The 516625-nt window shown below is 38.6% G+C and overlaps 2 protein-coding genes, 1 long non-coding RNA gene, 1 other non-coding gene and 1 pseudogene across 19 annotated transcripts; 3 read left to right on the top strand and 2 right to left on the bottom strand.

Moving 5' to 3' along the window:
* The first annotated feature begins 8118 nt into the window (after window positions 1-8118).
* Window positions 8119-11613, top strand: LOC114679661 (acyl-CoA-binding domain-containing protein 7 pseudogene; annotated as a pseudogene).
* Window positions 11614-55147: 43534 nt separating this feature from the next.
* On the bottom strand, window positions 55148-82925 carry LOC114679413 (uncharacterized). The gene is made up of 5 exons (XM_077938798.1): window positions 82635-82925; window positions 81251-82279; window positions 79209-79315; window positions 58546-58707; window positions 55148-55862 (listed from the first exon to the last, which is right to left on the bottom strand). The coding sequence occupies exons 1-2, from the start codon at window positions 82923-82925 to the stop codon at window positions 81710-81712; spliced, it is 861 nt and encodes a 286-aa protein (XP_077794924.1). The 3' UTR covers window positions 55148-55862; window positions 58546-58707; window positions 79209-79315; window positions 81251-81709.
* Window positions 82034-457393, top strand: TCF12 (transcription factor 12). 16 transcript variants are annotated; one of them, XM_077939464.1, is made up of 21 exons: window positions 82034-82135; window positions 83597-83693; window positions 84678-84750; window positions 227886-227959; window positions 255736-255838; window positions 329405-329469; window positions 354755-354890; window positions 360915-360967; window positions 395725-395830; window positions 396864-397003; window positions 397283-397427; window positions 398484-398548; window positions 407919-407997; window positions 416417-416490; window positions 417493-417564; window positions 418327-418533; window positions 427873-427987; window positions 428887-429049; window positions 438800-439032; window positions 448200-448353; window positions 452286-454654. In XM_077939464.1, exons 2-20 carry the CDS (start codon window positions 83619-83621, stop codon window positions 448340-448342), a joined length of 2121 nt encoding a protein of 706 aa, XP_077795590.1. In that variant the 5' UTR covers window positions 82034-82135; window positions 83597-83618; the 3' UTR covers window positions 448343-448353; window positions 452286-454654. The 16 variants fall into 16 exon arrangements, with proteins under 16 accessions (XP_077795590.1, XP_077795592.1, XP_028706801.1 ...); XM_028850968.2 differs by lacking the exons at window positions 82034-82135; window positions 452286-454654 and adding exons at window positions 82352-82614; window positions 456914-457393; XM_077939465.1 differs by lacking the exons at window positions 82034-82135; window positions 452286-454654 and adding exons at window positions 82352-82614; window positions 456914-457393 and having other exon boundaries at window positions 438803-439032.
* LOC114680040 (small nucleolar RNA U13) lies at window positions 444321-444424 on the bottom strand. Its single transcript, XR_003732115.1, has one exon. It is a non-coding gene; the product is annotated as a small nucleolar RNA U13 (small nucleolar RNA).
* A 28436-nt stretch (window positions 457394-485829) lies between the features above and the next one.
* LOC144329877 (uncharacterized) lies at window positions 485830-491806 on the top strand. Its single transcript, XR_013395606.1, has 5 exons — window positions 485830-486136; window positions 487484-487650; window positions 489727-489949; window positions 490639-490725; window positions 491620-491806. It is a non-coding gene; the product is annotated as an uncharacterized LOC144329877 (long non-coding RNA).
* Window positions 491807-516625: the final 24819 nt, after the last annotated feature.

The raw sequence follows: 516625 nt of genomic DNA on the forward strand, positions 1-516625 counted from the left end.
GTTGGTTCACAGAAATATGGGCCCCACCTTACATTCAAGAAATCAGTGAAGCTATAGAAAGGACAGTTCTGGAGACAGAGCCCAAAGAATGGGTAAAATTTCAACAGACTGAAATGGAGGGAAAGTCATTATACTATTAGTGGAGACAGCAAAGCAACTGTTTATTTGTTACCTGATTGTTCTGGGTACATTAATTTTTTCTCCTGAGATATATTACCTAAATTCTTCAAGGACGGGAATCACTTTTCCAACTTCTTTTTAATAATTCCAAGTAGCTAACACAGTTCTGGATACACAGTGGGTGTTCAGTCAGTTCTTAATAACTGCTTGGGGTGTGGCCAAAAAAGGGAAGAAAGAAAGAAGAAAAACCCTCATAATATTTGTTCATGACAGAAGCTCATTTTTATTCCTAAATCTGTTGCTAAGAATAAAAATTTATGTTTTAATAAATCCAAAATTTCATATTTGAAACAAAGACGGTGTATATAATTGGAAGCTTATGGTTGTCTAATAAAGGACAGAAGATTCCAATTAAAGCCAAAATTTCATCTCTAAGCAGGCTTTCTCACTGTGTGGGCATCCCAACTGCTAAGTTTGTTTAATAGATCAAATTAAATGGATGACTGCTTTTGAAGGGCATCTTAGGGACTTGGGACTTAGCTTTGCTTTGGTGCTAGTTTCCCTAAGCTCACTACTGAGGGGAATATTTGGTCTTATTATCAGAAAGTCAAATCACTTTTAAATATTGTGGCGAGTGATAATATCATATAAATACTTCATATATGTGTGTGTGTGCATGTGTGTGCACATGTGTGCTATTTTTTCTTAATGAGAAACAAAGAGCACTGGGTTTCACCAATTCTCTTTCCCTCCTCTACCTCTGATCAGACTCTGAAAAAATACCTTGCCTATTCAAAAACAAATGTTTTAAGTGCAAAGGGTAAATTCTGTTCCATAAAGATAAATGTCCTTTTTATGTGTTCCACAGTGCTCATATTGCATTACATATGTTATCTGTAACTCATAAGTAGTGAGATACTGTCACGCAGGAATGGTATTCTAAATAGTTAACAATGGTACGGCATAGACACCAGCCATTCAGAATGGACTCCTGAACAATCTGGAAGGATGCCAGCTGGTTCACTGGACCTGCACATCCCAGCTACGTCTCAGCTCTGGTGTAGTAGACTGTTAAACCTACATTCATCTGTCTCTACTTCCCTTCCAGTAACAGCCACACATTTTCCTTTGGAGAACTGCACTCCCTGAAAGGAAATGGCCAGCATGGGACTCTACCTTCCCTAGGCCACAAGGCCAGGGCATGCAATCCAGATTTAGCAAATAAAGACATAGTTTAGGCCAAGCAGAGTCCTCCCCCAGACTTTTCCTCTGAAGTTAATTGGGAAGATTTTCTCTACTTTGGAGATTACTTTGAAGGATGTGAGCCTGAGGCATTTGGAGGCCAGCCATCTTGCCTTTGTAGAGGATAAATCCTAACTGAAGACTGAAGTCAAGAAGAAATAAGTGAACCTGAGAAATAAAGATGGAAACAAAGTCGTGGCAACATGGTTTGAGTCTTTGGAACAGTTGTGCCTACAGCCAGATGCAATCTCCCGGACTTCCCAGTTACTCAGATACATTTTTTTCTTCCTTTTCTTTTTTGTTTTTGCTTAGCATTCAGATAAGAACTGAGTAATAATTATGCCCACATAATATGATTCTATGTAATTTCCATTACACAATGCTGATGAAATCTTGGACTTAATTGAAAACTCTGCTTTTTATTAGATTGTCCTAAGGCTCCAAACCAATACATCATGCACCTAGAAAGCATCATGGATCCTTAATCAGGGGAATAACAAAATGAAGAAAAGTTGGCCTGGCAAGAGATATGTGGAAATAATCAAAACAACATATGCTCATAGATGTATTCAGGAATATATATATATATATATATATATATATATATATATATATATCTCCTTAATTTTGAAAGATGCCAGATGTCATTTCTTTCCATGTTAGTATAACTGAAAAGAACTATTATTGCCCATACCTTAAAAATGTTTGGAAATTATTCTATACTCTTCACTTAATTATTTGCAACACTGGATCATAGATTTGCCTCATTCATTGATCCTATAAGCATATTTTAGGAAGTTGTTATATGCACGTTGCTGTTATAGGCTCTAGGGAAAAAAAGATGAATTAAGCAATTCCCCTGTTCTCCAGGAGCTCAGATTCTGGTGGGAAGCAGAAGTGTAAATAGATAAATGGTGTGAAAGTTGGCAAGGCGAGCACCTTGCCTGCTACTGGAGGCTTCTTCCTCCTCCACAGAGGCACAGCCAAGTGGACACAATGGAGTCTAGCGGGTGCACATGGCTCCATAAAAGTCGCTTTCCCAGTGTCCCAGGATAAGCTGTTCAGCAAATCATACGGTCCTGGATTTTCTGGCATGTCAGGCATTGAGATGCTTTACTATTGCTTTGATCTTTTTAAAGCAAAAAAACTTTTTCAATGGAAAAATAAAGAGTTAGTTTTCCTGTCATTGATCATTGTAGTTTTAACTTTCTTTGCAAGGCCAGATATGATCTTCAGGAAGTTACTTTGGTTGATTAACACTTCAAATTATAAATTAAATTTAAATTCTAAAAAGTGTAATTATGAACAAAATGCTTGAGAGCACAGAGAAAAGAACCATTAAATTTACATTTTCAGTCACTGTCAAGCCTCTATTTATTCAGAGCCATTCTTTCCTTTAAAAGGCACTGTAGCTAGATCTTTGGAGTGAATTCTGTTACAAGAAATTCCTTGAGGCTGTCCCATTTTCCTCAATTCCTCACTGGAATTTCATAATGATTTAACTCATAGCTGAATTCACTTAGAAATTCTCAGGAGCTAGAAGCCAAAAAGACACTAACAATAATTTCTTTCACTATTTTTCTTATTGTAGTTCATGGATCTATGAGTGTTGTTTCGTGTTGTTTAGTTTTGGTGGATGATTGCTACGTTTCACAAGTGAGGAGAAAAAGTAAGTCTTCCATTTCTTTTTCCTTTCCTATTCTAACTGGCTTTTAAATTATTGACATGGGCTTTCAGATTAGATGTTGTCCAAAATGGCTTAAGATTTTTGCTCTGCAAGTAACTCTTATAAGAGGAAAATAAAGCATTTATTTTGTTAGGTTACTTATTGTAAAGGATTTAGTGCCCGAGTTATAAATTAAATGATTTGCAGACTAGAGAGCACTTCAGAAATTACCTATTCCAAATTCTTTATTCTACAAATATTCAGACAAGATAAACGAGTTGCCTAATTTGCAGAGCTAGTCAGTGACACCGCCAAGACTAGAACTCAGATCTCAGCAAGGCATTCGGTATTGCTAAGTTCCCTGATCATTTCCCATAATAACTATTACAAATCTTCACCACTGCTTTCATGAACCTCATAATACTGTCTCCCTATCACTCTGGCCCTACTTCACAGAAAATTGGAAGCCACCAAGCATAAACTCCAGTTTCCACTTTTAAACTTCCTCATATCTCATCTCAAAAGAAGAATATCAGAATATTATTACCCTTCAGGGCAATCCTGCCATTTGTCATCTGTATCACACTAAGTCTCTGTTTTTATTTATTTATTTATCTATTTATTTATTTTGAGACATAGTATTGTTCTGTCACACAGGCTGAAGCACAGTGATGTGAACATGGCTCACTGTAGCCTCAACTTCCTGGGCTCAAACGATTCTCTTGCCTCAGCCTCCTTTGCAGCTGGGACCACAAGTGTGCGCCACTACACCTGGCTACTTTTTTTATTTTTCGTAGAGACAGGTTCTCATTTTGTTGCCTAGGCTGGTCTTGAACGCCTGGGCTGGCCTCCCAAAGTGCTAGGATTACACGCGTAAGCCACCATGCCTGGCCAGAGTCCCATCTCTTCTAAAATCTTATTCTGTTAATGTTAAACCTCATTCTTTCACCTATATATGGATTTTCTCGCCATCAGCCTGTTCTGTTCAACAAATAAACATGCTCAAACACTTGCATTCATAGTGACATTGTGCCCCATTCTGGAAGCATTCGTTGTTTTCACCATAGCCAAACTTAGGAAAGTTTCCACAGTCACACCTCCCATTCATTTCTTCAACTTCAAAAATTTGACTTTTGACACTACTATTCAATCAAAAATGTTTCGGCCAAGGCTATCTCTGTGCCTTTCAAGGATGTTTTTCAATTTTCTCCTTTTGAGAACTCTCTTCTCTTCTAGATTTCTTATTCTTCTCTTACCATTGGGTTTACTTTCAAGTTTTTCTCTCTCCCTTCGTTAATTCCTTAATTTCTGATACTTTCCAGGGTTCCATTCTTAGTACCTTTTTCTTCTTATTCTATATTGCAAATCATAAGTCCCATTGAAATTCATGCCTCAGTCCTTGCACAAAAATTTGTGTAATGTACAAATGTCATTTAAAGAAAAATATCTCTCCTAAGTTTTCAATATTGACTAAAATTTTTAAATTATATTATTATTTACTTACTTAAATATAAAACTAAATGTAAATTACTTGAGTTCACAGGGTTTTGTTTTTGGTTTTGTTTTTGGTTTGGGTTTTTTTTTTTTTTTTTTTAAGACAGAGCCTCGCTCTGTCACTTAACCTGAAGTGCAGTGGCATGGTATCATCTCACTGCAACCTCCACCTCCCAGGTTCAAGCAATTCTCCTGCCTCAGCCCCCTGAGTAGCTGGGATTATAGGCGCCCACCACCTAACCCAGCTAATTTTTGTATTTTTACTAAAGATAGGGTTTTGCCATGTTGTCCAGGCTGGTCTCGAACTCCTGACCACAAGTGATCCACCGCCATGTCCTCCCAAAGTGCTGGGATTACAGGCATGAGCCACCACACCCAGCCATGTTGATAGTTCTTATACAGTGATACAACTAAAAACTTTTTTAAGTTAATGCAAATAAAACTAAAATTGCAAAATACTCATAAAATGAAATGAACATTAATTTATGTGGTTATGTTGTTTTCTTGAAACTGAATTGTCAGCTTACAATGTGAATACAGGACTGGCTGCTAATAACATAGTTCCTTTTTAATTAAAATAGAACTGTGTGCCATGTGATGATTCAGCTCTCCCACCTCTTTTCTCTGTTCAAACTACTGTGAAACCTTCATTCCCATGGGCAAGCACACAGTGACACCATTGTGTCTGCACTTGACCTGTTTGCATCATTCACATATTAAGCCTAGCTTTGTGATATTTGGCACCAGCAAGATTATGAACATAAATATCAATTCAGACACCGAAGTAAGTTGGCAATATTCATTCATGAAGTGGTCATCCAAATAATTCAGATTATTATTGAAATGAAAGCATGAATGTAAGCATAAATGTAAAAATCAACCTAGTGAACACAGACCACTGAAAATATATCCAAGGAATCTCAGGGATCTGAGGATCCCAACTTTGTGAATCTCAGATCCGTATCTATGGCCTGAAACCCTCTCCTGAGCTTCTGCCCTGTATTTCCAACTGCCTACTAAAAATTTCTCTACCTACATGTCACCTCAGAGGCAACATGTCCAAACTGAACTTGTTATCATTCCCCACGCACACACCCACCTTAACCTGTATTCCCAATCTTAGTTAATGACATCATCATCTACCCAGTTACCGAAGCCAAAACCTTAAGTCTCATACTAGATTCCTTCCTCTGCCTCACCTCCTACACCCAAATCTTGTTGATCCTACTTCCTAAACTTCTTTTGCATCAATAGTCATTTTTCCTTTGACCCAGAAATCCTACTCAGAAATTATCTCAAGAAAACAATTTAAATATTAATGAAGCAACAAACATAAAAGCAAAGATGTTCACTCCACTATTGTACTTAATAAGGAAAAACTGAAACAACATGACCGCTTAAGAGTAGGAGAAAGATTAAACTAAGTAAGATAAAGATTATCCTTATCCAGGAGCAATATAAAATTATGGTTCTTGGCAGGCTAGCTCGCAAACAAAAAAAACTTTTTAATAAATTTTATTGTATATATTTAAAGTATACAACATGAGGTTATGGGATATATATAGATAGTGATATGGTTACTATAGTGAAGCAAATAACCGTATCCACATCTCACATAGTAACCCATTAATTTTGTTGTTACTGTTTTTGAGCAGCTGAAAACTACCCACTTTGCAGGAATCCGAAAAACAGTACAATTTTATTAACTATAGTCCTCATGTTGTGCATTAGATCTTCAGGCTTGTTCATCCTACACATCTGCTACTTTGCATCCCCTGACCTACATCTCCCCATTTCTTCCCCACCTTCCTCTTCCCCTATTCTGGTTATCACTGAACATTCAGAATGACAGACAAGAGACAGAACCTGCGCCCAAGGGAGGCAGGCCATCATACTGGACTTTGCATAAAGTAAGGAATCCCAAAAAAGCAATATTCTCAGTGAGTGAACTAGAAAACAATCTACTCATAGAGGAAAATGGTAAGGAAAATTGCCTGTCTCAGTCTTGGCCATAAATAAAGGTCAGAAATAAGTTATTCTTGATAATTCAAAACTACAAGCAAGCTCTCAAGTGGATTTAGTGACAGAATATACAGAATCTGAATGTCCCCCCCAAAACACAAGAAACAATTTGTATTTAAATAAGTCTTAGGTTGGTAGTGTCCCCAGGCATTTAGTAGAAACCGAAGCAAATTTCTCTCAAGAAATTAAATTTCAACTTGGACTTTCAAAAAACCCCACTAATAAAATCTCAAGGAACATAAATCCATAATAAAAGATAGTGAGACATGAAAAAATAAGTTATCAGGGACAAGTCTCAGCCTTTAAAAATTGCATTATCAGACTCACAAAAGCTTCAGATACAAAGTTGATATAGAATATAAAATAAACACATCTAATACATTTTTAAATAAAATAAAATATAGCCAAATAATGAGTCTATAATAAATGAGTAGAGTAGTAAAACCAACAAGAACTTTAAGAAATGTAAAATATATTTATTGAAAAAATTCAAACTATGGTATTGGGATTAAACAGCAGATTAGACAGAGATGAAGAAATAATTAGTAAACTGAAAGATAAATCTGAAAAAAATTGCATAGAGTACAACATAGAAAGTCAGAGAGATAAAATATACATAATAAAGATAAACAAAAAAATGGGTAGAGTGTGAAGCTCTAACAAATATATACTTGCAATACTGAAAGGGAATGAATGAAAAAATGAAGGAGAGTTACTAATATTTCCAACATAATTAAAGACATGAATCTTTAGATTCAAAAAGTCCAATATATTGCAAGTACAATAAATAAAACAGAAATATAGACCAAGACCATCACTGAAAAATTATGACATACCAAAGACAAAACAAGATTTTAAAGCTGCCAGAACAAAAAGAAGGAAGGTAGATGTGAAGTTTGCTAGCTTCTCAATTGCAACAAGTAGAAACCTAGAATATTAAAAATGTCACTTTAGAATTACATACCCAGTGAAAATATCTTTGAAGAATAATGACAAAATAAATACACTTTCCAATAAAGAACACCATGGAAGATGTATTACCAATAGACCCTTACCAGAGGGATCTATAAGCATGTACTTTAGAAAAATGAAAAATGATCCTATCAGGAGAGTTTGTAATGCAAAAGAAAGTTGATGAAGAAAATTTTAAACATGTTAAGATCTCTAAACAGGCACGAGTATATATGATCATATTTATTAATATATAATTTGTTTGTTTAATAAAATACAGAATTAAAGAATTGAGTAAAATTGCTTATAATCTAAGAGGAAGGTTATCAGAGTTAAAGTGTCCTAAAAATCTCTTAAGCAAATTATTTCTGTTGAAATATTTTGAGTAATCATTAAAAGAATAGAAACAGAATATATAACTTCTAAAGAGTGGAAAAAGTAAAATGAGGGGGAAAAACTTCAAGCTGAAAGAATGGGGGATATGAGAAAAAAGAAACAAGGAAACAGCAAGGACATTTTAAAAGCTGCAAAGAAGATTATATCAATCATAGTCCCAAAAGAAACACATGACACATTTGAAGTGCTTACATTAAAAGGGTTTAGTGAAGGAAACATTTAACGAGATGAGGGCAGGTTTAAGGGAACCAGTAAGGGGGAGTGAAAAATACTGAGATGAGCAAGAGTGGGAAACCAATACTAACCCAAAGCCTGGTAGAGAAAGAGATGAGGACTCTGTCAACGGAGCTCAGTAAGAGTTGGAACCAAGAAAGAGGCACCTCGCAACAGGAGCTAAAGTCATAACAGACTGCAGCCACTGACAGATGGTACCCAGGTAGGGAGGAACACCTTCCCAAACCTATGGGTCTGTCGTATTTATGAACTTAACCCAAAACCAGATGGCAAGGGAACCCAGATGATGCTGTAGAGGTCATCCTCATAGGCCACAGAGCAGCACATAGTATCAGTGACTTACAGGGAGTAGTGGGGGACAGAAGGGGGTCAAATAGGACATAATCCAGCACAAGGAAAACAGAGATAAATTCAAATATATCAATAATAACTAGTGTCCAAATGGACTAAACTCTAAGTTACAATCAAAGATTGTCAAATTGAGATTTTGTTTTATTTTATTTTTGAGATGGGGTCTTGCTCTGTCACCGAGGCTGGAATGCAGTGGCACGATCTCAGCTCACTGCAAGCTCTACCTCCCAGGTTCAAGCAATTCTCCTGCCTCAGCCTCCCAAATAGCTGGGATTACATCCATCCACCACCATGCCTGGCTAATTGTTGTTTTTTTTTTTTTTAGTAGAGATGGGGTTTCGCCATTTTGGCCAGGCTGGTCTTGAAATGTTGACCTCAGGTAATCCACTCACCTTGGCCTCCCAAAGTGCTGGGATTACAGGCGTGAGCCACCGCCCCCAGCCCAAACATATGCTGCCTTAAAGTGATTTATTTCAACTATAAAGACAAAGAAAGATTAAAAGTGGGGAAAAAAAGAAAAACAATGTACCAGGGAAATAAGATCCAGGAGATATATGATAGTATTAAGACAAATATTTAAGGAAAAAACCATTATCAGAAATAAAATGAATCCCTAGACATTGATAAAAAGCTATAGTACACTGGTAAATATTTAATAGGCACTCAGGGGAAAGGGAAGACTTATTTCTAGTGTTTTTCAGTTTCTGTGGTGAAAATATCCTTACCTTGGCCAATTTCAAGCCACCAATGCGAAGTTAACTGACTCACAAAATTCTAAAAATTTAACATCAGCTCTTATGGGTTGCAGCTCTTATGAGTGAAAGTTAGTTTCAGCATCTTCACTCAACAAAAGGTTCAATTCACTGGGAAAATAAAGCAATTAAAAACACATTTGCCACCATGCTTTGTGTGATACTTGAATAGGAATGGAGGGAAAAGCTATATTAGGACAACTGAGGAAAATTAATAATAGAATATATATTAGATAATAATATGGTATCAATGTTAAATGTCTTTGATGAGAGTATACCTATACACTTGTATTTTCCTAAGATATACTGTTTAAGTTTGGGGGAAGGAAGTGCTATGATATTTGCAATTTACTTTCAAATGGCTCATTAAAAAGGATATATGGTGACACTGATTAAAATGGTGCAAGAGGGAGCGTCTTTCTCTCTCTCTCCCTGGCCCTTTCCTCCTCTCCCCCACTCTCTTCTTCCACAGAAACACTGATAAATTGAGCAAAATTGTAGCAATCAACTTTATCAAAACTCTGGAAAACAGTCAAAGGTTTACAGCAAAAAACTGAACACCAAATCAAGAAACAAACATTAAAAATGCCAGAAAGCTTTGCTCAATTTTCACTTGCCTTTGCTCCACCTTTCTCCCAGACTAAGTGAAAATCTTGAAGACAGCAGCCAGTGTTGGACCCTTCACTCTGGCTCCAGAGATAAAAGAGCAGATCGTATTCACAAAGAATCATGTTTGTCTTTTCTAACCTGTCTGAAGGTTACCTGAAGGACTGACACAAGGAGCTTGCCTTTGTTTCACCTAACTCAGACTTACTCATGGAAGAAAAGTGGCTATGCAAAGAGCATTCCTTGCAAACATTATAAGACCAATAAACAACATGCTACACCTGGGACAAAAAATTACACTTGAGGCAAACTATAGATATGCTGAAAGCCTGGAAGGAAAAGACAGGGAGAGAGTTTCTTTGAAAAATTAGGCATTCAAAAGTGTCCACATATATTGGGGAACTTAGAAAGCCATGTGCATACCCAAGGTAGAACACACGCTGGAAAAGACCTGAGAAGATCTATGTGGAAGATTAGCTTCCACTCCTGGCTGATCTCTAGGTTCAGTGCAAGCAGGAAGCGAAGGCGAAGGCAGAGCTATAAACAGCTTGTCTAAACATTGAAGGAGCGCTCCAATACAAAGCCGACTAAGAGACATCTTTTCTTCCTTTTCTACCTTTTCTTTCTCCCTCCCTCTCTCTCTCCCTGGCCCTTTCCTCCTCTCCCCACTTCTCTTTTTCTTTTAGTAAACCAAGAATCCAGAAACACAAAACTGTCCTTCAAACAGGAGAGAGAAATTAAGACATTTCCAGATAAACAAAAGCTAAGAAAGTTTATTCCCAGTGAAACTGCTCTACAAAAATATACTAAATGAGATTCCTTTAGGCTGAAATGAAGACAGAAACTGGAAGCCATATCAAGAAGCCATATAAAGAACTCCAGTAAAGGTAAGTATATAAATAAATATAAAACTCAGTGTTCCTGTATTTTTAGTTTATAACTCCTTTTTTTATTTCCCACGTGATTTAAGAGATAAATACATAAAAATTCTTGTATCCTTGCTTCTCCTGTGCTTGGTGCTTAAATAACAAAACAAGTAAGAAAAAAATCTTATATATTTTTGTTAATGGACACACAACATATAAAGATATAATTTGTGACAATCACAACATAAAGTATGGGCAGAGCTGTATAGAGCAGAGATTTTTGTATGCTATTAAAGCTAAATTGGGATCAGTTTAAACTAGGTTGGTATAAATTTATGATGTTAATTGTAACCTCTGTGGTAACTACTTAAAAATTTTTTTAACATACTGATAAGAAAATTAGAGGAGTTTGAGGCTGCAGTAAGCCATGATCATGCCACTGCACTGCAGCCTGGGCAACAGAGCAAGACCCTGTCTCTAAAAAAGGTCAAGAAAATTAGAAGGGTATTAAATGGTACACTACAAAAAAAAAAAAAAAATCAATGCAAGACAAAAGAAGGCAGTAATGGAGGAAATGAGGAACAAAAAAGGCCTAAGACATACAGAAGGAGTGCCTGGAGAGCAGCAACAGCCCAGCCAGCTACCGTGTCCCTGCAGGCTGATTTTGGCATGATCACGGAAGATGTGAGGAAGCTGAAAACAAGACCAGATGATGAAGAACTGAAAGAACTCTATGGGTTTTAGAAACAAGCTGTAAATTGGAAACATTACTATTGAGTGTCCAGAAATGCTAGAATTAAAAGGCAAGGCCAAATGGGAAGCACAGAACCTCCAAAAAGGATTATTAAAGGAAGATACAATGAGTGCCTTCATTTCTAAAGCAGAAGAGCTGATAGAAAAATATGGAATTTAGAATAAAGCATATGATAAATTTTACTTTTTGAAGCCTTCATAATGGTATCATGACCAAACATTTAGAGTGAACACTGTTAACTCTAGGTATCGTGTATATTTTTGCTATTATTATGAATTATAATACTTAATTAGAAGTACGCTAAAACTGCATAGTTAACTAAATTGTACTTGATTAAACCAGGTGTCTTTAAAAGTTCTTTTAGAAAAGTATTTTTTTTTTAATTTTTGTAGATTTAGGGGGTACAAGTGCAGTTTTGTTTCATGAACGTACCATGTAGTGGTGAAGTCTGGGCTTTCAGTGTCCCCATCACCCAGATAGTCTACAATTGTCCCCGAAAGGTAGTTTCTCATTTCTCAGCCCCCTCAAACCCTCCCACCTTCCAAGTCTCCAGTGTCTATTGTTCCACACTTGATGTCCATGTGTACACATTGTTTGGCTCCCACTTATGGGTGAGAACATGAGGTATTTAACTTTCCATTTCAGAGTTATTTCACTTAAGATAATGGCCTCCAGTTCCAACCATGTTGCTACAAAAAACATGATTTCATTCTTTTTCTTAATGGCTGAGTAGTATTCCATGGTATACATATACCATATTTTCTTTGTCCAATCATCTGTGGATAGACACTTAGGTTGATTCCATATCTTTGCTATTGGGAATGGTGCAGTGATAAACATATGGGTGCAGGTGTCTCTTTGATACAATGACTTATTTGCCTTTGGGTAGATAACCAGTGGTGGGATTGCTGGATGGAATGATGGTTCTGCTTTTAGTTCTTTGAGAGCCTCCATATTGTTTTCCATGGAAGTTGTACTGGTTTGCATTCCCACCAGCAGTGTATGAGTTTCCCTTTTCTCTGCATCCTCACCAACATCTGTTGTTTTTTTGACATTTTAGAAAAGTCTTTACTCTGGTAGTATTTACACAAAGGTTAGGAATTTTTTTAAAAGACATACAGAAAACAAAGAGCAAAATGGCATAAGTAGTACTTTCTTATCAGTTATTACTTTATGTAAATAGATTAAACTTTCAAATCAAAAGGCAGAAAAATTAGCATGATGTGTTTTTGGTTTATTGTTTGTTTGTTTGTTTGTTAGTTTTGCGAGATGGAGGCTCGCTCTGTCACCAGGCTGGAGTGCAGTGGCACGATCTCGGCTCACTGCAACCTCTGCCTCCCGGGTTCAAGCAATTCTCCGGCCTCAGCCTCCTGAGTAGCTGGGACTACAGGAGCACACCACCGCACCCAGCTAATTGTTGTATATTTAGTAGAGATGGGGTTTCATCATGTTGGCCAAGATTGTTTCGATCTCTTGACCTCGTGATCCGCCCACTTCTACCTCCCAAAGTGCTGGGATTACAGGTGTAAGCCACTGTGCCCGGCCCCAGCACAGTGTGTTTTTAAAAACGATGCAACTGTATGCTATCCACAAGTGACTGATCCAAAGACACAAATCATTTGAGTGAAAGGATGGTATGTGGGTTAAATTATGTTCCTCTAAAAGATATATTAAAGTCCTAACAGCCAGCACCTGTCAATGTGACCTTATTTGGAAATAGGGTCTTTGCACACATAATCGAATTAAGATGAGGTCATTAGGATGGGCCCTAAATCAGTATGACTGGTGTGCTTATAACAGGAGGAGAAGGCTGGGCATAGTGCCTCACACTTGTGATCCCAGCACTTTGGGAGGCCACAGCAGGAGGATCACTTGAGGCCAGGAGTTCGAAACCAGCCTGGGCAACATAGTAAGACCCTGTCTCTACATGCACACAGACACACACACACACACACACACACAAAATTAGCCAAGTGTGGTGGCATGTACCTGTATTTCCAACTGCTTGGGAGGCTCAGGTGGGAGGATTGTTTGTGCCCAGGAGGTTGAGGCTGCAGTGAGCCATGATTGCATCACTGCACTCCAGCCTGGGCAACAGAGTGAGACCCTGTCTCTAAAAAAAAATAAAATAAAATAAAAACAAGATTTTAGAAAAAAGAAAAAGAGAGAGAGAGAGAGAAGAGGAGAAGAGACACAGGAAGAAAGACATGTGAAGAAGGAGGCAGAGATTGAAGTTATGTAGCTATCAGCCAAGGAATTCCTGGGACTACCAGAAGCTGGAAGAGGCAAGAAAGGATCCTGCCATAGAGGCTTCAGAAACAGCATAATCCTGTCAACACTTTGATTTATAATTTTAGGCATCCAGAACTGTAAGAGATATATTTGTGTTGTGTTCAGGCACCCTATTTGCAATACTTTGTTACAGTGCCCCTAGGAAATTAATACAGAGTGAAAAAGATATTCCATGCAAATAGTAATCAAAAAAGAGTAGGAATGGTTATACTTTAGACTTAAAGCCAAAAACTGCTACAAGAGAAAAAGAAGGTGATTATGTATTGATAAAAGGGCCAATTTATCAACAAGATATAAAAATTATACACATATTTGCACCAAACAAAACAACTCAAAAATATATGAAACAAATACTGACAGAATTGAAGAGAGAAATAGAGAACTCTACAATATTATTTGGAAACTTCAATACCCTACTCTCAATAAGGGTTAGAACATCCAGACAGAATATCGGTAAGAAAATAAAAGATCTGAACAACCTAGACCAAGCTTTTCCAACCTGCAGTCCCACAGGCTGTATGTAGCCCAGGATGACTTTGGATGTGGCCCAATACAAAATTGTAAACTTTCTTAAGACATGATTTTTTGTGTGTGATTTCTTTTTTTTTTTTTTTTTTAGCTCATCGGCTATGGTTAGTGTTAGCGTATTTCATGTGTGGCCCAAGACAATTGTTCTTCCTATGTGGCCCAGGAAAGCCAAAAGATTGAATAGCACTGACCTAGACCAACTAGACCTATATAAACCAGACCTGACAGATATAGATAAAACTCTCTATCCAACAACACAATAAACAATCTTCTCAAATGCACATAGAACATTCTACAGGAGAGATCATATATTAGGCCACATAACAGTCTCAATAAATTATTAAAAATTGAAATCAAAGGAAGTATATTCTCTGACCACAATGGGATGCACCTAAAAATCAATTAACAAAAGGAAAACTATTTTTATTCACAAATAACAAATTTGTGAAAATTCACCAATATGGGAAATTTAAAAACACTCTTAAACAATGAATAGATCAAAGGAGAAATCACAACGGAAGTTGGAGAATACTTAGATATAAATAAAAATGAAAACAACATACCAGAACCAATGGGATACAGCAAAAAGCAGGGGTCAGAGGGAACATCAAGCAACAACCATTTACATTTAAAAGGGCGCAGTGGCTCACACCTGTAATCCTAGCACTTTGGGAGGCTGAGGCAGAAGGAAAGCTTAAGACCAGCCTGGGTAACATGGTGAAGCCCTGCCTCTACAAAAAATTAGCTCGGCATGGTGGCATGCAGCTGTAGTCTCAGCTATTCAGGAGGCTGAGGCAGGAGGATTGCTTGAACCCAGGAGGCAAAGGTTGCAGTGAGCCAAGATTGTGCCACTGCACTTCAGCCTGGGTGACAGAGCAGGACTCAAAAAATAAAAGAGAGAGAGAGATTACATCAGTAATAATAATAATAAAACTCCCAACAAAGAAAACTCCAGGACCAGATGACTTCGCTGGTGAATTATACCAAACATATAAAGAATTAACATCAATCCTTCTCAAAGTCTTCCTAAAGAAGAGAAAGGAATGCTTTCTACTCATTCTATGAAACCAGCATTGCCCTGACACCTAAGCCAAATAAAGAAACCACAGGAGAATATGCAATATACTCAGCATATATGAATATAGTTGCAAAACTCCTCAACAAAATACTAGCAAATGAAATTCAACAGCATATTAAAAGATTACACAGTGTGACCACATGGGTTTTATATCAGGAATCTATAGAATGTAAGGATGATTCAACATACAAAAATCGATCAATGTAACATATCACATTAATAGAATGAAGGAAAAACGATATTATTATCTCAATTGATGCAGAAAAGCATTCGACAAAATTCAATACTATTTCATGAGCAAAAACACCCAGAAAACTAAAAATAGGAAGGATCTTCCTTAACATAATAAAGGGCATTTATGAATAACCCACAGCTAATACTGTACTCAATAGTGAAAGACTGAAAGCTTTTCTCCCAAGATCAGGAATAAGACAAGTATGTCCACTTTCACAGGTACAATTTAACATTTTACTGGAAGTTCTAGCTAGAGAAATTAGGCAAGAAAAAAGTAAAAGGAATATAGATTAAAAAGAAAAAGTAAAACTATTCCTTTTTGCAGATGACCTTATTATATGGAAAATATCAAAAAATCCACAGAAAAGGCTGGGTGCGGTGGCTCACGTCTGTAATCCCAGCACTTTGGGAGGCCAAGGCAGGCGGATCACAAGGTCAGGAGATCGAGACCATTCTGGCTGACATGGTGAAACCCCGTCTCTACAAAAATGCAAAAAATTAGCCAGGCGTGGTGGCAGGCACCTGTAGTCCCAGCTACTCGGGAGGCTGAGGCAGGAGAACGGCGTGAACCCAAGAGGCGGAGCTTGCAGTGAGCCGAGATCGTACCACTGCACTCCAGCCTGGGTGACAAGCAAGACCCAGTATCAAAAAAAAAAATCCACAGAAGAAATAATAGAGCTAATAAGTGAATTCATCCAAATTGCAGGTGTAATACAATACTCAAAAATCAGTTCCGTTGCTATACAGAAGCACTAAACAATCTGAAAAAGAAAGTGAGAATACAATTCCACTATAATAACATCCAAAAGACAAAAATACCTCATGATAAATTTAAACAAGGAAGTGAAAGGCATCTACACTGAAACATTGCTGAAAGAAATTAAAGAGGAGCTAAATAAATAGAAACACACCTTGTGTTGGCGGATTGGAAAACTAAAGATGGCAATACTATCCAAATCTACAGAGATAACATAGTTCCTGTCAAAATTCCAATGGCCTTTTCACAAAAATGTAAAAGCCAATTCTCAAATTCATATAGCTACAAGGGGCCAAAACAATCTTGAAAAAGAATTACAGGCCAGGCGTGGTGGCTCAGGCCTGTAATCCCAGCACTTTGGGAGGCCAAGGTGGGTAGATCGCTTGAGGTCAGGAGTTTGAGACTAGCCTGGCCAACATGGTGAAAACTCGTCTCTACTAAAATACAAAAATTAGCCAGCCTGGTGGCAGGCGCCTGTAATCTCAGCTACTGGGGAGGCTGAAGCAGGAGAATCACTTGAACCCAGGAGGCAGAGGTTGCAGTGAGCCAAGATCGTGCCACTGCACTTCAGCCTGGGCGATGAAGCGAGACTCCGTCTCAAAAAGAAAAAAGAATAACAAAGCTGGAAGTCACACACTTCCTGGTTTAAAACTTATACAAATCTAAAGTAATCAAAACAAGGTGATACTGGCATAAGGATAAACCTGTAGAACCATGGAGTAAAATTGAGAGTCCATAAGTAAATCCATACATCTATGGCCAATTGATTTTCAACAAGAATGCCAAGACCATTCAATGGGGAACGAATAGTCTCTTTAACAAATGGTTCTGGGACAACTGAATATCACATGCAAAAGAATAAACAGGCACCCCCTACATCACAGCACATAGAAAAATTAACTCAAAATGGATCAAAGACCTCAATGTAAGAATGAAAACTATAAAACTCTTAGCGGAAAATATAGGGGTAAATTTTCATGTCCTTGAACAGTGGATTCTTAGATATGCTATCAAAAGCGTGAGCAACAGACAACAAAATAGATAAACTTGATTTTATCAAAATGAAAAACATTCATACATCAAAGGCCATTATTAAATGAAAAGACAACTGATACAAGGGAGAAAATACTTGCAAATCATATATGTGATAAGAGTCTAGTGTCCAGAGGCCAGGTGTGGTGGCTCACGCCTGTAATTCCAGCACTTTGTGAGGCCGAGGCCAGCAAATCACAAGGTCAGGAGTTTGAGACCAGCCTGGCCAATATTTAGTAGAGACGGTGAAACCCCGTCTCTACTAAAAATTAGCTGGGCGTGGTGGCACATGCCTGTAATCCCAGCTACTCGGGAGGCTGAGGCAGAAGAATTGCTTGAACCCGGGAGGTGGAGGTTGCAGTGAGCCAAGATCGTGCCACTGTACTCCAGCCTGGGTAACAGAGCGAGACTCTGTCTCAAAAAAAAAAAAAAAAAAAAGAGAGAGTTTACTGTCCATAATATATTTAAAGAATTTTAACAATTCAATAACAAAAAAGACAACCCAATTTAAAAATGAGCAAAGTTCTTGATAGCTATTTCTCCGAAAAAGATTATACAAATTGTCAACAAGCACATGAAAAATTGTTCCCCATCATTAGTCACTAGAGAAACGCAAATCAAACCCACAATGAGATACTACTCCATACCTACTAGGTGAGCCATAATAGTAATAATCATCATTGTCATCACTGGAAAATAACAAGTATTGGTAAGATGTGGAGAAATTAGAACTCTCACAAATTGCTAGTGGGAATGTAAAATGATGCAGCCACAGTAGAAACAGATAACGATTTTTTCAAAAAGTTAAACATATAATTACCATATGGCCAGCAATTCCACTCCTAACTATATACCCAAAAGATCTGAAAACAGAAGGTCAAACAGATGCTTTTACACAAATGTTTATAGCAGCATTATTCACGATAGCCAAAAGGTATTAATAGAAATGGTCCAAATGTCCATTAACAGATGAATACATAAACAAAATGTACATACATATAATGGAATATTACTCAGTCTTACGAAGAGATGAAGTACTGATACATGCTACAACGTGCTTGAACTTCAAAAGATTATGCTAAATGAAGAAGCCAAATAGAAAGATCCCATATTACATGGACAACCTAGAATAGGTAAATCCATAGAGATATATTGATGGGTGGTTCCCAAGAGCTGGTTGGGGGAGTAGGAAGTGACTGCTCAGTAGATATAAGGCTTTTCCTGAGGTGATGAAAATGTTTTAGAAATAGAGGTGGTGGTTGCACAACATTGTGAATGTTCTAAATGCCACTGAATTGTGCACTCCAAATTGTTAATTTTATGTCAATTTCACCTCTATGTTAAAAAATATATACATATATATTCATCCATACACATATAGAAATAGAGAAAGCAATGTGGCAAAGGTTAGTGGTTCGTAAATCTAGGCAAAAGATATATAAATGTTCACTGAACTATTATTTCAAGTTTAATGTAGAGGTCAGTTTCATGTAGAAGTCAATAAAATGTTGAGAAAAACTTATTCAAATAGAAACTCACCTTTAGTATAAATCAAATATTGACAAAATCACAAGGAGAAATTGACAAATCTACCATCAAGATAACAGATTTTAAGAAACTCTCAATAATTAACAGTAAAACAGATTTTTAAAACTTGTAAGGATAAGGAATATATGAACAGTTTCATTTAATAGAAATATATAGAACATTGTACCCAGCAACTGCAAAAACTGTAACCTTCTAAATACACATGTAGTGTTTATGAAAATGGACCATGTGTTAGGAGATAAAGCAAGTCTTGATAAATGTTGATGCATCAGTATTATATACAGTATAATAGTCACAATAAATAAATTTTTAAAATATTCAAAAAGTTATATATTTAGCAATTATTCATGGAATAAAGAAAAATATGATGGAAGTTTAAAAAATTGACCTAAATTATAACAAAAATAGTACAGATCAAAACTTGTAGTGCTAGGAGAAAATATATAGCCAAATTTCAGAAAAAAGAAAAGGTTAAAAAGTAATAAGACTTAATTTTATTTATTTTGTACAGACAGGGGTCTCACTATGTTGGCCAGGCTGATCTCAAACTCCTGGCCTCAAACTATCCTCTCAACTTGGCTTCCAAAAATGCTCTTTTTCTAATGTTAAAAGTTAGGTCTGGCAGTGAGCCACTGTGCAGTGAACCACTGCATCCGGCCAGACTTTTAACATTAGACAAAGGGCAACAGAACAAGATATTAAAAGTGAGAAAATAATCAAAACATAAATTAAAGAAACGGAAAACAAATACACACCAAAGAGCATCAACAAAGAAAAAGGTTGTTTTTGAAATGCCAACAAGATTGGCAAACCTCTGGCAAGGTTGATCAATAAAAAGGGAGACACATATTAAAATATTGAAAATTTTTTAAAAACTACAGATCAAGCATAATTAAAAAGCTAACACAGGAATGTTAAGAAAATCTTTATGCCAATAGATTTGATAACTTGAGTAAGAAGGACAACTTCTTAGAAAATGGACTCCAGAAAAACAACAGAAAAAAAAATGAAATAAAAATAGGAAAACATGAATGGTCTTACAACCAATATTGAAATTGTTGCCCAGGCACTGTGGCTCAGGCCTGTAATCCTGGCACCGCCGAGGCAGGTGGATCACTTGAGGTCAGTAGTTCGAGACCAGCCTGGCCAACAAGGTGAAACCTCATCTCTACTAAAAATACACAAATTAGCCAGGCATGGTGGCGGGGGTCTATAGTTCCAGCTACTTGGGAGGCTGAGGCACGAGAATCACTTGAACCCAAAAGGTGGAGGTTGCAGTGAGCCGAGATGGCGACTCTGCACCCCAGCCTGGGTGACAGAATGAGACTCTGTCTCAAAAAAAAAAAGAAAAAGAAATTGTGTCAGTACCCTAAATCTTTTCACAGGCATGTGCATGCATGCACATACACGTGTGCGCATGCGCGCGCGCGCACACACACACACACACACACACACACACACACACACACGCACACACACACACACACACCCCATAGCAGGCCCAAAATGATTTTACCGATAAGTTCTACTGGAAAGAGTTAATTTCAGTTTTAATCAAACTTTTCCAGAGAATAGAAAGAAAGAAAGCAATTCCCAGTTAATTTACAATGATAGCACAATTTCCATTCAAAAGCCAAGCGAAAGTATTACAAGAAAAAAAATTTCAGATTAATCTCACTCATGAACATAGATGCAACAATCTATGCTAAATCTACCAAAATATTAGCAATTCAAATCTAGCATCTAGATTCTAGAATCTAGATTCTTTTTGCAAAAGCCATTCATCACGAACTAGCCAGCTTCCCAGCCAAAACAGCCTTGTTTGTAGTTGCCTGCTGATTTCCATGTGTAAATACTAAAACTTGCCTGCTTTCAAGGTACCAGTATGACTTCAGGGAATGCACAGTTGGGGAGAGATGCTAACACTTAGCTCTTACAAATCACTATTGTGCATGGCAGAGGTACCACCAAATACCAATAGATAAAAGTAACAAACCTGAGATAATTGGCTATCGTTTTTTGATGAAATAAGATGTCTACCTCATGCCATAAACAAAAATCAATTGAAGATGAACTATGGACTTAAATGCAAATTTTAAACATTTTTAGAAGAGAATATAGGCAAGCATCTTTATGACCTTGGGATAAGAAATTATTTTTACAATAAGACATAAAATCACTGACAATAATGAAAAATATTTTACATTAAAATTATGAAATTCTGTCCCTCAAAATACACCATTAAAGGAGCGAAAAACACCACTAAATGAAGTGATGAAAATTCTCACTGAAAGATTTTTTCCTACACAAATACAACTGGATACCATTTTCTTCTGCCTCTTTGGGACCCCTGCCCTAACTACTCTCTCTCCCATTCTGTAGCTTAAATCTCTTCTTTGCTGGATTTTTCCTGAAACACTCCCTCTCTTTCTTCTTCACAGTCCAGCTTATTGAAAGATTAATATACATTTACTTTTGCCATTTAGTCGTTTTTCAACTCCTTTCTTAATTGAGCATTTACTTCTCATTTTCACTGCACTCTGGTTTCTTAGTTAACACAGTTCTCTCTAAGGTAACCACTGGTCTCCGTAAGACGAAACTCAGTGAATGCTTTTCAATCTTTATCTGACTTGTCACTCTCCAGAAGCACTCCATAATGTTGATTACCCCTTTCCTAAAATCAGTTCCTCCCTTTGCTTCTGCAGCTGTTCTCACTCCCTATTCCTCACTCCTTCTGAATATTCTCTGCAGGTTTTTCCATTCTTTCTGCCTCTTCATACCACCCACCAAATTTAACTGCTTTAAAACATATATGTGTGTGTGTGTATATATATACATGTATGTGTATAATATATGCTTACTTTTAAAATTCCAGAACATTTAGAAAAATAAAAAGAACAGAATTAAAAGTATCAGTAATCCTAATACCCAAAGATAAGCATTATTATTAATAATACCTTAATTGGTATGCATTTCTAGAATTTTTCTAGGGATATATATTTATTTTTATAAAATGGTAACTGCTGTACATAATGATGCTTTCAGCACTTAATATTACATGTATACCCTCTATATCAGTATAGATTAATATTGTTACTTTATTAACAATAGTTAATACTGAGCTTCACTAAAGTCACTCTGCTAAACTCTCTATATATATACATAAAGATTTGTCACTGACATTAAAAACTTCCTTATAAGATAGAAACTATATTATTTCCATTTTACAGATGGGAAAACTAAGGCTTTGATAATTTATGTAAATAGTTCATGGTGTAATGGTGAGTAGCACTAGTAAGAGCTACCCATGATTTCAACATAAGCTAATTCCAGAGTTGTACATCTTTTCACTGCGTATAGAGCTTTATCAATCAGGTCAATTTTACTTGTAAGTAATGTTGATGCTCAACCAAAAAAAATTAATAATTAAAAAGTCTGGAATTAGACAGTTTCAAAACTGGTCATGACCATTCAACAGTGAAGGCTTTGGGTGGTTTCTCTGTGACTCATGGCTTTCTCTCAAGAGCCTCAGATAGCTACATAGCTCCAAGCATCACATTCTTACATCTTCACACAAAATATCCAAAGAAGGTGAAAATAAACAGTTTTCTCTTCATACACCTCTTAAATATAATGCATACTTCCAAAAAACTCCATAAATAACTACTTTGATGTCTCACTGACCGGAAATAGACCATCTGTCAACTCCTAAACCAAATACGTGGGTGTAAGGTGACCATCATCAATCACAATTCACTACCTGAACTGCACCCGTCTTCCTTGATCATCTTGCCACTCAATATCTTCAAAAAATGGCAATTCTGTTAGCAAGGGAGAAAAGGAAAATGACGGTTAGGGTGGCAACCGACATGCTGCCAACAGTCATTTTAAATTTTACGTTTGTACCATGATTTAATTAAGCAATCCCATGTTGAAGGATATTTAAGTTGTTGCCAATTTTACACTGTTATAAAGAAAGCTGCAATGAACATATTTGTAGATTTTTTCATACTTTTAAATTTTTCCCCAAGATAAATTCCTAGAAAATTTTTGTATCAAAGCAAATTTTTAAGGTTTTAAAAAATATATATTACCAAGTTGCAATCCAAAATGTATATGCAAATGAAAGCTCTCTAAAACAGAGTATAAGAGCATCCATTTCTTCACACTTTCAAGAATGTTAATTGGTTTTACCACTGCTTTAAATATTTGATAAAAATAGTATAACTGACTTCTTTTAAGGCTTAGTTTTTAAATTACAAAAGCAAAAGTTGCTTATTGACAAAAATGTAATAATCCAAATATGTAAATAAAGGAAAAAGTAAACATCCTTCCCCCTCTCACTTCTGTCATTTGCATTCCCCAGGGGTTAATGATTTTTAACCTATTGACAATTTTTTAACTCCACAATTGCCAGAACTTTTTCTATCTTGTTCTTTTCTGGATCACTAGTTAATGGCCCAGTTTCTGACATATACTACATTTAACAAATGTTTGTAAAAATAACATCATACCTTCCATTATTTTCTAGAACTTGACCTTTTTCACCCAATAGCATACTGTTGATACCTTTCTATTCTTGAAATATATATATATATGCTTAATTTTTAAAAAAATAGGAAGAGTGTTCCACCGTATAGATGTAACACAGCTTCTCAAAACCCTACTTAGATTATCCCATGCTTTTACTATTATAAGCAACATTCAAATGAATATCATTGGAAGTATATCTTTGTTTTATAGTGAAAATATTTCTGGGAAAATTTCTGTGTAAATATTTCAAATATTTCCTGTAACGTGTTCAAGGTCAAAAGATACGTGCCAGTTGCTTTCCAAATGATTGCACCAATTTTTTTTTTTTTTTTTTTTTTTTTTTTTTAGAGACAGAGTTTCACTCTTGTTGCCCAGGCTGGAGTGCAATGGTGGAATCTTGGTTCACTGCAACCTCTGCCTCCCGGGTTCAAGCGATTCTTCTGTCTCAGCCTCCCAAGTAGCTGGGATTACAGGCAAACCAGGCCTGGCTAATTTTGTATTTTTAGTAGAGATGGGGTTTCACCACGTTGACCAGGCTGGTCTTGGACTCCTGACTTCAGGTGATCCACCTGCCTCGGCTTCCCAAAGTGCTGGGATTATAGGCGTGAGCCATCATACTCGGCCATCCAATTTATATTTTAAACATGTGTTTCCCTATTCTCAAGCCAGCATTTGATATCATAAATATTCTTACCTTTTGCTACTCTGAGATGTAAATTTTTTCTCATTATTTTAATTTTAGACATAATCACTTAGGCAGTAGTTTAACATTTTCTCATGATTGTCCATTTGTATTTCATCTGTAGATTGCCCCTTTGTATTCCTTACCTATTTTCCTATTAGATTTTTTGCTCTTTTCTTATTTATCTTAGGGAATTATTAATATAGTTACAATTTGTCTACTATATATATTGAAATATTTTCTCCCTAGTTTATTATTTGTTCAGTAGCATTGTGTTATTTTTACCATACACAAATTTTACATTCAAATCTATCTTTTTTTTGGTAGACTACCATGGTGACTTAACTGTTGTAACTTTATAACATAATGTTTTGTTATCTGGTTTGGAAAGCCCCTCACCAAAACTTCCTAACAGGTCTCCCAGTCTCCAGTTCCACCCTTCTCCAATCCATTTTCCATGCTGTGATCAGAGATACTTTTATTGAAAGAAAATCTTACCATGTTTGAAATTCCTTGGGGTGAAGTTTGAGCTCTTTAATTTATCATAACAATGTCCACGTACCACTTTGGTCTCTTTTCTGCCTCCTTTCTTATAATTTATTACTGATTATCTTCCTTTTTGCTTATGACTCTTCTTCCTGTCTAGAAACCTCTCCTTTACTTTCCCATCAGTCACCTCTTATGCCCCTAAAAACTCAGCTCAAGCTTCACTTTCCCCAGAAACATCCATCTGCGCTCTCACAGCATCTAGTGCATAGTGCTGTCATATACCTATCAAACCACTCCTATGTAAATGTCCACGGCAATTTTATTCATAGTAACCCCAAACAATCTAAATGTCCATCAATAATAAAATTGGTAAATAAATGTAGTTTGTTTACATATTGGAATGTTAGATATCAATCAATAAGTAACAAACTACTGATACATAAAACAACACAAATAAATCTTACAGATACAATGTTGAGTGGAGAGAAGAGCAGACCAGACACAAAAGAATACATAATACACTATTCCCCCAGTCATACTGGAAACCCTAATAGAATTACATCAAACTAAAAAGCTGCTGCACAGCAAAAGAAACAATCAACAGAGTAAAAAGATGACCGACAGAGTGGGAGAAAATATGTGTAAACAACACTTCTGATACAGGGTCAATATCAAAAATATATAAGGAACTCAAACAAGTCAACAGTGAGAAGACAACCTGATTTTAAAATGAGCAAAGAACCTGGATAGACATTTCTCAAAAGAAGACATACAAATGGCCAACAGGTATATGGAAAAATAGTCAACCCACTCATCATCAGGGAATGTGAATTAAAACTACAATGAGGCTGGGCATGGTGGTTCACACCTGTAATCCCAACACTTTGGGAGGCTGAGGTGGGCTGATCACCTGAGGTCAGGAATTCAAGACCAGCCTGGCCAACATGATGAAACTCCATCTCTAAAACACTAAAAACACAAAAATTAGCTGGGCGTGGTGGTGCATGCCTGTAATCCCAGCTACTTGGGAGGCTGAGGCAGGACAATCACTTGAACCCAGGAGGCGGAGGTTGCAGTGAGCGCAGATCGCGCCGTTGCACTCCAGCCTAGGTGGCAAGAATGAAACTTCATTCCCCACCGCCAAAAAAAAAAAAAGAAAAAGAAAAATGGGGATAATAATAGTTCCTGTCTTGTTGGGTTATTATGGTGATTAAATGAGATGAAACAGAAAGATAAAAGAATGAACAACAGGACTGGGCGAAGTGGCTCACACCTGTAATTCCAGCACTTTGGGAGATCAAGGCAGGCAGATCACAAGGTCAGGAGATTGAGACCATCCTGGCTAATACAGTGAAACCCCGTCTCTACTAAAAATACAAAAAATTAGCCAGGCATGGTGGCACGCACCTGTAATGCCAGCTACTCTGGAGGCTGAGGCATGAGAATCACTTGAACCCAGGAGGCAGAGGTTGCAGTGAGCCAAGATCGCACCACTGTACTCCAGCCTGAGCAACAAAGCCAGACTCAGTCTCAAAAACTCAAAAACAAACAAACAAACAAAACCAAACAAACAAAACACTATAATGAGATACTTCTATTATCTCACACTTGTTAGAATAACTATTATCAAAAAAGAGAAAACATAGCAAGTCTTGGTAAGGATATGGAGAAAAAGAAAAGGAAACACTTGTGCCTGTTTGTGGGAACATAAATCAGTATAGTTATTATGGAAAACAGTATAGTGATTCCTCAAAAAATTAAAAAAATAACTATAGCATGATCCAATCCCACTGCTGTGTATATATCCAAAGGAAATGCAATCAATATATCAAAGAGCTATTGGCACTCCCATGTTCATTGCAACATTATTCACAATAGCCAAGATATGAAATCAAGCTAGGGAGCCGGGCGTAATGGCTCACACCTGTAATCCCAGCATTTTGAGAGGCAGAGGCAGGCAGATCACTTGAGGTCAGGAGTTCAAGACAGCCTTGCCCACATGGCGAAACCTTGTCTCTACTAAAGATACAACAATTAGCCAGGCATGGTGGCATGCACCTGTAATCCCAGCTAGTGAGGAGGCTGAGGTGGGAGAACTGCTTGAACCTGGGAGTCAGAGGTTGCAGTGAGCCGAGATCGTGCCTCTGCACTCCAGCCCAGGCAAGAGAGCAAGACTCCGTCTCAACTGAAAAAAAAAAAAAAAAAAAAAAAGAAATCAATCTAAGTGTCCCTCAACAGATAAATGGTTAAAGAAATTCAGCCTTAAAAAAAAAAAAAGAAGCAAATCTTGTCATCTACAACAACATGGATAAACCTAGAGGACGTTATCATTATGTTAAGTGAAATAAACAAGGCACAGAAAGACAAGTACTGTATGATCTCACTTATATGTAGAATCTAAAAAAGTCTGAACTCATAGAAGCAGAGATTAAAATGGTAGTTACTAGGGATTCAGGGTTGAAGGCTGATATTGGGAAAATGTTGATGAAAGGATACAAAATTTCATTTAGGAGGAACAGGTTCAAGAGATCTATTGTAGAACATGATGACTATATTTAATAACAACATATTGTATACTTGAGGATTTCTAAGAGAGTAGGTTTTAAGTTCTTATCACCCAAAAAAGATAACTAAAATCTAATGATCCTATTAAAAATGGGCAAAAGATTTGAATAGACATTTCTCAAAAGACATACAAATGGTAAACAAGCATATGTAAAGGTGCTCAACATCATTGATCATCAGAGAAATGCAAATAAAAACTACAATGATCAGCACCGTAGGAAAGGTTTTAAAAAAATACAATGAGATATCATCTCACCCTAGTTGAAATGGCTTTTATTTAAAAGTCAGGCAATAACAAATGCTGGATAGGATGTGGAGAAAAGGGATCCTTCATACACTGTTGGTGAGAATGTAAATTAATACAACCACTATAGAGAACAGTTTAACAGTTCCTCAGAAAACTAAAAAGAGAGCTACCATAGAATCTAGCAATCCCACTGCTGGGTATACACCCCAAAGAAAGGAAGTCAGTATATTTCTTCACTTCCAGGTTTGTTGCAGCTCTGTTCACAGTAGCCAAGATTGGGAAGTAACCTAAGTGTCCATCAATAGATGAATGGATAAAGAAAATGTGGTACCTATACATAATGGAGTACTATTTGGCCATAAAAAAGAATGAGATCCTAGTCATTTGCAACTGCATGGATGGGACTGGAAGGCATTATGTTAAGTGAAATAAGCCAGGCACAAAAAGACAAACATCACATATTCTCACTTACAAGTGAGATCTAAAAATAAAAATAATTGGATTCATGGAGTTAGAGAATACAAGAATGGTTACCAGAGGGTGGGGAGGGTAGTGAGTTGTGTTGGGGAGGTGGGTATGGTTAATGGGTACAAAAAAATAGTTAGAAAGAATGAATAAGACCTAATATTTGATAGAACAACATAGGGACTATAATCAAAACAATTTAATTGTACATTTAAAAATAACTAAAAGAGTATTATTGGATTGTTTGAAACACAAAGGATAAATGCTTGAGGGATGGACACCCCATTTTCCATGATGTGATTATTACACACTGCATGCCTACATCAAAACATCTAATGTAGCACATCAATATATACACCTACCCATGCATCCACAAAAATTTTTTAAAAATAAAAATTTTAAAAAGATAACTGTGAAATCATGCATATGTTAATAAGCTTGATTTAGCCACTCCACAATGTATACATGTTTCAAAACATGTTTTTCACCATAGATATATACAATTTTTATTTGTCAATAAAAGATATATAAATATGAAGAAAAAAATGTAAATGGTCCAAACACACCAAATTAAAAGACAGAAGTTATCAGATTGGATTAAAAAGCAAGAAAATATTATGCTATCTATAAAAAATATACTTTAAATATGAAAAACACCAATAGGTTAATTTTAAAAATGAAAAAGAAAGCTAACATTAACAAAAGAAAGAATAAATTGCTATATTAATGACCAACAAACTAGATTTCAGAGCAAAGATTGTTACTAGAGAGTTTGAAAGGTCATTTCATTCTAATAAAGGGGTCAATGAGCCGAAAGGATATGACATTCTAAAAACATTATTCACCTAATTAATACAAGAGCTTCAAAATACATGAAACAAACATTAATAGAACTAGAAGGAGAAATAGAAAATCAACAATTCTAATAAAACATTTCAATACCCCCTCTCAATAATTCATAGATCAAGTCAGCAGAAAATCAGTAATGATACAGGTTTTTCAAACATTATCAACCAAGATGACCTAATTGACATGTATAGACAGGTCCACTAAACAATAGCAGAATACACATTATTTTCAAGTGCAAATGGGATATTTTATCCAGATAAACAATATTTTGTGCCACAAAACAAGTTACAATAAACATAATAGGATTTAAGTCATACAGAAAGCAAATTAAACCCAAAATAAGCAAAAGGAAGGAATTAATAAATATCAGAGAAGAAATCAAAGAAATAAAACAAAATCAAAAACAGAAAAACCAGAGACACAATCAATGAAGCTAAAGGAAAGATGGCTGGTGCCTGGAATCCCAGCATTTTGGGCAGCCAAGGCAGGAGGATCCCTTGAGGCCAGGAGTTCGAGACCAGTCTGGGCAACATAGCTAGACCCTGTCTCTACTAAAAATTTTAAAATTAGCTGGATGGAATGATGCACACCTGTGTTCCCAGCTACTTGGGAGGCTGAGGTGGGAGGATCACTTGAGCCCCAGAGGCCGAGGCTGCAGTGATCTGTGATTACACCACTGCACTTCAGCCTGGGTGACAGAGTGAGACTCTGTCTCAAAAAAAAAAAAAAAGGTTGGGGGGAAGAAAAAGGAAACTAAAAGCTGGTACCCTGCAAAGATTAATAAAATTGATAAATTTCTAAATTGATCAGGAAAAAAGAGTGAGGACACAAATTACCAGTATCAGGAGTCAGAGAGATGACATCAATATAGATATCTACAGATACTAAAAGGATAATAAGGCAATATTATGAACAACCACAAACTAATATATTTAACAATTTCGATGAAGGACCAACACATGAAAGACACATACTACCAAAGCCCATTCAAGAAGAAAAAAGATAATATAAAGAGATAGGCCGGGCATCAGGTGGTTAACACCTGTAATCCCAGTACTTTGGGAGGCCGAGGTGGGTGGACCACTTGAGGCCAGGAGTTCGAGACCAGACTGGCCAACACAGTGAAACCCTGACTCTACTAAAAATAAACAAAAATTAGCAGGGCATGATGGTGAGTGCCAGATACTTGAGAGGTTGAGGCAGTAGCACCACTTGAACCCAAGAGGCAGAGGTTGCAGTGACCTGAGATTGTGTCTCGAAAATAAAACAACAAAACAAAAAAATATATATCTATTAAATAAATAAAATTTTCAGTTAAAAAACTTTCCCACAAAGCAAACTCTGATCCAGATGGCTTTATTCGTGAATTCCACCAAACATTTAATGAATGTTACATTCATGAATGAACAGTTAATGAATAATTCTAATTCTTCATAAATTTCCAAAAAATTGAAGAGGAAATACTTTCCAACTAATTCTGTGATTTCTCCACTACTCTGATATTACAACCAGACAGACACATAACGAAAAAAAAATTTACAAAGCAGTATCCCTCAGGAACATAGATGCAAAATGCTAAACGAAATTTAGCAAATCAATCAATATTTAAAAGGGATAAAACATCATGACTGAGTTAGCTTTATCCCAGGAATTCAAAGTTGTTTTACTTTCAAAAAAATGATATAAGACACCATATAAACACAAACTTAAAAAGAAAAGCGGCCGGGCGCAGTGTCTCAAGCTTGTAATCCCAGCACTTTGGGAGGCCGAGGCGGGTGGATCACGAGGTCAAGAGATGGAGACCATCCTGCCTAACACGGTGAAACCCCGTCTCTACTAATAAATTACAAAAAACTAGCCAGGCGTGGTGGCGGGCGCCTGTAGTCCCAGCTACTCGGGAGGCTGAGGCAAGAGAATGGCGTAAACCCGGGAGGCAGAGCTTGCAGTGAGCTGAAATACACCCGCTGCACTCCAGCCTGGGCCACAGAGCAAGACTCCGTCTCAAAAAAAAAAAAAAAAGAAAAAGAAAAGCATATAATTGTCTCAATAGACACGGATAAAGCCTTCAAAAAAAATCCAACGTCAGTTTCTGATTAAAAAAAAAAATCTCAGCAAACTACATATAAAAGGGAATCTTCAATCTAATAAACAGCATCTACTAAAAAAAAAAAAAAAAAAACCCAGCTAGCATCATACTTGTAAAAACAGAAAGCTTTCCTCTAAAATTGGGAAAAGACAATTATGTCTGCTCTCACCGCCTCTATTACACATTTAACTGGAGGTTGTAAGCAAGAAAAATAAATTAAAGTCACGCAGATTGAAAAGAAAGAAGTAGAACTGTCATTATTTGAAGACAACATGACCATCTATGTAGGAAATTCTACAGAATCTACAAAACAGGTACTAGAACTAATAATGAGTTTAGCAAGCATGCAGGATACAAAATTAATATATTAAAAAATCAATTGTATTTCTATTTACCATGAACGAACAAGTGAAAATTTAAAAAAATTAAAACAATATCATTTATAATAACATCAAAAACTAGAAAATATTTAGGGATAAATCTGACCAAAGATGTAAGAATCCTGCATACTGGAAATTACAAAACATTACTGACACTGATTAAAGAAAATCTGAATAAATGAAGAAATATACCTTTTTCATGCTTCAGGAGGCTCAATATGGTTAAGATATCAGTTCTTCCCAATTTGAGCTGTACATTCATTTCCATCTCAAGCAGGCCTTTTGGCAGAATTTGACAGGCTGATTATAAAATTCATATGGAAATGCAAAGGATCTACAATCGCCAAAACAATTTTGAAAAAGAACAAAAAATTTGGAGAGCTAATGCTACCTGATTTCAACACATATCGTAAAGCTACAGTAACCAATACAATGTGCAATTATTGATCATAAAGATTGACAACGAAATCGTTGGCACAGGATGGAGTCCAGAAATAAAACCATGCAAACATATATAGACAACAGATTTTTGACAAAGGTGAAAAGGCAATTCAGAGGAGAAAGTATACTGTTTTGAACACATGGTACTAGGACATGGAAGACATATATATAGCCTTGAATTGTAGAGAGTTTCACAGGGCATGTCAGATTTGGCAGATTGGGCTACATAAAACTTTAGAATTCATGTATGGAAAAGATAACGTAAACTAACTAAAAGATATGCAGTGTATCTTTTGAAGATAAGCTATATATTTAAAAGATATACCAACAGGCCAGATGCCATGGCTCACCCCTGTAATCCTAGCACTTTGGGAAGCAGAGGTGAGTGGATCACATGAGGTCAGGAGTTCCACATCAGCCTGGCCAACATGGTGAAATCCCATCTCTACTAAGAAATACAAAAAATTAGCCAGGCATGGTGGTGCATGCCCGTAGTCCCAGCTACTTGGGTGGCTGAGGCAGGAGAAAGGAGAACCACTTGAACCTGGGAGGCCTAAGGTTGCAGTGAGCCGAGATTGTGCCACTGCATTCTAGCCTGGGCGACAGAGCGAGACTCGGTATCAAAAAAAAAAAAAAAAATTACATTCCATAATCTATCAAGAGTTCCTGAAAATTACTAAGTAAGGGACAAAGAACATTAACAGACAAATCGCTGGAAAAAATATAAATTTCCAATAAACCAATAAAAAGTTGTTCAACATCATTAACAATTACAGAAGGTCAAATTATTTTCCCACAATCTTATTATTGAAACTATTAAATGTTGATAACAGTCCCCCAAATCCAGACCAGTTATTGAATATGTTTTAGGAGTAGGTTGTCACTTCCCGAGAAACAGAAACAGAAACATGATCAAACTTCTTCTGCTTACATTTGTCAATATGACCTTGAGAGAAGAGTATCAGTGCACTGGATTTCCATGCTCCACTCTGGGCAACAACGGAGGTAAACAAGATAGGCCTCCAATCCTTGTCAGCTGTAATGTATTGTCTCAGATTGACTTAAAGGCATATTTTATCTTAATTCAAGGGAAGATGACTCACCTTTCCAGAGTGGTCCGTCAGTGACATGCTATGCTAGAGACTTTGCATTAATTATTTCATTTAATCTCTACCACAACCCTGCAAGGTTTTTATAGATGAGGAAACTGAAGACGCTATGTTAGCATTCCCCACCCTTTTTGGGACCAGGGGCGGTTTCATGGAAGTTAATTTTTCCACAGATGGGGGAAAAGTTTGTCCATGGCCCGGGGATTGACGACCCCGGCTCTACATAACCAGTGATATACTTCAGTGTCCATGTTTCTTTACACTGCATCCTAAAGAAAGGAGTTTTTCTCTAGGTGAAGGGAAGACCAGAGTGTGAAAAAGGCCCTAAAAGACCCTCAATAGATCAAAAGTATAATAATAAGTAAACGTTCCACACAAAATGCTGAAAACAATTTTAACGTTGCCTATGTCTGTGATAAGCAATGATGTTTATGATGTTATTTTGTATTGCAATTTTAAAGTAAAAAGAATGCTGATGTTGGCGATCGGTAGCCCTGGTCTCAAACCCCAGCTCTGCTGCTTACCAGTGGTGTAATCTTGGTCAAGAACCTGATTCTCCACACTAAACTCTGACTTCACATTGTCCCTATTGAGTGCTATTTATAATCCTATGATAAAGTTAATCATCATTTGACTTGTTTGGGGGTTAGTTCCTGTGACTGTCTTTTCAACCAATATTGAAAATTGTGAGCAGCTATAAGATAATCATTTTGTGTCACTGACAACACCCAAAAAGTTACTTGTACGTTAAGAGTTTAACACACATATTTATTAGATGAATATTTTATTAAACCCAAGACAAGATAGGTTGACAATACTAAGAGCTGACAAAGATAGGGGAAGCAATCTGGGTAGGAGAACAATTTAACAGTGATTACTAAAAAAAGTGCTATAAAGAACAAGACCCAAATGTCTGCCCTACATCCTTTCACACTTTATTTCATGCCTCCCCAACCCAGTACCTTGATGCCTTGACTTTATTTCAATCCTTTAGATTGAGAGAAAACGACTTAAGAACAGTGTTTATGTTTTATTCGTCCTTGAATCCTCAGAAATAGCATTATAAGGTGCTCACTATACGACTGTTGAAGTGAATTGAATGGTAACTTAAGAAGCAAGAGATCAGTATATGCAGAATATTCATCTCAAGAGGGAAAGCTACAGTTTTATGTATTTTCCATTGTGATTCTTTTGTAAGTAGGGAAATTCTATGCCAAAGACTGAAAAAAGCACATCATAAATCATGGTTCAGTCCATCTGAGTACTGTTTTAATTTTAGCACAGCATGTGTTGAACTTCAGTGCTCTTGATTCACACATTCCTAATGCAAATATATCAAACTTTCAACTATTCAAGGGTGAATTATCAAATTTGTAGATTAGCTAGGCTTTTTGCTTATTCTACTCCCTTTAACTACACAGGCCTTTGGGCATCTTCTGCTTCTTCCTTGTGCTTGAATGGCAGTGGGATTAACTCATTAAGAATAAAGAAAACATCTGTGTTGCTTAAATGGCAGTGAGGATCTTGTAGAAATTCAGTACCACCTGTATGTAGTTCCATTCCTGGTCATAAGTTGAAATAAAACTGTTACAGTATTCAAAATTCAATGGATATTTCTTGAAGTAGTTCATCAGAGAACAATTTTTCCTCATGTCAAAGAAACAACTAACTAAATGAAGCATTTTATTCACAATAATAAAAAAAGTTATATTGATTCAAATCACCAGCAGTGTCTACAGACACATGACAGAAAGCGGACATATACATCGTGGAGGTATTTAGCCAATCACACTTATCACAGCTTGACTATGTCTTTTATTTAGTGACAGGAAATCTACTATCAGCCCCTATCACTTCAATGATCAATTAATTAAATATTTTGGTTCTATTCACATACTCTGCTTTGAGCCATTTGTAATCATCTCATAGAGGTAAGAAAAAGCAATCATGTTTATAAATTATGAGCATTTTCAACTCAGTGAAATGTAATTTATTCTTTACCTTCTTACATTTTTCTATCACTATTAATACTTCATGTAGGTGTGAATATAAACCTTGATGCACACAAACACATATAACTCCCAGTTGAATGTCAACACCTTTAGAAAGAAAAAAAAAAAGACTTGTATAAGGAAAACAATGGATAAGCTTTATGTGTGTGTGTCATATAGTGAGTGTATATAACTACACATACAGTCATGCATTAACAATGGGGATGCATTCTGAAAAATCCCTGATTAGGTGATTTCGTCATTGTGTGAACATCATGAATGTACTTACACAAACCTAGATGATATAACCCACTACACACCTAGGCTACATGTTATAGTCTATTGCTCTGAGGCTGCAAACCTGGACAGCATGTTATTGTACTGAATACTGTAGGCAATTATAACACAGTGTAAGTATTTGTGTTTCTAAACATAGCTAACCATAGAAAAGGCACAGTTAAAATGCTGTATTATAAGCTTATGGGACCACCACCCTAAACACAGTCCACAGTCCATCATTGACCGAAATGTCATTATGCACACATAACTTTACATGAAACAGAAAACAATGAATTGTGAGGAAAATAAACAAAGTAATTGAATGGTGGGATGCAGAGCTACCATGTATAGCTGCATGGATTGTCCACTGCACAATTTTAGGAACAGCAGTCACTCTGACTACCAAGTGGATGGTGCCCCCTGGAGTTGTGCAATATGGCAGTCTTCGTGAACATTTTTTTCTTTGGGATTTAAACATTTGGGTTTATCAAAACGATTAGACTGTGACTACAGCTTCAGGTCACACTTCCTAATCTCCTAGCATCCTTAGAAGTGACTTGTTCTCTCACAAGCTGATGTGGGAAGGAGAAAGAAAAGTAGAAAGGATAGGAAAATGTATCTATATAGAAGTAATTTTACAATAACAATAGCTAATATTTTTTGGAACTTTTATTACGTGCCAGGTGTGGTTCATTGCACTTTGTACACATTAACTCTTTACTTTTTTTTTTTTTTTTGAGATGGAGTCTCGCTCTGTCACCCAGGCTGGAGTGCCATGGCGCAATCTCAGCTCACTGCAAGCTCCGCCTCCCAGGTTGACGCCACTCTCCTGCCTCAGCCTCCGGAGTAGCTGGGACTACAGGTGCCTGCCACCACGCCCGGCCAATTTTTTTTTTTTTTTTTGTATTTTTAGTAGAGACAGGGTTTCACCATGTTATCCAGTATGGTCTGGATCTCCTGACCTCATGATCCGCCCACCTTGGCCTCCCAAAGTGCAGGGGTTACAGGCGTGAGCCACCGCACCCAGCCTGTACACATTAACTCTTAATCCTTATAAACATCCTAGTGGTAGGTACTATTCTTATCCACATTTCACAGATAAGGGAATTGAGGCTCAGCGATGTTAAGTAACTGGCCCAAGACCATGCTGCACTAAGTGGGGAAGATGTGAGGTAGGAACGAGAGAGCTGATAGAGTCCTCTCCTTTGCAAAATTGTGACTATCAGTTGAAGGTCAATTAGAGGCTCCTTTTATTTAAATTTTTATTTGTTCTTCCTAAAATAATTATTTTTGTGGGAAAAAGCAGTCTCTTAGGAAGATCTGTCTTCAATCATAAAGTCAGATTTGGGCCAGGTGCAGTGGTTCACACCTGTAATCCCAGCATTTTGCAAGGCCCAAGCAGGTGGATCACTTAATCCCAAGAGTTCAAGACCAGCCTGGGCAACATGGCAAAATCCCGTCTCTACCCCCACCAAAAATACAAAAATTAGCGGGGCGTAGTGGCGCACACCTGTAGTTTTACTAACTTGGGAGACTAAGCCAGGAGGATCGCTTGAGCCAGGAGGCGGAGGTGGAGGTTGCAGTGAGCCGAGATCACACCACTGCACTCCAGTATGGGCACCAAGTGAGACCTTGTCTCAAAAGAATATATAAATAATAAAAATAAAATCCGATTTAAGAATGAAAAAGTTCCAAATATAATTACTGACAAAATAATAATAAATCTCCAAAATAAGCCCCCAAATTAAAATATAAAATGCCTAGGATTACATTTACATTTAACACAAATACTAAAGGGATAAAGAATAATTCTTAACTGATTAGCTAGCACTTTCTGCAGACGTCTAGCTTCTAAAATGAATAAATAGAAATGTTAGGAGATGAGGAAACATCACAGAGGCACAGATTTAAAAAAAAGAGCAGTAAATAAACATAGGGATAAGCAGTCACAAGAGCTTCCACAACTAAAAGAAATGGGAATTGGGGTAGGCCATGGTTACTAACACACAACACAGTAGGCCAAGAATACTTCTATAGTGAGTCATCAGCTTTTGTATACCTAATTGGTTCCTTGTTTCATAACTTCTAGATATCCGAATTTCCACACATTAAACTTATCATACAGAATCATGTTGAAATGGCATCAACTTTGCATGAAATGTTAGTTGGAAAAAGCAAATTAATAAAACTATTACTTCAAATGCAGTAAGAAATTGCAACAATGGTCTCTGTGTTTTTGCTCCCACTGCCCACTCCAATGCTGCTGTGTTCAAATAAACTATTTGAGCAAATAAAATACTTAGAGTTATAAAGGAATACGATAAAGGCAAAGAGAAAATAGCATTTGTAATATGACTACTATTAAAGCTCTGGCTTGCAGACTGCTGGCAGATAGTCTATTTTCCAGCTTGTCAAAACAACCTCAAGATTCTTGAGGCCACCACTGTGTGTGTGAGCATGTTCAGAGCTTGCAGAGGTCTTCATTTATCCCAGAATGTCAGGAATTGGAGAAACAAAAACATTTTGCAAATGATCTGCGGTGTACATTGTTTTGTAAAATATCTAATGAAATGGGGGCAGCCTGTCAAAGTCAAGAAATGTTACTCGGCTACAATAGGTATGATGCAGACCTGGCCACCCACTCCCCAGCTGCAGAGAATGAATTTAAAGTAAGCTGGTCATTTGTCCTCGGACAAAGTACAACTGCCAAATATTTTATCCCAATTTGTCGGTCCTGCTCTATTCCAGTGAATTCCATCAATCCAAGGCCAGTCACAGTGTTTAGTCTCTCCAGAACAATAAGCTTAACCCAATAGGTTTATTTGTTTAAGTCATCTGGTGAATTCTTTTAAATTCTGCCTTGTTTGTAATACCGCTTGTATTTTGCATTCACATAAGCTTCTGCTGCAGCTGCTTGAGAAGAAAAGGAAAGGAGGCTCTTGCTGAGCAGTGAGAAGAGAATACATTTTTAAACTTTCCTTTCTTTCTCCTAAAATTAGCACCTGGCATATGGAATATTCAGCAGGTGGCTCAGCAGGGACAGAGTTACTGTTTTTCATACCTGCCATTGAGATGTTTGACATTTTGACTTCGTAAGGAACAAGATTCTTGAGGCCACCACTGTGTGTGTGTGTGTGTGTGTGTGTGTGTGTGTGTGTGCGCGCGCGCGCGCAGGCAGGTTGAGGGAAGTCCCATAGAGGTCTTCTGGAGGAGAGAGTGTAAGAGAAAGAAGCTACTAACAAAGTTATACAATTAAGAAACATTAAATATCAGAGAGCGGAGTACGTTTCATATTGTTGAAATTGAATAACTAATTCAATTCCCACTAGTATTAGAGAATAGGAAATTGCTTTGTAACTTAAAGAACTTCAGAAATTACACTTTATAATATAATAGGAATGTTCTTTGAATATTATTTGAAGACTCTGATGTAAAGTTCACTGACATAACTTCCCCCAGTTGTAGGAAAAGTAGCTATTGAATCAGAATTTTACAAACATTTATAAACATCAACAATCTCTGTCATGTACTATTCTAGGCAATAGAGCATCAAAGGAAAAACTGGAGTTCCAAATGCAAAAGATATTTAGAAAGTATAATAAACTAACCTTGGATATGGGCAGTGAGGGAGACAGAAGAGTCTCAGATAATCCCCAAGTCTCTGGCTTGATGACTAGGTGAATCGTAGGATCATTAAGGAAGTCTGACAAGAGATCACTAATTGCTTGCCTAATATTCATTCTACCCATTTTCTATGTAACTGACCCATATGGTATTAATATAAAAGATAGCAACGTGCCCAGCTAAAAACCACGTCTCTCTGTCTCCATTACAGATCGGATTGTCTAATAAGACATAAGCAGACATTTTGGGATGGGGCATCCGTGAGAGTTTGCTAAAGTATCTCGAAGAGCACGTGGCGGCACTTTTTCTTTACCTTTCTTCTTTCTGCCTGGAATGGCAAGGTTCGAGCACCCACAGCTGGTTTGTTTCCACGAAGTAACTTGAAGATAAAAGCTTAATGGTAAGGATTATAGAACAAAAAATAGGAAAGGCCTAAATTCCTGATAATTGGTGATTCATTATACTGGAATTAGCCCTGGGTTGCCTAACCCTAGAGTTTTATTTTGATAGAAAAATTAATCTTTACTTTGTTTAAGCTACTGTTATTTTAGGTCTCTGTTTAGCCATCAAAACTAATCCTAACTGATACTCTATGATAGAGAATCAAGTTGCTTGGCACTTTTTGGTAGGTGGGAGGGTTAGGATGAAGTTCAGTTTTGGATGTACTGCATACTAAGTGCTGGTAGAATGCCCGAAAGTCACTTGGAAACTTAAGCTGGAGATAGAGATTTGGGATTGATCCAAATGGGAGGCTAATATCTACAGCTAATCATCTCCAGTCAGTGGTTCTTCATTTTTTTCAGATCATGTCTATGGTAAGAACATTCTGTTTTTCATTTTTAAGCATTTAACTTGCACCTTCCCTTGAATGCAGAGAGTGCAGGCAGTGCAGAACCGTAAAAATGAGAGTGCAAGCTGAAACTGTGCGAAGTGATCTTAATAATTGATGGAGGCCGGGCACGGCGGCTCACGCTTGTAATCCCAGCACTTTGGGAGGCCAAGGCAGGTGGATCACGAGGTCAGGAGATGGAGACAATCTTGGTCAACATGGTGAAACCCCGTCTCTACCAAAATACAAAACATTAGCCGGGCATGGTGGCACGTGCCTGTAATCCCAGCAACTTGGGAGGCTGAGGCAGGGGAATTGCTTGAATCTGGGAGGCAGAGGTTGCAATGGGCTGAGATCACGCCACTGCACTCCAGCCTGGTGACAGAGCAAGACTCTGTCCTAAAAATAATAATAATAATAATCAATGGAACAATTATGACTATCCTGTGACCTTTCAATGTTTGTCAAAACATTAAAACTCTCTTACTGTTGATTACAAATGTACACAGAACTGGAAAAAATAGTAAAGCTATTATTTTGTAGTAGTAGTCCCTCCTTATCTGAGGGTGATACATTCCAAGGCCCCCAGTGGATGCCTGAGACCGTGGATAGTACCAAACCCCATATATACTATGTTTTTCCTAAATATATGTATCCATGATAAAATGTAATATATAAATTAGGCACAGCTAGGCACGGTGGCTCATGCCTGTAATCCCAATACTTTGGGTGGCCAAGGCGGGAAGATTGCTGGAACTCTGGCATTCAAGATCAGCCTGGGAAACATAGTGAGATCCCCTGACTCTAAAAAAATTAAAATAATGTTCTGTCATAAAGGACACAAATTCTCTGATCTACTAATCTGAATCATCATCTGTTCATTCATGCATTCAATAAATATGTGGTTGGCACTGTACACACATTTGGAAAATATTACATCCTTGAAAACAACAGGCAGACATCCTTGCCTCTGTGGTTTTTACCTTTTAGTTGGTAGTCGTGAGGGGCTGAAACAGGAGGCAATAAAAATGAAGCCTACTATATTATTTGAGGTGGATAATAATGATGAGATGATAAATGAGAAAAGTAGAGACATTTAAATGCACGTGTTAAAAAAAAGGAATAGCAATCTTGGCCAGATGATGAATTGATATTACAGACATAATGTATGAACCTGTAAATGTGACTCCCTAAGAAAGACACAGTATCACTTATGAAGCATTCTCACTAGATATGCAGAACTTGAATGTAATCATGAGGAAACATTAGACAAATCCTAAATAATAAACATTATATTTTTAAAAAGGAAATATTCTACAAAAATGTCAATGTCATACACGTAGCTGAAAGTGTTGTGTTTTTTTTTTTAATCTCAATTTTAGGGCTCCTATTGTCATGAATTCTCAATTTACTAAAGGAAAACTATTTATATTTCTATATTTACAGCCAATTTTTTTCTTAGTTTATTTATAAAATATCTTCTTAAGCACTTGCTATACTGTTTTGGGCATTGTCTTTGCCTGAGTTATCCAGAAAACAGAGTCTAAGCAAATTTAAGGACCAGCACTTTATTGAGAGGTGTAATCTGAGGACATTAAGAGTGCAGAACAGGCAAATGAGGCAGGAAAGGAGGGTAAATTAACATAAGAGTTCATTTCTAAGCTGGTCCCAGCTTCATTAAATAGTATGGTGGGGATCTCTTCAAGATCGCGTGAGGCCAGGAGTTCAAAACCAGCCTGGCCAACCTGGTGAAACCCCACATCTACTAAAAATGCAAAAAGTTAGCTGGGCATTACTCGTAGTCTGTAATTCCAGCTACTCAGGAGGCTGAGGCATAAGAATCACTAGAACCCCGGAGGCAAAGGTTGCCGTGAGCTGAGATCATACCACCGCACTCCAGCATGGGCCACAAACCAAGACTCCATCTCAAAAAGAAAAAAATTAGGCCAAATGTGGTGGCACATGCCTGTAATCCCCAGCACTTTGGGAGGCTGAGGCAGGAGAATCACTTGAGCCCAGGAGTTTGAGACCAGTCTGTGCACTGTCTCTACAAAAAAAAATTTTTTTAATTAGCCAGGCATGGTGGTATGTGCCTGCAGCCCTAGTTACTTGGGAGGCTGAGGTGAGAGAATCACTTGAGGCTAGGAGTTCAAAGTTGCAGCGAGCCTAGATCACACCACTGAACCAACCTGGGCAACAGAACAAGATCCTGTCTCTTAAAAAAAAAAAAAATTAAGACTGAGATTTTAAAAAAAAATTATATTCATTAATTTAATTTAAAAATAACAGTAACAACATTAATACATCTTAGAGACATTATGTTAAGTAAAACAAGCCAGACACAAAAAGACAAACATTGTATGATTGCACTTGAGGGAGGCATCTAGAGTAGTCAAATTCATAGAGATAGAAAATAGAATTGTAGTTGCTAGGGGCTCCGGAGAGAGAGGAATGGAGAGTTACTGTGTAATTGGTGTAATTGGTACAGTTTCAGTTTGGGAAGACGAAAATTTCTGGAGATAGGTAGATGGTGGTCATGGTGGCACAACAACGTGAATGCACTTAAGGCCACTCAACTGTACACCAAAAAATGGTTAAAATGGTAAATTGTATGTTATATATGTTTTACAAAACAAAAAAATAACAGTAATAAATCAGTACATTTTAACACATATATTTTTATGTACAACTATATATTCCACAAAAAAATTATTTTGCACTTTTGCAAATCTCTTTTTTTTTTTTTTTTGAGATGGAGTCTCGCTCTGTCGCCCAGGCTGGAGTGCAGTGGCCGGATCTCAGCTCACTGCAAGCTCCGCCTCCCAGGTTCACGCCATTCTCCTACCTCAGCCTCCCGAGTAGCTGGGACTACAGGCGCCCGCCACCTCGCCCGGCTAGTTTTTTTTGTATTTTTTTAGTAGAGACGGGGTTTCACCATGTTAGCCAGGATGGTCTCGATCTCCTGACCTCGGGATCTGCCTGTCTTGGCCTGCAAATCTCTTAAAGTTTGGTTTAATAGAATACAACTGAAGCCGGGCACAGTGGCTTGTGCCTGAAATCCCAGCACTTTGGGAGGCCGAGACAGGCAGATCACTTGAGGTCAGGAGTTCAAGACCAGCTTGGCCAACGTGGGGAAACCCTGTCTCTACTAAAAGTACAAAAATTAGCTGGGCATGGTGGCGGGCACCTGTAATCCCAGCTACTCGGGAGGCTGAGGCAGGAGAATCGCTTGAACCCAGGAGGCGGAGGTTGCAGTGAGCCGAGATTGTACCACTGCACTCCAGCCTGGGTGACAGAGCAAGACTCCATCTCAAAAAAAAAAAAAATTGGTTCACTAAATTATATAGATCTTCCAAATGTTGACATTTTTCTTTACATCAGAAAAATCACATTTGCTGATATCACCACCACAAAAAAGTCTTAAAGTACTGGGAAGATGTTAAGCCCCAGGATAGCGAAATACATTTTTCAAAATTCAAATTTTTGGTTTAAAATGCAAATGTTACAAATGTTAGCAAATATAGTCAGTTGTCTTCCTCATCTAACACAACCTTTTTTTTTTTCTTTTTTTCTTGAGAAAATATCTGCCAGATACTTAAGTCTACGTAGTCATAGTTTGTCCTTGGTTATTTTAAGTAAAAATAATGTTCCACAAAAAGAAGTAATCAGTTCACTTCACTACTCAATCACACAAGTGCTTTCTTGAGGCAATCGTCATACTTCTGTATGCAGCAATAGTACTTCACATGTACTTCCCATTTCGTCACATAGAATATTAAAGACATGTACTAATTTCAGCAACCTAGGAAGAGAAGGGAAATTCCCCAATCTCATGAAAGATGAAGCAAAACCTATTTTTAATATGATGATTAATGATGAAAGACTAAATGTTTTTCTTCCTATTGCCAAAAACAAGGCAAAGATGTCTTCATTCATTGCTTTTACTTGAGAATCTAGTATAATACAATAAGAAAAGAAAAAGAAATTTTAAAAAGGACAAGAAATAAAAGGCATGCAGATTGGACAAGAAGAAATAGGCCGGGCATGGTGGCTCACGCCTATAATCCTAGCACTTTGGGAGGCTGAGGTGTGCAGATCATGAGGTCAGGAGTTCAAGACCAGACTGGCCAACATGGTGAAACCCCATCTCTACTAAAAATACAAAAATTGACCAGGTATGGTGGTGGGCGTCTGTAATCCCAGCTACTCAGGAGGCTGAGGCAGGAGAATTGCTTGAACCAGGGAGATGGAGATTGCAATGAGCTAAGATCTCAACATTGCACTCCAGCCTGGGCAACAGAGCAAGACCCCATCTCAAAAAAAAAAAAGAAGAAATAAAACTGTGTTTATTCACAGGTAACATATCATGTACATTAAAATCCCAGAAATATCTACATGAAAGCTGCTAGATTTAATAAATGGGTTTAGAAAGTTCACAGGATATAATGTCAATATATAAAAATATATTAAACTAACAGCTAGAAACTGAAATGTAGACAACAGTACCATTTTTAATGCCACCAAAAATGTAAAATACTTAGGGATAAACCCAACAAACTTGTGCAAGATATGTATGCTAAAAACAGCAATACACTGACAAGAGAATTTGAAGAAGATATAAATAGATGGAGATACATACAATGTTCATGGATCTAAAGATGTAAAATTGTTAAGGTGGCAATTTCCACAAAACTAATCTACAGGCTAACTGCACTCTCAATCAAAATTGCAAACTATTTGTAGAAATTGACAAACTAATTGTTAAATTTATATGGAAAAGTTAAGCATCCAGAATAATCAGATGAATCTTGATTTTTTTCCCTCTTATTTTTAAAAGGTATAACATTTTAAATAAGAAGAGTTTGAGAAAGCTCTGTTTGTTTGTTTGTTTGTTTGTTTGGAGATAAGGTCTTACTTTGTCTTCCTGGATGGAGTGCAGTGGCACAATCATAGCTAACTACAGCCTCCACTTCCTGGGCTCCAGTAATTCTCTCACCTTGCCTGCCAAGTGCCTGGAACTACAGGAGCATGCCACCACACCCAGCTAATTTTAAAAACATTTTGTAGAGACAAGGTCTTGGTATGTTGCCCAGGCTGGACTCAAACTCCTGGCCTTAAGTGATCCTCCCACCCTGGCCTCCAACAGTGCTGGGATTACAGGTGTGAGCCACCATGCCCAGCAAGACATCAAATGCGTAATAAGAGAACAACATTAGGCCAACAAATTCAACAATACAATGGTTTTGTAGGTTTTAAACTATTAGCATGCACTATTACATTTAAACTATTACAATGCACCAAAATAGTCACAAGAAAAAAACAGAAAATCTGAATAAGCCTATATCTAATAAACAAATTGAGTATGTTATGAAAAACCTCCCCAAAAAGAAAACTTCAGGGCCAGATGGTTTCACTGGTAAAAACATCAAAGTTACACAAATGTTTTCCAGAAAAGAGAAGAGAGGAGGATATGTTTTTCAGAAAAGAGAGGAAGAGAAAACACCATCCACTTAATTTTACGAGATTAATTTTTACGGACTGAATTGTGCCTCCTCAAACTTTGTATGCTGAAGTTCCAACCTTTAGCACCTCGGATTGTAACCATATTTGGAGATAAGGTCTTTACGGAGCTGATTAAGTTAAAACGAGGCTGTTAGGGTAGGGCCCTAATTCAATATGACTAGCGTCCTTATAAGGGGAAGGACACCAGGGGCACATATGTACACAGAGAAGAGACCACATGAGGACACAGCAAAAAGGCAGCCATCTACACACCAAGGAGAGAGACGTCTGGAGAAACCAAACCTGCTAAGACCTTGATCTTGGACTGCTAGCCTCCTGAACTGTGAGAAAATTAATTTACATTGTTTAGACCACTCACTCTGTGGCATTTCTTTATAGTAGCCCTACAAACTAATACAGTAACACAAGCTTAATAGCAAAACCTGACAAAGATTGTATTTACATTTTACAGCTCAATATCATTTACTGACATAGAGGCAAAATCCTTAACAAAATACTAATAAATCAAATCAATAGAATATTAAAAGAGTAACACTTAAAGATTAAGTAGGGCTTATCTCAGGAATGAAAGGTTAGTTTAACATTTTAAAATTGATAAATGAAATTCATTATATTAACAAAAAAAGGAGAAAACCCATATGATCACTTCAATAGATACAGAAAATGCATTTCACAAAAATTCAACATTGATTCTTGATAAAAACTTATGGCAAATCAGAAATAGTAGGGAACTTCCTCAAATGAAGAGAGGGCATCTATAAAATAAGTACAATATAATTAATGATGAAAGGCTGAATTTTTTTCCCCCAGAATAGGAACAAGGCAAAGATACCATGATCACTATTCTAAAATTCTCTTCAACATCGTATTGGAGGTCTTAACCATTATAAGAAGGAAAGAAAAGTAAATGCAAAGAAGATCAAAAGGGAAGAAGTAAAACTGTCCCTATTTGCAAATTATATGATTTTTAATGCAAAAATCCCAGGGAATCTAGAAAACAATTACTAGAATCCATAAGTGAATTTCCCAAGGTCACAGGATACTGGGTTAATATATAAAAATCTATGTAAGGCAAACATTAAAATGTATATGCTTATATACTAACAGCAAACTACTGAAAAATTTAATTTAAGGAGCAATTCCCTTTACAATAATACCAAAAATATAAAATAATTTTAAATAAATCTAACAAAAGATATTTACATTGAAATAAAATAATATACAAATATGTTGAGATATATACCATGTTCATGGACCAAAAGATTCAATATTATTAACATAACAATTCTCCCCAAATTGTGCCATTGGCAAAAGGATAGATATACAGATTAATCATGCAGGCTGCAAAGTCTAGAAATAGACCCATATGTATGAGGTCAACTGAGTTTTGACACACGTGCCAAGGTAATTCAATGGTGAGAGGAAGAAACAGTAGCCTTTTTAGTAAGTCGTGCTGGAACAATTTTAGTGGACATCTCCTCCAAAATTTAAAAAAAAAAAGACTGTTTATACTCTAAAATCATACCATATGTAAAAATTAACTTGAAATGGATCATTGTCCTACATGTAAAACCTAAAACTATAAAACTTATAGAAAAAGAACATGGGAGTACATATTTGTGTCTTTGGGTTAGACAACGATATTCCAGAGAGGACACAAAAAGTATAAACCTAAGGAAAGAAAATATTTGTGCTAATATGCCAGCACTTTTAACCATCATTGCTTTTAGACCTCAATGCACTGAAAAAAGTAAATAAATAAAATCTGGCCAGGCGCAGTGGCTCACACCTGTAATCCCAACACTGGGAGGCCGAGGCTGGCAGATCACCTGAGGTCAGGAGTTCGAGATCGGCCTGACTAACATGGTCAAACCCCGTCTCTACTGAAAATACAAAAATTAGCCAGGCGTGGTAGTAGATGCCTGTAATCCAAGATAATCGGGAGGCCGAGGCAGGAGAATAGCTTGCACTTGGAAGATGGAGGTTGTGGTGAACTGAGATGGCACCACTGCACTCCAGCCTGGGCGACAGAGCAAAAAGTAAATAAAGTAAAATAAAATAAAATATAAATATAAATACATAAATAAAATCCTAAATTATTATCCAAATAATTTTTACTCATAGAGTCTCCCCTGAAAATTCTCATGAACCCTAAGAGGTCCATAGACCACTTTGAAAATAACATTTTTGCAACAATTAAAAATAATGAACTGCTAATGGATGCATCATACAGGTACAATGTTAAACAAAAGAAGCCAGGCACAAAGGAGAACATACTGTGTAGTTCCATTTATACAACTTTCAAGAACAGGCTACACTGCTCTATGGAGGAAGTCAGAATAATGGTTACCTATGGGGGTCGGGGGAAGAAGGGAATTAACTGAGAAAGGTCATGGGGGAAAGGACTTCTGGTTCTATATTTTTATTTGGGTAATGGTTTGTGCATTTTACTGTATGAATGTCAATGTCACACTTAAAATATAAAAAGAATATAAACCCTACAGAATATTTTCCTAATGAAACATTTCTATATTTAGAAGTATTTGATTAAACACCTTCTAACACTTTTATGCAACAAAACCGTAAGCAATGGGACAACTTTAGGAAAGAATTCACAGCACTGAGAATTTGGAAATTCTACTTTGAAGATGATGGAGTATAACATTTATTTCGCATTTAATACTTTAATTGTTAAGTACATTTGTATTTATATGTATCTCATTTCAATAGATGATTAGTTCCTCAAAGGTAGGAATGTATTTCATGTCTGTTATACTATAGAATCTGGTACACAGTAGGTGACTTATTGATTTATTTTCTCATTCACTCATGCAATAAAGATTTCTTTAGCATTTATGTGTAAGGTGCTTGCTAGTTCCTGGGTATATAATGATGGGTAGGTGTGGGGCTCAATAAATTCCTGTTGATAACTGATTGATAATTATCAGCTACATTTCAGAAAGAGTGTAACTCTCTTTTCTCCTGAATTCCAAGTACAGGGGCACTAGAGATTTTAACCTTGTAAAAATAAGAGCACAAAAACACAGAGATGAATTAACTGACTTCTTAGGGTGATGCACTTGGTCATAAGTGGGGCAACTGATTAAAATGGTTACAGCTTCTTTCGTGGACCAAGGTGCTAGGGGAATTCATTCAGATTGACTTGGGTTAATATTTCATTTAAATGCTCTCATTTCACTTCTACTACATGCACCTTCTCTGACTTACGTTTCAGAACCTGCAGTCCGAATTGGTTTACTTCCACTTCAGATGCTGTCCAGATAAATTAGACACCAAGGGTCCATGATACCATCTGAAGCAGAACGGCTATTAGTAGAAAATATATAAGCAGTTTTATATTTCAATATAGTGTAGCACTTTTTTGGAGAATGTACTTTCTACTAAAAATGAAAGTGGATGTAACAAACCTTGGTGAATTTTGAAACGTTAAAAAAATTCAAATTTTATTTTACTCTACATCCTCTGGCAAGTGTAGCCAAAGGAAGGTAGGTAACAGTAAATATTTTTATCTCCTTTCAATGCATCTACAAACCATTCTGCTGAATAAGATCTGACAGGTTCCTGACTGTGAGCAGAGATAGGGTAACAACTCGGATGATACATACACTTGCATCAGATACAGACTCCATTTCTGCTGTAATCATCCATCCATAGCCTCGCCTGCTCAGCTGACAAGCCATGTTATTAATAAAGCATATTGTACCACAAATGCATTGCCCTACATGGTGTTTATCTTGTTGGAAACTGTAATTGTTTGAAACAATGGCCTCAGTGAAAAGATATGAAACATTATGAGCTGTGTAAAAACCAAAATAATTTGTACTAATAATGGTAGTTGTTTGTGAAGGATTAAAACACAGGTTATGCTGCATAGAGTTAATGACTCAGTCTTGCTTTTAGGTTTACTTTTTATTCTAGTCCTGTGAGATAACGTGGAATTTCAAGCCAAGCCTGGTGGAGAAACAGAGTTCCCCCACCAGAAAGTAAACTCCACTTTGGCTTACTCACCAATGTCTCCCTAGCACACAGCACAGTACTTGGAAAACAGTCAATAGGTAATATTTGTTAAATGAAAGAAATGAATAAATATGAGTATAAGGAAAAAATGGAACACATTTCAGGTTCAAGCCAAGCCATTATCAGAGTTCTTCCAGGATGTGATTCAAAGAAATAGAGGTCGGACTCAATCTCCAGGGGACAAGGACTCCCATATTGCTTCCCTTTCACCCTCCCCCAATTCAGCCAATGGAACTCTCACATTGCTGAGCCAATGGAGAAGCCCCAGGTATAGAACCAAGGGAGAAAAGGATAAAGTATGCCCTTTCCCATCTCCCCGCATCCTCCCCAATCCCACCCAATAAGATCTGGATATGTTCTTGCAGTTTTCAATCTGAATTCTCTTGGAACAACCAAAGGGGCTTCAGCTCTCCTCTGATTCTTAATAACACAGTGCCAGGTAGAATAGCCTGCATGTATTTTAGCCCCTAACCACTGTGAGGGGCTAGGAGAAGAGTAAGATCTTAGGAAGACAGACAGATGGAAGGCCAGGTCTTGAAATGGAGCTGGTTCACCTCTCTATTGAGGTAGTAAAGAAAGAATATGGCTGGGTGTGGTGGCTCACACCTGTAATCCTAGTATTTTGGAAGGCCAAGGTGGGAGGATCGCTCGAGCCCAGGATTTCGAGACCAGTCTGAACAATATAAGGAGATCCTGTCTCTATGAAATTTTTTTTTTTTTTTTTTGAGATGGAGTCTTGCTCTGTCGCCCAGGCTGGAGTGCAGTGGCGCAATCTTGGCTCACTGCAACCTCTGCCACCCAGGTTCAAGCGACTCTCCTGCCTCAGCCTCCTGAGTAGCTGGGATTACAGATGTGTGCCACCACGCCTGGCTAATTTTTGTATTTTTAGTACAGGCGGGGTTTCAGCATCTTGGCCAGGCTGGTCTTGAACTCCTAACCTTGTGATCCACCTGTCTCGGCCTCCCAAAGTGCTAGGATTATAGGCATGAGCCACTGCACCCGGCCCCCCCCAAAAAAAGTGTTTTAAATCAGCTGAGCATAGTGGCTTGTGCCTATAGTCCCAGCTACTCAAGAGACTGAGATGAGAGGATCACTGGACACTAGGAGGTTGAAGCTGCAGTGAGCAGCGAGCCATGATCACACCACTGCACTCCAGCCTGAGCAACAGAGCCAGACCCTTTTGCCAAAAGAAAGAAAGAGAAGACAGGGGAGAGAGGGAGAGAGAAGGGAGAGAGAGAAGGGAGAGAAGGGAGGGAGAGAAGGGAAGGAGAGGGGAGGGGAAGGGAGGGGATGGATAAAGAGAACAATTTGGAGGTGATGAAGAACAGTAGATATAGAAACATTCTGAGGTAGAGGAAAGGAAAAATTAAGGAACTTGTTGGGGCTTAAGCCATAGCCACTTTTTTTCTGGCAAAATTTGATGTTCTGATTATATCCTTCCATGTGTTCACAAAGGGTGATTTCTCTCCCCAGCATGAGGAGTAGATTACGATTAGTGTCACCCCCCTTACAAATAATCAGTTTAGGATTCATGTGTGACACAATTCTGCCCAGTGGGACTCAGTTCTGCTAGAAGCCTCTAAAAAGGGTTTCCCTTCCTTTACTGTGAGAGGGAGGAAGGGAGGGAGGCAGAGAGAGAGAGAGAGGGAGAGAGAAATAGTATCCCTATACTTTGCTACTTTGCTGGATGCCCAACTGTATTTGACATCAAGACAAGCAAACGCTATCGTTTAGCCATAAAGCGACATGACAGGAGAAATTACTATCATGTGAAGATATGGACAACTTCCCTAAGTTATTTGACCGACCAATACTGGAACCACCTTTCTCCAAACTTATTTTATGAGATAATAAATTCCATATTTTTCATATTTCCACCTCTAGTCAGGTTTCCTGTTGTTTGCACTTTTGTTGACACCTTGATTTTTTTTTTCTACTAAAGGAGGAAGTGAGGGCATGTGTTATGAATGTGAAATCTGGAAGTTAAAAAGTTTGACACAGGTATTTCAGTTTTCACTTACAGCCTCCTTCCATCTTCTTCCTCCTCCCCAACTCCTACAGGATTCAGACAAGGGTCAGGACACAAGGCTGAATACAAAAGGACCTCTCCCTTCCCAAGACTTTGTCTTTGTTCCTAGCTCAAGCTCAGTGTGTCTGGCTCCTTCTTCCTCAAAGATTGTTCTGTCCCAGGAGGCTCCTCAATCGCTCCAGTCAAATGGCTTCTAGAGCCATCAGTTCCACAGATACATCACACGTCTGGACTACAGCCACAGTTTACACTCAACTGGGGAGCTCCCACCACAGCACCGTTCTGTACCTGTATCTAGCAATGCTTTGTAGCCTTTGAGCAGAAATAGGGAATTAAAATGGCCAGAATTTAGGGATGGAAACTGGCACAGACATGGGAAACCATCTGAGAATGCAGGAGTTACCTGGGTTTACTAGATTATAACTCTTATGAAGACCACATAGCACACAACTCAGCATATAGTCTTAACACATGTATATTGAATTTCTTTGAAATGACCAAATTGTAGGCAGATAAAATGGCTTCCTTTTACAGAATCTTCCCTTCAGAGAGTGCCTTTCAACGGCACCACCTTCCCTCCACCCGAAACAAAACCTTCAACATTTTCACCTTATTTTTATAACACACTGAAATAGTGAGCGTGGTGAAGACAGTTCTATTCAGTATGCTACGAAGAAGCAAGACACAAAGATCTGACTTGGCCACCAACCCCGAGGGCATCCGTTGCAGAACTGGGATGGTCCCTCATTCCCCAGTGGTCTCAAGCCTTTGTTCTGATGTCCCTGTATGTAATTGTTTTGATAGCAATTTCCCTGGTTCTTTCTCACTAGCTTGCTAAACACGCATGTCAATCACATTCAAGAACACCATGGGCCTAAGGGTCAGCCACATCTCAGGAGAATGTGATTCAAAAGAGGACACAAGGCATAATATAACATCTTCTCCTTCTAGCATGTATGTCAGTTGCGTTGCGGCCTGACAATGTGTAAAAAGTGTTTTTTTTTTCCTTCCCCCAGATGCAGAAAGGAAAGGATATATGAAGTACTCTGACCACAGCTTTAAAGCAAGCGAGAAACTCATCAGTCTAAGATCATCTTACTAGAGAACACTCAATGGTACTGAAAGAGTTCTTCACCTAAACTCTAAAGAACCCGAAGGGAGGTCCAGTTTTTTCCTCCCAAAGATCCATCTCTAGAGCTTCACTCCCCAGTCGGTTAGGGAAGCCGGGACGGTGGGAGAGCCACAGATACTAAGTCTCCTTCTCCTACGGAACCTCCTTGGACCTCCTGCCCCGTTTCCCTGTCACTTTAGGGAGCAGCACGCAAAAGCCCACAGGCCAGAGGCCAGGGTCCAGGCCCGCAGCCGGAGCAGGCCCGACGGAGAGAGGGGGCCGGAAGGGCAGCGTCGCGGGGCTGGAGGCTGTTGCTGGGAGGCGTGGATTCTGGAAAGTGCGTGTGCGCGTCCCTCGAGCACCGCCCGCGGAGCCGATTGGCCAGGACGCGCGGCGGGGGAAGCCCTTGGCTAATCTCCTGCCACTCAGCCCGGCCGACGTCGGCGCGGGGCTGCAGCGCCGCGGACCTCTCGCCGCGCCGTGCCGTGCCATGCCGCGCGCGGAAGGACAAATAGTCCCGGCGGCAGTGCCGCGCGCCCCTTCGTGGCTCTGCTCGCCCCACCCTGGTTGCCGAGCCTGAGGCTGGGGCGGCGGGAAGTGGGAGCGGGCGGAGCAGGGTCGGCCTCTGCGGCTCTCCGACCCCGGCTCCGCTCTTTGCGGCCAGACGGGTGGATTGCGCTCCCTAGGGAAGAGTAATTGGATTCTGGGCTCCCTCCACCCCGGATCAGCGGAAGTCGGCTGCCGAGCCTGCAGCCTGGGAGGGGCATGTGGGGAGGAGGGAAAGGTGGGGAGCCGCCGCCGGGAGGGACGCGGTGAAATCACTGTCCCCTTAAGTGCCTGCGTGCTTGTTTCTGTACAGGCCGCAGCGGGAAGCTGGGTATAGAGAAGGATTAGCAGAGACTGCACCCTGGTGCCCTTTCCCCTCAAGCACGTGACTCTTGCCCCTTCCAAGTTGTCTTACTCATTGTGAGATTCACCTGGTTGCTGATACTCAGGAGAGGAATACTTTGGAAGCCTTGAGTCTTCCAGCCATCACCCTTCTGTTTTTCTCTCAAAGCTCCACTTGGAGCTCAGCTGGAGAAGGAAGTGAAGTCTGTGAAGTCTGGAATTGCACATGTCTCTTACTAACGAAGTAATTTTGGAGAAAACAGCATTCTTACCACTATCATCCAGGAACGTATCCCAAGTCCCTGCGTTGGCAGTAGCAAACTTCCCTTAATTCCTTTCCCCTTGAGGAGATGCAGCCAGAGTGAGAGCCTTAAGCAGAGTTTTTGGGTGAAATGACAGGCATGTTCTAGGAATTGTGACTTAGACTCGGACCTCTTGTGATTTTTTTTCTTTTCATCTTAATTACCGCATTTCACTCATTCATCATGAAAGAAACTCTTATTGAAGGCTTTGTTTGTGCCAGGCTCTGTTCTACTTATCAGACATACATCAGTGAGTAAAACGAATGCACTCTTGGAACCTCATTACAGTTGCTCCAGTGGGGGAGATAGTACATTTACAATCATACACAATTGTATAATGTCATGTAGGGAAAAGCGCTATGAAGAAAAAGCAGAGCAGAAGGACAAAGAAGGATGCAGATGAGAGTTGGACACTATTTTATATTTTAGATAAGTTGATTGAAGAAGGCCTCTTTGCGGAAGTTATGTTTAAACAGAGGTCTGGATGAAATGAGGTAGAAAGCCAAGCAAACATTGGGGTTGTAGGGGGTGGGGAGAAGTTTCTGGGCAGAAGAAAGAGCAAGTGCAAAGGCTCTGCAGCCAGAGACAGTTTGGTGAGTTTGAATTAGTAGAAAGGAGGCCAGTGTGAATGCTGTGCAGTAAGCCAGAAAAACAATTGGAAATAAGGCTGGAGATGGGGTGATGAGTATGTGCGTGCTTGGTATTTACTTTTAACATAATTTGAAAGTTCTCTAAGTTTTATTTTTTATTTTTTTATTTTTTTATTTTTTTTTTTTTGAGACGGAGTCTCGCGCTGTCACCCAGGCTGGAGTGCAGTGGCCGGATCTCGGCTCACTGCAAGCTCCGCCTCCCGGGTTCACGCCATTCTCCTGCCTCAGCCTCCCGAGTAGCTGGGACTACAGGCGCCCGCCACCTCGCCCGGCTAGTTTTTTGTATTTTTTAGTAGAGACGGGGTTTCACCGTGTTAACCAGGATGGTCTCGATCTCCCGACCTCGTGATCCGCCCGTCTCGGCCTCCCAAAGTGCTGGGATTACAGGCTTGAGCCACCGCGCCCGGCCGCCTCTAAGTTTTGTATGCACTAAAGTGTCCTACATTCTTCCTGTGTCTCCACCAGACACTACATTTCATTTCATTCAGAGACACCATTTTTTTTCCTCCCGGTCTAGCAGTGTTTATTTCTGCTTTTCTCTCACCCTCTTGTACTCATCTACAACTATTGATTCAAGTGTTTCTTCTGTGCAAATCCTTATCTTTAATGTTACCTTTTTTGCCCCCAACTTGTATATTTGCCTCTTTATCTCATCAACGTATTTAATTGGACATCTTGCCATCTTCCGGTTTCGACAGGTCCAAAAACCAATCTCATAATCTCATCTTTCCAAAATCACTTCCCTTCTTTCTCATTGATACCACTGCTATCTCTGCCACCCAAGCTGAATACATAGATGTCATTTTTTACCCATTCCTTCCTTTATTTCTTTTAACCAGTCATCTCAGGGCCTTCAATTTATCCTTTAAAATACCTCATGTCAAATCCCTTCCTCTGTCTCTGCTTCAGGGTCTCTGTCTAAGCCCTTAAATGTTGCCAGCTAGGATTAGTTCAGCAGTTTCTACGTAACCTTTCTGACTTCCTTCTTGCTCTACTCCAATCTAACCTGCCAGAATAGTTCTTTTAAATCTTCACTCTTAGCACATCTCTTTGTGCTTCAGCACCTTTATGGCTAAATTTTCTATTTTGTTAAATTTAAACTCTTCTGACTGAATTTATTTTTCTTTTTTTTGAGACAGGGTCTCACTCTGTTGCCTACGTGCAAAGGCTGGAGTGCAATGGTGTGATCACAGCGCACTGCAGCCTCTACCTCTCAGTGTTCAAGTGAACCTCCCATCTCAGCCTCCTGAGTAACTGGGACCACAGGCATGTGCCACCACACCCGGCAATTTTTTTATTTTTTGTAGAGACAGGTTTTTGCCATGTTGCCCAGGCTAGTCTTGAACTCCTGGGCTCAAGTGATCAACCTGCCCCGGTTTCTCAGAGTGCTGGGATTACAGGCATGAGCCACTGTGCCCGGCCCTGACTGAATTTCAAGCTCTTTCCCTAGTCTATTTCCCTTCTACCCTGTGAACCACTCCTCAGTCTACCACTTCCATTTTAGTTAGGTTTTCCCCAGAAGTATATTTATATTCACTCATTCCTATATGTATTTGTTTATGGATCTATCCTCACATAACTTAGTATTTGATTCAGTAAGGATCCACTGGTTACAAGTGACATAAAATCCAACCCAAATTGGTGTAAAGTGAGAAGGGAATGTATTCTCACATACCTGAAAAGTTGAAGATAGTTCTGTTAGATATGGCTTGGCTGAAGAGTTCCAACTATATCATCAAGATTCACATTCTCCACTTGAACCTGTGCAGAGGTTGCAGTGAGCTTGAGATCGCACCATTGCACTCCAGCCTGGGTGACAGAGCAAGACTCTGTCTCAAAAAAAAAAAAAAAAAAAGAGAGAGAGAGATTCAGATTCTCCCCCACATGTTAGCACTCCCCTCTGCTGTTTGCTTCATTCATTCCACAAATGAGCAACCAGAAGCTCCAGACCATCCTCACTACCAACAAAGGTCAAGCGCCCATTCTTTTGTCAGCCAATCAGTGTTGCCAAAAGAATAAGATGCTCAGATTGGCCTGGACTGATTCACAAGCCCATCCCAGGAGTTGTGTCTATCAGTAACACATGAATGGCACAGATGATTTGACTTAAAATAGGGGTATGGTTATCAGAAAAAGAGCAGATGTGTCCTGGGTAATGGAAACAGCAGACACACACACATCCCTGGTATTTTATTGAGGTCTCCAAACATTCTTTCCCTACATATGCCTTCACTGATATCTATGGCTACTCAATGTAATGACATTTTTTTTTTACCACCCAAAATGTACTCACATCTAGGTCCTACAAATAACTCCCAAGTCCAGGATAGTAAGGTGATATGCATGCCTCTCTATCATAAAGCAATTTGATAAAGTTCTTCATGGCCTAGTAACCTAAGGATATATGATAAAATTAACTAGAAAATACTTAATATATAATGACAGAAAAAAAGAACAACTGCAATGAAAACTCTTATTTGGAAATATGAATAATGACAAACACAAAATGTCTCCAATTCATAGCATATGTCATATCTTACTAGACAGGGATAGCAAGGGCTTCGTAACATGAGAGGGGAGAAAGTTCTTTGATCAACCAATCTGGCTGCCATATGTTCTATTTTTGGAGGATCTCTCATTCATTATTTCCTCCATGGTTACGTCTGTAACGGACAATGGGGAGGAGAATCCTTTAGGGACTACACCTCTTCAGCATTCTCCTTCCTGATCTAGTGGGAATTGAAAAATCACTTCCTATGGCAAAGATAATTAGCTTTTACCATCCAAGAGTTGTGAAGCTCTTCTGTTGTATACAATTGTTGCTGAGAACTAGCTACCTAGCCAGGGGCTACATTTCCCAGCCTCCTTGTTAACGTTGCTGAAGTCACATGACTATCTCTGCTGGAATATGAGTGAAAGTAATGTGTACCACTTCTAGCCAATTTGGTTAAGTAGTAGGTATGCCTTTGCCAGTCTTTTTTCCCTCTTCTGGTTGCACCGAGAGGTCTCTAAGGACCTGGAGGACAGTAGAGCCATAAGATAGAAGGAGTCTGGGTAGTTGAATGATTTTGTAGAAGACCACCTGCTACTTAGGGGCACTGATGTTGGACTTTACAAAAGTGAAAAATAAATATCTATTGTGTTAAGCTTAAGTAACCGAGCCTTTCTTCTCCACACTTAGGGTTTCTCTCACAGTACAATTTTCTTTAATTCTTTTTTTTTCTTTTTTTTTTTTTTGAGACAAAGTCTTGCTCTTGTTGCCCAGGCTGGAGTGCAATGGTGTGATCTCGGTTCATGCAATGTCCACTTCCTGGGTTCAAGCAATTCTCCCACCTCAGCTTCCTGAGTAGCTGGGATTACAGGTATGTGCCACCACACCTGGCTAATTTTTGTATTTTTAATAGAGACGGGGTTTCACCATGTTGGCCAGGCTGGTCTTGAACTCCTGACCTCAGGTGATCTGCCTGCCTCGGCCTCCCAAAGTGCTGGGATTACAGGTGTAAGCCACTGCACCTGGCCCAGTTTTCTTTAATTCTTAGTAAACTTCTAGTCTATTTGCATCTGGCCAATTCCATGGGGGGGGGGGATTCCAAAGCCAGAGGATTTTTTTAAGCTTCAGTCTTTGAATCTAGATTTTCATCTGAGCATTTTTGTCTTTTAGTAATAGGCCCTGGTATTCTAACTTAAAGGCCTCTATTTTGGTTTCTGCCTGATAACAATTTGAAACAATAGCCACTGGGTTTGCAAGGGGAGGGAGTGATGCAAGGGGAGGGAGTGAGCTGGTGGTGGAGGGAGTAGAATTGAGTAACTATTACCTTTCTCAGCAGGCAGGAATTGCTTGAAAGAGGCCTGAGTGTATTAAGACTTCTCCCTAGTGCCAATCTTATCCATTCTTGCTTTCATTAACATTAACATTCTCTTGGGGCTTTTTCAACCCTTTATGGCTTCAGATTATTGATGTTTCTGTCATCTTTTATTGCAGCCTATAAGCAAAAATGTTCACTTGTAGCAAAGTGATATCTTTTCCTCTCTGCCTTAGATAAATCAATCTCAGTCCTAAGTTTGAGTCTTTCTTATAGGACATTACTAAAAACTAACAAGTAATAGTTGATATATTTTAGTATCTGACCTTTTAACAACAGGCCCTTTTACATTTTATCCTTGATAGGCACATGTTCTGAATCCCCCTATACAACAGGTGTCAGTTTAACCTACTGCTTTGCTATTAAAGTCCCAGCCTGATACCAATGAGGCCTCATCTGAATCAACTACTTCAACATTTCTGGATCTTTCTGTTACTAATCCCCACTCCTGGTACCAATTTATGAATTGTTAGAGCTATTTTAGTGAAAAACTAGTTATGTATTTAGCTTAAGGCATGGTTTGATCCAAGGGCTTAAGCAATGTCATTAGAATTCTATTTCTTTTCATCTCTTGACTCTGTCTTGTGTTGGCTTCATTTTTAGGCTCCATGTGGTGGCTGCTAACAGCTCAAGTTTACATAATCCTTACTGTTAGCAATCTCAGTGGAAGAGTGCATGCCTCCTTCTCACAGGTGCCAGCAATAGTCTTCTTACATTTCATTGGCTCTGATTGGGACATGTGGCTAGAGGAATCCAGTAGCTCAGAGCTGATTCATGTCATTAATGTTTTTGAAAATGAAGTTTACTCCACCTAAAAGACATTGAAGTAACAGAAGAGGAAAATCAGGCGATGGTTGTCAGAAGAAGGGTGAATGGTTAGTAAGAGGCAAACAAACGGAGTGTCTCATTAGATACCAATGTGTAGTGTTTCCTAATTGCTTCACATGTGTTGGTTTTATCTCCTTCACTGGGCTGACTGTAAGTGTCTCAAGAGCAAGATCATGTATTATATGTCTTAACAGTGCCAACTCAGCAGGCAGTCCTTAGATACTAGCTGATTTATGGCCTCTTCTTTTATTACTAAAGATGGCACACTCTACGAAGGTAACGAGAGCTTAATAAAGGGATAATTTATAGAGGGATGGAAGTGGTTAAGGGAACCAACAAGGAATGGTATAGCACTTAAGGACTGGCAACAATGGGAGAACTTAAGCTTGAAGGAACAGGCGAGGGGAGCTATTAGTGGAACCCTGTAAGAGCTGTAGCTCGGAAAGGGATGCCTGACAAAGGCTGTTACTATAAATAAAGAAATACAGTCACTGCCGAAATGTGGCCCAGCAAAGGACTGGGGAATAAACACTTGTCCTCTTTTCTTCCCATCCTCCAAACTTCTGTTGGTACCACCTATTGACCAATCCAGAAACCAGAGGGCTTGTGTGGCACAGTCTGTAGAGTTCAGCTTCCAGTAAAATGCAAGACAAATAGGGTAAAAAATGGACCTGTAGGTGTAAATGGTAAATTGCCAGGATACTCCTCTTATGTTCCTTGAACAACCCTAAGTACAAGCAATTCCTCTTCTGTGTTAACCATATCGATTGGATTTATCTGGAAAATATAACTTTACCCTTTTCAATAGACTTGCTAAATATATAACCAATGTGGTTTAATTTTAATAGCATTTTAAGACTTTAACATTCGTGAATTCATAAATCATAAAAAGCCTATCGTTAGCCCATGTAGTTGAAAAGGTATCGTCATTGTATTGATATGGAACTCCTCAAGAATATTGTACCTGGCAATTCATCAGAAAGTCCTGGCACAGCACTCATCACAGAGTGACAAATTTGATAAATGTTTGATGATTTGAAGAATGATTAAATGAATAAATTAAAGCATTTCAAGCTGGAACACTGTAAGTGGAAAACTAGATGGGTTTTCCTTGTTAGAGGTTGATAATAACTATACAACATCTAGCAATCCTGTCCCTTAAAGCCTGACATCAGCTTCTTAGTTGTTCATCAAGGTCTTATCTCTTACAGAAAATGGAACCGAATAAATTTTCTTTGTCAATCTTCAGAAGTTTCATAATTAACTGTCATGCTAATAAATTCACTATAAAGTCAATTTCAGTTAAGGGACTATTATATTTCCTATCAAAAACTGGGTTTCCTATGGAATTGTCACTCAGATATAAGAAAAATAAATATACTTGCTTCAATAAGTAAACTAGAACTGTAAGTGCCAGTCCAAACTTTCTCTAAAAGATTTTATAGTTAAGCCCAAAATAATCTATACTGCTGTTCTTTCACAATCCTGTGTACATAGGACTTAAAGTCCTATACTTAAAGTCCTGTGTATGTAAGACTTAAGTTTACACAATGCTTTCTTATGTGACACCATTCATTTATTCCAACAAAAAATACTACTGAGAACATGCTATGTGCCACACGTAATCCCTGCCCTCAAGGAACTTACAATATAACAGTGCTTCTCAAACTTTTATGAGACTGAATCACCTGAGGATCTTGTGAAACTACAGATTCTAATTCACTAAGTCTGGGATGGGCCCTGAGACTACATGTCTAACCAGCTCCCTGGTGATGCTGATACCACTTGGAGTAGCAAAAGTCTAATGGATTTATTTAATCTTCACCACAACCACCTCATAGGAAAAGTATCAGTGTTTTGTTTCTTATCTGGAGCACTTAACTATATACAAAACACTGTGCTATGCCTTTTGTAGATAAACAATTCAGTTAGATATAGAGACATAGGCTTTTAGGAAACTCACTATACAGATGCTCCTCCACTTATGAAGGGATTATATTCCAATAAGCCCATTTTAAGTTGAAAATATTGTAAATCACAAATGCATTTAATACACCTACTGAATGTCATAGCCTACCTTAAACACACTCAGAACACTTATACTAGCCTACCGTTGGGGGAAGTTGTCTAACACAATGTCTATTTTATAATAAAGTGCTAAGTATCTTGTGTAATTTATTGAATACTGTACTGAAAGTGAAAAATAGAATGGTTGTATGGGTACTCAACAGTAAAATTTCTACTGAATGTAAATCACTTTTGCACCATCATAAAGTCAAAAAATCCTAAGTGGAACCATTGTCAATCAGGGACTGTCTGTATAGCAGAAACAGCTAGTGTAAAAAGTAGTTATAATTGTATTATTCTGTTTATATAAAATGTCCAGAAAGGGAAAACATATAGAGACAGAAGGCAGATTGGTGTTTCCTGGGCCAGGGGTGAGAATGGTGATTAACTATAAATGATCATGAAGGATCTTTTGGGGGTGATGAAAATGCTTTTAAATTGGATTATAATAATAGCTGCACACCTCAATAAATTTACTAAAAGTATTTGAATTGTACACTTGAAATGAGTGAATTTTATGATATGTAAATTATACTTCAAAAAAATTGTAAAATAATCATGTATAATGTGAAAAAATCCAATAATAAAAACACGTCTTAACTCCCTTTCACAGCCAAGGAAATGGAGCTCATAGAGGCTAATTTGCCCAAACTCACATAACTAGTTGGTGACAGGGTTAGCATATAAATCTAGTCCTATTAAGCCAAAAGCAGTCATTGTCGGAAACCTCCTCTTCAGAGGAGGTATAGAAATGTATGCCAGGAAATAGGTACCCTTCCACCTAGAGGGCATTTGCCTCTCTCTGTGAACCCTCCTCACTCTGTGAGGCAAAGATCATGCTGTGTGGTGACCTAGGTGGCATTCCATAAACATACTGCCATCTGAAAGGGCTGTGCAAGCCAGCTAGTTTCTGGCAGACCCTTTGGCTTCACTGGGGTTTTTAGTTTCAAGCAACAAAAATCAATCCTGTACGATTTGGTAGCAAAGGAATTGGACAGCCCACAGAATCATTATGTGAGTTGAGAACCAAGCTCAAAGCGGTGCAGCCAAGACCAAAGTCCAAAATAATGCTGCAGAGGCAGTCCAGTGAGAAGATTACTATTACTAATGCTGCTGGACATGTTAGACTCTGCTCCTTTCTGCACCAACACCACTGCTTTGGGAACTCAATTTGGCCACAACTGCACCATTGCAAGAGAGAGAGAACTGACAGCTATCCTTGCTCCTTTGTGTTATTAGTTCCTGACTCAAAGTCATGCAGGTGCTTCTGATTAGAGGAGGGTAGCTCATGCACCTGAATCCAAGTTGCAGGGGAGGATGGTGAAGTGACTATGTTTCAACTTCTATCAGTTTCTAGAAAGTGAGAATCAGGCTTTACTTCCTTCTAAGACTCACATACCAGTGCATTCTCCAAGCTTAGACAGTTCAGATGCTGGGCTGGGAAAACATAAACAAAAACAAAAATTCCCCCCAAAACAGATATCCACTACAGCATTGCAGAGTGGTCCATGGAGCAGCAGCATCAATATCAAACGGAAGCTTGTTAGAAATGCAGAATCTCAGGCAGGGTGCAGTGGCTCACGCCTGTAATCCCAGCACTTTGGGAGGCCGAGATGGGTGGATCACGAGGTCAGGAGACCAATACCATCCTGGCTAACTTGGTGAAACCCCGTCTCTACTAAAAAATGCAAAAAATTAGCCAGGTGTGGTGGTGGGTGCCTGTAGTCCCAGCTACTCGGGAGGCTGAGGCAGGAAAATGACGTGAACGTGGGAGGCGGAGCTTGCAGTGAGCCAAGATCGTGCCACTGCACTCCAGCCTGGGCAACAGAGCAAGACTCTGTCTCAAAAAAAAAAAAAAAGAAAGAAAGAAATGCAGAATCTCAGATCCTTTCCAGAATCTCAGATCCTGGTTTGGTTGTGTCCCCACTGAATCTCATCTTGAGTTGTAGCTCCCATAATCCCCACATATCATGGGAGGGAACCAATGGGAGGTAACTGAATCATGGGGCAGGTTTTTCCTATGCTGTTCTTATGATAGTAAATAAGTCTCATGAGATCAAATGGTTTTATAAAGGGCAGTTCCCCTGCACACGCTGTCTTGCCTGCCACCACGTAAGACGTGCCTTTACTCCTCCTTTGCCTTCCGCCATGATTGTGAGGCCTCCCCAGCCACGTGGAACTGTGAGTCCATTAGACCTCTTTTTCTTTATAAATTACCCAGTCTTGGGTATGTCTTTATTAGTGGTGTGAGAATGGACTAATATAGCTTTCTAACAAGCAGTCAGGTGATTTGTATGAATATTACAGTTTGAGAAGTGTTACTCTATAAGACATACTGTTTTAAAAAAAATTTTCAAAGATCACTCATCATTCTGCTCTACTCATTCATAGGGTTACTAGATTTAATGCAGGACATGGCACTCAGTTAAATTTGAATTTTAGATAAACAAGGAATAATTTTTAAAATAAGTGTGTTCCATACAATATTTGTTATACTAAAAAATTATTCCTTGTTTATCTGAAATTCAAATTTAACTGGACATCCTGTATGTTATCCAGTAATCATCCTTACAATCATCCACACAACCCTCACCTTATAATTAAGAAAAATGAAATAAAAGAATGGGAAATTAACATAACTTCCTACTGAAATGCATTTATATCAGTTTTCTATTTTGGCATGGTAGACTATAAGTGTCATGGAAACTGCACAAATCCAAGCACACTCTGCATTCTGCTTAAGCATTTGATGCTTGAGGTCCTCTATAATTTGAAGGGTGAATGTTAACTGTTCTGTGAGGTAAGAGTTATTTTTTTAATATACCTATGAATTTTAACTAATTTCACTTAATGAGTTTTGACCAATAACACCTTTATCTCACAGAACCTGACCATATAGACTGAGTAAATAAAGAAAGTATGTGACGACTCGGTTATATCATTGCTGGGTTACTTCTGGAGACTGCTATTACAACTTCATTTTCTTCCTGAAGAGAAGAGTTGATCAAAAGCAAAACTTGACAAATGGGATCTAATTAAACTAAAGAGCTTCTGTACAGCAAAAGAAACTATCATCAGAGTAAACAGACAACCTACAGAATGGGAGAACATTTTTGCAATCTATCCACCTGACAAAGATCTAATATGCAAAATTTATAAGGAACTTAAATTTACAAGAAAAAAACAAACAACCCCATTAAAAAGTGGGTAAAGGACATGAATAGATACTTCTCAAAAGCAGATATTTATGTGACCAACAAACATATGAAGAAAAGCTCAACATCACTAATCATTAGAGAAATGCAAATCAAAACAACAATGAAATACTGTCTCACACCAGTTAGAGTGGTGATTAAAAAGTCAAGAAACAACAGATACTGACGAGGCTGTAGGAATGCTTTTACACTGTTGGTAGGAATGTAAATTAGTTCAACCATTGTGGAAGACAATATGGTGATTCCTCAGAGACCTAGAACCAGAAATACCATTTGACCCAGCAATCCCATTACTGGGTATATACCCAAAGGAATATAAATCATTCTATTATAAAGATACATGGCATGTGCATGGTCATTGTAGCACTATTCACAATAGCAAAGACATGGGATCAACCCAAGTGCCCATCAGTGATAGACTAGATAAAAAAAATATGGTACATATATAGCATGGACTACTATACACACATAAAAAGGAATGGGATCATGTCCTTTGCAGGGACATGGATGGAGCTGGAAGCCATTATCCTCAGCAAACTAATGCAGGAATAGAAAACCAAACACTACATGTTCTCACTTATAAGTGGGAGCTGAACAATGAGAACACGTAGACAAAGGGAGGGGAACAACACGACTGGGGCCAGTCGGGGGTAGGGGAGCGGGGGGAGGGAGAGCATCAGGATAAATAGCTAATGCATGTGGGGCTTAATACCTAGGAGATGGGTTGATATATGCAGCAAACCACCATGGCACAATTTTGCCTATGTATCAAACCTGCATGTCCTGTACTTATATCCCAGAACCTAAAATAAAATTAAACTTAAAAAAAAGAAAAGAGTTGCTGCCTATGCCCAGCAATTTTAGAAAAATAGTTTTCAAACGTTCTGGGAAAGAGGCAGATTGTATGATATGTCAATCAGAATTAGAAGTATCACATTCAGAAATTAAAGAAAACTTTTAGTACTTTAAAATGCAGTCAGTGGCTCATGCCTGTAATCCTAACACTTGGGGAGGCTGAGGCAGGCCAATCGCTTGAGCCCAGGAGACCAGCCTGGCCAATATGGTGAAACCCTGTCTCTACAAATAATACAATTAAATTAGTCAGACGTGGTGATGTGTGCCTATAGTCCCAGCTGCTTGGGGGGCTGAGGCAGGACCATCACTTGAGCCCGGGAGGTGGAGGCTGCAGTGAGCTGAGATCATACAACTGCACTCCAGCCTAGACGACAGACTGAGACTCTGTCTCCAAAGCAAAATAAAATAAATGTATGACAATTATATGTATTTGTAAGATGGCTTAATTCATTTTTAACATTTAGCTAGTCCAGTTATTTCCAACTGGCCAAACAGGCAATTTTGGGTGGTTGGGAGACACTGACTTTCCTTTTATTACCTTTTGTGTAGTTAAAAGTGGGCCACCTCCAATACAGTTTACCAATAAAAATTTTCCATTTATCATACTCCCACCAAGGCTTATCTTATCCTCTTGGTGAGCAATGAATTGTCCAGGGACTGTGAGAGGGATTACAGTTTCAAAAAGCAGAATATCCTCAGGGACTAATGAGTGTTGGGAACCTAAATATGTATTTGCCCCCATCTCCCAGAGTTTTTATATCACATTTGTTTCCACTTTTTAATTCATTGTTTGCAAGCCCCACCCTAGAGGCAGATATCTGTGATGACTGAATGATGTACCCTGGTCTATAGGCAAGACCACAAATAGACCAGTCAACTAGCCTTACCTTCTTTCTTTTTTTTTTGAGATGGAGTCTCGCTTTGTTAACCAGGCTAGAGTGCAGTGGCGTGATCTCGGCTCACTGCAACCTCCACCTCCCAGGTTCAAGCCTCCCAAGTAGCTGGATTACAGGCATGCACCACCATGCCTGGCTAATTTTTGTGTTTTTAGTAGAGATGAGGTTTCACCATCTTGGCCAGGGTGGTCTCAAACGCTTGACCTCACGTGATCCACCCGCCTCGGCCTCCCCAAGTGCTGGGATTACAGGCGTGAGCCACCGCACCCGGCTACCTTTCTTTAAACATTAAATAATAATACAGAAATATTAGAGAAAACAGAGAGAAATAATAGAGAAAACATTTATAAGTACATTATCAGTCACCTATGCACACTATTTCTATAAAATAGCTTAGTATAGTTATGTGTCACTTAACGATGGTATAAGTTCTGAGAAATGCATTATCAGGTGATTTTATCACTGTGCAATCATCATAGAGTGCACTTACACAAACCTAGATGATATAGCCTACTATACACCTAGGATATGTGTTATAGCCTTATAAACCTGTATAGGATGTTATTATGCTGAATACTATACGCAACTGGAATATAATGGTAATTATTTGTGTATCTAAACATGGAAAAGGTAATGCATTGTGCAAAGACATTACAACAGTTACTACATCACTAGATGATAGAAAATTTTCAGCTCCGTTATAATCTTATGGGACTACCATCTATATATAGATGGTGTATATACATATGTATATACACCATCATATATACCATCATATATACCCACCATTGACCAAAATGTCATTATTTGGTGCATCACTGTACTTATAGTAGAGAACCATTAGAAATTATATAAAGCCCCTTCCCCAAAACAGTGGACCTGTTAAATAAATAATAGTATATGCATACGATGCAGCCATTAAAAATAACATTTTTGGCTGGGCAAGGTGACTCACACCTGTAATCCAGCATTTTGGGAGGCCGAAACGGGAGGATAACTTGAGCCTAGGAAGTTGAGCCATGATGGCACCACTGCACTCCAGCCTGGGGGACAGAGTGAGACCCTGTCTCAAAAACAAACAAACAAACAAAATAACCTTTTGCTGGGTTCTCTGTCACATCAGAAAGTAAGTATAAAAGACTTCTAAGTCATGTCAAAAGGGACTCAGGAACAAACTTGGAGATGCTGCCATTGAACAAAGAGGTGAGGAACAGCTTGAGCATGAATTACATCCGTAATGGATAGATGCATGGTAAATATGTTTTAGTCAGCTCAGATTGATACTCGAAGACAAAAAAAAACCTCTGTTGGTACTTTTGGAAGATGCAAAGAAACCAACTTATTATTTTAAAAACTGGTAAATACAGAGAATGAGTTAAGCATCTAGTTCATTTCTCATGTATAAATTGTACCTCAGGGTAACCCAATAGTTGATGATAGGAACTTCCTCTTTACAGAATATTTCAGCTAATAATTGACACAGAAATGACAGTGTATCATCATATTGTAATCCCTAGTGAAATAATGCAGTTAGGGAATGATCACTAATGATGACTAACTTTTCAAAAAGATTAACAAGCAGATACTTGTCTCCTACATTATTACATATCAAATATTCTTGCCAAAAATCAAACTAGAATTTGATCAAGCCTATGTATCTAAATAATAAGAAAATAGAGAAGATAAAGAAACATGTTAAATTACACTAAAGGAGTTACAATTAGAAAATTCACACTATGGGCCAGGCGTGATGGCTTACACCTATAATCCCAGCACTTTGGGAGGCTGAGTTAGGAGGATTGCTTGCACCCAGAAGTTCAAGATCAGCCTGGAAAATATAATCAGACCTGATCTGTATGAGTTAAAAAAAAAACTTACCCAGGCGTGGTGACTTGTGTCTATAGTCCCAGCTACTCGGGAGGCTGAAGTGGCAGGATCGCTTGAGCCCAGGAGGTCAAGGCTACATTGAGCCCTGATTGCACTACTGCACTCCAGCCTGGGTGACAGAACAAGACCCTGTCTCAAAAACAGAAAAAGGAAGGAAGGAAGGGAGGGAGGGAGGGAGGGAAGGAGGAAGGAAGGAAGGAAGGAAGGAAGGAAGGAAGGAAGGAAGGAAGGAAGGAAGGAAGGAAGGAAGGAAGGAAGGAAGGTCCTATAGGACAAACAACTCAATTTTGCCTCAACAAATCAAATAGAAGAGAAGGAGGGAGAAGCAAAAGATTAAGAGGCTTAAGACACATATCAAATAATGCAACTTTATTTGGATCTCAATTTTGAACAAATTAACTATAAGAAACATGAGACAATTGGGAGAAATTTGAACACTGAATACTTGATGATATTAAAACATTTAAATGAAAACTGTGAGATGTTACAATGATATTGTCATTATATTTTTTAGAAGTGTCCTTATCTTTTAGATGTAAATGAAGAAATATTTGTGAATGAAATGATTTGATATTTGCTTCAAATTAATCTGGAGGTAGAAATGTTTCAATAAATGTTGAAGCTGGGTGGAGGTTCAAAGGGATTCATTTACTATTCTTCCTACTTTTTTATGTGTTTGAAAATTTTCATAAAATAATTAGTTTATAAACTTGTATTGAGAGCATAATCTTAAGTTTGTAATATATATTATGTATGTATACACATGAATGTACATAAACACAGATTAGAAAGGAGAGGAAACATACCAAAAAAATCTTTAGGCTATCTCGTTTTGATGAGATTATAAATGAAATATACATTCTTTCTTATTCTTATTTCTTTCTTATTTTTTGTTTAGGGAAAATAGAGTTTAAGAGGCACAAGATCCAGTTATTTTCAACTCTTTAACCTTGACAAATAATGAAGACCAGAAAAAAATTTTCTCAACTACTAAAAGTTGTCTTTATACGGTGGAACTATATGAGATTTTATTTCAGTTTTTTTACATTTCTGTATTTTTCCATTTTAATATAACAGGGCATCATTTTAGGATTCAGAAAACCAACAAATATTAAATCTAAAGGGACAATTAATTTATGAAGGATAAACAAAATTATTTATGTATACAAGATTTTTTAAAAATACAGGTATAGTTTTTAGGCTTGGTGTAGTGGCTCACGCCTCTAATCCCAGCACTTTGGGAGGCCGAGGCGGGTGGATCACCTGAGGTCAGGAATTTGAGACCTCTACAAAAAAAAAAAAAATACAAAAAATTAACTGGGTGTGGTGGCACATGCCTGTAATCCCAACTATTTAGGAGGCTGAGGCAGGAGACTTGCTTGAGCCCAGGAGGCAGAGGTTGCAGTGAGCCGAGATTGCGTCATTACACTTTAATGTGGGCAACAGAGTGAGACTCTGTCTCAAAACAAACAAACAAACAAGAAAAACAAGAAAAAAAATACAGATGTAAGAAACATTATTTATATTTTACATGCCTGTTTGGCAGATTAACACTAAGGCAAGGATGGAAAAAGAAATCAGATCACTTGTGATTCAACAAATGAATGCAATGAGGCTACATTTCTAAGAAAACTGTATTATTTGCCTAAAAGGGAAATTAAGCACTGGACTAAGAGTGTAGAGAAGGGCTGGCAAAGGAAACCAGGAATGGGAAAAACCAAAGGGTAAATTTCAGGGTGTTTCAGAGAATGTCACTGGTTGGTTAAATCAGAGAAACTGAATTTTACTATCAAATGTAAGAAAGAGTAAGTTCAGAAAGAGATTATGCTTTTATGGTTTCATAGCCTACTTTTTTTCTCCGTAACATTGATACAAGCCTTTTCCAACTGTAAGAAAAACTTTGTGAATTTCATTAAAAAAATACCATGGATAAAAAAAAAATGCCATAGATTTAAAAATTCTCTTGATCTACCATAATTTGTTATTAATTCCTCTTTACTGGATATCTACTTTTAAATCTTATAATGTTTTTCCTTACAAATAAAACTTTTACCCTATTTTCCTGAAAGTAGAAATTTTTTGTAAGTAGAATCACTAGGTCAGGAGTATGAGCATTTAGAAGGCTCTTGAGATATACTGAATAGTTGCTTTCCATAGTGGTTTTTACTATTAATTTATCAATTCCTAATCTACATTCTATCCAGCAGTGTTTATGGGTGCCTATCACTGCATATTCACCAGCATTGATCATCATGTTTTTTAAAATATCCATGCTAATTTGGCAGTTGTAACATGGGATCTCATTTTACTTGCATATCCTTGATAGGTACTCACATTAACTATTTTAAAGCCGTCTTTCATAAATATTCTGTTAGGTACTTCGTCTTAAAATGTAAATCTTTTGAACTGTCTACTGTGTCTAGATCTTTGTTTCTATTTAATTGACAGAATAAACAATGAAACCACTTAGACATATTTACTAAAAGAGTCAGGTTTTAAGAATATTGCACTGATATCTTTGAAATGCAGAGAACAAGTTCCCACTTGAGCATATGTGTTCCTCCCCACCCCCACTGTTTTACCTATTACTTGATGCTAATCATCCTAATGTTTCAGATAGTTATTTTAAGTTCCCTATGTGTGTACCTAGCTGTAAATCAGTTCAATTTACAGACGGAGAAAAAAAAAACACACACACATGGATGTTATTGATGGGTCAGCCACATTCTTGTGCTCTGTCCTTCTGGGACCAATACTTTTTGAGGTGGTCAGGAACAGAAGACTGATCTGTGTGAAGAGACCCTTGCTTCTCTGAGAGAAGTTAACAGATCCTTTGGGGATAAGCCTATGATTTTGATTTCTCATTAGCATCGTGAGCTTCATTCAAGTGTGACTGACAGTCACACAAGTCAATACAGGAGCACTTTGGGAGAGCCAAGTTAGAGTTTTTTTTTTTTTTTATAGATTAATGCTTCTGTTCTTACAGGGTTCATTGGAAAAACAAATCAGAGCACTTTTGATTCAATAAATGAATGTAACGAAGCTACATTTCTGAGAAAACTGTATTATTTGGCTAAAAGGGAAATAAAATACTAAATCCCTTGTTCAAATAAAAATGTTACTGAAGTAAATGAAAGTATATTCTAGATGATTATTAATGCTTTCATTTTCACTTTCTTTAATTCTATTTTAAGTCATATCTAAAGACTAAATGCAACTCAGATTTAGAAAGCAAAGAAAATTTATATATTTGGCAGTTTTAATCCCATCAACCATACTTTATGAAAACTTGAATAATGCCGAGATGGAAAATATCAGATCATTAGAAATAGAGTGGAAGAGGGTAGCCAAAGACCCAGGAAATAATGAGCAAATCTCATCTACGATTTTCCTCAGCTTTCGTTCCCAATTCCAGAGGAAGTAGATATCCCTCAATGTAAAAGATGTTTAAAATGTTCAATGGCATTCTTTTATTGTGCTACTGAATACAGTTTGAAAGCTTAAGGTGAACATTTGAGCTTAATGTTTAAAGATTAGAAACAATTAAAAGAAAAAAAACTCCAGTAGGCTTATAATGCAAATAGAATAGGAAAAATTATACTAAGACATCTCAAATTTAAAGAACAATGTCCCAATCACAAAAACTTAATGTGTAATTGCATAAAAAATGCCAGTGGAGTGAAATCAGAAATTCAACAGATGGTCCCCAAATAAAATATTTCTGCAGTATATAAGAACAATTGTTCCCTAACTCTTCTTAAATAAAAGTGTGAATAATTAAATGCAATTTAAATCATCTAATCCAAATCAATCAATTCGTTTTTATGAAATCACCCAGGGGAATCAAGACAAGGTAACTTTCACTGAAAATACAATTTCTCATTTAATTAATAAACAACTACTGAGGAATTATTGGCATTAGTAGGAAGACACATCTATTAATAAAAAAAAATAAATACAATATAAACCTTTACCGTTGAAGAACTCCTAGTTGAAGGAAACTGATCATATGCAACTAAGAATTTGAGAATACTGACCATGATTTTTTGATGAATGTTCAAATAAACAACAGATTGACTATTATAACAGACTGAATTTTCCTAAGATGCCAGTGACTTGTAAGAAAAGATTTACAAGATCTGACACGTGGTGAGAGCTGAACTTGGTGTCACATAGTGTCCTTTTTCTGGACTTTTCACCAGTAATAAGTTTTGCTTTTAGCAACCATTTAAACATGGTTAATTTAACCAGCCTGGGCAATATAGTGAGATCTCGCTACACAAAATACAAAAATTAGCTGGCGTGGTGGTGCATGCCTGTGGTTCCCTCTACTTGGGAGGCTGAAGCAGGAGGATTACTTGAGCCCAGGAGGTAGAAGCTGCAGTGAGCCGTGATTGCACCACTGTACTCCGGCCTGGGCAACAGAGCAAGTTCCCGTCTCAAAGAAAAAAAAGGTTTAAATGCATTTTTATTCTTTTTAGCGTTGCTGTATCTTGTTAAATACATCTCTCCAGTAGTCTTTATCTATTCAAGGTAAATGTACTCTGGCAGGCCAACTTATGTTCATCTTAATTTTCCTGAGCTGTTAAGGACCTCACAGGGCCACTATTCTAAAGACATTGTTTCTCAAACTTCAGTGGGCATAAGAATCACAGGAAGGGCTTGTTAAAAAAATGGGTTGCAGCTGGGTGTGGGGGGCTCACACCTCTAATCCCAGCACTTCGGGAAGCCTAGACGGGCGGATCACACGGTCAAGAAATTGAGACCATCCTGGCCAACATGGTGAAACCCCATCTCTACTAAAAATACAAAGATTAGCCAGGCATGGTGGCGTGCGTCTGTAGTCCCAGCTACTCGGGAGGCTGGAACAGGAAAATCGCTTGAATCCGGGAGGCGGAGGTCGCAGTGAGCCGAGATCGGATCACTGCACTCCAGCCTGAGTGACAAAGCGAGATTCTGTCTAGTCTCAAAAAACAAACAAACAAACAAACAAAAATAGATTGTTAGCCCAACCCTCAGAATTTCTGGAATGGGGTTCTACTCACTGAGTAGGTCTTGAATGGAGCCCCAAAATTTGGATTTCTAATTAGTTGCCAGGTGATAGTAATACTACTCATCCAGGAATCACAATATGAGAACCACCGTTCCAAGTGATATCTATTTGCTTGTTTTCAGGTAAGATAGTTGAGATCACAAGAAGAGTTGAAGAAACCAAGAAAGAATTTTCTTATTCCCTTGAAAATCTCAGGTCTGGTTCTGTGTATTCATGTATTCAACGTCAATCTTTTCCCTTCTGCAGGGTTCTGGTATTGGGTGTCTTTTTTTTTTTTTTTTTTTTGAGACGGAGTTTCGCTCTTGTCTCCCAGGCTGGAGTGCAATGGCGCAATCTCCGCTCACTGAAACCTCTGCCTCCCGGGTCCAAGTGATTCTCCTGCCTCAGCCTTCCGAGTAGCTGGGATTACAGGCACCCACCATCAGCATTTTGTTGCTCGATTCTTAAACATGACACACAACCAACAAATATCAGACATTTGAGGGAGGACTCTCTTGTGGGAGAGAGAAATTGAAATAACAAAAAGTGAACTGGTGAAAACAGAGACTAAAGAAAGAAAAGAAAACTATATATAGTTAGAAATATTTACTATTTCTAGAGTTACATGAGATATATATATATACAGACAGAGAGAGAGAGAGAGAGAGAGAGAGTCAGGAGAAAGTTGCAACCATGAAACAAAAGCAGACAGAATAATTTTTTTTTAAAGAAGAAATAGTGTTCAGGATATAAAAAAAAAGAGCCTTAGGATTGAAAATAGGAGGCTGGGCACGGTGGCTCATGCCTTTAATCCTAGCATTTTGGGAGGCAGAGGTGGATGGATTGCCTGAGCTCAGGAGTTTGAGACCAGCTTGGGCAAAACCAGTGAAACACTGTATCTACTTAAAAAATAAAAATAAAAATAAAAATAAAGGAAAAGGAAAAGAAAAGAAAATAGGAAAGTAGAAATGAAAAAAAAAAAAAAAGATTAGAAAAGAAAATGAAGGAAATTTCCTAGAAGGCAAAGCAGAAAGACAGAGAAGACCAGTTCAAGAAGTTCAGAATTCAAATAGTAAGAGCTCAAAAAAAAGAAGCAAATGAATAATCTAAGAAAAATTCTCTGAACTGAAGTATAAATTACCAAATTTAATGAATTCATCCAGTGGACACCACAATGGATTAAAAATACATCTACACCAAAGTCTGTGATCAGGAAATCTGAGTACACAGCAGACAAAAAGAAGAACTTTAAGCTTCCAGACAGGACACAAAAGAGGACAAATGGAAAGGACTGAAAGTAAAAAATGGCATCCATTGTTTTACAACAACATTGGAAGCAAGTGGGCAATGGAACAAGACTTTCAAATATTCTTTTATTTTTTTTGAGACAGAGTCTCACTCGGTCGCCCAGGTTGGAGTGCAGTGGCTGTTACACGTGCAGTCACAGCACACTACGGCCTCCAATTCCTGGGCTCAAGCAATCCCCTCACCTCAGCCTTCAGCATAACTGGGACAAGAAATGTGCCCCACTACGCCCAGCTTCTCATATGCATATTTCTAATAGTTAGATCTCAAGTTACTCACTAGAATGAGAGAAGCGTTCCAAACACCAAATACCTTTTTGGAATACATCCCTGCCATGTATTTGAAAAAGCAGGTGCAGGCTTGGCGTGGTGGCTCATGCCTGTAATCCCAGCACTTTGGGAGGCCGAGGTGGGCAGATCACCTGAGGTCAAGAGTTAGAGACCAGCCTGACCAACAACCCCATCTCTACTAAAAATACAAAAAAATTAGCCAGGCATGGTGGTGGGCGCCTGTAATCCCAGCTACTTCGGAGGTTGAGGCAAGAGAATCACTTGAACCTGGGAGTCAGAGGTTGCAGTGAGCCAAGACTGTGCCACTGCACTCCAGCCTCGGTGACAGAGTGGGACTCTGTGTCAAAAAAAAAAAAAAAAAAAGAAAAGGCAGGTGCTTAGGAACTAAGCCAACAAATAGAACTGTATTCAAAATCTGAAAAAAGACTAGATTACTTATTCTGCTTTGTTTGGAATTAAAACATTGTTTGGAATTTAAACCTGTCCTTGTTTGGAATTTAAAAGTTTGAAAATTGATGTTGAGTACCAACAGGGACTGAAGACAACCCATTAGAATGTAAGCTCCATGGAGCCAGGATTTTTTTTTTTCCTTTTTTTTCTAGTTTTTTCATTAGTATAGTCCAAGCATAGAAGACAGTTCTGGCACCAAGTATGTATTTAATATATATTTATTCAATTGATGAAAAACTGAAAGAATAAATGAATGCCGGAGACAGTTAAGAGTCTACAAAATAGCAGCTGAATTTATAAGTACTCAAGCTTTTGAAAAATTAAATTTTCATTCATAACTTTCTACTGATTACCTTTACAACCAAACCTGCAAAAGAATGGTAGTGGATATTTGTCATAGTCCAATATGATGAATGACCATCATCTTTTTAAACAATTTGTTTTTTCTTTTTTTGAGACAAAGTCTCACTCTGTCACCCAGGGTAGAATACAGTAGTGCAAACACGGCTCACTGCAGACTCAGCCTCCTAGGTTCAAGCAGTCCTCTCGCCTCAGCCTCCCAGGCACCTGGAACCACAGGTGCATGCTACCATATCCAGCTATTTTTTTTTATTTTTTGTAGAGATGGGGTCTTGCCATGTTGCCCAGGCTGGTTTCAAACTCATGGGCTCAAGCAATCCTCCCCTTAGCCTCCCAAAGTACTGGGATTACAGGTGTGGGCCACTATGTTAAACAACCATACTACATTAAAGGACATTTTTGTGGTATTAAATGACATTTTCATTTCAGCCTCGACCTGCTGGGCTCAAGCGATTCTCCTGCCTCAGTCTCCTGAGTAGCTGGGACTACAGGCATGTGCCATCATGCTCAGCTAATTTTTAAATTTTTTGTAGAGACAGGGTTTCCCTGTTTCTCAGTCTGGTCTTGAACTACTGGGCCCAAGCCATTCACCCACCTCGGCCTCCCAAAGTGCTGGAATCACAGGCATGAGCCATTGCATCCAACAACGATTCTTTTAACAACAGCTATCCCTTCCCTATTCTGATCATATGACTGGCAAATCACCAAATACTTAAGTTTTTAGTCTGTACAAGTTTTACTTTACTGGCAAAAGGGAGGATTTATTCACGTGCTTTGATATGGTATTCTTTGCTTTTTGATTTTTTTCTTAGTATCTATTTTGGAATAATTAATCCTTAATCTGTGGGAGTAGCCTACACAAATCTCTAAATATGTAAACTGACTTCCATCATGCTATTACAAGAACACATGAGTTAGGCCCTCCTTCCTTAAAAAGATACCCAATATGGCCGGGCACAGTGGCTTACGCCGGTAATCCCAGCACTGTGGGAAGCCAAGGCAGGCAGATCAACTGAGGTCAGGAGTTCGCGACCAACCTGGACAACATGGTGAAACCCTGTCTCTACTAAAAATACAAAAATTAGATGGGCATGGTGGCAGGTGCCTATAATCCCAGCTATTCAGGAGGCTGGGACATGAGAATCGCTTAAACTTGGGAGGTGGAGGTTGCAGTGAGCCGAGATTGCACCATTGTACTCCAGCCTGCAACAGAGCGTGACACCGTCTAAAACAAAACAAAACAAAACAAAAACCAACCAAACAAAAAATTGGGGGCACCAGGTGCGGTGGTTCACACCTGTAATTCCAGCACTTAGGGAGGCTGAGGCAGGCAGATCACTTGAGCCCAGGAGTTTCAGACTAGCCTGGGCAACATGGTGAAACTCTGTCTCTACAAAAATATACAAAAATTAGCCTGGCATGGTGGTGTGCGCCTGTGATCCTAGCTACTCGGGAGGCTGAGGCTGGAGGATTCCTTGAGCCCACGAGGTTGAGGCTGCAGTGAGCCATGATTGCACCACTGTACTCTAGCCTGGGCGACAGAGCAAAACCCTGTTTGAAAAAAAAAATTGTTTTGAAAATTTCATTACTGATGTCTTAATGTGGTTTTGGGAAGGAACAAAATTTGGACCATGTGTTCAACTGCCATCTCTACCTAGAAGTGAATAACGATTAATTTCTCAATACATGTTTTTCGAGCATTTACTACTTGCTAGGCACTGTGCCAAGATATACATAGAAATATGGAGAAAAGTTATTACTCATTTTGCTTGATTAACTCTACTAAGTTTAAAAAAATGGAAATCTCTCTCTAAGTTTGATGCCCTAGATTGTTTAACAGTTTTTTTTTCCTTTCTTGGCCTCTGAATTTGTCTTGATTTTGGTGTAAATGTGTGTTTTTTTAAAATATGAAAGAAGAGATTCTAAAGGGGAAAAAGATATTGAGTGTAAGATATTGAGTGACAATTGGGGGGGGCATGTCCTCAAATCTGAATATAGCATTTGTATAAGCCATCTAAGTGTCTTAAATAGTGGATAAAAATGATATTAGCAAAGAGTAGAGAACTATTTTATCTATCAACATTCAGAGAGAAAAAACGAAATCACTACCAGGAAATACCACAAAAGTGGGAGGTTCTTGCTGGTTGGTGGAAAAGAATGCTGAGAGTAGACATTCTCATTATCATTAATAGAATGATCTCATTGGTCATTAGTAGAATTTGGCTCATGAGAGAGTAAAAGGTCTTGGCTTTTCGTTCATCAGTGATGGTAGTGCCATGAATTGAGGATACTACTTCTTATTAAACTCACTGTTACAGAAATTGTCCCTGTTGATCACAAGGGGATAGTTATTCTCCTTTTCTCTTTTCTGAGACAGGGTTTCATTCCCATTGCCCAGGCTGGAGTGCAATGGTGCAATCTTGGCTCACTGCAGCCTCCGCCTCCCAGGCTCAAGCAATCCTCCTGCCTCAGCCTCCCAAATAGCTGGGACTACAGGCACACACCACCATGCCCAGCTAATTTTTGTATTTTTTGTAGACACAGGGTTTCGTCATATTGCCCAGGCTGGTCTGAAACTCCTGGGCTCAAGCAATCCACCAGCCTCAGCCTCCCAAAGTGTTGGGATTACAGGCGTAAGCCACTGCGCCTGGCCAGTTATTCTCCTATAGAGCAGGAAGCTACCAGACGGTCTATTAGCCATCAACCTTGGATCCTAGTGGATAACGTTAGGAGGCCAGTCACTTCATCCAGATAGCAATTTACTACTCCCACTTAACACCTGACTTGATTCTCTTCTCTCCTTCTCCTCTTAGCTTCCTAGAATACTTGTCTTCTAAAAAGGGGCCAAGGCTAAGTCAATCTGCCAAGGAAGCAAAAAGCCCATTGCTTTGGCTACTTTTCCTTTTGACTATAAAGGTTTCTCCGGGCAACTCAGGTGTCCTTGATAAAATATGCATAGGTGTGTTCAAGGATGAAGTGTGTGTGTTGTGTGCGTGGGGAGGCTGAAACCATGTTGACAGAATTCCTATGTCTGTCCAGTAGTGGATTACAGTGAATGGACAGTGAATTAAGCTCTATTAGATTGCTGGGCATGGTGGCTCATGCCTATAATCCCAGCACTTTGGAAGGCTGAGGTGAGACGAGCACTTGAGCCCAGGAGTTCGAGACCAGCCTGAGCCATATAGTGATACCTTGTCTCTACAAAGAAAAGTTTAAAAATTAGCCAGGCATGGTGGCATGTACCTGTAATCTCAGGTATTTCAGAGGCTGAGGTGGAAGGATCACCTGATCCCAAGAGGCAAACATGCAGTGAGCTGAGATTGTGTCACAACACTTTAATTTGTGCAATAGAGTGAGACCTTTTCTCAAAAAAAAAAAAAAAAAAAAAAAATCTATTAGATTGTAACTTCCTTGAGGGCAGTATGGGTTTTAGACTTTCTGTCCTGAAACATTTAACACCATGCCTGGCATGTAAGAAATGCACATTAAATACTTTTCAATATTAATTTATTGATAGTGATTAACTTATACTACAGAAATAGTACTATTAATTAATGCTGAATTTGTATTACTTAGTTGTTTCTCTCTGAACTTTTCAATAAAGGCTTCTGGATCTATCTAGATGGGTCAGCAAAGGCCCAGAAATGAGTTAAAAGTGATACAAAACTCCACTTTTTATATTCTTTTTGTCTTCTTTGTAAGTCAGAGCTATTATAGGAGATTCACTGGTGGGAATCATTTTCTCTTATTAAAAATGACACACGCGGCCGGGCGCGGTGGCTCAAGCCTGTAATCCCAGCACTTTGGGAGGCCGAGATGGGCAGATCACAAGGTCAGGAGATCGAGACCATCTTGGCTAACATGGTGAAACCCCGTCTCTACTAAAAAATACAAAAAGCTAGCCGGGCGAGGTGGCGGGCACCTGTAGTCCCAGCTACTCGGGAGGCTGAGGCAGAAGACTGGCGTAAACCCGTGAGACAGAGCTTGCAGTGAGCTGAGATCCAGCCACTGCAGTCCAGCCTGGGCGAAAGAGCGAGACTCCGTCTCAAAAAAAAAAAAAAAAAAGACACATGCAAAGGCTGTATTATGAAAAATAATTTCAAGTTATAACGTCAAATGAATGATACCTTTAATTCCAGCTCCTCCTTTTTGGGTCTGCTATGCTCTTGGCACTATGTTAGGTGCATGGTACTGGCAGATGCATGTCGGTCCGAACCCTCAAGGAGTTCACAATCTAATAAAGAAAATAAATTATAAAGTAAAGCTATATGGGCCATAATAGATATGAAAAACTTCACCAATCAGTCCCTAAGTAATGAGGGAGCCCCTATGACTAAAGGTTTGGGCAGACAGATATTCTTCCTCTGCGCTAGTTGTGTGAGAAGGATGAGAAGAAAATCTTGAAAACAGCATAAATCCTACATGTGGGATCACATACCTTCTCCTTCCCCAAGATTTCTCTCCAGTTTTACCATGGAGTCATAGAATCTTATCGCAGTGCGATGGTTTGAATGTGTCCCCCAAAAGTTCATGTGTTGAAAACTTAACCCCCAATGCAACAGTGTTGAGAACTGGGACCTTTAAGAGGGACGTCAAAGAGGGTAGAGTCCTCATGAATGGATTACTCTCTGTTGTGTGTGCTCACTTGCCCTTCTACATGGGATAACACAGCAAGAAGGCTCTCTAGAGATGCCAGTTCTTGGACTTACCAGGCTCCAGAACCATGAGCCAAATAAACTTCTTTATAAATCACTGAGTTTATGGTATTCTGTTAGTAGCAGGAGAGAATGAACTCAAACACATGGGAATGGGGCCTTAAGTTATCTAATCAGACTTCCTACCTGATGTTTATGTTTATGTCTTTGCTACTAAAAAAATGGTCATTGGGCTGGCACTGTGTAGACCATACTAGATTACAGACAACAGAAAATTCGAATCCGATTGGTCTAATCAGTGAAGAACTCAGAAGTTGCTTGATTCGGAGCCTCAAAAATGTCACCAAAGCCAGGTGTGGTGGCTCATGCCTGTAATCCCAGTGCTTTGGGAGCCTGAGGAGGGCAGATCACTTGAGGTCAGGAATTTGAGACCAGCCTGGCCAAAACATGACTGGTGTAAACACCTGGCCAAAACAGCCTGGTGAAAACATGACTCTACTAAAAAAAATAAAAAATTAGTTGGGCATGGTGGCACACGCCTGTAATCCCTGCTACTTGGGAGGTTGAGGCAGGAGAATCGCTTGAACCTGGGAGATGGAGGTTGCAGTGAACTGAGATCCTGCCACCGCCCTCCAGCCTGGGTGACAGAGCCAGACTACGTTTCAAAAAAAAAAAAAAGTCACCTAAGATCAGATCTCAATGTATGTTTTCTTGATGTCTGCTTTATTTTAACCTGACTAGACTTGTGTTTGGAAGATGGCTACCCACCATCCAGGGAACCCGATTTTTGGGGACATGTAGAAAAAAGCGCTCTCACAAAATGGAAGAAAAACTTTTCCCAAGACAGACCAGGAAATTGCTTCTCTCATTGGCCCAAATACGTTACGCCCATTGCCAACCAATAACTGTGGCAGGGAATGGGATTATGCTGTTTTAGGTTGGAATTGTGCTACGTTGCTTAGATTGGAACCACCTGCCCCTGTAAGTAGGCAGAGCAGGGATGTGACTAAGAACTGGGCTTGTTTACCCAGATAAGGAAGAGTGGATATTGGGGAGTCTAGGCCACCACAGGATCTGTCATAAATTTTAGGTACAGCCAATGCAGAGCCTTGGAAATCCACCTGACAGCTCCGGTTGTACCATCCGCCCTCTGTATCTGGGGTTTCCAAATTCTGGGGTTCAACCAATTGAAAACAAAAAAGGTAGTTAGGCTTATCAGGCCTGAAAATATACGAAAATACAGAACCTGAAATATAGCCTGAAAGTGTACTGAAAATATAGAGATTTCTTTGGATGATTATTCCCTAAATACACTTTAACAACTATTTACATAGCATTTGCATTGTATTAGGTTTTATAAGTAATCTAGAGATGATTTAAAGTATATGGGAAAACACACCATTTTTACGTAACAGACTTGAACATCTTAGAAAATCCAGAGTCCGGGAACCAATCCCACGGATACAGAGACAACTGTACTAAGTACAGTAATGGCATATGGTAGCTGAATCTACCTCTCTTTCCATGCCAGTCCGGAATCCAAAGGCTCCTTCTTGCCATGTTGTCCTCAGGCGTCGGTTGCTTCCTTCCATTTGTTACTTTGTGTCTTCTTTCCTCAGTGTTTCTTCTGCGTGGGCCTTACTGGTCTTTACCCACTCACTTACCTAAGAGTCAAAACACTGGCTGCCATTCAAGAAAATCTCACTTCCAGCCCAGAATCGAAGAACTGAGGTTTATTTTGTCTTCTTTCTACTCTGGGGCTTCTTTGAGGCCAAGTTCAGAACTTGCGCACAAGACAGTGGCTGTGTGACAGAGCCACCCTGGGCTGTCTCCGTTAGATGAAGAGACTGGCTTGATCCATTCCCAAGAACTCGTCCCACGTGCAATTCCTGTGGCTCCGAATGGGATTTGGGTGGGAGGAGGTGATTGGAGATGTGGGGTCTTGGTGAGTGGGGTATTTGAGAACCTGAAGCTCACACGGCTTTTTCTGGTTTGAGGGAGGTTTGCCCTTTCTCCTGCATTCGGCTCAGCATCGAATCTGAGCGGCCGCGCCTCCTCGCGGAACGGCCGAGGAGGCTGGGTCTCCCGTCCCCACGCGCGCGGTGTCTGCGCCCACTGCAGCCCTCCTGGGCGGGAGCCTCTGGGCCCAGCTTAGGGTGGCGTCCAGCGTGACCTGCTCGGGAATGGCAGCCTTCAGTGCTCTGCGGCCTCGCGTTGCGGGAAGTTCGGGGACCTGGGCTGTGGATCCAGATGCTCCCACAGTTGTGTCTCCGTCGCTCCGCTTCGGGGGCCGAGAACCAGCAAGACCAACGCGAGGAGGCGCCACAGTGCCTGCCGCCCCGCTCCCAGGGGGCCCGGACGAGGCTTCCTCGGCGAGCGGTCGGGGCCTCCTTCTCGAGGTGCCTGCGAGCGCCTCCTGCCCCTCCCTGCCGGCCCCAACTCCGTCCCGCCTCACCCGACCGCGGGCTTTGTCCACCCGCCGCGGTGCGGCTCCTCCCAGTGCCCCGCCGGCTCCTCCCCGCCCCCTCTGCCGGCCCCACTTCCTAGGCGGCGGAGCGGGCCGGGGAGGAAAGGGTTAACTCGCGGCTCTTCCCGGCGCGGAGGGATCCGGAGGCGAGCCGAGCGCGGTGGTGAGGCCGCCTCAGCGAAAAAAATGTCCGCCTGAGGAGACCCACAAGTTCTATTCGGGGGGACCCACAGCCCGCCCCGGGAGGAAAGGGCGGCCAGGCCCGAAAGCCGCCTCCCCCGCCCAGACCAGAGAGCTCGTGCGGGGCAAAGTGAACCGAGCCGCTGGGCGGTGCAAGGGGAAGCCCAAGCCCGCTTTCCCGGCCAAAGTGAACTTTAATCGGGGTGGTTGGATGCGGAGACGGGGCGGCAGGTAATTGCGGGCTAGCGAGCGGGAGGGGGCGGCGCGGCGGGGCTGGGGGCTGCGGGACGCCGCCGCGTCCCTGGTGGAGCGGGGGCGCCCCCGTCCCCCGCCTCAACTCCGCGCCCCTTTGTACAGCGCCAAACCCGGGGTCCCCTCCAAGTTGGGGAGCGGAGTGGAGGCGGAGGCTCGAGTCGCGGGCGCTCAGGCCCGCTGGCGGCGCGCTCGGCCTGTGCGCCCCGTTTGGCTCTCGACTCGGGCCGGCGCCCAGGCTCCGGGGCGCGCGGGAGATCGGGCGGCTTCGGCCGCGGAGCCAGGCTCATTGTTCGGCAGGTCCGGGGCAGGGCAGCAAAAGTGGGAGGAGGCCGAGCCTGGGGAGGAGGACGCCGGACGAGAGCGAGACTAGTTGTCGGCGTTTCTGTTTTCTGTTTAAAACGCCCTTGGATGCGCCGGGGGTGCTTTCCGACCCCCTGGGCCCGCCGGGGACGTCCGGGCGGCGGCGGCCGCAGACGCGGGCCTGCGAGCGGCGCGTTCCCTGCAACTTGTCAGTTCTATTGTTGCCGAGCGAGTGAGTCACTTCGCATCTCCGCTCGCCGCCGCTCCGCTCGCTGGACGCCGAATTGCCCCTCACCCGGCTCCTCGAGACCCCAGCCGCGGCCGGGCCCCGCGCGCTGAGCACCCGGCGGCGGCGCGGAGCAGGGGGCGCCGAGGAGGGGCCAGAGACTGGCTCGGAAACTTGCGGGAGAGGCGGCGAGTTGCGGGAGCCGCCGCGTCGGTCTCGGGCCGCGCCGAGGAACGCGTGGATTCCGGGACCCGGCGCGGGCACTGAGCCTTCCCGCCCCCTCCTCGCTCGGCGGTGGGAGCGAGTCGGGGTCCTGGAAGTCATCCCGGCGCCCCCAGCGCTCTTCCGTAATCTTCCCCAGTACGGCTCTGTGTCCCCTCACACACTTTGGGCCTCGGTGGTCTCTCGTTGAGCCCGTTTCCTCTGCCCTAGGACCTGCTAGACGTGGCCGAAGATGAATCCCCAGCAACAACGCATGGCCGCTATAGGGACCGACAAGGAGCTGAGCGACCTGCTGGACTTCAGTGCGGTATGAGAGCTTTCTACGACATCTTGGGGTTCTGCTGAGGATTAAAAAAAAAAAAAAAAAAAAAAAAGGTGGAGGGAAGCAACGTGGGGACTAGGCAGCGTGAACTCCATCTGCTTGAGCAGTAGTTCTCAGGGCCGGAGTCCAGCTCTCCCAAGTTGGACACCTGAACTTTGATGTAATGTCTAGACTTGCACATTTAAAACTTTAATGCCAGAGGGGTCATTTGATTTAACCAGTTAAAAGGAGAACAATGTAATTATGACCTTTGGTTGAGTCACCCTCCCACCCCGATGATTATTAGGAATCTTGGACTTTATATGAAAATTTGTTTTTCTTCAACACTCCTCACCATTTTCCTTTCCAATATCAGATGTAGTTTATGGTACCTGAAAGATGTCAGCGACAAGAAAAGTAGTCCAGAGCTAGAATTTCTAGCCTTCACACACACACACGTGTGTGTGTGTATTATGTTCTTAACATGGGAAATGACTTAAAACCATCAACTGAAACCGAAGGGCCCACTGCTTTTATTTTTAATGGGTCTAATTCCTTTATTAACTGCTGTTAGGAGGCAGCACCTATACCTGCTTTATACAATTCAGTTATAATCCTTACTGTATGTAGTAATTTCATTGGCCATAATTCTGACTGTATGTGTATATTAAGATGTAATGTAAACGTAATGAGATTCACTTAGTTCCACAGTAAAGATCATGGATAATAATATACTGTGTAAACTTAATAATCTTGGAATGTTCCATGTAAATGATCGGGTCTTCAGAACAAAATGTAGCCATTATTTCCAATTAATTAGGAAATAGTATCACTCAGTGTATTTGCCTCTCTGGATCTGAATGTATCTCCAATTTTATTTTAACTTTCCTCCGAAGTATAATGACTGATAAATGACTTTTGGTGGACTTTTGTTTGCAAGGAATCTAGAAGAATTTCAGGACTAACAGATATATTTGGGTTATTTCGCAGATGTTTTCCCCACCTGTTAATAGTGGGAAAACTAGACCAACTACACTGGGAAGCAGTCAATTCAGTGGATCAGGTAAGATGATGTCTTAAACTAAAGACTCATATTTTGGTGGTGTGATACATTTTAGTAGAAAAATAGAAAGCATGACATTTAAATATTATTGAATATATGTATATAAAAGGTGGAGTTGAGTCAAGTGATAATTAGTAAGATTTATTAATTTTAAAAGATGACAGTTCCCTCAGAAATCTGTAGGAAATCAGTAGTTTCGTTGACAATTATTTAAAATGTTAGTGGGTTAACTTTTCAAAATGAATAGAAACTTAGATTTATTTGTAAATACCTATTAGATGACTGAATTCTGTCCTATATCCAGATTACATTCTGGTAATGTTTAGAGTAAGTTAAAGTAGATCTACACACTAGTGCTCTTTAAGTTTACTTTCAGTACATTTATGACTACTGTGCTCCATTTTAAAACATTTATCCCATTTTTCTTAAAAGTGCATTTTTTCATTTTTTTAACTTTTAAAAACTCCTAATTTTAAAATATTTTAGAAGCAAGGTTCATTCCAGTGTACAAAAGCTATAACTTTATTTAATTTAAATTTATTTCTTTGTGCTCAGAGATGAAAAAAATAACTGAAGCTATGACAGCATCATCTTAAGAAAACCAACTGTCAGATCTCTGGGCTGAAACTCAGTAATTCCTCTTTGATGGGTGCTTTTTATTTCCCCTGGTAAAATAATAGTTGATTTCTTAAAATACTGTGAGAATAAAACATCAGAAAATAAGGTTAATTTCATAACCACCTAAACACTTCATACCACTTTACATTCTAAAAAGTTTGTTTTTGAAAATTGTATACTAATTTAATTTACTAAAATTCATTTTTAATTATGAAATTACAGCTTGTGGGGAAAGTATAGTATGTCCTTAATCATCTTAAGTGAGTGAAATGAAGGTGTTTTTTTGAATTTTAAGTAGGTTAAAGACTAATATTATTCTTGATCAAAAGGACATCATGAAATGATAGCCAAGTCCCAACTCTTCTCTCATCTCCTTCCTTTTACTGGTAATCATTTGAAAGTTGTTACTTTTTTGTGGTGGGGGGAGAAAATTTAATAATTTTAAAGTTGTAGAAGATGGCTGTATTTCTTTACTGGTGTTGATACATCTCATTTTTTGCAACTAATAATTCATTCTCAGGAACCTTCAAATTTACTTTGACGAATACATAGTAGATGATGCTTAGTATTTTTTAAAAATAAGTCATGATATTACTGTTGCCTACTGTTCCAGCTTAAATTTTGGTAAATATATATAATTGGACACTCACTGATACAAACATGAACTCCAGGAACTTGCTATTAGAAGTGCATTCTATTTTTAGAATAAAGGCAATTATATTTATTTCACTTTTTAAACTTAAGAAGGATTTATGTAGTCTGTGAAATTTAAAAGTATATATATATGAACCGGGATATGGATTACAAGCATGACATTGGAGCAATTTTTGGACTACTTTTAGTGTGTTGCGTTACACAAAGAAAAAATTATTTTTCTACATTACAAATGATCACCGTATTTGATTATTTGGAGTAGGAACTTTTAGTTTTAAAAGTTAGATTTGTTATCCATTGAAAGGTTTGAACTTATACACCTGTATGCAGTGAACTTAGCATTATTTATCTGTGTGTTTTGTTTTAAATGCTACAAAAAGTTGTAATAAGCTGTGACTTTTAATAAATTAGTGAATGAATTTGAATTTGGGGAAGAGAAAATGGCACGTGATTGTTTTTCAAATCAAGATGTACTGGTAGATATAATTTTTCTGTGGCCATTTCTTAAAGGGAATGTCTAAAAGAAATTGGTATAGTAACATTATTTTAGTTATATAATTTATATTTGTATACCTTATTGACATTTGAATAATCTTCTGCCCTGATTTCAAAGGATATTATGTAATACACCCTAATGCCTATGTATTTGCAGCTATTAAGGAGCTAAAGATCTGACTTTCCTTTTGAAGAGCTGCCGTAGTAAAGATTAGAGTTTTTTGTTTGTTTTCTGTTTTGTCTTTGGAGTAATATTTATAAAAACCTCATGCTGTTTGACTTATGAAAACTAGAGTTTATAGTTGGGTATTGTAATTTCCTTTCTTATTTGTCCTTTTTGAGGAAGACTCAATTTCACAGTGGGCTGTTTTTGAGAAACAATATATAATACCTTCAGAAACTTTTTAAACTGGAAGAATATATATATATACTATAGTATGTGATGTTATCTTTAATCTTATTCCTGAAGCAAAACAAATAACTCATGATAGCTGAGTTATTTGCGTGTCAGAAGTCACTATGGAAAAGATAAAGGTGTGTTTACTACTAATTTGTCTTGAGGATCTGTTATGTTATTCCTTCATCAAGGTGTTAAAATTTTCTTTGCATTATGGTGAGAGTGAATTTGTTCACTTGGTATGATGGGCTGTGTGAAGTGTTCCTAAAGTGACCTTGAGAGAAGCTTTTCTTTCTGTAGGAGTGAAAAGTGGGGTACTCTGATTAGGGCAGTGTTTAGAAAGAAAGGGCAGTGTGTAGAAAGTTTGTTAAAAGGATTGACAACATGGAAATGGTTCAGATGTTTAAATCCATGTCCTCAACTTTAGGGTTTGAGTGTGTATGTCTAAATTGTGATTTTGGGTTTAGTTTTTAGTAGATTTAAGTGTTTGTTATGATATCTGAAAATTTCCTTTGTTTTGGAATCCGGATAGTAAGGGATGTTGTCATTTTGTAAGCCATCTGTAGATATTGAGCATCTCTCTGATATTTCTATCTAGAATGTCATTTTGAGTATTAAGTAAAGCTTTACTTTTTCTTATTGAATTCAGACTTTTGTAACAGTATAGGTTTCTTTTTGCCCAAAATTTTCAGAGATAATTGTAGGAAGTATTTACTGGCTCTTAATTTTTAAAAAGGAATACAGATTTTCATTTTTCAGTTACTGATCTTTTTTGGTCGGGGGGGAAATTTTTAGATGTACTTATAGGCTTTTTGAAAATACTGACATAGGGCCAGAAAAATGAATTCTCATTAAATTACTCTTCAGTATTTTTATTTTTTGGTAGTTATAGATTCATATGCAGTTGTAAGAAACTATACAGAGATTCTATATGCCTTTTACCCAGTTTCCTGCAATAATAGCACCTTGCAAAATTAGTACAGTATCACAACTAGGTTATTGATAGTGATACAGTCAAGATACAGAAACTGTTCTGTCACCCCAGGGATTCTTGGTATTGGCCTTTTATAACTGCATCCACTTTTCAAGTAATTTTAAAAAATGGCAAGATTACTAAATGCCTTCTTACCCTGTTAAACGAGGAGTAAGCTTTTCAAGTTGCCATAGCATTACTTGAACATATCAAGAACAAAATCAAGAGAAAACCAAAATTGTACCACTGTGGGTTTTTACTGAACTATAATAGAAATAGAAGTGGTGATTTGAGAGAGGAAACCAGGTCTGACCTTTCACTTAAGGTATTTTAAGGTTAAGAGTAGGGTGTGGTTCATATGATGTACATATTAGTGTTGAAATTTATAATAGCTATAATTTGTAGTAATACATACTTGTTAATATTGAGCCATGTTAGACATTTGCTTCAGGTAAGCTGTAGTGATTAATGAGAGTAACCACAAGAGTTAGCAGGTGTGTGAGGAAAAATATATTTTAGGACAAATATGGTCTGGTATTAAGTGGCTCATTTAAGGTAAAAGGTAGCAAGGGAGTGTTTTAGAGAAAACCTGTATATGAAAATTCAAACTTGGAAAACATAAAAATTAGAGACAAGATTACAACCATGAGTATTGTATACTTTTCAGAACAATTCCTGAACAATTGAAAAACAAGGTCGGGTGCGGTGACTCATGCCTTTAATCCCAGCACTTTGGAGGCCGAGGTGGGTGGATCACCTGAGGTCAGGAGTTTGAGACCAGCCTGGCCAACATGGTGAAACCCTGTTTCTACTAATAATACAAAAACTTGCTGGGCGTGGTGGTGGGCACCTGCTACTCAGGAGGCTGGGGTGGGAGAATTGCTTGAACCCGGGAGGCAGAGGTTGCAGTGACCTGAGATGGCGCCACTGTACTCTAGTCTTGGCAACAGAGTGAGACTCTTGTCTCCAAAAACACAAACAAACAAACAAAAAATGGTGTTCTCCCTTCCCCACCAGCCGTACTCATTGCTTGTCATGGATTTGAAAAACAATTTGATTAGATCACAACATTTTAGGGGCTTGTTTATTGTATATAGTGAGGCATACCTACGATTAATATTTTTGTTTTCATTAGCCATTTAAACACAAATTCAAGTTTCTGTCTTCAAGATATCCTTTGCTATATCTTTGAGTTTTTAAACAAGCCTTTTGAAATGGGAAGATAAAGATGAAGATATCCAGCCTTGACTATAAACAACTTTCAAATTTTACACTTATTTGGGCAATAAATAATACTGTCTTACTAAAGCCATATAGTCTTTTCTGCTCTTAAACAATTGGTAATCTTTCCTGGAATGTCATTGCCTGCCTAGTGTTGTCAAAGACTTGGGTAATCTCACTGAAAGAAAGTAAAAGTAACACTATTAGAAAGGCTCTCCTGAAAAAGAAAAAAAAGTGGTATTTCTGGACAATGTGTGGAATGCCTTTTTTTTTTTTTTTGAGATGGAGTCTTGCTCTGTCCCCCGGGCTGGAGTGCAGTGGCCGGATCTCAGCTCACTGCAAACTCCGCCTCCTGGGTTTACGCCATTCTCCTGCCTCAGCCTCCCGAGTAGCTGGGACTACAGGCATCCGCCGCCTCGCCCGGCTGGGTTTTTTTTTGTATTTTTTAGTAGAGACGGGGTTTCACGGTGTTAGCCAGGATGGTCTCAATCTCCTGACCTCGTGATCCGCCCGTCTCGGCCTCCCAAAGTGCTGGGATTACAGGCTTGAGCCACTGCGCCCGGCCGGAATGCCTTTTTAAAAGATCATTTAATAAGACTGCTTTTGGGTATCACTTGAAAGTATGTTTATGGATGGGAATGTTGAAATTGCAAATCTAAAAGTGTTTGTGTTTAGGGAAGATAATGAGAAGACAAATATTTAAATGTATTGGTTCAAAAGACTAATGAATGACAGTTTCCTTTGTTAAATAGTTGTGCCATAAGTATCTCATTTTTATCAATAAACTATTTAGTATCTACCTATGCATTCTTCTAGCAGTTTTTGGGAAGATGGGAAATGGAGAAGGTCATTGCTCAGAAAAAGTGGAGACATTTCCCCGGGCGTGGTGGCTCACGCCTGTAATCACAGCATTTTGGGAGGCTGAGGCAGGCAGATCACTTGAGGCCAGGAGCTGGAGACCAGCCTGGCCAACGTAGCAAAACCCTGTCTCTACCAAAAATACAAAAAATTAGCCAGGTGTTGTGGCACGTGCCTGTAGTCCCAGCTACTGGGGAGGCTGAGGCAGGAGAACCGCTTGAACCCAGGAGGCAGAGGTTCCAGTGAGCCGAGATTGCGCCACGGCACTCCCTCTTGGGTGCACGGAGGGAGACTGTCAAAAAAAAAAGGTGGAGACATTTATTATTAGATGGGAAGTAAAATACTTCTCTTAACATAGAATATGTCAGCAAACACACATTATTGTAGTTCACATTGAGTCCATAAGAAAGAGGCTATGCTGAAGAGTCAGGGAACTGGCTTAAGGAAAACTCAAAAATATTGAGTTTAGAGTTAAGTTGTGATGGAGATATGGACAATGAATTAGGGAAGAGAAGAACTGGTCTTCCAGTTGAGGAATAGCATGAGGAGAGACCTGGAAATAAGAATTTAGCTTGATCCAAGGGCCTGTACAGTTCAGAGAGAGAGAAGCTGGTTTTTATTTGTCACCACTCCTTAATTCCTGGGGGAGCTCATATTTACATATTATCTGGAGCTGGACTACAGGTGTTCAGATCCAGAAATTACCAGTGAATATCTGGGTGATCTTGGGTATGTTACTTCTCTGCTTTTGTTTCTTAATCTGTAAAACAGGACTAATAATAGTAGTTATCCTTATAAGGTTGTTAGGAGTGTTCAATGAGTTAATACATGTAAAGTTCCAAGAATAGTGCCTAGCACATAGTTAGCTGTGGTGGAGTAAATTGTTAGTGGTGAGACACTAAAATAAGGAAGGCATTTATTTACTTTGGAGGCCTTTATGCCAATCTAGGATGAGCTGGTGAGGGATTGCATTTGGTGTTAGTGTAGGGAATAGAAAGGAAAAATATCAGAAGTAAAGGATTGATAGAATTTGAAGGATTGATAGAATTTGAAGGATTGGCTTTCTGTAGGTAAGAGAAATGACTCAAGATTGCAGTTCTGACATAATTGGAGGATAGCAATGCTGGAGGTGATAAAGATGCTGAATTGTTTTTTGCATTTTATATTTCACATGACCAGGGACTCTTCTGGCTAATTTGAAGATTTATGAGGGAAGTATGCTCAGTAAAGATGTTGGTTAAAAAGAAGACCATTTTTTTTCTGCATATAAAGTTATTACATAGTCATAATTGAAAAGAAAATTGGAGAACAGAAAAAGCAAAAGGGGAAAAATTACCTTTATTTCACTATCCAGAGAAAATTGTTTATTTCCTTTTTGTCTTTTTTTTCTTATAGTTCTGTTTACAAAGTTGGTAACTTAATGTTAGTTCATTTATGTCCTATTTTTTGTTTCACTTAATTTTCTACCATTAACATTTTCTCCTGTTATTAACTTGGCTTAAAATAGTTACATGCTCTTAAGTGGAATGAATATAGCATATCTTAACAAATCCATTTTCTTACTACTTGACATTTAGGGATTTTTGTTAATTTGCTTTTTGATATGATAAATAATGTAGTACTGACCACCTTTTTGTGTGTATGTTTTTGCCCACATTTTGATTTCTTTTGGTTAGGAGATGCAAATTTTGTTTTTTGTGCCTACAAGTTAATAATTAAAGCTAATGAATTCCCTTAGGGAAATGAACACAGAGGGAGATAATTTATCAGACCAGGGATTGATGTTAATGGTGGAGTTACATGCATAAAATTAGTGACTTTGGTTGATTATTTAATGTAACAATACAAAATTTTATTAGTATGTGAATGGATGCATTATGACATTTGGAGCACATTTGTGCTTGTATACAAATGTGTTGTGTGGTGACTGGAGGGAATTCCTGTCATTCTTTGACCTGTGCTTATTGAAGTGGAGTGGAATCTAATTGGAGTCTTGTCAGTGAGAGAGCCCTTGAATTCCTGACTTTTTGTGAGAGAGGCAGTATAGTGTAGTGGAAAGAATTGGGCTCAGGAGCCAGACAACTGGATTGGAATCGATGACTTGCAACTTACTAGGTTAGGATGGCCTTAGGCAAGACATTTAAGTAATCAGAGCTATAGTTTTTTCAGTTGTGAAAAGTGGGTAATAATGCCCACCTATGGAATCCTTGTGAAGATTAAATAAGGTTATCTATATATTTCCTCCTACAAAGCTGCTTCAGAAATGGTAGCTGCTATTATTTGTGGTACCTTCTAATTAGTATTCTTGGTAATACTAATGATTCTATTAGAAATCATTATATAGCCAGTATTATAGCTAGTGTTTATTGAATTCCTATTATATGCTAGGCATTGTGATAAGCAATTTATGGGCATTATCTCATTTTACTTTGGATAAAATGAAATGTTTTGTCTGTGGGGTTGGAAGTGAGGAAATACCCCTACAAGAGCAACAAATCAAAGTTGCTTTTAGTGCCATAAAATTGTGTATATGAAGTCTGAGAAGTTATCAGGCATATAAGTAGTTTTGAAAAGTCATGAAGTACCTAAGAACCTTAACTTTTCTTTTTTAGTTGATTTCTTCTTAATGTTATTATTTTGTAGACTCTACTTTGTAGAGTGCAGAATAATGAACAGAATGTGTACACCTTTTGAAACTCCTTTTCCATGCTTAGGTATCGCCACCACTTAAATGTAGTATTTTGTCCATATTATTTCTCCAGGTACTTGAAATTCTTTCTGGAGTAAGGCATAGTCTAAATAATTAAGTAAAATAAAAATTACCTGACTTGAAAGGATAGAACGCCTGGGAACAGGTTAGAGAGAATGTTAAGAGTCTCTAGGGTAGAGCGTCTTCACTTTTTTTCTTAATGGCAGAGAAGAAGGAACATAAACTCCCTTGGTAGCCTGAAGCAGCATGTCGCAAGTGAGTGGAAGAAATTGTATCTTAAAAATTCATGTACATTTTATTTTCTACTTGCTACCACAACTATTTGCAGTAATTTAAATATGTTTTCATTAATCACTGAGTAAAACTGAATTTCTAAAGTTGCATCATTTTCAGCTTATGGCATTACCTTCCTCTCGTTTTGGTTTGTATCTTTGAGGGTAAGGGTCAAGGTGGAATGGAATGCTGGCCAATCCTTAATGAGAAGCCCAACTCTAGAGCATATCTTTAGCTGTATTTTTTCATGCACCTTTTCTTGCTCCTATAGAAGCCTGTAAAAAGGGATCATTACATCAGGGGGAAACATGGTTTTGGTAGAAAGAAAACTGTTATTTTCATAAACTGAAGCACAGATAGTTTTGTTAATAACATGACTGTTACTTGAAACTTTTTTCTGTTTCCAGCCAGATCATCCTGTAGTTTTTAAAGATACCCTTGACTTGGAAAGAAAATGTAATTTTTATAGAGAGAGCTTTGGTTTTTTTGTTGCATGTTTAAAATGTGCTCTTATGTGTTCCAGGTTAAAAATGTGCTCTCATAAAGACTATGGTGAGTCATCTAAGCTACTGTAAGCTGCTTGGGGACTTAAAGATCACATTTAAAGATCACACAGAAAAGAAAACGGATTAGAGATTGGTTACTAATTTTTATTGCATTGGGTGGTGACTCAGGGATGAAACCTTCAACATAATGTAATAAAACAATTAGAGATAAGGTACAGGACAGAAAATACTACCTTTTTTTTTTCTTAAAAAAACACTACTACCATAACTTACTATATTTTGGTGATTAAAATTGGGAAGATTTGGCCCAAGATGTCATTTTGTCAGCTCTGTGGTATTAGGAAGGTGCCTGAATTTGAACTGAGGGGGTTTCTCTACATTTGTGGTAATCTATGGAAGATCATTCTAGTTGCCAAATGGAAGTCTTTGTGGAGGCAGCCTCCCTCAAAGGTTGTCAGTTTGTTTGCTTCGGGTAGTTTTGCCTGTGAGCTATTGTCAGGCTTTAAAAATGAGCAAGATAGACTCATAATTACTTTTTCATCACTTCATTGGTAGCTGATACATGAACACAGGTTGGACTTAATATAATCATGGCTGCTCCAGTCAGTGAGCGAATGCGCTGCTGCTGTCGGCCAGAGTTGTGAATGTTGGTTAGGCATGGCAGGTCTCCCTGCTGGGAGGGAATTACCGTTATCCAGCTTCTTGGTCCCAGAGGCATGTTGTTGTTCTGAGGTAGTTGGGGATAAGTAAGCGGTTTGTTTGTACCTTTGTAGAAGAAAAAATGCTAGGCTCACTTTGAACGGAAGTGTGGTTTGGCCACAGGTCAGTTTAGAGAATCTGAGCTTATATGGGCCCTTGTGCCAAGGGTAAGAATCTTTGAGTTCTCCTGCAGGATCCTTCTAGGTTTTTCCTATTTGGAAACCCCACTATATCTAGCCAACTTTGTCATGTGGTTCAGAGGCCCATTTACTTATCTGCTTGGTACTGACATACTCAGATTTTAGAAAATGTTTTTTAGTGTTAGTCCCAGTTGGGAATAAAGTTAAAGGGAAAAGTGTTTCATGTTGAATCTCTTGATAGGAACATATAACTTGAAATGATTATAACTTTCCAATTAGGTAGGTAATTAGAGCCATTTCAAGACGGTCCTAAATATCCTAAATATCTTTTATCTAAGCATCAGCAATTTTTTTTTATTCTAGGTGATAGCATATTTTATTATTTGTCAAGATCCCCTTTTCCCTATTAGAGATCCACAGCCCCTTATCTGCAATTTTGAAATCTAAAAAGATCTGAACCACAATTAATTTCAGCATGAAGTATTTTGATGGCAAAATCTGATGTTATCTGAAAGGAGGCCGTTGACATTCTCTATTTTCCTAGTTCCTGTGTGGTTGCCAGGAGCTGATTTGTAGCATATGACATATGTACCTATATACTATGTTTCCTTTCTAAAGTCTGAAAAACTCAGTTCTAAAACCCACCTGGCCCCATGGATTTTAGAAAAGGTATTATGGAGATCTGTCTATCTCTCCTCCTCTCCCTCCTTCCTTCACCCCCCACCCCAGGGATTGTTTTCAGCTCACAGTAAGAACTTTTTGTTCTCAAAAGTCTAAACTAAAGACTTCATTATTTTAAATACAGAACAGAAAAATTGTGGTGGACTTGTTTATATAAAGCAAATTCTTCTTGGAATATAAGCTTTTCAGGCTGAGTTTTATGCTTTGAGTAGTCCGTCCAATACATTGATTTAGGGAATCAAGATCTGTTTTGAGGAGAGAGAAGCTTTCTCATCTTTTGGGCCAACGAGTGTGCTGATACTTCTCTGATCAGTTAAAGCATGCGGAGAAATTTTCAGGGTACTATCAGGAGAGTAGAGTTCTTTTCATTTGGTCCCCATTTTGTATACATAAGAAGCATTATATGAGCTCTGCTACCAGGAAGCCTCAACTCTGACCATACTCTTTTGAATTCTGACTGAGAGCAAACAGTTAAGAAAATCCTAATAGTCATCTTCAAGAAGAAAAAGTAGAACCAAGATACTTTGCTGTAGGGAACACACAAAATCAGTCTTTGGTAAACTTTATTCTTTCCTTTTTATTGGTGAAAAGTTTTCATAGATTAGTAGCATGATGTTTATTCCTGAAATACACTCATTACAGGCATCTTAATTAAAAACAAGTTATGATTCTGTTGAGTGTGAAATTTTCCTCAGGAGCTTATTATTGGCTCAGACGCACTACTGTTTAATATAAACTATGAAAGTAGTAATGAAGTGTATAATAAACTAGTTTGCGGTAGTCTGTTTTGAGAGGTAGACCAGTAGGCCATTGACTTTTCTGGTGGCTTTGCAAGCCTGTTGCTTGTACTGTTGCTAGTGTTATGTCTTAAGAACCATGATACAATGTTGAGTAATTAAATCCATTTAAAGTTTGTAGGGGTTTGAGATGCTGTACTGCAGGAACACAAAACATGCCATAGTGCCAGGGTCTCTCTTGCCTTCATATTTGTATAATCCCTCTTCTCAAGCTTAAGAACAGTGCCTGTAGTGAGCAGACTCTATTCACATTGAGTTTGACTCCGGAGACTTGCGGAATACGTTATAATAGCAGTAGGACTTTGTCCACTGAATGATTGGGGGAAGGGGAGGAGTCTTACTGTTTTAAAGCAAAATCAGTGAAGATAACAGTACTTCATAAATATTTACTGATATGCTATTTGCTTCATAACTCTTGTAGGAAGTTGGTAACTGTTAATTTTACAGAGGAAATAGAGAAATCAACAGTGAAATACATTTGCCTGTGGTTTCTTATTGCCCCTCAGAAGTAGCAAACTCTAATCAGTTGTAGTTGCACCTGCACTGATACCAATCTACAAGAGCATGGTTTGTCTTGAGGAGGAATTTAGTATCTCTAGAAATCTTTGAAATTTGTTGTAATAAGAAGTCTTATCTGAAGCCAAGGTGACAAAAAGAAAAAAAGAAGTCTTAAATGGGGTACTGTTGATATTCTCCAAAAGTGCTTCAAGATTTATTTATTTAATTATTATTTGGGAGACAGCATGTAGCTGTGTCGCCCAGGCTGGAGTGCAGTGGTGCGATCTCAGCTTTCACTGCAACCTTTGCCTTCCGGGTTCAAGCGATTTTTGTGCCTCCGCCTTCTGAGTAGCTGGGATTACAGGCACCTGCCACCACACCTAGTTTTGTAATTTTTGGTAGAGATGGGGTTTCACCGTGCTGGCCAGGCTGTTCTTTAATTCCTGTCCTCAGGTGATCTGCCCACCTTTGCCTCCCAAAGTGCTGGAATTATAGGCGTGAGCCACTGTGCCTGGCTGATTTATTTTTATTAAGGAGAAAACAGTGTAATTAGAAGCCTCCATAAAATGGTTAATTAAGGACTTTAGTATTTCAAGACATTGAATATAAATAGCTACAACCTAAGATATCTTTATAAAAGCGTAATTCTTTTTTTGTGTGGTCTTATTGCTAAGCTGTCTTTAGACTTTGTGCGTTGGGAAGAATATGAAATTTGATAGTTGGAAGATACTGGAATATTCACAGCTATCATTTAGTTGAGGTCAGAGAAAAGAACGGTTGCTTCATAGTATGGACAATTTTAATTTTTTTATTTCCCTTTTTTCAAAGATTTAGTGTTTAGTTATAAAAACAAGTTAAAGTGGATGGAAAATGTTTATTCCAAAAGTAGTTTAAAAATGTTGTTAAACATACAGAAGATATTAGAACAGAACTTTTAATTCATTAAATGAAAGGTATTAATGCTAATATTGAAAGGGTTATGATTAGTTCATTTTGTATGTTTATTTAGAAATAGATTGGGCTGTTGTTAAAGAGCATTTGTAGGTATTTGAGTGAATATCTACTAATGCACTGTTTTTTATTCTGTGTAGAATGGTTTGTTTAAGGTAGTGGAGAATAGAGATACATTGTGATGGTATATTTGAAAGAGGAGCAGTTTGGAGATACAAAGTTTTGGTTTAGTGTTGGCTTTAGTATTTACTAGATATGTGATCCTAGGGCAGCATACTTTAACCTCTCTGAGTCTGTTTATCTTATGTCTAAGATGAGAACAATAAAAATACTGCCTTAGGGGGTTATGATAATGAGCAGATTAAAAATTTTTATGAAAATTCTAAAATGTGGAGGTTTGTGGTCTGTACAGATATTAGTTATTTTATTAGGTGGCGTAGAAAGTCTTGAAAGGGATTCCAAGCTTTTCATATACATATGGAGAAAGGGAATCTTCATGTAAAACTTAAACATTTCTGATGGTCAGTTATTGAAGATTAAATCAGGTGACTGAGAGGAACACTAGCCTATGGAACTCTTTATCATTTTAAATATGTAATTTACATATTTTATATATAAATATATATTTCATCAGAATGAAATATATATAATATTTGTATATAATTCATCAGAATCTCAGAATTGTTCGGATGAGTCTTTTTGGTTAAATGGGGGAAATTGAAGCAGTAAAGTAAAATAAATCCTCAGGCATATTCTTTTTGAGGATTTTGTTAATTATATTCCAAACCATAGAGCCCCCATATTAGTGCCCTTGAGTCCTTTATTCTCAGCTCAGTTTTTAAAATGCTTGTTGAGGATCTGCTGTAGTGACAAGGTTAACCCCAGGCTTAAGTATGAATGTGTGACAGCTGAATAGTTCTTAGGAAGAGTCTGCTTTTACTTTGTACTGATAAGCAGTAATCTCAACAAAATTTTAGTGACACTAAAGAGTTAACGAGTTAAAAGTTCAGATATACTTTTATACTCTTGAGTGATGAGGAGAGGATGCAGAGATGGGGTTACAAAACGCAAGAGGAACTCTTGTCTGCTGTATGCTTGTGCTTGAAGCAAGAAAGTCTGAGACTTAGTCATATCCTTGAATGACAGGACTTGGAGCTGTCTGCTGATGATGCTACTGTTTCCTGGTTCTTTGTGATTAGGACTTTGTGATGAGGATGTTCCTGCAGCATCCAGTATTGTCCCTTTCCATTTAGAGTGTTTGTCTGGGTATATAAAACACCTGTCTTACCTTATATTGGGAAATATTGGGATTTTCCATGACTTTCTAAGTATCTCTTTATGTGATTGTATTGTTCAGAAGTTTTCACATTACTTTGAAGAAGGGAATTGACAAATCAAAGTAAGGGGACTATTGGGTTCCTTTGGAACCCAGTGCCAGTAGGGCCATTGAGGTAGCTTTGATGGAGGCCAGCGTACTTGTGGCATTCATAGGAGCTATTTGCTGATTGTTCTTCAGAATAAGACATTAACTGGGTTTGGGAGAAAAGGGTTATGGGGTGATTTGACAGTTGCTTGACTGGACTCAAGAAAATTCTGGGGCCTCTGTCTCAGCTTCTCCCTTTGTAATAATTCCTAATGCTTTCTTGAAGGTCTACCTTAAATTGCAACGATGAGAATAGCTGGTAGGTGAAACAGCAAAACTAAAGACCTTGGAAATGGGTAGTGAGGGTTCTTGAATATAACTTCTGAAAATCCTGGGGCCAAGTGAGGTAGCTTATTTTTCTCTGTAGCTAATTGATTGCTCTGTAATCTGTTGCTTTGCTACTGGACATTGCAGTAGTCTCTTTAGAGCAGTCTTCTTGCTGCCAGTTGCTCTCTTTTTCCAGTCTGTCTTAGTCTGCTTGGGCTGCCATAACAAAATACCATAGATCTGGTGGCTTAAATGACAGAAATTTATTTTCTCACAGTTTTGGAAGCTAAAAGCCTAAGATAAGGGGAGATAAGGGTGCCAGCATGGTCGCCTTCTGGTGAGGGCTCTCTTTCTGGCTTGCAGAGGGATACCTTCGCACTGTGCCCTCAGTGTATGTGTGTGTGGGAGGGTCTCATGTGTGGTGTCTCTCTCTTTTTTTAAAAAAAAAAATTTGTTTCCATAGGTTTTTGGGGAACAGGTGGTATTTGGTTACATGAGTAAGTTCTTTAGTAGTGATTTGTGAGATTTTGGTGCACCCATCACCCAAGCGGTATACACTGAACCAAATATGTAGTCTTTTATCCCTCACCCCCCTCCCACCCTTTCCCCTGAATCCGCAAAGTCCAAGGTATCATTCTTAGACCTTTGTATCTCATAGCTTAGCTCCCGCTTATGAGTGAGAACATACGTTGTTTGGTTTTCCATTCCTGAGTTAAATTCTCTTAGGAGAATAGTCTCCAGTTCCATCCAGGTTGCTGTGAATGCCATTAATTCGTTCCTTTTTATGGCTGCACAGTATTTTATCATGTATATGTATACCACAATTTCTTTACCCACTAGTTGATAGATGAGCATTTGAACTGGTTCCGTATTTTTTGCTATAAACATGTGTGTGCAAGTATTTTTTTCATATAATGACTTCTTTTCCTGTGGGTAGATACCCAATAGGGATTGCTGGATCAAATGGTAGTTCTACTTTTAGTTCTTTAAGGAATCCCCTCACTGTTTTCCATAGTGGCTGTACTAGTTTACATTCCCACCAGCAATGTAGAAGTGTTCCCTTTTTACTGCATCCATGCCAACATCTATTCTTTTTTGATTTTTTTACTATAGCCATTCTTGTGAGAGTAAGGTGGTATTGCATTGTGGTTTGGATTTGCATTTCCCTGATCATTAGTGATGTTGAGCATTTTTTCATGTTTGTTGGCCATTTGTATATATTCTTTTGAGAATTGTCTATTCATGTCCTTAGCCCCCTTTTTGATGGGATTATTCGTTTTTTCTTGCTAATTTGTTTGAGTTCCTTGTAAATTTTGGATATTAGTCCTTTGTCGGATGTATAGATGGTGAAGATGTTCTTTCACTCTGTGTGTTGTCTGTTTACTCTGCTAACTGTTCTTTTGCTGTGCAGAAGCTCTTTAGTTTAATTAAGACCCACCTCTTTATCTTTGTTTTTGTCACATTTGCTTTTGGGTTCTTGGTCATGAAGTCTTTGCCTGAGCCAGTGTCTAGAAGGGTTTTTCTAATGTTATCTTCTGGAATTTTTGAAGTTTCAGATCTTAGATTTAAGTCTTTGATCTATCTTGGTTGATTTTTGTATAAGATATGAGATGAAGATCCAATTTTGTTCTCTTATACAGTGTGGTTTGCCAATTATTCCAGCACCATTTGTTGAATAGGGTGTCCTTTCCCCACTTTAGTTTTTGTTTGCTTTGTTGAAGATCGGCTTTAAAGTATTTGGGTTTATTTCTAGGTTCTCTATTCTGTTCCATTGGTCTGTGTGCTTATTTTTATACTAGTACCATGCTGTTTTGGTGATTATGGCCTTACAGTCTAGTTTGAAGTCAGGTAATGTGATGCCAGATTTGATCTTTTTGCTTAGTCTTATTTTAGCTGTGCTGGCTCTTTTCTGGTTCCATATGAATTTTAGGATTTTTTTTTTCTAGTTCTGTGAAGAATGATGGTGATATTTTGATGGGAATTGCATTGAATTTGTAGATTGCTTTTGGCAGTATGGTCATTTTCACAATGACAGTGTGAAATTTCACAATATTAATTCTACCCATCCATGAGCACGCAATGTGCTCCCGTTTGTGTCATCTGTGATTTATTTCAGCACTGTTTGGTAGTTTTCCTTGTAGACGTCTTTTACCTCTTTGGTTAGGTATATTCCTAAGTATTAAGTTTTTTTAGGCTGCTATTTTAAAAAGGGTTGAGTTCTTAATCTGATTCTCAGTTTGGTTGCTCTTGGCGTATAGTAGAGCTACTGATTTGTATACTTTAATTTTGTATACGTTAAATTTGTATATGTTAATTTTGCTGAATTCATTTATCAGTTCTAGGAACTTTTTTTTGAGAGAGAGTCTCGCTCTGTCTCCCTGGCTGGAGTGTAGTGGCGTGATCCTGGCTCACTGCAACCTTCTAGGAGCTTTTTGGAGGAGTCTTCAGGGTTTTCTAAGTGTACGATCATGTCATCAGCAAACAGCAACGGTTTGACTTCTTTACCGATTTCGGTGCCCTTTCTTTCTTTCTCTTGTCGGGTTTTCTGGCTAGGACTATGTTGAATAGAAGTGGTGAGAGTGGGCATCCTTGTCTTGTTCCAGTTCTTGGAGGGAATGCTTTCAGCTTTTCCCTGTTCAGTATTATGTTGGCTGTGGGTTTGTCATAGATGGCTTTTATTACATTGAGGTATGGCCCTTATAGGCCGATTTTGCTGAGGATTTGAATCATAAAAGGATGCTGTATTTTGTCAGATGCTTTTCCCACATCTACATCTATCAAGATGATCATGTAACTTTTGTTTTTAGTTCTGTTTGTGTGGCATATCACATTTATGTGTCTGTTAAGCCATTCCTGTATCCTGGTATGAAACTCGCTTGATCATGATGGATCATCTTTTTGATATGCTGTTGGATTCGGTTAGCTAGTATTTTGTTAAAGATTTTTGCATCTGTCTTCATCAGGGGTATTGGTCTGTAGTTTGCTCTTTTTTTCTCCTTCCTTCCTTCCTTCCTTCCTTCCTTCCCTCCCTCCCTCCCTCCCTCCCTTCCCTCCCTTCCCTCCCTTCCTTCCTTCCTAACTTCCTTCCTTCTTTCTTTTCTTTCTTTCTTTCTTTCTTTCTTCTCTTTTCTCGCTCTGTTGCCAGGCTGCAGTACAGTGGCACGATCTTGGCTCACCACAACTTCCGATTCCCTGGTTCAAGCGATTGTCCTGTCTCAGCCTCCGAAGTAGCTGGGATTACAGGCACGTGTCACCATGCTCAGCTAATTTTTGTATTTTTCATAGAGACAGGGTTTCACCATGTTGGCCAGGATGGTCTTGATCTCCTGACCTCGTGATCCACCCGCCTTGGCCTCCCAAAGTTTTGAGATTACAGGCGGGAGCCACCGTGCCCGGCCTGTAGTTTGCTTTTTCTGTTGTGTCCTTTCCTGGTTTTGGTATTACAGTGTTACTGGAGTCATAGAATGATTTAGGGAGGATTCCCTGTTTTTATGTCTTGTGGAATAGTGTGAATAGGATTGGTACAAATTCTTCTTTGAATGTCTGTTAAAATTCTGCTGTGCATCTGTCTGGTCCGAGCCTTTTTTTTTTTTTTTTTTTTTTTTTGGGGGGGTGGTAATTTTTTTATTACCATTTCAGTGTTGCTGCTTGTTTCTTTGATGTTCCCTGGCACTAAACCCATCATTAGGGCCCCACTTCATGACATCATCTAGACTAAACTAACTTTCAAAGGCCCTATCTCCATTGGGGCTCCATCACATTCAGGGTTAAAGCTTCCACACACGAATTTTGAGAGAGTGCAACCGTTCAGTCCATAACATAGTCCATTTCATACACTTAAAACCTCTTCTTCCTGTGATTTGTCTCAGGATCTACTTTGTTCCCTGTTGGCTATAAAAACAATTAAAAGCATCACCTTAGCATTTATGTTCTTCAATAATCTGATCGAGACTTACCTTAGCCAGTGTTATATTCACTGCTTTTCAGTCTGAATTGTGTGGTTCAGTTACACTGGTCTCTCCTCACTTGACTTCTTACTCCAGTTATTCTTTACTCCCAACCTGAACACTCTTTGCCATTCTTATGCCATTTGAATTCTCTTTCATTTATGAAATCTTCCCCAGCCTTTTCAGGTCATAATTTTGTAAAAATGTATACATTGTATACATCCATATACAGATATATACATGACAAATGTAGCATTCACATATTTTAAGGACTCTTGGGTAGAGGAAAGTACTAATTCCTTTTTTTAACCACTGAAGACAGAGCTAAGGTCAGTATGGCAGCTATAGTCAGTAGATTTTGAGTGCAACTAATTATTGTATAATAGCTGGTCAGCCTCCGGAGTTTTAACCCTATGATTAGAAAAAGTCTGATGCCTGCTTTTGATGAATATTGAACATAGTATTTCTGTTGGGAAATTCTGAGGTTTTACTTACCATGACATTTTTTAGAATACTGTCATTTGGATTTTTTTGTTGTTTACTGTATGTATATTAGATTATAAACTCTGTGGAAGCAAAGATAGTGCTTTACACTTGTGTTTCTGCACAGTACCATGTTTTGAGGTTAATAAACACTTGGTAACTGACTATTTGATTTAGGGTTGGAGATGTGTGATAGGTTGGTGGAAAGATATTAAATTCCCCAAATTGCGTTTTCTTTCCTAGCACAAGCTGCATGGTGAGGCTTTAAGGAAGCACTGAAACTTATGTTGATTAGCTGACTGGAGACGTGAGGTGTTCATTTTTGAGAATGTTCCACTTGTGTTCTTACTTACTCTGCTCAGGGATGAGCAAGAGGTGGCCAAGTAGTAAAGCCATGGAGGTTGTATGTGAAAACAGCTGGTTCTGTAGAACCACAGTCAGCTCTAACTCTGAAAAGCAAAAAGAAGTGAAACTTTCATAGTGCGTTTTTTGTTTTGTTTTGTTTTGTTTTTGTGACAGGTTATATAGCACTTTTGGTTTTTAGTAATGTGAGACTAAGGGGAGAATGGCTTGTGTGATTCTGGGATTCATTGGGTAGGGAGCTCTGTTTTATGAGGACTCTAGGAAGCCAGTAGCTGGCCAACACTTTAGAAACAATAGTTTTTCTAAAACAACCTTGATTTTTTTGTCCAGTTGGGCCAGGGAGGAGAGGTTATATAATCTAGTATTATAGTAGATGTGAAGAAACTGTCATAAAAGCAGAAAAAGATAGTCTTATTTAATGGAATTAAGAGTTCATTTTCCTGGTCAACTCGTGATAGAGGTGAACCTTTTATTTAATACTCTGTCGTCTTTGGTTTTAGAATTTGGGGCCAAAGCTGCTTTTGTTGATTGTAGGAACTATGTTGTCTTCATATTTTGAAGTTAGACTGCACATCTAGACATGATGTGTTTAGCAATTGTTTCTTCTTCTTCTTCTTCTTCTTTTTTTTTTTTTGGAGACGAGGTCTGATTCTGTTGCCCAGGCTGGGGTGCAGTGGTGTGATCATAGCCTACTGCATCTTTGAACTCCTGAACTCAAGGATCCGTCTGCCTTGGCCTCCTGAGGTTAACACGTGTGCATGACCATGCCCAGCTACTCTTTTTTTTTGTTTCTTTTTGGGTAGAGACAGTGTCTCACCATGTTGACCAGGCTGGTCTCACACTCCTGACGTCAAGCAGTCTTCTCACCTCGGCCTCCCAAAATGCTGGGATTACAGATGTGAGCCACCGTGCCAGGCCTTTAAATTATTTTTTATTATTTTAGGCCCAGTGCAGTCACTCACATCTATAATCCCAGCACTTTGGGAGGCTGAGGCGGGTGCATCACTTGAGCCCAGGAGTTTGAGACCAGCCTGGGTAACATGGTGAAACCTGTCTCTACAAAAACTAAAAAAATTAGCCAGGTGTGGTGGCATGTACCTGCAGTCCCAGCTATTCAGGAGGCTGAGGTGGGAGGATCACCTGAGGTCAGGAAAATTGAGGCTGCAGCGAACCATGATCGTGCTACTGCACTCCAACCTGGATGATAGCATGGGACCCTTTCTCAAAAAAGATTTTTTTTTTTTTTTTTTGAGATGGAGTTTCGCTCTTGTTGCCCAGGCTGGAGTGCAGTGGTGTCATCTTGGCTCACTACAACCTCTGCCTTCCAGGTTCAAGCAATTCTCCTGTCTCAGCTTCCCGAGTAGCTGGGATTACAGGCATGAGCCACCACACCCGGCTAATTTTTTGTATTTTTTAGTAGAGGCAGGGTTTCATTATATTGGCCAGGCTGGTCTTGAACTCCTGACCTCAGGTGATCTGCCTTGCCTCGGCCTCCCTAAGTGCTGGGATTACAGGTGTGAGTCATGCGCCCGGCCTTTGTTTTTGTTTCTTGTTTTTTTTTAAAACTAGGAATTGAGCTGACTGCCTTGATGTAATTTGGAGAGACACTGTTACTCTCGTATATGGAATTTGGAAAAATTCTGTTTTAGGAAAAACATCTCTCTCTTTGTTTTTTTGAGCCATTGTGCCCAGCCGGAAAAGCATCTCTTGAAGGTTAAGGCATTTTATGAGGAGAGCTCTAGGGCTATATCAATCTGGAGGTATGATCTCTGATAAACATAATAATTCTCATCTCAGTCATCTTGCTTAGAACAAAACATTCTTCATTTGTAAGCTTCTCATTAACTTAAGGCTACTTGATCTGAGATTTTGTCTCTTAGAATACTCTTTTCTGTGTCTCAATCCTCATATGATTTACCTCTGAAATATGTAGGATATATTTTCTTGTGTAGCCTGATAGAGTTGGTTTTGTTTTGTTTTTCAAATAGTAACTTTCATTGATTGTAAAACCTCCAGATTTCTGAGATGCCGCCTTGCCAGTCTTAAGGTTGATTTTTGGTTCTGTGAAAGTGCCCATTTGCTCTCTGTGAAAAGAGCAGGTTTGCATTTATTCAGTGATTCTAAGATGAGATAATTGGTATTTTTATGATTTGAATGGAGGCTTTGTATTTTTGAATTTTGTGAAACAAAGCTATGTTTGTAAACACATTTCAAAAAATATAAATGCCACTTTTTGGTGAAGATACTCACTGAATAGCAAGAAAGTTCAGAAAAAGGAGCTTTTGTTAACATTTAATAATAATCTGACTGTTTTCATTGACTATCTCATTGATGTTTAAAGAGTACCTGATGTTTAGAACTTTTTGTTTTAAAAATAATCCTCAGGCTGGGTTGTGTTAGGAAAATATTTTCTGGTATCAAATGCTTCTTTGCCAGTTTGGAGTTTTTCAACTATTGTCTTTGTTTATAAGAGGATATTATAAGCAATATATTTCAATGTAAAGATAGTCTTGGAAAACTGTAGGAAAGCGTTTGTTTAGTGCCTGATGTAAGATGAGCAAGTTGCTATGGTATCATATGGATAACATAGAACTGTTTTGATACGGCTCAACTGGTTTAGGTGTAAATAAATAGTATAAAAGCCTTGAGGCAAAATCTAAAGTAAGTCTTCAGTTTTTTAAAATTAAAGTGGTTTTAATTTTATATTCCTTTCCATTTCTTTTTTTAAAGACTTTGTTGGCTTTTTAATGAAATTGTCAGTTCAGATATGAACGTATTGTTTGCAGAGGAAGTGTGTTATATCTGTTTGCAGTGGCTTTCGCCAACCTTCTAGGTGACATAGAAAGAAAGTGTCAAATTTAAAAATTTTGAAAGCCTGTGTCATGTGACTGAAAATGTTTTAACTACTTCTGAAAAATTGCAAGAACTTAAGCCTAAGCTAAAAAATTTAAACAGTATGGAAGGATATTTGGTGAGAAACACAGTCGTTCCTTCCTATGCCTCATTCCCACTCCCTTGGCAGAGATCTTCCTCTGTTCAGTTTCTTCTTAGAGCTTTTCATGTATATGTAAATGATGCATAGCCTTTTATTTTTTACACAATAGGGAACAAATAGTTCTGCAACTTCACCTTTTCATTTAACAAGAGGATAGTAGGGGATCACTATGTGAAGGACATTATTGAGCCCATACTGATTTTAGTAGGATCTATAATTTTCTAAAATACGTCTAATGATTTGACCTGATTATACGTAATTCTACATACGTATGACTTAAGCTAAAAAAATAAAGAGCATTAGCATTTCTTGAGAATCATAAGATTGCAGTTTACTCTCCTTGTTTAGAAAACAAACAAGTCCTACTGTAATAAAAATCATTCAATAAAATAGTTCCTTATGTATAGGCCCTTGTACAAGGCACACTTGTATATGATTTATTTAACATACTCTGCATAATAACTCTTTGAAGCTGATTCAGTTTTACTCCCATTTTTGCAGAAAAGGAAACAGGCTTCAGGAGGTTGAGTAACAAAGCTAGTAAGTAGCAGAATTAGATTTCAAAGCTGATCCATAAAATAATGCAGGAATAGCTAGTTCAAATTGTTTAAAAGTGAGTCTCATGGACAGTGGTTTAATATCCTGTTATCAAATATCTCATTTAATATAAAAACTTGGTGAAGTCATTGTTATAATGTATTTGATGGTGGGATTGTTCTAGAAAGGGAACTGGCTCTTGCCTAATCCATACCTAACATTGTGTTAGTGTCACCTGGGGAGCTTTTAAAAAATTATTCCTGGATCTCCAACCCCAGGCATTCCAGTGTCATGAAACTGGTGTTGAACCTAGGAATCTTAATTTTTAACAAACTACCTACTTAATTTTTAGGCAGCCAGTCTGGCTGCAGTTTAGAACCACTAAAGTGTGTGTCTTTTATTTCAAATTTAGAATATGAGGTTTTCGTTTTCCACTTGTTTTCTTTCTGAAGATAATGAAGCATTACTTAGTGGAAACAAACATGAAAAACTTGAAATTTCATTTAATGTGTTCAAAACAAAAGTTTTCATTTGTTGAGCTATATATTGTATTGTGTTAAATAGATTTTATTATTTCCATAGGGCCATATTATAACAGACGGTGAATTAAACTGAAACCTTTATCTTGTCTCTTGCAGAAGCAAATACTGTGAAAACACTTTGTAAAACCACTTTGTAAAATGCATAGATTGGAATAGAATTAAGTGATGGAGACTCTGAAGGCTTTAGAAACAGGTTGTCAGTTTTATTTTCAGCCGAGAGCAAGATAATACTTATCCAAATAAATAATTGTGGATTAGATATGTTGCCTCGTAATTGCTTTAAACGTTGAGCCTAGATTACCAAGCTGCTAAGACAAGGGAATTAAAAAATAAATCACTTAGTGGCCTTTATTTTTCATATATATATATTTTTTTGCATTTTGGTAAACCTGTATAAAATAAGTAAAAAATTCTTTTCCCTTCTTTAGGGGTTCTACTTGCCAGGAGCCAGAGTAGAAAGACAGGCTGGCAGTATTCCTGGCATTGTAAATTTTAGTGTGCAAGATATTTTCTTAGAATATTGATTGTTCTGTGAACTTTCTTACCATGGGGACAGTGAAGTTAGCAAGTCACACTACATTAAACAAACACTGAGTAACATCAACTGCAAAATAGCATGAGAAATAGAGGAATATGATACAGACTGTGTAAAAAATGGTAAATAGAGGTGTTTGGAGGAAGGGCTTAATTCTTCCATTTGATATATTAAGAGAGTCTCTTTCCATATAAATTGTAATTACCTTGTCGATTTCTATTAAGCCTGCTGGGATTTGGGGAATATTGATATCTTAACAGTACTGAGTCCTCCAATACATGAACATATCTCTTATCTATTTAGATCTTCTGTAAATTTTCCTTGGTAATATTTTACACTTTCAGTTTAGAGGTCTTGCACTCATTTTGTTAAATTTATCCGTAAGAGTTTTTACATTCTTTGGTTCTATTACATGTGGCATTAAAACATTTCCAATTGTTTGTTGCTGATATATAAAAATTGTGGTTGATTTTTGTATATTGACTTATTGGTATGAAATTATTCACAATATTCCATTATTGTTTTATTGTGTTTAAGGTATGTAGTCATGTTTCTTCTTTTCTGCCTGATACCGGAAATTGTGTCTTTTTGCTTTTTTCTTAATCCGTCTTAAGAGAGAGTTTATATTAATCCATGTATTTTCAATTTCCAGTGGTCTTCATTTCTTTGTGTATATTCAGGTATTCATCTTGTCTCATTTTCCTTCTGCCCGAAGAATTTTCTTTACATTTTTTATAGTGCAGGACTGCAGGTAATAAATTCTCTTTATTTTTGCTTATCTGAGAAGTTTTAATTTTGCCTTTGCTTTTGAAGGATGTTTTTGCTAGATGTAGAATTCTAGATTGACCTTTTTTTTTTCTTTTGGCAATGAAACAGTGTCTTTCCATTGTATTTTGGCTTTCATTATTTTTCAAGTCTGCAATAATGATCTTTATTTTTTCTATGTAATATTTTCCTATAGTTGCTGTTAGATTTTCTAGTTTTCATTAATTGATTGAGGTTTGCCATGGTTTGAATGTCCCTTCCAAAGCTCACATTGAAATTTAATTGCCATTGTAATGGTGTTAATAGGTATTAATAGGTATATTGTTAAGAAGTGATTAGGCTGTGAGGGCTTCATCCTCATGAATTGATTAAAGTCATTATCTCAGGAGTGCATTTGTTTTCTCAAGAATGAGTTGTTATAAAAGTGGGTTTGGCCCTCTGTGTCTCTTTCTTGCATGGTGTTGCTTTTCCCTCTGCCTTTTGCCATAGTCTGAGATAGCCATAGCATGAAGGCCCTCACCAGATACTAGCACCTTGATACTGGACTTCCACCCTTCGGGACTGTGATAGCACATTTCTTTTCTTTATAAATTTCTCAGTCTCACATACTCTGTTGTAGCAGCATAAAACAGACTAAGGCAAGGTTTCTCTGTGTATGGGTATTTGAGATGTATGTTTATAGTGGGTCATCAAATTTGAGAACATTTTGGCCACTATATCTTTAAATATTTTTTGGTCCACTCTCTTACCTTTCCTTGTAGGACTTCAATTACACATATATTAGCACTCTTGATACCGTTCGACGGGTTCTCCTAATTTTTTTTTTAAATTTTCCTTCTCTTTACAATTCAGTTTTAATAGTTTCTCTTACTGTGTCTTCAGACTACTGATCTTTTCTTCTGCAGTATCTAATCTGTTTATTCCATCCAATAAACTTTTCATTTCAGAAAGTGTATTTTTTTTATTTCTAGAAACTCTTTTGTTTTTAGATTGTCTTGCATTTCTTTCCTCAAGATATTCCTGTTTTTCTTTAAGTCATTGAGCAATTTATAAGAGTTGTTTTCAAGTTTTTGCTAGTATCTCCTTTTTATTCTGAGTCTATTTCTATTGGCAGATTTTTCTTCTGGTTATGGGGCACATTTTTCTGCTGCTGCACATGCCTGGTAGATTTTGATTCAGTTCTAGACACAGTGAGCATTATATTATTGAGTGTTTGGATTTTGTCATTTTTTGTTTTTTAAAGATGTAAGGCTTTTTTTCGGGCAGGAAATTAAGTTATTAGAGATCAACTCAGACCGTTCAAGACTTGTTTTTAAGCTTTTGTGAGAGTGAGTCTGGAGGCCAGGCGCGGTGGCTCAAGCCTGTAATCCCAGTACTTTGGGAGGCCGAGGCGGGTGGATCACGAAGTCAGGAGATCGAGACCATCCTGGCTAACATGGTGAAACCCCGTCTCTACTAAAAATACAAAAAAAAACTAGCCGGGCGTGGTGGCGGGCGCCTGTAGTACCAGCTACTCGGAGGCTGAGGCAGGAGAATGGCGTAAACCCGGGAGGCGGAGCTTGCAGTGAGCCGAGATCGGGCCACTGCACTCCAGCCTGGGTGACACAGCGAGACTCCGTCTCAAAAAAAAAAAAAAAAAAAAAAGAGAGTGAGTCTGGAGTAACTTTATTTTTTTGAGACAGAGTCTTGCTCTGTCGCCCATGCTGGAGTGTAGTGGCACGATCTCGGCTCACTCCAACCTCTCTCTCCTGGGTTCAAACGATTCTCCTGCTTTAGCCTCCCAAGTTGCGGGGATTACCACCACACCCAGCTAATTTTTGTATTTTTAATAGAGACGGTTTCGCTGTGTTGGCCAGGCAGGTCTTGAACTCCGGACCTCAAGTGATCTGCCTTCCTTGGCTTCTCAAATTGCTAGGATTACAGGCATGCACCACTGTGTCCTGCCTTAGAGAAACTTTTTTGCTAGGAATAGTTTAGCTCTGTTACTAAGCATTCTGAGTTCTTTACTGAATGCTTTGGGCATTCGGCGTTTAGGCTGTATTCACACTGCTTCAAACGGAAAACATCTCCCAATCCTGTTTGAGCTCTGGGAATTGTTGAGTTTACAACTCTGGTTGTTTTTAGCCTGCAGTTGTGGAGTTTGTGTGTGTGTGTGTGTGTTTGTGTGTGTGTGTGTGTGATTTGCTATTAGTAGTATAGCGGGACTCCAAGGAGACTCCCTGCAGGTTTCTGGAAATCTTTCTCTGCCTGGCTTCCTCCTCTAGACCTCTGCTCTACAAATTCCGGCTGCCTTTTCCTCCCAGAACTCTTAATTTCTGTCCCCTCAATTCAGTGTGCCTGCTCTGTTCAAAAATCCCTTTTCTTCTGCACAGTAATCTACAAATTGTCTCCAGATAGGAAATCAGGATGATGGTAGAGTTCAAGTAGTTTCTCTTTTCTCAGGGATCACAGTCTTATTTGTTTTCCAGTGTTGGAAAGCAGTCTTTTGATGGGTGTTTTCTAATTTTTTAATTGTTTGCAGTAGAAGATTTCTCTAGTCCCAGTTACTGCATCATGGCTCAAATCAGAAATCCTCTTTCCTTTTTGGAAGGTAAATACGGTTAACAGAAAATGTGTAGTGGAAGAGTGGAGGCAGGGTACTTGAATGAGGGCAGTATTAATGAAGTCATGACAACCACATATATCCGGTCAGTTACTACAGTGCAATGTAAGTGATGCCCCTGGGGGTATTGGGTGTACAGTCTAAATGGTGGCCTTGCATGGAGCAGAGCTGGGTGAGAATACAAGTGAGAGCCTGCAGATGTAATTGACAGGAACTCATCTTAATTTAGTTGGCTCTAAGGCAGAGTATATCATCTGAGATGATGTCAGGGTTTTGATTTTGTGTGATTTATTTATCACTTTTGTAAGGGTTAATAAATGTCATATATAAGAATTTTGTGAAGTTTAAATGAGATGATGCATATGAAAATACTTTTTTTTTTTGAGGTGGGGTCTCACTCTGTTGCCCATGCTGGAATGCAGTGGCCTGATTATGGCTCACTGCGGCCTTGACCTCCTGGACTGAATTGATCCTCCCACCTCAGCCTCCTAAGTAGCTGGCACCTGAAAATGCTTTTTAAATGACAGTGCAGTATACAATGTGAAGTATTATTTATTGCTAAAGTCCATGCTTTGGATTTATACAGAAAAGCCTGCATAATGTTGCCCTGATGTCATGATAATTGGAAAAAATGATCTAAAATTACTGTAACTTCAGAACATTAGAGTTCATATTTAGGGAAAAGTTTTCTTTTTTTGAAGAATTTAGTATGTAAAGCTTACTTAGCTTCAGGGAAATCTTTGTATAAAACAGTCCTTGAAAAACAATACCTTGACTCTAGAAGAGTATGTTTAAACTGGAGTGAATACCAGTGAAATAACAAATACCAGTAAAGTTTTGTGTGAGTCGAAGAAAACAAACCAGTGATCTCAATGGTGCAATCTCCTCAGAATGAAGCTGGGGCCTGAAGTTTATAATGGAATAAGCTTAGAGGTTACAGCCAGAAGTACAGAGGTAACAACAGTCTTTAGACCTCTGTAGAAACATCAAAATGTATTGCAAGCATTACTTGCCTATTCACCTTCCTACCTCTTCCACTTGCACTCATCTTGCTGTATCACTAGAAAGAAGAAAATGCTCACTCGTTTCCCAGGTAAGGACACTAAAAGTCACATTCTTTCCCCAGAGATATTATAGCCTAGAAGAAATAGACAAGGCCAAATATCAAATTACCTTTAAGTTAACTGGTTTTTTGGCTTGGTTTCTCTTGATTCCAGGCAGATTTTTTTGGGTGACTATGCATGAGACAAAATATCCAATTTCATGACTTCCAAGAAAGGTCACTTTCGCAGACCTCTGAAAAGGCAAAATAGTTGTTAACCATAAAAAATATATTGAAATTTTGGATTTTGTCTTGATTACATTAAATTATTTTAAATGTTTATCTTCTAGGTGTTCTCACCTACTTATCGCATTGGCTTGTTGCATTACTCTGTACCCTAATTAAGCACAATTTGTGTATTTCTGCATTTGCTGGTATTATTAGGAATATGTCTTAATGTGCAGTTTTATCTCAGTAATTTAAAAAAATTACCAAAAGCATGACAGTCCACTGAATGTAAACTCCTTTTAAAAAAAACTTTGTTTTATTTAATATTTATTCTGAGTACATAGAACATTGTTACACGCAGACATTCAGTAATTTTATTATATGACAATTATGGATGTAAAACTCAGTCTGCAAAAAGGAAGAAGGCTTGAAACTCGGTTATGTATGAATTAAAAGCATTTCCTTTAGGCAAGGATGATTTAGTAGTTTTCTTATATACACCTAGCTAATTGTCACGGTGCTTCTTGGAAGAGAAAAACAATGCAAGAAGACTGGCTTATGAAAAACTTTTTTTAAAAAAGAGTTGAACTGTAAGCTTTATTTAACCGACATTTATTTAACATATACTTAACACATAATTTGTGCCAGTCTCTGTGCTTGGTTTCAGGGATAGAAGGGTGACATGGATATGACCCTTCTGGAAGAGCTAATTTGTTGGGGAAGGCATCATGTGAACAGATAAATAATAATACAACCTGGAAAGTGCTTTAACAGAAATGGTTAAAGTGTCATGGGGTTACAGAGGTTAAAGCAGCTACTTGTGTCTAGAGAATTGGTGCATTTTTTGCTAGTGTGCTAGGCAAAGGCATGTTTAGTGGGGAAGACAGGAAAAGGGAAAGAAAGGCTCTAGATTTACTTTATAGCAGGCCTGTGCTAGTAAGTACAGTAGCCATTAGCAATGTGTGGTTAAATTTTTAGCAACTATTTAGCATAAGTAGCACATATTTAGTGTGCTAATTTAAATGGGAAGCCATCACCACAATCAAGATGATCGAATGTACACATTATTCTCAAGAGCTTCTCCTGTGCATTTGTTAATTCCTCTTGTCTGTACTCCTTCATACTCCCGTCCCTACTCCCACATAACTGCTGATCTTTTCGTCATGGTAGGTTAGTTTGCATTTTCTATACTGTGTTTTTCTGTTTGTTTGTTTTTTTGAGATGGAATCTCGCTGTGTCGCCCAGGCTGGAGTGCAGTGGCATGATATCGGTTCACTGCAACCTCTGCCTACCGGGTTCAAGCGATTATCCTGCCTTAGCCTTCTGAGTAGCTGGGATTAAAGGTGCGCGCCACAATGCCCAGCTAATTTTTGCATTTTTAGTAGAGATGAGGTTTTACCATGTTGACTGGTCTTGAACTCCTGACCTCAGGTGATCTGCCTGCCTCGGCCTCCCAAAGTGCTGGGATTACAGGCGTGAGCTACCGTGCCTGGCTGCATTTTGTGTAGTTTTATAATAAGTAAATCACACAGAATGCTGTGTTTTGTCTGGCTTAACTTGGCATAATTATTTTGAGATTCATTTGTGTACCAGTAGTTTATTCTTTTTTCTTAATTGTAATTCATATATCACAATTTGTTTATTTCCTCTCCTGTTAATGAACCATTTGGGTTGTCTCCAATTTTGGGATATTACAAATAAAGCTATTATGACCATGCTTTTTTTCTTTTTCTTTTTCTTTCTTTTTACTTTTTCTTTTTTTTTTTTTTTGAGGCAGAGTTTTGCTCTTGTTTCCCAGGTTGGAGTGCAGTGGCGTGATCTCGGCTTACCGCAACGTCCTCCTCCCTGGTACAAACGATTCTCCTGCCTCAGCCTCCTGAGTAGCTGGGATTACAGGCATGCACCACTCCACCTGGCTAATTTTGTGTTTTTAGTAGAGATGGGGTTTCTCCATGTTGGTCAGGCTGGTCTTGAACTCCCGACTTCAGGCGATCCGTCTGCCTTGGCCTCCCAAAGTGCTGGGATTACAGGCATGAGCCACTGCGCCCGGCCATTATGACCATTCTTATGCAAGTCTTTGTGTGGACATTCATATGGTAGATATATCTTTAACTCACTAAGAAACTGCCAAAGCACTTGTATCATTTTACATTCCCACTTCTAGTGTATGAGAATTTCAGTTCCTCTCTGTACTTTCTAATGGTTTGTATGGTTATTCTTTTTAATTTTAGCCATTAGAATAGGTTTGCAGTGCTGTCTCACTGTGGTTTTCATTTGCGTTTTTCTAATTACTAATGATGTTGAGTATCTTTCATGTACTTACTTGCTATCTTTTATCTTGTTTGCGGAAATATCATCATATCTGTTGTCCATTTTAAAAATTAGGTTGTTTTTTGTTACTGAGTTTTGAGATTTCTTTGTGTATTCTGGGTACAAGTCCTTTATGAGATACATGATTTACAGATATTTTCTACAAGGTGGATTGTCTTTTCATTCTCTAAGAAGTGTCTTGTGAGGAGCAGAAGTTTCTAATTTTGGTGAAGTTCAGTTTATCAAGTTGTTCTTTTAAGGATTGTGCTTTTGGTGTTGTATCTAAGAAATCTTTCCTTAACTGGTCACAAACGTTTTTTCTTATGCCTACTTTTAGAACTTTTTTTGAGATTGGGTTTCGCTCTCTTGCTCAGGCTGGAGTGCAATGGCATGATCATGTCTCACTGCAGCCTCGACCTTCCAGGCTCAAGCGATCCTCCCACCTCAGCTTCCTCAGTAGCTGGGACTACAGGAATAAGCCTGGCTAATTTTTATTTTCTTATTTATTGTAGAGACGGGGTTTTGCCATGTTGCCGAGACTGGTCTTGAACTCTTGGGCTCAGAGGATTCTCCCACCATGGGCTCCCAAAGTGCTGGGGTTAAGAGTGCCAGCCACTGCACACGGCCTGACTTTTAGAACTTTTAAGATTTTGTTTTACATGTAGGTCTGTGATCCATTTTGAGTTTTTGTAATACGGCGTGACGTATGGATTGAAGTTTTTTTGTGTCTGTATATGATGAGCCACTGTTCCAACACCATTTGTTGAACACATTCCATAAATTACTTTCTCAAGTGAGTACCTTTACATGTTTGTGAACAAAAATAGTTTTTCATTTATAAAAAAGACTTTTTTTGTGTATATATATACACACACACAAATACATGTGTATGTTTTTTTGCATTCTGTAATTTAGTCCATTGATCTCTTGTTTTTATGTAATATTACACTTTCTTGATTCTTGAAGCTTTGTAATCTTGGCAATCAGTTTGTATAGTCTTCCATGTTTTTTTTTTTTGCTTTTGTTTTTTTCCAAAAGTTATTTTGGCTATTCTAGGTCCTCCACATTTCCATGTAAGTGTCAGTACTGTTGTGTCAGTTTCTACCAAAAGTCTCTGGAATTTTGATTGTAATTCCATTAAATTTATAGATCAATTTGGGGAGAATTGACATCTTAATAGTTTTCTGATCCATGTAGATGCTGTAGCATTCCATTTATTTAGGTCGTTTTTAGCCTTTCTCAGCAGTGTTTTGTAGTTTTCACTGTATAGATCTCTCACATGTATTGTCACATATATCTCTATTTCATACTTGATACTGTTATATATGGCATTGTTGTAAAAATTCAATTTCTCATTATTTTTAGAATATAGAAATACAGTTTTATGTAGTGACATTGTATACTGCGCAAACTAAACTCACTAATTCTGGTACTTTCTGTAGATTCCATTCCATGGGATAATCTTCATAAACGGTCATGTAGTCTGTGAATAAAGATAATTTTACTTCTTGCTTTCCAATCTGGATGCCTTTTTTAAATTGCCTGATTGTACTTTCCAGAAACTCTAGTACAATTTTAAATAGTGGTGAGAACAGATATCCTTGTCTTGTTTTAGATCTTAGAAAGCCTTAGTCTTTTACCTATGAATATGATGTTAATTGTGGCCTTTTTTTTTTTTATAGTACCCTTTATTAAATTGAGGGAGTTTCCTTCTATTCCTAGCTTCTAAGAGATTTTCCTAGAATAGAGGTTGGATTTTGCCAGATGTCTTTTCTCTGTCTGTTGAGATTGTCACACAGGTTTTCTTTGTTTATTTGTTAATATGGCTTATTACAGTGATTAATTTTTTTATTGTTAAACTAAGTTTGCATTCCTCAGATAAACCTTGTGTGGTTATGGGGCATTATTCTTTATATGTGTTGTTATATTAGATTTGTTAAATTTTATTTAGAATTTTTCATGTGTGTTTATGAAGAATATTGCTTTGTACTTTTCTTACAGTGTTTTTGTCTGGTTTTGACATGGATGTAATGCTAGATATGTAAAATACATGCAGAAATATTTATTTTCTACAATGTTTGCTTTAAAAAATTTTTCTAGAGGAGTTTTAATTTTCTAGAAGAGTTTTCTTATAGTTGGTGTGTTTCTTTTTTCTAGAAGAGTTTGATTATAATTGGTATTATTTTCCCCTTAAATCTACAACTGTTTGGTAGAATTCACCAGTGAAACCAACCAGCTGTAGAGATTTTCATTGGAGGTTTTTAAATACAAATTTAGTTTCTGGAATAGTTCCAGAGCCACGTTCTTTAGATAATCTATTTCTTCTTGATTAAGCTTTGATAATTTGTGTTTCTCAAAGATGGTTTATATCATCTAAGTTGTCAAATATATTAGTTATTTATAACATTAACTTATTATCCTTTTTAGTATCTGTAAAATACATAGTGATGTTCCTGCTCTTATTCCTGAAATGGATTGTTTCTTCTTTTCTGGATCACTCTGGCTAAATGTTTATCAGTTGGGTTTTTTTTTTTTTTTTGATGTTCTCAAAGAAGCAGCTTTTGAGTTGCTTGGCTTTTTTTTTTTCCTCTCTCTATTTTTTCCCCCATTTCTTTGAATTCTGCTGTGATTTCATTATTTGCATTCTCTTGCTTAGTTTGGATGTAATTTAGTTGTTTTCTGGTTTGAGGTGGATTATGAGGTCATCAATTTGAGACCTTTCTTTTTTTCTAACATAGACCTTTAGTGCTGTAAGTTTTCTCCTACGTTCAGCTTTAGTAGCATTACACCAATTTTGATACGTTGGGTTGTTATTTTCATTTAGCTTAAAATATTTTTCGTTTCATTTTTCTTTAACTTACCAGTTATTTAGAAGTGTGTTATTCATGCTCCAAATACTTTGGGGGAATATTCCTTCTAGAGATATTTCTTTTATTGATTTCTAGTTTAATTTGATTGTGGGTCACATCTACAAGCATCTGATCTTTGACAAACCTGACAGAAACAAGAAACGGGGAAAGGATTCCCTGTTTAATAAGTGGTGCTGGGAAAATTGGCTAGCCATATGTAGAAAGCTGAAACTGGATCCTTTCCTTACACCTTGTACAAAAATTAATTCAAGATGGATTAAAGACTTAAATGTTAGACCTAAAACCATAAAAACCCTAGAAGAAAACCTAGGCAATACTATTCAGGACATAGGCATGGGCAAAGACTTCATGACTAAAACACCAAAAGCAATGGCAACAAAAGCCTAAATAGAAAATGGGATCTAATTAAATAAAGAGCTTCTGCACAGCAAAAGAAACTACCATCAGAGTGAACAGGCAGCCTATAGAATGGGAGAAAATGTTTGCAATCTATCCATCAGACAAAGGGCTAATATCCAGAATCTACAAAGAACTCAAACAAACTTACAAGAAAAAAACAACCCCATCAAAAAGTGGGCAAAGGATATGAACACAGACACTTCTCAAAAGAAGACATCTGTGCAGCCAACAGACACATGAAAAAAATGCTCATCATCATTGGTCATCAGAGAAATGCAAATCAAAACCACAACAAGGTAACATCTCACGCCAGTTAGAATGGCAATCATTAAAAAGTCAGGAAACAACAGGTGCTGGAGAGGATGTGGAGAAATAGGAATGCTTTTATACTGTCGGTGGGAGTGTAAATTAGTTCAACCATTGGGGAAGACAGTGGTGGCAATTCCACAAGGATCTAGAACTAAAAATACCTTATGACCCAGCAATCCCATTACTGGGTATATACCCAAAGGATTATAAGTCATGCTACTATAAAGACACATACACACATATGTTTATTGTGGCACTATTCGCAATAGCAAAGACTTGGAACCGAGTCCATCAGTGATAGACTGGATTAAGAAAATGTGGCACATGCACACCATGGAATACTATGCAGCCATAAAAAAGGGTGAGTTCATGTCCTTTGTAGGGACATGTATGAAGCTGGAAACCATCATTCACAGCAAACTATCGCAAGAACAGAAAACCAAACACCACAGGTTCTCATTCATAGGTGGGAACTGAACAATGAGAACTCTTGGACACAGGGAGGGGAACATCACACCCGGGGCCTGTTGACGGGTGGGGGACTGGGGGAGGGATAGCATTAGGAGAAATAATGTAAATGATGAGTTGATGGGTGCAGCAAACCAACATGGCACATGTATACCTATGTATCAAACCTGCACGTTGTGCACATGGACCCTAGAACTTAAAGTATAATAAAAATAGTTAAATAAAAATTTAAAAAAAAGAATTTGATTGTGGTTAGAGAACATGCTTTGTGTGAATTGAGTCATTTTAAATATATTGAGCCTTGTTTTATGGTTTGAAATATGGTTTGCCTTGGCAAATGCTCTGTAGAAACTTGAAAATATGTGTGTCTTCTGCAAGGTTTTGTGGAGTGTTTTCTAAGTATCAAGTGATTTTAGTTTGTAGTGTTGTTCAAGTCTTTCATATTCTTTCTTGTTTTCTGTTTTGGAGATCTATCAATTATTAAAAGAGGGAAATTGTAATCTCTAATTTGAATTGTGAATTTTGTATTTATCCTGGCAGTTTCATCAGTTTGTCTTCACGTATTTTGAAGCTCTGTCCTTAAGTGCATTACTGCTTAGTGTTATTATTATATGTACTCTTCATCAGGTGACTGTTTTATCATTATAAAATGACCCCTTTTTTCTGATAATATTTGCTCAGAAATCCATATTGTGTGATGTTTATATATATACTTCAGGTTTCTTTTGATATGTTAGCATTGTACACTTTTTTCCTTGTTTTTATGTTTAACTGCGTTCTATCTAAAGTTTGTTTATTGTTACCGGCATAAAATTGGGTTCTGTGTTTTTTATCCAGTCTGAAATCTTTGCTTTTAATTTGAAGCTTTTAATGTAATTATTGATATGGCTCTGTTTAAATCCATTATCTTGCCATTTGTTTCTTTTTATCTCGTGTGTTCTTTGGTTCCCTTTTCCTCCTTTTTTGCCTCCTTTTGTATTAATAGAATATTTTTTATTCTGTTTTGTCACCTTGTTGCCTTATTAGATATAACCGTTATTATTTTAGTGGTTTTATGATTTACAGTATTCAGTTTCAATTTTTATCAGTGGACTTGAAGTGATATTATGTCATTTCCATATAGTTAATGGAGTTACCATCCCATTGCTCTTCATATTTCTGTAGATTCATATTTCTCTCTTTAATCGTTTTTCTTGTGCTTGAACAACTTTCTTTAACCTTTTCTGTAGTACTGATCTGCTGATAATGAATTCCTTTCAGCTTTTTCATGTCTGAAAATGCCTTTATTTTGTCTTAATTTTTAAGAAAATATTTTTCCTGGGTACAGAATTCTAGATGGACAGGTTTTTTCTTTCAGTATATTAAATTTTGCTTGTCTTGTTTTTATAATATCCAGTGAGAAATCTAATGATAGTCTTATGTTTATTCCTCCATATAAAGTATATATTTTTTCTTACTACTTTTAAGATTTTTTTTTAATTACAGATTTTGAGCAATTTTATTATGTGCCTTGTTATGATGTTTTCATGTTTCTTTTGCTTGGTATTTGCTCAACTTTCTGGAACTGTGAATGCTGTGATTTCAATGTTTGTACCATTGAAAATTCATGTTGCAGTTTTATTGCCATTCTGATGATGTTGGAAGGTGTGATGTTTAAGAGGTCATGAGGGCTCTGTCTTCGAGAATGGACTAATGCCATTATCGTGGCAGTTGGTTTGCCCCCTCTTGCTCTGTCTGTTGCCCTCTTTTTGCCCTTCTGTGTTGTGATGCTTCCATCATGTTATGATGCAACAAGAAGGCCCTCGCCAGATTCTGGCTCCTTGATCTTGGATGTCCAAGCCTCCAGAACTGTGAGCCAATTTCTATTCATTATGAATTACCCAGTCTTTGGTATTCTGTTATAGCAGCACAAAACAGACTAAAACATTGAGTTTACAGTTACCAAATTTTGAAAATTTTTGGAAGTTTTTTATTTTTCAGATAATTTACTGGGCCTCCCCCATCTTCAGAAACTCTAATTATATATATAGAAGAACACTTGAAGTTGTGCCACAGCTCACTTCATTAAAAAAATTCTCTTTTGTCTTTTGTATTTTTTACTGGATTGTTTCTTTTCCACGACTTCAAATTTACTGGTTTTTCTTCCGCAATGTTTAATTAGCCATTAATCCTGTTCAGTGTACTTTTCATCTCATACATTATAGTTTTCACCTCTGCAAGTTTGGTTTGTGTCTTTTCATATCTTCTATGTCTCTAAAATTTTTGAACATATAGAGCACATAATAACTAATTTAACATCCTTGTCTGTTGATTGTAACATCTCTGTCACTTGTGCTTAGATTTAATTGATTAATTTTGTCCCTCTGTATGGTTTGTACTTTTTTTCTTCTTTATCTGCCTGGTAATTTTTTATTGGATTCCCGACATTGTGGCTTTTATCTTGGTGAGTGCTGTATATTTTGTTTTTCTAGGAACTTCTAGAGGTTTGTTTTGGAATTTAGCTAAATTACTTTGAAACTACTTGATTTTTTCTGGTCTTGCTTTTAAAGATTTGTTAGGTAAGTCTAGAGCAGTGCTCAGTCTAGGGTTGATTATTCTCCACTACTGAGGAAATGTGTTCTATGTGCTCTTTCGGTGTCCCAGGATTCCTGAAATTTTCCAGTCTGGCTGTTGAGAACAGGCATTATTACTGGCCTTGTGTGAATGCTTGGCACTGGTACCTTTTATCTTTTAGATTTATTCAGTCTTCAGGTAGTTTCCTCACATGCACGTGCCAATTAGTACTCAAGTTGAACTTTTTGCAGGAGTTTTTACCTGCTCTCAGGTTCTCTGCCCTGCTGACTATGTGAGATCCATAGTCATGTTCTGATCTCAGTGAGTCTGTCAGTCTCCCATCTTCTTTCCTCTTCCTGCACCCTGGCCTGCAAACTTTCTTAGCTTTGTTAAGTTTGTGCGTTTGTGGAACTCATCTAATTGTTTCTTTTCCCTTAGAGATGACTGTCCTTTGTTGCCTGTTGTCCATTGTCTGGAAAATAGTTATTTCTTTTATTTTCTCCATTTTATCCTTTTTTCACATGAAGTGTAAATCTAATTCTGTTACTCTTATCTTTATGGCAGTCAGAGGTTCTAACTATTTACATTTAAATTAGTTAAAAAAAATTTATTCCTCTTTTGATATAGCCACATTCCAAATGCTTAAAAGCCCCAAGTATCTAGCGCCTACCATACTGGAGAGTACAAATATAGAACTTTTCCCATCACTGCAGAAAGTTTTGTTGGATTGTGCAGCGTTGGACAGTATATACAGTATGCATATATATGACAGACAGAGAGAGAGAGAGAGAGTGTGTGTGTGTGTGTGTGTGTGTGTGTATGTGTGAAGTGCAATAAGGCTGACAGGCATTCTGGCTCATGCCTCCCAGCACTTTGGGAGGCCTGGGATGCAGAGACAGGAGGATCACTTGAGGCCAGGGGTTTGAGACCAGCCTGAATAGTATAGTGAGACCCTGTCTCTACCAAAGAAATAAATAAGTAAAATAAAATAAATTCAGCTTTTAATTTTTGGGGTGCCTGGTTTATATTACTTATCTAGTGGATTGTGAAACCGGAAATGAGTTTCAACCTCAGTGCCCTTTATATATATATGTTATGCTGTCTTCTACAGCAGGTGAGAATGAGAAATCTCTGGCTTATTGGGTCATGTCTTATTTTGAATTTTTTTGTTTATTTCTGGTGGCAGGTATCATTTGGATGATAATATTGTTGTTTCTTTTTAAGTCTGAGACTTTGTCTATATTCTTGAAGTATTCTTAGGTCCAACACAATGTCTGGCACACAGTAGGTGCTCAAATATTAATACTTGTTTATTTAAAAATATTTGAGCATTTACTATGAGCTGGCATTCTTGTTGGTATATATGGATGAAAGATTGATTTCTGTTATGAATTTAATAGCCTGTGAGTATCCGTTGTTTCCATGGAGAGGCTACAACTTGCTAATGGTAGGATATATCTGCATCTCAAAAACTTAAACTAGATTTTCAGTCACTCTGTCACCTGAGATGTGAAATGGCACAGCTGAGCTACCTTAAAATCTTGAGAAAAAAATAGTGCTCTCCCTTCCCTAGTAGCTGTCAGCTGTTTCATGTAGGGAGAACAAAGTTTCTGTTTGATGACAACTTTTGAAGTTGCTAGGAATGTTAGTTAACCACCTAGGTTCATGAAAAGCTGAAGCAATAATTCAGTTTTTATAGGAGAAACACCTTACATATTAAACCTTTTTTTCTCGAGGAGTCTAATCCAATAAAAGTTGAGAAATTGGGGACAGTTTAATCAATATTTAAGTTTCTTGTTTTGACTTGGCTGTTTAATCTACTTACATTCGGGTATCATGCTTAGTTAAAATGGTTGTGTTATTTACAAATAAAAATAATAAAATTGTTTAGAAATTGGTCATGTATTGGTAATGGTGCAAGCAAAACTTCTTACATATTGAATTAGAAGTTCACAGGCATCTGTGTCAATTGCTTTGGTTTACAAAAAAAGTAGCAAGCTTATTGTTCCAGTGTTTTGACAACTTGAAAAAAATCAAAAGAAATAGTTGCTGTAGGCTGGGTGAGGGGCTCACGCCTGTAATCCCAGCACTTTGGAGGTCAAGGGCGGTGAATCACGAGGTCAGGAGATCGAGACCATCCTGGTCAACATGGTGAAACCCTGTCTCTACTAAAAATACAAAAAATTAGCCAGGCCTGATAGCGGACACCTGTAGTTCCCAGCTACTCCAGAGACTGAGGCAGGAGAATGGCATGAACCTGGGAGGTGGAGCTTGCAGTGAGCTGAGTTCGCGCCACTGTACTCCAGCCTGGGTGACAGTGAGACTCTGTCTCAAAAAAAAAAAGAAAAAAAACATAGCTGCTGTAAACTTAGGTTGGTACAAAAGTAAGTGCAGTTTTTGCCATTAAAAAAGGCAATTAAAAAAGGCAAAAACCACACTTACTTTTGCACCAACCCAATATTATATTTTACAGATAAAATCACTGTCTTCTGAGTTGTAACATTTGAAAATGCATTTGTCAAACAAGTAATTTATTTGTATTCTGACTTAGCTCCCAAATAATTTGAACTGGACATATTTACTCAGTATAGAAATGATTAAATTACAGTTTCCTAATGGTGAGATAAATTTCCTTTTTAGAATAGTGATTTCATTAATACCTTATGGGATTTGGTTTAGTTTGAGTCAGCTTTACAATAAAGTTCTATTTTTGTAAGTAATTTTTAAAGTCCCACGAAATACTTGCTGCAAAAGTTAGTCTTAAAGAGATTTGCTTTGATATTTCAGGTATTTTGATAGGTATATCCCAAAATGCTTTTGTCGACCAAAAGCTACTGTATTGTATGTTTTTTTTGTTTTTTTTTTTGTTTTTTTGAGATGGAGTCTCACTCGTGCCACCATGCACGGCTAATTTTTGTATTTTTAGTAGAGACGGGGTTTCACCATGTTGGCCTGGCTGGTGTCAAACTTCTGACCTCAGGTGATCTGCCTGCCTTGGCTTCCTAAAGTACTGGGATTACAGGCGTAAGCCACCGTGCCCGGCCTACTGTATTGTACTTTATCCCAATTCTTTGATATATAAACCCTTTCCCTCTCTTTAATCATGATTCTTTTAAAAATTAGTATTTCGATTCTCAACCTCGAAGAATTAGTTTAAAAAATTAATTTATTAGGCCGGGCACGGTGGCTCACACCTGTAATACCAGCACTCTGGGAGGCTGAGGTGGGTGGATCACCTGAGGTCAGGAGTTCGAGACCAGTCTGGCCAAGCTGGTGAAACCCTGTCTCTATTAAAGATACAAAAATTAGCTGGGCGTGGTGGCGGACACCTGTAATCCCTGCTACTGGGGAGACAGAGGCAGGAGAATCGCTTGAACCTGGGAGGCGGAGGTTGCAGTGAGCCGAGATCCCACCTGGGCAACAAGAGCAAAACTCCATCTCAAAAAAAAAAGAATCAATTCATTAAATAAGTACCTGCAGTATGCTAGCTAGGCACTGGGCTGATTGCTTTGAGGATAATGAAGGTGTATTGGATATGGTCATTATAGCTCCATACGTCTGATAGATGAGAGAAATCTTGTATGCTGTACTAATAATTGCAATAGAAACATACACCGTTTGGGATTCTTGTAAACATCTTAGAAAAAATACCTAGAAAAAGACTCTTAATGAGCAAGTGGATTAGCATGTCTGCATTCCATTTTTAAGTATCATGTATCCAACCATGTTTTTAAAATAAAAACCACCAGAGTACAGGCTCCATAGTTAGATTTGTGTAAGTAACCGCAAAACCATATAGTCCAGTATCTAGCACAGCATAGTCAAACACATAGTATTGTGCATGTGGTAAATGTTTATAAATGTTTGCAGAATGACTGCCTATGAAAACTTCTTTTTGGGGCTTGTATCAGTAATGTAATTTACAATAGATAACTTTCCTCATGTTTCAAACTACTGGTCATTACCAGTTAGTGGGTTGAGAAAACACTTCAGATCTCATACAGCATGGTAAAAAAGTAGAATAGAATGGAAGCTATGAGAGTGTATCACATGTAGTTACAGGATTGTTTTTTTATGACATTTTAGTTTGTTGTATAAATATGTTGTATATAAATGTATGTTACATGAGTATATGCTTGTGTATACTTGATGGTGGTATAAAATATATTTAATGGTGAATTGTGGTCAAATAACTTGGAAAGCCACAGCTTCAGTAGTTAATTTTAGCTACTTTTAAAGTGCGATTTCTCTTTACTACTTTGTAAGGTGTGAAAACGGTTGAATTTGTGTAACTGATGTTTGATGGGTTTAGTTGTTGTCAGTGCTGCTTAGCAAAGTGCTCTATGTTGCAGTTTAAACACCACTGATTGAAGTCACTGATCTTCAATTCATGTTGGACAGCTTCCTTTGAAGAAAGAAAACAGCTTTATTGGCAGTGGGGACAATCAGCATTACTATCCATGTTAAAGAAAAGATTCCAGAAACATGAAGAAAAAGACTAGAATGTAATTATGTAAAAAACAAATCAACAAAAAGCGAACCGGACCACCACAGTTCAAATAAGAGAAAATGCTTCCAATTAGTGATGTAACCTACCTAGGCCTCAGTTTTCCTATTGAAAAGAAAGAAGAGGTTGTTACTAGATCATCTCTTAGGTTACTTTCTGATACAAAATTGCAACTCTTGAGACATCTTTATGTCTCTTTAAGCTGTGGAATCCTACCAAATATTTGGAATGATAACGTGAACAGCTTGACTTTCAAGAACTCAGTTCAGTGAGAACACCTAATGAAGTGGAAATTAGCTGTGTTATGTGTGCATTTAATGACTTTACAGTAGCCTGTGTCTAGACTGTTGATTTGATGAAGTTTATACAGAAGAATTAAATGGTCATGATTTGTATATTTAAAAAATCTTAGAGTTTTCCTGGAAGTGTTTCTTTGAAGCAAATTTAATGTGTGTTAAGGCCAATTTTTTTTTTTTACCCTCTGTACAATCATCTTCTGAAATTGTAATAAAAATCAAGTACAAAAGATAATCCAGCATTTAAATACTCTTTATTCTAGCCTTTTCTATTATAGTACTTGTTTTTGTTTTTTATTGTCATGGTATTTTGTGTTAACTTGGGGACTAATTGAGCATACAGAAAACTTCAACTTGGGAATGTGGGGCAATATAACTTGAAAAGAGGTGAAAAAATTTCTTTGGGTCAGAAATATTTTACATCTGGAAACATACCTTTGAACTCTGGCTGTGGTTTTTCCACATGTGCCATTTATTAGCAGATATGTTCTTTATGAAATTTTGACAGTATATGCTGTTTTTCTCCTGAGGAAAGCTTTAGTTCTAGGCAGAATTTAGCTTTGTTGGTTTCGATTAAGGTGTTAAATCTTTAGTCAAGTGAAAATATAAGGATAGGGGACATTCTTAACTGAAGTGCCAGGCTTCTATGGTTTTTATCTTTGCTTTTTTTTTTTCTTTTTCAGAAAGAGTGTTTTGAGATATGTGAAAAGGGGGAACTCTGATTAAATTTGAGTTGGACTCAGTGTTTTATTTCATTGCCTTTGTACTTTAGAACATCTGCTTTGTAATATGAAAGGAGGTTCCTACCCACAACCTTCTCTCACCTTTTTGGATGCACCTACTTATTTTTAAGTAATCTTCGTTCTTTATGAACTGTCAAATACTGTTTGATACCCTGTGTTATAGCGAGTAGAAATTGGTACAGCTGTGCTAGGCTGTGCCCTGTGTCTCAAGGAGGAATTGGGGAGATTGGACAACGTTCATATATGTATCATAACTTGGTTCCTGGGAGAACATGAGATTGCTATGGCAACAAAGGTTCTTTGAAGGCAAAAATCTTGGCAGAGTAGTTGGGTCTTTTGAAATGCTGCTGTGTGTTGACAGGAAAGGAATACGCATACAACTGTAGGCTAGTAGTCAAGGAATAAAAGCATTTAGTATTAGCTTTAACTTGAGGTCAGATATATTTTGAGCTTTAACTTGATGGCAAATACATTTTGAGTTTCCCCCTCAATGCTAATTTTTCTTCAAAACATTTATTTATATGAGGTTTTGTCTTCTCAAGTCTGCTGTTTCAAGAACAAGTTTCCAAGCATGTACCATGTAATGTTTTAGCCGGCCTAAAATTGTCTGAAGTTTTGGTGAAATCATTGTGGTGTAATACATTCTGATATGAATTGCTTCTAATTTTAAGAGTAGATAAAAATCATTACAAATCACTCAGCTTAGAATTTGGTATTGCTTAAAAACTAGTGACAAAAATAAATTCCCAGACTGTGTGATCTGCCTGCTGTTTTCAAGATCCTTATCTTACCTCACCAACTTTCTCTCTCTCTCTTTTCCATTCTGAATCTCAGCTTTCGCTCATGGTTTTGTTCTTTGGCTGTTCATGCTTGCTTCCCAGCCATTACTCAAGATGTATCTCCTGCCTGGCATGTCTTCTCATTTTTCTGCCTCTCTAAACACTACTCAAGTTTTACCTTTGTCATTAAGTTTCCTCTGACTTTTGTAACCAACAGGGATTTCTTCCTTTTCTAACTTTTGATTAACATTTGTGTTTTAAATCATTTGGAGCTTAATAAGATTTTACACATTTTTGTTTATGTGTTGTGTGTTGAACTTATTTCCTTAGTAATAAGTTTGTGGTCAGAATTTTTGTACTCCACTCTTGTGCCTTATAATAAAGGACCAGGCACATAGTTAATACCTAGTAACAACTAGTTAATTGATAGTTTTAATTTTAAATGGGTCAGTGGCAAAAATCATATTCAAATAATAGATCATTTATTTAGCTTTTTGATAAGTTGTATAAGTAGTCACCATAGATAATGTCCTAGATCAGGGATACTCCTATTTTTAATGTTTGGTCCTAGAGCCAGTGATAATTTGTATAGATCTTTTTCAACCACTATTCTTCATTTAAACTGAAGAACCCAGAAAATGATTTAGAGAACTGTTTTTTCAGTTCTCTCAAGGATGACACTTAAGTAGTAGTATTGTAGATGCTTAGGAGATGCCTACAGTGGATGACTAAATGCACTAGCACTTAATTCTTATGTGAAACGGTTCTTGAGAATGGGACATATAGTATCATTTCTATTTTGTATTCAGTTTCCTCATATTTGAATGGCTTGACTGAATCTGTATATTAATTATATTTTTCTCTTCTATTTTTTTTTTCCAAGAAGTAAATATTGTTAAAAATGGCAAGGAAAGTAATTCTAGGGACCTGGTAGAAGTTTTGCTATTTTGATTTATTAGAAAATATTGAAACAGTAACCCAGTTTTAAGCAACACTACTGCATGCAGATGTAAAATACAGTTCTCACTTTTTAGACCCGTTTATTATAAACTTGGGAAGTTTTTAGTACTACAAAAACTTTTTGAGATTTTCTTCCTACAATCTGAATGAAGAGGAAGGTGAAACTAGCTGCTGAATCAAATATTTTTAGAATTTTTTTCATCCTGTTTGGGAAAGAATCATTAGTTATTTGCATGTATATTATATCTGGAAATGGTAATAAAAGTAATTATTCATTAAAGAAATAGTTAAAATACAGAATTAAGTTCAAAATCACCATTTGCTCTTTGCATTTGTTCGCTGAGCAGGTCTAGGGAAATGTATAGGACTTAGAGGAGTGCCAGGGTCTTTTGGGTCTGATAAAACTTTAGGGATATTCCCCCATTTGCGGGATAGTTATTCTCTTAGTGCAAGTCGAGTATAAAACAACTCAGTTGTCCATGATGGGAAATGGTTTGATGGTTAATAATTCACGTACAATTAGTCAGTGGCTCTGATAGTATAAGTTACATTTATGTGAATTTTCTTGAAGTAATATTTTGTGTTAGTGATTTTTTTATTGAAATCTTTAGAAAATGTATTACAATTATATTTTATTTTCTAAAAGCTTACCAAATATCTAGCTTTATCAGGGATACAGTCATGAATATTTGTTGTACTTTGCATCATGAGACCATATAGTGATAATTTATAGTCTTACGATGAAGGTTGAAAGGAATGTTTGGGCCGGGTGCGGTGGCTCACGCCTGTAATCCCAGCACTTTTGGGAGGCCGAGGCGGGCAGATCACGAGGTCAGAAGACCGAGACCATCCTGGCTAACACGGTGAAACCCCGTCTCTACTAAAAATACAAAAAGTTAGCCAGGCGTGGTGGTGGGTGCCTGTAGTCCTAGCTACTCGGGAGGCTGAGGCAGGAGAATGGTGTGAACCCGGGAGGCGGAGCTTGCAGTGAGCCGAGATGGCGCCACTGCACTCCAGCCTGGGTGACAGAGCGAGACTCCGTTTGAAAAACCAAAACCAAAAACAAAAACAAAAAACAAAAACAAAAAGAGAAAGGAATGTTTGATTATATGCTAATTTTTTATATTACTGTGTATTTATATATAGCATTTTAATTGTTTCCTTGTTATCTATAGTTATTTCTTAATTTGTGAATTTTTAGTTGCCCCCTTTTTTTTTTATGGCTTCTATTTAGGTTGGTGCAAACTTAAGTTTTGCCATTACTTTCAATGGCAAAAAAGCTAGGTTTTACCATTACTTTCAATGGCAAAAAAAACGCTAGGTTTTGCCATTATTTTCAATGGCAAAAACCATAATTACTTTTGTACCAGCCTAACATTGTGCTGTGTAATCTAACCTACTAAAAATGGACCCCCTGAGGTTAATAAGGTAGGTAAGCCTTGTTAAAATCATACATTGTGTTGATATGAGTCAAGAGACCTTGGGAATGGTTTTTGCTTTTCTTGTGGAGAAGAATGCATGAGCTTTGTTGAAGCTCTTTTTCTGTCTTATTTCTCTGTTAGTCTCTGGGTATAGTTGATTGATTGCAGTCACTTGATGTCCACCAACCAGATACCCGGACTGTTGTTATTTTTTCTTCAGGTGACTTTGATTCTAAAAAAAATTTCACTTATTTTTTTTATTTGCTCACCTAGCAAAATTTGAGAAGGTATAAAAGTAAATGGCTTATATATATTAAATGTGTTTCAGCCTGAACTGTAGTGTCAATGATTATAAATTGAGCTATCAAGGACTTCATAGCTATTGATAGTGATTACAAATATTTAAATGAACTGGATTAAATTATAATATACCTTGCTAGTGGACATTGTTTTGACTACCTGTGAGCCTGTCCTGGTGTGAAGTAATTTTTCTGTAACTACAAAGAAAAAAAAAAAAACGCTTGAGTCGGGATTTTGATGATTGAGAATAGAGACTGGATTTGCCAATTGAAAATACTTGTCAAGGACACTTTTTGGTACTGGATGGAACACAATTAGCTTACTGATTTGATGGTTCTATGTAGTTCCTGAAACTCTTGGCTCTTGTTTGCCTTTCTTTAAATCTGTCTCCTTCTCTTTCTTCTGTTTGTATATTTGTTTAATTCATTGAGTGAGGAGGACAGGTAGGACTGTGTCTGCCAAGGACCAGATGTGCTTCTTTTCTTGCTCTTGGTTTTTTGCTCACTTTTATATGTAAGGTATTAGTACAAACCCAAAGGAGAGAAAGTAGAGGATCAGATCATTGGGACTTGTTCTGGGTTCAAGAAAAATTAACAAGTTGACAAGGATGGAGGGGCTGGGGTTGTACAACTCAGCTGCACTAGGATACAAATTGAAGATCAAGTGTCAAGGCAGATGCTTTCTAGCCATTGGAGCTTTTCTTATTTGGGAAGAACTTAAACATGGTAACCATAGTGGAATTGCCAGAAAAGTATAAACGTTGTTTTATATTAAGCTAGTTATGTAGAGGAAATTGTCTTTTAGCTAGATAAAAAATATCATTTTAGCTTCTTATTGGTTGCTAATTATGTTTTTTTCTTTTTTCTTTCTTTTTTTTTTTTTTTTTGAGGCATAGCCTTGCTCTGTGGCTCAGGGTGGAGTGCAGTAGTGCAATCTTAGCTTCACTGCAACCTCTGCCTCCCGGGTTCAAATGATTCTTGTGCTTCAGCCTCCCGAGTAGCTGGGATTACAGGTGCGTGGCACGACGCCTGGCTAATTTTTGTATTTTTATTAGAGATGGGATTTTGCCATGTTTGCCAGGCTGGTCTCGAACTCCTGACCTCAGGTGATCCACCTGACTTGACCTCCCAAAATGCTGGGATTATAAGCGTGAGCCACCGCGTGCAGTCAAGAATGTAATTTTGATTTCTGTTTTGTGGCTTGGGTTTCATAAGAAAAAGTTGAAAAAGCTGGCTCTTGTTATTTTCCTTTGCATCCATTCATATTACCTTTTTTGTCTTTTTGAGATGGGGGTCTCACTGTGTTGCCCAGACTGGAGTGTAGTCGCTGTTCACAGGTACAGTCGTAGCTACTGCAGCCTTGAACTCCTGAACTCAAGCAGTCCTCCTGTAGCTGGAACTACAGGTGCATGCCACTGTGCCTGGCCTCATATCGCTTTTATAGCACTAACCTAAGAGGAATAAGATTGCTTTTCAGTCAATTTGAGAAACATGGCTATTTGGTTGTACAACATGGCTTTGGCTTTTATTCTGAGTGAAATGACAAGACTAACATTTAAGAGACAAGTCACTGACATCTGACTTGGATTTGTGAACCCCAAATATCTGAGACAGGTCTCAAGTCAATTTAGAAAGCATATTTTGCCAAGGTTAAGGACGTGCCAGTGACACAGCCTCAGGAGATCCTGATGACATGTGCCCAAGGTGGCTGGGGTACAGCTTGCTTTTACACATTTTAGGGAGACATGAGACATAGGTCAGTATGTGTAAGATGTACATTGGTTCAGTTTGGTTCAGTAAGGCGGGACAACTTGAGGTGTGGGCTTCCAGGTCATAAGTAGATAAGAGACGAAAGGTTGCATTCTTTTGAGTCCTTGATTAGTCTTCCACTAATAGACACTGTAGTCTGACTTAGTTAATCTGCATTTTTTCATAAACAGTAGGGCAGCGGAAGCAATCATATGCATTTGTCTCAGGTGAGCCTCAGAGGGGTGATTGTGTTCTGTTTGTCCTTTGTCCACAAGGAGTTTCCTTGTGGGCAAATTGTGAGGGAGGTATGTAGCTTTTTATCTTTGTAACTATCTTATTTAGAAATAAAATGGGAGGCAGGTTTACCTGACACAGCTCCCAGCCTGACTTTTCACTTGGCTTAGTGATTTTGGGGTCCTGAGATCTGTTTTCCTTTCATAAACTTCAGTAGGATCACTCTGGCTGCTGTGTAGAGAATAGGGTAGAAAGAAGAGACCAGTTAGGAGACTATAGAAAGTGTGATTAAAATTTGGATATATATTGAAGGTAGAACTGAGGATCTTGGGCCTGTGCTACAGAAAGAGAATAGAGTTATTATTAATTGAGAATGAAGAAAACTGGAGGAATAGGTTTTGGTTTCTTTTTTGAGACATATGATTAGGAAACCATGTTTAGATACACTATACTGTTAGACATTCAGTTGGAGAATTTTTTTGTTGTTGTTGTTGAGACAAGATTTCATTCTGTTACCCAGACTGGAAGGCAGTGATGCGATCTTGGCTCACTGCAGCCTCTACCTCCTGGTTTCAAGCAATCCTCCCACCTTGGCCTCCAAAAGTGTTGGGATTTCAGGTGTGAACCACTGCGCCTGGCCCAGTTGGAGGTATTAGTGGAGAATTGGTCTAGTCTTGATCTGTAGGTAGAGATGTGAGTAGGAGGTATCAATTTGGGAGTCATCTGAATATATATGCAATTTAAATCTGTGGGATTGGAGTGAGTGTTAGGAGCACAGGATGAAGATGACATCAGAAGACTGTGTATGCAGTTCAGCATTTAGAAGTTGGGGTGATCAGCAAAAGACACTTGAGAAGGCATATCCAGACATATAGGTGACATAATTAATGGCTGACTGTGTGTGTGGTTTAAGTTTCCTATTAAGAGTTAGATGGTTGGGAGGCCGAGGTGGGTGGATCACGAAGTCAGGAGATCGAGACTATGGTGAAACCCTGTCTCTACAAAAAAAAAAAAAATACAAAAAATTAGCCGGGCATGATGGCAGGCGCCTGTGGTCCCAGCTACTCGGGAGGCTGAGGCAGGAGAATGGCGTGATCCCGGGCGGTGGAGTTTGCAGTGAGCCCAGATCGCGCCACAGCACTCCAGCCTGAGCGACAGAGCAAGACTCCATCTCAAAAAAAAAAAAAGTTAGATGGAAGGAATCCTAAACTACATTTAGTCTGTCTCATTTTGTGAATTAGATTTTTTAAAAAATATCATGTGGACAGACCAGTGGAATAGAACTGAGGTATAGATCTAAGAGTATATTGAAACTTATTATATGGTAAACTTGACATCTCAGAGCACTGGGGTAAAGGTGGACTTTTTAACAAATGGTTAACCATTTGAAAAAAAGATTACAGGCGGGTGCGGTGGTTCACTCCTGTAATCCCAGCTTTGGGAGGCTGAGGTGGGCGGATCTTGAGTTCAGGATTTGAGACCAGCCTAGCCAATATAGTGAAACCCATCTGTGCTAAAAATACAATTAGTTGGGCGTGGTAGCACGTAGCTATAGTCCCACCTACTTGGGAGGCTGAGGCAGGAGAATTGCTTGAACCTGGGAGGCGGAGGTTGCAGTGAGCCGAGTTCACACCACCGCACTCCAGCCTGGGCAACAGAGTGAGACTCCGTCTCAAAAAAAAAAAAAAAAAAAAAAAGAGATTTCTGTCTTTGGCCCATTAAATGGAACAGTGGAACAGAGATCCCAAAGTAAAAGAATGAAACTACAAATATAGGAAGAATATATGGATGAATTCTTCCGTAACCTGGGTATAGGGAGAGTTTTTCTCTATGTCTCAAATCCCAATGTAAGAAGAGGAAAGACTGATAAATTTGACTTGTAAAAATTAAAGAGAAGACTTGTGCGTGGGAAAAAACAGTAATTGCAAAGTCAAAAGACAGATACAAAATTGGAAGAAAACAGCTGGGTGTGGTGGTTCATGCCTGTAATCTCAGCGCTTTGGGAACCTGACACAGAAGAATTGCTTGAGCCCAGGAATTTTGAGACTAGCCTGGGCAACATAGGGAGATCCTGTCTCTACAAAAAATATAAAAAAATTAGCTGGGCGTGGGTCCATGCCTTTTGTCCCAGCTGCTCAGGAGGCTGAGGTGGGAGGATTGCTTGGGCCTGAGAGGTTGAGGCTATAGTGTTTGTGCCACTGCACTCCAGTCTGGGCGACAGAGTTAGACCCTGTCTCAAAACACAAACAAACAAAAAAAATTGTAAGAAAAATGTTTACCACGGACTAAGGGCTATCCTTCATGTATAAAGAACCTTTAAAAATAGAGGGTGGCCTGGGAGCCATGGTGCCAAGGTGGGTAGATCACTTGAAGTCAGGAGTTCAAGACCGGCTTGGCCAACATCACGAAACCCCATCTCCACTAAAAATAAAAAAATTAGCTTGGCGTGGTAGTGGTCGCCTGTAATCCCAGCTACTAGGTAGGCTGAGGTAGAGAATTGCTTGAACCTAAAAGGTAGAGGTTGCAGTGAGCCGAGATCACGCCACTGCACTACAGCCTGGGCAACAGCAAGACTGTGTCTCAAAAAAGAAAAAAAAAATGGTGGAAAAAGAAAACAGCAAGACACCCAACAGAAAAATAGGTCAAAGTTATGGACAGTTTCCACCGTGGCCTGAACTACTGTTTCAGGTTTACTTTAGAATGCCCTTGGCTGAGAGGTGGGGTCCTCGCAGTTAGTTGCGGGGCTTAGAATTTTTATTTTTGGTTTATGCTGGACGAAGGGATAATTCATATTCTGTTGGAGTGGGAGAGTGTAAGATTTCATCATGCTACTCAGATGCTACTTAGAATGGCACACAATTTAAAACATATGAATTGTTTCTGGAATTTTCCATTTAATATTTCTGGACTCTGGGAAGTCTTCTCTTGTCCGTGGTTTCACCTTCTGGGGATTCAGTTACCCTTGGTCAATGAAGATCCATACATTTTAATGAAATGTCCAAAATAGGCAAATATATAAAGACAGAAAGTAGATTAGTGGTTACCTAGAGTTGGATAGCGGGAGTACATGGAAGAAGGAGGTGTGACCACTAAGGATATGGGGTTTTTGGAGGAAGGGGTAATGAAAATATTATAAAATTGCTTGTGGTAATTTGATGGTTGCACAGCTCTTATGAATATACTAAAAACCATTGAATTTTATATTTTAAATAGGTGAATTATATGGTCTCTGAATTTTATCTCAATAAAGCTGTTATAAAAGAAGTGAGTTACCTATGCTTAGTGATTTATGGCTCAAAAGGTTTTTCTCCATCACTAAAATATCTGTGATTCATTCCTGTACATTGTTAATGAGAATGCTAATTAGTACAGCCCTTTTGGAAGGAACTTTGGCAGCATCTAACAGAACTACATATGCATTTACTTTTGATCCAGCAATTCCACTTCTGGGCATTCACCCTGAAGATTTGCTTCCAGCAATAAAATAATACATATTATTTGTAATTGCAAAATACAGTTATATCTAGGAGACAGCCTAGTTGTCACTACATAGGAAAGTGATTGTATAAACTATGGTATAGCCACAAAACGCAGATGTGAAAAAGAAAAAGGAAACTTCTATGAATTGATAGTGATTTTAGGATTGTATGATTAAGTACAACAAAGTGTAAAAGAGCATCTATACCACACTTCCTTAGGTAGGAAAGAAGCCAAGATAAGATAATATACATCTGTCTGCAAATGAGATATAGAGAAGATAAACCAGGAACCACAGACACAGTTAGTAGGTTTAGGGTAGAAATAATGAAGGATGGGAATCTGATGAAAGGAAATGGAGGAGGTTGTGACAGTACTGAGTATACCTTTAGTGTATAGTTCTAACTTGGAACCATGTTAATGTTTCTCAAGTTTAAAAATAAATCACAGAGAAAAATCAAAATAGACTAAAGTAGAGACAAATGAACTCATCTGTATTTCAAATGAGTAACATAATTATGGGGAAAGGGTAACAGAACAACTTTTGAACACAGTGTTTGGACTATATAGCTTCAGGAAGGAAGACAAAAGTAACTTTAAAAAATATTGAACTCTAGTTTTTAGACTTTCCTTTTTCCTGCAGAGCTACAGGCTAGCAAACCAAAACTATGTTCTATGGTATACCAGGATTAAGCAAACAGATAAATATTTTATGGGTAATAGAAGCCAGGTTTTTTAGTGTTGGAGGAGGGAGTTTTAAAAGTAGAAAGGGAGAAGACTCAAAGGAAGAGATACTGTAATCTTCCACTAGAATTCAAAGTATCAATATAAACTCATTTCCCTCCCTTCTCCCTCCCTCCCATCTATCAGTCGATCATCAATCGAAATAGTTATAGATGAGACAGGTATGTACATATATGAATGTGTATGTATGACTATGTATGCATGTGTATACATTAATTTATTTCCAGACTTTATCTGGTAAGAGGTACATACAAAGCACTGACGTCTGAGAAATTCAGGAGTGCTCAAAGAATGATAGGGATGAGCAAAAGGACACAGGGCATTTGTAGGACTCTCACTGGCCTTATCTGTGCTACTGTCAGTATCAAAATAAATAATAATAGTGATGGCTTATAACTCATTAATAAAATAAGAATCTATGAGTACATACAGATGTAAATAGATGAAGAGGGCAATGTTGCTCTTTTGTAGTCGAATAACAACTAATGTATATAAAAGGAAAAATGGATTTAGGAAATCACCATTTGGCAACCATTATGGTAATAATTGATTCATACATTGATAAGTAATTTATTAATGGATGTTAAAAACTACCAAAGTGAAAGTTTGATGAGTAACAAGATCCATAGATTCAGGGTACTGCCTCACAAGATGCTATTTCCAGAGAGAAAGTTGTAACTTTACAGTGGAGAAATTTTGCTGACAGGATTGTAACCATGTGATTAAAGTTTTATCACCAGTAAAGGGACAAGTTGACAAGTGTCTCCTGATATAGAGCCCTGAGAAGATACCATCACTTTTGTGTTACTCCTGCCAAAAATCTAAAACCTGAATCTAATCATGAGAATGAGACAGACTCACATTAAAGGTCATTCTACAAGACAACTGAGAAGTACTCTTCAAATATGTCAGTATCACAAAAGACGAAAATTTAGGAATTACTCAGATTAAAGATGCCACAAATAAGTGCATTCAGTGTTCGTGGCTTTTCTTTTGCTGTGAAGGACATTGTTGGAACAATTGGTAAAATCTGAATAAGGCCTATATATTAAATGGTGGTATTGTTTCAGTGTTTTAAGTTTCCTGATTTTGAAAATTGTATTTTGATTTTAAGAAAATATTCTTTTTAGGAAACACACTGAAATATTCAGAGTAATAAAGTATCATGTCTGAAACTTCCTCTCCGATGGTTCAGAAAACATATGCAGGTAGACAGGAAAACAGAGAGGAAGAAATGGTTGTAGCAAATGTGATTCTTTGAAAAAGAACAGGATAAAGTAATTGTGGCAAAATGTTACCACATGTGGGATTTAGGTGAAGACTTGGGATTCTTTGTGCTAGTTTTGCGGCTTTTCTGTACTCTTTTGCAAATAATGTAAAATAAAATGTTAAAAATAAAAAGATACTTTACAGAAAGTTTAATGAAACTGCATATGTTTTTGAGAGAAGGAAGAATAACAAAATTATTAAATATCCACTTTGTTAGATTCCTTGAGAGAATACTATGCAAAGTACTTCTGTGTTGTGTTTACAACAATCCTAGAGGTTAGATAATAGTTTGTAAGTTTTTATATAGGAGGAAAATGAGAAACAAATGGGTTAAAAGACTGGTCTGAAGTTGGAAAAATAATGAGGCAGAGTTAGGATTCCAGCCCTAAATTGTTTAACAACTAATTTCGTATTTTTTTTTTCTATACCAACCTTTTACTTAGATCTGCTTTCTAAGTGATTTTTATGAAAAAGTTTTATCATTGGTTAAACTTGTGTCGTAAGGCATTACCAAAAAATTCATTTAGAAGCTATCTTTGCTTTTGTAGTTTAGCCATTTACAGAATGTATTTGTTTAATACATTTTAAAAAATCATTAGCCATATGGCTCTTTAGTTTTGAATAGTGGACCTCCTTAAAATATATTTGGTTTAATTTTATAAATGTTTTCCCATCATTTTCTTTAATAAAAACATTTGCAATATTCATAAAATGTTAGTAAGGGACAATATATAGCAAACATTTTTACCTTATGTACAAAGGGCAACAATGTGTTTATAATATCTTTTGTGATTAGTAGATTAAATTTTTTTTGACATTTGAATTTATGTACTGGCATTTGGCTTATGGCCATCTAATAAAGGTATGGTAACAGGTCTTTAAAATATTAGTAATCAAAATGCTTTTATCTGTAGTTGACAAAATGCAGTCTAAAGCAAGAATTAAAGCTGTATTAGAGTGACTGAATTTGCTATTAAACCTTGCATTTAAAATAGTTAATAATAAACTTTCTATATAATGGCATTACTGTACTTTGAGAAAGAAAATATCTGTGAATGATGGGTCTTTTAATGATTGTTAATAACTATCCACATAATGACTGAAATTTCTTTTAGCCATTTCAAATTAATAGAATCTCATTATTCTAAAAAAATGAATTTACCTAATAAAGCCGGCCTAGCTGTATTATCTGTGTGAATATGTTAAAAAATAAAATATGCCAGTAGCTAGGCATATGCTAAAAACTAGGGTTTTTTGTTTTGTTTTGTTTGTTTGTTTCCTACTATTTCATGTGAGGCACTTGTAAGTTTTATATCAGACAGGCAACAGATAGCCAATTACAAGTTATAATTTTAATAAAACTTTAGGTTTTAAAAGACAAATTTTCTTTGTATCTAAATTGAGAGCTTCCTGTGTATTTATCACTAAATATAATCAGATACTTGGGCAAATGGCTGGTTTTATATCTGAGGCAAGAAATGTACAAGAGAAACATGAAACATCTTGTCACACTAGATAATGGAAGCTTCAAACACTACTGGGCTTTTTCAGAAGGATCCAGGGTCCAATTTGAAAAATTAATAGCTGGCTAAAAATGGGACAACTTGAGCAGGAATGAAGATAATATTTGCAATGGATTGAGCCACACTGTCTATGTTTAAATGGATGAGTTCATAATGACTCTTTAAAAGATCACTAGTTACACTGGTGGAGGATACTAAGGAAACTTTTTTTTTTAAAGTGGAAAATGGAAAGAATTGAGCTTTCATTCTGTCTTTTCTATAAGAACTGTACCATTGGACAACTAAATAGTAGATAAAAGGAAGTTTCTTTTTATAGAACTATTACAGCTATTACATGAGGAAGGAATTACAAAATTAGAAAGTCACAATTTTGTATTTAAAGCCCTAATAAATCAAGGAATCTAGGCGTTGAGGATCATGAATACTAATATTCCCAGAAGAAAGACAACCAGACACATTTCCTTCCTGATGTAAGACAGTACCACCTGTGAAGGGGTCTCTCCCAGCCAAACAGTTGAATCTTAATCAGATCAAACATCTAAATTCACCTACTAACTTACGGGAAATACTGAAGAGGAAAATAGTAAATAATAGCAAGGAGATACAACCTTGCTGTTAGCAGCAAGAAAAATTGAGATTCTGGGACACTGTATAGCACAAACAACTGGTTTCTTCCTCCCTCCACAAAATCTCAAGGAAAAAATGTGAGGGGACATATTTTAAAATTTTAATTAATTAAAATAAAAATTTAGGTCCTCATTTGCACTAGCCACATTTCAAGCGCCCAATAGCTATATGTGTCTGGTGGCTACCATATTGGATGGTGCTGATTTAGAACATTTCCGTCTTTGCAGAAGGTTATATTGAGCAGTTCCATTAGTTTCTTAGGGCTGCCATAACAAATTACTACACAGTGGGTGACTTAAAATAACAAATTTGTTCCCTGACACTTTTGGAGGACAGAAGTTCAAAATTAAGATGTTGCAAGGTATTGGCAGGGCATATGGGGGAACTTTTTTTTTTTTTTTTAAGGCTAGGTGTGGTGGCTTACGCCTGTAATCCTAGCACTTTGGGAGGCCGAGGCAGGCGGATTGCTTGAGTCCAGCAGTTTGAGACCAGTCTTGGCAATGTGGCAAAATCCTGTCTCTACTAAAAATATAAATATTAGCCAGGAGTGGTGGCATGTGCCTGTAATCCCAGCTACTCGGAAGACTGAGGCAGAGGTTGAGGTTGCAGTGAGCTAGAGGTTGCTGTGAGCCAAGATCACACCACTGCACTCCAATCTGGGTGAACAGAATTAGAAAACAGTTAATTTAAAAATTCGATATTCTGTGTATGTGTGTGTGTGTGTGTGTGTAGAGAGAAACACAGAGAGAGAGACACACACACACACAGAGAGAGGTAGAGACAGATGGAGATGGCGTTTGTAGCTTTGTGTGTTTTGGCTGTTGAAAATTGTTTCGAATCCAATATTTTTGAGCTGAAGTTTGTAAAATTCAACAAAAGGAAAAAGTAATCTGTTTTTGGCAATTGGTTATTGGCTAAATGTTAGAAATTTGTTTGTTCAACTTTTTAATATCTTATGTATACTGATGTTAGGATGCTTCTGTAGAGCTTCTCAAATTGTAGCACACATCAAAATCACCTGGAGGACTTTTAAAACCAGACTGCTTGACTTCATCCCCAGAGTTTTCGACTTACTGGCTTGGAGATGGGGCAGACAATTAGAATTTGCATTTCTAACAGGTTCATCTGATCTGATGCTACTGGTTGCAGGATCACTCTTTGACAACTGCTGCTCAATAATTAAAAAAATAAAAAAAGATAAAATATGTATGGTAACAAAGATCTGTCTTCGATGCATGAAGCTATTCTCATTTTAGTTTATAATCAGTTAAATGTATATTAAAAAGCATGCATTTGTGTGATAGAGAATCATTTGGAACCTTAAGTCTTGTATTTGTAACTTGAACAGCTTCAATATTCGGATGATGATTTCTACTTTTTTCTGAACAAAACTGGGTTTTTTTGGTATTATATCAAGTAGTAGTAGTATTTATATGGATGAGAATGAAGTTCAGAGTTAGTGAAAATAGTGAAAAGAATACATAATATAAAGAAAAACCGTGATTCCACTAATAGTTATCCAGACAAAACAATACATTTTTAGGGAAACATATTTTACAGAATTGTTTTAAATTGTAGTAGTAGTATTTATATGAATGAGAATGAAGTTCAGAGTTAGTGAAAATAGTGAAAAGAATACCTAATATAAAGAAAAATCATGATTCCACTAATAGAGAGTTACCCAGACAAAATAGTACATTTTTAGGGAAACATATTTGCCAGAATTGTTTTAAAAAGCAGGGAATGATAAAAATTAAATTCAGCATTGTGGTTACTTCTCCAGGAGAGAATATTTTTATTCCATTATTTGTCTGTATCTCACATACATGATATAAATAATTCTTTTGTTTTTAGTAGTCAATAAGAATAGTTAAATACTAAAGCAAAATACTCTTATTTCCTTGATAGAAAAATGTGAAGAATGAAAGCTCTCTTTAGCTCTTTAGGCCAGATATTGCTGGCCTAAGTATTCAGCAGTCCCAACTAAAAAGCCCAAGGGAGCTTTATTCTTCATAAGAAATTCTAAAGATAGAATTTCTGCAACGATGGAAAGTTTTCTTTTTAATTTGTCCTGTCAAATGTGTCTGTGGCCGAGCAATTGAATTTTTAATTTTAATTATGTAGTTTTAATTATGTAAAATGTGCTGGTGGCTACCTCATTGGACAGCACAACTCTAGGCAGTTTAGAACATAGCTTATCACTTGAGTTGTTAGTCTGTTAATAATGCTTTTATAGAACATCCAGTGTTTGGATGGCTGACATTTTGCTTAGGTCACTCCTTTTTGTTTTCTTGTTTACTTTGACTCCTACTTTTGTTTCTTACGTTTAATAGGAAGTTTGATTTACTTTCTTACACTTTATATTCTGAAAATTGAGTCTTTAGGATAAGAAGCTACCGGACAAAGTTTATTGTCAACAGTAATATGTACCCATAAAGTTATTTGAAATTTTCAAAAAATCATGTTTTTTTGGTCAGTTTTTAAATTACTTTTCATCTTTTCATTGATTTTATTTAAAATATCTCTCCCATTGACTTTTCTGAGCCCCCAAACAAAATCATTTTTACTTAATTTAGTCTATACCTTGAGTCATTCAGTAAATATTACTTGCTTGTTGTGAACCATGCATTCCTGAGAGATGAGCAATGATAGAGGAAATAGATCCTGACTTATGATATGCTTATAAACTATGGAAGGCAAACATTCTATTGTAGCATGTTTGAAAGTGTTTTTAGGAAGCAGAATGTGTCTGAGAGAAACATGTTGAATGGTCATGTAATAGCTGAAGGAATAGAGTAAGAGAGTATGTGAATCAGAAGGGGCCAATGAAAAATGTTTATAGATTTTTAGTATTGCTTTCCTTAGAAGAAAAAAATTACAGATTTCTACTTAGTATGTTCTTTATTTGGTCACTTGATGGTCATGAAGATTAGGCATCAAAGTTCTTAGCAGTACTGTTCCTGCTATCTAAATGTTGTGAATTCTTAATGTATAACTTCTGTGACCTGTACCCTGAAAATCTTTGTTATTTGTATTCATTTGCAGAAGTTTTATTGGATACTCTGTGTAATGTAACTGAAAATTTCCTGTTAATCGTAACAGTGGATTTGTGTCTGTATTGTGTTTTCTTAGTATATCCAACTTTGAAGGCCAGGTCCAAAATGTAGAATAGATGAAGCTATTATAGATTTATATACTGATAGTTTACATATGTATCAGCCATTGTTCATTTGTAAGTCAAGATTTTTGTTTTGGCTGAGCGTAGTGGCTCATGCCTGTAATCCCAACATTTTGGGAGGCCGAGATGAGAGGATTTCTTGAGGTCAAGAATTGGAGACCAGCCTGGTCAACATAAAAGAGACTCTTTCTCTATGTAAAAAAAAAAAAAAAAAAAAAAAAAAATTTTTTTTTTAAAATTAGCTGGGGGTAGTGGCACGCCCCTCTGTCTCAGGCTCCCAGTTAGCTCGGATGTTGAAATTTAATTGCCATTGTAACGGTATTAATAGGTAGGACCTTGAAGATGTTATTAGGCCATGGGTGGGATTAATGCCATTACAAAAGGGTGAGTTTGGCCCGCTTTTGCTTCTTGCCTTTCTGTCCTCTGCCGTATAAGAATCCAGGCAGTGTACAGAGTGCCATCTCAGAAGAGGATGGTGCCACAATACATTGAAGCTGCTGGCGCCCTTACTTTAGACTTTTCAGTCTCCAGAACTGTGAGCTAGTAAATTTCTGTTTATAAATTACCCAGTCTCTGGTATTTTGATGTTGTAGTACAATACAGACTAAGACACTTTGCTCATGCTGTGCCTGCTGTTCATAAAGTCTTTATCTGACACCTTAGATTTAGCATTTCCTCATCTCCCATGTTTTACTCCCACTACTGTGACAGCCAGATCAGTTGTCATGTCATCTGTGCACACAGTCTCCAATTTCAGTTGTCTTCTCTTTTCCTGTAAGATTTTGTTCATTCTGCTAGTCACGTTTGGCTATTTCCTCATGTGGCTCTCTTCTCTCAGATTTGTGCTTTCCTTGAAGATAGATATTATTTATATGCTTATTTGGGATGCCTAGCATAATGCCAGACACACAGTACATAGTTGTTGGATAAATTATTGAATCACCTAAATTCTCAATACTCAAAACTAGAGGTTGGTATTTGACATTTATGGAAGATTAGGTCATCACTTTCATAGATTTATTTAGGTTTTAAGCAAGAAGCCTCATATTTCTGCATTTTCAATAATAAATTCCAGGCTAATGATGACTTATCTAACAATATGAACTTGTAGAAGTCATGTGGGGGATACTGCATTTATCAGAGGTTACTGAAATAATAAGCTTTCTTCAGGAGATTCTTTACTGAAAGTTTACTTTATATCTTGGTTTGTTTTGTGCTGCTGTAACAGAATACCTGAGACTAGGTAATTTATAAAGAACAGAAATGTATTATTTCACAGTTCTGGAGGCTGCCAAGTCCAAGATCAAGGTGTCAGTAGGTTTGATCTCTGGTTCTAAGAGATGTCTTGATGGAGCCATGCATTGATGCCTCTTTGCTGTGTCCTCTGGAGAGAAGGAATGTTGTGTCTTTACATGATGGAATAGCAGAAGCAAAACAAAACCACCTCTGCAAGCCCTTTTTATAGTGGTATTAATCTATTCATGAGGGTGGAATTCTTATGACATAAACATCTCCTGTTAGGCCTCACTTCTCAACACTGTGGCATTGGGGATTCAGTTTCAACATGAATTCTGGAGAGGCCAAAAACACTCAAACTATAACACTTATATACAATCAGTCTTGGAACAACATGGGGATTAGAGGCGCTGACTCCCCACACAACAAAAACTCTGCATATAACTTTTGACTCCTCCAAAACTTAACTACGATTAGCCTGTTGTTGACCAGAAGCCTTACTGATAGCATAATTAATGCATATTTTTATATGTTTTATATGCTGTATTCTTACAAGAAAGTAAGCTAGAGGAATGTAAACATTATTAAGAAAGTCCTAATTAAGAAGAGAAAATGTATTTACTAAGTGTAAGTGGATTATCATAAAGGTCTTCATCATTGTCTTCATGCTGAGGAAGAGGAGAGAGGTTGGTCTGGCTGTCTTGCAGAGGTGGGAGAGGCAGAAGAGGTGGGGAGGTGGAATGGTAGGCAGGAGAGGCAGGTACACTCGGTGTAACTTTTACTGGGGAGAGAAAGCCCAAATGTGAGTGGACCCATGCAGTTCAAACTTGTGTTGTTCAAGGGTCAACTGCAGCTTTTCTTGATTCTAAATTTAGATATAATTTACCAATTCATTCACTTAACAATTATTTTTTGACTATCTTCGAAGCTCCAGAGACTCAGGTAGGCTTTAGAAATAATAGTGGGGAGCAAGGCACACGTAAGCTCATGGGGCTTGTTTTAAAAAAGAATAAAGTAGGTAAAGAGTGACTATGATGAATAATTCAAAGCTCTAAGGTTTCTTTAGTTGATGTAACTGAATTTAATTTTAGACAATCACATTTTATATGTTTAATTAAGGTAATTAAAATGCTCCAAACAAGGTTTAAAATTTTTATGCTTTTTAAAAATACAGGCAAATTCAAAAATCTTTTGATTTTGATAGTGATTACATGTAATACAGATTTCCAGAAAAATCCATAATTAACTTGTTGAATTGGTGCTGACTCACTTTGCAGTGACCTAATAACTGTCTGCTTCATTTGCCAATGAATGAATTACCCAAGTCAGTTTTCAAACAAATTTGCAGAATTAACCTTAGTAACTATTGAACACATTGCTGCTTTAAACAACATATTATTACATTTTTAAAAAAAAATTTAAATTTATACCTTGATTCTGTAAACCATACATGAATCTTTCAAGGAGGAAGAATGCGTTCTCTGTAGAAAATAGATTAAATGGAATCTTCTCTCTAGTGATTTAAATTGGTTTATTTAAAAACAAATTCTGTATCTGCAAGAGAAACAGTTGCTCATCTAATTCAAAAAGTAACTGCTAATTGAGAAGTCATTTATAGTCTGTCTTAGCATACATTATCTGATTTTCTTGTAGTAGATATACATTCTGAATTGCTTTTGAAGTAGCTTTGGAGTAGATAGTAAATATATGGTAGGTGTTAGTTTGGGATTAAAATATGTAACAGTTCTACAAATGAATTATTATATGAAATGGTCATATTGAGGAACTACACAGTGTATGAAGGTCAAATGACATATTTGGAAGCACGTTGAGAGAAACAAAATATTCTTATACAAGGTAGTTATTAGAAATAGTAGTAGCGGTGAGAATATGGACAATCTTAATGATTCAAGATTGCTGGCATACCTATTTTCTGTGAACCTTGGTATGTATTCAGCTCTGTCCTGTTAACTTTGTCACCCATAGTCATTCTTTGGCTGCTGCTGCTGCCTGTAGTCCAGTGTAAGCCTTTCGTGGCAAAAGGGGGATTGGTAACTATTAGAGAGAGAAGTTAAAGACATGAGCCTTATTGTGGCTTGTTTGCTTCCTTCCTTCTTTCCTTCCTTCCTTTCTCTTTTTGTGAATGGAACTGATAGAAGGTTGCATTTCTTTTTGCAAGAAAGCTGTAGAGGGAAAATAATTGTATAAACCTGTTTTAAAATACAAAGATATTACTGCACAGTTCTTTAGCCTCAAACCATGAAATTGGATTTGCCTTGGAATCCAAAATATTCTGAATTTTAAAAACTGAATTAGTGGTAAATACTATATATTATGTAACGTTCCCTAGAGAGATCTATGGCAGAACCCTATAATCAAATATATCAGCATTTCTGAATTGAAAAATACTAATATGCATTTCAGTTCAGGTCAGATTTTACCATCAAATAAGTTATGTAAAACTTTTGTCTTTGAAACTTTGTAGATTTTAGAGTTTTGGACAAGGGGCTAGGCATGGTGGCTCAAACCTGTAATCCCAGCACTTTGGGAGGCCAAGGCGGGAGGATCAGTTGAGCCCAGGATTCAAGATCAGCCTGGGAAGCAAACTGAGACTCCGTTTCTACAAAAATAAAAATGAAATTAGCTGGGTAGGGTGGCACATGCCTGTCATCACTGTTACTTGGGAAGCTGAGGTGAGAGGATCACTTGAGTCCAGGTCAAGGCTGCTGTGAACTATGATTGTGCCACTGCACTTCAGCCTAGGCAACAGAGTGCGACCCTATCTCAAAAAAAAAAAAAAAAAAAAAAAAAGAATTTTGGATTATTGACCTATTTTTCTTTAGTGTTTCTTAGGATATGTAGAACCTATTCTTGTGAAGAGAGGAAGATACATTGTTCTTCTGTTTTCACCTTTATGAACCATATATGTTTCTGGTTGAAATTATGTAAATATATAAACACATGAACACATTTATACATTATACATATGTGTACATATAACTATATACAAATTTAGGAAAAGCATGTGCATGGTGTGTGTGAGTGTATGTGTGAGGAGTGGGGAAGGAGAGAGAGGTGGATGGTTGGGACAAGGGGAGTGGTTAACCGGGCCTGTTAGCATTGTTTCATCCTTGTGCTAGCTCAGGTTTGGTACCTAACATGGTGTGAAATAAGACCTTAATTGCAGTTTCACAGCTGTGTTTAGCACGTCAGCTGATCATGAACAAATTCTCTTGTCAGAGATGAAACCTTGAAATTCCAAGACTATGTAGAATCACAAACAATTAGAGTGTTCTGTGTACCATACAAAATAATGGTAAAAATATTCAAATAGTCATACCACAGTATAGCTTAAACTACTGTTTTACTAATTCTTACGGAGTAAGAAATATTTTCTGTAGTAGGTAGGCACCCAAAGAAGCCATTTTACCTTGCCTGTTTAAAAATGTGTGCAAGGACTGTGGTTCAAGATTGGGAATGAAGAATACGTGAGCCAATTGAATCAGTAATAGGAGTTTAGGTAAGCAGTTTAGGTAATGGTTTAAATTGGAGAAAGGCCAGACTATAGAGATTAACACCCTACCATTATGAAAAGTCCCCTCAGATCTCCAATGACCTCAAGAGGCTTGTACTTTTGTTAAGAACCTTTGTAAGACTGTGCTAAGACACCTTGAAAAATAGTGAGGCTCTAATATTGCTTAACCATCTTAGTACCAGTAAATGTGGTAGAAATTATCTTTCTACTCAAATTACAGCAACTAAAAGTCAGGCCCTGAATCAGAGGAAATGAACTCTCGGGTTGGAATGCACATAATTTCTTTTTATATATCAAAATGTTCAGTATTTCTTTAAGGTCCCAGATCTGTACAATTATTATTTCATGAGAAGATATACTTTTATTTCCTTCCAGTGCTTCTACAATGCTTTTTCTCTAATCCTGTGTTCTTTGCTGACAACAGCAAGTGTGTGTTCTTTGAGAGGTCAATAAATGCTGATTTCTGCAAGAAAACTCTTAGGAAGTGAGCCTAGACATTGTGAAGAGGAAGCACAAAGAATGAGGCAATTAAATGAAGAATATTGCAAAGGATTATTTTAAATTGTGAGTCAGAAGCCAACCTAATTTTGACTACTAAAATTGTGAGTCAGAAGCCAAACTAATTTTGGCTACTAAACTAATATAGTTACTTCCCTCGGGCCTACCGATCTTCATACCGTGGCTTATTTTGACTTAGCTGGTTAATTTGTCCAGATACGTAGATGGTACCAAATTGGCATTATCAAACTCTCCCTTTTCATACCAAAGAGCGAAGTAAGTGTGCTTATAACCATAGTTCTTGTCTTTATAAAAATGTATGAATGAATTTGAGCCATGTAAATTAAGGTTACAGAACAGATGGCATTTAGTGAAGAAAAGCTGGTCCTTAGAGGATATCATTATTTACCCCATAGTACCTACCTAATGAAATCTAGTTTTAATGATTCCTTTTAGGACACCAAAGCCCATGAAGCCTATTACAATAATGTGTTTAATTCTGAATAATTGTTTTTCCTATTTAAATGAAGAACTCAGTGACTAAAGATTTCCTGCAAGTTTTCTTAGATGATAGAAGTTATATGTAGTAAAACCAACAGGACCAACTGTGAGGCTGAAGGAATTTCAGTTATGAGGTTTTAATTTTTATCAGCTTAAACTGTATGTTTTGAGAAGTGGACAGAAAGGGAAGAGGGACATTTTGAGATCACCCAGCAGTTTTTGATCTTTTGTCAGTTCTTTTGTGATGCTATAGATGACTACAATTTGAAACTTGAAATACGAAATTTTGTGTATTGGGTGATTCACAAACTGTTGGGTTTTCTGAATGGCTGAAATCCTTTACAGAAACAGTTTTTAAAAGACATAGCATGAGAACAGGATCATAATTATTCTGTAACCAGCAGTCTGTGTTGGTTACAGAAAGTATGCTTTTGTTTAACATTATAAATGAATTACCTTATATTTCTGCTTACATTTCTGGTTTTTGGTGTGTATATTATCAATGTTGACCAAAATTAACTGAATGTGGTGACAAAACCAGAGAAAAAAGTTGAGCTTCTGTTGATAAATAAAATGTAAATGCTACTTTTTGAAATAAAAACTACGCTTATAGGCTTTTATGTATGATCTGTGCTTTCTTGAGGAAATGTTGATTAAGTAGTTTCCATTTTGGTATTACAGTATGTCCTGTTGTAAGTAGCTGACTGTGTAAAAATCTTTTAAGTCAAAAAATCAGCTCAGCTTAAACCCCTCCTTTTTATTATGGCAGAAACCAGAATTAGAAATCTACCAGAAGTTTTATAATGTATTATATTCTTGCATATCTTTTGGAGTAAATTATTTAAAGTTTTAAAAAGAGGCTGTTCACAACAGAAGTTACTTTATATATTCTTATGTATATCCTTATATACACAGTATCTTTTAAACTCAATTTACTAAATACATGTCTGCATTTTTAAAGAAAACCCTAGCCCAAAATGAATGACAAAATTATCTCTCATTAGTAGATTTGTAAGGTGTGTTGTTAACCTATAAAATATGTGAATTAAATATAATTCTGACAAAATTAGTGTACATGTAATACATAGCAGAATGTACTTTTTTGGGATGAAACAAAACTTCAAAGTATTCAATAGTGTTTTCTGTTAAGTAAGGAACTCATTTTTTGATTTATTGAAGATCTTGGGCTATTTTTTGATAATAAAAGGAATCTTGGTCTATAATATTACTAATTAATGAATAATATAAGTTTTTGAGGATAACGCCAATACTTGAATTTTGATATCTTCTTGCAACATGCAGTAATGCAATATTAAGTGAGCTTAATTAGTTACTTTTTTTTTTTTCCCTGAGACAAGAGTTTCGCTCTTGTTGCCCAGGCCTGGAGTTCAGTGGCGCGATCTAGGCTCACTGCAACCTCCACCTCCTGGGTTCAAGCGATTCTCCTGCCACAGCCCCTTCTGAGTAGCTGGGATTACAGGTGCCCTCCACCACACCTGGCTAATTTTTTGTGTTTTTAGTAAAGACGGAGTTTCATCATGTTGGCCAGGCTGGTTTCAAACTCCTGACCTCAGGTGATCCACCCGCCTTGGCCTCCCCAAGTGCAGGGATTACAGGCGTGAGCCACCAGTGCCTGGCCTAATTAGTTACTTTTAAATGTTACTAACAGAATCTGAGGAGTGTGGTTTGTGTCTTCAGAATAAATGCTTAAGCTTCGAGTGTCTGCTTCTGTCATGAGGAAAAGAGGGAGAGGAGAAAATTTCTTGTTGCTGCTATTTTATATGCGTTTAAGACTAGTCGTTGTTAAGTAACTGGAATCTTTACTGCTTTACAGTTTTGGTGCATGTCAGGTTCAATAATTTTTACTTTAAAAAGTTATTTTTACATTTTAATGAGATTAAATTGTTTACCAATTAACATTGTGCTGTAAGGGGAACAGAAATATGACTGACACTTGGAAAGAAAAGTTGTCATTTGTAGACTGATGTGTGGTATTCTAATTTAAATTCGTGGTTTGGCAGAATTAAATTTGGATTTTAACATCATCCAGAAGTAAAAGTTATGTGCATTTTCAAGATAAACTCAGGAAATAAACCATGTAGCAAACACTCGTTTTTGCTTCAGAACACAGTGAAGATGAAACTTTGAAAATGCTTTCTAATCATTCAGTGTAAACCTTCTATTTACCAAGTTAAAATTAAATTGGTCGTGTGGTTTTTCATATATCACTTATATTAGTATGTTGTCTTATGCTTATAAAGTTAATGTGCTTAAAAATAACAGCTAAAACATACAGGCAGTGATTATTAAACAAGAACATTAAAATACTATTCAGAATTGTTTAATTGTATCTTTTAGCAGAAATACCATTTTAAAAGATAGTAACATTTTATTTTCTGTCAGTAAAAATATAGTCATGTGTCACTTGACAGGGATAAGTTGTAAGCAATTAGTTATTAGGTGATTTTGTCATATGAACTTCATAGAATGTACTTACATAAATCTAGGGGGGTATATAGCCTACTATACAGTAGGCTATGTGGTATAGTCTGTTGCTCCTAGGCCACAAACCTGTGCAGCATATTGCTCATGTTAGTATGCCGAATACTGTAGACTTTTGTAACACAATGCGTATCCAAACATAGAAAAAGTGCAATAAAAATATTGTTATAATCTTATGGGACCTGTCATATATGTAGTCTGTTGTTGACCCAGATGTCACTATGTGGTGCATGGCTGTATTTTTGTTTGAACTGTTTAGTGACTGTCAATAAGAAATTGTACTGTCCAATATGACTTTAAATGTTAGGGTTTTGGTCAAAGTATTTGCACTGTGTTTTTTTTTTTTTTTTTTTTTTTGAGACAGAGTCTCGCTCTGTCGCCCAGGCTGGAGTGCAGTGGCCGGATCTCAGCTCACTGCAAGCTCCGCCTCCCGGGTTTACGCCATTCTCCTGCCTCAGCCTCCCGAGTAGCTGGGACTACAGGCGCCCGCCACCACGCCCGGCTAGTTTTTTGTATTTTTTTTAGTAGAGACGGGGTTTCACCGTGTTAGCCAGGATGGTCTCGATCTCCTGACCTCGTGATCCACCTGTCTCGGCCTCCCAAAGTGCTGGGATTACAGGCTTGAGCCACCACGCCCGGCCTTGCACTGTGTTTTCAAAGAAACATTGAAGCTAATGTGAATATAGTAGACAATTAGTATTTGAATTGAACTTTAAAGTGTATTATGTGTCTGAAATTAATTCCAGAGTGGTGACCTTGAAAGTCCAGATCAGCAAGTCTGACTGCACATATTCAAAACAAAGGGCCTTCTCTTATTTATAAATGGTAAAAGATGTAAAAATACCATCTTCATTCTTAACAGTGTGAGGTATAGGTAGTGGTGAATACCAAAGTGTTACTGAAGCTGTATCATATAACTAAATAGCTAAATTTAAGTAATTGATACTTCTGGTCTATATTTTCTTGTAAAAGTATACTATAATCTGTTTAAACTGTTTACTGGTTATAGCAATGATAATTTACTTTGGAAAGTACATAAAAAAATAAAGGTTTTAAAAATAACATTTTCCAAGAGATGGCTGTTTATTGACATTTTGATGTTGATTTCCTACCTATCTTTTTTCTCTGCATATATTACATATTATATATATTTATACCAACATTTAAATTGGGATCATACTGCTTCTGTAATGTATTAGATTTTAACATTAGAAAAAATATTTTAAGTCCTGCAAGCAGAGAATGATTTTTGCATTTTAAATGGTTATAGTTTAAATGGTTATGAGACCCTACATTATATCCTAATTTTTCCTCTTGACCTGCAAAGCCTGAGATATTTTCATATCTGACATTTTAAGAAAAAGTTTGCTGAACTCTTCTCTAAAGGAAAAACTGTGTTCTCCTACAAATTCTGTCTGTAGCATTCTCTGCTTGCAGGACTTAAAACAAAACAAACAAAACAAAACCAGGCAGCTGGGTGGATTTGGAATTCCTGGCTGTAGTTTGCAAACCTTTGCTTTAGAGGTTCGTTTGCTTGTATTGTATTTATATTTTACAGTGTGTGTGACTGTCTAAATCTTTCTTGACATTACTGCCTCAAAGGCACTGAGACAGTATGTGTTAAAACCCAAGGACCCAGACTGTAATTCTAGTCTTACTGCTGTAGGAGTCAATTTGCTGGTTTCTAGAGGGTGGGCTGACCTTGACTTAGTAAAGTATAGTACTTTTTGTCTCCCTAGTAAAAGTACTAACTGAGCTTCAAAGTGAACTTAATGCACCCTCTTCAGGAAACAGGAAACTGTTACATATGGGTGTGATACTAGGAGATGAGGATACTGTGTAGGAGGTGTTGGACCTGCCTAAAGTGTTTGGCCTTGAAATGTCAAGGTTGTTCTCCCAAACCTAGTTTTCCTTGACCTGGTTGTTTTTCTAACTTCAGAGATGGACTTAAACAATAGAGTTTATTAGATTATATGTCTATATGAACAAGTAAAGATTGAAAGGACAATAAAGTAGTTAAAAATGAAATGTCTTACTTGTTTTAGGATAAAAATTGTATTAATACCTTAAAATGTATTCAGCAGGCAAAAACTTCGGTAGTTTTGGTGTTACAGTGATACTGTTTATTTTTAAGCATAGTCTTTTTTTTATGTGGTAAATATTATACCATTTTCAATGTAATGTGCAAAGCTTTTCCAGTTTATCTTTATCGTGTATGTGTGTGTGTGTGTGTGCGTGTGTGTGTGTGTGTTAAAGAAAATGTGTTTTAGGCAACATCAGTAGAGCAAAATAAGATTTAATGTTGTTACTTCAAAACTGTATCCCTAACAAGTGATACAAAATTCAGAGTGTTTTGGCCCCTTTTCTAGGACAGATTTACAAACTTACAGACTTGTAGTTATAGGATAAATATATGCCAAAGCTTTATTCAAAGAAAACTCCATCATAAGATGGTTTTTTTTCATGGTGCTTATATTTTACAGGAACATTTAGAGGGACATGGTGTATCTATTTTTCTTTGCCCTTCTAATCAGCAGTTTAAAACATATTGGATCTACAGGTTTCTGGGGTAAATTCTATTGCAGATTTGTTATTAACACTTCTCTACATATCTGTAGGCCTGTAGCATCCTTACTGCAGAACTTGTAGCTTGATAGCCCAGTGTTCTTGGGTCATGATTCTGAAATACCGCTGAACTTTAAAAACGTCAGCAACTTTGACCAGAACACCTATGTTAAAATTTCTTCATAACTCTTGAGAATTTTTTTTCTTTTTCTTTTTTTTGAGACAGGGTTTTGCTGTACCACCTAGGCTGGAGAGTGAAGTGGCATGATCATGGCTCACTGCAGCCTTTACCTTCCAGGCTCAAGCAGTCCTCCTACCTCAGCCTCCACAGTAGCTGGGGCCACAGATATGCACCACTGCACTTGGCTAATCTTTAAATTTTTTTGTAGAGATGGGGTCTCACCATGTTGCCCAGACTGCTGTCAAACTCCTGGGCTTAATCAGTCCTCCCACCTCAGCCTCCCACAGTGCTGACATTACAGATGTGAGCCACTGTGCCTAGCCAGTCTTCAGATTTGTTAACAAATCTCAGGGGTGTGCTTTAATCTCCCAAGCTTCCCTTATGTAACTTCGTCATGTAATGAAAGATGATGTTTCCCACCCACCATCTCACGTATGCAGTTGATTTTCACTAATAGTGAAGGATTTGCACTGATTTATGCATCCAATTCTTTCCTGATTCCTTTACTTTTCCCCCTCTTTCCTCACCAATCTTCCGTTTCCATCTAATGACTAGTGTCCCACGTTGGACAAGATAAAATGGTTGATCAGATATAGAGGCATAGGAAAAAGTGGAATATTGAATTTGCATTGAAAGGGCTGAACTTGTGACCTTATGTTATTGTCCATATAATTCTAATTGCTACAATATAAGGTTTTAATTTACTCAATTCAAATATCTAATTGGTTGACAGTAAAGTTTGGACCTATTTATATAAAGTTTGGAGGAAATGTTATCTCATCAATATGCACTGTGGAAAATGTTCTTTTTAGTCTGTGAATGTAGAGATATACCTGCCTCTTGAATGAAGATGGTCTAAAGATTTAAAAGACATTTAGGGTAACTTTTCATGCAAGACATTTAACATTTTTAAACTAAAGTAAGATGAGCTACTACTCATTTTTTGTGTACCTTAATTCCTTTCAAATACTCTTCTGTCAGAAATAAAAAGTTAAATCTCAATTATAGTACCCTTTTTTATTTAGGGAAATAATTATCATAATTGATTAATACATTGTACAAGAGTTAACTGTCTTTTAACAATCAGGGTATAGAAAAAGTAAGTTGGTTAAAACAACTTTTAAGTTTATTATAGAGATAAACACTCTTGTCGTATGATTCTTCAGATTTCCTTAAAAATTGATCTCCTATGCCAGGCATGGTAGCTCATGCCTGTACTCTAGTACTTTAGGAGGCTGAGGTGGGAGGATCACTTGAGCCCGGGAGTTCCAGATCAATCTCGGCAATGCAGTGAGATCTTGTCTCTACTAAAAAAAAAAAAGCCAAAAAACAAAACAAAACAAAACAAAAAAAACCTAGCTGGGCACAGTGATGCATGCTTCTGGTCCCACCTACTCAGGAGGCTGAGGTGGGAGGATGATGTGAGCCCAGGAGGTTGAGGCTGCAGTGGGCTGTGATCATTACACTGTAGTCTAGCCTGGGTGACAGAGTGAGACCCTGTCTCAAAGTAAATAAATAAATAAAAATTTAAGCCTTGCTGCTAAATCCAGTCTCCTTTAATTAAGTTTTATTGCTACATTCTTTCTGCTGTTGATTTTTACTTGTAGTTATTAAAACTAAATTTTAAAACTTTTATTTCTCATGTAGCAGCCAAAGTTTAAAAGAGATTAAGGGCCATTCTTCTGAAATAAAACATGTCCTGAATAATTTTAATTTGGATCTACTATTGAAAGTCACATAACATTTTGTTAAATGGTGATTCGTGCCTAATTACCTGTAAATGGATCACAGACGTAAATACCCAGTGATGTGCCGTACATTATGCCATTGTGAATTTTATAAAGGCTAAAGAGTGAGGAAGTGGAGTTCTTCTTTTCTGATAATGCACTATAAAATTTTGAGGACCTTGCAGTGATCGTCTGTAGTCATAAAAGCTGTTTAGCCAAAACATGATCGGATTTTGTTAATAGTGTTGTGCTATCTTTTCATGAGTTAGTTACCATGTGAATTGGGGCAATTTTGCTGAATGGAAGGAGAATGCTTATGACTATTGTCTTATTTTAAATTACTGATATCTTTTTATAAGGATGTTTGAGGAGTTCATGTGTCAGTGAGAACTGAGCAACTGAGAAGAAGTTAGAGGTTAGTTCCATTTTGCAAGTATGATGGATTAATCACATACGCACTGTCTTTCTCACTGAATGCATCTGTAAAACCTGGGGAAAATGGATGGCACTCTCCTGGACTCTGCAGAATAAATAATACCAGGTGGGATTTGAAAGAAGACTAGCTTTCAGAGTACCATGTCACTGGCTGTGAGTTTACCTTTTTCTTTTCTTCCAGCATCCCCAGACAACTTAACACAGTCTAAAACCTAATAGTGGGGCAATCTGAAACAGAAAGCTCTAAAAGACGCCTGCTACTTCTGGTTCAAGGAAAAGGAAAGATAACTGCTAAGTTCAGAATGAAAATTTTGCCATTTTTTTCTCTTCTCCATCTCTCATGCCCTATTCCCAAGCAACCCTGTGGTAATGGCAGCAGAAGTTACAGCAGGAGCCCATGGTCAAAACTGAGGGATGAGAACTTTCCTCTCCAGTTGACAAATCCCATTGCTTTTTATTTTTCCTTCTTCATCTCTTTGTCCTTCCATTTCTTGTTTCCAAGTCAGATACGGTATCAGAAGTGTGACCCAAGCAGAGTACCAAAGATCCAGCATTCTGGATGAAGAAATAAAAAGGGATGCCTCAGGAATTGGAAAGTGCTGAGACCACATGTAAGGAGAAGCTTGGAAAAGCAATACCATAAAGTTCTTCATAGAGGAGTTCCGTGAGCTCTGCATACTTGGAAATAAAGACTGCCACCCAAGCTAACCATTCGATGATACAAAAGTGGGACAAATTCAGATGGCACAGCATAAGCCTTTGAAAGTTGAACTGATGCTGGAACCATGCCTATAGAAGCCATGTTGGAGCTCATGGCCTAAGCCTAACCAAATGAATCACTTGTTAAAACAAATATATTACCAGTGTCCACAGGATTTAAACAGGAACCAGAGTTTCATAGCAATATGTTAAAATGCCCAGGTTATAATCCAAAATTATCTAACATATGAAGAACCAGGAAAATTTCAACTCACATGAGAAGAGGCAATGAACATATACTTGTCATGATAATAACATCGGAATTATCTGACAGATTTTATAGTAGCTATTATAAAAATGTTTCAACAAACTAATTGTGAATACTCTTGAAATTTATGAAAAACTCTCAGCAGAGAAATAGAAGATATAAAGAAATGGAAATGTTAGAACTGAAAAATACAGTAAGTGGGGGGAAAAAGACCACTGGATGGCTCAATAGCAGAATGCAATGACAGGAAAAAAAATCAGTGAACTTGAAGATAAGTAAATAGAAATTTTTAAATCTGAATGTTAGAGAAGAAAGAATTTTAAAAAATTGAACAGAGTCTCAGGATATTATGGGAAAATAATAAAGTGTTAGACATTTAAACAAGAACCAGAATTTCATCACAATATTTTTAGACATCCAGGTTGTAATCCAAAATTATCTAACGCATGAAGAACCAGGAAGATTTCAACTCACAATGGAAGGGGTGATCAACATATAGAAAGAATGTGGTTCTGAGAAAATACTTGAAGAATTAAGTGGCTAAAGACGTCACAAATTTATTGAAAGACACAAACATACAGATTCAGAGAACCTGAAATGGAATAAATCCAAAGAAATTGATGCCCAGATGTGTCATAATTAATCTGAAAACTAAAAACAAGGAAAAAACTATTGAAAGCAGCCAGAGGAAAATGACATTGCTCCTTGGGGGAAGCAGTGATTCTGATGACTTCAGATTTTGCATCAGAAACCATGGGAGTAAGAATAAAGAAGAAAAAATAATTTGTTCAGTACTGAAAGAAAAGAAGTATTTATAACTAGCGAAAGTATTTTTTAGGAATGAAGGTGACATAAGGCCATTTTCAGGTAAAGGAAAAACTAAGAGTATTTGTTGTCAGCAGACTTGATCTAAAAGAATTGCTAAAAGATGTTCTTAAGACAGAAGGGAAATTTATATCAGAAGAAAACTTGACATTAGGAATGAAAGAAGATAAACAGAAATGGTAAATATTGTAGATGGTTTTTCTCCACACAAATTCTTTAAAATGCATTGGACAATTGAGAGGAAAAGTTATAACATTATCTGATGTGATTTTCAGTGGCTGTGGTATCATATATAACATCTGTGTTCCACTTGAAGAGTAAAATATTCCAAATAGATTCTGAAAAGTTAAATATGTATGTTATAATCCCTAGAGCCACTACTTACAAAATAAATAGGTAGGTTAGAATTACAATGGATAAATTAAAATGGAATACTAAAAAATACTCAAGTATCATGCTATTTTGGTTACTGTAGCCTTGTAGTGTAGTTTGAAGTCAGGTAATGTGATGATTGCAGCTTTTTCTTTTTTTTTTTTTGAGTGGGGTGGGGGGCTTAGGATTGCTTTGGCTATTTCGGCTCTTTTTGGGTTCAGTTTGAATTTTAGAATAGTTTTTTCTAGTTCTGTGAGAAATGACATTGGTAGTTTGATAGGAATAGTGTTGAATCTGTAATTTGCTTTGGGTACTTAGGTAGTATGGTCGTTTTAATGATGTTGATTCTTCCAGTCAATGAGCGTGGGATGTTTTTCCATTTATTTGTGTCATCTCTAATTTTCTTTCAGCAGTGTTTTAATTCTCTTTGTAGTGATCTTTTACATATTCGGTTAACTGTATTCCTAGATATTTTATTATTTTTGTGGCTACTGTAAATGGGAGTGTGTTCTTGTTTTGGGTCTTAGCTTGAATGTTACTGGTGTATATAAATGCTGACTTTTGTACATTGGTTTTGAACCTTGAAACTTTATTGTAGTTGCCTATCAGCTCTAGGAGCCTTGTGGTGTAGTCTTTAGCATTTTTTAGGTATAGAATCATATGGTCCATGAAGAGAGAGAGCTCATCTTTTCCTATTTGAATGGCTTTTATTTCTTACTGTTGCTTGATTGCCCTGGCTAGGACTTCCAGTACTATGTTGAATAGAAGTGGTAAGAGTAGGCATTCTTGTTCCAGTTCTCAAGGGGAATGCTTCCAACTTTTGCCCTGTATGATATTAGCTGTGGGTTTATCATGGATTACTCTTACTCTTTTGAGTTATGTTCCTTCAAGGCTTAGTTTGTTGAGGGTTTTTATCATGAAGAGATGTTGGATTTTATTGAAAGCTTTTTCTGCATCTATTGAGATGATCATTTGGTTTTTGTTTTTAATTCTATTTATGCGGTGAATCACATTTATTGATTTGTGTATGTTGAACCAGGCTTGCATCTCAGGAATAAAGCCTATTTGATCATGGTGAAGTACCATTCGATGTGCTGCTGGATTCAGTTTGGTAGTATTTTGTTGAGGATTGATTCAGTTTGGTAGTATTTGTTGAGGATTTTTGTGTCTGTATTCATCAGTGATATTGGCCTGAAGTTTTCTGTTTTTGTTGTGTGTCTGCCAGTTTTGGTATCAGCATGGTCTTGGCACAAAAAAGACAATGGAACAGAATAGAGAACCCAAAAGTAAAGTCACATACCTGCAACCATCTGATCATTGACAAAGTCAATAAAACTAAGCAATGGGGAAAAGACTTCCTATTCAATAAATGTTGCTTGTGATAACTGGCTATCCATATGTAGAAGAATGAAACTAGACGTCTACCTATCAGTGTATACAAAAATTAACTGAAGATGGATTAGGGACTTTAATGTAATACCTCAGACTTTACAAATCCTGTACGTAAACCTAGGAAATACCCTTCTCAACATCAGCCTTGGCAAGGAATTTATGACTAAGTCCTCAAAAGCGGTTGCAACTAGAAGAAAAATTGACCACTGAGACCTGATTAGAGAACTTTTGGACAGCAAGAGAAATTATCAAGGGAGTAAACATACAACCTACAGAATGAGAGAAAATATTCACAAACTATGCGTTCAACAAGATCTAACGTCCAAAATCTATAAGGAACTTAAATCAACAAGCAAATAACCCCATTAAAAATGGACAAAGGACATGAACAGACATTTCTCAAAAGAAGACTTACAGGTAGCCAACAAACATATGAAAAAATGCTCATAATCACTGATCATCAGAGTAATTCTTATCAAAACCACAATGAGATACCATTTTATATCAGTCAGGATGGCTTTGTTAAAAAGGCACAAAATAACAGATGTTGGCAATGCTATGGAAAAAGGGAACACATAACACTATTGGTGGGAGTGTGTAAATTATTTCAGCCGTTGTGGGAAGCAGTTTGGAGATTTCCCAAAGACCCGGGAGTTGAACTACCATTTGACCCAGCAGCCTCACTACTGGGTATATACTCAAAGGAAAATAAATTGTTCTGCCAAAAAGACACATATACCCGTATGTCCATTCCAATACTCTTCACAAGAGCAAAGACATGGAATCAACACGTATGCCTATCAGTGGTGGATTGGGTAGAGAAAATGTGGTACACATATACATGGAATACTATGTAGCCATAAAAAGAACAAAATCATGTCCTTTGCAGCAACATGGATGCAGTTGAAAATCATCCTGTGGGAACTAATGCAGGAAAAGAAAACTATACCACTTGTTCTCACTTATAAGTGAGAGCTAAATATTGGGTACACATGGTCATAAAAATGAGAACACTAGACACTGGGTAATATGAGACGGGGAGGGAGGGAAAGGAGTAAGGGTTGAAAAATAACTACTTATTAGATACTATGCTCACCACCTGGAGGAGGGATTCATTTGTACTCCAGACTTCAGCACCCAGTGTATCTGTGTAACAAACCTGCACATATACCCCCAGATTCTAAAATAAAAGTTAAAAAAAATTCAAATAACCCCAAAGAAGGCAGGAAAGGGGAAACAGGGATCAATGAGAAAACAAATAATAAAATGGTAGATGTAAGTTCTTATACATCAGTAATTACATTGAATTTTTAAATGCTGTAAACAAATCAATTAAAAGAGTTTGTCGAGTACATTAAAAAAAACTCACTTTATGCTGTCTGTTGGAAACTTACTTTAAATACGATGTAGGTGTGTTAAAAGTGAAAAGATGGAAAAAGATACAGCATGCAAACACTATTGGAAAGAAAATCCTAGTGGCTATATTAATAAATAAAGCAGACTTCAGAGCTAAGATAATACCCGAATAAAGAGGAACATTACATATTGATAAAAGAATTGATTTGCCAATCCTAAATGTGTAAGTAGCTAACAACAGAATTTAAAAATACGTGAAGCAAAATTTGATAGAACTTAAAGGAGAAATAGGGAACTCAATAATTATAATAGAAAATTTCAACATTCTTCTCTTACGAATAGAACTAGTAGAGAGAAATTACTAATGGTATAGAATGCTTGAAGGTGGTCTGGGCGTGGTGGCTCATGCCTGTAATCCCAGCACTTTGGGAGGCCTAGGCAGGTGGATCACTTGAGGTCAGGAGTTCGAGACCAACCCGGACAACATGGTGAAACCCCCTCTCTACTAAAAATACAAAAATTAGCTGGTTGTGGTATCACGTGCTTGTAGTCCCAGCTACTAGGGAAGCTGAGGCACGAGAATTGCTTGAACCCAGGAGGTGGAGGCTGCAGTGAGCCGAAATTGTGCCACTGCACTCCAGCCTTGGCGAGAGGGGCGAAACTCTGTCTCAAAAAAAAAAAAAGAATACTTGAAGGAGGCTATCAATCAGCTAAATCTAATTGACATTTGTAGTATGCCTTACCCAATAATAACAGAATATGCATTCTTTCCAAGTACACAAGGAACTCAGCATTTATAATTGAAGACTTCAACATTCTTTTCTTAGGAATAGATAGAACTAGTAGACAGAATCACCAGGGGGCACAGAATGTCTGAACAGCACTATCAACTAGCTAGATCTAATTGATCTTTATGGAATACTTTACCCAACAACAGCAGAATACACATTCTTTCCAAGTATACATGGAACATGCGCTAAGACAGACCGTATCTTGGTCTTAATACAAACCTTAACAAGTTGAAAAGAATTGAACTCGTAAAAAATACATTCTCAAATCATAATGGAAACATATTAGAAATCAGTAACAGAAAAATAACACAGAAATCTCCAAATACTTAGAAATTAGACAGCAGACTTCTAAATAATCCATTGGGTAGAAGAGAAAGCCTCATGGGAAATAAAAGAAAATTTTGAACTAAATATAAATGAAGATATTAATGTATCAAAATTTATGCTGCCAGGCAGTATTTAAAAGGAAAGTTAGTACATTCAGCGCTGTTAGAAAACATGAAATACCTCAAATCAATAATCTGTGTTTCCCGCTCAAAAAATCTAGGCTGCAGGCTCATGCCTGTAATCCCAGTGCTTTAAGAGTTTGAGATGAGAGGATTGTTTGAGACTGGGAGTTCAAGACCATCCTGGGCAACATAGCAAGATCGCCATCTATCTTTACAAAAAGTTTTTTAAAAAATTAGCTGGGCATGGGTGGCGTGTGCCTGTCATCCCAGCTCTTTGGACGTGTTAGGTAGGAGGATCTCTTGAGCCCAGGAGTTGAAGATTGCAGTGAGCCATGATCACGTGACTACATTCTAGCCTTGGTGACAGAGTGAGACTTGTCTCTGAAAAAAAATGGGGAAAAAGAGGCTGGGCACAGTGGCTCCTGCCTGTAATCCCAGCACTTTGGGAGGCCAAGGCGGGCGGATCACAAGGTCAAGAGATCGAGACCATCCTGGCTAACATGGTGAAACCCTGTCTCTACTACATATACAAAAAATTAGCCAGGCGAGGTGGCGGAAGCCTGTAGTTCCAGCTACTCCGGAGGCTGTGGCAGGAGAATGGCGTGAACCTGGGAGGCGGAACTTGGAGTGAGTCGAGATCGCGCCTCCAGCCTGGGTGACAGAGCGAGACTCCGTCTCAAAAAAAAAGCGAGCGTGGTGGGGGGAAGACACTAGTCAAAGAACAAAATAAACCTCAGTGACAGGAGAAGTCAGTGAATTAAAAGCAGTAAAACTAGCCAAAATCAGTGACATTGAAAGCTGAGTTTCCTTTTTTATAGATCAGTAAAATTGATCATCTTTAGCAATACAGCAGAAAACGGGAAGACATAAAAAACCAGTATCAGCAACCAAACAAGTGATATCATTACAAACTCCACAGGAATTCTAAGGGTAATAAGGAATACTAAAAATCTCTATGCATGTAATGACAACTTAGGTGAAATACACTAATTCCTTGGAACAGTAACTACCAAACTCACCTAGGATGAAGCAGATGATCTTGTATAGCCTTTTAACTATTAAGTTGAATTTGGCTGGGTGCAGTGGCTCGTGCCTGTAATCCCAGCACTTTGGGAGGGCAACATGAGAGGATCACTTGAGGTCAGGAGTTCCAGACCAGCCTGGCCAATGTGGTGAGACCCCATCTTTACTAAAAATACAAACATTAGCTGGGCATGGTAGTGCATGCCTGTAGTCCCAGCTCCTCAGGAGGCTGAGCCTCCCTTGAGAATCCTTTGAGTCTGGGAGGCAGAGGTTGCAATGAGCCAGGATGGAGCAACTGCATTTCAGCCTGGGTGACAGAATGAGACTGTCTCAATAAAAAAGTTGAATTCATAATTAATGAAAAATTCATAATTAATAAAAAATATTAAACTCCTGAGCTCAAGTGATCCACCCACCTCAGCGTCCCAAAGTGTTGGGATTGCAGGCATGAGCCACTGTGCCTGGCCTAAATTTCATTTCTTAATCAAATGCTAAACTTTCTCATTTTTCTCTTGTTCATAACTAGGAGTATTCATTCACTTGTGCACTAGTATTTGAAAGACAAAACATATTTCCTGTACTCAAAATCTGTGACCAACTTTCTTTTTGACCTTTTGTAATCTACTTCATTTCTTGAAATCTGTTTTGTTTAAATTTTAAAGACAGGATCTCTCTCTGTCACCAGGGATGGAATGCATTGCCACCATTATAGCTCATTGCAGCCTCCATCTCCTGGGCTGAAGCGATCCTCTCGCCTTGACTTCCCAAAGTGGTGGGATTACAGGCGTGAGCCACTGTACCTGGCCAGAAGTCAGAAGTCTGTTTTTTTTTAAACATATAAAATAAGGGATGATAATACATTTCTAAATAACACAGGGATCAATGAAGAAACCTCGAGAGAAAGTGTTTTAAACAAAATGAAAATAAAAACAGTTTATCAAAATTTGTGATACAGCAACAAAAGCAGTACTTGGAAGGAAGTTTGTAGCATTCAATGTAGAAACTAGATGAAAGATTGAAAATTAACCATCTGAGCTTCTGCCTTAGGAAACTAAAGAAGTACAATTAAATCCAGTATGAGCAAAATAAAACATGATAAAAATTAAAGCAGAAATCAATGAAATTAAAAATAAGAAATCAGTGAACACAAAAGCTGGTTCTTCAAAAACATAAAGGATGATTTTTTCCATTGCCACTTCTCAGAGTCTCACTTTGTTTTTATTATTTGTGCCTCCTTATTAATGATTTCTAGTTCTGCACACCAAGCCTGATAATTTTCGCCACTGAGGTGTGATCTGTGTCAAATTTACCATTACCAGCGCTTGGCTCCTATTTCTTTATTTTAGTTTTTCACTGCTGAAATTCTTTCTTAGTGCTTTATTTTGCAGGTGTCCTGTTTATTAGGACTCTACAACCATTTTTTTTTTCTAGAAATAAATTTTACCTTTTCTGTAATTCTAGTGCTTTTATTTTTAAATTTTTAAATTTTTAAAATTTATTTTTTATTTTTTATTTCTTTATTTATTTATTTCGAGACGGAGTCTTGCTCTGTCACCCAGGCTGGAATGGAGTGGTGCGATCTCAGCTCACTGCAACCTGTACCTCCCAGGTTCAAGCGATTCTCCTTCCTCAACCTGCTGAGTAGCTGGGATTATAGGCATGTGCCACCATGGCTGGTTAATTTTTGTGTTTTCAGTAGACAGGGTTTTGCTATGTTGGCCAGGCTGGTCTCGAATTCCTGACTTCAAGTAATCCGCCTGCCTTGGCCTCCTACAGTGCTGGGATTTCTAGTGCCTATTTATATTTCATTGTCCCGGAATTCCACAAATTGTATTGTTTTTTGTAGGTTTCACAGATTTGAATACCAGCCTGTAATATTTCAGTAAGCATTTCCACCAAAAAGGACATTCTCCTACTTACCCTGCGTTATTATAACAAAGAAAATTAACAGCAATTCTCTGACATGATTTCTATTTACATTCCCGATTGTTCCCAAAATGTCTTCCATAGATTTTAAAAATATTCATTGGATTTGATTGTTGCATATTTTAGTTTCTTTTCATTTAAAATAGTTTTCCTTATACCTGATGTTTCAGAAAGCAGAGCACCTGTCTAGGGATGTCTCACATTCTGGATTTGTCTGACTTTCCTTGAAGGGTCATTCATGTGTTCCATACTCTCCAATTTTTCCTGAAACATTAATTTTTTTGTCAATAAAATTTCTTAATTGCTGTTATATATAATCACATCAATAGGACATACTTTTGAGTTACTGGTTCTTAGTTCAACCTGCTTCCATTGTTTATTCTAGAGGTTGTCTTTTTTGTAAGAGTTCAAGGTGAAAGCCACCAGAGAAGGATTGCCACTGTCTTTGGAAAGCCATAGGAGTGAAAGAGTCCAGATATGGAAGGTGTTACAACAACCCTTACATAACTGTCTAGATTGAAGGAGAACATGAAACTTTCTAGAAAGAGAGAAATCAATAAGCCTTGAATTTGGATTTGAGATGATAGGTATTTTGAAGTTGAGAAGCTTATCTCTTTCCCTAGTTTTTTTAGTATAGCTTTCATTTTCCATGTTCAGAAGTCAGCGACTGGAGCACAAGTGGTGACCTGTGCTTAGTTGCTCTAAAAGAGTAAAACTGGGAGTTGTCTCAACAGGCAATGACATGATGGTGATTGTGTTGTGTGTGCCAGTTGAAGAGATGGGGTGGGAGTTGTTTTTGGTATAGTCACCTGTTCCACATGCCCCATGAGAAAACAAACACTTTTTGCACATTTTACTCTCCAGAAAATTGAGAACACAAAGGAATAACCAAATATGCTTTAAAAAAAAACCTTCTGTGTTTCCTCCCTAGGCGAGTGCCCTTAAAATCATACTCAGTCACAATGTTTACATTACTTACCATATAAAGTGTATTAAAACAAATACAATCCACCTAACACATATATCTTCATATTCATAAACCTGAGATTTCTTCCTGTGTAGTGACATCTACCCGTGTTGACTGACTGTAATTAATTGACTCCTTCATGTATTTTTTGACATAATACAGAGTACTGAGCTAGCAAAAGACAGTTATCAGTCAAGCATGTCATTTCTAGATTCCCACATAGATATATCCCAATTCAAAAAGAAAACTAAGTGACTTGAGAGAAGTTTCTAAAAGCTTTCCTTTTGACTGATGAGCTGTCAATCGAAAGGGAGACTTAGTTTTCATTCTGTATGTCTCTGTAAAGCTTCACGTTTAAACAGATAAAGCAGACAGTCTATGGCTGTTCTCATGCTGTAGTGCTGTAACAGTTTGCAGGCAATGATTGATTCAGATGAATCCTTTACATACTTGCACCGGGAAAACCAACAGATGATATGAATTCTGTATCTGAGAAAAGAGGATCACTTTTAAAATCAGTGAATTGAATTTACTGGTAAGCTGAGAGTTTACGGTTTAAAACTACTGTACATCTTTCATAGTATGCCACTACTAGGTTAACAGCAAACTTATAAAAATTCATTCTTCTACAAGAGGAACATGATCATTTCCTAAGGGCTTTTACATGAGAAATCTAACCAACATTTATTCATTTCTGAAAACTTTTTCTGCAAATGCCCACTTTCTGTGGGTTGAGGAAATCTGGAGGTAATGTAACACAGGGTAATGGGTAACTTTGGTGGCTTCTCAGTCAAGGTAGTATGGTCTACAAAGTTGTCATGGACACCAAATTAGTTAATACTGAACCACTGTTCCTAGGGGAAATACAGGGTTAGGTACCTGTGAGCATCTGGTCACAGCATTTTTGTTAACTGATCAATACATAAACATGTTTTATGTGTGTTTCTGTTTAAAGACATATATTGTTGATTCATTAACATTGAGCTCACAATCAACAAAACAATAACTCATTCCTGAACTAAGTTTGTCTAACACAGCTATTTTCTCCATAATGCACATTTTGGGCTTCTTGTGCTTGAGAACACTAGGCAGCACTTAAAATGACTTGGGGGCCATGAAATAGTGAAATAATCAACAGAAACACAAAAATGCAAAAAACGTGGCACACAATAGGCTGCAGAAAGGACTCTTGTTTACATTATAAGAGCTGAAGCAAGAAAGCCTACTCGATGTCTGCTGGGAATGTGCATATTTGGTGACTCAGATTTTTTGTTATCCCGTGTGTGTCTGCAAATGACTGGAAGGCCCAGCTACTGTACAAATAAATTTCATTAAATAGGCAAAGTTGCATATATTGAATCCATGAATAATAAAGATCAACTGAATCTAATGGTCCTTGGGTACCTGTGCAGACTGAAGAGGGAAGCTAGTGTTCTTATTTGTTTCCTGTGCTTTCAACTTCTTCTTTTCTCCTCAGTACTTGGTTGGTCTCATAGCAAATTTAAAATCAAATAGAACGTTTTCTTCAGATTCCATTTTGTAAAGGTTTGTTGGCTCAGGCTTCTTATATGGCAGTGCACCAGTCTGCTTTCATTTTGAGGGATAGATGGGCTGTTGACCTTAACTGAAGAAAATTGGTTTTGTTCTCAGTGATGTAATTTCTTTAAAGATCGACTCTCACTTTAAGTTAAGATAAACTTTTGCCTTTTTTCATATAATTAATTTTAGCTGTATAATTATTCTCTTCTCTCCTGAGAATATTGATAATTAAAAATTGAGCTAAAGAACCTAAACGTAGGTCTTAACATTTGTTCTTTTCTCTTTTTTCTTTTCTTTTCTTTTCAAGATGGAGTTTTGCTCTTGTTGCCCAGGCTGGAGTGCCATGGCACAATCTTGGCTCACTGCAACCTCCACCTCTCGGGTTCAAGCGATTCTCCTGTCTCAGCCTCCCGAGTAGCTGGGAATACAGGCATGCGCCACTGTGCCTAGCTAATTTTTTTATTTTTTATTTTTTTATTTTTTTGAGACGGAGTCGCTCTGTCGCCCAGGCTGGAGTGCAGTGGCATGATCTCGGCTCACTGGAAGCTCCGCCTCCCGGGTTCATGCCATTCTCCTGTCTCAGCCTCCTGAATACCTGGGATAACAGGTGCATGCCACCATGCCCAGCTAATTTTTTTGTATTTTTAGTAGAGGCAGGGTTTCACCACGTTAGCCAGGATGGTCTCTGTCTCCTGACCTTGTGATCCACCTGCCTTGGCTTCCCAAAGTGCTGGGATTACAGGTGTGAGCCTCCGCGCCTGGCCCCAGGCCCAGCTAATTTTTGTATTTTTAGTAGAGATGGGGTTTCAACATGTTGAACAGGCTGGTCTCAAACTCCTGATCTCAAATGATCTGCCCGCCTCGGCCCCCTAAAGTGCTGGGATTATAGGCGTGAGCCACCGCGCCCGGCCTGTTCATTTGTTAAATTGTGAGTTTACATTCAGTTCTCTAAGTTTTCAGGAAAATTTAGAAATTCATTCTGATCTTTAAAGTGTTAGCTATACTATATGTAGTTTTAGAGGACTGTTTTTTCTTCCATTCATTGAAATCATTTCATGTTCAAAACTTTGTGCCTGAGGGAGAGATACCAGCCAAACACTATGATACAAATACCTCTCTACTACTATTTTTAAGCATAGTCCTTCCTTCTAAGACTTATGATCAGGGTGTCATTATTTGAAAAGCATTATTAATTGACACTTCCTAGTATTTCTGGGTGTTCTTAGGTATTCTTTAAATAAAAATAGATAAAGCAACAAAAACTATGGTGAAATATTTGGAGAACACTTGATTAAACAAAATTAAATTGATTTCCTTAGCATACCTCTTTAATACTCATGTACCTTTTTTAATCTCCCAGAAGAACTCTAGTATTGCATGTATTATATAAACACTGCACGTGTTTCCTAGATTTGTATGATCATGGTATTTTTTGTGAGAGAGGTAAGGGATCAGTGATCTATGGAATAAACTTGAGGAAATGCAGACTTAGCCTTCCTTCAACTGTCTCCCATAGATCTCATTTCTGTTGTTTTATCAAAACAAAATGAACCTGTATCCTCCTCTATATAACAGCCTTTTGAGTATTTTATTTTTAAAAAATTTATTTTAATTTTTCGTTTTTGTTTTTGTTTGTAGACAGGGCCTTGGTCTGTCACCCAGGCTGGAGTGCAGTGGTGCAGTCATGGCTCATTTTAAGCCTTGGCTTCCTGGGCCCAAGCGGTCCTCTTACTTCAGCCTCCCCAGTAGCTAGGATTACAGGTGCACACCACCATGCCTGGCTAATTTTAATATATTTTTTTGTAGAGACAAGGTCTCACTATGCTGCCCAGGCTGGTCTCGAACTCCTGACCTCAACCCATTCTCCCACCTTAGCCTCCCAAAGTGCTGGGATTACAGATGTGAGCCACCACCCTCAGCCTGAGTATTTTACAGAAGCTAAATAGTACCCTAAGCCTTTTCTTTTCCAGGTGAAAAGTCTGTTGCCCTTCAGTGGATTATTATACTCTTATTTGATAGACCTTTTTGCCAAACTTACTGTATTTTATTGGATATACTGCTATTACTTTTATTAGACTGTAAGGTCACTTATGGCAAGGGATGTCTAATTTTTCTGTGGTTTGCAATGTCTGTCATAGCACCATTCATGTACTATGTGCTTAATAATAAATTGAGCTGAACACTTTTATGATTTTAATTTCAGTATATTATTGCCACAAAAAGTACAAGGAACCAGTGATGTATTAGATATTTGGAATTTCATGATGAGATTAGATAAGGATTTTATTCTCACAGACTATACTTATTTTTGCCAGAAATTATGACTTTGCCAGGACTGGCTTTGTTTTAAGATGGCTATTAATTTTTTTTTGAGATGGAGTTTCACTCTTGTCACCCAGGCTGGAGTCCAGTGGTGCTATCGTGGCTCACTGTAACCTCCACCTCCCGGGTTCAGTTGATTCTCCTGCCTCAGCCTCCCGAGTAGCTGGGTTTACTGGTGCCCACCACCACATCCAGCTAATTTTTGTATTTTTAGTAGAGACCGGGTTTCATCATGTTGGCCAGGGCATGGTGGCTCATGCCTGTAATCCCAGCAGCAGTTTGGAAGGTCGAGGTGGGTAGATCACTTGAGGTCAGGAGTTCGAGATAGCTCTTGATTTAAAATAGCTTTCCTTTTAAAAGTGATTGGCTGGGTGTGGTGGCTCATCCCTGTAATCCCAGCACTTTAGGAAGCTGAGGAGGGTGGATTGCTTGAGCTCAGGAGTTTAAGACCAGCCTGGCCAACACAGCGAAACCCCATCTCTACCAAAAATACAAAAAATTAGCGTGTGTGGTGGCATGCGCCTGTGGTCCCAGCTACTTGGGAAGCTGAGGTGGGAGGATTGCTTGAGTTAGGAGGCAGAGGTTGCACTGAGCCGAGATCGTACCACTGCACTTCAGCGTGGGTGACAGAGTGAGACCTCATCTCAAACAATAACAACAACAGCAACAACAACATAATGAGGTATGGCAATTAACAAGCTAGATAAAGCATATTTGGCACCATGTTAAGTAGATTTTTTTAGGTAAATACTTTGAGGAATTACTGTATAGTAATTGTGTCATTTATAAGGTTAATGAAATGTTTTAAATAGCTTCTCTTTCAGAGTCTATACATTGTATTCTACAAAGCATAGGTATTCACATCATATAATTATGTGAAACATTTCCTCCTCAGTTTCTTTTTAAATAAAATTAAGTATCCTAATATATACCTAAATATTCTTCTGCAAGAAACAGTAAATCATGTAGATGAAAATAAGGTTATTTCCTTATCTACCAAATTTAAAATGTTTTCAGAAAGGCAAGCATGGGTCAGTATTTTCTGTCTTTTCCCACAATTACCTGTAGGAAGATATTTCTAGCAAACCTACTTTGAGTAGATAAAAACGAAAAAGGTATGATGTGTTCTGTTTGACATGTATTCTGTCTGTTTGAGGAGGACAATCACTAAAAAAGATAAAATAAAGGATTTGTTTAAGAGAGTGTTTTGGAGTATGGTAAATGTTCTTCACGTTGTAATAAGAGAAAGAATTATGTATTGAGATCCCTCGCCCTGCCATAAACTGTTTGGATGAGTCACTTTGCCTTTTTGGTCCCAACTTTCTTCCTTTGTAAAATGAAGAGGTAGTAATAGATTATCTCTAAGGTCTTTTCCAGCTTTCCAGTGATTTTTTGTATAATGAAGACTGACTAATATAGTAAGTCTGAGATGCTGACAGATTGAGAAATACCTTCTGAAAAATCAAGGAAAACGATATAACAAATCTTCCTTCCTTCCCTCCCTCCCTCCCTTCCCTCTCTCTCTCTCCCTCCCTCTCTCTCTCTCTCTCACTGGAGTGTAGTGGCATGATCATAGCTGTTTTTCTCTTTCTGTTTCTCTTTCTCTCACTGCAGTGCAGTGGCATGATCATAGCTCACTGCAACCTTGAACTCCTGGGCTCAAGCCATCCTCATGCTTTTGCCTCTTGAGTAGCTGGGACTACAGGCACATGCCACCAGGCCTGGCTGATTTTTTTTTCCTCCCCCATAGAGATGAGGTCTCACTTTGTTGCCCACACTGGTCATGATCTCCTGGCCTCAAACATATCCTCCCAAAGTGTCGAGATTACAGGTGTGAGCCACTGTGCCTGGCTGTGTGTTCTTCTGGATACATTTTATTGTCTTAATTTTTTAAAAAATTGTTATTTGTGATTTGTGGTATATATGGTAACTCCACTCACATTAGCCATGTAAAAGTACTCTTTTTTTTGTTTGTTTTTTTAAGAGGGTTTTGCTCTGTCACCCGTGTTGGAGTACAGTGGTGCAGTCATAGCTGGGCTCATGTGATCCTCTTGCTTCAGCTCCCAAGTAACTAGGACTACAGGCACGCACCACCAGGCTTGGCTATATTAACTATTTTTACTCAATAGCTTTTTCTTGAAGCCATCAGGATTAATGAATGTTTATTTTTAAATTTTCTTAAATCCCTCAGGCATTAGTTTATTGAAGTCCTTATTGTACAAGTATTCATAATCCTAGGTTTTTACAGATAGAGATTACAGAGGGAAACAAAAGTTTTCATCTCTTCAGTCATTTCCATTCAAACATCCCACAGCTGTAGAGTCTAGCCACGTCCATTGAGTCAAAATCTTTATTGGTTGCTCTCTAGTGACAGTATAGTTTAAATTGAACATAAAGCAAAACTGTAGATAATGCAAAATTGCAATATTTCATGATGTCCATAAAAGGGCCTTTGGTATCTGAAGTGTTTAGATACCAAAGAATTAAGAGGTAACTTTGTGGAAAAATTACCTTTGTTTGGATAAGCAAAGTCAATTTGTGTTGATTCTCCTCAGAATTAGCACATGGTTTTAATAATGACCTAAATTTGTAAAATAAAATGGTATAAGTTCTTCTAAAAATAATTTTCATTTTGAAATTAAAATCCCAGTCAAACCTTCTTTTCAATACTTAAGTGCGACAGTTTGATCCTGCTTTTTTGTTGTTGTTATTTTGAGACACGGTCTTTCTCTGTCACTCAGGCTGTAGTGCAAACGTACAATCCTGGCTCACTGTGCCCTCTGCCTCCAGGGCTCAAGCGATCTTCCCACCTCAGCCTCCCAAGTAGCTGGGAGGACTACAGGCGCACTTCACCAAGCCTGGCTAATTTTGTATTTTTAGAGGAGACGGGTTTCACCATGTTGCCCAGGCTGGTCTCAGACTCCTGGGCTCGAGCAGTCTGCCCTCCTCAGCCTCCCAAAGTGCTGGGATTACGGTATGAACCACTGTGTATGGCCTAATAGTCCTGTTTTTATATGGATGAACTAGGTGGCTTTTAAAAAATCCAGTGCCAGTTATCTGTGAATACTAAGTATTCTGTAGATTTATAGCCAAAGATGAGAATGGCAAAATTTCCTGATACACAGTACTATTTTTGCTGTCACCATTAGAAAACATTCATTGAATATTTTTCTTTACTGTTCGTATCCTATAAGTGTGTTAAATTGATGCTCTTACTTTTACAGAAAGGGAGATGGGGAAAACAGAAGAAACACTGAAAAAATATCAGGATTATAGACAAGCAAAGATTAAGTTCACGTGGGACATTTCTTAATTTCTCGACTCACATTTATTCTGTGTTACATAAAGTTCTAGGTTCCACAGGTGATGTCCTTTTTGTCCCTGGACGGCTCGTATACTTAGCCCAAGTTGAAGTTAAACATTTTTCATAGAATTTCCCACATACAATTTGAAAATAACATAAAGCTCTGTGTGACTCTATGTAAAACTAATTGTTTTGTGGATGAAATAAGGTATTTGGATTTATATATTTGAGGGTAAATATAAGTAACCGGTTGGGGAAAGCACAGGGACTCTGTAAATGTGGAAGTCAGGTTTACAGCTAGTGCTTTCTTTATCCATTGTGGGTTTGTATGTTTAACATAGGTTTATTAGCAAGTTCTGACTCTTTACTCTGCATATAACTGATTTTATTTCCTTTTGCATGCAGAATATGTTTTACTTAATTGTCTCCAATCCCAAAGTCCCCTCCCTTTTTTAAAAAACTCCTTAACTGTAAGAGAAAGTCGGGGAATGTTCAGAGTCTGAAATTTGGACTCAAGTGGAGAACATGGATAACGTTGATTTTATTTGCTAGTGGGCAAGCAGAAGTCAGCCTGTAATTCCAACACTTTGGGAGGCCATGGCAAGAGGATCACTTGAGGCCAGGAGTTCAAGACCAGCCCCCACCTTTACCAGAAAAAGCCCAGAAAACAAAAATAACCAAGATATGCAGCCTATCTTTAAGTAAAAAATAAAATAAAATAAATTATTTATAAAAGTAAGATTTTAAAATAAGCCTGTCCATAGTACTGATATGACAAAGAGTAGAAAAAAGGAAAGACACATTAGAAGCAGTTCACTTTCTTTCACTGGAAGAGAATTTTTCGACTCTTAGGTGGTCAGAGCTGATCTCTTTTGTATGAGGTACTTCTTTATGAAGGGAAGCTTTTTTTCCTGCTCCTTAAAGCAAAAATAAGGAAAATCGTTACTGCCTAATTTGCTGAGTATTTAAAAACAGCTCCAGGGTGAGTGAGAAACATGTTTACTGAAGTTGATGGATAGTTTCTTATATGACTGATGTGGCCAGTCTACTTCTAGAAAAAGTTTGGAGACTCTTGATTTTGGAGGATGATTAAAAACTCTTCTTTCAGTAGGTTAAGTCCTCAGATGTTCTTGGTGTTATATAACTTAAAATATAATTTCTGGCAGTTCATGTGGCCCCATTTTTATTTAGTCATATTGCTGTGAGTCAGAGTTGGACAGGTAGAACTGAACTTTTAAAAATTTTTATGAGTTGGAAAATTCCCAGGTCCTTTTTAAGGTGAGGCAGGACTTTGAGTTTGTGCTGGCTTTCTACTGGACTCAACTTGACACCATCAATCTAAACTGTATAAAATGGTTAATAAGAATTTTGTTCACAGTAGCAATCATTTTTTTAAAAAAAATAAATGTTAAAGAAACAAACTAATGTGGTTTGGGTGTTTGTCCCCTCCAAACCTCTATTTGAAATGTGATTCCCAGTGTTGGAGGTGGGGCCCTGATAGGAGTAATTGAATCGTGGGGGCAGATCCTTCATGAATGGTTTAGAACCATCCCCTTGGTGGTAAGTAAGGTCTCATTCAGTTAGTTAATATGAGATTTGGTTGTTTATAAGTCAGGGATCCTCCCCCTCTTCTTCCTGCTCTCCCCATGTGAGACACCTGCCCCCGCTTTTCCTTCTACCATGATTGTAAGCCTCTTGAGGCCCTCATCAGGAGCACATTCTAGGTCTTTGCTCATACAGCCTGCAGCACCGTGAGCCAATTAAACCTCTGTTCTTTGTAAATTCCTCAGCCTCAGTTATTTCTTTATAGCAATGTAAGAATGGTTTAATACAAAAACTGTGTTTTACGAAAGCATCTGCACCCTCCACAATCAGCCAGAGACTACCTTCATTAACAAAGACCCTTGTTCTTACCCCTCAAGAAGAAACTCACCATAACCAGCCCACTGTCACCTCTAATTTACAGACACCAAAACTATCCTGGAAGTACTAATTACAGGACCCCCAAGTCTTCCTACCGTCTGCACCCTCAAGAAACCCCCAGTGCCTTGTATGCAAAAACTGATTTTCAGTCAGGTATTTACAGAGAGTCTGTGGGCAGACTTTCCATCAATTTTTAAACTATTTTATGATTTCAAGGGCTTGTAAGAGAAGTGATTACATTTTGAGAAACAGCTATGAAAATGGATTTGGATGTGTTTTTATACATTTCTTCATGTAATTAATTCATATTCTAACCTTGCTGCTTGTAATGGCATATATAGGAAATGATACTTTTACTGATAGGATCTCTAAATCATTTCTAAGTGTTTGCATTCTGCTGTTACATTTCAGGACAGGATTTTCTTCTTAAGCAGGGATCTTAATAGGAGAATATATTTCTGGTTTTTAATTTGCTTAGAGAAAATGGAATACTTACATGGGGAATTTCTGTTCTGATTAGAAATTAAAATATAAAAACTACATAAAACAGACCATGAATAATCTGACATTTAATATACTACATTAATATATATATTCAGTTACTGTTATTTGGGTTTAGAAAGAAGTGTTGTCCTAGCCTGCAAAATAATGGTAATAGGTATATACACTGAGATACTTAATATGTTCGTAACTTGGTATGTATTGATTTTTTTAAAGGAAAATATTTTGGTTCAATTAGAACTGTTTGAGAAGTAGTGGTAGCTTTTTCATTCTTCCGTATTGTTTCTTCACCTGTTAAGATACATAAGTAGAAACTATTATTCTAACTCTTGTATGCTGCATTGATCTACAAGTGTGGCTCTCAGTAATTATTGCAGGTTGGATTCCATGGGAAGCCTGAGATAGAGTTTAGTGTGCAGGATGTTCAGTGAGTACCCTTTGGATCAACATCTGTGAAACAGAGGGGAAGGAAGCAGGATTGGACAGAGGGAAAAGTTGAGTTGTGATTCGGTTCCAATGACATCCTCGACTAAGTCCTGAGCTGGACTTAGATTTCTAGGCCCTTGTAGCTTTGCATTGGTTGTGGACTGCCTTGGGAAAGGAACATAATCTTGGGCAGTCTGCTCAGGGACTCTGAGTCCTCCATTAAGGGGAACTTGGTGGTTTGTCAGAATACTCTCTACAGGAATATTCCATTGAATCTGGTTTGGTTTCTTTGCTTATTTTTCTTTCTAGTTTCCCTTATGCCTCAGGGATCAGTTATATTACTTTTCTTTCTTTTTCTCTGATTGAGAGTAAGAGGCTTTGATTTAACTGCTTTAAAGATTTACTAAAAGTCTCTAAGAGTTAGTACTTTTAGAAATTGTTTTGGGATCATTATATGTAAGATACCATAGATTTTTTTTTATGTGTGTGAAACTGTATGATAGTATGGTATTTCCATATACATAGTCTCTTCTCTAGGTTTCTTGAGATAATCTGCCTCACATGGCGTGGCAGTGTGTTAGGAAGGCAAAGAGAATAAAAATTAATATTTGACATCAGACTTTTCATTTATCCAGTGAATATTTATCGAGTGCCTACTATATTCCAGGTAATGTTATATAGACTTTGGGGAAAATAGAATTTTGCAGTAAGAAAATGAGCTTGACAAGCAGGTATTGCCACAGTTGAAGCATTTTTTCTTTTTAGATGGAGTCTTGCTCTTGTCACCCAGGCTGGAGTGCAATGCCATGATCTCCCCTAACTGCAGCCTCCACTTCCCAGGTTTAAGTAATCCTTCCGTCTCAACCTCCCAAGTGGCTGAGATTACAAGTGTGCACCACCATGCGAAAATTAGCCCAGCTAATTTTTGTATTTTCATTAGAGATGGGGTTTCACCATGTTGGCCAGGCTGATCTGAACTCCTGACCTCAAGTGATCTGCCTGCCTCGGCCTGCCAAAGTGTTGGAATTTTAAGTGTGAGCCACTGCATCTGGTCCAGTTGAAGCATTTCGAAAGTCCTGTGGCTCATTAAGATCCGATCCTGAAATAGTGAAATTAAAGGATTTCTTCCATAGTGTAGAGGAGATACTATAGTGTAGAGAAGTTCATCAGACTTTTTTTACCTGAAGAAACTACTTGTGCATTTTTAAGTTAAAACCTAAATTTCTAAATTATAAGTTGAATAATTGCAAAAGATATAATTTGGATGTTTGGTATTGACATTTAAAAATAAAGCGGTTGCATTGCTCTTTTAAATGTATCCAATGAAATCTAAATACCCTAGCAATTGGATACTTGCCTTCATCTCTTTTGAAAAATAAAAATGGTAAGGTGCAAGATGTTGGTGATATAAAGTACTCTGTGTTTTTGATGGAGAGGACACTACTGTATTTCAAACTTGTGGCTCCTCCCCAAAATTGACATTGTTATGTTGCAGTAATCTAGGTCATGTTGCATGGGTTCCTGTCTGCTGCTGACATCTTGACTACATTGGACCTTTGACTCCTTAGATCTATTGATACTACCTTACTGCTGTTGATACCTTTTCATATCATAGTGTTGATGCACCAGTCTGATAAGCCAACTTCTCCACACTTGTGAACTTTGAAACTAATTTATGTTATGTGTTACTCAGCCTGTGGGGCCATTTGCATCCTCATGATGGTATGCCTTCTATCCCAAAAGCCACTCTGCAGTGGGTTCTTAGGCAGGATATTCAGTGGGCCTTCCTCATTCCCTACCATCAGTGGAAATCCAGTATTTTTGAGTGTTGGAGTGGTCACAAAATTGACTCAAAAAAAAAAAAGAAGTCTGACCTTCTCTCATTTCCTCCTGGTCCTTAGTAAGCAATTTGGTCACTTGAATGTGGCTTATCCCCAGAGAGGGATAGGCTGCTTCCTGGTTAATGATCAGGATGAAAGAGGTTGGGAATTCATAGATCTTACTTTGAAAATTCCTGGGCATGATGTGTCTTTTTCTTTTTCTTTCTCTCAGAGGTTGCCACAGGCCAGCCTGCTAGGTACACCCTCTAGGTGGCAGCCTACCTAAAAGAGTATTAGAGGCTTAAAAATTATTTCTGGCTCAACAACTCAGATTCTTTTGCAGGGTTGACAGTCCTACGTCAGATGTATGATAACCATTTGGTGAATATACAGATAACTAAGTCTCCCTACAGTGGTCCTTGTGGGTCAACATATGGGGGTGGAGAGGTATAATGGTTCTCTGGACCTTTATTATTATTATTATTATTATTATTATTATTAATGCTCTTGTTTCGTTTGTACTGACTCCTCCAGATGAAGGGTTTGAGTCTGAGGAGGATATAATTATCAACAGTTCCAAGTGCCTTAAATAGGCCAGGTGTGGTGACTCACACCTGTAATCGCAGCTCTTTGGAATGCTGAGGCAGGCAGGTTGCTTGGGCTCAGGAGTTCAAGACCAGCCTGGATAACATGGCGAAACCCTGTCTCTACAAAAAATAAAAAATTAGCCGGATGTGGTGGTACACACTTGTAATCCTGGCTACTTGGGAGGCTGAGGTGGGAGGATCGCCTGAGCCCTGGAAGCAGAGGTTGCAGTAAGCCAAGATTGTGCCACTGCACTCCAGCCTAGGCGACAGAGCCAGACCTTGTCTTAATTGAAAAACCAAAACCAAAATTCAAACGCTTTAAATTTAACATAGTGCTAAGTCTACCACCCCTTTCCAGATGGCTCACCCCATGGTTTGGTTGTCATTCCCCATAGGCAAGGGTGGCCCCAACACTCTAACCTTCCATGCAAAATACCTGTCAATATCTTCAGATGTCTTCCCTACCCCCATTTTTGTAGCCATTGCTCAGTTATTCCATAAAGTGGCTGAATGCCAGCTGACTGTTGTTTGGACAAACAGGAGAGGTTTGGCTGACTGAGGTTTGACTGAGTTTTGAAGTAGGGCAAAATCTCAGACCCTTTATGGCTGACACTGAGATTATGGGTGGTCTCTCTGGAGTGTCCCTTTGAGGGCTACATAGCCCCATGCCATGTTTCTTAGACAGTTTCTCCAAAAAAAAAAAAAAAAAAAAAACCAAGGACTTAGAGACTCAATTATTTGAACTAAAATAAGAATCCTAACTGATGGAAGACCTTGTTTGAAGTTCTGTGGGCTTGTGCCCTGACTGATTTATATCTTGCTTGTGGAGTTCCAACAATTGTAAACAACACTTTTCTTTCCAGGGCCATCTTAAGACCTCTTAGTCCCTTAGTTCTTATATAGAAGCCAGACATTAATTTGCCCCCATACCAGAAACATAATGACTTGTATTGTAAGAGTGATTTTAAGAGACCTTTAGGTATTTAAGGAAACATCATATAGTTCTCATATGATTGCTGAGATTTCTCCAAAATAAGGCTAACCTAGATTATTACTTGGGGGAATTTCCTGGAGGGGCTGACTCATTCATTATTTACATGTACCCTGCAGGTAGTTTATCTCTAGGATGGAGTCATCCAGTTAGGATAGGTATTATGAAATCAGTCCCTGACTTCAGCTGAAATGATTCGTGTTACGATTTTATCTCTTAAAAGGTATTCAGGTCAGCATCAAGTCACTAGCCAGAATTGCTGTGTATGATAGAATTGCCTTGGACTTCTTCGTGGGTCAGACAGATTACAAGGTAGATTCCGTGTAATTGCCAGTACATCTTGCTATACTTGGATTAATGCTTTAGTTTAAGTGGAAGTGTCAACACAGAAACATAAGGAGGAAGCCACTTGAATTTCTGAGGTAGACTTTGATGGTTGATGGGATTTGTTTAGCTCATTTTGTCCAAGACCCTAGAGGACCTACTAGAAGTCAGTACTGTAGATTGACCTCACCTTACTGCTTGGAGTTCCTGTTTGTAGCAGCTTTAATTACATAATTCATACAGCAAGTTAAATACATTTGGTCCTCCCTTTGTTGATCACATTAATCAGCTTGGTTGATGGAATGGCATACTTATAGAAAAATTCACTGGGAGCCTAAGACAATATAGAAACAAGGGGTACGTATCGTTAGAAGGTGATTTTCCTTGGGCCTCTTGCATTTCCATGTTTTGCAAGCAGAGGCACTGACTGCCTTTGTTTCGGACTATCCTTTCAAGGATGCTTGTATAGTAAACAACCATGGAAAATAGACATAGTTTCTCCCTCTGGAACAAAGGGCAGGTATGTTTACTGTGTATATAATAGAGATAATTTCTCTCTCCAGAGCAAAAGTCAGCCGTGCTTACTGTGCATTATAGATCTGGGCTTCCTAAACTCAGGCGTCCTTCCTGTAAATGCACTGGGTATGCAGACATCTGTTTGGGCCCATCCAGTTCCTGTCATGACATGTGGGGATAAGGGAACTGATGCAGATATGCTGATATTTATGCTCCTTGCTGGGATGTGACTAATAAAGTCATTTGTCTCTGATCTGAGTCTCCTGTCTTCTATCTTCATCCTTGAAAGGGTGGCAGGCTACCTTGTTAGTTTGTAAGTAGGGCAAAATCTCAGGCCCTTGACACAGTTGACACTGAGATTATGGGTGCTCTCTCTAGAGTGTCCATTTGAGGGCCTCGTAGCCCCATGTAATAAAAGATCCATTTGAGAAGTAAATAAAAATTTCAAAGGCATATACCCTTCAGCCTAGCAATGCCATTTAAATGTATGTGCCCTCTAGCTGACTTAAGGAGAGTCACAGGTTATCGCCCTTGAGACAAATCTGGCTCACTGCTTATTTCTTGTAAATGAAGTTTTGTTGTAACACAGCCGCACCAATATTTATTTGTATTGCCTATCATTGCTTTTGCACTACAAGGCACAATTGGGTAGTTGCAACAGAACCATATGGGCAAAGCCAAAAATAATTCTTATCTGTTCCTTTAAGAAAAGTTTGCAGAGCCCTGCTGTGGCATGCTAGCCCAATGTTGTTTACTTTAAATATATTTGCAAAAGTAGGTATATCAAAATAGGTATACAAAGATGTTCAGTGCAGAATTATTGGTAATAGTTTTTAAAACCCACCAAGTAAACTGTAAACAACCTCAGGAAATGTGAGAAGGTCTAATTTTTTTTTTTTTTTTTTTTTTTTTTTGCCTGAACATTGCCTCATTCTTTAGATTTTAAAAAGTCATACCTTGCACTGAATTCCTGGTGACTCTGGTATATGGCCTTACTTACTTGTTTTTTAAATATACATGTATATTTCTTCTTCACTCAGTTTTAGAAAAGGGATTGTCAGATAATACAATCTGGGAAAGAAGGCAAGGGACACCAGATTAATTTGGTAAACATATGTGTATCACAAACTCCAGGGAGTGTAAGAATCAATCACCCAGTGAGGGTTGAGGTGCTGCTGTTGAATTTTACATTTTAGTAGAAGGATCTTGGAAAGCCAGTCAAAAAGTAACTTAGGAAACTAAAGTGTTGACCTGAAAGGAACAAGCTGAGGCAAAATTAATGTAAAGAGAGAGCGTAGTGGGGCCAAGCTTGAGGATTGCAACCTGGGAGCATAGATTCAAGTTGCTCTGAATATACACATCGATTAGCAGCAGTTACAGGTGAATTTTTAGAGGCAAAACAGGTGGACTGATACAAAGTTGTTAGGAATTTTTGTTTACAGAAATAACATTGATTAGTGATTGGCTCTACATTGTTAAGCTATGTGTGTGGCATTAGGTTAATTTATAGCTACTTGTTGCAGTAGCAAGCAGTTTCAACATATGACTACATAGCTCAAGAGGCAGGAAGTAGGATGTAATTGCTGTCTCATTTTAAAGCCTCTCTGGGCTTTATTTATTTATTTATTTTTATTTTTATTTTTATTTTTTTCGAGTCAGGGCCTAAGTCAAGACCAAAGTGTTTTTGGAATTTGGTAGCTGTTAAGAATGAGAGGAATTGATACCTTGGTAGAAAAGATTTTTTAGGAATCAACCTAATGAGAAAGTAGGCAAAGTTCTAATACTTTGGTAGCCAGCACTGGCTGAAGTACAACTTGTTAGCAGACAATATTGAAGGTATTTCAGAAGTATTTTACTCACTGCCTTTTACTATAAATGTAGTGACCATGTGTTTTGAACAGATTAGTATTATTTAATTCCTTTGGAATTAAACTTCTTTTGTTTTCAAAGTGTCATATACTTGTAATCTCCTGATGGGCTCTTCTTACCTGCTGCATAGATAAACCCAATTCACTGAGACAGTGTTGTTGCAATAAAGAAAGAGTTTAATGCAAGGCCGGCCAAACAGAAGGACAAGAGTTTATTGTTACTCAAATCAGCCTCCCTGAGAACTCAGAGGGAGACTAAAGTTTTTAATGGGTAATATGGTGGCCAGGAGGATAGGGAATTATCCTGTTGCTGATTGGTTGAGGATGAAATTACAGGGGTACAGAAAAACGGTTCTCATGTGCTGAGTCCACCCACCTCTGGGTGGAGTCCACAGGACCGACTGAGATATGAGTCACGGGTCCCAGTCGAGCCAGTCTGTTGTCAGAATGAAAAATTCTGAAAAACATCTCAAAAGACCAGCCTTAGGTTCTATAGGAGCAATTGGGAATGTCACAAGTCTTGTGACCTCTGGCCACAAGACTCGCTGGAAGCAAAAGATTATAGACTATGCCTACATTTTATTAGAATTCATGTCCCTCCTGTAATTCTAACCTTGTGACCTTTCATTAATTTTCATTCGCTGAGCAAGGAGGGGGATTAGTTTTAGGGAGGGACTGTTATCATCCTTGCTTCCAAGTTAAATCATAAACTACATTTCTCCCATGGTTAACTTGGCCAGTATCTAGGAATGAGTTAGGACAGCCATCCTGTGAGGCTAGAAGCAAGGTGGGGTCAGCCATACTAGACTTCTCTCACTGTCATAATCTTTGCAAAGGCGATTTCACATTTATAAAAACCCAGTTTTATTTATTTATTTATTTATTTATTATTTTTTATTATACTTTAAGTTCTAGGGTACATGTGGATAACGTGCAGGTTTGTTACATATGTATACCTGTGCCATGTTGGCGTGCTGCACCCATCAACTCGTCAGCACCCATCAACTCGTCATTTACATCAGGTATAACTCCCAGTGCAATCCCTCCCCCCTTCCCCCTCCCCGTGATAGGCCCCGGTGTGTGATGTTCCCCTTCCCGAGTCCAAGTGATCTCATTGTTCAGTTCCCACCTATGAGTGAGAACATGCGGTGTTTGGTTTTCTGTTCTTGTGATAGTTTGCTGAGAATGATGGTTTCCAGCTGCATCCATGTCCCTACAAAGGACACAAACTCATCCTTTTTTATGGCTGCATAGTATTCCATGGTGTATATGTGCCACATTTTCTTAATCCAGTCTGTCACTGATGGACATTTGGGTTGATTCCAAGTCTTTGCTATTGTGAATAGTGCCGCAATAAACATACGTGTGCATGTGATTTTATAGCAGCATGATTTATAATCCTTTGGGTATATACCCAGTAATGGGATGGCTGGGTCTTATGGTACTTCTAGTTCTAGATTCTTGAGGAATCGCCATACTGTTTTCCATAATGGTTGAACTAGTTTACAATCCCACCAACAGTGTAAAAGTGTTCCTATTTCTCCACATCCTCTCCAGCACCTGTTGTTTCCTGACTTTTTAATGACTGCCATTCTAACTGGTGTGAGATGGTATCTCATTGTGGTTTTGATTTGCATTTCTCTGATGGCCAGTGATGATGAGCATTTTTTCACGTGTCTGTTGGCTGTATGAATGTCTTCTTTTGAGAAGTGTCTGTTCATATCCTTTGCCCACTTTTTGATGGGGTTTGTTTTTTTCTTTAAATTTGTTTGAGTTCTTTGTAGGTTCTGGATATTAGCCCTTTGTCAGATGAGTAGATTGCAAAAATTTTCTCCCATTCTGTAGGTTGCCTGTTCACTCTGATGGTAGTTTCTTTTGCTGTGCAGAAGCTCTTTAGTTTAATGAGATCCCATTTGTCAATTTTGGCTTTTGTTGCCGTTGCTTTTGGTGTTTTAGACATGAAGTCCTTGCCCGTGCCTATGTCCTGAATGGTATTACCTAGGTTTTCTTCTAGTGTTTTTATGGTATTAGGTCTAACATTTAAGTCTCTAATCCATCTTGAATTAATTTTCGTATAAGAAGTAAGGAAAGGATACAGTTTCAGCTTTCTACTCATGGCTAGCCAATTTTCCCAGCACCATTTATTAAATAGGGAATCCTTTCCCCATTTCTTGTTTTTCTGAGGAAAAACCCAGTTATATTTAATTGTACATTTGACAACTTCATGAAAAGTATGTAAGATAGGAATTGCACCAGAAAGTCTAGGACACGTGTGCCTTATTTACATAGCATAGTTTTAACACGTGGTTAGGGGATGAGTGGTGAAAGTGCTGATAACTGGGATAGGAGCAGAAGCAAATGTACTGAGCTCATCTTGAGGTCCTCTTGCAGAGACTTCAATACGTATTTCTTAAAGTATAGAAGTGGAGAAACAGTATTTTGCATGGCAATGTTTTGCAGGTGTTAGTAGGTTAACCATTTTTAAAGGGTACTTTATTTTCATTTGGAAAAAATGTGGAAGTAGTGAGAGGGACACCTCTTGTTATTTAACCTGTTGCCTAATTTCCATGTATTATATTTTGCCTCAAACATTAAATTTTCCAAATGCTCAAGCCATTTAAGGTAGACAAGCAGTATAGAGAACCACTATGTCTTACTCAAAGCTAATATAACCATCTACTAAATAGATGGATAAGGTCACTTGGGGAATGTGTTCAACTAAATAAACATATTGTTTAAGTGGTTTATTTTTCTTAGGTAAGCATGTTATTTCAGGTGGCATATGTGGAAGCATTTTGGGACTATGTGTAGGTGTAACAATGCTAAGCTTTCTTTTAGTTAGTCATGGAAGACTTCACGGAAGAGCACGAGTAGGGTGTGCATAAGAAACTGAGGGGGTATGGATTATTTTTGTGAAGAGCTTCAAAACCAAGGGGGAACTATATCATGTTTGAAATCAAGAGTAACAAGGTTTAATTTTTTATTATATGAGATAGATGGAGAGGGTAAGACATATCACCTTATTTTTTTTTAGACTTTATGTATGTTATACTAATTTTATGTTTACTTCTTTCCCCATATGCTCTTCAATTACATTAAGAGCATCTTGAGAGGGGAATTATCTCTTCTGCTTCTTTGGTGTCCCATATAGAACAAAATTATGAACATGCTTACAAAAATCTCAGTTAAAAAAGTTTAACTTTTCAAATATGGAAGGTGTGAGCATTTCTTATTAATCATTGGGCAGAGTGTAGGTCAAGAGAGGGCATGGGACAAAGAACTGGGGCAGAACCTTCATAGCATTTCTAGCTTCAAGGGCAAAGCTGAGGCCATTGTGTCATGCTGAAGGCATAGGTAAGCTCTTGAGCTAGCAGGTTAAACTAGTGATTGGACAGGAAACATTGGCATCAACAGTGGCTTAGCATACAGGTGTGGTTCAGGATTCTTGCCAATCATAAGGAAGCAGTTTGAGAATGCTGTTCAGAATGAGCTACATGCCTCAGAATCTGTCTTAGGAAAACAGGCTTATATAGGACAGCACCAAGGGTAAAATGCTTGTTCTTTACACAGAAGTGACTTGTTTGGTCTTTCTACGATTTTACCACAGTGACTGAAACCTAACAGATATGAGTTCTTATATTTAGTACAGTTGACTGTTGAACAACATGGGTTTGAACTGTGTGGGTCCATTTATACTTAGATTTTTTTTTCAACCAAACGTGAATCAAAAATACAGTATTAATGGGATGTGAAATCTGCATATATGGAGGGCCAACTTTTCCTATAGGCGGGTTCCACAGGGACATGAGTATGTGCTGATTTTGGTATGTGCAGGGATCTTTAATCAGTCCCCTGCTTGTACTGAGGGACGACTGTATACTCTATTTTGTGGGTTTGACCTATAATGGTCGGAAGTACGATTTCAAATAGTTTAACATTTTTTTTTATTTTAATCGTAAACCCTGGTGATCAATATTTGTCAAGCAGATCTTTTCTTTTTTTATGTATGTATGTACATATGTATGTATGTATATATTTATTATACTTTAAGTTCCAGGGTGCATGTGCACAATGTGCAGGTTTGATACATAGGTATACATGTGCCGTGTTGGTTTGCTGCACCCATCAGCTTGTCATTTACATTAGGTATTTCTCCTAATGCTGTCCCTCCCCCAGCCTCCCACCTCCCAATAAACGCCAGTGTGTGATGTTCCCCGCCCTGTGTCCAAGTGTTCTCATTGTTCATTTCCCACCTGTGAGTGAGAACATGTGGCGTTTGGTTTTCTGTCCTTGTGACAGTTTGCTGAGAATGATGGTTTCCAGCTTTATCTGTGTGTCTGCAAAGGACATGAACACCTCCTTTTTTGTGACTGCATAGTATTCCATGGTGTATATGTGCCACATTTTCTTGATCCAGTCTATCATTGATGGACATTTGGGTTGGTTCCGTCTTTGCTATTGTGAAGAGTGCTGCAGTAAACACACATGTGTGTGTGTCTTTATAGTAGCATGACTTATAATCCTCTGGGTATATACCCAGTAATGGGATCATTGGGTCAAATGGTATTTCTAGTTCTAGATCCTTGTGGCATTGCCACCACTGTCTTCCACAATGGTTGAACTAATTTACACTCCCACCAACAGTGTAAAAGCGTTCCTATTTCTCCACATCCTCTCTAGCATCAGTTGTTTCCTCACTTTTTAAATGATTACCATTCTCATTAGCATGAGATGGTATCTCATTGTGGTTTTGATTTGCATTTCTCTGATGACCAGTGACGATGAGCATTTCTTAATGTGGTCAGACAGATCTTTTCTTGCTGGGCCATGTGACTAGTAGAAGGAAATGGTAATACCCTAATTTAATGAGATTTCTGAATTGAAAGGAGAACAGGTTACTATTTCTAGCTTACACAGGTGGGAGGTGAATAATGTGCACAGCTCCAGGTGGTTTTCCTTCTCTTTTAAGTACGTTGAGGCTCTTCCTCTTTCTGCTGTATAAGAGACATTAAATGTCATAATTGTGCTGTTCAGGAATTTTTAAATTTAAAATTTTTAAATTTAAAATTTTTGGTTGACATACTAAAAGTTTAGCTGGGATTATAAGAAATAATCCTAGATAACACCTCCAATTTTTACCTCAAGCAGATTATTTGAACAACATTGACTTGTTTCATAGAGATTATTTTTTAAGTATGGAGTTTGGTTTTATTCAGTGCTTGCTTATTTATTGAGCACTTGATATGTGCCAGATACTTCTAGGTACTTTATGTCTTTTATTTTATTTAATCCTCATGGGAACTTTAAAAGAAAGGTAGTGGTATTTTCAGTTTTAAAAGGTGAGGACATTGAAGCTCTCTTTACCAAACAGAGTAACCACCCCTCCCCATTCTGCTTGAAAAATACACCAATTGATGATCACAACTTATTGATCATTGTATCTTGTGAGTTATATTCTAGTTTACTTTCATACTTCTGCACCAATCATATGAGTTGTACCCTTACCAAGAGCCAATTATATTGGTTCCCAAACCTCTTAATAATTATTTATTTAAAATGAAGCAGATTGGATTCATAAAGAAGTTTTTTTGTGAAAACTGAGGTGAATGTTTGGAAAGACTCAAACACAAGGAGGTACAAAACTTGCTATTGAATTAGGTGTAAATAAGAAAACAATAAATTGGAGAAAAAACAAATCTGTATGATTCTGTATTTATTTCTTTGCAAGTGCATTAGTTTTTGTTATACTTTAAAGGTGCCCACCTTTTTGGCACCAGGGACTGATTTTGTGGAAGAAATTTCTCTGTGGATGGTGAGGGTTGTGGGGGATAGTTTTGGGATATAACTATTCCACCTCAGATCATCAGGCATTAGATTCTCATAAGGAACGTGCAACCTAAATCCCTTGCATAGTTCACAACATGGTTCATGTGCCTATGAAAATCTCATGTGACCACTGATTTGACAGGAGGCAGAGCTCAGGCCTTAATGCTCCCTACCCACTGCTTACCTCCTGCTGTGTAGCCTGGTTCCTAATAGGCCACAGACTGGTAGTAATCTGTTGCCGAGGGGTTGTGGACCCCTGCTTTAAAGAAACAAGACAAATAACTGTGGATAATGTGTTAGGAGTGTGGCTCAGGCAAGAAAGGCAAAGTAGAAAAGTAATCCGAGGACCCATACTCAAAAATGGGTCTGTTTTATTTTGTTTTGTTTTGTTTTGTTTTAGACGGAGTCTTGCTCTGTCTCCTAGGCTAGAGTGCAGTAGTGCAATCTCGGCTCACTGCAACCTCTGCTAGGATTCAAGCTATTCTCCTGTCTTCTGAGTAGTTGGGATTACAGGTGCCCACCAGCACACCCAACTAATTTTCTGTATTTTCAGTAGAGATGTGGTTTCACCATGTTGGCTAGGCTGGTCTTGAACTCCTGACCTCAAGCGATCTGCCTGCCTCAGCCTCCCAAAGTGCTGGGATTTCAGGCATGAGCCACTGCACCCGACCCAAAAAAGGTTCTTGATCCTGAGTTTGGAACCAAATGAAAAATAAGATACAAGAGAGTGACATAAGAAGACTAGAATGTCAGCTTTATTAATGATAAGATGATCAGAATTCATGGCTTTAGAGCTGCTGCCAAAGGAGCTTGCCGATACTGCAAAAAACAAAAACAAAAACAAAAAAACCCAGAATTTTTGCCTTAGACCATTCCATAATAGGAAGAATAGTGCCAGTCAGTAATTGGAAGAATACTGCCAATCAGTAATGTTGGCAGCTTTTTATTACACTAGCTCCACATATAAAAGAACCATGCACATTAGTCAACAAGCTCACTTCCCTTTGGGATAAGGTAGGTAAGGGAGAGGGAGGAATTCTTCAAGCTAGAAGGCTGAGGTTAGGAAAAGGTAAATCCTACATTAAAATGTTAGGTTATGTTTTATGTTTAAAGATAGAAAGGTAGTATCTGGCTTATTCATTATATTTTTAATCTACTTTTGAAATTATGAAAATGTGTTGCATAGCTAAGATGGAACAGAACCTAAATTCAAATCTAGTCCTATATGATTTATACGTTTGTGTCCCCCCCACCCGACTGAGACTCGCTCTGTTGCCCAGGCTGGAGTGCAGTGGCGCGATCTCAGATCATTGCAGCCTCTGCGTCATGGGTTCAAGCTGTTCTCGTGCCTCAGCCTCCCTAGTAGCTGGGACTACAGGCGCCTGCCACCATGTGCAGGTAATTTTTGTATTTTCAGTAGAGACGGGGTTTCACCATGTTGACCAGGGTGGTCTCGAACTACTGACCTCAAGTGATCCGCCTACCTCGGCCTCACAAAGTGCTGGGATTACAGGCATGAGCCACTGCCCCCAGCCTGTGCCCTTTTCACTAAAATCACATTTATTGAGGTTTCTTTGGGGGCACACTCCTGCTTGCTTTTTTACATTTCTTATCTGTGCACCTGAATTTTCCCCTTGCAACTTTGACCACAGAACCTGTTTTGTTTCAGTTAGAATAATCCTCAATCTGGAAATCATGTATTAAATGACACAATGGGATGGAATTGTAGCCTATAATAAGTGAAGAGAAAGAGAAGATCACCACCTAAGAGCTTTAAATGCTTGAAATGCACCTGGTCTCCAGAGGCAGAGAAGTTACATTGAAAGAATTGGTGGACAGCTCCTCATGCAGTGTTTTTATTTATAAAAGTAATTATTGTACATCAAATTACAAAAAAAAGTTCTTACGTAAAAAATGATAGTCACCAGTGTGATGCAACGTAGAAGTTAATGAAACCTTAAACTATGTTAATAGAAATATGGTGTCAGAATCATGGATGGTGGTGTTCCTTTCTAATCTTAGCTGAGATGATGAATTCATTTTCATACTTTAAGAGGGTCACTCATCAACTGTAATGTCTTAGAAAGACATGTTTGGATTTGTGCTACTGAAAATGTTCTTGTAGGAATAGTTAAAAAACTGGGAATGGGAAGACTGAGAATGTACAGCAATAATACTCTCCAGAGTTTTATTTATAAATGCTGTCATGTAGAAGATAATATAGATTTCTCTCGTGTTCCTCTATAACAGAGTTAGGAATTTTTTTTTTTTTTTTGCAGAGGACCAGGTAAACATTGTTGGCTTTGTGTCACAACTTAACTCTGCAGTTGTAACATGAAAGCAAGCAGCCATAGACAATATGTGGTAAACAAATGGGAATGGCTGTATTCCAACAAAACCTTATTTGTAAAAACAGGTAGTGGGCTAGATTTCACCAGCCAATAGTGTGCCAAACTCTTCTCTGAAAGAGCATCATTTCCATGCCAGTTTAAAAGTTTAACTTAAGAGTTTAAGAGAACTTTCGAGAGAATATGGGTTTCAGCAGTGAAAAAGACTGTCTTGAGAGGCCTAGTGTCCTGTTACTGATTTATTATAAGCAGCAGTCCACGTTGCTGTTGGTAGGACTCTTGAACTAACTAGAAGAGAGGACCAGAGGAATCCTAAGACTTCTGCCAACTTTTCTCCACAAATTTTCTGTGCTTCTCTGATAAAAATTTTCTGATTTAGTCATTAACATTTACAGTTTAAGGGAAAAACATTCAACCCGGTAAATAAGTGTGTATTAAGCTTTGCTTTGTATGACTGCTTGTTTTATAGTTTCATTGTATTTTATCCAGTGTAGTGTTTCGTTTTATATATTTTAATTTATATATGCATTTTACATAATATGTATTTTATTGTATATGTGTAAATATTGTATATATAACATACATACAGTCACTTCTTGATATCCCATGGGGCATTGGTTCCAGGACCCCTGCAGGTAACAAAATTTATGGATGCTAAAGGCCCTTATATAAAATGGCTTAGTATTTGCATATAACCCATGCTTATCCTCCTATACAATTTAAATCATTTCTAGATTACATATAATACCTAATACCATGTAGATGCTATGTAAATAGTTGTTATACTACATTTTTTAGTTTGTATTATTTTTTATTTTATTTGTATTTATTTTATTTTATTTTATTTTTTTCCCAAATGTTTTCAGATTGAGGTTGAATGAATCTGCAGATACAGAAACTGAAGATACCTAGGACTGACTGTATATACAATAAAACATACACATTTTAATGTATGATAAAATTAGTTTTGAGATCTGTTTCGATAGATGTATACACTCTAATCAAGATAGGGACCATGTCCATCACTCCAGAAAATAGCCCCTTTCAGTTAGTTTTCTTTAACACGTGTGTCTTGGAACTGGTCATCAGATTTCTGTCACTGTAAATTACCTTTGGCCTGTTCTAGAAATAACTACATAATAATGAAATTGTAAGGATAAACTCTTGTATTTGGGTTCTTTGACTCAGAATGTTTTCAAGATTTATCCAAGTTGTTGCATGCATCAGAAATTAGTTATCTTAGTTGAATAATAGTTTGCCACATGCCAGTGTTTATTTGGCCATTCATTCGTTGATGTATAATTGGACATTTTAGAGTTTTTAAGCTATTATGAATAAATCTGTTGTGAAATTCTATGTGAGGTGTTTTATGGTGATTTTTTTTGGTTGGATACATACTGAGTAGAGGAATTGCCAGGTCACATTGTTAACTGTATTGTTAATACTCAGAGAGTGGAAAAGTGCTTTTTTAAAGTGGTTGTACCACTTTACAGTCCCATATTGATAGGTTTGGCTGTGTCCCCACCCAAATCTCATATTGAACTGTAGCTCCCATAATCCCCATGTGTCATAGGATTCCCCACGTGAATCATGGGGGTGAGTTTTCCCTTACTGTTCTCATGATAGTGAATGTCTCATGAGATCTGATGGTTTTATAAAGGGCAGTTCCCCTGCACATGCTCTCTTGCCTGCCGCCATGCAAGACATTGCCTTTGTTTCTTCTTCACCTTCTGCCATGATTGTGACACCTCCCTAGGCATGTGGAACTGTGAGTCCATTAAACCTCTTTTTCTTTTTTCTTTTCTTTTGAGACGGAGTCTCACTTTGTTGCCAAGGCTGGAGTGTAGTGGTGCGATCTTTGCTCACTGCAACCTCCGTCTCCTGGGTTTAAGCTATTCTCCTGCCTCAGCCTCCTGAGTAGCTGCGAACACAGGCGCGCACCACCACACCCAGCTAATTTTTGTATTTTTAATAAGTAGAGGCGAGGTTTCGCCATATTGGGCAGGCTGGTCTTGAACTCCTGACCTCAGGTGATCTGCCCACTTCGGCCTCTCAGATTACAGGCGTGAGCCACCGCGCCCAACTGAAACCTCTTTTTCTTTATAAATTACCCAGTCTTGGGTATTTCTTCATAGCTGTGTGAAAATGTACTAATAAACACATGTAACACATTATTGTTGCAGTTGCTCAACATTCTCTATCACACTTGGTATCGTCAGTCATTTTAAGTTTTGTTATTCATGTGGTAGTATCTTATTATGGTTTTAGTTTACATTTCCCTGATGCTTGATGATGTTGAACATTTTTTCATGTGCTTGTTGTTCATTTATGTATCTTCTTTTGCCCGTTTTTAAATCAAATTGTCAGCTTTTTATTACATTTAAAGGACTCTTCATAATTTTGGATATAAAATATTTTGTCAGTGGATGTAATATGAATATTTTCTCCCAGCCTATTCATTGTCTGAATAGTCTTTTGAGGGGCATTAGAATTTTATTTTGATGGGATCATTTACCAAAGCTTTCATTGTATTGTCTAAAAAGCATTTTTGCTTACTGCAAAATGGTGAAGAATTTTTCTTGTTTTCTTCATAAGTTTTATGGTTTTAGATTTTATATGTAGTCCTCTTTTTTTTTTTTTTTTTTTGGAAGCAGTCTCACTGTGTTGCCCAGGCTGAGATGCAGTGGTACGATCTCAGCTCACTGCAACTTCTGCCTCCTGGGTTCAAGTGTTTCTCCTGCATCAGCTTCCTGAGTAGCTGGAATTACAGATGTGCGCCACCATGCCCAGCTAATTTTTTGTATTTTTAGTAGAGACGGGGTTTCACCATGTTGGTCAGGCTGGTCTTGAACTCCTGGCCTCAAGTGATCTCGAACAATTTGGCCTCCCAAAGTGCTAGAATACAGGCGTGAACCACCACACGTGGCTTTACATATATCGTAACCGTTTCAAATTAATTTTCGTTTACACTGTGAAAGAGTGGTTCTTCCACTACGTAGTTGGTTGTTCCAGCATCACTTGTTTGAGACTATTGTGTCTTCATTGAATTTTTTTTTTTTTTTTTTGGTGCCTTAGTTGAAAATCATTTGACCACACGTATTTGATTATATTTCTGTACTCTCTATTCTTGGTTTAATCATTATGTCTATTGTAATTTATGCCTACCTGACTTTGTTTTTCTTTTTAAAAATTATGTTGCCTATTCTGAGCCTTTGTACTTCCATATGCGCTTTAGAATCAGCTTGCAGTTTCATTTTAGAAAGGCTTGCTAGAATTTTGATTGGAATTATATCTATTATTTCTTTTATTTTTTACTATTTCTCCACCTTATTACTTGGAGAAAAGTATACTTTGTAATATGTTATATGGGTTGTTCAGTTGTGTTGTTTTTAAGTTGTATTTTAAAAAATTAACATGGAGTAAAATGGACTTCTTTGGCATATAATTCAGTAAACTTTAACACATGTGTAGCTCTGTGTAATTCATACCACAGTCAAGATATGTACAGTTCTGTTACCCTATAAACCATGTTCAGGCTTTTACTTTCCCCTTTTCTCAACTCTTAATCCCTGGCAGCCATTGATCTCTGTTACTGTAGTTTTATCTTTTGGAGACTGTATATAAATGTAATAATACAATACAGTATGTAATGTTTTGACACTGGCTTCTTTCACTAAGCATAATTACATGTGAGATTCAACTATGTTATATGTATCAGTAGATTCTTCCCTTTTATTGCTGAGTGATATTACATTATATGGATATACCATAATTTGTTTATTCATGTTAAAGGATATTTGTGTTGTTTATAGTTTTTGGAGATGTGAGTAGAGTGGCTATGAACATTTTTGTGCAAGTTTTTGTATGAACATAAGTTTTCATTTCTATAGTTTTCATTTCAAATCTCACCTGGGAATAAGATTACTGGATCATATGATAATTTGTAGAGTTTGCTTTATTGATTAATTAATTGATTAATCAGTTGATTAATTGAGTAGTGGTCTTGCTCTGTCACTGAGGCAGGAGTTTGCTTTATTGATTGATTGATTAACCAATTGATTAATTGAGTCATGGTCTTGCTCTGTCACTGAGGCAGGAGTGCAGTGGCATGATCATAGCTCACTGCAGCCTTCAAGCTCCTGAGCTCAACTGATTCTCCCACCCCAGCCTCCTGAGTAGCTGGGACCACAGGTGCAAGCCAACACACCTGGCTAACCTGGCTAATTTTATTTATTTTTTTGTAGAGAATGGGATCTTTCTGTGTTGCCCAGGCTGGTCTCAAATTCCTGCCTCAGCCTCTCAAAATGCTGGGATTGTAGGAAAGAGCCACTGTGTCTTGCCTTTTTTATTTTTAATAAGTGTTTGTTTCTTATTTTGAAAGTAATCACGTTCATTAGAAAGATTTAGGATATGTGGACATAATTAAAAAATAGGAAAACTATCGCCCATTGTCTTTCTGCTGAAACTCAGACGTTGTAGAAATTTTAGTTTGTTTCCATTTCTTCCTCTTCCTCTTCTTTTTCTGTTTATACCTAGTGGCAGGAATTTTGAAAATATAATTTAATTTCCATCTTTATCTTAATTGTATATATATGAGATTCAGTTCTTAGTAATTTTCTGATTAGTATGTGACACATTATCTGCCATGTGTATAACCATAATTCACATTGGTAGAAGTGAATTACTCTAGTGGGATTTTAGGCAATGTGACTGGCTCATGTGAGATAGTTTTGACTCACCAACCTTTATTTATTCATCAAATCCAACCAATTGCCTATCTCAAGGATTATATAGTTGATGCCAACCACTTGACTTGCCATTCAGACAGAATAAAGCCTAAAGGCAGCTACATACTTGTCATTTTTTATTGTGTGAATAATTATTTCTATAGTAACTTGCCTTCTAAATTAAGAATAATGTTGTTTGTATTCTCAAAAGGAATAGAATGCAAATATTTCCACGTAGTTTTAGAAATCAGATGCCACTATCTCTATATTTTTCTACCTCTTACCTTTATTTGTAAGTGTTGTGGGCTACTCCTGTTTTCAGAATGTTGGCTCCTGTCAAGTGATTGCTAAGGGCTTGATGTGGCCTTGTAGAACTCGGATAAACATTTTCTTCTCTGCATTTGGTTGAAGTGTTTATCAGTGATCTCCTTGTCATCTTTGCGGCCAGGAGCTTGGCTAAAAGGATTGTTTATCTTGAGGTTTGGGGGATCAGATCAATCTTCTGAGGCTTTCTGACCTGGCTTCTCACCATGGTTGGATATTAGACAGTATCATTAAGCTAATAATCAGACCCTATAACTCAGAATTTAGACATGAAGTAATTCAGCTTGTTTTACTTATTTAAAAGAGGATAATATTCTCCGGTTCTGGGTAATATGGAGTGAACAGACAGCACTCTTTCTTTAGAAATGAATGTAATTATAAAATCTGGACAGAATATGTGGTCAGCAGCTGCAGGCAGATAGAGAAAGAACATCAGATTTCAAAATACCAACAAACCTCCGAGATCTCTTTCAGTACAGCCAGAAACCTAGAAGTGAACACTGCAGAAAAACATAGCCAGATCCAGAAGCTCTCTAGCTCTGGCTTGAGCTGTGAGAAAGGATGAAAAGCATAGAGGGAGTTAAGGTCATCCCTTGTTATTTTTTCTTTTCCTTTTCCCCTATTTTCTTACAACTTAGTCCCAGGCAATCACGTGGTAATGACATCAGCTGACAACCGCTGGGTGCAGGAACCAAAACCCTGATGGAGGGTACCTTCAGCTCTGTTTGATGGAACTGTAGTTCCAAGAGGCAGAGCCAAAGCCCATTGCTTTTTCTACTCTATCCTCTCAGTGTTTTTCACCAAACCAGTGCGGTTGTAAAAGTGACCTCGTTCAGGCAGGAGGACAGAAAAAGATACCCTCAGGAAACTGGAAAAGAGAGGAAAGAGCTTGGGAAAGAGACCTCGTGAAGTCATATACAGACACTTGGGTTCATGAATCTGATCTTAATTTGCATATTTTAAAAAGACTTTAAAAACAGGTATGGGATAGAACTCCACCCAGGTTTGTAGACTTACCATTGGATGGCACACCTACAGGAATAATCCAAATAACACTGCAAAGGCTTTGAAAACTGAACTGACATTGGAACTACAACCTACAGAGGGCATATTGGAACTTGCAGCCTGAGTTTAAATAGGTTGATTGCCTGCTAAAACAAAAATATAAATACACTTTATAGGATTTAAGAATATCCTGAGTTTTTTGTATTGTTTTGGCTTTTTGAGAGAGGGTCTTAACTCTGTCATGCAGGCTGGAGTGCGCTGGCACAATCAGGGCTCGCAGCAGCCTGGACCTCCCATGCTAAAGCAATCCTCCTGCTTCAGCCTCCTGGGTAGCTGGGACTACAGGCACATGCCACCATGCCTGGCTAATTTTAAATTTTTTTGTAGAAAGGAGGTCTCGCTGTGTTGCTCAGGCTGGTCTTGAACTCCTGGGCTCAAGTGATCCTCCCACCTAGGCCTTCAAGAGTGCCGTGATTATAGGCATGAGCTACTGCCTCTGGCTGATCCTTAGTTTTATAGCACATTATTCAGAATGTCAAGGATATGATCCAAAGTTACTTGATATACAAAAGGCCATAAATAATTCATAATGGTAAAGGCAATAACAGACACCAGTGACAAGATAATACAAATGTTGGAATTATTTGACAAAGACATTAAGCCCTCCATTATGAAAATGCTTGAATAAGCAACTGTAAACATTTCTGCCACAAATGTTACACTAAAAGTGTCAACGAAGAAGTAAAAGGTAAAGAGGAAACAAAATTTTAGAACTAAAAAAGCAATAACTATAACCTAAAAATCTGTGGATGGATTCAATAACAGAATGGAGATGAAAGAGGAAAGAGTCAGTGAATAAAGACAGGTCAATTGAAATTTTTCAATCTGAACAATAAAGAGAAAAATGGAAAAAACTTCAGAGCTTCAGAGAACTGTGGGCTGGTAACATTAGGGCTAAAATTTATATCATTAAATTTCCAGAAGGAGAGAAAAGTAGTGTGATGCAAAAAAAAAAAAGAAGAAGAAATAATTGCTGAAAACTGTGATTGTGTTAAAAGTCAGAAGTATACATTAAAGTGAAAAAAGTCAATTTTACTGCATGAGAATTTAAAAAATAATTTTAAAAAGGAACTGGTATTATATTGAGGCAGTAACATGGAATTTTTATTTTATAGTAGGTAAATCCTGACTCCTGTGACTTTGGGAATTATTGATTTCACAGTTAGTAATGGCAAATGTTTTTCCCACATTATTGTCTGAACTGAATCAAAACTTGGTGTGAATAGTGGTGGCAAGATATTGACTTTTTTTTAAGAGCAGTTCTTGGTATGTACAATAGCTTGGCTTTTTATGGCCTTTATTTTCTAATCTACAGAAATGTTCTACTTGTGAGGTACTGCAGGGACATGAACAGCCCTGAGAAAGAAAGTAGGTTCTTACTTGTTTTTCTACTTATAGAATTTTATGATATATTAGTAAAAATTATTAGCTTTCTTGCTTATTTAATTCTAAAGATGTACCATTAACTAAAATCCTCCAATTTCACAGCTCCGTAGATGTTTGGTAGGGATTATACAGGTCCAAAAGGAAAGTAAACACCAGAGTAGCTATTACGAGGGAACACAAATAAGAATGGTTTAGAAATGGATATGATGAAATGACATGTAAGAGTCCATGTAAATGCTGTTTGCTCTCTAAAAGAATGTTTACCTAGAGCTATTCATCCTGCAGACTTGTTTAATGGTATCCTGGTGATGAAATTGAGACATAAGTAGTATATAGTTCAATTTAATTTTATTAGTGAGCTACTTTAAATCTTTGATCACCACATTAGTTTTGATAGTACCTGTTTGGATTTGGATACAATTTAACACTTCATTAAGCAAATGGCTTCTCTTTGCTTAGGGGTGCTTGGATCACCTAATTGATATATATTGGAATGATCACATTTTCAGATTTTACTTGAGTCACTGAGATTATTTTTGTTGTTGTTTTTGGTTTAAATAAACTATTACGTTATGAATGGAAGAATCTTTAGGTTTTTGCTTTTCTTGTTGATGACTTTTTTTTTTCTTCCTTTTGCCATATGTTTTGTCATTACACTTGACCACTTCTGGGTGAGTAAGAAGAGCTCGCCCTTTATTTAGTTGAGTTTGTAGCTGAACTCAGTAAAATTTGCCACCTGTGAAAGGGATTGCAGTGTTGGAGAAACAAAGGAAATTAATAATGTTTGATTTTAAGATCATTTATGGTTTCATATGTTCAGACTTGTGTCTTACTGTTGTGAACAGGTTCATAAATTATGACAATGAATATAATACATAATAGAAAATATTTTAAATGATACATATATGTAGATTTATAAGGATATGTATGTAGTTTTAAAAGTAATCTCATATCTGTATACTTTCCATTTCATACTCATGATACAGTGATTTTTAATAGTGCTATTGTCTCTATTTTACTTATGAAGGACCAGTATCTAATTATAAAGGCTTCCCAAAACCATATAGTTAATAAGCAGTATAATAGTGACTTAAACCCAGAACTAGTACACTGTCTCCCGGTCAGTGTTATTTCCATTTCACAATACTGCCTTTAACAAAACAATGAGAAATAATCTGTAAGTTTTACTATTTGAATAGGTGATGTTGTCATTTAAAATTCTGTTTGCTGTGATTCTCCTATTTTTTTTTTTTAGGAACATATAATTTCCCATTTTCTGGGTGCCATAGAAGAAATAATATCAACATAAAATATTTTCCTCAACATATAAGTTTCCAGATCACTGCACATATGTTAGAAACTGTTAATAATATTAACATTTTCTTAGTGCTTCTATGTGTATTTAACACAAATTCTTTTATTCTTACAACCCCGCAATGAGATAAGTACAGTTACCTTAATTATCAGATGAAGAAACAGTCTTGGGAATCTGAGTAATTTGTACAAAGTTACACACAGTGAATGACTTGGGGATTTAAACTTCCAAAGTGATTAAATGATAGTGTTTCCTGAAAGAGTTATGTTACCTTATTTTATTTCAGAAATAGTGTCTTGCTCTGTCACCCATTCTGGGTGCGGTGTCTTGATCATAGTTCACTGCAGCCTTGAACTCATGGGCTCAAGCGATTCTTTCGCATCAGCCTCTCAAGAACCTAGAACTACAGGAATGCACCACCATGCCTGGCTGATTTTTAAAAAATTTTTTGTAGAGATGGGATCTCACTATGTTGCATAGGCTGGTTGCCAATTCCAGGCCTCAAGTGATGCTCCCACCTCGGCCTCCCAAAGTATTGGGATTATAGGCGTGAGCCACTGGTGCCCAGTCTCTGAAACAATAATTTTATTCAAATAAGAGCATGAGAAGTGTTTGTAGTCTTGTCACAAGGTGCTTTTAATGAACTTTGAAGGGTGGTTTAGATAAGTTAAAATTTTTTCTTTGTTTATATTTTGGGGGAAAAAGCATCAAAAGCCTGGCCTTTCAGGATTAGAAGACTCTTAATGGAGGTCTTATGGAATTAGAAAACTGGATCAGGATCAGATTGTGAGAAGCCTTGACTCAGAGGTCCCCAACCCCCTGGGCACAGACTGGGGAACCCGGTTGCACAGCAGTAGGTGAGTGATGGTCAAGCAGACATTATCTCCTGAGCCACCTCCTAGATCAGCAGTGGCATTAGATTCTTATAGGAACCAAACCCTATTGTCAACTGTATGTGTGGGGGGGATCTAGGTTGCGCACTCCTTATGAAAATCTAACTAATGCCTGATGATCCGAGGTGGAACAGTTTCATCCCGAAACCATCCCACCCCCTACCCCCAGTCCCTGGTGCCAGAAAGGTTGGAGACTGCTGCCTTGACTGACACATTAAATAGTTTTGGGCTTTGAGAGGTTCTTGAAAGATTTTGAACGGTGGCTGTTCAAAGCATTTTGGTTTTCCCTAAATGTGTGGAATTAGTTGAACAGCACGCCAGTGATAATGGTAATTAAGGTATCTTGATATAGATAAAAGTTTGATATAGATAAAGGTGGTTTTTTTGTTTGTTTGTTTCACTGAAGAAGTCATAGGAATGGAATAAAAGAGTTGGAGAAGAGATATTTTAAAGGGGAGGTTGACTGGATTTATAATCTGGCATTTATCTTTGGTAGGTACCTAGAAGTAAAATTGCCAGGTCATGTAATAACTCTGTTTAAGATTTTGAGAAACTGCCAGACTGTTTTCCAAAGTAGCTGCACCATTTTACATTCCCACCAGTAGCATATGAGGGTTCTAATTTTCCAAATCCTTGGCAGCATTTGTTTTTATTTGTCTCTTTAATTGTAGACTGCCTAGTAGTTGTGAAATGGTATCTCATTGTGGTTTTGATTTGCATTTCCTTAGTGGCTGCTAATGGTGTTGAACATCTATTTTATGTGCTTATTGGCTATTTGTTTATTTTCTTCGGAGAACTATTTTGATTATTTGCCCATTTTTAATTGAAAATTAAAAAAATTACTGAGTTGTTATATTTCTTTATAAAATATTCTAAATATAAATTCCTTATGTGATTCTGTAGATTGTTTTAGGTTTCTTTTCGTTTTCATGATGTCCTGTTTACCCTTTTAAAAAAATTATTGCTTGTGTTTTTGGTATCATCTCTCAGAGGGACTTTTAAGAGGAGCAGAGAAAAGAGAGAAGCAAATCCTATATTATTTTCCTCTGTGTAGAAGAAGTTTTTGAACATTTCCTTATAGTAAGTCAAAGGATTAGGACAGCTACACATAAATAGCGTGTTGAGATGATGTGGTTGTTTCAGTTAAGGGAAGAAGTCAGTTGTTTTTAACTGGACAGGGAGGTAAGTGATTTAAAGTGTAATCATTTTCTTATGTTGTTTGCTGTGAGGTGATAAAATCTGGTAAGAAAATTAAGGTAGTTTAAAAAATGACGTCCTCTGCAGATTTAAAAAGTAGTATAAGTGGCCAGATGCGGTGGCTCATGCCTGTAATCCCAGCATTTTGGGAGGCTAAGGCAGGCAGATCACCTGAGGTCAGGAGTTCGAGACTAGCCTGGCCGACATGGTGAAACCCCATCTCTACTAAAAATACAAAAATTAGCTGGGCATGGTTCCTCACGCCTGTAATCCCAGCAACTCGGGAGGCTGAGGCAGAGGCAGGAGAATTGCTTGAACCCAGGAGGCAGAGGTTGCAGTGAACCGAGATCGTGCCATTGCACTCCAACCTGAGTGACGAGTGAAACTCCGTCTCCAAAAAAAAAAAAAGTAGTGTAAGTTTCCTAACTGTAGGATGAAGTAAGTGGACAGGAGAAGATCAAGAGCTCTAGTGAGAATAGAGGCTAAGGAGAAAAAAGAAGCCATTCTGGATTGTCCTCTTACGTTGTGTTGGGTCTTGGTAACAATTTTGACTGCTTTGGAAAATTGTTTGGTTTCTTATGAGCATATGTTCCATTTCTTTGATTCTCTGATGCTGTAAATAGTACCCTTGCTTTTTAATGGACAAATTAACTGGAAGGTAGTATCAATTTTAGTACTGATTTCCGTTTCCTTTTTTATACTTATGAATATGTAGTTGATCTGTCTCACACACATGTACTTACACATGTGGTTTAATTAGAAGTGGCAGAAAACCAGTATTCCTTTTTCAGGAAGGACTTTATTTCCAGTGCTAGTACATGTATGTATATTGAACCAAATCATAGGATATTATCATATTCAGCACTGTAAGATTCTTAATATTCATAAGAGTTTGAGTAAAAACAAAATTAAGTGAAAAAATTCCTGTTCTATTAAAAAGGGATTAATAGTTATTTATTTACAACATCTGGTTAGGAAGCTGGGGTAGGGCAAACTCTCAGTAATAGAAAAGTATGGGGTAGGTGTGGTGGCTCACACCTGGCACATTGGGAGGCTGAGGTAGGAGGATTACTTGAGGCCAGGAGTTTGAGACCAACCTGGGCAACGTAGTGAGGCCCCATCTCTATTAAAAAAAAAAAAAAAATTGCTGGACATGAGGGTGCATGCCTGTGGTCCAAGCTACTCAGGGGGCTGAGACGGGGATTGCTTGAGCCCAGGAGTTAGAGGTTGCAGTGAGCCATGACCATACCACTTGCACTTCAGCTGGGTAACAGAGAGCCCATCTCAAAAAGAAAGAAGGTGGGGGTGGTGGAGACAAGGAAGAGAGGGAGGGAGGGAGGGAGAGAGGGAGGGAAAGAAAAGAAAAGAAAAAATATCTGGGTACTATTTTGTGATATCACAGATTGAGTCTTCGACTTCAGGGTTCTAGAGGTGATTCAACCAGCCTGAAAATATGCTGTTCTTACCTTTGCATTCTTGCCAAAGCATGTCCTTCCTTTAATTAGGAGAGGATAATAAAATGTAACTTGTAACGTGAAGAAAAAGAAAAGTGACAAAGAAGCCATAGAGTTTATGTAAAAATTTTTTGTAGTGAGCATTTTTGTTATATTTGGTAGGAAACTGCTACTTTGGGAACAGGGGAAAGGAAGATTAGGGAGATCTGCATTATTCTTTAGCTAGTCCTTGTTCCAAGTATATTGTAGACATAGGGGTAAACGTTAGAATTGTGATGAAGTGCAGTGGTTCCTTGGGTATATGCAAATATATGTACATTATTGGTACTGTAGTTAGCTGAGAGGACACTGGATAGGTGACTAGGCCTTTGATTTTTTTTCTTGTGTGAATGAGGAAAAAGGAAAAGGTACTCCAAATGCTATGATTTTTGTGATATGTGCCTAGCTCTTAATTGTCAAATGATACTTTCACCTTAACTCTGTAGGCTAGACTGCTTGGTGTATCTTCATTCCATACCATTAATTCACAAAACTTACAAAGTATTCTTCCACTTGTTGCCTTTTTGATTTTATTAATTTGTTTAAAGGTACATTGAAGGCTGTCTTCTACTGTATTAAGGTTGAGTGAACACATCCGTGTTCACTTTTCTGTGTAATTGATGCTATAATTGAGAGGTCATTAATTAATGCCTGATGTCTAATAAATAGAGCTTGGGTTGTTTTTTGTTACATATTTGTTCATATTGAAACTCATCTCCTGGTTTACCCCATTTCTGAGGCTCTGTGAAATATTTCAACCTCAATCTTCGCATTTTGTTAGCCAGTTACTTCATTGTCATTTGTATACCCAGGTATTTAACTTGATTTCCCATTCAGGCTATTTATATTTTCTGATCATTAGTGGAATTCAATTCATACCTCTCCATCTACTTCAGCAAGTGTTTTCTGGTCATTGGTTTTGTTTCTCTGTCAGACCTTTCCTTACCTATGACCAAAAAAAATCCTTAATTTTATCATAACTGCAGGTTTTATTTTTATTGTTGCTTCGAATAGTCCACGTGGTAGAATCTTTTTTACCTGCTGCCCCCAAAATAAACGTTGTAATAAACTTTGTTTTGTGTCTGTCTGTGGGTTATGCTTACTTATTGAGTCAGTGGACCTTCTTGTTGCAGAATGGCTTTTCAGGAATCATGAGACCCATTTACTTACACAGTTATGGGTTTCTTCCAGACCTCCTAAAGGACAAGAGTTACTAGTAACATTCCTGCCCTCTGACACAGTAACTATCACTTAGGTGCCACAGCTCTTTGAGATTGTCAGAAGTCATGATTGCCTGTCATCCAGACCTAGTAATTTCTTTATATTAATATAACTGTATTACTCTTTGATCCAACATTCTAACTTCTGCTTCAAAAATTACTTCAGGTCTCTCTTGATTAAGTTTTCCAGTAAATACTGAACCAGAGTTCATGAGTATCTCTTTTATCTCACTTTCTTTCCTGAATAAGAACTTCTATTATTGGCTTTTTGAGTAACTTATAAATAATATTCAAACTCCTCTTCAGGATTTTTATTTCTTTCTTTTGAAAAAGTATCTTCTGTCTCTGAATACATGATTATATGGATCCTTTTTTATCTCCCCATTGTAGAGTACATTTTTAATGCAACAAAAGAGCAAAGAATTGTGAACCACTGATTTATCGTTCAATCTAGATTCTTGATTTTGTTTATAACATGGGCTGCATATTTGATTGTAGAGCCTATCTTGACATCACGATGGCTTTTTATCCTTTAATTATAGTTGGTAAAAAGTAAATTGATCTTATTCCATTTGTCTTCACCAGTGGATTCAGTATTGGAAGAAAGCTCTTTGGCAAGTGCATAACCTGACTGAAATGTCAGGGAACAGATGGAAAGGAGTTCCGTAAAAATTGGCTGAATAGTAGGAGTTTGACTTTCTGAAAAGTTTACTGCCTTTCCTTTCCTCCAGAAGTGATATGAGGAAGAGCTCAACCTTCAAACTAAGAGACAGCTGTTTTTAGGCTAGTATTCAGTAGGAGAAGATAAAAGCCGTTTCAAATGAGGTCTTTACCCTATGATTTCTTTATTTTTGAAGAGACGTGAGCTCTCTTGATATTGAGAATATCTCATGATCAGATGTAAACACAAAAAACAGTTTAGAGCCAATGTAAGTAGTTCTTTTGAATTTTCCTAATTATACTACTGCCTTGATTAGGGAGAAAAATTACATTTAGTGTAATTAACGTATAATATGGATGTGAAGGCAACTGACTTTGTGATTATGTAGTTGGGTGTTGTGAATGTTATTACAGTCAAAATTTCTGCTTAAGTGCATATTGGCTATTTTTGTACAATTTAACATTTCCTCATAGTGTTCTGAAAACCACACTGAAAAAAATCCCTTTTAAATTACTGATATTTGTTGCCTGATTAACTTACGTGAATCTATGATGAGGCTCTTATGTATTAACTTTAACAAATTAAACTATTATGTTTATAATCACATGAAGAATTTGAGGCAGGACGTCCTGCCTGACATCAGGTACTACTTCTACATTTGGTAAAACTAAAAATGCTTTGGAAGACAGATGCAGTACTTTGGAAGATAGAAAAGTACAATAAAGATTAAAAGAAAGATGGTCAATTTGGCAGTCAAACAAATTTAGCTCTGACTGCTGGGGTCTCTGTTTTCTAATTACTCAGCTTTGAGTACGTTAAAATTGGATGTTAATCTTCACGATGAATCTTTTCTTTATACTATTGAACCAAATAGTTCTTTCTCTTATTTACTTTTTATGTCGTCTTCAGGTGGATAAATTAGGTGTTATGTCTATGTTTTTCCCTTTGTATTCACATAAGCATAATTTGCAAAAAAGCCTTTGCCACAGTGGGAATTCGTTGTGGTGATGAAAGCTAAAGTGTTCTTTCATGCTAATTTTATAATGTGTGTATACTGCAGAAGTTAGACAAAGAAACTAAGTTAAACAAAGATCTAGAGCCGCTGCCAAACCTAAAAACAACAATGGCACAAAGAAGAGAATAGAATGCAGGTCCAAAGCCAACAAAATCCAAATGTAAATTTGCTAGTTTGCAGGCATCACATGTAAATGGGCTTATTTTGGCAACTCTTGGAGTTAAAAATACAAAAGACATCACTTATACAAAAGCAAAAATAATTGAGGTTTTTTTTAAATGGGAAAATGGTCTTTCAAAATTTATAGTAGCCAGTTAGTTTGTATGAAGAACGCTGCCTTTCACTTTTGTTAAAATCCATTTGTTTACTTAATCCCATTACTAATGTACTGTGGTTCTTCATTTTATGAAAGTCATTTTGGATGTCATAAGAAGAAGGCATGACCATTACATCAAAAGTTTACTGAACACGTTTTTTCTCTAAGCCTTGTATTGGGACCTGTAATTAGAATCCTTTCTTGGTATATTGGCAACATATTTTATATTAATATAATTGCCATTTTCAAGCTGTTGCCTGCATGCCCATTTAGTCAATTTAATTACAAAAGTATCTTTTACCTTATTTTATTTTTCAATTATTATTATTATTTTTTTTTGAGACGGAGTCTTGCCCTGTTGCCCAGGCTAGAGTACAGTGGCATGATTTCAGCTCACTGCAACCTCTTGTCTCATGTGGGAGGGAATAAAGTGAATCCTTAGCAAGTTTGGGTCTGGCTCATTTGTGGTTCATCAGATGGACATGAATGAAGGGAAACAAAAGTAGTAATGTTTCTTTGAAGATAAAGGATTGAAAACAGAGTGTTCTTATGGAAATAAAAAGATAATGGCTAAAGAAATGGGCATCACTTTTTGGTATATGCAAAAAAAAACGTGATTTTCCTGCTGTAATGTATACCGACAAAGTCTTAATCTGTTGCCCAGGCTGAAGTTTGTGTCGTAGTCATTGCTTACTGTGACCTCAAACTCCCAGGCTGAATTGATCATCCTCTCTCTGCCTCCTGAGGAGCCAGTACTACAGGCATGCACCACCATACCTGGATTCCCAATCCAGGTCCCAATCCAAGGCTTAGGGAAAAAATGTGTTCAGTAAACTTTTGATGTATAATGGTCATGTCTTCTTCTTATGACATCCAAAATGACTTTCATAAATATGAAGAACCACAGTACATTAGTAATGGGATTAAGTAAACAAATTGATTTAAATAAGAGTGAAAGGCAGCATTCTTCATTCTCCACAATTTTTTTTTGTGGAGACAGGAATCTCACTATGTTGCCCAAGCTGGTTTCGAAGTCTTGGCTTCAAGTGACCCTCCCGCCTCTGCCTACCAAAGTGCTGGGATTACAGATGTGAGCCACTGTGCCCAGCCTTACATATAAATATTTTTTCTTATAAATTCTTAGGTCTACTTTTTTGTTTTTTATTGTGGTTAAAAAAACATGAGATCTGTCTTCTTAATAAATTCTTAAGTGTGCAGTATGGTATTGTTAACTGTGTGCACATTGTTTTACAGCAGATCTTTAGTACTTTTTCATCTTGCATGACTGAAACTCTGTCCCCATTGAGTAACAGTTCCCCACTCTACAGTAATGACCATTCTACCTTCTGCTTCTGAGTTTCATTACTTTAGATACTTCATATAAGTGGAATTATGCAGTATTTGTCCTTTTGTGACTGGCTTATTTTATTAACATGTCATCCTGCAGGTTCATTCGTGTTATCACGAGTAATAGAATTTTTTCTTTCAGGCTAAATAATATTTTATTGCATGTGTGTGCCACATTTTCTTTATTTTTCATCTAAAGACCCACTAAAACTACATTTTCTTTATTCACTAATCCATCAATAGACATTTAGGTTATTTCTACATTTTGGCTATTCATGTTGTAATAAACGGAATACAGATACCTTTTTGAGATCCTAATGTTAACTCTTTTAGATAAGTATCCAGAAGTGGAATTGCTGGATCATTATGATAGTTCTATTTTTAATTTTTTGAGGACCTGCCATACTGTTTTTCATAGCAACCGTATCATTTTATATTCCCCCCAGCAATGCTTTCAGTCTCTTCATGTCCTCACTATCACTTATGTTCTTATGTTTTGTGTGTGTGTGTGTTTTTATAATAGTCATTCTAATGGGTGTGAGGATATATATCTAATTGTGGTTTTGATTTGCATTTCCCTGATGATTAGATATGTTGAGCACATTTTTATATACCTATAAGAATATACAAAGAAGAAACCTGTATGTCTTCTTTGGAGAAATTGGGTATTCTTAATTGATTTAAAGTAATATTTAGATCAACAGAATGTTAGCAAAGTAAAAGATACTGAATTTCTAGAAGTCTTTCTGATTGTATTTGAATTCTGTGAAGTGTTAGGCTAGTAGTTTTGTATTTGTCCATTGATTGTTTTTGGTTTAAGTTATTTCTTCAAGAAAACTCATTTTTACCTTATAAACTTATTTCAGAAATTTTGGAAAATAGTAAAAGGAAGAAAAAAATTCAACTTTGCAAGTGAAATTATTTTTTTAGTTCCCTTCAGTTTTCCCCCTCATGCATTCTTTTTAAAGTTAACACGTTAAACTTTTTTCTTGTATCTTGCTTTTTTACCAAAAACTGTGATGGAAAGAAAGTTTTTATTTAAAAAAGCTTAACATATAAAAGAGAAAAAGTAGTACAATTTTTACATTCAGATTGGACACTTTCAAATTGGAAACAAGAAGAAACAGTTTTTGAATTAAATGGGAAAGTGAAAAAAAAAAGGATAAATAGTAGCTAATACTGTATTACTGAATTTATATACTCTTAGAAACATGAACAGAGTCAGAACACATAGTAAATTTATATGATAATATAAGCTCTACTGCTTGAGTTTTAAATTTTTCACTGTTTAAGAATTTACCAGCCGGGCATGGCAGCTCATACCTGTAATCGCAGCACTTTGGGAGGCCGAGACAGGCGGATCACTTGAGGTCAGGAGTTTGAGATGAGACTAGCCAACATGATGAAACCTCATCTCTTAAAAAAAAATTTACCTGTGGATTCTTTAAGTGAAGTTACTTATATCATCATTTAATTACTAGTTTTTAAAATGAACTTTTTGTTCATTAGATAAATTTACAGGGCATATATTCTACTCGTTGAATGAATCATCACTCTCAGAGAGAGTTCCAGATTTGTGACTAATTTGCCTTACCATTTTTTTTTTTCTTTTCTAGCTATTCTAATTTTTTTTTTTTCAGCCTTGCTTTTATCCATTTTTCTGGTGAAAATTTTATGGATCTTTTCTTTGAAGTAGAGCCTTTCATGCTGACTTTAGTTATGTGATTTTTCAGGTAGTTTTTTTTTTTTTTTAATAAGACTGTGTTTAGTATGACATCTGCTTAGTAATAATTCATTATTTCCAAATGTTCATGGATTTGTTATGTTTTCCATACAAATACATGTTTTGAGGTTAGTGGACTTAAAGTGGAATGGGCTATTTTGGGAGAAAACATCTGTTTTATTGAGTTTAACTTTCTTGATCATTTGTGATACTGATGAACCTACCATACAAAAAGCAATGAAGATAAACTTGGTGGGGGAGTGAATGAGAAAGCATCCAGAATCATAGTAGATTTTCACTAAATGCTTATTGAGTAGAAAATGTTCAGCAGTGGAAAGCAGATATAATTAGATCATTGTAGAAAACAGTAACATATTTTCTGTCATGTGTTAATCTTTTAAAACAACTCAGTGAAACAGTGCAGGGAGACCATTTTGTGATGGTAAGTGATTATAGACACTTAGAAATGACCACGTGTAAAATGTGTTCCAGACATTATATGCTGAACCACTTAAGTAGGCAAAACCTATGTTATCTCCTTTTCACAAAAGGAAACTGAGGCAAAAAAGGGTGTGGCATTCAAGACAAACAACTTGAACTATGTCTAGATTAATACCTCAAATTCTTTCTTCCCCCATAAGATGAATACTGTTTCTTTTTTATTTTCTAGGTTTTTATTCTCATCAAGGTAGGAAAAGAGTTGATTTGTGGTAAAAATGAGTATCTTTGCAGCCTGATTGCCTTTAAAGAGCAGTGGGATCAGGATTGTGTCAGTGTTACGCTCTGTGGTAATATCTTATGTATCACTTGCTATAATAAGTCGTTCATGTTGAGGTTTTTTTTTTTTTTATTTGTGTTTTTGTTTTTGTGTTTTGAGATAGGATCTCCCTCTGTAACCCAGGCTGTAGTGCAATGGCATAATCATGGCTCACTGCAGCTTCTACCTCCTGGGCTCAAGCGATCCTCCCACCTCAACCTCCCAAGCATGTAGGCCTACAGGCACATGCCATCATGCCTGGATAATTTTTGTATTTTTTGTAGAGACAGGGTTTCGCTATGTTTCCCAGTCTGGTCTCAAACTCCTGGACCCAGGCGATGTGTCCTCCTTGCCCTCCCAAAGTGCTGGGATTACAGACCTGAGCCACTGTGCCTAGCCATGTGGAGAAGTTTTATGTACAGAGGCTGTTTGCTCCAGCAGGCTGTCAATACTCCAGTCAGAGAGGAACTGATACTGGAAGAGGCAGTACCACAAATGGGAAATCCAACTCAGACCCAGCAACTTCATAAAGCAGCAGATGCCTGCCTTCCATGATTTTCTTCACTGAAAAAATTGTCAAATGAGTTCTCTAACAATAGGAGTGAAAAGCCTTTCCTTACAGTTTCAGATCGTTTACATTTATTGAGCATTTAACTGTATGACAGACACTGTATTTAAATGCCTTACCAACGTCATCTCATTTAATTCTCAGCCTCACTCTGAGTTACATACTGTTATCAACCCACATTTAACAGAGGAAGAAGCAGACTTAGATAGGGTCATCACATAGCTAGCAAATATCAAAACTTGGCATCATACCTGGGTCTAGCTAATTCTAAAGCATGTTTTCTTGAGTTTGTCACCTTACATAGTTATTACAGAGTTCACTATATTCTGCTTTCTTGGCTGACTTGAAGAGAAACTCAGAAACTAGTTTGAGAAATTGGTTATGGAAGGATATCAATTAGATTCGTTTTTTCTGACCTTTTTTTTTTTTTTTTTTTTTGAGATGGAGTCTCGCTCTGTCACCCAGGCTGGAATGCAGTGGCACGATCTCAGCTCACTGCAACCTCCGCCTCCCAGGTTCAAGCCATTTTCCTGGCTCAACTTTCCGAGTAGCTGGAACTACAGGCTAACACCACCACATCCAGTTAATTTTTGTATGTTTTTTTCATTTTTATTTTTATTTTTTAGCAGAGATGGGTTTCACCATGTTGGCCAGGCTGTTCTCGAACTCCTGATCTCAAGTGATCCACCTGCCTTGGCCTCCCCAAGTACTGGGATTACAGGCGTGAGCCACCATGCCTGGCTGACATTCTTAAATTAACTATTGGAATGCATATATTAAATGTTCTTAATCTCTCAAGTTTCCTTCACACTATCGATAAATATCTTCCTTTAACTAAAGGCACACCAAGGGAGAAACAGTATTTCCCTTCTTGCCTCCTGAGGCAGCTCTGAACAATATATAAACTTCTCATATTTTACCCATTTTTTCCCCAATCTTGTTAATGTTGTAACTGAGGAAATTAAGCTCAGTCTGGTTTCTTGCTCATAGGCAGAGATGAAACTAAACTATGCCTTTCATCTTTACAAGTTCTTTGGTTTGAAAATTTTAAAGTGGGGATCATGGCTAATTCAGCTAAAGGACACAGCAAATTTAGAATAAATTTGTACTTAAGGAAATATTGTCCCCTATAAGTATTTTGCCAGCATTTTGCCATTGACATTGCTTTTTCTAAAGGGTTTTACATACTTGATAGGTATTCTGTATAATACTTAGAACATTTAAAATGATGCTTGGTAGTACAAACAAGTTACTTTATCATAGATGTTTATAGAATAAATGGTGAGATTTTAGCCCTTCACTTGTATTTTAAGGTTACCAAAGGGAAGTGTGTTCTATAAATAGTTCTGTTAAGTTACTGTCTTCTGTTGCTATCTTGATTACCATCTTACTTTCAGAAAGACTGAACAAGATAAGTGATTTTGTATACCTAAAACTACTCAACAATAATAATTTGAGTAGTTTAATAAGGATTCTTAATATAAGAAATTGTAATGGGGTTAGATGAGCAAAAATTGGTTGACTTATGGAGATCTCTGCCTTGAACAGTAACTATCTTGCAATATTACAAAAATGTCAGAAAAGAATTCTTGATTTTTCACCTTTCTCTATTTGGATTGTGAGAGAAAATAAATATTTCTGGAAATTTTATAAAGAAAATATTAGCCTCAACTGAAAAAACCTTTTTCCCTCTTGAATATCAAGTGTAAATATACAATATCTCAAAACATATCCCCATTGTTGTGTGTCACTTAATAGCGATATGTTTTGAGAAATGCCTTGTTAGGTGATTTCATTCTATTGCTAACGTCATAAAGGGTACAGTGCCTACGTAAACTTAGATGGTATAACTTACTACACGCCTAGGTTGTATAGTATAGCCTTTTGTTCTTAGACTACAAACTTGTACCATATGACTGTACTGAATACAGTGGGCAGTTGTAACACAATGATGATTATTTGTGTATCTAAACATAGAAAAGGTACAATAAAAATATAGTATTACTTACTCCTCCAGCTGCTGGAAGTGTTGGTGAATGACTCAACCACAGTTGCTCTTCAAGAGTTACCCTCTGCTAAAGAGAGCCATCTTGACCATGGTCACATCCACTTTCAGGAGGCCACCTGTGTCCACTTTCTGGGGGCCGTGGGATGGAGGGAGAGGTATAAAGGTCTTGGCCCACTTGCAGCAATTTGGGACAGTTCTCAAATGTCATCCCAGCTCCAGAATTTCCCATGTGATCAGCTGAGGCATTTGTTGCTGTGTAGTTCAATTCAGCTTCTCCCTTTACCCCTTTGCCCCACCTTCAACTCATAGGTTGAACATGAGAGCGTTTTTCAGTGAATCTATTTTGCAGATACTTCCATCTGCTTCCCAGGAACCTACCCAGCAGCACTCCAGAAAGATCTCTCATGTCTCCTTCCAGTCAACCCTTACCCACTCCAAACAACCATTGTTTTGATTTCTGTCACCATAGATTAGTTTTGTTACTTCTGGAATTGCACATTAATGGAATGAGATACTGTGTCCTCTTCTGTGTCTGGCTGCTTTTGCTCACAAGATTTATCCACCTTGTTGTGTGTATTAGCAGTTTGTTCTTTCTGTTGCTGAATGGTAGTATTTCATTGTATCAATAATAGACATTAGGGCTCTTTCAAGTTTTTGGCTATTACAAATAAGTCTGCTATAAACACTTTTGTGTAATTCTGTTTGTGGATATATATATTTTTTCATTTACCATGAACTGGAATTTCTAGGTCAGAGTTTAGAATTATTTTAATACTCTGAAAAATTGCCAGTTTTCCAGACTGATTTTACCATGACAGTTCTAGTTGCTCTGCATTCTCTCTAATTCTTTGTGCTGATTGATATATTTAGTTTTGTAACATTACTATTTGTTTTCTTTTGTGCCATTAATTATTTTGTGTCTTTGTTTTGCCCTTTTTGACTTATTAATCAAATTTTTTAAATTCAGTTTTAATTCCTCAATGTGGCTTTTTAGCTGGACCTCCTTCGGTTATTTTTAGGGGTTCCTCTAGGAATTACAGTATAATCACAGTTTACTCAGAGCTTTTAGTTTACTATATCAATGTAAAATTAAGGATCTTGAAAAGTATTATTCTGTATACCTCTTCTTATTCTTTGTCATAAAAATGTTACAAGATTTTCAAAACAACTTTATAGTTTCTGCTTTGAACAATCATGTGCATTTTAAACAAAATAGAGGAGAAATCATCTTTATCGTACTCACATATTTGCCATCTGTATGCTTTCTTTTTTCTTGTAGTTGTGAATTTTATCTGGTATTATTTTCCTTCAGCCTAAAAACTCTACTTAGCATGTCTTGTAGTTTGGGTTTCTAGTCAGTGATTTCTAAGGTGACATTCCTTTTCCCTCTTCGTGCTTAAAGGGTGTCATTCCTTTATTGTTTCTGATAAGTCTTCGTATCATTTTCCCCTTATGTAATTTATCTTCTCTCTGGTGAATTGAAGATTTCTTTCTTTGCAGTTGCACTTTAGCATTTTGACTATTGGTGCATTGGTGAGGTTTGCTTTGTAGTTCTCTCCAACTTAGAGACTGCTGAGTTCCTTGGATCTACAAGTTGTTTTCACTGATTTGGGGAAATTTTTGCCAGTTTTTTTGTCTTACATACTTTTGATACTCTCATTACATGCATTTAGACCATTTAATGTTATCTGACAGGTAGCTGAAACTATTAATTTTTTCAGTATTTTTTGTGCTTTAATACTGAATAATTTTATATTGATGTGTGTTCAGTTTTACTTACCATTTCTTCTGCTGCTCCAGTTCATTGTTAAGCTTATCCAATGAAATTTTCATTTCAGATATTATACTTGTCAATGCTAGAATTTTATTTTTTTAAAAGATTTTCTCTCTTAAGAGCCTCCATTTGTTCATTCATTTTGACTATCTTTTTCTTAACGTATTCGAATATTTATAATAACTGCTTTAAAATCCCTTTATTATTCCAACATCTTTGTCATTTTGGGATATGTTGACTAATGGTCACATTTTTATTTCACCACACATCTAGTAATTTTTAATTTCATATTGGAAAATATAAATGATACATTGTAGGAGTTTTGGCTTTTGTTAATTTTTGCAGTTTTGTTTTTGCTCTGGTAAGTAGTTACATTATTGGTTAATTATCTTGAGGCATGGTGTTTTGCTTTGTTAAGGCAGGTCTATAGAAAGCCCAGATTATTTACCAAGCCTTTCTAATTAGTCTCTGCTGTGGTAGCCAGCATCTGAAATCTGTGATCAGTTATTTTAGTGTTCCAGCTGTTGCTTTTAGTTGGGATTCTTGTATTCTTCCTCACGTTTATGTTGAGAGGTCATAAAGATTGAAGGGGAAATTAAATGTAAATTTTTGGACCTTTCTCAGCTGTGGCTTTCTGCTCCCTTGTGTTTCCCTCCATAATTTCCAGTCACATTGGCATTCTCAAATTCTGTTTTCTGGATTCTGCCTTTTCTTCCTTCTCTTTTTTTTTTTTTTTTTTTTTAAAGTAGAGACGTGGTCTTTCTATGTTGCCCAGGCTGGTCTCGAACTCCTAGACTTGAAGTGATCCTCCTGCCTCTGCTTCCCAAAGTGTTGGGATTACAGGCATGAGCCACCACGCCCAGCCTGTTTTCTGACTTCTTAAGCAAAGAAGACACTGGCTTTCTGCTTGTCTAGCCACCACATGCCATATTGACTGGGGAGTGCCTTCATTTAACCATATAGATTTGGATCTTACCCAGAGAGTCTGGTTTTTTTCTTTGCTTTATAGTTTCAGGTCTTATGTTCAAGTCTTTAATCCATTTTCAGTTGAATTTTTCATATGATGTGAGATCAGCATGCAATTTCATTCTTTTGCATGTGGACGTCCAGTTTTCCCATTGCCATTTTTAGAGACTATCCTTTCCCTATTATGTATTCGTGGCATCCTTGTCAAAGTGCAGTTGACCATACATGCATGGATTTCTGAGTTCTCTATTACGTTCCATTGGTCTGTGATTCTGTTTTTAATGACATGACTTTATGTCTGGACCATACTGTTTTAATTACTAGAGCTTTGTAATAATATTTTGAAATCAGGAAGGTTTAGACATTATGAGAGTTCAGAATTTAGATCTACATGGCAATAATTTTTGCTTACATATGTACACTCATACATATAACAAATTTGTATGAATTTTTTAGTCCATTTCATGAGAACAGTGTGCTGTATCAGGGCTTTCAGCTGAGTGCATTCTTGGTGTGATTACCTTTGTTCTGTGCCTTGGTCATCACTTGTATCTTTTATGAAGGCTGCCTTGCAATGTCATGCCCTTCACCAGGGAGACTGGGAGAGTGAACGTAAGTGGATAAGAAGCTATAGCTAGGCCAGGTGTGTGGCAGTCCCAGCACTTTGGGAGACTGAGGCAGGTAAATCACCTGAAATCAGGAGTTCAAGACAGCATGGCGAACATGATGAAACCCCTTCTATACTAAAAATATATAAATTACCTGGGCCTAGTGGTGGGTGCCTGTAATCCCAGCTACTTGGGAGGCTGAGGCAAGAGATTCACTTGAACCTGGGAGGCAGAGGTTGCAGTGAGCCGAGATCATGCCATTGCACTCCAGCCTGGGTGACAAGAGTGAGATTCCATCTCAAAAAAAACGAAAAACAAAAAACAAAAAAACTATGGCTGCTACTAGAAAACTTGTCCTTATATTAAGTAGCAGTGTGATGTTGTTTATAAAAAACTTCTTTAGTGAGCTTTTCTGTGTATTCAGCATTGAAGGTGATACAGAGTAAGACCTGAATGTGGCCTTTGCTGTTAATTTGAGACATGTTAGATAGTGCTCATGTAAACAGTATAACTTCATCCATTAATGGACATTTAGGTTGTTTCCACATTTTGGCTATTGTGAATAATGCTGCAGTTGACATGGGAATACAGATATCTCTTTTAGATGCTGATTGTAATTGTTTTGGATAATCAGTAGTGGGATTGCTGGGTCATTATGATAGTTCTGTTTTTTAATTTTTAAAGGAACCTCATACCATTTTTTTAATAGCAGCTATACCATTTTATATTCTCACCAACAACGTACAAGGGCTGTAGTTTCTCTGTATCCTCATCAACACTTGTTTTCTTGTGTATGTGTGTTTTTAATAATTGCCATTCTAACAGGTGTGAGATTATATCTTACCGTGATTTTGATTTATATTTTCTTGATATTTATGATGCCAAGCAGCTTTTGATATACCTGTTAGCCATTTGTATGCCTTCTTTGGAGAAATGTCTATTCACATGTGTTGTCTATTTTTAAACTGGCTTATTTGGATTTTTCTGCTGTTGAATTGTAGGGATTTCTTATATATGTTGGACGTTAACCCCTTATCAGAGTTATGGTTTGCAAATATTTTCTCCCGTTCTGTAGATTGCCTTTTCACTCTGTTGTTTCCTTTGTTATGCAGAAGCTTTTTAGTTTAATGTAGTCCCACTTGTCTGTTTTTGCTTTTTTGGCTGTTTTTATTTTGTCACATCCAAGACATTCACAAGACAATGTGGTGAAGGTGAGGTGGTTAACAGGATCAGGCACCGCAGAACAGAGGTAAATATAACCTGTAGCCCATCGCCTTTTTTTTTTTTTCTTTTGTAAATAAAGTTTATTTGAACACAGCAACTCCCATTTGTTTGCATAACGCCTGTGGCTGCTTTTTTGCTAGAGTTGTGGAGTTGAGTAGTTGGTATGGAAGGGATCGGCCCCCAGTTGCGTAAAGTATTTATCATCTGGCCCTTTATTGCAAAAGTTTGCTGACCTATGCTATAGAGATCAAAGAAATGAAGAATGAGAGTAAGAGTTATATTTTATGACTAGGATGGCTTTGATGAACTGAAAGAGTTCAGTTTTATCCTGTAAACAAATGTTTGCTGAGAGCCTGCTGTGTGCCTGGCATTTGGTTTTGCTGGTATGATCCAGAAGATGATAGATAGCAAGAGATTAATTAATGAGTGAGTAAATGGTAAGGAGTGAAGGTGATGAATATAAATTTTTCTTTCTGAGTATGGAAAGAATTGGGTGGTAGTTTGGTACTATGAGGGAAATTTTTAAATATAGGGAAAATATGAAAGGAAAATTTTTAGAGTTCCTCTGAGAGAGGCAGAGTGTGTTGTCATTATAGGAATTAATGGTCTAAGACTTGAACCAGGGAGTGCATGGGCCTCATTACAGGAAATGAATAGAATTGTTTGTGGAATTAAGTTAATAATAGTAATTGCTCACACAGCTGTTTTTACATAGCAAATTGTGTTAGGTAATCAGCAAAAATCCACTAAAATGTGCTTGATAGTTATGCAGAAACTGCTTTATTGGTACTGACTTATGATCCTAATGAGTACCATAAAAACAAAAAACAAAAAGCCTTTGCACTTTCACGTTGGTTTGTGTTGTATATTTTTTGTTTAATGGGTAAGTGCACTTGTAGTGTTTTCATCTTCCTTTTCTAACCACCAAACCCAATTTTAATTGTCTTGTTCAAGAAGGGCAGCAACATGAACCTTATGAGCTCACAGAGCAATGAGGTGTGTTCCCACTGAGAAAAGGAGTATCTATTTCATCACTTCCCTGTCTTCTTTCCCAGACAGAAGTGGAACGTTTTATTGTATGGTTGGATTTAGGTCTACTAATTTGTTTGTTTTCTGTGTGTTCAAACTGTATTTTGTTTTACTGTATCTCCATTCTTTTGGGGTGGGATTTTCTTAGAACTCCTTTTATTAGCTGGCTTTTTTGCAATGCCTCTGCTTCCCGCCACCGCCCCCCCGTAGCTTCTCTAGGGATGTTAACATACATCATTAACTTCTCAAAGGCTATGTAGAGTTAATATTGTGCCACTTCACGTAAAAGGCAGAACTCTTTTGACTTTATACGTCTGTTTACTGCCTTCCTTTATAGTATAGTTATCATATGTATTACATCTAAATTCATTGTAACTCTTAGGAGAGAAAATCATTTTTTCTCTCCTAAGCTCTATGTGTTCTAAAACATTAAAGGAAAAATTAGTCTTTTTATTTATTATATATGATACTATTCCCTAGGATGCAGGTTTTCCTCTGATAACGTTATCCTTCAACCTGGGCCAGGTGCGGTGGATCACGCCTGTAATCCCAGCACTTTGGGAGGTCGAAGCAGGCGAATCAGGCCGAGGTCAGGAGTTCAAGACCAGCCTGGTGAACATGGTGAAACCCTATCTTTACTGAAAACACAAAAATGAGCTGGGCGCAGTGGTGCGCACCTATAATCCCAGCTACTTGGGAGACTGAGGCAGGAGAATCGCTTGAACCTGGGAGGCGGAGGTTGCAGTAGGCTTAGATCACAGCATTGCACTCTGGCCTGGCCAACGAGCAAAACTCTGTCTCAAAAAAAAAAAAAAAATTATCCTTCAGCCTGAAGAACTTCTTTTAATATTTCTTATACCAGAGTTATGCTGGTAATGAGTTCTTAATTTTCTGTTATTTGAACAGGTCTTTATTTCAACTCCATTCTTGAAGGATATTTTTGCTGAGTATAGAATTCTGGTTAATAATCATTCTCCCACATCCCACAGCCCCAAGCGTTTTAAAGATATTTTTTTCACATCTGCCAGCATTCATAGTTTCTGAAGACAAGTTCTTAGTTATTTGAAATGTTGTTACTTTCAATTTAGTATGTCACTTTATGGCCATTTTCAAACTTTTCTCTTTATTTTTGGGTTGTCAGCAGCTTGGCTATGTTGTGTCTGTGTATGGTTTTCTTATTTATACTCTGTGGGGTTCACTGTATACAGTCTTTAATCAGTAAATTTGTGTCTCTCACTGCATTTGTGAATTTTTTGGCCTTATTTCTTCAATCACTTTTTTCTACCATATTTTCTTTATTCTCTCATTATACTTATGTTAGTCTTTTAAATATCTTTCCTTAGGTCTGTGAGGCGCTGTTCATTTTCTTTTAATCCTTTTTCTCTTTTTATTAATTGGATAATTTCTGATGATCTGTCATCAGGTTCACTTACTATTACTCTGTTGTCTCTGTTCACTCTTAAAACCATCCAGGAAATTTCTTTCTAAATTTCAGATATTTAATTTTAGGGGTGTGTGTGTGTGTGTGTTTTGAGACAGAGTTTCTCTCTTGTTGCCCAGGCTAGAGTGCAGTGGTGCGATCTCAGCTCACTGTAACCTCTGCCTCCCAGGTTCAAGCGATTTTCCTGCCTCAGCCTCCGGAGTAGCTGGGATTACAGGCGCCCGCCGCCATTCCCAGCTACTTTTTTGTATTTTTAGTAGAGATGGGGTATCAGCATGTTGGTCAGTCTGGTCTCGAACTCCTGACCTCGGGTGATCCACCTGCCTCAGCCTCGCATAGTGCTGGGATTACAGGCTTGAGCACTGCACCCAGCCAATTTTAGTTATTTTTAGTTAATTTATTTATTTATGAGAGAGAATCTCGTTCTGTCACCAAAGCTGGAGTGCAGTGATGCAATCTCAGTTCACTGCGCCCACTGCCTCCCGGGCTCCAATCAATCCTCCAGTGTCAGCCTCCCGCGTAGCTGGGAATACTGGAGCACACTGCCGTGCCTGGCTAATTTTAATTTTTTGTAGAGAGTTTCGCCATGTTGCTCAGGCTGGTCTCAAACTTCTGGACTCAAGCAGTCCACCTGCCTTGGCCTCCCAAAGTGCTGGGATTACAGGAATGAGACACCACACCTGGCTTAATTTTAGTTTTTTTAAATGTTTTTTCTTCGTGATATTTTCACTTTTTTTTTTTTTCATTAAAAGCATGTATGTTTTACTTCAGTGAGCATAGTTACAGCATCTGCCTTAATGTCCTTGTCTGAAAATTTTACTTTGAGTCATCTTGCTGTTAGCCTCTGTTGATTATCTTTTCCCTTGAGATTGAGTTACATATTACTGTCAAAGAATTTTGGATATTATGTATGTTATTTGTGGAAAAATTGGCTTATTTCATGTTCTTCCAAAGAGTTTTGATGTATTTGTTTTAGTGAGCCATTTGCTTTTGGTTAGACTCATAGCAAAAATTATCTCTTGCCTGAAGTTGGTAGATGCTCAAATCTCAATTCGGTTCTTTTAGTCTCAGCTACAAACTGCCTTATGCCTGCCCTGTGAATGGTGTTCCAGTACTCAGCCAAATATTTGGGCAGAGATAAATAAAAAATTTGGGACCTCTCTTTTCTGGCTTTCTCCCTTTTCGGATTCTATCCTCACTTTCTGGTGACTGTGGTCGTCCTGTCTCTGTCCTCTTTTCCTTCAGGCCAAAAAGACAGTGGGGTTTCTGTTGGAATTTTAGTTACTATAGGTTATGGCTGCTTGCCTGCAGGACAAAGGTTTCAGAATGGAAAACTCACCTGTGCTGGTCCCTGAACGCTGATAAAAAGAGAAACTCACCCATTCTGGTCTCTTCTTCCAAGTTTATATTTTCATCCAAAATCAGCCTGTTTTTGTTCACTCTCCAGAGCCTTTATGTAGTTGATAGCAAGCTAGCTAGATATTTTCTTTCCACCAGCCCTAGGATTTATAGTAACTATTGTAAGACAAAGAATAGTAGGAGATGAGTTCAGAGAGGTAGGAGGCAGAACCTGTAAAACATTGTAGACCATTGCATTTATTAATAATTCTGAATGAGTTGGGAAGCCATTGGTAGGTTTTGAGCACAAGATGGACATGATTTGGTTTGTTTTTAAAAGGTTGCTTCAGTAGGAGAGGCAAGAAGAAGAAAAAACATTTAGGAAACTATTATAGTAATGCAGGTCAGAGATGATTTGATTGTGTTAAAAATCGCATCAAGGTTTTGTTTTTTGTTTTTCATTTTTTAAAACTGTTTGTAGTGCTTCTATGGAAGAAAACACTGGCATTGGTCTTCAGGTACAGGGCTTTGGTATTTAGATTGGGAGAATACTTGCTTCTCTGGTATGTAGGGAGGACCCTTCCTTCTTTCTAGAAACTTGACAGCTAGTTTAGGGGAGTTTTAAAGGTAGCTCAAGAGGCTTTGTCAGGGTTGGAATGTCTGTTCAGACAGAACAAATGTTTTAATATACAGTGACCACCAGATCACTCTATAGTTCCCATTAGACAATTCCCAAGTCGACCCCTGGGAACATATTACTTTCAATTCCTGGCCATCAGGCAGTGTCTGTTTTTCTTAAAGAGACAGACTTGGCATTTCCTTTTGGCCCTGTACTCTTACTTCTTTGATTAAATCGGTCACTGGATTTTCCTTTTGTATCTTTACAGGGCATTTGTATCAGGGTGATATGGCTAGTAACAATAATATAGCAAAATCTGTGTTTGAAAGTCATTTTCAAAATTAGCCATTTTTTTTAATGAAATTAGCCATGTGTTCATTACCTTATTGTACTGTACTGTGGCATTAAAGACTTTAATGGAACATCTGTACTTGTAAATCTTTGGTCTCAACAATGCCAAACAAAAATTCTGATTGGATTATTAAGGATGACCAGAAAGGGCGATTCCTTCTAATCTTTCTACCGGACTTACTTTCTTACATATGTGTTTTTTGGTTTTTAGACTGTTTTATTTGACAATTCACTGCACAGAACCTAAATTTTTTACAAGTAAAAAAAATCTCTATAATGTTTTATACTTTAGATGAGGTAGCATGTTTTAACTTCTATTAAATTCCCTTGCAATTTTAATATTTTCCTAGCTTTTCCTTTTTTATTAATGTGTAGCAAAATAACAAAGCACTTGTCATTATATTCTAATTGATCCTATTTCACGATGTATTTCTGGGAAAATGCATTTGTAGATTTATTTCATGAGCATCTAAAATGTGAAAAATACAATAAAAAATCTTGGTGTTGATTTTTTAGGTATATATTAATTTACAATTGATTGCAGCCTTTGAGTCTTATCTAAAGGAATATCCTTACTCTACAAATAGAATTGAATAAAGACACTATTAAAGACAGACACATTCATAGCTTTGGTTATGTGATACAGCTATCTCCAGTCAGAATTCTTTCATCAAATCATTTGCTGGATCCCCCTACAGCAGATGGCAATCCTGCAAAGTATATTATGTTTCCCTTATTTATGACAGTGCTGAGATTTGATATTTTTAGAGTACATTTTACTTTCTTGAATAAAAATTTGATTTCAGTGCTACTAAAGGCACAGTGCACATGTGCATCAGAGGGTGGGGGGAGAAAAAGAGAGAAATGTGTATGTGATTTTCCCTGTGCCCTTGCTCCCAACTATATGTGTGTCTCTTTCCCACAGGGAAGGCTCTCATTTATGATACCCTACCAGTATGGCCAGATTGAATTGCTTTTCTTACTGCTTTTGCTGCAGGGATATCCTGACCATTTCTCTCATTCTTGTATGCTGTCTCCCTGTTTCATCCTTTCATTCTTTCTTGGCTCATCAGACTCACCACTACTAACTGAAAATATTTTCCCATTTCCTGTCTTATTTCTCACTTTACCCTAGTCTTAGTTCAGGGTGTCGGAGCCTTTAGTGATAGGTCTGGTAGTGGCAAGTGGGAAGAGAAGGAACTGGTGTTCATGTCAGCAGCTTTGCTCCTGATTCCTCCCTTTTACTTTCAGGCTGCTTTACTTACTAAAACTCCACAGTGTTAATAATAATTTGTTCACAGGGCCTATATGTGGTGGGGGGTGGGGGAGAGGATGGAGGGAAACACAATAGGTGCTTCGGGCATAGAAAAGCATCTCCTCCCACCAAAAAAAAAAAAATCCAGTTTCCAGTTTTTGGTAGTAGATCAAAACCTAGAGATGCCTGTAGGACTCTGGTGGCTTGATGAAAGGGAAGAAATAGGAGAGAAGCTGTGGGATAGTTTTTTATTGACACTAGAAAGAAAATACTCTTGGTCAAATACTAAGATGGGAGTAGAGCATAAGAAGGTAGTCTAAATCTGTGTTCTTCCTAGAAAGGGGAGTAATGGCAAATGTTGGACTTGGCCAAGAAGTTTACCTGTTCCTCTAAGAGTCTTATTCTCTGAAACCTTAAAAACTTGAATTTCACCTTTTTATTCCTTCTTTAAGGTCTCAGCCTTTTAGGGAACTGCCTGTATATATAGTAATTTATGATTGCTCTTAGTTACTTTTCTTGTTAAATGTTTTCACAAAAGAAGGTGGCAGATTGCTTTTGTTAAGTTCACAAACTATTGTTTTTAGATATAAGGTCTAGAATTTAATGTTCCTTACTGGAAAATACCAAGTTAAAACAGCATGCTTTTAAAAATGGAGCACATAGAATCAGAATATATTGCATTTTGCTTAATTGGTTCCATTCAGAAAAGCAGGTACTAAGAGATTATTTACATAAAAGATTAACAAGGAAAAGGATCATTGAAGTCTTTCTATTATTGATCACCCCTTTTAATCATGTTGAATAGAAATGGAAAAAATTTATTAGAAAGTCAAATAAGACTCAAAAGTGTTTCTATCATTAATTATTGCTGAACTTTCTCTTACATCTACCATTTTAGTATATGAGTCAAGGAACTAACTTCTCTGAAATTGTTGAATTGGCATGCATATACTAGAAATGGGAATGATGAAAATAATCTGGGAATGATAATTCAGAAATACCTTAAAAGGAAAAATGTTACCCCTCATCACTGTATTGCAACTGTGGTGTATTTTCTTGTCAATAAGTATTTTTTTCAGATTTTGGTCAATTTGTATAATATCTGTGTGGTTTATCTTCTGTGTGTAATTTCCTTTTTCTGCTTACCTTGGTCTTATGGCTGAAGCTTTGGAAAGTTTATTATTCCTGTCATATTTCTGTGTTTGTACAGCCATTGTCTTTAGCAGAAAGGAGTCATTGATGCTAAAAGATGACTCTTGCCTTTGTCAGTACCAGCCACGACCTTTTACTAAGAGTCTGGATATGTTAACAATAAAACTACAGAGCTTGAGTTTAAAACCTAGCCAGATTCTTGTTATTCTATAGCATTCTTTGAGCCCCTTGTCATGTCCAATATCAGTGGTATATACTACTCTTTAGCTGGTGATTCCGTCACCTAATTAATTACCATTTTATTTCATTAATCTTTGCTTTTTCTTTGTTTTATAGAAGTCACTTGATGAAAATTGAATATATAGTTTCACATAATTTTATGTGTGTCTTAAATTTTGCTTGAGATGTTCTCTGTAACTGGCCCCCATTTTTCCTCCCTCTCTATATTTTTACAAATGTATTTAAAATACATGCAAAACTGGGCATGGTGGTTCACACCTGTGATCCCAGCACTTTAGGAGGCCAAGACAGGAGGATTGCTGGAGGCCAGGAGTTCAAGACCAACCTAGGCAACATAGTGTAAGACTCTGTCTCTACAAAATAAAAAATAATAATAATAATTAGCTGAGCATTGTGGCATGTTCCTATAGTCCTAGCACTAGGGAAGCTGAGGCGGGAGGATCACTTGAGCCCAGGATTTTGTGGTTGCAGTGAGCTATCATCATGCCACTGCAATGCAGCCTGGATGACAGAACAAGAACCCTGCCTCTAAATGAGATAAAAATTAAAATACACATAAGCCTCATATTTATTAATCATTTGATATAAGAAAATATAAAGTCATAAAAAGACTAAGTTATGGTTTGATTATTTTCATTAGGACAACATTCATCAAAATCACTTTCCATTATATGTTCAATAAAAGTGATTTTTTAAAATACAACTTTTCATAAAATTTTTTGCAGTTCCATTTATTAGTGGATTTTGTAGGTTTATGGTCGCCTTTTTCTTGGATTGACTCTTAGAGGAATACTTGCTGCTATTCTACAGTGTTGGTTGCAAAGAAAATGCTTGGAAGATAGCTCAGTGGTATCTAATGATACTGGAGAGATGGTAACAGTGTTTTTTTTGTTGTTGTTTTTGTTTTTGTTTTTTGAGATGGAATCTTGCTCTGTTGCCCAGGCTGGAGTGCAGTGGTGCAATCTCAGCTCACTGCAACCTCCGCCTCCCAGGTTCAAGCGATTCTCCTGCCTCAGCCTCTCAAGTAGCTGGGACTATAGTCGCCCACCACCACGCCTGGCTAATTTTTTGTATTTTTAGTAGAGACGAAGTTTCACCGCGTTAGCCAGGATGGTCTCGATCTCCTGACCTCATGATCCGCCCGCCTCAGCTTCCCAAAGTGTTGGGATTACAGGCGGAAGCCACTGCTCCCAGCCAGTAACAGTGTTTTTTACACCACATTCCCCAAACTCGTAGAATATCTCTCAAATTTGGAACTTTAATACGAGCTCCACAGGAATGAACAAAACACTGTTCACATAATCTCTGTGTTTTCAAAGCCTCTGGTTCACTTGAAATTGTGCCTGCAATGTTGTCTATACTAGATACTCATCTTTTGTATTAACTCTTTTAAAAAAGTTATTAAAATATGCATTAATCATTTGATACAAGAAGTACAGATTCATAAAAATAATAGGGTCCTAATAACTAAGTTAGTAATTAGTACATTCTACTTTGGAAGCTGACCCATCTCCCTTCCCTGCTTTTTGTTACCCATCCTTTCAATTTGGTAATTCTGTCACTATAAAAGAGCCATGGTAATCATTGCAAATTAGTGGAGAATGTGTGGCATTTAATTTATTACATACCACATTCTCACCTAAATTACAGGGAAATTACAGAGGGACTTCCAGGAATATCTTGAAAGAAAGATAATTTCTAAACTTAGCAGAATGTTATCGTTGTAATATCCAGGCTGTTCCATGAAAGAATGAAAGAAAGAAGTCAACTATTTCTGTGTTGATGAATTTCATCATAGAATGAAACTCAGAAGGGGTTAGAGAAGTGTACTCTGCTAGCAGTCGAAGATGAAAAAGACTGGAGTCTTCAAAACAGAAGAGGTAGAAATGACTGAATTGAGAGATATCCAAGTCTTCCAGCTTTTTCTGGGGACTGATTGGGAGGTGAAAATAATGGAACCCAAGTATCCGAAGATGCATTAAGGGTGCACAATGAATTGTTTTGTTGGTTATGGCAACTCATTATTTCTCACTGTGAATTTTCTTTTGCCACCTTCATAAGAGTGGAACTGTTTATTTGAAATCAAATTGTGTGTTATTTTAGAAGAGATGGAACTGTTACCACAAAAGTGTCATTTTGATTTTATATAACTAATGTTGATTTGATATGGTTGATATAGTTAGATTCAGTTTGATGTCATCAGTTAAGAATATCTGATCAGTGATCAGAAAGAAACCAACTTTATTAAATCAAATGATTGTCTTGCTTCATTTTCTAGGGCTTAACTATGAAGAATGAATTATTCATGTTTTCATGTAGGCAATACTAAACCAGACAAAGTTTGGGAGTTCATCTACTTCTAGAAGTAGCAGTGCAGGGCATGGGGCGGGATGGAGAGACTATGACCCATCCTAAAGTCTGCAAAGAAATATTTTAATTCTGAATTTCTATAATTTACATAGGGCATTGCTTGAGGATTGATGGAACAATGATGAAGATACTTTGAAGTAACTTATATTTTACAGGTTTCTGAGGCAAGGATTGGTACTTAGCTGTTCCATGAAAATGCAAATACCACTTGCTGAATTGTACTCTGCTGTCCCATACCAAAAAAATCCACAAAAGTATGTTTTCAGATATATCTTTTATTGTCTTCTCTTTTTAGGTATGGATGAAAGAGGAGGTACAACATCTTGGGGAACAAGTGGTCAACCAAGTCCTTCCTATGATTCATCTAGAGTAAGTTTGCTGATCAACCCTTGATTAAAACTGTAATTTGGCAGACTGAGTAATTTCTTTCATATATTCTCTGTTTCTTATGAGAAATGAAAATTAATTTCTTTTCATGGAAATATAGTAGAATACCCAGTACCTTTTTGGTACATTTAGTTCTTTTTATAAGCTGTCAAACTTTGGAGATTTATTTTATTTCCTACAGTTAAATATTCTTGGTGTTATTTGTACACCTGAACTGTCTACAGTACTCTGTACTAAAGAGCTTGGAATGCCTAAGTGCTCTCCATATGTATTTAGCCATTTTTCTATATGTTTGGTTTATTTGCTTTGCGAGATGGCAGTGGCTTTCAACGTACCAGCTTCCAGCCTCTCTCCCTCATCCTTGCTTCAACAGTCATCAGCCCTTTGCATCAGGAACTCAGTAGCCCTGCCTTTTGGAAGCATATCAAAACAGACATTACGGATGACATTTCTTGGTTAACAATTAAGAGGAAATAGGACCAAGCCATCTTTCTGCACACTAAGGTCACAAGGTTAGAGCCCTTTCCAACAAAAAACAAAAAGAAAAAACCCCAAAACTTTATAAAATGAGACAGGAAATGGAAAATTAGATCAAAGAATTGGAATAAAATTAAGCACTCTGCTCCCAGACTTTCTCTGGTAAACTGACGGGGTTAAGAGAGACTTTTCCAGGCTGGGCACAGTAGTTCATGCCTGTAATCCCAGCACTTTGGGAGGTTAAGGCAGGTGGATCACTTGAAGTCAGAAGTTCGAGACCAGCCTAGCCAACATGGTGAAACCCCGTCTGTACTAAAAGTACAAAAATTAGCCAAGGCGTGGGGGTGGGCACCTGTAGTCCCAGCTACTTGGGAGGCTGAGGCAGGAGTATCACTGAACCTGGGAGGCAGAGTTGCAGTGAGCCAAGATCATGCCCCTGGACTCAAGCCTGGGCCACAGAGTGAGACTCCATCTCAAAAAAAAAAAGAAAGAAAGAAAAGAAAAGAGAAAGAGAGAGAGAGACTTTTCCAAAAGGCCATACTTTAAGTGAATGAATTTCTCATTTCTCTCAGAATTAACCAAGAGAAGAAAGAGACAAGCTTAAGATTTATGGGTAGTTAACCCTAGAAGCAAATTGCCTTAATGGGAGGAAAACTGAGTAAGTGATTGAAATGCATAGTCTCAGTATGGATTACACAAGTTTGCTTTGAAAAATGCTGAGTTAAAATGCCTTTTAAAATACGGGGTTTTACTGTTGTATTTGGCTGTAGCCTATGTATAACTTATCTTAAATCCTTTGGAAAGAACTGGGATAGTCATATGGAATCCAAAAAGATGCATAAAGAGGCTGTTAAAGGTGGGTTTTTGTGTTTCACTTTTGGGAATCAGAGGCTGAGAAAGCTACATTGTAGTGTAAAGAGCCGTATGCTGAGTATGTCAGGACTTGAATTTTACTATCAACTGTGTTGTGAATCAGCCATTTAATCTTGGACACATTATTTTTGTCTTAGCCATTTAATCTTGGACGCATTGTTTTTGTCTTGAGGCTACTTAAACTGGTTGATGTCCAAATTTCCTTCCACTCTTAAACGTTTCTGATTCTTTGAGTATTATTATGAACATGTGAGATAGGATCCAGTTTAGATTTTGAAGGTAGGAGTTTTATGTAGTGGGAAACCCACAATACTACTAATTAATACTGGATTATTTTTTTCAGAGGCTTGAGTTACTTTGTAATAACATGTTATTTCTTAGAATGTATTAAATGGTGGCTGGGTGCCTTATATTTATCTCTCTTTCAGGCTTTCTTCACTGTTCCCCACTCCTCTACCGCCCCCCTTGAGTGCTGCATAGGATTTTAGGAGAAAAAAACATACTAATGTATCCAAACACTTATGTAATTTATGATCTTCAAATTAAGTTTGCCTTCAGACATGAAATCCAAAGCAATCTTTCTTTTCTTTTTGCTATTTATAGGTTAAACTGAAATGCTGTATTTTACTTAGTTTATTTATTTTTAGTATGTATTATGTACAGTGAAAAGTTAAATTGATTATGTAGTAAGCTAGTTTTCATAGAACCATAGAACCGCATATGTATTTCTAACTGTCTATTGAGAGATCAGACAGAGTGAAGATTTAATGCTACCCTTCTTTATTTTTGTTGCCATTGAAATCCACTCTTTCACTAATTTTTCTCCTTCTATCCTAGTCATCGTCTAAATCTAAAAGGTTTGGTGAGATAGTTAAGAGATTTTTGGTATCATTTTCAAACAGAAATCTGGATCCAATTTCCAGCTGTTATTCCCTTTAACTCTTCTTGCCAAGGAGAACTTTATGGTTGTCTTTGAAGCCTCCCTCAGTACTACTTTATAGGGAAATTATCAGCTTTTGGGGTTTCATCTTTTAACACCATTCACCATCTTCACCATTTTTTTTCATAATCATAAGCATAAATGGGTATAATTGTGTTAATAAGAATCTCAACTAAAGTACTTCATTCTCCTATTTTAGTATATTGAATTTCGTAAATTCTTATTTAAGTACATTGAGGTTCTTAAATTCAAAAATAAATATTAATGTTGGCTAAAGACTAGTTTTGACTTGTTAAAAATTTGTCAACTTAAACAGTGAAATTGCAGATACTTCAGTAGAAATCACGTAAATGAAATTTATTTAGACTTTATCATATTATGTAACTATTACATTTCTGTCAGCAAATTGCATTATTTAAAAATAATTTGATTTTCAGTAACATCACTAAATGGAAATTTTTTATTATACTTTTTATGACATTTAAAAATGCTTAGTAGACCAAAAAAAAGGGTATTAGATACTGCAAAATTAGTAATTTGTTGGAGATACAATATACATGCTTTAAACTTAAATGAATTGAACTGTCTGAGCTGCCATTCTATCCCTCTCGCATTCCCATGCTAAACTATAAGGGAGAAACAATACTTTCTTTACAATAATATGAAACCGTATTTGGCAAATGAACTCTATTAATATTGTATAATTATATGTTACTGTATGGGAGTAGCTACACAAAGTCATGTTGATTGAACTTATTCTTTATTTAATAGCTTTTCAAGGGAAATGTTTGCTATGTACGCTAGTTGCCTTACAGGGTCCTGACTTTAATTGTAAGATACCGTGCTACTATAGTAGCCTTGGTGCATAAATGAGCTCCACCTGAGTCACGTAGTTAAGTGGTCACAAACTTCTCATCTCCGTGTTAGGCTTATACCCATTCTTTCAGAATTAGGAAAAGTCACTCTAGCACAGCTGCAGTCTGTGTCTGCCCCTGCTTTTACCAAATCCACCTGAAAAGTAGCCTTGCAGTGTAGAGGTGGTTAAGTTTCTGGTTATCAGAAGTACCTACAGCAGTCCATTCAGTGAAGAGATTTCACTAGGTTGACATAAAAATAGACATTGTGCCTAAGAGTGGTTATAGAAGAAATGGTAGGCATGGTCGGCATTCTTAGGCAATGTGGATTTCACATTTCCTAAGCATGTCTCAGCATGTTTGAGACACCCAGAGGGAAGGAACACAACATTTGTGGTTTGTAAGCTGCAGACCTCTCGACTTTTGTTAGAGTCCTGGTTTCTGCAGTCTTCACCTGCTGCCCACCTGTACAGAGAGCATAGACACACACGTGAACATATAGATAGAATCATGTTGTGAATAGCACTTCCAGTTTTAGAAATTTGTGAATGTGGTGATAAAGGTAAAGCACCTGAGACTGAAAGGAGTGATTAAAATCTCAGGTAGTTTAGACATGGGCAAGAGATCTAGTTAATGAGTTTGTTCCCTCTCTCCCTTGTTTTTTATTCTTTATTACATAGAAATGTTGGTGTACTAGGCATAAAGACCAGAGAATATTGTGGTGGTTCTTGTTCACTAAAGTGTTAATGACTTATTCTAGTTTCAGATTTTTTTTTTTTTTTTTTGTCTTCAGAAGGCTGCGCTTAAGAGCACAGACTGTGAAATCATACTGCTTGGGTATAAATCATAACTCTGCCACTTACTACCTGTGAGATTCTGGACAAGTTATTTAAATCTAGTGTACTTCAGTTTATTCATCTGTGAAATGGGGATAATGATATCTGTTTCATGAGGTTGTTGAGGATTAAATAAGGCAATATATGGAAATTGCATAGATCAATGTCTGATATGTGATGAGTGCTATATAAGTGTTGGCCTTAAACCTATGTATCTCAGAATTCACTAGATCTGTATTTAACAATTACATGAATTTAAACACATGGATACATTTGCAAATATGCTGTATTCTAAGTGTCATATGTGAGAATTATTTGCCAACTCAGTCATGCTTAATTTAACTACTTTTATTTCTTTTAAATGTATGAAGGACATAAATAAAATCAATTTCCCTTCTTCTTCAGCTGTTCATTTCTTTCTTGGGAAAGCAACAGTCTCTTCCTGCCAAACTTGGATATAAAAGTTACCAGTCTCTCTAGTATAACACCTTATACGTAATGGGTGCTCTATACATGTTTGCTGAATATAATCAAATCGGGGAACAATCATTAGATTTACTAGATTAATTAAGCTGGGAGGTTGAGGAAGGAAAGAATCAACGTTGATTTAAGATGAAGCTTGAAGTAGGTGGTGGTGGTATTAATGGTAAAAAGTGATTTGGAAACGTACTGTGTGACCATGGGGAAGTTACTTCTGTGTGTCTTAGTTTTCTGGTCTCTAAAATTATGATAATTTTACACGTATTTTGTAGGGTTTTGGTGAAGATGAAATGTAATAATAGGTGTGAAGTATTTCATTTATTGATATAATAAGTGATAACTGCTATTACTATTATTTATAATAATTTGAAGTACATTTTCATAGTTATATTTCTTGATGTACAAATTCTGTTTCTAGAATGTCTAGTTATTTGAGTTTGTGGTAATGTCAAGAGGCCACGTCATCTTGGTTTCTCTGCCTTTTTAACTGTGTTAGCCAACCTATGCCAAGCTCTGGAGTATTAAAGTACCATTGAGTTTTGCATCCTGGGGTAGGAGTGGGAGAGAGAGAAGTATATTGATGCTCTTTTCTAAGATACAGAGTTGGTCAATCCTTAATTTAAAAGGTAGAATTGAGTTCATTGATAGGAAACTGCTGATAGGAATTAGATTTATAGGAATCATCAGTGATCAAGAGTTGGCATTTTAATCATGAACATTTTTCAGCCTATATATAATCTTATAGTAGTTATTTTTTTAAAAAAGAAGCTACATTAAGTTGAGTAGAGCTTGGGTGCTTTTTAAAAAAATAAATTGCTAAATATCCACCATGGTTTTCTCTTCTGTCTGTATTATGACTTGCAGAATGAAAGTCATTTATCTTTTTGCTCTTTCTTCCGTCTGTGTTTTACAGTATCATGGAATTTTCAAAACTGAAAGATGCATTGGTTATATATATTCTGTCTCTTTATTTCATACATGAGGAAACTGAAACGACAAGTTTGAGATTTGACCAAGTGTAGATTTGTGCTGTATGTAGAGATTTGGCTAGGCTGTGTGACTAGTTAATGACAGCCTCTGGCATGACAGAACTCAGATATTCTGAATCTTATGCTAGTGCTTTTTAACCCCTTTACTTTAGTACTTCCCAACTCAAAGAACTATACATTTTCTGCCATATCCTGAAGGAATGGGACAAGACAGAAGAGAAAGGTGAAAAGAGAAGAGGGTCTGCAGCTGATAAAAGAGGACATGGGACATAATATGATAGAACAGTTTACCTAGCAAGTATAGTGTATTGTGGGGTAGAATAGCATAGAATTTAAGAGCTTGAGCATTAAAATCAAGCTGTTTTGGGTTCTATTTCTGGCACTTCTACCTCCTCACTCTGTGACTCTGGGCAAGTTATTTGTTTTTACCTTTATCTTTTTTTTTTTTTTCATTGATTTAAAGGGGATGGGTACTAATAATAACTACCTCACTAAAGTTTGGGGCTTATACCTGTTAGTAGAAAATGGAAACCAGTGTGTGATAATGATTTAGCTTTAAAATACTTGATTTAGCTGCTGTATATGATTCAGCACAAGATGATATCAGAGATTTTTTTTTTTTATTAAGGGATAATAGTAGGTATGTTCTGAGGCTTTTTGTTTTAATATATGCTATGACTTCTGATACCTATAGCAATGAAGAGATAAGAGGATTCCGTTCATTTAAAAAGCATCAGCAGTGGTCATTTAACAGATGTCAAAAATACAAACAGACAGCAACCTCATAGACCCAACTAGGTTGAAAATGAAAATACATGGATACAAGGATTTAAGTATTTCTCCAGTCTTCTAAAGTTCATAGGCAAAGCCATAGATTGGGGACTTGGGATAAGGGAAACAAAATTAAATAAAAACTCAATGAAAGTAAACATAAGCTTTCAGATTTTATGGAAACTAAAATCAGCCTATAAGATTATCTGGATGAGATTAATGTCATTTCTCTTGCAAATCCTGGACCATTCCTGCCAGATATGGCTAAAGGGAACTTTAATTTTGTTTAGTGCTCTCTCCATTCTTAACAGGAGTTCAGTATTTTTTCGTTAATGTGGACGAGCTTGGCTAAGAACCTCTCTATAGTTTGTAGGTAGTGAGTTAGAAATAGGATAATAGAACCTTGGTTTTTCTGACCTCAGCAGGGTGATACTGCCTGGAGGTGTAGAAGGAACTGGTGGGTAGTTCATTTACATTTGACAGCAGATGCCTTAAGAGTGTGTCTGTGGGCAGAGGCAACTTGTAGTTTCCTTCCTCCAGCAGAGCCCAGTGGCATAAGAACAGTATAGGTGGCCTGCTTTTCGGGAGGTTGGACTTAACCATGATCCCCCAATTTTAAGATGCTGAGATTTGTAAATGCATTCAGTTTCTTAAATGTTAAAGGTGAATAAATGTGTATCTTATAGTTCAGGAAATATGCTTAGACATATAAGTCATATTTGCCTAAAGAGTTACTTTTTTGGTAGCTCAACGCCTGTAAACCCAGCACATTGGGAGGCTAAAATGGGAGGATTGCTTGAGCCCAAGAGTTTGAGACTGGCCTGGACAACAAAATGAGAGCACCCTCTCTACAAAAAATAGAGAAAAAAAAATAGCCAGGCCTGGTGGTGTGCAGCTGTGGTCCCAGCTACTCAGGAGGCTGAAGTGAGAGGATTGCTTGAACCCAGGGATCGAGGCTGTAGTGAAGAAAAAAAAAAAGTTGCTGGCTCACAGCTGTAATCCCAGCAATTTGGGAAGCTGAGGCAGGTGGATCGCTTGAGTCCAGGAGTTCAACACCAGCCTCTGCAACGTGGCGAAACGCCGTCTCTTAAAAAAAAAAAAAAAAAAAGAAAGAAAAAATTTAGCCAGTTGTGGTGTTGGCTGTAGTCCCAATTACTCGTGAGTTTGAGGCAGGAGAATCTCTAGAGCTGGGGAGGCAGAGGTTGCAGTGAGCCAAGATTGCACCACTACACTGTAGCCCTGGTGGCAGAGTGAAACCTGATCTCAAAAAAAAAAAAAAAAAAAAAAAAAAAAAAAAAAAAAAAAAAAACCAGAAAACTTTTTAACTCTTTTAAGACAGAAGTGGAGACGCTATAATTAGACAGCAAATAGTTAATTACCAAAATAATTTTATTGGCTACTATGAGATTCCAGAGGAGGGAGAGATTACTTTGGATGGTCAAGAAAGACTTAATAGAGGAGGAAGTGTTTGAGTAGACTCTTAAAGGATAGATAGCATTTGAATAGGGCTGGAAGAAAGTCTGGAAATGTGGAATGATGGAGACAGTACAGTGGTCTCATTACAAAATTCGGTAGATAATAAATCAGCTTACTTTGTGGGAAAATAGTATGAGATGAGGCTGGATAACATTTCTGTAAAAAAAATGTTATCTATTCTTTGGGAGCCAATTAAAAATAGATTTTATACACAAAATGTTTTATAAATATTAACTTACTGTGGTATGAAGAATGGATCCAAGGTGAAAGAGTGGCAAAAAATAGGATGATCTGAAAAGATGGTACATAGACCCACTCATAATGAAATAAGACTTGGATTCGGAGGATAGGAGCCAGACTGCAAAGTTATATAAGAAATTTCACAAAGGGGAAAACACAAAACTGGTACAACTAGGTGACTGGGAAAGATATAAAATCATGTAGACTCACTTCACCCACAAAATGATAACTCCTGAATTAAACTTGATGTGTTTTTTATTTAGGCTTTGTCAAGTTAGCTATGACTGTATTAAACCAGATTGCTTGATTTTGATAAATAGTTTTCCTTATATTAATACCTGGGAAAATCGAGTTGTGTGAATAAAGAAATATAAAATAGCTTTTACTCAGTTGTCCCTTTTGTCAGCATTGATGGGTAAAAGATTAGTGTTACTTTTTCTTCTCTAGTATAGATATTTTCTCAAAATTGTGTGTTTGCTATTGTTATTTTTGAAGGGAAAAAAGTATACATTTTATAGCTACTAGGAGATCAAATACAGTAATTAGAAAGGACACACAAATTTTGAAATAGTATTTTATGCCTCTTGATCTCAGGTACAATACACAAGATGAAGCAGTTAAATAGCAAAGCAAGACAGAAGGGTCAGAGAATTAAAGTAAGTGTTTTCTATATATTGCATCTATGTTCCCATTAATCTCTGTTTTGTTATATAACTGCTCCTTCTGAATGCTCTGATATGAAGAAAACTTTGAGTAAGAAAAAGGGTGTGTTTTAAAGTTAGATTTAAATAAAACCATAAGAGTAAAATGTTTTTACTCTTAGTTCTGTTTGAAACAGCACCTGCCTATAAATTATAACGTTAATGTTTTTGGATAAGAAAAAATTGGGTTGTGATGATGAAAGCACCTTTAAATCTCTTGCCAGCAGATATTTAAAGTGAAAGAAGGCACCTACTGATCACATTGCCCATGCTTCCATTTTAAGACAATTAAAGCTTCATGTTTTTTTCAGACTAGCCTTTCTTCCTGGGGACAACACTTACTGGGAAGCTTTGCTGTAGATCTTTTTGGAAATAACCTTCATGTCAATTTCTCACCTTACTGTAATTAACTTTGTAGGCCCATGAAATAACATCTTGATCAGGACTGATCTAATCTCTGTAGTTTTCTTTTTTAATCTTCTAACTAATTGTTCAGATTTTAAAGTTAATAAGTAAAAATCAAAGCATATTAATCTTTGAATCTTTATGTCCCTTTTTGTAATTGTTGAGGTCTTTCTTGACAGCCTGTTTAATATTTTTTCCCTAAGTTTAGAGATTGCTTATTCGTGGGAATAAAAAGTAGGATAAATTCTGGCTGAACGTGTTTTTTTGAACCCACTTGGGTTTTTAAATTAATAACAATGAAATCGTAACCAGCACTTGTCACAATTTAGCTTACACACTTTCACGTTACCTGCTTTGATCTTCACACCAGCTCACCAAGAAGCCGTTTTTAAAATCCTCTCCATTTTAGAGGTGACAGAATTGAAGCTTAGAAAAGGTAGATAGCCGGGCGCGGTGGCTCAAGCCTGTAATCCCAGCACTTTGGGAGGCCGAGACGGGCGGATCACAAGGTCAGGAGATCGAGACCATCCTGGCTAACACGGCGAAACCCCGTCTCTACTAAAAACACAAAAAATTAGCCGGGCGAGGTGGCGGCGCCTGTGGTCCCAGCTACTCGGGAGGCTGAGGCAGGAGAATGGCGGGAACCCGGGAGGCGGAGCTTGCAGTGAGCTGAGATCTGGCCACTGCACTCCAGCCTGGGCGACAGAGTGAGACTCCGTCTCAAAAAAAAAAAAAAAGAAAAGGTAGATAACTTACCAGATATTAAATACTTAGGACTTTATCCAGGCTGTCTCTAAATTACTGTCCCTTTTTACTATGTTGCATTTGCCAAATTATAAGAGACCCTAGAACGGTTATTTCTACTTGTGCAGGACTTTAAGGACAGAGTCTCTAGAAGTTTTAAGATAACGGTACTGCCATCTTACTTCTTATAAAAACAGTATTTACATTTTATACATTAAAAAAAAATGAGCTATAGGATGAATCAGACATGTTTGCTTCTAGTTTTTACCACTCTATTTTACCTTGGACGAGAGAGTTAATTTCTGAGCCTCAGATTTCTCATCTCCAAAGAAATTTTTCTCATAGGAAGTGTGCAAGAATTAATAGAGGAAGTTTTATACAGTATTTAGCTCATATGGAAATCTATACATTGTACTTCTTTTTACACTCCCATGAGAAATTTCATGCCCATTTTGATTTAAAAAATAAAAAAGATGTTAGGAATTTTTCAAATCTTGGATGGTCATTGGAGAGGCAGCTGTTTTGAATTCCTGGAGTATGTCCTGAAAAGATGATGAACTATTGGAGTTTTTAAATACCCAGCAAGAAGTTTGTTTGTTTGTTTGAGACAGGGTCTTGCTCTGTCGCCCAGGCTGGAAATGCAGTGGCACAGTCATGGCTTACTGCAGCTTTGACCTCCCAGGCTCAAGTGTATCTCCCACCTTAGCCTCCTGAATAGTTGGGATTAGAGAGGTGTAGCACCACACTTGAACTTTTGGAAAGTTCTGTATTGCACATCTTGGGATTTGGAGATTATTGGGGAAAAGAAATAGGGCAACCCACATTCTTATGAATGTAAATATGCAAATCTATATTCTTATAACAGATTGCAGATTAATACAGTCTAGGAAAGGAAGAGGTTTCAGTTCCTCAAATCTGTTTAAAGGGATATGCATCTCTAAGGCATTTAAGAGACCTAAATTAGCTTATGTAGGCCAAAGGATTGGTATCATCAATAATTGTTAGATTTTTGTGTCATGTATTTTTGTTGTCATATACTTAAACACTTTTATTCTGAGAACAAGCTTGAAATGTTTCCCTTCAACATATTGAACTGATGCTTTAACCTTCTTCTTATAAAATGAAATAATTACTTAAATGTCATTTTACATCGTAATCAGTTTGTTGCTTTGTGCGTGGAGCAGAGTATATTCTGGTGTTTAGGTCTGGAAATTATTTTGTGATTAAGCAATTAAGTGCCAGCTGTTCTGAACCAAATATCTTCTCCATGTTGGTAATACTGTTGCATCTTATTGAGTTGACTTTTCTGAGTTTTTGCTGTCTGCATATTACTCTTGATTTTCCACTAATTTTGCCTTACTTCCTTATATTATTTTTCCTTAGTATCTTTCTTTCCTACTTCGAGTTTTGTAGTCTCTTGGAATTCTGTAGGCACATCTTTATGTTGTTAACATGGAAATCCTTTTTTTCCAACTCCTTTCATTCATGAAGCTTTTACTGAGATTCCACTGTTTTCTTGTCACTGAAATTAGTTGTGCAAAACAAAAATCATCAGTTTATATTTCATAAAGGGAGTCCTCATTCTTATGGGAAAAACAGAGATTATTGTACAGTAGAATGATAAAAGCTGTGATAAGGATGGCCTAGGGGAGCGTAAAAGTCCAGAAATAGAAGGAATATTTGCTTATGAAACCTCCAGGGCATATTGTATACAAAGTGAAAATGATAATCTGTTTTGTAACACAAGGAACAGAGAATTTAAGCCTGAGTTCTCTCATTAGACAAATGAACTTGGTCAAATGGGTCACTTTTTCTGGATATGACATGAGGTTTCTTCCTTTCTTTTTTTTTCTTTTTTTCTTTTTTAAATTTGAGACAGGGTCTTGCTCTGTTGCCCAGGCTAGAGAGTACAGTGACACGATCATGGCCTATTGCAGCCTTGACCCCCTGGGCTCAAGTGATCCTCTGCCTCAGTCTCCCAAGTAGCTGAGACTACAGGCCTGTGCCACCATGTCTGGCTAATTTTTTGTAGAGACAGGGTCTCACTTATGTTGCCCATACTGTTATCAAATTCCTGAGCTCAAGTGATCCTCCTGCCTTGGCCTCCTGAAGTGCTGAGATTATAGGCATGAGCCACTGTGTTCGGATGGGCATCGGATTTCTAATGTGTAAAACAAAAATTTTGAATAAGATCATAATTTCTCAAACTGTCCTTAATGGCATATTAACAAGCAGTGTACAAATACAGAGCTTCGTAGTCTAAAACATTTATGTATTAGTTAAATGGGCTCTTTGTGGTATTAGATTTCTTAGTTTTTAATAGGTGGTAGTAAATGATAAATCTTTACGAAAGGAGAAGAATAAACTTCTTCCTACATTTTTTTCCATCATAGAATGCCCTCGATATTACTTAAGAAATGTAGTTTGACTGCTAGTAGCAGTCTCAAGAAATAGCAAGTTAGGCAATGTAAACATTTAGCTCTTAACTTAGATCTGTGATCCTTTGTGAGTTTGTTTCTGTATAAGATGTCAAGTCAGGGTCAACGTTAATTTTTTTTTTCGTAAGGCTGTCCAGTTTGCCACCACCATTTGTTGAAAAGATTTTTCTTCCCTCCCATTGAGTTAACTTGTTATCTCTGTTAAAAGTCTGTTGACCATATATGTGAGGATCGATATCTGGGCTCTGTATTCTGTTTTACTGATTTATCTTCACACCAATACCGTAACTGTCTTGATTTCTATACCTTTAAAATAAATCTTGGTATCAGGTAGTATAAGTCTTCCACCTTGTTATTCTGTTTCAAAATTGTTTGAACTATTCTATGTTGTTTGCATATACATTGGAGATTTTAAAACCAGTATGTCAGTTTCTACTAAGCTGTGTAGGATTTTGATTAGGATTACATTGAGTCTGTAGATCAGTTGGAGGGGATCTTAACAGTGTGGAGGCTTTCAATTCATGCATATGATGTATCTCCATATTTAAATCTTTACTTTCCATATATATATATATATATATATATATATATATATATATATTTTTTTTTTTTTTTTTTTTTTTTTTTTTTTTAACTTTTTGGCAAGGCTTTGCTCTGGCGCCCAGGCTGGAGTGCAGTGACATGATCTCTGTTAGTATTTTTAGATAGTTTTTAGTGAACAAGTCTTGCACATCTTCTGTTTAATCTATTAACTAAATGTTTCATAATTTTTGATCTAAGTATTTTAATTGCATTTTTGGCTCATATCTAATATATAAGACAATGATTTTTGTATATTGACGATGCGTCCTGAAACCTTGCTGAACTCACTAGTTATGGTAGCTTTTTTGGACGTTCTGGAGGATTTTGTTTGAAGAATGTGTTGTCTGTCAGTTAATGAGAATTTAACTTTTTCCTTTCTAATCCAGATTTTTTTTTCCTTATGGAATTGGCTATAACTTCAAGTATGATGTTGAATAGATGTGGTTAAGAATGGACTTTGTTCCTAATGTTAGGGATAGACAGTGTTTTGCCATTAAGCATGATAATTGCTATAGATTTTATTGATGTGATTTGTTAGATCGAGGAAGTTCCTTTGTCAATGTAATTTGTTGAGAGTATTTAAGAAAAATTGATGTTGAATTTTATAAAAGATTTTTTCTGCATCTGTTGAAATGGTCAGATGATTTTTCCTTTTTAGTGTGTCACTATAGAAGTTATATTGATTAATATTTTAAAAATATTAAAGCAATGCTGCATTCCTGGGCTATCTAGTACTGGGTTAGTATGTATTGCCATTTTTAAATTGTTTGATTTAATTTGCTAAAATATTAAGAATTTTTACATTCAGGTAATATCGATCTGTAGTTTTGTTTGTTTTTTCTTTTTTTTTTTTTTTTGAGATGGAGTCCTGCTCTGTCACCCAGGCTGGAATGCAGGGGCGCGATCTCAGCTCACTGCAACCTCCACCTCCCAGGTTCAAGTGATTCTCCTGCCTCAGCCTCCCTAGGAGCTGGGATTACAGGCACCCGCCACTATGTCTGCCTAATTTGTGTATTTTTTTAGTAGAGACAGGGTTTCACCATGTTGGCCAGGCTGGTCTCCAACTCCTGACCTGAAGTGATCTGCCCACCTCGGCTTCCCAAAGTGCTGGGATCGCAGACGTGAGCTACCATGCCTGGCGGATCTGTAGCTGTTTAAAAAAAACGTGTGTGTGTACTTTCTTTGTAAGAATTTGTTATCATGCTAATCCTGGCCTGAAAGAATTAGTTGAGAAGTATTACTTCTTCAAATTTATTGACAAGATTGTTAATAATATTTTCTTCTTTTTAATTTTTGTGTTAGTTACCTGTTGTTAACTAGATACCACAAACTTAAATAACACATTTATTGTCTCATCTATCAGATGGGGGAAATATAGTATTATTCAGTATATAAGTTATATGGGTTAAATTAACTGACAGAATGGCATGGATATTGTTAACAGTGCTGGCATGTTACTCAATAAAACTTAGTTGTGATTGACACTTTATTTTCCAGTTATCAATATGTTTCATTTTGCTTTAGGGTATTCTTTAGCAAATCTTAATGTGACTTCTGCCTGCCTAACAGTATTTGTTCTGCTTTTGGTGCTCCCATTTGAAGCTATGCTGGTGTATCAGCATCTTCTAAACTCTTCATACAAAACCCAGCAAGTTTAACTTGTAATTTGGCAGACTGGTTTGTACTTCATTTAAATTTTTACCGTTTATTATCATCCTGCCCCCTAGACTACTAGGGAGTCCAATTGTAGTAATCAAACCTTGGAAGCTGTAATGTGGTACATGCATGTCAGGCCCAGGCCTCATGAAAAGGTTATTCAGTTTATTAAAATATTTTCAGATAATGTCTCTCTTTTCTTGTGACTGTAAGCTCCTTGAAGGCAAAGACTTTTAGTTATTCTTGCATCCTATCATCTGGCACAATGCCTAATATATTATAGGCAATACTACACATATATACATAGGCATTGTCACTCTTCCATATACATATTTTAATTTCTTTAATTTCATTAATAAGTAGATTGACATATATGAAGAGATAGGTAAAAAAATAAGATGAGTAATGAAGGAGAAAATGGGGGCTAAAAATCGAGAGAAGGTAAGACGAGAAGATGAAGTATCAAAAAACACACCTGGCATTTAGGATAGAGATTGACAGTATGCATTAAAAATATTAGAACTCAAAGCAGACAGGAAATTCATTTCGGTTATTGCTGCTGATGAAAACCTTCATATTTGATCACATGGACAATTCAGTTTGTGTCACAATTAGCTTTAATATTCCTAGGAAGGGTATAAGAAAAGAAAGGTAATACTGTGACCTGTTATGAAAGGAATGCTGGTCTTCTATGTAAGTATCTGAAAATTTTATATTTTGTGCAAATGTAATTAACTCATATTTTTGTAAGTATGTGAAAAGTTTGCATTGGGTGCAAATATAGTAAAGCAGAATCAATTTGGACTAAATGTCTGAATTCAAGTGTAATTTTACTTTTTAGGAAATAACTGCTTTTTACTTTTAATTACATGTATTAGCTGGAACTATTCCAATAAAGTAATGCCACTTAAACTTGCTTCACAGTTTACATACACACATCAGAATAGAGTTTTTCTCTGGTAATGGGTCAGATAGTTATTTCTTCGATTGTGTACTAGATGAAGTTGCTGACTTGTGTTTTCATACCATGTTATATGAAGAATATTACTTTTCACACTAGAATCATGGCCATGGATGGAGATGCTTCCACTGAGAAGCATTAAAAAATCCATGTGAATTGCTGGCACTTCCACATCTCATGCTTACTCCAAGATACAAATCAATGCTTTTTGGTAGAGTAGGGATGGAGTGGAACAGTAGTTCTTTTTCTGCTTTCATTTTTTATAAATTCACATAGTTTGAGTAGATCAATTGAGGTAAGATACGAGTCAGTATATCTGGACGCACAAATAACCACAAAATCCCTCCGCTGTGTGATTTTATTCAATTCTAGTAGATGTTTCTCAAACTGGGAAATGAGTAGCCCCTGGCGGTTGTTCCTCAGCCTTGTTCTCCAACGTCATTAGAGAAGGAAATGCCTTTATTTACTGATTTTTTTCAGTGAAAGGAGACTGACAACCATGCAGAAATAAGTAAAATGTTCTTTAGTTACAAAAGTGCTATGGAAATGGGAGGACAGTGTATTTAGAATTTATTTCCTGTATTCTTTGTATTTATAAGGGCTAACCTGAAGAGATATTTTCTTTAAATAAATCTATAAAGTATTAACATACTAATAGGAAGACTCACAGATTCTGAAGCTGTGATTTTGGGATATTTAAGGAGACTTAAAGATCGTTTTAAAAATGCTTTCTCAAATTAAAACAGTAACTTTCTTAAAAAATAATTTAGATGCTCTTTCAAATTGAAAAATTACAAAAGTTAAAAATGAGGAATTATTCCACATCCAAGAAAAACCTGTTGAGTTATTTCACTAAGCTGCTCATTGAAAATACAAGTCTCTACTGACAGGATTATATTTTAGTTTTAAGAAGCTAATTTATCATTTAAAGATTATCTCTAAAAGTTAGGTTTTGTGTATGTTATATACTCACAGTTACACCTACCTCTCATAACTTGATAGTGAAACCTTTCTGTTTTTCAAAGGGAGTTCTAGCATTTCAACTGCTGAACACTTTGCAAGAGAAACTGTATACTGTACATCTGAAAGCAGGGGTACTGTCTGCTTTTGGTGTTAAATAGACATGAAGACTTCCTTCATTGCCCGTTCTTTGTTGGAATATTCACATGACACCTGTGTCCTTTAGCCAGATAATCACTGTTGATTTCAGAGGTCTAGGAATTGGGGAAGGGGATAACAGGTCTGTCTCTTAACAAGCCTTTTTGCATTCAGTTGCTATTTCTGGGAAGCTTCAGTGCTGCAACAAATCAGAGTCCCTAAGGAAGACTAGTGCCCCCTATCATGCTGTTTCTCTTGTTGAGCATTCAATTGATGTTGGATTTAGGGCCCTGACCCTAAAGATTTTGTATCTATGTGAATAATTTCCTTTTCTGCAGTTGTCAGTGCATTACAACTAGGCCATTCGGATGCCTTTTATTAGAACAGAGTTACATAGCCTTTCCCATTTAATTATTAATGAATATTAATTCTTAACTATAATTGCCAAATCATTATCATAAACTTTATCTAACATAAGAGTACTCGACTACTGGCTCTGATGCTGTAGAAATTTGCCTCTAAGTTTTTTGATGCCTCTGTTTACATTTTCCATGGTAATTATCTTAGCATCCCAGAAGACTACTGTACCTATTCCCACCTTGGGCAAGAGAAAAGTTCTGCGGTAGATAAAAATGTCTGCAGTAGATGTCCACTTAGCAGCGGAGGTTTTTCCATTTCCCATTTTGTTTGTGGCTTCATCAGAGTCCCCCAGTCCAAACAGCTCACTAAAGCTCTTATGACTGTCTCCACTATTGTGAGCACCATTTGCCAAACTGGGTAGTTAAAATTTTTTTGTTTTTGTTTTTGTTTGTTTTGTTGTTGCATTTTCCTACTTTCATTCCTTTATCACTTATGAATTACTGTTTGAACAGATTTATTCATTTTGTATGGCTTCAGCCTATCATTGAGCCGTTCAATTCACAATAGTTGTAGGGAGGAGCAGTTATTACTAGAAAGGCAACATTGCATGGTGGGCTCTGGACAGACAGCCTGGATTCAAATCCCCATCCTACTATTTACTGTTAGACTTTGGGTGAGCTGTGTAAATTTTCTGTGCCTCTTGCCTCATCGGTGGAATGGGAATAATAGTGACTAGTTCATAGTGTTGTAAAGATTAAATGAATAAAGCCTTTAGCCTAAGTTCTGGCAAATGGTATCGCCAAATGTATGCTCATACTATTATTTTTTTTATTATAATAGTTATTATTTTTTAGATGTAGCCTCACTCTGTCACCCACGCTGGAGTGCAGTGGCGCGATCTCAGCTCACTGCAGTCTCCACCTCCTGGGTTCAAGTGATTCTCCTACCTCAGCCTCCCAAGTACCTAGGACTATAAGCACATGCCGCTACACCCGGCTAATGTTTTGTTTGTTTTCTGTATTTTTAGTAGAGACAAGGTTTCACCATGTTGGCCAGGCTGGTCTCGAATTCCTGACCTCAAGTGATCCACCAGCCTCAGCTCCCAAAGTGCTGAGATTGTAGGCAAAAGCCGCTGCACCTGGCCCATGCTATTATGGTTAATACTGTTACACAAAACCTCAAATTAGGGAGGATGAGTGAAGGTTTGGTAATATATTCCTGGAAGGAACCACTGATCTATCAGCTGTGGCTTATCTACTTTCACCTTCAAGGAAATGAATCTAGGCCAGGGATTTAGCACATAGGTGAGCCAGTTTTTAAAGAAACATTGTTTCCCTATTTTACTTTGAATTGGAACTTACCCTTAAAGATGATTGGCTTTAGTCATGGCGTAGGAAGAGGCAGTATAAATAAATGGCTCATGGTCAACTTCCCTGACTAGTAACAGAATTCAAAAGTACTGTCTTAATGGTTCCTACCAAGATAATGCAGTACTATTTTAATCATGAACTATGTATTATTATGGCCATGGGTCAGAATCTAAAAATCAGGAGCAGCCAACCTTGTTGCCATGACTCTTAACAGTCCACACAACACTGGCTATCAAGATAGGATACCAGTGACAAACTAAAAATATATGGTATTTCTTGCAGATTTTAATCTATTGGTGCCTGGAGTAATGTATGCAACTTTATTTATAGAAACTTAAGATGAACTGAGGAGGCTAGCAAAGATTAACTCATTTAACAAATGTGCCTTGAACATTTTTTATGGAAAAGGACTGCCTTTGGACCCAAGCCAAACTATTTCAGATAAGAATGTAGCTACACTAAGGGTTAAGTGAACTGATAAGGAAATGTAATCATGATTGCTTTGCTTTTTATCGTTTGGGAAGTGTGTCACAAATTACATACAACTTACAAGGGGATTTTGAAAGCCACCTTTCATAAGTTTGGGGCTTTCATGATGCAGCAAGAGATATGAGACTTTCCCCCAAATGATAATATATTTCTATTCTAGAGAACAGTTTGGCAGTATCTGGTAAATTTGAACACGAGCATACCCTGCAAACCAGTAATTTCACATTTAGATAATTGATCCCAAGAGAAACTTTCATATAAATTCGTTCAAGGAGACATACTCCTAAAATGTTTATAACAACCTTATTTGTAATAGGGACAAATTGGAGGCAAGCTGAATGTCAATAGGGAACTGGATAAATTGTGGTATGTTTGTAAGTAGAATATTATATAGGACTGACATGTATATACCAGTGCTACACATTGTCAACATACATCAGTCTTATATATTGAATGTTAACTGAATAAAGAAAAAAAGATACTATGTAGAAACATGCAAAATGATGCTATATATCATTTAGATAATATATGTAATGAAAGTATTAAGTAATGTGTGAAAATGATAAATTTAGGATAGTGTTTGCTTCTAATGGGAATTATAATTACATAGGGGTTTAAACTATACTGGTAATGTTCTATTTGTTGAGTCGTGGGCACATGGCTTTTTATTATGTACATTTTAATATGTCTGGACTAGTTTAGAAACATTTAAAAATTGAAAGAAAATATGTCATATTTTGTTGACGTTTGCATTTCAGTGGAGGTAAAATGAGAGATTTTTTTCCTGCTTAGTTGATGCTATTTCTGTACATTCTCTATTTTCTGCAATGGGTATATGTTATTTTAATCATGTTAAAGGAAAAACTGAGAAATAATATATCTTTTAGAAAAATAAATGATTGTTTTAGGAATTTTTGGAAAATATAGGCAAATTAAATGAAAAAATATTAATACTTTTTATAATTAATTTTCTAATCTTCTTTCTGTAAACTTTATTTGTTTTTAATTTTTAAAAATTTTTTGAGAAGAGCTCTGGCTCTGTTGCCCAGGCTGGAATGCAGTTACGTGATATTGGCTCACTGCAGCCCCCAACTCCTGGGCTCAAGGGATTCTTCTACCACAACCTTCCAAGTAGCTGGGACTATAGGCGTATTCTACCATATCTGGCTAATTTTCTTGTATTTTGTAGCACCAGAGTCTCGCTGTGTTGCCCAGGCTGGTCTCGAACACCTGGGCTGAAGTGATCCTCCCACCTTGGCTTCCCAAAGTATTGAGATTACAGGTGTGAGCGACCGCACCAGCTCTGTAAATTTTTATAGAAGTTAAGCATTATTATGTATTTTTTTGTTCCTATTTTTCCAGCCTGTTGTTATAAAATAAACATTCAACATATGGGATTGGTATTTTAAAGTTACTTTAAAATATATTATCCTCTGAATGTAAGAACATGGTTTTGCTCGTTGGCTGATGTTCTCTCTTCTTGCAATTAGTTGTTACTTCTTAAGCATGGGTTTTAATAAAATTATATTGTACCTTATGTTTGATTTATTTTAACTGATTTTACAAATATCAGGAAATAATAAAAATATTTACTGAGCAGTTACATGCTCAGTGATAATACCATTTATTTATAGTAGTAGAAGATAAAAGCTTTAAATTATGTAAAAGGTGAGATTTTCTTGGGAGGGGGACAGTAATATTTTAACTCTTAATTTTACTAGTTGTATATAGTATGTGATAGGCAGATTTATGAACATGACAGTGGAATTGTGGTTTTACAATGTGAGCTCTTTAGGATTTGATGTAGTGCTAGTGGTACTAGAAAAAGAAATAATAGGGCTAATACTGTTTTACGGTGTACCAGACCCTGTGGCTTACAGGATAATATAAACCAGTTCTTGCCAAACTTCATTTTGTTTATAAATCTCCTGTAAATCTTGTTAAGATGCAGATTCTGGATTCACTAGGCCTAGGATTTTGCCAGAGCTTCTGCATTTCAACAAACTCCCAGAATTTGCCAAAAAGTCAGTTTTAAGGACCACATTTTTAGTACTGAGGATGTACATTAGTGCTTCTCAAACTATCTGCGAAAGACTAGCTTTTAAAAAATATTATCTGGTATTTCACAGAAGAATACTTCTTGGAAATAAAGAATGTATAGAAGGCAAAGGGAGAAAATTGTATATTGTATATTATAAATGTATATTATAAAATTGTATATTAATGTGAATGTAATCTTTCAGTAAACCTTTTACGGGTATAGAGTCAATACATTAGAATAAACTGTTTCCAAAAAATGTTTAGATATATCACACTTTATAGTACAGTTTTTAAGGACAGGTAATTTTATAAAAATACTGGCCCTTGTGCTAAGCAGCATCTCATGTATCCATCATATTTTCTGAATATTCTTTCTATTTCTAAAAGTTTTTGATTCTCCTCTTCCTTCTACCTAGGCCAATTCAAGGCTCGCTCTTCCTTGGATTAGAGTAATTCTATAAAACTACTTAGCATTCATGCATAAAATGTTACCTGAAGAGATTATTCATCCTCTCAACAAAAATTTAAGCACTTCATTACACACAAAATTCTGTGCTAGTCTCTTTTGGGATTATGAAGAGGAATAAAAAGTTCTTGCCCTGTAGAAATTTATGGACCTGGATGACAGAATCCATCTCCCTGTTAAGAAATTTTATTATATATTAGTATTGACCTGTTAAAGGATATCAGAATCTTAAAATACTATTAAGTAGCTTTTTCAGATGTAGACCTGATTCATTAACTGAGGTAGTGTTTATTTTTCATTCATTCATTACATTAACAGATTTTATTAGTCACCTACTGCATGCCCATTAGTGTGCTTGTCCGTTGTGAGAGTCGAGTGATAACTAGAGACATAATTCCCAGTCTCAGGTAAGAGACTGTTGTGATCAAGTCAACCCACTTGAGTTTTTCATAGTTGTGTTTAACTGAGAGACAGTCACATTCAAGGATTTGTTTTACGAAGTATAACGTTATTTATCTAGACATTAATGTTGGCAATTTATCATCGGATAAGTACAGAAGTTCAGTAAGAGCACTTTTCTCTCTTTGAAACTGCATTTATTCTTTCTTTTTTAACTTTCCATTTTATTAGTATTTCACTTCGAAGCATAAACACTCATTTATATCCAGGCCTTGTCCAGAGCTTTCTGATGGCTTATGGGTTTTGGCTGATTCTGCTGGCTTTTGTCCACTTAGAGGCTATAAGATTTCAGTAATTCGTGGGAAATCTTATAACTCTTTGAATACCAGAAACCTGTGGGTACTTGTTCAATCCGGTTAGATAAGCTAGTTTCTTACCACCTTTCTTTCTGATAGTTACCATGAGGTCTATGGAGAAACTGATTGGACATATATAATATCGAAAACTCAGCAGCATTTTAAAGATTTAGCAGCTAAAACCTCCTCCTATCCCTTTGTCATTGTCATTTATTCAGCATCTGCTATGTATGTGGCAGGCATCATTTTGAGGATGTCATTGTTGGGGGAAAAAGAAAAAAACATAGGGTCCCTGTACTCTCAGAATTTGTAAGACATAGTCTGTAACTCGGATAATGATGATGATGATAATAATAATAATAATAATGGCTAACATTTATTATGTGCTTACTATATGCCAGGAACTTTTCCAAGTGCTACATATATTAACTCATTTAGTCCTTTTGTAACAACCTGTGAAGCGAAGGTATTATTATTACCATCATCTACATTTTTACAGATAAGGAAACTGAGCTAAGAAAGTTTTAATATGCCCCATGCCACACAGCTTGTATGTACCAAAGATGGAATTACCTTCCAGTCTGGCTCCAAAAATTTCACATTTATCCACTACACTATGCTGTGTAATTATAACAGATAATTATGATTTAATTTAAATGGATAATTACATAGACAGTTTTAATAAGTAGGAGCCATGCAATGATGGAATGCTCACTGCTGTGGGAGCACAGAATAAGCTCACCTAATTTGGTCTTGTTAGGGTCAGGGAAAGCTTTCCTGAGAAAGTAATCTTTATTCAAAGAGCATCTTTTCCTCCCTTGCATAAAAAAAGCCATTGAAAAGAATTGAAGATTTTTTTTTTAGTAGAATTTTAAAAACAGTGGTTTCTTTTTTTAAACTGATTTTCATACAAAGAAATAACAACATATGTTTGTAAAACTGTAAGTGTATTCTGAACTGGGAAAGATCCTCTGGTGATGATACTCTATAAATTAGATGAGATAAATTATTTAAATGAGCCATTTTAAAAATTAACCAAAAGAAAAAAATTCTTGTATTTTTGAAGTGGGAAACCAGATAAGAGTACTATTATATAAATAATACTAGATGTGTTCGCTCTCTCCCCCCCTCTCTCCCCCCCCCCCCACCTTGGATACAAGGAAAGATTTGATTGCCCACATTTTGGGAGGCCAAAATGGGAGGTTCTATTGAGCCCAGGAATTCAAGACTAGCCTTGGCGACAGAGGAGACCCCATCTCTACAAGAAATAAAAATATTGGCTGGACATGGTGGTGTGTGCCTGTAATGGTGTGTGCCTGTAGTCCCAGTTACTCAGGAGGCTGAAGTGGGAGGATTGCTTGAGTCCAGGAGATTGAGGCTACATTGAGCTGTGATCATGCCACTACATTCCAGCCTAAGCAACAGCAAGACCGTGTCTCAAAAAAAAATTTTTTTTTGATTATGTGCTGTTTAGTTTAAATATGGAAGCTGCTTTGATCACTTCAGGTCTGTTGTCATACTGTAGCAGAGATTAACATTTCTAAGTTCCTGTATCAGGAAATGAACATAGAGAAAAGTATGAAATCTTTATAGACCACATTTTGTAGTATCAAAGCTTTTGTGAAGTATTATGCATTCATAGATGGAATTATTTAAGATTTACCAACTAAATTTTAGACATATTTTTAAGTATAGAAATTAATGGTTTTTGTAATCTTTCCATGCATCAACTGATTTTATCAATTATTAATAACGAGTGCTTTCCATTTTTATAAGATGGGAACAGTGATTGTTTAGGCTGTATTTGGAAATATTTTTGTGTTCAATAGCATATTGTGGCTAAAAGGCTGGTGTAATAGATAATTCTGATAGTATTGCTCTGTCCTTCATGATGTATATCATCTCATGTATTTAAAAAATCTCATTTACCTTAGTGGCTATTAATAGAATTGAAGATCTTAATTAAGAGTCCTGGGAGCCATGTTTGACCCGTTTTGTTAGCATAGTAACTTTCTATCAATTTAGAATATGCAGCATAATAGTTGTATATTTAATGATCTCACTGATTTACTTCCTTTATATTTTAAAATTGAAATAGCATTCATTTACCAGTCCCATTGGTTGATCCACTCCAGCTCCAACTTAACCATTGCTTGCTTGGTTTTTGTTCTTTTCCTGTCACTGCAACCACTCCCTTAGGCCATTTACCTTCAACCTGTGTTCTCCAGCCTGTTGGAAGTTACTACATTATTTTGCTTTGTTGTCTTCTATTCTGTCAGCCCTGTGAGTGCTCTGGTTTATGATATTTTTCCCTTTTGCTCTGTGAGCAACCATGCTTATTGGTATTCGAGAAGAAGTTTAAACTCCTAGTCAACTAACCTATTTCTTTCATTGGGACTCTATTTGATAGCTAAGCTACCTTCTACTTTTAAAACTACATGGATGAATACATACATAAAAACATTTTGCTATTCTAATTGCTGTAGTTTTTTTTTTTCTCTTTAAACTGTGGGGTTTCTGCCTAATTTATACTTATCTGGAAACTTCTGGTGTTTTAATATGGTTTCAGTGGGGGGTGCCTGGCTGTCACCTTTCTAGACCTTTTTATTCTGTGTTTATCAAAGAGATCTTTATTCCAAGTTGTCTAAGTTATTGCTACTAGAAGTGTAGTCTGTAGGCCAGCAGCATCAGCATCACCTATTTGTTAGAAATTCAGAATCTCAAGTCCCACCCCCAAGACCTTATGCATGTTAATCTGCATTTTAGCAAGATCTCTACTTGTTTGATAAGAACATTGAAGTCTGCAAAGCACTGCTGTAGGTATCAGTCAACTAGATGATACATTGACATGCTAATAGTTATACATTTCTAGAACCGATTTTAAACATATGACTTGTGATAATCTTATTTAAATATTTGTGAATTATCTCTTAACTATTCACCTTGTTTCACCAAAAGTTATACTCTGGGTGGGTATTACTACTACTGTGTGAAAGGAATGACAGGAATAATCCCAAACAGTAAACTACCCCCAGTCCTTGAAGTGAAGTTTTGGTGTACAGTTGTATGTAATGTAAAACTGTGACAAACATTTTGCAAGTCTATTGTTCCTTCTCCCAGCATCAGTTTGCACCTGTAGATGAAGAACTATTATTCCCTTCTTGTCTCTTGGACAGTGACTTTTAAACAAAGTTGCTTTTGCTAAATTGAACCTCTAAGGTGTTGGGGAAAATATCTAATTTTTATCCTTAAATGAGAGAAATTATGCCTTACTGATACTTGATATGTGGATTAATAGTATATGCATATAATCCCAATAAGTACATATTGAGGATTCATGTCCAACTCTTGCTTGTATTTGAGGAAAAAAATTTATAGACTCCTATTTTCTGGTGCACTATGACAATCCCGGTCATTAGCAGTGGGAACAGCAAAAAGGTTAGGTTAGCAGGGTAAAAGACACTACGTGTAATTTACAAAGTTAATAAATTATGTGTAGTCATTTAGCGACACCATAAATATATTTCAAACTTAGATATATTTATATAGTGGTGCTTTAGGAAATAATTTTTTTAAAAAAAACTGCAGTGTTTTTACTTTTTGTTGTTCAAGAATGAGGAGAACTGGGAGAATGCAAAATTACTCTTTCATTCTCCTTTAGCATTCAAATGTAGTGTGAACAATGTAGCTGTTCCGCAAGCACATTTTAATTGGCATTTTTCTAGAGTAGTATTGTTTTAGGATGACAAACAATATTTAAGTGAGTATGTTTATAGGTTTTGATGCCTTCCTTTGTGTGCCTAAGAATGACAGTGGGAAGGGTGGCAGAGAGAACATCCAGATGTATGTGAGATAGTGATTTGTCACTTAGTATTCATTTTAAGTAGTAAAAGCAAATTCTATGGGCCAGGCGTGGTGGCTCAGGCCTGTAATTCCAGCGCTTTGGGAGGCCAAGGCTGGAGGATCTCTTGAGCCCAAGAGTTTGAGACCAGCCTGGGCAACATAGTGAGACCTCATCTCTTAAATTTTTTTTAAAAATTAGTTGGGTGTGGTGGTGCACTACTATAGTTCCAGCTACTCCTGGGAGGCTGAGGTGGGAGGATCACTTGAGCCCGGGAGGTTGAGGCTAGTCAGCAGTGATCACGCCACCGCACTCCAGCCTGGGCAACAGAGCAAGGCCCTGTCTCCAAAAAAGAAAAAAAAGGTAAACTCTATGGGGTGACGTTAGCTAAGAGCCATCCTATTTCATATATAGGGTCTACTAAATGTGGCTGTATCAGGCAGGACTTACAGTTGTGGTTACCAGAGAACACTTGTGGTCATAAGTTGTGAATGTCACCCAGATTCTTCTTGAATGTCTATCTATCACATGTCTATCAGTAATTCTAAAGTATGTAAAAATGAAACAAAGATTTATTTGGGAGTTAGCACTCCCAGAAGATTAGTTTTAAAACAGAACAGCAGAAGGAGTTGTGACATGCATCTATAAGCAACTTTGTAATGATTTGACAGTTATTTAGCCCTCTATTCCTAGCCCTTTCATTGAACTGACAGCATGCCTGCAAAGATAGTGAGGCCTGTTCCAGTCGCACTAATGTCCTCTTAAATGGTAGCCTGCAGTCTGGGTAATGATAAATGTTCAGTGATTCATGATTTTTTTAGTCCCAGGGGATTCTGGATGGTTTCTGGTTTCTGTGAGCCAGCGTAGTTTTGTCTCTTACTTGGGCTTCTTATACATTTGTTTGGTTTTTACCATGTCGGTTTTAAATTGGCAGAGATATATATGACCTGCAGTTTTAATTAATAGAGTTCAAAGCCTTCTTTAGAAACAATATGATTTTGGAAGAGATGCTGTACTTAAGAGTGTGTAAAAGTCTGAGAACCAGTCCAGGTTTCATTACATAGTAATTTTGTAACACTTGTTTTTGTTTGTAAATTTTACCTTTTTTCCCCTTTGCTTTAAAAAAAGTATGTTTTCAACTATAAGGAGAAATGTAATAACAGCTACTGTGAAAAGTAACATTAACTTTATTGTTTTTATGGTGTTTGTAATTTCTTTCTTAATAATTTAAATCAGCTATTTTTAATAATTGTTTTCCTTTTTACATGGCTCGGTTTCTGTAGGAATATATATTGTTATACTACAGTAGTATTAAAATGAGTATAAATAGACCTTTTTTGTTGAATATTTGCCATTTGGGAAAGGATTCATTTCTAGCATATTGATTGTGGATTAGTTTTAGTATTTTAAGTCAAACTTGTAATTGCCTAACCCTTTATTTTTAGGGTCTGGAGGAAGGGATTGAATAGGAGGATAAAGATAAGCATTTCCCTAATTTATTACAATTGAGAAATATATTTTCTTAATTCATTTTTTTAAAAAAATTTTCCATTGTACTTCCCTTTGGATGTAAAGTAATCTTAGAGGTAATTTTAGTAATAATTTACAGAATTCTTATAGCTCCCCATCCCATCAGAAAAGCTGATACTTTGAAAACATTGGTGCTCATGGTTAGTGTTTATTTATAGAAACCCACTTTGCTTTACGATCATTGGGAAAATGTTTTTTGACATTAACATCTTAAAAGGAATAAAAGAAGCACTTCTGCTGTTAGCTTTTCAAATAATGAACAAGAAACTTGGTTAGAGATGACCATGTGTAAGTAAGTCTGTATATTAATTAGGTGAGTGTCATTATGCTCAATTAGCGGGACTGCCAAATAATCTCTTTAATACTCTGATCTTTTTTCCCCCTAGGGTTTTACAGACAGCCCTCATTACAGTGATCACTTGAACGACAGTCGATTAGGAGCCCATGAAGGCTTGTCCCCAACACCTTTCATGAACTCAAATCTGATGGGTAAGTTGGTAATTCTCTGCAAGTAGTCTTCTCAAAGCTTCTTTGGTCAGAGACATTTTTTATCCCTTTGTCCAGGAGGGACAGGTAAGTATCTAGAAGAAAGTTCTTGAGTTTCTAGCGGCATTTAGGGCTTTTCTTGTTCAGCACAGCTTGAGGATCAAACGTCCAGAAAATTTGGAGTCTTCTCTTAAAGCATTATTGTTTTGGTGTCAAAAAAGGAAGTGGCAGTGTTTTGATTGTCAGTTTTGACAATGTCTTTGTGACCTCAAGCATTACATGTGTTCTGGGGCAGAGAAGTATTGTTTTAGGGGCATTTGTGATGTTACTATTTCTCTTAACAGTAGTATTATGTTGTAATTAAAAATGTAACATAGCAGTGATTTTAGGCAGATTTTACTTGCATTGGACAGTATTTCTCCTGGCACAATTTGATTAAAACATAGTACATTTAGATATTGCAGCATTGTTTTAAGCACTTGGCTTCATACTAGGACTTTTTAAAAGTTTTGGTTTGAAGAAGTGAAGTTGCACTTTCAAGAAGGGTATGAATTACCATCTAAACCTGATTTTTATGTTTTGGCAAAACCTTTGTGGTTAATCATGCTCTGCAAAACACCCCTCCTTTCCTTTCTCCTTCTCTGTCTCAAATGAAAGTTTAAAGTTGTTCAGTCTAAAATTATAAACCCAAGCGTGTTTTTTTTCAGTTTGAATACCGTTTTTTAAATGTGTAAATATTTTACCTTTTTGCAAACCCTGATTGAAAATAATCTGTATGTTTTATGACATTTTTTTCTTGCGTATGCTGGGGCTGAGCATATTACAAAAACTTCCATCTGTTTTACCAGTTATAACTGTTTTACCAGTTATTGGCATCATATAAATATTGAAAGTTTGTGTAATAGACATTGATTTCATTACTTATTTTATTTCTTAAGGACATGACCTATATTGTGATCTTAGAATCATCCTTTTAAGACACAGCCATACTAATCTAAGTAGATTACCCAAATCCCAAATCCTGGTGGTCTGCAATTTCTGTAAAATGATTTGCTTTGCACAGTCTTTGTTTCCTTTATTCTCTGTAGTGTTGAGGAGACAGAGTCTGATCGTCTAGTGTGGATTTTGCCTAAGGTGGTTGACAGTTTGAAGCCAGAAGAACCATTAGAGTATGACAGAAGAGTGAAAAAAATCTAATCAGCAATGAAACTTGTGTTGAAAATCACGGTATTAAATGTGTTATCATTCCAGATAAAAAATCAGAGTTAGGTTTATAGTAAATTATTTGCGTAGGGAAAACTTTCTAATTTATTTTTTAAAGTTTTAATTCAGCTTGCCATCAAAGTAAAATCCATGTAACACTCCAAATAATTTCCTTTTGGAGTATAACTTTTCCCCAAGTAGGATTTAATTTATATTAAGTGTAGTAGGGCAAGTAAAAGTCAGTGTTTTTGTAATTTTGGATTAAACTAAGCTTTCTTAATTGAGAATATAACTCTGAACTGTAAAAAATCAGAAATTGCTCTTTTTGTATTTATGTTCTTACCTTTATTCTTCACTCATAGAGATGACTTTTAGGCCCAATGGAATTTCATCATTAGCACAGCTTTGTGCCAAGATGACGATTAAAATTTTGTACAGGACAAGTGTGGAAATTAAATGAATACTAAGAGGTATATATGTCAGTCACTTGCTCTGAGCAGATGTTGACTAACAATATTTCTGTAATTCACTTTGAGGTAACATTTTCTCAGTTGGAGCAATTACAAGCATGTGCTTGTTGGTTTCTTTAGTTTTCAGATGATTTTTAGAATACTTTTAATAGTCATCCATACCCTGTGTATAAAATCAACATCTAAAAAAAGTCTTGAAGTAAATAATTATTTGTAAGTAGATTGATCTCTTAACAATTCAAATGAAAAATTCTGCATTCATCTGAACTACATTGTTTAGGTACTACTTTGTATCAGATGCAGATATACAAACCATACATTTTCTTTTCCTATTTTCGAGACAGGGTCTCACTCTGTCACCCAAGCTAGAGTGCAGTCACATGATGATGGCTCACTACAGCCTTGAACTCCTGAGCTCAAGCTGTCCTCCTTCCTTAGCACAACACCAGCTACTTTTTTTGTTTTTTATTTTGTAGAGATGAGGCCTCACTGTGTTGACCAGACTGGTTTTGAACTCCTGGCCTCAAGTGATCCTCCTGCACCAGCCTCCCAAAATGTTGCAATTATAGGCATGAGCCACCATGTCTGGCCCAGACCATACGTTTTATTTGTGAGTTTTAACTACCTAATGTAAAAATACTTACTTATATATAAAAGAAGGAGAGAGAACCCTGAAATGATTAAGCAGATAGGTTCAAAAGAAATTCACTGGTCATTGGCAATATCTGATATACTTCACTTATCTTTATTTTCAGTAAAAATGATCAAATGAGATACCTTAGTCTAACAACAGTGTAAACAATCTGCACAACAATAGCTTGCTTTTGGAAATGAATGCCTCTTAAATCACAATGCAGTTCCATATAGCAACAGGCAGTCCAACTCGATATGAGCTGAAGTAACTGAACTGACACCCAAACATGTGGGTTTATAGCAATATGTAGAATTACAATGTATAGACTGACTTTTCTGGCTGTTTGATAATTTAAGGGAGTTTCTGGCTGAAAAACCTAAATTGTTAAAGTTCTGCTGAGATGTGTATGGTAGTATTCGAAGCATTTGGAACTGTTGATACCCAGTCATCTCTTCAGGTAACAGTTGAGAGTGGTGCTGTGAATGATGAATGTTCAGAAACAGTTAAAACTAAAAGGAAAGCAGTAACATTTCATGTTGCTGTCAACATATAAAAACACCATTAAGTAGGGGAGGGATTGTAGATCTAGGGAATGTTGTTATTTTGAGTATTATGTTCAACCATAAGCACATTTGCCTGAAGAAATTGTGGATTATAAAGCACCACTGTCTTCTGTGATAGAGCTTCCAGGCACTTTAATGATTTTGTACATTGCAAAAATGTGAAATTTTGTCTAACAAGGGTTGATAACAATTCAGTAATGAACTATTTGTGACAAAAAGTGTGTTTATATATTCATGTAGATATTTTGAAGTGTTTTATGCTGAATCAGTTAATGTTTCTTTTATGAATTGCAGAATTCTCCTGTGGATATGTCAATATGGGAAAGAGGGCTTTTCTTATGTTTCAAGTGAAATAAGTACATCTTTTTGACACATCACTAGGTAATTAGCATCAAGCAATTCTGTACTCTGTAATATTACAACTAGATGAAAAGCTTTGACCATAGCAGTGAATCCCATGGTCAGTTCAAGTCTACTATCACCAAGTAGCCTTGTCTATCTCAAGCTTCTTCCGGCTCTGGTCCATTTCTCCACCCTTGATTCTCTCGTTAATTTCAGTAATATTTGTTTTCCTTTACCTATTCATAATTAGTCATATTTTTGATGATGGCAGGATCAGTTTACTGGTTGAACTTAGAAACAAATTATTCTCACAGAATTACCTGCCTTCCATCCCCAAGTGATTGTGTAATAAACTACTATTATCTTTTTATCCCTACTTGTTTATAAGCTTTACTTATTTTAGGATGTATGTATGTCTATATGTGATAAAAGGGAGACTTAAGGTGTAAGATTATCTTCACTTTTGCTTGTTTTCTGAGACCCTTAATTGTGTTCCTTTCTGAGACCCTATTTTGCCTCTAGAGATGGTTTGTTAACAATTTTTCTTTTCAAGAGTGAATGTAATATGTGGTGGTACGGGGGAAATTGCAGGGCTGAGAGTTAGGAGGTGTGGATTTTAATCTAGATTCTGAAAATAATCATTGCCTTTCTGATAAGGTAATGCTGAGAATTTTCAGAGGTCTTTTACAGCTCTAGAATTTTACAATTCCATAATCTCATAAATTTAATAACTTTTATTCAACCCTGAAAAAGGCTGCAACTAGAATTATAATTGCTATTTTGCAAATGATTAAAACTAAGGCAGAGGACAATTAAGTGTTTCTTTCTGAGGTCACAAAGCCAGTAAATGTCAAAACTAAATGTAGAACTAAATGTAGAACTTGTATCTCTTGACTCTTAGTTAAATGCTGTTTCCATTAGGCCACACTGTTTAGGTGTTTAAGATACCTATTCTTTCTTCATATCTCAGGTTTTTTACTAGCGCAGCATTTTCTTAAACCATAATTACGGAGACACTGATCTTGAGGGATGACCATTGAAAAAAGTCACGGTTCCACAGTGAAATAACTTTGGACACCATTTTGTGTCCGTTGTTCCCTCTTAGAAATTCAGATTGTTCTTTGGAATGTTAAAGACTCTGAAAAAAGCTGATTTAACTTTGTTTAGCTTCCTACACCCCAAAATCACATTAGGCACAGAAGGCTTTCTGTAAAAAGCATCATTAGCTTCTGAGAAACTAGTTTTCCATGGGACACTGAGAAATGTTTCTGGTTTTTTAAGGGAAAAAAAAAGATCATGAAAGATCTCTGAAAAGTAAAATAGCATGATGTTAATAGAATTGCTATACAGTCATCCCTTAGTATCTGTGAGGGATTGGGTCCCCTGATGCTCAACTCCCTTGTATATATAAAATGGTATAGTTTTTGCATATAACCCACGCACATCCTCCTGTATACTTTAAATCATCTATAACTTACATATAATACCTAACACAATGTAATTGCTGTGTAAATAGTTCTTACGTTGTATTGTTTAGGGCATAATGACAAGGAAAAAAATGTCTGTGTACATCAGCACAGATGCAACCATCCATTTTTTTCCCCTGAATATTTTCAAATTGTGGTTGATTGATTTCACAGATGTGGAACCCACAGATAGAGGGCAGACTGTATATACTGTTGAAACTTATTTTAGGCATGTTAACTCATTTAACAGGTTGGGTCTAATTGCTCAAGTATATTATTGTCAAACCTCTGCTTATAAGCATTTGACTTATAAGCAAACCAAGTGTCTTCGCATTGCTGCTGGAATGTCTTTGCTTAACTCCACCTTCTGTATCTCAGAACTTAAAGGGCCCCTCTGGTAAAACTTCTATGTTTTATTTCCATTTCATTGTAGATTACATAGGTTTCAGTGGATTTGTCTGGGAATTTAAGCCCAAGTACACTATTTTTCCATATATCTGGTACCTCAACCAAATTTCAAAGAAAATTATTTTGTAAACTTGATACTGCTTGCTCTATAACCTATGAAAAATTCTGAAATCTCCTAGAGTTACAAAATATGTAGAATCACCATTTTCAGACTATCAAAGGGTAATACAACCCTGCCCTCAAAAGTAACGATTTTGGCTGAACGGGGTGACTCACATTTCCCAGCACTTTGGGAGGCCAAGCCAGGAGTATTGCTTGAGCCCAGGAGTTTAAGACCACCCTGAACAATATGGTAAAACCCTGTCTCTACAAAAAATTAGCCAGGCATGGTGGCACATGCCTTTGGTCCCAGCTACCTGGGAGGCTGAGGAGGGAAGGTTGCTTGAGCCAAGGAGGTGGAGGTTACAGTGAGCCAGATCACTTCACTGTACTCCAGCCTGGGCAATAGATCCAACCCTGTCTTTAAAAAAAAAAAAAAAAAAAAAAAAAATGTGTAAGTTTGATGTACTTGAAATTTCTTCACTAGAGATATTGAAAATGATTATGAAGTGTTTAAGGGAAATAGTGTCTGATTTGATAGTATTTCATAAGGATGAGGCCTTTTACTTTTTCTACTGTTTTATTAACCCTAAGTTTCATGAAAGAATATGATTGTATATTCATTGATCTACATTCTCTGACCTTTGGCTGTACTGACAAACACAAAATGTTGGCACCAAGAGAAACTTGAATGAAAGGAGCCTAGATACAATTGAAGGCACTAAAGCCAAGAAAAATGAAATGACTCGTTAGTTTGAAACATGGCCCTGACCAGGCACAATGGCTCGCTGTAGGATCACCTGAGGTCAGGAGTTCGAGACCAGCCTGACCAACGTGATGAAACCCCATCTCTACTAAAAATACAAAAAACAAAAACAAAAACAAAAAAAACAACCAGCCAGGCATGGTGGCGCATGCTTGTAATCCCAGCCGTTTGTGAGGCTGAGGCAGGAGAATTGCTGGAATGTGGGAGACAGAGGTTGCAATGAGCCGAGATCGCGCCACTGCACTCCACCCTGGGTGACAGAGCAAGACTCCATCTCTAAAAAACAAACAAACAAAACAGAAAAAGAAACATGGCCTTGACCCTCTTGATTCTAATTAGTACACAGTCCCTTTCTTCTACGTTGCTTTTTTTTCCCTTTTTTTAACTTCTCGTGTTCAACCATTTGTTTCATTTGCTACCTTTTTTTGCATTATAGCTCTGCTTTTTCTTTCTTTGACTACTGCTTAACTCTCATTAACCAGTCTGAGTTGTTGAATACCTTCCTCCATCTTTTTCATGTATTCATTCATCCATTTTTTTTTCTGCCCTTTACCGTGCCCTTTTTCTGCCTTTTCTGCCTTTTACAGAGGAAAGTACTGTGTGGGAGAATGGTAGAATATTAAAGTGAATAATATTCAGTCTATCTTTTCAGACTTTATTATTTTAGTGTGATAGAGGGATAAGAATTTCAATAATTAATATACATGGCAGAATGTCAGTGATACGAATAAATTCTTACAGACATTCAGAAGAGATTACATTCAGGCACAACTAGAGGTGATAAGGAAAAGTTTTACTGTGGGTCGCATTTATTCCAGTCAGCACTCTTTCTGTTATAAGTGACAGAACCTAACTTAAACCGGGTGAAACAAAAAGTGGTGTTTATTAACCCATTTATCTAAGAAGGCTAGGAGTAGATTGATTTGGAGCATGGGGGACCTAGGGGTTTAAACAAGGTCATCAGGCCTCCCTCTTTCACCTTACAAATGTTTTGTTGAAAGAATAAGAACTGGAGAGGCAAATTGGGCCAAGAATAGGGGATGTGAGAAATGGGAAAAGGTGAGAATACAGTGTTCTGGTCTCTCCTTCTCTAGATCCCTCACTCTGATATTTCCAGATTGTTCCCTGGTTGCTATATTATATTGTAAGATACCTTATTCCTTAGTGGTATGGAATGTTTTCTTTCAGTGGAAATGTGCATTTAATTTATAACATCCTGTTCCTGGCAGTATCACCTTTTCCATGCCCCTGCCCTGCCTCTACAGCCTAAAAAGCAGTTCTCTTTCTATGGTTAGAATGAATTTTGATAGCCATTCTTTGAAGCTGAAGCTGTTTATGTGAGCCAGAGATGACCTGAAGGCTTCTTTTCTACCCAGTCTGCAAGAGACCAAAGTAATACCAACGCCTTAGTTTGAAAGAGGTTCCACACTTTCCAGAGTAATCCTGTATGGACTCAGATCCCTCTTATCTATGGGTAATTCATCCTAGAATGAATTACTTGAAACAGTAACCAGGATTTCAGAAAATACAGGGAAAAAAATGTTTTATTTGAATTTTTTAAAACTATTTCAAAAATTAAAATTAATATAATATTAAAAAGTGAACTATATATTATTCACTAGGTCTTAAACAAAGAATTAGTTGCTGATTTTTTTTGGCATGTTTTTCTCAGAAAATTTATATGGTAATAATATATGTCTTATATTTCACATTTGAATCTTGTTGCTTTTTCTCCTTAGTTATTAACCCACTGTTTCTAACTCAGATCCTAATCCATTAATGACTTTATATTTGATTAGATGGCTCCTTAACACCTTTTTCATGGACCTCACCAAGTCTTCAGTCTTTTGCATAGTATTCAACTTACAGTGGATTTGTTCTGTTTATATATTATGAGATATTCAACAGAAGATTGATCAAAGCGATTGACTCTGGCTTGAGACTGCCGTACTATGTGTAGAGGATATTTCACAGAGTTTTGTTTTCTTTTTTTTTTAAGTTATCTGGTCTAATGGATTTTTTCATGAGCTCACAACATTGGCTTAATTGTGTGTCCTTGCAAACTCCAAAGACTTAAATGAAGCGGACCACCTTTACTGTTATTTGTTTATCCAGTGCATTTCCTCATTGTCACTTGGGTGTGCATTGTCTATGATCAGTAGTCATCTTTATGGATCCTTATTGTTTTATAGTGGGCCAGTTGCATAGATCTGATAAATGATTCTTCTTTGAATCATCCCATTGTTTGTGTCTAGTTCTAGCCAAGTTAACGTGAACTCTTAACCAGAGATGTTCTGAGTTTTGCCTGTAGTGAGGTGGATGACAGGGGCTGTGGCTACTTGGTCACTAGAGAATAAGAGAAAGATTGCTTTTAAGGAGCTTTTGTAGCTTGACAGTTCTGCTCTGTGCATATAATTTCAGAAGCAGACCATAGCACGCAGTTGAGAATTTGGGACACTGTTTTGATTTAAGAAAAGTCCTAGAGCAACATTAACAGATCATGCCTCCTGTGTGGTAACATTTCAGATTCACTTCTTCTTCTTTTTTTTTTTTTTTAAATAGAGATGAGGTCTTGCTGTCTTGGCCAGGTTAGTCTTGAACTCCTAGGTTTAAGTGATCCTCCTGTCTTGGCCTTCCAAAGTGCCGGGATTATAGACATGAGCCACTATACCTGGCCCAGACTCACTTCTTATAGGAAAGATGCTGCCTTCATCATTTAATAAAGGCTTTCAGAATGTTTTATGTAAAATAAATGCTTTCATATTAAAATTCTCATAGATGTTTGAACTGGATAAATAATATGTCATAAAGAATAGAAGTACGGGAAGGTATTACTGGTACTACCTGTACCCTGAAAACTCTAGGGCCTCTTTCAAAGTGAAGAATTAACAGTAGCTTGATTAGTGGCAATGGTATTTATATAAGTTTTAATTAGCCATCAAATTAATTTTTAAAAAAAATTTGAAAGCATATACTGAATTGCTTTGGTTTAAATTGTACAAATATTACTATTGTTTGAAGGTTTCCATTACATTCTGATCCTTTAGTTGTATAGGTTTTTTACTACATTGCTGTAGTTGAATAAGCCTCACGTTTTATGTGAAGCCCCATAAAACAGTTGCCTATTTTGAGTGTCAGTTCACCATTTTTGTAACCTCCTTGTATCCACATCTCAGCTTCTTTTTTTTCCTGGAAAATTCAGCCTTTGCCTTTCATAATTCATGGTTTTTGTGACTTCCAGTTTGGTATTTGTTGTTTTTATTTGTGATTTTAGATTTTAGAGGGGCTTTTTCTGGTGGTGGTGGTTTTTGGTTTTTTTGATTTTTGTTTTTTGAGACAGAATCTTGCTCTGTTGCCCAGACTGGAGTGCAGTGACACATCTATGGCTTACTGCAGCCCCAACTTCCCAGGTTCAAGTGATCCCCCCACTCAGCCTCCTAAGTAACTGGGACTACAGGTGTGTGCCACCACACCCAGCTAATTTTTAAAAAATTATTCTTTGTAGAGACACGGTCTTGCTGCGCTGCTCAGGCTGGTCTTGAACTCTTAGGTTCAAGCGATCCTCCAGACTTGGCCTCTCACAGAGCTACGATTACAAGCATAAGCCACCATGCCTGGCCCCTGATTTTAGGTTTCTGTGAACACTAGAACTTGCCATTCTACCTGTATTTCAGGACTTTCTGATACACACACACGTACATATGCACCCACACACACATACATATATGAGGATGAGTTTTTAAATACTTCTTTATCTTGAAAAATGTTTGTTTGGGTATTTCCATATATGTGGTATGGTTTGGTGGTTCCACAGTCATTCTTGCATTACATATTTGTTTTTTAGTTTGAGTATACCTCTGGAGGATTATCACATTTCTAAGTTCCATGAAATTTTTAGGGAGTCACAATTAAATGGGAGTACATTACTAGGCCACTTCACAGCAAATTAAATCAATTAGTAAATGTATAGTTAATTTTAAATTTTATTAATTTCTCTTACATACTTTTCCACGCTTGTCCCTGAGATTAGGGATTAGCAAACTGTACACAAAGAGCCAGATAGAAAATAGTCTAAGGTCTGTGGTCCAGGATACCAAAATCAATGATAATCAATGAACTAGGCCATAAACATATAATTCATGGCTTATGAACTAAGCCATAAACATGTAACTACCTACATGTTTAAATAGCTATATAAGTACTTAGATATCATTGATTTGGGGCTATAAAAATAACAGTTGGTGGCCTGGATTTGTACCATACGCTACATTTGCCAGTCTTGCTCTAGATAATTTAACAAAAATACTTTAAATAGTAGTAACTCTGCCAATTTGTTGAAGAGTTAATAAGTTATATATGGCCGGGCGTGGTGGCTAACGCCTGTAATCCCAGCACTTTGGGAGGCTGTGGCAAGTAGATTACCTGAGGTCAGGAGTTCAAGACCAGTTTGGTCAACATGGCAAAGCCCTGTCTCTACTAACAATACCAAAATTAGCTGGCGTCGTGACGCGCACCTGTAATTCCAGCTACTAGAGAGGCTGAGACAGAAGAATCACTTGAACCCAGGAGGCGGAGGTTGCAGTGAGCCAAGATCACATCACTGCACTCCAGCTTGGGTAACACAGCAAGACTCTTGTAAAAAAAAAAAAAAAAAAAAAAGTTATATATGTGAAATTTTATAGAAAGTACCAGGTTTTTTCTTTTTTATTTAAAAAACAAATTCAGACACGATGGTTGGTGGTTGTAGTGGTGAATTACACTAAAGTTTGAGGAGCTATACTGCCTCTATACAGAATGGTAAGTTACCAATTAGGTGAGTTGTTTTTCTGTTTTGCTTTCAAATATGATATGGGCAGATTTCTAGGCAAATGTCAGATTTTTCTCCCTCTGAAATCCTTTGTTTCCCTTAGTTTTCTATAATCAGAAATCTTTTAGAAAAACCCTACTTCTCAAGATAGCAATATAAGATTGTAGCTTTAGTGTACTACTACATTGGAAGAGGAAAAGGTGAAAATTAGGCTGCTTAATAGAGGTGTGGCAGTTGGGCAGTTGCATCTCTGTTGAGCAGCCTAATGTAGAGAGAAGCCTTCAGAGAACAGCTGCAAAGAATCTATCGAGGGAATCTATGATGAGAGGATAGTGTGAGAATAGCACAGTAATGAAAAAAGCGTACTGTTGGGCAGTACTGTACTGCCCAACATATGAGAATCTCCCCAAAGTATATGTGCAATAAAAATACAGCATTTTCTAGGCTGTGTATAAGTAATTTTTGTAAGATAAATGTAAATTATGGATTTTGATGCAGTTTATAAAATACAGAATTTAAAAATTTCATGTACAGTGATTAATGGTTAGGGTTTGAGGAATTTTTTGGTTATTATATGCTATTCACTTTCAACTTAAGGCTGTCTTCTGTCTTAAGGGTTTAACTGGGACCCTGTCTCTACAAAATATTTTTTGAAACATTAGCCAGGTGCAGTGGCACCTGCTGTGGTCCCAGCTACTTTTCAGATGTACATTTGGAAAAGTTAAATGCAAATTGTATAAAGAAAACAGTCCCAAACACAGTTATGAAAATGAATTTTTATACCCAATAAAAGAAGACATTGTGTCTTAGCTCTACCACAATGAAATTTAACCCAAGGAAGTAATTGAAAATACACATAAAGATGTGTTTGCAACAATGTTTGCCACACACAGTATTTTGTAAAGAAAAATTAACATCACCCAATATGGGACTAATTAAGTTATAATATGGTCATATGATGAATAACATTGCACTCATTAAAACTTACCTTTCAGGCTGGGAGAGGTGGATAACTTGAGGTCAGGAGTTTGAGACCAGCCTGGCTAACATGGTAAAACCTGGTCTCTATTAAAAATACAAAAAAAAAATTAGCTGGGTTTGGTGGTTGGAGCCTGTAATCCCAGCTACTCAGGAGCCTGAGGAGGGAGAATTGCTTGAACCCGGGAGGCAGAGGTTGCAGTAAACCAAAATTGCACCACTGCCTTTCAGCCTGGGTGAAAGAGCAAGACTCTGTCTCCAAAAAAAAAAAAAAAACCCACTTACTTTTCAAAATAGTATTTTGTGATAGGATTTTTATACAGTATTTCATAGTGGAAAGGCAGAGTAATGTATTACTGCAATATGTGTAGATAATAAAATCTAAATAATAATATCAAAATTAACATTGGTCTGATTGGAAGTTAGTGTCAGGAGATACACCGTATATCTGAAAATATACTATACTTTCACAGTGAGCATGTATTATGTTTATACAGAAAAAAATACTTAAATAAGACTATCTCGTAACATAATTGGAAGATAAGAGGAAGGGAAAAAATGTTTAGCCACAAAATCCAAAAATATTATTGGCAAACTTTTCTTGGGAGGCTTAATAAGACAGTTGTCACGATACACTAAGCACATTGGTTCTTCAGCAGGATTCCCTGTGTGGAGCCACAAGAACAAATCTTTTTTTTTTTTTTTTTTGAGATGGAGTCTTTTTCTGTTGCCCAGGCTGGAGTGCAGTGGCATGATGGGGGCTCACCACAACCTCCATCTCCCAGGTTCAAGTGATTCTGCTGCCTCAGCCTCCCGAGTAGCTGGGACTACAGGTGCACACCACCACACCCAGCTAATTTTTCTACTTTTAGAAGAGATGGGGTTTTGTCACGTTGGCCAGGCTGGTCTCAAACTCCTGATCTCAGGTGATCTGATGGCCTTGGCTTGCCAAAGTGCTGGGATTACAGGCATGAGCCACTGCTCCCGGCCATAAATCTTTATTTTGTTTAGGTTTTACTTGGTCTGAGTGATCTCCTTGTTCTCCTTTGAGCAGGATTTAGGCATTCTTCCCTATCCCTCCTCCTTTCTCACCTATCTTGCTGGTCTTTGGTGTTTTGTTTGGTTTGGTTTGGTGTTTCTGTGAGATGGAGTCTCACTTTGTCACGTAGGCTGGAGTGCAGTGGCATGATTTCTGCTCACTGCAACCTCCGCCTCCCAGGTTCAAGCAGTTCTCCTGCCTCAGCCTCCCAAGTAGCTGGGATTACAGGCGCCCACCACTATACCCAGCTAATTTTTGTACTTTTAGTAGAGATGGGGTTTCACCATATTGGCCAGGCTGACTTTGAACTCCTGACCTCAAATGATCCACCTGCCTTGGCCTCCCAAAGTGCTGGGATTACAGGCGGGAGCCACTGTGCCCGACCAATCTTGCTGGTCTTTATCTTCCTAACGCATATATGTTGTTTAGCTTTCAAATTCTAACACAAGTTCTTCTTTTTGTATGAATATCCTTAATAGATACTGCCTCGTATCTCTCTCTCTTAATGTTCCTATAAACTTGATTTTCCAGTTAAATTGCAGCTCCCTGGTGAGGGAACATGTCTTTAAACCTTTGTGTGTGCCTCATTGTACCTGCATAATTATGTAAAGTTGTCTTTGTGGTGGTCGTGGTGTTTTTTTTACACAGAGTTTCACTGTGTCACCTAGGCTGGAGTGCAGTGGCGTGTGTGATCTTTGCTCACTGCAACCTCACCTCCCAGGTTCAAGCGATTCTCCTGCCTCAGACTCCCAAATTATAGGCGTGCGTTATAGTTAGGATTATAGGCGTGCATCCCACACCCAGCTAATTTTTGTATTTTTAGTAGAAACGGGGGTTCACCAAGTTGGCCAGGCGATCTCGAAAAGTTTTTAATGAGAAACCCTGCTTTGGTCTTTATTTATGCTCTTGAACAAGTCACTTAGAGTCTTATTTTTTTCACTTGCAAAATGGGGACATCAGTGTAAGTTTACAGGACTGTTGGATTGAACATTGTGGCCACTTCATAAACTATAAAGTGTTCCATAAATATGAGTTGTTAGGTTCATTATAAGGGGTATTTAAAAAGTGGTTGATTACTGTCAGCATAGGGATAAAAAGCAAATCACATGGGAGACAGCAACAATTCCTGTCTAGGACCAAAGCAACCAGAAATTAGAGAAAAGGTTAAGTAAATAATTACTCCATATCCATACATGGCATATTACACAGCCATCAGAGTGATATCCTTAGGTGCTGATAGAAAGATCTCTGAGATACATTAAGTAAAAAAGGCTAAGTGCAGAGAAGCTTGTTCTGATTTGTGTTAGAAATGATACATATCTAAATGCAATGTGGTATCTTGGATTGGATCTTGGAACAGAAAAATTACATAGGTGGAAAAAACAGTGAAATTCTAATAAATTCTTGAGTTTAGTTAATAGTAATGCTCTAATGTTAATTTCTTGGTTTTGACAAATGTAGCATGGTTATGTAAGATGTAGGGGAAACTGGATGAAAAGTATATGGGAATTTTCTGTACTGACACTTTTTTATAAATGTAAAATTATTCCAAAATAAAAAATTTAATTAAAAAATAGTAGGCACTTTCGTGTTTGGCTAGAGTATCTCTGAAAGAATATACAAGAAATCTGTGCTTTTTCAAACCAATAGAATATACAATACCAAGAGTGAACCCTAATGTAAACTATAAACTTTGGGTGATAATGATGTGTCAGTATAGGTTCACTGGCCAGGCATGGTGGCTCACACCTGTAATCCCAGCACTTTCAGAGGCAGGAGGATCACTTGAGCTCAGAGTTCAAGACCAGTCTGGGTAACTTAAGGAGACCTTGTCTCTACAAAATAGTAACAATAATAATAATAATAAAATTTTAAAATAATAATAAAATGGGTTGGTGGCGCATGCCTGTTGTCCTAGCTACTCCAGTGGCTGAGGTTGGAGAATTGTTTAAGCCCAGGAGGTAAAGACTGCAGTGAGCCATGATTATGCCATTGCACTCCTGCCTGATGACAGAGTCTGTCTCTAAATAAATAAAATACATATATACTGAAGATCCATGAATTTCTAAGTCAAGAATATTTTTGGATTTTTATTTTTAGGAAACTACAATTCTAATGAGTGATATTAGCAAGTGAGAAGAACTTTTTGGTCAACATTTAGTCCTTTCCCTTGAGTGCATAGTACTCTTGTACCTTTGGGCAGTAGGAAATGGGAAGCATCAAAGACCATCAACAACTTGAGAATATTCAAAAATCAAGATAATCTGTATTTCATAATTAAGTACTTATATAAAACATCTTAGTAAGAAGACATATTGATGTCTGGGGTAAGGGAAAGGCAGTATAGGAGGAAAATATTGGAACATCTCAGAGTTAATTCTTTAGTGATAAAATTTTACCTAGGGCTGATTCCTGTCACCTTTCTTCTTCCCCTACCCCCAACCCCAGAGCAAGATAGACAGAAAGACACAGAAACAAATTATATCTGGGTTTGTCCTCAAGTTTACTGGGTAAGAAGTGGGGTTTGAGGATTAGGTTTTGACTGTCTTTTCTAATCTCAATCAAATCTGAAGAGTCCCTTTTTCTCCCCTAAAATGATACTACTACTTAGGAAACTCTTACACAATTTCAGTTTTCTACTAGCCAGAAGAAACTGGCTCTACAAGGAGAGTTTGAGAATGTGGGTGAGGTTGTTCTGGTGGTCCCCAGGGTTGGGTGTTGTAGGCAAACAATTCCTTAGAGATCTGGCTTGGATTGGAGGCTCTTGGTGTGGGGGTGAGGGACATTGTTGGGGGTAGGAGTGGGTTCTTGCAAATGGAGTTGAGAAAAATGTCAGTGAGCTAATTCATAACTTCCCTTTGGGTTTTTAAAGATTCTACTTAATTTGTTAAAATTGTCCTCAATTTGTTTAAAAGTTCTATTTTTTAAAAAATGTGTACAAAGAGCCAATAACAGATGAAAATATACTTTCCTCTGTGTTGTCAAAAATTTTGTTGTCCACAACACAAAACTATAATAGTGGCTCTTTTAAAATCATAATAAATTATGGCACATTATAAATTTAAAGTTTTCAGAAATATTTTTCAAATGATTAGTATTTGTGTGGATGGGTCCTTGGGACAGGTGTTTTTTTGTTTGTTTTCTTGTATATGTGAAATCTGAAGTAAAAGTAAACCACCCCTTGCTTAAAAAGAGGTTTAGGATGAAGTGGCTAAATCTCAAATTTCCCTTTTTGCTTCAGTGTGTCAGTTAATCTGGCTGTAGGATATATTTATCCACGTGAAGCCCACTGATGCATGCAAAGCTAAGCAGAGTACAATTTTCCCCAGTAGGTCTTCTTTCTCTGGGCATTTGTAGCTGTGCCTCAGTGTGTGGAGTCCGCTGGGGAAAGCTAAAAGGGCTAAGATGTCAGCTGTTGTAAAGGTACTGAGATCTTGTTTTAGGAAGGGAATGAGACATCCAGTCTTTAAAAAATACATATTTCTTATTTCCCGTAAGGCAGTTAGAAGTCTGCACAATAGTGATAATTGTTAATATTGTAAATAGGATATCAATTTATGTGGCATTTAAAGAATTTTGAAATTCCTTGTATTTTGTTTATCCTTTTTCTATGAGTATTCGAATTTCTGTTTCTTGTCTTAATATCAGAGATTTTAATTTGTTCTTATAGTTAGTTAACTTGAACCTATGGCCTAGGTTAGCCATTAACTGACTAGTTGAGATTATTTATCTTAACCTATTGTTGCATATAGTATTTTAGGTTTTTGTTGAGATGGATACTATTGTATATTTTAAAATGCATGGAACTTGTCAAAGGTAGCTTAAGTTGACTGTCTATCTTCATAAAAATGTTAAGGGATTTTTAAAATGTCATTAAATATTCTTATCTAAATCATTTATGTATTACCATAAATCACAGTTGTATTAAGTCAGCCATAAAGGTTTCCTACTTAATGCAAATGAACACGTAAGGTATCTAGAAAACGTTAATTTGTGAGGGAACAAATTAAAGTGGTTAGAATTGCTATTGAGCTGTATATGATAGATGAAATATTTTAATTGAAGACACAAATAGTTCTAATATTTCTAATGAGAGAGTGTGTAGATCATTTAATGTCGTAGAAGAACAAAGTAGAAATTTGGAAAAAGTAAAAATGACTCCTAAATTACACAGCAAGTTGTAAAGATACACTTCTCTCAGCATGCATTCTCATGATAGCATAACAATGTATAATATATCTGATTAGTGTCATAATTGACTACCTTGAAAGATAATGGTTCTAAGGGTCAATAAAGCACACAATAAGAAAGATTTAATTAACGTGATCAAGGTAGGCTAAAAAATGAATATTTGTTTATCTGAGTATTAAGATTTTTTAATTTAAGGAATTCTTTTTTAAATATACTATGGTAGGGGAAAAGAACCATGCTTTTGCCTTGAAAGCACTGGCAGAATAGATTAGTGACACAGATAGTGTGAAACTATCACACTGAATCTTTTTGGCTTGTGTTAATAGGTTCTGACCTAATGTGTATCACATTTTCATTTTTAATACAGAATCTAAACAAATGCTTTGCCAGTTGAGAAACTGGAGTCCTCTTTCCATGGTGCTCATTACTTATTTTCTCTGACTTGCTCATATGAATTTGGTTGAAAGTTTGCTTTTAATTGGAGAAGCTGAGATTTTTTGGGTACAGGAAGAAAATAATGCAGGAGTAGTAATGAAAGTTGCTGCTTTCTGTCTAGTTCCACAAAACCCTTTAATTTAGGAAGCTCAGTCTGTCTTTACAGGTTGCTTGGGCTGGCCCTAGATAGAATGGATACATTGGGTGTTGAAAACGAAAAAGGGACTTGGTTCATCTCACTATATAAATGAGGAAACTGAAAGTAAGCCCCTGTGTTTGGTTAGAATGCCAACTGATTTAAAAGGTTGAAACACTCTAGAATTTTTACCTTCAGATTATTGCCAACATTAATTATTATGCGAAAAGGGGGGAAAGTTTGATATGGTAATAGGAGATTAAAATGGCAGAGTGTGGTTTCCTGGGCTAAAATGGGTCAGCGGACAGAAATGTAGAATTCTAGTTAATGAGGAACACATTTATATTCTGTCTCAGATGCATTGTGCCTGGTGTTAGTCCCATACATTGGACTTGAAATGGAATCATCTTTTTAATGCCCTCTCTTTTTTGGCCTGCTGTGATCCTACTGTACTGTAGCTTTTTTCTTGTTTTAAAGATGGAGTTTGTGACAACTAGCTAGTGCCGAATTCTGGTTGGCTTCTTGGTAGAAGGAATGTGTTATTTCACCCTGGACAGAGGCGTGGAGTGTCCAGATCCCAGTGAGTTTCAAGCCAAACTCTACGAAAACAGTGTCTGCAACTTTTGCTAGGTATTCATTGTGTTCATAAAAGAGAAATTCAGGGATCACTGTGGGTAGGGACAATTCCTTCTCTCTCTAAGACCTAAGCAAGAGAGATCATTTAGACTGAGGTCCTTGGTATATTCTTGTTGAGGGAAGATGACACAAAGGGGAATAGAACTAATCAGTAAGCCTTGCAACCCAATTTGGACTTCACTCATGACAACCATCAGCCACAGGAGGCCCAACTCCCATCTCCTCTCTTGGTTTGCCTGTGTGGTACAGAGGAATAGGTAGGTTTGGTTTGTTTATCTTTTTTTTTTTAAAGATAAGGTCTCACTCCATCTGCCAGGCTACAGTGTAGTGGCACAATCTTGGCTCACTGCAACCTCTGCCTCCCGGGCTCAAGTGATCCTCTGGGCTCAGCCCCACCAAATAGCTGGGACTACAGGCGCAAGCCACCATGCCCAAATAACTTTTGTATTTTTTGTGGATACGGGGTTTTACCATGTTGTTCAAGCTGGTCTTGAACTCCCGAGCTCAAGCAATCCATTAGCCTCAGCCTTTCAGAGTGCTAGGATTACAGGCATTAGCCACCGCACCTGGCTGGCTTGTTGATAAACAGTTTGTAAGTGGAAGAGGAGAAAGTGCAGAGTTACCCAAAAATGCCATATGAACAAGATGCTAACCCCTCTCTCCTCCACTTCTTTTAGATTACCAAAGAAATCTAACTTCATAGTAATCACAGGAATATTTCTGGAGTATAGTTTATATTTTCCATGTGATTTAGAAGGGAAGGAAATCCTCTGCCCCTCATCCAGTCTTAAGGTGGGAATGAAAATTGTACTCAAAATTTTTTAGTCCAGAAACATGAGCCTGCTGACAGCTGAGGGCTATAGCTCTCTAGATATGGGTAGAAAGACCTGGGGGTGGGAATATCCTCCAGGCAGGACTAGCCCTGTGGCCTGATCTCACTTGAATTTTCAGGTGATCTGACTTTCCAGTGATCTAAGACTATAGTGCAAAGAAGCCAAGTCTCAGGTAGCTTTTTCAGGGACAGGCCTTGGGTTAGCTTTGCCTGAAGGTAGATGACTACTTTGGCAGATAATGTGGAGGAAGGAACACTACTCTTTGGAATGCCCTCAGCTGTCTAACTGTGACAGATTGTGCCTGGCCCAGCTGCAACTTGATCTCAACAAATGTTCAAGGAGAGGAACTGTGACAGGGCCACTTAGATTGCTGTATAGCAATCTAAGGAGTATAGCAGTTGAGGTTCCATGCTTCCAGCAAGGTGTAGGTGGCCTGGATTTTTTGTGGAAAACCAGTGGACAGACAATCATTTTTGTGAAATTGATTTGGTATAGCACAAATTCTAATAATTTTTCCTGTAAGAGTTTTACTATACTATCTCATATTTTATTGAGTACCTTTTATGTGCTAAACACTATGCTTAAAAGTATGGGAAATATCAAGATGAAAAAGACATTACCTTCAAAAGAATTACTAAAGACTCTGACTTGGTACTTAATAAGTTTATGATGAGTATAAAAATAGAATACTGTCTAGACATTACATTCCATATTAAGCTGTAGGGATATAGAGCATTTTATTTGAGTAAGAAAAAAAAAAAATCCAAACTCATTTAACTAAAACATGATTTTCAGTTTGTATACTTTAAGTTTCAATTAAGAATTCTGCTTTTTCATGGCAAGAAGTTCTCGTGGATCTCCTGCACATCATTGTTCTGTGTGTCCTACCTCTAGGATAAAGCCTCTAGGCTCCTTAGTATGGCACTTAAAGATCTTCATTTTCTGGCTCAAGCTTTGTTTTTTTCTCATCTTCGTCTCTACCAAGTATCCCACACTCTAGCCATATCCCAGTGACTCCCTATTTCTAGAGCTAATACTCACTTTCACAAGTTTTTGCCTTTGCTAGATGACACTGAATTTCTTCTTATCCATCAAGGATTAGCTTATGCTTGACATCTGTAGCTTCAGAAATAGACAATCACTGCTGCTTTTGTATTTCCTTAATGATCTGTGCAGCTTGCTGAGTAGCATACCTTAGTACCATTTATCATAGACATATGTGTACACCTCTGTCTTTTTCTGCTGAATTATAAATTCCTTGAGGGCAGGTCTCTTTATTATTTATATTTCTAACTATATCTTCTACAGTATGCCCGAAATACAGCAGTATTCAGGAAATTAGCATTTCTTGACTGGCAATCCCTAACCTTTCTTTTGCTTCTTTTTTTCTTTTTCTTTTTCTTTTAATGCTCATTTCCTAACATCCCCCTTACCTTTCAAGAAAGGAGTACTGTCACTGTCTGCTGGAAGATACAGAACTCCTGTTGAAAAGTAAATTTAGGCTGGGCTCAGTGGCTTATACCTATAATTCCAGCACTTTGGGAGGACAAGGCAGGAGTATTGCTTGAGACCAGGAGTTCAAGACTAGCTTGGACAAGATAACAAGAGCTCATCTCTACTTAAAAAATAAAAAAAAAATCAGCTGGGCCAGGTGTGGTAGAATGCATCTGTAGTCCCAGCTACTTAGGAATCTGAGACAAGAGGATAGATTGAGCGCAGGAGGTTGAGGCTGCAGTAAGCTGTGATGATGCCTCTGCACTTCAACCTGAGACCCTATCTGAAAGAGAAGAAAATAAAATAGTAAATTTAGAGATGAAACCTGGCTTTGGCCCCATTCTTGAACTAGAGTCTTAGATCTTCTCAATAGGGATGGAGGACTTTAGTGAGTGACTTCCATTTTGAGAACCGTATTTAAGCCTGACAACTAATTTTTTGTGATCCCTTTTTGAAAACTTGTTTATCTCAGTAATATGTGATTATTTATTACTCTTTGACATAGGAGCATATTACATGTTCTGTTTATTACTCTATCAGGAGCTTGTTACTTGGGGAAGTGGTTGTAGTTGGCAATCATCCCAAGGTACTTACAGCCAGTAGAAGAAAATATTGGCATTTAACCTACTGTAATTGTTTGTTGAGACAGGGTCTTGTTCTGTTGTCCAGGCTGGAGTGCAGTGGCATGATCATGGCTTACTGCAGCCTTGACCTCCTGGGCTCAAATGATCCTACCACCTCAGCTCCCCGAGTAGTCGGGAGTACAGGTGCACACCACCACACCTAGCTAATTTTTTTATTTTTATTTTTTTGTGGAGATGGGATCTCAATTTGTTGCCCATGCTGGTCTTGAGCTACTGGAATTAAGCATTCCTTCCACTTGGGCCTCTGAAAGTGCCGGAATTACAGGTGTGAGCCACCATGCCCCACATATAATGTTTTTATAAACAGTTATGATTTTAAGGGAGGTAGTAGTGGGACAGGTAGGGTGGAAAGGGTTAGCCTTTGTAAGCATTTCTTAGGATACATGAATTCCTCTCAGTTGTTTCTAGTTTCACAAAAATCTCAATGTTTGTATTTCCAAATAGACAGCATTCTTGGTTTCATGATATAGTTGGTTGAGTTTTAGGTTGTTTTATATCTTTGGCATCTAGCATTATGCCTTGCCTGAAGGAGGCACTAGGAAATATATATTGAGTAAGTGAATGAATGAAAGCTATTTCTTACCAAACTCAGTACTAAAATGAGGGGGGAGGGGTTTGTAATGCAACAAGGAAGGAAAATAGAAAACAGGAAGCATCTTTATTTTGCTCTCTGTTTATGTTGCATGACTGCAATGTTAATTCTCAAACAGTTAAATGTCTGATTGAGCTTTGGTTTGCACTGACAGTACTTTGAATGTTTAGATTTGTTCTCTTTCTGTAGTTTTGGAAAATAAATATTCTTTTGGGTTCTGTTTACCTCATGGGATAGATAATGGTTATCCACCCTTTAACTGGAAGAATTAAAGATCAAAGGTTCAGGGTTCTATTCAAACATTATAGTTTAGTTCCTCTTGTTGCAATAACTTTAATGTACTTCATTTCATTTATTTGTGAAGTGAGCTACATAAACTAATAAATGAAACATAAGTGTATTTTAGTCTTGATGTTAGCTTCTGGTTGTAAAGAATATATGTAATTTTTAAGGTTTCAACATCAGAATATACGTTCTAATAATTTTTGGTGAAATTAGCAGTGACATTAGTGGCATTAGCATCTTACAAACAACTATTACTACCTGCATACTGTCATGGAGGCTATTTTGAAAATACTTAGGACCTGGTGAAGATGTGAATTATATTGGAAGAATCTGTAGTAAGTAGGAAAAAGCACAAGCCTGTAGGCAGATTTTTAGGGAAGGCCATACTGTCTATTTTTGCCTAGATTTTAATTTTGTTTCACTAATGCTTTATATTCCACTAGTGATTGATTTGGGTTCATAAGTATAATCTGTCAGAATGTTAATATATTATTATAAATTAGTCAAGTTTGGTTGCTTAATTCCTAGCAGAGAAGTTTTGTGTGAGAAAGGTCAGTCATTTTGGAGTGTGGTGTACTATGGATGACAATTTACTGAAGGGATGGGATCTAGGGTAAAGAGTTTAGCACCCTGGGCACCAGGTAAGCAGAGAGATGCTAGGCAATAGGAGAAGATTGTAAGATGAGAGAGAAGAGGAAGACAAAGATGTATTCCTTCCAGGCCTGAACTCAGAAAAATAGGGGAAAAATGCCAAAAATGCCTTTTTCCTTCTCTCTCTCTTCTGTCTAGTTCCCAGACTACCATTTACATAGTTCCTTACTGTTTTGGATTCTGTCCTGATTGTTTCCATAACATTGTCTCATTTTATCCTCAGATTTTACAGATGAGGAAACTGAAGCATGACAAGATTAAGTATCTTTTTACTTGACACTATCAGTACTGACAGGGAAGTACTGGTATCCTTGACTCCAAAGCCTATTTTAACTATCCTGTGTACTGACCCTGGGTTCTGCATATACACATTTTCACAGGTAACCAATAAACTTTAGATTCCTTATGTAGCTGAGTTTCAGATAAGATTATGGATCTCAGAGGTTGAAGAATAATCTGTTATTTTTTACTGTGGTATATTTTTTATTTTATTTTATTTTTGAGACAGTTTCTGGCTCTGCTGAAAAGCAGTGGCATGGTCCCAGCTCACTGCAACCTCTGCCTCCTAGGCTCAAGAGATCCTTCCACCTCAGTCTCCTGAGTAGCTGGGACTACAGGTAAATGCCACCATGCCTGGCTAATTTTTGTAATTTTTTGTAGAGACAGGGTTTTGCAATGTTGCCCAGGATGGTCTCAAAATCCTGGGCTTAAGTGATCCACCCGCCTCGGCCTCCCAAAGTGCTGGGATTACAGGAGTGAGCCACTGAACCCAGCGGTAGATATTATTATGTAATATTTCTAAGTACAGATTTTCTTTTAATAATTATTTAAATGATATATGAGAGCTATAAGATCTTACCATCTGGGAGGTTACAGTTTATGTAATAATTGCCATTCTCATGTCCTTTATAATGCTCTGTTATTTTTTCTCTGTGTAATTTAATACCTGAGAAGGAAGTGTTTTGGTTAATTGCAATAGGGTAACTGAGAAGAAGCTTGGGGACAGTATAATGAAGTAATTTATTAACAACTTTTAAAGACTCCCTTTTTTGGGTGTGAGTTGATTTGAATACTAAAAGTTTCCAAATTTCATCATCGTTTGGCGTCAGTGTCAAATTGCTAACCATGTCATGTAGGTTTGTTCTTTTAATGACAGTTTTGTTTATGGGGAAGAACAGAGCTAAAGTAGAAGAAAAAGCGTTATGTTAAAATTCAGCTGTTAACACCTTCTTTTTTTTTTTTTCTTTTTCTTTTTCGAGACAGGGTTTTGCTCTGTCATCCAGGCTGGAGTGCAGTGGTGCAATCATGGCTTACTGCAGCCTTGACCTCCTGGGCTCAAGTGATCTGCCCACCTCAGCCTCCCAAGGAGCTGTGACTACAGGTGTGCACCACTATACCTGGCCTTTTTTTTTTTCGGTCGAGACAGAGTCTCACTAGGTTACCCAGGTTGAGCTCAAACAATCCCCCTGCCTCTGCCTCCCAAAGTGCCTCTGATTACGGGCATGAGCCACTGCACCTGGTCTTCTTAGCATCTTTAAAACCTAATAAAAGAGGTAGTAAAAAAGGGTCTTAACGTCTTCTTTACTAGTAAAAATTAGGTCTATAATTAGATATTACTAACTTTGACAGAAAATAGCCTCTAAAGAAAAAAGAAAATAGCCTCTTATATTGCTATAATGTTAAGCTCTGCCATGAATGAGCAAAACTTCTTTGTTATTGTGGATTAGCGCTACTGTCCTTCAGGTATGATCTGGGTTCAAATTCTGGCTCTTGTTTGTAAGCATCAGTTTCTTAATATATACATGTGGATAGTAATTACACTTACAATGTAATATTGGTTTGAGAATTAAAGGACATACTTGATGCAGTAGTACCTGGCACACTGATAGTACTCAAGCATTTTCTGTTATTGGTAAATTAAAATTTGTAATAACATTTCCCCCCACTTAGGATGAAGGTCATTTTATTTCATTTAGAATCATGCCATTATTAATATGAAAACTATTATTAAAATACTTGTATTATTTCCACAGTGGTTTTATAGACTGTAAATATGGAAAACTTGCAGATATTTTATAAAAATTGTTTTTATTTTGTGAAGAGATTATATTTCAGTAGTCCATAGAAATATAAGGGGGGGAAGGAATATTAAATAAAGTTTTGTTGTTGATAATTTCATTGAGTCATTTTTGTCTGTTATCTTTGTTCTATCAATTCTTGCATTGCAGAAAGCTTATCTTGTATTCAGTACAATGATCAATTTAATTGGCTCTGCAGTGTCTAGGATGAGGTTGCTTCGCCAGGATATATTTGGCAGTATGAGGAAGGCAAGCCTCTATGTTGATTATAACTCTGCCTTGTCACCATTGTATTCTTTCTAAGCACAGACACAGCTTGGTCCCCTGGCAGTGATATACAGCAAACGTCAATAACAACCTTTGTAAACGTTAAATAAAAGAGCAAATTGAAGGGCAGTGATTCATTAGGAAAGAATTTTGTCTGAGCAAGTTAACTCTTATTTCTGTTAACCCATTTTAAAGAATCACTGACTGTCTCTTGAGACTTTGGATGCAGTTGAACTAGAAACTATACAGATGAAGGTCCTGTTTTCCCTTTAATGGGTGCTTTCGATCAGTAGTATGTGCTCTTCATTTGAAGTATCTTTTTTTTTCTTTTTTTGAATTATACTTTGACATCTTACCAGTTTGATTAAGCTTCAGACAGTGCTGTTACCCTTAACTTGCCTCCCAGTTATCAGAAACCTTCTGAACTTAACCTGTGGAGAAATTTTTACCATTTTTCAGTTAGTGGTTGCATTTTCAGTTTTAGATTTTTCAGTTAGTGGTTGCATTGTGCATATACGTGTTACTTCTTCAGACCTACCTATCTGGATCAAATCACTAGTCATTCTGCCTCGACAGCCAGATAGACAGCCAAGCAACCAGTATATTTTCAGATTTTTATGTCTAATGTGATTTTCTTTTCCAGTTTTTCTTGTTTTGTTTAACCAGTGTAAAGGCAATCTAAGTGTCTTTAGAGTTAGCTAGAATTCCAGAAACTGATTTGTAATTCTTTCACTAGCCATACTTGAATTTGATATTTGTGTATCTATATAGTTGCTTGAAGATATTTTATTTTTTCCTAAGATAGAGTTAAAAAGAAAGTGTTCAGATTTTCAAAGTTAGCATTTTTTTCCTTTTTTTCCCCCAAAGGAGGTAATGTATTATCTATCAACCACTCTCTCAGAATAACTCACTTGTTTTATCATGTACTGTGATAGATTAGTCATGAATTTGCAGTTAATGAAGGGCTATTTATCTCATGCCTACCCTCACAGGTTTTCTTTCTTTTTTTCTTTTTTGAGACAAAGTCTCACTCTGTCACCAGACTGGAGTGCAGTGATGCGATCTCAGCTCACTGCAATCTCCACCTCCCCAGTTCAAGTGATTCTTCTCCTGCCTCAACCTCCTGAGTAGCTGGGGCTACAAGTATGAGCCACTATGACTGGCTAGTGGTGTTTGTTTGTTTGTTTGCTTTTTGGCAGCAGGTCGGTGGGTGGGCAGTGTTTATAGAGACAGGGTGTCACATTGTTGCCCAGGCTAGTCTCAAACTCCTGATGTGAAGCAATCCTCCCCGCTCAGCCTTCCAAACCACTGGGATTATAGGCATGAGCCACAGTACCTGGCTGAGAACTTTTTTTTTTTTTTAAGTATCTTCTTCATACTAGATACGATACTGTATGCTATTTTTGAGACTCTGTAGTCAAGTATAATTGTAAACCAGCTAGTAAAATTGAAGTTTCTTTTTTCATCCTTGCATTATTTGGAAACAAAATTAAGAAATAGAGTCTCTTCCTCCTGCTTTATCCAACAGCCCTCACTCCATATGGATACTGTATACTTTGGATTTTAGAATACTTTAACTCTTAAAGGAAGGGGCAGTGGAATCACAATATCACTGATTTAGCAGATCCTTGGTAAATATTCATCATGTGATCCTGTGGCAATCCTAAATAGGAATTCATCTCTTTCTCTTACGCTTTCCCATAGTGCTTTATATCTCTTAAAAAAAAGTCAGTGGTTTACATTACTACATTACAAGTTTTTTGGACCACTAACCTTGTTTCTATCTCAGAACCTTAGCTAAATATAGGATATTCAAATATCCCATCCTTATTTCCTGTCATTTCTTGTCATGAGTCTTAGGTCCTACTATTTACCTGCTTATAATTACCCATTTAGTTTGAAGTGTTTTATGTTTGCATGCTTTTCTTTCATATTATTTCCCCTAACTGAAATGCCCTTCATACCTTTTTTTTGCGTGATTAAATCTGTCAGTTCATTTATCAATACTTACTGCATTTCTGCCATATGCTACACACTGTATTAACTCCTTGGATATACATAGGTAATGGAAGCATTTATGACTTTGCCGTCCTGGAGTTTTCAACTCATGCTTATCTTTTCTAGAAAGCCTTGCCTAACCTCCCAGCTTGGATTCAGTGCTCTCTTCCTCTTTTGTCTGTGGTTCCCTGTATATGTAATGCTGAAATTTGCTGTTTGTGTACACTTGCTTTTAGGTTGGAGTTTTCTTGAAGATAGGATGTCTTGATTCATTTCTCCCCTTGGCCCTATCCAATACCTGATATATATCAAGTGCTCAATAATTGTTTGTTGAACTGCTTTTAAACTGTATATAGATTATATGATGCCTGCCATTGATGAGATCTCAGGACTTACGGTTCTGAATATGTTTTGGCTTTCATTATAGTTATTTGGATGCATATCTGTCTTTCCTGTTAGGTTGCCAGCTTCTTGAAGAATACAATGTTATCATATTTTATTTATATTATATGGACAATTATATTTCTATATTTTTTTGCTATGCCCCACCATATCTAATTTTACATATGGGACCTGTAAGATTTTGATCCTTCTCCTAAAATGTTTTTGGTAAATGCTGATCTCCTGTGAGAGCCACCTGAGTGAGTAATCTCAATGTGTAGGAAAGTCAGACAATTTCTTTAATGAGAGACTGGAAGAGTTTGGTTGTTAAGTGGGCTCAGAAAATGTCTGTTGTGGCAAGCCTGTGGCCCCATCTACTCAGGACGCTGAGGTTGAAGGATCTCTTGGACCCAGGAAATCGAGGCTGTAGTGAGCCATGATTGTACCACTGTACTCTAGCCTGGGTGAAAAAGTGAGACTCTGTCTCAAAAAAGAAAAGAAAGGAAAGGAAAATGCCTGTTGTCTCTCCTCTGCAAATGAGCTGATACTGAAAGGTAATCTGGAAGAAGAGTTTTATGGATATCAGTTTTTGAAACTGAAGTAACATTTTGGCATGATCTGGAGCTGATATACATTCCATAGGCTGTGTAGATGATGACATCTACCTGTGAGGCTACATGACTGACATAGAAACTGAGGTTCATTTGCTAGTCTAGGATAAAGATGAAGCTTAACTTCACTGATGAATAGAACCAGACTTTGTCACTGTTAAAATAATACATTTATGGTTATTAGCTAAATATGAATTCAGTTCACTCTGAAATTAGAGCAGTTCTATGAGTTCACTGAATTTATTTGAACAATAGTGTTTGCCATGGTTTGAATGATGGTGTCTGCTCCAAAATTCATGTCGAAACTTAACCCTCAATGCAACAGTGTTAAAAGGTGTAGCCTGTGGGAGGTTATTAAATTATGAGAGCTTCACTATGATAAATGGGATTAACACTTTATAAAGTGGCTCAAGATCAAAAGGCACACCTTCTTGCACTTGCACTCTTCCACCCTGTGAGGACACAGCATTTATCTCTTGCCCTTCTGCCATGTGAAGATATAGTATTCCTCCCCCCAGAGGATGCAGCAATAAAGTGCCATCTTGGAAGCAGAGAGTAACCCATATCAGATGCCAGTCCTGCTAGCGCCTTAATCTTAGACTTCCCAGTCTCTAGAACCATGAGAAATAAATTTGTATTGTTTATAAATTACCTATTCTATGGAATTTTTGTTACAACAGCACAAATGGTCTGACAATGTTCTTTAAAAAGGAATAATGTTCATGGATACAGCTCTATTGCTTCTGGAATTCTTGGGTAAGATTCTTTGGAGTTTTGTGGAGGTATATATAACTTATTAGGTTGTCTTTGCCGTATTTTTATGATGGCGGGTGAACACAGTATACCCATGGGTGAGATTAGAATAAAATAGAGATTTTTATTTGTCTATTACATATTTAGCCAACATTTATTGTCTACTATATGCTATTCTATCTAAAATGTTTTCACTTTTCCTGCAGCTTGTCTCCTTGTTTCCTTGTACAAAAATAAAATTTAAAAAAAAAACCACCCCCAAACCTGCCCATGCTTCATAGTCCTGTTCAAACATCACCTCATTTTTAAAGTCTTGCTTGATTTTTTTTTTCCACATTTTTTTTCACCATGGCACCTTTGAGGAAATACAAAATTTGCCTTGTGTTACAGCTTTAAGTCCCCTTCATCAGAGCTTAAGAATTCTTAGGAGAGGTGTATGTTAGATCTCCTGAAACATTATCACTGCACTTCATGTTTGTGGCCAAAAACAACAGAAAGAGAATGTAACTCTCATAATAATGATCATACACTAGTAACTACCGTTTGTTCAGCACATACCTTTGAGCCAGACATTGTAAGAAGTGTTTATATTCATTATTTCATTCAATTATTTTAACAGCATTATTTTATGAGTATAGAAACAAAACTTGAGAGATCAACTAACAAACTTGCCTTAGCAGCTATTAAGTTGTGATTGAGGAAGTAGGACGAACTCAGATTTCTCTAACTCCAAAGTACATGTTCTTAAAATGCAGTGCTGTGCTACTATTATAGTTTCTCAGCTTCAAAGAGAACCACCAGAAGAGCCAATTCATCTCATCATTTTATTTCCTGGTTTTGTTTTTGTTAGGACCTTTGGAATGTATCTGTTAAATAAAATTAAATTTGGAATGCAGTATTTAGAAAAATGTGTATTCACTAAATCTCTTACAAACTGGTCATAAACTAAGCCTTGTAAAAGTGAGGCTCATAAACTAGGATGTGTTCATTAGTTGTAGAAAAAAGAATAGAGATTTGAAAGGGATTTATTCTTTCTACGTAAAATAGATAAGCAGAGCAGACTAAAAAACAGCTTTTTAAAACAATTTAATGGAAAGGATCTCAAATTATTGTGGAGAAAAGGTTGAGTGGATGAGAAAATCAAACATTTAAACTAAATGCAAAGTAATTACCAACGTTGAAGCAAAAAAGACAGATTTCATTCACAACAGTGAATGATGCAATAGTAAACTTCCTGCCTTTATGTGTGTTTCTTTCTTGTTAAATTTAAACTTTAGCTCTTTGTTCTGTGAGAAAATTTTTGCTTTTATATGGCTTTGATGATTTAAATGAAGTGAATGAGCATGAAAGAAAATAATTCTTAAGTGCATGAAAGTCTGAGGCTTTTGCAATAGAAAGTATATAATTAGCATTATTTTTGGTAATGAGTTTTATTTTGAAGCTGAAACCACTGCTAACAATGTTTAAAATTTTTTAATTTTCTTGTTTCTTTAAATGATTTATTTGGGATACTGACACAGAGCTAAATAACTTTTTGAATTCCATAGTAAGATTCTTTGAAAGTCTTTTATTTGAAAGTCTTTCACTTCTTCTAATTAGGTAGACAGTCTCCATTTGCTGCTAAGGCAACTCTACCACTTCTCTATTTTTTTTTTCTTTTTTTTTAAGATAGGATCTTGCTTTGTTGTCCAGGCTGCAATGTAGTAGCACAGTCTCAGCTCACTGCAACATCACCCTCCTGAGTAGATGGGACTACAGGCGAGCACCACTACACTCAGCTAATTTAAAAAAAAATTTTTTTTAAGGCTGGGCACAGTGGCTCACGCCTGTAATCCCAGCACTTTGGGAGGCTGAGGCGGGCGGATCATGAGGTCAGGAGATCAAGACCATCTTGGCTAACACGGTGAAACCCCATCTCTACTAGAAAAATACAAAAAAAATTAGCTGGGCGTGGTGGCATGTGTCTATAGTCCCAGCTACACAGGAGGCTGAGGCAGGAGAATGGCATGAACCCGGGAGGCGGAGCTTGCAGTTAGCCCAGATGCACCACTGCACTCCAGCCTGGGCGACAGAGCGAGACTGTCTCAAAAAAAAAAAAAAAAAATTTTTTTTTTTCATAGGGACACAGTCTCACTTTCTTGCCCAGGCTAGTCTCAAACTCCTGAGCTCAAGTGATCCTCCTACCTCAACCTTCCAAAGTGCTGGGATTATAGATGTGAGCCACTGTGTCTGGTTTAATTCTTGAGTCTCCCCTCTAAAGGCCTCTGGCTCAGAATCTAGAGCAGAAAGTTTCTGTTCATAGCAAATGTTGCTGATTTTCCATTCTGTTCTTTTAGAGTTTTTCATATACTTTGGTTTCCATGTTTTTGATTCTACTTTGTTCCATAAAGGTTTATCATTTTAATTTTCTGTTACTTGATTTCAGCAAAACATTGATGTGAGGAAAATATTAAATAGTACAGCTATGACAAACAGTGCTGGGACTGGCTAGGGAATTTGGGAGCCAGCATGTTTGGGCGTCTTTGGCTCCGTAATCCCCTGTAGAATTCTGGGCATTCTGGTTGACTTCACCTTGGCCAGCGTGATGGGAGCCTTCTTCATGGAGCCGACTGAATTGGTTACAATGGGTGTTCCAGAATTCCCAGGTATTACAGGTAACAGCTACATTCTTCTACAAAATGAAGAAATGCAGACAGCCATGTTCCAGAAGCCCTTGTGCTGGCCTCCAACTGCTAATATCCTGTCAGTGCCCTGACGTTTTCACCAGACACAATGTCTTGGCTCTCAGAAATATTTATTTTTTCTTAGATTGGTTGCATCAATCTGATTATATTTCTTCCCCCACCCCCACATCCCCTGGCATTATGTCTAAGCATTGCCTTAGAAGGAAGAAAATATCAACTGGATGGGAAATTTGAATGGGGTGATGATACAGATCCCACTGGGGACAGATAACCAAGCTTTCATGCCGAGGTTCAGCAGTCTGACCAGATCATTATGAAAAATTACTTGGAACTTTTATATGCAGGGAAACCTAAGAAAACCAAGCGTGATTTGAGGCCTGAAATGTAACTAACTGGTCTTGTTCTCCTTTATCCAGTGGTAAGGTCTGAAAATAAAATGTTGACTAAAGACTTTATAATATTTCTGTAAGTTCTATTGTAGTGGATCCAGCTAAGCCTGAATAAAATCATATGACTACTGCTATAATTGGTAATAGGATGTACCTTGTTAACTTAAGGCAAACAACAAATGAAGCAATTATTATTTTACTGTTACATCAGGCAAACCTACAAGTAGAATGAGTGATGAGACTCGTGAAATAAATAAATAGAAAGTTATTACGTATTAGCCTTTAAAATTCAAAATACCAGACAACCTAACAATGAATTTCTGAATAGCCATGGTAATGGGCTAGTTAAGTTTTACTTTATTACTTTGTGACACATAGCTAATTTCTAGAAAGCGAGAAGTTTTCTCTTTACAGTGGTGAATTTAACATTAATACTTGTATTTTTGGTAAATACAGAATGTGCTGTACTTAAAATTTTTTCCTGCTTAATTGTAGTTTTAAAATTATTTCATAGCCCTTTAAGTAAAAGGCATACATTTTTGTAAATAGAAGCAATTCTCAGCTTGTTTTCTTCACATATAGAAAAATAAAATTGTAGAAAGATATTAAATCAACTAGTAACTCCAGTGAATATGGTATTTTATAATCTTTAGGTTTATCATACTTAGATTTTGTGTATAAGGAATCTAATTTTAGGGCTGGGCACAGTGGCTCACACCTGTAATCCCAGCACTTTGGGAGGCTGAGACAGGCAGATTGCATGGGCCCACCTGGGCAACATGATGAAACCCCATCCCTACGAAAAATACAAAAAAAAAAAAAAAAAAGGGCCGGGCGCGGTGGCTCACGCCTGTAATCCCAGCACTTTGGGAGGCCGAGACGGGCGGATCACAAGGTCAGGAGATCGAAACCATCCTGGCTAACACGGTGAAACCCCGTCTCTACTAAAAGTACAAAAAAAAAAAAAACTAGCCAGGCGAGGTGGCGGGCGCCTGTAGTCCCAGCTACTGGGGAGGCTGAGGTTGGAGAATGGCGTAAACCCAGGAGGCGGAGCTTGTAGTGAGCCGAGTTCGCGCCACTGCACCCCAGCCTGGGTGACAGAGCAAAGACTCTGTCTCAAAAAAAAAAAAAAAAATGCTGGGCATGGTGGCATGCACCTGTAGTCCCAGCTACTTGGGAGGCTGAGGTGAGAGCATCAGTTGAGCTCAAGAGGAGAAAGTTGCACTGAGCCAAGATTGCACCACTGCGTTCCAGCTTGGGTGACAGAGTGAGACCCCATCTCAAAAAAACACAAAGCATCTGATTTTTTAAATTGAGACTTCGACAATCCATAGTAATTTGTCATAAGTGCGGTGTTTTTTTTTTTTCAAAGGTGCTTCCTTGTTGAATCATCCTTATAACGTTATTAGCAAAAATTTGGTTGAGCCTTCTACTTATATTATAAAACCAAAAAGGTAACTGAGTATTTCAGATTTCATAATCTCTACTCTCCATCCTTTCCAGTATAACATGCTCTGTCTCAGTCGTATTGGAGAATCATTTCTCATGCATATTGCTTTAAGCAACAAAAAACCAAAACCCTTCCTTTAATCTACATGTTGGAAAAACCTCAGTTGCTGGAAGTTAAATATGTTTCTCTGGTAATGTCAGTCTTGGGCTCCTTAGTTAGATTCCATCTTTTTATCATTGATGTGCCCTAAACCAGCCTGCATCTACCAATCTTGCTTTATTATCTGATGTCCCTTAATATCTGGTCTCCCCAGTGATTCCCAAAAGGTCACAGTGAGGATCTCTATGCTACATGTTTGTTAATGTTTAATGGAAATTTTCTGTGACAAGGCAGTACACGGAAACTATAGATTATCAAGATTCTTTGTAATTGGCCATAATTTTGTCTGTCCAGTGTGGCTATTTTGTGTCTTGGGAACATAGGTAGGGTCCTTTCTTCATGGAAATAAATCAAAACAATAAATATATATTCTTTCTTACTCTTCACTTGCACTTTTTTTTGTTTGTTTTTTTTGTTTTTGAGTCTTGCTCTGTTGCCGAGGCTGAAGTGCAGTGGCGCAATCTCTGCTCACTGCAACCTCCACCTCCTGGATTCAAGCGATTCTCCTCTCTTAGCCTCCCGAGTAGCTGGGATTACCAGCACCCACCACCACACCCGGCTAATTTTTGTATTTTTAGTAGAGACAGGGTTTCACCATGTTGGCCAGGCTGGTCTCGAACTCCTAACCTCAGGTGATCCACCCGCCTCGGCCTCTCAAAGTGCTGGGATTACAGGCGTGAGCCACCTTGCCTGGCCCGCTTGTACTTTTCCTTCTTTTTTTATTCATACATCCAGTAAATATTTATAAAACAACTACAATATACAAGAAGTTCTGCTAAACTCGGAGGAGGCAAAAATGGTTAATATTTTCATCATTAATAGTTTTTGGTCATTCATAGTTCACACAAGTAAAAGCAACAACGTAATAGAGTAGCGTTTATCATATAAATACCATCACTGTTTATATAGAAAAATTTTTCATCTCCTTACATTTCAGGATTCTGAGTATCTTCCCAGTGCTTCCTGCACCGATTTAAACAAAGTGAGTCCTCTGAGTTTGAGAAGTATTTGTGAAATGTTGAGTGAATGAGTGTGAGTATATAGTAAATAGTAAAAATTATTTACCTAATAATTCAAATAGTCACTCACAGTGAAAGTGTAAGAATAGATACAGAGAACTCTTTCTAGAGGTTATAGTGCCCCATAGGAAGAGCTGTCCCTACTTATTCTTCACTATTACCTCGGTTGATGAATTAATTGGCATATAGGGTCCTGTTTTGATCACTGTTACAATTCTCAGGGGAGCCATCTAATGGGATGAAACACAGATTTTTTGCTTGTTTGTTTTGACATTTAAGTACTGTTCCTGGACATCAGAATATCTAAGTCTGAAATTAGAACAATTTTATGAGCTTACCAAATTCATTTAACAATAATGTTCCTTTTTAAAAAGGGGGATATAATGTTCATGGATACAACTCCATTGTTCCTGAGATGATCCATGACTGACTCATTTGGAGGGGATCCCTTGGAGTTTTGTGCAGTTGTGCATAACTCATTTGGCTGTCTTCAGTATATTTTCATTATACATATGTCCGCTTCAAGTGTGGGCTGTTAGTAAGTCCATTTTCTTTTATACTAATGATAGGTATATACTGATTTTCCTACTGTACATCTATAAACATGTAATTGCACTCCTTTTTTGCTAATCAGATGACAAACAGGTAGCTTTATTAAGCTATCAAGTTAGAATCAAGATCATATTTAACTTCTATTGTTTCTGCATTTGACAAAGGAAAAAGGAGGTCCCATTTCATTAAGAACCTTCAGTTATCCTAGGCACCACGCAAAGTGCTTTTGCTCTGTTCATTTAATCTTCATAACCCTATGTGAGAAGTTTTGCCATTTTTTAAAATATTTGAAATTCAGTGGGGTTTTTGGGTTCCTTCTCAGTAACCACAATTCTGCTCTCTACTTCAGTGTTTTTAATAATACTTTCATTGAAATATATCACATATTATAAAGTTACCCTTTTAAAGTATACAATTCAAGGGTTTTTTAGTATATTTAGAGTTGTGCAACCATCACCACTAATTTCCGAACATTTTTGTTACCCCATGAGGAAACCCCATACCTATTAGAAGTCAATTCCTATTTCCCCCTCCACCCATCTCCTGGCAACAGTTTGTCTTTCTCTATATATAGACTTGCCTATTCTGGATATTGCATATAAATAGAAACACATAATTTGTGGTCTTTTGTGACTGACTCTTTTTACTTAGCATATTTTCAGGATTCATCTGTGTTATGTTACTTAATCAATATTTCATTTCTTTTTATAGCTGAATAATATTCCATTGTATGGATATACCACTTTTTGTTTTTCTGTTCATCAGTTGACTGAGATTTGAAGTGCCTCTGCTCTTTGGCTGTTATGAATAATATTGCTGTGAATTTGCTGTACAAGTTTTTGTATGGACGTATTTTCAGTTCTCTCAGTGTATACCTAAGAGTGGAATTACCAGGTAATATAACTCTGGTGTTTAACCATTTGAGGAACTGCCAGGCTTTTTCCCAAAGTGGCTTGGCACCATTTTATAGTCCCATCAGCAACTTATGAAGGTTCCAGTTTCTTCACATCTTTGCCAACATGTGTTTGTTCCTTTTATTTTAGCCACCCTAATGGTATGAAAACTTCATTGAGGTTTTGCATTTCTCCAATGACTAATAATGAACATATGCTGGATGCTTTGGCTTAGGCCTGTAATCCCAGCACCTTGGGAGGCTGAGGCAGGCAGATCGCTTCAGCCCAGGAGATCGAGACCAGCCTGGGCAACATTGCAAAACTCCATCTCTACAAAAATTATCCAGGTGTAGTGGCACGCACCTGTAGTCCCACCTGCTTGGAAGACTGAGGTGGAAGGACCACCTGAGCCTGGGGAGGTCAAGGCTGCAATGATCTGTGATTGCGCCACTGCACTCCAATCCTAGGCAACAGAGTAAAACCCTGTCTCAAATATATATTGAGCATAATTTCATGGGTTTATTGACTACTCGTATGTCTTCTTTGGAGGAAACTCTATCTGAGATTTAGTGATTTAATTTCTGAAATGGAGATAGTGGTTCTGGCCTTGCACTATTTTTGAGAATGATGTAATAAAAAGACATATCTAATCCCCCAGCACAGAGCCTAACACTTAGACGACATTTATTAAACGTTAATTTCTTCTTTCCCATTCCTTCTCCAGTTTCACAGATGAAGAAACTGAGGCTTAGAGAGAAGACACATAAGTAATTCACCAGGGTTCATCTGACAGTTAGCTTGTGAACGCTAGATTCAAATGCAGATTTTTTATATTCCTACTAGATTCAACACTGTACTCCCCCAGCAACCTCTCCTTTTTGCCTATGCTCCTCTACTGTGAAATGGCTCCCTGGAGTAGGTAAACTTAGCTGCTGTATATGATACTTTTATATCTTTGCTGTAAAAGCAAAAATAGCTGATTTATTTTAAAAAAAAAAAACTTTTCAAGGAATTTAATTTAATAGACTCTGTCTTTAGATTCGTTTGAAATGTAATGTCCCTAAGGAACTGTGTTTTCCTTACACTTTGACCTCTCTAGGATAAAATGTCTGTAACAGATGAAAGGCTCAATTTTGGATGAATGTCTTGATGCATGACCACCAAAGACTGTTTCAGCTAGAATGATTGAAGAACTATGGTTTCCAGATGATGTTATTACCTTAAAGCTAACCTGTTTTTAAATGTAGTTTATAGTGAGCAGGACCACTGACATATATTATTGACCATTTTGATTTTTTTGTGGATTCTGGAGAGGCAGCATCTGTAAATTATGTGCATATTGACTTTTGTTTTTGTTTTTGTTTTTTTAACTTCACACAACTCCAGAGAAAGAAAAAAATAGAAATCTTTTTAGACAAAAGAGAAACCCCTACTCTTTTGGCAGGATTTGCAAACTCAGGTTCTCTAGAGTGTATTATCGGGACCAGCTGAGGAATACATTGGCCAGTGTCTGCAGTTATTGTTGATACCAGAAGAGAGCCATCCATTTTCTTGTGAAGTACTATTATTTTAAACAACAGAGTTGGGATCAGAACTGTTTCTGAACTGAAAGTAGAGCATTAAAGAGATTCTTTTTTTTTCTGGTTTTGATATTTTCAAATTAGTCTATTTTTAATTATTAATATTAAATGATAGTGAAAAATGTGCTTGTTGTGTGATGCACGTTACTAAGTACTACATATATTAGCTCATAAAATCTTCACAACTTATGAGTTGTATGTATTGCCTGAATTACTATGTATTTTTCATATCAGGAAATTGAAGTTTAGAAAATTTAGATAATTGGTCCAAAAGTCAAAATTAGTGAGTCATGGAATCGGGATTTAAACTAAATTTTATATGACTCCAGAGCTCCCCTCCTCTCCTTTCTATATTATTTTTGATTTAATTCTGTATTCATAGTAGTTAAAAAGTGAGGGTTCATTTCTGTTTTGCTTTTCAGAGCATTATTGTCAGACATATTTTTTATAAGATATTTCCTATGTCTTTGGAGGCAGAAGGTTCAGACGTAGGTGCTTTCACTTAGGATTGAATTTGGAATCAAAAAAAGAGAGAAAATGTCTCTTGGTGGTCACACAAGATAAACCTGGTGGTTAAGAGCTTTGAATGCTGTTTAATTATTCCTGCTGCTTTGATGAGACCAGTCACTACTCTTTATGTTTTTCCATTTCTCGTGAATGGGGATAATCTGCATTATTTTGAGATTTAACCGAGTTATTGCATGGAAAGCTCAACCTATCTGTTAGGTACTTCAGAAAATTGTTTGGAGAGATTTTATGATCTTTTTATTATGTTGTTTGGGGAATGGGTGGGTAACATGATACCATTTTTTAAATGGTGTTGTTATTCTGTTTAGAAAGCAAGCAAACTTTAAGTCCAGTATTACTGTTTTTACTTACTAATGCTTCTATAAACCAAAGGAGTGGTGGTCTTTGTATCCTCATAAAAGCAGTCACTCATGATCAATTTTAAATGACCACTTATAACAATAAGTATATCTCATAATGCTTTTCCTGTTGTACTTTTGGAACTGGCACATTTGATCTCTGTTCATCCCTACATGATACTCTGAAGATGACTAGACAGAGCCTTTAAAGTTACGTCAGACCACAAAGGGAGATTATAAAATGAAGAGAAACTTCAAGGTCCTCTCTAAACGTTCTACAGATTAATAAATTGAAGTCATTGTTATAATTTCATCTGATAAAGGCTAAACAAGAAATAGTAAGAACCTGAAGTAGAATCTGAGTCTTCTGATTTGAGTCTTGTATCTTCTAGTCTGAGATTTGGAAAAGAAGTTAGGTATGCATTTTAAAGTGAATGGTTTATAATAAACCACCAGTGAGTTTATCTTGTCAGCTTTCTCTTTGTGGAATAATAACATCATCCAGCCTGGCATGGTGGCATGTACCTGTAGTCCCAGCTACTTGGGAGGCTGAGGTAGGATAATCACCTGAACCCAGGAATTCCAGGTAGTAGTGAGCTAAAATTGTGCCACTGCACTCTGGTTTGGGTGACAGAGCAAGCCTCCTCACTAAAACAAACAAAACGACCAATAATAATAATGATAATATCTTATTTTGACTAATCCCTAGATTTCTTTCCCAAAGGGAATCTCTGTTGTAGTGGGCATATTTTCATCAAATGTGTACATTTTTTTCTTTTAGACTGTAGAATATATAATCACTATTAGCCTTTTATGCTAAGTGTAGTATTTATATCTACGAGTAAAAATGCAGCATCCATATCTGAAATGTGAAATAATTAGATTTTCTACATGTTGTTTTTGAGCGAGATCAAATCGACATATTGGCAGCAAAAATTAATCACCCAAGTCAACTTTCAGGGTTGTCAAAGGGTCAATTCAGATTCGGCTACATGTGTTACACTGGTTTCCACATGATTTCTGGCTCTCATGATTGATGTTCCTAATGGAATCTAAGGACCTTTAAGGTGCCAAATTGCCCTCTGAATTATCAAAGAAATCTACTGGTTAAACACGTGTATGCCCATTCTTGCCCCGTCAAGGATTTGAGTTTGCTGGTTTGCTTTTTTTAAGGATGAAACCTATTTTTCCTGGTTTTTCTTTTTAAATTGGGTCATCTGTACATGGCATATAGTGAATCAGTTATTCATAATACTAAGTTATCCAAAATATCCCTGCCTACATGCTCTCTAAGTTAAAGGAACTGAGAGGAGCTCTGTGGATGCTACCTAACAGATCATGGAGCTCTGCCTTTGTATAATTATAGCAATGTTTGCTGAAAATTGTTCTATTTATCTTCTCTTGTAATTATACACTATACAGAGTCACCCCTCACACACCGGGAGAATGTAAGGAAAAAGCCAATGACTATACATTTAAATTTTTTTCATGGTCACCTAATTTTTATTTGCAATTCAGTTTTAGTTAGGTTATTTCAGAAGAATGCAAAACCTTCTTATCCTTCATACAAGATTACCAACTACCATTTTTACTTTCATCCTCCTTTGTCCTTTATCTTTTCAAGCATACTATTGTTTAACAGTTGTTTGTGTAGGATACGAGCCTTGCATGCCAACTTTGATGTGGCAGAATGAATCATGTTACCATTGATCTCAGCCTGAACAGAATAGCCATCTTCAAATAGGAAGAAGTTTGTAGCTTCAGGTTGTTTTAGCACTGCGTGCCTCGCCTCGCCTCCCGTGTAAAGTCAGTTGCCTCACTCCAAACAACCCTGTATTAATATGCACAACATGACCATTTTCAGTGGAAGGTTATTAGAATGCTAGTTTGTATCCTCTAGTGAATGAAATGATGTGTGATTATGAAGTCATCAGGCATGGACCAGTAAGACTCCAGAGAGCCTGCCCCCTCCGAGGTCCTCAGGGTGCCATTGATTGGTGGCCATGTGTTTGTGCCCGATAGACTGTGAAATGGTGTGTTGCTACACGGCTGTGTTGCACCTGCGCCCCACCGAGGTGATTGATTGGTTTGGTCATGTGGAATGTTCCCATCTGGTCTGCAGTAATGTGTTTTTTTTGTTGTTGTTTTTTTTTTTTTTTTTTTCCATCTGTGAATAGCAAGTGCTGGCTGAATAGTTACAGCAAACAGTTTCAGAAGCCAAATAATCCTTTTCCTCTAAGAACAAATTGGGATATGAAGGAGTTTGTTTTTGCGTACCTTGCCTTTAGGTAGTCGTTCTCCATCAGGTTCCTACTCCTTCTGTCTAGGATGTTATGTGCTTTTCTCTTTTTACCTATTTTTACCTCCTCTTCATACTAGATTACACTTTCTGTATTTCTAATTTGTGCAAGTTTAAAGCAAAATCTGTTCTTTTTTGCTGTTTGCTGTTTTGATATGCCACTTGGAGTGATTTGCAATTTTTTAAAAGATAGTTTCTGTGATCATAATTGGATTATCAGAGTACTGATGTATTTTTAAGCTTTCATTTAACCTCGCAAGAGTGGTGGTTTATTTATTGAAAACTACTGATGTTGCAGTTTAAATGTCAAGAAATTATTTATTAGGTTCTTTTTTTAAAAGATTCTATAGTTATATTGGGCGGTCTTGTTTGATATTTCTTAATCTTAGTCCTTTTTCATAATTGATCTATTCATTCCACCTAATGACTAATTACATATCAGAGCACATCATCAGCCACATTCATCATAGTAGAATGTAATAATCAATGACATTTCAACAAAGGAAAAAATAAATATGCAAATAAGGCCTCATTAACATTTGCATGAGTTGTTTGAATAATCACGTTGCTGACAAGGCTGTAATTAACAGAAATTGATGCTGAGTTCAGTATTTGATAGTGTGTTTTCTCAGCGTTTTATTGTTGTCACTGCGGGGGCTGAAATGAAGTTCTGCTCTACTTGTACCTTGACTGGAATTTGATGTGCAGGGCTGTGCCAGGTACCAAAGGCTTCTGGGAGCCCTTGATTCATCTGTGACCTACACTTAATGCATATAAAGATACTTTATTTAAATTACCTTATTTTTTTAATGAAGCACCGTTAGATTTTAGCAATTATGAGAAAACTGTAGAAAGAAAACAAACATGAAAATTCAAATCATTCATTATTTTGCCAGAAATGGCTTATATGAATCAGATACAATTAAGACTTCAAGATTTAGATTTGCTCATACCATGGAAAATTGATGCCATTAATTTTTTTCTCTCTCTCTCTTAAATCTGGCCCAGTGGATCACTGTCAAGAGGTTGGAGCTTACTGTAATTGAAAATCACTTGCTTAGGGAAAAAAATCTAATTATGAAATGTACAGTTTGAGGGTTTTTGTGTGTTTTTTTTTAATAGCTGTGCACTGCCACATTCCTCCTCCTTTTCCTGTACTGTTTCCTGTTTTTGTCATGGATATTAACTGAAATGCACTAAACACAATAAAGCTGTTTATGTCAGTTTTTTGGATGACTGCAAGTGCTGATTATAACAAGTTTAAGGAATTTCCTTTGTTGAATGTGTACCCGTGCCATATGGCTCCACATGGAACATTAACTTGACAGGGATAATGGATTGTGGTATATGGAGACAATTTTGCCTGCAGCTTTACTATAACTCATTCTGGTTGGGGATCACAGGTTTATAGTATGGGATGCAGCAAACATCCAGATGGATTTACTTTACATAAAAGAGTTGCATTTATTTTTATTTCCTTCTTGTAATTGGTAAAATAAGTTTTTTTAAAAAATCAAAATATTAAAAAGTAAATGAAGGGAAAATTGTTAAAATGAAAACATGGATTCTGAGCACTTTTTTTGGTAAAATGCTACGAAAGAGACTATTTCTGTATATTTAGCACATTAAAAGCATGGTGTATATAAGCTGATACTGCTTTTGTCTTTACAGTAGTATCCAAAATGAATTTTCCTCTCAAGATTAGAAAATTGTATCAATCTTACAGATGTTTCCGGTTTGTAAACATAAATGATCAAGCAGTGTCAATTATGAAATTATTTTAGTAATGCTTATTAAATAGTAGCCCTCTCTGAGATGAATTTGATTTGTAAGATTTGAGATAGAAAACCTTTCTTAAAAAGCATCCAGTTTTTCTTTAACTGCAGTGTATCACATGTAATAGAAGAAAAGGTTTGTTATTTTGCCAAGCAGTAATAAAGTTGCTGACTGTTGGCTTCTTTGTTTTATATGTATCCCTGTGAAAGTTACTCTTAATTTATCTGGTGGAAATAAGAAAACTAAAAGCCACTTTGGCAAAATGATCAGTGTAACGAAAGGCTGGTTACCTAGAATGGTTAAATACATTGTTGTTAAGAACTGAGATCTATTCTAGCTCTGTTAGAGGGGAAAAAAATCTGGAATTTTTTTTCATGAAATGAGCTTGTAATGCCAAAAAAAAAAAACTAGCTGACTTGGTTATTTTCACTTTCTTTTTAAATAATTTAGATCTTCATTTATCTTCTACTCTGTATTTAGGTGGAATATAGAGCTGATGTCATCAGTTAAATAATGTGGAAATCTATAATGTATCTAAATAAAATCATTGATCTATAATATTGATCTACAGTGTCCTTGACACATTAGGTAATGTGCTGTCTCTGAGCACAGTAGATAAAGACAGCTATTCCTTGCAGCTTCTAAACACTAAAAATTGCTGACATCTTTGCAAGTTTATTTTGAGTACCTGGGACATACACAGAAGTCAAAGGCCAAGCTTTTTAACCATCTTTGCTGTGTCAAAAAACACTAGAAGTGGGAAGGAAACTAGGCTGGGAAGCCATGTGGAACACCATGCTTTCTTTTTTTTTCTTTGCTCTCGGGAGACATTTGCTCTTTATTCCTCTTATGAAGTCACAGTGTCCTATCATAACTATGAATTAAATGTTTGAACATAAAAACAATAATTCCCATGACTTAAGTCACAGCTTTTAACAGATCAACGTATATTTCTTATTTCTACATTCCAAGGTATGAGAAATAGCTGTCAGTTTCTAGTGTGTTATCTCACACTAATACGTATAAAGGAAATATGTGAACTTTCCCTCAAAGAAACAATAAAATTTTCAGAGACATCAAAATAAGTATTTTAGATTTGAAGATCCCTTTTCCTCCATTTTGTAATAGATGTTTTCTTTTTTTGAGACAAAGTCTCACTCTCATCCAGGCTGGAGTGCAGTGTTGCTATCATGCCTCATGGCAGCCTCTACATCCCAAGCTCAAGTGATCCTCGCACCTGAGTCTCCTGAGTAGCTGGGACTACCACACTGAGCTAATTTTTATAGAAATAGAATTTCCCATGTTGCCCAGGCTGGTCTTGAACTCCTAGACTCAAGTCATCTGCCTTTGTTGTCCTCCCAGTATGCTGGAATCACAGACAATAGACAATAGCCACTGCTCCTGGCAGTGCTTTTTTTTTTTTTTTTTTTTGGAGACGGAGTTTCGCTCTGTCTCCCAGGCTGGAGTGCAGTGGCGTGATCTCGGCTCACTGCAAGCTCTGCCTCCAGGGTTCACGCCATTTTCCTGTCTCAGCCTCCCGAGTAGCTGGGACTACAGGCGCCCACGCCGGCTAATTTTTTGTATTTTTTAGTAGAGATGGGATTTCACCATGTTAGCCAGGACGGTCTTGATCTCCTAACTTCGTGATCCACCCGCCTCGGCCTCCCAAAGTGCTGGGATTACAGGCGTGAGCCACCGCACCCGGCCCTGGCAGTGTTTCTTAATGTGATACCCAGCATTGCTTATAAATTAAGCACATTTTCCCCCATGTATTTTAAATACTGTAATTTACAAAGGATGTGTTAATGAATAATGAAATTTTTTTCCACTTTGGTAAAAGTTTGACACAGGTATAAAGGGCTTATATTATATTGAAAAATATCTATGATATTCAAACAAAATATTTTAGAAGTTACTCATCTAAATTGCCTAAAATATTATTTCTAAAAATATTTGTGGATTAACTGAGAATGTAGGAAGAGTTGTAGGGTTTAATACATTTTAACTATTGGTATTTGGTTGTGATGGCATTGCTTCCATAATACAGTGACTCTGCAACTGCTATCTAGATTTGTTTCACTTGTGGAGTGTAATAATTTGCATATGTTTTGTTTATTTTTATATTGGCAGAGATTATAATTCTGAGGTACTATGCTTATAAGAAAGACTTAATTTAAAGAATATTAGGTCGGGCATGGTGGCTCATGCCTGTAATCCCAGCACTTTGAGAGGCTGAGGCTGGCAGATCACGAGATCATGAGTTCGAGACCAGCCTGGCCAACCAGGTGAAACCCTGTCTCTACTAAAAAGACAAAAATTAGCTGGCGTGGTAGCAGCTACCTGTAATCCCAGCTACTCGAGAGGCTAAGGCAGAAGAATCATTTGAACCTAGGAGGTGGAGGTTGCAGTGAGCCAAGATTGCACCATTGTGCACTCTACCCTGGCTGAGAGTGAGACTCCATCTCAAAAGAAAAAAAAAATAGAATATTACCACAAGTTCTACTTATTCTTCTCTTTTCAGTGGCCCGTCCTTAAGCCAGTTCTCTCCTTGGTAGAGAACAAAGACAGGCAAAAGAGAAGAATTTCCAGTTTTTCCATTTTACTTTTACTTGTTAATATCACTGATGGCTAAATATTTCATGAAATTAAACTTTGATGCTCATGTCTAAAATGACACTTCAGCATTAACTAAATATTTCTGTTTTTCATGTTTTTTCAGTTAACAGTGCTTCTCTACAGCTGAGCCTGGGTTTCAGTGTTTAAATCAGATCTTGGAAGAAGCTTTCTCTAAGATTGGAATGTGCCTTATCTTAAAGCCTTCTTCTGTTACCCTGTTAACCATTCCTGGCTTAAAACCTTCAGAAGTAATGGGATGTGCGTTTGCTTGGGCAATCTGCTGCCTCCAGTGGAAATTTAGGCAACTGCTATGTCTATTCCAGACAAGTACTTTACAGATAATCAGATCTGTTTCCTATCTAACCATAGGAAAAGTGTAAAGCTTAGATGGGTAATTCATATATTCCACTTTATAAGCCATTCTAGCAGCCAGTTGTAGGAAGATGGTAGCTGTTTGTTTTCAAAATGACTTATTCTCAGAAGAGTTCATTTGGGGACAGTTAAAATAAGGCAACAGGCAGAAAGAGGTAGAGCTAGAAGAGGCCTAACTATGTTTATTGGGGTTAATGGATAAAAATCAAATGACCAGGTATTTTCATTATAAACCATTATATAGTCATTTCTTTTTTAAGCACATGCTACCAATTGATGTTTTCAGTTAAATGAAGAGTTTTGCTGTTACTAAATGATCAAAATTTCAGGTTTAGAATATTGTAACTAATATTTCTGAAACAGAAAAATTTAAGTAAGTGAATATATAATTATATTAACCAGTAGCTGAGATCATTTACTTATTTCAGTTGAAAACTTGAGCTAAAATTAAGCTTTGTACATAATTCCAGTTCCAGAAAGGACCTTGAGAGGTCCTCTAGATAAGATCATATTTAGACTGTCCCAAACACATTAGTCTATAATTCAGACAAAATTAATCTCAGTCAGTCTCAGTCTGTTTTTCTCTCTCCCTTCTCACCTCTCCTTGACTTCTCTTTTTCTGGTTACTCTTCCTTCTCCAATATCCTTTCCTCTTGCTCTCGTAATCTCTGTCCCCTTACTTCTCTGCTTTAAAATTTCTTACTCGTGTGTACCACAAGAATGATGGTCTTTTATAATCCATTTTATGGCTATTAATTACATACACTAAATTTTCAAAGCAAAGACCTAATGTTCTATTGTATAGGTGTTTCAGAAATTGTCATACATATAACTAGATTTCAGCTGCCTGTTGCTATCCATCCCTAAACAGTTTAAGGGTGTTAGCAGTGATTCTGATAATTGGAAGCACAAGATAGATTCTCTAGACTATGCAAACTTTAGTGAATCTTAGCCCTTTTCCCGGAAAAATTAATAGTATCACTCATTACATAGGGCTTTGCTCCTGCATAACTAAACCTCCAGGGAGATCTTCCAGGTTCCTAGCCATCACCTTTATTTGCAAACACTAAAAAAATCTCTAATGTTTACTTCTTTAAACCAAGAAAAAAAAGTTAGAGCATTATAGCTGTGGCCTGCACTCGTAGAAAAAGTATGCTTGCACTAATGTTTAGGGGCTAGGAATATTTAAGCATTTGCTATGACACTCAAGAAAAAAGTAATAGTACCAAAAAAGCTTTATGTTTTCATTCTTTAATTTCCATAATCTCCCTATAGAAGATCGGGAAATTACAGTAAGCCAAAAAAGGAGACAGTAAACTTCATTCACTCACAGTCCTATGGTTCAGTTATCATCGGTATTAACACTTGGAGTATAGTAGATGCCCTCTTTCCCACAGGAATCGGACAGGCAATTTGCCATTTAATTAACAATAGTTTATTCCTCAAAAAAATCAAACATAATTACCATATGATCCAGCAATATTACTTCCAGGTACATACCCAAAAGAATTGAAAGCCGGATCTTAAAGAGACATTTGTACACCTATGTTCATATCAGCATTATTCCCAGTTAACCAAAAGATGGAAGTAACCAAGTGTCTGTTGGTGGATGAATGGATAAACAAAATGTGGTATATGCATACAACAGAATATTATTGAGCCTTAAAAAGAAAGGAAATTCTGACACATACCATAACATGGATGAGTCTTGATAATATCCTAATTGAATGAATATGCTAAGTGAAATAAATCAGTCATAAAAAGACAAATACTTTATGATTCCATTTCTGTGAGGTACCTAGAGTAGTCAGATTCATAAAGACAGGTTATCGGGATCAGAAAGAACCTTAAAAGGTTCATCATCCAACAACTCTTGAGTATTTTAATCTCCTTTTATTCAACAAATATTTATAGATCATGTGCTAAGTGCCAGACATTATACTAAGGACTGGGGAAACAAAGGAAACAAGTTTGATAAGGTTCCTGCATTCACAGATCTAAGGCCTAATAGTAAAGCCTTCCATCACTTAGGGCCTGCTGATTACAAAGTGCCATTTAATTATTACAGATAGCATTTATTTAAGTATTTGTTTGGGACACATAGTGGGCTAAGCTTTTGTGTATATTTTTGCATTAAATTCAAATTCTATGAGATACAAACAAAATTTTTTATTTTATATTTGAGGAAACTGATGCTGAGGTAATTGGTTTGCACAGGATTGAACAATTTACATTTGCTGCAAACCCAGGTCTATCTGACTCTGCAGTTTGATTTTAACCAGTATATTATGACCTCTGACCTCAAGTTCAGTACTTCCCTTTTTTTGCCTTTTTGCATGCCTTTACAACTCTGTTAAGGTATTGTCCCATCTGTGCTTTGAACATCTCTAATAATGTAATACTTTCTCTCTCTCAAGGTACTTATCTTATCTTTGGATATCTCTGGTAGGTCTTTATGATGTGTTTTTAGAAAATCAGTCTCTCTAGAATTTTCCCACTTTGGTCCCAGATATGTTTTGAGGATCACACCAAACAATGACAACCAGCCCTTCAGACATTTAAATCAGGCTATCACCTTTTTTCTCCAGAAATACTTCTCCACTAGTATGAAATCCTGTGATTTCAAATGTATTTGTTTTCTTAGTCACTGTCCGTGAACGAGTTTTAGATTGCTTGTATTGTTCTTACTGTGGCCCCAGATAGTGATGCATTTTCTCCAGATGTGGAGAAATGACAGCAAACACTCTTCAATGAAAGTGGTAAAAGCAGACATTAACCATTCCCCACTCGCTGTTTGATGGATGGATGGATGGATTGATTAAGATGGGGTTTCGCTCTTGTTGCCCAGACTGGAGTGCAGTGTCGCGATTTCTATTCACCGCAACCTCCGCCTCCCAGGTTCAAGTAATTCTCCTGCCTCAGCCTCGCGAGTAGCTGGGATTACAGGCATGCGCCACTACGCCCGGTTAATTTTGAATTTTTAGTAGAGATGGGATTTCTCCATGTTGGTCAGGCTGGTCTCAAACTCCCGACCTCAGGTGATCCGCCCACCTTGCCCTCCCGAAGTGCTGGGATTACAGGCATGAGGCACTGCGCCCAGCCCACTCACTGTTGTTTTTAATTAAAGTAGCAATTATTTCACTGGAAATAGCTGAAAAATTTGCAACTCAGAAAAGAACTATCTTTTCCTTTTAAATTATGTGGACCTTATAATTCTGCATTCAAGTATCAGAAATCAGTCAGCCTAGGCACATCTCCCTTAATTTGCAGTGACAGATCACAGGGGGGCAGTTGCTATAGGTAGGTAGGAACAGGAAGATTAGATAGATTGTGGAAAGGTTAGGCAAAAATTTAGGAAGTCTTGGTTGAAGAGTATTTCAACCTTGAATGACACAAAGGGAAGAAGCACAAACTGGAGGAATAGTTTGGGTGTTTAATAGTTCAAGGGAGAAAGAGTATAGCTACATTCCTTGGTTTTGTGCAGCACTCTCTTTGAAGCCAGTAATCGCAGCAAAAACAAGAGGAGGTGAGATAAAAGCTTCTGTGCAGAAGAGCATGGATGTGAATTGATTATATCAGGATTTACTCATACTGTTATAGATAGATAGATAGATAGATAGATAGATAGATAGATAGATAGACAGATATAACCATGTTGTGTATATATATGTATGTGTGTGTGTATGTATATGGATATGTATATACAGATTTCCTCAGCTGTGTTCACTCAAAGAACCTGAGAGTAGCAAAACCCCAGTATCAGTATATCAGTGTCCTCTTCTAGTGTCCAGATCTTGGTTTCAGCATACCATTCTCCACCAGAAGGAACCAGGGCTTCTTGGAGAAATGACTGATTGTAGGGCTGAGGCAGGGAGAGTACAAGATGAGCCTGGAGCAGCATCTTGTTATTCTGGAAAGGAAGGATGTGCTCAAAGAATGATGATGAATTGTTAGAAGGTTACAAAAGCCAGGCTAAAGGGGCTCCCACTGGCCAAATCTGTACATTTCAAACAACAAAATAAATAGTGATAGTAATAGGTTTATAATTCTTTGAATAAAGTAGGAAACTATGAGTCTATGCCAATATGTAAACTGTGCTGATAAATGAATAAAGTTTTATGAGAAATAGAATTTTTACCTAGTCTCAAAATACCTTCTCACAAAATGCTTATCAACTATAGTGGGAAAAGGTAACTTTTCAGTTGAGGAGCCTTGGCAGACACCACCTTTATGAAGTGGTCGATTCAACATCAATAATGGAATAATTCAGATTCATGTGCCACCTAACAGGGTGCATTGAGAACACAGCATAATTTCTGTGTTACTCTTTCCAATCTAATCTTAAGGAAATACCATGCAAAATAAATTGAGGGACATTCTAAGCTACAGTATCAAGGATGCGAAAGTCAAGAAAGTTAAAGAATAAGACTAGCATTTGATAACACAATGTGACTGCACTTAATAAAGTAATTGTAAGTTTTAAAATAACTAAAAGTATATTTGGACTGATAGTATGTAACACAAAGTATAAATGCTTGAGGTAATGGATACCCAGTTTACCCTGACATTATTATTATGCATTGTCTACCTGTACCAAAATATCTTATGTACCTCATAAATATATACACCTATTATGTACCCCCCATCCCCCACCAAAAAAAAAGAAGTAAAGCTAATGCACGATTCTGAACTTGGTCCTTTTGTTAAAGGACATTATTGAGACATTTGGAAAAATTCAAATAGGGTCTGAAAATAGTAATGTACAAATTTAATTAGATTATTCTGATGGTTCTATCATGCTTATTTGTACAATACACATCAGCACATACACACCGAAGTGTTTGTGGGTGGTAGAGCATCATGTCTGCTGTTTATTCTCAAAAATAACTAAGGGGAGAAAGTTTCATTTACTAACAACTTTTTTGTAAGCTTGGGACATTTTAAAAATTAAACCAAAACAGCAACACAAAGGGTTGTTTTGTACCTGAATGTGGAAATCTCAGTGTCAGGATATTTAAAAAATGGATTTTGTATTCCATGTATAGAGAAAGAAAAAAAATTTTAGGTTTTAAGCTGAGTTTTAGGTTTTCTCACTGGGGCCCTGAAAATTTGTGTGGCAATAGGTTAACAAGAGAAAGACAAGCAGAGAGTTATTCATATGTGCATTGCATATACACATGAGTGTACCCAGAGATGAGTTACTCAAAAGGCTGTTTAAAATTTGGAGTTTGTATACCTAACTTGGTGGAGGAAAGAGAGGGGAAAGTAAGGGCACTTATGGTAAGCAAATGACTTTTTATAAAAATAATTGGGTCTTCAGGATAATAGATTGAAGATAGGCTACTTTGTGTCAGTGTCTCTCTGGGTGTGGTGCTGACTTCTGTCTTCAGGAAGACAGATTAGAGTTCCTCCTGGGGAGGGTTTTTATGACAATTGAGTTCTTTTAGGAGGCTCTGCTTTTAGGCAGATAAGGATTTCAGAAATTGAAATGCCTTCAGCACAAAATAATTCTTATGCCAAAGTGGAATATTTTAGGATAGCATATCCTGATCCACCTTCACATGCACTGGGAAACTTTTATTAGTTTTTGAACAGTGGAATGTAATGATGAAGGTGTTCTGGTATGGATAGATGGGAGCAAAGAGAAACTAGAGGCAGGGGTATCAGTTGGGAGGCAAATGCTTATGTGTTCATCCACAGGTATCTAAACCAAGATTGTGATTGTTATGGGCAGAAAGAAAGGGATAGATACGAGGCACATACTAAGGATTATCTTTTGGAATTTGTTAACTCTTAAAATGAAAGTGACAGAAAGAGAAATAGATGATGCGTAGTACAAATAAGTTTACATTCTGGACCAGAATAGGGCATATTCCTGAACTTACTTGAAAATAATTTGATGACATCTTACTGTTTAATGTAAATGCTTTTAATGTAAATAAGTAGCATTTAATTATATAAATTACTTAGAGTTCTTACACTTTATAGGCTTTGTTTTCTTATACTTGTGTTCCTATACTTCTGACTGTTTTGTACTGATGATTGGATAAGTCAAATCATCAAATGACCTAACTTCATTTTTTTCAACCCCTCTCTTTTTGAGACGGGTTCTCACTCTGTAGCCCAGGCTGGAGTGTGGTGGCATACTCTCAGCTCACTGCAACCTCCGCCTCCTGAGCCTAAGCGATCCTCCCACCTCAGCCTCCCAAGTAGCTGGGACTACAGTCACACACCATGTTGCCTAGGGTGGTCTTGAAGTCCTGAGCACTAGAGATCCACCTGCCGCAACCTCCCAAAGTGGTGGGATTACAAACATGAGCCACTATGCCTGGCAGACCTGACTTCTTTGTGCACATGTTATATGGGATACTTCACATGCATGAATTCTTTTAAAGATTTTAGCTTATCTGTAAGGAATATACTATATACTACATCCTTTTAAAAATATTTTTTCTATATTAAATACAATGTTTGTTGTAGAAAATCAAAATATGGATGAGCCAGAAAATAAGAACATCCTTTATTTAAGAACATTTAAACATCTTAATAAGAACATTTCTATATGCCCAGGGCTACTGTGCTGCTTTAGTCTTCTGCTCTCAAGTTATTCTGCAGGATACTCTATCCATAGCTAATGTTGGGAGAAAGGCAATCTAATTAAGCTTATTTACATTAATGAGTATTGATAATGTGTTATAGTACAGAGAACATAGGATTTGGAATCAGAACCTGAATCTTAGCAATGTGCTCAGCCTTCACTACATTTATGAGCTTGGGTATAATCACTGAGGTTGACCTCAGTGATTCTCATTTATAAATGATTTCTCATTTATAAAATAGGAATAATAAAACTTGATTATCAAGGGATTGGTGAATGTGAAATAAGATAGAAAATGCATAGTAAATGTAGTTTGAAATATGTAAAAAAAATACATACTAGGAATCATTGACAATGAGTGATGGACTTCTAATTCTTACATTATTTGCATTTTGAAGTTTTTTGGTCACTCATATTGACCACAGATTGATAGAATCTTAGATGGTCATTTAAAAAATATGTATTTCAGAGAATGGAAAAGGGAAAAAGAGTTGGTGTAGAAATCACTTTGGTAAGCAGGCTGACATAGCTTCAGCTTATATACTCAGGGATGCCTTCCTAGAGCTGTTCCTGATTCTTTCTTTCTTTGAATCCACCTAATCTCTAAAAGCTAACTATGCCCAAATGGTCAATCAGCCTCTCCTTATGCTACTCTGCTCCTACTGCATGATAGTTGAGGGTAGGAAGGCATTTGGGTTTAGAGCAGCGTTTCTGAAGCTTTAATGCTTATAAGAATCATCCAAGGATCTTGCTGTAAAATGCAAGTTCTAGTTCAGATCATCTGGTGCGGTACCTGAGATTCATAATTTTTACAAACTTCATGTCCTTGCCTCTGGTCTGAATATTACACTTTGAGTGGAGTTAAAACATGAATGATGTTTTTATGTGACTTTTTTATTTTTGAAGCTATTTGTAACAGTATTACTCATATAGTTATTACATATACTCTTTAACATTTCATGTTAATTTCTTCTATTTAATACAGTCTTGTTCTCTGTGTAAGTAAAGCCTCAAACTCATTAGTTGCCCCAGGGTAATAATGAGGGTAACCAATACTAGCATAAAGTGGTTACACAGGAGAACCAATACCAAGTTTTGCCCCAGGGTAATAATGAGGGTAACCAATACTAGCATAAAGTGGTTACACAGGAGAACCAATACCAAGTTTTTCTTTCATTCTTAAAACTTTGTCAACATCTCTCACTAATGGTAAATTAAATGTGAAATTTAAAATAAAATTACTAAATATACAAATTCGTTACATTTTCGCCATGTTACAGAGTATCCATGTAAAAATCACTGATATGTAATAGCCAGTGTATTCATATTGTTTTAAATTAGGATTTTGTCTTAGGAGAGTTATCAAGTTCTATTTATTTCTGTGATACAAAAAAATATTCAAATTTATATTATAGAACTCTAAGGAAATGAATACTGGATTTAGTCAAGGCAGAAATACCAAGACACAAGGGGGCACTGTCTTACCATAATATGACTGAATTTAATTTAGCTTTTTGTTTACTGTGTCTTTCGTTTCCAAAATTCTGTCTTCTCTGTAGTTAATCATGAAAGCTTAAATATTATACCTTTCTCTAAAGCTGTAATACTTAAATCAACTAAGCTTTCAGATTTCACAAATCAAATGTGCTCTTAGCAACATTCAGGAACCTTTAATTGTATTTAGCATGAAATTGGAAAGAGTGGATGATAATTAGAGATGGTGTAACACACTGTTAGTGTTTAGGTCTGCGGTGGGGAAAATCACTGTAAAAATAATTCAGTTGATTTGGAGAAATATAGTGCCTCTGTTAGGCAGAAATGAGTTGGGATAAAGATTGAACTGTTATAAGCTGCAGCTGCATTTGCCATAAAATACCAAGTTGGTGCTGATGAATGTTTTGTTTTTATTGTCATGGAAACTTGGAGCTGGAGAATGGATATTCTATTCATCTGGGAAAATAGCAGTGCCTTGCATAAAACATAAGGGCCTTCCAAAGCAGTTCCTTAAATAGATATTGGCTGAATATAATCCAAAAAGTTGAGGAAGTGAAAGTGAAATAAATGCAATCATTTCTGGATCCCCTCTTTTATTCTCAGTACTAACAGTATAACTGTATATTCAGTTATTAAACTTATTGCTTCTAGAAAGTTGAATTCCAGTAAGCATGGTATTTGTTTAACTTCAGTATTAATAGTTATCTAACCCTTTAGAGCTATCTTTATATTTATTTCCTTAATCATAAGATATCTTTTGGGAACTCTAAATCTATATCCTATTAAACAACTACTTCTGATACCCAAATAGTTTGTTTTTTAAATTAATCCTGCTTATCTGCTATAATCTTTCATTGAAATATTTTAAGGCATTTTATACTTTTTTTAAAGCTTTACCCAAAATAAACTTTTAACCATAAAAGCACTAACTGAGATCATTGCATGTTCTGGGGCAAAAAACAGAAAGTATAAAATAAAAAACCTATAAGGATGCAATTAAATCCTTGTGCATATTTTATAAAGTTGTGAATGGAAAGAGACAGTCACGGGAACAGAAAATGCAAAGGAGTTTTGGGTTCAGTTATCATATATGTGATAATAGCAAAATACAAATATGGAAAATGGTAGTAAAATGTAGATAAAGTGGCAATACAAATTAAAACAGAGTTCCTAAACTTTATAATAGGAAAAGGGGAAATTGCGAGTTATAATGATTTTACCAAAGGTTACTGACCAAGATTCATTATCTCTGCAAGGGAAACTAGACAATTTTTTTTTTTTTTTTTTAACAAAGTCTTGCTCTGCTGCCCAGGCTGGATTGCAGTGGTGTGATCATAGCTCATTCCAGCCTCCAAATCCTGGGCTCAGCAATCCTCTCACCTCAGCCTTCAAATAGCTGGGACTACAGGTGCACGTCACCATGCCCAGCTAATTTTTTTTATTATTATTTGTAGAGACAAGATCTCGCTGTGTTGTGCAGGCTGGTCTCAAACTCCTGGGCCCAAGCAGTCCTCCCACCTTGACCTTCCAAAGTGCTGGGATTACAGGTGTGAGCCACTGTACCAGGTCAATTTTTTTTAACATTATAATAAAAAAAAAAGGCTAGAGTGGGATTATTTTAGATAGTATAGTCAGAGAACCCTTCTCTGAGGAAATAATATTTGAATAAATGCAAATGCACCTGTAGTCCCAGCTATTTGAAGACTGAGGTGAGAGGACTGTTGAGCCCAGGGTTTGGAGGCTGGAATGAGCTATGATCACACCACTGCACTCCAGCCTGGGCAGTAGGGCAAGACTGTTTAAAAAAAAAAAAAAAGGAAAAATGTCTAGTTTCCCTCGCAGACTTAAATGCTGTGACAAAAGAATAGTTCACGCAGAGGGGCTAACAAGCCAAACCAGCAGCCTTCAGTGGGAGAGAACTTGGAAGGTTCGAATGTTCCAGGAAAATGATAAAATGCAAGTTTAAAAAAATTGTTTTTTCAAAAAATGCTCAAATGGCCAGGCACAGTGGCTCATGCCTGTAATCCCAGCACTTTGGGAGGCCGAGGTGGGTGGATCGTTTGAGTCTAGGAGTTCGAGACCAGCCTGGGTGATGTGGCAAAAAAAAAAAAAAAAAATACAAAAATTAGCTGGGCATGGTGGCGTGCACCTGTGGTCCCAGCTACTCAGGAGGTTGAAGTGAGAGGATAGCTTGAGCCCGGAGGTGGAGGTTGCAGTGAGCCAGGACTGTGCCACTGCACTGCAGCCTGATTAACAGAATGAGACCTCATCTTAACAACAACAACAAAAAGCTCACATGTACTTACAAGCATTATAACTAACAACATGACCAGTTTTCTCACGTGAGACAGGTCTAGGTGTGGTCTTAAATCTATGTTTACAATGCCAGGATATACACATCCCTCAAAGAAAGCATAGGAGTGCTTTAAAATTTTTAAGTATAAATTTTACTGTTATTTAGCATATAGTTTTGTGAAAATATTTTAATGAAATCGGTGAGTTTTTAAATTATTGAATATAAAAGTGTCAAAATAAATGTAAATATGACTTAACTTGCATAGTGAGAGACAGACCTCTAATTTAAGAAGCAGCATAATTTAATAATAGCAATTTTCACCAGTATTTTTCATGCCCTGTGGTTATCTGTAGCATAAATTTAGAATATATGCATGTGGGCAGGGGTTGGGGCCAGGAATTAAAGACCTACACAACAAAATACATGATAGTGAATTTAGAGAACTGGTCAACAACATGCCAAAGAAAATAGAAGAGAACGAGGAACTGGACATTGTATTTCATAACTGAAATGATGAGAAAGAACTGGAAAATTGCCAGCTTTTCAACCTTTTAGAAATAGCTATGTGTGTAGTTAGTGCAGGAGATCATATTCTTAGAGCAGTTTGTTCTAAATTCAAATATGTCAGCAGACTTAGTGGAATTCAAAGTATTTTAGAAATAAAACATCTAATGTTGGAAATGAGCACAATATCATAAAAACAGAAGTAGTTTAACAAAGTTTTTAGATTGTCCAAGAGTTTATCAAACCCAATATCTGTTACGGTAAAGTCTCCCTGAGTAGGATGTTTTTAATTTAGGCTACTCCAAAAAGTAAAGATAGTAGCAAATGTAGATCCATCTTTTCAGGTTATCTTCTACTTTATGCACTACTCTAAGCAGTTTTTGTTTGTTGAAAGTCTGATTATTTACAGAAGTCAAGTTTTGTTATGTTCTAGCTTTTTCTGATCTGTAAAAATGGGTTTGAGAGAGAAAGACTAGGAAAAAGCTTTTTTGTTTTTTTCCTTTAAAGGGGTGTGTGGAATGGTTTCTAAGAGGTATAAAAATCTTAGGAAGTTTCATCATGGTCCTAAATCATTACTTTTCAGACATTTGACAATAGGCACTCCTGAGAGCAGGAAAACAAGGTGAGTCCTGCAGTTACCCGACTCTCTCACTGCCTGGAGGAAGATTCTGGGCCACAACAAAAAGAGAACAAGGTAATCAAACACAGCCTGACAGTCTTTGTGAGTTGAGAAGACAAAAATCAGAATTCAGAGAAGCCAAGGGACTGGGATTTATAGGGTAAAAAGGAAGCAGCAGAGAGAGAGCAAGGGAGCTCAAGATCTTCAGAGTTTGCTTCCAAGTCTTTGGCCAAGTACTGATATGTACATGCATGTATATGCATGAGAGGAAACAACTTGAGACCAGGGAAAGCTCACACAAAGCTGGGAATAATTCTTCCTCCAACGAACCAAAGTGGAAAGATCTTATAATTAACAGGGTGTGTGTAGTCTTCGAAAGGATATTGTGTTGGTGGTGCTAAATTAGACCTGGACTGAAGGGTGTTCTTGACCCACTGTTAGAAATATTAAAGACAAACCTGGAAAAGAAGCAAACTGATTCCAAGTCACTTCACTGCTTGCCAGAACAAAGTCTGACATTTTTTGAAGGAATACAGCAAAATCTAGCACCCAGAAATACAGACCTTTTAAGGTCTGGCATTGACTTAAAGCTTACTAGACATGAAAAGAACAAGAAAAAAATATACCCTGTAACCCAGAGAAAAAGTAATCAGTGGAAACAAGAGTCCAGGAAATTAGAGAGATGATGTAACCAAGCAAGGGTGTTAAAATGGCTTTTATAAATATGCTTGATAGCTCAAGAATGTAGAGTAAAATAATGAATATGATGTAGGGATAATGGATGCTATGAAAAAAACAGAATTTATTTATTTACCTCTTTTCCCTCCCTCCCTCCATCTTCCCCTCCCTTCCCCCCACCCTCCCTCTCCCCCTCCCTTCCCCACTCCGTCCCTTCCTTCCTTCTTCCCTCCCATCCTTTCCCCTCCCCTTTACCTTTTCCTTTCCCTTTTCCCCTTTCCCCTTTTTTCTTCCTTTTTGGAGGCAAGGTCTCTCTGTGTTACACAGGCTGAGGTGCAGTGGAGCTGTCATAGCTCACTGTAACCTTGAACTATTGGATCAAGTGATCCTCCTGCTTCAGCCTCCCAAGTAGCTAGGACTACAAGGATGCACCATTCCTGGCCAATTTTTTTTTTTTTTTTTTAAGAGACAGGGTCTTACTGTGTTGCCCAGGCTGGTCTTAAACTCCCAGTCTCAAACCATCCTCCTGCCTTCGTCTTCTGAGTTGCTGAGATTATATGTGTGAGCCACCACACCCAGCCCCCTAAATGTCATTTCTAGAGAGATGAAAAATACAGTATCTGAAATGGAAAATATACTGGTTGATATTAACTGCAGCTAATTCACTTCAGAAGAAAAAAAATCAGTGAATTTGTAGGCATAGAAACAGAAACTATTCAAAATGAAGATCAGAGGACCTCCAGCTTCTATCTAGGATGTGGAAAACTATAAAGAATGCTGCTTTTGGCCAGGCATGGTGGCTCACCCCTGTAATCCCAGCACGCTGAGAGGCCAAGGAGGACAGATCATGAGGTCAAGAGATCGAGACCATTCTGACCAACAATGTGAAACCGTGTCTCTACTAAAAATACAAAAATTAGCTGGGTGTGGTGGCACACACCTGTAGTCCCGGCTCCTTGGGAGGCTGAGGCAGGAGAATCATTTGAACCCAGGAGGTGGAGGTTGCAGTGAGCTGAGATCTCACCACTGCACCACTGCACTCCACCCTGGCGACAGTGAGACTCTGTTTCAAAAAAAAAAAAAAAAGAATGCTGCTTTCATTCTAGTGGTAAGGGAGGAAAGCCTGATAAACTACAAACTTTTAACTTTTTTGAACCCTTCAAAGAGGCCCAAGCACATGGTTTCTGTAAGTACTGGGGCTGAACCAAAACAACAGAGAACTACCTCCATCACAAGCCTAAGGCGTACTAAGCAATAGCAGTCTGCCACTGGGGCAGGGGCAAACACTTGAAGAGAGACCCACTCTCAAGCACAGGTTTATACCATCTGTTAAAAGCTGAGGATGAAAGGCTAACAGAAAAGTTTTACAGCACCCCAGCCACATGCTAAACACTAGGCAAAACAGGTGATCTCTAGAGGGAATTGAAGCCTCTCGTAAACTCAGAGACATCACAACAACAGTCATACCAAGCTAAACTCCTAAGTAATTGTCTGAATTTCTCACTCTAAAGTCCTTATATGGAAAGAGGCATACCCATTTCCAGGCCTAAATGTACTGCTGTTCTACCCACAATCTCCTGCATCCATCAAAAGTAAAAGTCACGCACCTAAGCAAAAGAAAAACAAAACAAATATTGTCAAGAGGCAAAAGAGTTAACAAAACAAGACTCAAAGGTGGCCCTGTTGTTGGAACTATCAGACAAAGATATGAAAGGATCTAGTGGAAAAAGTAGACAGCATGCATGAATTAATGGGGAATTTAACTGATAGATGGAAATAATGAGTCAAGTTGAAATGGTAGTAATAAAATAAAACGGAGGTAAATAATTCCTTTGTGGTCATCAGTAGACAACCCAGTTGCTGAAGAAATCAGTGAACTTGAATATAGGCCAGTATAAATTATACAAACTAAAACACAAAGAGAAAAAAAGTGAAAAAAGATCAGAGCTGCAGGACAGTATCAGTCTAATAGGTGTATGATTAAAGTTTCAGAAGGAGAGGGATAGATAATAATGCAGAAGAAATATTTGAAGAAATAATGGCCAAGAATTTCCCAAAAGCAATGAAAGACATCAAACCATAGATTCAAGATTTAAGAAACAACAAGAACTCCCCAACACACACACACACACACACACACATTCCCTTAGACATATTTAAAGTGCTGAAAACCAAAGATAAAGAGAAAATCTTGAAGACAACCAGAGGCAGAAAAAAAGCCACATCATGTATAGAGCAACAAAGATAAACTGCAGCAGACTTTTCTTAAGAAACTTTGCAAGCAAGATGATAGTGACATCTCTAATGTATTAAAAAATTTTAAACTGTGTCAACCCAGAATTACTTATCTGTTGAAAATATTTTCCTAAAAAAGAGGATAAAGACTTTTAGATATATGAAAAGCTGAGAAAATCCATTCCCAGCAGACCACAATAACTGTTAGAGTAAGTTCTTCAAGCAGGGGGAATGTCACTCCAGACAGAAACTTGGATCTGCACCAGGACTCAGCAAACTTTTTTCATAGAGAGCTAGATATTACATATTTTAGGCTTTGTGGGTCAGACTGTTTCTGTCACAGCTACTCAACTCTGCCATTGTAGCACAAAAGCAACTATAAACAATATTTAAACAAGTGAGCATGGCTGTTTTCCAGTAAAACTTTATTTACAAAAACAGGAAGCAGGCCATGAGTCATAGTGTGCCAACCCATAATCTATACAAAGAAATGAGAGCTCCAGAAATGGTAATAATGAAAGTAAATATAAAAGACATACATTTCATCCTTTTAAATCACACTATAAAATAACTGTCTAAAGCAAAATTAGCACATTATATTGTGGGTTTTATAAAATATATAACAACAGTAACCTAAAAGATGGGAGGAAGGATTTTGGAAAGTAGACGCTGTTAAAGATGTATATTGTAAACTGAGGGCAATCGCTAAAAAATTAAAAAGAAATGTAACTCATCTACCAATAGTGGCCATTAAATGGAATGCTCATTCTAAAAGCAGGCTGAGAGCTGGGCATAGTGGCTCACACCTGTAATCCCAACACTGGGAGGTGGGAGGATTGCTTGAGGCTGGGAGTTCCAGACCAGCTGGGGCAACAGAGCAAGACTCTGTCTCTACCAAAAAAAGAAAAAAAAAAAAGCTAATTGTAGTCTTAGCTGTTTGGGCAGCTAACGTGGGAGGATCTCAGCCTAAGAGTTCAAGGTTACAGTGAACTGCGATCACGCCATTGCATTCCAGCCTGGGTGACAGAACCAGACCCTGTGTCTTAAAAAAAAAAAAAAAAAGGAAAAAAAAGTTTGAGAAAGATAAAAGAACAAATGAGATAAACAGTAGACATCTAAGAAAATGGCAGACTTAAATTCAGCCATATCAGTAATATAATGCAAATTTTTTAAATGAGACAGAGAGATACCAAGAGATAGAGCAAATAAGCATTTGGCTTTTTTGATTCTCTGTTTTCCAGTGGTTTTTGCACATAATTTTAAGAATAGGGCCTTCCCTAGATGAAAACATTTAAACAGTGAACTACTTAACATCTGTTTACACACTGCTAACACTGGCCCTCCTTTTTACTGAATAAAAATGGTTTGCCCCTCTTTCCCCCGTGAGCTTCAAACAACAACCAAGCTATCTTGAACTAGTAACTTGGAACCATCAGACCGAAGGTGCTCCCCTAAAACCACTTTGCCCAGACCTTAGGGAAAAAGGAATAGGCAGGCTAAAGATTATATTCAGATATGTCTACCCTTTTTCCTCTATGTTACAAAATCTAAAACTCTGTTGAAATTCATTTTAGACTGTTCTTTTATGTTTTGACTTCTCAGGTGTTTCTACCACCTTCTCTGGATCTTGCATACTTTCTTTGGTGAATCTTTGTATGTTTCAGTTGTGAACAGATTATGACTATGTATACAGAGATCCAGATATCCATTCATTAATGCTAAGAAGACCGACACTGTTAAATTTTCATGAAATGAAAGGCATAAAGAATTTTAAAACCTGAAAGTATCCAGAAGTTTCCTTTAAATTCTTTGCCTAGAATCTACTTTTTTTCTGTTCTAATTAAGACTTTTTCCTTAAGCACAAACATTTAAGATATATATAGACAATATAGTATTGTATAATATAGTCAAATGTATTTTCTAGTCAGTACATTTCAGTTCAAAAATAATAACTACAATTTTATTACCAGTTGTTTGTCACTGTTCCACGCACTTAAGATGTTAATGCATTTTATCTTCACAAAAACCCAGTGAGGTAGAACTATTTTTATCCTTGTTTCACAGATTAGGCAACTAAGGGATAGAGCTGTTAGGTAATACTGATAATAAGCAACAAAGTGGGAATTTAAACCTGGTTAGTGTACATCTAGAGTCTTCGTTCATTACCATTACCCCATGCCTCCTCTCTAATTTATTGTTACGCTGTGTTAGGATTTTTTTCTTTTCTTCCTTTCTTCATTTTTTCCTTCCATTCTTCATTCCTCATTCCTCCACTCACCAAATATCTACTCAGACACACTGTGATCTGAATTTACTTGTGTATCCAGTTATAATGAGTTAATGTATAAGATTTTTATTTTGAGTTATGCCTTACTCACAAATGAACTTTGGATTATGACCCATCAAGAAATTGAGACTGGCCTTTACCTATTTTCAAACTCAAACATAGGATGGCAGTAAATTGCAGTACTGGAGACAGCTCAGTGAAAATTGAACGTGTCATATTCTGTCCTCATGTAGCAAGAACTGTATTTAAATCTTAGCAGGCCAGGCATGGTGGCTCACCCCTGTAATACTACCATCACTTTGAGAGACTGAGGTGGGAGGCTGACTTGAGGCCAGGAGTTCAAGACCAGCCTGGGCAACACACTGTGTGTGTGCCTGTAGTCCTAGCTACTTGGAAGGCTGAAGCAGGAGGATTGAACCCGAGTTCAAGGCTGTGATGCGCCACTGCATTCCAGCCTGGACAACAGATCAAGACCCTGTCATTCATAAATAAATGAGAACATAAAACACATACATACAGTCTTAGTAGAACCTAAGCAGGATTTAAGACTCTCTTCTGGGCTTTCTCCATGTGTTTCAACAAAATGAAATAGTTACCATTTGGTGGCTATCTATGTATTTTCTTTACACACAAAGTGTACAAAATGTGCTTCGTTTCTGTATTACATAGGTAGAGGCTGTTGAGTCTCAGTAAAAAATTTTATTGACATTTTGTTTTTCTCAATCTGAATAGAATTAAGTCTTGGTAATTTTAAATATACTGACTTCAGTTTGCTATATTCAGCAAATATATTCACAGCTAAATTCTCAATGTATTAAACAAGTGTTTACACTTTGGTTTTATAACTGCACATCATCATTATTATAAAAATCCCTCCATTTTTAGCGGCTTATCCTTTTTACTATGTGCAGTGCCCAAATTGACATTCCATCAGAGGGGTATGTCTTATTAATAGCAAAGAGTTGATGAGTATATCAATTTCACGGGGCATTAAAAGAAATCATCTAGTCCACACTTGCCCCACCCCACTCTATTTTTCAGGTAAAAAAACAGGTCTAGAGAGGTTTAATGACTTATGTATCTCACATAGCTAGTTCACATCAGAGACAGAAATAGATCCTCTTGACTCTTATTTCCATGTTTGTTTCATTCCGTTGGCCTGTTTATGACCAGATAGTTGATGAATGGTAGCAGTTCCATTGACTAGTTTCTTTCCTTCTCTTCCAATTCTTGCTGTCAGGGGAACTGGCTAATTAACAATCATTTATTATCTACTATTTTAGAGCACAGTTCTCTTAAGCTGTCTCTCTGCCTTCACATGGCTTTATGCCATAGATGGAGCCTTGGAGTAGAATCTGTCCCTGGCACGCAAACAAAACAAGGCTAGAATTCCAGACCAGTGTTCTCTGAACAAGTGGCATCTGCCTTCTGGTCCCTGGGTGCCATAAAAAACAGAGTTAGACCCTGACCTTGCCTGGTAAGGTCATGGTCTAAATTAAACAGTCAAAATACAAAAAAGATGTGAGAAAATAATGGGATTTAGCAACAATGATCCTAATGTGCTGCTTATCATTGTATAATGCAAGAAATTTCTTAGACGAGCATTGACACAAGGATTTGGTGGAAACAGAGTCAGTGTGTCAGAAGGAGTAAATTATTTAAGTGTGTGAATACCAAGATACATTAATGTCAGGAAGGAAATGAGATGCCAAAAGTAGATGTATATGATAATTTGCTCCCTCTGTCTTCCCCCAAATTATCTCGTGATGTGATTGTTACTTGACTTTTTCTTTGTTTTGGAGTAAGTGGGCCGGGCGCGGTGGCTCAAGCCTGTAATCCCAGCACTTTGGGAGGCCGAGGCAGCGGATCACAAGGTCAGGAGATCGAGACCATCCTGGCTAACACCATGAAACCCCGTCTCTACTAAAAAAATACAAAAAACTAGCCGGGCGTGGTGGTGGGCGCCTGTAGTCCCAGCTACTTGGGAGGCTGAGGCAGGAGAATGGCATGAACCCGGGAGGCGGAGCTTGCAGTGAGCCGAGATTGCGCCACTGCACTCCAGCCTGGGGCACACAAGACTCCGTTTCAAAAAAAAAAAAAAAAAAAGAATGTTTTGGAGTAAGTGGAGTAAATAAGGTTAAGGCATTGAATGATTAGCTCAGTTTATGTAGTCCTTAGAAAGCTGTAAACCATTAAATTATTTTAAATCCTTTTTTAAGAATAAGATAAACATTAAGACACCAAGGTGACTTGATTATTTTTAAAAAATACACATTCATGATGGGTTTTTGTTTTTTGTGTTTTTTTTTTTTCATGAAAAACAGCCCCCTAGTTCTATAATCTTTTGAATTGCTATAAAAAATGAAAATGTCTTTATTTCTAAATCTAAACAACATGTGGTTAGGGAAATGTGGCGACATTAAGAAAAATACTCAAATTCTGAACTTTAGGCAAAGCAGCGGTACAATACAGATGTAAATTATGTTATCAAGGACAATTTAGAAAATCCAGCTGTTAAGAAAAGTGACTCAAAAATGGAAGTTGATTTTGAGCTACCTATAATTATAGTTTACTTCTTCTTTTTTTTTTTTTTTTTTTTTTTTTTTGAGACGGAGTCTTGCTTTGTCACCCAGGCTGGAGTACAATGGCACGATCTTGGCTCGCTGCAGCCTCCACCTCCCAGGTTCGAGAGATTCTCCTGCCTCAGCCTCCCAAGTAGCTGGGACCACAGGTGTGTGCCACCATGCCCAGCTGATTTTTGTATTTTTAGTAGAGACAGGGTTTCACCACGTTGGCTAGGCTGGTCTTGAATTCCTGACCTCAGGTGATCCGCCTGCCTCAGACTCCCAAAAGGCTGGAATTACAGGCGTTAGCCACCATGCCAGGCCCAGAAAGTTCTGATCAGTGACTGAAATTAATCAAAATGTATTTATGTAATTCTGCCCCGTTCATTCATTTAGAATTTTTTACTACCCACCCACCTCACCCTCTCAAATCGAATTGTGCTCTTCTGGCCATTCTAATGATGGAAATGTAAACTGTTTTCTGTAGTCCTTCTCATCCTCACCTATTTATATTTAATTTGCAAATCTGATGTTAAGGGGAGAGAGGTGGAGAGCATGAGGAAGGATAGTTGAGTTGGTGAATGCTTCCATCCTAGAGTACTTCATCACAGATTTTAAAGTCTCAGAAAGTTGTTTCTTTTATTTTTTTCTTTTCTTTTCTTTTCTTTTTTTTTTTAACAGTATATCATTCTGTTGCCTAGGCTGGAGTGCAGTGGTGCAATCACGACTCACTGCAACCTAGACTTTCTGGGCTCAGGTGATTCTCCCATTTCAGCCCCCCTGGTAGCTGGGACTACAAGTGTGTACCACCATGCCCAGCTGATTTTTTGTATTTTTTGTAGAGTTGGGGTTTTGCCATGTTGCCCAGGCTTGTCTCTAACTCATGGGCTCAAATGATCCACAGCCTCGGCCTCGGCCTCTCAAACTGCTGGGATTACAGACATGAGCCAGTGCACTCAGCCTAGGAAGTCATTTATAAAGCCTATTCAAATTGCCCAGGTCTGACTGTGTGCTTTTGTCAGGATAATAGGATACTCCATTGGCACCTTAGCAATTCTGCCAGAATTATTGATTGGGAAGCTGCTTACAGTTCTGATGCACATCACAGGAAGCTGGTGCAAAATTAAGATGGCATATGTGATGAGATAAAGGCCGAGTTAGAAAAGTGATTACAACTGGGAACTTGCTAATCACTGACCTCTATAGGGATCCTATGGTTTATCACTAATCTCACTCACACTTGGCATTTTCCTATGCTGCTGCCTCATCATTCATAGCTGTGTGAGTAATTTGGCATGGAGTGAACAAGAGGAGGGCATAGAAGTCCAGCAGCTGTGCTTGTTGGCACTAGATATTTAAGTATCTTCAATGTAGCCAGCAGTGTGGTTGGCACAAATGTTAGCCAATAATGCTTAAACAAATTGTTGTGAAGAAAATAGGCAAGCATTTATTTTAAAATCCCCTTTCTCTTTTCTTTAAAAACAAAAAATCTGGTCAATTAAGATCCTTTTTAGATTCTTTTTCTGTACGTTTGAGCAGATTACTACCAAAATAAAGTCTGTAATTCTAACAGTATCTTCTAGACAAGAATTTCTGAATACGTTATAAGTATTAATTAAACTGTGCAGGGTCTGTGGGAGATACATGTTATTCAGTTGATTTTACTAAAAGAGTGAGTGGGGTCATTGATGTTAAGTGACATGTAACTTTCCCAGTTCACTCAATGAGAGCAAAGCAAGAGCCAAGAGATGAATCCAGTACTCAGAATTCCCAGGTCTTTGCTCTCATACTCTACGGCATTGCAGATTTGCCCACTTTGTAAGTTAGCATTTTGTGTTTCTCCATATGGTTAGTATGATTCAAATTGTATGGTATTTTTGATAGAGTTTGCCTACAAAAGAGGAGTAGGTTCTCCACGAACAAAAAGGTAAGGTAAATAATGAGTTTTCAAAGACACTCAAGGGGGAGGAGGATAGTCTGCTCATAAAACTGTCCTCAAACTTAGATTTGTGCACAAATATTTAGATTTGTCTATATAAGGGTTTCACATTGTTTCTATGAAAAGTAAATATGGAAAAGCTCATATGAGTTACACATTGAAATACTTCATTTTGAACATAGTAATGTTGATCTCATTAACTTTTTTGAAACATCCAGGAATTGTTTCTAGGTTAAGCTTTTAGCTTTTAAGAAAAACCAGTCTCATGCTAAATACTTAAATTATAACACACGGAGTTTTTCTGTGTAAAATATGCTGAATTCAAATTTATGAATGCAGATCAGAATATCTGACAAAAATGAACAGAAATAATATTGGCTTTCATACAGATAGGGAAGCTATTCTATTTTGTACTGCTACTTGTGAAGGCAACAGTTATTTCTTGAATAGTATCTATTCATTGAAATTAATAAACTTGTCTGGAAATTTTTAGGTATTTACTGTACTGCTGCAGAAAGAAATGCTGAGCAGGCTTTATGTTCCATAATATCATTATTTCTGGCTGTTTCCTCATCAATACATTATTTTCTGTTGATAAGAACAGAGCACATACCATGAGAGTATTGTAGAATTGCTTTGGTCTAAATTTGCATGTTGAAGGAAGAGTGAAACTGAACACCATTCTCCAAGTGTGGATTGTGGCTTATCTGTTCTCAGGTTGCTCATAAAGACATACCTGGGACTGGGTAATTTTTAAAGGAAAGAGGTTTAATTGACTCACAGTTCAGCATGGCTGGAGAGGCCTCAGGAAACTTACAATCATGGTGGAAGGGGAAGCAAACACATCCTTCTTCACATGGTGGCAGCATGGAAAAGTGCAGAGCAAAGTGGGGCAAAGTCCCTTATAAAACCATCAGATCTCATGAGAACTCACCATCATAAGGACAGCATGGAGGTAACCACCTCCATAGTTCGATTACCTCCCACCGGGTCCCTCCCACAACATGTGAGGGTTTTGGAAACTACAATTCTAAATGAGATTTGGGTGGGCACACAAACCATATCAGGCACCTTCAAACCTTTGTGGTATTTTTAATAAATATATATTATCAAATACTAGATTTCTGTCACTAAAAAGAGCTAAATATCTAACAAATGTAGCAGTACTTCTAAAACTTGGTCATCCAGTAGGCTGTAAGCTTTTTCATTGTTTGGCACCTATTGAGGGTAGAGCTTGCAGGGGTTGTTTTGTTTGTGTTTTGTTTTTTGTTTTTTGAGGCAGGGTCTCACTCTGTCTCCTAGGCTGGAATGCAGTAGCATTATCATAGCTCACTGCAGCCTCAAACTCCCAGGTTCAAGCAATCCTCCCACCTCTGTCTCCTGTGACTACAGGTATGCACCACCATGCTCAGCTAAGTTTTTTGTTTGTTTGTTTTTGATAAAGGTCAGGTCTCACTGTGTTGCCTAGGATGGTCTTGAACTCCTAAGCTCTAGCAGTCCTCCCACCTCAGCCTCCCCAAGTGCTGGAATTACAGGCATGAGCCACAGCACCCGGCCAGAAGCTTGTGTCTTCCTCATCTCCTAACCTCTTCATCTGTCAGTGACTAGCCCATAAATGTTTGATGGAACGTATGGATCTTAGATTCTTCTGTCTAGTCAATGCTTGGATATTTGTAATTGAGATGGAGAGAAATGGGAATGTAGAACTGTGCCTGTCCACTCCCACCTTCAATTTGACTGCCCATTGTATCTTATGTCAAAAGAATAGCAATAGTTTGTATTTCTGTAAGCATTGAAAGGTTGCAACTAAGTAGAGCAAGATAACTTTTTTTTTTAAGTCTGAGAATATTTGTTAGGGTAACTAATGCCTCTAAGAGTTTATATGTCTGGAGAAAATAATGTTATGAACTTCAGTCATTTGCTGTTTCTTGAGTAAATGTTTTAAATACTGTATAAATTGAATAAATGTTTTAAATACTGTATAAGTTAGTCAAAATTATCTGTCGTTTCTTGAGCAATTTTTAGTTTAGGTCAGAAAATGCTGGATCTGGTTAATGTAAACCATGTAAGTTTAGCTACTTAAAATACCTTTGCACACATGTTATGTATCTAATGGTTTAATATACATATATATGTATTATTCTTGTATATTTTCCAGTAATATGTTGCTATTCTACTAGAGTTGGGTTTCTTAACCTGGGGTCCAGAGAATCCCAGGACAGAAGGAGAATCAATGAACTTGAATGGGAAAAAATTGTCATCTTTATTTTTACCAATCTCTAAGTGAAAGTTTGCATGGCCTTCCATTTTGAATAAGGATAGCAAAATAGTCCAGATAGTACCTACAGTCTTTGTCACCAGTAGAATAATAGATATTTTCATATCATAATTGTTGCAGGTATCTTAAACTGTTATTTATGCTTTCAAATTATTATTAGTCCTGCTGCTAAATCTTATTAATGTGTTAATAAATTATAGGAAATATGAGGTTTTTAAAAGAACATTTTGACAATTACATGGCATTGTACATTAAAATACTTATATTTTGTTTTGTACATTTATAATCATGATTCTGAGAAGTCCGCTCAAGAGGCTCATGCACATGTGCACACATCCATACCTATACACACCCACACCCCCACAACACAAGGGTCTAGTAAAAACCCTGTATTAGACTATCCCAGAAAGTTCTTTTTAATAATTTTTTCACAGGTGCTTCAAGGAAAATTAGATATGTGTTACATTACTAGTAGTTCTTAAACTGTTTTCAGCTGAAGTTGACCAGTTAAAATTGTCTGTATACTTCATTCATGTATTTTTATGTTTAAAAATTGCCAAAGATTTTTGACGTCAGATGCCTGAGATAAAACAAAGACAATGTATATGATTAATTTTAATTCATGAAAATAGTTCTTGTGAAAAATAATTTTGAAAGAATTAAAAATGAATGCCTCCTAAGTCTTAGACTGAGTATGCATTATTATATTTCAAGGATACTCAAATGTATAAGTCCTTAAGAAAATAACTAGTTTCTAATAAATGAAAGGTGAAATAAAAATGTATTTGCATTTCAAATTCTTATTTGAATAGATGAAGTATCATTTTGAAAACAAGCTATCAACTTTCATTTCAGAAGAAACTTTTACTTTGCAACATCTTCAGCTTATGTTAAATTAGTTTTCGTTCTCTCTGAATTCAATGTCCTTTATGAAAGGATAAGAAATTTTAGGAATGTTAATAAGCACAGGAAAGTAAGTTTAAAACTTTAGGTTTTTTAAAATGATCTATTATGTGGGTAGCTTCCACACAGATAATTAAGATTGTATTTAAAAGCTGTACATTATTAAAAACAGAGCTAATATTCACCTCTAACCTTGTTCCTTTTTCCACCTCAACATTTTTTTTTAAGAGTTCTTACTAGGACATTTGAGTCAAAATACAATACATTATTAACTCATGATTGAGTGTGGTGGCTCATGCCTGAAATCCCAGCACTTTGGGAGGCTGAGGTGGGCAGATCACAAGGTCAGGAGTTCGAGACCAGCCTGGCCAACATAGTGAAACCCTATCTCGACTAAAAATACAAAAATTAGTCGAGTGTGGTGGCACACGCCTGTAGTCCCAGCTACTTGGGAGGCCGAGGCAAGAGAATCGCTGGAACCCAGGAGGCGGAGGATGCAGTGAGCCGAGACCATGCCATTGCACTCCAGCCTGGGTGACAGAGTGAGACTCCATCTCAAAAAAAATCAATCAATAAAAAATGTAGTTCACTAATTAAAAAAACTCTACACGTGAATAGGATGTTGAAAATTGTTTATTGATATGATACATAATTATTTTTTAAAAGCCTCAGAAATGGACTAGTATCATTTTCATTAAAGTATACATGTCATGCTGACTAATTGATGTAGAAGTTTTACAATTCTAAATCTGACATCTATTAACCCTTTAGATAGGGAAAATAATCCTTGTAATAATAATGCCAGGCCTCCGTGGTAACACATACCTGTAACGTCAGCACTTTGGAAGGCTGAGGTAGGAGGATTTTTTGAGCCCAGGAATTTGAGACCAGCCTAGGCCATACTGTGAGATCCTGTCTCTACTAAAAATGAAATTTTAAAAAATTAGGCATGGTGGCAAACGCCTATAGTCCCAGCTATTTGGGAGGCTGATTTGGGAGGATTGCTTGAGCCCAGGAGTTGGAGGCTGCAGTGAGCTGTAATTATGTAATTATGCTCTAGCCTGTGCAACAGAGCAAGACCTTGTCTCAAAATAAATAAATGAATTAAGTAAAACTAGTTATTACAAAATAAAACCATTATAGGATTGTACACTTGGAATTCTGACATACACAGCCTTCCCTGCATCTAATCAAAATGGATCAGAAATCCTCTTGGAACAAGAAGATGGCAGAGACTGAAGGGAAATGCCAACTTAGAATGACTGGCATAGAAGGAATAATTGAAACTCAGGGAAGACAGTTGTGTTCTTCTTTGGCAGGTCCGCTTTCTAAATAAGGAATTTCAGAGAACAACTTCATTCTGTGCTTTGCAAAAAACAGAAGATTGTGGGGAGGGGTCTGGTGGAGAGGGCATGACTTAGACAGACCTTGAGGCTGCTGCTTCAATCCAGCATGTCAAAGCACCATGTTTGGGGGTGTTAGTTACTGAACCTCAAAAATGCTACATTGCAAATTCGCTTAGTATATTGAATACCTATGAATGAGTACCCTACTGTTAACGCTGTGAGACTTAACATCCATTCTCCCTTAAGAACTGGCCCATTCTATTCCTGATACTTGGCCATGAAAGTTTTGAACTGTGGGTATATTAGCTCGTTCTCACGCTGCTAATAAAGACATAACCCAAGACTGTAATTTATAAAGGAAAGAGGTTTAATTGACTCACAGTTCAGCATGACTAGGGAGACCTCAGGAAACTCAAAATCATGACAGAAGGGGAAGCACAAACATCCTTCTTCACATGGCAGCAGCAAGAAGTGCCAAGTAAAAGGGGAAAGGCCCCTTATAAAACCATCAGATCTTGTGAGAACTCACTATCACAAGAACAGCAGCATGGGGGTAACCACCTCCATGATTCAGTTACCTCCCACTAGGTCCCTCCCACTACATGTTGGGATTATGGGACCTACAATTCAAGGTGAGATTTGGGTGAGGACACAGCCAAACCGTATCAGTGGGTATAGTCACAATAAGAATTCTTTTTTTTTTTTTTTTTTTTTTTTTTGAGATGAGTCTCACTTTGTCACCCAGGCTGGAGTGCAATGGCACAATCTTGACTGCCCACAACCTCCATCACCTGGGTTCAAATGATTCTCTTGCCTCAGCCTCTCAAGTAGCTGGGATTACAGGTGTGTGCCACCACACCTGGCTAGTTTTTGTAGTTTTGGTAGAGATGGGGTTTCACCATTTTGGCCAGGCTGGTCTTGAACTCCTGACCTCAGGTTATCTGCCCGCCTCTGGCCTGTTATCTCCCAAAGTGCTGGGATTGCAGGCGTGAGCCACTGCCCCCCACCACAGCAAGAATTCTTACATGTCTCTGGGAAGAATATAAATGGGCATGGTGACTTCTGAGAATAGTAAGGTAATCAATGCCTGTAAAGCTGAAAGTTAGCATCCTTTAATCTACCAGTTTCCCTTATTTGTGTCTATCCTGAAGGGACGTGTGTGTGTGTGTGTGTGTGTGTGTTTACAAGACGTGCAAGGATATTTGTTTCAATACTGCTGATGACAAACAAATATAAAAACTATCTTTCGGTAGGGGAATATATAAACTGGTTTTATTTGTATAATGGAACATTGTATAGCAGTAAAGATACTCAAACTAGGGATCTGTTATGAACACATAGCTCAAAACATAATATATGGAAATGCAGGTTTCAAGATAAATAGCATGTAATTCCATCTGTTAAATGTATTAAATGCAAACAGTAATGTATATTGTTCGAGAATATGAATATATATTTAAGAGTACAAAACATACATGGTAAATATGCACATCAATATTATGATAATAGTTATCCAGAGGTGTGGTTTGAGCTATGTCTATACTGTATTAATTTTTTTTTTTTTTTTTTTTTTGAGGCAAAGTCTTGTTCTATCGCCCAGGCTAGAGTGCAGTGGTGTGATCTCGGCTCACTGCAACCTCCGCCTCCTGGGTTCAAGCAATTCTGCCTCAGCCTCCTGAGTTGCTGGGACTACAGGCGCGTGCCACCATGCCTGGCTAATTTTTTGTATTTTTAGTAGAGACGGGGTTTCACCGTGTTAGCCAGGATGGTTTTATCTTCTGACCTCATGATCCGCCCGCCTTCGCCTCCCAAACTGCTGAGATTACAGGTGTGAGCCACCGTGCCCGGCCCAATACTGTATTAATTTTTGAGAGAGAAAGAAGAGAAGAAGGTTCAATCTGACGCAAACATGGGAAAACATTCTAACTAGTGGGTACATGGACCATATTGTTGGCTGTATAAATGTCTTTTTCATTCTTTTAACTGTGTTTTAAAATACTATACATTGAAAATAAAGTATTTACATGTTACTTTATATAGCTCAAGTGATCCTCCCACCTCATCCTCCTGAGTAGCTGGGAATACAGGCATGTATCACCATGCTAATTTTTTATTTTTTGTAGCGACAGGCTTCACTATTGCCCACGCTAGTCTTGAGCTAGCGGACTAAAGCAGTCCTCCCACCTCAGCCTCCCAAAGTGCTGAGATGACAGACGTGAGTCACTATATCCTGCCCAGAATTTGACTCAGACTGACTGAAATGATAGCAAGTTTTTACAAATTATTGGATTGTATCCTCTTATTTCTAATTTGTTCTATTTTTAAACTGCAATATAATTACCATGAATAGTCTAGAATTTTGATTGTCAATAAATGAGGAGTTTTATATAAAGTTAATTTTTTTGTTTTATAGGAAAAACATCAGAGAGAGGCTCATTTTCCCTGTACAGCAGAGATACTGGATTACCAGGCTGTCAAGTAAGTTTAATAATTAAAAAAAGCAATGAGATGGTTTTTAAACACATAAAGACTCTATTAATAGATGAGATAGAAATTATGAATTTATTTCACTACTGTTTAATTTGTAACTAAATGTTGTTTTTTTGCTCTCTCTGCTTAAAATTGTTTCAGTTCCCCAGTTTACCAGGCTGTCTTTATCATCAAAGATTTTCATAACCCACCTCCATTTTAACTAGAAACAAAGTAGCAGTTATCTTTCTACCCCTTTCCAAAATGCCTGTCATTTCTGAGAATTTTTCTTGCATATTTTCTCACAGAAAACATAATTGCTGGTACATAAAAATTACATGATTGATCTGCATAGCTTGAATATCCTGTAATGTCAAACTGATCATTAATATTGGAAGCATTTTGTTTTCAATCCTGCGTCTACCAATTTTTAGGCTTCACACCCTCCCCGACTTGGAATTTTTGTTTCAACTGTCCACCTTCTCTAGCATTTTGTGCTTCTGCTAATGGGCATCTTCTCTGCCTTTTTCCTCATATCTTTAGACTGAGAATCCTGAACACACAATTCACCTGCAGATTCCCATCAGAATCAAGCCAAAAAGAATAGAAAGGAAAGGCAGAACATATTAAATTTGTTTTCTGCCATCTGCATGCTTTACATGAGGGCCTACCCTAATTTCAGGCATGGGCATGTGAGCCAGTTTTAACTGCTGTGCTAATAATACTCCATTTAATACATATTTCATAATTGTGCCTCTAAGAGAGTTTTACATAACATCCTGTTTTGTGATATGCCTTCCCATTATAAAATAATGTATTGTAGTAGGTTGGCCACGGTGGCTCACACCTGTAATCCCAGTACTTTTGGGAGACTAGGGTGGGAGAATCCCTAGAGCTCAAGAGTTGGAGACCAACCTGGGCAACATAGTGAGACCTTGTCTCTACTTAAAATGTAAAAATCAGCCAGGTGTAGTGGTGCATGCCTGTAGTCACAGCTGCTTGGGAAGCTGAGGCAGGAGGATCACTTGAGCCCAGGAGTTGAAGGCTGCAGTGACCCATGATTGTGCCACTGTACTCCATCCAGAGTGACAGTGAGACTCTGTCTGAAAGAGAGAGAGAGAGAAAAAAAGGGAGGGAGGGAGGGAAGGAAGGAAGAGAAAGAAGGGAGAAGGAAAGGAAGGAAGAGAGAGAGAAAATCAATATATTGTAAAAATTAAGGATCATCTATTCCCATGTCCTTAATGGCAAATAGGCATGGTCTGAGTAAGTGATTTGTTAAGTATCGTAGAGTTGGGGGTAGTAACTGGACCAACACTCAGATTTCTTGGCTTCAGACCAAGCAGTCTTATTCTATTTTCATCCAAGTGATTTTTTAAAGTTTTAGTGTTACTAATGATTGCTTTATTTTCCATTTATGGTTAGCTTTATTTTATCCTAGTCATTTAAAATATATATAGATTAGCATTGTGTCATAGCCAGTGTTTTGCTTTACCAGCTCTTACTAGCTCACAAGAGCCAAATCTGTTAAACTTTTAGGAATTTAGCAAGCATGGTTGACATCACACTGGTATCTTAAAATTGACTATTATGAGCTGGGCACTGTGGTGCATACCTGTAGTCCCAGCTACTTGGAAAGCCAAAGCAGAAGGATCACTTAAGCCCAGTAGTACAGTTCCAGCCTGGGCAATGTAGCAAGACTGCATCTCTAAAAATAAAAATAAAAACAAAAAAATGGCCATCAAGGAAGTGTTTACACTGTGGAAATCCAAAAATGTTACAATTCAGGGCTTCCATTTTCTTAAACAGTTGTTAAACATTTACCAGCATACCGATCATGCCTAGTTAAAAATTGCAGAGAACCAAAGAATGTAAGTGCTTATTCAGATCACAGTAAAAAATAGAAAAGCAGCAGTTGAACATCTAGCCTCCATTAAGGTACCTTTCTGACCTCTTTCAAAGGTAACAGTACTTTAAGGCCAACCAAGATATACGATTTATTCTGTATAGTTTTAGCAGTATCCATTGATGAAAACCAAAATACCCTCTTTTTTGGTCTATATCAGATGTGGATTGGTGATTGTAATATTTCTGCAATTCATAGTTGATATCAGAGCTCATTCTTTTTTAAGAAGTTACTGTTTGAATTTCATAGTCTGAATTTTAGTTCATAAATGACCTAAACTGGAGGCTGTGGATCTAATTTCTGATCTTGGCTATAGTACTCATTGTGCGAGTTTTGTAGGCCACCTAACAATCACTCTTCTGAATCTCTTCAGAGTACACCAAATTTTAAAAATTAAGTTGCGGCCGGGCGCAGTGGCTCACACCTGTAATCCCAGCACTTTGCGAGGCCAAGGCGGGCGGATCACCTAAGGTTGGGAGTTGGAGACCAGCTTGGCCAGCATGGCGAAACCCCGTCTCTACTAAGCATACAAAAATTAGCGGGGCATGGTGGCAGGCTCCTGTAATCCCAGCTACTTGGGAAGCTGAGGCAGGAGAATTGCTGGAACCCAGGAGGCGGAGGTTGCAGTGAGCTGTGATTGCACCATTACACTCCAGCATGGGCAACAGAGGAAGATTCCGTCTCAAAAATAAATAAATAAATAACCAAACTAAGTTATATCATTTGGACAATGAATGATTGATAAAAGTAACTACAAAGAATCATGTAGGTTTAAGCTTGTAAGCTCTGCAGACTGCGTCTGTGACATATCATTAAGTGAACTTGTCTGCCACCCTGCTTCAGGGCCTTAAAAGTCTTTTCATCTTCATCTTAAATATAAGACAGCAGCTTAGTTAGGCAGTGTTGAATCTTATATGTATTATCATAGTATAAGAATACCTTATAACCATAACAAATTTGTTTACTTATCAGATATATGAAAGTGCTCTTCTCAGTTCCTGATCATACACTAGAAGGTCAGTAAATGTCAGTTGAGGGGGGTAAGACAAAACGTTTAGAGTCAAGAGACCTAAGTTCAAGTCCCATCTCTGCACTGATTTCTATCTGAAAGATAGGATTAGCTGTTTCTGCTTCCACCTACTTAGTAGATCTCTGAAGGCTAAACTGTATAGGTTTATGAAAACATTTCAAAAAATAAACACATAATTCTAAAGTTCTCAATTCATGTAACCCACATAACAAAAGATATTTTGGATCTTTAATATTATTTTTAAGATACCTAAGTGTTTGAGAGCCACTGGTCTAATGTTAACGTTACTGCTAAACTTGAGGGGGGAGGAAAACACTATTGTAAGCTTTTTGAGACCACAGCTACATCTAAAATCATAGTCCATGCATATATTAATGTTTTAATTATGTTCAAATGTTTTCACTCAACATTTTTATACCCTCTTGGCAAAGGTATTGCTGTTTAGTTAGAGTCAGCAATAAGTTCTATTAATGTAATTGTCCATTTTTGCAAAGGGGAATCTTAACAGTTTTTACCAAGGATTAATGTGCATTTGTACCAGATTTAATTCTTATATCAAAAGACATTTATTTTAAATCTAAATGTGTGGCACTGTAATAACATTTGCTACCATTTGCTGAGCACTAACTGAACTAGCCATTGAACTAAACAAAATCACATTTAATTCTTTTAACAACAACTCATTTTGCAGAGTAGTAAACAGAGGTTCTTGTAAGGTATTATGCTTAAGGTTACATATCTAGCAAGTGGGAAACCTAAACTCATGCTTGAGTGTTTTGGCTATATGACTATACTTTAGCATAGGAATCCCTCAGATTTCAACTCTGTGCCCTTATTACCTTCCTTCATTTTAATTTGTTTGAGAAGGAGATAGGGAATTTTTTTTTTTTTTTTTTTTTTTTTTTTGAGACAGGGTTTCACTCTGTCACCCAGGCTGGAGTACATTGGCGCTCACAAGACCTCCTGGGCTCAAGGGATATAAGGTTTAGTCAAGAGACCTAGGTTCAAGTCTCATCTCTGCATTGATTTCTTCATCTGAAAGATAAGATAAGCAGTTTCTGCTTCCACCTACGTAGTAGGTCTCTGAAAGTTAAAGTGTATGGGCTTGTGAAAACATTTCAAAAAATAAATACATAATATTAAATTTCTAAATTCATGTGGCCCACATAACAAAAGGTAATTTGGGTCTTCATATACCTCCCTGAGTAGCTGAGACTACAGGCATGCACCCGCCATGCACTGCTAATTTTTCTGTATTTTCTTTCTTAGAGATGGGGTCTCACTGTGTTGCCCACGCTGGTCTCAAATTCCTAGGCTCAAGTAATTTTCCTGCCTCATCCTGACAAAGAGCTGCGATTACGGACAAGAGCCACCACTCCCAGAGGGAATTTAAATTTTTAACGAATGTCCAGGTGATTTTGATTCACATGGACTCGAGTTCGTGCTTTGAGAAACCCAACTCCTCTGTACATGCCAACTCCTCTGTATAAGCCAGTAGGAGTTATCCTTAGAGGAAACTATATGATTGCTGTTTGACAAACAGTTTATAAATATTCTGGAGAGATCAGGAAGGCCTATGGAAAAGAGAAGAACAAGGCTACTAGAATGTTTGATACAAAATAACAATATTGCTATATACAAGATTTAAAGATACTCAAATGACAGAAAGATACCTTTTTTTTTTAAGAATTCGTAGAAGCAATTTGTGAGCCCCAGAGAGGAAGCCTAAAATTCAGCAGAGTGGAAACATTATTCTGCAGCAAGGACAAACTATTCAAAGAAAAACACGTATTCCAAACAGTATTTATTATAATGAGTCAGAGGAGGGACAAAAAATACACTTTAACGCTGCCATTTTGTCTTAGCTATTCACAAGCGACAAAAGCAAATCCAAGGAAATATAAATAGTGACTCTAAAATGATACCCAAACACCACGTTGAAACCATTTTTCTTCAACAGAATCCCCCAAGGGGCATTAACTCTGCTATTAATGTACATAAAATGCTGCTGACATACTGCAAAATTCAGACTAATTTAATAATGCCTGATGGGCCTTACTTCATGTTAAGATGATGTAATAATATGTTGCTAAATGAGTGTCCTCATATTACATTCACAGCAATCACATTAACTGATGAGCCATTGAAAAGAAACTCATGTCACAGTATTACTGGAAACACTGATAGATCATTCTGCAATTAAATTTTTTTATTGATCAAACACAGAGCATAGAAGCCAGCATCTTTATTAACAATAGATATATTACTTTAAAAACTACCAGTTAAGTGAAAAATCCTTTATCAGTATAACAAAGTTTTTCCTTTATACCTCTTAAGCAAATATTTGTTCAAGTAGTTTAAGTTTTTCTCTAAGTATTTAAATGTAGAAGACGGCAGGGTCTTGGTTTTTTTCAGAAAGTGTGAAGTTTCATCTGAGTTCAGATATTACACCCTTGAGAAAATGACAACTTTAAAAACTGTACCTTACTTAACTCTTAGTTGTTTGGAAATAAGCTTATACCATTTGGTTTTTCCTTGTTCTTTTTTCCTGTTATACCCAGTATCATATACAGACATTTATAATAGTAAAATAATAAAAGAGTTGATACATCAGAAAGACATAACAATGATAAATGTGTATACACCTAATAAGAAAGCTTCAGAACAAATGAAGCAAAACAAAAATTGATAAAATTAAAGAGAGGGATAAACAAATTGACAATCATACTTGAAAAATTGAATACTTCTGTCTTAGCAGTTTGCAGAATAACTAGACAAAAAATTTAGTATAAGATGTAGAACAAAATTAACTAGTTATCGACAACCTTGACCTAAATGATATGTATAGAACTCTGCATACAGCAACTGAAGAACATAAATTCCTTTCAGGGGCACACATTACACTAACAGGCTGGAATCATATGCTGGTCCATAAAACTAGTGTCAGTAAATTGGAAAGGTTTGAAACCATACAAAGTATGTTCTTTGGACACAAAAGACTTAAGTAAGAAGTCTGATCAGAACTCAGGGACACAAAGAGGGGAACTATAGACACTGGGGCCTCCTTAAAGGTGGAGGGTAGGAGGAGGGAGAGGATCAGAAAAAATAACTATTGGGTGCTAGGCTTACTTCTTGGGTGATGAAATAACCTGTACAACAACCCCCCCACCCCAACACGAGTCTATCTATATAATAAGCCTGAACATGTACCCCTGAATATAAAATAAAAGTTTAATAAAAAGCAAAGTTATATTAGAAGTCAATAAGACTGGGTGTGGTGACTCATGCCTGTAACCCCAGCCCTTTGGAAGGCCGATTCAGGAGGATCACTTGATCTCAGGAGTTCAAGACCAGACTGAGCAACATAGTTAGACTGTGTCTCTACTAAAATTAAAAAGAAAAAAAAAAAAAAGAAAACTAGTCAAGTGTGGTGTCAGGAGGCTGAGGCACGAGGATTGTTTGAGCCCAGGAGTTCAAGGCTGCAGTGAGCAGTTATTGCACTCCTGCACTCCAGCCTGAGCAACAGAGCAAGACTCTGTCTCAAAAACCAATGTCAGTAAGATATCTAGAAAAACACCAAATGTTCAGAAGTTAAGCAACATGTTTAAATGACGCATCATTTTAAAAAGAAACCACAGGAAATTCAGAAGGTATTTCTAACTGAATAATAATGAAAATATGATAACAAAACGTGTTGGTGCAGTTAAACGAGTGCCTGGAAGGAAAATGTACCTTTGAATGCTTATATTAGAAAAGATGTACAGTGAATGACCTAGGTTCTACCCTAAGAACTTAGCTAGAAAAAGAAGCACAAAGTAAACCCAAAATAAATAGAAAGAAGGAAATACTACAAATAAGAGCAGAAATCGATGTAATAGAAAAAACTAACAAAATCAAAATTTGGCTATTCGAAATAAACCATAAGGTTAACCCCTAACTAGATCAGTTAACAAGGAGAAGGGAACAAGAACACAAATTACCGGTACCAGGAATGAAAGAGAGGTTACTGCTGTGAATCATATATACATTAAGAATATAATAAACATTATAACTTAATTCAGTAAATTTGACAACTTGGATTAAATAAATGAATTTCTTGAAAAATACTTACCAAAAGGAGACAAATTGAAACAAAATCTGAATAGATGTTTATCTTTTTTTTTTTTTTTTTTTTTTTTTGAGATGGAGTCTCGTTCTGTTGCCCAGGCTGGAGTGAAGTGGCGCTATCTCGGCTCACTACATCCTCTGCCTCCCGGGTTCAGGCAATTCTCCTGCCTCAGCCTCCCGAGTAGCTGCGACTACGGGTGCCTGCCACTACGCCCAGCTAATTTTTGTATTTTCACCATATTGGCCAGGCGGATCTCAAACTCCTGATCTTGTGATCCCCCCGCCTCGGCCTCCCTAAGTTCTGGGATTACAGGCATGAGCCACTGCACCAGGCCTGAATATCTGTTAATGAAAGTAAATTCATGTCAAAAACCTTCCCACAAAGAAAGCATAAGGGTCATATGGCTTCTTTCAGATGATTAATTCTTTCAAATGCTTAGGGAAAAAAAAAATACCAATCTTATACAAGTTAGTTTAGAAAACAGGAGGAGTGAACATTTCTCAGCTCTTTTTATCAGGTGAGCAATATCCTGGCAATACTCAAATAACACGTGTAGTTTGTATCAGAAGTGAAAGTTTGGATTAAGATTTGAAAATCCATGTATTTAGTTCACCACATTATAACAGCATCAAGAAGAAAAACAATATGATCATTTCTATAGATACAGAAAAGGTGTTTGACAAAATTGAATACTCATGATAAAATCTCTCAGCAAGCTAATAGAAGGTAGCTTCCTCAATTTGATAAAAGACAAACATGGAAAAATATATGGCTAACAGCATACTTAATGATGAAAGACTAAATGCTTTCCACCTAATGTCAGCATCAAGGTAAGAATTTTTGTTCTCACCATTTTATGTTTTGGCCAGTGTATGAAGACAAGAAAGAAGGTCATAGAAATTGGAAATGAATAAGTTGAATTGCTGATGACATGTTTGTGTACATAGGAAATCCTAAGGAATCATCAAGAAAACTTCTAAAAATAAATAGTACTTTTAGCTGTATCATAGGATACAAAGTGAATCTAAAAAGTTAATTGTATTTCTGTTCAGAAAATAAAATTAACAGAATAGTACTGCTTATAGTAGTATCCAAAAGCATGAAATACTGAGGGAAAAATGTAACAGAAGATGGCAAAGCGTCAACAGTGAAAACTCAAACATCTGTTGGAAGGCTTACTGTCACTTAGATGTTAGTTCTTCCTAAATTGGGTTACAGATTTCAAGGCCAGCCTGGGCGACATAGCAAGACCCTGTCTCTTTAGGGGAAGAAAACAAAACAAAAACTAAAGACTTCTGCTTATCAAAAGACATAGGTTAAAAAAAAATAAATCGGCAAGCCAGTCTAGAAGTCCAGTATTTGCAAAGCGTATGTTTAACAAAGGACTGATATCCAGGATATATAAAGCATTCCAGGCTGAGGCAGGAGGATTGTTTGAGGCCAGGAGTTCAAATTGCCTGGGTAACTTAGCAAGATTCCTATCTCTACAAAAAAAGATTAAAAATTAACTGCAGGTGGTGGTGTGCACCTGTAGTCCTAGTTACTCAGGAAGCTGATCGCTCAAGTGATTGAGGGGGATCACTTGAGCCCAGGAGTTTGAGGTTACAGTGAGCTATGATCATGCTGCTTCACTCCAGCCTGGGTGGCAGAGCGAGATCTTGTCTCTTAAAAAAAAAGAATTTCTACAACTCTGTAAGGTTACCTAAGGCTTCTACAGTTTTTCTCTTCATGGCAGGAGGTTTAGGTACAGTGAATTAACAAGTTTCCAGTCCCTTCTAGACTTTTGTTCTATGGTAATGTCAAGAACAAGATCATTTCTGCTTTGTAGCATGATTACACTGGCCTGCTGTTTCCCCAAGAGGATTAATTAAAACTAGTTGTTTTAAACAGCAATTTTGATCTTTATGTAACAACAAACCTAATAGTAGCCTCAGTCTTGGGCAGAATTATTAGAAACATAATATTTAGAACAGGAAAGTTGGCACTGTATTCTATTCTGAGCAAACGTGTTTCAGAACAGGCATAAGTAAACCAACTCATTCAGAGAACTAATAAGTTAGTTACTCAAGTAACATGAAGAGCATCTTTTAAGTTTTTGAAGCATAATTCAACTTTTCTGTAACTTTGAAGGTTAAAAAGTTGGACAATGGGTAGAAATTAAGCATTCCAGATTTCAGCTTAATTTTAAAAAGAAATATTGTCATGTGTTGAGCTGTTAATGGGGTAGAATATTAAACCTTGGTAGATAAATGACTTTCCTCTCACTGGATGTTTCCAAGCAGAGGGTACAGATCCACTTTACTGGCATTTTATAATAGAGAGATTACAGTACCTGTTGTTTGATTGAAATAAAAGACCTTAAAAGGGGCATGGTGTTGCATGCCTGTATTCCCACTCCTCTGGAGGTGGATGCAGGAGGATTGTTTGAGCCCAGGAGTTTAAGAGCTATAATCACACCATTGCACTCCAGCCTAGGTGACAGAATGAAATCCTGTCTCTAAAGAAAAAGAAGTAGAAGACCTTAAAATGTTTCTCAATTCCATGAACTCTCTAGTGACAAGTAAAAGGCTTTCCAAATGGTGTTGATCCATCTGAGGTTGGTGACCAGAAATTACTGTTGATACTAACCTATATGGATGTGTATGTGCTTCAACTTTTATGCTAATACTACCCAGCAAACTACATGTGTAAGCACAGACAGCAAATGGTTGAATCAATATAGTGATCAGGATTGCAGGCCAGTTAGATAGGTTAGCAATGATGATGCTACATAATAACTAGCATGTATCAGTCACTTGACCCTATAAGCATAATTTCATTTAGTCCCCACATACTCAGATGGTGGTATTGTTGCTGCTGTTGCATCTGTTACTATTATTCTTCCCATTTGATTGCTGAGGAACCTGAAGCCTCAAGAAGTTATATAATTTTCCCAAGATTTCATAACTGGTCAATATTAGAAGGATAGGAGAATTGATGTAGTAATAAGAGAATGGTTAAAGTAATAGACCAGGTTTCAAAGGAAGGAAATGAAGCCATGATTAAACTTTGTGACTGGAAAAAAGGTCAAGATATTGGTTGTTATGCAGTGAAAGAACACTTGCAGTAAGTAATAAGAGAATAATGGCTCTATAAGAACAAGAGGTTATGTCAAAGAGTTAAATATTGGACTTGCAGATTTCACAAGTCAAGTGGTTTCCAGGGCTAACAATCTAGTCCTCCTTTGGGGAGTAGATTGGTGATTTAGGGAATTGTTGGAGTCACGAAGATTAAGAAAACATAAGACTAGCTCTTGGATTGATGTGGAAGCTATCCAGAGATGATTGACTCATAAGGTAGCATGTGAAAGGGACATACATGCACACTAGTTGGCACACAGTAGGCACTGAGAAAATGTTGTTTGAATCTGAACCATGTAATCTAGAAAAGAGCGTATAAGTAAGACTAACAAGCCATCAGCTGCCTGCGGAGTGATCTACGTTTCGTGGGTTGTTTGGAACATAGTTGTTTTGTGGAAAGAAAGTCTAATCTTGGCGTATCAGGCAATAGACACTTTTTTTTTTTTTTTTTTTTTTTTTGAGATGGAGTCTTGCTCTTGTCTCCCAGGCTGAAGTGCAATGACATGATCTCGGCTCCCTGCAACCTCTGCCTCCCAGGTTTAAGCACTTCTGCCACAGCCTCCTGAGTAGCTGGGATTACAGGCTCCCCCCACCACACCCGGGTAACTTTTTGTGTTTTCAGTAGAGACGGGGTTTCACCATGTTGGCCAGGCTGCTCTCGAACTCCTGACCTCAGGTGATCCACCTGCCTCAGCCTCCCAAAGTGTTGGGATAACAGGTGTGAGCCACCGTGCCCAGTCAATAGACACTTGTAGTGTCCTATTTTTGTTAAAATGCGAGAGAGAGAGAGAGTGTTGGATTATGCAGGGCTTACTTGGCAGGGAAAAAGCTTCATTCATTCTTTTATTTTTATTTTATTTTATTTAGTTACTTATTTATTTTGTGAAACAGGGTCTCACTCTGTCACCCAGGGTGGAGTGCAGTGGTGTGATCACAGCTCACTGCAGCCTCGACCTGCCAGGTTTGGGTAATTCACTTCAGCCTCCTGGAACTACAGGCATGTGCCACCACAATCGGCTAATTTTTATATTTTTTAGGTAGAGACGGGGTTTTGCCATGTTGCCCAGGCTGCATTCATTGTTTCTTTGTTTCTGTTCTCTCCATGAAAATTGATGGTTATACTTTTGATGATACTTAGTGCTCTTTGGAAGCAGTTTCAGAAAGTCCATTTATTCTTTTGTAAACTTATTTCAGGAGAAAAGAGCCTATTAAATAATGGATAGAGATTTGATGCCATCTCAAAACAGAAAAAAGAGGTGACCACATACTGGCTATTACATGATAAGGGATTATTGTCAGTTTTGGAGCATGTAACAAGGGGTAGGAGATGGCAGAACAAATGAAGCAGGAACAACAGAATGTTGATAGCTAGCTGTCAAAGCTGGTTGACAGCTGTCAAAGCTGGGTGATACAATTAACATGAAGGTTAATTGTACTTTTTTTTTTCCTACTTTCGTGTATATGAAATTTTCTAAACTAAAAAGTTTAATGTTTTGAAGATGTCTAGTGTGTAATTTTCAGTTTTTGAAGTATTGCATGCCTAACTATATGCCTAATGCTATATTGGGGTTTATTTACTCTTAATTATACTTGAAAATGCAAGGAATTGAGAAGAGAGGATACTTAGTTGTTCCATGTTAAAGCTGGTATTAAAGAGAAAAACAGTGACTTCAAAGTATTAGAACTCTTCTGAAAATAATAGGACTACATAACACCATTTCCACAAATACCAAAGAGAAGTAAGATTTCATCTCCTGTTCTTCTAATGTTAGTACCTCACACAGCTGGCTTCTTTGTATTCATTAAAGAAAAGTCGCAAAGGCATACTGGTAACACATAGGAAAACATTCAGTTAGGCCTTTTTAATAAGAGAGTAATAAATTCAGACATTCAGAAAAACTCACTTTGAAGTAGACATGCTTAGAATATGCTCACTACTAACCTCAGACTGCTTTCAAAAAAATCCCCTATAGCATTTTTGGAAGTTGAACTTTTTATGGAAGCCTATACATTCCTAAAGGAAAGTCATTCTTATTGCATATATGTAATTATTTAAATATTGGATATATTAAAATGACATTTAGCTTGTTCTCTTCATATTTCTTTTATTTCTAAGAAGTCTATCTTTAGTGATCTACATCCCAGATCTCTCTACTGTGATATCTTCTCATTGGCTGATAAAAGATTTGGGAGGGAAGTTGAGAAAAAAAAAAATTAGTGAAAAAGAAAAATTAAGATGGTAAAATTTCCTATTGCGACTCGTAATTGAAGATTAGGAAACTGAAACTGCTAGATTATCACGTTTTAGCACTGTAATATTACATGCGTAGTTTATTTTCTTTTTTTAAGCTAGAAAGATTGGGCTGATTGACTGGGCACGGGACTCACGCCTATAATCCCAGCGCTTTGGGAGGCTGAGACAGGCAGATCACTAGGTCAGGAGTTCAAGACCAGCCTGGCCAGCATGGTGAAACCCCATCTCTACTAGAAATACAAAAAAAATTTAGCCAAGCGTGATGGTGCACACCTGCAGTCCCTGCTACTCAGGAGGCTGAGACAGGAGAATTGCTTGAACCCAGGAGGCAGAGGCTGCAGTGAGCCGAGATCGTGCCATTGCACTCCATCCTGGGCAACAGAGCAAGACTCTGTCTCGAAAAAAGAAACAATTTTTTTTAAAGATTGGGCTGATTTCGTTGGCAGGATACATTTGATGGATGACTGTCATTATCTTCTCAAACTTGCATGATACTTTAAGTATAGACAATATTAAGTTTTCAAGAGGCTATGTTGAGATTATAAGATTTGGGATTTCTAAAAGAACCAATGTAACAATTGGCTAGTGGTGGCTGGTGGTTTTTTATTGACCTTAGGAAAGGATTAGAAGCATCTCAGGTTTTCTTTCACTTTTGTTTTTCTGTTTCCCCCCCTCCTTCCTCCTGCAAATTAATATATTGTCCAAAGTGTTAGTAATGACTTAGAACTATTCAGGTTGCACAAAGCATTTAATGAAATCTTGTCTTAGACAAAACACTAGAGAGGATCATAATTAATGTCTCATTTTCTGCCAGTTGCTATTGATTACTCATTCAAGATCCCTTTGTTCTCAGAATGATAACTGTAGTTTGCATCACTATCTAATGAGATTCTCAGGATAGAATTCTTTAACAACATGCTGATAATTGCAAACATATCCCTGAAATTTCAATGTAAATGAATTTGCATCATAATACAATTATTTCACAAATGGCCATATTTTCCAAATTTGAAATGTGTTAGTTTTTTTAATCGTTTGTAGAAAATTAACAAAGACTGAAATATTATTAAAGCCCAACATTTATACTTTGCCCTGAGCTGCCCTCACCCTTTGATTTTGATCTGATTATGACTTGGGGTAAGAGGCTTCTTTATCATTCTTGGGTTACTCTGTCATAATCTCTGAAACTTCAAATGGATTTACAGCTAAAACACAGTGATTTTTCAAAATTAGAACTGCAAATATGGTAATACTGTAATAATTCTGCTCTTAGAACAATTTTGTTTCTTGATCCCTCAGTGACAAAAGAAACACGTGGTACTATAGCATAAAGAATCTGTGAAATCTTAACAGTTTATGTATTCTGTTATAATTGTGCTTTATACCTTTCTATTGCTTTAATTTCCACATACTCCCTCCCCAAAAAGATAAATCTTTTGAACAGCTGCTTGCCTTTACATATTTAAAACTGCATACAATTTCAGGGGTATAAGATAGGCTTGAAATTAAGGAAGTCTATAGAATTCTTTTATAACACAGCAGAGGTTCCATGAATTCATACCAATATTTTAAATTTTTTGAGATATGTGAGTATAACATATTAGGTACTCTCCATCTAATTTTCTTAAATAAATTAATAGGTTAGTACTTCTAAATCTTAATCATAAAATGATGCTAATAATTTTTGACCTAGGGTTAATTAGGCCCTTATTTGATGTGAAGTTATGAGTGGCTTGGCGTTTAAGCCAAGCCATTTAACAAAACTCAGTTCTGAGAAAGCAAGCCTGTTTTTCAACACTTAATTTTCCCTTTCTGTTTTTTTGTTTGTTTGTTTGTTTGTTTTTTATTTTTTGGTCTCACTGTGTTGCCCCGACTGGCCTCAAACTTTGAGGCTTAAGCAATCCTCCTGCCTCACCCTCCCAAGTAGCTGTAACTACAGGTGCATACCACTGTGCCTAGTTTATTTTCCCTTTTGAGAATAAAGACTATCCAAATTATTGCAGTATAATTCTGAATCCTCCTAGCTTACTGAACAGCACCATTTTACACAGGATATTCTTCCATCTTCCTACAAAATCATATTTAGAGTACCTTCTAATATAATTAACAAGAGTTCTCATTAATAAAGGATATTGGCCAAGTCTACCTACTACTTTATTCCTTTTGTTTACTTTTCGTTCATTATCACCACCAAGTCTTATACTCATCAAGTTCACATCTGGAAATTAGGCTATTTCTTACAGATGAAGAGGGAGAAAAAACTTAAAATATATGTATCACATAGGCTGTTACAGTTCCTTAGTTTTAAAAATTGGAAATTTTGTTCACAGGCTAGAGGTGTGTCATATGTAATTCAAAATATAACTTACTTATTGTAGATTTTATCACATGATCTAGGCCAGTCATCTAGGCTGCATTAGTGTTTTGGGAGATAACCTTTTATTAATTATTCTCTAGTATTGATATATTTTTCACAGAGAATATATATATCTTTCTATAAAAGATAGTCTAGATGACTGTAAAAAAGATTATTTTCCAAAAATATGTTAAGAAATTTGTACTATGCAATTTCAGAATACTAATTCTCTCTTGAATAAGATAGCTTGGCACAATAAAACTGCTTTGCCTAGTTCTGTATCCTCTGGGATATTTCTGTATTCTTTTTGCCAGAGATACCTCCAGGACAAGATCAGAAGTAATCAATAATGCTTCTCATTTATTTCAGGAAGACAGAAAAATCAATAATATGAGCTGATATCTAATTTTATTTTAGGAAAAGAAAAAACAGTTTATGTGCATTTCAGTGTTGCCTAAATGTTTGAAGAATCAAATAAAGAAAAATATATTATTTTCTTAGTGTTAGAATATCAAAATCTTAGGCTTTTATAGTTTAGCACTTGATTTTTTAATTGTATTTTTTCCTGGGTTTGTTAAATATTATTTTGTAGATTGTCAAGTCCTTGTGGAGAAATTTTTTTCTTAAACTTTTTGTATTTCTTAGAGTACTGAACGATTCATTTTAATAAGATAAAATATGGTTTTGTATTCTTAAAAAGAAACAATTTTTTCTATATTTATTTTGCCTAATCATATGGATCACGATACAGATTAAACAGAAGAAAATGGTTATTTCTGTTGATTAGGACAGCTGAGTGAAGTGTAACCTTTGCATCTTTTTTGGCATTAGTATTCACTATGGAACAAGAAGACAGGGCATTTCCTAACCACATATCCAGATTTATCTATAGTGAGGAAGAAGGTTTATCAACACTAGAACTGGTAGCAAGTAAGCTTGTTTTTTCCTTAAAAAATATTTGTTCTCGTTTTTTTCTTTCTTTACTATTGCATAGATAAAAAATCTGCCAATATGTGTTCTGTAGGTATCTCAGCCTTAGGATTTTAATCCACAAGTTCATTTATAAATCACTTACTTGTTTTCAGGTTAACAATCTTAAAAATGATACATGTTCCCGAGTTACTGTAGAAGTCTTGTTATATTGAGGAAAGGACTTTCTGAGCAGACCTAGATTCAAATTAGGGTTTCACTACTTGTTATCACTGTGATATATGAAATCTATATAATGCTTAAGATTGCTGTAAATCCTAAATGAGATGGTACATTTGAAAGTGTGCTTTCTTCTTTAGTCCAACTTTTTATTTTGAAAAGTTACCAACCCACAGAAAAGGTTGAAGAATAATACAGTGAACATCCATGTGCTCTTCATCAAGAGACATCAGTTAACATTTCACCACATTTGTGTATACACACTCCTTTTCTTTCTACTCACTCTGCGTGTATGAATATATGTTTGTGTGCTGCATGTGATTTTATATACACAAATACACTTCTGCTAAATCATTTGAGAATGAGTTGATATTTTCCTATTTATTCTTGATCTTAATTGATATTGCTTGAATCTGTCACATCCTCTTTGGATTTAGCATCTGTCAGTCCTCTCTAGGGATCTATCATTTCTGCCCCTATTCTCTTGCCTGTTTCCAACATCCTTTCTTACCATAGCCATTGGGAGTTGTAACCCAGTCAGCTTGGATTCAGGGCAGACAAGATCTCCTGAAATCTCAGATCTCTTACTTAAGACAAAATGTTTATGCCCAGGAAACAGAATAAAAATATTCATCTTATTTCTTTTGTAGTATTTAGAATGTAGTGAATTAATGGGGAAAGAAAAAAATGAAACTGAGTTTTTTGTATTAACCAGGGCCAATAAGTGTGCTGTATACTTTTACTTTTAGGCCTTGTTTACTTCCCCCAACAACCTCGTGAGCTATTTGTAGAAGAGGGAAATAGACTCATTAGTGTTAGATAATTTGCCCAAGATTACCAGTCAGGATTTGGACTCAGGATACCTAACTCCAAAACCAGTGCTGTTTCCAGAACATCAGTATTTGTGTAGACTTGCAGTCTACTTTTAGAAATATAGGAAATACACTTCCTTTTCATCATTTAGATTATTTTGTTCCTCTCTTAGCCCTTATTGTGACTACTGTTTGATTTCTTTGAAGAAATAGCTCACTGGCTAACTTTTACTCATCTGAAAGTTTGTCTTTACCTTATTAAGCAAACAGACTTTATCTTCACCACCCTGCAGACTTAGTCCTTTGTCCTCCTCCGACGTATTAGATTAGCAGCCAAAAAAAAAGTTCCAAAAAGGACCAGATAACAAATATTTTAGGTTTTAACAGACCATACTTTTTCTGTTGCAACACTGAACTCTTACACCATTGCATGAAAACAGCCATAGCCAATACATAAATGAATTGTGTTTCATTTGAGACTATATTTCAAGAAAAGTATTTTCAAAAACAGACCCACTTTCTCCTCTAAGCTCTGGTTTTTTTTTTTTTACCCCTAATATAAATCATTATCTTATATTCCCATAAGAATTTGTATGCCAGGGAATGTTAGTGTAAGGGACACTGTTGAGAGATATACACATGTCCCTCCTTCCGATATATTTATGTGTATGTTATGACCAGCTTCATATGTGTCTTTCACGTGAGAAAATGCAAATGAAGTAATAAATGCAGCAGGTACCTCAAAACATATCAATGGAAGTCAGTTTGGCACTTAGCAGGAAAAATCCTGTTGAAATACCAATGATTTTTAAAGGAAAACTTCAAGGTACTTGACCTTGCCCTTAAGCATGTGGTAATAATAATGTTCCATCTAGTGTACTACGAGCCGTATTCTGATCTTGCCATTGAAGCAGCGTTGAATGTGCCCTTCCTGGGCAAAATGAAAGGAAGAAATTCAAAACAGACGTGACAATGGAAATTTCAGTATAGTATCTATGGGAGATTTAATGATTTCTAGGTCATACTACTCTCAGGCAGATAACACCATCAGAAAATTCATAGCTGATGGTCTATCATATAAATAGAATACATATATGCCTATTGTTTATATTTATATTGATAATTTTCTTCTTTTGATCAATTCTTCTGGAGGTTATTATTTTAATGGAGACTATTTCTCCTTTAGGTCTGATAATCACATCTTTCTCTCCCAGTGTATCAAATGTTGTATCTATTGGAATTTGTACAATTAATGCTAAATAATTATTATTATGTAGTCTTCATATACACATTATATTGCCTGGTAATTGAAATTGTCTTCTCTCTACTTTCCTCTAATATGGGAATGTATCAGCTTTATCTAAAGAAAATTGTACATTTTGAGGAGTCTGCAAAATTACATTCTTAATTATGAGTATTTCTGAAAGATGTGATGAATGACCTTTGGCTGGTTTAGTACATTGTTTGCTTCATGCTCCAACATTGTAGAATAAGCTTTAAAGAAACTGAAGCATTAAATGGAAATGAAAAGACACCATAGCAGAACTTAGGAGATGCAACAGAAGCCATAGTCAAAGGGAAATTTATTATTGTAAAGACTTACATTTAAGAAGCAAACACCCAAATCAATAACCTAACTTCATACCTTAAGAAACAAGTAAAAGAAAAACAAACTAAATTGAAAACCAGCAGAAGAAAGGAAATAAAAGATTAGAACAGAAATAAACAAAATAGAGACAAGAAAGACAATAGAATCAACAAAATCAAAATTGGTTCTTTAAAAATATCAACATTGTGACTCACACCTGTAATTCCAGCACTTTGAGAGACCAAGGCAGGAGGATCGCTTGAGGCCAGTTCAAGACCAACCAGAGCAACATAGTGAGACCCCATGTCTACAAAACAATTTAAAAATTAGCCAGGTGTGGTGGTGCACATCTAGTCCCAGCTACTCAGGAGACTGAGGTAGGAAGATCACTTGAGCCTGAAAGGTTGAGGCTCCCCTGAGCCATGTTTGTGTCACTGCACTCCAGCCTGAGCAACAGAGCAAACTCCTGTCTCAAAAATTAAACAAAAATAAAAGTAAGTAAAAAGACCAACAAAATTGGCAAACGTTTAGCTAGATTGACTAAGAAACAAAAGAGCAGTGTCAAATTACTAAAAGCACAAATGGAAATAGAGGACATTACTACTGACTTTACAGAAATGAAAAGGATTGTAAGAGATTACTATGAATAATAGTGTGCTAAAAAAAATTAAATAATCTGGATGAAATAGACAAATTCCTAGATGCAAACACACTACCAAAACTGTCTTAAGAAGAAATAGAAAATCTGAAGAGAGCTAAAACCAGTAAAGAGATAGAATTAGTAATAAGACTCCTCCCATTAAAGAAAAGTCCAAGGCAGGACCCAGTGGCTCATGCCTGTAATCCTAGCACTTTGGCAGGCTGAGATCAGAGGATCACTTGAGCCCTGGAGTTCAAGACCACCCTGGGCAACATGGTGAGATCTGATCTCTACAAAACGTTTTAAAATTAACTGAGTGTGATGGCATCCACTTGTAGTCCTAGCTACTCAGGAGACTGAGATGAGAGGATCACATGAGCCCAGGAGATCAAGGCTACAGTGAGCCATGATTGAGCCACGGCACTTCAGCCTGGGCAACAGAGCGAGACCATCTCAAAGAAAAAAAGAAAAGTCCAGGACCAAACGGCTTCGCTAGTGAATTCTACCAGTCATTTAAAGAAGAAATAATGCCAGTTCTTCTCAAACACTGCCTAATTCTGTAAAGCCAGCATAATTCTGATATCAAAGTAAGACAGAAATATTACAAGGCAAAGGAAATTAGAGCTCAATATCCTTTTTGAATATAGATGTAAAAATCCTCTACAAAATTACTAGCAGAGTGACTCCAGCAACATATCGAAAAGATTATACATCACAACTAAGGGAGTTTTATTCCAGGAATGCAAGGATAGTTCAGCCTATGAAAATTAATCTGTGTAATTCACCACACTAATAGAAAGAAGGGAAAAAACCCCATGTGATTGTCTCAATTGATGCCAAAAAGGAATCTCGGCTGGACATGGTGGCTCACACCAGTAATTCCAACACTTTGAGAGACCAAGGCGGGCAGATCACTTGAGGCCAGGAATTCAAGACCAGCATGGCCAAGATGGCGAAACTCTGTCTGTACTAAAAATACAAAAATTAGCCAGGCGTGGTGGCACACATCTGTAATCCCACTCCTTAGGAGGCCAAGGCACAAGAATTGCTTGAACCTGGAGGTGGAGGTGCAGTTACCTGAGATCATACCACTGCACTCCAGCCTGAGTGACAGTAAGACTCTGTCTCAAAAAAAAAAAAAAAAAGAATCTGACAAAATCCAACACTCTTTCATGATAACATTTAACAAGCTGGAAATAGGAGGGAGGGAGCTTACTCCATTTGGTAAAGGTCATTTACAAAAAACCCAGCGCTAATATGCTTGATGGTAACAGTGTGAAAACCATCTCCCTAAGATTGGGAACAAAACAGTATTTTCTACTTTTACTGCTTACATTCATCACTGTACTGGAAATTCTAAACCAGGGGTATCCATTCTTTTGGCTTCCCTGAGCCACATTAGAAGAATTATTGTCTTGGACTGCACATCAAATACACTAACACTATGATAGCTGATGAGCAAAAAAGAATAATAATAATTGCAAAAAAAATCTCTTAATGTTTTAAGAAAGTTTACGAATTTGTGTTGAGCCACATTCAAAGCCATCCTGGACCATGTAACCCACAGGCTGTGGGTTGGACAAGCTTGTTCGAAACAGATTAGTGGCTGGGCACGGTGGCTCACGCCTGTAATCCTAGCACTTTGGGAGGCTGAGGTGGGCAGATCATGAGGTCAGGAGTTCAAGACCACCTTGGTCAACATGGTGAAACCCGGTCTCTACGAAAAATACAAAAATTAGCCAGATGTGGTGCACACCTATAATCTTAGGTACTCAGGAGGCTGAGGTGGGAGAATCGCTTGAACCTGCGAGGTGGAGGTTGCAGTGAGCCAAGATCGTGCCATTGCACTCCAGCCTGGGAGCCTGGACGATAGAATGAGACTCCATCTCAAAAAAATAAAGATTAGTTAACCAAGAAAAAGAAATAAAAGGTATCCAAACTATAAAAGAAGTAAAACTATCCTTATTTGCAGATGATGTGATCTTATATATACAAAATTTTAAGGAATTCACAGTAAAACTATTAGAGCTAATAAATATATTTAGTAAAGTTGCAGGATATATAGTTTATTTAGTAATAAACGAAAAATTAAACAACTCAATTTACAATAGTATTTAAAGGAATCAAATACATAAGAATTAATTTCTTGAATTTTTTTTCATTTCCCTTGAAAGTCACTAAGATTTAATTTAAACATGAAATATGAATCTTGTACCCTGGAAACTACAAAACACTGCCAGAAAAAATTAAACAAGACTTAAATAAATGTAAACACATTTGGTATTCAGTCCATTGAGACACTTAATATTAAGATGTCAGTATTCCCCAAAGCAATCTGTGGATTCAATGCAATTCCCATCAAACTTCCAATGGCCTTTTTTTGCAGAAATGAAAAAGTTGATCCTTAAATTTATATGGAATTTCAAGATCCCAAGTAGCCACAACAATATAGAAAAAGAACAGTGTTGGAGTACTTACCCTTTCCAATTTCAAAACTTACTACAAAGCTACAGTTATTAAAACATAGACCAATGGGATAGAATTGAGAGTCCAGAAGTAAACCTAAACATCTATGGCCAATTGATTTTCAACAAGATACCAAAACTACTGAATAGGGAAATAGTATTATCTTCAATATATGGTTCTGGGATAACTGGATATCCACATGCAAAAGAATGAAGTAGTACTTCTTCATCACAACATATACAGAAATTATAATAATTATCATTATTTTGAGACAGGGTCTCACTCTGTCACCTAGGTTAGAATGCAGTGGCGCTATCAAAGCTCAAGCAGCCTTAACCTGCCAGGCGCCAGTGATCTTCCCACCTCAAGCCTCCTGAGTAGCTGGGACTACAGGTGCACACCATCACACCTGGCTAATTCTTTTAATTTCTTGTAGAGATGGGACCTCCCTATGTAGCCCAGGCTCCCAAAATGGTAGGATCACAGGCATGAGCTACCATGCCTAGCCCACAGTAATGAACTCAAAATGGATCAAGGACCTGAATATAAGAGCAAAAAACTGTAAAATTCTTAGGAGAAAGTCTAGGAGTATATCTTCATGACCTTCAATTTGGCAGTAGATTCTTAGATATGACATCAAAAGAATCAGCAACAATATAAAAAAAAACTTCATTAAAATTGGAAACTTCTGTACATCAAAGGACATTATCACGACAGTGAAAAGGCAGTCTACAGAATGAGAGAAAATTTTGCAATTCATATATCTGATAAGCCTAGTATCCAGAGTTTATAAAGAACTCTTACAATTCAACAACAAAAAGATAACCCAGTTGGAAAATGGGCAAAGGACTTGACTAGACATTTTTCCAAAGGAGATATTCTGATGTACCTCAAGCCCATGAAGACATGTCCAATATCATTAGTCATTACGGTTATGCAAATCAAAACCACTGCAAATGATATACCACTTTGTCGCTCAAGGATAGCTGTAATTTAAAAAGCAAACAGAAACTAGGCGAGGATATGGAGAAATTGGAACCCTTGTACATTGCTAGTAGGAATGTAAAATAGTGCAGCCACTGTGGAAAACAGTTTGGCAGTTCTTCAAAAAATTAAACATAGAATTACACATACGACCCAGCAATTCCACTGCTAGTTATATACCCAAAAGAATTGAAAACAAGTACTCAAATACTTGTACATGAATATACATAGCAGTACTATTCACAGTAGTTAAAAGCTGGAAACAACTAAAATGTCCATCAGTGGATGAATGGATAAACAATTTGTGGTATAGCCATATTCAATGGAATATTATCCTAAAAAGGAATGAAGTACTTTGATACATGCTATAATATAGATGAACTTCAAAAACATTCTAAATATGAGAAGTCAGACACAAAAGGCCACATATTCTATGAGTCCAATTGTGTGAAATATCCTGAATAGGCAAATCCATAGAGACAGAAATAGATTAGTGGTTGCCATGGGCTGGGGGAGGCTGGAATGAAGAGTAAGTGCTTAATGGATATGGAGTTTCCTTTTGGGGTGATGAGACTGTTCTGGAACATAGAGAGGTGACGATTGAACAACATTATGAATGTACTAAATGCCACTGATTGAAAACATTCAGTGTTTAACTTTATGTTATATAAATTCCACCTCAACTTTTTAAAAAGCTTAAACACCAAAGAAAAGTCATTTAAATGAGAGTTTTTCTTTACTGTTAGACTGGAGGCAGAGATTGGGCTATTAGGGCTACTGTTCCAAAGTTCTGCTGCTGCTTTTTGACCAGAACTGAGGTTTATTTCTCAGTTCCTTTGTGATACTCGGTGGCTGAAACAACTATTTTTAAGAGTATGGTGATGGCAGTAAGGGGTATTAAATATATGATGGGGGATTCGTAAATGTACCAGAAGAATCACAGTTCTTTTCCCTGGAGAGTATTTTCTCAAGTGTATTTCAACCCCCTTTCCTTTTGAGGTCTTCTTTCCCTCTCCTATCTTTCAAATCTTTGTGATCCTATTTCATTCCAGCTACCAGAAATCTTGGAGTAAAATTCTGCCAAACTAACCTCATTTGTTTTGTGATAGGGTTACTGTGTTAGTAGGTTAGGGCTGCTGAATCTCTGAATTATAAATGAAGCACTTGACAAAGTCTCATAATGTCACTGTAGCATACCTCAGGGCTCTCTCCTCACCCTTGTCATCCTGATGGGTTTTCTCTTAATCACATTTTCGATGCCTAAGACATTAAAAAGGCTAGCAAATACATTGGTTGACAGACTAAGAATCTGCAAAAGATAGGAATGGATGATGATGATGGACCACATATAACAAGATGAATTTTGTCAGAGATAAATGTTAAATCTTATATTTGGGGCCAAAAAGCACAAACCGAACAGGTACAACATTGGAGGGACATGACTTAATAGCAGCAGATGCAACAAAATGAAGAACCACATAAGCATGTGATCGTTCTTAACCTCTTAATATGAGCTAACATAGATTGCTTAAATATAGTGTTAAAAAGAGATGGTGAGGAGGACTCTCAAACTCATGTCATGAGACACAAATAAAGAAAGCAGGAATGGGCCAGCTGCAGTGGCTCACACCAGTAATCCCAGCTCTTTGTGAGGCCAAGGTGGGAAGATCGCCTGAGCCCAGGAGTTCAAGACCAGCCTGGGCAATATAGGGAGACCCCATCTCTACAAAAGTTTTAAAAATTAGCTGGGTGTGGTGGCACATGCCTGTAGTCCTAGGTGTTTCAGCAGGCTAAGGCAGGAGGATTACTTGAGCCCAGGTTCCAGACTATAGTAAGCTGTGATTGTGCCACTGCATTCCAGCCTGGGTGACAGATCATGATCCATCTCTAAAAAGAAAAAAGGGCCTGTAATCCCAGCACTTTGGGAGGCCGAGACGGGCGGATCACGAGGTCAGGAGATCGAGACCATCCTGGCTAACACGGTGAAACCCCGTCTCTACTAAAAAATACAAAAAACTAGCCGGGCGAGGTGGCCGGCGCCTGTAGTCCCAGCTACTCGGGAGGCTGAGGCAGGAGAGTGGCGTAAACCCGGGAGGCGGAGCTTGCAGTGAGCCGAGATCGCACCACTGCACTCCAGCCTGGGTGACAGAGCCAGACTCCGTCTCAAAAAAAAATAAATAAATAAATAAAAAGAAAAAGAAAAAAGGAAAGGAAGAAGAACAGAATTTCTGCTGCCATATGTGCTCATGAAAGTATTAAAGACTAGTGACCATTTTTCAAAAGTATTGATGATAAAAAATGTGATACTACACAGCCACTAAAGTGTCTTTTAACTCTTAGATTGTATGGATCTACATAATTATTAAAAAGCAGATAATGTGGCTGGGCACAGTGGCTCACACCTGTAATTCCTGCACTTTGAGAGGCCGAGGCGGGTGGATCACCTGAGGTCAGGAGTTCGAGACCAGCCTGGCCCACATGGTGAAACCCCGTCTCTACTAAACATACAAAAATTAGTCAGGCGTGGTGGTGCGCGCCTGTAATCCCAGCTACTCAGGAGGCTGAGGCATGAGAATCGCTTGAATGTTCGAGGCAGAGGTTGCAGTGAGCCGAGATCTCACCGCTGCACTCCAGCCTGGGCAAATAAGTGAGACTCCATCTCAGAAAAAAAAAAGAAAAAAGGCAGACAACGTGAGGGTGGAGAAAAAAAGAGAAAGTAGGTATGGGCTGAAAGCAGTGGTCTAATTGAATTCAAAACATACTTATTCGGCGCGTTCTAAGTTAAGACATTGCTGAAGTTACTTTAAATTCAGAAGTGATGAAATTTTTAGGTTTGGATCGGTATCAGCAGGAAAATAACTTGTTTCCTTGGCCTTATTTTATAGTCTAGTCTCCTGAGACAAGATCTGGGGCTTGGGAGCCCAGCACAGCTATCTTCTTCAGGAAAACCTGGGACAGCATACTATTCATTCTCTGCTACAAGTTCCAGGAGGAGACCACTCCATGACTCTGCAGCACTTGGTGAGTGTATCACACAACAAATCCCATCCCACAAATAATGTTGTTTTTCCCCCCATAGTGTGTACTTCTGGCTGTGCTTTTTTTTTTCTCCTGTTTGTTTATTTCGGACAGCATCCCACTCTGTTACCCATGCAGGAATGCAACAGCACAATCTTGGCTTACTGCATTCTCAACCACCTGTGCTCAAGCCATCCTCCCGCCTCAGCCTCCCAAGTAACTGAGACTATAGGCATGTGCCACTCTGCTTGGCTAGTTTTTTCTTTTTTGTAGAGACAGGGTTTTGCCATGTTGCCCAGGCTGCTCTCGAACTCCTGAGCTCAAGTGATCTGCCCACCTCAGCCTCCCGTAGTGCTGGGATTACAGGTGTGAACCACCACGCCCAGCCCTGTCTGTGCTTTTAATTAGAAGAGAGTTGGATTCTTGGGTGTCATGTTGATGTCAGGGCTTAATTGCACAAAAATAATACATCCATTAGATATTTAATAAAAGAAATTATCAATTATCAAAATTCTTTTACAAATACATTATAAGTTTTTTTTTTTTTTTTGAGACGGAGTCTCGCTGTGTCGCCCAGGCTGGAGTGCAGTGGCCGGATCTCAGCTCACTGCAAGCTCCACCTCCCGGGTTCACGCCATTCTCCTGCCTCAGCCTCCCGAGTAGCTGGGACTATAGGCGCCCGCCGCCTCGCCCGGCTAGTTTTTTTTTTTGTATTTTTTAGTAGAGACGGGGTTTCACCGTGTTAGCCAGGATGGTCTCGATCTCCTGACCTCGTGATCCGCCCGTCTCGGCCTCCCAAAGTGCTGGGATTACAGGCTTGAGCCACCGCGCCTGGCCACAAATACATTATAAGTTTTTAATGAAAGGTTTGACCATGAATAATTTTGGATGACTGTTCAATTTGTAAGCCATAATTTTAACAAGTTTCAAACGGCCAGTTTAATGCTCTTGCTTGGTCCTCATATGAGCAACTAAGTAGTGAAAAATGAGACTTAACTAGTTTTCCTCCTTGTAATTAGAAATTCATGTTCTAATGTTAATAACTTATTCTTTACCAAAAATCATATAACAAAATTTCCAAGGTGGTTTTATGTACATTCTCATCTTATCAATTCACCAATCCTGCTAGTCAGTTGCTATAAATAGATTTAACATAAAAACTGAGGGTCAAAAGGGAGGGCAGGCACATTCATATAATTAGTACTTAGGATAAAATTTTAAGATTTTCTAACTCCAGGTTCATTGTCTTTTGCATATTACTTGCTTCTACACTCCACTTCCTTTTTAATTGAGGTAAAATTTACCATATTAAATTGTACAGTTAGGTAGCGTATACTACATTCACTACATTGTGTTGCTATCCCCCCTATCTAGTTCTGAAATGTTATTGCAAAAGGAAACTGCATATGAAGCATTCAAACCCAATTATTTTTTCATTAGCTTCCTTCTTTTATGTCTTATACGTAGCCTAACCAGGCCAGTCTATTTTGTGTTGCTGCTTACAGCAAGCCTTAGGTGTTCCTTGATGCTTTATCCAAACTGTGTTTAAATGTCAGAATTTTTGGTGATTTCTACCAAAAATCTTTTAAACAAGAAAATTAAAGCTGCAAAGCATTCTTAAATTAAAAGTGGGCCAGCTTCTAATATATAGTCCACCAAAAGATTATGTCATAGTTTTTTATTGCACAGGCATTTGTTGACTGCTTCATATTTATGTATCTACTTTATATTAATCTGTGTTTTGGTGAAATATTCCTGGTCTCTGGGTCTAGGGTCTGCTTGTGAGTATAAACTGGCACTATGATAGATCATCATATTCAGCATAGAGAACTCTGATTAGATGTATCCACTTCTCAGTATTATGGATGATTTAGTATGTGTACTATTAAGTCAGCCCAGGTGATTTAGACCAGTACGCTTTTTGTTATTAAAGAAAGGATAAATTGTAAATGCATTTTTCCATCACCAATCTTGTTTCCTACCTAATGAGTTATTCAGAATAGGAACATTCATTGGAGTCTAGATGTGTCAGTGTTACTCTAGAAAAATAACTTGTTAGTATGCTGTATGAGTATATACTGTGACAAGAAGCACTTAATACAAGCTAACACACTATTAAGTTCAGGGGGAAAATTAATTATTGAAATAACTAGGAAAGAGGGGAGTAAATTTCAGAAAAATCCAGACTTAAAATTCAGGTATTCTATAAATTAAAACTTGTATCTTCTTCATTTTAATTTTGATTATGATGATAGACACTATTGATTGTCTCCTCCATGCCAGGAGTGTTGCTGTACACATTACATTTTTACAAAACCTCTATGAGGTTGTAATGTTAACTTCATGTTACAAATGAGGAACCAAGACCCAGAGAAGCTAAATAACTTGGCCAAGGCTGAGTTGGGATATGGTAGTTCTTGATGCCCAGAGAGGCCCACCCATTTCCTGTGTAAATGTCATTTAGTAGGTTCTTATTACGTTCTTTATGGCTATTTCTCAGTGTTAGCCGATCTTTCTTAGCATTGCAGTTATTGATAAAAATCTCAGAGTTTAAAAGGACTCTTGAGATGATCTGCATCAACCTCAGCATCTTCACAAACTATTTAGATGCTTTAGGAAATCAACATGCTGCACAACAGTTTCTAATTACCCAATTTATAATCATTTTCCCCCACATTTTAATGGAAACCTAATAATAATGGCTAAAATGTGTTAAGTCTCTCGCTCTTGTTAGGCACTCCCCTAAGCGTCTTTCATGTATTATCACGATACATGAAATACACAAAAGGATGTGTTACCCCCTTTTTACATGGAGGTTACTGAAGCTCAAAGATGGTTAAGTAACTAGTTGCTATATGATGGAGCTGAAATTAGAATCCAGCCAGCTTCCTCTCTTTTATTTTATTTTATTCTATTTTATTCTGTTTATGTATTTTTCTTTTTTGAGACAGAGTTTCGCTCTTCTTCCCCAGGCTGGAGTACAATGACATGATCTCAGCTCACTGCAACCTCTGCTTCCCGGGCTCAAGCGATTCTTCTGCCTCAGCCTCCTGAGTAGCTGAGATTACAGGCACACGACACAGTGCCTGGCTAATTTTTGTATTTTTAGTAGAGAAGGGGTTTCACCATGTTGGCCAGGCTGGTCTCAAACTCCTGACCTCAAGTGATCTGCCTGCCTTGGCCTCCCAAAGTGCTAGGATTACAGGCATGAGCCACCGCGCCCAGCCATCTCTTAGCTGTTATATTTTGCAACCTCCCAGAAGTGATTGGTGAATCCCAGGCTCTCATGATTTTAAATCAGACATTTTGTATTTGATTGTGTAGTGGTAGGTAACCAAATACAAAAGAAAAAATTCTTTTCACATGGCAGCGGAAAAACTGGCCTAAACAAATCTTTTGCTAATAGTGACCTCTAAGTAGAATGATAGGCTCTAAACTGGTAGGGACAGTTCAGTTGACTGTTTTCGTACAAAGAATGTGACTTTTGTTCAAGGGAATGCTATATTAGTTGTGAGTAGTTGGGGTTTTACAAATATAGAGTGTGCCAGATGTTGTTCATCTTTGGCACTTCTGTTTTAAGGAAATATAGGCTTGCCTCTTGGGGTAGGAAATGAATGTTTCCCCCTTCGCTATTGTGTACAGTTTTCTTAATATGCTACATATAAAGTTGCCTTTTTAACTTTGCAGCCTCCTGGGATATTCACTGTAGAGAATTCCCAGCCCAAAGTTAAATGGGTTAAGCTGGGGCCAGGCATGGTGGCTCATGCCTATAATCCCAGCATTTTTGGAGGCCAAGGCCCGAGGATCACTTGAGGCCAGGAGTTCAAAACCAGCCTGGGAAACATAGTGAAACACTTCTCTACAAAAAAAAAAAAAAAAATTAATTAGCTGGGTGCAGTGCACATACCTGTAGTCTAGCTACTCAGGAGACCAGGGCAGGGGAATTGCTTGAGCCCAGGAAATCAAGGCTGCGGTGAGCTGTGCTCATACCACTGTACTCCAGCCTAGCCAACAGAGCAAGACCCTGTCTCTGAAAAACAAATGGGTTAAACTGCATGTTTTATTGTATGGTGTCATTTATGGACCAGGAAAATATAATCCCAGCACTTCGGGAGGCCAAGGCCAGAGAATCACTTGAGGCCACCTCTGCATCCATAGGTTTCTCATCTGCGGATTCAGCCAACCACAGAAAAAAAACTTTATAATGGGTGATTCAGTCTGTACTGAACATGTATAGACTTAAGTTTTTTTTGTTATTATTCCCTGAACAATACAGTATAACTATTTACATAGCATTTTCATAGTATTAGGTATTATGCATAATAATGTAGAGATGATTTAAAGTAAATAAGAGGATGTATGTAGGTTATATGCAAATACTACACCATTTTATTTACAGGACTTGAGCATCTGTGGATTTTTGTATCCTCAGGGATTGTGGAACCAATCCCACTGATACTGAGGAATGATTGTGCTGTGATTGTTTAATTCCCATTTTTACAGCTTTCAAAAGTATACATCAGCTTCTTCATGTGTTCCTAATAATGAGCTCCTCAGAAAATCCTGAATCTGATGCATTTTTTGTGTAAACCTGGAATGCTGCGTTTATCACTTTGTTTTATAGTAAATAAGATGAACAAGTTTTATATTTTACATATAAGTAAAATTAACACATCAAGTGAGACTGGTTACATATGAAATACTCATGTTTTCGTTTATATTGATAAATTCTAAGAAAGAAATATACTTTCTCTGTCAGGTTGTTTCCTGGAAATATAAACATTCAAGGACAAATTTTACAATAATTAATGCTGTAGTTGTGGTTATAGCAATATAATGTTAAAAGTGAATGTGTCTAATACTGAATGACATTGCATTTGTCAGTGCCCATATTTAATATTTTTAAAATCTATAGGATAGCAAGCATGGCATTAGCTCTCAGTTTTTAAAATATGCTTTTAAGCCTAATTCTCAATGTGATGCAGACACTAAATGTGACTCTGCTAAGGAGTCATATTATCAACATGACCTATTACACTAAGTGCCCCTCTACAAATGAAACTCTGAAGTACCTAGTATAGTACCTGGCACAGAACAGCTTCTTTTTTTTTTATTTTGAGACGGGGTTTCTCTCTTGTTGCCCAGGCTGGAGTGCAATAGTGCCATCTTGGCTCACTGCAACCTCCATCTCCTGGGTTCAAGTGATTCTCCTGCCTCAGCCTCCCGAGTAGCTGGGATTACAGGCACCTGCCACCAGGCCCAGTTAATTTTTTTGTATTTTTAGTAGAGGAGAGGTTTCGCCATGTTGGCCAGGCTCCTCTCAAACTCCTGACCTCAGGTGATCCGCCCACCTTGGCTTCCCAAAGTGCTGGGATTACAGGCCTGAGCCACCACGTCCGGCAGAACAGTTTCTTAAGAAATTTTCATTCCTAGGCCTGGTGCGGTGGCTCATGCCTGTAATCCTAGCACTTTGGGAGGCCGAGGCGAGCAGATCACGAGGTCAGGAGATCGAGACCATCCTGGCTAACATGGTGAAACCCCGTCTTTACTAAAAATGCAAAAAATTAGCCAGGTGTGGTGGCAGGTGCCTGTAGTCCCAGCTACTTGGGAGGCTGAGGCAGGAGAATGGCGTGAACCCGGGAGGCGAAACTTGCAGTGAGCTGAGATCACGCCACTGCACTCCAGCCTGGGCGACTAAGCAAGACTCCATCTCAAAAAAAAAAAAAGTAATTTTCATTCCTTTCCCTCATACTAGTTCGTTGTTTTCTTTCTTGTATTAGTTCATTTGCTGTCATCTTCCCAAATTTATGGGGTATGTATTTTCAGAATGTATCACTTTTTTAGGAGAACCTATTTTTTGCTGGGACTAGTTAAAAGGAATGAGGCCCTCATTACTGTATTTTGCTGCTTACTCCCAAATATTGGAAAACAAGAAAGACACTAGGGGAAAAGTTATTCTGTTCATTTGAAGTCTTAATTTCTTTCCAGTATAATATGCTGATGAAATGTATCGTTTTCCATTTGCAGATCCCTTGCAAGCAAAAAAAGTCAGAAAGGTGCCTCCTGGTTTGCCTTCTTCTGTAAGTACCTATCTTTTTTTAACTTGTTGGTAAACAAACTGATTTCAAGTGTTCAGTATTTCCTTGCTACATGGGTGCATTCGGTTGATGCCAGTGGGCATACTTTACATAGTAATTGTTCAGTGCTTAACAAAATCATTGATTGAGGTAAATCCACATTTAATGTTTGGTTTTTAGATTTCTCTGGAATGATTTGTAGCTTACTCATATGCTCTTACTCCTTGTCCCTGTCATTTGAATTCCCCTCTTGGGAAGAGGACTAGGCCAGTAGCTGTCAAAGATGATCTCCTATACAGGTCTTTTGATGTTTAATTAGTCATTATGTTGCTGAACAGGAGGACAGACAGAGATTAATAGCTGAAAATCTTAGAAATTTACATTTGTAATAATCCCAATGGAGCTAAAGACATTAAGATTCGGAGTACATGTTTGGCTCAGCTTGCCTCGGTAGGACTGAGGTTATTAATATGCATAAATCACAAAGTCAGATGTTCATTGTGAAGCCCTTGTGGGTTTTAAAGCCTTCATTAAGCCTTTCCTAACTTCAGCCTAGCATCAGGAAAGCTTTCAAGCAACTAGTTTGTTGATCCCTCTTTGCTCAAAAATGTATCCTTTGAGAATAAAGGGCTTTGATGAAGAAGGTTGGAAAGGTTTGGTGGAACAATCATTAATGGCCATGATAATCTAATACTGTAGGGGCAATTGTGCTATTAAATATACTTTATTCTTTAAAGAAGTAAAAGTACTTGTAAATGAACCTGCACCATAAATCTACCTACAATTTTTAAATCTCTGGTGCAAGAAAGGAAGTGTTTTTTTCTTCTCCCTTTGCTTAGAACAAATGGGGCATGAGGCTGTTGGATTGAGGCCCCAGTGCCTTGTAGGGTACATCTTTTTGTTGTGTAAATGGATGTTGGGCTTTTATTTGGCAGTACTTAACACATGGGCGCAGGTGCTGCCGGATGAGTCAGCTCATCGAAGTATAGACTGAATGGAATATCCGGCTTGGCAAGTAGTAATCTAGAAGGAGCAGCATGGGTCTGAGCTTTTTATTTTTTATTAAGGCTAAAGTAGAGATACCATCTTTTCGGTTGTTTGCCTGCCTTCTTTTCTGTGTTCTTCCCCCGCCTTCTCTACCGTGTGATACATGAAAAGTCGAATTTGAAATCCTCTTTGTAACTCAGTTCCAGATGGATCTGAGTTTTATGCAGCCTAGGGCAGCTGTGCTCTGAACCTGCAGCCTACCTGGAAGGTTGGCTTGCAGCTGCAGGCATTCTTAAAAAGCTTTTGCTTGCATAAGCACTTGGGCCCACTAGAGGCTGAATAGCTGCTTGATAAACAAAATGAACACAATGCCTCAAATCATTATTCCCGAAGACAGGAATTTTTTTCAGCAGCGGCTAAAAATAGTTGGGCAATTTACATTTTAACAGTTGTGTGCTATGCAGGGGTAGGTGATTCAACAGTATAACAGATGATTTCTGTTAAATTAACAGAAAATCATATTAAAACTGACAGTACTGCTAAAACATGTAACAGTGCAATTTTCTTGTAATTTATTACTATAATTCAATGAAAGTAATAAAAGTTAAATTGCACATTAATATTTAGTAGAACTATACAGGTTAAAAAAACAGATTAGTGAATGAAAAATTCATCTCATTTCTTAACCTGACATTAAGAAACAATGTATTTTCAGTGTTCCATAGTCCTTTGATTTTTAAAGCAAAATGGACAGAACAGCCTGGAAAGAGAGTAGACACTGGAGGTCACCAGCATTTCTTACATTTGTAATCATAATAACATTCATTACTTGGAGGTAATGAATAGTTACCTCTGTAACTATGCATTCTTTATAGATAGTTCTCTGTATTGTCTCAGGTATCTGTAACAAGTCACTGAATTCTGATGAAACCTTGATTTCTTTGAGAACCATTAGGAAAATTTGCAAGCCAAGCCTACTTATATATTGTATTTTACTAGCTATATTAGTGTACATTAAATGTTATTAAGGACGTATAAATAATTCATTTTAATTAATTGAAAATATGTTTTAGATAAAATGCTGTGTTGAAACCTCAGGGCCTTTTTGTTTTATTTTGTTTTTTTGAGGCAGGATCTCACTCTGTCACACAGGCTGGAGAGCAGTGACACAATCACTGCAAACTGCAGCCTTGACCTCCGTGGCTCAGGCGACCCTCCCACCTCATCCTCCCACGTAGCTGGGACTGCAGGGACTGGCCACCATGGCTGGCTTTTTTTTTTTTTTTTTTTTTTTTTGATAGAGATGAGGAGGTCTCTCTCCAGTCCAAGGTGGTCTCGAACTCCTGGGCTCTGTGCTCCTCTTGCCACAGCCTCTAAAGTGCTGGGATTGTAGGTGTGAGCCACCACACCTGGCTGAAATCTCAAGTATTTAAAAAAGAAAACAACAAAACCTTAAAGACAGATACTTTTCCCACTTCTAGGATTAACTGTGAAAGATTTTAAAAGAAGGTATTTTAATAAATAATGACAAAATAAGTCCTAAGAACACTTAAGATTATACTGTTTACCTTCTCCGGATCTAAAATGGAATTTTAAGTTGTGATTTCCTGTTTCAGAGCATTTATTGAAAAATACGCAAACTATAAACTTTTGACATGTAAACTGTAAGAAAAATTGAGTATAAAAATGAAAATTGACTATGTATATTTTATTTTATGATGATTTGACTATTATACTTTCCAAACCATATTGGAAATTTGGCAGTAACATTCAGGATTTCATCAGTTTGCTGCTTGTTCATTCTATCTTTAATCTGTAAAATATGTGTTACTTTTTCTAAAACAGTGAAAGGACTAGGTTGGTATTGCTGATACTGATACAAAAAATAATAGGCAGAGTTACTTAGCATGCAGAGCATTGATAATCTGTATAATCTGATCATGAAGCATTGATGAGAGACTTTTTTTTTTTTTGGTAAACTGATTTATATTTAGGTATCATAAGTATATACCTCAGCTTCTCTTTTCCTCTCTCCAGAACAACTGAATAGTAACTTTTGCTTGTGGATGAAGGTCTAACTAGGGCATATTAAATATCATTAGAGCAGTATAGGCAGTAACATTAAGTGAATGGTTCACCCAAATCTGCCCAGCTCAGTCACTGATTGGCTGTATAGCCTTAGACTAGTCAGCCCTTAGGATGTCTGGAGTGGGAAATTTGAAGTTCCTTTCAGGTCTAAAATGCTACATACTTACAGTTTTAAAACTGATATGCTCAATAAATAACCAAAAAAAAATAGTGAGCATAGTTTTCTTCCTCCTGATGAAGAAGTGATGTTTTTTAAGCACATGAGATTCTCCACTTGCTTCTCTAGACAGATTTAAAGATTGGGAAAAGTGGAATTTTGTAGCAGCAACAGTAGAATAATGCTTGGACATTGAGAATTCAAACATATACAAACACCATAATTGTCTTCAGGGACTTCACTATCTTATACGAAAAACAGGCATTCAGGAAATTAATTATATTGCAGTGAAGCAAGTAAGGGTGTGTACCAAGTGCTCTGGTGACATAGGGTAGGTAGAACTAACCCTACTATAGTGGCTTCAGGAAGAGTTGACCTTTAAGTTGTGTCTGGAAAGATGTATAGCAGCTCATCTGTTAGAGAAGGAGAGAATGAACCAGACAGGTAAAATGCATAGAGGTGTGAAAAAATAAACACATGTTGAGGTCACATCTAAAAGTACAATGTTACTAGATTCTATACAAGTTGCAACCTTTGTAATTTTCCTGTAGCAAACCCACTCTTCTACTCCAGAGATAGACTGAGTTGGGGAACACATGAAATCAGTACAGATATGAGAAGAGATAAGTTGTCATAGCAGTCTACCCTGGATAAACACCTCAACTATTCTCGCCAAGAGATAATGGAAGGCATTTATAATTGTTAAAGTTTTATCTGGGAGTTTCCAAAGGCATAGGTGGTACTTTGGCTTTGCAGGGTGTTTTCCTTCCCTTTTAGGGTTCTTAAACCTCCCCTCCCATTCTCTAACTGCCAACTCTTGTCTTTGTTCTTTGCATGTACATCAGCTGTTTTTCATCTGTATCAGATCTTTACTAAGATACAAAGTTCAAGGGAATTTTGAATCTCTGGGTGGGGATTTGGGGCAGGATTTTTTCCTGGTAATTTGTGGGGGAAAAAAAAAAGGAAACATTTGTAATGTATTTGTTAGCATCCTTTACAGCCTCAGTGTCACTGTGTTAGTGGTGCAACACTTCATGTGTGAGGAACTTTGTTAACCATTACCCATATCCTAATCTTCAACCTTTTGCCAAACAACTCTGTAACTAATATTCCCTACTTACAAGTAAGCAAATTAAGACTCAAAAACATAAATTAACTTGCCAAAAATCACACATAGGGCCAAGATTACAACCTAACTTAATATCAAACACCATTTTATTTTTGAGTGTTAAAATCTGATTATTTAATACCTTGGTTTATTCAGAAAATATCTTGCTTAGTATATTAAATTAAAACAAATTTATTCTGTCAAGTATGTTTTTACTGATCAAATTTATTTTCATTTGGCTTTGTTGTTTAAGGACCTACAGTAGTAGAAAACCACAGACTTCCCAATGAAGCATATAATGGATTTTATTTATCTGCCCTCAGCTTTTTTTTTTTTTTTTTTTTTTTTTTTTGAGATGGAGTCTTGCTCTGTCACCCAGGCTGGAGTGCAGTGGCATGATCTCAGCTCACTGCAAGCTGCGCCTCCCGGGTTCACGCCATTCTCCTGCCTCAGCCTCGCGAGTAGCTGGGACTACGGGCGCCCGCCACCACACCCGGCTAATTTTTTGTATTTTTAGTAGAGATGTGAGATAGCCAGGATGATCTCGATCTCCTGACCTCGTGATCCACCCGTCTCAGCCTCCCGAAGTGCTGGGCGCGCAGCCTGCCCTTAGCTTTTTATTTTATAACCTTGGAGAAGTTGCTTTTGTGAACCTCCGATTTCTATTTGTAAAAGGGGATGATAATTCCTATCATAGATGTTATTGTGAGAGTATTATGTACCTACTATATGTGTGGTGTATCCTAGATATTCAGTACATGTTTCTTCATTATTATAGCTAGTTCATACCACTACAGCCTGAAATTTAAAGAAGTTTAGCATTTCATTTTTACCAAATTTGGATGAAAAGCAAACAAAAAAATTTGAAGATATAAAAAAGGATAAGTCTTATAGTGAAATAAAAAGTTTTCACATTACCTCCACCTGTGTATATAGTGTATGTGCCTGGCACTTAATGACCGCATGGTAAATTGTAGCAGCTCCTATTGTTGTTTAGAAAGCATTCACTTGCAGAAAAACAATCTACGAAAGGAAGGAAAACTTGTTGAATCAAATCCGGCTGCCCCTAGAATTCATTCCAATTATTTTTGTTTTCTGAACTCTCAGGAGTCAGCGCTTTTTTTTTTTTTTCCTTTTTTAAATCACTGATTGAACATCTTTATGGCCCTCTGAAGCATTTCTTAGGTGGAGAAAAGTTTCTTTGCTCTTTATTCTTTATTTCTTAAGTTGGTGTTAGTATTTCCAAACATAGCTCATTTTTTTTTATATGCTACAGTAGATAATAGAATTCTGAAGAAGCAAGATATATCAGAACAAGTCTTTCCAAAATGTAAGTAAATACCTAGAGAGATTTGAAATGCCTTCCTAGACCCAAATACCTAAAGTTATGTTCTTGTTCTATAGCATTTGAAAATACCCTTTTCGTATCAAATATTAACTCTGCATAAAAACGACATGTCTTACAAGTTTTGAATATAACTTGTTTGCAGTCCCATAAATAGCCTGATGAATGATTATTTGTTTCTTAATCAAGTGTCATGCTATCTTTTGTACATTGTTTTAAAGTGTGTATGTATATATTCCCACAAAAGCTGTTACCGGCCGGGCGCGGTGGCTCAAGCCTGTAATCCCAGCACTTTGGGAGGCCGAGACGGGCGGATCACGAGGTCAGGAGTTCGAGACCATCCTGGCTAACACGGTGAAACCCCGTCTCTACTAAAAAATACAAAAAACTAGCCGGGCGAGGTGGCGGGCGCCTGTAGTCCCGGCTACTCGGAAGGCTGAGGCAGGAGAATGGCGTAAAAACCCGGGAGGCAGAGCTTGCAGTGAGCTGAGATCCGGCCACTGCACTCCAGCCTGGGCGACACAGCGAGACTCCGTCTCAAAAAATAAATAAATAAATAAATAAATAAAAAGCTGTTACCATCATTTCTTGGTTAAACTCTCAAAGTGTAATTTACTCCATCAAGAAAAATATTTTGTCAGGGCACAGTGGCTGTAATCCCAAGACAGGAGGATCACTTGAGCCCAAAAGTTCAACCTAGTGAGACCCTGTTACTGCAAAAAAATTAGCCAGATGTGATTGGCACCCCCTGTGGTTCTATCTACTTCGGAGGCTAAAGTGGGAGGATCACTTGAGCCCACCATGTTCACTCCACTGCACTCCAGCCTGGGTGACAGAGGAAGGCTCTGCCTGCAAATAAAAATTTGCTAACTCTTCTCCATCAGTATCAGGAACTTTATTGTTTCTGACATGAATCAAAGCAGCTTAGACTCTACTTTTTCTTGGTTTGATGCAGACAGGTACAAAGCTCAGTGGCCCTTGAATTAGTCATTGACTGTAATTTAGAAAGTGATGGGGCCAGGCATAGTGGCTCACATAATCCCAGCACTTTGGGAGGCCAAGGTGAGAGTATCCCTTGAATCTAGGAGTTTGAGACCAGCCTAGGCCACATAGTGAGACCTTGTCTACACACACACACACACACACACACACACACACACACACACACACAATATATTTTAAAAATTGTCCAGGTATGGTGGCATGTGCCTGTAGTCTCAGCTACTTGGGAGGCTAAGGCAGGAGCGTCTCTTGACCCTGAAAGAGTTCAAGGCTGCAGTGAGCTGTGATTTCACCACTGTACTCCAGCCTGGGTGACGGAGCCGAGACTCTGTCTCAAAAAAAGAAAAAAAGTAAGAAAGTGATGCCTTTCTTTCTCCTAAAGTTTTTATGGAATTTCATTTTGTTGGGAATGGCTCTTTTTAAAAAAATGTGAATTTTTAGTCATTTGTTGTAGTAAACTTGAAAATGTAGGGATACCTTTTGAGACAATTGGAAATATCCTGAGGTATTCCCAAACCATAAAGACTACTAGACCATGTCTAATAATCTAGCATGTTCCTGTACATACTAAGTAGAATAAGAATATTCAAAAGAAAAAAAATACTAAATCCTGAGGGTGTCTAAATTGAAGATTTTTTTTTAATTGGAAAGAGATGACAAACAGAACGGATGAGTGGAAATGAATACTTACAAAACTATGGTTTAAGAGCTTGCTAGCCATCTGAACCAGTAAGAAAAAGGTCAAGAGTCAGAACTATAGAGAAACTGATAGCTCCAATTTATCCATGAAAATAGTAAGATGAGCAGCAAGAAAAATACTCTGTGAGTAGAGTCCTATGGAAGTCACTAGGAAGTCAAGATAACAGAGTGTGTTTATAGGCAATTATCTGGCCCGGTCAGGTGCAGTGGCTCACACCTATAATCCCAAAACTTTAGGAGGCGGAGGCGGGCAGATCACTTGAGCCCAGGAGTTCGAGATCTGCCTAGCCAACATAATAGAACCCCACCTCTATAAAGAAATACAAAGATTAGCTGGCATAGTGGTGTGTGCCTATAGTCCCAGCGACTCTGAGAGAGAATTGCTTGAACCCTAGAGGTTGAGATTGCAGTGAGCCGGGATCACACTACTGCGCTCCAGCCTGGTTGACAGAGTGAGACCCTGTCTTAAAAAAAATAAAAATAAACAATGATCTAAAGCCCTTAAGACTAGGAAGAAATCTACTGATTCTGGAATAAATAGTATTTACATGAAGTACCAGCTTTTGCTGAACTTCATGAGTAAACCCTCCAGAACTTGAACATGAATTAGAATAGATATTTGCTTAGTTCTTTGGGCAAACAGCGTAGAGAACACACAACAACTGTACGTACTTAAGAGTTCTTATTTCGGACTGCTAGATAAGGTATCTCTATTTGAAGGCTACTGTGATACAAAATTTCCAAAGTGGCTTATTCATTCTCTGACCTTATGGGTCAGACTTGCAGAAAAACCTTTGTATGTTAAGTATGTAAATGGATTATCCAATAATCCATTCCAAACTTATATTCAGTTTAGTCATAAGTGATTTTTTTCATACATTAATAAGAAGTAGCCACTGTTTATGCTGACAATAACCACTGTTTAGAACAGTGTCAGAATAGCCTTTAATGTGTAGTTCTCAGATGCTGATTTTTGTGAGAAGTCAGTAATGTCTTTGATGTAATTTCAAACCAAAAAGCAGAAGGAAAAGTAACCAGTGAGTGAGTCCTATGGATCCAATTGTTTGTACTGATATGGCTGTATACAGTGATACTTGTTATTTGTTATTTTCTGACTTCTCTATTCCTTTTAAAAGAAGAACATGACTACATTTCATTTACAGGTAGCTTTTAAGGTTTATTGAACTCTTTGGCTGCTGATAAGATCTTTGAGACTTCACAAACCAGATCTAGGATAAAGCCCTGTGTGTGTGTGTGTGTGTGTGTGTGCGTGTGTGTGTGTGTGTGTGTGTGTGTATAACTCATATGGTTTTTAAAGGATACATGGTTGAATTATGTAAATGCTTTTAGAGTTTAAGGCCACTCACAGGGTGTTCAGCATTAGTAGAACCGTGACTTTTTTTTAAATTTTTACCTAATATGATTAAGGATTTTTTTTCAAGTATTAAAAAGAAGGATTAGATTAAGAAATTCACATTTTTATCACCAGGGATGCTTGGGGCTCTAGATTTCTAAGTTAGGAAAGGCATTTACATTCTAAGTAATTTGCTTACATGAAATTTACTTTCACTAATACTCCCTTTATAATGATTTTGCTTTGAAAAGTTATTTGTTTTACTTATATCTTATTTCAAGGACTGTAATGTATGCTGTATAGCTACATTGTTGTTAAACTTCTAAGCATTTTAAAAACATTGCTAGTCTCAGGATGGTTTCTAATTGTTATGTTTATATTCATTGAATCGACTTCAAAGACATTTTAAAGTACTGACCATTCAAAGGTTTTCTCTTTTTATTATCTATAATTTTTTAATACCTAATCCAGTATCTGTAATGTGCCAATATTTTATCAGTTTTCAAAAATAATTGGTTCTAGGAATTATGTTTTATGCCAAATTTGTTAGAACCAACTTATATCTTAGCCTGAATTTCTACTTTTCCTCAATGCACTAGACCAGGGGTCAGCAAACTTTCTATAAAGGGGGTATGTTATAGATATATTTGGTTTTGTGGGCCAGTTGTCTCTGATGTGCTACTAAGCTTTGCTGTTGTAGCACAAGAGCAGCCACAAATGATACATAATACATGGGCATAGCTGTATTACAGTAAAACTTTATTTATGAAAATAGATGGTGGCCACTTTTGGCCCACAAACCAAAGTTTGCCAACCTGCACTAGATTTAAAGAAAAGGTAAATGTAGTTCCAGTGAAAAACAGACCTAACGAGTTAAAAATAAAATTAAATACTTCTTAGGCCTGTTCCTTGGTTTTATTAAGATTCACTACCTTATATTCTTTTTTTTTCTTTTTTCTTTTTTCTTTTTTTTTTTTTCTGAGACAGAGTCTCGCTCTGTTACCCAGGCTGGAGTGCAGTGGCACGATCTTGGCTCACTGCATCCTCCACCTCCTGGGTTCAAGTAATTTTCCGGCCTCAGCCTCCCAAGTAGCCAGGACTACAGGTGTGCACCACCATGCCTGGCTAATTTTTGTATTTATAGTAGAGAAGGGGTTTCACTATGTTGGCCAGGCTGGTCTCGAACTCCTGACCTAGTGATCTGCCTGCCTCGGCCTCCCAAAGTATTGGGATTACAGGCATAAGCCATCACAACCGGCCTCATTATCTTGCATTCTTTAGTCCCTTAAGACCCTGGGCCAGAGTTTATTGTATTGACAGATACTTTCCAGCACTATTATTTGCCTTACTCTAAAATATTCCTAGGTAGAATAATGGTAGAGCCTCAGTTTATACAGTGGGTGCTACAGTGTCATAACTTTTCTCGGATTTAAGTGTCATGTTAGGTAATAATATGCAGGACATCAAAAGCAGCCCATGTATAGAAGTATTAATAAATGCTTATTTGAAACAATTAGATTTAAATTCAAATGGTTTGTATTTAAATAATTTGACTAATATAAACAGTCCTACTAAAATTTGTAACTTAAACTTAGATATACTTGTGCCAATCTCTATCTTTTTTCCTGTTCCAACTTTCTGATAGAACCTAAAGCTGGGCCATGTGCCCAGCATTTTGAGAGGCCAAGATGGGAGGAGTGCTTGAGCATAGAAGTTCAAGACCAGCCTAGGCAACATAGCAAGACCCTGTCTCTACAGAAAAAAAAAGAAAAAAAAAATTGATCGTGGTGGTGTGTGCCTGTGGTACTAGGTACTCAGGAGGCTAAGGTTGGAAGCATGACTTCAGCCAGTTCAGGCTATAGTGAGCTGTGATCATGCCACTACACTCCAACCTGGGTGACAGAACAAGACCCTGACCCAAAAAACTAAAATCAGAAGAACCTAAAGTTAAAGATAGTTGCTGGCACCTTGGGAATCGGTTCCAACCCAAGTATGACTGTGAAACCAGTTCTTTTGAATCATGCGACGTGTTTCTGATCTAAACATAAAAGCTTAATAGAAAAATTAAGAATATCTTCTATTCCTAGAAAATTCATTTTTTCAATGTTAATCCCTATGAAATCTAAGTAAATTTTATATGGTTCTTAAATAGTTCCCGTTTTTGCTTTTATGAGGCTAGTACTAATAATAAACAGTAAATAGGCCAGGTGTAGTGGCTCACGCCAGTAATCCCAGTACTTTGGGAGGCCAAGGCAGGTGGATCACTTAAGGTCAGGAGTTCGAGACCAGCCTGACCAACATGGTGAAACCCCGTCTCTACTAAAAACACAAAAATTAGCCGGGCATGGTGGGGCATGCCTGTAATCCCAGCTACTTGGGAGGCTGAGGCGGGAGAATCACTTGAACCCAGGAGGTGGAGGTTGCAGTGAGCCGAGATAAAGATCACACCATTGCACTCTAGCCTAGGCAACAAGAGTGAAACTCCGTCTCAAAAAACAACAAAAATAATAAGTAAGAATGTCTACTTCAAGTTTTCTGACTTGAGCTTGTTAGTTTTTTAAACTGTCAAACTCATCATTATTTGAAATCATGGTTTTCAGTATCTTTTCTAGTAACGCAAAAGATATTTTAAGGTCGGGCGCGGTGGCTCAAGCCTGTAATCCCAGCACTTTGGGAGGCCGAGACGGGCGGATCACGAGGTCAGGAGATCGAGACCATCCTGGCGAACACGGTGAAACCCCGTCTCTACTAAAAAATACAAAAAAAAAAAAACTAGCCGGGCGAGGCGGCGGGCGCCTGTAGTCCCAGCTACTCGGGAGGCTGAGGCAGGAGAATGGCATAAACCCGGGGGGCGGAGCTTGCAGTGAGCTGAGATCCGGCCACTGCACTCCAGCCCGGGCGACAGAGCCAGACTCCGTCTCAAAAAAAAAAAAAAAAGATATTTTAAAATTTCAGAAATCAGTAACTTAAATGAGAATTAGAAAACTTCTTTGCTACTAGTATGGGCTCCATCTGGTAGACTCCCAGTGAGGAGAATATGAATCCCTTCTGTCAAAATCAGCAAATATATACTAAGTCTTTATTGTGAATGAAGAACTACTTTAGACTTTAGGGATTTAAATATGAATAAAATATGGACTCTGTCTTCAAGATTCTTTTTTTTTTTTTTTTTTTAAGACAGAGTCTTGCTCAGTTGCCCAGGCTGAAGTACAGTGGTGCGATCTTGGCTCACTGCAACCTCCACCTCCCGGGTTCAAGCAGATCTCTGCCTCAGCCTCCCAAGTAGCTGGGATTGCAGGCGTCCGCCACCACACCTGGCTAATTTTTTTGTATTTTTAGTAGAGACGGGGTTTTACCATCTTGGCCAGGCTGGTCTTGAACTCCTGACCTCGTGATCCACCCACCTCAGCCTCCCAAAACGGTAGGATTACAGTCGTGAGCCACCGCACATGGCCAGAATTCTTATAATCAAAAGATAACCTTGATCTTTGGAAAAACATCCTGTTTTTTTTTGGTTTTTTGTTTTGTTTTGTTTTGAGACAGAGTCTCACTCTGTCACCCAGGCTGGAGTGTGATGGCATAATCTTGGCTCACTGCAACCTCCACCTCCTGGGCTCAAGTGATCCTCCCACCTCAGCCTCCCAAGTAGCTGGAACTACAGGCGAGTGCCACCACAACTGGCTAATTTTTGTATTTTTTGTAGAAACAGGGTTTTTCACCTTGTTGCCCAGGGAGGTCTCAAACTCCTGGACTCAAGCGATCCACTCACCTTGGCCTCCCAAAGTGCTGGGATTACATGTGTGAGCCGCTGTGCCCAGCCTGGAAAGAAAGAACTTAAAAAAATTTTTTTTTGTTTTGAAACAGGGATTCAGTCTGTGGCCCAGGCTGGAGTACAGTGGTGCCATCATAGCTCACTGTGGCCTCAAACTACTGGGCTCAAGCAGAGAGGCAATCCTCCTACCTCAACCTCCTGAGTAACTGAAACTACAGGCACATGCCACTACACTGGGCTACATTTTCTATTTTTTGTAGAGAAGAGGTTTTGCTGTGTTGCCAGGGTTGGTCTCAAACTCCTGGCCTCAAGTGATCCTCCATCTTGGCCTCCCAAAGTGCTGGGATTACAGGCGTGAGTCACTGTGTCCAGCCCAAAATGTTTTTTGTTGCATAATTTTTGTTCTCCAGACACATGATGTAGTATTTAGGAAATACTTTTTGAATTAAAGGGATAAAAATAAGGACTACAAGGCCATTATTTTATGTATCTATAATAGGAAAACATCACCTGTTAATGACTTCCTGCTCTAAGCTGTACTTTTTAACTTCTCCTCTGATTGTTCAAACCTTCAATAAGTTAACTGGCTTTCTTTGTAAAAGCAACTGAATTATTTGTCCCATTTCTCCCCTCAATTATGCAGTTAATTCCTAGTTGTCAAAATAGGAGTATTTTACCAAAACCAAAACAAAAAGCAGGAAAATTACAGGTAATTCAGCCATCAGCATTAATTCTACATTGTTTTAGGAGGACCTAATTAAAAATATAGGGCCATGGTCCTCACGTGAAAGAAAAGTATGGAAAACAACAATACAGGAATTCTTTTTCTAAAGGAAGTAAGTTATGGTGCCATTGACATAAATTTAAAACAGAGACAGTCTTATATTTATCTTACTACAATTCTCTTCAAGAATTTAACCGTTTGTGGTCACCTATGTTGCTATCATCTTTGTCTAAACCACCTTTACGTCTTTCTTAAATTATGGCAACAGCTTTACAACTGGTCTCCCAGTTTTATTTTGTTTTTGTTTTTATTGTTTTAACACAGGAGCATCCTTTTAAAATCTAGGTCAGGTCATATACTCCTCTGCTTAAAATCCTCCAGACGCTTCCCTTATTGTAAAACCAACATCTTTAAAATGGCTTACAAGACACCTGCCACCTCTCAGACTTCGTCTTCTACAACTCTGCCCTTCCCTCACTTCACTCTAGCCATTCTCTCCTTTTTACTGCTTCTTAAAGATGTCAGGCACACTCCTACCTCAGGGCCTTTGCATTTGCAGTTCTCTCTCATGGAACACACTTTCCCTAGTGTCCAAATGACTAGTTTTCTCTTTGATCTCATATCACTCTGTCAATGAAGATCTTTTGTGACCATCCTATATAAAAGCGCAACATACCCCTAGTACCTCCTCATTCTTTTCCTGATATATTTTTCTCTACAGTATTTTATGCCATCTGATTTGCCCTAATTTGTTTATTCTTTATCTGTATTACCCAGGACCAACATAATGTTTTATTTTATTTTATCTATGTTGTTTATTGCACCTGCAGCACAGAGGTGCATAACAGATATTTAATAACTATTTGTTGAATAAATGAACAAAGGCAAGTGATTAGCAATACAGCCATAGCTCTTCTTTCTGGACCATGCTCAGCTGACTCAGAGAAGGTATAAGCTACATGCTAGATAATCTGAATTATCTTCAGGAGAAAGATAACTACGTAACGATATATTTTAACTCACTATATTATAAAACATATAACATGCTTAAACTTTGTAAACACTTTTCGGGGAGGAAAAGAGAGAGCTCCAGTTTTTCATCAGAAAAATAAATGTCTTTTCAGCAGCAAAGAATACTGTAGTTATTTCTATTTACATGGACAGTGTGCCCCTTGGTTAGATTGGAATTATTAGATAAGAATTAGATTATTAGCTAGGAATTAGATTAGCGCTAGGAAGTCATGCATTTGTTTTCCGATGTGAGGTCTTAGCATTAGAAGATCGTGTTCTTATATTCATAAAATCTTTATTCCCATTTTAACAACAGTAACACAGTTTGAACCTTTTTTATATAACAATCATTTCAGTCTGAAATCGCCAGTGTTACAGCAAGGAAGTGTCCTCAAGATCGCGCACCTATAAAGTTACTGTAGTGTTGCCACCCGTTTTTCACCTTTTACTCCCTTACTTTATCCTGTAAACTTTCCATCCTGCATATTCATTACAGCCATATTTGTGTGTCATAGTCCTGTTTACTGCTCTACTAAATTCTCCAGCCAAAAGGAGCAAAGAAACAAGTCATAGATGGGCACTGCATCTTTATTATAGAATAGTACAGGAGCTGCAGCCCACTTACTTAAGATGAGCTCCCATATTGACTCCTTAACTCTGTGTTGCTTGCTAAAATTATAACAAGGCCATCTCTGGAGAGGATTATATATTATTTGAAGGGCATAGCCACAAATGTTTTGTTCTCCAGGTGATGCTATATTAAACATAAAATATATGACTTGTAGATAAATTGCACATTACTGAGAAATCAAAATAGTTACTGAGTAAATTAAACAATGACAAGGTTAGGTAAGAGTTGTTACCAATCATAGGATGTCACTGCTTTTCTTTATTTTGTTTTACTATTTTGTTCAAGATAAAGTTGATAGGGCAGGGAGCAGTGGCTCACGCTTCTAATGCCAGCACTTTGGGAGGCTGAGGTGGGAGGATTGCTTGAGCCCAAGAGTTCAAGAACAGGCTGGGCAACAAAGTGAGACCTTGTGTCAATTATACTTTAAAAATAAAAATAAAAAAGAAAGACGATGGTTTTACATGAACATATTACTAGGCAATGGAGTTATATATAACTAGTCTTTTAGATACTTCATTTGCTGGCATAAATATTATTAGAATACAAAGCTTTTGGACTCTTGTCTTAGAACTGAGAAGTTGTAATTATGTTTTCAGATTCCTTTTTTGGTTCATCCTTTCATTTCATGTGAGGCTTTAGACTTTTAATTACGCCTCTTGCAGATATGATTATAAAAATGCAATTTAAGGCTGGGCATTGTGGCCCATGCCTGTAATCTCAGCACTTTGGGAGGGTGAGGCTGGCAGATCGCTTGAAGCCAGGAGTTCAAGACCAGCCTGGCCAACGTGGCGAAACTCTGTCTCTGTTAAAAATACAAAAGTTAGCAGGGTGTGGTAGCGCACACCTGTAATCCTAGCTAGTCTAGACGCTTAGGCATGAGAATGGCTGGAGCCTGGGAGGTGGAGGTTGCAGTGAGCCAAGATTGCACCAGTGCACTCCAGACTGGGCAACAAAGCAAGACTTTGAGACACACGCACACACAGAGACGCGCACACACACACACACACACACACACAATTTAAGATCGGTGTGGACACCTGGTATTATCTATGCCAGTGGATCACAGCTTGAATCTTGAATACAAGAAGATTCAATACACATCAGAAAAACCTAATGAATTCTGTGGATTCTGTAGTTTACTGAAATAAAATGGTAACTAAACATTAGGTTTCTTTCACTGGAATTATTTCAGCTCAGCATGGCAATGCTTCATTTACCTTTTAATCTGAAGTTCTGAACTGCAGTTACATGGCTTTGCGTTTTCTTTTTTGTTTTTGTTCGTTTGTTGTTGTTGTTGTTGTTGTTGTTTTTCTAGAGACAGGGTGTCTCTCTGTCACCCTCGCTAGAGTACAGTGGCACAATCATAGCTCACTGCAGGCATGAACTCCTGGGCTGAAGCAATCCTCCCACCTCAGCCTCCCAGGTAGCTGGGATTACAGGTGCACACCACCCAGCGAATTTTTTGACTTTTGTAGAGACAAGGTTCTTGCCATGTTGCCTGAGCTAGTCTCAAACTCCTGGGCTCAAGGGATCTTCCCACTTTGGCCTCCCAAAGTGGTAGGATTACAGGCATGAGCCACCATACCCCGCCTTGATTTTTCTTTTTAAGAGAGAAAAATGTTTATCATAATGGAATCTAAAAAAAAAACTCTGAGAGACAAAAATCTTTCATAATAGGAATTCAGAGTTTTGGGGTGGAGTGCATAATAAAATGTTTTATTAGTGGTGAAGTGGCTAGGAAGTCTTTGGCCTAGTTTAATGCCTGCATTTTACAGAAATGGAAAATTAGGCTCAGGGAGAGTCGACGACCTACTCTAAGCTCTCATGCCTCCTGAGAGGCAGAGCTGAAACCTGGATCCCTATCTCCTGACTCCCAGTTTAGTGCTCTTTCGCATTACGTGATATAACTCCACAGTGTTCTGGGACCTGAGTAGCCCATCTTATATTACATAGAATGATAGGGAGAATACTTCTGCCCTACTGCATACACATGTGCTACAGCTACATAGAGCAAGTAGCTTAACAAATTTCTTCCAAGTTTTGTATCTGTTTCCCAGCGTCTGTTTAGGGACACTTGTCATTGTTAGGAATGGTGAAGCATACCAAATACTTGTCAGACAATGCTTGTTTTGCATTGTTCTTTGTTGAAAATGTATAACTGACACCATTTCCCATCTTTTTCCCTGTTGATTTCACTCTTCTTAGATGTGTGTTCAAACTGAAGTATTTTTTGGCTTTTGTTGAGAATGGTCACCAGAATTTAGTAATAAGAAACCATTCTTAAAAGATACATCTTTTCATAAGTTCAAGATCTGTATGATTTCTTCCAGTGAATATAGCAAAAATTAGCTTTGCTTTTTTGCTTTATTATCACAGATGTGAGGCAGGATGTTTTGGTAGACTCAGTATTTATTTAGAGGTAAGAAGTATTAAAAAATTACTACCACTAGCAAGAATTTTTACTGAAACAAAAATATAGATTGGGGACCAAAAATAACTTAATGTATAAGTTACTTACAGCTTTGGATTGCAGATTCTTGAAATGGTTCTGGGCTAAGATGCAGATGTTACTTCTAGTCTTTTTAAAAATAAATTTTAAATAGAATAGAATATCTTGGTGCTGTTCCATTTCTCATAAATTGAAAGGATCTGGTGTTTTCCAGTTCAGAAGAATAGAAAATCACACAGGCCAAAAGAAGAAACAAAAAAAGGGTGGCACTTTCTTTAAGAGACAGCTAATTTGACCCAAGACATCATGTTCACAAAAATTATTTAGCTTTACAGATGATTTTAAACGATAGCTTTGTTTGCCTACAGTTTTGTTTTGTTGTTAGATTGCCTAACGAGTCAATAGTGCAAAGCCTTATGTCAGTCTTGAAACATCTTCAGAAGTGCTGGTTTCTTGAGGAATTTAAAAACCTGGGGCTCATCCTGATCGTTTTTTTTTTTTTAATGTGTGCATACACACACCATTAGGCAGTCCTGTGATTATAGAGCCATCTGCAGGAAAATTGTCAAGTTGCAACATAGTTAATGATTCTTTTACTGTGTTATTTCAAGTGGTAAATGAGAAGTGACAAACTGCAATTCATGAAGGGAAGGAAAGGGAAAGGACAGCCAAGAGATGCAGGGGCAGCGGGATCCCCCCTCTTTAATTTTTCAAAGAAAACTGCTTTGTCATTGTGAGTTTGTGATCAAAAGAAACATGCAATTTGCTTCAGATTTTACATATTCTCAGTAATTATATAGTTCTGTCTCATTTGAAGGGTTATCTAATGATTGCCTTTTAGAAGCTTTGTATGATCTGTCAGTTCTATTCATGTTGATATCGGAGGGATACTATTTATTCACCTCAGAAAGAGATTTATTTGCTTTCTTCTCCAGGAGATATGGCTGTTTTTACATATCCTCATTATAGTCATATGGTTGTCAAAAGGAAATTAATTGTTCTTTTACCTTAAAAATGCAGTTTACAGAGGTGATTGTTTCCATTGACTCTATAGGTAGGGGTTTTCTATTTTGTTAATCATTAAGCATTTCTAAAACTCATTTTAGACTTGAGATATTTGTAAAGAAACAGTCATCTGATATCCTGTATCCGAGTCAGATGCTATTTTATGAATTTTACCATGTGTCTTTACACTGTGTTGAGAAATGTATATTTATATGTGTTGATATCCAAATAAGTCATTTACCAGTACTCAGACTAATCTTTAATATCCACCTGTTATTGGTTTGGTTAAGATTTTGGTAATCACAATTAAGGCTTAATTGGAACAGTTTTTTTCATGGAATGTCACTTGAGTAAAGATCACAAAATCAAGTCTTCGATTTTTAAGATTTTCATACAGTGGAAAGATAGTAATTAGAAGGCTTTTCACTGATAGACTGGGTATCAGCAAGATGAGAGTGATTGTTGAATTAGAAGATGCACTACTGATTTTAGATCTATAACACTATTAACTTTAAATAATATGCATTGAATTCTAGTGAATTGGTTTGAAAATGGTGTATTATTTCACTGGAGTTTTATATTCTTAATTTGTTTCTTGCAGAAGTAAATTTTCTAAAATGTGAGGATATTAGAAAATCAGAAGAACAACTTTCTGAACATTTAGGAATGACTGTATTTACAAAGTAGCATATACTACCAGAAAAGTCTGCAATATAATGTTCAGATATAAAACCTGGAATTTTGATATCTGACTTAATTAGCAAGGCTAACTAAAACACTGCACAGTTGAAAGACAGCATTCACTCACATGTCATCTCTTTACAAGATAGAGGAGGAAGAAGAGGCATTGTGGAAAGTTCTTTTGCTCTGAATTTGTTCACTTACAGATTCTCTCACTATTCTCTTAAATCTATCCTCACCCCTACCTCCCTTGCAGCCAATAATTTATTATTTGCTGAGTTCATCCTTTAGGAAAATATAGAGTTCATTCGTGGAGTTATTCATGTGTCAGGTTTTAAGATTGACTTCATTTATTACTCTGAAAGTCTATTTTCCAAGATTTGATTCACTTAGAAATAATGTTGAAACTTTTCATGAGGAATCTTATGAGTGGGTTTTAGGTTTACTTTTCCAGTCAGATCTTCTGGCTTTTGGGACAGTGGAATGTTGCCTGTTTGTTTTAGAAGAATATACAGTAAGATTAACCACTAACTGGCCTATGTTAACTAATTCAAGATACATAATTCACTTCCATTAAAAATTTTCTTTCAAAAACTATTTAGAATTTTATGTTACCTTTGGAAACATTCTTGCTTAAGGATCATTTAAAAATAGCTATAACTGTTATAGTGATCCAAATATAAGGATAAAAATGAGCTAATAAAGTAGATAAAAATACTACAGGGATAACTCTAAGAAATTTTATATAGTTCTCCAAGGAAGATCTGCTTCCCAATCAACAGAAATGTAAGATGGAAGAGGGAAATTTTGCATGGGAGCCTGGAATTTAAACTGAAGTTTCCAGAGAGCTCTTACTTGGTGGACTTTTTGAAAACATCTTTTCCTAAATCATCAGTAAAGAATTAACTTCTTTAGGCAAAGCACATTATGGTTTTTTCTTGCCTAGTTTAGTTCTGTGCTTAATGACTACTGGAATAGCAACAAACATAACATCCTGATAACATTTGGGAGGAAAAGGCATATTTGAAAATTGGTGAAATGCAATAATCTTTAAACCAGGAATCATCAGTTTGTTAATAAAAGATGTATGGTTCCAAGTTATGTGTTTTTTCAGGGTCCTCTGGCATTTTCATTAATCATTTTGCTAGTGTGTACAATGATTCCTATCTTGTGTAAAACTTGATTTTTTATATTTTTGAACTAGGTGACATGAATATTGAGTCAGATCACATAATCTTAGAGTAACACATAAGTGATTATGTAGAGTTGTGGGTGGAAACAATTCTGGATAAAAAGTGCATGACAATTCAGAGCTCCTGTACAGACTGCACGCCTGTCTGAAATCAGGTTTAAAAATTGGCCCTGTCTCCAGCTGACTCGTTTTGTCAGACTGAGTCACAGGATTAACCCTTGACATGTTCCTTTAAAAAAAAAAAAAGCAAAGATTAAACAACTGCATTGACTAAAACAGCACTTGATCCATCTATATGCATTTTTTTTCCTGTAATATGATTCTCCTTAGGACAAGAAATTGTGCTACAGCTGTTGCATAGATTAAATTAATTTTTTAAAAAATTGGGAGCAGAGAAAAAAAGATTTTATTGTACAAGATAATTTATAATGGCAATCAAGCAATGACCATCTACATCAAACAGTTTTAGTTTTTTGGGGGGTAAGACAGGCTTCAAGAAAAATGCTGTTTTGGAGCAACAAACTTAAAAGACTTTTCCATAGCATACAAGTAGAATATAGGGGCATTTTATGTAGATTCCACCAGTTTTGTTGATGATTTACTGTTTTTGAAGAATGAGCTTTTAGTATCATATAATTATAGATACAGGCATAGAGTTTTGATTTGGTTTTTAGTTTTTATATCTATCATCAATTTAGGCAGTAGTGTATACCAAGTGACTGTGGTGTGTATTGGCAGGGGAGGTCTTACCTACACATGTACGAGTTTTATATTTATGTTTTTTAGGGGAATAATGAAAAGTAGAAGCAAAAGCTTTTAATTAGTTACTCAACTCTCTTTAGAAACTATGTTTCACATTCAGGTTTCATGTTTAACACTAAATCTTACCTAGGTGTTTAATAAATAAGTGCATTTTTTTTCATTAAAGAAATTTGATTATACTGTTTGGCTTTTACCATGAATTTCTTTTTTATCTGAATATATGTTTATTCTCTTCAGATTATCATATAATTGCCTCTAAAATAAAGAACTGGTGTTAAAATATTAAAATTTTCATTGTGCTTTAATAACCAAGGTTGCTTAGTTGGGTTTACATTATGATGTTTGTTTTATCAGACAACATAGTAAGTACCCTCTCTGTTTTCTGCCAGGCGTCAGAGAAGTGGGCTTAACTGTCGTAATAGGTGGATGTTTTTTAACCAATATAAAAAAGTTTTCTCAGATTGAAGCGATGATTATAAAAATGTTGAAGTATTGTCAGTTTTTTGTGGCTCTCTTCTCCCTGTTCCTCCTCAATTTCTATTGAAAAGTAAGTGTTTTTAATAATTAATAAGGAAAATTTTATTGATTAGATTTTGATTTTCCTTTTTTTGTTTGTTTTTTATTTTTTGTTTTTTGTTTTTAGAGTAGCCGATCTGTCAGTATAGAAAGACTGTGTATGGAAGACTAAAATTTACTTGAATGGTTTTAAGGCATGCTATTGTTAATTGTAAATCAAAGCTTTTTACACAGTTCTGCAAGGATTGAAATGGGTCTTTGTGGTCTCTCAGGAGGGAGGAAGTTACAAACCACTCCGTAGACTGGCATTTTAATAGTCTGCTGTACAGCGATGTTCTTTTGCAGCTGCTGCTTAGCGTTTTCTATATCTGGAGAGTGTGGGGAGGTTTTATTGTTGTTCCAATACTATCAGCTTTTAAAATATTGTGAAGTTAGTTGGCCTTATTGTCTGATTTAGTTTTGTTACTATAATTTGATCAATGTGTTAATAAAAATGAGGTTGGGGAGATAGTGGGTCCCTTGTAGTGTATATTCCTAGAATATTTCATAGAGGATTTGTGCTTCATGAAAGGTACCTTTAAAAAAAGTGATGTGCCCCTTTTGCAGCTTGTGAGCTCTCCTCTGATTAATACAATCCCGTTAGAACCTACAAGGCACAGAGAGAAGGATAGTACAAAGAGGTTTTGATGAAGGGAAATGAGACAAAAAGGGAAAGTTGCTATTCTGTTTTTCCAGGTTATAATTACAGCAAAAGATTGATTGGAAAACATTTAAATAGCAAGACGTGTCTGTGTGAGAGACGTATGTTTTTGTAGACAACTTTCAAAACCTTTTGACTTCGAAGTATGAGTTAGAAATGTCTGTAAGACATTTATTCCCACACTTATTATTTTTCCTGTCTGAGAAATGTGAGTATTAACATAAAAATATGAATATACAAAGTATTAAGAACAATAACAGAGGAAAGACTTATAGGAAACTGTTCAGTTTATTCTTTCATACTTTATATGAAAGATGTGTGGATTTTTTTTTAAGAGCAATCCTATTGCAAGATCTTATGAACTTTTAATTGGTGTTTATGAAGAATTCAAGGAGGTTTATAACAAAATCTGTATTATTAAATGTTTCTGTTTTAGAAACAGGTAATTTATTTTCAAGATAATCTATCTGATTTTTGGACTACGCTTTTTAATAAAATGTGTTCTTTTCAATTTTTTTCAACATAATTTTTGTAACTTAAAGTATGGTTTGTTATAGCTAGTTAAGAGGTATTTGCATGATGGTCCGCTTTCTCCAGGAAGTGATTTTATACAAGATTAACTGTCTAGATCCTTCTTGTTACACATGATTCAGTGTTTCCAATTCCTGATTACTTGATCATGTGTTTATCAAAGTTGAAGCAACTTTAGACCATGCCAGATGGTAAGGCTGGAGGTGTAGCAAGCTAGGTTTCTCTGCCACAAGTGCTCTAATTTAATTAAAACTAAAAACAGATTAGCAGAAAATCTGTCAGTTTGCCTGCCTTTGTGTGTGTATATATGTATATATGAGACAAATCTAATAATTTCTTGGGTTATTTTTATTCAGGACATATCTGTCTATTTAGCACTTACAAGTGACTTGTATTTTTTTAATACCTCAAATTTTGTCTTCTTGGTATCCTCCACCAATGCAAGGACTTGATAGAAATTGAAAGAGGTTACTTACAGCATAAACCCTCCCTCTGTGCTCTGTGAGTTGGTTCAGTCCTATTTTGCATAAGTTCCTTTTGAGTAGATCCATGTGTGGATGCATAGTACTGAAGACTTACTCCCTTTGCCTGTTTGGATATATGTCTTGGAGAGAAGCTGTGTGCATTAGCTACAAATAGTAACGTTTTCAAAATCAACATGTATTGTGCTTATCCTGTCCCTGGAATGGGCAGCAATTCTTTGATGTATTACTACAATGGGAAAACGGTAAGCCTTTTTCTTTGTTCATATAGCTTCTAATTCACTTGTTTAATGGAAAGCAGTATATATTAATCGCTTTTTATTAAAATCTGTGAGATTTTGTTTTATCTTTTTCTGCAATATATTAGATTGTATATTTCCTTTTTTTTTTTTTTTTTTTTTTTTTTTTTTTTTTTTTGAGATGGAGTCTTGCACTGTCACCCAGGATGGAGTGCATTGGCATGATCTCAGCTCACTGCAACCTTCCCCTCCCGGGTTCAAGCGGTTCTCCTGCCTCAGCCTCCCGAGTAGCTGGAATTACAGGCACCAACCACCATGCCTGGCTAATTTTTGTATTTTTAGTAGAGACACGGTTTCACCATGTTGTCCAGGCTGGTTTCGAACTCCTGACCTTAGGTGATCCACCCGCCTCGGCCTCCCAAAGTGCTGGAATTACAGGCGTGAGCCACCGCGCCCAGCCTAGATCGTAGATTTCTTTAGAAGTAGTGTCAGTAAAGTCCTGTCTGCTACATAGCTACCCGATAGTTGTTGGCTTTCGTTTTATTTTTAAGATAGTGTAGAAAATAAACTTGAATTTCTGAGTTACTATTAGCCTGATATTTTTACTAGCAATGAGCTTGAAAGTACATTTGTTTTTATGTTTTCGTATCTTGTAAACAAATCCTTATGTAAAATGTGTATATACACACATATGTATTGAGAATTATTTGATGCTTTGTAGATGGAAGGAAAAGATGAAAGTCATCTAGGAGATTCATAAAAATAACAAGTATGAAGCTCTGGTAATGATTAGGGAAGCAGTCAGCTAGTAAGGGCCATATTTCCTGTTTAGAGTTTCAAGTCCAGAGCCTGACTTTTCTGGGATACCATCTGTTTCCAATCAAACTAGAATTTTGACCTTGTGTGGATTCATGAAATAAATCACTATTTTTTAAAAGAATGCATTTATACATTTTCCAAAGAATGCACTGTACTTCTGGTTGATTTATAGCAAGCACGTGACTAGGTGTTTTAAAATAATACTTTTTTTTGCTAAACAAGAGTTCTATTCTTTAAATTAATTACCTAGTGTTAATAATTTACTGTGTTTCTACAAAAAAATCTATAAGCCAGAGGATTTTATATATTCTAAAAAAAAGAGTAAACTCTGAAAGTTTCAATAGGAGCTATCTTTGTAAGATACTTGATAAATATTACTAAAAGGTACACTAATGAATAACAGTGTTAGTTTATGTCAGAAACTCAGTGTTTTCCTTCTAAATCTTTCAAAAATAATTTTACCCTCAGATGTCTTATGAAAAAATGCATATATGGGCTTAGTGAAAGGGGAGGGGGGAGCATTTTTAATGTTGATGTTTTAAGTTATAGAGATTATTCAATTACATTTTACTAAAATAGGCTTAAAATTAGATATGGTTGTCTCTTCCCTTTTTATCACTTGGAAATGTTTTAAAGTAGCCTATGGCTACAACTAGGGTACGAAGAACTAATAAAAGCACTTTTTCATTTGCTGACTGCTTTAGTAAGGGCTCTCCGGACTGGGCCAGTGTTTGGTTGTGAACTTTTGGGTAAGCTTTCAAAAAAGATGAGAAGCAAGTCAAAACATCTTTAAACTCAGTAAAAAGTATATGTTCAAGCTGCCCATATAAGAAGAGCTTTGGATAATGTAAGAAGTAGATTTAGATGGATGAGTGAATTATTTAATCTCTATGTAATTTTCTTGCCAGCTGTCTTTCAAATGTGAAAATAATTTTCTTTTGTGTCTGATTTTAAGTAAAACAGTCTGAAGATGGTATGTGGGTATGTGTGTGGGGGGAGATGTGCGCGCGCGTGTGCACGTGTATAAGTTCAGTAAAATTAATTATATAGAACCCTGAAACTTCAAGACTAACTCAAAGTGAGTTTAGATTTTATTCTTTCGAAAGCATAGGTTATGGTATTACATTTCTCTTTGTTCTACATTGGGAGTGGGGTGGGGAGAGCTTTGATAGTGGTATTTCCAGGCTTATGGTAGGTGGCATAGCTGGTATGGTAGAGAAGTGTAGCCTGGAAAAATTGATAGTCTGTGCCTAATACAGGTCAAAGGTGACTTTCATGTTCTGGAAAAATACATAAATAAAGAGATGATATATTGACTTAGTTCTCCAAATCATAAGACCCTAGACTTGTATGTATTTTATTTTTACCCACCTCTAGTTTTTAAAATTATTCTTTAGTAATTATTAGAAATCATTAGCAACATTATTATTTTGTGATGACTTCAGTTTTCTTCAATAAGAAAATCATGGTATGTAATTACATTGTCTCAAGATTATATAAATGTATTATTTTAGTGTCTATTGGGAAATACCTACTTGTCAATGCCTTAAAGTAAAAACTAGCACTTTCATTAAATTTCTAGACTCTAAGTGAAATATACGTCTTCACTTAAGTTATAGAATTTTAATATACTTCTTGTGGTGAACAGGTTAAATTTAAACTCTTTAATCTCATTTTATAGATTTTTTAAATGATAGAACAAAATAGTATTTTGAAATGCTAATAATAAGTTCACATTGTTTCATTTTTAACATCCCATTTCAGGTTTTATGAGAGAGTGACAAACCCTAAGTGGCCTGCTCTTAAACAGAAAGCTTTCTTTCACTTTTTTCCAGTTTTTTTTCTTTTTTTGTTTTTTAGTTGAAGACCAAAGAGCTTTTTGATATCTTGCTACCTAAAATTGTATGGCCATTATTGTATTGTTAGATATGTAACAGACTTGGGTATATAGGTGTAGAAAAGAAAAGCCAAAAATGTTAATGCAATTTTTCCTACTGCTTAAAAAGAGAAGGGGTTAATGTTTTGTATTATATGTAATTTTTGTGTAGCTATATTCTGTATCATGTTATAAGGTATTAATATGGGTTTATAGTAAGTATGAAAATTAAAACTATTTTGCACCTTATACTGTTTTGAAATATAAAAAATAGGAGAGAATAGTGGGTTTCTGAGATTCCTTCTTTATAAAGAACTCTGCCTGCAATTCAGTTTTCTCACTCATTTGAATAAATTTTGTCCTTTACACAGAAAGTTAGAAAAGTCTTAAGAGCAAAGGAAGGAAAAGTTTTGGGGGAAAAAAAGGACTCTCATGTTTTTTTTACCTTTAAGATTTTGGAGTGCCTTCCTCCATTTTTCTGACCAGCCTCCATTTTTCTTGGTTTTAGACTAAAGATTCTATAGAGTATTCCAGGTATAAAAATTGCCACACGAACAGACATGATGGCCTTTTCATTGTATGAGGAAATTATTTTAATCTTCTGAGAAACAACACAGAAATCCAAGTTTTAAAATTCATGGTAGACACACATTTTGAATATTAAGCTGCTTTGAATGGAATCTGGGAAAAAACAGAAAGAAACTAACGTGATTGTAAGGGCTCTTCTCTGCCAGGAACTGTGCTCGGAACTTTGTTTATCTGATTTAATTTTCACAACCACTGTCATTTAGCTGTAACTAGCTCATTTTATAAATAAGGAAAATGAGGTTCAGCCTCACCTAGTTTGTAAGTACTGAGATCAGAATTTGAACCCAGGTCAATCCCCCAGAAGCACATTTTCTCCTTTATCCAAGGACATGTAAATTATTCTCTATAGCAAAGGGTCAAACTGAATTTATCCTAACTACCCATTTACATTAAAATACACTACATTGGATCCAATGTGTATTTGGATATGTAAAAATACATATGTATACTACATTGCAAAGAAAATGTAACCGGTAAAAACACTAAGCCACTCTTACAAATCTTTTGCATGTGTGGTCAGAGTAACAATTTCATGAATACTAATTGATGTGGTTAGTCAAGCAGATTTTTATCAACTTTTGTTTAAGAATTTAAAATTAAAACTTTCATATATGTTTTAGCAAGTCTCCTCTTCTAGTAGAATTAATCATACTGAAAATTGGTTTAGCCATGGTTTTGGCACCTGCCTACCAATGAATTTTTTTTTTTTTTGTAAGAATTAGAGTAGCAAGTAAGTAAGATTACATTGTAAATACTTATAAGACTTATTTTTAAAATAAACACTTTCAGTTAATAAAAGAACAAAAACTAATGTGACTGTATACAGCTGTGTTCGTGTTCCGTTGGGATATTTATTACTCGTTAACATGAGAGAAGAATATACAATTAAATTAATTTAAATTTCCAGACTGTCCATGGGCCCAAAAGAGTTAAATCTAACATTTTTTATAATAGGGAAAACATGAAGTCATTTTTTAACTCTCTTAATATAGAATGCTGAAGACATTGAATGACAAGGACTTCAGCATAAACCTACTACGCATTTTTCCCCTTTACCAAAAATATCTGAGACTATAGTGTGTGAGCTCAAGAAAGTTTTCTTTTCTTGATTCAAGTGAATACAAATACTAGTGAGTTAAAACTAGCTCCTGCTACAGTTTTACATACTAGAGGGTATGTTGTCACTGGTCAACTTTATGAATGTTTTTGAGAGAAATTTATGTTTCTTTCTACTTGTATATCAAAGGGGATCAGGTGTAATATTGTTGAATCTCAATTTTTTTAAGTAGGTAGGTAATGTGTGTCAGTCATTAATTTGTTCAGTATATTATCCTAGCAAACAAGTTTCAAACCCTGTCCCTTAGAACCATAATTCAAGAAAAACATTGAGATTATTAGAAAAATGATAGCACTTATCGTAGAAAATCAGTAATATGCCCGGTAATGTTAATTTAAGATTAATTAAAATGTGCTTGATTTACCTAGAAAACCAGTGATATGCCCAGTAATATTAATTTAAGATTAATGTAAATGTGCTTAGAAGGAATTTTTCTCACAGTTGAAAACCAGTAATATTCAACTGTGTTTGTTACACAGTAAGAGCAGCAGTTGATTTTAAAATGCTTTGTACTGAAAACTAGAATTCATTTTTCTTACTGTTGTTAGAAAAGAAATTTCATTTTATTTTCCCTGGAAAATAAACATGTCTCTGGAAATTTTTGGAAAGAGATACTGGTCCTTTTACTTAGGAAACTGTTGAAAATATAAACACATATTTATCCCTTTTGCAGAATTTCAAGTTGCATTTTTAACAGGCTAATTAGATAAAAAGAATCTTCTGTAGAGATGGCTTGTATGTGCCTGAGTCAGTCTTTGTACTTCAGACGTTTTGCTTTATAATACCTGTGGTTTCAGTTCTTGTGGTATTTTTACTGGAACTATCTAAATATTTTCCCCCTCAGGCTTGAAATTACCATTAAAAACTGTAGTAGCAGATTGGATTTTGTGGCAGAATTTGCCATTTTATGTAATATGAAAATACTGAAAGCATTGAGATATTTATCAAATCTGTCGTTTGTTGAAATATTCTTAGATATTAGGGAATTATTAAATTAGACTCATCTTAATATTTATCTAGATTTTTAGGTTATTTTCTTTGGGATTGCATTGTTTAAATTTTGATTACAGAAGGAACAAGGAAAGTGAGAAGGCGTAAGTTTCAGAAATTTTTAAATGTTACCATTTAGGTTACTGATATATGCTTTTCTTTTTCTTTTTTCTCTCTCTCTTTTTTTTTTTTTTTTTTTTTTTTTTTTTTTTTTTTTTTAATAAGAGGGAGTCTCGTTTTGTCTCCCAGACTGGAGTGCAGTGGCAGTGGCGCGATCTCGGCTCACTGCAAGCTCCGCCTCTCGGGTTCACGCCATTCTCCTGCCTCAGCCTCCTGAGTAACTGGTACTACAGGTGTCCGCCACCACGACTGGCTAATTTTTTATTATTATTATCTTTAGTAGAGATGGGGTTTCACCGTGTTATCCAGAATGGTCTCGATCTTCTGACCTCATGATCCACCCTCCTCGGCCTCCCAAAGTGCTGGGATTACAGGCGTGAGCCACCATGCCCAGCCAAGGATATATGCTTTTTATCTGAGAATATATATAAGATTGGTATTGATACAAAATAACAGATCAGAATGATCTGAAAATGATCAGAAAAATATATTGGAAATGGCTTTTAGGAAATGTCTTTAATTTTCTGATATCTTCCTAGAACTCTTATACAAATGGGTATAGTTATTAAAGCAAAATTTTATTTATTCTTCTTAAAACAGCCTCTTTTTACTAAATTTCAATCCCACAAAATTGAGAAAGAGAAGTTGGTTGTATATATTGCTTCGTGTGGAACTTGCGTAGATTAATCAATTTAAATTAAATTAATAATTTAAACACTAAAAATCTTAAAATTACCTAGTTTTTTTAGTGCTGACTCTTAAATGTACATATTCTTAAAATTATAGGCCTAGAGTCTTAATTACAGTTTTTTAATATAGGGTTTGGCCTGGGTTGGGATATTCTTTTATTAATATTTCATTGACCTAGACCTTTTTTTTTTTTTTCTTTCAGGTTTTAGGTACTTAGCTAGATCTAGTAAAGTTTTTATTGTTTAATACTAAATGTAATTATATAAGATACCGGATAAAGTGGATGTTCCTGAATATAATATCATATTTTCATTTTAAAATTATTATGGCAGGGCAAGTTAGCCAAATAGTTTTGTTATGTTTTGTTATTTTGGTAAATTGATGTAAATTATGCTGAGTATAATTTCTGTTATTAGCACAGACCTTTCACATATTTGAGGCCCACATTAGCATGTGTTAAAGTGTTTAATGATACTGAACATATTGGAACTTAAAGAGAACAGCTATTCAAACCATCTTGACAGAAGATCTAATAGAAGCCCAAACATAATGAAATCTTGGTAATTAGTTCTGTGTCAGACCGTGTTCAGAAAAGTAGATAGCCTTCTCCATACTTCTTTATTCCAAATTAGGTGAAGGTGTTCTCAAAATGTTTCAGAATGTAGGCTGACTTTGGTTTTCATAGGCCTTGGAGTTTTTAAGAATTCTAGAATATATTTCAAAATAATTTATACAATCTTAAACTGCTGGATAAGAAGGATCTAAATCTGTCTTGCTCAGTATAGTAACCAGTAGCCACAAATGGTATTTAAATTAAATAAAATAAAATTTAAAATTAAGTTTCTCAACTGCACTGTCCACATTTCAAGTGTTCAATAGTCATGTGACTAATAGCTACTGTATTGTACAGCATAGATACAGAACATTTCCATCATCACAGAAATCTGTTGGACAATACTCATGTAAAGCATTCTTCTCATTTTCTCTGGAAGGGTATCTCAATTAGGATATATAACTATTCTCACATACTAAAGAAAATTCCTGTCTCTTCATCACTTGGAAAATGCCACCACATAGGCTGTGGATCTATTTTTTGAAGTATGGATAATCACATCTTGCTTTAACTCTGTCTTATCACTGAATGGGACTAGATAAAAAGAACTATCTTCTTTAGCAAAACCTCTGCGTCTTTGCATTTTTTCTCAGTAACAGAAAGTCATTATGCCTCCCTGCCTCACAGGAATGTTTCCAGTATTAATTATAGGAAAGATGTATAGAAATCGGGAGCACAGTACACAGCTCCAGCCTCTAGAGTTGAACAGAGTATATGCCCTGAATTTGGGGTTATCCATATGACTAAACTGAATCATCTGAGCAGGAAAAAAGAGATCTGTCTTTGCCAGTTTTACTCAAATTTGTTGTATGAACTAAAACATTTCCAGGATAATTGGGTTATCACTGTAAAGAGTAACCGTAAATATTCATCCCCAAAGTATGCTATAAGTTGCTTTATGGTGAGTCTGATGAGGACATGCAAGATATTATTAATGTGAATGTGTTCTTTTCAACAGACTTGATAATGAAGGGGAGGTATCCATTAGATTTTCTATTTTCTTCTTTCAAGTTAGAACTGTCTGTTCACTACACATCCAAAATTTCTCTTAACACCATTCTTACAGGGGAGAGTATAAGTGCTTGGGAAAAAAGTTGGTCCCATGGTAGCTACTGTGAGCTTGGCATTCTGAAAAGGAGAATAGAATTCTAAAGAAAATGTCTACCACATTTTAATAGAACATCTTAAATTACTATATTTACCCTTTTTCTATTCTCTTTAAAATAGTTTGACTCCTAGACTCCTGGTAGATTTTAATCATCTTAAAGCATATATATTCCTTTCTCTTAATTTTAAGATTGATTGTCATGATGCAAAATCATCCTTCAGATTTCAACCAATGATTAGATCATTAACTAGGGGGAAAAAACTGGCATCTGTGTTCAGGTGATCAGATGACATAAGCAGTCTGGTTTTAATTTGTGGCCAGTACTGATTGTAACTAAGAGAGACTTGCTCTTTTTGTGGAATTGGCTGACTATTTCCCTACATCTGGAGTTAATAAAGCCTTTGAGACCACATCAGTTGTGCTTTGCCGCAAGAAGTCTTTGATCTGAAAAATCAAGACTGGCACAACTGCTGCTTCATAACATTGCATCTATGTTTTTGCAAGCTATAGTTAAGATACCAAAAGTAAAGTTATTTAGCTTATTTAGCCTGTGTTAGAAATGCTGGTAAATGTACCTCTTTGAAAGCCATATATTGCAAAACATTCTTAGTATAAAAATTTTGAACTCGTGTTAGTACAAAAATGATATAGTAGGAGTTTTTTGTTTTTGTGGTTTTTTGTTTTTTTTTTTTTTTTGCCATTTTCATTTATAAGGTCTGTCCTTTAAAAGTCCATTGTTTTCAAAATCTGTTTGAAAGATATAGCATTAAAAACAAACTTTACCTCTAAAATGTGCCGTTTTCTCCATACAGCTTCAAACTTTTTGAGTAAGGGAAGGCAAGTCTCTGTGCTTTGTGTGGTTTTTCTTAGTTTTCTTGCTTTCCATGACAACCGTCAATAAACCATTATCTGATCAGCATATTCTCTTTTATTTAGCAGTGATTTGTAAATCAGTAAAGTTTATCCTTTTACTTCCTTTTGTAATTGTAACCATCTTCAAATTTTAAAAATGTAAGTATATTAATGTGTGGAATACAGTGAATTGAATGGGAATAAGGATAAAGAAATATAAATTGATAAATTATGTAAAAATTTAAACTGACAAATTATGTCCATTTTTGTGTAAAATTGTGTAAAATGACACATCAAAACTGGAGTGTTTTCGTAAATATCAGGTATGAGAGTCTTACATACTGTTTCAGTCTATAACCTAGATGGAATTAGAGAATTTTATATTTCATCCGTACATATCAAGGATGGTGTGTATAGTAAGTGCACATTTGTGATAGAAAGCATATGTTTGGGTGCTGTCTTCTAAATTTGATTCTCATTGTATTTTCTGGATAGTTCTATGGATTTATTCTATTTTGTTGTTGTTCGTGGTTTTAGCTTGGCTTGAGGAAATCTATATAGAAAGGGGACACGAGGATTTCTAGCTAGGGCTAAGTTTAAAAGATGAAACTTGATTAAAAGAAAATAGTCCAAAGTTCCTTTCCTGAAAACCTTATCTGCCTATCAGGCTGTACAATACGTTGCAGACACATTTGTATATAGTCAGTTATTTTATTTCAACACAATCATTTGTGAAATATGTTTAAACCAGAAAAGTATGTTTAATATGTGTGATGAACAAACCATTTTATCTGCCATATTCCTCAAACTAGGGGATCCTTCTAGATAATTCTTAGGAATATACTGTATCTTTTCCAAGACTTCTCAGGAACCACAGATGCATGTTTTTATCTCTGGGATGTGAAAGGTAGGAAACAAACCTGAATGCCAGTCCATTAAAAAAAAAAAATCACCTGTGCTAGCATTATCAGGACCAGCACACAGAGTAAAAATTACCTTTTATTTAGAATAAACTGTGTATATAACTAGGCTCACGTTAGACAAACACTGTAAGGAACAGCATTTGAGTATTGAACAGGTAATGTTTAGCAACATAACTGCTCCTATTAGAATGAAAGATGATACTGTTAACTAATACTTATTGCCTGCATACTTTGTACAAAGCACTGTGCTAAACATTTTATATATAATCTCATCTGATCTGCCCATCAATCTCCTCATGCAAGCAGTGTTAACACCATTTTACAAAAGAGGGAATTGAGTCTTGGGAAGATTAGGGTAATTTGCAAGAGGTCTTTACAGTTAATACCTCCAAGAAAGAATAAATTAATATAATTGACAGTTTATGTAAATAAAAAGTTGGGATCCCATTTTAATCTTGGTGTGCTTCCTTAAACTTGGGGTAAAATATCAAATTATGTAGAAGAACATAAAGTAAAAGTCCTCCTTCCCAATTCGCAGTCTAACGATGTAACTAACCACTGTCAGGTTTCTTGTGTGTAATTCTAGAAATTTTCTATGCTTATGCAAACAAATTGATATATGATTTTTATAATAGATGCTTCCATAATTTTAATGTTATTCTATTTCAATCAACATTTAAAATTTTTATTTTGTTGAATTTAATGGATGTATCACTTCAAACTAAAACAAAATTAGTTTATTTCAATCACTGCTCACAATAGCTTACTCTTCCTCCTGACTTCTGGTTGACTTTTGTAGACTGTGTATCACTTTAGATATTATTTGTTTTCCACCTTTGTTTTAGTAGTTAAGAGAATAGTGTGATCACATTTTGATCATTAAGGTTATTTGGCTGCCCATTTAGTTTTCCAGAGGAATGCAAATGTTGGCCATTTGCTAATTCAAAATGTTTGCAGTTTGCTTATCTAAAAGCAAGGGTTTATCAAAGGAAATTAATACTGCTCTAATAAATTAAATGAGATTTTTCTTAAAGCTTTGCCAGACTTGAAAGTGTACTAGCAATGTGTTTTTAATTTATTTGCTGACTCTACCAAGTTAAGGAAGTTCCTAACTCTACCAAGTTAAGAAGTGTTATGCCTTTGGTAGTTACCTTCTAATTATAACAAAGATAGCAACGTTTAATCAAACTCATTTTGATTTTATTTGGTGAATCTTGTAACACTGAAAAGAATGAATTTTATGAACCCAGGTTTTATGTTATGCTGTATTCAAAGGACATTTGTTTGCTCCATCAGATTTTGAATCATGAGCCTACGTGAGGTTTGTGTTTGGTAAGCCAGTTCAGTGCTTATTCAGTCACTTGGTGTAACTGTCATACTAAGATGCATTACAGAGATATTTAGAGTTGTATTTTTCTCTAATAACCAGTTTAAAAAAAAAAACATGTGGATGGTAATTAAGTTTGACATTATTTATGTGGATTTAAGGCAATATTCTTTTCATTTGTGGTAGCCCTTTGTAAAAATTAGATAGGCCTTTTTAAGCCCCTTACAGAATATAGAACTCATTTTATGTAAGTAATAAGATAGTCATTTACATTTTAATTAAATGTACCATTTAATTTTAAGGTATATGCACCATCCCCAAATTCAGATGATTTCAACCGTGAATCTCCTAGTTATCCATCTCCTAAGCCACCAACCAGTATGTTCGCTAGCACTTTCTTTATGCAAGGTAAGTACTACCAAATAACTGCCAAATACTACTGCAGTCATCTGTATATCAGCCAGTATTTTAAAGTATTAGGAAAGAGAATACCTATATTCAGGCCTTATCTAGGTATTTTTTTGGCTAAAGGAAATTAAAATTTAGCTTTATAATTTTCCAGTGCTGTTTATTACTGACTGCAATTTAATTGAATTATCTAGCAAACCGTTGGCGTGCTGTTCCAGTATTGATTGAATTTATAAAGGTCTTAAATTGAAAAAAATAGAGCTGTTCTTGCTCATTTTAGAATTTAAGTGTATGAAAGTTGTTAACTCTAGTTTCTTGCTTCATTTATGGATTCATATCATGCCTAGAATTACCGATATAAAGAAAGAGTGAATATCATAGAACAGAGTAAGACTTGTTAAGAGAGAAAAAGTGTTGCATTTCCTTTATTTCATGTCTAGCAAATCATTTTTATTTGGTCTCCTGTGGTTTTGTACTATGGGAAGCAAATATATGGGAGCAATAAATTACTACATAAATGGTTCCTTGACTTTATATTGTTGAGTGAAGTCATTGCTAACACATTTCATTTGAAAGCTAACTATAATGTGGTAATTATCAATTACTTAGTTTTACTCTTAGAGAAACTTCTTTATTCCACAGTTTCAAAATGTTTGATATTATGCACATTGCATGTTATGGATTAATAACTTTCTGTGTATTTATGAGTATACCACTTAACTAAAAATAAATCTAGCCTATTTCCAAATTTGGAATTTTTATTATCTTCCTTCATACGAATTTAGATCTTCTGAAGATTTTTATAATGGCCTGCCTATTACAGATTAGATTACTTTTTTCCCTAACTAAAATGTTAATTTCTCCTTTTTAAATGGTAATTTTACAGTTTAGAGGGAAGAAAAGTGGGTAGAAGACTAGGTTGGAAAAGGGAGGAAAAATATCTGGAGGGTACCCCTTGAATTTTTATAAGCAACATCAAAATACAAGAAAAATTTTAGCTAAGGAAAATTTTGTATTTCTCTTTTTGTCTTAGATGGGACCCACAATTCTTCTGACCTTTGGAGTTCATCAAATGGGATGAGCCAGCCTGGTTTTGGTGGAATTCTGGGGACCTCCACTTCCCACATGTCTCAATCCAGTAGTTATGGCAACCTTCATTCACATGACCGCTTGGTAGGCTATAACACATGACTAGGGTACAGCAACACTTTGTCCTCACTTGTGTTTCATTTTGGATTAGAAGTGTAAAATCTGATTCTGCCAAAACTTCTGAAGTTTGAAGTACTTCAAGGCTTACCGCATTTACCATGCCATTTTAAAAAATAAATGACTATAAGTAGCACTCTTTAGCTGCTAACTTATAAATGTTCTTTTTGACCTGTTATAGTTGTCCATTATATGTAAATATTATTCAGAAAATATATTTAATAGATCGTATCTCTTTCCATCTAGAGTTATCCTCCACATTCAGTTTCACCAACAGACATAAACACGAGTCTTCCACCAATGTCCAGCTTTCATCGCGGCAGTACCAGCAGTTCACCTTATGTTGCTGCCTCACACACTCCTCCCATCAATGGATCAGATAGCATTCTAGGTGAGCTTTATGAGTTGGCAAAACTTCCTAAAACCTAGTTTGGGGATTTTCAGTGACCCCCATATCTTTTTATATATTTTTTTATTTATATATATGTGTGTATATATATTTATATATGTATATAATTTTGTATATCTATGGGTGTATATTTATATATGTGTATATATATTTGTGTGTGTGTGTGTGTGTGTGTGTATATATGTATGTTTGTTTGTTTGTTTGTTTGAGACAGAGTCTCTCTTTGTCACCCAGGCTGGAGTGCACTGGCACACTCATGACTCACTGCAGCCTCAATCTCCAAGGTTGAGGAGGTGATCCTCCTGCCTCAGCCTCCCCAGTAGCTGGGACTACAGGCATGTACCACCATACTCAGCTAATTTTTTTTGTACTTTTTGTTGAGACAGAGTCTCATTATGTGGCCAGGGCTGGTCTCAGACTCTTGGCCTCTAGTGATCCTTCTGCCTCGGCCTCCCAAAATGCTAGCATTATAGACATGACTCACCACACGTGGCCTTGTTGTTGTTGTTGTTGTTGTTGAGACAGGGTCTCACTCTCTTAGCTCTCTTACTCTGTGACTACAACCTCCGCCCCCAGACTCAGGTGATCCCCCAGCTTCAGCTTCCCAAGTAGCTGGGACTACAGGCACACACCACCACGCCCAGCTAATTTTCCATTTTTAGCAGAGGTGGGGTTTCTCCACATTTCTCAGGCTGGCCTTGAACTCCCGGGCTCAAGAGATTCGCCTGCCTCAGCCTCCCAAAGTGCTAGGATTACAGGCATGAGCCACCACACCTGGCCTTGGCCCCTCTTTCAGTATATTTTTTGGTGTTGAATTTAAAAGTGAAAGACAGGAAGACAAGAAGCTTTTTTATTTTCATCAATATAGAGACTGGTAAAGAACTCATCTTTATTAATAAGTACAACACATGCAGAGTATTTCCTAGTTTATTGTAATGGATGTGAGATGGCAATAGAGAACACCCTTGAAATAATGGCAGAGTACTAAAATATATTTGCTTGTAAAATTCTTGATTTGTTTCTCTATGAAATATCCAGGAACCAGAGGGAATGCTGCTGGAAGCTCACAGACAGGTGATGCACTTGGAAAGGCTTTGGCATCTGTAAGTATTGATTTTACACATTCTACTGAATGAATTTTACACTGCTGAATACAGTGATTAGATTTTGTAGGTGATAAGTATCTAAAGAGTGTAGACGTAACAAAATCAATTTCATTACACATTTAGAGTTTTTCTCGGTTTGTATTGATATGTGCCCTTAAATGCTATGCCTATGGTACAGCAAATGCTGGGAAGAGGAAAAAGAAGTCATCTAAAGCACAAACTGCCAAGAATAATCATTAAATCTATTTCTTCTAAATACATAGTTAGTAAGTGGCCCATTAATATAAGTCAAGTGGAGCCACGAAAGATAACTCAGTATTCTGATCCAGAGAATGAAGTGCCTTTATAAGGAGCTTTTCCAAGATCAAAAGCATTTTATGTACGGTATTTTTTTTTTTTTTTTTTCAAAAGGTCAACTGCACCTAATTTACTCAAGGGATAGGAAATGAGAGCCTTCTCCGCAAAAAAGCCAGATTCATTGAAGAATCATGCTAAAATGAGTAAAACTGATTTGAAGGACTCTGATAGTATTTTCTTGAGCAACTAGTTCACATACATCACATCAGAACATTAATGACAAAGCAGTGATTATATTTTAATATCTGATTCTTAAAACATTAAAATCTCTTCTTTCAGAATGCCAAAACTAGAAGGGAGAGCATTTTTCAGTAAATCTACAACAGATTCAAATCTAATTATTAAAAAGGGGCACTTGTGATTTGCACTTGCTAAAATTTCACTTTAGATGATTTTTTTTCTTCTTGTTTTCTGAGCAGTATGCTTCTTATAATTCCCACAGAATTGTCTTTTATTTTCTATGAAGTACAATTAACTTGCAGATACATTCGTTGCCATTCATGGAAAAGGCAGAGCACTTTTAATACCTGAGTAGTAGGAAGCAACTGTTGAATATTTAAGGAGATAAACCTCTTTGTATATTGTTTCTGTAAATAAATTTTTCTCTACAGCTGAATACTAGCTTCTTGGAAAATGAAGCCAAGTCAGACTCATCTACTACACAGTAGAGATGAAGCACACACAAAATGGAGCTCAGTGAATGTTTGTTGAGTTCTGTCTTGGATCATATAATAATAATAGTAATGATAATAACAAAACCCACAAAATTTATCAGCTATAATTTGAATGCTTACTAGGTGCTAGGCCCTATACTAAGTATTTACATGCCCTGTTTCATTTAATCCTCAAGAAAGCCCTGTAAGGTTGGCATTGTTATCCCCACGTTACAGATGAGGAACTACGGTTTAAAAGGTTAAGTAACTTGAGCTCAGAAAGATTAAGCAGCTTGCCCTAGGGGACTCATAAGCTAGCATGGATAAAGCCCATATATATTAGAACCCTGATCAGACCTGCTTCAGACTCTGCTCCTAACCACTGCTCCATACATCCAGAAAGTGCAGTGCTATGGTAATTTTCTTACAGGGTATTGATGAGAATGAAAGAAAATTATCTCACCCTTTTCTCAACTTACTGTCACCTGATGAAAATGACCTATTTAGGAAGAAAATTTTATTCTATACTAAATCTGAGAGGTCCCCAGGTATTTGATTGGCTTACCATATTCCTTCTCCTGATTCTGGAAGAATCTAGTAACTGATATTTCACATGTAGCAGGACAAATAACATTTGAACTTTCAGTGCTAAATAACTTTTTAAAATATAAGCTGCATTTTGGGGGCTTTTTTTCTCAAAGGTCGTTTGTTTATTTTATTAAAGAAAAGCTTCTATCAGGGAACCTTGGCATATAGGCAGGCAAGAATTTGTGATGTTCTCAGTGGCCCTTCAAGTTCATTTTGTTACCCTTCACATCCTTGAGTATCTTCCCGTATTATAAACAGCATACTAGCCAAACCAAAATGGCATTTGGAAAAGAAAACCCAAATTCACTGTGAATGGAATCCAGTGAAGAAATGTTTAATCTAGTTAGTGGGTGGGCTTTGGTTGTCATGGAAACTCAGCTCTGTCATCCTGTGTTGTTACTAGGCAGGAGCAGCCAGGTCATTCCATAAATCATTTCTGTCATAGCTGACGGTGATGCATTCCATCTGCTCCATCACTGCATGCCATAGTCTGCACATTTCAAATCCCTTCCTTCAGTCCATCTGCTTCCCCACTTCCTAGCCGGACACCTCCCCAAATACATTCTTTTTCCAACTTTCCTTACAGACGCACATTCACTTTAATATATGTTTAGTGCACTCAAAATGTACTGAAAAAGAAAAACATTATATTATCTGGGGATAGGAAGGATTAGAAGAGATGAGGAGAAGGAACTTAATGAGGATTACATTTGAGAGTCTGACATGCATATCATAATTTTATGTCAGGTATTATAGATCTTTTGAAATGGTGACTCTGACTATTTTGAAATTTTAAGTTCTTTAGAATGTGACGCTTTTAATATAGCATCTGGTTTTAGATGGAGAACACTATGCTGTTGTCATTAAAAAGTAATTCTATTTCCCCAATTGTCTGATATATGTCTTAAAAGATCTTTCATATTGTGAAACATCAGAGGGTACAACCTTTGTTCTTCAGTTTAGGTATTAAAGAGCACACAGAATACTGTGTGATTAAACATGTAAGGCCAGATAATGCATTTGCAAAGGTTCCTTTATTTTAGGTTTAAGCCTGGATAATTGTGGTCTTAATCTCAGGATAGCAAGAAAGAGAATTGTACATGAAAGTATTTACACAAAGTTCCCAAAGCCCTGTGGATTATGCATTAGTTTAGATAAAAAAAAAAAAAAAAAAAGAAAAGAAAGAAAGAAAAACTAGGGTAGATAGAAGGAAAGGAAAATCTGGATATTCGTGCCATTTCTAATGTGTTTCCCTGAACGTTTGCCAGACAATAACCCTTTAAGATTGTGCCCGTGGAGAGTTATATAGAGGAAGAAACATCTGGTTTATTTCAGTGCCTAATACCATATCAAAACACTTGGTCTTTAATTTAGAGGAGATCAAACAAGAAGACTGTTTAACTTTGTTGATTATATCAGACTTCTTTGTGATAATTTATGTTTTGATTTCTACCTCAGAGCAAGGGAAAAAGTGAGAGAGAGAGAGAGTGTGTGTGTGTATGTGTGTATGTATGTGTGTATTAATCTGGATAAATGGTCAGTAGTCTCTAACAAAAGAAAAGAAAATTCAGGGAAGTTGATGTTTAAAAGTAATTCATGAAATAACTTTCTTTGTTCCTTAGACTCAATAACATTAGCATAATAAAGATTAACTGAAATGTGCACTGTAGTGTTTAAAAAATTGGGCTCACAGTTCCGGGGTTCGGCTTGGTAGCAGTCCATTGTTTCTTTTTTGTCTAAAGCCCTTTTCATTAGCCTCTGGCTTATTGGCACCCTGCTGATTGGAATAGACCATGACTGATAGGAGGAGGAGTCTCATTTGTTGGAGTAAAATGAGGCATATTACCGTTTAAGCCTGGCAGAAGGTATTGGGAGTTACTCATTATTGGTCATTTAACAGTATGAGGACCATGGACTGCATGCAGAATGAGTGCTTACTTTGTTTAGACTCTAGACTCTAAATCACTCTTTACCCCTATTTTTTTAAGTAACTGATTTTTTTTCTTCTTTTTATTCTTACCTTCAAACATCAGTGTAGGAGTTCTTTTAAGGCCAGGAAGTATGAAAAGAAACGTATTCCTGATTTAGAATACTCTGCCAAATAAAGCCTGTGTTTAGAACTTAAAGTAGCACAATTTTTATAGAATAAGTATGATTTGTTTGTGATTTGGTAATAAAATAAACACTCAGATATAAAGCTTAGTGAAATGACCTGTGATCCAATAGGCTGTGTTATCATACTTTTCAAATGTATTGCTCCTCCTCTCCCACCATAGACATTCTTTTTATGAAAGTAAAAGTGATTTTTTAAAAAGGCCTGTAACTTACAGGGCTATCTGTAAATTTAGGAAAAGTATTGATAACAATTCTGTCTGTCATCACTTTAACTGGTAAAGTAGAACCAGTGACTGTGATGGATGAGTGAAAAAGTTGGCTTTTATTGTACAAATAGAGAAGCTGCTTTTGGAAAAAAATATCAGAAATGACTTATTTTTATACTTGATATGTTTTTGGTGCTGCTTCTCCTGTTTAGACAGTGATTTTTTTTTTTTAAGTTTACACCAATTTTACATACAGCATTGGGGCATTTCACTAAGTCATTTAAAGATAGTGTTCTTATGTGACTCTAAACTATTACTTTCTTTCCTTGATATAAAGGAGCTTTCACCAGTTGTTGACATGGTTAGGGATTGTTTTAAGTGTAAGGACAGAGTTTTCAAGGAAAATCGGGACTGGTAGTCCATTTCTACCCTCAAAAGCCCATGCCTACCTAACAGTGTGATATGGACAGCTTAGTACATCAACACTAATTCCCAGAAATAGTGAAACCTCACCATATGATTATTCTCAAAGCTTATGCCATAAAACTGATTTGAAATTAAGTCATATTTATAACAAGCTCTTTTGCCCTTAGTATTTCTGTTGCTGACCCACATTGTATAAATACCAAGATAAATACTACCATTTATTGAGTCCTGCTTTTTATCAGTTAGTATTATAGGAAATTTCAGTTGTAGTTTAATCGCTCAAGTTAAAAATACATACATTGGGCACCTGCTTGTACAAGATACTGGCATACAATAACGGATTCAATGTTGACCAGTATAAGTTTCCTGTCTTCAAAGAGCTTGTAGTCAAGGAGAGAAGACAGGTACACAAATAATGATAATGTATAACACAGTGTGAAGTAAAAGAGCAAAGAGAAGTTCATACTATTTTCTAAGAGTATAAGGAAGGTGAAAATGTTTAAATGGGGAAGTGACATTGGAACTGAACTTTGATAAGTAGAATTCCATCTGGGAGAGGTTAAGAAACAAGCGTTCTGAAAGGATGACAGGCTGTGTTTAGCAAATGAAAAAATATTTTGTTTGCATAATAGGGTATGTAGGTTAAAAGTAGATTATAAGGGCTGGGAGGCTGAGGCAGTGGAATCACCTGAGGTTGGGAGTTCGAGACCAGCCTGACCAACATGGAGAAACCCCGTCTCTACTAAAAATACAAAATTATCCTGGCATGGTGGTGCATGCCTGTAATCCCAGCTACTCGGGAGGCTGAGGCAGGAGAATAGCTTGAACCCAGGAGGCAGAGGTTGCGGTGAGCTGAGATCGCACCATTGCATTCCAGCCTGGGCAACAAGAGTGAAACTCTGTCTCGAAAAAAAAAAACAAAACGAGGAAAAAAAAAAAACACACAAAAATTAGCCGGGGGTGGTGGCACACGCCTGTGTAATTCCAGCTACTTGGAAGACTGAGGCAGTAGAATCACTTGAACCTGGGAGACGTAGGTTGCAGTGAGCCGAGATCATGCTACTGCACTCCAGCCTGGGCAACAGAGCAAGACTGTCTCAAAAAAAAAAAAAAAAGTTTTTGAGTACATTTGAGTAGTTCAGGGCAATTATGTATAGGATGGAAAGAGAGGGAAGTAACTAGAAATATAAACACTTAAGTAGTCCAGCCACAAGTTTGAGTAAAAATTTAAAGTGGTGTCATGGCAGTGATTATGACATGTGCCTGTCCCAGAAACATTAGAGAATTGTGGATATTGGTGTCTCCAGAGGGAAGAGTAGAGTAGTAGAGGAAAAGAGGAGAGAGTACTTATGGTAACCATAAGCATGGTGCTGCTAACCTAAGTAGAAGAAAAGAGATGGGAAGGATGGGAAGCTTAGGGTAATAATATAAAATTTAGGTTTGGACATAACTGAGCTTGAGATGAAAAAAGAGCATGTCCAGATAGAAAAGTCTAGCAACCAGTGTGACAAGAGAGGTATCAATTTAGGAGTCATTCACCTGGATGTGTTAGTTGATATTTGACAAAGATTACTATTACCAAGAGATAAAGCACAGGTAAATGAAAGAAAACTGAGACTAGAACTCTGGGGAATCATACATTAAGGGAAATGGAAGAGTGAAATAGGTGGACCCTAGGGACCTTATCAAATACAAGGACTGAAAAGAAGCACTTAAATGGAAATTCCTAGCAAGGATTATGCTTTTCATTCTTAATGACAGCTGTGTATCTATACATTGAACCCTCACCATTTATCTGCACTCTTGTGGAATCTGAGGCTACATTAATAAGACAAATTCCTTGTTCTTCTGGGGCTTATATTTTACCATGGGAAAGGAAAACAACAGGTAACAAACAAATGTAGATGATTAGAAATACAGTGTAAGCAGGAGCATGTGACAGAAAATGCTGCTTCATGAGTTGGGCTAGTTTGTAATAATCACAGTTTTGCATAGAACTGAAAATTTCTCACTCATCCATCCACCATCAGTGTTATCAACCTTTCCTTCCCTTGCCAAAATTGTAGTCAAGACATATTTCATAAAGATGAGCATCAGTTGCTCATAAATGGTATAATTATTTGAATTTTGAACATAAGAAATGGTGGTTTACAGTGGTAAAGAGGTATGTTGAGGGCCAGGTACGATGGCTCACACCTGTAATCCCAGCACTTTGGGAGGCCAAAGCAGGCAGATCGCTTCTTTGTTCAAGGAGTTTAAGACCAGCCTGGGCAACATAGCGGAACCCCATCTCTACAAAATATACAAAAATGTTGGGTGTGGTGGTGGGGGCTTGTAGTCCCAGCTCCTTGGGAAGTCAAGGTGGAAGGATTGCTTGAGCCCAGGAAGTTGAGGCTGCAGTGAGCCATGATTACACCACTGCACTCCAACCTGGGTGACAGAGTAAGACCTTGTCTCAAAAAAAAAGAAAGAAAAGGAAAAGGTACGTTGAAACATGTTTTGTTTTTGTTGAAGTTTGATGACCTTCCCTAATTTACTTATGTGGTTGAAATAAATCAATGTATGTGTGCAAAGCCACTAAGAACAAAAATATACGTTTCCAAGCTAATTTACCACATGTCCTATGAATGTTTTAAAAGGTAACAACTTAAAAACCAATAATACTGATTTGTTTTTTCTTTTTTCATACGGTGTCTTACTCTGTCACCCAAGCTGGAGTGCAGTGGCTCCATCTCAGCTCACTGCAACCTCCGCCTCCCGGATTCAAGCGATTGTCCTGCCTCAGACCCCACGAGTAGCTGGGATTATAGTTGCCCACCACACCCGACTAATTTTTATATGTTTAGTAGAGATAGAGTTTCACCATATTGGCCAGGCTGGTCTCAAACTCCTGATCTCAGGTGATCCGCCCACCTCAGCCTCCCAAAGTGCTGGGATTATAGGCGTGAGCCACCGTGCCCAGCCTAATATTGATCTTATACTATCTCTCTGTTACTAGATCCTCCCAAAGTGTTTTGAACTCTTTTCCATAGCTTTACTTTTCCAAAATAGCTTTTTAAAGAGAGTATTACAGTGTCTAGATCCTGACTATTTGAGATAGTTGATGTATAAAGGCATTTACAATTATAAGTTACTAACATCATACAAACTGGCATATTTTATTTGAAGTGGATATATTCATTTGTAGTCAAAGGAAGGTAGACTTTGGGCTGCTTACTATTTGAAAGCCTGTTACCTTTTTAAAAAATGAAATTTGGCCAGCTGTGGTGATTCACACCTGTAATCCCAGCACTTTGGAAGACTGAGGTGGGTGGATCCCCTGAGGTCAGGAGTTCAAGACCAGCCTGTCCAGCATGGCAAAATCTCATCTCCACTAAAAATACAAAATGTAGTCGGGCGTGGTGGCACACACCAGTAGTCCCAGCTACTGGGAGGCTGAGTGAGGAAAATCACTTGAACCTGGTAGGTGGAGGTTGCAACACTGCACTCCAACCTGGGTAACATAGTGAGACTCCATCTCAGAAAAAAAAAAAAAAAAATGAAATTTGTCAATTGTGACTTGTAGAGTTTTGTTTTATATGAACCTGTCCCAATATCTGACTTTATCAAATATTGAAAGAACATTATTATGCTTTCTTTAAAAACAATGTTGAAATTCCTTGTATGCTGTAAATTGGGTCTCTTTAAATTCATTAGAGGTCTAAGTTTATTCAAAGCAAGGTCATTTCTACTGGATGACTTTTTGCACTCAGATGACTTTTTGCACTTGCAAGTAGTTTTCCTTTTTGAAATATTTAACCACAATTTATCCATATAAGTTGTTTTCTCTGCCCTAAGTGCCGAGATAATGAAAATGATCATTATGCCTATTAAAAGAATAGGATTGTCCAAGAAGAGATCTTAGGGATGGGCCTTTGGTGCCTGGATTAAGGGGACTTTTAAAGTGTTTACTATTGTTGCCAGGCGCCATGGCTCACGCCTATAATCCTAGCACTTTGGGAGGCCAGAGTGGGTGGATCACCTGAGGTCAGGAGTTGAAGACCAACCTGAGCAACATGACGAAAACCCATCTCTACTAAAAAAAAGTTAGCTAGGCGTTGTGCTGCGCACTCGTAGTCTGAGCTACTAGGGAAGCTGAGACAAGAGAATGGCTTAAACCTGGGGCAGGGCGGAGGTTGCATTAAGCCGACATTGCACCACTGCACTCCAGCCTGGGTGACGGAGTGAGACTTCATCTCAAAAAAAGTGTTCACTGTTGAATTAGATAAACTTGAATTAATGTCTGTCACCATTTATTTTTGACAATATGAAATATAAAGTATTGCAACAAAACTTTAAGCTAGAATACCTAAATTTATGCATCCCGATAATTTATCCTCTTCAAAGTTGACCTATTGGGATTTGAAGTCCACAAATCATCTTGGAAACAATTTTTGAAGCATATCAGGATTTTTTCACTTTCTTCAAGGGTGACAAAAGTATCTTCTGAGAATAAGTTTAATGTTTTACAACACTCAATCATTTGGAGCTAAAATTGGCAAAAATGTGGTTGATCAAACTGAGTAACTTTTTAAATGAGAGATAAGGGGTAACCATTAAAAAGATTATTTTCTTTGTTCAACTTTTAAACTGTCCTTAAAGACCATTCTAAAAGATAGTATTAATAGTTTTCTGAGGTGACTATTTTTAAAGATACCACATTCTAGAAAGATTGTCAGATGTGTTAACTTTGTAGGTACTTCTTATTTTTCTGTTCTAACAAATACTTCGTTATTTTCACCTAGAAAAATAAATGCTTACGATCTATTTTATTCCTCTCATATTAGAATATATATACTTTTAAATCTGTTTTTTAAACTGCGGCTTCTGTATGATGAAACAGTCTAAAACTTGATGAGAAATTTTTTCACTCTGAAGTCTTAAGGGTGACAACTAGATTATAAAAATAACTCCATGTGAATGGATTTGTGTATGTGCTGTTGTCACTTATTGATACATGTATATTTCTTGTTTTCTGGTTAGATTTATTCTCCTGACCATACCAGCAGTAGTTTTCCATCAAATCCATCAACACCAGTTGGATCACCTTCACCTCTCACAGGTAGGCTTGTGTTTTATCTAACAACTTCTAACGTGTGGGGCTACTTAGAAATATTTCTAGTTTATTTCTCAACAAACTTTAATAAAAATTTGTGAAAAATCATTTAGATTTGACTATAAGAAAGCATGTAAAGAGAGCCTTCCTCTTGAATTCATTTTGGAGAATATTAAAATATTTGCTAATTTTGAATTATTTATTAATATCTTCCCTGATTCTTAATGTAATTTGTGATCATTTCTAAGAACAGTAGTTACAACAGGATAAAAATAAGACAAGGCAATTGGAATTAAGATAAAATATGGAGAAAGAATGAAATCAAAAATTTTTCTAAAGTAATTTTTTTAGAGACAGGGTCTTACTCTCTTGCCCTGGCTGGAGTGTAGTGGTATGGTCTCGGCCCAATGCAGCCTCCAACTCCTGGGCTCAAATGATCCTTCCACCTCAGCCTCCTGAGTAACTGGGACTACAGGTGTATGCCACCATGCCAAGCTAATCTTTTTACTTTATGTAGAGACTGGGTCTCATTATGTTGGCCAGCCTAGTCTTGAACCCCTGAGCTCAAGCATCGTCCCACCTTGGCCCTCCAAAATGCTGGGATTACAGGTGTCAGCCACCATACCCACCCCCCCCCCCAAAATTTGTTTTTATAAGATAGCATGTAAAATATATAAGATTAGTTTATTTTAAAATACATGTAACTTCTTCCTTGTTCTCCACACTTACCATGTACAGCAGGTAAGATTCAAAGATGAACAACTACTTCTGCTAGATAGTCTGTTTTTATTTTTAGGTCAACTAAGTTATTTCACATAGAAAAAATTCTTGGGAATGATGTGGTTTTTCTGCTAAGGAAAGAACTCTCTGTGAAGGTGGATGAATATTGTTAGTGAAAATAAGTGGTTTACATTTGTTTTTGTTTTGTTTTGTTCTGTTTGAGACCGAATCTCACTCTGTTGCCCAGGCTGAAGTGCAGTGGCGTAATCTCGGCTTACTGCCACCTCTACCTCCTGGGGTCAAGGGATTTCCCGCCTCAGCTTCCCAAGTAGCTGGGATTGTAGGCACCCACCACCACACCCGGCTAATTTTTGTATTTTTTTGTAGAGATGAACTCCATTTGAATGGAGTTGGCCATGTTGGCCAGGCATGTCTCGAACTCCTGACCTCAAGTGATCCACCTGCTTCATCCTTCTCCCAAAGTGCTAGGATTACAGGTGTGACCTACTGCGCCTGGCCCACATTTTTTTTTCCTTAATATTTTTCACATTAGTTTAGACAAGTTCTAAATACTATCCTATAGTATAAATTTGTTGAGACATGATTGATGTTATTGTAAACAGGATTTTTTTTTTATTTCTTAGGAATAAATATATAAAAATGTTTAATATCTTTTAAGCTATAATTTTAAAACTTGAACTATTTTTTTCTGAGCAGTGTTTGGAGAAAAGCCTTGCTGAAGAAAAAATATATTAGATTGTTTTGAGGAAAAGGCATTAGGCAACTGGATAAAGTTATCATATTCCTCCAACAACAGTTGAGGGAACAATTCTGTTTTCCTAATCAAGCCATTAGTTAAGTCCATGCAGTTTTGTTGTTGTTGTTAAGCCTTTTTGCATGGGCCATCACCTATGCTTTGTGTGTCAGCTTTGTGGCTCTACTAAGAAGCATTCCGGTTTGGGGATGATGAACTGCTGGCAGCTGCTTTCAGCTATGAGCAGGTTCTGCCACTCTCCCAGACACCAGGGCTTCAGCTGTCTAGTAAAAGTTAAACAGCTGTTCCCCACATAGACAAGACTATGAAAGACCCATTGACTTAAAGTTGTTGTTTAGCAGAGCTGAAATTACAGGAAGAAGGATGTAACTCTAACCCTACTCACCCTCTTTGCACAGTTTTACTAAAATTATCAATGTCATTTTTGTCACAGCTTGTTTCACTTTCTCATCTGAGGTATCTGTATCAGCATTCCCACTACCTCTCCTTGTCTGTCTAGTAAGATAGCTGCCAAAGTATCCTTTGGTTTTAATAAACACTGAGTAGGAAGGCAGGCCATGGCAGAGCTCAGCATCTATGAAGGGTCATCAGTCAAGTGCAGAATCCAAGATTTAGACATTTTCCAAAAACCTAGTGGTCACAAGTAAAATCTCACATTTCCTCCTTCATCTTTATTTGATATTTAATGGATGATGCTCTCTTTTTCTCTTTAATTCAGGTTGTTAATGAAAATCTGGACTGTTGAATTATGTAATGAAGGCTTCTTTTTCAATTCAGCAGTCATAATCAAAGAAAAGTACTTTCACATACTTGTGTTGAAACAGCAAATCAAAGACTGATTTTAAGCAGGTCCATCTCTCCTGTCTCCTGTATCTATGGTTCTTACCTAAACGCACATACACCCCTGCCCACCCATAGCAGGGCAGAGATGAGATGGAAAAAAGAAAGGAAAGCACTGTGTGATAAAATATTCACTGTCAAAGGGAGAAGGAAAAGAATAAGAGCAAACCAGAGCTCCTATATAAATATGTGGACATTATTTTGCATCTTGTGTGGCAATGGCCTGTTATCTAGAATAAAAAATTCTACCCACTGTGTAGGTGGAATTCTCCACACTTGCCCTATTCCTTATGCTTTTGAGCATCAGTTAGACTTAGCACAAGTCTTTTAAAGATAGATACACATGTGCAGAGCCACATAAGCAGCTTCTAAGGCTATCATTCTTTAAATCCCCAATGTTTTCCTTGGAAACTTTTCAGGTCAAGAGCATACATTTCTACACAGAGAATGCTTAGGAGGAAAGTTCTGAGATATTGTATCAGTTAGGATGCTTTAGGCTAAAATGAAAAGAAACTCTTGTCTCAGCTAGACTGAACAGTAAGAGGATTTATAATCTTGTGTGGTGAGGTCCTGGCCCCCTATGTCAGGGCTCATGCTCTACTTTGCAGTTCTTCCTCAGACTGGTAGAAAGACAGTGTGGTTCAAGGTACTACATGCAGACGTAACAATCTCCAATAGATGAAAAAAGGACCATCTCTCTTTTTTTTTTTCAGTTAAAAATTCCCTAATTTTTTATTCCCGGTGCCACTACCACAACTTACAGGGCAATATGACTGATGTAGTGAAAAGAAAAAGGCAAAACTACAACAGATAAAAGACCTCAGGAATATACATCTTATTGTCACTACATTGCATTAGTCAGTAGCTACACTTTTTGCAAACTGGCTATGACAGTCCCGAACAAGAAGGGTTTCCTGTTTAAGCTGCAGTAACTTTTCTGACTATGGATCATCGTTCCTTCTGTGGCAGATTTTTACAGTTCCTCTAATGCATTTGGGACAACTGTCTCAACGTAACCTACAGCTTTCCTGACAACTCCTTGTTCTCTCTCCTGCTAAGAACTGTAGCCCTTTTCTGCTGTTTTTAGAACCTTCTGCTACCATATCCACCACTTTCACCACCATGGGGAATGCCTGAGCTTCTTCCACCAAAACTGCCCCCTTTCATGGGTTCATAGTTTGATTGCTGTTGTTCACTGTAATTCCCAAAATCATTATAGTTTCCACCACCACCATAGTTACCACCGTCAAAGTTTCCTCCATCACTCCACCACCACCACCATATCCTTGGTCCATCACCATCATAGCCCCCTCTACTACTATAACCAGGAATACCAATATAGTTGCCACCATCACCTCCAAATCCATTATATCCACCATCACCTCCTCCATAACTACCTCTGCTGCCACCACCTTCACCACCATAGCCTTCTCTTCCACCAAAGTTTCCACCACAGCCAAAATTACCTCCACCACCTCCAAAGTTTCCTCCATAATAAAATTGCCAGATCTACCTCTATGACCTCTTTGTTATCCAGCAGACTTCATCTCTTGTTTAGAAAGGACCTTTTTTACTTCACAGTTATGCCCATTAATACTATGGTGGTATTTCTTTTTTTTGTTTTGTTTTTTGGTTTTTTTTGAGACGGAGTCTCACTCTGTCATCCAGGCTGGAGTACAGTGGCCGGATCTCGGCTCACTGCAAGCTCTGCCTCCTGGGTTTACGCCATTCTCCTGCCTCAGCCTCCCGAGTAGCTGGGACTACAGGCGCCCACCACCTCGCCCGGCTAGTTTTTTTGTATTTTGTAGTAGAAACGGGGTTTCACCATGTTAGCGAGGATGGTCTCGATCTCCTGACCTCGTGATCCGCCCGCCTGGGCCTCCCAAAGTGCTGGGATTACAGGCTTGAGCCACCGTGCCCGGCCCGTGTGGTGGTATTTCTGAACAACAGTTTTATCAACTGTATCATGATCCTCAAAAGTTAATGAAGCAAATCCTCTCTTTTTTCCACTCTGCCTGTCTTCCCTTAACGTCTGCGGTTTCAATCTTGCCATACTTCTCAAAGTAGTCTCTCAAATTATATTCTTCTGTTTCTTCTTTAATACGACCAACAAAAGTTTTCTTCACTGTTAGATGGGCACCAGACTTTACAGAATCCTCTGTAGAAGCAGCTCTCTTTGGTTCCACTACACACCTATCAGCCTTGTGTGGTGTAGCACACCTTGCTGCCTCCACCTCTTCAACACAAGAATAAGTCACAAAACCAAAGCCCCTGGAACGTTTTGTTTGGGGTCTCATTACCACACAATCTGTGAGTGTGCCCCATTTCTCAAAATGTCTCTTAAACTATCATCTGTAGTTTCAAAGCTCAGACCACCATAAAAAGTTTTCTCAAAAGCTCTGGTTCCTTTGAATCATGGCCGTCTTCCCCCACCACCCACCCCTACAGTGGTGGCAACGGCCGGAGGGCTGGGGGCCACCAGGCAGCAGTTTTACCTTCATTTTGAGACCAGATGACCGGACTCACCTCTTCCAACTCAAGTTCAGTATCCCATCTATTTCTTTTAAGAGTCTTTTAAAAATTATTTTGAGGATCCTTTTCCAGAAGCCTCTTAAACAGATTTCCCCTTATGTCTTATTGGCCAGCACTGGGCCTAATGCAGTTACTTGCAACAGAAATGGTGCCACCATGTTTATCTTAGCATCCGGATTTATCCCTAGGGCTAAGAACAGAATTGTTCTCTCCTGGTTCCTATTAGGAAACGACAGACCCATCTCCCACACCCCTTGTGAACAAAATCAGTGCTCTCGCCACAAGATAGAAGAGAGGAATGGCTTTGTTTACTACAGTTATTTAGGAAAAGATGAGCATTTGCAGTAAGAGAGTAAGTTTACTAAGGGAGCTTGGAAGGCAAACAAGCAAAGTCTTCCTTTGCCTTTCATTACCTCCTTCTGGAATATAAGTGAATAAAAGTTCAATAATTGTAGTACTCAATAGTAATCTTCAGAGCATTCACAGAAAAAAATAAAAATGAGAGAAAGAGAAATTCTAATCAATTCTACTAATTGATGAGCTACTTATTTTTATTACCTGTCAGACTGCCTGATGTTAAGTCAGTTACCTGACTTCAGCATGCTTTAACAAAGTGCGTTACACTAGAACAGGCCAGCCTGTAATAAAAACAAAGTAAGTTTAAGTATATCTAAATTTTTTCCCAGTTTAATGAGTTACACATTGAAGATAGACCTTTGTACAGTTTTTTAATAGCACCAAAAATTATCTAGATGATTTATTACCCGAGTAATTTAGTGTGCACATCTGATTCCTCAATATTAAGCTAGTGAAGAATCACAAAAACTGCATGTTTTGCAGAAGCAGATGCATGCTGACAATTCTGAGGCATTTGAACATAAAACTTGTGTTAATGTTGCACACAAAGTAAGTAATTTGATGATCAGGCTCCTATTACAGGGGACTTACGGAAGGAGTAGAACAAAATGATTGAAAAGTAAAGTATTACCAACATTAAGATAAATTCTTTTTTAATAATTAAAGGTATTTTTCAAAATCGATTATGATTAAACTGGTCACCTAAAATTCATAATTCTACATCAGTGCTTAGAAAGAAGTAATGCACTGAAATTAGCATTAAGGTGTTGGCTGGTTGTTTTTATATATTTTGCATATAGTCAGTTACTGAGATTTTCTGGTTGATCAGTTCAGCCTTTTAATTATAAAATTAGCCCACAAGTTTTGGAAGCAATGAGCAATTTTAGATTGTCCATAATTTGTTTGTAGTTGATTTATGATTACATTTGTATGTCTAGCAAGAAGCCTTTAATGGTCCTCAAAATAATTTGTTTATAATTTGCTTGTAAGTAAAAAAAAAAAATTAACTGAAGTGCATATTTTTTCTCACAATTTTAGTATTTAAAGTGTGTTTATGTAATCATAACAGTATGCATATAATTGTGAAATATAATCAGGTTATGAAGAATCTGTATCCAACTTTTCATCTTGCAAAATGTATATAATTGATGAATACAGTTACTACATTGTTTCATAAATAAATAGTCTTGTTCAGCTAAAATGAACTATAATAGTTCTAATTTACCTCAAGTTTTTCTAAGACAAATAAATTGTAGTGTCACATTAACTTCCTAAATATGGCAAATTGACCTGCAATAAAAGGTTCTAGAGTGAGACAAATTAAACCTTCAACTTCCAACTTTGATTTCTAATATAATTCAAATTGTCACTGAAGCTTTTATTAAGAACAAAAATATATATTTAATTAAATAGTCTTTATTCTGTAAATGACTTATTTTCAGATGCACAATCATGAAATAATGAAGATTTTGATCAGTTGTTTTTGTCTTTTTGCTTTTAAAGGTGTTTTCACAAGACCATTAAAACATCGCCTTCTGTCTAACATATGGATGAATTTTTTTTTATGCTTTTCTTTTTATGCTCTGAACTTGTATCTTTTCTTTTTCTATCTTTATTTTTTAAATTAGATTTCTACTTTTCTAACATCACAGGATAAACAACATCTTACAGAAGTTTTTATAATATTTTCCTAGTTAATGTATTTAGTATAAACTATTTTGGGAAATTTTTAAACAGATGACCCCAAGATCATTTAGAATCATGGGAAATTTATTCATCTGTGTATTGCTAAAGGCACAATCAGTTAATATTACCCCTTGGTAAGGCAGTTTGTCCTTACGTTAATTTATGTATACCCTTTGATTCAGAAATGATAACTATCCTCAAAACATCCTTTCCCCTGGGGGAAAAAAACTCAGAGTAATGTTTACTTATATCACTGTTCATAATAGCCGAGTGATAACAACCAAAATGTCTAGCAGTGAAACAATAGTGGCTAAGCAAATTAGGTGTAGAAGCCAGGCACAATGGCTCGCGCCAGTAATTCTACCACTTTGTGAGGCTGAGGCTGGCAGATCACTTAAGGTCAGGAGTTCGAGACCAGCCTGGCCAACGTGGTGAAACCTCGTCTCTACTGAAATACAAAAATTAGCTTGGTGTAGTGGTGTGTGCCTGTAATCCCAGCTACTTGGGAGGCTGAGGCAGGAGAATCGCTTGAACCTGGATGGTAGAGGTTGCAGTGAGTCAAGATGGCACTAGTGCACTACAGCCCAGGCAACAGAGCGAGATGCCATCTCAAAAGAAAAAGGCCAGGCGCGGTGGCTCAAGCCTATAATCCCAGCACTTTGGGAGGCCGAGACGGGCGGATAACGAGGTCAGGAGATCGAGACCATCCTGGCTAACACGGTGAAACCCCATCTCTACTAAAAAATACAAAAAAAAACCTAGCTGGGTGAGGTGGTGGGCGCCTGTAGTCCCAGCTACTTGGGAGGCTGAGGCAGGAGAATGGCGTAAACCCGGGAGGTGGAGCTTGCAGTGAGCCGAGATCTGGCCCACTGCACTCTGGCCTGGACGACAGAGCGAGACTCCGTGTCAAAAAAAAAAAAATTAGCCAGCATGGTGGCACACGCTTGTAGTCCCAGCTACTCAGGAGGCAGAGGCAGGAGAATCACTTGAACTCAGGAGGTAGAGGTTGCAGTGAGCCAAGATCATGCCGCTGCACGCCAGCCTGAGCGACAGTGAGACTCCATCTCAAAAAAACAAAAAACAAAAACAAACAAAAAAAAAACTAAGTGTAGATAATAAGGGGAATATTAATGTAATCATTAATAGTATTACCAAAATTTCTGTACAATGCTAGAGGAAGGGGGACAGAATTTTAAAAGTGTGTACATTGTAAGTGCATTTTCTCAAGATACATAGGCGTGTGGAATAAGTCTAAAGAATGTGCAAACATAAAGGTAGCTGTATTTTAAATTACAGGGTTTTTTTTTTCTGTTTTCTCAGCTCCCTACATTTTTTTTATTAATAATGAAAGATTTTTAAAAATGTATTGGGCTTATAAGTAGCCAATACTGTGCTGAAGGCCGAACAAAAATATTCATGTAAATTTATTTATTCAGTATCTTTACCCTTTCCTTCACAACATTATCAAGATCACTGAGTTAACCCAGGTGTGTGGGTACTTTTGGGTTTTAACAGGTACCAGTCAGTGGCCCAGACCTGGAGGGCAAGCACCTTCATCCCCAAGCTATGAAAACTCACTCCACTCCCTGGTAAGAGCCTCTTATACACCAATTTTATCTGATAGCTTAGAGTTTGTTTGTTTTTAGTAAATCTGGCATAACAGTAAAGAAACAGTAGGCTAGCATTGCACACGAATTCTTTGCTAACAAATGGCTGATTCAGTTGAACAATATAAGACACATTGGGTATGCCTTTTGCCATCTGTTCTTTGGGACATCAGGCTTCTGGTGTCAGGACAGCTGATGTTAAAATTTTGTTAGGAGGATTTTTGTTTCTTTGACAAATCTAGGGCTTAATCATTCTATACTTCTATGTCTACATATAAAGGGAAACTTTTTTTTAAAAGACAAGTAAAAGCAAGAGAATTTAATCCAGCAATGCAAAATTTTTACCCTTTTGTATTTTACCCTTTCTCATAATACTGTGTGTGGTTTATTACATTTCCATTAAAAATTTTAAGTGAATACCAGTGTTTTTTGTCATGAAAGTGTTATTTGCCATGTTTTCTTGTGGGAAAAAAAAAAAGTGTATTGTGGAAATCATACAAGCAAAACATTATTTAACAAAGCAGTAAAGGAACCTTCTAGATACTTGAGCGTGAAGAATTTGTGGGAGAATGTTGACTACTGTTGCTTTTGTATACTTGTATTTGTAATCCAGAATTACACGGTATAATAAAAACAAAATAAGGATGATTTGATGGAATGCTAAGTCATGCTCTCATTCGTAATTCCAGGTTGCAAAGAGAAACATTCTTTTTCTGTGACTAACAGAACATTTTAAATTGAAGGAACATTTGCTTTTCATGTATTTTGCAAGCAATTATAAGCAATGTGTGCTGTTTAGATGCTAACCTCGTAACTTCCCTGTTGAACCCCAGCCTTTTCATATCTTAATAAAATAGATCTCGCACGTCTTGGCGTTAACTTTACTAACATGTTATGCTGACATGCATATCAGCTATTTCCTCATCTCTTTTGGAGTTAATCTTAACCTGTGCTTTGCCTCCTGTTCTGTCTTGACTTTGCCAGAAAAATCGAGTTGAGCAGCAACTTCACGAGCATTTGCAAGATGCAATGTCCTTCTTAAAGGATGTCTGTGAGGTACTATTTCTTTTAGATGGTGCCTTTTTTGTGTTTCAATTAATTATACTTCCCATTATTCATTTAAAATCTTTAAGTTGTACAGACTCCAGTCTTTAAAAATCAAACAATTGACTATTTCAGTTTTTATCATAGATATAGGAATACTTTTGTCTCTTATGTTGTTGAAAGTGATCCTTTTTAAAACAGCTCTACTGGCATGTGCTTTTGATTTTTTTAATTCTAATATGTTTGTGTATGGGGCATGTGTGTATCCACACACAGGCAATACCATTTATTTAGTTTTGTCAAAGAACATATCTGGATGTGTTCACCATATAAGATACATGTGCTTTATATACTTAAGACAAAATTAAAACTTAAACTTACTGGATTTGAGGTCCCTTCCCCAAATTGCCATCATTCAAAGATCAGTATTAAAATATAGGTTGTACTTTTTTTTTTTTTTTTTAGCAACTCTTATTGAGAAATGACATAGTGTCCTTCATCTTTTGTAGAGGCTAAAAGAAATAACCTCATGGTAGTTTGGTAAATTCATTTTATAAAGCAGTGATTTGTTTCTGAAGCTTTGAAAATTTAGCATAATCTACAGACAGATAGGCTTTTTTTGCTGTTGATTTATAGTTCAGGTGGTTGCTTTTGAAGCTACTTGATACTGCATTTCACTTGCTATCTTCCACATATCACATAGTAGGAAACATAGCAGTTAATGAATCTAACAGATGCCAGCAATAACCTCCATGTTTTTTTTAATCCATACAGCAGTCTCGAATGGAGGATCGTTTAGACAGACTGGATGATGCAATCCATGTGCTGCGGAACCATGCTGTGGGACCTTCCACCAGTTTGCCTACTGGTCACAGTGATATACACAGTTTATTGGGACCATCCCATAATGCACCAATTGGAAGCCTCAATTCAAACTATGGAGGATCAAGCCTTGTTGCAAGCAGTCGATCAACTTCAATGGTAAAATCGTGCTCATCTTTTTTGTAGTAAACCCTAAAGATTGTTGTCCTAAATGTCTTTAATGAAATCTTTGGGAAGAGGATCTTTCCGAAAGGAAGGTAAAGACTGACTTTTCAGAATTTTCTTTGCTGTCTTTGGCAGTAAAGTATTGGCTAAGTATTAGTCCATAAAATCTTCTTGTGACCTTGTGCAAAAAGCAGAAGCTTTCTACAAAGATCATTTTTAGCTTAAACTTGGATTTTTTTCCAGATGTGTAATAATTGGCACCACAGTTTTTGCCTTGAAATAGTGCATAGGAAATCTGAATAGCAAGAGTTCTGGTCTAGAAAAGTTGTTTATTGTAATTTAGAACCAGCCTTCAATGGTAGAAAGAATGTGAAACTGTAATTTATACAGGTCCAAATGTAAACTTTATTCCCAAACTTGGTGGGGATGTAGTTTTAAGAATGGCTGTAATTTCAGTAATAAATAAAGGAAACAATTTTAGATTAACCCACAAAGAGAATTTTTAAGAACTCAGTCCATCTTTTAAAAAAAAATGGTAATTTTTTAGAGGGGATGTTCATTCTACAGCCATACACATCAAAAATTCTGTGTTTACCATCTTACATTATTTTTTATTCAAATTATCTTTTAAAGAAATGAAATTCTTTTTGAACCTGATATTTTAAACTTATACCATGTGTTTGCATGTTTATGGCATGATTTTTAAGGTTCATTGCATGCTGTGAAATGTTCTTCTACGAAGCAGATTTTTAGGTGTAAACCATTACCTATCATCAAAATAATTATGTGCCCCAAATGCTGAAGGCTTGTATTCTGTAAGATAGGATTGGTTCCAGATTCTCACACTCACATATCATACACATACATATATACTCATTTTTGAGCCTCTGAAGTTAAACATCACACAAGGCTGCCTATTTTCTGAGAACTGTATTTTCAGCAGCATGGGTAACATTAGATGCCTGTTTTGTGTTCCTTTGTTTTTTTTAATGTCAGGAAATCTTGAAAATCAGTCTCCTTTTAAAGTACTTTTTATTGCTATTGATAAGCTAATATGTGTCAAAACATATGTAAGTTATTAAACTAGTAGAATGGGGAAATGTCACATGGCTCGCACCTGTAATCCCAGCACTTTGGGAGGCCAAGGCGGGAGGATTGCTTGGAGTTCCAAGACTAGCCTGGGCAACAAAGTAAGACCCCCATCTCTATAAAAAAATAAAAAAAAGTTAGCCTGGCACAGAGGCGTGTGCCTGTGGTCCCAGCTACATGGAAGGCTTAGGTGGGAGAATCTCTTGATCCCAGGAGGTCAAGGCTGCAGTGAGCCATGTTCGTGCTACTGCACTCCAGCCTTGGCAATAGAGCGAGACCCTGTCTCACCAAAAAAAAAGAAAGAAAGAAAAAAATATGATTTTATGGTATAATTAAAGGAATTTGTTACAAATATGAATGCAGAATATTAATAATTTGTTGAAATACTGTTTATCCTAATTTAGAAGCATGACTTCAAAATCAGTATGCTTGAATTTTAAGTTAGTCTCAGCAGCAATATTTGCAGTTCTTATTCCTTACCTCTTAATGATTTTTTAATTATTCACTTTTACTAGCTTACTGCTCCTATTCCAACTTATCAGCTACAGTATTTAATATGTATCTGGCTTCTCCCAGTTGGAGTTTGCATAAAATGGGACTTCTGTCTTGAGAAAGTTGTTTTTTTACCAATTTCAGATATTCCATAATAGGAAGGGAGACTTATCAAAATCTAGTCCTCCAAAGCCACCTAAAAACCTAATGCATTTTAGTAGGACTGTTAGAGGGAAAAATTCTTTCATTGGATGGCACCCTAAAACTTATAACTAAGAAAGTAGCTCCCACTATATGCTGAAGGAATGTACTGCCCACTTCAGAACAACAACAGGTCTGGCAGGGATAGTTTTTTTGTTTGTTTTTTGAGATGGAGTCTCGCTCTGTCACCCAGGCTGGAGTGCAATGGCGTGACCTCGGCTCACTACAACCTCTGCCTCCCAGATTCAAGTGATTCTCCTGCCTCAGCCTCCTGAATAGCTGGGATTATAGGCACCCGCCACCACATCCAGCTAATTTTTCTATTTTGAGTAGAGATGGGATTTCACCATATTGACCAGGCTGGTCTCGAACTCCTGACCTTGTGATCCACCCAGCTTGGCCTCCCAAAGTGCTGGGATTACAGGTGTGAGCCACTGCACCCAGCCAGAGATATTCTTAAAAAGAAAAAAATCTCAAAGTAGTCTAGAAAAAATGGTCTCCTGAGACGTGAGGTGAGTCTGGCTTAGTCTGAGCTGCAACATTAGTGCCACAGCAGCTAGCCCAAGCTGTTGTTCAGTGTGTCTATCACGGCCTTCTCTTCAGTCCTTACCACCTTAGTGGGTACAGAGCTGTGGAAAATCTGCCAGAAATCATCTGCTGTTTTCATCTCATCCAGACACAATCAGTAATACTTTTAGCAGTGGAGATAAGATGTACCTGCCAGGCTTAGCCTCAAAATATAAAGTTATTAGCTGACAAAATCTGACACTGTTAGGTGAGTCAGTATTCATCTCCTGTCCTTCTGAAGTAAGCCTTTTAGCTGCTGAGTCCTCAGTTCTCAGCTTCAGCAAAAAGACCAAAGGATGGAATGAAAGGAAGATTAGTCTGCCACTGACTATCCCCTCAGAGTCATAGGCATCTTACTGAGGAAGACTGTCTTATCGTGGTGGTTCTTTTCCATGTCTGAGGACTTCCATTAGTACTACTGGGATCCCTTTGTTTACATGCTCAGCGCCCACCTGTATGGCATCAACTCTTCATATTCTTGCAGAGTGTGTGATTTTGGGAGCACGTTTTTGTAACTCTTGCCAACTGTCTCCAAGAGTTAATCTCCAGCTTTTATTTTCCCCTGGTCACAACCATACATCCTCCTAACTGATCATGACTAAGAAATAATGTGGTTTTACATTCTGGAATCAATTCCCCACCCTCCCTCCCCGCCTTGTTTTTGGTCTCTTACAACTTTCCAGAAGTTTGTCTATCTTTTTCTGCATTCGCATAAGTTAAAAAGAAAAAAATCTCAAAGTAGTCTAGAAAAAATGGTCTCCTGAGACATGAGGTGAATCTGGCTTAGTCTGAGCTGCAACATTAGTGCCACAGCAACTAGCCCAAGCTGTTGTTCAGTGTGTTTTAGGCTCCTGATAATGGAGGCTACGTGGCCAAACTTACAAAGTGATCACAGACACACTTGTTGATCAGCAATTTTGTACCACCGTATAGAATTCATGAGGTCAGCTGCTTTCAAAAACATTTGCTTTTCATTATTCCATTTGTTTATTGCAGAGAATAGAATTATTCTGATAAATGTAGGTATTTTCACGACCTCCACAGAACATTCAGATGACATTTTTGTTATAATGGAACTTTATCCTAATGGGCAGAATCCTAATTGTAGGGTTTAAATATATCACTTTTCCTCCAAGTATTTAGAAAAGGGTTCAATATGCTTTTTCTATAAAGGGCCAGAGAGTAAATATTTTCAGCTTTGTAGGCTATATAGTCTCTGTCACAACTACTTAACTCTGACAATATAATATGAAAGCAGCTATAGACAATATGAAAACAGATGGGCATGGATGTATTCCAATAAAATTTTATTTACAAAAACAAGCTCCTTTATTTACAAAAGCAAAGGTCAAGATTTGGCTACAGGCCAGACCTTGGGAATTCCTGATTTATAACATAAATTGGCACCCCAGCAGATATAATGGGGCTAGCATGTTTTTCTTTTTCTTGGAGCCTGTAACATTTGGCTTATGTTCATGAGTAGTTTGAGAGTTTTGTTGAAGTAATTGTAATACTTGAGGCGAGCCAAGACACACTGATAGTGGAAGAGTAAGAGTTGATGGCAGGATAAAAGTGGTACAGGCCAGGCATGGTAGTTCACACCTGTAATCTCAGCACTTTGGGAGGCCAAGCTGGGTGGATTGCTAGAAGCAGGAGTTTGAAACCAACCTAGACAACAAAGTGAGAACCTGTATCTACAAAAAAAAAAATTTTAATTAAGTGAGCATGGTGCCATACACCAGTGGTCCCAGCTACTCAGAAGGAGGCTGAGGCAAGAGGATTGCTTGAGCTCAGAAGTTTGAGGCTGTAGTGAGCTATGATCATACCACTGCACTTGAGCCTGGACAACAGAGTGAGACCCTGTCTCTTAAAAAACAAAAAAAATATATATATATATATATATATATATAAATTTATTTATATGTATAATATATATTTAGATAGATTAGATAGATAGATAGATAGATAGATAGATTGATTGATTGATTGATTGATTGATTAGATAGAGGTACAGACAGGTCAGCTCCCAATCTGCAGTACAGACAAGTCAGTGATCAAGGCTGCTAGCAGTGTAAAGTTTACACAGACACAGTAACCATTTGGCCAAGCATTTCCTTGTCCTCATTAGTATTTGATATTGATATGTCATTTAAATTTTAAAACACGAAATCAAGAGTTTTTAGAACTATTGAAATGTCAGCATTTGGCTTTAGTTTTGTTCCCATTTATTTAGCTAAGGCTAAACTTTTAGAATAAACTACTGAGAAGAAAAATTTTTTAGTAGAAAACTGAAAATAAAAGGAATCACGAATTTTAGCAATGTATGGTGGCTTGCACCTGTAATCCCAGCACTTCGGGAGGCTAAGGTGGAACTATTGCTTCAGCCTAGGAGTTCAAGACCAGCCTGGGCAACATGGGGAGACCTCATCTTAGCCATATGTGGTGGCTCATGCCTATAATCCCAGGTACTTGCGAGGAAGAGGTGAGAGGATCACTTGTTCCAGGAGTTCAAGGCTGCAGTGAGCCATGATCACACTACCATACTTCATCCTGAGTGACAGAGTGAGATTCTGTATCAATTTTAAAAAAAGAGAGAATCATGAATTTCATTTGAGCATTTCAAAGAGCTCTCTGCAGTGTAAAGTTTGTGTACATCCCATCGATTTATGGCTGTAATGCCTAAGTACCTAGGCCCAACAAGATAACTCCATCGAAGTACCTGTCTCTTTAATGAAAAGTACTGTTATTTCTCAATCAGACAGTAACTTCAAACCAAAACTAAATGAAATTCGAAGCATTTTGTACTAATGGAAACTTGATGCAGATCTAAAACAGTTTATTATTCATGACATAGGATAAAATTTTATCTGTGAGATCTTTTGATTTCATTGTTACAAGTCCTGATAAAATTTAATCCAGGCATTTCTCTTAGTTTCTGGTATTGCTTGGGTTTTTTGTTGTTAAGTGGTGGTTGAAGAAGTGACATATTCTTGTATGAGAGCATAGTAAATAATGTTAAATTATAAAATGTAAGTCTGCCTTATACAATCATTTAAAAATATAAATCATATCTGTTTTCTAAATTTTAAAGCAGTTAGAGAAACTATATGTTTCTTAGTTACAGGAGACTTAAGACTAAGTAAAGACTGATAGGCAAATAGGGTAATATTTTATTCAAAATTATCTTGGCATTTTTGTCATTTATCAAAATAAATTTGAAATCATTTTAATCTTCCATTTGGACAGTATTTAATTTTAGTAAAGGGGTTTGTAATACAGTAGAAGTTGTGTGTCTATGTTTCAACTGAGTAGAAGGATTTTACTTTTAACCACTCTTTTACTCTTTCCAAGTAATTTTTCCTAAATGGGCAATTTTTAAAATTTTTATTTTTATTAAGACTACATTATAGTGCTTTTTAAGGCTTTTGGTAACATTTTAAAATTCACAATTGTTCAAAATGGCAACTTTTTTTAAATTTGAAAAACGTAGAGGTGATACATTTATGGAAATATTTAAAAGGAACCATAACAAATGTAATACTACCAAGTTTCTAGTAAAACCTCTCTTCAGATAAATCAAAATCTTGGAGTAGGCAGTATATAAAGATCCTTTAACCAATCTGTAAATTAATAGTGATTAATTTAAATCATTAGTGTTCAGTGAATATTACAAATTGAACAAATTATTAGAATAGAATTCAAAATCAAGAGGAATTCATACTGTTTTTCCGTTTGTCCCTTAATTCACAAGACCTCTTGTTAATCAACTAATTCGATTTAACATTTTTCCATTGTGAGTGCTAAAGCCATTGGCCAAATTAAATGGAAACAAGTCCATTGTTGGGTGCTCCCAGAAAAGTAAGGCCATACATAGATGGCGAAGATTGAGTATGCAGGATGGTGTCATTTAATGGCATGGGCCTTTTATTCTGAACTGGAGCTCTTCATAATCATTGAAACATAGAGGGTAGCAGGCCTTGGGGTTTGCCTTGCCCTGCTACTCCCCCAACAGCCGCAGCCTGTCAGCTGTATGCTAACGAGGTGAACAATTAAACTGAGTCCTATCTGGCTGGCCCCACAGGCTCTAGGCTCAGACAAAGAACTGTTTATACACCTGTTGTATGTGTAGACAGAGCCATTTGAATGTGGAGCTGCAGATTAAAGGGAAGACTTGGGAGCCCAGGAGAGCAAGGGTTAATGAGAACTATAAGAACTGTGAAAGTCAAATTCTCCAGAAAATATATGAGGGCCATTTGCAAGGGGAATCAAGTTACAAAGAAAAAGTTCCTGCTAACTTCATTAACATGAAAAACTCCAGACTTCAAGCCTTCTTCTAGTCTGAGGCCTTTTTTTTAAAGGCTTATATTTTTGCTGTGTGTGCCAGTTAAATTTTTTCTTTTGTAAACTATGTTTAAGTTCATGTGAGAAAATACTTAGTTTGTATTATTCTATAGTGTAAAAATATTTGCTGGTGTTTCTGTTGCAAAACAAATCTAGCACCCTTTCTGATTTTCCTTAAGGGAAAAGTAAAATTTCTAAGATTTATTATTTAGATAATGATCAGACATTTTTTTAACAGTTGAGTTTTTAAAAAATCAAAGAATTATTTATACTGAAGTAAAAGGAAATCAGAATTCAGCAGATGTATCATCACTTAGATAAGTGAAAATTCAATTTGTTACTGTCAGTAGTATTGCCTTACATAGCTATAAAATGTTTCACGTGTAACATACACTAAGTATACATATGTTTAAAATTTAAATTTTAGAAGGCTATTTCCTTTTAAATTACTTGGTGTGATAGTTCAAAATGTTATGTAAAAACAGAATTAGCACATATTGCCAGGGATCATCGAAGTTTCAAGTCCACATTATTATAAATACAAATACACCTCAGCTTTTACTTTAACTTACAATTATTTCCCCAGCCCATCAAAATTCTCCTAGATGTATTTAATCTTTAGAGTAGGCCTTATCTTCCAAGGTTCCAAAGAATTTGCAGCCATATATTGTGTTTGCCCATATCTATTTTTATAAAATGGGATTTTGAACTTCCTTTCCTCTTAGATCACTGAGTACTTCATAGTAAGAAAGCACCCTCGTTCGTTAAGAATAAACAAGACCATGATACCCTTGAAACAGAATTTCTTGAAACATTTTAAAAATAATTTGCTCTCTTAAATACAATTTTCACAGTCCATTTCTTTACTGATTGTTAGGTTGAGTACTTCAGATTCTTCTCAAGTTTTTTAGGGGAACAACTAAATACTGAAACTTTCTGAAAGTGGGAAGTGGGATGGAAGTCTGCCATAGTTTCTGTGGTCCCTTCCCAGCTTTAAGATTTTGTGATTCCAATACATGGTGAAATTGTGTGGTTTAGGAAAAGGGTGTAATGGATGCATGATTATTACCTAAGGGAGTAGTGACACAAATAGTGCTCAGCAATGACCAATCCTAAAATCGTTTTAAAAGTAACTATTGAATTAAATTTTAAAATCCACTAAATGGGCTTCTTAAAAATAAAGATGAGAATAAGTGTAAAACACAAACATTTCTTAGAAAGTGTGGTGGAAGAACGAATCTATTCTAATTAGATCTACTACCAAATGACCTGTATTACCTAAAATTTTGCTTTGGTTCCTTTTGTTTAGCTCACAGAAAAACCAAAGGATAAACTCACATAGGGGTATTTGTTCCTCTTAGGGTAAAATCATACAAAGTCATGGAAGATAAAAGCTATATTAATTACTCAAGAGGGATTCAAAGCTTGGCAGTTTACTAGGATTGAAGGATTTATTGAAAAACAGTGGTTCTCATGTATAACTCCAGGCAATAAACCTATTTAATTAAAAACTTAATCTTCTAGTTGACACGTCTGCTACTATTCTAATAAAAACTTCATCTGTAACAAGTTTTTCTATGTATATTAATATTGCAATAGCTGACTGTTTGATGGTGTTTGCATGCTTTAGCTTTTCTATTTCAGGTTAACTGTGACTTATATAAGTTTGATTAAAGCTGAAAATAAAAATACATGCCAATTTTGCTGCCTAGCAATGCACAACTTTTGTTTAGTTCTTTTGTTGTTGTTGTTGTTGTTGTTGTTTGTTTTTTTGTTTGTTCGTTTTGTTTTGTTTTTGAGACAGTCTTGCTCTGTTGCCCAGGCTGGAGTTCAGTGGCGCGATCTTGCTCACTGCAAGCTCCGCCTCCCGGGTTCACACCATCCTCCTGCCTCAGCCTCCCAAGTAGCTGAGACTACAGGCACCTGCTACCATGCGCAGCTAATTTTTTGTATTTTTAGTAGAGATAAGGTTTCACCATGTTAGCTAGGATGGTCTTGATTTCCTAACCTTGTGATCCGCCTGCCTCTGCCTCTCAAAGTACTGGGATTACAGGTGTGAGCCACCGCGCCCGGCCTAAATTCTTTTAATTTTGTATTGCTTTTGTTGCTCTTTCAAAAATTTTGAAGGGAGACAGAGAAAAAATAAGATACTATATATGATAGAGGGGCAAACTTAGATAAATACTACTATTGCTTGGAATGTAGAAGTATTTTGTTCAATGCCAGTTCATGCATACTTTAATGTATTTAGGTATTATATGAAATAGATTTTCCGACTGATTATATAGGATTATTAATAGACCCTATGATGTGTAGTGCATTGTGACTTATAGAATGCTTTATCAGCTCATTTGTTTCTCACAAACACCCTCTGTGGGATTTAAAATTTACAAATTAGAAGTTTCATTTTTAAAAAACGGTATGTGTTCTTTTGATTTAAAAGCAGTACTACTGTGAAGTATTAATATTTTGAAATTCTCCCCAAAAACCAGAGTAATGACATCCAGAAAAAGTTGCTGAAATCAGATGAGTGATACTGTTTTCTCTATTAAACCAAGTAGAATAATTTGGACAGTTATTGCCCCTGAACTATCTTGATCATTTTTTTATTTTTGGGTTTTTGTGGATTTTCTTTAACTTTAGGTTGGAACTCATCGGGAAGACTCTGTCAGTCTCAATGGCAATCATTCAGTCCTGTCTAGTACAGTCACTACTTCAAGCACAGACCTGAACCATAAAACACAAGAAAATTATAGAGGTAACTGTATTGTTGGTTTTCAGATTTAATGCAGACAGAGAGATCATTTGAAACACTCTCACCTTTCTCACAGCTGGATTGACATCTGTGAATCAAAAGTCATTTAGGTGAGGGAATTCCAGATAGTACTGTGGAGAGCAGATATTTAGGGTTCCAACTGGCCCACCTAGGTTGACAATTACAGATACTTATTGGTGAATAGATCCACGTATAGACTATTGTTCAGTATTTACCAGTTATCTTTTACCTCTTCCTGTTCTGTCATGTCCCTCTTCCTCAGACATTTTCCCTCATGAATGTGTCTTCATGGTCCCTAGAGGCAGTGACAGATATTTCTGACTATACTGAGAGCTCTGAATGATGGAAGCTGTTGTTTTAGAGATTATCGTTTGATTGAAGAGACATACAGTTTCGATAAAAAACAAACTTGATCACTGCTCCAATAGAGCTGACAAATAAGTGTGAAGATAGAGCACTTAAAAGTGCAAATAAGATCACCAAAATAAAGTTCTCCCAGTTACATTTAACCGTGATGCCTATTTTACTGTGTATCCAGGAAGATGTTAAGCTTATGTCCTTTACCTCTGCAGCATCTTAGAAGTTAGTTTCTAAAATCCATTGTTTCTCATCCTTGTTCTTTTGTTAAATAGTGCCTGAAAGTGAGCATTAGACTGGTCATAGGGGTCAGACTTGTTCTTTTAAATATAAATGCTGTTAAAAAGCACAAGGATGTGGACATATTCTTTTCAGCTCTAAATAGTATACTTTCCTACATCTTCAAACCTCCATCCTAACCCTGTAACTGCTAAGGATATTCACCAGCTAGAAAGCTTTTTATTGTCTTAGCTCTAATTCATAAATGCGTCTCGTCTTTTATCTTTCCTTTGCCTCTTTGTTAGGTGGCTTGCAGAGTCAGTCTGGAACTGTTGTTACAACAGAAATCAAGACTGAAAACAAAGAAAAGGATGAAAACCTTCATGAACCTCCTTCATCAGATGACATGAAGTCTGATGATGAATCCTCCCAAAAAGACATCAAGGTTTCATCTAGAGGCAGAACAAGGTATTTGTTAGCATCCAGGTTTTAAATTTTACTCATTTTCCGTAGGTAAAAATACTTGAGAAGTTGGGTGTCATGCATTTATTAACTGCCAGCTATGTTCTAGATATCGTGTTAGGATTTTTGTGTATGTTGTCTCAATCACCATATCATCCCTATAAAAGAGAAGTATGTGAAGGTTTGATTTCAAAATTATGTTTTCCTTCATACTACACCATTTGAGGGACTATATATAAAATATAATTATATCTCTTCGCTCAAGTTGCTTAGTCTGTTAGACAAGTAGAAGGTAAAATAGCTAAAAGAAGTTAAATTGTGTGTTACGGACATTTAGATTTTATCAATTAGTATTTGAATATGGTCAGGTGTCACTTAACAACGGGATATATTCTAAGAAATGCATTGCTAGGCAATTTCATCATTGTGCAAACATACAGTATACTTTCACAAACCTAACCTGTTCCTAGGCTGTGTACCTGTATACCATGTTACTGAACTGAGTGCTATAGGCAATTGTAACACAATGGTAAGAATTTATGTATCTAAACACCTAAAAGGCACAGTAAAAATAAAAGATAAAAAATGGTACACCTGTATAGGGCACTTATCTTGAATAGAGCTTGCAGGACTCGAAATTGCTCTGGGTGATTCAATGAGCAGGTGGTGAGTGAATGTGAAGGCCTAGGACATTTCTGTACACTATTGTAGACTTTACAGACACTGTACATTTAGGCTATATTTCATTTATTAAAACATATTTCTCTTCGATAGTAAATTAACCTTAGCTTACTGTTTGTCTTTTACTTTAAAAACTTTTACATTATTTTTAACTTTTTGACTCTTGTAGTGATAGCTTAAAACACAAACACATTATATAGCTATACAAAAATATTTTCTTTAAGTTCTTTTGTAAGCTTTTTTTGTTTTTTTGTTTTTTTTTTGTTTTGAGATGGAGTCTTGCTCTGTCACCCAGGCTGGAATGCAGTGGCATCATCTCAGATCACTGCAACCCCCGCCTCCTGGGTTCAAATGATTCTCCTGCCTCAGCCTCCCAAGTAGCTGGGATTACAGGTACCCCTCACCACTCCAGGCTAATTTTTGTAGTTTTAGTAGAGATGGGGTTTCACCATGTTGGCCAGGCAAGTCTGGAACTCCTGACCACAAGTGATCTGCCTACCTCAGCCTCCCAAAATGCGGGGATTACAGGCATGAGCGACCGTACCCGGCCTTTGTAAGCTTTTTTCTATTTAAATTTTTTTTTTTACTTTTCAAACTTTTTTGTTAAAAACTAAGACACAAACACACATGTTAGCCTAGGCCTCCACAAGGTCAAGATCATTAATATCACTGTCTTCCACCTCCACATCTTGTCCCACTGAACATCTTCACAGGCAGTAACATGCAGGAAGCTGTCATCTCCTCTGGTAACAAAGCCCTCTTCTGGAATACCTCCTAAAGGACCTGCCCTCAGGTCTTACAGTTAACCTTTTCTTTTTTTGTTGTTTTTTTGAGATGGAGTCTCGCTCTTGTCACCCAGGCTGGAGTGCAGTGGCACAATCTCAGCTCACTGCAGCCTCCGCCTCGCGGGTTCAAGCAGTTCTCTTGCCTCAGCCTCCAGAGTACTACAGGTGCCTGCCACCACGCCCGGTGAATTTTTGTATTTTTAGTAGAGATGGAATTTCGCCACGTTGGCCAGGCTGGTCTCGAACTCCTGACCTCCAGTGATCTGCTTGCCTTGGCCTCCCAAAGTGCTGGGATTACAGACGTGGGCCACCGCACCCAGCCAACTTTTTTTTTAAGTTAGAAGTATACCCTAATGATAAAAAGTATAGTATAGTATAGTATAGTATAAATAAACCAATAACATAACTAGTTATTATTATCAAGTACAGCAGGTCCTCAAAAAACATCATTTTGTGAAATGATGAGAAAAAAAATTGATTCCTAGCTGGAGCCTCTTTCATTGTAGAGTTTGCACATTCGTCCCACGTCTCCTCATGTGGGTTTTCTCTGAGTACTCCAGTTTCTTCCTTCACCCCGAAAATGTGCATTAGGTTGATTAATGTGTCTAAATTGTCCCAGTATGAGAGAGTGTGGGTGTGTGTGAGAGTGTGCCCTGCAATGAAATGGCATCCTGTCCAGGGTAGTTTCTGCCTTGCTCCCTGAGCTGCTGGGCTAGGCTCCAGCCTCCCACTGACCCTGAACTGGAATAATTGGGTAAATAATAATCTTACTTATTTTTGTGAGTCTTTCTTAAATGTATGAATAGTTCACATTTATTTCATTGTTTAATATTAGAAGTGTATTTTGGTCTTTATTTAGAAGTTTGGTGGTATTTCATCACCAGAAATGTACTCTAGGAACTTACCTCTTATTTATATCAATTAACCTATGATAAAACTGGTTTTATTGTATGTCATTTTGCATGAAGTTGCAGTTTCCAAGAACTGATCAATGACATTGAGGACTTGCTGTAGTGTGTACTGTACTTCATTGCATGCTTTTATACAACTGGCAGCACAGTATGTTTGTTTATATCAGCACCTGTACAAACAATGTATTACATGACTAATGTGCTGCAGCCTTACCACAGCTACATTACTAGATAGTAGACATTTTTTAGCTCCAATATAATAAGACCACTGTCATATATGTAGTCCTTCATTGACCAGAATGTTATTATGGGCTCATAACTGTATATTAATATAAGGGCTAAATATATGGTAAGACTGATTTAATTAAACAAGGGGTCTACAAATTATGGCCCATGGGCCTACCCAGCTCACTGCCTATTTTTGTTTTTATTATTTTATTTGTGTGTGTGTGTGTGTGTGTGTGTGTGTGTGTGCGCGTGCACATGTGTATTTTAAGACAGGGTCTCGCTGTCACCCAGGCTGGAATGCCATGGTGTGATCTTGGCTCACTGCAGCCTCAGCCTCCCAAGTGGCTGGGATAACAGGCAGGCGCCATGCCTGGCTAATTTTTGTATTTTTAGTAGAGACAGGGTTTCACCATATTTTCCAGGCTGGTTTCAAACTCCTAGCCTCCAGTGATCTGCTCACCTCGTCCTCCCAAAGTGCTGGGATTACAGGTGTGAGCCACTGCGCCCGGGTGCTGCCTGTTTTTATAAAGTTTTATTAGAACACCACCATGCCCCATTCATTTACCCATTGTCTGTGACTGTTTTCATACTGCATTGCCAGACTAGAATAGTTGCCACAGAGACTATATGGCCCACCAAAGCTGAGAATATTTACCATCGGTCCTTCTCAAAAAATGTTTGTTTTTAACAAACATTTAAATAGTAATTTGAGAAAAGTATGAAAAAGGAAGTATTGTAGACAGAATGATGTCATGGAGTTTTCTAGAAAATGGACTTGACCTTGCTTTGAAGTGTGAATACAGACACATAGTACATTAGTTTCAAGTGATTTCCAGATTTTTCCTTCAAATTTTTCTTCCAGTTCTACATTAAAATTAGATGAGTTAGGCCAGGCACAGTGGCTCATGCCTATAATCCCAGCACTTTGGGTGGCTAAGGCAGGAGGATCACTTGAGACCAGAAGTTCAAGACCAGCCTGGGCTACATAGCTAGATTCTGTCTCTACAAAAAGTTATAAAAACCAGCGGGGCATGGTGGCAAACGCCCGTAGTCCCAGCTACTTGGGAGGGTAAGGCAGGAAGATTGCTTGAGTTCAGAAGTTTGAGGCTGTAGTGAGCCGTGATCATGCCACTGCGCTCTAGCCTGGCTCACACAGAAATGCTGTCTCTAAAAAAAAATACTTTTTTTGATGAAAATTTAAAAGTTAGATCATTTAGTATATTTGTGGTACACTCTATTTCTTGGCATACATACTCATTTATCAATGATATGTATATATGTTATACAGATTTAAAACATCGTTCTTTGTGGTGAATTATGGTGCAATGAGGATAGTAGATAAAACTAAAAGAAGCAGAATGGTCCTTTCTGTCATTCACGTACTTAAAACGGGTCCTTTTGCTCTTTTGACGTTCTCACTGTTTTCAACACCTAAACATTTATCTTGGGAAAAAGGAAATCTTATGATGTTAATGTTGTTACTTTAATATGCATTGTACTCAACTATCAGGGGCATAAGGAAGGAAAAACTGTGTCAAGGAATTCAGAGACCACTCTATGGAGGCATCTTAACTCTTACATAGTTTTCATTCAAATAGAATTTTAAGGGAAACAATTTACATCTTTCCTCTGTATTCATCATCTTATAGATCAGGAATCAGCAAACTTTCTTTATAAAGGCCCAAATAGTGACTATTTTAGGCTTTATTGGACATACAGTCTCTGTCACAGCTACTCACCTCTGCCATCATAGCACAAAAGTAGCCAAAGTCAAATGGGTATCGCTGTTCCAATAAAATTTTACTTACAAATACGGATGACCAGCTCATAGATCAGTTTGCTGACCCATATTATAGGTCATCAGAAATTAGGAGGCAGCGTAATAGGTTAGTAATAGTCCATAATAATGAATAGGTTAATAACATGACCCTTGGACAAAATAAGGGTTTGAATTCTGGTTCCATTACATACTTGCCAAGTGACTTTGGGCAAGTCTTTGAGCTCAGTTTCTTCTTCTCTAAAAACAGACTTTCTGTTACAGGATTCTTGTAGGAATAACCTGAAAATGATGCATGTAAAACCCTTTGCACACTGTATAGCACGCAGTAAGCACTCAATAACGATGCTGTATCTACTGTTACAGTGGTAATGTTATGGTGGTAATTTTAAGTGTATGGTGTAGGCTTGCTTCCATGGAGCACTGACCTGACATCTCATCATTATACTGCCACCAATTAGCTATGTGATCCTAGGTCTTGAAGTGGTTCTCAGCCCTGCTGCACAGACCCTGGAACATTTTAGAAATACAGGTGCCTAGGCCCCAACCCAAACTCACTAAATTAGTGAGTCTAGCATCCCTGGTAGTGAGATCTGGAAAGCTGTGTTTTTTAAGTGCTCCTGGAGATTCCAGTGAGTGGCTATCTGTGGACACCATTGGGCTCATTGATCTTTAAAAAAGCCCTTTTGAAGTCAAAGAACCATGATTTTCTTTTGTCAAAAGAATGCATTTATATAATTCTTAGTGATTAGTAGGTAAGATATTACATACTTTTTAGAGACAGGGTCTCTGTTTGTCACCCAGGCTAGAGTACAGTGGACAATAACCTCAAACTGCTGGACTCAGGTAGTTCCCCCATGCCCGCCTCAGCTTCCCAAACCACTTAGGTTACAAGCATGAGCCACCATGCCTGGCCTGTGTACTTGTTCTTTTATTAGAATACTCAGGGTATTAAAGAAGAGGTAAAAATGTCTGATATTTTTGCACATTATTTCAAGGTTCTGAGAAGCCATGGTCAGTAATTTATATCTGAATCATAAATAGAACTTTCTATAAGCTGTTACAGAGCATCTCCCTCATATTTTTTTTCTGATTATGTAGTCTATTTTCATTACAGAAATTTAGAAAATACAGAAAAGTATACACAGAAATCACAAGAAACCCCACTATTCAGAATTAACCACTGTTTACTTTTTTTTTCCCCCCGATAAGTTCTAATTTGATTTCACTGTGGTCTGAGAGACAGTTTGTTGTGATTTCTATTCTTTTACATTTGCTGAGGAGTGTTTTACTTCCAATTATGTGGTCAATTTTAGAATAAGTGCGATGTAGTGCTGAGAAGAATGTATATTCTGTTGATTTGGGGTGGAGAGTTCTGTAGATGACTGTTAAGTCCACTTGGTCCAGAGCTGAGTTCAAGTCCTGGATATCCTTGTTAATTTTCTGTGTCGTTGATCTAATATTGACAGTGGGGTGTTAAAGTCTCACGTTATTATTGTGTGGGAGTGTAAGTCTCTTTGTAGGTCTGTAAGAACTTTCTTTATGAATCTGGGTGCTCCTGTATTGGGTGTGTATATATTTAGGATAGTTAGCTCTTCTTGTTGCATTGATCCCTTTACCATTATGTAATGGCTTTCTTTGTCTCTTTTTATCTTTGTTGGTTGAAAGTCTGTTTTATCAGAGACCAGGATTGCAACCCCTGCTTGCTTTTTTTTTTTTTTTTTTTTTGTTCTGTTTGCTTGGTCGATCTTCCTCCATCCCTTTATTTTGAGCCTGTGTGTGTCTTTGCACGTGACGTGGGTCTCCTGAGTACAGCACATTGATGGGTCTTGACTCTGTCCAATTTGTCAGTCTCTGTCTTTTAATTGGGGCATTTAGCCCATTTACATTTAAGGTTAATATTGCTATGTGTTAATTTGATCCTGTCATTATGATACTACTGGTTATTTTGCCCATTAATTGATGCAGTTTCTTCATAGCGTCAATGGTCTTTACAATTTGGCACATTTTTGCAGTGGCTGGTACCAGTCGTTTCTTTCCATGTTTAGTGCTTCCTTCAGGAGCTCTTGTAAGGCAGGCCTGGTGGTGACAAAATCTCTCAGCATTTGCTTGTCTGTAAAGGATTTTATTTCTCCTTCACTTATGAAGCTTAGTTTGGCTGGATATGAAATTCTGGGTTGAAAATTCTTTTCTTTAAGAATGTTGAATATTGGTCCCCACTCTCTTCTGGCCTGTAGGGTTTCTGCTGAGAGATCCGCTGTTAGTCTGATGGGCTTCCCTTTGTGGGTAATCTGACCTTGCTCTCTGGCTGCCCTTAACATTTTTTCCTTCATTTCAACCTTGGTGAATCTGACAATTATGTGTCTTGGAGTTGCTCTTCTTGAGGAGTATCTTTGTGGTGGTCTCCGTATTTCCTGAATTTGAATGTTGGCCTGCCTTGCTAGGTTGGGGAAGTTCTCCTGGATAATATCCTGAAGAGTGTTTTCTAACTTGGTTCCATTCTCCCCATCACTTTCAGGTACATCAATCAAACGTAGATTTGGTCTTTTAACGTAGTCCCATATTTCTTGGAGGCTTTGTTCATTTGTTTTCACTCTTTTTTCTCTAATCTTGTCTTCTCGCTTTATTTCATTAATTTGATCTTCAATCACTGATATCCTTTCATCTGCTTGATCAAATCAGCTATTGAAGCTTGTGTATGCTTCACGAAGTTCTCGTACTGTGGTTTTCAGCTCCATCAGGTCATTTAAGGTCCTCTCTACACTGGTTATTCTATTTAGCCATTCGTCTAGCCTTTTTTCAAAGTTTTTTGCTTCCTTACAGTGGGTTAGAACATGCTGCTTTAGCCTGGAAAAGTTTGTTGTCACTGACCTTCTGAAGTCTGCTTCTGTCACCTTGTCAGACTCATTCTCCATCCAGTTTTGCTCCCTTGTTGATGAAGAGTTGTGTCCCTTTGGAGGAGAAACAGCGTTCTGGCTTTTGGAATTTTCAACCTTTCTGCTCTGGCTGGGTAGATAAAACCCCACAAAGATAAGGTTTTATCTGCCTTTGGTTTTTGATGTTGGTGACCTACAAATGGGGTTTTGGTGTGGATGTCCTTTTCGTTGATGTTGATGCTATTCCTTTCTGTTTGTTAGTTTTCCTTCTGACAGACCAGCCCCTTAGCTGCAGGTCTGTAGGGAGTTTGCTGGAGGTCCACTGCAGACCCTGTTTGCCTGGGTATCACCAGCAGAGGCTGCAGAACAGCAAATATTACTGCCTGATCCTTTCTCTGAAAGTTTCGTCCCACAGGGGCACCCGCCTGTGTGAGGTGTCTTTCGGTCCCTCCTGGGAGGTGTCTCCCAGTCAGGCTACATGGGGGTCAGGGACCCACTTGAGGAGGCAATCTGTCCATTATCGGAGCTCGAATGCCATGCTGGGAGAACCACTGTTCTCTTCAAAGCTGTCAGGCAGGGCTGTTTAAGTCTGGAGAAGCTGTCTGCTGCTTTTTGTTCAGATACGCCCTGCCCCACAGGTGGAATCTAGAGAGGCAGTAGGCCTTGCTGGGCTGCAGTGAGCTCCACCCAGTTCGAGCTTCCCTGCCACTTTGTTTACACTGTGAGCATAGAACTGCCTACTCAAGCCTCAGCATGGCAGATGCCCTTTCTCCGGCCAAACTTAAGCATCCCAGGTCAATCTCAGACTGCTGTGCTAGCAACAAGCAAGGATCCATGGGCCTGGGACCCACTGTGCCAGGCACGGGAGGGAATCTCCTGGTCTGCTCGTTGCAAAGACCATGGGAAAAGCGCAGTATTTGGGCAGGAGTGTACTGCTGCTCCAGGTACAGTCACTCATGGCTTCCCTTGGCTAGGAAAGGGTAATCCCCCAACTCCTTGCGCTTCCTGGGTGAGGCGATGCCCCGCCCTGCTTCAGCTCACCCTCCATGGGCTGCACCCACTGTCCAGCCATTCGCAATGAGATGAACCAGGTACCTCAGTTGGAAATGCAGAAATCACCCGTCTTCTGCATCAATCTTGCTGGGAGCTGTAGACCAGAGCTCTTCTTATTCGGCCATCTTGGAAGTGACCCACCTCAACAATGTATTTTTTTAAAGTGTTGTGTTTTTGTTTTGGATCAGCTTTATTGAGGCTTAATACACATGTAATAATAAAATTCACTAATTTTAAATATACAGTCTGTATGTATGTTAAAATGTGTATATTTTGTCATTTTGACAAGTGTAAAAGTTATATAACAGCCACCATATTCATAATGTTGAATATTTTCACCACCTCAAAAAATGTCCTTATTCCCCTTGGTAGTGAGTCCCTTTCCTCAATCCCATGGTCCTTGGCAGCCATTGATCTGCTTTCTGTTACCATAGTTTTGTCTTTTCTAGAAGTTCACGTAAATGGAATTGTAGAGTATGTATGTGATCTTTCATGACTGGCTTTTTTTACTTAGCATAATCTGCAGCTTGATTTTAGAAACTACATAACGGTGCATTGTCTGAATGTACTATGATTTATTTAACCTATTTCCTATTATTAGATCCCAATATGTTTCTAATGTAAATAATTCTGTGATCATCTCCTTTTACATAAATTTCTATGTGCATCTCTAATTATATCCTTAGGATGAATTTCCAAAGTTGGAATTGCTGATCAAGAGGTAATAAACATTAAGGCTCTGGATTCATTTTGCCAATTTGCCCTTCAAAAAATTGTGTCTTTTCTCCCGTGTTTTATAATCATCACCACTGATGATAATCTATCTCTAGAACAAAAAATAGCCATTTTCTGAGATACTTCTCTCAATCTGTATCTTAAGCTTTCCTTCTTTCTTCTTACCAGGTAACCGCCAGAGTATATTTAAGAGCATAAGCTAAGTAAATTATACATTCATGTACTAGGAGGGCTTTCAAACTGTAATGTGTGTATCAGTCATCTGGGGAACATGTTAAAATGCAGCTTCTAATTCAGTAAGATGGGAGTAGAACCTGAGAGATTCTACTCCAGTATTTTTAATAAGCTCCCAGTAATACTGATGCTGCTGATTTGTGGATCACATTTTGTGTAGCAAGGTGCTGGTATATTATGTAATTGTTGATCTTATATTTATGAAGAGTTTCTGGAGAAATCTTTATGCTATAATGTGCAATGAAAAATGCACTTCAGAGTGTGTGTATGTGGTATATTTCAACTATATGACTGCATATGTGCATTGAAGAAAAATTGGAAAGGAATATACAGTCATGTTAACTGCACCTATTACAACTGTTTACAAAATTTATAGGTAGTTTTCATATCCATCTTTACACTTTATAGTTGTGCACAATCAGCATATCTTACTTTATAGGGAACCTAATAGACTTTGTCGTTACTTTATTTTCTAGCAGTACTAATGAAGATGAGGATTTGAATCCTGAACAGAAGATAGAAAGGGAGAAGGAGAGGCGGATGGCTAACAATGCCAGAGAACGCTTACGCGTGCGGGATATTAATGAAGCATTCAAAGAGCTTGGCCGAATGTGTCAACTTCACTTGAAGAGTGAAAAACCCCAAACAAAACTCCTTATTCTTCATCAAGCTGTGGCAGTCATCCTTAGTCTAGAACAGCAAGTCAGAGGTAAGTAGGTTTAGCCGAGATGTATAACTGTTCTGCTTCAGATGGGCAGACATTTCTGTTTATAGTTGCTCTTCTGCTTGGGGAAGTTGTTTGTTATTTCTCCCAGTACTTCTGCTACTGTATCATCAGGGTCGTTTTTCTTGTATTCTCACCTCTGTCTCACTGTATTACCCAGTATCTGTGGGCTCAGTGTTCTCGACCATTAGAGAGTAATTCTGTGAAACAAAGCAGAGAACAAACAGCCTCTACCTGCTGCTCAGCAGTAGTGCTTTGTGTCCCTTTGCTCTGGTTGCTTCTGATCTCTCAACCATCAAATTTACCTGCCTGGACCTGCCCTCCTCCCTGCTCTTTATGTGTTTCCTACTTCTCTGTATTCATTTTCTTGCCTGCTCTACTTTAGAGTATCTACCATGCCCTGGTGGTTAATAGGATGCCTTGTCATGGTCCCTTCTGCCTTTGCCAGATACCTTTACACCCATATAAATAAGGTCTCAGGGCTTCTTTGTTGACCCCAGACCAGGAACACCAAAAACTTTTTGGGCTAACATACATTGGCATGCCTGTGTGTCCTTAAGGGCAAAACAGCTCACCCACTGCTGACTCACTTTCATTTTTCAGGAAGTTTGTTGCAGCCTTGAAGAACCTTTGAAACTTCATTTGTTCAATGTGTATTTATTGCATACCTCCTGTGTTCCAGCCAGCTATGTCCTAGATCCTGGGTTATCAAATAATAGAAACTTCTTGTCTTTAAGAGGTTTTACCATCAAGCTTGAGTTTCTCCATATACTTACATATTGTCTTAAAATATCCTAAGCCTTTTTGCAAGGAATTCATAGATGTGGCCCTAGGTTCCAGATCTGACCACTAGTCTCTCTGAGAGGAATTCTTTTGATTTTGTGTGAAGAAGGTTCAAAAAAGAATAGGGTGGGCAGATGCTTGAAAACTACAGCCATGGAGCCTCAGCATAGATTGCAGAACGGGTACTCTTTCTTAGGAAAACCAGAGTTAGAGAACTTAAACAAACTTGCAGAAATATATACAGTAGTAGTTAATTCATCCACTTCCCTCCAATATATTTAATGAATAAGAATGAGGGATAGATCATTTTGTGTATAATCAACCTAACGTTAAAAATGGATACTTGCTCCTCTTCTCCCAAGGTCCTTGAAATATCTGTGGAGTATAAATGTTAATGAAACCTAATCTTCAAAGAGTTATAGACTCCCTTGGGATATCCATAAGGAGGCAGATTGTTACCCACTCACCTGTGGCAGAAGCAGTGGTTCCTTGAACTACTGATACCTCCTGTCACTTTACCAATGTTTTTTTTTTTTTTTCTTGAATTGTGTCTGACACCCTTTGTCTCGCTCTGAAGGCAGCAAGGCACCTATGTTCAGTAGTTCAAGTACACTCCTCCTCCTCCTCTTCAGCCCAGGATATCTTCTACCCTGACCTCACCCAGCCATTTATTGTTAAAGCCACTGCCTCCATCTCAGCTGTGAAAATCTTACTGTCTGGTCAACAGGAGTACCAGAATTTATTTTAGTACACAGCATCTTTTCCTCCTGTAGTGCATTAGAATCAGAATGCAGTCATTTGTGTTTTAAAAAACTTTTTTTTTTTAAACACAGAGATACCTACTTCAGATCTAAGCCATTAAAACGAGAAATACTTCTGTGTTTGAAAAACGCAAACATAAATAAATAAAACATAAATTCTACCATGCCTAGATGGACCTTATTCATTTGTAACATTGGAATTTGCGGTGGTTCCATGTGGGCACCTAGAACAGAAAAGCTGAGTCTGAGAGAAAATCTATCATCTAGGCTTTCTTACTACTGACTTTCTGGTCTGTTATGGGTACTGACTATTTCATACAGTTCTGCAAAGCTCTGTCTAAGGAGTCTTTGATGAGAGTTTGAACAGATTTCAAATACACTGAACTGTAACTTCGTTAGGGATTGCTTTGATATTCAGAAAAGCCTACTCCCCTGCCTTCAGGCTGGGCTTGAAGCCTTGTCTTAGGACTTTACATAAAAGCCCAGGGATCTTTGTAAGACATGTATGTGTGTATGTATGTATGTATGTAGGTATGTATGTATGTATGTATGTATAGATGATCTCATTATTGTCCAGGCTGGTCTTGAAATCCTGGCCTCAAGCATCTATAGGCTTGAGCCACCATGCCTGGGCTCAGGCTCCTTGAAGGACACTATGGTGGCTGTCATATAGGGTTTAGAACCCTTCATACAGGCCACAGTACCTGTGCCTTGTCTTTGGCAACACCTTCAGAGTTTTGTATAGCCACTGTCTTTTCCTTGATTTACCTATAGTTTTGAGTTATTTTGGTGACTTGATCACTTTTGAGAGCCTCTTCATCCCTACAGGGACCCTCCTTCGCAGTCCCTGATCCAGCACTTTCTGTAAAATCAGCTTTTGTTTACATGACCTATTTGGGCATCCTCTGCACTCGGGCTTCCCTTCTGGTTTGGGATGATGCTTCAAGACTGTATCTGATTGTGACCCAACCTGTCACAATCCCTGGATAAGTAGTTTTACCAGGAGGCAAGCTGACCCAGGTCTAGCAGTTCATCCCAGAGAAGAGTGAGAAGAGTGGCTTCTCTTCTAAGCCTCAGATTGTGCCAGAGCATTTTTTGTGCCTTGTTGCCCCACCTGTCAAACCCTAAGTCCCCACTGCCAATTTTAGCTTTTCCATTTTCCTGACTACGTTATTTGTACCTTTGCCATTTTTATTAAACAAATGACCTTCAAGTTTGTACTGTCGGCATTACTCAGGACTCAGTGGTTAAACATTTCCTCCTCTCAAGCTCTTTCACAGGTCAGCTCAGTCAGCTCACTGTTCTTTTGATAATTTAGTGATAAGAGAACTATTAGATTTTCAGTTTCCTGTTCTCCAAGTGAGTTTGAAGATAAATGGTCTAGGACAGTGGTTTTGAAATCTGGCTGGTCCCAGAAGCACCTGAAGCTTTTCTTTTCTCAAACAGTTCCAAACCTTGCCCCCAGGGGATTCTGGTGCAATGAGATGGTTAAATGTGGTAGACTTAGCATATGCAGTGATGATACTACAGTCTTTCCTACATCCCCACTAACATAAACAAAAATGACATTTATTTTAACCCACAGTGACAAATGAGAGAGGAGACCATAGCAGATGAAATAGCAAAAGCTGCATGTAGGATAGAAAGTCAATGGAATAGTGGTACTTACTTATTTGTTTCTAAGTACCAAAGAATACATGTCTCAAGAGTGGTAAGATCTAATCTTGTGCTAAACACATTGATTTCTTAAATGCCCTGAAGTTAAAATACATAATCATGAAATTTCAGGGCGTTAGGGTAAAAACAATATTCTAAAGCTTCTGGAGATAAAATATAAATAGCTTACAGATAAAGAAACAAGAATCAAAATATCATCAGCGTTCTGGACAGTAGTACTGGATTCCAGGAGATAGTGGAGCAGTACCTTCAAATTTCTGAGGAAAATAATTTCAACCTAGAATTCTTTTTTTTTTTTTTTTTTTTTTTTGAGACAGAGTCTCGCCCTGTCACCCAGGCTAGAGTGCAGTGGTGTGACCTTGGCTCACTGCATCCTCTGCCCTCTGAGTTCAAGTGATTCTCCTGCCTCAGCCTCCTCCATAGCTGGGATTACAGGCACACACCACCATGCCCAGTTAATTTTTATATTTTTAGTAGAGACAGGGTTTTACATGTTGACCAGACTGGTCTGAAACTCCTGACCTCAGGTGATCCACCTACCTCAGCCTCTCAAAGTGCTGAGATCACATACGTGAGCCACCACACCTGGCCAGTTTCAGCCTAGAATTCTATACGTTGCCAGACAATCAAAGGTGAAAGTAGAGTGAAACTATTCCACATAAGCTGGGTGTGTGCCTATATAGTCCCAGCTACTTGGGATGTTGAGTCAAGAGAACCACTTGAGCCCAGGAATTTGAGGCTGAAGCGAGCTATGATCATGCTGCTACACTCCAGCCTGGGTGACAGTGCCAAGTCCACCCTGTCTCTAAATAAAAATTAAGTTGGCAGCCGGGCGCAGTGGCCCACACCTGTAATCCCAGCACTTTGGGAGGCTGAGGCGGGCAGATCACGAGGTCAAGAGATCGAGACCATCCTTGGCAACATGGTGAAACCCCGTCTCTACTAAAAATACAAAAATTAGCTGGGTGTGCTGGTGCACACAAGAAGTCCCAGCTACTAGGGAGGCTGAGGCAGGAGAATCGCTTGAACCCAGGAGGCAGAGGTTGCAATGAACCAAGATTGCACCACTGCACTCCAGCCTGGCGACAGAGTGAGACTTCGTCTCAAAAAAAAAAAAAAAAATTGAGTTGGCTAGGCACCGTGGCTTATGTCTATAATCCCAGCACATGGGAGGCCAAGGCAGGAGGATCGCTTGAGCCTAGGAGATGGCTTGAGACCAGCCTGAGCAACATAATTAGGCCCCATCTCTTAAAAATTTTTAAAAATTAGCTGGGCATGGTGGCTCACATCTGTAGTACCAGCTGCTTGGGAGGCTGAGGTGGGAGGATCGCTTGAGCCCTAGAAGATTGAGGCTGCAGTGAGCTATGATTGTAGGACCACACTCCAGTCTGGGCAGCAGAGTGAGAACCTATCCCAAAGAAGGAAAAAAAAAAAAGATATTTCAGATATGCAAATCCTTTAAAAATTTACCTTCCTTGTACATTCTTTTAAAAAATAGAGACAGGGTGTCACTGTGTTGCCCAGGGTGGTCTCAAACTCCTGGCACAAACGGTCCTCCCACCTCAGCCTTCCAGGTAACTGGAACTGCAGGCATTAGCCACCACACCTGGCTCATGTATATTTCTTCAGAAAGCATCTGGAACATATGCTTTAGCCAAATAAGTGCATAATCAACAAAGACAAATGCTATAGAATCCAGGAAACAAAGGATTTAACACAGAAAAACAGCAAAAAGAAATCCCATGACAAGAGCTACTGGGCCTAGAGAGCAACTAATCCATTGAAAATTGAATATTATTAGCAGCAGAAGAAAGGTTTCCAAGGAAAGAAAATGGAATTAATTGATAATACGATGTGTTCAAGATTAGGAAAATATATTGATAGACATTTGTTAGATCTCTTGGAGCATTCAGTGGTGGGGTTGGGGAGATGGAATTTGCATTACTAACATGAAAAAACAAGTAACTATAGGAAAAATAAACAGTTATATGAACAAGGGAGCAATTACTGTAAAAAAAAAGTTTTTCTTTCTCTTTTTTTTTTCCAAGTTAAGGTCAGATGGGCAATGTGCTGAGGTCATAACAAATTTGGAGGGTGGCACATCTCACACACACTCGTAAACACCCAGTCATCATGCTCATGAACTACAAAAGGATCAAATCTTTCCTCCCTCCCTCCTTCCCTCTCTCTCCCTCCCTCCCTCTCTCTCCCTCTCTCCCTCCCCCTCCCTCCCTCCATCTCTCTCTCTCTTTCTTTCTTTTTCTTTTCTTTCTTTTTCTTCTTTCTTTCCTCCTTTTTTCTTTTTCTTTCTCTCCTTTCTTTTTGTCTTATGCTTTCTTTCTGCCTTTATTTCTTTCTTTTTCATTCTTTCCTTGTGTCTTCTTTCCTTCCTTTTGTTTTTTTTTTCTCCTTTCCTTTCCTTTTTTTCTTTTCTTGTCTTGTATTTTCTTTTCTTTCCTTTCCTTTTCTTTCTTCCTCAGGGTTTTGCTCTCTTGCCCAGGTGGGAGTGCAGTGGCACAATCATGACTCACTGCAGTCTCAACCTCCCAGGCTCAAGTGATGCTCCTACTTCAACCCCCTACGTAGCTGGGACTACAGGCGGGTACCAGCATGCCTGGCTAATTTTTAAATTTTTGTAGAGACAGGGTCTCACTATCTTGCCCAGGCTACTGTAAAATTCTTACTTCGGCAGCTATCTCCATATAGTCGTAATAACATAAATATTTTCCTAGTCATAATAATGTCAGAAGTGACTAGTGAGTTAGCCAAAAGTTTTGCTATAAACATGTTGCAAAGTTGATGTTATAAGAGAGTGAAGTCCTCAGCTACATAAGAAGTCAACAGATTGAATTCCCCTAATTGAAATTTTGGAAGACATATTTCTCATGCCCTGCAGGTAATGAGAAGTACCAGACATTTCTGGCTACTTAACACACGTTTGCTGTGGTCTTCTGTCTCACACCAAGAGGTATGAAAGAGTAGCCTTAGCTTTTTCTGAAGCAAAGTTGTGTATTTACTTCACATTTCCTAGAGTCTGCCATAGTATTGTTCCTCCTGCCAGAAGTGTTCTTTGTCTGACTCTAGGAATCTGGAAAATCTTGCCTAATTTACTGAGTTTTTGGTGCTGGTCCTTCCCAGCATTTCTCATCATGTCTCTCAGATCCTGGTGTGATAGAGTCACTGTTAGCTAAGAGCAATTTTCCATTATAAAGAGAAATGTGAGCCTTTTTTCAGTTGGAAAATTTTCACATCTCACGTTCTCCTCTTAAGTTTTACATACTAATTTATGCCCTCTTCTCAGTCTCTCGGGTCGTTATATGAGACTTAACCTCCACAGTCTCTCTTTTATTTTTTTTTGGAGACAGAGTTTCGCTCTTCTTGTCACCCAGGCTGGAGTGCAATGGCGCGATCTCAGCTCACTGCAGCCTCCGTCTCCCTAGTTCAAGTGATTCTCCTGCCTCAGCCTCCCGAGTAGCTGAGATTATAGGCACTTGCCACCATGCCCGGCTAATTTTTTGTGTTTTTAGTAGAGACCATGCAGGCTGGTCTCAAACTCCTGACCTCAGGTGATCCACCTGTTTTGGCCTCCCAAAGTGGTGGGATTACAGGCATGAGCCACCGCATCCGGCCCACAGTCTCTTATAAAAAACAAACTGATGAAGGACAAACTCTTTATTTGTTAGAGGTGTACAACTACTTATTAAGAAAGTAGCTCTTAATATTTTTTACATAATGATGAACATGGTATTTTCTCCTACTAGTTATCCTGCTACAGTAACTAAGAGTATATCTTCCTTCATTCATTCATTCTTCTCATAGTTGTTTAGGCTTTGTGCCTTTCCGTAAATACAAGGGCTTAGAAAATTAGAACTCTAAAATGAAATTTTATTAATACGCATCACTGGTAGTCAGGAGTCAGCTAAGTTTACCGTAATGAAGTTTTGTTTACTTTTTTAAAACTTCAATGCAAGCTATAAATGTTGATTGAAATATATACATTCAAATCCACTTTTACCTTACTTTAAAGGGAAAGCCAGCACGGTGGCACTTGCTGGTAGTCCCAGCTTTTTGACAGGCTGAGGTGGGAGGATCCTTTCAGCCCAGGAGTTGAAGGCAAGCCTGGGCAACGTAGTGAGACCCCATCTCTGAAAAAATGGTCAGGGGTGGGGTGGAGACATGGAAAAAGGAGAGCTGTAATAATGATACATCGGCTATGCCCTCATTTCAAGAAAACCTGACATAAAATATTACAACTTCTAAAAAATACTATTTTCATTCCATACTAATTACAAATGATCCCTTTATATTATATTCATTAGGGCATTTTAATCCATTTATAAAAATATGTGGAACAACTTTTAACCTGTATGTTATAATCAAATAACCAAATAAAAAACTATATCAGAAGCTATGGATATCTTGGGCTTAAAACTCATTTTTTAAAAAATCCAACAGGAATAGTAGTGTGTAAGTAGATTTTGATCCAGTGGGTCTTTGATTTGATGGATTTTCTTTCCCTTTATTTCTCACAATAGCACCCTATTTCTTTTTGTTGTTGTTGTTTTTGTTTTTGTTTTTGTTTTTTTTTGAGACAGTGTCTCCCTCTGTTATCCAGGCTGGAGTGCAGTGGTGCAATCACTGCACCTTTGACAACTGTTGGGCTCAAGTGATCCTTGTACTTCTCAGCTTATTCTTTAACCTCTTTTGAAAATGCCCATGTCACAGATCCCATGCGGTCTTCTTTGTTATCATAAAAATAAGAAGCAGCAGAGGTTTTTACCACCCTTCTAATAACACCTCCAGCAATAGAAAGACCAACTCAGTCATCTCGTTTCACATATATATCAAAGTAGAAAAGTAACATGTGCACCAGCTATCTATCCCTCTCCCTTGAACTGGCACATTTCCTATAGAAGAGGGGTCCCCAACCCCTGGGCTCTGGACCGGTACCAGTGGCCTGTTAGGAACCGGACTGGCTGCACAGCAGGAGGTGAGCAGAGAGCAATCCAGCGAAGCTTCATCTGTATTTGCAGACACTCCCCATCATTTGCATCTCCACCTCCTGTCAGATCAGCAGCAGCATTAGATTCTCATAGTGTGAACCCTATTGTGAACTGCATATGCAAGGTATCTGGGATCTAGGTTGCCTGCTCCTTATGAGAGTCTAATGCCTGATGACCTGTCCTTCTGTCCCATTACCCCCAGGTGGGGCCATCTCGTTTCAGGAAAACAGGCTCAGGGCTGCCACTGACTCTATATTATGGTGACTTGTATAATTATTTCATTTTATATTACAATGTAATAATAATAGAAATACAGTGCATAATAAATGTAATGTGCTTAAGTCATCGTGAAACCATCCTGCTCCCTTCCCCCCGTACCCAGTTCATGGAAAAATTGTCTTTCACGAAACCAGTTCCTGATACCAGAAAGGTTGGGGATCACTGCTTTAGAGGAATGGCTGAGGATATGTCTTAGTTTATCCTTTTCTGAACTGGTCACTTTTAGATAAAGCACAGATGTCTCTCTCTAAGTACAAGATGTCAGCATTCATGTCAATTCAGTGTACCGTGCCTTAGCAGGACATTGAAGAGACTTGGTAGCCTAATAACAAGAGCATTTGCCACAATGTTTGAGTGAAGAGTAGCATTTTGATTTAAATCAAATCAAACCCTAGAAGACTAAATCATGAGCAAAAAAAATGAAGAAAACACAAAATGGTCACTTAGAAGTATAAATCTGGAGGCTCAGTTCAACGCTGAGGTTTTGTGTGAGCACATTGTTTCTTCTATGTGATGGTACTTAGTATGGGAACGAAGTTACACAGAGATTGGTAATCCCCACAGAAAGAAAATAACGCAATTTGGTCAGCTTGAGACCTAATTTATAACTTAAAACCATAGTGATAAAAATTCTTTCCTCCTGTTTTAGAGAGGAACCTTAACCCCAAAGCAGCCTGCCTTAAGAGAAGGGAAGAAGAAAAAGTTTCTGCCGTATCGGCAGAGCCGCCAACCACACTGCCAGGAACCCATCCTGGGCTTAGTGAAACTACCAACCCTATGGGTCATATGTAAACATCAGCCAGGTAAGTACCGGCTTGAAAAGAAACAAGGAAATAACCTTAAGACTCATCTTAAACTGGGTTAGAATCTTTGAACAGAATTCTCTAGTGAGCAGTGGCCATTGTAAAGGTTACAGGTAATTTGAAATACAACAGTTTGTCTTTCTGTTACATTATCAGACTTAGAGAGCCAGTGTCATTTTATACAAAGTTACCATTTTCTTCAAAGTGTGACAGTACCTTGTGACTTTGGTTCTTCTGTTCTGAATCGTCATGTTTACCCATTTACATGAGTGTCTTCCTGATCCAAGAAGAAATAATAAAGTGACTCAACCATCAGAAAACGCTCTTGCTACCACTCATGTTCTTCATTTCTTTATTCAGAAATGCTTGACTATATCATCAACCAGTTTTCTGCTAATTATCTAGCTCTTTGTCATGAAGCCTTTATATATGAAAAAGTTATTACTTCTATTTGGATCAATAATGCAAGTTTATGATATGATGCTTCCTCCCCACTTGTAAGCACATCAGTTAACACCTTCTAGAATCTATTAATGTATGTGAAGTTATTATATATGGTAGAGCTAGAATGCCCTTCTCTCTGGTGGAATTTTACTTGTTCAAGGAATATTCTTTATATCTTTCTCTTCATGGACTAAACACAATTCAGTTCCTTGTGATTTTTTTTTTTTTTTCCTCAAGATGGAGTCTCGCTTTTTTTTCCTCAAGACGGAGTCGCCCAGGCTGGAGTGCAGTGGCACAATCTCGGCTCACTGCAGCCTCTGCCTCCCAGATTCCAGCGATTCTCCTGCCTCAGCGTCCCGAGTAGACTAGCTGGGATTACAGGTGTGCACCACCATGCCTGGCTAATTTTTGTATTTTTAGTAGAGATGAGGTTTCACCATGTTGGCCAGGCTGGTCTCGAACTCCTGACCTCAGGTGATCCACCTGCCTCAGCCTCCCAAAGAGCTAGGATTACAGGCGTGAGCCACCTCACCCGGCTGGTAACTTCACTTTTATAACCTGCCTTCAGCAGTATGTAGTTGTTTTCCCAATTTTATCAACAGATTAAAAGTAGTAAGTAAAGGCAGATGAGTGTGGGGTGTGGAACAGAAAAAATACCAAGTGCAGTTTCATTTGGTCAGTTTTGTGGCTATCTCATTTTGAACTGAAAGTCTGGGATTTGATAGAATATTTGATAGATAAACTACAAATATTACTAACTCACCTTTTCCTAAGGGATTTAGTTCCTACAACCACTATATATAGAGGGTCAAATGAGACCACATATAGGGTCAAACCAGAACACACAGAAGATTTCATTTAGGGTAAAAGAAGGAAAGAGTTAAGGCAGTTATTTCATAAGTCAATTATAACTGTAACATTAGCACACTGGAGAAAACCTCAAACTACCTCCCCCACAGAAAGTATCCAGCAGTCTAAGAGATTGTACATGTCAGAGACTTTAGGCAAGAGCTAGTTTACAGATCCTCTAAAACCTAAATCATTGTTTCATACTCTACAGAAAATATAGACTACTATGAAACAATACGTATTTTTGTTTCAAAAATAAACCTTGAAGTTTTTTTGTTTGTTCGAGATTTTTTGTTGTTGTTGGTTTTGTTGTTCGTTTGTTTTGAGATGGAGTTTCACTCTGTCACCTGAGCTGGAGTGCAGTGGCGCGATCATCTCGGCTCACTGCAACTCTCGCCTCCTGGGTTTGAGCAATTCTTCCACCTCAGCCTCCTGAGTAGCTGGGATTACAGACATACACCACCACACCCAGCTAATTTTTTTGTATTTTTAGTAGAGACGGGGTTTCACCAGGTTGCCCAGCCTGGTCTCAAACTCCTGACCTCAAGCGATCCGCCCGCCTCGGCTTCCCAAAGTGCTGGGATTACAGGTGTGAGCCGCTGAGCCCAGCTAAAAAATTAACTTTGAAGTTTTAAAATAAAACCATGCCACTATTTATCAGTGCAAAAGAGACTTTCTAAATTGATAGATTATTTCAAAGAAGAGTGATGGGAGAGGTAACTTCTTAAGCCCAGGTCCCAGATAACCACCAAGCTGTGAAAAAGAGCACTAGTCATTCTGCCCTAACACTTCTCTTGGAGCCTATGTCTTAGTTTTCTTGTCTCGCTCTAGTTAGTTCTACCCATTTCCTCTTGTTTTCTTCCCAGTCTCTCTCTTACTCCTTCAACTTTGTCTTCTCATTCTCATGTCTCATTTCCTTCTGTTTACTTCCTGTGCTTTTACTACTTCTGTATTTCATACTGCTTTCATAGCTCTACCCTTATCTCTTTATAATGTGGAAATTTTCTCACTTAGGTTAAAATTAAACTTTGGGCATTCCCACCTATCAAAAAAGGATCAAGAATTCTTTTAAGTTTAAAAAGGCATCAAGATATGAGACATGTAGTGAATGCACTTTGTTCCGTAGGTTGTATAGGCTAGTGTTTGTCATCTTAGAATATGTGCTAAAGTTGCTAATTTCATAAAGATAGTTATCTGGTTTCATGAATTGGATAGCAGATTAAAAGCAGCAAGAGACAGGGCAGCAGGAAAAATGCTACTAGAATCAGAATGGCTAAGACGTGACCACAGAATGACTGGGTATAAACATACAAAAATTAGCTATCATGTAATGTAGGCCAAGTAGCTTTGAATATCTTAGTTTTCCATCCCTAAGAGCATCACTGTGTACCTAAACAATACTGTGGTTATTGTTTAATAAGGAAGTAAAAGTTATGATTCTACCATATCTAAAACTATTTTATTTAGTTAATTTTTAACTAAATAGATATATATTATATATTTACATATATATATTTACATATATATATGTTTCATTTGGTCGGTTTTGTGGCTATCTCATTTTGAACTGAAAGTCTGGAATTTGATAGAAAAACTACGAATATTAGTAACTCACCATTTCCTGAGGGATTTAGTTCCTACCACCACTACATATATGGGGTCAAACCAGACCACACAGAAGATTTCATTTAGGGTAAAAGAAAGGAAGAGTTAAGGTTGCTAATTTCATAAAGATAGTTACCTGGTTTCATGAATTGGATAGCAGGTTAAAAGCAACAAGAGACAGGGCAGATGTATATTATATACATCTGTATAATTATATATATATATTTATATATATAATATATTTACAGAGTTACCACTATATATATTATATTGGGAACATAAGTATGTATAGAATTTGTACTAATAGAGTAAAATGTTGTTAATAAATATTGAGTAAACATTTATTGAGGACCTACTGTGTGCCAGGAACTGGGACCAATATGAAAATGAATGCAAAATGGCCTCTGACCTCAAGTGTTCTCAGTTCAGATGAAATAAATGTAAACTGTTAACACAGTGTGGTTGAGTGGAGGCAGCAGCAAATTGAGGGCTTTACTGTTGTCTCACTACTGAGGAATGAATGAGTAGCACCTCAGAGCTCAGTTATTGCCAACTTGAGTGTTGTTAAAATGAAAGTTTGCATCATTGCTGCAGCTGTTTTATACTCCTGTAGTTTGTGATTCTGTAATCACATGATCTCCTTTAAAAATCTTACCATATAGCCGGGTGTGGTGGTGCACACCTGTAGTCCCAGCTACTCAGAGACTGAGGTGGGAGGATCACTTGAGCCCAGGAGTTTAAGGCTGTATTGAACCATGATCATGGCACTGTACTCCAGCCTGGGTGATAGAGCAAGACACTGTCTGAAAACAAACAAACAAAAAACCTTACCATACACATCAAGTAAAACCATTTCATTATACCTTAAAAGGAAGAAGTTCATTAAGTCACTTAGCAGACTACAAATTTAGTGCAGACATGGATATAGATGAGGAATACCAGCTTGTTTTGTTGGTGGGAGGGGGAAGGTGTTTTATTTTTAATAATTATGTACTAACTGGTATTGTCCTCTCCCTTGGCTGTCCCTGCCACAGTTCCAGAGTTATCAGTAGGCTAGATAGAAGGTGACCTCTCCTCATAAGGACTTGGACAACTCAGATTATCTGAAGACACAGACCTGACAGGAGGGAGAAGAAAAAACAAAACACTTGAAGCAAGAAACTCAAATGTAATCCTACGATCAAAGCAACTGGTCAACACTTCCATCAGAAGTGAAGATAGGAAGCTCATCAGATAGAACATCAGCCCATGAGATGTTTGCAACAAATCATTTTGTTGCAAGCAGTGTGTCGCTTCTGCACAATCAGAGACTGTCTCGATCTCTCCACTCACCGTGGAAGTTGCCTTGTGCCTAAACTGAATTGACAAATGCATTGTAACTACAAATTTTATTTATTGTTATGAAACTGTAAGGTCTACATATAAAGGGAAAAAGTTAATGTGGAAAGCTGATCTACACTCAGCTGATGCCAGCATATATTAAAGCAGTTCACGTGCAGAGAACAAAGCAATGACAACCATTGGCCCTTAGCATTCCCGGCATACCTATTAGTGTCTTAAAAAGGAAGGGAAAAGTCTTTTGTTGCCCTCTCCTATCCTTTTGCCATATGAATAGTGTTTTCCATGAAATAGGAAAATATCACTTGGAATAGCATTTCTCTTGCTCTCATTTTTTGATTTATTTTTATTTTCTCTTTGTGGGTGTTATATTTGATTTCTAAATCTGAATAGTTTATGGTCACAGTCCAGCCTCCTCCATGCAGCCCTGTGTGCTTTGCACATTTACCTTACAGTGGTAAGCAGAGACCATCTGTGACCATAGCCTAGCTAGGATTTTAAAAGGGGAAATTTTGTTCTCTAGGTTTTCCCCCAAATAAACATTGCTTTATTTCTAATAATAACCAAGACTTTTCAAGCTTCTAGATCTCATAGGAAAGCTTGTAACAGCAAAATTGTAAATTACAAGGGAAGAATCTACTTTTTAGAAATTGCTTTGTTTTCCAAGCAGTAAGTACTACATACAGTACTTGTAAAGTGTTAGCTGTAAGTAAGCACAAAATACATTTAAAATACAAAGACGATTTTTTCAGGCTGTGATTATGGTGAACATAACAAAACCCAGTAGTCACCAAGGCAGGTAGTGTGATAAATGAACACACCACTCTGAGGCTAATTACCTAATGGAATACAAGAGCAATGGTCACCCGTGTTTCCTTATCCTAGCCTTTATTTCTCTGTCATTTGGATGGCTGGTCAATGGGGAAGAATTCAGTGGGTGATTTAATCAACTGCAAACCATCTGCCCCTGTCCCAAAATGATGAGCCAGATTAGCATTAAACCAGTATTTGTCAGTCCATCTTAATACTGTTCATTAAGGCACTCTCTGTCTCTATTTGCATTATCCTTAGGAGTTGTTTTCAAAGACATAATCACTTTGAACTTCCATGAAACCTGTCTTCCACCACAACAACCCTGGGAGAGAAAAACATGCTAAACGAGGTATCTTGGCTTAATAATTCCTTATAGCCAACATCAACAGTGGCAATCAGCACACAGAGGAAAGGACCCAAATCACTATGTAGCTTAAAGATTTCTGTTAATTTGAAAGAACAAAAACAGGACAGAACTTCTGGTACTCTAATCAGGATGATTCCTAACAAGTCAGTCATTTGTGAACTTAGTGGACTTTTTGGTTACTTTAATTTGCATATATTCTCCAGTTACATCAGACTCTATCTGTGGCCTTGTTCTTCATTTCAGTGTTAATCAGCTAAACAGAAGTTGTTGCTTATGATGTGTGAGTGAACATATGCCACTGCCTGGCCTTTTTTTCTTCAGAGCTTGTTGTCTTTTTCGCTATATTAGACTTTGCAGTATGCCCAGAAGCTTTCCTTCATAAAATAGAAAGAAAAAAACATTTGGCTTATTTTTCACTGTAGCTAGTCTTTTATACAATAATCTTGTAAGAAAATTTCTTGAATTCTAAATATTACTCTTTCTAGATTTTTGAAATCAAAAAGTTTTCAGTAAAAAGTTTCTTACTTTATTTTATTATATTAGGTAGTAAAAATGTAGGGTTATTTACCATAACCTGTTCATTAATATCAGAAATTTACAATAGCATTTTAAGACCATAGTAGGATTCTAGCATACCGTGTAGTACCTATGGAGTATTGTAAGAGCTAATTGTTGGAGATGAATTGCTTCTCATCTTGTTCTCCAGTTTCCATTGTTGGTTTATTGCAGATTTGTATCCTGTGTCAAATTCAAGGTATTATTGATAAACCTTTTCAACCAGCAGCAAGAAGTTCAAATTTTTTTCTGTCACTGTAACAGAAAACACAATATGTATATAACATTTATGTAGCAATAAATGTGCCATCTTTTTTTTAACACAGTAAACTAGTGAGTTTTTTACATTACTCTTTCTCAAATAATAATGTATTTTGTTTTCTTTTCTCCATCTCATTCATCCCAGAAACACTCACACTGCTTTTCCTAACTGCATTATCTGCATTATCTGGGAAACCCTTCAGGACAGAATCAGGGTTGTGGAGCTAAGTTGGCAATCTGGTCTAGAGCTTCTCCAGCTTGTGCTTTTCTCCTCTTGCCCTCACTACTGATAGTGGCCTTTTACCCTTTTCCTCAAGATTGACCAAACAGCAATTACTAGTTATAGAAAATCTACTCATTTGTAGATCTAGAGAAAAATGAAGAAGATGGAAAAAGACTCAAATGAGGCTTTTTAAGTTATTCTTCAAAGCACTTTTCACATTTCCCATACCCTTTCTCACAGAAAAAGTGTGTCATAATTAGGTAATGGTATTGTTTATTGTTTAAAAGATAAAAGTTTGCTTTTATCCCAGTTTTTAACCACAAAAAAAGCATAGTGATTATCCATGAGGACTTCATGCCAAGCAAGAACCTCAAACAAACTGGACAAACTTTTTTTGACAGTGAATGACTTTTTGTAGGACCTGTGCATGCAAAACCCATGGTGATTGTCACATCCTCTTGGTATGCTGGCAGATTGCTTCTCTTGGTGAATTATGAAATCCACTGTTCACATTGGGTGCCTAACAGAACGTTTTGTTTCTTGTGGGATTTAGTGAAAACTGTTAAAGTTGTTAAGTTGATTTTATACAAAATGATAAAAATCTCTAAGAAGAAAATGTATAATCTTAAGAGCTGAAATGAAATATAGAGACCATCTAGTAAACGACCTCATTAATAGATCTGTGAAAACTGAGACTCAGATTGTATGTCTCTAAGAACACATAATTAGTAACAGATCAAGACACTTACAACTTTCCCTACAAAACCTCCCTGCCTTTACTTTCTCTTTCTAGATTTCTAGGCCAATTCTACTCAGTGTCTTCATTTTCTTCCATATTTGTTTTATTTCATGTTTCTCTCCTACAGTTCATGTTTTCTTTCTCCTTGGAAACTCAAAATTTAAACGTGTGTGTGTGTGTGTGTGTGTGTGTGTGTGTGTGTGTGTGTGAGACTTTAAAGAATTTGGCATTAAATAGTCCTCGATTCAGATCTAAGCTCAACATCTGATTAACTTCATTTTCTTATCTGAAAAATGGAGATAACATTAGAATTGTGTAAGGATTGAATGAAACAATGTATGGAAAGCTCTTATGGTTCTTGTCACATAATAAGTACTTAATGATAAATATTTTTAAATAAATAATATTATAACCAACTCCCAGGATGATTCCTCTTCAGCCATCCTGTCAGAGGTAAATGGTGAAATAAACCCCCAGAAGATGTCAACCCATCTTTGTAGGAGTCTACATTCTTTTGCAGCCATCCAATGAAATAATTGCATTTCTTTTCAATGCCCTCCCGTGGCTACATTTTAAGAGGTTTTTTTTTTTTTAGACCTTCACATTTCAAGAGTGAGTCTGGCGGGCATGGTGGCTCACGCCTGTAATCCCAACAATTTGGGAGGCCAAGGCAGGCCAATCACTTGAGGTCAGGAGTTCATGACCAGCCTGGCCAACATGGTAAAACCCCGTCTCTACTAAAAGAACAAAACTTAGCCAGCTGTGGTGGCAGGTGCCTGTAATGCAAGCTTCTCGGGAGGCTGAGGCAGGAGAATCGCTTGAACCTAGGAGGTGGAGGTTTCAGTGAGCTGAGGTCACGCCATTGCACGACAGCCAGGAGAACAAGAGCAAAACTCTGTCTCAGAAAAAAAAAGAGTAAGCCAGTAGGCTTTACCCAGTCACACTGTGTGGGTGGACAGCTGTATCAGTTTGGGTTCTTAAGAAGCAGATGCCAAGAGGAAGTTAGAAGGGCAAAGGATTTATTAGGAGATGTACCTGTGAAAAACAAAGGGGTGAGGAATCAAAAGTAGACAGGGATGGCCTTCAGACCATGCTGCAGGTTTGACATTAAAAGAAGGGCGTGTAAGGAAGGAGGATTAGGCAGGGAGAGCCTCAGGCTGCCTGCAGTTCTGAAGAAGGCCTGAGCAGCCCAGTAGGGGTGTTGTGGCACAAAGATTGCCGACGAAGGAGGCTTGTGTTGGGCAGGAATGGCAAAGTAGTATCAGTGTCCCTGTTTTGGTCGGTCATTGACTGGGATTTACCTGAGGAGACTGAGGCCTCAGTTTGAACAGCCAGAAGCTGACAGCTAACCACTCTTTCCCGACAGGTTATCTTTGAAAGGAGACCTCAGGTGCACCTCATGGCTTCCACAGCACTTCATCATCTTCCTACAAAAGAGCAAAATAAAACCAAAGGGTCTTCTGAAGTCACTGAGACAATAGCTGATCTCATTGGGCCAATGAGTCTTCTAAAAATTGCAGTTCCTTCTCCTTTGGCATTTCACAGTCAAGTAAACCTAGACGTATTATCCGAAGAATGAATCCCATTCCTCCTCCATCTTCTTTGGCTCTGGTGTGTAATCTGGATACTAGCCCCTAAAGTTGCTGTGTTTAGCAACTTCATTTCTCCATGTCTGTTGGGGGCTGGTTTCACAATCCCCTAAGGATAACAAAATCTCTGGATGCTCATGGCCTTTATATAAAAGGGCACGATATTTGCATACAATCTATACACATCCCCCCACATACTTTAAATCATCTCTGGATTACTCATAGTACCTAATGCAATGTAAATCCTATGTAAATCATTAGTATGCTGCATGGGTTTTTTGTCTGCATTATTTTCAGTATTGCACTGTTTTGTTGTGAAAACAGGGTCTTGCTCTGTCACCCAGGCTGAAGTGCAGTGGTATGATCCTAGCTCAATGTAACCTCAAACTCCTGGGCTCAAGTGATCCTCCTGCCTTGGCCTCCCAGAGTTCTGGGATTACAGGCGTGAGCCACCATGCCCAGCCTGTAGTGGTGGTGGTGGTGGTGGTGGTGGTGGTGGTGTTTGAGACAGGGTCGTACATTATTGCCAAAGCTGGAGTACAGTGGCACATACATGGCTCAACCTCCTTGGCTCAAACAATCCTCCTGCCTCAGCCTCTAGAGTAGCTGGGACCGTAAGTGCACCCCCGTGCCTAGATAATTTTTTTATTTTTTGTAGAGATGGAATCTCCCCATGTTGACCAGGCTGAGCTTAAAATTATGGACTCAACCTGTCCTCCCGCCTTGGCCTCCTAAAGTGCTGGGATTATAGATGGCTGTGCGTGGCCCCTTGTAAATTTATAATTAGTTTTCCCCCCCCCAATATTTTTGATCTATGGTTTCTTGAATCTGGATATGGGACCTGCATGCAGATAAGAAAGGCCAGCTGTATTATGGTGTTCTTCACCGGACAAGTGACAGTCCCTGCTTGCTGGGTCAGTAGATTGTCCACGCGTCTTTGTGGCCACCTGGCTTAGGAAGCTCACAATTCCCTGTGAGTGCCCTCAGCCCTAGGCTTTCTTACGTGTGCCTGTGCTGGAGCATGTATATGGGAGTAGAAATAGCTTTCCTATGTTTGTTATCTTTCTTTAGTTACTACCAGAAGACAGCCTGGAGGGGCTTTCTGTTCTCTTTGACATAGACCTTCAATCCCCTCCCCAAACTGTCATGTGGTGCCACTGCTGCCTTCTGCCAGGGTCTGCTTTCTCTCTCTTGAGGGTCAGTGTTCCACTACGCTGGGTCCCCAGGGTCTCTGAGCCATTTTGTCTTTGGGCTTGGTGAGCGCCATGTGCAAGACTTCCAAGTCTTTCAAAGCTTGTGAAAATGTTTGCAATCTGAAAAAATATTACGGTGCCAAAAAAAAAAATGCAAAATGAAATTAATTTCAAAAACAATTACAAAAGTCATACAAAACTGTTATAGCAAAACTAAATTGCTATTTAATGTGGAACTTGAGCTCATTTTAATGTATTTGATCTTATTAAATTTGGTATAGAAGGAATGTACCTTAACACAATAAAGAAGCATCTATGATAAACCCATAGCTAACATCCTAACTCACTGGTGAAAAGTTAGAAGCTTTTCCTCTAAGATCAGGAAAAAGACAAGGATGCCCACTCTAGCCACTTCTATTCAACATAGTAATCCTAGCTGGAGCAATTATGCAAAAGAAAGAAAAGACAGCCAAACTGGAAGAAGTTTAACTGTCCCTATTTGCAGACAACATAATCTTGTAATACAGAAAACCTTAATGATTCTACCGAAAAACTTAAAACTAACAAATGAATTCAGTAAAGTTGCAGAATACAAAAATCAACATACAAAAATTAGTAGCATTTCTACACACTAACAGTGAACTACCTGAAAAAAAAATCAAGAAAACAATCCCATTCAGAAAAGCTTAAAAAAATTAAATACTTAGGAATAAATTAAACCAAAGAGGTGAAAACTGATACACTAAAAACTATAAAACATAAATTGAAGAAGATGCCAATAAATGGAAAGATAGACCACGTTCATGAATTGGAAGAGTTAATGTTGTTCAAATGTCCATACTACCCAACGTGATCTACAAACTTAATGCAACCCGTATCAAAATTTCAATGACTTTTTTTCACAGAAATAGAAAAAGCCTGAAATTTGAATAGAACCACAAAAGACCCCAAATAGCCAAAGCAACCTTGAGCAAAAAGAACAAAACTGGAGGCATCACACTACCTGACTTCAAAATATACTAAGAAGTTACAGTAATCAAAACAGTACAGTACTGACAACAAAGAAGACACATAGACCAATGGAACAGAATAAAACACAGAAGTCAGTCTGTGTATTTACAGAAAATTGATTTTTGACAATGATATCAAGAACACACATGAGGAAAGGACAGTCTCTTCAATAAATAGTGTTGGGAAAATCGTCTGTCTACATGCAAAAGAATGAAATTAGACCTTTATCTCATACCATACACAAAAATAAATTCACAGTGGATTAAAGACTTAGACATAAGACCTGCAACTATAAAATTGCTAGAAGAAAACAAGATTAAAAAAAAGAAAACAAGACAAAAGCTCCATGACATTGGTCTGGGCAATGGTTTTTTTAATATGATCCCCAAAAGCACAGACAACAAAAGCAAAAATAGACAAATAATATTATATCAAACTAGAAAGCTTCACAGCAAAGGAAACAATAATCAACAGTGAAGAGACAACCTGGAAAAAAATATTTGCAAGCCACACATTCGGATAAGGGGTTAATATCCAAAATATACAAGTCAATAACAAGAAAACCAAGAAACCAATTAAAAACTGGCCAAGGACCTGAATAGACTTTTCTCAAAAAAAGGCATACAGATGGTCAACATGTATATGAAAAAGTGCTCAACATAATTAACCATCAGGGAAAGGCAAGTTAAAACCTAAGTGAGATATTACCTCACACATAGTAGAATGGCTATTATCAAAGATGGCAGGGCACAGTGGCTCCTGCCTGTAATCCCAACACTTTGGGAGGCCTAAGCAGAAGGATCGCTTGAACCCAGGAGTTTGAAACCATCCTGGGCAACAAAGTGAGCCCGTCTCTACAAAAAATAAAAATTAACCAGGTATGGTGGCGTGCACCTGTAGACCCAGAAACTTGGAAGGCTGAGGCGGGAAGATCACTTGAGCCCAGGAGTTCGAGGCTGCAGTGAGCTGTGATTGCACCACTGCACTCCAGCCTGGGCGACAGAGTGAAACCGTGTCTCCAAAAAAAATGCACAAAAGATAAGGTGTTGGCAAGGAAGTGGAGAAGGGGGTACCCTTGTACACTGTCGGTGGGAATGTAAATTACTACAGCCATTATAGAAAACAGTATGGAGGTGCTCAGAAAAATAGAAATAGAACTACCATATGCTCCAGCAACCCCACTACTGAGTATATATCCAAAGGAAATAAAATAAGTATGTTAAAGAAATATCTGCACTCCCATGTTTGTTCATTACAGCATTATTCACGATAGCCAAGATACAGAATCAACCTAAGTGCCCATCAGTGAATGAATGGATAAAGGAAGCATGGTATATTTCCACAATTAAATACTGTTCAGCCTTAAAACAGAAGGAAATGCTGTCATATATGACAACATGGATGAGCCCAGACGACATTATGTTAAGTGAAATAGTCCAGGCAAATCAAATACTACATGATCTCATTTATATCTGGAATGTAAAAAAAAAAAAAAAAAAAATTGAGGCCGGGCACGGTGGCTCACGCCTGTAATCTCAGCACTTTAGGAGGTTGAGGCAGGCAGATCATGAGGTCAGGAGTTTGAGACCAGCCTGGCCAACATGGTGAAACCCCATCTCTACTAAAAATACAAAAATTATCTGGGCATGCTGGCACGCACCTGTAATCCCAGCTACTCAGGAGGCTGAGGCAGGAGAATTGCTTGAACCCAGGAGGTAGAGGTTGCAGTGAGCCACGATCACAGCCTGGGAGACAGAGCAAAACTCCATCTTGGGGAAAAAAAGAAAAATTGAATGCATAGACGCAAAGAGTAGAATGGTGGGGCTGGGGGTGACGAGAGGTGGGGCAGTGAGGGAGCTGGGGAAATGTTGGTCAAAGAGCACAAAATTTCAGTGAGACAGGATAAATAAATTCAAGAGATCTGTTATACAACATGGGGACTATAGTTAGTGTGTTATATTTTTGAAAATATAATTTTTTGTGTGTTCTCATCACAAAAAGTAATTATGCGAGATAACGCATATGTTAATTAGCTCATTTGAGCCATTCACAATGTATACATATTTCAAAACACTACGTTGTACACAATAAATACATACAATATTTTTTGTCAAAAAACTTTTAGGCCGAGCACGGTGGCTCATGCCTGTAATCCCAGCACTTTGGGAGGCTGAGGCAGAAGAATCACTTGAGGTCAGGAGTTCAAGACCAGCATGGCCAACATGGTGAAATCCTGTCTCTAATAAAAAATATAAAAATTAGCTGGGTATAGTATCATGCACCTGTAATCCCAGCTAATTGGGAGGCTGAGACATGAGAATCACTTGAACTCCGGAGGCAGAGGTTGCAGTGAGCCTGGTCCATAGAGCAAGCCTGCACTCCAGCCTAGCCCCAGGGTGAGACTCGGTCTCAAAAAAAAATAAAACAACCAACAACAACAAAAACTTTTAAATCTATTTAAAATGGCTATTATCAAAGATAGCAGGGCACAGTGGCTCCTGCCTGTAATCCCAACATTTTGGGAGGCCTAAGCAGAAGGATCACTTGAACCCAGGAGTTTGAAGCCATCCTGGGCAACAAAGTGAGCCCGTAAGTTGAGACTTCCAAAAGTCTTAAAAACCATCCTAAGTTCCTTCAGTCCTAGAGTTCTTTCTCAGTTATCACTGTTTTTGGTTCTCCGGCTTCTTGATAGTCTCCTTGGAAGAAAAACAACTGCATCTTTCCCTCCAAAGGCAAGAGCCATCTCTATCTCTGAAGATCTAACCTTCTGCCACAGTTCGAATATGTTGGAAACGTAATCCCCCATGCAAAAGTGTTGAGGGGGCGCCTAATAAGAGGTCATGAGGGCTCTCCTCCCGGGCTGTTTTGCCCTGCCGCCTTCCACCTTGGATGACGCAGCACAAAGGCCCTCAACAGATGCCAGCCCCTCCATCTTGCACCTTCCAGCCTCCAGAATTGTAAGAAATACATTTCTGTTGTTCTTTTTTAATTACTCAGTCTCAGGTATTCTGTCATAGCATCAGAAAACACACTAAGATACCTGCCTAGGCCATGAGGACCCCAAGACACAGCACAAATTTTCTAGAAGCTCTAACCAGACCACCTTTCTCCTACTCCCACGGTAAGGTCCTTCCTTCCCCTGTCCCTTGCAGCCCTATGGGATTTTTTGCTTTCTCTCATTCTCCAGGCCTTCTGCAGCTCCATTTCCTGCAAGATTGCATCTTTTCTCCTGGATATTTGGTCCTCGCTGGACTGAGGTGGCAGCCCAGGGTTGGGAGCAGGCCTCTGGCTGGCCTCTGGTCAGTAAGCCAGAGGGGTCACCTTGTCCTGAAAGACAACCCAGCCATTGGCCATGTTTTCTGCCATCTTCTGAGTATTCCCAGTGACCCCCCTTAGCAGTTCAAGACAAGTTGGGTTACACAACAAGGCAGCACAATAATGAAGCTCCCACCCCTGGCTTGGACCTGGGCATTAGAAAGCCCTGCCTGCGGGGGGCAGGGGGTGGGGCCCTCACATGCAGGAGGCAATGGCTAGTAGCTTCACCAGAGGATCCTCTGCCTCCTCGGTCCAGGCCTCCCCCTGGGGCCGTCCCGCCTCTTCCTCATTAAAGCCTGTGCTCAAAGGAGCGGGGTTGTTTTTCAGATTCTTTCAGCAGTGAGTTATTGATCAACACTGATAATGCAAGCAGCTTGATCTCACCCTCCACTGGCAGAGATTAATTAGCTTGATTCCCAAGCATAATTCCTAATTAGGCACGGGAAGAAAGGAAAGAGAACACAAAGGAACTATTCTTCTCCAGGAACCACCGACCTTCTGTCCAGGGGTGGAGGAGGAAGAAACAGGTAAGCATGTCCCAGCACCAGAGTGCTTCTTGCCCAGTCCAAAGCTGGGCAGCCAGCCCATGAGCACAAACAACACCGAGGATGGTGCCGGTGCCATCCTGCACAGGTCTCAGAAGAAAATGTGCATTTTATTTGTTTGCTTTACTCTCTGCCTAATGATGCGCAGGGAAGGCACAATTAAGCAGGAAGCTTTGAAGTACCTGCTCTAGGCTTGCTTGGCCACCAGAGGCTGAGGATGCAAGCAGGGGAGAATTCAGCTCCATTGGGCTGGGGAAGAAAGGTTGGATGGGGAGGGGGTAGTGGCCCTGAGACTTGAACAGAAATAGTGAAAGGAAGCACTTCCTGCTGCTGAGAGGCAGCAGCCATCTTGTTCTGTTGTGGGCATTTTCTAGAGTGTTCCAGCCAGGACCGGTGATCCAAATGGCTCTTCCCTGGTGGTGGGTGGGGCAACAGGAGGTAGGAAGGACCTTCAATGTGGCAACCGTGAGGTGTGGCCAGTCAACTTACCCATGCTGAGCTTCCATTTCTCTTCTGTGAAATGGGGATAATCAACGATCGCATCAGCTTACGTGACGGTTGTGAGAATTAACTGAGGAATTCAGAGATGCATTGCACATAGGAGGCACTTCCTAACCCACCTAAAGAAAGCAAATCCACAGGGCAGCAAATCAGAAGCGGATAAGGACTGACCTCCTCCTTATTCAGTAGCACATGTCTAATAGACCCGACTGTGTCCCGCACATGCTGCCCCTGAGGAAGGCTTATTATAAGGAGCTACAAACAATGTAACCTGGGAAAGACAGTGGACTCAGGTATAGAACAAGAACACCTGCCTGGGTGACTGGGGACCAGGATGCAGGGAAGGCTGCCTGGAGGGAGTGACACACCCCTGAGTCTGAAATGACATTTTTGGCCAGGAAACAATGATTTGGTGAAAATGAGTTCACTAGAGGTTAATAAAAATTGGCAGTCCTGGCCAGGCACGGTGGCTCACGCCTGTAATCCCAGCACCTTGGGAGGCTGAGGCAGGCGGATCACGAGGTCAGGAGTTCGAGACCAGTCTGACCAACATGGTGAGACCCCGTCCCTACTAAAACTACAAAAATTAGCCAGGCATGGTGGCACCTGCCTGTAATCCCAGCTACTCAGGAGGCTGAGGCAGGAGAATCGCTTGAACCCAGGAGGTGGAGGTTGCAGTGAGCCAAAATCATGCCACTGCAGGTCAGCCTGGGCAACAGAGCAAGACTCTGTCTTAAAAAAAAAAAAAAAAAAAAATTGGGAATCCCTGCTGTCTGCAGTAGGCCAATCGTGTGTCCAAGAATCATGAGAGTATCCTTCCCCATCACCACCACCACCCCACACTCACACCAAAATGTGTCACCCTTCAATCCCTTGAAGTCTGTCTGCTCGCCATCCTGATCCAAACAAGCCACTTTAAATAAAGTGCAATTATGAAACAATAGGGGACATTCGAACACTGGCCGGACTACTGTTGATACATTTAGATGTGATACTGTGGTTATGTTTTTCTAAAAGTCCTTGTCTGTTAGAGATACACACTGAAGTATTTACAGAGAGAATGATACAATCGCTGTCTGGAATCCACTTCAATGCCACCCAGTGTTCGAGGGTGGGGAGTGGGGTTAGGCGGTTTCAAGGAAACAAGATTGGCCCAGTCTATCAGCATCGATGCTGGGTGAGATAGGGAAGTGGGGGTTCATTATACACTTTACTTTTGAAAGTGAAGTTTTTCATAATAAAAAGTTGAAAGACGGAAGGAAGGGAGATGGGAAGGCAGGGAAAGGAGAAAGGGAAGGAGAGAAGGAAAAGATTCTGCTCAAATGTCCCTTTGGAAACCTTTCTTGACCCCCGCGTTGGTACGGGACGGGGGGAACGGGGAGGCTGTTTTCTGCTCAGCCAGAGCAACAAGGCCCATGAGGAGACAGGAGGGATGTCTGGAGAGCAGTCCCAAGCCACAGAGTCCTTCTGGGGACCATCCACACCATGGAGAGAGAGCAGAACAGGGAGCATAGCACAGACCCATGACATAGCGCTGTGCCCATGACATCAGCTGGCAAAGGGCCACGGGACCAGGAGGGAGGCATTAGAAGGGCGAACACTAGCAGCTGTTGAATAGGAAGAAACGTGAACCAACTTCTCTACCTAAGGAAGTGGTGGCAAGGCCGTGGAGGTTCGGGAGAGGGACAGGTTCCAGGATTAGAGTGGCTTTTTTTTCTTGAAGGGGGAGAGGCTACTGTAGCCGCAGGTACCGAGCATCTGGTGTCCGGAGAGACGCAGCTACTCTAGGCAGTTTCTGATCTGGAACCAGGAAGTGTCTGTCTCCCCACAGGCAAGCAGATGCTCTGGCCTTGGTGCTGGGCCTGCCACCACCAGAGGCAGAGATGCCCCCACGTGCCTGCGTCAGGCATGACAGGTCACCCCTGAGTCCTTGGGTCTCCCCAGGCCTTCTCCAGGCCTTCCCAACAGGGCTGAGGTTGAAGAAAACGCTCAAGGTTCACCCCACTGCTCCGACCCTCTCACCAGAAGAGAAGGGCTGTGTCCCAAGAGCAGCCTGCTTGGGAAAAGAATATGTGGGGTGACTTGTCCAGATCTGCCCAGGGAGGCTGGGAATGGAGAGAGAGAGGAATCTGCCAACCAGTTGGGGGAAAGTGGATTTTGCAACAACCTTGATGATATTAAATGCTTGGGGGGCCTGGGAAGACCAAATGTTTAATATTTGGAGAAGAGGCTGTCTAAACAAAGTAATTAGGAGGCTCCTTTGTAGTGATATGAAAGAGATGAACTGGGTATACCCGACATCAAAGACAGGAGATTCAGTGGGGAATGAGGCCCACGGCCGGGCGTGGGCAGCGCTGGAGGACAGGATCTCGAAGTGTGCTGTGGGGGAGGGCAGCCCCTGCAGTGTGCATGTTGAGTGCTGGGAAACCCCAAGTAACACTTCCCCACTCATTTAACACACTTCCTAAAACCTCTCTCTCAGACGAAGGTTAAACCTCCCCAAAAGCTACTTTTCAAAAGCAACCTTTACCACCAACCACGAGAAACACAGGAGCCTGCCTTCCACTGTTTACCATTGGGCAGGAGGTCGTTTATGGACCATTCTCTCGCCCAGGATAAACTCAGAAGTGGACACTGAGGGCAGGTTCTGGGTGCCACCAGGCAAGCTAGGGCATCGGAGTTCAGCAGAGCTGGGTGGGAATTCTGCTTCTCCCTCCACTACCTGAGTAACCCTGGGCAAGTCGCTTAGCCTCTCCAAGCATAAACTGCTTTGCTTGTAATATGCAAATAATAAGGGGTGGAGGAATTTTTTTTTTTTTTTTTTTTTTTTTTTTTTTGAGACAGAGTCTTGCTCTGTCACCCAGGCTGGAGTGCAGTGGCGCGATCTCGGTTCACTGCAATCTCTGCCTCCTGGGTTCAAGCAATTCTCCTGCGTCAGCCTCCTGAGTAGCTGGGATTACAGGCGCCCGCCACTACACCCAACTACTTTTTGTATTTTTAGTAGGGACGGGCTTTCACCATGTTGGTCAGGCGTTTTCCCAGGACCCAGGCAGACAGCTGATTCCAGCATCCATGTTGCATCCCCCTCCTGCTGTAGCTGGCGTCTCCCAGAGCCGGGCACCCACCACAGAGCTTCTAAGCCCAGGCCCATTTGAACACAGGAGGACTTCTGAAGTTCATTTAACCCCAAAATCAGTGATTCTACATCATATTTTGAAGTGTTTACAGGTAAATCATGTGATACTGGTATTTATTTTTAAAATATTCTAGCCCAAAGTACATGGTAGACAAAATAAGAATGTCAGGATGCTGATAATTAGTGAAACTAGACGAAGATACACGAAAGTTTAATTTTGATTCTCACCTACTTTCATGTGCATTAGGAAACTTTCATAATAAGTTAAAGGAACAAAATAGGCCAAGATCAGTTGCTCATGCCTGTAATCCCAGCACTTTGGGTGGCTGAGGAAGGCGGATTACTTGAGGTCAGGAGTTTGAGACCAGCCGAGCCAACATGGTGAAACCCCATCTCCACTAGAAAATACAAAGAAAAAAAAAATTGTCGCCAGGCGTGGTGGCAAGCGCCTGTAATCCCAGCTACTCAGGAGGCTGAGGCAGGAAAATCGCTTGAGCCTCCAAGGCGGAGGTTGCAGTGACCCAAGATTGCGCCATTGCACTCCAGCCTGGGTGACAGAGTGAGACTCCATCTCTAAATAAATAAAGGAACAAAATACATTTCAGTCTTGAGCTCCAGTTCCCTGCTGGGAGGAGCTGAAGCTGAGCTATGGCACCCGCTGCTTTTTCTCCCTCATCCCTAAAAATGTGGGGTGCTGGGTGCCAAGGGAGATCTGAAGACGGCCACCACTCAGACCAGCAGGAGAGGCCAAGAAGGTGGTAAGAAATTACAAGGTATTGTAGCACATGCTCCCCAGGGTGAGGACACAGGACTCTGGGACCTAAGGAGGGAGCAGTTAACTCAAGAGGGCCCAAGTCAGGAAGGACCTGACCATGGTGACAAAGCCAGTTAATAGGACCAATGGTTTTGCAACCACAAACATTGGTCTGGGGGACTGCGGGCCCAATGTGGTGGGAGTTTTAGAGCAGGGACCCCTCCACTGCACGTGGATTCTCATAATTGCTAAGTTGCACTGAATTCTCTCTCAACCCATTTGGAGGCTCTCACCAAGAAAGGAGTCCCTTTGAATTGGCAGGATGTTAAAAGCTTCCTCCAGCCATTGACCCTGGGTCCCCTTGGTAGAAATAAATCAGATTTTCCAGGCAGTCCTCAGTTTCACGTCCATTCCCTCATTCAATCAATTATTCAATTACAAATCATTTTTAGTATGAGTTTATGGTTCAGGAATTCAGGCAGGGCTCAGCTGGGCAGTTCTTGTGCCCCACATGGCATTGGCTAGGAATAGGCTACCCCGAAGATATCACAGTGTAATGGGAGATGGGAAATAGGTTAACACAAAGTTACTATACTACAAGAAAAATCTGGCCGGGCGCGGTGGCTCAAGCCTGTAATCCCAGCACTTTGGGAGGCCGAGACGGGCGGATCACGAGGTCGGGAGATCAAGACCATCCTGGCTAACACGGTGAAACCCCGTCTCTACTAAAAAAAATAAAAAATAAAAGTAGCCGGGCGAGGTGGCTGGCGCCTGTAGTCCCAGCTACTCGGGAGGCTGAGGCAGGAGAATGGCCTGAACCCGGGAGGCGGAGCTTGCAGTGAGCTGAGATCCGGCCACTGCACTCCAGCCTGGGCAGAGCAAGACTCCGTCTCAAAAAAAAAAAAAAGAAAAATCTTCAAATCTTCAATCTTCAGTCTTCATGGGTGTGAGTCTTCCCTGGTAGAGAGTTCTTTACTAAATTGTATTCCTGTGTTAGCCAGCCAAGCACTCACGGAGTACAGTTGTCCCTTGCTATCTGTGGCAGATTGATCCCAGACACTGCCACCTCCAGCCCTGTGAATACCAAAACCCATGGATGCTCAAGTCCTTGATATAAAATGGTATGGTATTTGCACATAACCTACACACATCCTCCCATATACTTTAAATCATCACTAGATTACTTATAATACCTAATGCAATGTAAATGCTATGTAAGTAGTTGCTACACTGTATTGCTTAGGGAATAATGACAAGAAAAAAAAGACTGTACAACTTCAGTACAAATGCTATAATTCATTTTTTTATCTGAATTTTTTGATCCATGAATACAGAGGGCTGGCTGTATAAAGAATGTACAATTTGGTACTTTACTCCTAGTTTAAGTCATCTCTTTCAGCCCATACGGGTTGCCTGGGGCAGGGCAGGGGTGTGCGTGTTGAGTCGGCGCTATACCCTGTTCCACAATGCGTGGTATCCTTTGCACACAGCTTGCAGGGCTGCCTCCAAGGATGGCTGCCTTATCCCCCACCCTTTCTTCATGGCACCCTCTTATCTCCACCCCCTTTCCTCTTCTGAGTCCTACCTTTTCTTGCCAGACCAGGGATTTGCCAATTATTCTGGATGGGCAGAGGGAAGGGGCCCTCAGATCCTGCAGATGGAGCATCTGAAAGACAATGAGACGCTGTACACAACCAAGCTCAGCCTCCTGTAAACACATCCTCTGGGTGTCACTATGCGAAAAGACTTTGTCTCTTTACATTGCACAGCGAAGTGTCCCTCTGATTGTCTTGTTGTTGGTGCGTGCATGGATTCAGGAAGAGGAGGTATTTGGACCCAACGACAAAGGTTCATCTCGGTGGTTTGTCTCCTGTGTTTGTTTTGTGCCTGCCCCATATGTATCCACCCGACTACTGGCAGCAATCCCTCCAGGACCCACCTCTGTCTTCGTGGTTTGTGTGTCCTGGTCCTGCTCCTTGGCCCCAGAATACACGCTACACATCTAACCTACCCAGTGCCTCATCCCTACGGCTACAGCGATTGGCTTAGGAATGGGCAAATGATCCAATCAGAGTAAGACTGTCTAACATCTGATCCCACTTATCCTGGAGCTAGAAGTCCCACCTTTCCAGGCTCCTCCATGTTCCTTTCTGCAGCAATGAGGAGGAAGGCTCATTCCCTTCTCAGGGAGCTTGCTGTGGTGTCCCAATCCTGACTGTCCCCTCTCCACCCCCGCCTATGGCTCCCCTGTCTCCTGGCATTCTCATCTGCCACTGAATTCTTCCCACGCCAAACGCAAGTTAGGAACCTAAGCTCGGATGAAATGCTGGCTTAGACCTCATTGCTACTGAGAAGCAGAAACCACACTTCTTAGTTGGTAGAGGTGGATATGGACTGGGGCCATAAAGATTCCTCAATCATTGAATAAGGATTTCATTATTTGGACTACTAAATACATTAGATTATTTATACTAACTAAATAAATTAGATTCATTTTTCGAAGTTTAAAATCGTTTTCAATAGAGACTAAAAAGGCTGTAGATGAGATGGGAGAATCTTTCAACGCCAGACTCTTCCCGTCTCCTCCCTAGTATGTATCACTACGCCTTGCCCAGAGAGACTGTAGGGGTGCTCAGAAAAAACCATGGCTGGTTGATTCCCTGGAAAAAGGGGCGCTGTCGCAGAGAACTCTGTGCCCTTCCTGCCGACACTGGGGTATAGAGGAGGCAAGTTCCCCTCTGAAGGTGAGCATGATTCACCGATTAAAACTAAGAAATTTACTTTGGTATGTTACTGTTAACTAACCTACAGACTTTTTTCCAGATTTCACCATGCTTTCCAATCTTGTCCTTTCCCAGTTCCAGGATCTAGTGCAGAATACCAGGTTGCATGTTAGGATGTGTCCAGTCTGTGACCATTTCTCAATCTTTCCTCGTTTTCTCATGACTTCCGACATTTATTTATTTTTTGAGACTGAGTCTTACTCTGTTGCCTAGGCTGGAGTGCAGTGGCCTCATCTTGGCTCACTACAACCTCCACCTCCTGGGTTCAAACGATTCTCCTGCCTCAGGAGATTTGCTCTGCCTCAGCCTCCCAAGTAGCTGGGATTCTCCTGCCTCAGCCTCCCAAGTAGCTGGGATTACGCGCGCACCACCACGCCTGGCTAAATTGTATTTTTAGTAGAGATGGGATTTCACCATGTTGGCCAGGCTGATCTCGAACTCCTGACCTCAGGTGACCCGCCCGCCTCAGCGTCCCAAAGTGCTGGGATTACAGGCGCGAGCCACCTCGCCCAGCCTGAGTTCTGACATTTAGAAGAGTACGTGGGGCAGGGGGGGGGATTTTGTAGAATGTCCCTCAATTTGGGTGTGTTTGGTGTTTTGCCATGAGACTGGGGTTATGCTTTTGGGGGAAGAGTGCCACACAGAGGTGAAATGTCCTCCTCATCACATTATTCGAGAGGTACATGGTACCTATGGGACTTATCACTACTGATGTTAACCTTGATCTCTTTTTTCAGGTGGTGCCTGCCAGCTTTCTCCACTGTGGAGTTACCACTTTTCCCTTTCCACATTGTATTCATCAGAAGCCAGTCACTAAGCGAGGTCAAACTCCAGGACAAAGGAATGAAGTGCCACCTCCTGGAGGGGGAGCATTCACATTTATTACTTGGGATCCTTCTGTAAGGAAGAGCTCTCTCTCCTCTAAAAAACTCTTTAATCCTTTTAAGTCTCAGTTTCTTAATTGTGAAATGGGACTAATACCTGTATCCAACCAAGGAGGTAGTTAGAAGGTTACGTGATAGGTGGAAAGCATTTAACAAAGGTGAAATGTTATGATCAGGAACAATCCAGAGACCCAACCAGCCATGTGCAGGAGCCACTTAACTCTACTGTTCTGCAGCGCTGTGATGTCTGCGTCTTTCACTGGGGGTGAAGTTCCCGGTCCCTGAGACAGGCCAGTCTGGAGACAGGCTGGTTTTCTCTCTGTTCTCCTGAGAGCCCTTCAGATGAGAGGGGAGGTCTGGAGACAGAATGCCAAAAGCCCATTAAAGGCACTGCCTTGCAGTTAAGAGAGGGAGCAGGTCTGGAGAAGAACCAGAGGAGCTCAGCCAAGGTACGGTGTATGGATTGGACTTTGGTAGAAGATGGTAAGAACCAAACACCTGAGAAACCACTTTGAAGATCAGGGTCAGAGTAAGGCCTAACACATAGTTGGCTCTCAGTAATTATTGGTTGATTGAATGGCTCAAAGAGCAACTCGACCAAGAACGCTGGACTGGGAGTCCAGTTACTTGGGGCTTGCATCCCTGATTTATTTTTATTTTATATTTATATGTGTTTTATTTTTTGAGACGGAGTCTCACTCACTCTGTCACCCAGGCTGGAGTACAGTGGCATGATCTTAGCTCACTGCAACCTCCGCCTCCCAGGTTCAAGCGATTCTCCTGCCTCAGCCTCTCGAGTAGCTGGGATTACAGGCATGCACCACCACACCAGCTAATTTTTGTATTTTTAGTAGAGACAGGGTTTCACCATGTTGGCCATGCTGGTCTCGACCTCCTGACCTCAGGTGATCTTCCTGCCTTGGCCTCCCAAAGTGTTGGGATTACAGGCGTGAGCCACCGTGCCTGGCCGTGATTTATTTTTTCGTGTATGTTTGTTTTTGTCAACTTGCTGTGTGACCCTAAGGAAGTTACTTAACTTCTCTGGGCTTCACTTTCCATGGATGAAAATTGTAAAGAGGTTGGAGAGAGAAGAGGACTAGGTCCAGGCCTTAGAGGAGAGCCACTGTCCCGGACTTCTCCCTCTGTCACCCCGCTTTCCATGACCCTCTCTGCCTGGCTTCGTGACTCCTTGCCTCGCTTTCAAAACAAATGCTGCAATCTCACTGCTCATCCAAGAGCCCGGCATTGTTAGAAACTTCCCAGCCTGCAGCAAAGGCTGCTGCAATACTGGCTCTGCCTGCCTTTGCCCTGCGCTTCCTACACACCCTCCCTTTGTTTCTCCTCAACATCTGTCCCTGACTATACTAGTCTCATGTTTGTCCTCAGCTGCTGAAAGGGCCACGTTTGTTTTCATTACAAATAAGACCACCGAGTGCGCTCCTGGCGTGAGGGCGGGAGCAGCCGCGCGCAGTCTTCAGAGGCAGCCCCCCAGGCTCTCTCTGGAGGGTGTGTCTCTGCTTCCCTTTCCCCGTGTTTATTTTTAGACCAAGACAAGTGGCCCGGGGAGACCCTCCGGACTCCCAGCCTTCAGAGGGCAGGGCAGCTTGGGCTTTCGCCCCAGCGCTTCCTGCCAGTCCCGTGTGTGTTCCTGGCCGGGGTGCGGGGAGCTGGTATCTTGGCCCTTGTGGGAGGACGCGCACAGCCCGAGGAGGGAGAGCCCCGCACGGGAAAGGGCTTTTTAGAGGTGGGGTGCCGGCGTAGGAACGATGCATTACTTTAACATTTGATTTATTTTTCCGACTGGACTTCTTCCCGGACATCTTCCCGGGGCTCTTTCTGGGCCTAGCTGCCTTTGTGATCCCGCGCCCCGGCCCTTGGCCTCTCACCTCCAGCGCGGGGGCGCCCCCTGCCGTGGGAAGCGGCTGTGACCTGGCAGAGGTGCCATCTGGGACTCTGGGTTCTCAGCCCCGGGACAGCGAACCGAGGGGCAGATGATCCATCAGAAAAGAGCCGGCACTGCCCAGCCCCGCGCCCCTGCCCCTGCCTTTTTCTGGGAGCGCCCAGCGCCGCGCCCCCTACGGCCGCTTGACCGCATCTTTGCGCCCGGCCCCAGGCTCTGGGACTGCCGTGCCCCTCATCAAGGGAGAGCCAAGGACCACAAGGGGAAGGTCAGCAGCGGTGGTGTGGCGGTCCTTTGGCTGCAGGCCCCGCCGCGCTCTCCCTCCAGTCCTTGCCTTCTCTAGGGACCAGGTAGCACCGGTGCCTGGATCTCGGCCTTGTCTCCGTGTGCCCTGCTCCCTGCCTCACCTACTAAGAACCAAGTCTGGTTCACCGTCTCCCAAGAGCTGCAACCCATTCTCAGCTAGCTGGGGGCCCAGGCCACCCCTTCCCTCCTGACCTGTGTGCCTTCTGGACTGGCTCCAGGGCCCCCCACACCGTGACCAGGGCGGGTTCCCTATGGGGCTGGCCAGTCGGCACCGTGCCAGGCCCACAGTGCCCTGGGCGCCCGTGGAAGTCGTTTTGTGTCTTTAAAATAAGAAGGAAGACATTAACCTTTAGGCTGAAGAAAATGTTTTAGTAGACAATATTAACGTATTTATCTTTATCCAACAGCCATAAAATATAACTTTAAATATTCTATTGATGGATAAAGGAGTTCATGAAGGCAGAAGTGGGCCCACGAACATCCCAGTGTGGCCCTGGACGGGACATCATGGTCCCCTGGCCAACAGAGCTAAAATGTGGGTGAAGGCCAGATTTCTTGCACATGGCAGTGACGGGATGCTCCCCAGAGAGCTTCATGTGGATTCTTTGCTTTTTGTTTTCTCTCTTAATAAAAATGTATGATGTTTACATTTGTCAGAGAACAAACAGAACTGTGGCTTGTGTTTCATGTCTTACGAAATGGGTCTTGTGTACTTTTGGCTGTTCCTTCATGTTCTTAGCAGTTATAGATTTGACCCCTCTGGAATGGAGGGGCCATATATCAGGGGGTTTGGGGCAGGGGATATGGCCCTGTTTGCCCTGCCCTCCCTGATAGGTTGATTTATCTCCCTGCAATCCCTTCTTCACCTTCTGGGGCTGGTCTTCTCCGTCCCAGATCTGCCCCCAGGGCTTTCTTTGGCACCGCCCCACTCCCGCCTTCCCCAGTAGTCTTTCTACAGACCACCCCTTCCCATGTCTCCTCAGCGCTGGCCTTCTCAGCAGTTCTAGCAACCGTCTCCACTGCTTTAGCCGGCTAGGACTGCCAAACAAAGCACCACAGCTTGGGGGCTTCAACCACAGAAATCTGTATTCTCATAATTTTGGAGACCAGAAGTCTGAGATCAAGGTGTCCACAGGGCTGATTTCTTCTGAGGCCCCTCTCCTTGGTTTGTCAACAGCCTCTTCTCCCTATGTCTTCACAGGGTCTTCCCTCTATGCCTGTCAGTGTCCTGATCTCCTCTCATTCATATTGGGTTAGGGATCACCACATGACCTCGTTTTACCTTGATCACCTCTTTAAAGACTCTTTTTTTTTTTTGAGACAGAGTCTCACTCTGTCGCTCAGGCTGGAGTGCAATGACACCATCTCGGCTCACTGCAAGCCTCAGCCTCTGAGGCTCAAGCAATTGTCCTGCCTCAGCCTCCTGAGTAGCTGGGATTACAGGCATGCACCACCATGCCTGGCTAATTTTTTTGTATTTTTAGTAGAGATGGGGTTTCATCGTGTTGGCCAGGCTGGTCTTGAACTCTTGACCTCAAGTGATCCACCCGCCTCGGCCTCCGAAAGTGCTGGGATTACAGGTGTGAGCTACTACTCCCGGCCTTCTCCAAATACCGTCACACTGTGCATTGCTACAGTTAGGATTTCAACATGTGAATTTGAGGGGGACTCAAATCAGTCCATACACCCACCACCACCTCCACTTCCGTGCACAGAAATAATTGCCAGAACTACAGACCGTGAGCTTGTGTGGGGTGACAATCCGACCAGCAACAGTGAGACAGAGCTGAGAGGGCTGCACACCAGGGCGGTGGGGCCCAGGATGCTAACAAAGCGCCGCTGAGACCCGCACAGCGTGCAGGTGCTGCTGGGGGAGAGGGGTCCCCTGAGTGGATCTGCTTGGTCTGCCCTTGCAAATAGTTATTGTCAACAGGAAGGACTTAGAGCCCCTTGATCTACATTCACGGATACTTTTTTGAACTCAAGGTTTACACTAGAAACCAGCAGCACCCCATCCCCGAGGGCTCTCTAACCCACTGTGTGTGTACCCTGACCTTACCTACCTTTTTTAAAAATTTATTTATGTATTTATTTTTTTGAGATGGAGACTCAATCTGTCGCCCAGGCTGGAGTGCAATGGCGCGATCTCAGCTCACTGCAAGGTCCGCCTCCCGGGTTCACGCCATTCTCCTGCCTCAGCCTCCCGAGTAGCTGGGACTACAGGCGCCCGCCACCACGCCTGGCTAATTTTTTGTATTTTTAGTAGAGACAGGGTTTCACCGTGTTAGCCAGGATGGTCTCGATCTCCTGACCTCGTGATCTGCCCACCTTGGCCTCCTAAAGTGCTGGGATTACAGGCGTGAGCCACCACACCTGCCCCTAACATGCCTTTTTTAAACCAAAAATTCTGATCTTTGTTCCAATAATTACTCAATGGCTACAGCTCTAGCTTCATAAATAGAGTTTATGGGGAACCTCGTGGAGGAAGCCGTCCAATAGGGAAATCTTGTACAAACCCTGCTAGGCTTATCCAGTCCTTGGGTCAAACGTTCTTGGAAAGAGACTAACCTCCCACGGGCCCTGCTACCGCGCCCCCCACCTCTGCCCCCTACTTTCTTGCCCTGCTCATCTGGCTGGTACCTGCTCAAAGGAGTCAGGTTCATTTCAAAAAGCCTAAGAGGACAAAGTGGGGAAGATGAATCTTTTCGAAAAAGAATTACTGCCTGTATTTCAAAGTCAACAGCAAATTTTAAAAAACATATTTTTTTTACAATAAAATGCTGCTTGGCATCATTCAAGCTGGTGCCACCCTCCCTCACTCCAGTGCCAGGTCTTTGTGCCGAGCCCATCGATTCTCCTGCTAGTAAAATAGGAAGGAGCTGGAGGATCACTTTTTAATCTTATTCATTTTGGCGGTGATCCTTTTGGCTCTGTCTTAACACCCGAAGACCACGAGTCCTGGCCCACATTTTTCCTGGGGGTAGAAGACGAGGGAGACAAGGGAGACAGTGCAGCTGTGTCATCTCCTTCAAAGCAAACCTCTCTGCTTAGGCCTCCAGATGCAGAGCGGACTTTAGAGGAACACTAAATCCCACCCTGATTGCCATTTAGTCCAGAGTTTCTTGCGCAGAATAACAATATCCCCAAAAGTACCCTGAGCGAAGAGTTTAAACTTGGAGTGGGACGTGCTCATGGCTGCCTTGCCTTTGCCAGCAATGTGAACCACAAACTCTTCTCTTGCCCGGCCCTCTTCCCGGAAAGTTCCTGGAACAAGCAGGAAGTCTTTCTGGGGATTTTAGTGATAGAATCTCAAGCCTGCTTTTCGGAATTCGCATCCGCGTTGTTTTTCCCAGTCTCACTCTCCCACCAAAGCCAGGACAGTGCTAGTCAAGTTCATAGCCAGAGTTCCGTGGGCATTCATTCCCTCATCCACCTCCTTTACTCGCATAACCCAGAACCACAGAGGCTCCCCATAAACTCATCCAGGCCCTTCTGGGAACCTCCAGATGCAGTCTCGCGGGGCCCGCTCCCGGTCCTTTCATCGTCTCCCACTGGAGCCTCGGGGTGACGTGTGTGTGTGTGTGTGTGTGTGTGTATGTGTGTGTGTGTGTGTCCGCGCGCGCACGTGTGTGTGTTGATGGTGAAGCACACACGAGTGCTGTCCCCTCACTGCCATGGCATCTTTGAGGCGCTGCGTCCAGGTCTGTGTCCCTTCAGAGCAAACCTCCCAAGTAGCTAAACGGTGCCGTAACTGCTTCAGCGCTCCTGTGGCCACATTGTGCTTTGCGTGCGTCTATGAGAGCCACTCTCCAGTCTGTGTCCCGCCCTCTCACTGAGGCCTGGAACCTCAGCTTGTGCTGTGTGCTCCACCAAGACCCTTGTGAAAATGGCCACCAGGCTGTTCTCTACTGGGGACAGAGAGCTCCTCTGTTAGCTCCTGGGGCCAGGCTGGGGAACAGGCTCCACAGGGTTCTTTCTGCTCCTCACCTCTCTCACCTCTGCTCCCAGGCACCTTCACCCTAAACAGACTTTTTTATTTTTATTTTTTTGAGATAGTCTCACTCTGTCGCCCAGGCTGGAGCACAGTGGCGTGATCTCAGCTCACTGCACTCTCCACCTCCCAGGTTCAAGTGATTCTCTTGCCTCACCCTCCTGAGTAGCTGGGATTACAGGTGCTTGCCACCACGCCTGACTAATTTTCAGTAGAGACAGGGTTTCACCATGTTGGCTAGGCTGGTCTCGAACTCCTGACCTCCAGTGATCCACCTGCCTCAGCCTCCCAAAGTGGGGGATTACGGTGTGAGCCACTGCACCCAGCCCCAAAACACACTTCTTATTGCTTCCTTTCTTTCCCACACAAAACAGCAAATGTTTTGTTGGAGGCTGATGGCGCAGAAATTTATCAGACACAGCTATACTCAAAATCCAGGTTAGGCTTAGTAGGATCTGCTTCCTATCCCGGCAGTTCTTCCTGGGGACACTTCCCCACCTCTGGTGGCCTAGCCGTTCAGTGCGGTCACTGTGGCACCTGTTGAGAAGCTGACACCAGCTGGTGTTGGCATTGCACTACATCAACAAAACTGAGTCAACCTTCCTTCAATATAATATCATTTATATTGTTTCCACATCATCAATGTCTTAATATTTTACATAATCGATGTGGCGTTTCATCAACTACAATCTCTCTTATGTGGAGGAAGCCTCACCAAATTAGTAAAATGCAATCTGAATTATATCTTTTAAATGAAACAGTTTTATTATTTCCAGCGCATGTGGAAATTTAGGCAAGATAAGTTTCAGGTGGAAAACTCCTTCGGGATCTTTAATGAAGACATGAAAACGGTTTATCATTAGCTTATCAATTACTAGACGGAAATGAAAGCTTTTTGTAGCTTTGGAAAAGCCTGTTCCTTCTCCTCTACGTCGACATCTTGTTTACATCATCACGTGCTCAGCCGACTCTGCTCTCATAATTTCCACCAAAGTAAACGTCAAGCCTGATTCTGCAAAATATCACACATTTCAATTTGCTGCATTTAAGAACATTCTTGATATGTTATCCTTCTTTATCCCGGGCTCTTAAAATGCTTTTTCAAAACACTTGCTTGGACCTGTGGAAATAGGCGGTTCTGATGTTTGCTTTTTGAAGATAAGACGGCAGAAATGTTGAGGCCCTGATTGCATGGCTTGCCTGGGCTCTGCCACTCCCATCTTTAGCCCGGTTCATTGCGCTCAAAGGTGGAAGGAGAGGCTGCTTCGGAAACCTGCGCCACCGGGTGTAATTACAGTACCAACAGCCGACCTCTTTGCTACACCAATGGTCCAGTGACCGCTGCTCAGCACATGACTCTTGGCCTGGGAACAAGATAATATTCACCGAGCGTGACTGCTGCATCCAAGTCAGAGGCGAGGAGGAAAAACAAGCACTTGTTTTCCACATGCATCTCCAAGGCTGCATTTCCAACTTGGCCATGGCCATAGAAGCCAGAACCTTACAGCGTCTTGGCAATTAAATGATTTTCACGCTTCTATTTTTAAAAGCCTTGGAACGAGTAACCTGGGGGATCAGAGTGGTTGGGTGAATGTCTTTGCAGAGCTCCCCCGAGTCGGAGGCCCTGTCCTGGCAGCATTCCAAAGCAACTGCGAAACCAAAATGCTACAACAGGGCCCACTCTGCAAACCTGCTCCTCAGATGATAAAAACAGAAACACCAGAGGCACCGGGGCCCTTGCAGTCTGTCCTACGTGAGGACAAAGAGTACATTCTGGCCTCCGGTCCGCAGGCAGTAAGATGATGATCCCACGGTTTGCATGTGTACATAAAGCTTTCACATACGGGATAGCAGTGCCAGGGTCCCCAGGAAGCCATCTCAGAGAGGGAGGTTGGCACAAAAGAGGTTGACTTAGGGCGAATTCTTGGGGTCCACACCTGGGAAGAGGAGGGAAGGCGAGGGGAGGGGAAGGGAGGGAAGGGAAGGAGCTGACAGCTGAGGCCTGTCTGTGGGCAGTGTCCGGGCAGCTGGGAGAGTAAGTCCTGCCTTCCTGAGGAGCTGGACCGTAGTCGAAGAACCCCTCAGAGCATTTCATCTTGGTTTTTAAATGTGCAAACTTTGAAAAAAATTGAGGCGAAATGTACATAATATAAAGTCATACAATTAACATTTTTTATTTTATTTCATTTATTTAATTATTTATTTGAGACAGAGTTTCACTCTTGTTGCCCAGGCTGGAGTGCAATGGCTTGATCTCGGCTCACTGCAACCTCCGCCTCTCGGGTTCAAGTGATTCTCCTGCCTCAGCCTCCTGAGTAGCTGGGATTAGGGGGCCTGCCACCACACCTGGCTAATGTTTGTATTTTTAGTAGAGACAGAGTTTCATCAGATTGGTCAGGCTGGTCTCGAACTCCTGACCTCAAGTGATCCTCCCACCTTAGCCTCCCAAAGTCCTGGGATTACAGGGGTGAGCCACCATGCCCAGCCTATTTCTTTTATTTTTTTAAAGACAAGGTCTTTCTCTGTCGCCCAGACTGGAGTGCAGTGGAGCGATCATAGCTCACTGTAACCTCAACCTCCCGGACTCAAGCGATCCTACTGCCTTTGACTACAAGTGGCTAGGACTACAGATGTGCTCAGCTAATTTTTTAAACTTTTCATAGAGATGTGATCTCGCTTTGTTGCCCAGGTTGGTCTTGAGCTCTTTTCCTCAACTGATCCTCTTTCCTTGGCCTAACATTAACCATTTTATTTTATTTGAGACAGGGTCTCACTCTGTCACCCAGGGTGGAGCACAGTGGCATGATCATGGCTCACCGTAGCCTCCCCCTCCCAGGTTCAAGTGATCCTTCTGCCTCAGCCTCCTGGGTAGCTGGGACTGTAGGTGTGCACCACCACCCCCGGCTAATTTTTTAAGTTGTTCTAGAGATGGGGTCCCACATTGCCCAGGCTGGTTTTGAACTCCTAGGCTCAAGCAGTCCTCCCACTTCGGCTTCTCAAAGTGTTAGGATTAGATGTGTGAGCCACTGCACCTGGCCAAAATTAACCATTTTAAAGTGTACAATTCAGTGGGATTTAATGACATTCATGATGTTGAATGTCAACATCATGAATGTAGGACACTCCACTTGTATCGCATTTCAAAATATTTTCATCACCTCAAATGAAAACGCTGCACCCATTAAGCAGTTACTTTCCCATCCCCTCCTTCCCTGGGGTCCTGGCCAACACGAATCTGCTTTTTGTTTGTATAGATTTGCCTCTTCTGGATATTTCATATACATGGAATCATACAATATGTGACCTTTTCCGGTCAGGCTTATTGCAAAAACTGAAGCAAAAACTACTGTGAACCCAACACTGCTCTAAAAAATTTAAGTAAATTTAAAAAGAAAAGGTTGCTTAGGATCAACGTGGAAGTTCCTGATCCTCTGTGCTAAGTGCTAGGGCACTGAAGCCTGAGAACAAGGGCACAGTGACTGAGGAGCAGTCCTCATTGAGCCCAGTGTTTTTGAGGCTTATTCGTGCTGCAGCATATGTCAGTACTTCATTCTTTTTTGCGACTGAATAATAGTATGGAGATGTCCCTTTTGGTTTATCCATGAATCCACTGATGGGCATTTGGGCTGTAGCATTTCATCTTTTGAAAAAGGAGCTCACGGTCAGGCGCGGTGGCTCACGCCTGTAATCCCAGCACTTTGGGAGGCCGAGGCAGGCAGATCGCCTGAGGTCAAGAGCTCGAGACTAGCCTCGCCCACATGGCGAAACCCCTGTCTCTACTAAAAATAGAAAAATTAGCCAGGCGTGGTGGCAGGCGCCTGTAATCCCAGCTACTCGAGAGGCTGAGGCAGAAGAATCGCTTGAACCCGGGAGGCGGAGGTTGCAATGAGCCAGGATCATGTCGTTGCGCTCCAGCCTAGGCAACAAGAGAGAAACTCTGTCTTGAAAACAAATAAAATAAAATAAAAAAGGAACTCGATATTCTAAAAATCTTCTGTGTTGCAGACCTACTCATCCCTCCCTCCTGCTAAGCCCTGGCGACCGCTGATCTTTTTACTTTCTCCATAGTTTTGCCTTTTCCAGAATGTCATCTAGTTGGAATCATACAGTCCGTAGTGTTTTCAGATGGGCTTATTTCACTTGACAGTAAGTTTCCTCCATGTCTTGTCACACTTGGTAGCTCCTCTTTAGTGCTGAACAATATTTCATTGTGTGGATGTACCACAGTTATGTATCCAGTCACCTCCATCTTGGTTGCACAAGGATATCTCAGTTGCTTCCAAGTTTCAGCGATCATGAATAAAGTTGCTCTAAACATTCATGGGTGGATTTTTGCATGGATATAAGTTTTTAACCCCTTTGAGTAAATACCAATGAGTGTGATTGCTGGATGGGATGGTAGGAGCATGCCTAGTTTTGTGAGATACTGCCCAACTGTCTTCCAAAGGGGCTGCGTTCTCACCAGCGATGAATGAGAGCTCCTGTTGCCCCACGTCCTCGCCAGCACTGGGTGTTGTTGGAGTTCTGGATTTTGGCTGTTCTCATAGGTGTGCGGTGGTATTGTTGTTTTCATTTGCATTTCCCTGATAACATATGACATGGAGCATCTTTTCATGTTTAGTTTGCATCTGTATATCTTCTTTGATGAGGTGTCTATAAAGGTCTCTGGTCCGCTGTAAAACCAGATTGTCTGTTTTCTCATTGTCGAGTTTTTGTTTTTGTTTTGAGATGGGGTCTTGCTCTGTCACCCAGGCTGGAGTGCAGCGGCACAATCACAGCTTACTGCAGACTTGACCTCCTGAGCTCAAGCTATCCTCCCACCTCAGCCTCTCAAGTAACTGGGACTCCAGGCATGCACCACCATGCCTTGCTCATTTTTTATTTTTTGTAGAGATGAGGTCTCCTTCTGTTGCCCAGGCTGGATTCTTGACTTGTAAGAGTTCTCTGTATATTTTGGAACTACTGTGTATATTACTATACTGGTAGACACATACTAGAGATGTGTGCAAACCCATAGACTATGCAGCACCAAGAGTGAACCCTAATGTAAACTGAGTGACAGTGGACTCTGAGTGGTTATAACTTGTCAGTGTAGGTTCACCAATTGCAACAAATGTACCACTCTGGCGGGGGTGTTGATAATGAGGGTGGCGATGCATGCATGGGCTCAGGGAGTATGTGGGGAATCTCTATATTTACTGCTCAATTTTGCTGTGATTTTAAAACTGCTCTAAAAACTAAAGTGTATTAAAACAGAAAAAAGGAATTTAGGATGAATCAGCATGGAAGTTTCTGATCATTGAAGTCAGAACCTCACCTCATTTGGAAGCAGGAAAAGCCTTCCATACTCACCGTGTGCATGGGCCACACTGACTGAAAGCCCCTGTCTGCTGGCCTTCCTGGGCCTAAAGTGGCACTTTATGCTTGCCCTCCACTTGCCTGTCGCCACATGCATGCCAGGGTGGCCTCACCCCTGCCTTACCTTTCTCAGACCCAAGTCAGCGGAGCCATCCCCAGAAATACTTGGTGCCATTTCTGGGCGTGCCCCTGCTGTCACTTCCCTCTGCTCAAGGGAACCCTCTCGTGGGCCCCGCCTGGGTGTGCTACTTCTTGTGGACCCCAGCCCTTGGCTCATCTCCCTCTTTCTTCTCCCGGGGTCGCTGAAGAGGAAGCCTATTCCTTCCAAGCCTTAAAGCCACCCTCCTTGGCTTTAAGTCAAAGCCACCATTCTGGCAGCCGTAGGATCCACCAGCAGAAGCTATATTCTCCTGCTTGGTCTATGGGTGAATCTCCGCAGGGCCCTCTGCTCCCCACTCGGTCCACACTGTGAGGCCCCACCTGGCCTCTCTAGGTTCTCTGCCCCCATCTGGTCCTGGCCACCTCTGCTCTCTCCTTCACTACTTTTCAGTCATCGCACTCTTGTTCTCAGGCCTCAGAGCCCCAGCACTTAGCACGGAGGATCAGGAACCTCCACGTTGATCCTAAGCTCCCTTTTCTTTTTAAATTTACTCAAATTTTTTAGAACAGTGTTGGGTTCACAGTAGTTTTTGCTTCAGTCAAAAAACGCTTGTTGACTGGGAACCTCTTCCTTGGAAATTTCAACTCCAAATGTGAGAGCTGCTTTAGAGAACCCTCTGTGGGAGAGTGCCTGCCACCTGTTGCTCCAGTTTTCTGTACATAATCTAGATCCTCCTGGCAATCCCATGACATGGACATTGTTATTCCTGTGTTACAGTCAAGGATGTTCAGGACAGAGCCTATCCAGGTGGGAAGTGGCAAGGCCAGGATATGCCCCTTGGGTGCCCTAGGACCAGCTCTATTCCCATTTCTAAGCTCCCTCTGCCCATCAGGTAAGGTCATAAGATCTGGTAACTTCCATACTGTTTTGAATCTACTCTGTGCCAGGCAAGGGGTCAATCACTGAGATTTCTAAGGTACCTGGGTGGGGCTGGAGGTTAGGAGAGAGCTTTCAAATCACTTTCAGCCTAGTGGGGAAGGCAGGCCAATCACCAAGGCAGTTCACCAACAAGGCTAGAGACAGCTGTGCTTAGCCTGAGGGAACAGCCCCATTTCTGTGGCATTGTGGGTGATATATGAACAACTAATGACTAATTTCTTTTTTTTTTTTTTTTGAGACGGAGTCTCGCTCTGTCGCCCAGGCTGGAGTGCAGTGGCCGGATCTCGGCTCACTGCAAGCTCCGCCTCCCGGGTTAACGCCATTCTTCTGCCTCAGCCTCCCGAGTAGCTGGGACTACAGGCACCCGCCACCTCGCCCGGCTAGTTTTTTGTATTTTTTTAGTAGAGACAGGGTTTCACTGTGTTAGCCAGGATGGTCTCGATCTCCTGACCTCGTGATCCGCCTGTCTCGGCCTCCCAAAGTGCTGGGATTACAGGCTTGAGCCACCGCGCCTGGCCAACTAACGACTAATTTCATAACTCAGGGTCAAACTTCAGCCCAGGGATATTCATTAGTAAGAAGAAGAAACTTACTGTTTGCTGTGGTCCTAATGTCTGTGTCCCCCAAAATTCATATGTTGAAATCTTAACCCCCAAGTCGATGATATTAGGAGATAGGCTTTTGGGGAGAAAGTTGGGCCATAAGGAGTGAAGCTCCATGAATGGGATTAATGCCCTTATGAAAGAGGTCCCAGAGAGAACCATCATTTCTTTTGCCATGTGAGGTTACGGTGAGAAGTGGCTGGCTAGGCATGATGGCTCTTGCCTGTCATCCCAGTACTTTGGGAGGCTGAGGTGGGAGGATCACTTGAGGCCAGGAGTTCAAGACCATCCTGGACGACATAGGGAAACCTTGTCTCTACAAAAAATACAAAAATTAGGCCGGGTACAGTGGCTCACGCCTGTGATCCTAGCATTTTCGGAGGCTGAGGCAGGCGGATCACTTGAGGTCAGGAGTTCAAGACCAGCCTGGCCAGCATGGTAAAAACCCAACTCCACTAAAAATACAAAAACTAGCTGGGTGTGGTGGTGTGCATCTGTAGTCCCAGCTACTTGGGAGGTTGAGACAGGAGAATTGCTTGAATCTGGAAAGTGGAAGTTGCTGGGAGCTGAAATCGTGCCACTGCACTCCAGCCTGGGCAACAGCGTGAAACTCCATCTTTAAAAAAAAAATTAGCCGGCCGGGCGCGGTGGCTCAAGCCTGTAATCCCAGCACTTTGGGAGGCCGAGACGGGTGGATCAGGAGGTCAGGAGATCGAGACCATCCTGGCTAACACGGTGAAACCCCGTCTCTACTAAAAAATACAAAAAACTAGCCGGGCGAGGTGGCGGGCGCCTGTAGTCCCAGCTACTCGGGAGGCTGAGGCAGGAGAATGGCGGGAACCCGGGAGGCGGAGCTTGCAGTGAGCTGAGATCCGGCCACAGCACTCCAGCCTGGGCGACAGAGTGAGACTCCGTCTCAAAAAAAAAAAAAATTAGCCTGGCGTGGTGGTGTATGCCTGTAGGCCCAGCCGCTCAGGAGGCTGGGAGGGTCGCTTGAGCCTAGGAGTTTGAGGTTGCAGTGAACTATGACTGCACCACTGCACTCCAGCCTGGGCAACAAAGAAAGACGCTGTCTCTAAAATAAAAATAATAATAATAACAAAAGAAAGGCCATTTTAGGCCCTTAAAAGTAAAGCAGGCCCCAGTGAAGGAGAGAAGAGGATGGAAGGAGGAGGAAAGAGGGAGGAGGGAGGAGGGCGGTGGCTGCACACCCCCACATCTCATAGATGATTCCTTCCTCAGCAACAGTTGCTCAGAGTTGAGCACAAGAACTTGTCTTTTTCCCAGTAACGAACACAGGCCCAGGCACAGAGTGGTGCTGAGGCAATGTGCGGTGAATGGATGCTGAACAGGAAGAGACACTGAAGAAGAAGGTGGTACTGACAGCAGCCATCGTGGAGGTTGGAAACGGAGATGCATGTGAAGCCCTTTGCATGGTATTTTCCCTTAAAATATGGATGGGGAACAAGGGGCTCTCATTTCTCTTTTTCTCTGGGATGGTGAGCAGTGAGCAGGGCACGCCAGGAGGAGCAAACTCTGCAGCCCAAGCACACGCGGAGCACAGTGCAGGAGAAGCGGCTGACGGTGGCCTGGCCCCGCGTACCTGGGTGTGGACGCCCCGCCGCCCCGCAGAGGAAGCGCCTGGAGTCTGGAGTCTGCTGCCCTGAGCTCTGGGTGTCCATGTAGGAAACGGGTAGGGAGTATCCGGGTTTCCTACCCCTCCCCCTGGGTGGCTGTGCCTTCCCTTCCTCCTGCTCCCCTCCCTCCCTCCCCAGGGTCCCCAGGGGTGGGCAAACCCAACCCCCAGGTGAGGGTCTGTCCTGGGGGAGAGGGAAACAGCTGGCAGGAGCTCAGGCGGCAGGCGGTGGCCCTGCTCCTGCCGTGAGAGACGGAAGCCAAGAGGCGGTGGGTGGGCGGTGCTGAGGAGACCCATGCTTCACCCAGCCTGAGACCCTATCGTTCCCTTCCACCGGGCTCCTCATGAGAAGCCCCAGAGCAAAGTGGGTGTGGCTGGTCAGGGTGAGCAGGGCAGGCCGGAACGGGACCCGGACCCGGAACGGAGGAGGGTGGCCGCGGAAGACACCTAGCCTAACCGGAGAGGGACAAGTGCACCCCCAGACAGTGGGAAAGCGCCCTCTGCCTCCAGCTGGGCTGGGCCCAGACCCTCCACTTCCCAGCCCCTTGCTTCTCTGTGCCTTGGAGGTTCAGGGTGGGCTGGTGGGTGGGAGGAGATGTGAGAGTTCCTGTGTCAGGAGTTGAAGACCATCTTGGCCACTTGCCTGCCAGGGCCCTGTAGAAATAAATCCCTGAAGCTATAAACAGGTGCTCCTCTAAGTTGATTCCAGGGGAGGGCGGGAGGAGCAGTGGCAGGTGGTGGGGAGAGAGAGACTGCTCTCTAGAGACCTGATGGCACCAGGCCGTCACCACCGCGGTGACAGCGCACACACATCCACACACATGCACGCACACACAAATGCATGACACACATGTGCACACACATGTACACACATGCACACGCACACACCCGCACACGTGCACACACATGCACGCACACATACACTCACATACAAATGCATGACACACATGCGCAAACACATGCACACACATGCACACACACATACCCCACTCCTCTACCAGGACCAACACAGCCCCTCCGTTCCTGCTCGCGTGGAAGGAGGGCGCCCAGCCATGTTTCCTCCCTGTGAATTGAGCGCCAGAGACCAACAGTGACCTGTGGTGGTTTTTCCAATTCTCTTCCCATTCTGTCAAGGACAGAGGAGATGCTTTGTGATACAAGGGGGAAAAAGGAAGGAGAAAAGGGAAGAAAGCGAAGGGAGGGAAGTCCTCCGCAGAGCAGCCTGGGGAGGGGTCTAGGGCCCAGCCTAGGCCCAGCCACCTCCTGAGGAGACCAGGTGGCGGTCTCCCAGGCCTGCAGACCTCAAGGCAGCCCAGTCCTCCTCTGTAGTCCCTATGCGTTGCCCTGGTGCGGACATCTCTGGCTATGCTCTCCATGTAGATGTTCCTTTTAGCCTCTGCCTCAGCGGAAATCTGAAGATCAGGCCAATTTCGTGGTCTCTCAGACGTCTGTAAACAGGAGGCCATGGCTCCTCCGGAGACAGGGAGCCTCTCACTGTACTTCCTTCTCTTGGCTCCAAAGACATAGAATGGTTGCTATGGGGATTCCTTCATTTGTAGAGTAAGTTTTCAGAAAAAAATAGTGACTCACAAGTCCTTTAAGGAGGAACAGAGTCAATCCTTGGGGACGATATGATCTAATAGGGTTTAAAAGAGGAACCGTGGCGGGCTGCAGTTGGCGGGCTTTTCTTCTTTTCCTCTTTGATCCTCATGGGTGGACGAGGCCCACCAGTGGCTCAGGTACTCTGGCACCACCATTTGCTTCTTTGTGACATCTGAGGACAGGTGTTAAAAATAATTTGGAAATGGCCAACTAGGACCCGGCACACTGGCTCACTTTGAGAGGCTGCAGTGGGAGAATTACTTGAACCCAGGAGTTCGAGACCAGCCTGAGTAACATAATGAGACCTTGTTTCCACAAATAATTAAAACAAAAAAACTAGTCAAGTGTGGTGGTGTATGCCTGTAGTTCCAGCTACTCAGGAGGTTGAGGCTGTAGGATGACTTGAGCCCAGGCGGTGGAGGCTGCAGTAAGCCATGGTTGTGCCACCATGAAAAGAAAAGAAAAGAAAAGAAAAGAAAAGAAGGAAGGAAAAAGAAAGAAAGAGGAAGGAAGGAAGGAAGGAAGGAAGGAAGGAAGGAAGGAAGGAAGGAAGGAAAAGGAATTCCTAGCTAGGCTAACGGGGAGAGTTACTGTCAGTTTCCACAAGGGTCTTCATGGTCACCTCTGAGCCTCGCTGGCTGGGTGAAGTTATTAGCCCAAGGGTGCCACAGGGCTTTTGCACAGTCATCTGCATTATGTCTGGCCAGGCAGAGGGCTTTCCCTGCACTGATTCTCCTGGAAGCCTGGGGTTCGCAGCACAGACTGGAAAGTAAGGTACACAGAGGGGAGGGACTGAACCAGGTCCCACTGCATGTGAGTACATACAAAATACTGCTTTTCCTGCACCAATTTTCCTGGAAGCCTGGGGTTAGCAGCATAGACTGGAAACTAAGGTACACAAAGGGGAGGGACTGAACCAGGTCCCCTTATATGTGAGTACATACAGTTACTTAGGCTAGGAAGCCAGGCCTTCTAAGCAGCTAGGGCCAACAGAGCAGGAGCCAGGAGGAATGATTTTATGAACAAACTTATTTTCCAACATCAGGAAAAAAGAAAGTTGGCTGTTGGGAGTGATAAGGAGAAAGGATGATGAGGAGCTCAAATCAGGTGGACACCTGATTGAGATGATCCTTCTTTTCTTTAGAAAAGAGTACCACACTGGCTGTCACCTGTGTGACCTTGAGGAAGTCACTCTCCCTCTCAGCTTTCTCATCTGCCAGGTGAAAGGGCTGGGCTTCCATGAGCTTGGTTCCCTTCCAGCAATGATGCTTGTGTACTGCACCTGTGCTAGGAATACTAGTAAGGGGGTCTCCATGCTAAAATCAGTGTTCCAGGATCCCGCATGGCCCACAGCACCAAGCCCAGCCTTCTCAGCTTTGAGCTGAAGGCTCTGGGTAACCTGATCCCAGCCCATCGGTCCTGTCTTAATCTCCCACTCACCATTTCCTGTGGATTACTTATTGTTCTATCCTCCCAGCCTCCATGGCCTTGTTCGCACCTGCTACCAGCAAAGCACACCCCTCCTGCCCCAGTGCCCTGGCCTGAAGATGTCCTGTTAGTCTTTCAGCTGTCAATGAAGATGGCCCCCTTTTCAACAATCCTTCCTGGAATCCTGAGTTTGGGGGTCCTGATCTTCCCAATCCCGTATCCATAGTCACTGCCTTCACCTGAATGCGACTGCAATTCTCTAGCCCTTCAATTCAACAAATATTCCGGAATGATTATTAGCATGTGCTGTGACAATGACAAATTCCGATACAGGAAGACATGAATCAAATGATCATGTTCATCCATGCATGATTAGAAACAGGGAAGGGTAAAGAAGGAAGAGAAAATGGCTTCCTGAGAGCTTGCCTGGGGTCTGGAAGGATGAACACGGAGCTGGGGGCATGGAAGGGAGCCAGGAGAGGTGAATGGGCTGGGTTGGCTTCTTGAGGCTGGGAGAGGTAGATGGTGTGTCTTGATCAGAGGAGCCATCTGGGAATCCTTTGATGGTTTTAAAAAGGGGAGTAACAGATCCAGTTTTTATTTCAGAACAATCATGCTGGCTGTTCGTGGAGAATGGCCTGGAGCACTGGGTCTCCGCCCCAGCTGCCTGGGAGAAACTGTGTGGAAGGAGCCATATCCCCTGGCCTCCCCTCCAGACTCCAGACATCCCCAGTCACCTGGCTGGGAGGGAGGCAGAAGAGAATCAGGGGTGCACCTGGGGTCCCTGCGGGGGTCCAGCCGGGAGATGGGGGCAACTTGGACAGGGATGGTGGCAGAGGGATTGGGCCCGGGGGCATGTGGGAGATGAAAAGGGCAAGGCTTGGCCATGAATTCCCATGAGATAAAAGAGAAGGAATTGTCAGGATTGAGCCCCAAGTTTCTAGCTCGTGCAAATAAATAGAAAGGGGGCATCCACTGAGCTTGAGAGCATGGGGAAGGGGTGTTGGAGACTCTTCTGGGGACCCCTGCAGACTCCTGTAACCCCTTTGAGTTCTCGCAGGCAGAGGCTGCGGTGGGGGGGGGAGCAGGCCTTGGCAGGGTACCCACCCGCCACCCGGCACCCTCCATCCTAGTAGCCCTTGGGGAGACACACTGTGGTCCAGGGGAAGGGTACGGAGAGGCAGAGGAAGCCAACCAGTGTTCTTGGACAGCCCACCATGTGGTCAAAGGACCAGACAGCTTGTTTGGAAGCGTCTCTGAGGCACAAAGCGTCAGGACTCTGCTCCCTGAGCCCTCCCAGCAGGAAAATGAAAACTCTGCAATGGGCTCCCAGGGAGGCGGGGCTGGAGGTAATTCCTGCCGCAGGGGTTTCTGAGCAGTCAGAACATCTGCCCACGTTGATGTCTTCCAGCCACCTGATTCGGTGACTTGGGGCCTTTGGGTTGGGGGAGTGGGATCTTAGGCCTGTTTTTGGGGGTAATAAATTTTGTGACCTTGGAGGAGTCACTTATCTCACAGATCCTGGGATGGGCAGGAGGAGGAGTGAGACCCGGCCTGCCCTCTCCCTAGAGGCTCACCAGCTCTCTGGAGACAGACACGTCCTGGGCGAAGAACAAATCCCACTCAGCCAGGCAGTTTCCTGGAGGAGGAGGAGGGAGAGGAAGAAGGCAGGAAGAGGAGGGCAGGGTGCAGAGGGGGAGAAAGGAAGGAGGGGAGGAGGAGGTGAAGAGAAAAGGGAGGAAGAGGAAGGAAGAGGAGAAAACCTGTTTTCTGTCTTTAACTGTCCTGGGGGCTCTGTGCTCTTCCTCAGTCAGAACTCCCCCCTCAGGTCCCCCCCACCACCCACCTCAGGTCCCTCCCCACTTCCTGTCCCTCCCCCACTCATATCCCTCTCCCCTTGTGTCCCTCCCCCCATTGTGTCCCTCCTCCCCTTGTGTCCCTCCCCTCATTGTGTCCCTCCTCCCCTTGTGTCCCTCCCCCCATTGTGTCCCTCCTCCCCTTGTGTCCCTCCCCCTCTCAGGTCCCTCCAGTCCTCATGTCTCTCCACATCTCAGGTCCCTCCCCGCCTGGTGTCTTCCTCCCCCTCAGGTCCCTCCCAACCTCCTATCCCTCCCCACCTTGTGTTCCCCCACCACTGTGTCTCTCGCCCCCTCATGTCCCTTCCCCCTCAGGTCCCTTCCCCTCTCAGGTCCCTCCTGCCCTCGTGTCCCTCCCCTTCTCAGGTCACTCCCCCTTCAGGTCCCTCCCCTGCTCTTGTCCTTCCCCTCCTCAGGTCCCTCCTCCCCTCACATCCCTCTGTCTTCATTTACGGGCAGGAGAAATTTCAAAGTGTGTTTGTGCCACAATTACTTTAAAACTCTGAAGTTGACCTTTAAGGGTTTGTGTATGTTTTAATTTTACTTTTACATGATAACCTGCAATAACTACACAAATGCATGCATTTTCCTGCTTATTTGTAAGTGCTTTCTTTAAAACTGCTTTTTTCTTACATCCTTTCAGTCCCTTTCCCTATGCCTGGAGCCTGGGTACCAGCTATTGAAAACTACTTTTCTCCTTATTCATTCTAACATATTCACACATAAAGGTTATCATTCCTTTTTGTCACTATTTTACAAAAATTGGATCATACCATATACAATTATCTGCTATTTGTTTTGCTCATCTAACAATAAATACACTGTGAAAATCCCTTCAGATGAGTAGATATCAATCTTATTCATTCATTTTTTTTTTTTTTTTTTTGAGACAGGGTCTCACTCCCTTGCCCATGTTGGAGTGCAGTGGTACAGTCACAGCTCACTGCCGCCTGGCCTCCAAGACTCAATCGATCCTTTCACCTCAGCCTCTCGAGTAGGTGGGACTACAGGCATGCACCACTGAACCTGGCTAATTTTCGTATTTTTTGTAGAGATGGGGTTTCGACATGTTGCCTAGGCTGGTCTTAAACTCCGAAGCTCAAGAGATCCACCTGCCTCGGCCTCCGAAAGTGCTGGGATTACAGGCCTGGGCACCGTGCCCCGCCTCTTAACTCATTTTTTCTTTCTTTCTTTCTTTTTTCTTTTTTGTTTTTCAGGTTGCAGGGTTTTATTTCAGCAACATAGCGACAGTCAAGCAGAGCCACACAGCAGGGGCAGCTACAGCTGCCTCAGGAGGCGGCAGCAGCGGCCGCTTTTGCAGCTGCTCTCTCTCCCAGCATCCTCTGCTTCTGCTTGGCCCGGCACTTTCCGGCAGAACAGTGGGCCCCCAGGGCCTGTTAGCGGTCCTGGTAGGCCGGGGCCAGCTGGGTGAACTGCTGCACTTCCTTGGCCCGGTTCTGCCTGTTGTTGTCTCCTTCGCTCTACTGACAGGCCTTGAGCCGCTCCTGGATAATACTGACGATTTCTTGATCGACTTTGTAGTCCCTCCTCCGCTGCATTCGGCTTCATATATGCACAAGATGTCCTCCTTGCGCTCGGTGATGTCCGGCACGCGGCGGTACTGCTGGTGGTAGTAGTAATACCTGTTCTTTGCGTGCTGCCACTCTGGGACCTCTCACGAGGGTCACGGGTCGGTCCACGAGGAGGTTGAAGGCCTTCGTCAGGTAGACAGTGCTGGCGTGTGGCGCGGGGGGGCGGGGTCCACATCCTTGTCTCCGCATGGCTGCAGTGAGCGCGGACTCCGCTCCGGGACGCGCTGCCCTGGCCTCCGCCTCGGTCCGGGTCCCTACTCATTCTTTTTAATGGTTGTGTAATATTACATGGTGTGAACTTAATAAAGGACCCCTACACAGCCAAGAGATTTTTTTCCCCCAATGAGAAAACAGATTTTTTTTAAAAATGTTTGAGATTTTAGTGAATTCTTTTCATACGGCAAGGAGCTGAACTACCTGTATTGTTCAGAAGCCAAGTTCATCAGTCTTGTATGTGGGATGTCTGTAAAGAATAAGAAATGGGACGGGCGCAGTGGCTCACGCCTGTAATCCCAGCACTTTGGGAGGCCGAGGTGGGCGAATCACGAGGTCAGGAGTTCGAGACCAGCCTGGCCAACATGGCGAAACCCCGTCTCTACTAAACATACAAAAACTATCCGTGGGTGCCTGTAATCCCAGCTACTTGGGAGGCTGAGGCAGGAGAATCGCTTGAACCCGGGAGGTGGAGGCTACAGCGAGCCAAGATCGCGCCACTGCACTCCAGCCTGGCGACAGAGGAAGACTCCCTCCCCCCCCCCCCAAAAAAAAGGAATAAGAAAGGGACTGTGCCCCAAGGAGTCTGCGCTCTTACCAGGAGGCAGAGCCACACGTGGTCATGAGACAACAGCCTCTGGCAGCTGCACGGAGGAGAGCTCCACGGAGCCTGCGGGAGGGAGGGCTTGAGACTGGCCCGCTGGGAGGGTACAGCTCTGGCAGGAAGCCTGGAAGGGCAGGTGTGGAGTCAGACGTGATCTGATGTTCTGTGTGGCCAAGACAGAAAGCCAGGCAGGAAAAACCCAGTTACTCAGAAGATTGGTTGAGCAGCCACCTCCCTCCCACTGACCGCCGCCTAGGAATCTCTATAGTCTTAGCTTATTTTCAGCTTTTAGTTTCCTCTAGTCGGAGGTTGGGCCCCTGGTCTCTTGATTTTCTAACTGCAGAAAGAAGGGATGAAAGTCTGAGATTTCAATCAAAAGCTTAAGAAAATAATAATCCTTGGTTGCCCTAATTCTTTCCTGAAAATACCTCACACTAACAGAAATTGCCTTTAAGCCCCTTTTCTTTTCTTTCATGCTTTAAATTTCTTTCTTAATTAAAAAGAGTTGTTTACTTGATGTGGGCTCCAACATGCTTATTTATTTTAACTTATCTTGTTTCTTTTTTCCTTATCTTCATGACTTGATAACTCTGTAACTCTCTTCTTGTGTCTTAAAATGTTGGTTGTCTCTGTCACTGACATGACCTAATAAGGAACTTCATAATCAGCCCTTTTCTATTCTCACAGAATAGAAGTTGTGTCAATAACAAATGGAAATCACTGAGCTCCAGAATTCAACTGCCCTAAACTGGCTGCTTGTCCCTATCAGAGATTTTAGAATGTTTTCCCTTTAAGATGAATTTCAGTTTTACTCAATCCTACCAATGTTTGATGACAATACTCATAGAAAACTAATGATAAATTAATGTCTGCTTTTCAAAGTACCTGGTTGAGTTCACTGTGTAAAAATAATAATAATAATAAAGGCAGCCAAACTGATGATTGGCAGAATTTTTTCCCGTCACCTAAGGCGATTGAGTTGCAGTACCTAGTCTGAGAATGCCTCAGAGACACACCACCCAGGGACTTGGATCCTTGATCTCAGAAAGATTGTGATCGAATTAAGTCTGACTCAACAAATAAGGTCACTGGAAAGAAGTGCTGGCGTTAAATTTACCGTTAACGCCAGGGTCAATTTACTAAACAGTCATCTGCATGTGGTTCCACAAGACCTCTGGGTAAATTCCAGAAACTGCGTGGGAGGAAGATAGCTTGCGCATGAAGTCACTGAATCCTGGTCAGTGTGACTCTTGGTGATCATCTCTCAGTACACCAAAAAGCGTTTCCAAAGACAGGACGCCACTGTGGGGTGGAAAGCCTTTGGAAGCTATGGAAGGTGACTTCTTATGTTAAGTCTAGAAATGGGATGGCAGGAGGACAAGAAACTGAGACTCTGGTTCCGGGATCCTGGAGTCCTAGTTCCACCACAGATGTTAACTGGGCTCAGCTATTCAGGTCACTGACTGGTTCATCTTAGAGTTGTTTCTAGACTAGATATTTATTGCCCTGGATTACAAAGATGGGAAAGTAAGAGTTCTGTCCATCAGCCAGTTGTCAGGCATAAATGATGTCTTTCCCTTGCTTCCTGCACCACAGTTTGCTTATCTGTCAGATGGAAACGCTAATTACTTACTTACCTACTCCTCACCTCCAGGGCTGTTCACATGAGTAAGAAGAGAGTATGGATATGAATTTGCCTTACAAAGGGAAAAGTTCCACACAAATAGAAAACACTAGCGGAAATAATTTCTAGATTCTTCCTGCTGAAGCTTTTCAACTATTTCCAAAACACATCATTGCTGAGCCTGTGCAAGTTCAAATGGCAAAACCCGAAGAGTCAGTGGCATTGCCTCTTCTCTAGCCAGAGCCTTGGGGGCCGTCAGCCTGCACCTGCCTGTTTGTTCTGCCATTGCCTCATTCGCTCTGACTTGGACACCGGGGAAGCCAGGACCACAGAGGCACTTCTCAGCTTCCTCCTGAAACAGCCCTCCTCAGCTTCTCAGCTGTGTCTCCCGGGTCTTCTCACAGAATTCTTGGCCAGGAATCCACCTTCCTTAAAGCAAATCAGGTCTCCCGATTTCCTAGAGCCAGAATAGCATAGGGGGCAGCTGTGGGCCTTGGAGCCAGACAGACCCTTACTAATTATCCATGGATCTTGCTGAACCTTGGTTTCTCATCTGTAAAATGCGGGTAATGAAGCTACATTCCTGGCCATCTATGAGTTTGAAATAAAAGAATATGGGGGCCGGGTGCAGTGGCTCACGCCTGTAATCCCAGCACTTTGGGAGACTGAGGCAGATGGATCACCTGAGGTCAGGAGTTCGAGACCAGCCTGGCCAACATAGTGAAACCCTGTCTCTACTAAAAATACAAAAATTAGCCAAGTGTGTTAGAGGGTGCCTGTAAACCCAGCTACCCGGGAGGCTGGGTCAGGAGAATCACTTGAATACAGGAGGTGGAGGTTGCAGTGAGCTGAGATCACACCACTGCACTTCAGCCTCGTTGACACAGCAAGACTCCATCTCAAAAAAAACCAAAGAAGAGTATGGGTGAAGGGGCCGGGTGTGTCACGGAAGTTGAATGTGTGTCCTTTTCCTTTTTCCCTTGTTCCTTTCCTGTGCAGCTGCCCACCAGGCACTGTCTCCTTCCTCCTGGGAAGGCGCTGCATTGTTTCCCTGCAAAGGAGGTCCAGAAAGCAGACCCGGCCCCATGTCTGCGCATCTGCTCGGAGAAGGCCTCCTGAGGAGCACACCGACACCCTCCCCTTCCATACTGGCCTTCCCTGCACCATTTCAGGTTCTTGCCTCTTTGGAATTGTGTGTATGTGGAGGGAACATCTGGAGGTGTCCCTTAATTTTTCATGTTACATCTGGACGTGTCACATAGCCACAACCGTAACTGTACATGGAGAATCATGTCGTGTGTGCTGTGGGCAAGCCAAGAGGTGGCTTTGTGTGCTCTGCTCTTCTGCCAGCCTGGCCCAGTGCAGGTGCTGTGTGACCCCGGAGGCAAGAGTCATTCAGAGGGCCTGAAGAAGGGAGGAGTCGGTGGCTTGCAAGGTGCACTCCCACTTCCTGCGGTTTTCACAGGCAATTACATGATAAGGACTGGAGATGAAATGAAGCAAAATCTTCTGGGGTCACTTGAGCTATTTCTTTTGAGTACAGGTCTCTGGGATAGCATGGCCTGTCAGCCACACCCATTTCACACCTGTTGGCAGCTCCATTCTGTAGGGGAGCAAGTGTCCAGTCCTGGGAGCTCTGGCTGCAGGGATGCTAGGAATGTCCACCCTGTCCTGGGGCCTGCCTTCGCCTCTGCCCCTCCACTGCCTCTCCATCCCTCTTCCTCCTCTTTATTTTTGTCTGTCCCTATGGCTGTCAGTGGGGTCTTGAGTCACCTATGTCATCATATCAGGAACATTGTGTGTTCCAAAGTGTGCTTGGTGGAACACTTGTTACTTGAAACAGTGCTTTGTAAAATGGATCCTGAGGCTAGCCGCTGGGAATGCCGCATCCTCTATCTCCTTCTTGTGGATTTATGATTCAGATTCTCGATTAACCCTGAAGAATCCCATAATAAATGGTTTGCTTTTGCTTCATAGTTTTGCCCAAACATTTTTGATCATGGATCCTTTTGTATGAATTCCCAAGAAACACTTATTAGCAGGATTTGGTGAATCACATTCTGGGAAAAGCAGGCATGAACAACGTATTATTTGTAGGAATGCTATGAAGTCAAACTCACCAGTGAGAAATCTGGCATCAGAGGGCTGTGGAAAATGTGTGTGCTTTTTTTTTTTTTTTTAATAAAAATATCACATTGGTGCAGATCAGACGTTCCCACCCCCTCACCACAAAAAGACCCTTTTTAGTTCTTTCCTCAAGGGATTCCATGTTTTAAAGGCTTTTAACTACCTAACAAACTACATTTATTGAATAATAATTTATTTCTTTGAGTTTTATTTATCAAAGACATCCAACTGCCAATTAGTGCTTCTGATCAGTCAAGATAACCACAGTTGCCACACTGGGTTGATATGACTCCAGCCCAAAGCAAATAAACTTAATGTTTTATTTAGTCTGGGAACGTCATTGAGGTAAACGTATGGTTTCCTCTGGGCTTTTTGATATCTCGAAAATAGGTTGCAGACCCCCCTTGCTGCCTTCATGGAGTGCAGGATGGGTGGAAAGCAGGACCACAGACGGAAATGCAGAGGACGCACAGCTGTTAGGAGGGCGGGAGGGATGGGGGATGGGGATGGTGACTGGGGCTACACCAGGACCCTGGAGAGTAGAGACTAAGTGGCTAGAGCCACTGTGAAGACTGGGGGTCCCAGGGTTGGGGGGTCCAGATCCTGGTGAACAAGTGAGAAGCTACTAGCCAAAGGCACATTCATGGTGTACCCTTAATGTGGGCAAAAACCTGGACACAACACCTTCCCTGTGTACCCTGGCTGCATTGTACCCACCCTTCCCCCAGCACCCAGAAAAGGCCCAGGGAGGACAGGGCAAAGGGGAGTGAGGTGGGCTCCTTCGCTGGGATGCTTTCCCCAGACCTCTCTGATGCATTTTTCAATCACGAGCTACTATGAGGTGGATGTGTTGCCATGGCCACCTTCAGTGCCAGTAGAGCCCTTGGGGGATTAAGGCCCCTGAGGATTCTGCGGTCAGCTTGCTCCTCACCTCGAAGGAGAGACCTCTGCCCAGGGAGCTCATCCTTGCTTAGCAGAACCTGGGCCACTGTTCATATGGCAAGGATGAGGCACTAGAGCCAGATTCAGGCTCATCAAGCGGTTCCGTCTCAGATGATGGAGAGCCATGCGCTCCCTAAATAGAGGGTTTCCTGGCACATTGGAGATGGGACTCAACGTCCTGTAATCCACTTTCCACCTGACTTTACAGAAAAGATGTTACTCGAAGTAAGAGAGGGGGCTCCTCCACAGGAGAAAAGTGCTCAGGTCATGCCCTTTGCAGCCCCAGTCAGCCTCCATGGGCTGGGTCCTGAGTCCCTCCTGGACCCCCAGGTACCCTCAGAGCCCCAGATCCCTGCTTAGCAATGGCCTCGAAGTAAAACACACGATCCTACTTCGTGCCTCTCCTCCCTCATTAGCCTGGACAACATTTTCCCAAAAGATACAATCTGTGTCTGGCAGAAGCCCACTTGCAAAAATAAATTCTTCCCTGAGCATTTTTTCCAGGCGCATTTTAGAAATAAATCTGGGTGATGCCTTTTACCCATTTCCAATGCCAAACATGCTGAACCCCGAGGCCTTGTTCTGTGGTGTAAACGTTACGATAAGGAAGGAATCAGGATCTTCGCAGAAGAACCCACCTCTGCCTCTAGCAGGGAGGCTGAGCAGTCCCCGCAGCTGTACCCAATGCAAACCGCTGCTGCTCAGATGTGGGGACACAGGTGGATGGAGCTCACAGCCTGGGTCGCAGGACAGCACAGCCGTGCCCATCCCTCTCACCCTGCCAGGCTCTTCCGCAGCAGGGAGCCTTCCTCTGGTTTCTGGGTGCACTGACAGCTGCAGCAGCTACAATCTCCTTGATACCCATTCATTCATTCATTCATTCATTCATTCATTCCTTCATTTATTCATTCCCTCACTAAATATTTATGCTGAGTGCCTGTTATGTGTCAGGCACCGTGCTAAGAGCTGGAAATACAGCAGTGAGCAAGTGCCCATGGGGCCTGGTATGTATGGGGCACTCTACTCACAGCACAATGACCAAGTGCATGAGCTGGAAGGCAGGAGGAAGGGAGGAAAGGAGGCGTCTATGCAGTCGGCACCCTCTGCTTTTGTGTGCACCATCTCATTGAATCTTCCCAACCGCACTCCGTGATTAGAAGGTGTCCCCATCCCCCTTTTCACAGAAAAAACAGCCAAGTTCCAAAAGAAAGGGCAGAGATGGATTGATACAGCTTGTCTAATTTCAGAGCTCTGAACTCTCTCATCCATGCACACTACAACGGCACTCACAAGCTCACAAATGCACAGGGACACATACTCACCCCCTCACACACCTGGACTGTGCATCCCTGCTCCGGGGGTACCCAGTGACTGAGTCATGCGCTAACATTCTACTTTTCTTTTTCCTTTTTCTTTTAGAAAGAGTCTTGCTCTGTCACCCAGTCTGGAGTGCAGTGGCACGATCTTGGCTCACTGCAACCTCTGCCTCCTGGGGTCAAGAGATTCTCCTGTCTCAGCCTCCTGAGTAGCTGGGATTACAGGCATGCGCCACCTTGCCTGGCTAATTTTTGTATTTTTTTAAATAGAGATAGGGTTTCCTCATGTTAGTCAGGCTGGTCTCAAACTCCTGACCTCAGGTGATCCGCCTGCCTTGGCCTCCCAAAGTGTTGGAATTACAGGCGTGAGCCACCACGCCTGGCCAACATTCTACTTTTTTTCATCATAACCATGTTCTGAGCACCCACTCTGGCTCCTGTATGCTCCCCTCTGGGCCCAGGAACCCAGAGCAACAGGGGAGACTGAGTCCCTGCCCTTCAGGCATGTGCTGTCTAGTAAGGAAGCCACTGGCTGTGGCTGCTGTGTGAAATGTGATTAAATCTACATTGAGATGTGCTGTGAGTGTGAAATACATACTGAGTTTCTAAGACTTAGTAAGAAGAAAAGAATGCAGAAAATTCCATACTTTAACCAGGTTGAGCACCCCTTATCTGAAATGCTTCAGACCAGAAGTGTTTTGGATTTCGCATTTTTTTCTGTTTTTTGGAATACTTTTTGCATATACATAAGTGAGATATCTTGGGGATGGGACCCAAGTCTAAACGTGAAATTCATATATGTTTTGTATACACCATATATATATAGCCTGAAGCTAACTTCATATAAGATTTTAAATAATTTTGTGCATGAAACAGAAGTTTTGGCTGGATGTTGACTGCGACCCGGCACAGGAGGTCGGGGCGGAACCCTCCTCTGGTGGAGTCATGTCAGCACTCAAACACTTTTGGAGTTGGGAGAATTTCAAAGCTCAGATTTTTTTTTTTCTTTTTTTTTTGAGACGGAGTCTTGCTCTGTTGCCCAGGCTGGAGTGCAGTGGCCAGATCTCAGCTCACTGCAAGCTCCGCCTCCCGGGTTCACGCCGTTCACCTGCCTCAGCCTCCTGAGTAGCTAGGACTACAGGCGCCCGCCACCTCGCCTGGCTAGTTTTTTTGTATTTTTTTAGTAGAGACAGGGTTTCACCGTGTCAGCCAGGATGGTCTTGATCTCCTGACCTCGTGATCCACCCGTCTCGGCCTCCCAAAGTGCTGGGATTACAGGCTTGAGCCACCACGCCCGGCCCAAAACTCAGATTTTTAAATTAGGGATATGCAACCTGTGTGAATCACACGTTGAAACTATATATCTTTTGGATATATGGGGTTAAAGAAAAAGTATATAAAAGATCATTTTCCGTGCTTCTTTTAAAAAAATGTGGTGGCGGCTGGACACGATGGCTCACGCCTGTAATCCCAGCACTTTGGGAGGCTGAGGCGGGTGGATCACGAGGTCAGGAGATCAAGACCATCCTGGCTAACACGTGACACCCTGTCTCTACTAAAAATACAAAAAATTAGCTGGGCAAGGTGGTGGGCGCTGTAGTCCCAGCTACTGGGGAGGCCGAGGTAGGAGAATGGCGTGAACCCGGGAGGCGGAGCTTGCAGTGAGCAGAGATCGTGCCACTGAATTCCAGCCTGGGAGATAGAGCAAGACTCCATCTCAAAAAAAAAAAAAAAATGTGGTGGCTACTTACCTGTTTGAGCTTGCAGGAGCATATTTTAAAAACGTGGCTACTAAAACATGTAAAGCCACATATGTGGCTCACGTGTGTGCTCACATGATATTGCTGAGGGACAGTGTGGCTGGAGATGGAAAGACAAACCGTAAGCTAGCGCACGCATGCGGAACAAGGGTGCCTGCAAGCAGGGGAACAGGCCAGGGAGGAAGCAGTGCAGGGTGGGTGGATGCCGGCAGTCAGGATGGGTGGCCTCAGGGGTGGAGGGGGAGCCAGGAGAGGGAGGAGCCGGGAGTGAGCGCAGGATGAGTCATTTCTTACCCTGCGAGGGACTGGGACCTGGGTCCTGGAGGAAGGAAGGAGATCCAGGGAGCTGTACAGGCGCCTGCCTTTTTTCCTTCCCTGACTGAGCGAGGGGTCCCGGCACTGCGGGGGCCCTCTGGAGGTCACCACCTCCATCCAGCCTCTCGGTTTCAGAGGGTCAGTGTCTGCCATGGTCCTGATCTAGGGTTGGCAAATGGTCCTCTGGCCCTGCCCTCACAGGTGCTCACTCCACAGGTGCATTAATCCAGTGCCTGGGATGGTCCAAGCCTGCTGTCAGCACTGCAGAGGTGGTGGTGACCAATCAAAGTGCCTGCTCCAGGGCAGCTCATAGCAAGCATGGGGTGGCTGGAGACAGACAATAGGCAAAGGAACAACTACATGTGTCAGGTGTGGTCAGTGAAAAGAAAAATCAAGAGGGAGGATGGATGGGTGGGCGCTGTGTTAGAGAGAATGTGACATTTCAGGAGGGACCTGAATGAATTCAGGGATGGAGCCATGAGCACACCAAGAGGAAGAGCATCCCAGGGAGCTGGAACAGCAGGTGTGAGGTAAGAGCATGCCAAGGACAGCATCAGGTCCACCAGTGGGACAGACGGGAGGAGCGAGTAGCCAAAGGTGAGGTCAGGGAGCCTCCGTGTCAGGGTGAGGCCCAGGCAGATGAGTCTCACGAGTATCCTCCATAAGCGGCAGTTACGGCTGTCACTATTATTAGGCTCTAGAAGGCCACACCTTCCCTAGAAGGATGACAACTGCCACCACCCTTAGAATCTTCCAAGTGGAGGGGTGGTGCCTCTGGCCTCAGGGCTTGGTGCATAAAAAATGGGACAGCCACACACTTTCTTTTGCTCAGCATATGCTAGCAGTTCATGAGACACTTGGACTGGGTGGCCTCTGGGGGTGGCAGGTGGGAGCTATCAGAGAGGCAGGAGGCCCAAGTGACCTCAAAACTCAGCAGTTTCCTGCACTTAGGGAGTCAGGGCCCCAGAACCTTGTGACATTCTGCTCTACCGTCCTCCTCCCTCTGCTCTCCAGCCCCGCTTTGTCATGCCCCTCCTCCACTCAAGAACCCACAATGGCTCGCTATTACCTGTAATTCTTCAGCCAACCTTTACCACAGGGACCATCCGTGCCCCTCAGGTGTCTCTGTTTAATGGTTATTTGCCCCCAAATCTCAGCTCAGACTGCTGGAGAAAATGACATGTTTCTGTTCTTTGCCAAGAGGGAAAGACCTGCTTTGATAAATACTTTTTTCCCCAAGGAAATGAGTGTCTACTTTTCTCTGAACCACAAAGCCAGTGCTACCTGCACTTGGTCTTCACCGCGAGAGCACCTCACAGTCCCATGGGGTGTGGCTTGCCTGCCAGTCTCTCAAGACAGCTGCACTCATGCAACTGGCCTGGAGGCAAGAGCCTGCCCCAGAAGGACAACTGTCTAGTCCTGCACAGGCTTCTTCCAATGCGGCAGAGTGTATTGAAAGGATGCCGGCCTCCCACTTCAACTGCACTCGCGCGGCCGTTTATGGAGGGGCTACCACGTGCCTGCCACTGTGCGGTGGGCTGACCTTCTGAGAGAGGTCCCTGTGGGAGGGGACTGATTCCAAATATGCTTTTTTTTTTTTTTTTTTTTTTTTTGAGACAGGGTTGCACTCCTGTCGCCGAGGCTGGAGTGCAGTGGCACAATCTCAGTTTACTGCAACCCCCATCTCCTGGATTTAAGCGATTCTCCTGCCTCAGCCTCCCAAGTAGCTGGGACTACAGGCGTGCTCTATCACACCCAGCTAATTTTTGTATTTTTAGTAGTGACGAGGTTTCACCATTAGGTTTCACCATGATGGACAGGCTGGTCTCGAACTCCTGACCTCAAGTGATCTGCCCACCTTGGCCTCCCAAAGTATTGATGTTACAGGCGAGAGCCACTGCACCTGGCCCCAAATACACTTCTGTTAAAGAATGGGTATTACTACTTTTCAAATGGTTATGTGACAAGACAGAAAACTATTCTTTTGAATCCAGTAACCATAGCCCTCCAAGCTTATGAAAAATTTCCCTTATTCAATTGCATCTTATAATGCCTGCTCTGTTTTCCTAAGGAGGTCCAGGGTCTGGACCCTTCTGTGGATTCCTTATCAGGAAGATGGGTGTTATTATATAGCAGTTTGCCAGCGAGGCTCAGGAGGGCTGTGACTTTCTTGAGACCACATGGCCACGTGATCTGGAACCAGGTGGAACCTCCATGCCTGAATCTAAAGGTTCTCCACTCTGGCTGCATGAGAACCACGAGCAGCCTTCCAAGCAGCACCTGCAGAGAGTCAGGCCACTGGTGGGGATCCCAGGTGATTGTAATGTCCCAGGAGCTGGGAACTATTGCTCGGAAGCCAGATCGCAAGCCCTCTCTGGCCTGGGGGCAGAGGAGCCTCCTGGCTCTGCTGGTTTACTTGCTGTGTGACTTGAGGCAAATTCCAGTGCATCACTGGTCTTCAGTTTCTTCATTTGCAAGAAGAGAGATCCCGTTCAAGGTCTGTTTCTATGAGGAATTCGTGAGTCACTCAGCATCGAGAAGATGCTTGGGAAGGCCTCCTGGAGAAGCAGCATGAACATGGGCTCGGATCGTGGCCCTTCCCATATCGGGCTGCAGGGAGGGAGGAGAAGACCTTGCACCGGAAACCTCGTCACCGGTCGCTGTCGTCTGCACTCCACAGTCCTAGGGGTACTCTTGCTGGGACGGAAGTCCCAACCTCCTCTGAGGGTGAGTGGGCAGGGCCCATGTCCACACCTCTCTTAACAGCCCTCATAGGCAAAGGGGGCTGCAAACGCCTGACGCTGCTAGGTCTTCAGGGCCAGCCTTGGGCTTCTGTGGCTCAGGAGCAGGGAGAGGCCCCCCAGCCCTGCGGGCTCAGCTCTGGAGGGGCTGAAAGGCAGGAGCCCTGAGCTGGCAGGGCCTGGAAGATGGTGTCCTCTCCATAATGCAATTCCCAGAGCCTTTCTTTGTCTTCATTTCCTGATCATGAAAAATACGTTACAGAACAAATAGAACTAGGTTTATATAAGTTCCCAAATTATGAAGATGATTTCACGTTTTTTGGTGTGTGATGGAGTTCGTTTTTCTTCTGGGACATTTTGGGTCTCGCTGTAACATGAAGGTGGGATGTTGGGGGCACTGGAGGACTTGGCCCTCTCTAGGCTGTGCTGATTACTATAGTGGAGGGACTCACAGAGTTCCAGGCTGGGGCAGGAGGTGGGTGATTGTGGCTCTGAGAATAAAAGAGCAGGTTGGCCAAGCCATGGAGAAAAACTGAAGTCCTCGCCTGCCAGGAGAGAAGCCATGGTAGGCACCTGCTGAGTGTGGTCTGCGGGGCCGCCCTCCACAGTTCCCGTGAGCCTTGTGTGGGCAGGCGTCCCCTGACATTTCTAACTGAAACCAGGGGGAAGCTGCTTCCCCGCGGAGCAGCAGGCATCCCTGTCAGAGCCACCGGCTTTCTCCCTGTGACTCACGGCTGCTTCCTCCTGGTCATCTGGTCCAGGGCAGGCCCAGAGGATGTGTGTTGACTGACCACGTTCCTGCTAAAAATATGGGTCCTGGAGTCAGAATTTCTTGCTGTGAAAAGCACTTCCTGCAGGCGGGGTGCCTCAGGAAGCAGATTATAACATTGTTTTTCTGAGTCTTTCTTTTCTTGTGTGGGGTCTCTATATTCAGAGTCTATAAACATGAACAAATGTATGTACAGTGGCCAGGAAAGCGGGAAACAGGTGGCGGCGGTCACAGGGCAGCACTGGGCTGGGAACCCCTTTCAGCAGCTCCCGCCGTGGGCATGTCAGTGTGGACTCCCTCTAAGACACTCTGGCGCAAGGGCCATTGCTTTTCTTTTTCTTTGTTTCTTTGTTTCTTTGTTTTTTTGGAGGAGGGGAAAGACAGTCTCACTCTGTCTCCCAGGCTGGAGTGCAGTGGTGCAATCTCGGCTCATGCAGTCTCCACCTCCCGGGTTCAAGCGATTCTTGTGCCTCAGCCACCCAAGTAACTGGGATTACAGGTGTGTGCCACCATGCCCAACTACTTTTTGTATTTTTAATACAGACAGGGTTTCACCATGTCAGCCAGGCTGGTCTCAAACGCCTGATTTCAAGTGATCCACCCGCCTCGGCCTCCCAAAGTGCTGGGATTACAGGCGTGAGGCACTGCACCTGGCCTTCTTTGGTTTTCTAGCTTCCATCTACTCAGCATGGGAGGAAATCCAATTTGTTGTGCTTCCTGGCTCCTGGGGTCCTGTGGACCTGAGAGGGTCTTGCACCATTCAGGGAACTGGCCCTCCGGGCCTCAGGATGCCCTGGGCACTGCGGAGAGATTCACTCTTCAGCCACGGTGGTCCTGGGAGCAGTGCTGATGAGTCAACGCTCAGCCTCTGGCTATTCAGGCTCTACCCCCTGAGCAGCCTTGGGTACCCTTCCCCGTCACTCCTCACCATTTGCTGAGACCACTACCCCTGCCCCCCATCTATCCCAGCCTCTTCAACTAAAGCTGCCGATCTCACGCCCTGCTTCTCTGGGACCACCTCTCCCCACATGCCATGGGCCTGAAACCTAAGAGTTCTTGGGGGTTTGGGGGTGGGTGAGAACACTCAGCCCTTCAGAAACACAAAGCGGCCTCTTCTCCCCAGAATGAGGAGGGGAAGGGAGAAAGGGGAAGGAAGACGCTTGATACAGTTGGGGTATTTGTCCTCACCCAAATCTCAGGTTGAATTGTGATCTGCAGTGATGGAGGTGGGACCTGGTGGGAGGTGTTGGGATCATGGGAGTGGATCTCTCATGGCTTGGTGCTGTCCTCACCATAGTGAGTGAGTTCTCGTGAGACCTGGTCATTGAAGAGTGTGTGGCACCCCGCACCCCACGCTGTCTCTCTTGTTCCTGCTTTCGCCATGTGGCGTGCCTGCTCCCCCTTCACCTTCCACCACGATGGTAAACTTCCTGAGGCCTCCTCAGAAGAGGAGCAGGTGCGGAGGTCAGGCTTCCTTACAGCCTGCGGAACCATGAGCCAATCAAACCTCTTTTCTGGCCAGTCGCGGTGGCTCATGCCTATAATCCCAGCAGTTTGGGAGGCCAAGGCAGGCAGATCCCCTGAGGTTAGGAGTTCGAGACCAGCCTGACCAACATAGAGAAACTCTGTCTCTACTAAAAATACAAAATTAGCCAGGCGTAGTGACACATGCCTGTAATCCCAGCTACTCAGGAGGCTGAGGCAGGAGAATTGCTTGAACCTGGGAGGCAGAGGTTGCAGTGAGCCAAGATCGCACCATTGCACTCCAGCCTGGCTAATAAGAGCAAAACTCTGTCTCAAAAAAAACCAAAACCTAAAAGAAAAAAACCCCTTTTTTCTTATAAATTACACAGTCTCAGGTATTTCTTTATAGCAGTGCAAGAACAGCCTCTTACGTTTTATTTGTCTCTGGGAATATAGAGTAAAATAACAATAATAAGTAACAAATAACACTCCAATACAAAACAAAAGAAAACACTCCAGAAGACGAACTGTATTTTAGTTTTGTTTTGTTTTAGTAAGTAGATCCCCTTGTTACGTTAGCCTCATTTTACAGATGAAGAACCCAGGGCTCAGAGGGTTCCTTGGGCTGCCACGTGGCACTGGGTGGGGGTTTATGGAGGTCATGGCCCCATGTCTATGCTCTCAATCTGACCAGTGTAGGCATCAGGGTGGGCACTGCCCTGCACAGAGGCCCAAGGGTGGTCCTGACCATGTTGCCCAGGATGGTCTCGACTCACCTACTAAGGGATGGCCTCCATCACAACCTTAGCCACTGCTGGCGAACAGGTGGAAAGGAACCAAAAGACAAGTACATCCCAGCCATTAAAGGTAGAGCTGGCTGAGCCTCCTTCAGAGACTGCATAATGGTGACTCTTTACTTGGGGGTTGATTTACACCCAGGCTTGATTTATGGGAGCGGATGTGCATATATCACCTCCCGTAATCCCCACAAGAATCCTATTCTTTCCATTCTCCAGATCATAAAATGGGCATGCAGATGTTGAGTAACTTCCCCAAATCCTGTAACTAGTAAGTTGCCAAAAATGGGATCTGAACCCAAATCTCTTAAGTCCAGTGTTCTTTCCATAATATGTCAGTGAATATAGCTGAGATTTCATTTTTTAGAGAGATGAAAATTAAGAGAGGTGAGTACTGACGTTTGCACTTCTCATTTGACAACAATAGACAACAGGGAAACCAATGTGAAATTTCAGTCTCTAGGAGCTTACAGACGGAAGAGAAACTACGAGAATGGTTATTCTACAAAGTACCATCAGGTGGCACCATTGCACAGCAGCTGCATATCCCCAGGGTTCAACTCAACAGAAGGGTCAGCTCCCTCTGGCCAGCTGCATCTCCACCCTGGCCGTGGCATGTGCCCCCTGCCCCCACCTTTACTAATATGGTGTCAAGAGCTGATGTGTGAATAAGAAACGTAGCATCCCATGCCTGAGCTGCTGTCCATGTACTAGTCCATCTATTTGTGTCTGGTAACTATTTTAAGATATCTTGACCTTATTAAATGTTTTAACAGAATCTGATCTGTCTCTGAAAACATTGCCCTTTCTTGTCTGGAGGTGCAGGGACAGGAAGGAGGCCTTTAATCAAGGTTCTTCTTGACCTGAGATGATGGTGGGAAAGGTGTGGGGTCTAGATTGAAGGTGGAGGGGTCAGAGGTCATGCAAGGGCAGTGGTGGGTTTGACTTGGCATTTGGGGCCAGGCAGGCAGCTTTGCAGAGTGCATCGTTTGCCTTTGTATGGGGTCAGGAGCTTGGACAGCTTTGGGGGTGGGGTGGGTGGGTAATGAACCCTTCTCACACTGTTTTCTGTTTTGTTTTTGTTTTGTTTTGTTTTTTTGAGACAGGGTCTTGCTCTGTCGCCCAGGCTGGAGTGCAGTGGTACAATCCCGGCTCACTGCAACCTCTGCCTCCCGGGTTCAAGCGATCCTCCTATGTCAGCCTCCAGAGTAGCTGGGACCAGAGGCATGCACTACCATGTCTGACTAATTTTTTGTTTTGTTTCGTATTTTTTGTAGAGATGAGGTTTCACCATGTTGCCCAAGATGGTCTCAAACTCCTGGACTTAAGCAGTCTGCCCGCCTTGGCGTCCCAAAGAGTTGAGATTACAGGCGTGAACCGGTGCCCCCGGCCCCAATTAGTTTTATAATGCTGCATGAAATCTAGATTATTTTTAAATGCCACATAAAAATAATTACTATGACATTTAAATATAGTGACAATGAAGTTCGTAACAGAATTGGTATTAAAGTATTATTATTGTATAACTCACAAAAATTTGCCTTCTGTATAATCTCTCACATGGAAACATAAAATGTCAAGAATTTTCTGTAAGGAAACATAAAAGGTCAAGAATTTTCTGTAAGGAAACATAAAAGTAGGTTAGCAACAAGTAAGACTAATAAACATAGCATACATTTTATACATTGTAGAAATACTTATTTTTTATTCAATAATTTGAATGTAAAGGGCTTCGAATTTTTTTTGTTTTGTATGTTACCAATAAATTGAAGCTATTTAAAGCTGTTAAATCTAAATTCTAGTCTCTGTAGAGATTATACCGGTTCCCACATGTGTCATAGGATGCCTTGTGCCCCTCCAAAATTCATATGTTGAAGTCCCAACCCCCAGCACCTCAGAATGTGACTGTATTTGGTGCTACATTCTTTTTTTTTTTTTTTTTTTTTTTTTGAGACGGAGTCTCGCTCTGTCACCCAGGCTGGAGTGCAGTGGCCGGATCTCAGCTCACTGCAAGCTCCGCCTCCCAGGTTTACGCCATTCTCCTGCCTCAGCCTCCCGAGTAGCTGGGACTACAGGCGCCTGCCACCTCGCCCGGCTAAGTTTTTGTATTTTTAGTAGAGACGGGGTTTCACTGTGTTAGCCAGGATGGTCTTGATCTCCTGACCTCGTGATCCGCCCGTCTCGGCCTCCCAAAGTGCTGGGATTACAGGCTTGAGCCACCGCGCCCGGCCAGGTGCTACATTCTTTAAAGAAATAATTAATCCTTTTCCTGTTTAGAAAAAATGTGCAGCCCACTGCCAGCACTCATTTCATTTTTTTTTTTTTTTTTTTTTTTTTGAGACAGAGTCTTGCTCTGTTGCCCAGGCTAGGGTTCCATGGCACGATCTCGGCTCACTGCAACCTCTGCCTCCCAGGTTCAAATGATTCTCTTGCCTCACCTTCCCGAGAAGCTGGGACCACAGGCACACACCACCACATCTGGGTAATATTTTTGTTGTTGTTGTTGTTGTTGTTTTTGTAGAGATGGGATTTCGCCACATTGCCCAGGCTGGTCTCAAACTCCTGACCTCAAGTGATCTGTCCGCCTCAGCCTCCCAAAATATAGGCATGAGCTACCGTGCCTGGCCAGAGCTCATTTAATTTTACATAAACAAACCTGACTGATTTTCGATGTCAAAGTAAAATTTAAAAACTGTTCTTGGAGTTATTTCTAAACAGAACTAACATCAAAATCATCTCAATTATTAGAATCATCTATTTCATAAAAACAAGATTCATCAAATGAATCTATGGCCAACAACTGTTTGAGAACGATCACGTAGGAATGCCACGTTTTCTCGGATTTGACATTTTCAGCCATCGAGAATTACTATATTTTCTAAATGGAAATGCCACTACTAAAGACAGAATGCTATATGCAGAATGATGTCTTTTGTTTCCAAAGTTGATACACTAGAGCAAAGTGAAAATAATAAAAGCGAAATGTTTTGTGACCAAATTACTTTGGGGTAAATGCTGCAGCTGCAAGAGCTGCTGGTGAGTGTTCTTGGGCTAAACAGGAAAAGAGTTAAGGGAACAATTACATCCTGGGAATGGGCTCTAATCCAATATGATTGGTGTCCTTATAAGAAGAGGAGATCAGGGCACAACGCACAGACAGCGGGGACCACGTGAAGACACAGGGAGAAGGCCGCATCTACAAGCCAAGAAGAGACCAACCCCGTCGGCCCCTGATCTCAGACTTGTGGCCTCCAGCACTGCTGCTCAGCCACCCCAACTGTTCCCTCATGACGGCAGCCCCAGCAGATGAATAGCCTGCGTTGTGCAGGCTGACAGGGAAGAGGCAATGAGGAGAGAGGGAGGTAAGACAGCTTCTTTCAATGATAAATCCCTTTTCCCAGAATAATCTGTACCTGTCTTCTTAAAGTAGCTCTTTGCACCAAAAGGGAGGATAATGAATTTTCAAATTGCAAACAGGTTCATTTGTTTCTACAAAACTGTATGTGGCCTAAAAGTGACAGTCATCCTCCTGAGAGAGTCCCCCGTCTTCTAGATGGGACTGGCCCGTGCTAACCAAAGCCGGGCTCTGGCAGGGATTCCAATTTGGGAAGATAAATGAGCAGGCGTGGCTGGCCCCTGAGCCACAGCTGAGCTCTCATGGAAGCGTCAGAAACAAGTACAGTCAACCCCAGGGACTTGGGCAAGGCCAGCCAGATGGTGAGGTGACCCCCAGGGCCCTGCAGCCACAGTGAAATTGACAAGGACCCGGAGCAGGGGCTGAAGACCCCTGTGGGCAGGAACAAATGCTGCATCTGGGCGGGGGATGGGGCAGGCCTGTAGGAAGCCAGGTCCCACCTGTGCTTCCCACTCAGCGCTGGATCAGAGGCCAGGCTGACCCATGACCTCACATGAGAGGCCACACTTGGCCAGTGCTCTAATTTTTATTTATTTTTTATTGTTGTGATGATGGAGTTTGCTGTGTTTACAAGGCTAGTCTCAAACTGCTGGACTCAAACAATCCACCCACCTTGGCCTCCCAAAAGTGTTGGGATTACAGGCGTGAGCCGCCGAGCCCGGTCCAGTGCTCTATTTTGAAAACAATAGTTAACTACTAACTGTTTTTAAAATAAATAGTTGATGGACTGAATAGTACTTTTTCAAAAATTGGCTTTATGTAGACTGACTAGATTCTCCTAACATGCAAAGGAAATATTTTGGGCGGGTGGAGGGGGGGACCTCTAGAAGTTATAGCTCTGAATGTATTAGGTTCCCAGGCCAGGGAGAAAAATTAACTACTTTAGAGCAATATTACTTGGCAGGCAATGTTCTGCTGGCATCACTGCATATGGGTACCTCAACTTCTCCTACAATAAAACCTTATTAATTTGATATCCAAAGAACAAAAAGAAAAATTCTCCAACCCCTGCTGGTCTTTGCATTTACCAGGTCCGGCTTATCTCAGCACTTTCATTAAACAGTAATAAGGTGTCTCGTTGGTTGGGGACTAGCAGTGACTTTGAAATAGTTGCTATTTTTGGCCAGGCTTATGCCTGTAATCCCAGCACTCTGGGAGGCCAAGGCGTGCAGATCACCTGAGGTCAGGAGTTTGAGACCAGCTTGGCCAACATGGAGAAACCCTGTCTCTACTGAAAATGCAAAAATTAGCCAGGCATGGTGGGGGGCACCTGTAATCCCAGCTGCTCTGGAGACTGAGGCAGGAGAATGGCTTGAACCCAGGAGGCGGAGATTGCAGTGAGCTGAGATTGCACTATTGCACTCCGGCCTGGGCGACAAGAGTGAAACTCCGTCTCAAAAAAAAAAAAAAAAAAAAGATAAAAAGAAAAAAAGAAATAGTTGTTACTTTAAATGAACCAACATTGGAACAATGAGGTTCTACTGTAATTTGGTGTGATTTAATTAACTCCAACTTTGTGTTGGGCCTTAAACCTCTTCATCCCAATCAGGAAAAGCCTAGGCTGCCTGCCTTCTTCCTGAGACAGTGGGGCCTCTCTGAAAGCCCACCTTGTTTTGCTTCTTTGGGCAGCTGCTGTGACCTCACTTTTGTTCAGAGCTCAGCAGTGTATGGGGTAACCTTTTTTAGAAAACGTTATTTTTATTTTTATTTATTTTTTGAGACAGGGTCTCACTCTGTTGCCCAGGCTGGAGTACAGTGGCACGATCACAGCTAATTACAGCCTTGAACTCCTGGGTACAAGTGATCCTCCCACATCAGCCTCTCAACTAGCTGGGACTACCGGCTTGTGCTACCATGCCCAGCTAATTAGAAAAAACAATTTAGTAGAGACTAGGTCTCACTATGTTGCCCAGACCAGTCTTGAACTCCTAAACTCAAGCAGTCCTCCTGCCTCGGTCTTCAAAAGTGCTGGGATTACAAGCATGAGCCACTGAGACCAGCTTATTTTTATTTTTTGAGAAAAGGTCTTGCTCTGTCACCCAGACTAGAGTGCGGCGGCAGGATCCCGGCTCACTGTAGCCTCAACTTCCTGGGTTCAAGTGATCCTGCCTCCTCGGCCTCCCAAAATGCTGAGACTACACGTGTGAGCCACTGTGGCCAGCTGGTAACCTTTTTGTTTTTTGTTTTTTTTCTTGCCGTTACCATCAACTCAGCATGTCTAAAAAGCAGCTGTCACTCTCCTCACCTACTACATCCCCTGCCTGACATCCAGACTCCAGACCACCAGGCTCAGAATCACTCTGTTATTTTGGCTTCTCCTTTTATCCTCAAACTGCCCAAATGCTGCTTCCTCTTCCTTCTCAAGGTGGCTCCATGTCTGTGGCCCAGGCTCTCACACTTGTGTCTGCCTCTCTGCCCTGTCACTCTCCTGCAGAAAACCCTTCCCTAGCTCCCCATCGCCCACCAGCGGTTGTCACTGTTCCACAGGACCTAGGAGCTGGGGAGAGTCATTGCGGAAGCTGTGGGGTGACGATGAAGGGATGAGGGGTCCTGGGCCAGTGACTTTGTCCTCACCTCTGCTGTCACCAGAGCCATCCTGCTTTTCTCGGATTCATCCAGGAAGCTTCTGGGTAATATTTGATGTGGAAACAAAAGGTCTTTGTAGCTAAAAATACCTTAGAAAACGACAAAAATTCTATTGGGCCGGTGCTCTCCAGTTTAACAATCAAGACCTGGATCAACAAGACAAAGGCCACCTCTTTGCTTTCCTCCGCTTCTGATTCACTCCAAGCCTCTCACCTGTGGGGTCCTGAAACCCCTTGTCATGTCCCACCCTTGTGCTTGGAGTAGAAAGCGCTCTTCTCTTTCTGATTCCCTGTGGTTGAAGGCCTGGCTCAGACCCCACCACCTCTGATGTGGCTGTGTTCGCCCTGACTGCTTATGCTGGAAGGTTCTCTCTCTTTTTTTTTTTTTTTTCCTTTTCTTTTCTTTTTTTTTGGAGACGGAGTCTTGCTCTGTCACCCAGGCTGGAGTGCAGTAGCGCGATCTTGGCTCACTGCAACCTCCGTCTCCCAGATTCAAGCAATTCTCCTGCCTCAGCCTCCTGAGTAGCTGGGACTACAGGCACCCACCACCATACCCGGCTAATTTTTTTGTATTTTTTAGTAGAGACAGGGTTTCACCATGTTGCCCAGGCCAGTTTTGAGCTCCTGAGCTCAAGCAATCCACCTGCCTCAGCCTTCCAAAGTGCTAGGACTACAGGCATGAGCCACTAAGCCCGGCCAGTTCTCTCTCCTTCTGCAGGCTCCTGCTCTTCTCCCTGGCCACGGATGACTGAATCAAGGGATCCCGATCAAGCAGAACCCCTCAAAGGTCTTTTGGGGCCTGGTGCGGAAACCTGTGCTTACTGCAGAATGTGGAATTGAGACATGGAGCCTGCACCATTGGGTGAGGGCGGCTGGTGCTGAGGGCAAGGGCCAGGCCAAGTCACAGTCACTTGTAAGTCAGAATCCGGGGTTGGGGGGCAGGGGCTGGGGGTAAACTGAGGAAGCTAGGCGGCAGAGGAAAGACAGTGAGGGGGACAAACAGGGTAGAGAGAGACCCTGCTCCTGAGGACGGGCTGGTTTCCATCAGGTCCTCACTTGTGAGACCCCCTGGGCGACTTCACAGCAAACCTTCCCTTGTACCAGAGCTGCTGGAGGGGCCTCTGTTCCTACCAGCGGAAACTCCAGGCCATGTCTCCTGGACTGACCTTGAGCTCCTCAAGGGCAGGGATTGTGCCTTACTCAACTTTCATTCCCTGCAGCACACCAACAGGGTAGGGACCGTGCTTGTATGAGTGTGTGTGTGTGGAGAGAGTATGTGTGAGTGTGAGAGTATGTGTGACAGGTGACAGCGTGTGTGTAATTTTTATCTCTCTAGTAGCAGGTGGAGGCCAGAGCTACCTGCCTTGGAAATACTGTGTATTTGAGCTGTACTCCTATGTGTGCACAGCTTGAGCTTGGCTAGGCAATGATTCAAAAACCATGGGTACCACTAGGAGGACTGTAATCAAAATGACAACAGTAACAAGGGTTGGCCCAGATGTGGAGACATTGGAACCCACTCACAGTGCTGGTAGGAATAGAAAATGGGGCAGCCACTGTGGAAGGCAGCCTGGCACTTCCTCAAAAGATTAAGCGTAGAGCTGCCACATGAACCAGAAGTCCCACTCCAGGGGCTGTGCCCAAGAGAAATGAAGACACACATCCACGCAAGCACTTGTACACAAACGTTCATAGCAGTGTTATTCACAGTTGCCAGAAGCAGAAACAACCCAAACGTCCATTGCTGGTGGATGGATAAACCAACTGTGGTCGATTCACACAATTGAATATTATTTGGCAATACAAACAGATAAGGTACTGATTCATGCTACCACATGAGTGAACCTTGAAGACACTATACTAAATGAAAGGAGCCAGCCATGAAATACCACAAATGGTTCCTTTTATATGAAAATTTCATAATAGGAAAATCCGTAGAGACAGAAAGTAGATTAGTGGTTGCCAGGGCCTGGGAAAAAGGGAGGTTAAGGCATGATGCCAACAGAGTTTCTTTTTAGGGTGATGAAAATGTTCTGGAGTTAGATGGTGATGATGGTTGTACAACCTTGTGAATATACTTTAAAAACCACTGAGTTGTATACTTTACAATGGTGAATTTTATAGTGTATGCATTATATTTTACTTTTAAAAGCAAAAACCAGGCTGGGCGTGGTAGCTCACGCCTGTAATCCCAGCACTTTGGGAGGCCAAGGCGGGCAGATCACAAGGCCAGGAGATCGAGACCATCCCTGCTAACATGGTGAAACCCCGTCTCTACTAAAAATACAAAAAATTAGCCAGGCGTGGTGGCTGGTGCCTGTAGTCCCAGCTACTCGGGAGGCTGAGGCAGGAGAATGGCGGGAACCCAGGAGGCGGAGCTTTTAGTGAGTGGAGATCACGCCACTGCACTCCAGCCTGGGCGACAGAGCAAGACTCTGTCTCAAAAAAAAAAAAAAAAAAAAAAAAAAGCAAAAACCAAGGGCAGCTCCTGTGAGTTAAGGATCTAGGCAGTAAGCAGCAACCACCACTAACATGGTAAACAGAGACATGGGGACATGCTGTGCCTCTTGTGGAGGAACACACCTACCCAAGGAGTCTTGGGTGAACCTGACTGTGGTCAAGCCCCTAGCTCCAGTACAAATGTACAGGAAGGACAGAGGCAGAGCAATGGGCTAAATGACACCAAGGGGATGCAGTCCAGACTGCAGGGAATTCCATTTGATAAACCACCCAGTTACTTTAATAGATTCTAAAGTAAAAAAATAAAGAAACCAAGGGGGAACCTATGGATTCAAAGAGTCTTCAGAGATACACATCAACCAATTGCTATATGTGGACCTTCTTTGATCTGGAGTCAAATAATCCATTAAAAAAATAATTGTGGGGCCGGGCACGGTGGCTCACGCCTGTAATCCCAGCACTTTGGGAGGCCGAGGTGGGCAGATCATGAGGTCAGGAGATCAAGACCACAGTGAAACCCCGTCTCTACTAAAAATACAAAAAAAAATTAGCCAGGCGTGGTGGTGGGCACCTGTAGTCCCAGCTACCTGGGAGGCTGAGGCAGAGAATGGTGTGAACCCGGGAGGCAGAGCTTGCAGTAAAAAAAAAAAAGAAAAGAAAAGAAAAATTGTGGCTTTTGACAGATTTGGAGATTTGAATACTAGCTGGATATTTGCTAGTACTGAAGCATTTTTGTTAATTTATTTTTATTGTGATTTCTTTAAAAAAAAAAAACACACAGCCCTTATTTTTTAGAGTTACTGAAATAGAGAAAAAAATAATCTGATGCCTGGAATTGATTTCCAAATAATCATGATGAAGGGAACTGGGTGGAGGAATAGATAAAATGACATTTGCTGTAAGTAGACAAGTGAAGCTGGGTCAT

The sequence above is a fragment of the Macaca mulatta genome, chromosome 7 (assembly GCF_049350105.2).
Source record: "Macaca mulatta isolate MMU2019108-1 chromosome 7, T2T-MMU8v2.0, whole genome shotgun sequence".
Taxonomy (NCBI): Eukaryota; Metazoa; Chordata; class Mammalia; order Primates; family Cercopithecidae; genus Macaca; species Macaca mulatta.

Coding starts and splice junctions, on each gene's coding strand:
- LOC114679413 (XM_077938798.1), bottom strand. CDS start 82,925: ATGAGCCTGGCTCCGCGGCCGAAGCCGCCCGATCTCCCGCGCGCCCCG. Junction 82,280..82,634: donor CCGCCGCGCCGCCCCCTCCC/GCTCGCTAGCCC, acceptor TCCGCCGCCTAG/GAAGTGGGGCCGGCAGAGGG.
- TCF12 (XM_077939464.1), top strand. CDS start 83,619: ATGAATCCCCAGCAACAACGCATGGCCGCTATAGGGACCGACAAGGAG. Junction 329,470..354,754: donor CTGGATTACCAGGCTGTCAA/GTAAGTTTAATA, acceptor CTTATTTTATAG/TCTAGTCTCCTGAGACAAGA. Junction 398,549..407,918: donor TTGGAAAGGCTTTGGCATCT/GTAAGTATTGAT, acceptor TTTTCTGGTTAG/ATTTATTCTCCTGACCATAC.